The 576,716-nt window shown below is 42.5% G+C and overlaps 1 non-coding gene and 1 pseudogene across 1 annotated transcript; both read right to left on the bottom strand.

The window, feature by feature from the left end:
- Nucleotides 1–290,891: 290,891 nt before the first annotated feature.
- On the bottom strand, nt 290,892–290,998 carry LOC118757896 (U6 spliceosomal RNA). The gene has a single exon (XR_004995408.1). It is a non-coding gene; the product is annotated as a U6 spliceosomal RNA (small nuclear RNA).
- A 277,920-nt stretch (nt 290,999–568,918) lies between these two features.
- On the bottom strand, nt 568,919–569,551 carry LOC131480343 (sperm axonemal maintenance protein CFAP97D1-like; annotated as a pseudogene).
- Between the last annotated feature and the right edge of the window lie 7,165 nt (nt 569,552–576,716).

Raw genomic sequence — 576,716 nt, 5'->3', positions numbered from 1 at the left:
ATCCTCACCAAAGAATATCAGTATGAGCACTGAGGACTACATCCCTACTGCCAAGGAGACCACGGGGAAATGGAGTGCCTTTGGAGACCAAGAACTCTGAGGTCACCCACCCGCATTTGGATCTACCACATGGGGTGGAAGAAGCCCAAATCCTGCCTTGCAGGATCCAAGGTCATTGGAACAACAACCAGGATCCCTGAGCGGTCCACAGAAACAGAAGAACAGTAAACTTCTTTTGGGACTAGGGAGAGGAGCTTTATCTGGTCCTTGCCTGCTTCCAACTTTGGGTCCCCACCCCCTCTCCTAATAACCATCAGGAGCGCTCCATCAAAACAAACAAAACTAGAATAGATAAACAGAGAACAACAAGAAAAGCTTAGAACCAGACAGGAAATGGTCAGTGGGGATGCACTTATAACTCACTGGGTGGGACACAAAGATTAGTTACTCCTAACTTGGGTATGGAAGATTTCTCTGCACACCTCTCCTATACACGCTCACCTAAACTGTTGACATATATCCTGTTAGAATTATAGAGTTAGACCACCTGAAAAACATCCAGGTTCAGCGAAAACGTGCTTCAATGCTATAAACTGCTAAACACTAAAATTAAAATAGGCATGAGAGAGCTGAATAGCAATCTAAGCCATTTTAAGGTGTATAGAATATGGTTGAATGTAAACCAAAATTGAAATGTCTATGAAGAAGTCACAGGTTGTGGTTGAGAACCTGCATTTTCCTATTAACATATTGGTTAATCAATACCATGTCAATTAATACCACAATGTTGTAAATGGTTGGAAATATTATGTTGGGGCTTTTAATTGACTGGGATGATACTCTGCCAGCTCTACCTTCAGACTAGAGATGGTCCCACCAAGAAACCATTGAACTTACCAGGACAATAAGATGCTGGACTTTATGCTTGGTAAATACCTCCAATGAAAGAATGTCAACTGAATTTGAACTATGGAAATGCAACAAGGTGGAGCAATCCACCGTGTGGGGAGGGTTTTGGGAGGGGAGGGGGGAATCCCAATGCATAAAAAATGTATCACATAATGCAATGTAATTAATTAAAAAAATGAAATGCAATAAAAAAAAAAGAAAATGCCTCTCTACCAATCAGAGAGCTGGTCCACATCAGAATGGCTGGGCCAGTACAGTTTCCCATCCTGGGGTCCAGTTTCTGAGAGAGCAAGAGAGAGACATCACACTTCCATATGGTGGTTCATTCCCAAACGTGTGTAATGGCTGAGGACAGCTCATGTCCAATCAAGGAGCCAGGAACTTCATCCTGGTCTCCTCTGTGGGAAGAGCACTTGGATTATGGTCTGTGGCTTTCCCTGAATCATCGGCAAGGAATCTGATCTGAAGTGAAGCAGCAGGGTGTGGAACTGGCCTTCATAAGGGATGTTGGTGTCACAGGCTATGTCAGCTGCTATGTCATAGCCCTGACTGCAGGATTCATTTTCAAAGCCACTATTCTACTTACCTTAGAGGATTCACTAAATCCCTATATGGATGTTTGCTTTGTGTCATTCATTGCAATGTTTGGGCTCTGCACAGATATATTTGTTGTAGACAAATGACCCTTTTGAGCTCTTTGTCTAATATTGAGTTAGTTATCTTAAAGTTTAAAGGACACACATCCTATGTCTTTTAAACTGCTCACCTCATCCCTGTTGCCTGTTTAAAAAGCACTTGCCTGGCTATATGTATAACACCTGACACTTATGCCTAACATCAGCCCGGGAGTCACATAGATGGGAAGTGAGTCTGTGATGACTGACTTCTGATGGTCCTCATGTGTCCAGATTCATTTCATTATCCTAAAAATCAGGCTTAATGAGTCTAAACCCTCACACCCATGATGAAGATGGTGTAGCCCAAAGGTTCCTACCATTAGGGGCACAAAAGGACCCACTGAACATTTGTTGAAGCACAGATGTCCCAGTTCTATCCCCAGATGTGCTGATCTTTGGTCTAGCAAGAGGCTTGAAAAGAATTTCTTGTGCTAGGTACCCAGGAAACCTGAGATACTTGTGCTAGATACACCAGGAATGAAAGGCCACAGTTCAGTGAACGCATTGTGGAAGATCCCAAAATGATAAAAACACAAGGGTTAGTTATGGTGCTGTATCCAGCTGTGGGGAGTCAGAATGTTTTTCCCTTCTTGCTTCTTGTTCTCAGTTCTTGGCATCTTCATTTCTTGAATAGAACCGTAGGAACTCCCTCATCTTCAAGACTCTCTTGTTGTAGGGCTGTTTGAACTGATTTCTCTAACTTTGGCAACCCAGTTCCTGGTTCAAAGCTCCATTCTCTGTTTAATACCATGAGAACCCATCAGGATTCATTGCACCCCTTTTGTTTCCTAATACAGCATTTCTTTCCATTTTTCAGGCTCTTAACGTCCTCTGTGTTTTTCTAATTTTCAGCTTCATTGGACTCTCCCCAGAAATTATCTCCCAGAATTACTCCTGCATGTTGGCAGTGGTGCAGGTATGAGACTTGGTGATTTTCTGTTCCAGGTGAAGCGGAAGAGCCCCTGAACCTCACGGCTCAGGAAGCTTTAGGTGCAGCTTTCTGATAAAACAGAGAAACCACATGAATGCAGACAGCTGCTTCTGCCCAAAAACACTTTCAATATTAAAAATCAACAACAAGATAAAAGTGCTTCAAATCTATTCGGAAATTTGTCCTTTCGCAACAAGCTTTCTGTTTCTCACGAAATAAGCTTTGGAGTCTACTCTTTCTTTCATCTCTCAGTGCCCACCTGCCTTCCCACACTTGGGTGAGGAGGGAGGCTCTCTCATACTCCTCCACTGCCAGCCAAAGGCTTGCAAGAGCAAGAATCAGAATCTGCTTTGAAGATATAAAAGTCAGTATATGTCATCAGCAATACCGTGCTTTCCTGCACATCTTTCTACCTAGGGATCGCCAAGAGCACAGACTTGCTTGGCAAAACTGGCTCCCTGCTATCCTTAAGCTTGAAAAGGAAAAGTGAGTAAAAGCCACCTGGTCTGTGATACCACATCCCATCAACCACAACAGGCTGCAGGATGAAGGTGAGCAGTCCAGGTATGATCGGGAACTGATCCGATTTATCTAATATGCATTACTTATTTAAATGGCTATATGTAAATTCTGAAATATGATTTCTGTGCAAGAATAATTTTTAAGGAAGAGTTCCAATGCCAGGGGAAATCTTAGGACCAACTTCATGTAATAAATGATGGGGGAAAATTCAAGAGATCATGTTTTAAACATTAAATTTAAAAAGTACACTTCTATGGACTCCACAGAAGGGGTTAATAAATGTAAATACGCTAAGACCCCAAAGTGATCTGAATTAGAACATTAGCTTTTAAATGTAAGGAATTGTGGCAACAGTGACCAGCCGCAAGAAGTCCATCCTTTTGATGCAATGTTTCAAAGAGAACTAAACATCCAGTGTGAAAATGCAATTACTCAGTCACACGAAGGTTGATAAGATGCGGCAGGAAGAATCCAGAGGGAAGACCAAGCTCGCAGATCAGAGAGCTGTCAGCAGTTCTCCTGTCTCTAAGTAGGTGTCCTCATTAACCCTGCTGTCCTCTTTGCACCAACACAAACTCATACTTGTAAGGCAGATACTACACTATGTGACGCTGTCCTGTAACTAGAAGCTGCTCAGTGAGCAGGGCTTCCTGCAGACAGCTAAGATGAAATCATGTAAAACAAAATCCCTACAGTTAGAGACTCGGGCTCCATTTGCAAGAATGTCTTTCAGTACAGAGTTTTCTTACATTCCTCGATTGCCTGCTCAGGGGACAGGCAGTGCATTTGTTATTTTGTTCATACTAACCAACAAGGCTGTGTAGCAAATACCAACAATGTAATCTTCCAAATTGGACTCTTGGCTCAGGAAATTTGAATGACTTCCTTGAGTGTAGGTTACAGGCTTCTCAGGAACTCAGAACTGGATCCAAATCTGAGCAAAAGAGAAAACATTGGATTTTATATTTCACAATTACTACATCTGCAAAGGTGACGCTAGAACATGGCAGGCCAACCCTAGTTTGATCCAATTCAGGTTTTTGCTTGTTGTTGCTGTATATACATCATGACTTTATGTGTGTGATTTAATAGAACTGAGCAATTAAAAATCAGCATTTATTAAACCTGAGGTTAGTGACTTTTTACATAAAATGTTTAAGTATCCTTATGATATTCATAGTTTTCAAAGATTGGCTATGAAGGGTCACTTGGTCAAGCTTGTGGTTTTCCACAGTCAGGAATGATTCCCTTATTTAAGAGGATAATGTTAGTGTTTTGTGGCAAGAGGCAAACAACGTAGAGAAGGTGAGAATTCTGCAAAATCAATGTCCTTGCAATCTGTGCAGCTTACAATTTCCTTGCTGGACATTATGTGATGAAAAAAAAAACTTGTTGAAAAATGTTAATACTGCCCTTAAATTCCATTTTATATTAAGATGTGCATTTTAGCTATGATTTAGATTTACTGGAATTGCTGCAACTGCGACTAATTTGTAAATTGAGACCCAACTTCACCTTTTCTAGTAAGCAGGCTGCCAACAATTTTTCACTCTATTGAGAAAGATTTCCATGAGCAGTGATGCTGCAATATTTGAATTGCTACTAAAATACACATCTGTTCCAGAAGTTTCCATAGCCATGGCTTCATCACAATTCCTCATAGACATGCAAGCATTCCTTTATTTGCACTGTCTGCAGTAGATCTAAGTGGTCATTTGCATAGTGAAAGCTTACTGTATCTATTAGTAATGACTTTTCTTTTTTCCCCCTCCCTTTTAAAATTAGTGGAACAACATTCCTGGAAAATCTTATCCTTAGAAATGAGATCTTTATATTCAACAATAAAACATTAAAGGGATGGCATGAAATGATGATTGTGAGAGGATACACAAGGCCATGATATGGTTGAGAGAACCTGGGCTAAGCCCTCCTTGCTTACCTGATTTCTTTGTTCCTTGCCTTCATTAGTATCCCAAGTAAATTATAAATTTATTATAAATAATAATAAATAATATTGTCTCAAACAAACATTGGGAAACATTAGAAAGCTGGACAAAATTGCTTCACAGACTTTTGACTATTATGAAGTATAGAAAGCTGGACAAAGCCAAGTGTATACAATAGTTAAAGGGCATAAAATCCCCCTTAAGTACTGTAGGCAGCATGAGATAGCAGCCACATTAAACACAGGTGTTTGTTTTAATTTTCTGATCCCTCCTCTGAGAGAATGTCTCAGCCATGGCCCTGTGAAAATATTTCAGTTAAATATTCGTACTGGGATTTCAAGGAATATATGCAGCAAATATGCAGTGTCTTTTGTAAAAAATTAGCAATATCATGCATTTTTTCCTCTTAATTTTTACTTTCAGGATTTTAAATACAAGTTGGTGGCACAAATTTCAAAATTGCTTTCACTGGTATAAAATTCCCTTTGAATTCCATTTTCCACAAACTGTACAAAGTATCCCCATACTTACAATAACCTTTCAATGTTGCACACACCATGATCCCATATAGGAGCCAGTTTATATCCTGGTTACTACACTTCTCATCCAGTTCCATTTTTGTGGCCTGGGAGAACAGTGGGGAATGGCCCAGGGTCTTGGGACCTGGCAGCCACATGGGAGACCCGGAGAAAGTTCCTGCCTCCTGGCTTCAGATCAGTTCAATTTCAGCCGTTGTAGCCCCTTGTGGATTGAATCAGTGGATGGGGAATCTTTTCTTCCGTATCTCCTTCTCTCTGTAAATCTGACTTCCCAATAACAATAAGTAATTATTTAAAAATACATTCTGAAAAAAATTATCACAGTTATAGACAGATGACAGAAAGAAAAGCCTAATAATGTAAATCTCTGGGAAAACATGATTATTGTCACTTCCAATACCTCTCATACTGTGTACATCTGATTTATACCGAAAGCATTACAATTTTTATTTTTCAAACCAGTAAAAGTGTATGCCACGATGTGTTCAATTGGATGAATGCAATCTAGATTTATCAACCCAGTGCAGACCGATGCACTTCAGTGTCTGGAAGAGGTGGGGCTGACAGATATGCTTTGGACTTGAGACACTGCCTTAGCTGCACCACTGAGGATGGAGGAGGGAAGCTGGGGCTTTGTGAGAAAAAGAGCTGGGTGAAGAGTAGAGTGAATGCTAAGAGCTGGAAGACTTTCCTTTGTGTATTAAAAAGCAACTTAACAGTAAACATTACTTAATGAAAGTCAATGGACAAAAACGATACACTCTTCATTTAAAAACTAAATGGTGTTGAAACATTCAAGAAAGGAAAACATTCCTTTACCCAGAAGATCATTATATTTCAAGAATATGTTAATAGTTACATAGTGGAAAAGAAATCAAAGCACACAGAAATAACGTAATAGCTATTTTAAAAAAAGTTTTAAAATAAATACCACTTGTATAAATCATTATATTTATTTTAACTTGAGTAAAACTGGGAAAATAAAGAAGAAATTTACTAAATCACTACAAGTCAGAAAAGAGTAAACATTGATTAAAAAAAAAATAGAGACCAAAAGAATAATACAAAAGACAAATGAATCAAAGAGCTTATTCTTTGAGAAAATCAACAAAATTGATTCTGCATTAGCTCAAATAATCAAAAAAGGAGGTTAAGATACACATCAATAACATCACAGGTGAAGCAGGAAATACAACAACAGATACCTCAGACATACAGAGAATTATAGGAACTATTATAAGCAATTACATATGAACAAATCAGAAGACCTAGAAAAGTTGAATACATTTTTGGACACATAAAATCCACCAAAATCTAATCAAGAAGCAATTAATAATCTAAATAGATCTACAATGTGGACTGAGATTGAATCAGTAATTAAAGCCCTCCCAACCAAGAAAAGCCCCAGATCAGATGGCTTCGGTACTGAATTCTACCAAATTTTCAAGAGGAACTTACCCCAATTTTCCAACAGATTTTCCAAACAAACAAAAAAAGAGAGACAATTCTTCCAAACTCTATCTATGAAGCCAGTACCGCTTTAACAATAAAGCCAGATTAAGACACAACAGAAAAAGTGAATTACAAACTGACATCCTTGATGAACATAGATGCAAAGGTCTTCAACAAAATACTGACCAACAGGATTCAACTATACATCAGGCAGATCATTCACCCAGACCAGGTGGGATTCATCCCTGGCATACAGGGATAGGTCAACATTGGCAAAACAATAAATGTGATACACACATCAACAAATGGAAAAACAAAACTCATATGATCATCCCAATAGATGCAGAGAAGGCATTTGATAAAATCCAATACCACTTCATGATGCAAGCAAAATAGGCATAGAAGGAACATTCTATAACACAGACAAAGCAGAATGAAAAACCGATTGCCAGCATCATACTAAATGGGTAAAGATTGAAAGCTTTTTCACTAAGATCTGGAACTAGACAGGGATGTTCATTCTCACCACTGTTCTTCAATAAAGTATTGGAAGTCCTTGCCAAAATTGTTTGGCAAGAAAAAGAAATTAAATTAGTTCAAACTGGAAATGAGGAAATAAGATTATTTCTATCGCACATAACATGATAATATACACAGGAGAACCAATAGACTTAGTCAAGAGACTACTAGAACTCTTAAGAGACTTTGGCAGGGTAACAGAATACAAAATTAATAAAAAGAAATTGATGGCACTAGTGTATGCAAGTCCACGGCTGAAAAAGAAATTGTAAATACAGTTCCCCTTAATATAGCGGAGAAGAATCTTGAATATCTAGGAATTAAAATAACTAAATGCGTAGAAGACTTCTATGATGAAAACTATAAAACATTAAAAAAGAAATAGAAGACATTGAAAATGGTGAAATGTGTCATGTTCCGGGATCAGCAGGATCAATGTCATCAAAATGTCCATGTTACCAAAAGTAATACACAGATTCAACACCATCCCAATCAAATTCCCAACAAAATTCTTCTCAGAAACAGAAAAGATGATACAAAAGTTCATCTGGAAGCACAAGACATCATGAATAGCCAAAGTTATTCAGAAGAATAAAAATCAAGCTGGAGGAATCAGAATTCCAGAACTCAAGAAAAACTATACAGCAGTGGTAATGAAAACAGTGTGGGGGTAAAAAATCAGAGAAAACAGTCTGGTGACTGTAAAGAAACAGAGAAGATCAATGGAACAGAATAGAAACCTCAGAAGAGAGCCCACACATGTATAGCAAACTAATATTTGAAAAGAAAACTGAAAACAATCCAGGGAAAAAGTTTGGTATGCTCAATAAAAGCTGTTGGGAAAATTGGTTAGCAGTCTACAGAGATGAGCAAGACATGCACCTGTCACAGTATCCAAAAATCAGCTCCAAATGAAACAAGGTCCTATATCTACACTTAGAAACCAACAAACTATTAAAGAAAAGCATAGAAAGCACTCTCCAAGATATAGCAATGGGGAAAAAATTCTTGGAAAAAATGCCAAAAGCACAGGCAGTCAAATAAAAAATGAACAAATGAAAATACATCAAATTAAAAAGCTTCTGTACAGCAAAGGAAACAAAAACGAAGTGAATAAGCAATCAATGGAATGGGAGAAAATCTTTGCACACTGCGCAATTGATAATGAACTAATTTCCAGAATTTAAAAAGAGCTTTAGAAATTGTGGGACACTGAAAAAAGGGGGGAGGGGCAAAAGACATTCTTCAAAAGAACAGAGTCAATGGCTAACAGACATATGAAAAGATGCTCAGCGTCTGTCATAGGCAGGGAGATACAAATGAAAATGACCTTGAGGTTCACCTAACTCCTGTGAGGCTGGCCCACATTCAGGAATCTACTAACAACACCTGCTGGCATGGATGTTGGAATAAAGGTACCCTGCTTCAGTGCTGGTGGGAGTGCAGACTACTATAACCACTATGGAAACCAGTATGGAGAATGTTAAGAGAACTGCAAATAAATCTGTCATATGATCTAGTTATCTTGCTCCTAGGAATATATTCACAGAAAATGAAAACTGCATATGAGAAGGGGATCTGTAATCCTACATTTACAGCAACACAATCTGCAATAGCAAAGACACGGAAGCAATCCAGATGCTCGTCCAAAGAGAAGTGATTAAAGAAACTGTGGCATGCTACTTCATGAAACATTACTCAGCCATGAAAAAAATGAAATTATACCATTTGCAACTAAATGGTCCCAACTAGAGACCTTTATGCTCAGTGAACTATGTCAATCCCAAAAGGACAAATACATACGTTTTCTCTGATATACAGTAGCCTTCATATAAATTATAAGATTAATAATCTTTTCCATACTCTTTTTGCTGCACCCCATGGGTTTCTAGGTTTTTTATTTCATTTTTACTTCTTCCCAATAGTTTATTTTCTCTTGTTGAATTCATCACTGGCTTATGGATGGAATAGTGGCATTATTTTACCCAAGAGGTTTTGGTCATCTTTTTCATTTCTTCACCCATATGTTTAACTCTGTATTGCTGTAAATTTTGTTGTTGTTGTTGTTGTTTAAACTTCATACTTATTGTTGACTATGTTTTGTGGCTCCTCGTTTAAGGGAATGTGTAGTGATGGCGTGAGTGAGACTATCCTATCTAGATGTGAAGATACATTGCAGTATGCATTTCTACTTCCAAATCAAAAATAGACTTCCAGTGAAACTGTTAGACATATCGAGACAATAGGATGCCAGACTCTGTTATATTATCTGTATCAACAATGTCAGGACACATTTAAATAATAAACTGATGGGCATTTCATTTCTTATGAATTACTATACTCTTATAATAATTTGGGGGAAATCAGTTGGGGTTGGAAGTTTGGGAAGGGGGTAGGAAAGTCACAGATCTTATGGATTTGTCCCATAAAATACAAAATAAAATAAAAATAAATGCAACAATAAATAAAATAAGCAAAATGATGAACTTGTGGTTATTTCTGAAGGGCTATCCTGTTATAGTACAGGAGGTAACAGTGTGTGAAAGGGCGGGGCCTTTGAATAAAGGAAACTGCTATAAAGCATTAATGGCCTAGGGATGTAATTATTTCAAGTTTTACCTTCTCCACGCTGTCATTTCATATCTGAAATTTTCCTCCCTGCTTCTAACCTGAACAGTTAACATATGCTTTCACACATCTCTCCCCTGTCATTTTGGGTTTTTAGTTAATCACTGATCATTTTAGCCCTGCTAGAGTTCAGCACATTGCCATTCTTTTCTGTAATTCTTATTTCCAAATGCCTTTGCTGTGTTTCCACTTGCCAGAGGAGGACAGGTGCACTGCCTGTGTGCTTTGCTTCACATGTTTGCCATTCTTCAGTTCATTCTTGTGCTTTGTGCATTTCATAACATGGCAAATATGTCAAAGGATAATGAGTGCGATGCCCAGGATTCTAGTCTTATTTGGGTTGTCTTTGTATTATTTTATGTGTATGGGGGGAATGGTGAAAATATATATGTTTGAGCGTTTGAAATTATATTAATACTTGGAAACATGGCTTCTATGATTAAGAGAACAATATTACCTTCATCTTCTAGTTTGATTTAATCACTCCCTCCCTACTTTCCTCTTTTCCTTCCTTCCTTCCTTCCTTCCTCCCTCCCTCCCTCCTTCATTCCTTTCTTCCTTCCCTCCTCTCCTTCCTTCCTTTTGCAAACACAGGCCCATGCACAGCCTGTACCTCAAATTAACGCTTTGATATCGTCTGGCACATTCTTCACCACTGACTGTTATTTTCCTTCCCGAGGTCCTGCTCTCTTTCCGTCTCCAGGGGAGCACCTCTGATCACCAGGGACGCCTCTCATCCATCCATGGCTCACTCTCAGTGCACATCTGCTTTGGAATGCCAGAGGCAGAGGATAAGCTCCATCATTTGTTCTGCCTTTCCCTCCACAGCTATTATAGTCTGTCTATTTCCAGCAATCTCTCTTTTCTTTTACATTTCGCCTCAAGCCTCTTCAGTTCAACATTTCCATTTTTAGCACATCAGTTTGCACTCACTGTTTCTTACTTACATTTTTACTACAACAACCATGTTTTATATTTTACTTTATTTCACTTTGACAAGAGGACAATTTGATTTTTTTCACTTAAGTGCAATTTGTTTTTTCGTTAAGCCCTTTTTATTGAATTCATGCTACAAATTTCTTCTCAGGAACATGCAGATACATAGAAGATGAAAAAGCAAAGATACACCAAGTCAGTAAAAAAAATGCACTGGTTCAGTAAAAAAAAACAAGATTATAGTAGTAAGGATATGGCAATAATAAAACAAAACTGTATTTGCAGATAAAAAAGCGAGCTAAAGATTTAACAAAAGTATGCCAATAAAGCATAGAAACAAACTTTCTAATCATGGGTTTAAATGTGTTTCCTATGTTAATAAATACTTTTAAAACAGTTTTAAACTTAAATGGACATAATAATGTAGCATGAATTCACAGAAAGTTGTAAGAGTGTCCGAGATAGAAACTAACAAGATCTTCAATTAGCATCAGTTTCAGTGATGATAATCAGTTAAGTCCATGGATGACCTGAATAACCTCAGTGTGATTACCACCACTGCTTGTTATACATTCTCTGTAAGTACAGGAGGAGTAGTACTTGTATGTTTGATCACAAAAAACAAAATCAGAAAACAGAATTAATATCATAAAAATTGATTTCTTATCATAATAAGATATAAGTGGACAATAAAACAGTTTCCTCAATATTTGGAAGTTTAAATCTGCTCTAGTACATGCTGGGAAAAGCATGAATCAATCAGTCACAGTTACAGAGAGAGAAAAAGAGGAAGGTAGAGAGACAGAGAGAGAGATTTCAGTCAGCTGGTTCACTCGACAGTTGGTCTCAGTGGTCAGGGCTGAGCAAGGCTGAAGACAGGAACCATAAGAAGCTTCTTTTGTATCTCTTACGTGAGTGCATGGATACAAGCACTTGGACATTTTCCTCTGCTTTCCCAGGAACATTAACAGGGAGCAGAGCAGGGTCAGAAGTGGAACTGCTGGGGGGCGAGCTGGCACCCTTATGAGATTATGATGTCTTGGGCTGCGATTTAATCCAATGCACTCTAGTGCTGGCCTGACACATGATCTCTGAAAACTCCAAAACTAAGATCAGAGCTGTTAACTAAAAGAACATACGAGGAATAAAGAAGAGCACATGTAGCAGTAGAAGGTGGGTTACAAGGGCGCTCGGCTCAGAGGCCCCGCTGTGCTTAGCGCAGTCCTCTGGGTCACCAGCTGTGGGTCACAGTTTCCAGCATACTGCAGTCTGCTGAGGCTCTCAGTGAGCTGGAAACAGTCATCCCTGCTTGGAATTGCCAAATGAAAACTCCCCAGTGGCACTGGATGCTTTCAAAAGGTCTGCGGGCAGAGTAGGATGTTGCCCATTAAACTGTAGTATCTGAAATGGAAGAGTCTGTTTAGTCTGAAGCTCCGACAGCCTGGAGCATCCATGTTTCCGATGTTACTGAGGATCCAGAAGATTCTGTGGGTGGGCTTCGGTGTAGCAGCTAGGATGCCCCCAGGGATACTCACATCCCACCCTGGAGTGCCTGGTTTCCAGTCTTGGTTCTGCTCCCAATTCTCGTTCCCTTCTGACACACAGCCTAGGAGGCAGTAGGTGACAGCTCAAGTACTTGGGTCACTTCCACCAGTGTGGGGGATTGGATTGAATTCTGAGCTTCTGATGCCAGCCTGGCTTGGACTTGTATTACCAAGAAGTGTGTGGGGAATAGACCAGTAATACTCATTGAAGCAGATGGCTTCATCTCCATCTCTTCATTTCTCCATCTGTCTCCATTTTGGTAAAATAAAATTAAAGTAATAAACAGGTATAAAGTAATTTATGAAAGCAGCAATAGGATTCTGGCCATTGGATGACATAGCTGGGAACAAAGCAGATTGTAAGGGGAATACGGCTGGGATTGTTTCAGAAGCAGCTCATTCTCAAAGCCTATGGAGAGCGTGGAGCCCTTGAATGGACAGAGCTTCTCAGCCTCAATTCCAATGGTGATGCTAACAGGGGTAAGGCAGTAATGTGTGTGGTAGGGCATGGATCATTTAGAGCAAATGAACAGATGGAGAGACCAAAAGTGCCTTGCTCTGTTACAGAGAGATGCTGTACATGACAGCATGTACATTCCACCGGTGAGAGAAGTCCTCATGTGCCATGGTGGCTGTGATAGTTGTTTGTCTGAAATTCTCCTGAAAGCTGACCATTCCTTCCAGTCTCAGGAAGCATGGGATCTGAAGAAATTGTAAAACCCATTGTAAGAATGAATGACAGAAGTATCGTTTCCATTTTACTTGTGTTGACTGGTAAAGGCACTCAGAGAGTAGGTGCAAAGCAGCACTCCTGTCTCCTTAGCTGAGCTCCAGGGTTCCATGGTTCTCTCGGCAGTTGGATAAGCTCACCAGCCCCTCAGCAGCACAAGGCAGAAACCTTCTCAACAACATGCTGAGGTCAGCTTCCTTCCTTCTGTTAGCACCACACACTGATGTGTGCGGGCTTGTACAGCCAAAATGATTTTTTTTTCCTACTTGGCACTTTGCACTGTACCAGCTCTGGTTGAATCCCCAGAGCCCTTAAGGATAACCTGACGAATTAGATCTTGAGTTCATTTCAATGATGGGTAGCACAATCCTGAATCTGAATTCAGACCCTCTAGCCAATATAATATATATAATATATATATATATATATATATATATATATATATATATGTTCACATTTACATTTGATTAGCAAGAGGAGAAGCAATTCAGTTGTACTGTCATCTAACAAATTAATGTGTCCCCAGGAAGATAGAAAGAAAATTGCACTAGATAATATGGACAGTAAAATTGGAAGAGGTATCTCTGGAGTAGCAAAACTGAATTTGCTGTGGGAATTATGATGTGTGTAGTGCCAGCTGCATTTTTAGAAAAAGAAAAGTGTATGTCCTCTTAAAACATTCATTTACAGGAAAACTAGTGACAATTTCACGTGTGACTTTCTATTTAATTTCACCAATGTTTATCCCCAACTAAAGCAAAGCATTTTATGGATAATGAACAAGAGATTTAATGTTGGATAGGTGACTAATTTGGAGACTTATACAAAAAAAGAGCAGTAATGAATTGGATGCTCTCAACTTAATTTAGTGATTTGAACATAAAGAAACAGCATTAGTTTTACAATTAAAACTCAAAACTCGTTTTATTTTCACCTGACTTCTCCATTAGCTGTACTTCTTGGGGTTTCATTGTCATATGAAGATTGTTAATTTATGCTTCTTGTAGAAGTTTTGCTTTATAAAAACAGTTTTGAGAAACCCAAAATGTAAAAGAATGAAGCCACCATGCAGATCATTCTGGACCCAAATTCTCTCTCTCTCTTTCTCTCTCCCACCCTCCCCTCCTTCCTTCTGTCGCATCTCCCAGCCTCCCCTCCTCCCTTCCTCCCTCCCTCCCTCCCTCCCTCCCTCCCTCTTTCCCTTCCTCCCTCCCTTACTTCCTTCCTCCCTTTTTCAAAGGGAACTTGCCAGAAGTTCATATTACCCATCAGCTCAGCTCCTGTGGATCCTTCCACACAACAGTCATACGTCATCTTCCCTCTCACTTCAGTTAATTGATAACTGGTCTCTATTTCAAAGCCTTATGCCCATTGCTGCATATGGTTTCATCCTATCAGTTTTCTGTTTTCACTTACAGATTTCTTCCAGTGGAATACTAATGTTTCTAGGACTGGAGGTAGCATTTGGGGAGCGTGGGGTTTCCTCCATAATCTCAAATTGCTATCTCCCTTACCATTTTCTTTACATCTTTGTGTCTAAATCAATGTGTTGTTTGCCTCTTGCTTACCTCTGGAGCAGGGTCCTTTCTGCCTGCTTCCTAGAAGTAGATATCCAGGAGTTGATGTTAACCTCTCAGCAAGCACACCACTGACCTCTACCTTTCACCTCCTCGCTACTGTCCTTCCCGGTCGCTGAGGCACGGAGCATGACTAAGTACCATGTGTGCACAGCTGGTCCTGGTTGCAGCATTTTACATGCTTTCTTCCCAGTAAAAATTCTCTTGGGTTCCCATTCTGTTGGCATCAATAGAGACAAGTATGGTTGATTACCTCTGGATCTCTGTCTGTTTAGCCTGTGGTGGAGGCCTAGGCATGGATCCCTCTGATGGTAGTTATATCTAACCAAGACTCCAAGCTGGCCTGTTCACTGTCCATGCAGACGATGGCAGTAGGCCACACCCCAGTTTCTCTTCTCTGTCCTTGGACAAGCTGTACTAGGACTTCCTTGATAAGCAACTCGAATAAATCAAATGCCAAATGTGACTCATTTCCTGCTTACCAGCCACATATGACGATTGTGACCCGAGTCATAGCTTTAAGCCTAGGTGCTAGCTGTTGTGTTCACTGAGTCCAGGTCTACCTGCCAGTGACGTCATGCTCACCTCCCAGCCACACGTGAGGAATGGGACCTGAGATTTGTTGGGTCCGGAGAGATGAGCCTTGCTTACTAGCCACTTACTGTCGGGTGGGAGTACCATCTGCACTGGCCTTTTACCTTACCTCTTTCCTAATGCGATTTAAGGTTGTAAGTTCCCCCAGTCAATGGCCATTCTGCACCAGGTTTTCTCCTGTGTTCTGAGGCTGAAGAACACCATTGCCTCCTCTCTCGGTGGTCTTGGTGCCTGCTGGTCACAAAGCCCTGAGAGCCAGGCACATGGTGTGCCCCTGGAAATAAGATTATGTGGCAGTTGGGTTTACTGAAGTGATTGCTGATTCTCATGACCAGCTACCAAATTGAACGAGCAACACATAATGAATCCCTAGTCTCGGTGTAACTATACTGTGAGCTGAGGAAGCCACTTCATGGCACGGTGCTGACCGTGTGCTAAGAGAGAAATGTCACGTGTCAGCAAAGAGTTTAATTAGGTGCAAAGTGTTTTAGTGATTCGTCTGCAATTTTCTTGTAATATGCATTTTCTATGAACTTGTGGTTGGGCTCTGATTTCTGGACCTCACGACATTGGTTGTAACTAATGCCCTCAGAATACGAGGTTGGACTGGCTACCGTAGGAAGCAGATGCGAGTCTAGCAGAATGGCAACTGTTGCGATGCACAGAAAAGGACCCAATCTAGCTCTGGCTATGTCAGGTGATAGGCAGGAAGTGAACACAGATTTTCATTGTCAGTCTTTGTTGTGTGTGACAGATGATTTTCATGGCCTCTACCTTTATTCCAGTGGTTGGTGTTGTTTGCAAAGCTAACTGGGCAGCCCATAAAGGCCTGTGTTTTACTAACGCAAACAATGAGTCAGCATGAGGGATGGTTGGACAGGGAGTGATTGACAGGTACTCGGAATAACAAAGTAAAACATAACCACTCTGATTTATTTTATTCAGTTAATGATTACATTCTGGGTCTTTTTAACGAATTCTTTCAGTTCCCCAAAAGTTAATCCTTAATTCTAACATACAGAAATAAAATGCATGCCTACTGCTGATTAGCAATTAGTCAGACATTTGAGTCAATTCAGATTAAGAAAAACGAGCATGTCCCATTAGTGCTGGCTATTACAAGTGCTGTAAGAAGTAGATACAGCCTGTGGATTTAGATGATCTTCCAAAATAATTATTTGCTGTATGAAAAATCAATTAATTTTGGTCTCGCCCACGGAAAGAGGTAGTTTGAGTACTTTTTACATAATCTTCTCAACAGGCTTACTATTGCCCTGGATCTGAGGTGAAGTCACATGTGGTTATATGGACATAGCCTGCTGATGGCAGGATAAGGATTTCTGTACTGCTGTGTGCTACAGATTTACATTAAATGTCTGCAATATGCATGATAGCTGGGAAAGAAGCAATATTGGAATACAGTGGAAAATACAATGAGAGATCCAATGAGCCCAGCAGAGGGACGTAGCCTCATAGAAAAATAGGGAAATAATAGCAATAGGGAACAAAGCAATTGTGGCTTCAAAGTCACTTTTCTCGGAGTGCTAAAATAGAGGTGGTTTCATTATCATACCATATCAGGTAGGTGGATACTTCCTGATGTGTTACTAACAAGCTCTTTCATATTTTATCTTTATCGTTTTGTTTTTTGAAAACTGGTTTATTTCCAGGTTCAGTTGGATGCCACCAAATTTAACAGTGTGAGTTCCTCTGGTACATGCTGGTCTTCAGTCTGTTGAGGGCTAGAGTATGACCTAGTCTAAACCAATGCTGTCCCCCTGACCCTAAGCCAGCCCCATCATAGCACTAATACTGTGAGTTACATAACAAAGCCTGGCAAAACATGGAAGCTATGACAAAGTCACCGCATCATTTGTAAGCATTTAATAACTGCTGACTACAAAACAGGGCAGGTGCTTTCTCAGTCCGTTGGAGTTCCAAGTGGAATGTCCACGTAGACTGACTTCAACAAAACCTCAGTTTAGCAGAAGCATGTGGCTGTAAAAGAGGATGACTGCTCCTCCCACAGTGCCTGTCAACTCCTGTGACAACAGCTCTGTTCTCGCCACACTTGAGGCCAAAGAATGCCTTGCCACTATTTCTCTTCCATTCGGTGTCTAAAACCCCTGTGTGAATCTAGGTTCCAGCACTTCACTAACTCCTGTGGCTCCCACCATAGCCCACCAATACTGTTGCTTCTGCCACAGAGAGCATTTTCACAGAACAGCTACAGAGCAGATAAAGCCATCATCTGAGAAGCTGACATGCCACGTGGGCACCGGTTAGAGACATGGGAAAACAGCACATTGCATAAGTGTTTATACCCTACCACCATCAGCGAGGCCCAGAAGAAGCCCTGGCCCCTGGCTTTTGCCTGGCCCAAACATCTTTTACTCACTGAATTTGTTCACTGTGATGTCTATAATTAGCACATTAGTATCACACATCATGAAGCACTGATTAGCACAGCAAAAAAAATTGTCATCTGCAGGTTTTAATAGAAGCTTTTCACCCTTTCCTTGCTAGGCCATAACTGTACCGAAGGGATGCATGTGGGAGTGTCCATCTGTATGTGTGGGATGTTTCCTGTCCTATATCTAAAAGGTAATGTTTGTGAATCTTGTATAGCTTAGCCTGGCTGGTCTGTTCCTGCAGTATGGTAAAATTACAAGGTTTGCTTATACATGTTGTTTGAATTGCCACATATATCATGACAAATATGTATATCATGACAGATATATCATATATATCATGGCCTCTAGCTGCACTCCCAGATTTTGCACATTCCATTTCGCTACTAATGTGCTTATGAAAGTATAGGAAGATGGGTCAAGTTCTTAGCTCCTACCATTCATGTGGGTATCTGATGGAAACTCCTGGCTTCTAGCTTCCCTTCACCCAGCCCTGGATGTTGCAAACATCTTATGGAATAGAGTAGACAGAAGAGTCTACTGCTCCCTCACCTTCTCTTTCTCTTTATCTCCCTCTCTATGTAAGTTTGCCTTTCAAATAAAGTCTTTGTTTAGAGGAATGTGCATTGTATGGCATGCAATTAATTTATATGTAGCATTTCTTGGTTATCTGCAATGCTCCATGTACACGTATTCAGAACCTAGTGTTAAATTGAATATAATCCTTGACTTTCATGCTTGTGTTTTGATGGAGGAGAATGGCACATCAGCTGTGATCAAAACACGATGTGGTCAGTGCTACAGTTAAAAAGTTCAGAGTAATGTCAGCGCAAGGAGGCAGAGACATGGCCCATTTGGGCAAGATCAGGCCAAGGAAAGGGAAGATGGGCACAAGCTAAAGCTGATGAGAAAGCCTAACTAAAACCGAATGGAGAGGAAGACCTAGAGGTGCATTTACTCCTGATTCAGACTTCACAGATAGTAAACTCTCAGTGAACGAGAATGGATCACAGTTAGTCTCAAAGGATAATATGAACTATAACATTTATGGTAAGTATTCAGTGACTGTTTTCTGAAAAAAAAATTGACGCATTGGTTAATAGAACAATTGGTTAAGGGAAAATCATGCATCATCCAAGGAGTTTGCCATAAATCACTTGAAAACACAATGAACAGAGCTAATACTGTAGTGTCTAACCCTACACAGGCCATAAATAACAAATATTCCACTTTAATCCTCTATTGTGCTAATCTATGTTACATTGGAAATGTGAAAAGAAAATCACAGATCAGGACAGTGTGGTTGTTTCAAAGTTTCTGTCCTTTGTTAAAATTCTTCCTTCCTTAATTGGAAATTTTGATTCCCCCAATGAATACCCCAAGAGGTGTGCTGAGTTCTTCACAGTGATCAGCTCCTGTCACCTGCAGATTTTCCAGGGAGGTCAATCATGGTCTAAACTTCTGTGGATTCAGGGCAGCAAATCCATTCACAAGCATGCCTGGAAGCACAAAGACCTGAAAAAAACTTCAAGTTAAGAAAGTGTCCTTGAAACACCTCACCATTATGTGACAACAGTTAAGGCTTTCCTCATCTGGTCCTGGTTCAGGACACAGGCTGCGAACTCGGGAGGGAGACGGACTGTACCTGCCAAGGAGCTAATTAGTTGTGTTGCGCTTAGCAGGCCTTCTGACCTCTCCAGACCTCAGCGATTTTTACCCATGGAGTGAAGAGCAAACTGCTAGGTGAGCTTGAGACTTTCTAATGTAAAACTGTGTAAGAATTTCTCCAAAATTGTTCCTGAGCCTGATATCCCAATTTGCGTCTTTTTATAGCCATCTGCCTTGTTAGGTTGCAAAAAGGATCTCAGGCCCAGTTTGTTGGACAATTTGTTATGATTAATTTTAATTTTGATTTTTTGTGATATAATGCCATAGCATCCGAAATTCCCCTACCCTCAGATTCCCACCCCCTGAGTGATTTTCCCCATATTCTTACAATAGTACAATCTTTCATAGGAAGTTATAATTCCATCAGTCTGGTACAGACAATGTCAGATAGTTCAGCATCTCATTGTCTAGATATGTCCAACAGTTTCATTTTAGAGTCCATCTTTGACTTGGAAGTAGGGATACATGTTGCATTGTATCTTCACATCTGGATATTGAAGTCTTCATCACTCCATCACTATAAATTCCCTTAAATGAGAAGACATGAAATAAAGTCAACATCAGGTATAAAATTTAACCAAAAAACAAAGAAAAGCAAAAACAAGAAAAAAACACAACTCCATGGAGTCGAATAACTAATGAATGGGTGAAGAAAAGGAAACACAAAGTCTCTTGGGTAAAATAATGCCATGAGCCAGTGATGAATTCAACAAGAGAAAATAAGCTATTTGGAAGAAATGAAAACAAAATCAAAAACATCAAAACACATGGGATACAGCAAAAACAGTATGGAAAGAATTATTGAACTTACAATTTGCATGATGGTTTCCTTATATTAGAGAAAAGATGGTATTTGTCCTTTTGGGATTGAGTTGTATCACTGAACATAATGGTCTCTAGTTGGGGCCATCTAGCAGCAAACAGTATAATTTCATTCTTCTTAATGGCTAATTACTATTCCATGGAGTAGGTGTACCACAGTTTCTTTAACTACTCCACTTTGGATGGCACCTGGGTGGTTTCCATGTCTTTTCTATTTTAGATTGTGATGCTGTACTGCAATAAGGTGGAGTAATCCACCATGGAGGGAGGACACAGGGAGGGGTTGAAGGAACCTCAGAGCCTATGAAACCATGTCATAAAATGAAATGCAATAAAAACATAAATATACATGTATATATGTATATATATGATTACAGATCCCCTTCTCATATGCAATTTTCATTTCCTTTGGGTATATTCCAAGGAGCGAGATAGCTGGATCATATGGTAGGTGCTGGAGTCCGGGCAGTGCGGTAGGTATGGACGACAGGAAGGTGTGACGAGAACAGCTTCCCTGTTTGGCAGGGCCCCGCTGCACAGCAGGGCTTGGTGGATGTCTCTACAACCACCTGAATGCAGTTCCACCTCCCTTTGTAAGGACACTAGGCCACCTGGCTAAGAATTCTGTATTGGGGCATTGTTGTTTGCCCCTGTGAGATGGTTTTCACAACCACTGTGAGCTTGGGAGTTAATGTTGCTGACAACGTCTTGGAAAACCGGCGTTTAACCATGTATGCTGTCTCGGGTGCTCTTACGGCCCTTGACTGGAAGAGCTCAAGAATGTACTAACATCGTAGTACATGCCCTCAAACTAATGTAGGGTTATTGAGTCCATGGGTGTAGTGGGAATCTATGTTTAGGGTTTTCTTTCCTTGATCTTTAGGCTTATCCTTCCATGATATATTTTCTCTTCTGATAAGTTGTAAAATGAGAATTGTAATAGGAGTGTGTTACTGATTAATATGTGTTGTTTACTGAGGAATTTCTGGATGCAACATTGAATGGATAATGCCCTGCCTTAAGGTGAAACAATTTGCAGAATTATCTTTGGAAGCACTCACTTGTCCATTGTAGAGTTGAAACCAAAATGGATTAAATATGGCTCATTGCTAACTGCAATTCTTTTTGTCATTATAACTCCTGCTTTACTTACTTAGCTAACAAATTGTATAAGTTTGCAGGCCTAATGACCAACTAATGCCAATGGCCTCAATCCCCATAAACCAAGGCCCCAGATTTATTAACCCATAAACAATTCAAAGTAGGGGTCTGGTTGTCACAGCTGGCACCAAGGTTAGAGCCCAGACCTGAGGAGAGCAGGCAGGGGCTGGCACGCCGAGTTAAGCAAAGAATGCATAGTCCTTCCTCACTCACCTGTTGCAACTTGTGCCTCCCTTTGAAGCTATGTCAAACTGCCCCTAAAGAAAACTTTGTAATTGTATTGCTGGGGCTGTACTCTGTGGGTCGAGTGGATGCAGCAACGTGATGTAAAAGGTCTGTGCCACAGTTTGTGACTACTTCTGCATAAATAAAGCAGACAGCTTTCTTGCACTGTCCTCAACAATCCTGAAATTGTAGAGGTCTGTTTTCTTTTTCTTTCTATACTTATTTCACGCATCCTTCTGGAGTTCTGAACTCAGCTGGAGCTGGCCCCCCGCAGATAGGTTTATGTGCACTTCTCTAAGCACTCTCCATACTGGTTTCCAGAGTGGTTGTACTAGCCTGCACTCCCACCAGCACTGAAGCAGGGTACCTTTCTTCCAACATCCATGCCAGCAGGTGTTGTTAGTAGATTCCTGAATGTGGGCCAACCTTACTGGAGTTAAGTGGAACCTCAAGGTCATTTTCATTTGTATCTCCTATGGCTAGGGAGCCTGAACATCCTTTCATGTCTGCTAGCCATTTGAATCTGGACCTTTGCAAAATGTCTCTTCATTCCCTTTGCTCATTTTTTTCACAGGGTGGACACACTGAATTTTAAAGGTCCTTTTGAGCTTCATCTTGGAGAGCTGTAAGTACTCTCCTCATCTGATACATTGCTTCTCTTCTCCTCCAGCATCCTTCATGCACCTTTCCTGGTGCTATGGTGAACCTGCCAGTTCTTTGCATTCCTATTCTGGTTGTCAGGGCCTTGTTATAGGAAATCCGGCTCTGTTTTGGCACACTGTGACCCCTTGCCTTAGGATTCGCTCAGTACACATTTCATAGATGAGCAAATAGATTACTGCGGTGGTACCTGCACCCTGATCATGTGTGGCATCCATTATAATGTCTTTGTAGTAGATTGCAAAAGGAAATGCGTTACCTTACTGCCACTCAGTTCCATCTTCATCATTGCGATCATAACATTATGGATATTTTAGATAGTTTTATTTTAGCATATGTTAAATCTATCATAAATGTTTCATAGTTAGCAAAAATATAGATCTGTGAAGTAGTGAGGGAGGAGTGAAGTTCCTTACTTCAGTCTAGCAACCGCCCAGGGAAGGAGACCTTCCTCTGTTTCTGCCCTGTCCTAACTCATCCTTCATATGTCAGTTTATGTGTATTACAATTGCAATGTAAATTTAAACTTAATAGATATAATAATTATAAGGTCTAACAGGTAGCCAGATATTGACAGGTTTTTTTGGTAAATGAAATAACTCCATCCATGTGTAGAAATCTAACTCACACAAAAAGTAAATCTAGAACAATTGGTTGAATGACATCACAATAATCAGGTACTGTCATTGACACTGTGCTGTTAGGGAGGCTATGTATTTTTTTCATTATTATTCATTAATTACATTGTATTAGTTTCATAGGTACTGGGACTTCCCCCACCCCTCCCCACACCCTCCCCCCATGGTGGACTGCTCCACTCTGTTACATGACCACAGGTTAAGTTCAGTTGAGATTCCCTCACTGCAAGCATATACCAAAGATAGAGTCCAGCATATTACTGTTCAGCCTAGTTCAACGGCTTCTTAGGGAGACCCTTCCAATATACCATCAGCAAAAATTTACATCGTTATGGAATTAATTGACATAGCAATGAGTAACCAATATGTTAAAATAAATGCGGGTTCTCAACCACATTCTGTGACCACCTCATTGACATTTCAATTTCAGTTTATGCATAATATATAACATAATATTCATAAAATAACATGTTTTACATAAAATCATATCCTCTTAAATTAAGGCAAACATGTGGTATCTAACCTTTTGGGATTGGATCATTTCCCTTAGCATTATGGTTTCCAGTTTGCAGGCTATGCATTTTGAAATACAATATACTGAAGGGAGTCTGATTCCTAATGAGAATAGAAGATCAGGGAGTTATTTCCATTTTCAGATATTTCCTTGTTTGCTGGCTGCGAAGATGCCTGCATCCTACATTTCAGTGCTGGTTGGAACTCCCGGCTCCGAGTGCTAACTCCAGCTTCCTGCCACAATAGACCCTGGACAGGGGAGCAGCGGCGATGGCTCAAGTAATTGTGATCTTGCCACCCGTGTTGGAGCCCAAGATTGGAATCCCAAGGAAGAGGGGACAGTGAAGAGTGTGTAGGATGGGTTCTCTCTCTCTCTCTCAATCCGTCTTTCCCCATCTTTTCTTCATCTTTTCCTCAAATAATTTCTTTTCTTTCTTTTTTAAAGAAAAAATCACTTATTATATTCTCCAGGAAAAGGGGATGAACCACATCATGCAGAAAGAACAGAGGGGGTCAATCAGGAAGCAACAGAGGAGGGGGAAACTGCGCAGATAGATGTGTGTGCGTGTGTGTGTGCACACATGCGTGCACTACAGGAAAAGCAGGTGAGGCAAGGCGAGCAACCTGCATGGGCTCATGGGAATAGGGTCTGTGCCCAGTTGTCTGGTAGTGACTTTAGGGTGATTCATGCAATGGCGATAAGGCTGGGACATCAGCGTTTGAAGGGTGATATGGTTGGCAGTTTGAAGTCTGGATTGGTTGCTTTGTAGGAGATGACCCTTTCCCAGGACAAGCAGGAGGTGATGAGGGAGGTGGGGGGCCACGTTGCTGACATGCAATATTGGTTTTCTCCAAGCCAGGTATTCCTGGCATAGTGACGGAGAGATGTGCAAGTACCACTTCGAAGGGCGTACAGCCTCAGTTACTACATGTTTCTGCCGGGAGCTGGAGAGTGGCTCAAGGTCTTTGTCAACTGATTGTTTTTGACATTTGAATGATGGATGTAGAGATACTTTATAACTTTGCATTATGTACTTTTATTGTGCATTCTCAAGGCTGCATGCTGTGGAGCGAAAGAAGAAAAATATTTTTAACTTGCTACCTCAATTAATATAACATTCCAGTAACATTTGAAATCTCTTTGGCAAGGAAGATATTGAAACTCACAATTGATAAATCATGCTGTCTGTCTGAACTGACAGAGTGATAACTAACAGATTCTAGCTGTTAAGGCTTCTTCCCATAACATCACGCCTTGTACATATTATCTCTGCTTTAATGGAAAGTACAGCTTACGCTAACTTAGCCTTCAGAACATACTTTACCTTCTGTGGATAGTGTGTTTGCGAATGATCCTCATATTTTAAAACATGAATTTAACTCACAAGGATTGTAGGGCCCATCTGGGAGACAAGATATGTATGTTGTTTAACCTTCCGCTTAATCACATTTGCAAATGAGTAAAACCACACGACATGTCAAAACTAGTGCCCAGGGTTCTTTTTATTGTAGAAATATCATTAAATGAATCTTCAGTAAAAGGTTTCTGATTTATTTCTCATCTGCACCAAGAAACAAAGAGAGCTCAAGACAAATATTGGAGGGTACACAATCTGTGTTAGAAACTAATGAATACTGGCTGGTGGATGTTAACTGAGAACACGCAGCAGGCAGGAGGATATACGTTATTTGGAGTCTGATTTGGGGAAATCAAAGTAAACTTTACGGAACTGAAAGCGACCTGCTGTGCTACAGTCAGAACTCTCCACATGTCCAAATGTTCAGGGGAGTTTTTGGATAGTGTGGAGGAAGAATCTGAGAGCAGGGATGATTGGCCATGAGGAAGGGACCTTGACCTGACATAAGTTATGCAATCAACAGAAATAACTCCCTCAACCATGGGAGGAGCATGCTTGCAGCACATTCCCAGGGGTATATTACAAGTGATGAATGGACTGTGATAAGGATAGCTCAGCTGGCGTGTGGAACCCCCAATAGCAACCACTCCACTTATTCCATTGCCATGTTGGCGACTCAATCACAAGTCGGATAAATGAAGTTCTACAGTGTGCTCATGCTGTGCCAGGTTTTGTCAGGATCTTACAGACTTTACGCAGTGAAAAAAGGCAAATGTTAATATGACAGAAAGGATACTGAGAAGATGACAAAGTAGGATTGTATTATTCTCCTGCATTCTCTAAAAAACTGAGAATCAGAACCTGGCACAATGTCTCAATTGGCCGGTCCTCCCCTACAAAGGATTCCAAATTTAGCTTGGCCCAGACTTGATCTTTGCATTCAATTGGGGAGTGAATAAGTGGATAGAAAATATCTAACTCTCTGTAATTCTGTCTTCCAAATATTTTTTTTTAAAAAAGAAAGTTTTCAAACTATATTGGAAACTTAATTTTTTCTATTGACACTTCTTTGGGAAATTATCAGTTTTTAGGCTTAAATTAAACCAATCCAAATTGTTTTTTATAGAAGATTATTTTCTAATTTCATTTAACTGTGTTTATTTTGCAATAAAAGATCAAAATTGGTCCTGTGGCTAAATTCATTGCCTTGAACATGCTGGGATTCCATATGGGCCCCAATTCTATTCCTGGCAGCCGCACTTCCCATCCAGCTCCCTGCTTGTGGCCTGGGAAAGCAGTCAAGGATGATCCAAAGCCTTGGAACCATGCGTCCATGTATGAACTGGAAGAAGTTTCTGGATCCTGGCTTTGGATTGGCATAGCTCCGGCTGTTGTGGTCACATATGGAGTGAACCATCCAGTTGGAAGATCTTCTCTGTCTCTCCTTTCAGTCTCTGCTCTGTATATATCTGACATCAATTAAAATAAATAACACCTTTAAAAAAAGATTAAAATTATTTTCAGCTATCATTTATGGACTTAATATAGGAAGAATACCAATAATTTGTATACTATTCACTATTACAAGGGATCTTAGTATCAGAAACAAAATTCAAGTTGTGAATGAATGTTCCCATTAACTCTCAAATATTGTAAAGTGTAATGGAGTCCAGCCCGAGGATTTTTTATACCTCTAAAAATGTGAATTTTTTTTTTTAAGTTGGAAGATGGAATGAAGTAACAGAGCTAAAGGGATGGAGAGTAAAAGAGAAAGATGGGAGAGAGAGGTTTTCCAGCGTTTGGTTGATTTTCCAAATGCCTGCAACAGCCAGAGCTTGGCCCAGTTGAAGCCCAGATGCAGTGGATCCATTGAGGTCTCTTCATGAATAACTGTGCCCCAGGTACTTCAGCAGCCACCTGCTGCTCCTAGGTGCATTGGCATGATACCGGATCAGCAGTATGGAGCAGCCAGAGTCTTAGCCAACCACTCCAATATGGGAAGCTGAATCCAAAGAGTGACTTGCTACCAAGGATCTTTCTAACTCTTCAGCCGACATAATATTTTTGAGCTCATCTTTTATATTTACCAACTCTCCTGCTTGCTAAAAGAAAGCTGAATGCTCTAGTGTTTGTCACTAACCCAAGGTAACTGAGTGAGGCTTTCCCAGTTCTCATTTTACTAAATGACTATTTCATGTCCTTAGGTATTCTGCTAATGTTTTTGAATGAAATTTGTCTCCCATTCATTTTGTTTTACTTTAAAATTTTTCCTTATTTATTTGTTTGAGGGAGAGGCAGACAAGGCACAATATATCCTGTCTTTAACTTTCAATGGCTGCAATAGTCAGGCCAAATCCAGGAGCCAGCAACTCCACTTAGATCTTCCCCATGGGTGGCAAGGGTCTGAGCACTTGATGGGGAAACACCCAGACTTCCAAGCCACATTAACTGGGATCTGGATACAAAGTAGAGTAGCTAGGAATTGGCTCAGCAATGGCATTGCAAAAGCAGCAGCTTAACCACCTATGACACAATGCTGGCCCTTCCATTTTCACATTTTAACAGATTTCATATTGTAAATGATTTGGAGAAAGACATTGTCGACTCTGGGGCCAGGTGCAATGGCTTGGTCATTAAATATTCAGCTTTCATGTACCCAGATCACAATCCCATATGATTACTGGTTCATGTCCCAGCTGCTCCACTTCCCATCCATTTCCTTGCTTTTGCCCTGGGAAAGAAGTAGAGAATGGCCCAAAGCCTTGGGACCCTGCATCCCCTTACAGATGTGGGACCTGGAGGAAATTCCTGGCTCCTGGTTTTGGATTTGCTCAGTTCCAGCAATTGCAGCTACTTGGGAGAATGAACCATCGGATGGAAAATCTTGGTTGCTCTCTGCCCTTCTCTCTGTAGATCTCCCTTTCCAATAAAGATAAATAAATCCCTAAACAAAGATATTGTGGATCCTGAAAATTACCATATGATTTATGAAAATTTGCATTTTTCATAACATGTAAAGAAGCCATTAGCCTCAGCGTTTGGATATGTGTTACAGAGGGGATAGGAATGGCTATTTTCCCTTCTAGTGTCTGCTTTATATTGGCTGTGGAGTCTGTGTCTGGGTTCATTCTCTGTCTTAGTCTGGGCTCCTCCATCAGAGAGTTAGAAATCATAGCTGTAATGGAATAATAGGTCCTAAGATTCTGTCCCACATCAGGGTGATGTGATGCAGTGGAACTGTTCAGGAAATGGTGACTAGTACAGTTGTCAATATCAAATAGGGATTTATTTTGAAGTGCCAAATATTTGAGCTACTCTAAGTCAAAGGGCCTGCTTTTCCTTTTACCTATTTTTTATACAGACTGTGGGAAATTCAGGGGCTGATGAACCTACCATTTATCCAGTTCCTTCTTTGGTATCACCTTTAAAAATATGCTATGACCATGTTTACTCAAAGCTGTTCAATATTAGATGTGCATGAATCAGTCACCTTTCCATTGTTTATTTTGTTGTTGTTTTTGCTGTTGGGGGGTGCTTACAGATTTGGAAGTTCACAATTCAAGATCTGATGTCTGATTTACACAGCTGGTTGGCTGCAGAGTGGTGCAGGGTCAGTCACACAGAGAGCCAAGCCAGGAAGGAGGTACAGAATGGCTCGGCTGAATGTAATTTACAGAGCCGAAACTCTTGTGAGAAGCACCGCACCGTTGGGTCCACGTGGATCCCACGGCGGGACTCTGGGACAGGCAGAACCAGGGCCATAGGCTCGGGCGTCAGCGTCATTGGGTGGGGACAATGATGCGCGTGGCCGTCTCCATGACACCCGGGGAGTTCAGGCGCCATTCGCTGAGTGTGCCCTTGCGGCTGTCCCACAGGTCTCTGCTAGAGTCTAACCCCTGCTCTTCACTGACTCCATGAGGGCGGCAACCCTGAGCCGACCCCTGCAGCTCCCTCAGTGGAGGCCCAGCAGCCTCGAACAGGCACACCAAAGGTGGTCCTGAAGACGAAAACCTCGACTTCCTCTTAGGTGGCCTCAGGTCCCTCGGGAACCTGGACAAGGTGCTAAGAAATCACGCAAATGAAAAAAGTGAGCATCCTGGAGACCCATCATCCAACAGTCAGAGTGTTGTTTCAGCAAAATGGATAAACTAAGCACTCCTTACCTAGTACGACAGGTGGTGAGGACAGCGACACATACAATGACATAGAAACCAGGAAGCCGTAACTCCAGACACCTCAGCTAATTGGCTGCTGCTGAAGGCTCAGAGCCAAAGAATCACATTTGGGGACAGAAAAGCAGTGGCAATGAGGGCAATGGCCTCTCACTGGACAAAAGAGAAAGAAAATACACTTTGAAATGAAAAGGAAGGACTGACTATTAAATTAGCTAGACAATTAATTTCAAAAGACCTACATAATGACTAAGATGAAGAAATGTTGGAGGGTGTGGACGGAGAAAGCATAAATACAGAAGAATCAAATCGAGGATGGAATCCAAGTGACTAGTCACCAAACGGATCACAGAGTTCGCAAGAGAGGCTTCCTCAGCTGGGCGGTAGTTGGTCCAACACAGCCCTGCCACTGTGATGCACTGCTTAGCGTGAGTAACAAGGTGCATAATGGCTGCCCTGGATTGCCGACAGTTCAATGATAACTGAGGGACTGATTAGGCAGACAGCGCCCAACTAATACATGTGTTCCTGTGTGTAGAGCTTCAACACAACTACAATCTAATGTCAGTTCACAGTTAAATTACCTTTGTGAAGAACACCGGGGAAATTGGATAAGATAGCTTTTTAGGCTTTAGAGATTAATGCCCTTATGAGGGAGAGAGAAAACTAACTTACTTCATCACTCCTAGATACAGTATCTACTATGAAAAATTTGTTGTTGGTGTGTGTGTGTGTGTGTGTGTGTGTGTGTGTGTTTTAGGCAAAAGCCAAAGGAAGTAACAACCTATAAAGACCAATAAATATTTAGGATGAAAATATTTTAATCTTAGTCATCAATTTATTTGAAAAGAATTATTACTGTTAGATTTTTTAGAATATTAATTTTAAATTTTCAGTTAAGTTTCTTTATGGCTGCAAGCGAAGGACGAAAATTTTCTCCTCCAGAGTAACTTTTTTTCCCCATAAATCAACTTACATGTATACAAACAGCTGATGTCATTGGGCTTCTTCATTTTGGCTTTTGGTTTCTTCGTTTTTTTGTTTGTTTTCTAGAGTGGACAGACTTTGTCAGTTTTTTTCTGACTAAGCATCATTGTAATATGGCTGTTTCAGTATTCCCTCTAGAATCCTGTCTTACCCGCCTGCTGCAGTTACCTACCCCTTTCCACACATACACAAGAAATGCTTTATTTCTTCAAAGATTGTGAGATTATCATGACATCGGAGAACTCTTACATGCCCTGTCATTTGCTTGTATGAAATTCTGGGCCATCAAGGTCTGTTAGTTTTAATACATGAAGGAATTAGATGGAGAAGTAACAGTGCAATGATCAGCAAATATAGGTCAGCTGCTAAATTTCTGCAGTTTTTCAACTGAGTTTGCTGGTGAAATTACTATTTTTAATTTGTTTGATCTAATTACAGCTTACAAAAAACGGAGAGATTTTGCATGAGACAATTACTTATAACTGTCACATGATTGGTCCTGAATGAATAGACAGAATTAAACCTGGACACTTCTTTTTTTTTAATATTACATATATTATTTAATTGGAAAGGCAGATTTAGAGAAGGAAGGAGCTACAGAGAGAAGGGTCTTCCATCTGCTGGTTCACTCCCAATGTCACTGCAACAGATAGCATTGAGTTGATCCAAAGCCAGGAGTCAGGCACTTCCTCCAGGTCTCCCAGGTGGGTGCAGGGTCACAAGGCTTTGGGTCATTCTGTATTGCTTTCCTAGGCCAGAAGCAGGGATCTGGGTGGGGAACGGAGCATCTAGGACACAAATCAGCACTCATATAGAACTGCAGGCATGCAAAGTGAGGATTTAGCCACTAGGCTATCACACTGGGCCCCTGAACATTTCCAAATTTAGGAACTTTAAATAATCCCAGCTTTAAGGGAGTATGATAATGGTATACTATAACATGTAGATTTTTCTTTTATTATTATTTTTAATTTTCTTTTTAATATTGTTTGCTGAGTTTAGAGGGATGCATGGCCATGTGGACCTCTGGTTAGGGTAGGGAGACTCAGGTGTGGAGAAAGGTATGAGAGACATATGTTTCCTGTGTGTGTGTGTGTGTGTGTGTGTGTGTGTGTGTGTGTGTTTTCTCCTATGTCTGCAGGGAAGGCCAGGGAGTGGCTGTACCTTGGTGTCAAACTGAGTCAACACCCAGGATCTGGGGACACTCATTTACTGGTGTCTTACAAGTCGTGAGGTGGGGAATTGTTCTTAGGATATGACTTGGATAGTCTTGATTGTTCTTTCCATCCTCTTATGAGGCAGTTGACATCCCCTGCTGGCCTTGATGAGCTTCCTATCATGTCCCCCATGTACATGCATAGTCATCAGCAACTGAGGAGGTCCAGTCCTGATACATGCATTCCAAGATTGGACCACACATCCTGTGATGTGACCAGGGTCAGAATCCAGTGGTCTCAAGAAACTTCACATAAGGATGGGTCAAACTCGACTGTTGTGTGCAGCAGCCAGAGCAAGATCAAGTGTGTTCTGTCATCTATGCAAGTCAGTCACATATTGGTAGATGCAGCTGTCTGGTCAATACTACCCCAACCCTATTTCTCAAGTGAACTGATGATTGTTGTGGCCCAGCCCAACCAGCCTACCTCAGAACCAATTTTCACACATATCAGTGGTTGCTACAACCTAGTTGGCAAGATCCCCAGTAACTCCTTCCAGGCCAGCCCTCAGCTGCAGTTTTCATGTGTACTAGCCTCTGCCAAGGCCAACCCTGGTCCACTCCATGCCCCATCTGCTCTTGTGTACACTGAGTTCTAAAGCTTAGCCTTAATTGCCCCCAGTCCAAAACCTTACATATGCCAATAGGTGCCTCTGTCTGCCCAGCCTGCCTTTCCCCAGACTTGGATCTTGTGCTCATCAGCAGAAAGTACAGCCTAGCAGGGGAACCCAAAGTTCTTGCCAGGGAGTACTGCAGTCCACGCTGTCATGACTTGCATTCAGTCCCAACACTTGCCTGCTGGTGCTATGACTCAGACTGACAGCATTGGACCCATCCAGGCTGTCATGCACACCAGTGGTCGCCACATCCCAGCAAGGGCATTCCTAAAGTCCCTCTACCAACCCCCTCCCAGCTCCAGGTCTTTCAAGTAACAGCAGATTCTGTGGCTCAGTCTGAGATGGTCCACCCCCAGCCTTGTTATTCACCAGCAGAAGCTACAGCTGGGCACAACCCAACCTGCCCTCAGCCATCATATAAACTGGAGGGTTTTACAGTCCAACCCAATCTGGCCTGCACCCTATTCTGGCTCTCAGTTTTACCAATGTGTGTTGTGGACTTATCCTCCCCGGCCCGCCCCTCCACAGAGCCAGCTCATATGTATCCCATTGGATGTTACAGCCCAGCCTGGACTAGCCTGCTCCCAGTCTCAGCTCTCGTACTCACCTGTGGGAGCTGTGACTAACAGGGGAGTTCCCCAACTTCCCCTACCAGGTCTATTCCCAGAAACAGATCTTCCATGTTCAGACAGAGACTGACATAGCTTGCTCCCAGTCCTGGCACTCATCAGTAAGTACTGCAGCTTCAGCTGACTGACCCACTTCCATCCTAGCTCTCACCAATGGGTGCTAAAGCCTAGCCAGCCTGGCCAACCCACAGATCCAGTGCTAATGTGACTTGGCAGGTGTCATAGACTACCTTGGTCTGTCCAACACCCATTCTGGTCTCATAATTGCCAGTGAGCGCTGGAACCTAGTCTTGTCTGGCCAAAGTCAAGAAGAAAACAAATCATGCCTAGTGCCCAGAGCAGGAATTCAATAAAGAGTCAAGTAATGTGGTGGATTCCTGAAGATTAAGCCAGAATTCTATAGGTGGTGTTATAATTGTCCCTCGATGAAAAATAACGAAGGTAAAGAAACACTGGGAAACATTTAACTTAATTTTTGTAAAACGTAAAAGTGTGGTTGGAAGTTAAACACAAGGTGGCCATTTGGCCTGTTAGGTCAGGCAGCATTAAGATGCTTGCATTCCATGTCGCAGTGTCTGGGTTTGGTTTCTGTGTCTGGTTTCCTGGCCCCTCTTCCTGCCATTGCACACCATGAGAGACTGGAGCCGATGCGTCACATGGGAGGTCTGGATGGGGGCATGGCTCCTCACTCTAGATCAGCATCACCACGGTTGGTATTTGGGAAATACATGAGGACTCTTTGTGCTTGCCTGGCTCTGTATCCATTTCCTGCTCTCTCAGTATCTTAAGAAAACGAATTTTTTGATAATTCAAAGTACAATGCAGCTATGTATACACAAAGATAACTAAGTATTGTGGGATCTTGAAAAAATTAGTTCATTTTACTAACTTTAAACTGAAGCAGGTTTTATTTTATTGTACACGTAAGAAATTAAGGTAAAGAAAATGCCTTATATTACTTTCACAGTTATACTATAACATCATAGTATGAATACGTTTTTAAACAATCATGGTTTCTTTGGCTTTCAGTGTGGGAATTCCTAGTTATTCCAAGGTTATTCCTAGTTATTCCAAGGCAGAATAGAGAGCAAATGTGCTTCAAGGAAGGGCATGAAGGGGCAGAACTTATGGCACATTCATTATCACACTGAATAATCAGTCCTACAGTGACGGTCAGCAATCTTCCAGCTAGGAAATGCAAGAACTCTGCTGTAAAGTCACTATTCATGGGCTGGACCAAGATCGCCTCACGGCTAAATCCTTGTCTTGCGTCTGGTGGGATCTGATAAGGCTGCAGTTCCTGTCCCTGCTGTTCTACGCTCCATCCAGCTCCCTCCTTATGGCCTAGGAAAGCAGTAAAGGATATCTTAAGTCCTTGGATTGTTGTACCCACATGGGAGCCCAAAAAATGCTCTTGGATCCTGGCTTCGGTTTGGCTCAGCTCCAGTCGTTGCGGCCACCTGAGGAGTAAACCAGTGGATTGAAATTCTCTCTCTCTCTGTATCTCCTTCTCTCTGTATATTTGCCTTTCCAATAAAAAAATAAAATAAATCTAAAAAATCACTCATTTTTTCCATGTGAAAATGGATGGCTAAAGAACGTGAATTATTTGCTAATGACCTTACAGTCTAATGCAGATAAAGCAAACAAACAAAACTTATTTAGCTGAAAGGGAGAGGTAGAGACAGAGATACAGACAGAAATAGAGATGGAGTTAGAAACAGATATAGAGATGTTAGAGAAATGGGAACTCAGAGACAGAGATCAGTATGATCTGCAGGGGGAGGTAATGAGAAGAGAATTATCATCACTCACCAAATGGCTGTCATTAGCTGGCATGGTTCGTATCAAAGCCAGAGGTCAGAAATTCCATCTAAGTCCTACATGGGTGGCAGTTGCCATGGCCTTAGGTAATCTGCTGCAGCTTTCCCAGGAGCATTCGTGAGTAGCAGGATCAGAAATGGATTTCGAAGCAGTGCTCCAGTTTGTGATATTGGTGCCATTTTCATCACTACTATGTCTAAGAACTTGACTAGAGAAGCTGGAAGAGAGAGTCCTGTGGGAGCGTCCGGATGGAAGAATAGAAAGGTTCAGCCCTGTGCTTTCAACATTCAGGGGACTTACACGTTCTCTATTATTTACACATTTATGCACATATATAGGTATAAACTGATACATATTAGCAAATCCTAATTTGACAGCACAATGAGAATGAAGGCTATAATTGCTTAGAAGGTGTTTTTCCAGAGCTGACTTTGTACAGATGTGGGTAGAAGAAGAATTAGCAGAAAGAGTGGAAGGAGACACGTTACACAGCCTTGAAGAGATGCACCTGCCAAATACAGAAAATAAAGGGAGGTTTGTTCAGCTAGATGCCAAAGTTTTACTGCCAGGTTGTTGGTAATAAGTTTTCTCTAGCAGAAATTATCGATCTTTGTTTTTGTTCAGTCACAGGAGAAACACTCAATCTGAAAGATATCATGCTAATTACTGAGGTGAAAATGGCTAGGTGTGCAAAGAATTTTAAGGCACAAGCTTTTACTTTTTTTTTTTTAAATTTCCCTTGCTTCTCTCCATTCTCCTCCAACCTTCCTAATTCCCTCCCTTTTCCTCCTCTTCTCTCGCTCTATTTCCCTCTCCCCTGCATCTTGTTTCTTTTCTCCCTTCTGCCCTCATTGTTTCCAGTCTCTGCCTTCTTCTCTTCATCCCCATTCTCTTCCTTCCTCCCTTCCTTGCTATCTCTCTCACTTTTTCTTTCTTCCCCTGACTTTTCCTTAATTTTTTCCTACCTTACCTACTTTTCTCTGATTTCTTTTTTCCCCATCCATCCTTCCTTTTCAATCCTTGTTGCAAATGTATAAATGATTGTCTGTCCTTTGTCAAGTACAGTTCTAGACAATACTGGGAGTTGAATAGCAAGAAAGATACCTTCTGCCTTACGGAATTAGCAGGTGAACATGAATAAATGAGATCATGTAAATGTAACATATTACTTGAATATGTTTTTTTAAAGGGAAAGTAAATCAATAGAGTAGATAGCATCAGAAAAGACAGGCATGACTACCTTAGATATGGTAATTGGAAAAAGGGCTCCTTGGAAGTCAACATGAAACCCTATATTGCTAACTCAGTTCTATTCATGACAAAGTGGGGTTGGAGGGGAGAGAGAATGGCAGAGAGAGAGTGAGAAAATTGGTTTGCTTTTCTGCTGGATCCTCCTCTGAATCTCCCGCATGGGGCCCCAACTGGAGCCATTTTCCACTGCCTTCCATAAGCAGAGATATGGGTCTATGGATCAGAGGTCAGCAGCCAGGACATGAACTGTCTCCTATACAGAATGTTGAGAGAATGGACACAGGATTGGCTTGCTATCCTGAAATGCCGGTTCCTGGTGCTTAATCAATGTATTATTATGTGTTCTTCAAGGTGGACTTACTTCAAACAGTGGCGTTGTGCAGCTACTCATCATCATAGCAAAACACCTAGGGAAGGGTCACATTATGAGGAAGAGGTATATTTTGCCTAATGGTTCTGAAGATTGACTGTCCAAGACTACATGGATTGCTGGTATTGGTGTATTGGTGACTGCACCCACACTGTATGACCTCTGCCTTTCTTCCGAAGCTCTTGGAATCCCTCTATGGAAACAGGTTCTTAACAACTTCATTCATTCTGCTCTTTGCCAAAGCCTCTCCTGTAAGCATCTCAGTTGTGCTAGCTTTTCACCTACGTTGTGTAATCATCATATGACTTTGCAGACCTGATTTCTGTGCTTAAGAGGATGCACATTCAGGTCACGGCAACAAATTATGTCCACTCCTACAAATGCTAAATAAATAAATAAGAAAAAAGACAAGTCAGTATGGTTGCAAGTTTGCTGTGTTATATCATTATTTATCTGAAAGGCAGAACTATATATATATATAGAAATATAGAAATCTTCTATCCACTTAGTCACTACCCAAATCGTCACAGCAGTAGCAGTTGGGCTACCCCAAAGGCAAGGATCCAGGAGCTTCTTCTTGGTCTCAAATATGTATGCATGGCCCCAACCAGTTGGGCCATCCTCTCAGGCTTTCTCAAGTGCATTCTGGGAGATAGATTGGAAGTGGAGTGACCAGACTTGAACTTGGCTCCATATGGGATTCTGGAGCTGCAAACTATGGCTTTAACTGCCGCACTACAATGTGAGGTTACATCACGTTTGATTTCCTGCAAAATTAATATGAACGCATAACAATAACTGTATATGTGTGTCAGTGGATGCACTAAGGATACTGACACAATGCCATAAACTTATTGGTACATCTACTATATGTGAAAGACCAGGCAAGATCAATAGCATGCATCAATCTCAAATTATTAAAGCTGATGTCATTACAAAAACCTGCATTTTAACCACATGATATCCTCATCACAGGGAACTGTATAACTCAATAAATATTTTTGATTTTTTTCATAAAGTGCATGTCTCCCCCAAAGGTCATTTAGGATTTTTGTTTTTGGATTGCCTCATAGTGGAGTTTTACAGAATTTGCACGTAAACAGGCACGCTAACAGGTACATGCGTTCACAGCCCAGTTCAGCTAGAGCACTCAGAGTCTGAAATACTACTGCTTCTACCACGCTTCATTTTGAAGCTTCCCGTTCATTTCTCCATTCAAAAGTATGTTACCTGTTATCAAGCAGTCCCAGTAATTCTCAAAAAAGTAGGTAAGCAATCCTACCTTCAGCAAAGAGAAACACATCGTATATATGCGCTTATATATATAAATCGTATATACATATAATATATATTGCATACATTGTATGCACATAGGCATATTCTATATTATATGTTATGTGTATATACATTATATAAATCTTATTTATTAATTATATGTGTATATATATAATAATTTCATAAACTGTGGGATGTTCCTTACCCCTTCTCAAGCTCCATCTCACCAGAAATGATTTTGCCTATATTATTACATTAGTATAATTTTTCATAACCAATAAGTCCATCTTTGATTTGGTAGTATAGCTGCATACTACATTGTATCTACACATCTAGATAGGGCAACCTCTATGACACAGCATTATACATTCCCTGAAATGAAAAGCCATGAAACAAAATCAACAACAGGAATTAAAAAATTGCAACAGAGCTCAGCATGGTGGCCTACAGCAAAAATGTTCACCTTGTATGTGCCAGGATCCTATATGAGCACCAGTTCTAACCCTGGCAGTCCTGCTTCCCGTCCTGCTCCCTGCTTTTGGCCTAGAAAAACAATCAAGGACAACCAAAAGCCTTGGGACCCTGCACCCATGTGGGAGACCTGGAAGAAGCTCCTGATTCATGGCTTTGGATCAGTTCAGCTCAGCCATTGCAGTCACTTGAAGGGTGAATCATCGGACGGAAGATCTTCCTCTCTGTCTCTCCTTCTCTCTGTACATCTGAATTGCAATAAAAATAAACAAATCTTAAAAATACAATGAAATAAAGTTAAATAACATACTACTAAATGACCAATGTGACATTGCAGAAATGAAAATAAAAGCTTGGGGAATATGGTTCTACAGTATGACCTATGCCTCAATGAAGAATTTAGTAAAAGAAACCATTTTAAAGAAATGAAAATAAAAACAAAACTATCAAAACTCATGCATTGCATCAAAAACAGTATTGAAAGGGCTACTTATTTTTACATGTAGGTTGCCTTATATCAAAGAGAACATATAATATTTTTCCTTTGGGATTGACTTACTTCACTGAGCATAATGGTTTCAAGTTGGGATGATTTGGTTGTAAATGGTAGCGTTTTGTTCTTTTTAGTGGATGAGTAGTATTTCATAGAGTAAGCTGTCAGTGAGATAGAAATGAAAACCACACTGAGGTTCCACCTAACTCCAGTGAGGTTGTCCTACATTCAAAACTCTATTTTGGCTGCTTCCAGGTTTTTGCAATCGTAGATTGTGCTGCTATGAACATAGGCGTGCATGTTGGTTTCTTGAGTAGAAGATGTTTTGGATATATCCCAAGGAGTGCTATTGCTGGATCATATGGTATGTTGATTTTCAGTTGTTTGAGTATTCGCCATACTGATTCCCATAGAACAATAAACGTCCTTCGGGACCAGGGAGGAGAGCTTTCTCTGGTCCGAGCCTGGCTCCACCTCTGGACCCCCCCTCCCTCACAATGACCATCGGGATCACTTCGAAAACCCCTCACAGCAAACAAACAATCATACAAACTAAAAAAAAAAACAAAAAACAAACCTAAAATAAATAAACAACAGAAAGTAGAACTTGAAATCTGACAGGAAAGAGCTGGCATGGATTGGCTCATGCCTCGCTGGTTGGGTCACAAAGATTAGTTACTCCTCACCATGGTGTTGAGGATTTTCCTGCACACCCCCCCCCCAAAAAAAATGTTCTGCACCTAAAATGTTGACATATATCGTGTTAGAGTTACAAGCCAGTCTGGATTATCCTAAAATCTGCCAAGATCAGCAAAATTTTACTTCAACACAACAAATGGCTAAATACTAAGATGAAATGGACACGAAACAGCTGAATGGTGCCTTATAGCCATTTTAAGGTATAGAGCAGCCGGTCCTGTATATGAACTAAAATTGAAATGTCAATGAGCTAATCATAGGTTGTGGCTAGGACTTGTTTTCCTTTTTTTTTTTTTTCTTTTTCTTTTTAATACACTGGTTACTCAAAACCATGTCAATTCCATAACATTGCAAATTGCTGTTGATGTTATATTGGGACTCTTAATTGACTGTGATGATATTCTGCCAGCTCAAACTTCAGACCAGAAAAGGTATCCCCAAGAAACTGTTCAACCAATCTGAACAATAAGTAGGTGGACTCTATGCTTGGTATATGTTTGCAATGAAAGAATCTTGATTGAATTTGAACTGTAATACTGCATCAAGGTGGAGGAATCCACCGGGGGGAGCAGAGGGGGAGGGAGGGGGGGATTCCCAGAGCCTATGAAACTGTCACATAATGCAAAATAATTAACAATAAAAAAAAAACTCTATTAACACCTGCTGGCATGAATGTGGGGATAAAGGTACCCTCCTTCACTGCTGTTGGAATTGTAAGCTAGTACAACCACTATTGAAGCCAGCATGAAGAGTGTCAAGAGAGCTTAAAATCGACCTGCCATATGACCCAGCTATCCCAATTCTAGGAATATATCCAAAGGGATGAAATCTGCATATAAGAAAGGAATCGGTAATCCAGCCTGTATTTACAGCAGCACAGTTTACAATAGCAAAGACATGGGAATAACCGTAATGCCTGTCCAAAGAAAAGTAGATAGAAATTTGTGTAACATTAAGCATGTAAGAGTTGGACTGCAGATTGTTTTATCTTACATGAGATTGCCAAGGCTGGCCCTAGTGTCCCAGTGAGGAGTCATTTCTTTGCAGGAGAAAATTGTCTTTTTGGAATAAGAAGAGAGGTCATGCAGTTAGTTTTCTAGTAATATTTTGTTTCTAATCACTTAGGGGGTTGCCTCCCAGCTGAGTTCAATCCCAGCACAAATGAGGAATCTCGTGTGAGGACAGGCTATGTACATCGGTCATTCCCACTGGATGCTCTCTGAATGGACATTGAATCAATGCAGAGAAAGAGGCTACACACTGCACAAATTTGCTGAGCACATCCAGGACATCCCTGTTGTTAAACCCTAGTCTTACATGGCTACATCGTTCAGCATGGATTTCTTGGAGCTTTTTATGATTTTGATTAAACACACACACACACACAACAGATGCCAGTGTAACACATGCCTTCTCATTATTGCAGGTAGGTTTTAGTAAGAAACAAAGTTTTAGCAACAATGTTTCTACTTTTGTTTCATTGTGGATGAATGCTATTTCTAAAGTCATAGAACATCTTTTTTTTAAGAATAATTTTACTTTTGTTGCAAAGTCAGATACACAGAGAGGAGGAGACAGAGAGGAAGATCTTCTGTCCGATGATTCACTCCCCGAGTGACTGCAATGGACAGAGCTGTGCTGATCCGAAGCTAGGAACTTCCTCCAGGTTTCCCACATGGGTGAGGGTCCCAAGACTTTTGGTTGTCCTCAACTGCTTTTCCAGGGCAAAGGCAGGGAGCTGAATGGGAATCGGCTGCCAGGATTAGAACTGGTGCTCATATGGGATCCTGGCACGTTCAAGGCGAGGACTTTAGCCGCTAGGTCACCGTGTCGGGCAAGTAATAGAACTTTAAAACTCCATCTTGGTGAATAACAAAATAAACATTCTGCCTAAAGCAGTTGTGTTCCAATGGCTCGCTGCCTCCATTGTCAAGTGGACTTAAGGATTTATTGGGTTCAGACGCCTGAATGTCTACCTGTCACACAGCCATCTGATGAGGTGTTGTTTTCTCTGCCTAGTAAGCCCACATTCACTATTTTAACACTGAGCAAATTAAAATGAAACCAGGATCCAAATTTAAAACTCAGATACATGGATGTCAGAATCAGGCTGGTTCTGTCTATATTTTATTATCCCGTGCCACTCCTTACAATTACAACCTTTCTGGCAACTAAAGACCCCCTTAACCTAGTAAGCACACACAGGGAGAGCTGTTTGTAGTTATAGCTACAGAGTAAAACACCTTGGAGCCAAAAACATATGATGGAGACAGAGGAATTTCAGGTTTTCTAAAATGATCAAAAGCTACTTTTTTCAACTGTTACATATGTAGGTGGAAATAGCATTCCTTTGTTGTTTTGTGTACACAATTTATATTGCAAATAAAAATCATTGGGCCTAAAACAAAGTAAAGTAGGTAGACTCCGTTCAAAGAAATCATACTTTGGGGGCCTGGCACGATAGACTAGTGGCTGAAGTCCTCACCTGTCAGGAGCCAGAATGCCATATGAGCACTGGTTCATGTTCAAAGAGTTCCACTTTCTACCTGGCTTCCTACTCTCCACAGTGGAAGACTGCCCAAAGCCTTGGGACCCTGCTCCTTCATGGGATACCCTGAAGAAGCTCCTGGTTCCTGGCTTCTGATTAACTTAGCTCTGGCCATTGTGGCCACTTCAGAAGTAAGCTAGCAGACGGAAGAACTTTCTTTCTGTATCACCTTCTCTCTGTAAATATAAAAAAAATTAATAAAAAACTAACAAATATAAAATATAAACAAATACTTTGGCACTGTACATAATCTACACTTTAGAACAATCAATGATAATAAGTGACCCATCATGCTGAGTCTCAGAACACTCTAACTTGTTCATTCATAAGCAATTGTTGGATTCTCAGGCACAATGCTTTGAGACATTCATGAATGACTGTATTTAATAACAACAATGACCAATGATAACTTAAAGACTTACAAAGATGAAAAATCATTCATTTATTTGAAAATCAGATTCAAAAGATAAATCCGGTGGCAAGAAATGTCTGTTTGGGTGCAGCTGCCTGCAAACCACAAACCTTGAGTGATGTGTAATGCCTGTTAGTCATGCTGCCTTTGGGCTCTGTCTCCTCCCCTGGGATCTGGTGACCTTGCACATAGCCACTCACCTTCAGATCTCATGAGTGTGATAACTATAATGAACTTTCTCTGTTGACCATGACTGGAACTGATGCTGGCTGTATCTTTCTACATCCCCAGCCTACCCCTTCTTTCTTTTTTCTTTTTTTAAAATTTATTTATTTTTATTGCAAAGTCAGATATACAGAGAGGAGGAGAGACAGAGAGGAAGATCTTCCGTCCAACGATTCACTCTCCAAGTGACTGCAATGGCCAGTGCTGCGCCGATCTGAAGCCAGGAACCAGGAACTTCTTCCGGGTCTCCCACACGGGTGCACAGTCCAAGGCCTTGGGTTGTCCTTGACTGCTTTCCCAGGTCACAAGCAGGGAGCTGGATGGGAAGTGGAGCTGCCAGGGTTAAAATCGCTGCCCATATGGGATCCTGGCTTGTTTAAGGCAAGGACTTCAGCCACTAGGCCACCATGCTGGGCCCCTATCTCTTCTTTCTTATGCTAAAGACTATGTATTTTCTTCCCGACCTTCAGAATACAATTTACTGTAGTGAAGAGAAAGAGAGAGTAAAGGGAAATCCTCTCTCTCCCTCCATATATGTATGTGTATACATATACATGTATGTATACATACATATGTATATATAAACATATATGTGTATATGCATATTTGTATATACATATATACATTGTATATATACATATATACATTGTATATACACATATTTGTATATATACATATATACATTGTATATATACATGTATACATTGTATATACACATAAATATCTATACATACATGTATACACATGATATATACAATATATAAACAATACACATATAGTTTACATCATATATACATTATACATGTATAATATATACACATTATATACATGCATTATATATATGATTGAACAATCCCTCTCTTTATATGTACATACACATAACATATACATATATGTAACATGTATATATACATATAATATACACATATTCATCTAACTATTTTATGTATATAGATAGGTGTGTGCATGTGTGTGATGTAAAGAGTTCCTCTCTTTATTAATGGCAAGGCAAGAGCTAGAAACAAATGAAATCCCCGTTTCCCACATCAGGGTGACTGAGGCAAGTAGAGGAATCTTGGATCTGTTATTCAGTTCCACAACATCTGCCATGCCCAGGGCTGGGCCATACTGAGGCCGGAAACCAGGAACTTCGTCTGAGTCTGACACTTGGTAACAGTACTGTGTGCGTCATTGCCTGCTTCACTAGGTGCAGCAGTGGGAGACTGGCCTGTAGGTGAAGCACAGAGACTTGAGCCAGAGCTCCAATGTGGGAGGCTGGTATCGCAAGCAACAGTTTAATCCTTGGCACCACAAGGCTGCCTCTGACTTAAAGACTTTTTGCAGAACATGGGCATTTTAAGGAATATTGCCCCTTGGTCTCCACCTTGAAACAACTTCTGTAAATGTCTTAGTACCGTTTTGCCAAACTCTGTCTCTTCTGAATGCTCAGCACGTATTTGTCATTAAGCACCAATGATGCATAGTAACAAGCTTTATCACTCCCATTTTGGTACTAACAGGTACTAACATATGCCTATTCAAGCATTGCAGCTCAATGATCCCAAGTCACACAGAAGCATAGAAAGGCAAATAGCAGAATGTTCCCTCTTGTCCATTCTTCTCCCCAGATAGCAATATTAGAGATAACTACATTAATTTAATCAAGAGTCAGTTCTCCAGTTTCTCAAATGCTTCTGATCCAGTTACACATGAGATTATATTAGGCAATTTTATTATAATATGTCAAAGACTGATTATACAATAAGAGCATTTGTTTGGGCCCACATTTCTGACCCAAGGTCAAGTGTCAATCTTAGCGATGGCTTTCCTGTTCGCAGAGTCCTATGATGTCACATGACGTCATATGATTTGTGTGAGTGCACATATCCTCTTCTTACAACATGTACAAGTTCAATCACAGAGATTCACCCTAATGTCCTAATTTATTCATCATATCCCAAGGGCCCCACATATAATTGCATAGTAGAATTAAGTCACCATCCTATAAATATATCACAATAGGATTCAAGTGCTGCATGTGGATATCTGGAAGACACAAACCAAGTCCAAGCATACAATTTTTATCGTGACCACCAAAGCCCATGTCACTTTAATGATGCAAAATATAATCCTTGCATCCCACAGTATCAGAGTTTATTTATTTATTCTTAATTAAAAGGTGGAGTTTCCAGAGGGGAAAAAAAAGGGATAACAGAAAGAGAGAGCTTTTCCATCTGCTGATTCAGTCTCAAAATGACCATCACCGCCAGAGCTCAGCTGATCCAAACCAAGGAGCTAAGAGTTTTTTTTTTTTTTTCCAGATTTCCCATTTAGTTGCAAGGTTCCAAGGATTTGAGCTATCATTCAACATTTTCCCAGTTCATAAACTGGGACCTGTATGGGAAGTGAAGCAGCAGAGACATGAACAAGCACCTATATGGGATGCCAGCACTTGAAGGTAGAGGGTTAGATTGTTGGGCCCCAGATCCTTTATGCCAGAACTACACCATTCCAGCAGCCAGAATCTCACCTGAGACTGAAGGCAAACTCCACCCACTGTCAACCCATGTTGAAGTCAGGGAACAAGTCACTTACATCTAACAGGATGAAGGGACAGTAACAAGGTAAACGTTCCTGTCCAAAGAGGGAGGACAGAGAAGTAAAAAATGAGGAAACAGCTCTGGGGAAACCTGAATTCAAGAACAGGTATTAACTTCTAAAACTCCCAATCCAGCAGCTTGTGCACGATGAGACGACAGATGTGCCCTAAGGATAATGGGCAGTCTCACCCCTTTGGTAGCGTGCATTGCAAGCCGCATGGTTTTGCTTTCCCATTGTTTTGCACACTGCCCAGCCTTTCCTGGTGGTCACTGCGTGTTGCTGGCCGCTGTGACTTTCTGCAATCTGCACTGTGGCTCTCTCTTCGTGGTTGCAGCATGCATCTTTCTGAAACACTCTTCAAGGAATCCCATTCTATGATAAACCACTGCCTGTTCTCCAAGTTTTCCCTTGAAATCCTGATGGAAATCATCCAACTCTCTCACCCTCGTGTCATGTATACCTGGGAACTCAACACAGTGTGAGTACCAAAGCAGCCTTTCCTGTGCGTGCAGCCATGGAGTGCTTCACCAGCTAATTGTAAGAAAATGATCACCAAGTTATCCCTGGGAAGTAAGAAAATGAAGATGCCCTAGTATCCTTTCTTGAAACAATTTTACCCTGAATGGTATGTGGGCTTGTGGTAGAAAAATGGACTTAAACATTTTAAAGGAGAAACTCATCAGGATTCTTTACTCAGTATTATTATTATTATTATTATTATTATTATTATTATTTGAAATACAGTTTTGGAGAGAGGAAAGACAGATTGAAGTCTTCCATGCACTGTTCCACTTCTCAGATGGCCACAAAGGCCAGAGTTGAGCTAATTCGAAGCCAGGAGCCAGTAGCCAGCAGCTTCTTTCTGGATCTTCCACGTTGGTTCAGGGGTACAAGGACTTAAGGCATTCTCCACTGTTGTTCCAGGCCCTCAACAGGCAGCAGGCTTGGAAGTGAGTCAGAACTGAAGGTAGTACTGAAGGTAGAGGCTTAGTTTACCATGCCCTAGAACCTTCTGCAAAGATTTCTGAGGTCTTTTTCATTGTCTGACGCCCTCTTCACATTCCAGGCAGTTCTCTGCAGTGTAAACAGGATGGTATCTTATCTGGTTACTAGTGGGATTTGCATTGCATCTTGAGCCTCATTCCATGGGTCCCTGGTCCTCGGAGTCCTCCACAGAATCACTTGTCACACTTTTCTTATGGAATTTTAAACTTTTTTTCTAGGCTGTTCTTCCACTACCATTCCAAATGCTGTGCATTACTCAATTCCCAATCCTCCTCTCATTTTCAGGTACTCCTACAGTAATAGTTCTAGTCCACAGCTCTGTGTCTGTGACAAACTATCTAAATCCAGTCACTTTGACAGAAATGTTTATTTTGGCGTATTATTCTCGTTCATGGTCAAGTGTCTACATCTGGTGAAGATGCCTTCTAACTGGAAGATTCACTGGCATCCCAGGGCATGACACGGTGAGAGCAGGGAGCGCTAGGTGCGTGTATGTACTCTGTCTCTCCCGTGACGGGACTGACAGTCCAGCCTAAGGATTCCGCCAAGTAACTTCACCCTTCCTAATGCGAATCACTTCCTAGATGACTTACCTCCAAATATCGTGGTTAGATAAGGTTCTCCCTTCTTGACACTACACAACAGGCATTAACAAACAACACGGGCAAACCACACCCAAGCCAGGGGATGAATCTTTGTCTCATTGTTGAGCTACCAGGGCTTTATACTCTAACATAGATTTTACCTAGCTTCTCAGACACTCAACATGCCCTTTCTAATGTTATTTTTAGTTACTCCTGACAATTTGTTTTGCAAAGCTCAGTTTGTGCTCATGTGTAGTAGCTTCAATTTCCCTGCTACAAACAGTGCTGCGATATACCGGAGTTTTCCTTTTCCATGCCATATGCATTTCCAGAGTGAGGTCTAAAAACAGGCTCAGAGTCGGGGTAAAAGGCTAGTTGCAGCTCAACTAATTTCTACCCCTCCCACTCACAAATTGTGAAAACTACAAATTTATCTCCTAGTTTCCAAGGCAACACACAGATAGAATTGAAAGCTTTTGCCAAGCTTGGTAGATTTTGTTATTCTAACATATTATCCTTAATTGTTTGTGAGGCCACATATTTTTTTTTCACATGTTCGTTGGCCATATGTACATATACCACATTTTATGAAATGTTAGTTTTTCTCTTTATCCATGTATTCAAGTCGCATCCATCAATTTTTTTGCATAACTGATTCACATTTTATCACAATACCACAAGATCATATGCTAAATAGAGAATACGTGGTGGCTAGGTTGGAAGCCATGGCTAACCACCCAGGCCAGAGACAACGTGAGTTTGAACTGGGTTTGTTGGACAGAATGCAGAAAATTCTATGAGTGGAGAACACACTTGGGAGGGAAAACTTACAGGACTTGTGGCTGGTTTTCATGTGCCTGGGGAGGAGAGAGGGCATCCAAACCAACTGCAGAGACCTGTCTTTGAACAAAGGATCAGCTACGAGTCATTTTACCAAGATGAGAAGAGTGCTGCTAGCTACAGGTGGACTTCCGAGTACTCTAACTGACTTGTAATATACTGTCCTCTGGTGCTTATAGACTTCAATGTGCATCTTTTTTTTTTTTTGCTTTATTGTTATTCTCCATTTTATAGCTCCATGTTTTACCATATTATCACAGTAGTACGGTCCTTTAGTAACAGTTACAAGTTTAGCATCCTGCTACTTAAGTGTATCACGGCATGTTGTAAAAAGGCAAAGGTAGAAAATCTAGCATCATACTATCAAGATATGTGGAACTGTCTCATTGGGTCCTGCTTCCAGTCCTAACAGTCTGCCGTGACGTTGGCTTCCATCAGAGAACAGAGAGATATGTGAATGCTGTTAGACTTCCTGATCGCCTCCGTTCTGTGGTTGACTGTGACCCTCACCTTTTGCACTCTTGGTTGAATTTCTCAGGATCTCATAGAAGCTGTCCAGCTGAGCTGCTATCAGTTCTTTTCTGTAATAAAATAGCACCTTGCAGTCAGCCCCTGTTTTCTGGAAGCTGTGACAACTGATAATAGTCGGGTAGGGCAGGCAAACTTTCAAAGGCAGAAGGGTTGTTGGTTAAATTCCTAGGTTAGAAGCAGAAATGCACTCCAGCTGCTTCTGTGAGGATCCAAAAAAATTCTCATTGTGGGTAGCCCCATCTCGATCATCCAAGAATCTTACGAACAGGACTCACATGGGGTCATCTTCTGGATGAAAGATAACAGGGCACCATTGTAAGGAATGGCACAGAAACAGACATGGATACGGCTTGGTTCCCTCTCTTCCTAAGCACCCCGTCCTCAAATACCAAAGAAATCCCATGGCACTCTGCGTTTTCGGTGTCCATGCTTGGGGACTCCTTGAGCTCTGTGTCTAAATGCAGTGGTAACCTACGTAAAAGGAGAAGCGGATGAGCTGTCTATCTATGGGAAAGGAATTGCAGTGGTCATTGGCTAAGTGAGAGCAAATACAGGATCTTGAAAATAGAGAATGGGGGACAGAATAATCCTTTCATGCCCAGGAGCAAAGAAATTAATGGTGCGAAGAAGAGACGACCTCAGGTTTTAATCCATTCCTATGTGCTTTGTATTGAACTCAGAACAATCCTGATGATAAAGGATGGTGTTTTATCTGACCCAGTGATAAATAAGTCCTTTCTTAAATATTCATTATCACTTAGACTTCACAAATACAATGGCTAATGCTTTTTGCCTTTACATGTAGTGTGCGCATGTGACCTGGCTACACTAAATTGCTTTTTATGATTTATTTATACTTGGGTGTCCATATTCTTATCTCTAGGACACAGATGTTGTGTTCAGAGCTAGTGAGCCCTCTCCCTTGCAGATGCATTTTAGATCCTTTCCATAAAAATAAATGTGAATTTCTTCAAGGCCCTTTCCTACATGGAGTCCAGTATTTAAGGGAAAATGTGCTATCTTGAAGCAGATGCTGTGGCTTAAGCCCACAGTCACAATGCAAGCAGCCTTCAGGGAAGCATGTATATCGAATGCGAGCATCTTTGTAAAAACGCCCTGCTTTTATTTCTTTCCTGTAACACAGAAGTGTATCACTGGGCAAAGCAGTCGAGGTTATCTGTTTGTGATCCTACCTGCCTCAGAACTGCTGGCTCTGGCCTGTCGCTGGACTGTATCTCTCTATGAACCAACAAAAGATCAACAGATGTTGTTTTACAATTTGCACTGTGGTCAACAATATCTCTCTTTCTGCCAGGCATGAAATTAGTCAACACCAATTTTTGGGTTTCCATAGTGTGAAGACACTTGAAGTGATGAATGAGTATTAACCACAGCAAGCTTCTTCAAAGAAGGTACTGAATCAGTTATTATTTAATTAAACCCTAAATCAAGGCTGATTATAAAATAAATGTATGTCCAGTCGGATGCTCTCTTCTTGAAGCGATTTACTGTAATTTCACGCAACCGTGGACAACTCGCTTAGGAAGGATGTGAATAGGATGCCTGCAAAAGGGAAGAGCCCTGACTAATGGCTATTGTAAATCAAGCATGGTGATAGCTAATCACATGGAGGACTCTTCAACATTTCCCAGCACTGGCCAAAATGAAAGCTCTTCCTGGTCCTGATAAAAGCCTTATGGATACAGCGAGCAATGTGTCCAAGTTACAACCAGAAATCTAGTCTAAATGGATGGCACATTTGTTTTGAAGTAGGGTTGAGATGAAAGGGATCCAAATGTGGAGCTTTAGAGTAAACTTGAACCAAGGCTTCGCTTGACCTACCTGCAGTTTGATCCTCCTGGAAACTGTGATTTTCAACGTTTATGTTCCTCATTTATATAAAAAAAGATACTTGTTAGCAGAACATTATAAGAGTATAGATAGATTAAGAAAAACTCTTGAGATACATGGCTCTGTATTTATGATGGTGATGATCGCTATCATATTATTTGCTACTAAAATAGTCTGATGGTTTAAAATTACAAAAATGCTCTTTTATGTTAAAGGTTTGAGATTTGGGGATTTACATGGTTATTTTCTAGAGTCTCTTCAACCAACCTGTTTTAATGGAAGCCATATTAGCATTTTCTGCTATGTTTATCACTCCTACATATTTCATCAGGTGTACCTGTTAAAATTATTGCGTAAGAATCTCTAAACCCTAAAAGAAAAAAACAATGATATGTAAGTGTAACTACGTTTTGATAATTTTTCATTTACGAGGAAGAGACTGGGAATGGGGAAGAAAAGGAGAAAGAAAATAAGCACCATCAATCGGTTAAACTGTAAGATGCATACAATGGCTGCGAAGGGGCTGGGCTGAACGTCTTTCACACAAGTGCCAAACGCTGAAAGCACTGAGCAGCACCACTGCCTCCAAGAGTTCATACTAGCCATTCTGTTGAGGAGGGGCCAGAGACGAACATGACACTGTGGCTTTCTGCCGTGTGTATGAACACCATAACTGTGATTTGAGACAATCAGGCAGTGGGTATTAAGGTAAATATCTATCCTTGAACATTTTATTTGTAATAACTATATTTTAAGATGCAATTTATTTAGAAGAAAGCATAGTTTTTGAGAAATTTTGGAAAGAACATGTTCTCCAGATCTGGGCCAGTTGAAGCCAGGAACCTGCAAGTCCTTTCGGATCTCCCGTGTAGGTACTGGATCCTGAGTATTTGGGTCCTTGGCTGTTGTTTTTCCAGGCAGATTAGCAGTGATCGCGATCCCAGATGGAGCATCCGGGACTGAAACTGGCGCTCGTTTTTTCTTTTAATTTACTTTTGTTTTTTATTTATTTATTTATTTATTTATTTATTTATTTATTTATTATTATTTTTTTTTTAGGAGTCATTGAATGATTTAATCAGAAGAAAGCGTTTTGAAGAGATGAAACCAACAGAAAACAAAACCCATGTGATATAGTTTCCGCTGATTTTTGTTGAAGTGTGTCTCCTCCAGACAATAAACAGATGGGTTTTGTTTTTTAATCCAGTCTACTAATCTATGACATTTGATTTAGCTTAAGCCATTTACATTCAGAGTTTAATATGTATGGGTGGTACTTTGGTCCTGTCATTTTAGGAATGGGTTGTTCATTGGTTTAGTCTTCTGTTGACATTTTACTGGGATGCTCTTCCCATTTGCCTTTGTTTTTTTTTTTTTTTTTTTTTTTTTTTTGATACAATTTAGTTGGCACTGGGCTCTCCCCTCCCCCCCCCCTAGATTCCCTCCCCTCCACTCTGCTCACCCCTCCAGTTTCACAATGTGTGTCCTTTGCGAATTTTCCCAAGTCCATCATGCACCCACTGGAGTGTTTCCCAGTCAAGTAGAAAACTGTCATGTCATTGTGGGTTCATTCTTGTATCCTGGGGCCCTAATGTAGGAACAGTGATGATTCGGTCTTCATTGTTTATGGGCAGTACCAGTAACAGTAATAAAGGGGACGTTGAACACCTAAGGTGATTATGAACAATCAGTCTCATGGATGGTTCATTAATGATTATATATGGTATCCTATATTTTCATAGTTACTTTTATTCAAAGTTTAGCAATCATCCATCCATAATATCACTATAAATCATGAGACCACCTGGGGTTCATGGGGTGACATAGCACACCAATCCTCTCTGCTGGCAGCAACAGCATGATATGTGGACACCAGTTCCTGTTCTGGCTGCACTAATTCCAATCCAGTTCCCTGCATATAATCCGAGAGAGCAGAGATGATGCCCAAGTCCATAGCCCCTAAGTCCCTGTGGGAGATCCAGAAAGAGCTCCTGGCTCCTGGCTTTAGATTGGCTCAGGACTGGCTATTGCAATGATTTAGGGAGTGTACCAGCGGATGGAAGATCTCTCTTTCTCTCTACTGCTCAGGAAATCTACTTTTTAAGTTAAAAATAAATAAATTGTAAAAACAAGAACAAAACAACAACAACAACAACAAAAACCCTTATCTTTCAACCTACGGGGGAAAAAGTGAGCACAAAATGGATTACAAATCCAAATGTGCAGCCTGAAGCCATGGAACAGTAAGAGATCAAACTTGTGGAAACACCGGAAAACATTAAGAAAGGCAATATTTTTCTTTTCTTCTTAAATAAAATCACCAAAGCACACACAATGCAAGCAAAAATAGACAAGTTTAATTTTGTCAAGCTAAGGCATTCAACAAGAAATAATAATCAACTGGGTGAAGATATAACTGCGATAACTGGAGAAAATATTTGCAAATTTACATATCTCATACAGGATTAATTAATAGAGTACCGCAGGTATTAAAAAAGTGAACAGCAATGAAATAAGTCATGTAGTTAATGAAAGGGTAGAGAGTCTTCACCAACTATTTACTTTCTAAAAAAACAAAACAACAACAGGAAACAGAAATGGGTAACAGCCACATAAAGAAAATCCCAGGGTCACTGGTCCTCAGAGAAATGAAAATAAAAATCTCAAGGGGCTGTCACCTCTTGCCTGTTACAGTGGCTATTCTGAGAAGTTCAAACTACAAATGCCCATGACAACGGACAACAGGGAACACTAGAATACTGCTGTTTGGACTGCCGGTTAGTACAATCATCATGGAAGGTGTTACGACTAGGATTCCGAGATCCACTTCTGGGAATATATCCAGAAGAAATGAAGTCAGCATTTGAAAGAGGTACCGGTACTGCCACATTTATTGTCGAACCTCTCGTGATAATGGAGATGCTAAATCAACCTAGACCTCCATTATTGGAGAATGGCTCAAGAATCTGCAGCATGGATACACAATAGATGACTACATATAAAAAGGAGATTCTGACATTTGGAACAAAATTGGTGGAATCGGGATGAGTATGTTAAGTGAAATATGCATTCCACTGAATGACAAATGTAACATGTTTTTTTCCCCTCATATAGGGTAAAAAGAATGCGGATGCCTCAATAGTATGTTGATGCTTGTCAATGTTATTTTGACTGAATTACCTCACTGATACAATAATATAGGCATTTATTTGCACTTTCTCATTTTGTTTGAAATCCAGGCTATTGCATATTAGTGTGTGCCTCTGTTATTCAAAATGCATATTTACATGATGTTTATTTAGTTCTCAGACTTTCCAATTTTTTTTCCCTTGGCTGTGTATTTTATGTATAGGGTACACTTGGACTTGCCTGAAAATCACTTTAAATAATACTTATTTTTCTTCATAAAATTAAATTGTTATGATTTTACAGCAAGAGTATGTGTATATATATGATATAGTTATATATAATATGTACCTATTTTATATAATAGATTATGAATATATAATCATATTATACATGTTATATTTTATATCTTATACAATATATTATACATTATAAATATATATAAGTATATATACTCTCTATATGTATTTTAGAAAATCTAGTTTTTTTGAAAGGTAGATTTAGAGAATGGAGGTGGGAGGGAATGTCTTCCTGCTGTCGGTTCATTTTCCAGATAGCCACAGCCTGTAAGAATTTGCTGAGGCAGCTCAGGTAGTCTCCCAAAAGTTTCTAAATTTGGGAAGAGTCAGAGTTTGCACACAACCTCCAAAATGTTCCTATTTCTGTGCAATATTGAAGTATTTTCTTTTTTTTAAAGATTTATTTTTATTACAAAGTCAGATATACAGAGAGGAGGAGAGACAGAGAGGAAGATCTTCCGTCTGATGTTTCACTCCCCAAGTGAGCCGCAACGGGCCGATGCTGTGCCGATCCGAAGCCGGGAGCCAGGAACCTCCTCCGGGTCTCCCATGCGGGTGCAGGGTCCCAAAGCATTGGGCGGTCCTCGACTGCTTTCCCAGGCCACAAGCAGGGAGCTGGATGGGAAGTGGAGCTGCTGGGATTAGAACCGGTGCCCATATGGTATCCCAGGGCGTCCAAGGTGAGGACTTTAGCCACTAGGCCATGCTACCGGGCCTGAAGTATTTTCAATGGTGTGGAAATGCACAGATGTTTAAGCTGATGAAGCAGTGGAGTGCTGAGCTCTGGAGTGTCGGTGTGTAAGCAGGTGGCTGCAGTGCAGCATTGCACGGCTTTAGAGCCCCTGAACACACACAGTGGTCTCTTCCAGATGTGTTTGTATCTTCTTTTAGCAAGATGTGACAGTCGGAGCAGGCTTGTTTACTGAAATCATTTCGCAAGAGTCATGATTGAGTCTAACAAGTTTAGGCAGAAACTGGATGTTGTCAGCCAAACTGAAAGTTAGTTTTAATGTAGTGCTAGATGATCTGATACTTGAAATGGATTTAATTAGATATTTTGACTTCACTCCTTGTTCTGACTTGGCTAATAATGTTATTACATCCTTATCATTATATAGCACAAAATCCGTAAGAGCAGAAATATTTTAGAATTCATACACATACACACATTTATATGTACATATATATCATGTCACATATATGTACATATTTGCATGTGCATATATGTGAATTTGTAATGGTAAACAATATACACATGATACATGTGTTTTATATACCTCCCATTATTAAAAAATTGAAATCACAAAATGTAACTAATACCTAAGTGAGAAAACTTAAGGTATCAGTATTTCACATCGTTTGTTACAAATAAGTTCTGTTAGCTGATTCTATTGTAACAATTTTAAAAAGAAAGAAACTACCAATTTTGTGAAATTTTCAGACTCCAGATTCTTGTATAGAAGGGACTGGGCTGATATTTCCCTTTAGGAACACTTCTTCTTATTCTGATACACACAGATCTCATCTTTTGCAGCAGCTGTGTCAATACAAGACAGTACGTATCTAAAAGTCTTTTCTTATGCTCTGGCATGTCAATGCCTTCTTTTTATCTATAACTGGCACCATCCAACTTATCTTCAGATGGCAGGGATTCTCTGTCTGAGAGTAGAGATGTCTGTCTTGGCAGACAGAACGTGTATTTCATGGACATGAGCAGCTGCCTGAATGCGCTGGAGTCCCAGGCAGCAGAGTGAGAACAATCATCGGTGCTTCTGGCTATCTGTAAATTATGCACAACCAAGATGTAAGAGTTGTTTCATTTTCTGTAACCATCCAGAAAAACAGAGATCTATGAGTGAACATATCGGAAGTAGCAAATACGACCTGTTTTAAAATTTTTGAAGTAGGTAGGCCATGTGCTCAGGAACTCGAAGAAAAAAGTGAAATGGAAATGTACTGTATCAGAATGTAATCACAGCACATTAGTCCTCGGGGCCTCATCCACGACCAAAGTCCAGGGATGACTTTTCAATACAAGCGCGAGTCTATCCTGAGGAAGTGAGGGAACCACACTCAGACTCCCCAAAATACAACATACTTTAAAACAGGGTTGTACTGGGGGCAGGAGTGATAACTCGCTAGCTAAATTCTCAACTTGCATCCTCTGGGAACCCAGTGGGTACTGGTTCACGTCCTGGCTGCTCCACTTCCCATCCAGCTCCCTGCTTAAGACCTGGAAAAGCAATAGAAGTTGGCACAAAATCATTGCAGTTACTTGGCGAGTGAATCAGCAGATGGAAGATCTTTGTATCTCCTTATCTCTGTATATCTGTCTTTCTAATACAATAAAATTAATCAAATAAAACAACATAATAAATTATGTTGGTATAATCAATGTCAGATTAAGAGAAAACAATAACACTCAAAATAAAAACACTTTGACCAAAGTCATGTAATAGAGTAACAAACTTAGACCTTTTTTCATGTTTAAAGAACGTGTAAATTGGGGCCAGCCCTGCAGCATTGCTTAAGGGCGTCAGTCCACATCTCAGAAGTCCCACTTCCAACCTAGCTTCCTGCTAATGGTCAGGGAAGAGCAGTAGACAATAGTCTGAACTTCACCATTCATGTAAGAGAGCTGACCCAGCACTGGCAATTGTAACAGCCTGGAGAGTAAACCAGCTAATAAAACAGCTCTCTTTCTCTCTCTCTTTCTCTCTCTTCCTCTCTTTCTCTCTCTCCTTGCTTTCTGTGAAATTCTAGCATTGACATTGAATTTTCATTGTGAGGTCACATCACTCCAAAATTCTATGTGTCCTGGAAACCATATACTGGGTGCTTCCGAGCTATCCTATTTGTTCTGTCTCCTCCAGAGGTTGGAAAAGAGCAGGACACAAGAGGAGAGAAGGTAAATTATAATCTACTCCTTCAGCGCAGCCCTAAAGTGACAAGGAACTTGACTGTTAGAGAACTCTGGACCTACTATGGTTGGTTTTCTTTTAGCATTTCTTCATTGTGATAATGTTCAATTTAACGATTGTTTTTGAATATTCTAGAATATCATCATAAACAGTATAGTCATTGCTTGAAGTTGTTCTGTTAAATTAAGGAGCGTTGCTTGCTTGATTTCAAATTCTGAAGTTTTGTAACGTAATTCTTTCATTTTTTTTAAAGATTTTATTTTTATTACAAAGTCAGATATACAGAGAGGAGGAGAGACAGAGAGGAAGATCTTCCATCCGATGATTCACTCCCCAAGTGAGCCGCAACAGGCCGATGCGCGCCGATCCGAAGCCAGGAACCTGGAACCTCTTCCGGGTCTCCCATGTGGGTGCAGGGTCCCAATGCATTGGGCGGTCCTCGACTGCTTTCCCAGGCCACAAGCAGGGAGCTGGATGGGAAGTGGAGCTGCTGGGATTAGAACCAGCGTCCATATGGTATCCCAGGGCGTTCAAGGTGAGGACTTTAGCCACTAGGCCACACCACCGGGCCCATTCTTTTATGTTTTAATTTAGCTCTCTATAGAAATAAATTCCATGTATTTCCCCTACACAATTTAAAAGTACATGTTCAATCCTTCCCAGCCAACCCTTGACCTCTCATTTACTCCACCCTACCAGCTCCTTCCTTTAGTAACTTTTGTTTGATTTTACAATTATGTATTTTCACTTTACTTTAAAATCATAAGCTTATCACTCCACTCGTATTTAAAATTTTCACCAAGCAGACAGTAGGAAGAACCACTGTTCCTTTGTTGAACGTACGATTCTAGCAAACATTAATCCCATTTGAGCATGCGAAGTTTATTCACATACCACAAGTTTTTTTGTGTTCTGTTTAGTTGCTACAAGGAATTAGGAAAAAACTTATGTCTTTTGGAGTCTGGCTTATCTGAACTAAACATGAATAGCATCAGTTGCATCCATCTTAGCAGAAGACAGACATTTTAAATTATGACTTATAGCCAACTAATTCTTCATCACTTATGTACATTTTTTAGCATGTAACCATTGGTCAATGGCCATCTGATTTAATTCCTTGCTCTGGATATTAATTCTCCATGCGAAGAATAGTGTGCAAACCTTGGCTTCTCCCGTCTCAGTTGCCTTTACACTTAGTGTTTTTTGTCATGCACACACTTCTTAGCTTGTGTAATTTTACTTGTGTACATTTTCATGCAGAGAACCAATATTTCCAAAACCGTTTTTGAAGGGACCATCCTTTGGCTTCTTTGTTGTAGGTTACCTCCACTCATCTTGTTTTGCGGAGATGCCCTGTCTGCTCCACACGTCCACACGTCTACCTCTGTGCCAATGCCAGGCTGCTTTGCGATTACTGAGCTACACTATGACTTGAAATATGGCATTGTGATGTCTCCAGGCTTATTTTTACTAAGGTAGCTTTAATTATTTAGGGTCTTTGCGATTTTCATAGGAATTTAAGGGTATTATTTACATATCTAGACAAGCATCTTTGACACTTTTTGATCTTAGTTATTGCAATCCATACGTATTGACATATTTTTCTATTTTTGTATCTTATTTCTGTGTTTCCTCCCTTAATGTTGTTAAACTTCTGTTGTAGAGAGAACACGCATGCCCTTGTTTAGATTAACCAAATGTAGTTTTAGCATAGCTATTATGAGTGGTTTTGATTTTACAATTTCTTAGGGTGTTTTTGTGTATACAATGCAGTTGCTTTTTGTATATTAATCGTATATCCTTCAAGTTTTCAAAACTCTCTACTGAGTTCTCGTGATCTTAGTGGAGTCTTTAGTTCTCCCTTACGTACAGAATCCTATCATCCACAAACAAGGATATCTTGACCTTCTTTACCACCTGTATCCATTTGACTTATTTTTTCCTATCTGATGCTTTGGATTAAAATATGCAGAATCGTATGATGGAGAAACTGTATGTCCTTGTCTGGCTGTGGATCCTAGTGTAAATACTTCCAGGCTTTCCCCATTCGATAGCACTGTGGCTATGGGTGTCTCACAAGCGCTCTGATTGTGAGGAGCAATGTACCTTCTATCCCCAATGCACTTACATTAATTTTTTTTTATCATCAAAGCACATATTTGATCAAATAATTTCTGTAGCAATAGATATAATCATGTGGGTTTGATTTTTGGTTTGTTAAAATGATGATGCATGTTTATTGGCTTACATGTTGAACCATTCATGCACAATGGGCTCAATGCCTCTTCATCTATGCGGATGACCTTCCTGAGCTGTTTTATGAATTTTTTAACCTTTTTTGTCTGAGCACTTTTTTTTTCTGTGTGCGTCAGGGATATTGGTCTATAGCTCTCTTTGTTGTATATTTGTCTGAATGAATATCCTACTCATCTCACGCACGGAGTTAGAAGAATTGCCTCCTTTTCAGTGCATTGGAATAGTTGGAGAAGAATTAAAACCGTCCTTTCTCGCCTGCTGGAATCCAGCGGTGAAGGCATCCGAGCTGGGTTTTGCTTTGTCAGGAGTGTATGCTTGTGACAGATTCTATCTCTGACCTGTTTATTGTTCTACCTAGTTTTTGTCTTATTGTTTTGATTTTGTGCAGAAATCTATCCATATCTTATATACTTTCTAATCTGTTGGCATATAGCTGTTTGTTGTCATTTGTAATTTTTTTTCTGATTTGTGGTGTCCATTGTGCTATCTATTGTTTTTCTAAATTCTCCCCTTTTGGTTAGCTGGGATAATGGCTTACAACATTATTTTTGCAAAACAGCTCTTCATTTCACTGATCTCCTGTGTCATTTTATTTCTACGTTTATTTCTACGTATCCCCCTTTTATTATTTCTTTCTTCCTTCTATTTGGCTTGTTTCTTTTGCTTGTTTCCTGATTTCTTAAGTCCTTCCATTGAAGATGCACTGTTAGATTATTTCTTTAATGCCTAGCATCCTTTAAATGAGCTTTTGGATATCTCAATTAGGAGATTTCAGCAAATGTTAGGAGACCTCAGCAAAAACTGTCCTCTCAGACAATTTAGACAATGATAATGATAATAGTAATGATAAAAATGATAATAAAATTCCTCAAAGAGAAGCAAAAAGGTTACAGTCTTGCATTTTACTGAGAGGTAGAGAGGAATAGATGGATAGAATAGCAGCTCATGTTTCCCAAATGCCTGCAACCGGTACTGAAAGAGGAGAACCGAAAGCACAGTCCCAGGCTCCTACCCACCTTGGCAGGAATCCATTTACAGGAGCCACTGCCACTGAGCATGCACTTCAATGGGAAGCTGTGCGAGCAACCAGAGCCAGATATCCATCCCAGGCACACACATACAGGACGTAGAGTTGTGCTTCTCCACGGGACCTTAGCCGCTGTGCTAAATGGTCACCTCCTACTGCTCTTCTTAAGTGGGGGCGTAGCATGCAGTTATAAGTAGAGGGATTTTACAAAAGCATCAAGTATTCCCAGTGGAGAGGAGTAAGAGCTACTGATGCTATGTAAAATTCTCAAGAACTTGATGGAAAAGGCACACTGTGAAATATATTTGTAAAGATTTTATCTTGTGTCACAGTGGACTTATCTCTTAATTGCATTTGCCATGACCTGTATCAAAGTTTTTTTATTCACTAAAAGAATCCAGTGACAACATAGGAAACCCCGAGGGTCTAAGAAGCATTTGGGATAGCCTGCTTTTGCAACCAGGGAGTGTAAGCAGCAACATTTGCATGTAGAGGGCAGCATATGCCATTCTCAAATCAGAATTTGAGAGAAGAATCAAATCAGATTTTCACCATTAGGAGTGATATACTTGGGATCAGGAAGTCGGTACTAGTGAGGTTGATGATGATGAGGTTGATGATGAGATTCAGTTTAACAAGTGTCACCACAGAACAGACAGAAATAAACCCCAGGTGCTTCCATTGATTGGATACCTGGACAATGGGGATCGGAAGGAAGATGGCTGCTTCTATCACGGCTCCATCTCCCGCCCCCATGGTCCATAAGTTACTGAGACGTGGTGTGCATCCAGGAACTGCCCTGGTCTTTTCCCAGCTGTGTATCACCATGTGAGTGATATCTTTCAATCTCTGTGGATTGAAGTGATGTGTTACTAACAGCTGTGCCAGCTGCGCACTGATTATCTCTGGATGATGAGTTTTTCCATTTGCTGGCTTTGCCCTGCTAGAGTTGGGTCCTGCAAGTATTCCTTGCCAGTAGCACGCTGTCAAGTTCTGTAATGGAAAGTGTGAGAGTGACTGTGGTGCTGCAGGTTGAGACATCATCTGTGACATTGGCTTACCATATCATCGTGCCTGTTGGAGTCATGATTGCTCTGCCTCTACTTCAAACATTCTGCTAATGTGCCCGGGCAGGCAGTGGAGGAAGGCTCAGAGACTGGGGCCTTGCCACTGATGTGAGAGACCACGTCCTAGGCTCCTGATTTTGACCATTTAGTGAGTGAATCAGCAGGTGGAAGGTCCCTTTCTCTCCTGTCTCTTCCACTCTCTGTGTTTTTAATAAATGACCAAATCTTTATAAAGAAGTAAAGTGTTTGAGGGAAAGGTTTTCTGCTCGCAAATCCAGCACTGTCTCTTACAGCAGGTTTCTCTCCCACATAGCTCCTAGTTCTAGCTTTCTGTACTTTCTCCAGCTCTTGACAGGGAGCCAGAGACCATGCTGAGTGTCAGCTAGCAGCAGCTTCTGTCCTAATGTAAATTATTATTCCTTCTACAAAGATAGAAGAACCAGGATATTAAATATAGCTCTGTTGTAATAAAGGTGTTTGCCATTAGGCCAGGTCTGGAAAGATTTCTATTTTGAATCGTTATAAAAGATAATTGGGCACAGTGTGATAGCTCAGTGGCTAAATCCTCACCTTGCATGTGTCAGGATGCTACATGTGTGCTGGTTCATGTCCAAGCTGCTCCACTTCCCATCCAGCTCCCTGTTCGGGGTCTGGGAAAACAGTAGAGGATGGCCCAAGGCCTTGGATCCTCTGCCCTTGAAGGAGAATCGACAGTAGACCTGGTTCCTGGCTTCAGTTTAGTTCAGCTCCAGCTGTTGTGTACACTTGTGGAGTGAACCAACAGATGGAACACCATTATCTCTGTCGTTCTTTCTCTCTGTAAATCTGTCTTCCCAACGAAATAAAAAAATGAATAAATCTTTTAAAAATAACTCTTTTTTCACTATTAACTATCTTTTATTTCACAGTATCCTGGTGAATTATTTTTATACTTTTTACTATGATAATAAAAAGTTAATATTTTTTATTCATTAATTACATTGTATTATGTGACACAGTTTCATAGGTATTGGGATTCTCCCCACCCCTCCCCAAACCCTCCCACCATGGTGGATTCCTCCACCTTGTTGCATAACCACAGTTCAAGTTCAGTTGAGATTCCCTCATTGCAAGCACATACCAAACATAGAGTCCAGCATCTTATTGTCCAGTCAAGTTCAACGGCTTCTTAGGTATACCCTCTCTGGTCTGAAGACAGAGCCAGCAGAGTATCATCCTGATCAGTTAAAAGCTCCAACATACCATCAGTAAAAATTTACATCATTATGGAATTAATTGACATAGTAATGAGTAGCCAATATGTTAAAAATAAATGCCAGTTCTTAACCACCTTCTGTGACCACCTCATTGACATTTCAATTTTAGTTTATACACAACATATAACATACATAACATGTTATACATAACATCATATCATCTTAAATTAAGGCGAACATGTGGCATTTAACCTTTTGGGATTGGCTCATTTCCCTTAGCATTATGGTTTCCAGTTTGGCCCATTTGGCCACAAAGAACTGCATTTTCAACATATCGTATGATCCAGCAATAGCACTCCTAGGAATATATCCAGAATACTTGTTTTATGAGAAACCAACCTGCACTCCTATGTTCATAGCAGCACAATCAGTAATTGCAAAAACATGGAAGCAACCAAAATGCCCATCAGCAGAGGATTGGATAAGAAAGCTGTGGTTCATCTACTCCATGGAATACTACTCAGCCATTAAAAAGTTAATATGTTTTAAAATGCTGTTGATCTCAGATGACTATTTTAGGATTTTATTCTTTTAATATGCACAAGTTAGATTGATTTGCAATTATTTTACCGCATCATTCTCCTTTCACAAGCAATCTATGTGCTTCTCTCTTCTAAAATTCCAGTTGCAAGACGTGTAGTGTTTATTACTGCAAGCTCAATATGAAATTACATTTTAACCTTTTTAAGTAAGATGAAACAGAAGTAACACAAAACAACCATTGCTTTTTAAAATTTTTCATTTATTTTTACTCTATCAGGGATACAGAGAGAAGGGAACTCAGAAAGAAATTTCTATCACACTAGCTCATATCAGCCAGGCTAAGCTAAACTGGAGCCAGGGACCAGTATCTCAGACTAGGTCTCCTGTCCAGAAGACCCCTAAGCTCCTGAGCCATCACCTCAGGTGTACATTCACAGGAAGCTGGCTGGAAGCAGAGTAACCAGGTCTTGAACCAGAAGCATGGAATGTAGGCCATTTCACACAGTAAATTAATTGCTCCACTAAATTCTCACTCCAATTAAGTCCTTTTATGCAATATTCAGTAGCATTTAGTACACATCTCATGTTGCAAAATCACCATTTCAATCTAGGTCTATTTTTTAAAAAATATTTATTAATTTTTATTGCAAAGTCAGATATATATAGCAGGGAGAAAAGAAAGAGAGGAAGATCTTCCACCCGATGATTTACTCCCCAAGTGCCCACAATGGCCAGTGCTATACCGATCTGAGGCCAGGAGCCAGGAACTTCTTCTGTGTCTCCAATGTGGGTGCAGGGTCCCAAGGCTTTGGGCCGTCCTCAACTGCATTCCCAGGACATAAGCAGGGAGATGGATAGGAAGTGGGGGCTGCCAGGATTAGAACTGGGATCCTGGCTCATTCAAGGAGAGGATTTTAGCTGCTATGCCACCACGCGGGGCCCTAGGTCTATTTTTGTTTTAAACTGCCCAAAGGAAACCCAACATTCAGTACACAATCTGAATTTGAACACCTACTAATGAAGGACAGATGATATGCACACATCAAATTAGGATTTCTTGTCATTATGTTTGTCCATATAGACACACAAAAGAAGATGCTAAATGATGTTTCTGTTAAATATATGACTGTCACACTATTTATCTTCAGGATCTGTCAACCATTGGGATGGTCTATGTGTTTACCAGGCATTATCCTTCTCTATGAACAGAAAATACAACATTTATATGTGACTTTGTATGTATGAATCCTGTCCTCTTTTCCCTGCTCTTATAGGACATAGTGCTACACTCATTCTACCTTTTCACGCCTGATTATCATCAGTCATAAGCTGTTCCCAAAAGTTATGATCACTTGTGCTATTTCTTCTTTGGCTATATGAAAAAGAGTGTCGTTATGAATAGCGTGTGAACCCATCATTTTGTACCTTTGTGAATTCTTTTCATCAACTGCTAAGGATTATTATCACCACATAACCGGCAACATATGGAATCATCAAACCATTGATTTTAGAATTGGAAATGATTTGCGTTCTTGCTAGTACTGTGACCTGGTGTGGTAGTATCTTCCTGTCTTTATGTTGCATTTCTGTAGTGACTGATGGTCTTCAGCATCTTCCTGTGCTTGTGGACTATGCAAACATCTGCCCTGGTAGAGGTGTAGTCACTATTTTCGATTGGATATTTTATCTTTTCAAGAAACTGGCAGAACTGTTGTGTGATAAATGTTCTCTTCCTGATTTACAGATGCAGCTTTTGCTGTGTCTTCACACAGGGACCAAAGACAGAGATCTGGTTTCTTCCCGTCCTTTAATTCCATCCTTTAATTTCTTCCCATCCTTTAACTCAGCTTTTTACCTTAATGTAATTGCCTCCCAAGTATACTGGAACACCACTGCACTACACTGGGACTTGGTGCTGTAACATGCAAATTTTAAAGGAGTACAAATATTTAGTCTAAAAGTTTATTGCAAGCTTAAATTGCAAATATCCTTGCCACTTTGCCCCAGCACTGTAGCCTAGCAAATGAAGTCCTCCACTCCTATGCACCAGGATCCCATATGGATGCTGGTTCTAATCCCAGCCACTCTACTTCCCATTCAGCTCCCTGCCTGTGACTGGGAAAAGCAGTTGGGGATGTCTCAAAGCTTTGGGAATCTGCACCTGTGATGGATACCTAAAAGAGGCTCCTGGCTCCTGGCTTTGAATCAGCTCAGCTCCAGCCATTGCGCTCACTTGGGGAGTGAATCAGCGGATGGAAATCTTCCTCTCTGTATATTTGAGTTTGCAATAAAAATAAATCTTTAAAAAAATATCTTTGCCACTTTGTAGATTAACACTTTTAATGATAGTGCACTTAGATGGTCAAAATTTGCCAACTTTTTGAACTTTATTTTAAAAAGAAACCTTTAAACAAATTAAATGAGGCAGCGTTTGAGCCAATGGGTGCATGGCTCAAACAGCATTGTAGTCTAAAAGAGGTTGAGAACTGCACTCTGTGATGTGGGAAGTGAGCTGTAACAGACTGAACACAGAAATAAAAGTACAAAAATAGCTTGCTGGGACTCATAGAGAGCTTGATGTCTGGTTGGGATGTGGTCTAAACAGTTGGCCTTCTGCTATTTCCTGAAACCCATCTGTTCGCTATTTAAAAATCCATATCATGTCTCGATTTGTCTATACTAAAAATCGTGTTGCAATATGTCATGTGGAAACTCAATGTCTTCATACATTCTCCATTCTCTTGCAAAGTTAAGGAAGTCTAATCTAGGGGTCAGTGTTGTGGCATAACACATTAAGCTACTGCCTGCAGAACCAGAAGTCTGTTTGAGAGGTGGGTGGTGTCTTGGCTTCTCCACTGCTGATTCAGGTTTCTATTTATGGCCTAAGAAAGCAGTGAAACAAGTGCCTGCAATGCCAGCATCTCAAACACACTCCAGTTCACATGCTGGGTACTTCACTTCAGACCCAGCTCCCTGCTGATGGCCTGGGAAAGCAACGGAGGATGTTCCAGACCAGGAGCTGCTGATACTCATGTGGCTGACCTGGTGGAAGCTCCTGGCTTCTTCCTTTGGCTTGCACAGTTTCAGCCTGTCTGGGGAATGAAGCAAACAATGAAAGATCAGTTTCTCCTTTGGTTTTGCCTGTGTATGATACTCTGCCTTCCAAGCAAACCTTTGTATGGATAGGTAGGTAGATGATAGATAGATAGATAGATAGATAGATAGATAGATAGATAGATAGATAGATACATAGATAAATTCTTCTATGTCTGGAACATGACTTTCCATTTATTTGTATCTCTTTAAAATTTCAATCAGTGACATTATCATTTTGACTATGCAAGACCTCACCGATTGGTTATATTTACTCACAAGCATGTTATTTTTTAATTCTACAATAAATAGGATTATTCTCTTGGATTCATGTTTGCCGTGTTTGTTAAAGGTATACAGAAACATTGGTACTGTTTGTGGGCTGATCTTGTACCCTGAAATTTACCTAATTCATTTTTTAGCTGCAGCTTTCATGATAAAAGCATTTTCTATTTATATGATTATGGAAAATATTTTTTTTTCTGCTTCCAGATTTGGCTGAAATTTTCTTGTCTACGGGGTCTGCATGGAACTATCACAGTACAGACAAAGCAAGAGTAAGATAGGTGCCTTGTCCAGCATGGTCTCAGGACAGTTATTGGTATTCACTGTTGAGTGTACTCGTGGCTGTGGGTTTCCCACAAGGGCCCCTTTCACACTGTACACGTTACCTGTAGCCCCTGGTTCTGAATCTTTCCATGTTGACAGAGTGGTAGGTATGAGAAATGACACTTTGTATGCTAGTTGAGATGAGTATGTGCAATACAACAATTTTCCTCCTTATCTGTAGCATTTTTTTAAGATTTATTTTATTTTTATTACAAAGTCAGATATACAGAGAGGAGGAGAGACAGAGAGGAAGATCTTCCGTCCGATGATTCACTGCCCAAGTGACCCACAATGGAAGTTGCTGCACCAATCCAAAGCCAGGAGCCACGAACTTCTTCTAGGTCTCCCACACGGGTGCAGGGTCCCAAGGCTTTGGGCCGTCCTCGACTGCTTTCCCAGGCCATAGGCAGGGAGCTGGATGGGAAGTGGAGCTGTCGGGACTAGAACCGGCGCCCATATGGGATCCCGGCAGGTTCAAGGTGAGGTGTTATGCTGCTAGGCCCCTGCGCTGGGCCCAGTCTGTAGCATTTTTATTCAGCTAACCTTGTTTTCTCTATTTTCTTCTTTTCGAATAACCCACACGCTTTTAAACCATTTTTAATGGAGTCACAGTTGTTGAGTGCATTGATAACTTCTATTACTCCCTGTGATTTTAAAATATTTCATTATCCTTCCAAAGCCCGTCTTTCTGCTTTCCTGCACTTCCATGTCATTTGTTAAAATTCTGAGCTGAAGATAAGCTCACATGCAGGAATAATAGTAATATAAGAAGAGCCTGTGGTTCTTTTACCGAGTTATAACCGAAGCTGAGGTTTATGATCAGAATATTCACTGATAAAATCAAGATGCAGGACTGCCTGCTGATTGTAAGGCAATCGCAGTCCAATAAACCCCATCAAAGTTGAACGTATTTGTAAGTGTAATCCTTGGAATTTGCATCATAGCTTAGCAATACCGTGTGTCATAGAATCTCAGTGATTTCTCCTAAGACAGTGGGGCTGTGAGTACACAATGGAATATTGTATAGTGGCTTGGGAAGATCAAAACTCCAAGTACAGATTCCTGAAAACACATATCACTTTATATCCTGGTAAAGTGGAAAATCCTAGCCCGAGGACCATCTGTAGTGTGTCTGCCCTCCCTGTGTGCACCCAGCTCTCATGTGCTGTTCTCCTTACTTAGATATTAGCTCATGTTGTATTTCCTTAAAGAATCTTATTTAAACACATTTGGGGATTCGACTCCTATTTCTTCTTATTATTTCAATTGATTTGGCTGACTATTTATCCCGGATATTATGTGTGTTGTACAGATATGGGCCGTTTGGGCTAGCAGCTGACTTCTTAAGACGTGGGCTGTCTCTGGTTTGCTATGATTTAAGTTAAATTCCAAGGAACATCTGAGTGTAGGCTTTTATACACACACAAATTTCCTTCTCTCTGGAATGGGGGCCAGCTCTGTGTTTGTAGGAAACTACCAAAGCGGGCCCGGTGGCGTGGCCTAGTGGCTGAAGTCCTCGCCTTGAACGCCCTGGGATCCCACATGGACGTCAGTTCTGATCCCGGCAGCTCCACTTCCCATTCAGCTCCCTGCTTGTGGCCTGGGAAAGCAGTCGAGGACGGCCCAAAGCTTTGGGACTCTGCACCCCCGTGGGAGACCCGGAAGAGGTTCCTGGTTCCCGGCTTCGGATCGGCGCAGCACCGGCCCGTTGCGGCTCACTTGGGGAGTGAAACATCGGATGGAAGATTTTCCTCTCTGTCTCTCCTCCTCTCTGTATATCTGACTTTGTAATAAAATAAAAATAAACCTTTAAAAAAAAAAAAAGAATCTTCCTGCTTGGTGATACGGAAGACAAGTTGGACCTATTACACAGCAGTTTCAAATTGGCACACAGCTTCTGGATAACTGCGCATTAGAACCTAAATGCTCATTCAAGACCATGTATGAAACTATTGCTTGCAAAATCTGCTTCATGTCTTAAACATGAACAGCTTTAATCTGCAATTTTGTACAGTGAGAAATGAATGAGCTTAAAAGACAGGTTCAACATCATTAGTGAAGCTCCCAAATGAATGTCGTTGGGGGAAACAAAATGAAATAGCTCACACTGAGCAGAACTCCAGTCACACAACTTCCCAGAAAAAAAGAAATATTCTAAACAAACAAACAAAAAAGAAATATTCTAAACAAAAAAATAATTTAGTTGCATGTTCCATTTCAGGACTGTCGTTCTGGCAGATTCCAGGGAAGGACAACATTCTTGTGTTTTTGTTTGTTTGTTTGTTCTGTTTTTGGATGGTGTGTTTGGGTGTTTCTTCCACGGACCCCTATTTAAATAAACCTGTGTGATTCACTCTTCTCTCATCACATGCTAACAATAACAGCTAGAGATTTTATAAAGAATGATCATATTACTCCATAAGAAGAAATTACAACTGTTATATAACATTTACAACAATGGATGTGTCCAAGAATTTTCAAACAAGCAGTAAATGTTTGTTTTGATGATACTTACACAGTTGATCAGGGTGGGAAGAATAGAGAGTTAGGGGAAAATGAGTGAGACCATTGTTTTGAAACTTTCTTATTCTTCTTATATCTGGAGGAAGGGAGGAGATAAAGGGAGAAGCCACACCCAGGCTTTGAACTGCCCCAGGACCCAGGGATGAGGAATGTCCACCCAGTATCAACCCAGGGTCCCTGGTGTGGAGAATGTTCAGAGCGACCTGTTGAAGTGGTTCTAACAGCACTGAAACACTCTCAGTCTCACATTTCAAGGATGAGGAACTCCTTCCAATATCCATTGGCTGATATAGTCAATCCAAGAGTCTCCATTCATTTGGTATGCTGGCACAATGGTCTGGATATCACATATTTTGCACTAACCAGGTCCAGGGTGCATGATGTCTCTTAGCTGCTTTTCTCCCAGACTGTAACATACACCTGGGTAGAAAGTGACCTAGGCCATGGCCCACAGATGGGAAGCCGTAGTTTTTTATAACTTAAAAAGAGTGCTCTTCTGAGCTCCTTGGATATAAAGGTCATCGGTCCCAGGCAGGAGCTAGTATCAGCTTATTGATTAAAGGTAACATTACTGGCAAATGTTGTGTTTAGAATGTTTGAAATTTGCAGCCTTCATGAATATTGAAAATAGAATTTGTCAGAGAAATATGTGTATATCTGGGTGTCTTGCAAGCAGTTACTATGTGTTGAAGGAAAAAAATCTCTTGAATACCTTTAGAGTCCTTGATAAAGTGTTTGTCTTGGATATGTAAGCATGAGCACTACTCATTCTCCCTTCCTAAACTCCAAGCTCCAATGTTTCTTACAATGTTTTGACTTCATTAATGTTCACACAATTCTTACACTTAAAACAATATAGAAAATACCACCCTTAATTTAAGATAAAATGATATCAATCCTAAAAATAGTACCCTTAAATTGTAATATTACACCTTCAAACGCCTGTATCACACAAAATAAGAATTGCGATGTAACCAATGAACCAATAAGCAATGAGAGACAGACTGCTTATGATGTACATCAAAGAACTGAAGAGCCTGATATGCTTTTAATACCCTATGTTATTCCGCAATCGGTTGGGAGAGCAGAGAAATCTTCCACCTTCTTAGAGTGAGGAAGATGCTAAGTATAATTCATAGTTTATCAAGATGGTAACAGGTAAATTATAGACAGCAGACTCAAATCTGCATTATACATTAGCAAAAAGTATAAAGACATACAGTGGGATCCAAGAGAATCCTGACAACCTCTTAACAGGAGGTCGTATGCACAGAGCAGGAGGGGACCCCAAAGTGGTACAAGAGGACGGGAGGAGGAGGCTTGTATCCTAACCCCAAAGACTCTCGGTACCTCACCAAGGACTATCAGTATGGACATTAAGGACTATATCCCAACTGCCAAGGAGACCACAGGGTATTGCAGTGCCCTCGTAGGCTGAGACCTCTGAAGTCAACCATTCCCTATTGGATCTCCCACATGGGATGGAAGAAGCCCAGAAACCTCCTCACAGGGTCTAATGTCATAGGGACAACAGCCAGGAGCCCTGAGCGGTCCTCAGAAACAGAACAGTAAACTTCCTTTGGGACCCAGGAGAGGAGCTTTCTCTGGTTCTTACTTAGTTCTAACTTTGGCTCCCAACCCTTTCTTGCAATGACCATCAGGGTCACTCTGGAGCCCCCCAAATCAGACAGACACAGAGAGACCAATAAGGAAAGCTTAGAACAGACAGGTAAAAAATGTCAGCTTGGACTCCCATGTATCTTACTAGGTGGGACACAAAGATCAGTTACTTCTCACCAAGGTATTGAAGACTTCTCTGCACACTCCTCCTAAAATTGCTTTTCTCCTCAATCGTTAACACATGTCTTCTTAGAGTTATACACCTGTTCGCGCTATCCTAAAATTCGTGATGTTCAGCAAAAATCATGCTTGAATACTGTAAGCTGCTAAATATAAATATGAAAAACAAAAGCACAAGACATCTGAAAAGTACCCTATAACCATTTTGAGGTTTATAGCAGCTGGTTATGGGTAAACTAAAATTGAGATGTCAAGGAATGTGCTTAAAGGATGTGGTTAAGAACTTGCATTTTCTAACACATTGGTCACTCAATACCATGTCAATTAATTTCATGAAGGTGTAAATTTCCATGTATCTTCCTGTTGTTGATATTGTGTAGTGGCTTTTCATTGGAGGGGATGATATTCTGCCAGCTCTACTTTCAGACCAAAGATGGTCTCCCGATGAAACTGTTGAATTTATCTAGACAATAAGATGCTGGACTTTCTGCATGGTCCATGCCCGCAATGAACAAATTATGGCTGGTTATCAACTGCACTACTGCAACAATATAGAGGAATTCTGTTGGCAATGCCCGCATTGCCACATACCCCAAGCCGAACGGAGGGACTAGGGTTACAAAAAAGACAACACACAGTGGGTCATTCTTGTAAAGAGAATGCTGTTTAAGACAGAAGATCTTCTTCTCTGTCTCTCCTCCTCTCTGAATACCTGACTTTCAATAAAAACAAAATAAAATCTTTAAACAACAACAACAACAACAAAAAGAGAATGCTGTTTATTTGAAGTTGGCCTGCCTCTTTTGTAGTCTGCCTAGTTCCTCCCACTATTTTCCCAATGCTCAAGCAATGACTGAGCTCCCTTGAGGGCATCTTTTTTTTTTTTTTGATAAAATATGTTATTTGTATTTGTTCAACATATATTAAACTTTATTAAGACTTTCAAGATACTGATAAAACAGATTGCTCACTGGGACATATCCTGAGTCTGTTTTTTGTTACTGCAACAAGATGCCTGAGGATGTGTGATTTATAAAGAAAAGAGGTCAATTATTTAGCTCCAAGTTCTGGATGTCCAAAGGCAAAGCAGGAGAACCTGCTTAGCTAATGGTAAGGACATCTGATGGATGGTGTCACTTGGGAGGGAATAGGCAGGATATCAGGGGTAATCTTACTTTATAAGAACCAATCCTTGCAGTAACCAATCCTGTTTCATGAAATAAAACTCTCATAATTGAGCTCTCATAAGAACTCATCTAGTCGGACAGACCTAATCTAGTCTTTTTAAAAAAGGTATTAATCAGTTTATCAGCCCTTATGGCCCAACTACCTTTTTTTTTATTGATTATTTTGCATTATGTGACAGTTTCATAGGCTCTGGCAATCCCCCTTCCGCTCCACGCCCCTCCCCCCTGGTGGATTCCTCCACCTTGATGCAGTATTACAGTTCAAATTCAATCAAGATTCTTTCCTTGCAAACGTATACCAAGTATAGAGTCCAGCTACTCGCTGTCCAGATGGGTTGAACAGTTTCTTGGGGAGACCATTTCTGGTCCGAAGTTAGAGCTGGTAGAATATCATCCCATTCAAATAAGAGTGTCAATATAATATCAACAGCAGTTTGCAACATCATGGAGTTGACATGGTTGTGAGTAACCAGTATGTTACAAAAAACAAAAACAAAGAAAAAAAAAAAGTCCTAACCGCAACCTATGATTAGCTCATTGACATTTCAGTTTTAGTTTATGTACAGGACCGACTACTATATACCTTAAAATGGCTATAAGGTACCATTCAGCTGTCTCGTGTCTATTTCATTTTAATATTTAGCCATTTGTTGTGCTGAAGTATAATTTTGCTGATCTTGGCAGATTTTAGGGTAATCTAGACTGGCTTGTAACTCTAACAAGACATTTGTCGACAATTAAGGTGGGTGTGTAGGGAAATCCCCAACACCATGGTGAGGAGTGACTAATCTTTGTGTCCCACCCAGCGAGGCATGAGCCAATCCACACCAGCTCTTTCCTGTCAGATTCCAGGCTCTACTTTTTGTTGTTTGTCTATTTATTTTAGGTTTGTTCAGTTTGTATGATTGTTTGTTTGCTATGGGGGGTTTTGGAGTGATCCCAATAGTCATTGCGAGGGAAGGTGGGGGTCCAGAGGTGGAGCCAGGCTCGGACCAGAGAAAGCTCTCCTCCCTGGTCCCAAAGGACATTTATTGTTCTTCTGTTTCTGCCGACCGCTCAGGGCTTCTGGTTGTCTTTCCGATGACGTTGGTTTCTGCACAGTGGTGTTTGGACTTCTTCCATCCCCTGCGGAAGCTCCAGTTGGGGGTGGGTGACCTCAGAGTACTGGGCCTCTGAGGGCATCCAATTCCCTGTGGTCCTCTAGGCAGTTGGGATATAGTCCTTGTTGCTCATATTAATAGTTTGTGGTGAAGGTCTGAGAGTCTTCATGGTTGGGATCCAAGCTTCCTCCTTACCACCTGCTCCACTCTGGAGTGCCCCCCTGCTCCACGCACATGACCTCCTGTTAAGAGATTGTCAGGATTGCACCCGATTCCCCTCTCATGCATTGGTATAGTCGTTTTGCTATTGTTTAGTGCCGCTTTGAGTCTGTTGTCTATGAATTACCAGATTTGATCTTGATAGGCTATATTGTACTTTTTCCTCACTCTTTTTATGGTCCTGAAAGACTTCCCTGCACTCCCTCCCCATTACAGGTTAACATAGCATATTGAGGGTATAATAGGTTTTACAGTTTTTCAATGTAGATCTTAAGTATTTTGACATTAATTGTTTTTTTATAGTTTATATCGCATTATCTTATTACATTGGATACAGGTTGCTATAGATTGCACTAATATTACAATCTATAGTTACTATCTTCCAAGTTGTCATCTTTTCATCTCAGATTAAGGCAAACATGTGGTATTTAACCTTTTGGGATTGGTTCATTTTGCTTAGCATGATGGATTCCAGTCAGGCCCATTTGACCACAAAGAACTGCATTTCATTTTTTTTAATAGCTGAGTAGTATTCCATAGAGTAGATGAACCATAGCTTTCTTATCCAGTCTTCTATTGATGGGCATTTCGGTTGCTTCCATGTTTTTGCGATTGTAGATTGTGCTGCTATGAACATAGGCATGCATGTTGGTTTCTTGTGTAGGAGATCTTTTGGATATATCCCTAGGAGTGCTATTGCTGGATCATATGGAATGCTGATTTTCAGTTGTTTGAGTATTCACCAAACTGATTCCCATAGAGGCTGTACAAGTCTGCAGTCCCACCAGCAGTGGAGAAGGGTTCCCTTTTCCCCACAGGCTCGCCAACAAGTGTTGGTGGTATTATGTATGTGTGCCATCCTTACTGGAGTTAGGTGGTACCTCATTGTTGTCTTCATTTGGATTTCCCTTATTGCCAGGGAACTTGAGCATTTTTTTCATATGCTTGTTTGCCATTTGAGTTTGTTCTTTTGTGAAATGTCTGCCCATTTCCCGTGCCCATTTCTTGAGCAGTTTGTTTCTTCTGTTGTTTTGGTTTCTCTGGAGTTCTTTGTATATTCTGGAGATCAGCCCTCTATCTCCTATGTAGTGTGCAAAGATCTTCTCCCATTCTGTAGGTTGTTTTTTTACTTTGTTGATTGTTTCCTTTGCTGTACAGAAGCTTCTTAGTTTGATGAGGTCCCAATTGTTTATTTTGGTCTCGATTTCTACTGCTTTTGGAGTCTTTTTTAGGAAGGCAGGGCCTACCCCTAAGTGTTGCAGTGTGTTTCCACATTTTCTTCCCAAAGCTTGAAGGTTTCTGGATGTAGGTTTAGGTCTTTTATCCATTTAGATTCGATCTTGGTGTATGGTGAGAGATGTGGGTCTATCTTTTTGTTTCTGCAGGCTATCAACCAGTTGTCCCAACAGCATTTATTGAACAGACCTTCCCATTTGCTTGGATTGTTGTCTGTCTTTTTGTCAAAGATTAATTGACAGTATCTGTGTGGGTTTCCATCTGTTGTTTCTATTCTGTTCCACTGATCTCCCTCTCTATCTTTGTGCCAGTACCAGGCTGTTTTGATGACCACTGCCCTATAGTATGTCCATAGATCCGGTACTGTGATTCCCCCTGATAAGAGTGGTTCTGGCTATTCGTGTTTTTTTTGTGTTTCCAGATGAATCTGTGTATCATTTTTTCCAGTTCAATGAAGAATGCTGTGGGTAATTTGATTGGGATTGCATTGAATGTATATATTGCTTTTGGTAGGATAGACATTTTGATGATATTAATTTTGCCTATGCAGGAGCATGGGTGTTGTTCCATGTTTTGAGGTCTTGTTCTATTTGTTTTTTTGAGTGTTTTGTAATTTTCTTCCTAAAGGTCTTCTACGCTTTTGGTTAAATTTGTTCCCAGATATTTCATACTTTTCTCTGTTATTTTGAACGGCAGCTTGTTGGTTAGATCTTCTTCCATCTTGTGGCCATTTGCATACACTATGGCTGTTGATTTTTGTTCATTTATCTTGTATCCTGCCACTCTGCCAAATTCTCATATGAGATCTAGGAGTCTTTGTATTGAGGTTTTTGGTTCTTCTATGTAAAGAATCATGTCATCTTCGAATAGTGAAAGCTTGACTTCTTCATTTCCAATCTGAATTCCTTTGATTTCTTTGTCTTGTCTTATGGCTTTTGCAAGTACCTCTAGGACTGTATTGAATAGCAGTGGTGATAGTGGGCAGCCTTGTCTTGTTCCAGATCTCAGTGGGAAGGGATCAAGTTTTTCTCCATTTAGTATGACGCTGGCCTTGGGTTTTTCATATATTGCTTTGATTATATTGTGGATTGTTCCTTCTATACCCACCCTGGTTAGGGTTTTTAACATGAATTGGTGTTGAATTTTGTCGAAGGCTTTTTCTGCATCTATTGATACTATTAAATGGTTTTTGCTTTTCAGTTTTTGGATGTGATGTATTACATTTATGGATTTCCTTATGTTGAACCATCCCTGCATTCTCTGGATGAAACCTACTTGGTCTGATGTTTTTTTGTATTCTATTGGCTAGGATTTTGTTGAGAATCTTAGTGTCAACGTTCATCAGGGAGATCGGTCTGTAGTTTTGCTTCTCTGTTAATTCTCTGTTCGGTTTGGGGACTAAGGTGATATTGGCTTCATAGAATGAGTTTGGAAGAGTTGCTTCCTTTTCTATTGTTTTGAAGAGCTTGTAAAGGATTGGTGTTAGCTCTGGTTGTTTTGTTTTGTAGAATTATGCGGTGAAACCATCTGGGCCTGGGCTTTTCTTTGTTGGAAGCTCTTTAATCGCTGATTCTATCTCTAATTTGGTAATGGGTTTATTCAGGTCTTCTGTTGCTTCTGGGGTGAGTTTTGGTAAGTGGTGGGAGTATAGGAATCTTTCCATTTCCAGGTGCTTATCTGATTTGTTGGCATATAGTTCTGTGTAATAATTTCTAATTATTTCCTTAATGGTAGTAGTGTCTGTTGTTATGTTGCCTTTTTCATCTTTGATGCTGCTAATTCTTGCTTTGTCTTGTTTTTTCTTTGTCAATCGGGCCAGTGGGGTATCTATTTTGTTTATCTTCTTAAGAAACCAGCTTTTTGTTTCATTTATTTTCTGAATGGCTTTTTTAATTTCTTTCTGATTTAGTTCTTGTCTTGTTTTGATAATTTCTTGTTTCCTGTTGCTTGTGGGGTCCTTCTGCTGTTGCTTTTTCTGTTCCTGGAGGTGTGTGCTTAATTCCTGCATTTGTTGCCTCTCTTGTGCTTTGACGTGCGCGCTAATTGCAATAAACTTACCACGTAACACTGCTTTGGCAGTGTCCCATAAGTTTTGGACTTTTGTATCTGGGTTTTCATTGTATTCCATAAATTTTTTGATCTTGTCTTTAATTTCTTCTCTGACCCATTGTTCGTTTAATAGCATATTGTTCAGCCTCCAGGAGTTTACGTGTTTCCTGGGACATTTTGAGTTGTTGATTTCCAGTTTCACTCCGTGATGGTCTGAGAAGGTACATGGTATGATTCTGATATTTTTGTAGTTAGTTAAGCTTGCTTTGTGTCCTATTATGTGGTCTATCCTGGAGAAGGTGCCATGCACTGCTGAGAAGAAGGTGTAGTTTGTGGCCTTAGGATGAAATAGTCTATAGATGTCTACTAGGTCCAGTTGTTCTATTGTTTGTGTGAGTTCTGTGGCTTCTCTGTTGAGCTTTTGCTGCGTTGATCTATCTATTGGTGTTAGTGGGGTATTCAGATCTCCCAGAATTATCGTATGTTCTTCTATGTCTCCCTTTAAGTCCAAAAGTAGTTGTTTCACTTAGCTGGGTGCGTCCGGGCTAGGAGCATAAATGTTAAGAATGGCGATTGGTTCTTGTTGGATCCTCCCTTTCGAGAAAATGTACTGCCCTTCCCTGTCCTTTTTGACCTTCGTTACTTTGAAGTGCATATCATCTGAGAATAGGACTGCCACACCAGCCTTTTTTTCTCATCCATTGGCATGGAATATTTGTTTCCACCCTTTCACTTGTAGTTTCTTGGAGTTTTTTCTGGTTAGATGTGTTTCTTGCAAGCAGCATATAGTTGGGTCCTGATTTTTAACCCAGTCTGCTAATCGGTGCCTTTTGAGTGATGAATTTAAGCCATTTGTGTTGAGGGTTAATATTGAGAAATTATAATTTTGCCGTGACATATGCCTGTGTTTTTGAGATTGTTGGTGGTTGATTGTCGTTCCTGTGGATGGACTTTATTGAGATATCCCAGGTTGCCATCCTTGCTTATGGCTTGCTTCCTTTTTCTCTAGAAGTAGCGCATTTCTAAGGAGATTTTGTAGAGTTGGTTTTGTGTTGGCATATTCTTCTAATTTCTCTTTGCTGTGGAAGTATCTAGTTTTGTTCTTGTATACAAATGAAATCTTTGCTGGGTATAGTATTCTTGGTTGACAGTTGTTCTCTTTCAGTACTTGAAAGATTTTGTTCCACTCCCTTCTTGCCTGGAGCGTCTGTTCTGAGAAGTCGGCAGTGATTCTGATGGTCCTGCCCCTAAATGTAAGCTTCTCTTTGGTTCGTGCTAACCTTAGGATTCTTTCTTTGTATTCATTGGAGGGTAACTTGATTACCACATGTCTTGGGGAAGATCGTTTTGGGTCCACCCTGTGGGGAGTCCTCTGGCCTTCCTGAATTTGGATTGGGTTCATGTTCCAGGTATTTTGGAAGTTCTCCTGCATAATTTCCTCAAGTACTGGTTGTATGCCTGTCTCTCTTTCCACTCCTTCTGGGAGCCCCATGATTCTGATATTTGACTTCTTGATGTTGTCGCTCATCTCCTGGATCGTCTTGGTCGCCTTGCATAGTTGTGACTCTAGTTGGTTAATAATCTGCCTGCTTTCATTCTGGGAATCTTCCAAGTCAGATATCCTGTCTTCTGCTGCTGTAATTCTGTTGGCTAAGCTCTCAACTTTGTTCTTCAAGTCTAGGATCTCGTTTTTGAGTAATTTTGTTTCTGTGATTATGTGGTTTTTGAAATCTTTGAGCTTGTCCCATCGTTTTTCATTGTCTCTGAGGAGTTTTCTAATTGTTTTTCTGAATTCCTTATCAGAGATGTCTTCAATTTCTTCATCTGTAATCTCTGCGATTGACCAGGCTTTATGGTGGCTTTTTGGGGTGGTATTAGCTGCCTCTACCTCACTGGCTCTCCTATTGCGTCTCATGCTTGTGGCCCAAGGTGTTGCTGGATTCTCACCCTTGACCTCTGTTGCCACCTAGTGGGTGGCCTGAGGTCTTGCTGGCCTAGGTTTTTGTTTTCCTTCTGGACCAGGGAGTTTTATTTATTTTTTTTTGTTTTTTGTTTGTTTGTTTGTTTCCCTTCTGGGTTTCAGGTTTCAGGGCCTCAGGTTTCCGTGTCTAGGAGCCCAGTGTCTCTTGGTTTTTTTTTTTTGTTTGTTTTGTTTTCTTTTGTTGTTGTTGCTTTGCTTTTTTTGGGCTGAGGCACGGATCTGGAGGACCCACTCCACAGCGGCCTCTTCCCCTGCCCCCTCCCCCACTGTGTTGACCCAGAATTTAGATTAGCTGTGATCCTGGGGATTTCACCCTAGCTGTCTCAGCTGCCAGCTACTGCACTTCAGGGTCCTAGCGTCCTCCCAGAACCCTGGCATTTCATTATGGGGGAGTTCATGTCAGGTAGCCGTCCCCGTCTTTGCCTGTGTCCCACCAAGGTTATTAATAACGCCACCAGTGCTAGAGGCTTCAGCACTCCTGCAGCTTCTAGCCACCACTGGAGGGGCTTTTTGCAACGACCTCCTAAAGTTGCCTCTGTATCCTCTGGTTAAAACTCCCCCTGGCCTTTCCCCCTGCCCCCCGCTGAGTTCCCAACTCACTGCTTTTGAGCCCACAAGCCACGCTGCAGAGGGCTGCCTTGGTGTTTTTGTTGTTGTTATTTTTGGTTGATTCTCCCGACTGCGTGGATCTTGTTGATTCCGCAGTGTCCTGGGAGGTTCCCACACCTGTTTCTACTAGTTTCCACTATACTTGCTCCTTCCTCTGGCACTTTTTGGCCCTCTCTCTCTGCCTGCCCCCCTACATCAACCCTTCATGGTTGGCCATTTTTTCGTCTCTCTGAGGGCATCTTAAAAAAGAGGAAGCAGGGAAGAGGGAACTTGCGGTGTTAAGACCGAGGCCAAATTCCTTGTCCTTGTCCTGGCCTTCTGAATGGGACGTGAGGTCGCTTGGTGAAGCAGCACACACCAGCCGAAGGATGCAACAGCAAAAGGTTTATTTCATTCGCGAAAGGGCAGCAATGCCCCAGTACTCCTGGTAGCTGCTGCTGCCTCGAACAACATTTCTCCAGGGTTTTTATTGTCCCAAAATCACATACCACAAACTTACACAAACAACTTGACCTTTTTCTGCTATTGGCTAGTTTTACTCTAACAGCCCATTTCAAAATCACAACTAACAACTTCCCCATTCTTATATTACTTACTTCATTTCGGGGAAATAGAAACTTAAACATAACATGGCGGCTACTCTTAAAATGGTTGCACTTATGTTAAGCCTTATTCTATTAGCAAGCAGAGTACAGAAGCAAACCAGCATCATTAAAATCATAAACACTTATAAAAAGACTTTAAGAGTCTTCAGCGGTCAAGCCAGGGACTAAATGTATTAGGCCAAGATTTCCCATCCTGTAACCCCTAGAGAAACAAATTAAGCTGTGGATTTAACCCTTGGGAGACCGGGCCCTACAGAATTCAATATGGGGGAGTGCTTGGGGAAATCCTAGAGTCTATGGAATTGTGTCATAAGATGAAATAATAGTAATAATAATAATGATATCAAAATAGACTCTGTATAACATGAAGACTACCAACACTCTGGGAGATTGTGCATGCATTTTACCTCTACAAATCCATTTAATAGATCCCAAAATCTTCCATGTGCTCAAATTTCAACTTTTGTTTCTGTGTGCATGGCTTCCTTTCTCAGCCTTCCCCAGGTTAGTCAGCATGAGCGGTATTTCAGATGTCTTGCTTCACATGTGTGGAATCAACTCTGCTAACTCTCATTCACCTGTCCCTCCCAACTTACTACAGAATTGCTGTGTCTCTGCCTTCAATATCTAGCCTGAACTGGATCATCGCTTGTCATGATGTTTCTACCTTTTCGATGGTGCTTTGCATCAAGCCAAAGAATTAGCAACCTGTTTCTCATTTCTCTGAGCATTTTCCCTAATCTCCTTTCTCTGATGCTTTCCAGTGAAGATGGAGCATCAGCAGCATTTGTTCTCCAAGAACTTGAATATTTTGTGTTCCACACTCCTCCTACCCTAATCGTGTACTACAGCATACACCCTTTTCACTCTGTTTTTAAATTCATTTCACTTTATTTGAAAATCCGAAAAAGTAAGAGAGACAACTGATATCCATCCCCTGAATTTCAAGTTTGTACACAACAGACTCAACTGGGCCAGACCATGTTTAAGAACACAGAACACAAGTAGTCTCCCACAAGGGCAATAGAGACATGAATATTTGTGCCATCACCTACTGTTTCATGAGATGTGGATTAGAAAAAAACTGAAATTAGAAGCACAGTTGGACCTTGAACAAGGCACCCTAATATAAGACTCCAGCCTCCCATTATCAGTTTAACCCTTGTGACAAGTGCCTGTTGTCCTCATTAACTAGCTCTCTGTTTACGACCTGAAAAAGCAGTGGAAGATGGCCCAAGTCCCTGGACCAAGACCCTGAACTCACACATGTGGCCTCGAAGATGCTCCTGATTTGGGATCAGCTCAGTTCTGGCCACTACGGGCATCTGGGGTGTGAACGAATGCATAGAAGATATTCCCTCCCTATCTTTCCTTCTCTGTAGAATCTGCCTTTCAAATAAAAATAATATTCAAAAAAATTCCAATTACTTCTTTGAAAATAAGAGGGTAAAGAGTGAGTGAGAGTTTCCAACTGGTTCACCTGACAGCTGGTGAGAAGGATGCAGATAATTGCACCAGCACCCACTGCCTCCAAGTACCTCTAAAAGAAACTGGGTCAGAGGCATGAAACACTCAGGAGTCAAAACGGGTGTTCTGACATGGAATTCTGACATCCCACGTACCACCTAAGCTGCACAGCTTAACCACAACACCAAGTAATTTGCATTTCATATACTAATTGTTTAATCACCCTATGATACAATGTGGAAGAGGAAACAATTTCTGATCATATTGTAATTAGTAATCAAAAAATCACTTTTTCCCCAAAGCTGTCCTTTTTTTCTGGTTTAATTCCATATTTTTCTTAAATTGCTTACAGAGGCATATGTTTATTTCAATAAGTGGAACATTAAGTCAGCAAGGAACATTATTTGTAGACAAGGGCTGGGAAATTTCAAGAAAAGCTGAGAGATAAAGGAACGGTATCTGTATGACCAAAGAAGGGACAATGAATCATGTTGATGCCTGCCTAAAGCATAGGTGCTTGGTACAAAGAAAACAGCATGTAAAGCTTCATTCACAAGTTTCCTTATCACCTTACTTACATCTCACTAAAGGCGATCGTAAGCCAATGAGTTTTTGCAATTTAAGCTAGTGCAACCAGGTTTAGATGTACATATTTATGTGCCAGGCATGGAGTCACGTGAGTGCCTGGGGAGGGAATGCAAGATCTTCCACCAGGTGTAGAATTAAGAACACTGTCCTCAAGGAGAGACACCCAAGCCACCTACTTTGTGATTACAATAGTCTGATGAAGTTCAGGAAAGCCAGAAAATTCTAGTTTGAAGGCACAGTCACAGAGTACAAAGATACACACCTCCCAGATGACAATCACAGATGAGAATCATGTGGAGTATTAGGCCACAACATCAATCAACATCCTTAATCTTAAGGCATGGAAGTCTCAAACCAGGAAGAAAGGGCGGGGTTGTTATCACTCAACAAATTCACTGTAGAGAAACTTCATTGCGATAAATCTTTACCATCCCTGATTGAATTGCACAGAACCACCGCTCATTATGTTGTCTGTGAAAAAGTATATTGAGGCAAACCAGTAGTTAGCAGTGAAATATATATTTGTTTCTCCTGCAAACCCCCTTTATTTCCACTCTTCTTTTCTTTAATTTGTATTGGTTTTTCTTTTTAAGTTCACCCAAAATTGTAACATTTTTAGACTATTTTGTACAAAACGTATAATTTCAGACAAATTGTATAATACACTAATGTCAATAAGGAAGTTTAAAGTACTTAGACATTTCCCAAAGTTACAAGATTCTTTTTTTTTTATAAATTTTTCACCTCATCTTAATCTGCCTAATTTCTAAATGCCTTTTGTTTTGTTTTGTTTTCTCACTGCTGTTAAAAGCATATTAAGGTTTGCAAACTATAAAAAAGCATGAGAAGAAAATAAAACCATAATTTCTCCATCAACAAAACAAAGCATATATAGTAATCATTTTTTCCTGGTAGTTTTTAATCCTTTAGGTAGGTACTGGCATTTAACACAAAATTGGTTAGTTTAGAAGAGATTCATAGTTTAAAACAGGTTTACTTTTCTGTCTCTTTTCCTCCTTATTAAATATACTGCAAGGCTTTAAGCTTGAACAACTTGACAGGGTTTCACTACTGAAGTGTCGAAACTCATCCAAACTCCAGGACTAAACCGAGCTATCCTGAGTGCTTCTGTGGTCCCTGGAGACCTCTTCTCCCTGTAACTAAAGCTCTCTTTCTGTTGTCGTTCCAATTCTCTCATTCGAATATCTCTTGCTTCAGCCCTGGCAGCCCATTTTGCTGCAAGCCTTGCCTCTGCCTCTCGGGCAATGTTACTCAAAGCTTCATCTTCCGCCGAAAACCGGTCTTTCACAGGCGTCCTTTTCCTCCCAGAACCAGGAGTCCCCATCCTGTGTTCTTAGGAGCCGTCAGATTTGAATGCGATTTCACTTTGTTTCCTGTCTCGGTCTCCTCGAACCCTCGAGGAAAGGGGCCCCGGGGTGGCGGCTCCACGCTGAGAAACCGCGAAGGCGAGTGTGGTGGTGTGGCTCCACAGCCTCGGTTACCGAGGTGGAACAGCTGTGGCTTTCATCGGATTTGCGGAGAAGCCAGCAGGTAGCCCTGACGTTGGTTTCAGAACCATCCGGGAGTTACAAGATTCTTGAAAGACAACAACAAAACAAAATATTCATGTGAGAGCATGGGCAAATGAGACAAGCAGGTATTTTCAAAATATAAAACATACATTGCCAACAGACACATGAACAGACACTAAGGACAACTAGCCATGAGGGAGATCAAATAAATCCACAATAAAATATAACTTCATTTATATTAGAATCGTAATCATTCAAAAACCAAAATGACAAATGCTAGTAATGACCTTGGGTAAAGGTACCCTATATAATATTAATGGGAATAGAAACTTCTACAAGCATGATGGAACACTGTATGTAGGTCCTCAGAAACCGAGAGAATTTACTCAAAGGAAATGATGTCAGTCTCATTTTTATTGGAATTCAACTCACAGCCACCAAGATATGCAACCAGAGTTCCATTGGCTGACAAGTAAAGAAACTGTGGGATGTGTATGATGGACTATTACTCAGCAATAAAACAAATCCTGCCTGCGGTAACAAAATGAACACAACTGAAATCCATTAGGTTTAGTGAAATAAACAAGATGCCCAAAGTCACATATCAAATATTTTCCATGCTTTACTGTAATTGATACAACAAATTACCCCAAAATGTCATTTAGATGAGCAAAATTGACCATCTGCGATTTGAAGATTATTCGTAGCACTTTTCTGTACTCTTGAAGTCTCAGGGGGTCTTCTGTCCATCATGAGGCAAGGGTGTTCTGCAGCAAAGTCACCAGAGACAAAACTGCTGAGGGACTGTCTCTGTATTTGAAAGAAGTAGCAAGCTTATGTAGAGTAGGAAAAGGGGGCAGACAAAAGGGCTGTCCGGATAGTCCTCCCATCGAACAAATGACAATGTGTCTGGTTAGTGAATGTTTATCTCTGTGGACTCCGCAAAGAAGTTATAGATCACATTCCCTACCAAGAAGCTGTGCTTCTAGCCATGGGTAAACTGCTTACAAGAGGGTGAAAAACAGGATGAATGTAACATTTGACTTCCTGGAGTTGTCTACCCAGGAATTTTTAGCAGTTTTTTAAAGAGACAGAGAAGAGAGACTAGAGTGCAACCCATCACTCTTATTGCATGCCAAGTGAACAGGCTATTTTAGCTTGGAGTTAGCTGAGAATCTTATCGAAGGTTCCCCTGAGGACATGGTGGGTCATGTGCTTGCAGCCTCCTACATGGGCTAGGAAGGCAGAGATCCAGAGGTGATCTGCCATAACTGAGGATTTCCAATTAAAACTTGTTAATTTTTAAATTTAGCTTATGGTTAAAAAGTGCAGTGGATGTATATCACTATAAAATGGAAAATAATGAGGACAGGGATTATGGGAGTGAGCATATTATTATAGTCTTAATGTGTATATCTACATATACACAAGTATGCATATGAAATATGTTCACCTGTTTATTTTATATATTTAAAAACAATTCAAATATTAGAAACAAAATGCTCTCCATTCCTAGGTTGAGGACAGAGTAGAGCTCACATGCAGCCATGGCCACCAATGCTGGCTTCCATCTGTTCTCAGGGGAGGAGATGTGGGGCTATCCTCAGGTCTCCCTTACGGTATTTATCTTAACTCTGGGATAACCCTGTGAAAGACTCAGCCTTTCAAACTGACCTTTGAAAAAGGGGGGGGGGAGCACACCGCCTGAAGAATCAGCCCCGGTAAGCACAGCGATCAAGGGAGGACAGGCTGCCTCTGTGGGACTGCTGGATTGGGAAGCATCTTTTGTCCTCACCAAGGGTCCTTACCTTGAATTCCTGGAAGGCTGAACAGTCTTCTGATCTGATCACACTCCTGACTCCTCTGACCTGAGAGGACGCCCTCTGTTGAACAGCCTCTGTTCTCAGACCAAGGTACTCACTGCTCAGGGACTCCAGAAACACAAGACAAGGAATGTTGCGACAGCCATCTACTGTATACAGTATCTTTGCATTGATAACAGTCTGAACATCTTCCTACCTTTTACTGTTGAAAGATCCTGGGACATATTGCTCGGCTGATGTGACTCACTTGGTCCAAGGTTTTCACTCCCATGAGAAATTCCAGGCAGAACTGAAAAGACATCAAATACACCCTCCTCTGCCTTGAATTGGTAACATTTCAGTGTAACTTCTGGGTACAGATCATGATGCCAGGCAGAGCCTGTCCACACTGCTGACCTGAAGTCTACCTCTACAACAAAGACCTCATTTCTGAAAACTAGCTCTTTAACCCCTGACTGGGTTTTGGAAAATATGTTTGACCATGCCAGGCTTTGAGAGCAGGGCCCACTTGTACCCTGTGAAGTCCTACTTTCCTGTGAGGATGTGTAGGGATGGGGGCAGGGACTGTTCTGCAGGTGTGAGCAGCAGACCTACGGTCCTCAGCAACTGTCTTGACTTTGATTTCTCACAGAGGCTTCAGCTTTGCACTTGCTGGAAAGCAAGCATCTGCCTCTCTGATGGCTAGTGTGCTTGCACTGAAGGCTTAGGTTGCCCAAAGCCCTTGCCGTGCCAATCGGAATGAGCCTCCCCCTACTGAGGATGCTAGCTGCCTGAGATGACCCAGAACTCTCTTCTGCCTGCCGGCTCTGAACAAAAGTGCCCAACATCAAGCTTTCAACATGGAAGTTGGCATATAGAGCATTTCTGGAAAACCTGCCTGGGGCAGCCACCCATAGCAACACGGGAATGGCGAGGTGGCGACCTTCCATGTCTGTGGAGGAAGCATGCGCTTTCTTAGGGGGTCTCCACTTAGAGGGCCCAGGATCTGGGACTCCTCTTTGTGCTGACTGGTGTCCCAGAATAGCCATCTCCTCACTCACCCTCCCAAGATGGCCAGAGAGCCCACCCACGATCCCGGCCCCGGGTCATCTCCTGAGCTCACCACCACAGCAGCGGTGGCCGAGGAGTGGCCACAGTGGTGACCCCATATGTATGACAGTGGGAGGCTGGCCGAGCTTCTCAGAGCCCTTTTCCTCGGGATCGGCCGGGCTGAGGACTTGTATTATCACTGAAGCCACATGATTGCAGGATTGTTACATATATATATGAAATGATTAGAAAATCAAAGCCTATACATTCATTTTGAGTTATACAAAAAGAAAAAAAAAAGAAATACGAGGCACTGTGAATATATCATCAGTCAATAAGTTTTTCTTACAAGGTATGTGTACTTATTCCAAAGATACACTTTGTGAAACCAGGAAACGTTTAATAGTGAATGTTTTAAGGATCCATTTATACAACAAATTTTTTAGTCACACAGCAAATAAACATACACTTTTGCATGAAACGTAAAAAGAACATGAATTTTGGAAGGAGATACTTTTACTCTGTACAAAAAAGTATAAGTTAGGAGTAACACAGATGAACCATTCTTTGACTTCTCATTTTATTTTAAGGAGAGGTGGATGCAGCATATGGTATTGTGCAGAAATATTTTCCACAAAGCATCGTTGTCTAAAAACTGATCTGCAACCTAATTTTGGTGAAATGATGGTAAAAGAAAACACGACATTCTTGAACATTGATAAATCCAATAATATTTTGATAAAATTTATAAAATATCAACACATTCTTTTATTTATTTATTTATTTATTTATTTTTATTGCAAAGTCAAATATACGGAGAGGAGAGACAGAGAGGAAGACCTTCTGCCCATTGATTCACTCCCTAAGCAGCCACAATGGCTGGGGCTGAGTTAATCCAAAGCCAGGAACCTGGAGCTTCTTCCGAGTCTCCCACATGGTGAAGGATCCCAAGGTTTGGGCAGTCCTTGATTGCTTTCTCAGTCCACAAGCAGGGAGCTGGATGGGATGCGAGGCTGCTGGGATTAGAACTGGTGCCCATATGGGATCTCAGTGTGTTCAAGGTGAGGACTTTAGTCGCGATGCTATGATGCTGGGCCCAACTATAGATATCTTACACACAGTCTTATTTGACACGGTGGCTTAATTTAAATTTTTAGTTAATTTAACATTAATTTATTAAGTAATTAATAATTACTTATTATTATTATTATAGCTACATAGAGAGAAGGAGATAGAGAGCAAGATCTTGTTTCTGCTGGTTCATTCCTCAAGAGGCTGCAATGGTCAAAGCTGAGCAAATCCAAAATGAAGATTCAGGTGCTTCTTCTGGGTCTCCCGTGCAGGTGCAGGGTTCCAAGGCCATGGGTCATCTTTTGCTTTTGCAGGCCATAGTTAGCTGGATGGGAAGTGGAGCAGTCAGAACACAAACCAGCGCCCGTATGGGATCTGGGCAAGTTCACAGTGAAGGTTTAGCCACTAGGCGATCATGCAAGGCCCCATTCTCATCAATTAGATTAAATTATCAATGAGACTTAACTTTTTTCTAATTTGCTGTTAGCTGTTCCATTTTTAAACCTTTTCCAATGATTAAGATATATAAAATGTTGCAGAGTTCTAATCTATGTGTGTGTTTTTTAATAAATGTGACCTTATGGATGTGAATTCCCAATATTAACTGGTTATGTAATCCTTGTTCATGTGTAAAAAGGTTAACACTTTTTCAGGGATGTAGAGGTTTTCTGTTATTTATATTCAATTTGTGAAATAGAATTTCTCCAGATCTCAGCTCTCTGTGTGACACCATAGGCCATGGTAACCCTTCTTAGTTTTTAATGGACTCTCTCAAATGTCTTAGCATTTCTGTCACAGTATTTCATAAGATTGCCATTATAAATCTGGAGTCAAATGCCTATTAACCAGTAAAAGTCTAGCAGTGACAGGGATAATTTTGCTGTTTTCTTCCTGTTTTGTTTAACTACAGAAAAGCCATGACAATTTTGCTTGCTTCGCTACTCCGTTGTAAGATGTGGAGTATTGGAGGAGACGAGACAGAGCAACAAGTTGCTGCAGATCTGTGAGACTCAGGCAGTTTCCTCTAACACGGCATCCACAATCCCAAGATGTTCAAGTCAAAGACTAAGCCCACGTATTGACAAGACATTGGAGAATCCATTGGCCAACCTGTCACAGAGGCTTTTGGACAAGTGTTAGTAACTGGGAGGTGGCCGGACTTTCCTGCCTTTAGCTACAAACTTTAACAGAGATCAGAATAATCTCCTAAACTGTTGGGTAATGGCTCCTCCCTGTTGTGTTTTTTTCCCATTCCAATTAATCCTCCATATGCTTTTCTGAAGTTGGGGGCAAGAGCTGGCATTGAGGCCTTCGAGGCATGGCCTGTGAGGTCAGCATCCCATATGGGCCTCGGTTTGGCTCCTGGTTGTTCTATATCTGCTCCAGTTCCCAGTTAAAGGGCCTTGGGAAACAGTGAAGGACACTCCAAGTACTTGAGCATCTGCAGATCCACGTAGGAGTCCTGGAAGAAGAACCTGGCCATTTGGGGAGCTTTGGGGAGTGAAAGAAAGAGTGGAAGGTTTCTTGACGAGTCTGCCTCTCCATTACCACGATTCTTCCAAGTAAATACATCTAAAAATGAAAGCCATTGTGTTTGTTGAAATAACCCAACCCCCAAAATACAAATACCATAGTCTCTAATCTTTGAAGATTCATTCATGGAGTACAAACATGTAATCTCTAGGTGTGGGAGCATCATTCTAGCATTTGATTGCTGTGTACAGTTTTGTTCATACTCCTAGAGGACAGAAAAGGTTTTCTTTGTACTTGTGTGTTGTTGATTATTTTAATTTTCTACTTGCCATGTGTTAATGTCTTTACCTTGTGGACTGGTAAACCTGTGGTTGTGAAGAGAAACTAAAGAATGCTCTTGCACAACTAGAAACTAAAGAAGGTGAAAGAAGGAGGAGAAAGGAGGAAAACTTGTGGGGGAGAAGGCAGGAGGGTGGGAAATCTCATTTGGCTCTGAAATCTGTGCTGTATTATATGTGAAATATGTTCACATCATACAAACGAGCACACAGGTAAGACTGGAGAAACACATCCTTCTCTCAGTCTCCCACTCAACCCTGCTATGATTAGCTTTGAAATAAAGTTATTGTGTGACTTGGTGTAAGGAGTTAGATGGGTAACACACAGCCTGGAGAAATGAGATAAGAGAGCCCCTTTGAAAGATTGTAAGATCTTGCTTATTATCTCCTGTTTTGCTCTTTGGAAAAGCAGAAAGTAGAATCTCAGCTACTATATAGTTTTGTTGCAAAAATGGCCAGTGATTAAGGTTAGATGGATCCCATGTGGGAAGAGTAATCCGACTCCTGCCTTTCTAGTGTTATCCCAAGAATGACTAGGCGGCAGCGACTGCAGTGTTCCAGGATTTTAATTTGTTATGACAATGAAAAGATGAAAAGAAGGTATCAATCACATCGTCCCACCTTTTTCTGCTGTTAGAGATAAGCTAGACAAGATTGCCAATCCAGGCTTCAGGTGAGCTTTGCATCAATTTAACTGATTCATTTATTTTCTTTCCCTGAAATTGTGTTTTAAATGTTTAGGTCTTCATAAAAAGAGTGAGGAAAAAGTACAATATAGCCTATCAAGATCAAATCTGGTAATTCATAGACAACAGACTCAAAGCGGCACTAAACAACAAAAAAACTACTATACCAGTGCATGAGGGGGGAATCGGGTGCAATCCTGACAACCTCTTAATAGGAGGTCATGTGCGTGGAGCAGGGGGGCACTCCAGGGTGGAGCAGGTGGTAAGGAGGAAGCTTGGATCCCAACCATGAAGACTCTCAGACCTTCACCACAAACTATTAATATGAGCAACAAGGACTACATCCCAACTGCAAAGGAGGCAACAGGGAATCGGATGCCCTCGGAGGCCGAGTACTCTGAGGTCACCCACCCCCAACCGGAGCTTCCGCAGGGGATGGAAGAAGTCCAAACACTACCGTGCAGAAACCAATGTCATCGGAAAGACAACCAGAAGCCCTGAGCGGTTCACAGAAACAGAAGAACAATAAACGTCCTCCGGGACCAGGGAGGAGAGCTTTCTCTGGTCCGAGCCTGGCTCCACCTCTGGACCCCCACCCTCCCTTGCAATGACCATCGGGATCGCTTAGAAACCCCCCCCCATAGCAAACAAACAATCATACTAACTAAACAAACCTAAAATAAATAGACAAACAACAAAAAGTAGAGCCTGGAATCTGACAGGAAAGAGCTGGCGTGGATTGGCTCATTCCTAGCTGGGTGGGACACAAAGATTAGTCACTCCTCACCATGGTCTTGATGATTTCCCTGCACACCCACCCCCCCAAAAAAAATGTTCTGCACCTTAACTGTCGACAAATGTCTTGTTAGAGTTACAAGCCAGTCTAGATTACCCTAAAATCTGCCAAGATCAGCAAAATTATACTTCAGCACAACAAATGGCTAAATACTAAAATGAAATAGACACGAGACAGCTGAATGGTACCTTATAGCCATTTTAAGGTATATAGTAGTCGGTCCTGTACATAAACTAAAACTGAAATGTCAATGAGCTAATCATAGGTTGTGGTTAGGACTTGTTTTTTTTTTTTTTTTTCTTTGTTTTTGTTTTTTTGTAACATACTGGTTACTCACAACCATGTCAATTCCATAATGTTGCAAACTGCTGTTGATGTTATATCGGGACTCTTAATTGACTGGGATGATATTCTACCAGCTCTAACTTCGGACCAGAAATGGTCTCCCCAAGAAACTGTTCAACTCATCTGGACAACAAGTAGCTGGACTCTATACTTGGTATATGTTTGCAAGGAAAGAATCTTGATTGAATTTGAACTGTAATACTACATCAAGGTGGAGGAATCCACCAGGGGGGAGGGGCGTGGGGAGGGGGGGATTCCCAGAGCCTATGAAACTGTCACATAATGCAAAATAATCAATTAAAAAATATTATAAAAAAAATGTTTAGGTCTTTCTTACCCTGGAAATTCCTCCCTCATGCTGCACCTGGCAGTTTCTATGTTTAATAAATCTTTGTTCCCTGCAAGTGTTCACATAAAAAACTCTTCTTTCATGTGAGGCAAGAATCAAGGCCATCTCTGTCCTTTTTGAAAATGCCTGTTTTTGGACTATAGGTGCTGTATTCTGACCATCTGGTCACCCTATCACAATGCTATATGATTCGAACCACATATTCCAGGGCTGAAGATATTAATAAAATCTTATAAAATGAGCACTGAAGTTTTAAAATGAAAGTATTTGGGAATCTATGAACCTGAATTATCAGGACAAATTAGATTAGTTTTCTCTTGACTAAAGGCTATTGGATGACTCGTATTTAAGCAAAATATGTCATCGCTCAAAAATCAGAAGTCCTAACTTCTTAGTAACAGGTTGTGTATTTTAATTTTATTTCTCTGAGTCTTTTTCCTTAATTGACAAAATGTGAAATCCTCATGTCGGAGTGACGGTGATGTATCGGGACTGGAACGCATCATTTTGATTCTAATAACCACAGTTAGAACTTGCAATTGACAGCCTCATGTTACAGATTGGGAGACAGAGGTCATTAAACCCCAGAGTTGGATATTAAACTCCATGACAGAGCTGGGGCTCCCGCATGATTCTTCCTGAATACAACATCCTCACTTCTTGTTTTCTCTGTGGATCTCACCATAGACAGTAAGTTCTGCTGTGGATATCTGTGATCATCCACGTTATGCCAGTTGTTGTGTCAATGCCATTGCTTATACTCCCCAGTATGGAAATGTGATAGAATCAGATGAACAGGACACAAGGAGCCCAGGAAAGCAGTGCACACATAGAGGCCAAACTATGACAGGATCCTTGCTTTCAAAACTGTAATACCCAGTTCACATACCCAAACGTCACACATGCAGCCAGTGGGATTAGAAGTCTCCATCCCAGGAGCCAACAACGTGGAGAAGCTGGTAATCCTGCAACAGCAGCATCTTGATTAGCTTTGTGAACCACGTGTTCTTTGTCTAATCCATTTCCTTGTCAATGTACTGGGAGATGCAGCAGCAACATCAGCCAAGTGCTCAGGCACCTGTCGCATACCTGGCAAACCCACACGCATCTCCTATGCTCAGGCGCCTGTCGCATACCTGGCAAACCCACACGCATCTCCTATGCTCAGGCGCCTGTCGCATACCTGGCAAACCCACACGCATCTCCCAGCTCTTTGCTTTCCCTGTTGAGAGTGAACCAGCAAACAAAAAATTGCGGTTTGTCTCCACCTGTTTCTGTGTAACTCTGACTTACAAATAAATAAACATTTAAAGGAAGAAAATAAAAACTCACAGTGTAGCATGAAATGAGGGCACAAAAGACTGAATATGTATAAAGAATCCCAAAGAATTTTAGGGCAGACAGTTTTGCTTTGCTCAGAAGACTCGACTTTGACAATAAAGCCAGAAAATAGCTAATCTCAGCTTTCTGTGATGTGAAGTTTCATATAACCCTTGAAAATAGCTTTTGCTTGTCTTATGAAACGATGACAGACAAAAGAACCAATATTGTCAGCCATATATTAGCCAATATATTAGCCAATTTATTCAACCCAACCGGAATAATATTTCTATCACTGCTGTATGTGGAGGAAATGAAAACTTTGAGCTTGACAGCCCTCTCATCTATAATAATTATCGTTGCCCAAGTACTTGGGAGGGCTCTCTGCACACTAGGCTTCATTTTGGGCACAAAACAAAAATGCTTTCTCTTCATCTGCACAATGATTTACTAAGGAGTTTAAATATCTTGACAGATTATTTATAAAAACAGTACAGATTTCAGAAACGATGAGCGTATTCCCAAATCCATGTTGCTTTGCTCTTGAGAGCCTCGCCTTAATTGTGAAATAATGTGATTAAATCAACCGTGCTCAATTGGCAATGGAGCCATTCTATCCCTAATTAGTTTTACCTGGAGTTATTTTCACATTTCTTCTGTCTCTCTGTCTTGCTGTGTGCTTGGCTCTATTCTGTTTTCCTCCAGGTAAATACAGCTCTGAAAAAAGAAATGTCCACCCTTCTGCTCCACACATACAGAGGTTTAATTTTTCTTCACATTGCCTATCTTTATTAGAGGATACCCTCATAGCTCCTCTCTGTTATGCATTTAAAACAAATAAGCAAATGAAATGCAAGCCAAAATAAAACACCGTAGCTTATTTTTTGCTATGGGAAGATCTCATGGCACACATCAATGTGTCTTGCTCAGATAATACCTTTGAGCCCACAGAATCATGAATTTGCACCTCTAGGATCATGGTGGATCTCCTGTGGTGGGAGGTCTTGCCCAGCACATAAACCGGCTGGATTTCCTCTATCTCTTCTGTGTCTTCTGCGTTCTTGCCAAGCCCAGGTGTCCAAGTCTTTGTGCTAGCCTTTGATCACTAAATCTCCATTTCTTTCAAAATTCTTGGGAAGAATGCAACGCCTTGTTCAATCAATTCCTTAGATGACCAGGCTTCTTTCCATCCTACAGGATTTTGTTTGTTTGTTTTCTTTTTAAACATTCAGTGTCTGTGGAAAAGTAGTTTTCATAATTTGGGGATGGTCAAACTTTAGTAATGTTATGTCTAAGATTGTAAGCTTATTTAGTTTGTTATTCTTCCTATCAAAGGTATACACACATTATCAAACATATACTTTATAAACAACAACTAAAATGATACTTCTGTATAATGAGTTTAAGTTTAGTACTTACCTCACAATTAAACACACACACACAAAAACAAAAATGTCTTCTCATTTTTTAGATCTTCTCATTTTATTTGTTGTATTTGTGGCTTGTTTTTTTAAATGTACAGTCATATCCCTAGCATATTTCTTATGACATCTCATTTTAAAAATACCTGGATCCAAGTTCATTATAGAAGTTGGAATACTGGTTTCACTGCAGGAAATGGAAAAAGAGTAAAATAAAAATTAGTACAACATTATTTTCTAATTCTTATTACTCTAGCTTCCTTTATAAGTACAAGTGAATCTAAAAAGCAGCATTTTCTAGAATTTTACATTAAACTCACACAGAAATAAGTTGAGAATCCAACCTTGAAAATCTTGTAAAGGAAATAAAATTCCTTTAATTAACATTAAGAGAGTTTCTTATGTGAAAATCCTATTGATGGCCATAAACATATAACATTAGCCTTCACACTTGCCACGTCAAGGAAACTTGGTTGTGTTGCAGAAACAAATGCCTATGGAATCTTGGAAGAGTAGATGGCTGTTTCTGATACATCACGGACATCAACAGTGAGCATAGGTCTCCGCAGAGTCATGCGTTCTCTCAGGATTCTAACGGGCAAAGCAGCCTCTCATCAGAACCTTGCTTCTTCGTGGCAAGAGGACAGAGCGACGGTGACCCCAGGGTCATGGCATGTGCAGAACTCCAAAAGGATGAGCAAGTGCCCTCACCATGCTCCTGGAAAGGGGCAGAGCTGGAGTTTTCTTCACACATCTCCTTTTCTCCATCACAGCATTCCCAATAAAAATGAACTCAGTGTGCAAACCACAAACCAAGGGAAACTCTGTCGCCAGGACATCCCTGTGGAAAGCAATACAGCATTTAGGTCAGCACAGAATTTATACCAAAGACAAGACACTTCTTTTCCTATTCGACTTAATATGAACCAAAAATAAATTCTAACACACAATCCCTAATGCATGTGCGTATTTGTTCTTAGTCAAGTTGTTTGTGCTCCTGTGTAGAAGTGAAAAATCATTTCATTTGTTTGAATAGGAAATTATATACAGATTATAAAGAAATCTACACCGAAGAACCATGAAGCTATATAACCTCAATTTTGAATAAACCAAAGATTTTAATATGACAGAAAGAGCACAAAATGGTTTTCAGTGTCAGTTTGTTCGGAAAATGTGAAGTAAAACCACAGTAAAACACACTTTTCAGCTTGCAGGTTGATTGCTGAAATAATTAAAGATGGAAGAGAATGAATATTGATGGGATATGGAAAATGACAATGATGGTTTTCTTCCAGAGGATGTGTACAATGGTAGCCCCTCTGGAAAACAGTGAAATTTTTGTGAGATATTAGATTTATAGTTAAATGAAGACCTGACAAGTCCAGTCCTAGATAAGAATCTGTCTAAGGCAGTAGACGCATATGCTTATCCCAATTGTGCCTGGATTGTGCAACAAACGTCTTCAAAGGGTCAAATCAGTCGACATCTAACTGGATGATGAAAGTGCAGTAGATGAATGCTTGCGTTACTAGTAGGTCATAAACAAGGCTGAAGCCTTGATACATTACACTACTCCAACAAATTTCGTTAGCATGGTGGAGGCAAGCATTTTGTACACAGGTCATGACACTGCTTTTAATGCCTGCCTCCCAATATAGGGCACCTGGACTAGAGCTCCAGCTCTGTTTTGGATGCTGTTGTACACTCTGGGAGCAGCAGGTAACAACTTGAGCAGTTGGGTCTCCACTTTGGTCTCCAATTTGGTTCACAGTTCCTGCTTCAGCGTGCTTCATTCCTGGCTACTATGGACATATGAGAGGATGGGTGCATTAACTAAGAGATGGACAATCTCTGTCTCTCTCTCTCTCCCTCTCTGTGCATAAGCATGTGTGTGTGAAACTATCACCTTATTTTCCTACCTTCCTGCCTCATCATCATCATAATAATAACAACAACTACTTCTATGGTAACCAAAAGGGTGAGTTATAATAGACCACATATTGCTTGACTAAATTTATGTGAAATGCCCAGAACTAACAAATGTAGAGAGAAACCCAAATGTGGGGTTTGGAGTGAAGTTTGCAAACAGGACATAAATGGATATGACACAGTGCTGTCTGTGGTTTAAGATTTATTTGTTTGAAAATTGGAATTGCAGTCAGAGAGGGAGGGACAGAGAAGGAGAGAGAGAGGAATCTCGTGTTCACTAGTCACTTCCCAAGTGGTTGCAATGGCCAGAGGAACTCGGGATGAAGCCAGGAATTTCATCCTGGCCTGGTGTGGGCATCGTCTTCCAAGCCGTTGGGCCTTGCTTTTCTGAGGCTGTTAGTAGCAAGGCCCACTGGAAGCAGAACAAGTGGGGTGTGAACAGTCACCAATCCGGGTTGCTGCTGTCACGGGTGGTGGCTTTACTCACAACACCACGATGTCGGCTCCTAAGCATAGCGCCATAAAGGTTCTAAGATTATGCTGTAATGATAGATGAATAAGCCTACAATTATGCAAGAGCACTTTGATCTCCAAACTTAAAATAGGTGAACTGCGAGGAATATGAATTATATAGATAAAGCCATGAAGTTCACAGGAGTTTTCTAATGGAATGAAAGACTTTCCATCATCAGTGAAATGCTTTATTAAAGAAGTCTTTTTCTTCATCCCCACTACCGTGATACAGATCTTAAACACAATTATTTCTATAATAACAAGGTCACACCTTTAAAAATTTCTATCTAAATTTGTTACTTCGACACAGTCAAATGTGGAAGAAACAGTTTAGATGACATCTGGCTTCATCACATAGTATTGTCAGCTTGCGAATAGAGGCCCCTGAGGGATTCAAGAATCTGTCTTCAATATTTGCAGTCACCTGCTGTGATTTGCAGAATCCCACAAGGGAGAACAGATGTTCACGATGCTTTAGTCCGTCTGTGGGGCTGTCTTCAGGAATAGTATTCCTATCTTCTCCCCATCCCCAGCATCAAAAACAACATAAAACGTCCTTGAAATTGACCAACTCTGGTTTCTCAAAAAAGTAAAAGACAAGTCTGGGTTTAGCTTACTAGCTAAAAGGCCTGTGTTCCATGGCGAAGTACTGGGGTTGAGTTTCTGTTTTTGGCTTCTTGATGCAGACCCTGGAGTGCACTGCCAGTGACCTGGTTCATGGAGCTTCAGCTAACCCAGCCTCAGCCACTGAGAGCTTTTGGGGGAGTCACAGAGACATATCTCTCAGTTTCTTGAAGAAACAAATGAAAAATTTTTCTTTAGGGATGTATTTATCTGAAAGGCAGATTTTTGAGGAGCGAGAAGGGCAGAGATCACTCTTCAATCTGCTGATTCGCTTTGCAAATGGCTGCAATGGCCAGAACATAGTTGATTCAAAGCTGGGAGCTGGGAGCCAGGAGCCAGGAGCCAGGAGCCGGGAGCCATCCTCCCCTGCTTACCCGAACCATAAACAGGAAGCTGGATTGGAAGTGGAGTAGCCAGGACTCAAACTGGTATCCACATGGGATGCCCACTATGTGGGAGGAGGATTAGCCTACTATGCCACACTGTCGGCCACTACAAATGAAAACATTTAAAGCAAAATAAATAGTATCTCTGGCATGAATTATTTTGAGCATTTAGCACAGAAGTTTTCTTACACATCCATTCAGTTGAGAAATCTGATTCAAGTTTAAATATTAGTGATATCTTTAGAAAACAATGGCTCTTTGAATATATCCTTCTACCGGCTTTTAGCTTTTTCTTTTAACAAATATCAAATTTATCACACTAAGCTTGATTTCTTTTTCGATTTACAGTCTAGATGATTCTTGTATACTTGCAAGAGGTAATATGATGCATTCGATTTTACATTGACATATACACCTTATAGAGATTTTATTTTTAAGAAAAGGTTATTTGTGATCCTGCCATAAATGTCACATTGAAATACACTGATTGTTTTCTACATTTATGGCAGTTATTTTAAACATATCTATAGGCTCATATTGTCATGTCACAATTTAGAATAGAAACAATTTTTTCATCTCCCAACAATTCCTATTTATCCTCACAACTATTGAAATTCACTGATTTTTTTCTCTATCATTGTGTCTTTATATATATTATGTAAACATGATGGAGCTTCTCAAACCTAACTCATTTCACTCAGTACAGCATCTCTGAGATTCAATGAAGTTGTTGCTTAAGTTAGGAGTTCTTTGTCATTATGTTCTTCCATTTACCTCAAGCATTATCTTCAGTGTCAATGATTGCAAATTGTGGGTGGTTGAGAATAGAGTGACTCTGAGATTTTCTTGGTTTTTTGAGTGTGGATGTAAGTCATCAGTCCCCTTAGGTACATACCCCAGAGTAGACTTGTTGGGTTAGCTGGTTACTACACATCAAACTAAAGAGAAAGATTGGTCTGCTTTCTGGAGTGGCTCTAATAGTGCTTTTGTTCCTAATAATATATTAAATTACAATTGATCTTCATGCTTTCTTCATCTGTCACTGTTAGCTGTTAGTGTTTTACTCATCCTTCCAGTACTGCTCTGCTTTCTCCTTCTCCGCCTCTTCCCTTCCTCATCACTCTGGTTATATGTAAGCTAATTGCCACACACTGAACTTAATAACAGAAGCATCTTATCAGCTCTTCTAGGAACATGACTCCTGCACTTAGGCCACGTTTCTGAAAGCGTCAAATAGGAGCTTTTTCTGGTTTGCATGCAATGGTTTTGCAATAGTGTCAAATTAAATACATGCAGAATTTTAAGGAAAAGGATAAAACACACATAAAATGTGTTTTTTCATCATTATAAGTAACAGCCAGTTCTTATATTCAGGTAGAAAAATCGTCAATGATTAAGCTTTGAGCCTGTCTAGTGTGAGTGCATGATTGGAGCAATGGGAAGAGGTTTCAACATGATTTGTCATATTTTGCAGGATTTTATTTAATCCAGCATGAACAACATGTACCAGAATCTAAAATGGGAATTATAGCATATAACTGAGGGGTTGATATATTTTAGGAATTGGAAATGAGAATTATAAAAGTGTATAAACAGTAAATAAGTGAAGGATTACATCTAAGATATTACAATTATCCTGTAAATGATACAATGATTTAAAAAAAATCAAAGAACTATCACAAAAGATAAGCATATTTCAATACAAAACATTTTGAAATGTACACATAATGAAGTATTCACAAAGCTCTTGGAAATTCATATTATGAAAAACATCCATCATGAATTAAAAGCAATGCACCAAAGTGAACTTGACTTTCAATCCATTTTCCCTGAACTTCATGAAATATTCTCATAAATATGCTGTTAGTGTATTCCTCTGTAAGATTTCAAGAATAACTACATGTATATGTATACTTTTACAAACACATAATTCAGCTTTTATGTTCTCTTTATAAAAGGAAGAAAAATCTATGAGATGTGATATGGGACATAATAATTTTATTTTATTTTTATTTGAAGTGATGATAAAGCAAAATACTGAAGCACATGCTGAATTTTCACCTGCATTACAAACTCTCAACTGTAACAGAGAAAGGAGCAGCACTAAAGAAAAATATATGTACTCCATAAATGTATATCTAAGGTTGAAGGAGTCAAGTTCCATATACTCCATACCTCACTGGGCTCACTGGACTGTATCTGCTACCTCTTTCATTCTGGCTTTTTAATCCTGCTTTTTGTACTCTTTCAGAAGTTTTGCCATTGACAAGCAAAATGTTGTCAGAAGAAATTTGTCACTCTTGGACTAGGTTTTAAAATTTAGCTTGCAGAAGGCTGACTCGTCAGCATGTCCTCACATCTTTTGTTCTCTCTCTGTACACATTCTGGTGTCTGCTTTTCTGATGAGCACACAGGTTGTACTGGATTGGTATTGCCTGAGTGATCATATCATAGTCATTCTGAATCGTGTATAAAGTTCTTCAGAAGTAAGTAATTAATTATAGTGTTAGAGTTCAAAAACTCTTAAAAACATTTTCAGAAATTCTGCATTACAACTAATCAATAAAAAGTATGTCAAGATCCCATGTGATACCACACAACACTATTCACAAGGGGCTGAAGTGGCTGTTCAAAAAAGCCTCCCCTTTCCTGCTATGTGCCTCTGTAGGTTAAATCTTACTTAAAATCTAAAAGGAATGAATGACAAAAGTCTGAGCGTGATGGTGGATGTGACTACACGCTGGATGTCTTGAGCCCAGGGGTTCACAAGGCACAGAGGGAAGCAATGACCCTGTTTCTGAAAATTACTGCCTTCACAAATAACTTACCGTGAGAGCATTTTCTTATCCATATACACAGGTAACCTAGTACTTATTAACTGGTAGAACTTTCTGAATTTTGATGTATGGTACTATTGTGAGTAGATTGGACTTAACATAAGCTGTCTTCACAATCCTCAAAAAAGTTGGAGTATAAAGTGATCTTGAGGGACCAGCATTATGACATAGCAGGTAAGGGTACCACCTGTGATAGCAGCTACTGCTGTGGACACCGGTTGGCGTCCTGGATGATCCACTTCTGATCCACTTCTGAGCAGCAGCAGATGGCCCGTGCCACACACGTGCTTCACCAAGAAGTTTCTGGGTCTTGGCTTTGCCCAGTTCCATCCCTGGCAATTTCAGCCATCTGGGGAGTGAACCGGGTAAAACACTTTGCATTTCCCTCTATTTTTAGCTCTGATTTTCAAATACATCAATCTTAATAAATAAATTGATGTTGAAATAGCAAGCGAACTAAAGAAATAGCTAAAAACTACCAGCTACAATGTAAAATTTCTCTTTTATGACATCTTTTCCTAAACAACCCAGGATATAATTGTTCCAATTTGCTGTATTTACTCGAATCATATGTGAATATGCTCTTGTGTCCCTTTGCTAATACAATGGCTAGCTCTTTGACAACAGAGCTTATCCTGAGTTCATTCAATAGTTTTTTCACAAAGGTGCCTGGCACTGTGCCTAGCTTTGACGTTTTGTTTGGGCTCAGTTCAGTTGTCACATTTATAAGTTTTCAGACTGATATTGATGATTTAGCATCCTGTAGCCACAACCTCAGAGAGTTAAACTCACAATGAGAGCAACCCACTTTAACCCTCCCATGCTACTGTCACAAGGAAAGCTGCCCTGTGCAGGTCATCTCATCCACAAGCGTTCATTTGTGGTAAGGATGGGAGCTGCAGGGTCTGATGCCTTTGTGAGACCACAACTCAAGTAGAGCTGTCTCCCTTCCCATCAACCCTTGCCTGTGAGGCGGGACCACAAAGGCTGTCCAGTGGCCAATGCTGACACAAACATGGCTCACATGAATCACCCATGTGCACACAGCCGACTGGGCTCAATCACCGCACCGTCACTAGACAGGCACTGGCCCTGCAAGAGAAGGCACGGTGGAGAGTGCCCTCAGTCCGGTTCAGTTCTATGAGGATCTAGACTCAGCAGAATGCTGGCTCTATTTTCCATTTGTACTCAGAACTAAAGAGAAGAAGGAACACAATATAGCAGATTTTTTTTTAAAGATTTTATTATTATTGGAAAGCCGGATATACAGAGAGGAGGAGAGACAGAGAGGAAGATCTTCCGTCTGATGTTTCACTCCCCAAGTGAGCCGCAACGGGCCGGTGCGCGCCAATCTGATGCTGGGAACCAGGAACCTCTTCCAGGTCTCCCACGGGGGTGCAGGGTCCCAAAGCCTTGGGCCCTCCTCAACTGCTTTCCCAGGCCACAAGCAGAGAGCTGGATGGGAAGTGGGGCTGCTGGGATTAGAACCGGCGCCATATGGGATCCCGGCGCGTTCAAGGCGAGGACTTTAGCCGCTAGGCCACGCCGCCGGGCCCAATATGGCAGATTTTTTAACACTTATGTCTTGTCTATGATTTTTTTTATAAAATAACATTCTCACTGTATTCAATATCTTACCATAATAAGTTGGGAAAGATAATAAAGGGATACATAGGGAGGAAGAAGGGGAAGAATGCAAGGGGCGACCCCTATGCTTCTACATATATGCATTATCTCACACCCAAAGCCTCAGCCCCATTCTGTCTCTGGCCATGGCCAAGGGGGTAGTTTCAGACTGGCCTCTTTATCATTCAAAAAGGCTGTTAAGTAACCTGTGACAAGATCAGGTGCCATGGAAACCAGAAATTCTCCTTTGTTTATGGAGAAACATCTTTGAGGTTAACCTTTAAAAGATGCTTTCCCCACCATTAATTTGTTTTTCTTTTTTTTCCTCTTTTTCTTTCTCCTGCCACTATAGCAGGTGGTATGGGTCTTTTCTATCTCAAAACCCCCTCCCGTCTCTAGGGACGGGAGCTGCTTTTCTCGGTTTTTCTAATAAATCTTGTTTTAAAACTAAACTGTGTCCACATGAAAATTCTTTCCTGCAAGACAAGGATTGAGGTCCCCGCGTATTCGGGCTCAAAAACCCTAAACACCAACTCCTATGCTTCCAAACCTGTATATTGACAATGTAACCTCTACTCATTTTATCTAAAATCAGAATGTTTTTGCAGATTACCCATATTTTATAATCAGAAAGAATAAATAGAAATTGAGAGGAAAATATGCCATATAGAGGTCAGCATGCCATTATCATAATCAAGAAAATAGAAGACGTATTTCAGTGGCCACTTCAACGCACAGGAGCTGTGTGATATTACTCATAAACTATGAAATCCTGTGTGCTATGGATTTGGTCGCTTCTCTGGACTTTACTAACATGTCACCACTGTAGTGACCTCAGCTAATCAAACAGCTCACCTTTTTCCCCTTTTCCTTTGTCTCCTCCTCCTCCTCCTCCTTCTTCTGTTGTCAGAGCTTGCTGGATTTGTAAAGCTGTGCAAAGCCAACATTTACATATAAACCCCATAGCAGTCATCCATCTTTCTTCCCTAAGCTAGTCGCTCTGATAAGGAAAGTGCAGAATGGGAAGGGAGGTTTTCTGGAGCAACACTCAGGAGAATGCTTTTTGACATTAGATGAAGCTGGACATGGGTTAGGGTGGTCCCTGGATGTCTTTACATATATAACACTAACAAAAGAGGTTTATGATGAGGAGGAATTTGCCAAGTTCTGTCTTTGATTCTTCTTATCAGTCATTTGCTTATGATTTTTCTTCAGTCTCTGGAGCTGCCTAAACATTGCCTTATTTGTGTCCAGATCAGTCATCACACAAACACCTCCTTCCTGGCGGGCTTTGCTCACATTCTCATTCTGAATGTACTGCTTAAATAGCTGGAGTAATAACACGGAGCTGCCCCTGGGTCAACACCTTCCAGTAGGAAGTTCATCTAAGGAAGGTTCCTGGAACATAGAGGTCATGTGTTGTGAACTGCAATAATAGCTTACCAAGGACAAGAGAATATTTGATTGTATTCAATATGGCCTAATTAAGAGCCAAGGAGAACAGATGGCTTTGTGGATTAACATAGTAGCATACTGAGTCACCTTTGGTGATTGGTTTTGATCTTGCTGCTTTTTGTTTTACAAATGCACTCCATACAAAAGCTAAAGGACAATGTGATGGCACCAGTGAAGGGAGTCATTCATGGTATCCTTGCCTGAAGTTGGGACATGAGATGAGCTATCCAGGCCCCATGTTAATTCCCCATTTACACTGCATTCCCATACAGTTTCAGAGAGAAGAAATTGCTTACTATTGTCTTAGAGTGGGATAGGGGAGACAGCACAGGAGAAGAACCAAGGGCTGAAGTAGGATTCAATCTCCATGTTCCAACTTATGTACAGCTGAAACATGCACGAAGAATTAAACCTGCCTGAACATTTGCCTACTGCGGCAGGATGCTGCAGCTGTCAGAGCAGCAGGGCTGGCTTAGCACAACCCAGGGATGTCTTTCAATATTCCATACATAAATCACACCACATAGCCACATTAAATCTAATATTAATTTCACCATAGCCAAATCACTATGTGCCCCTGTGTTCATGCCTCCTTTGTTGCTGCCACTACACCCGAGCTGTGGCAGCAGGGAAGTTGAAGTTCTGCACTGCTGCTGGGAATTGACAAAAAAAAAACATGATTAAACAGGTATGGATCAGCATAGGAAAGCAGGGATACATCCATAGGCACAAATAATGCATCAGGAAATTGATGGACAGTTCTTTAGCATGTGTGAGGTCCTGTCGGAACCTACCAATGAGGTCACAGTAACAAGAGCTAGTCCTTTCAAAGCTGCAGTTCAATATTTTGATCCAAATGATCAAATATTCCATGGAGCGATTTTCTGGTGATTTGCTTTGGTGCTCTCTTTATTTCTTCATACTTTCTATGTATTCAAGTCCATGTTAAGAATATGTAGACATGTGAAAAACAGAATCTCAATTCGAATGAAACTAAAAGCCTCAATGTCTTGTTTCGTAATTTAGGACATTTCTTTCCAACATTTAACTAGCAGAGACAGTTTGAGAAATTAGAGCTGTATGTACTGTTAAAGAGGATGTGAACTAATGGGGATCTGATGGCAAAGAACTCAGCACCACCCTTCCCAATTCATAAAGATAATCATGTGATCCAGCAATTGCAATCTCGCAGTAACTTCAAGGGCAGTAAACATAATCTGGAAGATCTGCAAATCTGAAAACAGTAGTGGCATTTCAATTGCCAAAAAATGGGAACCACTCGTATGCCCATCCACAGCTCAGTGGATGGACGTAGTTGAGAAGCACACAGACAATCGAATAACAGCGTCAGAGGATGGAGATGATGACATGTGGGCCTACCTCATGGGTGAGCATTGGAAACATTGCGCAGAATGCAGTGATCCAAGCAAAAAATCATTTTCCGTGTTGAAAGTATTTTAAAGTATTTTAGGAATATATTTCTTTAGAGCATCTCACATAGCCAAATTGATAAAAAGGAAAAAAAAAAAGAGTGGTGACTATCAAGTCTTTGCGTAAGGGAAATTGGGAAGTAATTTAAACACTACAGCATTTCAATTTTCAAGTCACTGAAGCTAAAATAATGTAAATATACCTCATCCTAATGAACTATATAGTTAGAAAATAAATGGTAAGTTGTATGGCTTTCAACTTAATCATGAAAAATGCAAACTTCCTCATTGATGATCAAGCCATACATGTAAGGCATAGAATAACAAATATAAGCACACATGGACAAGATGACATGGACCCCTTGTACCAGGCTCAGAGGTAATAGCACTGTCAATGGCCTCCCACCTGCATCTGGTGGAGAGAAGCAGGAAGGGGTGTGCCACACAGAAACCAAACAGCCTGATCTTAAAGGAGCAACAAGACTTGAATCCATATATTCCCTTCCAGGATATCCAAGAGGAAACCTGAGTGAGTTGAAGGGCCACTGTTCTCCATTGCCCTGAAAGTACCAGGGTGTTGAAGGGTCTGGGGGACGGAGTTGAAATCCTATTGGTTACCAAGATGGAAAACGGAAAGCATGGGATGACATTTAAAGAGATGAGCTAGAGCTAGGGATGCTGGAATATATCGTGAACCTGAGTCTGAAAGGACAGAGAGGAAGAGGAAGATGAGGGGCACGAGGCATAGCCCTCCTGGTGCCTCAGAAACAGCACCTGCTGTTCTGTTATGTCTGCCCACTGAAATCTCTTTACATGTTTAGCACTCACCCCAAATGTTTCAATAGTAAACCATGTGGGTGATTTGATGAAGAGCTTTCGAGGAAGCTCCCTTCTGTTGCTACTTTGTTGAACATCTTCATTAGAAAAGTGTGTTTGGTTGCACCAAGCATTACTTCTGCATGCATTGGGGAAATCATATGACACATTTTTATATCTGTGCTAATATTATAATCCTCTGAATTTCAAATATTGACTGTAGATTCCTGTGTTGTACTTGGTCATTGTATTATGTCCCATTTGCTATTGTCGGGTTTCATTTGCTGTTTTTAAGGATTCTTGAAATTCTGCTTTGGGAAATGCTTGCTCCTAGTTTTTCTTTTCTTGATTTCATTATCAGCGTAATTGTGGTCTCAGAGAATTAAGCAGCAAACTGAGTCTGTGTGATGTGTCCCTCGATTGCTTAATACATGTCGCCAGCTTTTTTTCTCTTTTGCTTCACTTGCAAATGGCCAAGAAGATGGGAGCCAGGAGCTTCTTTAAGGTACCCTGGAGAGCAGGGGACCAAAGACTTGGATCATCTTCCACTGCCTTCCTAAACATATCAACAGGGAAATGATTCAGAGTTGGAGCAGCCAAGACATGAACTCTTGCTATGTCATGGTGCAGACTCCACGTTTCTTCTTTTCTAATATATGTATTCGGTGATTCATAACTGACCTGTAAATTGCTTCAGTGCTAACAGACACTTTGAAATTCTCTGTTCTTATTTTCAGTGAATAAAAACACACTTTAGCTTTTATATCATGTTGTTACTTTAAAAGTCTGTAACTTAATATTTTCACTATTTTATTTCTGGAGATTTTTCTACATATTGTTTAAAGACTTATTTATTTTTATTGGAAAGGTGAATGTACAGAGAGCAGGAGAGACAGAGAGGAAGATCTACTGTCCATTGATTCACTCTCCAAGTGACCACAATGGCCAGAGCTGTGCCAATCCGAAGCCAGGAGCCGGGAGCTCCTCTGGGTATCCCACACGGGTGCGTGGTCAGAAAGCTTTGAGCCTTCCCCTACTGCCTTCCTTCCTGAGTGTTTCTTATTCTTGGCAATTTTTTTTTTCATTCTAAGATGAAAAACAATGGGGAAAAAGTAGCCCTCATCTCTCCATGGCTAGTCAGTGGAGAAAGCTGAACAAGGAAAGCCTCACTACGCTTTTCCAGGTGGATGCCCTTGACTAGCTCTTTTCTCAACGCTTGTCCCTTCCTGTGGCTTCAGAAGGTAGCCAGCAGCTCCCTGGAATTCTCCTGCCCAGCATCTTGTGCACCTGCTTCTCTCTGAAGGCTGCTGCTGGCTAACCTATGGCCATGAGATAGAAAAGCCAAGACAAGAACACCTTTGACCTTGAGCTAGGTCTGGCCCATCTTCCCTGAAAGATGCCTGTGGTCTCACAGGCTAGGGTGCAAATGCTAGTTTGGAGCAGAGTTGTGTGTGTGTGTGTGTGTGTGTGTGTGTGTGTGTGTGTGTGTGCGCGTGTGTGCTTCCTTGCTTGAACTCATTTTCATGGCCAAACACTGTAAGCTACAGAATTATTGTTAAAAATAAAATTTAAACATTGTCAGAAACCAGATTTTATGTGATACTTTTGCAAAATGTAGCATTCTATTTAGTAGGAAATTCTATCACAAAGATATGACTGAACAGTCAGTGCTTGGTGGAGAAAATCAGCCCTACTATATTTATAGGCTCGTGGTATAATGGGTTATTCTTCTCTGTGTGGTAAATATTTGCTTATTTCATTTTTTGTTTATTCCTACTCACACTTCTGTTATTCACATCTATAGCCCGTCTGCACCCAGCTGTCGAGCACTTTAAAGCAATGGCTGTTGAAATTACTTTTTGGTCTCATTGTTATCCACTGCAAATCCAACAGGGAGAATTAATCTGAATGTTGACCGTAGTGGAATAAACATTTGCTAAACAACAACTACCCAAATGTCTTCATCATTTATATTACTGTAAAATTATTCTTTTCATTGTTTTTATCATTTTAAAATATCAAATTTCCTATAGGAAAAAGAATTACCTTAATGGCATTTTTTTCTTGGAATGCATTCACAATAATTTTGAGAATACGTAAGTTTGAAATATATGATTTTCAGAAAGAAATAAAGGTTTAGGTGGATATTTTCAAAATGTGTGTGTGTGTAATATATTATATAAGAGTGTGCATATGTGTTTGTACATGGTCATCAAAATCCAAAGGAATATGCTTGGATTTCACTTTTTCTCCAAAATAAATGTTTCTTTTCTTTTCCTTGAGTTTCATGAAGTAACCTCCTGTGCATGTATGTGGTATATATGTCTACAGCCCACACATGTAATATGTGAGGTGTGATATTTCTCCACGTAGGATTCCATCAGTCCACTACCAACTAACCCTTCATTATGTACAGCTACAATGAACTCACAAGGCCACACAATCACTGGTAAGCAGAGGATTGGTTTGACTCCAGTCCTATTTGGCTCCAAAACCTGAGAAGGACTAACTCCAGGTTTTCTTCTCAGAAACATCACTCCCAGGCTTGACACTTGATAGACAGAAGGAGAAAGAATGTTGCCGCTCAACAGCAACACTAAAATAATGAGGCATACTCTGGAAGGTCTGGGGAAAGCCAGAACCACAACCGGACCCCTCACTGCCAAAAACGACTGCGTTTAAATCCTTATCTCTGCTGCTCCTGTCCCCATTGGTCTAAGCTTTCCTCTGCTGCTTCTCCAGCCCTCTTTCCGCCATCCTTCTTGCATATTTCTTCCCGTACTTTCTGCTGCATTTTTCCATTCTTGCCCTTGTCTCTCCATACTGCTTTTATTGCTTCTGTCTGTATCCCTCTTCTCTGGCTCTCTCTTCTCCCCTGTCCCGTCTGTCATCCGTCCACTGGCCATCTGTCTATCCTCTGTCGTCCCTGCCTAGCTTTTACGAGCTACTTTTATATTGTTCTCCACCAATCACTTCTCCCCGTGGGTCCACTTGGTGCTATGTGATAGGCCAGTAATCACAATGAGGGCATTAGCCTATCCCTGTGACTTCCTGTTTAACTGCTGGCGAGAACAACTCTGCCTCCTCCGCCATCTTGCGAAGGCCCCTCTCAATCCTGGAGAGGCTCCAGCACCCCACTCCCCACAAAAGAAGAGTGCTTTTATAGCACTCTGCTGTGAATTTCCCCAACTTTTAAAGAAAGAATATGGGAACAAGCTACATAAAAGTGTTCATTTGCTCAACACTTTTAATCTTTGTAAAGCTGACATTCCATGATGAGCTACATAAATCTGACTGATAATTTTCACTGAGCATTTGCTTTAAATATAATTGTAGGTTCACGTAGCCAAAGTGTCTCTGTTTGGGTCCCTTCAACAATTTCTGGCTTACAGGGTACTTTTATATATTTATTTGTTACATTTTCATTTAAAAAGAGAGAACTTTCAAGCAACACTCAGAAATCACAGCTGGCCAGATGCAGCTGAGCAGGCTCCAATTATTCTGTTCATCTGATTCCAGGTAATGCATGTCTCAAGGTAGGAGTGCTAAGACAGGGGGATTGCAATGCAGCTGCCACTTCTGGACTCTATCTCCAGAAAACACTGACAGCATCAGCTGTGCCCTTCCTTGGTTTTGCTTTTTAGAAACAAATTTAGTGCTTGATGTTTAGAGCAAGACATACAGAGTAGGACAAGTCACGAATATTCAAAACTGGTTTATACAGAATGCTTACTTTTTTTTTTAAGATTTGTTTATTTTTATTAGAAAGATATACAGAGAGGAGGAGAAACAGAGAGGAAGATCTTCCATCCTTTGATTCACTCCCCAGGCAGACACAAAGGCCGGAACTGAGCTGTTCCAAAGCCAGGAGCCAGGAGTCTCTCCAGGGTCTTCTACGCGGTGCAGGGTCCCAAAGCATTTGGGCCGACCTTAAGTGCTCTCCCAGGCCCCAGGCAGGGAGCTGGATGGGAAGCAGGGTCGCCTGGATTAGAACTGGTGCCCATATGGGATCCCAGCGTGTTTAAAGCCAGGACTTTAGCTGCTAGGCCACCACACTGGGCCATCTACGTATTTTTAATTTACTTTCTTTCACACTGGACAACATCGTGTTTTATTTTAATCTTTTTAGATTTCTTGATAGTTGGACTTTTGATTTGAGCATATTTGAGTAGTTGATATGAATTTGTATTCTTTGGTTCTTCAATGGAAGGTTTACAAATTTTCATTAATTTATTGCTCATGGCTTCAATATCGTTGCCAAAGGTTTGGCTTCCCATACAATTTCAGATTTTTTTTTTTAATTTTATACTTCAAGAATGGTCCTTCGTTATTGTCTCATTGCAGCATGAGGAAATTACACTGGTCCTATTTCCCATTACCAGAATATTCCTTCTTGCTTGCCTTTAAGATGTTCTTTTTTACTGACTTGGGGGTTGTAGTGATGAGGTGCTCTGTGTAATGTTCTCATGTGTCATGTATTGGGTTCACTGAGCTTCTTAGATATGTAAGCCAATAGTTTCACAGAAGTCAGGAAAGTCCACTATTATGTTAAATATTTTTCCTTAACCCTTTAGGTTATGTTAAGCAAACAGAGGTTGCCCCACAACTCAGGGAAGCCCCAGTCATCTTTCCAAATGTCTTGTCTCTGCTGAGTTTAATCTAAGGTAGCTTTTATTATTGCGTTTTCACAATCTTGCCTTTTGTGGTGTTAATCATTCATTGTGTTTTTCTGCCTAGCTTTCCTTCATTGTTATTTGCTTCTTTATAACTATATTGTAATCTTTTTAATATCTCCCCTATGTCATTCTGATGTTTTAGACACAGAAAGTATAGTTATTTTAATTGTACTGCTACCTTTGGAAGCTAATCTAAAATATTAGTCAGTTTAATTCAGATTTGATTTTTTTGTCTTCACTGCAGTGGGTTCATTCATATTTCTAGGCTCCTTAAAAACCACACCGTTTTGCTTGTGTGAACACAACGAATTGCTTGTGAGATCCTGAACATTTAAAGGTTTCCCTAAGAGGTATATTGATCAGGCTTATTGAAGTCATTGAGCAATGCATGGACATAGAAAGAGGAATAACATTTAAAACACAAAATGGGAAAAAAAAACCCTGCATTATGATAAAGAAAAGTTCCCTGGCTTTTCTCCAATGAATACAATTGAAATTACACAGCCACATTTTTTTCCAGCTTTCTGCATCCAGAAGTAGATGTCATTTTGTACATGTTTTTTTCCTAGATGGATACCTTACATACATTGATATAATGGTCCTGTAACAGAATCTTTTAAATAAACCTTCAACACTACAGGTGCTTGGGTCTACGTCCGGCAGCTTACCCTCATTCAGACAGGTATTTATAAAGATGAACTTGAAGGCAAAACATGCTGAGAAGATTTCTGAAAATGTGGTGCTATTTAATGAGGTAGCATAATAATGGCTGAGTGTTTATGCATAATTGGGCAGGGCAATGCAGAACAAAACAGGAGAGACTTGTAATCTGACCCTGTGATATTCCTGGAAATCACTGAGTCATTAATAGTGACACGTCATGGGATGCACAAGGCGTTGCAGCTCACATCATTGTGACCAAGTGGTGCCTCTGGTGAGACCCTACGGCTTGGGTCTGTGAATGTACTTCCCCTTTGTTCCTAGGTTCAAAGAGTATGTCCTATGAATTAAGTGGAGTGAAAATCCCAAGGAAATTAAAGACAGAATAAGTAAATAAAGTAGGAAGGGAGGATACACGAATGCAAGCTGGTGTATTACTGAAGTAGCATTTCTCAAGAAAGCACAGTTCAGTTCCCGTGTGTGACGTGTGTGCGAAGACGGGTGCTGAGTGCATGCATATGGCTGCTTGCTGATCCAGCAGAGAACCCCAGGAAGAGCTGGTGTTTCAGATGCACTCCACTGCTTCTACCCCATGCTCAGCTTTTAAATCGCATGAGTGAATCTGATTGCAATTCCAGAGGAAGCAAAGTTTTGGGAGATCAACAGAGGCACTGAAAAAATGCTAAAAGTATCAGTTATCTACAAAGTTCTCTATGAAGATTTAACAAATCTGTTACTGTAGATGGCGAACAACAAAATATCAAACTGTAAAAAATAACTGAAAGAATTTCAAAAAGAAATAAATCAAGCCAGTGATATTGCTCAAGATTTCAACATTGTTGTCATCAACATATTCAGCAGGCAGAACGAGGACATGGTTAAGTTAAATGGCACCACCGGTCACTTGGATGTGATTGATACGCACAGACTACTTTACCCAGTAGCAGGACATTCTTCTCACGCTTAAATAGAACATTGTTTAACAGATAATACATTCCAAGCCCAGAGCAATAGCCTAGTAGCTAAAGTCCTTGCCTTGCACACACTGAGATTCCATATGGCACTGGTTCTAATTCCAGCTGCCGGACTTCCCATCCAGCTCCCTGCTTGTGGCCTGGGAAAGTATTTCAGGACAGATGGCATAGGCCTTGGGACCCTGCACCTGCATGGGAGACCCAGAAGAGGCTCCAGACTCCTGGCTCCTGGCTTTGGGATGGCTCAGCTCCAGCTGTTGTGGACGCCTGGGGGAATGAGTTAGCAGATGGAATATCCTCATCTCAGTATCTCCTCCTCCCTGTATATCTGCCTTCCCAATTAAAGAGAAAGAGAGAGAGAGAGAGAGAGAGAGAGAGAAAACAGTCTGACTCTGAACCATAAAGCAAACCTTTACAAACATAAAATAACAAAAAGCGTAAATATTTGTTGTCATAGCATAAATGAGATAATTGGAAAAATAACAAAATAGCCAATTAAGAAACAAATATCTAAACACATGTAAACAAAGAGAAGCTCAGTACAAGTTTCACAAGTCTTTGTAAAAAGAAAATGAAACAGAAGCCAGGCAGATGTTTCAGCTGAAGTAATGATTAAGAGGAAACTTGCACCATTGACTGCACAAAGATCTGGCAACAGTAACAATAATATCCCATCTTAAGAAATTAGAAAAGGAAAATCGGAGTTATTCCAAATTAATGAAAGAAAAGTATGAAAATATTAAACATTAGAGCAGAAAGCAATACAATTCATAAGAGTAAGTTAATAAACAAATATCACAGAACTGTCATTGATTCTTAAAAGCAAACAATGAAATTGTTAACATTGTCACATGATCAGTAACATGCAAAATTCCTTGAAGAACAAAAATTCCTGAAACCATGAAGCAACGTAAGAAGTGCTGCAGGAAAATGACCTTGTGCCACAATAGTTTTGAAATGCATCCATCCCATTACGGAGTGGCCATTCCCATCTTGGCTGCTTGCTTTCCAATGTGATTTACTACCAATATCCCTGGAAAGCCGTGCACGATGAGCCCGCTTGGGTTCCTGCTGCCTACACAGAAAATCCAGGAGGAATTCATCATCCTGGCGCCGACCTGGCCTCTCCCTGACCATTGTGACCACGTGCTAAGAGAACCAGCGGACACAAAATCTCTCTCTCTCTCTCTCTCTCTCTCTCCTGTTTATTCTCTTTGTGTTTTCTTCCTCCCTCTCTGTGTTCCCCTCTCTCTGACACTCTAGTTTACATAAAACAGACACGTATTTCAAGATAGAAGGTAATAGATACTAGTAAATTATTGTCCTGTATACAACAGTATATATTTTTTCAAGTTCTCTTTCTAAACACACCACAATCTTCAAACAAGCCCTAAAGCATTTCAAAAGATTTAAATTACACAAAGCATTTCATCAGAAGGAAGTGAAAATAAAAACCAGCAAGATAAAAGTGCAACACATAGAAATCCATGCTAACAAAACAAAGATCTTTTTGAAAAAGTGAGCAATTAAATCATATGAGAGTTTACAAAATAACTAGAAAAAACTAAGAACATAATAAATAGGAAATTATGATGCTGTGCAGAAAACATTACCTTTAGAAAATGTAACTGTAGTATTAAACTTCTGCAATGGACAGAAATATTTCAAGTCAGGACCACTCTAAAAAAAATCAGGCAATCAAAGCAAGCAAAATTTGCAAAGTTTCAAACAAACAAAAAAAACATGCAATTTTTTTTTTTTTTTAGAGGGGCAGGCATGATGACTTTCTTGGCTAATCCCCTCCTTGCAAGGGTTAACCCTTAGGGGTACTGATTCATAATCCGGCTGCTCTACTTTTTTTTAATATTATTAATTATTATGCATTATGTGACAGTTTCATAGGCTCTGGGAATCCCCCCACTCCTCTCTCCCCCCCTCCCCCCTGGTGGATTCCTCCACCTTGATGCAGTATTACAGTTCAAATTCAATCAAGATTCTTTCTTTGCAAACATATACCAAGCATAGAGTCCAGCTATCGGTTGTCCAGATGGGTTGAACAGCTTCTTGGGGAGACCATTTCTGGTCCAAAGTTAGAGCTGGTAGAATATCATCCCAGTCAATTAAGAGTCCCAATATAACATCAACAGCAGTTTGCAACATCATGGAGTTGACATGGTTGTGAGTAACCAGTATGTTACAAAAAAACAAAAAAAGCAAGTTCTTAACCACAACCTATGATTAGCTCACTGGCATTTCAATTTTAGTTTATATACAGGACCGACTGCTATATACCTTAAAATGGCTATAAGGTACCATTCAGCTGTCTCGTGTCTATTTCATTTTAGTATTTAGCCATTTGTTGTGCTGAAGTATAATTTTGCTGATTTTGGCAGATTTTAGGGTAATCTAGACTGGCTTGTAACTCTAACAAGACATTTGTCGACAATTAAGGTGCAGAACATTTTTTTTTTGGGGGGGGGGTTGTGCAGGGAAATCCTCAACACCATGGTGAGGAGTGACTAATCTTTGTGTCCCACCCAGCGAGGCATGAGCCAATCCACACCAGCTCTTTCCTGTCAGATTTCAAGCTCTACTTTTTGTTGTGTGTCTATTTATTTTAGGTTTTTTTAGTTTGTATGATTGTTTGCTGTGAGGGGTTTTCTAAGCGATCCCAATGGTCATTGCAAGGGAGGGTGGGGGTCCAGAGGTGGAGCCAGGCTCGGACCAGAGAAAGCTCTCCTCCCTGGTCCCGAAAGACATTTATCATTCTTCTGTTTCTGCGGACCGTTCAGGGCTTCTGGTTGTCTTTCCGATGACGTTGGTTTCTGCACGGTAGTGTTTGGACTTCTTCCATCCCCTGCAGAAGCTCCAGTTGGGGGTGGGTGACCTCAGAGTACTGGGCCTCCGAGGGCATCCAATTCCCTGTGGTCTCCTAGGCAGTTGGGATATAGTCCTTGTTGCTCATATTAATAGTTTGTGGTGAAGTTCTGGGAGTCTTCATGGTTGGGATCCAAGCTTCCTCCTTACCACCTGCTCCACTCTGGAGTGCCCCCCTGCTCCATGCACATGACCTCCTGTTCAGAGATTGTCAGGATTGCACCTGATTCCCCTCTCATGCATTGGTATAGTCGTTTTGCTATTGTTTAGTGCCGCTTTGAGTCTGTTGTCTATGAATTACCAGATTTGATCTTGATAGGCTATATTGTACTTTTTTCTCACTCTTTTTTATGGTCCTGAAAGATTTCCCTGCACTCCCTCCCCATTACAGGTTAACATAGCGTATTGAGGGTATAGTAGATTTTACAGTTTTTTGATGTAGATCTTAAATATTCTGACATTAATTGTTGGTTTATAGATTATATCGTATTATCTTACTGCATTGGATACAGGTTGTTAGAGATTGCAATAATATTACAATATACAGGTACTATCTTCCAAGTTGTCATCTTTTCATCTCAGATTAAGGCAAACATGTGGTATTTAACCTTTTGGGATTGGTTCATTTCTCTTAGCATGATGGATTCCAGTCGGGCCCATTTGACTACAAAGAACTGCATTTCGTTTTTTTTAATAGCTGAGTAGTATTCCACAGAGTAAATGAACCATAGCTTTCTTATCCAGTCTTCTATTGATGGGCATTTTGGTTGCTTCCATGTTTTTGCGATTGTAGATTGTGCTGCTATGAACATAGGTGTGCATATTGGTTTCTTGTGTAGGAGATGTTTTGGATATATCCCTAGGAGTGCTATTGCTGGATCATATGATATGTTGATTTTCAGTTGTTTGAGTATTCACCAAACTGATTCCCATAGAGGCTGTACAAGTCTGCAGTCCCACCAGCAGTGGAGAAGGGTTCCCTTTTCCCCACATCCTCGCCAACAAGTGTTGGTGGTATTATGTATGTGTGCCATCCTTACTGGAGTTAGGTGTTACCTCATTGTTGTCTTCATTTGGATTTCCCTTATTGCCAGGGAACTTGAGCATTTTTTCATATGTTTGTTTGCCATTTGGGTTTGTTCTTTTGTGAAATGTCTGCCCATTTCCCGTGCCCATTTCTTGAGCAGTTTGTTTGTTCTGTTGTTTTGGTTTCTCTGGAGATCTTTGTATGTTCTGGAGATCAGCCCTCTATCTCCTATGTAGTGTGCAAAGATCTTCTCCCATTCTGTAGGTTGTTTTTTTACTTTGTTGATTGTTTCCCTTGCTGTACAGAAGCTTCTTAGTTTGATGTGGTCCCAATTATTTATTTTGGTCTCGATTTCTACTGCTTTTGGAGTCTTTTTTAGGAAGGCAGGGCCTACCCCTAAGTGTTGCAGTGTGTTTCCAACATTTTCTTCCAAAAGTTTGAAGGCTTCTGGATGTAGGTTTAGGTCTTTTATCCATTTAGATTTGATCTTGGTGTATGGTGAGAGATGTGGGTCTATCCTTTTGTTTCTGCAGGCTATCAACCAGTTGTCCCAACAGCATTTATTGAACAGACCTTTCCATTTGCTTGGATTGTTGTCTGTCTTTTTGTCAAAGATTAATTGACTGTATCTGTGTTGGTTTCCATCTGTTGTTTCTATTCTGTTCCACTGATCCTCCTCTCTATCTTTGTGCCGGTACCAGGCTGTTTTGATGACCACTGCCCTTTAGTATGTCCATAGATCCGGTGCTGTGATTCCCCCTGATAAGTTCCTGTTCTTCAGAGTGGTTCTGGCTATTCGTGGTATTTTGTGTTTCCAGATGAATCTGTGTATCATTTTTTCCAGTTCAATGAAGAATGCTGTGGGTAATGTGATTGGGATTTCATTGAATGTATATATTACTTTTGGTAGTATAGACATTTTGATGATATTAATTTTGCCTATCCAGGAGCATGGGATGTTGTTCCATGTTTTGAGGTCTTGTTCTATTTGTTTTTTGAGTGTTTTGTAATTTTGTTCATAAAGGTCTTCTATGCTTTTGGTTAAATTTATTCCCAGATATTTCATGCTTTTCTCTGTTATTTTGAATGGTAGCTTGTTGGTTAGATCTTCTTCCATCTTACGGCTACTTGCATACACTATGGCTGTTGATTTTTGTTCATTTATCTTGTATCCTGCCACTCTGCCAAATTCTCGTATGAATTCTAGGAGTCTTTGTGTTGAGTTTTTTGCACTTGAGTTTTTTTAAATGAAAATTAAAACATAGAAAATTAATAAAAGAAGACATCAGTTCCCTGAAAAGTTTAAAAAAAAAAAACCTGACAGAGCCTTAGTGATAGCAAGTAAATAAGCAGAAGTTAAACATGAGTAAATAAAAAATCCAAAGACTGATTGTTATTGTCAACTTTAAATATATAAATAGATTATAGTGAATGCTATGAACAATTGCCCACTGTCAAATGTGTAAAGCATGATAAAATGCATAAACTCCTAGAAACATGAATTAGTTAAAATGACTAAAGAAGGAAAAGAGAATCAGTAGATCTATAATAAATAAAGATATGGGGGCAGGGACTCAGGACTCAGGCCTTCTGCTGCTTTCCTAGGTGCTTCGGCACATAGCTTGATGCTGAGCAGAGCAGCTCGGTGCTCCAAGAGGCACCCCACAGGGGAGGCCATCATGACCAGTGGGGCCGTCACAGGGCTCCATGTTGGCCTTTTGACAAAAAAGGCCTGGCTCACCAGGGATGGCTGTCCACCGAATTCTGAGAGACAGTGGTCTACTCTGCAACTAGGCTTCACCAATGCCAGTCCCGAGTTCATCCCTCGTTAGTTCCTTGCTCAGCCTCTGTATACCAGACCAACATCTTCCACTGCAGTCCCAGAAAACCAGGGAAAGTTGTAAGCCTCAGAGGCTAAAAAAATTGTTTGAACGTTCCAACAATATATCTGCATGTCTGCATTGCTTATTCTTCTGCATAGAAGTTGAGGAACAATTTCTTTTCCGCAGCCCTAGCCCTGTCTCATCTGCCTACCCAAAGCTGAGGCTGTTTCAGGAGAGCCACCTTCATGGTATAACCAAGAACGAACTGCACCAATGATTTTTCAACAGAATACATGCCTGATGTCATATCCTTATCATACCTCAAAATTGCTATTAATTCATGGCATTTTAGAATACATTTAAAGAGGAATTATCATCACCCCTTTTCAAGTCCTCCAAATAGTAGAAGAAAGAGGACACAGCAATATTTTCTGTGAGTATAGCACCACCCAGAAGCCAAAGATACCACAAGAAACACTATTATAGATTATAAGTAATGTAAGCTCCAAAGCAGGTAAGTCACCATGTTCCCCAACTTTCAAAATGAGATTCTCTCTTCTCTGTATTGACTCATAAATTATTGACTTTAACTTAGATTTTACTGGAAACAAAATCCCTTGCTAGAGTTAGGCAATTTCCTAACTATGTGATGATTTCAGTGACGGGAGTGTCTGTGGGATGGATCCATGACCATGAGAACCTGACTTTTCCAGAACTCTGCAGTGCTCATCTGGGAGTTTGGATTCAGAAGGTTCTGACACTCCAAATAGTTCCAAGGGTTAAAGTGTAGGCTCTGCTTGAAAATGAGATTGATTGTGCCATATTGGCAACAAGTAGGATTGTATACTAGGTAAGGCTGTTAGAGGAAGTTGGCATGCAATTCTAGAATTAATGGCATTTACTTTGGGGAAGGGCAGGCAGATTCAAATCCTAGCTCTCCTACGTTATATTACTTTTAGCAAAACAAATGAGAAATACTGTAATGGTGACTTTCTCTTTTGAGCCTATTGACTGCAAATAGAAAAAAAAATTATTTCCCATTTCTTTCCAGAATCATGCATCTATTGTGAGTAAGTTGTATGCTAGGAGCTACACTGTTCTCTTATAATTTCAAATATGAACAAATAAGAATCACATTTGCCTTTCAGCTCGCTGTGGACATTGAGCACACATTTCTAATCTTCCAATTTCCCAGCAGCCTATTCAGTAAGCATCATGAAAATATCCTTCAGGTAAGGGACCTGGTGCAGCTTCTTCACTGCACAGAGAGGGGTGACCACCAAGTTCTGTGCAAATGTGTCAGCTCAAACTACATTGAACTTGAATTGCAGGGATGGGAGAATCTTGATAACTCAGTTAATCAGAGAACATGAAAATGTTCACTATCAATGTGCAGGCTTCTAGTATGAGACAGGAGGAAAACCAGGCCAGTTCTTGGCAAGCATATCTAAGACCACTACAGACATATTTACATTAGAAATCTTCAATGGCACTCTCCCAGACACTGCATGAAAATCTCCAAGCAGGCAAAATTTAAAAATGGCCTTGGAAATGGGGACAGAGTGGAGAAAAGTCAGCAAAAAGTTGGATAGAGCAGGCTACAGCAACTTTGTAAAACTAACTCTGAACTTTAACAGAGAAGTAAGTCTATGCACATATGTGAAACATAGCAAACTACTCTAAATTTAACAGCCATTCCATAGGACTGCCTCTATCAGCTTTTCCACACCCCTGGTTACCCCTACAGGACCAACAGTCATTTCTTGGCCATCTTGTTGACTACTGAAATCATTTTTTCACTATTCTGCAGCCTTGTGATGAATCACCTAAAAACAAAAATATCTAATATGTGTGGATGTTTTAATAAATGCAATCACTATAGATGTTTGCATATTTTTAATCATTTTAATACTTAACTCTCACGAAGTATTCTGTTTATAAAAATCATGTTATTTCTGTCCATAGACACACTCTGAAGGAAAATAACAGCCAACCCAGTAACCAGGAGCACTTGTGCATTGTAAAAATTAAAATATCGTTTCTGAAAGAAGCAAAGTTTCTTGGCCCAATTGCCAGGTCCACTCTGCAGTCTGAAATGTGTGAGATGGGCTTGGCAGGGTTGTTTGCACCTGGGCCTGGCAGGGTTGTTTGCACCTGGGAATCAGCAAGCTGTGGGGAAAGGGAGGCACATGAATACAGGCACAGAACAGGATGGCCTGAAATGAAAATGCTCAAAACCTGATGGGTGCTGGAATTTAGAGAGCTTTGGATTTTACACAATACAAACATACTCAATGAATATACCCAATCAAGTATTTCTGGAAGCAAGTTCAGGATTGAATGTACAACTTTTTTAGGTTTCACATACACCTTGTACACATAGCCTGAAAGTAACTTTGTGCGATATGGTTGATGTATCTGCATTTTGGCTATGTTCTTTCATGAGAAGCCTAATGTGGAACTTATAAATTTCTGATTTTGGAACATTTATATGTTTTTGAATAAGGATAGTTAATCTATACACACACATACACACACACACACACAAATAAACTGCTAACAGCAAGTCCAATTTCTTCCATTTCCTATTACTTATATGGGGAACTTGGAGAGTTTAAGTTGGAATTCAAGTTTGTTTCTTTATTTTTAAATTAATGTTTAAAAGATTCACTGTGCCTTGTATATGCAATTCTAAGAACATAACAACATTCCCCTTCTCACTCTTTGATGCTTTTTTCTTCAAAGTACACATGTTGTGAGTCATTTGAAGATGTGGTTCCATGAACTTCAAAATATTATTTTTACATTAAAACAAACATCTGTTCACTCCGTTCTCAACAACCTTTCTGAAGTGTCATGATATATGCAGTGACATGCTATCCCTGGTAAAAACCTGTACAGCTCTACATTAATGACTCATGGGACATAGTTAAAGCTTCCCTGTAACTGGGTCTTTAGCCATGTTTGCTCATCTCCTGTGTGATCCTTTCTTTGTCCATTGACTTGTAACCCTGTTCTCAGCTGACTTTCTGCTGCTGTGTCTTCTGTATGCTAAAATCCTGTAGGCTACTCCCTGGGCTTCATTGTTCCTGCCACCCTCTGTCAGATATGATGTTTGTACCTCCAGGTTCTACACACACACACACACATATACACACACACACACATACGTTGTTTTCAATACAAAAAGGCTTGTACTATTCAAACGGGTTTGTTAGACTGCAACACCTATTGGCTTAAGTAATTTACATATACACAACAGTGCACATTGATTCCACACATCTACATGTTGATTTCATTTTTGGTAAATAAAGATAATAATGGCTGTTACATAGGAAGAACTAGAAATGTAACCACCAACAAATACCTGCATCTGAGTTAGGCTGTCAGTTGGCCATTGACTTAAGCCTAAGCTGGGATGAATCTTTATCCAGAAGAGACATATTTGTGTAAAACAGGTTAGGCGGTCACCAGAAATCTTCACATACAATGATTATTTCCTGGAGTATGAGTAACTGACTTGAAATTGTATCTGGAAATGGGGTAAATCAAGCATGGTTTTGGGCATCCTGCTACAGTCTACATTGCCTTTTCCTTTGCCTTTAATTTCATACCTTTTTAAGCTCGGTGGGAAATCTCACTGGAGCTAGTTCTTCTCGCTCTTCTGGTAGAATTTATTATAATTGTTTTATTAAAATTTGTTCTACCTCCTGAAGTGCTGAGATACCCGCTATATGTATTAGCACAATTTGGTTGCACTCTTTTGTGACCTTTTAAAATGATGGATCAGACAATCCAAATAAAAAATTAGGCATTAATTATTCTGAAAGATACTGTGCTTCCCTGGAGGCAGGCACATTTCTCTTTCCCAAATGCACTGAAATGGCTGGGAACATTTTGATGGTGCCAATAACACATTTGAGCAACTAAGTTGACTAGATTTGAAATGACAATGCAGTCCTTTTATAGCATTTTTCAGCTCATCAAACTGAAATGAGAAAATACGTAAACCATTAAGCTATAGGCAAATATATTGTGTTTCCCAGGTACAATAGATATTTGAAATTGTTTTCAGCAGTATTTTACTACATTTTGAAAGGAAAATATTATAAAATAAAAAAGTGCTTGATGACAGTTAAGAGATGTGCATTAAAATTGCATTTCCTTAAGATGTAAGTCATAAATTATTTCTACATCTTTGTTATATTTTTATATACTTTCAGGTTCATTTTTCTCTTTTGTGATTGTTTTGTTATGTAGTCTCCATTTAAAATATTCAAGAATGTATGAATTAATCATCAAGAAAGTTTGGATTTCGGGCCCAGTGTGGTAACAGGGAGATACTTTTTGTTTGTAGTAGCTGTTTTGTTGTTTTGGGGCTTTTGTTTGGTTTTGGTTTGGTTTGGTCCTTTATATTTTTCCCCACAAAAATTTTAAACTGTGCTGCGTTTGTGAAAAAATATTCTTTAATTTGCTATGGTAGAAATATTCACCATGGATAATTCTGCTGCCAATCCAAATTAAATTAATGTTGATGATAGATTAAGTACTTAATTTACTCTTACTGACTCAACTCTCCTCTGTTGGACGAAAGCAACATGAGAACAAGTGCTTTTCGTACTTGTTAGGCAGGAATGTTAGGAGCCCCGGCAGTCTTTACATAATTTGGGTTACATTGTATGTTAAGTTTTTGATTAAAATTTGGACAACTTTTATAGCAGAAATGATTTCTCTGATCATTTAGTCCTCTACTTATAAAAAGGTAAAATTGGATTATTTTCCTTTCCTTCTTTTTTTTCTTGAGATGAAATGTGACTAAAATTATTTCCTCCTTAAGGTCGAAATAAAGAGAAAACAGTTTTCCATAAAAAATGAAAAAAAAAAAAAAAAAAAAGAAAGTCACTCTCCAGCTTGTAATGTAACATTTTTTTCCCTGAAATAACTACTTCTCCGGAATTACTTTGATTTTACTGAAAATAACTAGTTTTCAATAATATCAGACATTTTTCCATATAAATCCTGAAAAGAGCCTTCAAATAAATCTTTTGAAAAACATTTATCAACACTTATATTTTTCTTCTAATATGCAAATGTATTCATATAACTAAATAAAAACAAATACATTACAACAATTTCTAGTTGACATATTGTGGCTCTTTTAGTAAAGGCACTTGAAAAAGTTCACAGAGAGAATCAAGATGGCAGAATAGGATAAGGACACATTTTATATGGATGGAAAAACATTTAATCAGGATAAAGTAGAGAGGACACCTTCCAGGAAATAGGAAAGGACAGAACAACAGCAGAGGGGTACCTGGAGACTCACTGACGCAGGAAAGCAGCGGACACAACGGTGTGGTGTTGCAGTGACTGATACTCCAGCACAGCGATCTGAACTCCACCAGCAACCAGGTGGGAAGGGACTTTCACTGGGAGCTTGGGAAGTGAATCCAGACAAAGAACTGTTCATCCTACTGGTCCATTTGATTTGACCAGGAGCAGAGACAGAGCAGCAGATCACAGAAGGGCAGTGCGAGAATAGGTCAATTCCATAGCCCAGTCAGCACCCTAGAGCTGAATTGGGGGCCATTTTACGTAAGGGGGAAAAGGGCAAAAGAAAGGACTGAGCATGCGCTGAGCTGGGAGTGAGCTCATTTGTGACTCAGTGAGCTACAGCAACGTGGCATTCTACAGGTTCCACTCAAGGCAGTTCTGGGTAGCCCTCAGATCTGACTGCCAGCAGATCAAGAATTGTAGTGGTGGTACATCACGTGTTATTTTGTACACTGTGGCAGTAGCTTTGGGACTGCAGGGGACAGCAGTGAACTGCGCATGTGCTGAGCTCGTGAGAACTAGCTGACATCAGTGGATTGCACTGGTCCCGCAGGAAAATAATACCAACTGTGGCATCATACGGGTCAAAATAGGTCCGTGTGGCACCCAGATCTAACGTCCAACAGGTTACAACAAGATCAGCACCACCAGCAACCTAGCTATATAGGACACCTGGTGTCTCTCTAATCCTGGGACCTGCTCCAACCGAAAGTGGGAGAAAGGTTGCAAAGACAACAGTGCAGCCTCAGCATGTTATCACAGGAGGTGGAGAGTGGTGAGCCAGGAGCTGGGGCTGTGGAAACCACTGTGGAAATCTGACATAAGAACCCAGACCTAGAACTCACTTGAGGTTGTGGCATAAGTGGCTACAAGGAAAAAGTTGTGTACCAACCGCAATAAGTAAAATCGCATTGTAGATCTGTGGGTGACAGAGCTTAGACCTGACCCAAGGAGAAAACTCTGCTAACCAGAAGTACAATGACCAAGAGCAAAAGAAGAGAGAAAGGCACAATGAATATTACCAAAAACTCCCCTGCAGGGGAGCAAAACCTTATGCCAACCTCAAAGTTCACTGAGAAAGACAGAGAGAAAATGGGGCACACAGAATCCATAAGACTCATTTTAAAGCTCTGGTCAAAAATGAGAAACACATACAAGATTTCAAAGAATGTAAGGAAGCAATAAAGCAAATCAAGGCTGGTATATCAGAAATTAAGAACACAGCAGAGCAAATTAAAAGTACAGTGGAGAGTCTCCAAAGTAGAATGAAGCAAGCAGAAGAAAGAATCTCAGAATTGGCAGATATTTCCTGTCATCAGGGGAAAGCAAACAAAAAACTGGAAGCAGAGCTGGATCAGGCCAAAAGAAGTATTCAAGAATTGAAAGACACTATTAAGAGGCCACACATAACGGTTATGGGAGTCCCAGAGGTGCAGAAAGAAAAGCTGAGTTTGCAAATGTATTTAATGAAATAATAAAGAAAAAATTCCCTAATCTGGAGAAAGAATTGAGAAACAACATCCAGGAGGGGCACAGAACTCCCAACATGCTTAATCAAAAGCGATCTCCACCACGACACATGATCATCAAGCTCTCTTCAATTGAACATAAGGAAAAGATCCTTAAGTGTGCACGTGAAAAAAATCAATTGACATATAAAGGAATGCCAATTAAGCTCACAGGAGATCTCTCACAGGAAACTCTACAGACCAGAAGACAATGGAGTGACATATTCCAGATTCTAAAAGAAAAAAAAAATTGTCAGCCTAGGATAAACATATCCAGCAAAGCTTTCTTTTGTCTTTGAAAATGAAACAAAATTCTTCCACAGAAAAGTTAAAAGAATTTGCCTCTTGCAAACCTGCCCTACAAATGATACTTCAACATGTTCTCTTGACAGAGAAGAGGAATAGCACCCACCAAAACCAAAGGCAAATGGGAAGAACATCCCAGTAAAAATGACAACAGAAGACTAAACCAATGAACAACCCATTCCTAAAATGACAGGACCAAAGTACCACCCATACATATTAACCTTGAATGTAAATGGCTTAAGCTCAATCAAACGTCATAGATCAGTAGACTGGATTAAAAAACAAAACGCACTTCACCAACAAAGATCAGCGGAAACTATATCACAGGGGTTTTGTTGTTTTCTGTTGGTTTCATCTCTACAAAACACTTTCTTCTGATTAAATCATTCAATGACTCATGGATCATACAGTAGCATCATTTTCTTCAAGAAGGTTCTTGATTTTCATTTCTTCAGCTATACATTAGTAATTTAATAGCATGTCATTTAACCTCTTGGTGTTGTTAATTTATTTTTTTTCTCCCTGATGTTGATTTTATTTTGTGGCTCTTCGTTTAAGGGGATGTACAGTAGCTGTGTAATGGAGACTGTCAGGTCTAGTAACATGTCATTTAACTTCATGGCATTGTTATTTTCTATTTTTCTTTCTATTGTTGATTTTGTTTTGTGACTTTTCATTTAAGGGGGTGTACAGTAGCTGTGAAATGGAGACTAACATATCCAGATGTGAGGATACAATGTAGTACGCATTTCTACTTCCAGATAAAGATGGACTTCCAATGAAATTGCTTACTATATTTTGATAAGAGGATGCTGGACTCTCTACCATGGTCCATATCAGCAATGATGGACACATGACTGTGTATGAAGAAGTATATTTTAGTAATGATATAGAGGAACTAGGTTGAGTGGTGAGCAACTTGGGGAGGGGATACGGGAAATGCCTGGAGCTTATGGAACTGTATTATAAAATGAATAATAATAATAATAATAATAATAAAATGTAAAAAAAAGAAAAATAGTGTATTTATTTTTCTCCCCCATTTCTTCAGGCTGTTGCTTGTTTTGCTGTCAAAACTCTTTGTTAAATCCTGGTTATTTACTGCCATTCCATTGGTTGTTTCTTCGCTTTGTTGGTCATTCCTGTTGCTACACAGAAACATTACAGCTTCATGTAGTCCCATTTGTTTATTTGGGCTTTGAGTGTGTGTGCTTTTCCTGTCTTTTTCAAGACTTCTTTTTCCCCCATTCCCATATCTTGGAGAATAATTCCTATGTTTTCCTCTAATAATTTGATGGTTTTTGGGTGCAGATTTAGGTCCTTGATCCATTTAGAGATGACTATTTTATAAAGTGATAGGTAGGGTCTTGCTTCTTAGCTCTGCAAGCTGCCATCCAATTGTCCCAATATCCTTTGTTAAATAGACCTGGCTTTTTTCCTGGAATATTTTTAGTTATCTTGTCAAAGATCAGTTATATGTACATGCGGGGCCTCCCTTATAGTGTTTCTCTTCTGTTCCAGTGATCTTCTCTGTTTCTGTAACAGTACCAGACTGCTTTGATGACCACCGCTCTGTAGTATGTCTTGAAGTCAAGTATTGCGATTTCTCCAGCTTAATTTTTATTCCTCAAGATAGCTTTTGCTGGAGACCTTTGTGTCTCCAGATGAATTTCAGATCCTCTTTTCTATTTTGAAAAGGACGTTGGGATTTTGATTGGGATGGTGTTGAATCTGTATGTTACTCTTGTTTAACATGGATATTTTGATAATGTTGATCCTGCCAATCCAGGAACATGGTAGGCTTCTCCATCTTTTAATGCCTTTTTATATTTCATTTTTTGATGATTTGTAATTTTCATTATAAAGTTCTTCCACATTTAGCTTAGGTTAATTATAGAGTATTTGAGATTTCTCTCCAGGATATTAAAGGGAATGGTACTTACAATTTCTTTCTCAGCCATGGAGTTCTTTGTGTATAGTTATGTCTTTGATTCATGGTCAGTAGTTTTATGTCCTGCTGCTCTGCCAATGTCTCTTTTATGTTTTAGTAGTCTCTTGACTGAGTCTTTTGGGTCTTCTATCTAGAGAATCATGTCACCTGAAAACAGGGATAATTCCATTTCCTCATTTCCAATTTGAACTCTTTTAACTTATTTTTATTGCCTAATAGCTCTGGCCAGACTTCCATTACTGTAGTTGATGGCAGTGGTGAAAATGGACATCCTTGTTCAGGTCCAGATATTAGTGGAAAACCTTCCAGTCCTTCCCCATTTCATATGATGCTGCTGTGGAGTTTTTTGCATATTGCTTTGATTGTATTATAGAATGTTCCTTCTATTCCTCTCTGTTTTAATGTAAACAGCAGAATGATGGACTTATGGCTGCTTATGAAGGACTATACTACTGTGATGTTATGGGGCAAATACATTGGGAAGAGGGAATTTGGGGAGGGGTATGGGAAATCACAGCACATATGGAACTGTACCATAACATTAAAACTAAAATAGAAGGGAAACTTGTTAAATCACTTGTTTCCACTGATGGCAATGAGGTTTGGAAGTAGTAAATAGGTATAAACTGCATTGGCAGATTATTTCCACCTATGGGGTATAAGGTAATATACCTCTGTGTGAGTTATTTGTAAAATGTATACATGCAGGATTCCAATTATATTTATATTCCTAAAAGAAAAATGTTCCATCGATCTAAGTTCATCTAATCAAACTCTAGCTTCTCTATTTTTCATATATTATGAAAACTAAAGTCTCATGTATTCATCTCTTTTAGAAATACAATTTTATTTCAGTGAGAACCTCATCAACAGGTTGTCTCCTCATGTCGAGCCAACTTAAAACTGGCATCACAATGATTTCATATTTTTCTTCTTCTATTTTGTTTTTTTAATTATTATCATTTTATTATACAGTTCCATAGATCTTGGGATTTCCCCTATGCCTGCCTTAAATTGCCCACCCCAACTGAGTTTTCCCATAGCATTATAGCAGTATAATTTCCCATAAACAGTCATAAGTTCATCATTGCAGGCATGGACGCTAGCAGAGTCTAACATCCCATTGCCAGGACACGTCCAACAGATTCACTGGGAGTCCAACAGTAATCTGAAAGTAGAGATCCACATTGCATCATATCCTCAGATCTGGATATGATAGTCTCCACTACACAGTCACTATAGAACCCCATAAATGAAAAGCCACAAAACAAAATTAACAACAGCAAGAGAAAACAGAAATTCCCAATGCTGGGAAGTTACACAACATATCACTGGATATGATAGTCTCCATTAACGATGTTACAGCCAGATTCACAATAGCTAAGCCATAGAAGCAACACATTAGTTTGACTGGATTCAGAATACATGGAATATATACGCTGTGGAATACTTCTCCCTCATAAAAGTAATGTAACACAGTATTTTTCAACAAATGGATAGGACTGAAAACCACTATGTTAGTGAAATAAGCTTGTCCCCAAAAGACAAACGTACTATGTTGTTTCTGATACATGGTAATAAAGATAAAATACAAAAATAGCACAGAAATGAAATATGTCTGTGGAATATGATTATAATTTTATTTCATGTGTATACTCTTTCTCCTTTTTTGATGTTGAAAATTATTAGTGGTGAATTACACCTTTGAGTATAGAATGGAGCAAAACAACGTCAGTGTCGAATCTGATGAGGAGATACTAGGGAGGGAGGGAAGTACAGTGAGGGACAAGGGAGTGAGGGAAGTGTGGTTGTCTTGTAATTCTACCAACTGAATTCACAAAACAGCTTCTCTTTATATTGATAAATCTTGCCTATGGAAATAAACAAAAAAAATATTCAGATATAATTGCTGACAAACACAGAATGATGTATACAAAATTAAAGTTATATTTAGGTTGAACGGAGCTAGCTCCTTGTCATATTTTTTTCACAGACATTTTGGCCTTTGTAATCAGTTAAATAAGCTCCTCATTTTCCAGGAGGAACTGTTCAAACACAAAATGGCTTTTTGGTGTTTGCAGCCATTTAAATTTAAGCTCCTAAATTCCAAAAGGAATTGTGCAAACATAAAAAGCAAAATCTCATGATTCTGCAAAAGGGTGTGAGCTACAGGATGCACTATGAGACTCTGACAAACATAAGCAAATCCAGCCAAAAACATAAATCCACAAGGATATTTCAAAAATTTTGTGTGAAATAACATTTAGAAATAAATTTAATTTTGGGGAAAATTTTTGAAATTTGTGAATAGATTATAACATAGTGTATGGTTTTCATGAGCTTATGGAAGACCTACTATGAAAAATACTGGTTTTCTACAAAATCACATCTGATTGCTCAAGGTATACACAGGGATACTTCATGTGTTATCTCAAATGAACAAGCAGATGAGAACGTATTTTACACTTTTACTGCTAAAAGTTCTATTGGAAGCATGCTAGATTGCCAAATCAAAGACAATTATACAGGGCTAGGCATGGTAGCCTAGCGCCTAAAGTTCTCGTCTTCCATGCACAAGGATCCCATACGGGCACTGGTTCCAAACCTGGCAGCCTCACTTCCCATTCAGCTCCCTGCTTGTGGCTGGGAAACCTGTTGAAAATGACCTAAAGCCTTGGGACTCTGTGCCCATGTGGGAGACCTGGAAGAGGCTCCTGGCTTCTGGCTTCAGATCCACTCAACTCTGGCTGTTGGGGTCATTTGGGGAGAGAATCACCGGACAGAAGATCTTCCTATCTATCTCTATTCCTCTCTATATGTCTGACATTCCAATAAAAATAGATAAATCTTTAAAATAAAAGATAGTTACACAAAGTACAGATCAATTTTTTTCATTTATATGTGAACTGAAATTGCTTATAGCACTAACACATTATTCTCACTTATAATGATCTACAAGAGTATACTGAAAATTGTCCTTAACAGTTCAGCCTCAGGCCAATAATTGTGGGTAATAATAATAATTAGGAATACTTATTTGGAAAGACTACGACCATATTTTTTAGTAAAAGAAAGGTACTTATTTGAATATATTTTTTACTATGTATTCATTTTATTTGAAACCATAACATAGAGACACATGAACACACACACAGAAAGGGAGAGAGAGAGAAAGAGAGAGAGAGAGAGAAAGAGAGAGAGGGAGAGAGAGAAAGAGAGAGAATTTCCATGTAACAATTTCCCCAGATACCTGAAGTGACCAAAGCTACCCTACACCAGGCCCAAACCAGGATCAAATAATTCCATCTGAGTTTCACATGAGTGGCAGGGACCCACATACTTGAGCCATCACCTCCAAGATATTATTATCAAAAACCTGTATTGGAAGTTTGGAGTAGCAGGGACTGAAACCAGCATTTTTATGAGATGGCAGGTGTTCCAAGTGGTAGCTTATTGTTTTGCAGCACTATGTACATTTCATGTTTTATTTTAAAACGAGTGAATTATTAGTATTGGTTGTTCGGCCTTCTTCTAACTTGCTGAGTTGAGGCTTGGCAGACATGCTTTAAATGTTAGAGAAAATGCCTTTCTGAGTTGTTGAGAAGAGCAGGGCATGTGAGGCCAGAGTTGCAGGAATGCCCTGGAAATGGAGGGTAAACAATGCTTTCCTCGGCTCAGTGACACCATAGTGCTACACCTGGATGATTAATCAACAGGATGGAAACACTAGGGCGATGACTTGTGAGGAAAAGAGCTGTCGAGCCATCCCAGGTTGCACACAGGAAAGATAAGGGTCCAGTGTCCATGGCAACAACAGCACATGGGGCAAGGATGAACTTAGAACAATCTCCTTGATCTTCTGTCTAAAGGGAAACTTAAGAAGATGGAGGCCTAGGCTCTGGAAAACTGCTTCATCCATAAACACACACCTCCATTCCGTTGAAAGTCATTTTGCCTCAAACCTCTATATTTCAGTTCTGACAATTTTGAGAATCTTAACAGTTGTCTGCTATTAAAGTGTATAAACTGTGTTCTACAGCAATTTTCAAGATAGCATTTGAGCAAATAAAGATTCAAATTTGACATTCAGAGGGTGGATGGATGGAAATTAATGTCAGCCATATATTTCTATGGTGTCTGTATCTCAATGCTTCGATTTAATCTCCAAATGAAATCAAGTTAAGCCATTTGCTTTGATTTCAGTGTTATTAGTGGTCTTCAGTTTTTCATTTAGAGAGTGTTTACCATTGATCTAACAAAGTATTTGTACAATTTACTTGTTTTGTGGGGAAAACCAAGACAATTTTAGCAGGAAATGTAGCAACCACCTCTAAACTGCCTCACTCACACATAAAGGTTTGAAATAAAATCAACTTCAAAGCCTGTGCTATACAAAGATGACTGTAAAGTCTCACAGAAAGAATGAGACCAAGGAAGGCAGGCTGCTGACCCTCCTTCTCTGCACACAGACAGAATGAGACCCAGTGAGGCAGGCTGCTGACCCTCCTTCTCTGCACACAGACAGAATGAGACCCAGCGAGACAGGCTGCTGACCCTCCTTCTCTGCACACAGACAGAATGAGACCCAGCGAGACAGGCTGCTGACCCTCCTTCTCTGCACACAGACAGAATGAGACCCAGGAAGGCAGGCCGCTGTCCCTGCTTCTCTGCACACAGACAGAATGAGACCCAGCGAGACAGGCCGCTGACCCTGCTTCTCTGCACACAGACAGAATGAGACCCAGGGAGACAGGCCGCTGACCCTGCTTCTCTGCACACAGACAGAATGAGACCCAGGGAGACAGGCCGCTGACCCTCCTTCTCTGCACACAGACAGAATGAGACCCAGCGAGGCAGGCCGCTGTCCCTGCTTCTCTGCACACAGACAGAATGAGACCCAGCGAGGCAGGCTGCTGACCCTCCTTCTCTGCACACAGACAGAATGAGACCCAGGGAGACAGGCCGCTGACCCTCCTTCTCTGCACACAGACAGAATGAGGCCCAGGAAGGCAGGCCACTGACCCTCCTTCTCTGCACACAGACAGAATGAGACCCAGGGAGACAGGCCGCTGACCCTCCTTCTCTGCACACAGACAGAATGAGACCCAGCGAGGCAGGCCGCTGTCCCTGCTTCTCGGCACACCTCAGTGCTTTGGACACCTGTGCGTCAGAGCTCCTGTCTCAGTCATTGATATTTTTGATTTCTGCATTTATTAGGCAGTGTCATGTTTTCTGAATATTTTTATCATGTTTTACCGACAAAATAGTTTGTGTATAGCTTTCTTAGTGCTTTAAAGATATTATAATGTTCATGTTGTGATTGCATATTCACATTCATAATTCCTAGTGTATACAAGATAACACTTTTAGCAAATAACTTGACAGGCTTAAGTAAACTTTCAAGTGTCTGACTCTGCAGTTAATGCATATAGTTTCATTTTTTTTAGGGTTTAGATGCTGATTCTTAATTATGGTAAAAATTCTTTTATGGGTCCAGCACTAAAACATAATGGCTTAATCCCTCCCGGGATCCGGTATAGGCACCAGTTCGTATCCCAGCAGCTCCACTTCCCATCCAGCTCCCTGCTTGTGGCCTGGGAAAGCAGTCGAGGACGGCCCAAAGCCTTGGGACCCTGCACCCGCGTGGGAGACCCAGATTCCAGACTTGGAATCGCCTGCAGCCACTTTGGGAGTGAATCAACACTGATAAGATTTTTCTGTATCTCCTTCTCTCTGTATGTCTGCCTTTCTTGTAAAAGAATTTAAAAAAAAAAAAAAATCTTTGAAAAGCACTCTTATCTTATTCTAACAGAGTAAAGACTATATTATTTCCCAATTTGAATTATAGTGGTGATAAATTTTTTTGCATAATCACAACCATGGTTTAACGCATTTTAATTTGGACATGTATTTAACACATTGTAGGATGTAAAAATAGTCCTATCACTTATTTCATTCTTTCGTTCATGGCAGATGTGAGTCAGTTAACACTGTAGCATGGCATGAAGAAGGCCATTGATCTCTTTGATCTTTTATGTGTATGTTTTTGGTATGTAGATTGTGAATGATGAAAATACATACATTGCACCTGTATCTGCATGCCTATCGTGTTTGTATCTATTTATGCATGCACAACATATACATATTATATGTCTTTTTACACATTATACACCTGTGTGCGTATGTAGATAGATGTACACACAACACACATCTTAATCGAAGTTTTTCATTTCATATCTCTCATATAAGTCACATAAGCTTTAACCTTTCGTTAGACCATCCTGCGTAAGGTAATAAATTCTAGGTATTATTCGGTTTCTAGTTCTCTGCCATCACAAACCAATTTTTAACCTTCCTTTCACTCTATTCAAATTCAAATAGATTAAGAACCTAAAAACTGTTATTTTCCTTCCAACATTTTTCAACATTTTTAAATTTTGTTTCCTATAATGTTTGTGTTGGGTTTGGGGCAACTTTAACAGCTATCATTATTCAGAAGAAAACATCTCTATCAGTATTAGAAAAGACTGTTATAACAGGACCTGCTGTGCTTGTGGGGGTTGGTGACTCGTTATTTTTCCAGTCAGGTTTCAGCATACGATCCGGACTTTTTACACATTTCAGTATGTGTTTAGCAACACATAGCTCTTTCTACTCTAACTGTTGGGGGAAAAGACAACAAAAAAACCTAAGCAGTGAAATGCATGTTCCCAGCCAAAGGATGATCCATGTGTGAATGGCAAGCATGACCTAGATGTTCCCTCAACTTCCAACAGGGCCTGACATATCATTACTTCTTTTAGCCATACCCGCTATATGTTTACTTTCACACAAATCCCTGTCTTCTATTTTGAATAAAATCTCCTGAAAGGAAAAATGGACAGCAAGTGCACGCAAAGTACCTGCTAATGTTTAAGAATGAAAAAAGTTAGTATGAAGGCATCTTCCTCCAGTAGCACCAAGCAGTAAGCTTCCAGCCCGGCCGTTTGCGGAAGCCCTGCCTTCCGTTGGCTTGATGTGGCCAGATGGTCATCATTCACAATCTCCTGAAAGAGGAGATATGTTGATGGGTTTAGGCCACTACAATTCCAACCCCACAGCATCGTCCCGCGCAGGCCATGACTTGACAGAAGGAACACGGAGCCTCCAATTTGCTCTTTGACAACATTAACAAGTGCTCCTTGTCATCACCCATTCTGTGGTTTTCTTTTTCCTTTTAATTTTTTGAGAATGGCAGACAAATTATAATGTCTAGACTGATAAGTTCTAATGTACATCTCTGGAAAGACTAAGTCATAGGGAATACATTGATTCAAATCTAACTGCCAAGGTCAGTTCACACTCACGCCTCCTCTTCTGAAGTCCAGAGTCACCCTTGAGAACAAGATGCTTACTCACAAATTGCATTTCCTGACTCTTCCCATGTGTAATAAATACAGGGCTGAGCCTCTGATTAATTTTTACTAGTAGAACAGCATAAGTTACGTATGCTACTGCTAACTAGGGTCTTAAGAAAATGGTGCTGGCTCCACTCTTTGTGGTTTTTGCTTCTTTGTTTATTCTAGTTATTTATTCTTTCTTACCCACCATCAGCCTAGGGAGAATGCTAAGACACTAAAAATCCATCCTTAAAACAAACGACCTGGATCCCTGAATCATCAATGGAGATAAGCTAGCCCAACCACAAATATCATTAGTGTACTCAGATTAATGGACTTCTGAAAATTGAAGATTTTACTTCTTGAGCAACTGTTGGTATTTCAATTCATACTTAATCAAGATTAAGCAGAATCATATTTCAGTGGTTTTTATCATTTGGTTAAGCAGGAGTAAGTGGAAGATGATCTCCTGCATGGCCTGTGACACAGAGCATCCTGTCCAACCAGTGATTCCCTCCCTGGAGTTTCAGTAGAATCAAGGGTTCACAGATAACAAACTAAAGCCTAATGATCTCTATTCCCAGTTCATTTTTCTGGCTTTCCTCTTCACTGTGTGTCATTAAAAGTGGAGGAAGAAGTACCAACAAAGCAATCAGATTGTGATTGTATAATGACGTCAAAGAATAATATAAGCAATGTTGCTCACCAAGTCTGTTTGCAGCTCACAAAATTATATTTCAAAAGATTCTCTACTGGAGACAAAACGACTGAGTGTGGAAACAACTTAAATTTTGGCACTAGAGATGTTTGTGGTCTGGCTTTGTTGCTCAAGTGCATGTATGCACACAAGTGTGGCACTTACAGCAGCTGTGTGTCATGTTTGTGGCTCCTGAAGGATGACCACACACATACAGCTGAGCAGCTCTAACAGTAAGGAGCCTAAGAATGAATGAGTGAGTAGGTTTTCTACAAGGAGACATGATTCTCAGAGGAAACACAGAGAGAAGAAAAGCCTTTGTTAGTGTGAGAAAATGACAAACTTTCAGAAGCATCCTGTGATTACACAATGCTAATTAACAAACTTTATGATGTGCTCATCCATATGTTGTCTTACTACAAACATTCAGTTTATAGATCAAGTCCTTAAATAATCTATGTGTTTATTTTTTAAAAGTAGTTCTGCGAATAGTAATTGCCAGTCAGAAATATTTCTTTAGGATAAACGACCAGCTTGATTTCATGGAATTCTTCTGTGTGAAGCCATCAGCACCACAGAGGTTGTCATTTGTCTTCTTAGCTGCCCTGCAGAATAACTGTAACCCTTTAAATGCAATGTAATTTAACTAATTGGGATTCAATTATCACAGAGTTTGCACAAAGAAACATCAATATGACTATGCAGAGTTGAGCCAAGAAGAACTGTAAGCATTTCATGGGTCTATGTTTTCACTCGTTTTGTTGTTGCTGTTTTTGTTGTTTGCTTTGTTTTGTCTTTCTGTTTATTTGCACAATATGGAAATGTGACTTGAACTACGTATCAGCACAAGGCATGTTTGGTGTTGGAGTTAGGTTCAAGGTTTAAAACATTACAGTTTTGTTGTTGTTGTTGTTGTGTCCTTGGTTAAGGTCCAAAGCTTAATTTCACATGGCTAATTAAATCCACACAACACAGTTTACAATCTGTTAGGAGCCTTTTATCAAAGGTGGTTGGTTGACAGAGGCTTCCTCTACTATTTGTTAACATCCCTTGCTCCATCCTACGTACAGCGTGGGCAAATGGATGGATCGATCTGCTGTGCTGCGACCACCTACAAGCCACCATGTCCACCACCTCACATGTAATTTTGTCCTTCTACTTGTCAGTCAAAACACCCTCTTTGCCATGCTGCATCAGCTGCACCTGGAACTCAAGGGAAACCTCATGTGAATATGGATGGTAAGCACTACATGGAAGTGGTGGAAGTGATGTGTGACTTCCAGAAACCTTTACTCTTGAAGAGGAATCACTCTCTCACCTCACGAAAGAGACCAACGGCTCTGGGGTTCATATTTCTCTCTCTCCCTCTCTCTTTCTCTTTCCTTCCTGACATACACATAAGAACATAGGTTTCCTCCACACAGAGATAGTGAGTGGGCTTTGGGTCCAAAACAAGGAAAGTTGTGGGAGAGGAAACAGAGTGACCACCCATGACCTCCTCCATTCTCAGTATGTAGTTAGAGAAGGAACCCCCCCCCATTTACTAGATTCCTTTATGAGATAGGGGATGCCTCCACAGGCGTGAAACATATCAATATCAGAAGTTCCATATCCTTAGTTTCATGATGTCTTCTCCAGGATTCCCAGATGAAGTAGATGCATTGATTAAAAGGCAGGGGGCATGCTGATTGTGATAGTATTGCATTTGGAAGAGTGGGCAGACACCAGCTTGCAGGTACTTCCAGCTCATCAGATCTAGCAATTTACCCTCTATCCCGTACGTTGTACTGGCTCTGCTGAAACACTCTTGGAGGTTGATTCATATGGTCACATACAAGTATTTAGCTTTCATTAAGTAGACCTCCAATTCCAGTCACATCCAGAATTATTCACCAAATTTGATTCATTTAAAAATTTTCACTTAAAATAAAAAAGGAACTGGAGTCATATATGTTAAATGGTGACATTACCCAATTTATAGAATTTCAATAAGGATTACATAATTACTTTCAACATTTCTAGTATTTATGACCAAAAGAATTGATCTAAATATTTTTTTTAAGGAAGCACACATTTACATTGTGTTTTTCTGTTTAACAGCTTACCTGAGGAGGCATGACCCTTTATAACACATTTTCCTCCTTTTGCTGTTATATTGAAATATCTCAATAGATCCTTATGTTCTTTGTAGCTCCTTGAAACCTGTCTTGCTGGAAGTTTCAGAGTTTCAGTTATGATTTCTAGACTTGGCTCACATTCTGCTTTGATGGTTACTGTGTCAAAATCTGAAAGAAGAACACAGAAAAAGGACACGATAATAAAAGCAATGAGTAAAGGATGAAGCTCACAGAGCACAGAAATCAGATGAGCTTTCTCCTGGAACCAATTTCCTAGCTTGAGTGGGGGTACTTGCTCGTTGACTTCCTTCCAAACTGCCCTGTAAGTCACACTGCCTCCCGGTGTTGATCCTTCTGGGAAGCCATGTGCTGCTCTCGTTATTGTAACTTGCCTGGAGGTGCAGTGATAAGTACCACCAGATACATGCAGTTACAGAATGGCATCAGAATGCTGAGGGATAGCTTCTTCCCAGGAATTGCCAGGTTATAATAAACAAGTTAATTCTTCACACTTCCCTTCATCAAGTGTATCCTTTCAACGTCGACTCAATCTGAGGCGTTAGTAACCACCAATGACGTTATCATTCCATAACACTTCCTATGTATATGCACATGAATGCAATCAGTTATCTGAAGAAAATCACACAGCCACTCAGCTTGCATCGTAATGTGAGGAGAAAGACTCAGAGCATGTCGTGTGTCTCCCAGTTGGCAGTCAGGAGCCACCACGGAAGGGCCACACAGCCCTCCTCCTGGGGTGAATGCAAAGACCCTGTTCTTCTCTTGGCCCCACCCAAGGCCACCTACTTTGTGGTTCAACTTGTATTCAAAATGTTCTGACAAGAAGGGAGTGCAGCCTTCTTTGTACCAAGTCTAGCTTGTAGCCAGCCACATGTGTAGAGAGCTCGAAGGAAGGCAGCTCCCAGCTATGAATCACACATGTCAATCATGACCATCACAATAAAATCAGTCAGTGTTCATCTTGCTTTAGGAACAAAAAACTCCAAAACCAGAAAGCGATGTTGCATGTGCTCTTCCGACAAGCTGTTCCTTCCATGGAATGGACTTCAATAAAGTCTTGCTTTGTTATTTCTACTTTTATATCTTTGAACTGCAAGGTTGCTACATTGCTGGTGAGAAGAAGTAAAGACAAGTTTCATTCTGGTGACAAAACCAGAGCGAGTGTCTTCTCAAGGATAAACGTACGGCAAATCGAAGATAAACTCATGACATACAAAAAAGCAAAGTTTATCATAGTGTGGTGCATAACAAATTCCTGCAATCCAGTCATTCATAAAAAGCAGGGTGGGATGGGGTGTGTGTGTAAGAATTATGATGCAATGGGTGAAACCCCAATCTGTGACAACAGCATCCTGTGTCATTTTAATTCCTGGATGCTCCAGTTCAGGCCCCACTCCCTACCAATGTTCATGGGAAGGCAGAGGAAGATGGTCCAAGTGTCTGGGCTGTATGAGAGAACACCACAGGTTCCAGGCTCCTGGCTGCAGCTTTGCCAAGCCACCATTGTTGCAGCCATTTGGGAAGTGAATGAACAAGTAAAATACTCTCTTTTCTCCCTTTCGCCTTCCCCCTGTAGCTAAGCCTTCCTATCCATCTATCTATCCATCTATCTATCTATCCATCTATCTTTCTATCTATCTGCCTGTTTGTCTATCCATCTACTGTCTATCCATCCACCTGTCTATCCATCTACCCATCTATACATCTACCTATCATCTACACATTAAAGACCAGGTCATGGAGGACATTTTGCATAGAGGTTTTGAGCCCACTTGGGACACTCACATTCAAAATCAGAGCCTGGATTTGAGTCCTGGTTTTGCTATGAATTCCAGTATCTGGTTGATTTCCATTGCAGGAAGCAGCAGATCATGGCTCAATTACTTGTGTCCCTGCCACACACATGAAAATGTCCATAAGTGGCTCAAAGTCTAGTTACCACACAACCTGAGATGTAATGGTGATAGTTCAATTAGCAGGATTCCTGTAACCCCTGTGGGAAACATGATGGAGTCCTTGGCCCCTGTCTGATTGATTTTGTCACAGCCCTGGTTGTTGTAGACATTGAGGGAGTGAACTGGCAGATGGAAGATCTCCCCTCCCCCCGTTTCTGTCTTTCCCTCCATTTTCTCTCCCATTCATACCACACATACACACACATATATAATTTGTGTGTTTAATTTTTCAAAAAAGATGGAGATTTTAATGAACTGAACTGGCTGATCCTAAAAACATACAAAGGTTGGAGTCATCCTGCTTTGCTTGACTTTGTGTTATTAGGGTACACCATTGTAAGTCCATCTCCAGTTTACAAGATGCAGCTAAAAGTTTTAGGTCTTTTAAGGCATTTATGGAAATAACAGCTATATGGCCTTCCACTAGCTGGGTAGAGTATGTGAACCCGAGAGTGCCCGTTTCTAAGATAGGCACAACAGTATTTAATCCATAGATTCATCTGCAGGTTGTGATTCCTAACATACGATGGGCTCTCTGTATCCATGGATTCCACATCTGCATCAAAAATAGCCAAGAAAGCACAAACTTCACTTGTACAGTACATGTACAGATGGCTTTCCTTGATGTCTTTCTCTACATATATGCATAGCAACCATTGTCACAGCAGTCATGTTCTATGAGGTCTTTTCAGTAATAGAGAACTTAACCACAGAGTATGAGAGGACGTGTGTGAGTGCTATTCAGATACTTTGCTGTTTTATGACAGAGAATGAGCATTTGCACATTGGGTGTGTGTGAAGCTCCTGGAGCCAGCAGGACTTGCCAGTTTCCATGATTGCGTGTGGTCCATTTACAACTTCTAGAGGACTGTGTATGATCAGGAACTTGTAGAGATTGCTGTTACTTTGGCTTCTTCATGTCACTGAAAGTAACTGCATGCATAAATTGCCCAACACTTCAAGACCATCAGTTAATATTCATTCTGGTTTCCCACGTTATGCTTTGCTCTTGGCCTATACTGCTGGTATCACTCTGTCCCCAATATGTGATGTTAGATTTGTTTTTTCTTTAATGTACATCCATATTCATATTTTGTTAAACATGCACTGCGTTCTAGTGCTACATGTGTATACGCTGATTCAAGCATTGTTCAAGTGCAGATCCAAATGTTGATAATACAGTCCCAGAACTCGATGAAACACACAAGAATTTAAGCCGCCTTCCTTAAATCTACATTCATAAACACTCAGAAGCACCTGTTTCATGCACCATGCTGAGCCATACTTACAAAAATAACAATATTTGATTACTGCTTTTCTGGAGACTATTGGAACTAACCACATGTTACAAACATGGCTAAGATTAGAATCAGCACATTATGCAGGATGTATTATTAGATAATTACTAGAGTCTACATGGGAGACAGAAAAATTAGAAAGAAACTGCTTGTGATAGTTTCCTGTTTGAAAATAAGCATAATACATTAATCATAGAAAGGAGAAGAGGAAATTGGAGCAGCAAGAACACCTGAATGAAAGCTAAAGATATCAGTGTGAGCAGCACATTTTTGAAAGAGTGATTCATGGTAACTTGAACAGAGTACCTGTGAGAGTAGGAAGATAGTAGAAAGAGAAAATGTGACGAACTTAATTCGGGATCAATTCTGAACAGTGTCAAATGACATGCAAATGTTTATTTACTGCAAGTAACAGGTGAAGCAAGACAAGGGGCATTTGAACCCGTTGGAACCCTAAAACATCAGGTAGAAGAATGACAAGTGTTGAGACGGGATATGAAAGTGGACAAGTACAATAAAAACAACACTGAGGTTCCACTTAACGCCAGTAAGAATGGCCCACATACAGAAGCTATCAACAACACCTGCTGGTGAGGTTTCAGGGAAAAAGTAACACTACTCGACTTCTGGTGGGATTTCAGGCTGGGGCAACCACTATGGAAGTCAATATAGAGAGCACTTAGGCATTTAAAAATCCACCTACCATAGATGTTGGAACATAGCCTGTAGGAAAGCTGGGACAGCAGAGGCCTGTAGGACCCTGTTGAGAAGAGGCTCCAGGAAAGAGAAGGCAGAGGGCCTCTCACCCACAGTGTGTTCCTGCTCCCAGTGAGTCCTTGCATGTGCTTTCATGCTCTCCTTGAAGGTAGGCAGACATCTGTGCTCTGGCTAGTCAATCAAGGATGGACAATACTCTTTATCTATTCTCTGTTCCAATAACTCTTTGACAGAGTTGCCTTGTTAGCTTCTTCATTGTCTCTGTGTTCTTAGACATGATCTAATTCTGAGTTATGTCTGAATGGTTGTTTCATGAAATGTATAAAAACTGAGACCCTGGAAATAAACTTAGTCAGTTGCCAAAAGAGAGCACTGTCTCCTCATTTCTTCAGGTCGCATCTCCTCCCCAGGAACCTGCAAGGTAAACTTGCAATATGACTCAGCAATATCACTTCTAGGAATAGATCCAAAAGACGTTGCATGAGAAAGCAATGTGCACCTCAATGTTTATTGCAGCACAATTAACAGTCACAAAAATGTGGAAACAACTTAAATGCCCATTAACAGCAGAGTGGATAAAGAAACTTTGGGTCATCTACACTATGAAATAGTACTCAGCTATTAAAAACAATGAAATACAATTCTTTGTGGCCAAATGGTCCAAACTAAAGACTATTATGCTAAGGGAAATGAGTCAATTCCAAAAGGTCAGATATCATATCTTTGCTCTAATATAAAATAATATGATGTCAAATCTAAGGATATTACATGTGAATTTTAATTAATGTCACTTCCTATTTACATTTACCTTTTTAAAGAAGATCTTGTAATTCATTAATCAATCATCCATTAAATATTGATTGTTTATAATCCCCTGAGATTGTTAATGTCCCTTATATCACTGTTACTGCTACTGCCCATAAAGAAAGAAGATCTAGTCCTCATAGTACCTTCATTAGGGCTTTGGGACACACGCTGACATTTATTCATATGCAAAGATACTGGACACTTTTTGACCACCCTAGCGTCACATTGATACCTCTGTTATATGCTCATTAACCTTATGTGGATGAAGGTTCAATAATTTCTTTTTTTTGTTTCTTCTTCTCCCTGTGGTGACTGGACTCAAGGAGACACATCATGGAAATTATTATATTCATAGGTGGAAACAGAGAAATAAGTCTCCATGCATGCACCATGTAAGAATGGACTCACAACGAAATGTCTTTAAATCTCCTACATTTTTGGGAGAAAACCAGTGACAGCATGATGGACTTTGGAAAATTCACAAAAGACATCCATTGTGAGACTGGAGGTGAGAATAAAAGGGAGGATAGGGAACTTGGGTGGGTGGAAGGGAGATCCCAGCGCCTACTAAACTATACCAAAACAAATACTCAAGTACCTGAGGTAAGAAAACAGTTGCTCAAGAACTCTCAGATAGATACTATGTTGTCTGCCGCATGTAGAATGACCATGGCTTCCTTCACATCAATTAGCATCTTTGTGTTAGATGTCAGAAACAGGTTTGATTTTATTCAGTGTTTGAGCTGCATGAGGCACATGACAATGACACAGCATCTGGGCCATTGTTATAGTGAGATCTCAACTAAGGCATGCGAACGTTTGTGTCCCATACACAGAACCAAACAACTTGCCTTGTCTAGCTTTTCCTTTTTTCTAATCTTTATTCATTTATTATTACTATTATAATTTTATGATACAGATCCATAGGTTCCTGGCATTTCCCGTATCCCCTCCCCAATTTCCTCCCCCACCCAACCTAGTTCCTCTATATCATAACTAAAATATAGTTCTTCATACACAGTCATATGTCCATCATTGTGGGCATGGACCATGGCAGAGAGTCCAGCATCCTATTGTCAAGATATAGTAAGCAATTTCATTGGAAGTCCATTTTTATCTGGAAGTAGAAATGCATACTACAATGTCTTCTCACATCTGGATGTTAGTCTCCATTTCACAGCTACTGTACATCCCCTTAAATGAAAAATCATAATGCAAAATCAAGAGAAAGAAAAATAGAAATTTACAATGCCATGAAGTTAAATGACATGTTACTAGACCTGACAGTCTCCATTACACAGCTACTATACATCCCCCTAAATGAAAAGGCACAAAACAAAATCAACAGCAGGAAGAAAAAAGAAAACAACACCATGATATTAAATAACATGCTACTGAATGACTAATGTGTCGGTGAAGAAATGGAAAAGAAAATCAAGAACCTTCTTGAAGAAAATGATGCTACTGTATGATCTATGAGCCATTGAATGATTTAATCAGAAGAAAGTGTTGAAGAGATGAAACCAACAGAAAACAACAAAACTCCTGTGATACAGTTTCCGCAGATTTTTGTTGGTGAAGTGCGTCTCTTCTAGACAATAAATAGATGGCTTTTGTTTTTTTAAACCAGACTACTAATCTATGATGTTTGATTCAGCTCAAGCCATTTACATTCAGAGTTTAATATGTATGGGTGGTACATTGGTCCTGTCATTTTAGGAATGGGTTGTTCATTGGCTTAGTCTTCTGTTGTCATTTTACTGGGATGTTCTTCCCATTTGCCTTTGGTTTTGGTGGGTGCTATTCCTCTTCTCTGTCAAGAGAACATGTTGAAGTATCATTTGTAGGGCAGGTTTGCAAGAGGCATATTCTTTAAAACTTTCTTTACTGTGGAAGAATTTTGTTTCATTTTCAAAGACAAAAGAAAGTTTTGTTGGATATATTATCCTGGGGCAACATTTTTTTTTTTTTCTTTTAGAATCTGGAATATGTCCCTCCATTCTCTTCTTGCCTGTAGAGTTTCCTGTGAGAGATCTCCCGTGAGCTTAATTAGCATTCCTTTATATGTCAATTGATTTTTTTCACGTGCACATTTAAGGATCTTTTCCTTATGTTCAATTGAAGAGAGCTTGATGATCATGTGTCGTGGTGGAGATCGCTTTTGATTAAGCCTGTTGGGAGTTCTGTGCCCCTCCTGGATGTTGTTTCTCAATTCTTTCTCCAGATTAGGGAATTTTTCCATTATTATTACATTAAATATATTTGTGAAACCAATTTCTCTTTCTGCATCTTATGGGACTCCCATAACCGTTATATGTGGCCTCTTAATAGTGTCTTTCAATTCTTGAATACCTTTTTTGGTCTGATCCAGCTCTGCTTCCAATTTTTTGTTTGCTTTCCCCTGATGACAGGAAATATCTGCCAATTCTGAGATTCTTTCTTCTGCTTGCTTCATTCTACTTTGGAGACTCTCCACTGTACTTTTAATTTGCTCTGCTGTGTTCTTAATTTCTGATATATCAGCCTTGATTTGCTTTATTGCTGCTATTTCTTGTGTAACATATTCTTTAAATTCTTTGAACTCTTGCATGTGTTTCTCATTGTTCATGATAAGCTTTAAAATGAGATTTCTGAATTTTGTGTCCCCCATTTTCTCGACGTCTTTCTCAGTGAACTTTGAGGTTGGCATAGGGTTTTGCTCCTTTGCAGGGGAGTCTTCAGTAATATCTGTTGTGCCTCTGTCTCTTCTTTTGCTCTTGGTCATTGGTGGAATTCTGGCTGCTGTTGGAGTTCAGATTGCTGTTAGCTGAATGCCGCTGGAGTATCAGTCACTGCCACACCACACCACTGTTTTCACTGCTTTCCTGTGTCTGTCAGTCTCCAGGTACCCCTCTGCTGTTGTTCTGTCCTCTCCTATTTCCTGGAATGTGTCCTCTCTGCTTCATCCTGATTAAATGTTTCTCTACCTGTTTAAATGTGACCTTATCTTATTTTGCCATCCTGATTCCTCCCACCCTTTTCTGTGAAAAGTCTTTGTTGTATCAACATCATACAGTAATGACTACAGGGGGTTTGCCCCTTAAGACACACTGGGGTTTATTCACAAGATGGTGAAAGTTTTCACATACACATCCATTAGGGATCCTAAACATGACAGTGTACTAGGATCCTCCTGGGATCTTTTCAAAATAGAGATCACTGGATCCACGATCATCCAACAATGTCTTGACTGCCAGAATTTCTGGGACAGGAACCCCAGATTACTATTTTTATCAGGTTCCCAAGTTACGTTCATGTTGGAACTCCAGAATTGCATTTTGAACACAATTCTCCTGTATGTGGCTTTTTCATGATCAACTTTTGAAAACAGAAAATAAGGATTTTTTATCTCCTTTCCTGAAAGGCGAGATAGTCCACACTAGATTTCATGGATGACATGCTTTGGCAAAATGGGTTTTTAGATTTCTTATTTAGAGTACATGGTAAATAAATGGTTGCTGTATATTTTTTAATGAAAGATAGACAATAAATATTTTACTCTTCAGAGATTACGTACAGCTTTTGTAGCAAATACATAGATTAGTCAATCAGATAAAAAAGAGCCAATGATAATACAATTATCTGTAGGTGCTACATTTCAATAAAAGGTTATTTCTAGAAAATTACATTCCAATTTCATCTGTATCTTATCTGCCATAAAATTTGTTCTTATTTTAAAGAAGAATATTTCCTTGTTTTCTTAAAAGGCAGAGTTACACAGAGAGATGCAGGAAAAAAAAAAAGAAGTAGAAGTCTTCCTGAGGGAGTATGAGAGTGAGTGTGTTATGGTTGTTTTATGGAAGCCTACAGGAAGTCTGACTCTCCCTCCAGGAAAAGTCTGGAATAGCCTCCAGGGATCCTCTTGGCCTGATCTCAAGCAGGAATGCCTACCATGCCCTACAGGAGCCAACCAACCTGGTCTCAGCCACCCATGATGATTACCTTGTGCGGCATGTCATGGCATCTGCATTCACAGGGCCAAGAGTTTCTGCCTAACCTCATGTCTCCCGTCCCTTACTCTTAAGATGCATTAAGGTCTAGCGCTGTGTATCCCCAGTGGCCATTTTCCTCAAGCAATCACCCCACCTCGTTCTGGGCCATCTCCTTTAGGGGGCTGACCCATGAGACTTCCCTGACTAGTAAAAGCATTTACCTGAATTAATCTCCTCTCGCTCTCTCTCTTTTAAGGAAATCTGAATGCCTACAAACCTAACACTTTCATGTGCTGGTTTACTCGCCAAACAGTAACAACAGGAGCCAGGTGCTTTACCTGGGCCTCCTATGTGAGCAACAATGACTCAACAAACATGTGATCTTGCCTCACCTACCCAGGTGCACTAAAATAGAATTGGATCCAAAACAGAGCAACTGGGAACTCAATCTACCAACCTGATAGGAGATGCCAACATTGTGAAGTAAATAATTCACAGTTTCAAAATAGTGATACTAATTCATGTATACTTCAGTACACACTTGCAAGGTAGGATACATGAATTCAGTAGGTAGAGCTCATACAGTAAGTAACTCTGCTGGTCTCCGTGGCAATGACATTAATCTACCCTTTGACTTTTAATCTACAGTTAAATCTACTATTAATGTACAAAACTAAGATACTGAAAACATTACAGAAAAATGCCCACCCGCTTTTGAAGCCAAACATTGGGCTACTGACTGTAACTAAATCTGATATTCAGGGATGTATGTGGTCAAGTGGTTGCCTGGAATGCCCAAAGAACCCGTGTCAGAAACCCAGATGTCTTTCTTAACCAGCTCTTCCCGCATTTGAAGACTGAACCAGTGGAAAGATATCTCTCATCTGGAATGTCTGCTTCTCTCTTTTGTTTCTGTGCTACACAAATCAATAAACAAAGTAGAAAAGCTATAAGATTGAATAAATGTATACAAAATGCTACCACGTGCTCAGTGCTTGGCCCATGGCTGGGGTAAAAACACAGATAAAACTAAATTGAATTCACTGCCTAGAAACTCAGAACCAAAATAGAGGGTAAACTTCCCAAAGAGAAAATAGAAGACATTTAATGTGATGTAGTTTACTTTTCAAGGTGCTTACGTAGCCATGCAAAGCAATGAAAAGTGTTTTTACTCCTTGCTGTCTAAGCCGGAGATTCAGCTGGAAATGGGATGACAGCCAGCACAAAGGTAAAGGCAAAGTTTTCCATTTTGTAACTCATCCCCATTTCACCCACACCACTAGGATTAATTCCACAGAAAGAAGTTTCATATTTCTTTCCATAAAAGTATTTCAAGTCTTTGAAATGACTGCAATATATAAGTCAATGTCCAATGTACCAAGTGGTCAGGAAGGGTGATCAAACATTGGCAGACAAAGAAAATGTGATTCACACAGATAATTTCAGAATGATCTCTGGCTGTAGTGTGTTGTTTAGAGCTGAGAGAGAGAAAAAAGGGAGAGAAGAGAGGAGAGAGAATAGAAGAAAAACCCCCTCTTCACAAAAACTGTAATAAAAATGTGGAAATTCTCTTCATTTTTGTTTTCAGGAGAGGAAAGGAAAATAGTCTTCAAACCGCTCCAAGCCCTCTTATTTTTAGCATTCAGCAAAACTTCAATATTTCAAGCCAGATGGTGTTTCCCCAAGGATGTGAGCAAGAAGATTGCAAATGGTAACCTGAACAAATCGTGGTAACGTCATTATCTTTATGGATGTAGTTTTCTTCCCAATCAAGAAGCTAAATAGAATAATGACAGATAATTGATGTCAGCCTTAATTCTGTAGCATTAAAAGGCTAATTCATGGTAACATCACATTTTCTCACAAATGATTACCCTTCATTCTAAAATTCATTGTAAAGCTGCTTTAACTGAACTAATTGTGCCTCAGTTGGGCTGTGTTTATACTAGGAAGGCACTGATTCATATGTGATACAGTTTCCTGTGTGACTTCAGTAAATGGATCTGAAGAATAGATCAGCTGGGTTTGCTTCAAAATAGGTGTCTGAGCTTTACCAAGACACTTAGTATCTCCCAGCTCACCCTGAGCTAGATACAGAGTGCAGGGAATCTGATGGATGGGCTTGCTGACAGGCACAGTATGATACACACTCGCTTAGTAGGATGCTGTAGATCATCAGTATCAACAGGCAGCAAAGCAGCCCCCAGACACAGGCGTTTCCCTGCCATGCACTGTGCGTGAAAGGAGGGAGAAGCTCTTCTCACTGAGTCCCTGCTGTGTGCTCTTTAGGGGTCTGCACCGACTGGAGAGGCCTCACTCATTCAGAACTGTGGGACAGGGTAGCCAATGGTGCCTCCGAAGCTCAGGCTTGAGATGAGTTCTGAGGAAGAGGGAAGATGCAACCAGCATGGCACAGGAATAACAGGTAAAATCCCAGCAGAGACTCCCCTGTGAGTGGGCTTGCATCCATTGGCAGGGATCTACTCTCAGCAAGCGGCACCGAGTGGCTGACCGAGTTCAGCAGGAGGAGACACGGTCATAGGTCTTACACTGTCCAGGAGCAATGAACTAGGTGTGCATGATAGACTGAGTGTATTCATGGAGATGAAGGCAAGCACAGGATTTCGTAGGGAAACCTGGAGCATTGCCAAAGACACCTTCCAATTAATCCTTGTCCTCAGGATTAAAGAGAGTGGCACTGGCCCTGGATTGCCTTTTCAGATGTCTTTGCAGGCTATTCTGTTGTTCGTGGATGTAACTCTGATCGCCTTTTGTGGTTGCTACTATCAGACAATCAGGAATGATCACCTTCCCTTCGTGGCCTTCTGGCTTTTTTTAAATTGACATTCTGTTAGAGCTGACTCCAGTCATTCTGTTTTACTTTTGACAAGTTCCAAAGGAAGACACCGTTAGCCTCAGGTGCGCGGTGTTCGGCTTCTGAGCATCGTCTCAGCTGCGCTGAAGGTTGTCTTCAGCCTATTCATGCTTGATGCCCTATTTTTAATGACAGACTCGACACAGGGCACAGATACAGCAGTGTCAGCCCAACCTCCACCTTCTCCTAACCATCCCGCCTGCCCTCTCTCTTTTTTCTTTGCTTTTAAAAATTTTTTTGAGATAGCATACTTTAAATTGACATTGCACTAAAAGGGTCTAAGGCTTCCATAAATAAGCCCTGTCAAAGGAAAAAGGCCCTACTGTAGTGGCAGTATAGACCATGGAAATAAACAGTATTTGGGAAAATGACCATTATGCCCATAAACAACAAATTCTACTCATAGTTCATTAAAGCTATAGCTAGCTGTGTATTCGTTTGACAAAGGTATAAAACTTTTTTTAGAAACTGAAGCAATTCTTATATACATAGTCATTTCTCATTTTGTTTTGATTTTTTATTTATTTTTAAAGTTTAGCAGCCACCTATAAGAGAGAACAAGTAGAATTCATTTTTCTATGTCTGCCTCTTTTCACTCAACACGATGTCATCCAGATGTAGCCATTTTGATATGAAGTGTAATGTGACAAGACCTAGGCATTTATCAAAAATTATCGTTCCTAAATGCTCGGTATCCTATTGCTGATTGACACTCATATTGCAGTTTATTTTTTTTCATGGGAATTCCATAAACACTGCTACAAAGACCTGGGAGAAGGGATGGAGGCATGCACGGTTCTTGTCTCACAGTGGAACTTTTTCAGGTAGAATATTTCAGTGAGGAAAGTGATACTTACAAAAGAGAAACCTGCTAAAGAAACGTGCTGTGGGAACAGGGGCTCCAAGAGAGGAAAATATGATCAAAGTGCAGCCTTTGAAACAGTTTTGGGGATGAAGCAAAGGAAAGAATCAACCAAGAAAGCAAAAATCTGCAATTCCTTAAAAACAAAGAAAAATGGAAGGAAGGAAGGAAGGAAAGAAGGAAGGAAAAAAGGAAGGAAAAAATAAAGGGAGGAAGGCAGAAATAGAGGAAGAACGGAAGGAATAAAAGAAACTTCTTATTGAATGCAACCAACAGACTTGTGAAGAACATTCATGAGGAGCAGATCTGTTTCCATTTAGGAATATGGGCATATGTGATCATCACCTGCAGTGGGAGAAAACTAGTGTGAAATGAGATATTCAAATTGGATAGCTTGTTAAAGAGCCTGCAGCCCAATGGTCAGGAGATGAATTGTTCAATATTACAAAATTACCCAAGCAGGTTGTTCTGGGTCTTGGCCACATAATCCAAAAGGCAAACCAGGAAATGAAAGTTTTGAGCTGTATCCACTCAACTTCTGCAAGAGAAGCAGAGAACTAACTTCCTTTACTATAATATTTTCTGTGGTAAGTGCTCTCAGAAGGTCCAGGAAAGGGGCAGGCAGAGTGACTGTCCCTGGCTAGGCAAATGATGCCCTTCAGAAAACACATAGTCTGTTGGTTCTCCCACACTGGCAATACCACCGTTGAATAACTAAGACACTTCTGTGACTTAAATGCTGAATAATTTATTATTAGAAACAAATCATCAGCATGTATCAATACATAATAAAGCAGGGAACCAAATGACAGATCTCCCAACTCTGGTACTACATTGTGACAACGCAGGCAATAAAAAGGAAGGTCACAGTAAGGCTAGATCTCCTGAAACATATTGGGGTGTGTCCATAATCTTTGGTTCTTAGAAATACCTTGGGTTCTCAGAAAGTCCCAGGAAGTGAGTGAGGGTGTTATCAGAAGAAATTATCCCATTCAGGATAAAGTCTTGCTTACCCTTTATAGCTCAAGCAGTAAGCTGCATGCCACAAATTGGTCTCTGTATGTGGAACTGGAAGGACCTGTTTGATCCTCAGTGACCAAAGCTGAGCTGATCTGAAGCCAGGAGCCAGGAATTTCTTCTGAGTTTTTGACGTGGATCCAAGGCTTTGAAGCATCCTCTACTGTTTTTCCAGGTCACAAACAGGAAGCTGGGTGGGAAATGGGGCAGCTGAGACACAGAACAGTACCCACGTGGGATCCTGCACTACAAAGGTGGGGATTCTTCTGCTGAATCATTGGCTGGGCCCAGCATATTCTTGACTACATGTGTCTGCACCATGTTTAACTACATTTTGAGGACAAGGTTTGCAAGCCAGATTGCTTTCTTGTGTCTTCCCCTATATTTACTAAGAACATGAAATGTTGCTCTGTGGTGTTCTGTTATGACTTGGGTGTTAAAGTTATATCATCAGCCCTGTTATTTAGATCTATATGATTCCTTATGCCTGTTTGATCCATTTTTGGAAGAAATGTGGGATAATCACTCATTAATTTTCCATTGTTTTTTGATTCACATATTTTTAGGCACTAAAGCATGGAGAATCAAAAATCATAGCATTTAGCTTTTTAATACTGATACATTTCCCTAAAATAAAACAAGAATCAAGAGACATCATTCTATATAAGACCATATGATAAACACTTTATTTTCTCTGGGCTGTATGTTATTGACAAAACAGCACAGACTTTCCAACAAAAGGCATATTTTTATCCTACTCATGTAAGTACCTTGCCTAGTTACAAATGCATTTAAAATACTTTATTTGTGTGTTCTTTAATTTCACTTTTACATTTTATGATATATTGATAATTTGGAATATTCACAATGTTACTTTAACTCATTATTGATTCTCAAATGAATTTACAACATATTCTTAAATACCTCCCTTTTCATTTGTTACTTATAAGCAACATTATTGAATTTGGAATGCAAAATGAGAAAATAAACTACCTCCCATCAGCCTTAGCGTGTGTCTTTCTCACTACTTTGCTTAGCGTTTTAAAGAAAATCTGCTCTTTCTATATGCTTGGTCCTGCGCATCTCAATTCATTTTCCTTTCATCATTTTTTCCTCTGGAGGAAATATGATTTCATAAATTTTAATAAAGTATAAGGGTTGCAGGGTTTCCTATATTCTTTGCATTACTTGACCGGCAGATGCAATAAAAGTCAAGTTTATGGAAGTTTGACTTGTATTGTCCTCAGTGATGATTGCGTTACTGCTCCCCATTGGTTTCTATAATTAATTATTCATACAAAAGCTGCAGTTGCCACTTAAAAATATCGGTTATGTATTTAATTCAAACTAAGATATAGTATCATTTTAGCAAATACTAACTTTTGTCAGAGTATTTTCTATTTCAACTTAGATTTATGTCAATTTATCCATTTCAAATTACTACAAATGTATGCAGTTTTCAATTTAAAATATGTTGTACCATATTTTTGATATGTCTGTATATTGTTTGTGACATTCTTCAGTTTTAAGGGTATCAAATATATTGGATTACCATCTTCTGTCTTTCATGTTTGTTTTTGCAATACCTCTAATTTATTTTTTAGATGTTATCAAAATCTCATTTCTCTCTGTTTTCAAAAGTGACTTCATCCCCGTGTTGTTTATAAGAATATCATAGATTTACCTGTATCATTCTCTGCTGGATCGTATCATGTGCTATTTATAGCTTTATGTTTTGCAACACAAAGATTTATTATTTTTGTCATTTATTTATTTACTTATCTATTTATTCATTTATATTTTTAGGTTGGTTCTGAAAGATACATATTTCATACTGTGATTTACTCCCAAAGCAGTTGCAATGGGCAGGGCTATTCTAGACCAAATTTAGGAATCAGGCATTTCTTCCTGGCATCTCATGTGAGAGCAGAGCTCTTGTATTTGAGACATCTTCTCCGGTTTTCTCAGGTGCAGCAGCAGATAGATGGGTTGGATGTACAAAAAGGTCTTGAACTGGCAGCCATATGGGTTGCTAACATTTCAGGCAGCGGATTAACTCAGTAGGCCATAGAGATCACCCTACTCTATATGGTTTTCATCTAATTTTAATTTATTTGAAATAGACACAGGTGTGAGCACATGTATATACACACACAACGTGGAAAAGGTGATTTGTCATCCACTGACTCGTTCCTTAAATGCCCATAATATGCAGAGCTAGTCAGCCCAAAGCTAGACACTCGGAGCTCAGTTTTGGCCTCCTACTTTGTGGATCTGTATACAAATACAAATGTGGATTTGTATGGTAGAACCATTACTCATTTTCTCCCAGCGTACACATTAGCAAGAAGCCGGAAGTAGGGGCCGAGCCTACACTGAAACTCAGGAACTGAAATGAGATGCAGGCATCCTACAGAGGTGCCTGTGCCACCTGACCAATGCCCACTTGTGAGCTGTGTTTCAAGACCACTATTTATTCAATTTATTTTCCATGATGCAGAAAGATGTCTTTGACATCCCGTTCACGATAGGACTTCCCTTGAGCCAGTTGAGCATTATGCCTCTAACTTGTTATGACCTTTTCCTTTCATCTTTAATTTATATCCATGCCCTTTATTTCTGCGATGATTCATCTTTGAATGAAATGTTTTTGTGAGGACAACTATTCGCTTAACAGATTCTGGGGAAGAAGCAGGGGGTGTGAGCCGGCAGCTTTAATTCTTTTGTACTGTTTTCAGCCACTTTCTTAGGAACCCAGCATGGAGTTCCTTGCACAGGGTATGTGTCCATTGTTCTCTATGTCTGTAACATTATCTCCCAGCCTGGCTGTGTAACTCTGTGGCAGTGTGTGCCGTGTGGGTAACTCTGTGGCTGTGTATGCTGAATTTGTTTGTGACTTCTCACATCAGTAGGATCCGTAGCTGCCTGTCCCATTCCGCCTGCTCTCCATCTTTCACAGAGCTCTACCTCAGCCAGCTTCTGAGCCAAGAGGACAGTCCAGTTGCGTTTTGCACATGTGCTTGTCTTCTGTCTCACAAGTTGATGGTTTAGTTAGTGGCACTCTTGCGTCTTTGGCACTCCCCAGACGGAAATCTCCATGTAGAAGTCATCTTGGGCCTGAATAGGAATTCTCCTCATTTGGAAGATTTCAGGATGCAGTCTGATGGTGCTTAAACTCAAGAGTTATTCTTGATACCCACTTGCCATCTTCACAACATATTTGGAAACACTGTTCTTATTCAAGCTGCTTTTTTAGATTTATCTTATTTTTATTTGAAAGACAAATTTACAGAGAAAAGGAGAAATGAAGAGAAAGATCTTCATCCACTGGTTCACTCCTCAAGTGGCTGCCACCATCAGAGTTGTGCCAATATGAAGTCAGGATATTGGTTGCTTTTTTTTTTAAAGATGTGTTTATCAGAAAGCCAGATATGCAGTGAGGAGAAAAGACGTAGACGAAGATCTTCCGGCTGCTGATTCATTCCCTAAGTGGCCATAATGGCCAGAGTTGAGCCAGTCCGAAGGCAGGAGCCAGGAGCATCTTCCAGGTCTCCCACGTGGGCGCAAGGTTCCAAGGCTTAAAGAGCATCCATGACTGCTTTCCCAGGCCACAGCAGGGAGCTGGATGGGAAGTAGAACCACCAGGACATGCACCGGCTACACTTGTGATCCTGGTGTATAAAAGGAAAGGACCTTAACCACTAGGCTACCACACTGGGCCCTCCTGTTTGCTTCTTCTGGGTCTCCCACATGGCTGCAAGGTCCTGAGGCTTTGGGCCATTCTCCACTGCTTTCCTAGGCCAAAGCAGGGAGCTGGAATAGAAGCAGAGCAGCTGAGATAAAAGACAGCTCAGACAGGAACCCGAACCTATGTGGGAACTCAGTGCATGCAAGGGAAGGATTAGCCAGTAGACTATAATACTGGGTCCAGCTAATGAATTATTTTCCATGTCATTTCAGATTATCCCATTCCCTTCATGTCCAGGGATGGCGTGTTCAAGGTAGAGGTGAGCTGCTTTCAAAACAGAAAGCTGCTAAGGAGCCCTGTGGGAGCTGCTGTGATGACCAACAGTGTGAACATCAGTTGCCTGTGAGTGAGGTGTGAGGGGCAGGATCATGACAGTACCCTGAGGTCTGCTCCATGAGATACCCTGTCGCACCTAACAGTCCCAAGGTCTGATTACAATTCACCAATCTACAGCTGCAAGCATGACTTCACTCCTTCAACTTGAAAAGGGACCTTCAATATACTCTCCCTGGAGACTTCTCCATTAATATTAGTCATATACTTACCGAATACTGAAGGGGAATTCTACATTTACTCCTGTTTCTCATACCAAATCTTTGGGTCGTCCAACTTACTCTACCTTCTAAATATATATATATATATATATATATATATATATATATATATATATACACACTTACACACACATATGTTCTTACTGTGCCTTGGTGCTTTTACATCTATTAATGTTAAACTTACCTCTTCACTCATTTTCATGTTTCTATGTTTGTCTCTCTCAAGTCTGTTCTCAAACCAGCAGTCAGAATAGTTCCATATAAATAAAAGTTAGGTAACAGAATTCAATGTAACAATCTCTCCCAACTGTGTGACTGTAACTCCTATTGAGAAATGTGTTGATTTTTCTCTACTATAGACCATGAAGAATCAACTACAATGATTGCAAAATTTACAGATATTTTTGCCTCCAGGACCATATCACAGTGAGAACAGTTGTAGTCGAGGAACACACATTTTAAGGTAGACCATTCCAGTTCAAAGAACCTGGGGAAGACTTACTAATTATGGAACAAGATATTAAAAGGATGATAGGAGACTACATGATGTCATTTAACTGTATTAAATCAACTAAGTCTGGGGCGGGTGCGATAACCTAGTGGATAAAGCCCTTCCCTTGAACGAGCCAGGAACCCATATGCATGCTGGTTCTAATCGCAATGGTTCTGCTTCCGATGCAGCTCCCTGCTTCTGGCCTGGGAAAACAGTGGAGGAACACCTAAAGGCTTGGGACCCTGCACTCATGTGGGAGGCCGAAAAGAAGTTCTGGGCTCCCGGCTTCAGATTGGCTCAGCTCCAGCCCTGTGGCCACTGGGGGAGTGAATCAATGGATGGAAGATCTTCCTCTCTATCTCTCCTCCTTCTCTGTATATCTGACTTTCCAACAAAAATAAATATATCTTTACAAAGAAGTGATCTAAGTCCAACATAAACTGCAATGCATGTTTAGTTACAGGAAACACATTTGAATAGCTATCAAATCTGAAATTTTACATTCACAAAATAAAGTTCCACTGGGTGAGATCTTGAGGCAGTCTTTAAGGGAGGAACTAAGAAGCAGACAGACCAGAGCATCTCGTTCCTGGAGAGCACAAGCAACTGAGGCAGGCTGCAGTGGGTGCACACTAACCAGCTCACATGGCACTAGTCAGGAAAAGGCAGAGACAGGAAAAAAAAGTTTTTCTCACCCAGATGGTTGTGATTTAAAAAAGGCAAGATACTGAATGTATCTCCAAAAATTACTTTTCATCTTTGATCATCACAGTGTTCATTTACACTTTCTATTTTTAGCCATTTTCGTTAAGCTTTCCTATTTTTGAATATAATCATTAATTAGTGGGGAAACAGATTTTTCTTTTAAATGATTGGCAGACTGAAGTGATCAGAAACTGTGAATGAGCCCCATGTTTTGGATGTCACACACACAGCAATCCACCCCGCGTTGCCTTCTTCACCTTTGTCACTGTCCTTGCAACTCTGAGTGCTGTCTGGGATTGCAGTGTAGAAACATCAAATTGGTTAAATATGGTGATAGCAACTGATATAGATCATGAAAATCTGGACAGTCTGTAGCGGATTTTTCAGTTGTTTCATTTGCGTGCCTTCTGAAATTGTTTCAGAATAAAAGAAAAAGAGAACTCTTAGTAAATCAAACCACCCTCTCTCATAATTAGCATTCTTATCTCTCATTTATCTAAACTCAGTCTCTAACTTAACCCCATTCCTCATGTGAGTCAGAATGCACACTCCTTCCTCTTTATGCCAAGGTCACGTCTGCTTTGCCCTTTGCTCAGTGTGACATTCTCTAGCCAAATGCTGCATTTGCTTCCCTGTTGCCTCCTAAACTCACTGACGGCTATTTTTTCTTTTTTTTTTTTTTTCTCAACTTCCATTGGACTTGCAATTGAAGCAGATGCTATTTGTTCCACACCGGAGGTCATTACCTCAAAAACTTGGAGTAGTGACTTGTGGGAACTGAAGTGTCTAGTGTCTAATAAATTCTTGTGCCCCATCTACTAGAGTCCCAGGAATTCACATGAAGATGCAGCTGAGATCAAGGCCAGGGATGTGTCCCTTCTGTGATGTCCAGGGGAATCTGCAAATGAAGGTCAAATTCACTGCAGAGTCCATGGTTGCTGCCAGTGCAAGACTCCGCCCCTTTAACCTCATAAACCAAACCCAGTTCCCGCTACAATTTGTTTGCCTTTGACTTGCTAGGCTCATTCATGTATATGGGGTCAGAATTGTATTTACATTCCATTATGCTTGATGTCATCCTAAGAGCAGACAAAATCTGTATATGTAGATTTCATTATTGGAAATGTTTCTGAATAGAAACACTTATAGAGAAAGTATGTTGATTAAAAAATATGTAGTTTGACTTGGAAAACTAGAGGAATTTTTCTTTTTTCTTTTTTTTTTTTTTGCAGATTATGAGTTATCAACTAGACCTATTAATAAGTTGTCTTTGTGTCTGAGAACTACAGAAATTCATTACAGAGGGAATTGCTGTGAGTGGTTTTGTCTTTTGGCTCACTGACAAGGCTGAGGTGGATTTGGGTGTGTTTGAGATTGTGGACATAAGCACTGGGACACTATTGTTCTAACTCTGTGGGCGATTTCAATATTAAATGGGACATTTATATATGTATGGTGGCTTGTTCTTTTAGTTCTGTAATCTGTCATGTGCTTCCTCGAATTTCAGTAGAGGTACTCACTGGTTTTGGCTGTTTGGTTTTGGTGTTGTTTTCTCTCTTTTTTTCTGTAGGAAATTTGAGGAAGTGAATCTTTGAGTTAGATGTGTCCCCATTCTCATTTCTGCCACTTCCTGGCCACTTGGTACAGAATAGTAACAAAATCTTCCTCACAGGAAGGATAATGTTATATTAATAACTGCTTGTATGCATTCTGGTAATGACCTGACTATGCTTAGAAATGCAACATTTTAATATAAAGTAAAATATACTTTAGTGTTGAAATGAATGCTGGTCAAATGACTATTATCTTTAAATATCATAAACTGAGCTGAATTCACACCAATCCTTCTTACGTTCTTTCATTTTAAAATTCATTTGTATCCTGAACTCATTAGCAACATGATTGGATTATGATATGCGGTAGTTAACCAGCCCAATTCAGTCATAGATTCTCAATGGGCACATTGTGACCAAAATGTAATGGAAATGTTTTGGGGCAGCAAAAGAAGGAGAGTGAAGTTTTACAGAGAAAGGCCAAGGCTACAGAGATTGTGGAGGATGCTGCCATTTCACTGAGGAGGTAGGAGGAAGAATTGTAGGTAACAGGCCAAGTGATAACTGCAACAAGGTGTTGCCAGAGATAGCATGGAGTTGTGGCAATGGAATAGAAAAGTTATAGTGAAAGTTCATGGAAAAGTTATAGTGAAATGTGAATTCTTCTATTGAGTGTATTAAGATGATTCTGTCAACATTGCAAATCTTTAATACTTAAATGACATTTGACAAATATTAGTTCTATCCTATGACTGCTCTAGAAGGAAGGTGTTGCATTTTTTGTTATAGAAGCAGGAAATCAAGACAATCAAATCTGCCCATATGAGAAAGCTGCAGATACCTGCTAAAGATTGTGAGACACATTTTCCTTTTTCTGTAATTCAGGCATTTGCAATAAGGAAGAGAGATTACAAAGTAAGCTGAGCTCAACTCCAATGTAATGGAGGAAACTGAGGGCTTTCCCATGATACAGAAAGGACCAAAAGGGCTGGTTAAAGTAAGCATGGAATCTGGGGAAGTATAGGAAACTAAGCATAGGCTATAGGCGAATGGACATTTACAGGAGAGAAAGTGGAAAGTTACTGGAAAGTGGCTTTTAAATGGGCTGAGCAAAGTGACATTTTTGAATGGAAAGTGTTCACTTTTATTGAGCAAAGATTGCATGAAGTCTTCATAACCATTAGGGACTTGCCCCAGTGCAGGTGGAAGTCAGGTTCAAGTTTGCTCAATCCTCTTCACTGTGACTTTCACTTCACAGTACCCAGAATCACAGGGCTGCTAAAAATAGGGGCAGGATTCCAGCACCAGCCTTCAGGCAGTCAAGCACTGGCTGCACCTTCATTTCTTACTGTTCATTTGCTAATTTCTAATGCTTTGCATCATTTGTATACCAATGCTCAGGGTCCAACAGTTGCATTTTCCCCTGCCTGGAGTCTCTCCAGTGGCCCTATTGCAGAAACATCTCAGGTTTAATTATTTATCTACTTGCTTTGAGCTTTGAATATATTTCCTGAAGATTTTTAGCCTGATCTTGTTTAAATCATTGCAAAAATTTCTTCCGATTTCTCATGAATCTACATTAGATGACATCAATTCCTAATTCCCCTTTGAACTTCTTCAATCACTCTCCATTTGGAAAAAAAAAAAGAAAGAAAAAGAAAAGGAAAAGGAAGTCAAACAACTGAATTGTTGACTATTTTTCTTGCAGATAAAGTAGAAATCAAATCAAATATAAACTCAGGAAAGTTATGCTTTCTGTTTCCTCACTGCTTCCATTGGCTTTATTTAATTGGAGCATCAGCTTAAGTGATCTCTTATTTGAACATATTTTCATTTTGACAAGCATACTAAGTTGGGTTTTGCTGGCTCCTTGGCACAAATATTTCCAGCTGACACGTTTTTCTTAATAGGCAAGTCAATTAGACACATAGCATTCTCTTTTTAAAGATTTGCTAGACTAGGATAGAATGGGGTGGAGGTTCTGGAAGAGAGCAAGAGAGCTCACAACAGTGCCTACCATCATGAAAAAAAAGAAAGAGTAATGAAAACATGAGTTTCTAGAACATGTGGTACATGCCAAAATGCTATCTTAACCACCACAGAGCAACTTAAACCCATTAGAAAGCTCGAGGAAGTGGTCAAGTTTGGCTGACAGGCAAGTCTCCTGCTTGGGATCTCAGTGAGTGAAACCAAGTGGGTCTACCCACCAACAAGTAACAGGTGCTTCAAAGTAAAACGTGATACTGCCACTTTTTATGGACGGAAGTCTGGGAAGGATGAGTCCCCAAGAATTCTGAAGACCTAAAGAAGTATGAGCTGGATGCCCATCATAATCCATGCAGGCTGTGAGACAGAGAAAAAGCACACTAACTCTGGACATTTTAAGATATCACTCAGTAGGGCATAGCAACACCAAACAAATATACAGAAACATGCTTTACACCAGTCCTCACCCCAGCATATACGACTGTAACTGCTCTTTGTCTTCATCAACTGCAGCAGCTACGATTTTCCATACTTTCTGTCCTCCTCCAAATTATCACCTACAGACTGAGGACAGAAGAGCACAAAAGTAAACATGAAGGGAGAAACAAATCTATATTCATCATCTATAATGTATACGCACAGTCAGAACTCGGAGGTTGCTGCATGGTACAGCACCTTGATTCCCAGCAGTAGGTGCAGCTGTGCCCTTCCTACAGTGCAAGGTCTTCTCAAGGGTATGCTAATTAAGGCATTGTGCCCTGAGAGTAGGAATAATTACACATCTTCTTACCGTACTATTTTGAGTCTCCAAAACTCAGCAAGTGAAATATTGCTGTTTTTTTTCCCCAAGATGTCATCATCAAACAACAACAACATTAAGAATCACAGAGAGGGAGGGGGGCGTCATCTTGCTCCCAGCTGGAAGGCTGTCAGGGAACAACATTCAGGGAAGGCCCACCTGCCCTTCTACACACTTTTTTTTATTATTAAATTTATTCATTAATTATATTGTGTTGTAATTACATAGAATCTGGGATTCTTCCCCCCAACCTCCCCCCATGGTGGGTTCCTCCACCCCGCTGCATAACCATAGTTCAAGTTTAGTTGAAATTCCCTCCCTGCAAGTATTTGCTTAGGATTCTTCACACATATTCCTAGCAGCAGAGACTGCGAGAGGTGCATGCAATTGAGAGAGAAGGAAATGACTGATAGCAAACCTGGAGAATCCTTCTCGCTCTGTTGGGAGGTAATCTATGCTTTGGGGATTGAGAGATGGGGCATAGCAGGGTGGCTTCCCACCTCTCCTAATCTCTTAATGAGAAAGTCTGTGTAACCTTATTCTTAGAGAAAGTTCCTAGCAGTGTTGTAGGGAGTTTGATATGAAAGATACCCTCACTTCTTGTCTTATGTGAAAATGTCCATGAAGACAATTTCAGGGTACAATTTAAAAGAGCGTGAGAAACAGGTCTCCTGCTGTGGGGAGCCATGCAGTTGGGTCGGATGGCATGGGTGTGTGATGAGCACTGTTCCTTGGTTAGCAAGGCTACAAGGAGTTTCTAGCAGCGAGGCAAGGCCCAGCAGAATGTCTCTGGTCACCTCCTTGCTGCCTCAGCCCATTGTATGGACACTCAATCACCTCTCTGATGTTTCATAGCATTCTCCTGAGGGTGTTGTTGTTGTTTTTCTGCTAATGTGAAGTGATTCCTGTAACTGGTATGACACCTCAGATTGATCAATCATGTTATGATAAAGACATCTTCAGCGACGTAAGGCTATGACACACAGCTAAAAGTATACAATAGTACAATTGAGCCCACAATGTCTCCAAACATCCTGTTATTTGCCCACTTTTGTCCTGGAATTTGCCCTAGTATAAGTAATGTTTTCCTTAAGAAATGGCTTGATAATATCTTGCAACTGATGGCAATAATGGAGGTACAAAGAGTTTGTTTACCATGCGCCTTGAACTGTTACAACACATGATATGATGTATTCTAGTTTCTCACCACAGAAAGCAAAAGTATATGCGGCATCTTCTAAAGGGAAACAAATGTGAACCCCCCTCAAAATGGCTTAAAATATCTATCTTATATTGGCAGTTATGTTTAGGGAAAGAAAACAATTTATATAGATAAAAGGAAGTTTCTTGTAAAGGCCCTCTGTAGACTGGCTGTGCTGCCTTGATCCCTTTCACTGCCCTTTAACAAAAGAACAAAAAACAGTTGAATCAGCACTAGGTGAAGGTGACGGTAATTAATGCATGACTTGATTATAAGATTTAGCAAAGAACCTATGTTATATGCTTTATAAGATTCTTTCATTTATAATTTTTTAATTCTGTACTCTTAATATTTTAATCAATCTTAGTTTGTGTTTAGTAGAAATTGATTTTGAGTATAAGATTAATTTTGAGTATAAGTAAACTACTTCTCACTATGTAACTGCATGTGCTGCCAACCGTGGAATTCCTGGCTTTAGCCAGGTCACTGCAGATTTCAATGAGTAATGGTTTGCCAAAAATGTTTTCTTTAAAGTAAATAATATGTTAGGATTGTTTTTTGCATTTTCTTAACCATAATGTAAAAATGAAACAATTGGATATTGTGCAAAAGTTTGTGATGATTTGTGTATAAATAAAGAAGGCAACTTTTCTGAGTTGTCCATTATGAGCATCAAGCCATAGTGGTCCATGTCTTATCTTTTCCTCTTACAGTCTCGCCGATCCACGCATCCTTTGCAAGCTCTCAGTCAGCTGGAGCTGGTCTCTGGCATCCTGCCATAGTGCCCAAAAGGGGCTTCAAGGAAGGAAACATCTAAGAAATTTGTGGAAGTGATGTTTTTATGCACCATCCCAGGGAGGAGCACCAGTGAATCAAAGGCGAAAGAAGGGAAGCCACTCACTGTGGACATTTTAACTTATGGTCCATTACCAAGAAGCATAGTGTCTTAAAATTGCATTAGGTTTTACAGAGGGAGAGCAGAGAGATCTTCCATCTCCCTAGAATGTGTGAGGCAGATGTAAAGCATAACCTATCAAGAACATAACAGGTAACTTACAGACAACAGACTCGAATCAGCATTAGACAATAGTAAAACCACAAGGACGGGGGGTCTTAAGAGTGACCCTGACAACCTCTTAACAGGAGGTCATATGCACAGAGCAGGGGGGATTCCAGAGTGGAGCAGGTGGACTAGAGAAGACTTGTATTCCAACCCTGGAGACTTCTGGATCCTCACCAAAGACTATCAGTATGGGCACCAAGGACTACATCCCAACTGCCAAGGAGACCACGGGGAATTGGAGTGCCTTTGGAGGCTAAGTACTCTGAGGTCATCCGCTCCCACCTGAATCTCCCATATGGGATAGAAGAAGTCCAAATCCCTCCTCGCAGAGCCCAATATCACCGGAACAACAGCCAGGAGCCCTGAGCAGTCTACAGAAACAGAACAATAAACTCCCTCCGAGACCAGGGAGAGGAGCTTTCTCTGGTCCTTGCTTAGTTCCAGTACTGGATCCCCACCCTCTCTTGCAATGACCATCAGGGTCGCCCTGGAGCCCTCCAAAACAAAATAAAACAAACAACAAAAATTAGAAATAGAACAATTAGGAAAGCTTAGAACTAGACAGGAAACGATCAGTGGGGACTCACACATACCTTACTAGGTAGGATATGAAAATAAACTACTCCTAACTAGGGTATGGAGGATTTCTCTGCACACCCCACCCAATAGTGTTCTATATCTCAACGGGTGTCACATGCATTGCTAAAGGTATAAGCCAGTTTAGTCTACCCTAAAATCTGCCAAGTTCAGTTAAAATTATGCTTCAATACAATAAACTGCTAAATGCTAGGATGAAAATAGACATGAGATAGCTGAATGGTATCCTACAGCCAATTTAAGGTAGATAGAAGCCAGTTGTATACAAACTATAATTGAAATGTTTTTTTTTAATTTTTAAAAATTTATTCATTAGTTACATTATATTATGTGACACAGTTTCATAGGTACTGGGATTCTCCCCACTCCTCCCCAAACCCTCCCACCATGGTGGATTCCTCCACCTTGTTGCATAACCACAGTTTAAGTTCAGTTGAGATTCCCTTGTTGCAAGCATATACCAGACATAGAGTCCAGCATCTTATAGTCCAATCAAGTTCAATGACTTCTTAGGGAGACCCTCTCTGGTCTGAAGGCAGAGCCAGCAGAGTATCATCCCGATCAATTAAAAGCTCCAACATACCATCAGCAAAAATTTACATCGTTATGGAATTAATTGACATAGTATTGATAACCAATATGTTAAAAATAAATGCGAGTTCTTAACCACATCCTGTGACCACCTCATTGACATTACAATTTTAGTTTATACACGACATATAACATAGCATACATAACATAACATGTTATACATAACATCATATCAACTTAAATTAAGGCAAACATGTGGTATCTAACCTTTTGGGATTGGCTCATTTCCCTTAGCATTATGGTTTCCAGTTGGGCCCATTTGGCCACAAAGAACTGCATTTTTTTTTTTTTAATAGCTGAGTAGCATTCCATGGAGTAGATGAACCATAGCTTTCTTATCCAGTCTTCTGTTGATGGGCATTTTGGTTGCTTCCATGTTTTTGCAATTACTGATTGTGCTGCTATGAACATAGGGGTGCATGTTGGTTTCTCATAAAACAAGTGTTCTGGATATATTCCTAGGAGTGCTATTGCTGGATCATATGGTATGTTGATTTTGAGTTGTTTGAATGTTCTCCATACTGATTTGCATAGAGGCTGTACCAGCCTGCATCCCCACCAGCAGTGGAGTAGGGCTCCCTTTTCCCCGCAACCTCGCCAGCAAGTGTTGTTGGTGCTTTTATTTATGTGGGCCAGTCTTACTGGCATCAGGTGGTACCTCATTGATGTTTTAATCTGGATTTCCCTTATTGCCAGGGAACTTGAGCATTTTTTCATATGTTTATTTGCCATTTGGGTTTGTTCTTTTGTGAAGTGTTTGCCCATTTCCTGTGTCCATTTCTTGAGTAGCTTGTTTGTTTTGGCATTTTGGTTGTTTTGTAGCTCTTTGTATATTCTGGAGATTAGCCCTCTATCACCTACGTAGTGCGCGAAGATCTTCTCCCATTCTGTGGGTTGCTTTTTTACTTTGTTGATTGTTTCCCTTGCTGTACAGAAGCTTCTTAGTTTGATGAAGTCCCATTTGTTTATTTTTGTCTTGATTGCTATTGCCTTTGGTGTCCTTTTTAGGAAGTCGGGACCTACCCCAAATCTTGCAGAGTATTTCCAACATTTTCTCCCAAAAGTTTGAAGGTTTCTGGATGTAGGTTTAGATCTTTTATCCACTTAGATTTGATATTAGTGTATGGTGAGAGATGTGGGTCTATCTTTTTGTTTCTGCAGGCTATTAACCAGTTGTCCCAACAGCATTTATTGAACAGACCTTCCCATTTGCCTTGATTGTTGTTTGTCTTTTTGTCAAAGATTATTTGGCTATCTGAGTGGGTTCCCTTCTGGTGTTTCTATTCTGCTCCATTGATCTTCCTCTCTATCTTTGTGCCAGTACCAGGCAGTTTTGATAACCGCTGCCCAAATCTCAAAACTGTAGCAGTCTTGCAGCTAAGGTCCTCTCTGCGGACTTGCAGGATCCTATAAAGGTGCTATTTCTAATCCCAGCATTCCCACTTCCATTCAGCTTCCTGCTTGTGGACTGGGAAAGCACTCAAACCCTGCCCAAAGCCTTGAGACCGTGCACCTGCCTGGGAGACCCAGAAGAGATGTTAGCTCTTGGGTTTGGATCAGCTCAGCTCCATCAGTTGCTGTTGCTTGGGGAGTGAATCGATGGACAAAAGATCCTCTCTCTCTCCTCCTCTCTGTATATCTGACTTCCTAATAACAATGTAAAAAATCTTAAAAATATGTTCTCGATTTCCTTGTGCAGGAAGCATGCTTGTATCTAGATTCCATGTCAAGGAAGAGGCTGTCAGACCAAGCCATCCCCTCATCCAATTAATGGAAGAACACGATTTTGACCTCGATTTTCTTGAGTGAATGAACAGCATCCCACTGGTCTGCTGTTAAAAGGCCCTCTCATCTTTGCCAATGGGAAGTCGTCAAGAGAGCTGAAGCATTTCCAGTGTCCCTTGGTTACCCCTGCATCTCCAGTTCCAGCGAGACTGGGTAAGCTTCTGCCCTACAGACCATAGGTAGCTTGTGAAGTCTCTTGGACTGGCTCTGCCGAGGCAATTGTAAACAGAGCTTCAAATTCAGGAAGTCTACAGCAAACTAATATTTCAGTTGATGCTTGCATATGGATCATAAGAATATTACACACACACCCATGGCCTTTGATGGAGTGTCACCCAGCTCTGTAAGGAGTTAGGGCATACACATAGCATATCTATGTTAGAAGCAAAGTTCACCAAATGTTGTAAGTCAGCTACAATGGGCGAAATTCACAAAAGTAAAACATTTGTTCCTCAGCTCATCTCCAGCTACACTACATTGCTTGGGACTTCATGTTCTTTATATTTGTCTGTTATGCCTAATTTACAAGCACTAATTATGTATTCATGAAGTACAAAGTGATATATGAGACATATATACATGATAGATTCATCAGAGTAGTTAGCATGTGAAATATCGATTTCCTTTTTGTGAGAATATTTAAAAATGTTTTTCTGTTGTAAAATCTGTATATATATATATATATATATATGTACACATATATGTATATTTAAAGATCTGTTTATTTGAAAGAGTTACAGAGCAGGCGAGAGAAGAAGAGAACATTTTCTTCCATGTGTTCACTCTTCAATAGCGTCAATGTCTGGGAGCAGTCGGGTGGGATACAGGAGCCTGGAACTCCATTCAGATATCACAGACACTTGCAGAGGCCGGCATATTCAGGTCATTCTCAGCTGGTTTTCTAGGCACATCATTTAGGGACAATTAATCTGGGCGTGACAGGGCTGGGGTGCTGGCCAGGTTTCACAAATGGAAGGCAAGAAAGGTAGCCATTTCTTTAACATTGCCCTAAGGTCTCAGTAGAGAGAAGGAAGAACTCAGTCTAAAGTTAAAGGGGTGAGAATAAAGGCTTGTGGGAAGAGCAGAAGAAATTGTAGTCTCCTGCAAGAACAGTTACTGATGGACATATGGCATGTGTAGAGTCCCTGGAGGGATGGCTTCTGGTGGACGCACTGCGTGATGGGGTCCCTGGAGTCACTGGGGTCCCTGGGGTCACTGATTGACACACAGAGCATGACAGGGTCCCTGGAGGCACAGTTACTAATGGACACATGAAGTTTATACACTCCCTAGAGGGATGGTCTCCTATGGACACACTGAGAGTGATGGGGTCCTTGGAGGGACGGTCACTGATGGACACATGGAGTGTATAAGGTCCTTGGAGGACATTAGCACCACCTTCTGTTGTAACTCATTGGTTCATACTAGAATAAATAAGAGCAACCCTCCATTCCCAGGAGAATGAGAAAGCTGTTAAGGGGTCAACCCTCTGCCTGGAGTTATTGCCAATGAACAGTGGCCTCAGCAACACCTTGGGGATGAGAACTCGGGGAAGATGATCTAGCGAACATGATGCACACAGAGAAGGACTGAAGGTGGTTTTCTCTTCATGGTCTATATTCCATCATTTACTGTCATTCTCCCTCTTATTGTACATAAAATGATCATGAGTGATAGTTGAGGCAAATATCAAAAAGTTATGGAATATCAAGACAATACCAAAAGTGTCATGGGAAAAGTCTCATTTACAGGAGTAACCAGTTCCCTTTGGACCCCCAATAAGGTTACAGATGCTGTCCAGCTTCCAGAAATGAAAAAGGTGCTGTGTGTTTACGTGAGTGTGATTTTTAACAATGCGAGTGCTCACACCACGAATTTTAATTGTTTTCTTGCGTGTAAAGAAATAGGAGGTAAGACGTTCACTGACTGTGTGTTTAAGAGTACTCACAGAAAAACAATGTAAATTGCTGCTTTCCTGTAGTGTTTCAGTGAAAATAACCACAGATACATCTGCTGTCATGCAAAGCAAACTGCTTCTGCTGAGAAAACACAGATGTGGTAAGCGTTAAACATCATTGCAGAGAAGGTGACTAGAATCGGGAACATTTGCTTTTCATCAGAGCATCCTTAGAATCTTGCATGTATGTGTCTGTGTATCTGAATCTACCCAGCCGTCAGTCCTCTGTCTAATGAAGGCAGAGATAACAAAAGCCAGCCATTACGCATCCCATAAAGATACTGAGAAAACACATCACTTTCTACAGGGGAGAATATTATATAGGTAAAAAAAAAAAGGTATGCTTTCAAAAAATGATTTGAAGCATAACATCAACTAAATGATGTGTGAGCAAGTGACGATTTCCATTCCTCCAACAGAAACATGAGAAAACCAGCCAAACGGACAGAAGCAACTTCCTCGGAACTCTGGGAAACAGCTAGCAGTTCATAGTAACAAAACACTGAACCAAGAGATTGCGATTTCAAAACAATGGGAAAACCTTGCGTCATTGACACCTGGACCTGCTCCTCTTCACTTCTATAATTCCAATTACAGTGCATGTAGCACTCCTCCACAATTTTGAATAATTAATCAACTAACAAATTATTTTTTGAAAATTTCTAATGTTTGGAAAGGAATATTTCTATTGAGAAGCAAAGACAGAGAGAAATCTTCCATCTGCTTCCATTGCCACAATGACTATAGCTGAGCCAATCCAAAATCTGGAGTCAGGGGCTTCTTCTGGGTCTCCCACAGGGTTTAGGATCCTAAGGCTTTGGGCTACCTTCCACTGCTTTCCCAGGCCATAAGCAGGGAGCTGGATGAAGAGTTGAACAGCAGGGACACAAATCAGCACCCATATGGGATTTTGGCAATTGGGGGTATGGGATTAGCCAATCGAGCCATCACACCAGACCCTTAATTTCTTCCCCAAGGGAAAATTACAGAGGGAGAGCAAGGAGACAAAGATACATCCATTATCGATTCACTTCCCAAATCATTGCAAAGGCAGGGGCTGATCAAGGTCAAAGTCAGGATGTGAAATCAAACCTGGGTTGCCCATGTAGGAAGCCAGGTATCCCTGTGTTTGCGTTGCAGGCTACATTGGGTCTAAGATTCTTTTTCTAAGTTACTGCATCTAACTTAGGGAAGTAACCTATGTACAGACATAGTTATGACTTACAAACTGAAAAAAATATTTAGCAGGTGAGAAAAGTACAGACACATGTGGGTCATGTTCAGAAACACAGTGCGTCTGGAAGGCAGAAGTAGGAGTGAAGTGTTTCCTATCTTGCCTCTTGTATGTGGAAAGAGAGAGGGAGAGAAAATTCCTCATTATGGGCTGTTTTGGAGTGTAAAAGGGAAGGTTACATGCTATTTGCCCCATGTCCAGGTCCCAGGTGAGGGGAGCTGTGTTTTGGAAACAGAGATTTCTGACCTACGGCTCATGACCTTAAGCTGTCTACTAACCTACTCCCTATCTCTTGGAGCACCTGCTGCTTTCCTGGGTGCATTGTCAATGAGCAGGATCTTAAATGAACAGGCAGGATGTGAGCCAATGCTGTAATATGGAATAATAGCGTCACAGTGACAATTTAACCCATGTGCCACTATGCCACCCCCATCCGCATTTAACACCAAAAAGATTATCTCAATTGATGACTAATTTAGAAAAAGATGGCTTAAAAAATTATATATATATACACACACATATATATATACACATGTGTATATATAACATGTATGTAAAAAATTTGCAGTCAATAAAAGCCAAATCCACATTATAGCCATGGCAGATCAGGTTTATTTTGGCAAAATATGTATAAAAAATCTTCAATAGCTTAAAAAGAATCTGTGCGCAGTATTTTGTCTAACTTAAGCAGGATAAACCTGAAAGCAAGTTAGAGAAAAAATGCTGGAAAATTCAGAAATATGTGAAGTTTAAACAACAAACACTTCAATAACCAAGAGATAAAAGGAAGCAAATATACACACTCACACACTCACACACTCACACTCACACATTAACACTCACACTCACACTCTCATACACTCACACTCACACACACTCACACTCACACTCTCATACACTCACACATTCACACATTCACACTCACACACTCACACTCACACTCTCATACACTCACACTCACACACTCACACACATTCGCTCTCACACTTCTCACACAATCACACACATACACACTCACATACTTGCTCACACAAACACATTCTCTCACACACATTCACACAGAAGTGAAATTAGAAAATACTTACCAATAAATTTAAAAAGATGGCATAACTCAGAGTAAAATTTATCTCAGCAACAACCTTTTAAAAAGAAATACATGAAGGTGGGCCTGGCGGTGTGGCCTAGTGGCTAAAGTCCTCGCCTTGAACGCGCCGGGATTCCATATGGCCGCCGGTTCTAATCCCAGCAGCTCCACTTCCCATCCAGCTCCCTGCTTGTGGCCTGGGGAAGCAGTCGAGGACAGCCCAAGGCTTTGGGACCCTGCACCCGTGTGGGAGACCTGGAGGAGATTCTTGGCTCCTGGCTTCGGATCAGCACAGCACCGGCCGTTGCGCTCACTTGGGGAGTGAATCATTGGACGGAAGATCTTCCTCTCTATCTCTCCTCCTCTCTATATATATCTGACTTTATAATAAAAATAAATAAATCTTTTTTAAAAATAGACATGAAGATGTCTAACTAATAGCTTAGCTTTGAAGCTTAACAAACTTGGGGAAAAATAGAAGTCAATCAAAAACCTAATCCCATTTCCTCCTGAAAAAAGAATATTAAACATGGAGTAAAAACAAATAAGAGAGGTAAATAGCAGAAATCAATAATATAAAAACAATAAAATTTTCTTTCTTAAAAAGTCCTCAAAACTTTAGCTAGAAGTGACAAAAAATGAAAAGTAAATAAATAATATTAGATATGAAAGTGCAAACTCTATGTCAAACTCCATAATAAGTGGATTACAGTTAAGTATCATAAAAAAATATAAGCCAACATAATCAGGTAACATCTTGGGACTAGAAAAGTTGCTATAAACAAATTATCAAAATGACTCACAATTAAAGAAGTTGAGTCAGTAAAAATAGTGAAAATATTAAAAATACTAAAAAATAAAAGAGAATTTCAAAATTCTGTGTCTTTACTGGTAAATTTAACAAATTACAGGAAAAAAATTGAAAAAGTGCTTCTCAAATTTCATAATAGAACAGTTTGCAATTCATTCTATGATGTCATCACTCTTACACAAAAGTCAGATAAAAGAAAAAAAATCCCATTGAAGTCCCCAAATTCCATTACAAATAGTAGCGAATAGTACAAAAACATTAAAAAGAAGTTCATACTGAAACTGATTTTTTTTTTTAACGAGGTATGGAACTATTGCTCAACTCACAAAATCAATTACTTAATACATCACATTGCAAACAGAGAAAGAATACTCAGAAACACTATTCAATAAAACTCGATACTGTTTCAGGACAGAACACTACTGAATCCGCCAGGAATGGAAGGAAATGTATTGAGCATAAAAAATTGCATCTATGAAAATCCCAGAGCTAACATTATAATAAAAAATGAAATGCTAAAGTATTTAGTATTTGTGTTTCTGAACAAAACCAAAAAGTTTGCTTTCACAAGTGATATTCGTCATGGCACTGCAAATTAGCAGAGCGATTAGTCATGAAAAGGAAATAAAAGGAAATCCACTTGAAAAACCAGAAAGAAAGGATTATTTCTGTTCATAAGGCTACACATAGAAAATATAAAATAATTCATAAAGATATAAAAACAATACCACTAATAAGAATATCAGGGACACTGGAGAATACCGATAAATACGAGGACAGCTTTGTTACTGTTCAATTGCAATGAACAATCAAGAAAGGAAACTAGGAAAGCAAATACTTTTATAATAGTATCTAATAGAATAAAATGTAACCACAGGCATACCCTAACCACAGAGAGGAAAGATTTGCTCACTGAAAACCACACACTTCTGAAAGAAATTAAGAATACCCAGACAAATGTAAAATCATCTTTTGAAAGATCTGTTTATTGTTATTGGAAAGATGCATATACAGAGAAGAGAGACAGAGAGCAAGATCTTCCATCTGATGGTTCACTCCCCAAGTGGCCACCAATGACTGCAGCTGAGCCAATCCAAAGCCAGGAGCCAGGAGCTCTTCTGGGTCTCCCACCCAGGTGCAGGTTCCCAAGGCTTTGGGCTGTTCTCGACTGCTTTCCCAGGCCACAAGCAGGGAGCTGATGGGAAGCAGGGCCGCTGGGATTAGAACTGGTGATCATTTGGGATCATGGTGCGTGCAAGGGGAGGAGTTTAGCCACTACACTATTGCACCAGGCCAGTAAAAATCATTTTTTATTGATGAATTGGACATTTAATACTGTTAAGATGTTAATGTTATCTGAAAACAATGAGCATTAACACAGTCTCTCAAAACTTGAGCAATCTCTTCAATGATTCATATATGCACAGAGAACTATGAAGAGATCACAGACACTCAAATAATATTGTCAAAGATGAAGAGTCACTCACCATTGCAAAACTCGCTGCTGAACTACATTAATCACAGTAAGTGGTATCCGTTTACTGAAAGCACAGCAATGAAACAGACCTGCGTTCTGAAACAATTCCTCCCAGTATATGAACCAGGGCTTGTCAGTAAAGCTTTGTATCATTTTATCAATGAAACAGTCTTTTTTTTAAGATTTATTATTTTTATTGGAAATGTGGATATATATAGAGGAGGAGAGACAGAGAAGATCTTCCATCCGATGAATCACTCCCCAAGTGAGCGCAACGGCCGGTGCTGTGCCGATCCGAAGCCAGGAACCTGGAATCTCCTCCAGGTCTCCCACGCGGGTGCAGGAACCCAAGGCTATGGGCCATCCTCAACTGCTTTCCCAGGCCACAAGCAGGGAGCTGGATGGGAAGTGGAGTTGCAAGGATTAGAACCGGCGGCCATATGGAATCCCGGCGCGTTCAGGGTGAGGACTTTAGCCGCTAGGCCACGCCGCCGGGCCTGAAACACAGTCTTTTAAAAACAAGGAAAATGGTTCAAAAAGGACAATTTATGTTTCAAAGTTAAAACTGAAGCAGAAGAAACCGGGACCCCTGGGAATAAAGCAATGGCTTTGTTACAGAGTATATATTACTCTGAGGGTGAACAGCTATGGTGTGCGCCTCTCGTGGTCTTTATTATTTTAAAAATATATTTATTACTTATTAATATATTTTAAAAATTTTGATTGGAAAGGCAGATTTATAGAGAGGAGAGGCAGGAAGAAAGATCTTCCATCTGGTCAGAGCTGAGCTGATCCAAAACCAGGATCCAGGAGATTTTTCTGGGTTTCCCACACTTGTGCAAGTTCCCAAAGCCTTGGGTCATCTTCTACTGCTGTCCCAGGCCACAAGCAGGGAGCTGGATGGGAAGTGGGGCAGCTGAGACGTGGACTGGTGTTCATACCAGGATCCAGAAGACATTAAAATGTTTCTTGGCAAGTTAAAATGAAGTCATTACTTCATTGATAAAATCTGCAACAAGCCACTCTTGTTCCTTAAAACCTATATGACTAATGCTTATACCAGATAGGAATGCTGGGTAGGGATAGAATGGGCTGCTGTTGCACCTTTCAGGTTGTTGATTGAAGCAGTAATCTCTGCAATCTCTCCAGCAACGTCTCATTGCTTCTGGCGTACTAGTCTGCTGGATAGAAGTCTAGGAGTCTAGGCATTTTTACTTGACCTTTCCTAGGATAATATCCCTCACTCCACTGTCCTCTATTCTACACTCATATGCACATTGGTTTATAACCCACTGCAAACACTGTGGGTTGACTTCAACTAGGATTTTGCACTGTCTTGCTTAGGCCCCGACTTAGATTGCTGAACTCATTGGAGAAATCTCTGTTTACCGTAACTGTCACCCATCAGTGCAGTTATGAGTGGATGAAGATAGAAATGACACAACTCACTGTGAAATCCTTGTGAATCGGTAGCAAAATGTGAGCTTTCCAGGCTTACTATCTCAGGTCTTTTGGCCTACCTCTGTAATTCCAAAAAAAGGCTTTCTTCCACCAGGAGATACAGGAGATGTTTTATTGAGCTTGGACTCATCAGTGCCACCAACTGCTATGGTCTCCTCACTTGTTCAAACCATTTGGCAAAACAGGGCATTGAGATACCATGTTGGATTATATGTGGAATCCATACCCAGGGAATGCCTTCCTTATAATGGCCAGAGAAGGAGTAATACCGATGGAAGATTTCTTAACACGTCTGTAGGAGTTATGCAATGTGATCAATGTCAATGCAAAACTAGAGCAGTCAAATTAAACACTGAATGTCTTCGGCAATGAAGATCAAAGCCATCCTAGTGTACGAAAGACCAAGACACGGAGACAGTGTACAAGGGAAGTGAGGAGTTACAAATCCTAGCTCCAACCACAGGGCCACTCACACAACAGACAGTGCACTAGCGGAGAGTTACCACTCTGTCACTCTCAGTTTCAAACACGGACACAAACAAGTTAATTAAAACAAGAAAAAATAAGCATTTTCATTCATCATATCTATTCAACAGTCTAAAGCAAGGAATGAAGGTAAAGGTGCTTGTTAGAATACATGGGATACCATCTGTTCTCAGAACAAGATGGACGTATATTGAAACTTTTAAGATACTATCAGAAAAAAAAAGAAATATAATTAATAAATGAGATCAGTAATGGCTGTAAAAGGGAATGAATGCTAGAAACCAAAAATTATTCCATTAAGATGACAAATCTGAATATGAGTAACATGCATATTTAACATATATTATCGTGGTCATATAACCATAGGGATTTCTGCTCGCTTCCCTATATTTGAATTCCAGTTCCTGTCACTAAGTGTGTAACCCTGCATATGAATCTGGGGACTCGACGACATTGTATGTGGTCTAACACACTCACGAAACACTTGCATTGCTTCAAATCGCTGCTAATATTATGATAAATCATTCACTGGTTCCTATGAGTGCCGCAATCAGCAAAGGAATAACAAAGAAAAAGAAAGAAGAATCTAAAGAAAGCATATCACTGGGGCACGTGGAGGCCTCGGTCAATCCTGAGTTGATTTGTTTGATGTTGTTACATCCTCCGATACAAAACAAGGACTGACGTTCAAACAAGTCTGAAAACTCTGGCAGCTTCACTTCTCAGAGAATATAACATTTTAGCAAGTTTCCCCATTTTTCAGAAGAGAAATTAACTTAGACATGGTAATGGGATAAATTCCTTGGAGGATTAAATTTTAATTACCTGAAATGTTTTCTGGTCTGGGACTATATTTAAATTGAACACCCCACACATTTCAGTGTCTATTAATGGTGTTAAAGGCATACAATATTATTTATAAAACCTCCAAGTTCTAGAAAGTAATATGACACCAATGGCAAGGGTAGTAGTGACAAAGACTAATGGAAAGCATGTGGTGATTAACTTTTGTTAAATTTTGGAAATGATTAGTTCCTGGTAAGAAGTCCACCGACGTTACTACACCAGAGCAATGTCTGTGATCCCACAGCAAGTATTGAAAGCTGAGGGTGGCTTGAGGTCTTCATTTTGTATAACATGTCACTCAGAGTAAGGGTTGTGTTGCAGACTTTCATATCATTTTATTGTAAAAGGAATAAGGCAGATGGTACTTGCAACAAGATGACAGCATGAAATTCATGTGCTAATTAACCAGCAGTAATGATGAAGGAATTAACATATGCTTTGTGGCATAAAGACTTCCAACTGAAGAGTAAAAAGTCGAAAATTCAATGGTTCCTTAAAACCTGCTATCTACTGCCAGACTCTGAAAAACTGAGTTTCACCTTCTTATTATGGCATAGGATTTTCAAGATTCTGTGGAAACAAAACTACTGATATTGCTTTAACAGTTTCTATGACATCTATAAGCTAACTAAACTTTTAAAAACACATAAGTAAGGTTATGTAAGAGAACACCAGGCTCACAGTTGCCCAAAATTATCTCCCACCCACATTGCCATCTGGTATCTGTTTAAATCTGAGCCTACTTAGCTTTCCAATTTTTTATAAATGCCATTAGTATTAAATTGCAATAATGAATGCCAACTCTTTGGTGAATGACACTCGATATCTTTAGCACTTTTTTTTTTTTCAAAGCAAACAAATGGTTACATTACACTAAGAAGCTTCTGTACAGCAAAGGAAATGATCCACAAAGTGAACATGCAACCAACAGAATGGTACAAAATCTGCGCAAAACACAAAAGATAGGGGACTATTATTCAGGATTTATAAACAGCTTCAGAAATTCAATGACAGTAAAAGAAACCACCCTGTGAAGGAAATGGGAGAAGGAAATGAGCATGCACTTTTCAAAAAATGTACCATACGTTTTAGATTTAGTGTTTGGCTTGGAAATTGTGGGAATATTGGCCTCACAGAAGAAGAATGTGGTGCATTTTATTGGTTTCTATACTCTGTAAGAGATTATAAAATATTGGTGGATCTTTTCTCCCTTAAATATTTGCTGAAATGTACCAGGGAGTAGCACTTTTTCATATCCATGGATTTTATATTCTTTATCTTGATAAATGACAGGTTGTCACTGGATCCAGCTCAGTCCTGACAGTCATACTGGGGAGTGAATTGGTGGATGGAGTACTATCTGTCTATCTGTCTATCTATCTATCATGTTCTTCTAAAATAAATATTGTAAATTGCAAAACTAAAACACAATGTTCATAATGCTGGTTCCCAGAAATGATGGGTTACTTCAGGTGGCTAAAGTGCGTTCAATGGTTAAATGACATGATAAACACAAAGAAAGCTTGATACATGACAGCAGATGTAAATTGTTTATACTATTACCTGTGATACAATTATTGATAATAACGATAATATTGTAGTGGTTATTGTTGGGTTAGAAGGCCTGAATCAAAGTTACATACCAAGTTATTACATACTTTTGTGATTATTAGATACTTAATTCATTTTGAAGCCACTTGTCATTATCCAACAATGCATACCTATGATGCTCACTATGAGTTTGTTTATATTAAACACATTTCATCTAGTTCATTATAACCATTTAAGAGCACAGAGATACGTCCCACTCAACCCTCTCTCCTGCTGCATTCATGATGCCCTCTCTTATTTCTCTTTTCTCTTAATTTTTACAGTGGCACATTCGTTTCTCCTTATAATCATAATCTTATGTAAAGATTTAAATAATAGGAAGAAAGAAAAGACAGCCTGTTGCTCCTCAGGAGTGTAGCCAAAGGTTGCCAGCATTCATGGTTTTCTTCTAAAGAGTTCCCTCTGATTCTCCAGCGTCCTAGCTCATCCTCCAGACAGCACATGCTGAAGCCCATGAAGGAGTTTTCCTTGGTGCTTCCAGAAAGTCCACTGAACTGGGAGTTGCTGTTAGCTTCAATGATACTGCTAACAAACAACTCCAGCGTACTAGGCATAAACCGACAAGGTGAGATGTGCAATTACCCTGCTTACTGCGGAAGTTCCCAGCAACCATCACTGTACTCTCCAAAGACTCTCAATCAGATAAGCAATAGGTGTCCTTGTGATTGATTCTGGTGATATAGAATCTCAAAACTGGGCTTGGAAATGCAAGTAAAGGGTTAGAGCTGAGGGCATAGATTAGCATTTACTCAACCTCTTGGGAAGGTTGTCTCATCAGCAATAGTATTCTAATAGAAATATCAACCAACACAGGCCCTTCATGAATCTGATGTCATAGAAGAAAAGCTCCTTGTATTCTAGAACCCTGAAATTCTACTGTCTCTGTTTAAAGTGTCTCAGTAATCAAGTGGCCAGTGGCTCTCCTTGCTGTAGACAAGCAGGTGTTGGAGAAGGTACAGCCACAGAGATTCTCAAACAGGATGTCTGGTTGCAACAGGAGAACCATTAAGTGAGGGTGGTTGTAAGACTGGGCCAAGCCCGAGATTATGGCCTGCTTCTTCTCCTTTAGCTTCTCTCATCCTAAGGGCACAATAAACCTCTCAAAGTTTGAATCTGAAGAACTGGTTGACAACTGGCCAATTTATCAGATTATTCCAGCATCTGAATCAGTCCTGTGATCCCCAGTCTCCTACAGCTTGAATGCTCAAAATTAAAATTCTCAGCCATCATTGTCTGCAGCACCATGTCTTCCAAGCATCAGATGCAACGGGCTGCCTTCCAGTTCTAAAGATTTTCATTTGGAGGTATCCCCCATTTTTTTTCATTTATTCATCCATACATTTACTTAACAGATACCAGTGATGGATTTCCATGGATCCAAGATGTATTTCTACACTTTGATGCAGTAGATACTTGATGAGCAAGTATTTGCCCCAAAGTGTTTATATTATTAAATAGAGGCAGACACCAATAGTGTGTAAATGAATAAGTAGGGAATTGGTAATTTTAGGCAGTTTTGTATGCAATAAAGATGTATGTGTTTTGAAGGAGAGGGGTTTGCATAGGAGTGTCTGGGAAGCTGCTTCTCACCTGAGTACCTGTGCTCAGACTCACAGAAACCCAAAGTGGCTGTGTCCAAGATGAAGACAAGCATTCCCACCTCAAACAAAGCAAAACAGACAAACTTGTGTGTGCAAAGCAGTGAAGTAGAAATAAGCTCATGCAACAAAGGGAACAGAACAAACGGCCAAGCAAGAAAAGGACAGTAGGGAAAGGAAAACAGCACAGCTTGAATTTCCTGAGGAAGGCAGGGACTAGGCATGCGGTTAGGGAGACTGTGTGAGGACTCCGTATTTTATTTAAGTTTGATTGCAAACTTCATGAGGATTTTTGGCTCTGGAGAACCCTGATCTGCTGTGAGTTTTTAATATATCACTGCCTTTTGCAGATGATGAATGGATTCAGAAGTGATCAGGGTGTGCCTATAGCAATAGTTCAGGGAAGAGAGGATATTAATCTGGACTAATCTGGCAGTTGGGAGGATGTGAAGAGATGATTCAGATATGCGGGGATGCACTGGATTGGAAGTCAAAATGGCGGGGATGCTAGGGTCAGAAATAAATTCTTGGATTCTGGCTTGACCACTTGGGCACAGGAAGATGCCATTTAATAAACAGGATTACTGCAGGAGGCATACATATTTAGCGATTGGGATGTAAAATAAATGGGAGTTTAATTTTGGAGATAATGGGTGTGAGAGGCCTGTGGCACAGAGGAATCCGTGCAGATCCTTCCTTACTCAGGTGGAAATTTCCCGGGGGAATATCCGGGATAGGTGTTTACCTGAATGCTCCCTTTCTAGAGTGTCTTAGATCAGTGAGATTAAGACGCGCGCGTGTGTGTATGTGTGTGTTTGATAACCTCTAGCCCTCCTCTTAATAAGAGGAAATCACTCACCTAGTCTGCAGTGGATCAACCCCTTCTAGTCCAACCTACTGTATTCAATTACTGTATCAGAGTTGCAGTTTGAGCTTTCTCCCCAGTGAGATGTGGCGGAGTAGACACAGGCAAAAATCAAGGTTAGGGGTGGGTAGTGTCGTAAAACTGGTTAAGCCTCTGATTGAGACATTCTCATTCCATATAACTTTCAATTCCATTTCCTGTTAGTGTCCCTGGGAAAGCTGGAGACGAAGGTCAAATACTTACTGACATTCATGTCAGAGACTCAGGATGAATTCTCAGCTCCTAGTTTGATCATGGCCCAACTCTGGCTGGCCTGGGCATTTGTAGAGAGAAGCAGCAGATGAAAGCTTCTCTCTCTCTCTCTCTCTCTCTCTCTCTCTCTCTTTCTCTCTCTCTCTCTCTCTTCATCTCTAAATAAAGATAAATAGCACCTAGGTATCAAAAGCACTTTGATCCAGTTGAGAAGTGGCCTTGAAGAACCCAAGACTTCTCTATCTTGTCTGTCGCAAGTACTTCTTAGTCAGAGATTTGGACTGGTACCTGGCAGCTGAACTGTCTGCAGATGATTCACTCCGTGCCCAAAATGGCTATCTTGTCAGAATTCTTTGGGCTACCCAAGAATTGTCCTGTGGGGAATTTCAAAATTGAGACACACTTTGCTTATGATTTGACATCAAAATTCTTCTATGAGAATGCCTGGGTCCTCCCTCCGTCTTAGTTGATGCAATAGAGGGATGGAAAATTATTGACTAAATAATGGATAATAATTGGAGCTAGAATCCCAATCACTCCCTTCCTCCTAGTCCCCCATTTCAGAGAGCAGTTGGCAGACTGGACATAGTCCAAGTCTAACCATCACTTTTTCTACAAGTAAAATTTCATTCGAATTTGGGAGTGTTCCATCAAAGTTTATTTCATATATTTGTCAAATAACATGATACAAATTATATACTACCATAGTATTCATGATTCTGTAACTTAAACTTTACTGCATACAAGTGAAGTGTACTATCGTTTGTATCTCTCAGCAATTTTCCTTTGGGAATACAGCCCTTTATCTTTCTGTTGGTTTATTAGTAATTGTTAAGTCTTTAATTCCAACCTATGTTAAATTATGAACTCAAAATAGCTCAAAATAGAGTAAAATAAATACAAAGGTGATCTGAAGAACCTCAAGCTAATTATCTTCCCCCAACTTTATGTAATAAAATGTAACTTTATGTAATTTTATGTAATAAAATGAATTTAAATTCCTTCACTTGGATGAGGAACGGGGCCCATTGTGTTCACATAGGTTTGTTGTGCCTGAATATTTTCTCAGAATTTCTGAACATGCTGTATATTTTTTAACCTGGTGGAGGGAAGGGGGTATTTTATGATTATTTTGTGATCATTTCAGTTAGTCAGAGTTCCAAGCTGACTCTGGCCTCATACTCATCTACCTCTCTGCTTTAGTCGGTCACTTTAACCACCTATTTCATGAAGGAGTTTGAGTTTTAAATTTTTATGTGAACAAATCAGAAAATTTAACAGAGCAAATACACAACATGCCACATATATGATTTGTATAATGTGCAGAAATGAAATGTAGATGAGTTTGTATTTTCATTTCTAACTATAGGTACTGGTCAGTTAAGGATGACTCCAATGTGATTTAGTCTACTCAACAAATGCTCACTGAAACCATTCTCTGCTTTGGTAGTGCTGCTACATCTGTGTTGAATTCTCTCCTTTACTTCCGGGGCTTGTTTGTGATGTCCCGCAGAGCTGCAGCACGGGAGGTAAATCCAGGTCAGGTGCACCTGCCCCTTGCTGCCACTCTGTGGCCTGACCGCTGGCTGGTTCTAGATGTATCATGTCACAGAATTGGTTGTGCTTATGGAATAGAAAAAAAGGAGAGGTAGATTCTTTTTCAAGATTTATTTATTTTCATTGGAAAGTTAGATTTACAGACACAAGGAGAGACAAATATCTTCCTTCTGCTGGTCACTCCCACATGGCCACAATGGCCAGAGCTGAGCAGATCAGAAGCAAGGAACCAGGAGCTTCCTCTGGTCCTCCCACATGGGCATAGGCTCCCAAGGTTTTGGGCTATCCTTGACTGCTTTCCCAGGCCACTAGCAGGGAGTTGAGTGGGAAGTAGAACGGCTGAGACACAAACCGGTACTCATAGGGGATCCTGGCACATGCAAGAAAAGGATTTAGCCACTGGGCAAGGATGCTTGGCTCAGGCACAGAGAGATTATTTATCCACTGATTCACTTCCCAAATAACCACCACCAGTCAGAGTTGGATGGGCCAAAGCCAGGAGCCTTGAATTCTGTGTTTCCCATGTATACAAGCAGGTGCCCAAGCTCTTGTAATACTTTCTGCTGCATTGCCAGACAATTGCATTAGCAGCAAGGTTGATCAGAAGTGAAGAAACGGGGACTCAAACGGTTGCTCATGCGATACATTCATGTTCTGGCAGGCAGTGGCTTATCCCCCTAAACTGTGACACCAAGGCCATATGATAATCTTCGCTAAATCTTCTCCATGAGAACATGGCTGTTTTGACAAGAGCAAAGTTCTGCCACAACTGTGGTGCACCCTGATGAGAAATGACAGTTGGTTCCCAGAGGGTCACATTTCCATAACCTTTCCACTCAGTTTGCAGTTGTAGTTAAAACTACCATTTAAAAATACTCTAGAACTATTAGGCAGGGGAATAAAAAAAATCAACCTGTGATAGTGAAAATGGATCAAGGAAAACACTTTTGGAGAGAAGAGTAGCAATTGCTGGAGTACGCTGGAAGCAGTCGAGGATTTGATGCTAGAAAGCCACGCTGTGTGTCTTCAGAGGATGCCCCTGTCTCCCTTCCATGCCATAAGGAAAGCACCCTGGGAGATCTCTCTGCTCTATCTGACCGTACAACCCTCAAGGCAGTTTGGTCAATTTTATAAGCAGGAAAACTTTTGCTTAGGAAAAGTTAAGAAAACAAACAAACAAACAAACAAAACGGCAGGTGAATCTAGACCATTTCTTTATAAACCCTAGCTGGAATACAGAGTGGGCTCTCAGGTCTGTAAGAATTTACTCCTGGCTTGGCAGGTGCACACACTTCATTAAACTTTCCCACTTTTTAAGGTAGGGATGCAGACTGGTGCTGCCTCTTGGTTTCACCTGGAGCAGTCACTCTTACATCTGTTCGTTCTGCTGGTCACATCCCCTCCTTGCATCTCAGTACCTTGCTCAATACCAATTTATCTTAAGCCTGGAATACTTACAAATCTAAGCACCTAATTTTCTAACAGAACCACAGATTTGGTTTGCAAAGTGGAAATCGGTATCTGAGACAAGGAATCACAAAATTCTCTATGTATATTGTGTAAAAAGTCTTTAGAACTTAGTAGAAAAAATCTAAAAGAAACAATGTGTAAAAAATCATTAGTACTAGCATTAGGTTTAGAGATAGATACAGCGGAACATCAAGAAAAATAAATATTTTCTCAGCCAGCTTACTGGTAACACTTCTGAAAAGCAACAGATGGCGACAGAAGTTTCAGCTAGCCTTGTGTGAGATGCAGCTAGAAATTCCGGCTTCAGTCTGGCACAACCAGAATGTTGCATACATTTGGAGGAGTAAAACAGCAGACAGAAGAGTCCCTAGCTTTTTAAAGATTGATTTATTTATTCATTTGTGATTTTTATTGGAAAGTCAGATATACAGAGAGGAGAAGAGACAGAGAGGAAGATCTTCCGTCTAATGATTCACTCCCCAAGTGAGCCGCAACAGCCAGAGCTGTACCGATCCAAAGCCAGGAGCCTAGAGATTCTTCCAGGTCTCCCATGTGAGTACAGGGTCCCAAGGCTTTGGACAGCTTTCCCAGGCCACAAGCAGGGAGTTGCATGGGAAGTGGGGCTGCCAGGATTAGAACCGATGCCTATATGGATTCCTGGCACATACAAGGTGAAGATTTTAGCTGCAAGGCTACCGCACTGAGCCAGATTTCCTAGCTTTAGTGAAACTGTTTGTCTATTTTTAATTTTACTGTATGTCCTTTCATTGAAGAACTTACCCTTCCTTCAGGGATTGATTTTAGCCCATTTGGCAAAAATTAGTTGTTTGTGGAGGCCTGGATAACTTTCTAGGGTTTCTAACCTGTTCCATTGGATTTCTGTCTTTTTTTCCCCCTAGAATCAGGATATTTGGAGCATAAGTTCCTGTAATATGTGTTTAAAATTTGGTATAACCATGCCTTTAGCTTTGTTTTTGACATCGTGTATTTCTTTCAAGTCTGTCATTTATCCACAATCATTTCAGCATACTCTCTTTTCTAGATCTGAGATAAACATCCTTGATGTTTTGATTGGAATTATGTTGAATCTACACATTTCTTTGGGGACTGTGGATATTTTGATGACACTAATTCTTACAAACTATGAAATTGGGAAAAAAATTTTTGACCATTTTCTGTGTCTTCTGTTTTTGCTTTTTTCTGTTTTTCTTTGTGAAGATTTTTTTTTTTTTTATTTCAAAGTCAGATATACAGAGAAAAGGAGAGACACAGAGCAAGATCTTCCATCCATGGATTCACTTCCCAAGTGACTGTACCGGCTGGAACTGTGCTGATCTGATACCAGAAGCCAGCAGCTTCTTCCAGGTCTCCCACCTGGTTGCAGGGTCCCAAGGCTTTGGGCCTGGACTGCTTTCCTAGGCCACAGGCAGGGAACTGGGTAGGAAGTGGAGCAGCCGGGACATGAGCCAGTGTCCATATGGGATCCCAACACGTGTAAGGCGAGGATTTCACCATTTAGCCATGGTGCCAGGCCAAAACTAAAACTTCTATGGGGAAAACAATAGAAAATCTGTGCCTTCAAATTGGTTGAGAAAATTTAGTTCAGAATCTAGAAGGAAGTGAACAAAGCAAAATTGTATATTATGTCCTTTATTAAAACTTACAGTCTGATAAGCCGATGAGAGTTTAGAGTAACCTATTATATAATTTCTGAGTAAGAGGGAAGAGTTTCAAGAGTCCGCTCATAGACACGAAGGCTTAGAAATGTCAGACAATGATATGATCAGTGTGTGTTATTTATATATGCACATATAGCATGCACATGTGTCTGGTAACTATTCATTTTAAGCATTAAAGCCTTAAAATTAAATAAAAAATTGTTTAAAAAAACAAAACAAACAACAGCACCCCCCCCCCCAAAAAAAAAGAAACACCAAAAATGAAGCCAGTTAGAAAGAAAAGATCACACTTAAAAATTTCAGAATACTCAAATAGCGTGTAGTGCTACAGCAGGGATGGCATTACATAGGAGTGCTAATTCTAGTCCAGGCTGTCCACTTCTGATCCAGCCCCCTGCTAATGCAACTTTGTATAGAGTGGAGTAGGGCCTAAGCTCTTGGCCCTCAGACCCAAAAGGCAGCTCCATGGTTCTTAGCTTTGGTCTGGCCCAGGGTTAGCTGTTACAGTCTCTCTCTCCTCTCTCTCTCTCTCTCTCTCTCTCACACACACACATACACACATACACACACACATTACCTCAACCCAGTTTCTCTTTCATTCTGCATTTCAAGCCTATAAACAGATCTTTATAGCTGATCTTCACCAAAGAGCCAAGAAGAAAATAGATGTTTTAAAACCTGATTGGGGGCCCGGCGGCATAACCTAGCAGCTAAAGTCCTCGCCTTGAACGTGCGGGGATCCCATATGGACGCCGGTTCTAATCCCGGCAGCTCCACTTCCCATCCAGCTCCCTGCTTGTGGCCTGGGAAAGCAGTCGAGGACGGCCCAAAGCTTTGGGACCCTGCACCTGCGTGGGAGACCCTGAAGAGGTTCCAGGTTCCCAGCTTTGGATCTGCCCAGCACAGGCCATTGCGCTCACTTGGGGAGTGAATCATTGGATGGAAGATCTTCCTCTCTGTCTCTCCTCCTCTCTGTATATGTGACTTTGTAATAAAAATAAATAAATCTTTAAAAAAAAACCTGATCGGAAGAAATGTCACACAGAATAACAGGTGTTATTCAACAGGCGGTAAGCAAGCCCATACAAAACAGCTGGGTATCAAATGAGGCGTTGGCATTCCCTGGAGAGGCAGTTAGGAGACTGACGGTACTTACGACAGGATGCAGCTCTCAACCAAGCAAGCTATCTTGTGAAAAACCAGGTCTTAGTTCACAGCACAGGAATTATGGCAGGAGCAGGTCCCAGCTGTGTGTGTGCGGCTAGGACATTTGAAAAGAGATTGTACTGAATTAGATTTACACTGTGGATTCCCATTATCATGATAGCTTTATCCTGAAGACCATCAAACGATGTGTCAGCTTCTTGGATTAACGCGAAATTAAAAAAAGAAAAAAAAACACACATCCTGGGCCAGGCTCAGTAGCCTAGTGGCTTAAGTCCTCGCATTGTACATGCTGGGATCCCATATGGGCACCGGTGTGTGGCCCGTAGACCCCACTTTCCATTCGGTTGCCTGTTTGTGGCCTGGGAAAGCAGTAGAAGACAGCCCAAAGCCTTGGGACGCTGTACCTGCCTGGGAGACCCGGAAGAGGCTCCTGGCCCCTGGTTTCGGATCAGCTCCATTCCAGTCATTGCAGCTGCTTGCTTGGGGAGTGATGCAGTGGACAGAAGATACTCCTCTGTCTCCCCTCCTTTGTGTATATCTGACTTTCTAATAAAAATAAAATGAATCATTTTAAAAAGTAAAATAAGATAGAGTAACAATCATATATGTTTATGCATGTTCTGGTATTACACAACACACAGCAAATTACTTAGAAACCCATAAATCTACGACTTGTAGTATTCATGCAGGTTCCTTAAGTGATTTGCTCTGGAAAGGAAGTTAACTGTTCCTCAAGTCCACTAAAAAAGATTAAGAACTGAGAAAAGTTACAAGTTTATGTTAAAGAGATTTGTTTTGTTTTTTTTTTTCAGTAATATTTTAAAAGTTTAGTGGAGAAAAACTTTAAATGTGTTAAAATATGCTTACACAACACAAAACGTGGATTTCTCAATCAGCTAAAACAGACATTTTCTCTAATATCCTGGAGAAGTGTGTTTAGTCTCCTTGCAGTTAAATCATAGCATCAATGGTCCTAAATCTCTTGGGGAAGTTATTATTAAAAAATGTTTTCCAGGGCCCGGCGGCGTGGCCTAGCGGCTAAAGTCCTCGCCTTGAATGCCCCGGGATCCCATATGGGCGCCGGTTCTAATCCCGGCAACTCCACTTCCCATCCAGCTCCCTGCTTGTGGCCTGGGAAAGCAGTCGAGGACGGCCCAAGGCATTGGGACCCTGCACCCGCGTGGGAGACCCGGAAGAGGTTCCTGGTTCCCGGCTTTGGATCGGCGCACACCGGCCGTTGCGGCTCACTTGGGGAGTGAAACATCGGATGGAAGATCTTCCTCTCTGTCTCTCCTCCTCTCTGTATATCCAGCTTTCCAATAATAATAAAATCTTCAAAAAAAAATGTTTTCTGTTCCTGAGAGAACTGATTAAACCCAACAAGATGCATTCTTACTTAAGCGCACATGAGATACCCCGACTATTCCTGCCCTGATATACCGACATGAGATTATGTATACACATACCAGCAACCACTCAGCTGTTGTTAGCACTGGGCAGATCTTTCAACATTTGAATAAATGTAAGTTCTGAGTCTTTTCAGCTTTCTTTCTTGATGATAACTGCCAAGCTTGACCAGTGAGTTAGCACAGTGTTCTAAACTGCCACTTGTAGTACCAGCACCCCTCCAACTCATGGTTTGTTCGTGCCTTGCAAGTTTTGCTTCTGATCCAATGCACTAAAGGTGATGGGAGAACGTGTTACATGAATTTCACTGTATAAATAATGAGGGTTCCAGTGCTGGATATTTGAGCAAACATGCATTTCTTGGTCACTCAGTGTCTACTCCTTCCTTTCCCCCTCTCTAAATTCAATTCAAAATTTGACTATTCCCTCATGCATCTGACAGGCCCAGGAGTTTTGAGGCATATGGGGTGTTAAAGAATAAATGAATAAATGAATGAATAAATAAAAATAAATAAACCAGTATGTATGCTTGAGGACAGTGATGAAGTACCAACATTAGCCCTATTACCTTACTTCAGAACATTCTTTAGACTTAATTCCAGTTTAAGTCTCTTTGAGACTGATGTTTTCCTAACTGGTAAATTAGATGTGTTTGCTAACAAAACACAACACAACACAACAAAACAAAAGACCTCTCCCATTTATAATTTAGCTATCTAGCTTTCTAGTTAACAGCAGGGGTCTGGAACCGATCCGTGATTGGCTATTTGTGTCAATGTTTCAGATGCTAACCACTCCCTACACCCGCTCTCCTGGCATTGCTAATTCTGTATGTCTTCTCAGCATGAAGTGGAACCTCCTCATGTGCTGCTTAGTTTTGAATTCAGCTCTTTATTTGGCCAAGGTGATGCTGATAGTGTGATACTGTCAAGGCCTGAAAACATTACTCTATCTTCCTCCTAATCTCAGTTCTATGTGTCCACAACGGATCATCTTGGGAGTCTAAGATACAAGGGAAGTCACTTATTTATCCTGGTAGAAGCCATCCTAGATCATGCAGGTCTTAGTAGGCTCAGTGTAGGAACTGCCTCTGTAAATTCCAACTGACCTCGGAAGCATAGGATAACCGAGTCAACACAAAAACAGCTACACACACACACACACACCCCACAAATAGGACATGAAATTGATGGTACAAACCATACTGACCAAAGATCTTAAAACTGGCTCATATTTTATGGCACTGGGATTTGAAAACACACAAGTGTAAGCAATATTCTAACAACAGATTTCTCAGATAGATAGTATCACCAAAAATGAACATGCTGTTAATGGAAATTTAAAAGAAATGACATTAATTTGGGGGCCAGGTGGTGAAGAAACCTATACAAGTGCTTTTCTAAGTTGCAATTGTTTTTTTATTTTAATTTATTGAGTATCAAATCAAATACCAATCATTTTTAAATGGTCATTGTTTTGTTATGTCAGACAAATAACATTTCTACATCTCGCCTCCCTCCCCACCAATAATGTAGAGTAATTTGTAAGTGATGATTTAATGCATGTCATACATTGATGTTGCCAAACACCATTGTTTTGCCTAGCAAACAGACTTACAAGGCTCTTAAAAAGGCTGAGAACAGGGGGCTGGCGTGGAGGCCTGAATGGTTAATCATCTCCCTGTAAGTGTATGGATGAATAAACACCGCATAGGTGTCAGTCTGTGTCCTGGTTGCTCCACTCTGTTCCAGTTCCTGATTATGGCCTAGCAAAGCAGCGGAAGATGGCCCAAGTCTGTGACTCCTGCACCGTGTGGGAGGCCCAGCAACAGCCCCTGGCTCATGGTTTCACACTGGCTAAGCCCTGACCACAGTGATCATTTGCGTCAAGCAGCAGATGGAAGTTCTTTCCCTCTCTGTAAATTCACCTTTCCAATAAAAATAAATGTTTACAAACAATGCTCAGAACAAGGGATGGCACTGTGCTGCAGAAGGCGAAGGTAGGTTTCAAAACTCTGACTTCCCATCGTGGCTGCTTCCCTTCTGACCAGCTCCTTGCTGACGCTTTCGTGAAAAAAGTGGAGAGTGTCCAAAACCCCTGGACCCCTGCCACCCAAATAAGAGACCTGGAGGAAGCACCAGGCTTCTGATTGGGCCTGGTCCATCCCTGGTCATTTCAACCATTCTGGGAGTGATCCAGCAAACAGAAAATATCTCCATCTCTGTATCTTTCTATCTTGATCTTGTTTCTTCTCCTTAGCTATAACTCTGCTTTCCAAACACATAAAGCTTTTAAAATATGCTCAGAACAGATTAACCTATATTTGGACAAAATAATCTAGCAAAAATCCTAATCTCAGTAATATGTTGATTACCACACACACACGCGTGCACGCATACACAGATGGGCATTTTGTAGACACAACTGGATGCAGGGACGCAGAACTCAATACTGAGAGCATTCTGGCTACCTAGCACCTTGTGGCTTGTCAGATATTCCCCCCGTGACCATGACACAGAACTAGGCTTGCTGCCACTGTCTAGTGTCATAACATGTATTGCTAGCTAGGAAAGTGATACAAATCTAGAATGTTCAGTGTGTTCCTACTGAGTACTATCACCTTTGCATCATAGTCAGGTTCATAAAGTCCTAAGTTAAATCATGCATAAGAAATTGGGGACTATTTGAGGCAGTTTATGAGTGAATGGGGAATGCATATAGGAGAATGGAAATCCATCAGCCCATGTAGATGGTGCAATCACATTTGATAGCATTTTTCTGATGGCAACAGATGGCAAAGACACAAAAATATTTGGATTGGAGACAACCTTTTATTTGGAGTGGAGACAGTTTTCCCTTGCATTCATCCTGAAGGTACTTGTACAAGTGCAATTGCCAAGTGTAAGAGAGGAGCTCATAAACTGGCTTAATAATTCCAGAAGGAGTTAGCAAGGCATAAATATTGATGGTGTTTCCATGCACCTCACCACAGACCACACCTACTTCTGGGATGTGCAAATTCCTGGCATCAGTGGTGTGCCCTGATGGAAGACAGTCAAGATGTGAGAGGGTCTCTGGGGTCCCTATAATGTGCTTGCATTTTTGAAACTTATTCTTCCATTGCAGTCCCAGAATGTAATGGAAGCTTAAGTTGTATAATAACTTTTTTTGGCCATGGGTCTGAAAGATTAGGAACCCAAGCTCAAAGTGAAAGCAGAGTCAGGACTTGGAAGGCATCTTTTATTGGTTTTCAGAAAGCTGTCTTCTCTGTGTGTTCCCATGCTACTTGATGAGAAAGCAAACTCTGGTCATTCCTTCTTCATCTCATAAGGATCTTCATCTCACCATTGGTTTCTGCACCTCCCTTCCATGATCTCAACTAAAGGTAATTTTCTTGGAAACGCTTAATACCCAATACCAATATATCGAGTCTATGACTGCCTCATATGAATGAGCAAGCACAATCATTCATCTTGTAATATAAATAGAGATGAATATCCTAAGTGCAGACCCAGTGAGGTTGTTGGGCTCTGATTTGTGAGGAACAATCAGGGAACAGAGAAATGGGCTGACTAAACACAACACTATCTGGAATGGAAGATCTTGGCTATGTTAACTCAGGCATTTTCAGAACTATGAATAGTCATTCTTCAAAACTTTCCATCTACCTGTGTTTAGGAATGAGGATGCTGAGTCCAATCATTCAGTCTATGATAATCATTTCAAAGGATATTTGAGCACAATTGTGTGCTGTATATAGAGTAACACAGTTGGGTTGATATGCTCTCTATACGTATTTTTCAGGATGAGAAATTTAGGAATACCACTGTGTGGACCTCCTATAGACCATACATTGAACTTAGTGTTTGGTGAAGTCATGTGGTAAGACTACTAAAATTCTACAATAAACTTAAACTCACTGTGCCTAGGAGAAGCACATGAAGAGGGTGGACCACAGTGTAGTGATAGCACTACCAATTGACTTGATTCTACTTCTTGCTGCTCTGCCTTTGCCATGGCAGCATGCTGGGTCAGCCTCTCTAGAGGGGATACATTGGGCAGATCCTAGCTCTACCATTTTTTTCCAACACAAACATGCTATAATAATAAGCAACCAATTAGCCCCAGAAAATGAAAAAAAAAAGTAAACTTAGTGCACATGTCTCATTCTAATTCTAGAAAAATGAATGAGCTCATTCTAGTTCAGCTCATGCATAAATGGATCAACTCAATACTTCCTTTTAAAAGCAGAGTGTACGAAGTATTTAGTCAACCAATATCATCATTCAAGTATGTGAGTGACACAGAGATTTACAAACCTGAATTGAAGTATATAGTAAAGTTTATGTGGAACTAATTTTGTTTTACAGATGGTTCCTATTTTGTGAACATTGATCATTATTCTGGTATAGCTTTTTGAATAGTATTCCTTCAGCAGATTAGCTTAAGCAAAATCCAACGAAATTCTACTTAGAAATTATTGTCATATGTTTCTGGAAAAATTCCTTATTTCCTCACTATAATTCTATTCATTTTGTATTAACAAGGAGAGTCATGTAAGGGAATAGATATCAGAAAAAATGATTCATGATTATTATCTATCATTTATTTATCATCGTATATCAAGATAACACACATTATTCAGAATCCTGAGGAATTTCTCCTAGTTCACTCAAGGCTGCAAGCATCACCCATCATCCATCTTGTATAATTTTAGTTAAGCAGATACGCTCGAGGTAGCAGTTTGACGCTGAGTGATGGAAATTACTGTTATCAAAAAACATACAAGGGGTGGAGAGCCTTTTTCTTGCCAAGAGTTATTTTGATATTGATACATCATTTGTAGGACTTGCAAACTTACGAGCTTAGAGGTTAGCCTGTCTCTTTCTCTGGCTGCTTTGGTAGGACCACACAGATTGACTCAATGGCCTATTCAACCCATCGATTGGATGGTTCCCATCCCTGAAAAGTCAGGCAGAGAACACAAATAAACATAGAGATAAAACATCTTCCTAAAGTTGAGGTTTGGAAGGATTCACACAATTTTGAAAGCCATTTTGTTGGCAAGCTGAGAAGAAACTGATTTTAAACCAGGAAACATGGGAAATAAAATTTCGACCTTTAGGGTGACATAAAATATTCTGAAATGCAAACGCATGATGGAATTAAAGGGAGGATTTCGTCGAACCAACAGTGAGAAGGCTGTTTGTTCTGTGCTGCAGTTCACATAAACTTTCTTCTTTGTCATATGAATTTCAGGAAATGAGAAAAGTTCCAGGAGTTGTTGCAGTTGCATGTATCATTTGGGATAAACTTGTGCCTTGAAAATATTGTCTGAAATGCATATTATTTTAATGAGTTGATATTGTTTTCATCTTAGTATACACTTAGTATATGCCACTAAAAATCTCATCAGAGAAATTTTTACTGAGAAATGGATTATATGGCTCATTTTAAATAGTGTGTTTCTTCTGTTACTAAAATGTGCTGAACAGAAATGATGGAAGAAACTGAGGAAAGTATTAAATGGAAGGGGTTTATCTAGGGGATGTGGTCAACTGTGATGGAAAAAAAATATATCAAAATCACACCAAAATCATGATTGAATACAACAGGAGAAATACAGTGGAAAGGGGACCAAATAAATGCAGAAATACACAACCTAGTATTACTAATTTATCCTTCAAGAACCATAGCAAGCAGTTGTATACTAAGTGGTTATATTTTAAAATAAGAGACTATGATCTATGGCCTGGCACAATGGCTCAATTGCTAATTCTCCACCTCCAAGGACTGTCCCAGCTCTCCCACTTCTTACCTGTTTCCTGCTTATGGAACACAGCAGAGGATATCTCAAATCCTTGGGACCCTGCACCCATGTGGAAAATCTGGAAAAAGCTCCTGGCCCCTGGCCAGATTGGATCAACTCCAGCCATTATGGTCACTTGAGGAATGAACCAGATGATGGGAGATATTTTTCTGTCTCTCCTTCTTTATCTAAATCTGCTATCTAATACAAATAAATTAAAACAGAGAAAGAAAGGAAGGGCTAACATTGTGTATATCTGTGTAAATGTATGTTTATAGTTGTTGTTTTACAGGATGATACTACAAACAGAATCATTTTTACTTGAATATTAAATGAGTCTGAATTACTTTCATTGAGCACTTAAAACAAAAACAATGTATATTTGATATAAAATGAGCATGATGATGTCAAACGCATTAGGGGATTGGATTGGCATTTCTCTTGAGATGGTATGGGCAACCAGATCTGAAGTGAGTAAAAACATTGAAAGGGCTTCTTTATCACACCCAATCCCCTCCTAAATGGTACCAGAAAAATATAGATTTCAGTGTATTTTTTTTCATAGGATTTCTTTGCTGTTCTTTTGATTTCTCCTTTTGCAATGTCGTATGGGGACACTGATGTGTATGTGTATCCACACACAGCAGAGACAGGGAGACGGGAGAGCAAGTGACCCTGCTGTCTGGGGAAAGGGACAGGCAAACATAAAAGAGACATATAGTGACGTCACAAAGGACGGGCGACCAACTCAAAACCAGAACACCTCGCTAGATTGCAGAGGGATTTGCTTTCTCAGCAACTCAAAGTCTCAGCATGCAAAAGGAGTATACGATTCACGTAAAATAATTGTAAAGCAAGTTGGGCCTAATGTGCAACAGCAGCATACATTTTTACATAAAATCATTGTAAAGTATGACATATTCTGTAATGTTGAATCCGTGAACTGAAAAAAGTAGCAATTTTGGTGAAAAGAAGATTGTTCTCTAGGGCTGGACTGAAGTAGATTAGCTTGAAAGGCATACAATCTCAATTTTTTTTAAAAAAGTGCCTGAAATCTGTATTCTAAAGCAAGGTTGTTTGTAGGAAAAGAAAAACAGAAACACTGTGCAATTCAATTTATGCCTTTAGAGATTTTCAGAGTTCTTGTAGATATTTCACTGATGATTTTATGGTTTTTTAGCAAATGAAGTGCATAAAGCAATAGAGCCTGAAGTATTATTCTATCTCAATTGTATGACATAGCTCATATTAGTGAGATATGTATTTTGTCTCTAATATGTAATGATACATCAACTCTAACAGGATATTCTACAATATTCAGAACTCCTAAAGCAAAGAGTAATAAAAATGCCTCCACCGCACTTATAATTTGAAACATCAAAATATAAACAGCCTTGTATACATGACGGAAGCAAACCCTTTAAAATATGATATTTGGTGCTTTGAAAAGCTAAAAAAAATTTATATTGTCATGGCTCTGAATTGCATAATTAGGTTTTAATATTAAAACTGGAACATATTATCGATGCAACTGGTAAACCAAAACGACTGTAAAATAGATCATCTAAAATACTAGCCCAAAGCATGGATATAATTTGGATGTATAAATCCAATAGCTAGTAAAGAGACGAAATAATAGAAAATCATTTGTGAAGAAGTTGTGTATTTTATAGTTCCCAAACAAAGCATCAGACGGCCAGCGATATTGATACTTCAAACAGGTATATGACTAGTGTTATGGTTTTCACAATTATTGTGTATATTTTATGCACAGTAGTAATAATGTCCATAGTAAGTCCACCCAGTCCCGATTTTCTGCTTTCTGGTTGGGCATAAGAACAGTAAGAACAGAAACAACGTCATCGGGACATTTTGTTGCAATAATGTTCATCAGAGCTTTTTCTTTCTTTCATGTTGATGTCTCACAGAGATCTAGTCTTTTTGGTTAGCTATGGTTCTATCAACAACACTTTTTTATTTTATTTTATTTTTTCTTTTGGGAAAGGCAGGCCTAAAAAGAGAAGGAGATAGAGAAAGATCTTCTGTCTGCTGGTTCACTCCCCGAGTGGCTGCAGTGGCGGGAGCTGAGCCCATCCGAAGCCAAGAGCCTGGGGTTTCTTCGAGGTCTCCCATACAGGTGCAGGATCCCAAGACTTTGGGCCATCCTCTACTGCCTTCCCAGGTCACAGGCAGGGAGCTGGATGGGAAGTGGAGCATCTAGGACACAAGCCTGTGTGCATATAGGATCCCAGCATAAGCAAGGCAAGGATTTAACCAGTAGACTATCATGCTGGGGCCCCACCTACAATTCTGACCAAACAAACCAGAGCTAGATAAAGTACTCATCGTAATGAAAACACAGACACTTTCATTCACCAGATCATTTGTTTCCTAAGTTCAGCAAATGTCCCATTTAAGATACATATCTCTTCTGATTTGCCCATGATTATATCAAGCAAGGAAGGCAGATCATATTAAATTCAGCTCTTGCATTTGAATCTCACATTCCTATATAACCTGAAGAAATTTCTGTATTCTGGCTTTGGGCTGACCCAGTCTCCATCGCCATGTCTATCTGTGAAGTTAACAACAAATGGTAGATTTCCGGGTACTGTTCCCTAACTCTTACTCCACTATTCTTTCTGTCAAATAAGTAAACTAAATATTTACAAAAATATTTTTAAATTCCGAGCATGGCTTCTACTAAATGCGTATAACTTCCATACCAGTGCTTGGATATGGAGGGATTTGGTCAACAGATAATTGTTTTGAAAACAAATTTCCAGGCATCACTAAGTTTATAGCCTGTGTGGTAGCTGATTCGTGTGGCTATTGCCAACACCCGATCATGCTTGAAACTCATTCTGGAGGGGGAATGCTGTGCTTCCCGGACGGAGGTTCCTGGAATTTCTGACCAAGCAGCACCAGATTCCCATCGGAAATAATAAAATCAATCATGGGAATGGACTGTCACTCCTTATAAGCAGACAAGTAAGGTGAGTCCAAGATGAGAGTCACACCAATACCTACAGGTGTGTTGGCACAATCCAGATTGGCACAAAGGTTCATCTTTTGTTTTTTACTGGAGAGGCAGATTTACAGAGAGAAGGATACAGAGACAGATCTTTCATCTGCCAATTCACTCTCTATATGGCTGCAATGACCAGAGCTGAGACAATACAAAGCCAGGAGCCAGGAGCTGCTTCCAGGCCTCCCATGTGGATATAAGGTCCTAAGGCTTTGGGCCATCCTCTACTGCTTTCCCTGGCCACAAGCAGGGAGTTGAAGTGTATTGGAGCAAGCGGGACCCGAACCAGGACCCATGTGGGATCCTGGCAATCGCAAGCTGAGGATTTAACCATTAATCCATCACACCATACTCACAGATTTTTATCTTACAAAAATAAAAAAAAATAGTATTAATATTTTCACTCCCAAATATGTTCCTCTTCATTTATGCAATAAAGAGCATAGAATTGTGATGACAGTAATGATAGGAATAGTAATTAACTGCTTACAAACTTACACCTTTTTTTTTTTTTTAATTTGAAAGGTTCTGGAGACAAGCTCCAGAAAAGTTCAGAGTGTGCAGACCATCATGACTTGATCATAAAGGATGACTCAAGAAAGCTGCCTCCTTTAGTATACAAAAATGGCCCCAAGCTTTTGCATACATTTTTCTACTTCACGGTCAAGTGGGTGTTCTCAAAGATAATTTTACAAATCATTTTACTTCAAGGCAGGCCATTATCCATTCTGACCTTGCAGCCAGAAATTCCTCAGTTGGCAGCACATATTAAACGAAAATACACTCCTACTATTCTTCTCTTTCTACAAATTATCATTTAAAGGAGAAATATATCTTATGATATATTTCAAACAGGTCTCATAAATTGTTAAAGTCCCACTCAACAAGATGTTCTTAATGACATTAGTTGCTAAGCTCACATCAGTTACAGAAACCATCTCACCAGGACAAAAGCCAAGGCATCAACAAATTCCAGGATTTTTAAGGGGTGGTGAAACTGAGTTAAAATAGTTGGAGAGACATTCACCAGGCCTTGCTGATAGCTGGGAACTCTTGGTGCCCTTGCCAGTGGAAAAGCCAATCACTTCACACCTTTGAGCGGCTCATCCCAACCGCATGGCTTCTAGGAGAAAGGAACTTGTCATGTATTCAGCACTGACTACTAGACAATCTATGAGATGATGTAATTATCTTTATTTTATTATAATGTAATGGGAGACATAGGAAGATCATAAAAATGATTTGCTTAATTATCCATAGTAAGTCCCATATGCATCTTAATTAAGGTGTTTGATGTTATTTATTACTGATAAAATAATTACTGATATTAAATAGTATTATTCATTATTTACCATATGTGTCATAGGGCAGATACAGCTTCATTTCCACTTACTTAGTCTTTGATTGCCTGTGCTTTTGGTGTCGTATTCTAGACCAATGTCTAGATTTGTTTCCAGAGAAAAGTAAGAGTTTGATTTTCACCCTTACAATTTAAAAAAATGTTGTCAAAACTATGAAACAATATTCAACTTTCAAATGTGAGCTGACTTAGGAGAGACACCATGCTACTCATGTAACCACATGAAGCCAGCTTTTAATAGTCTTCTCATCTCACTGAGCTTTGGAATTATTCCATGTGATTAACTTATGCCCCTCTCAATGTCCCATTCTTGAAGGAGGTATGGATTCTCATTTAAGCTCAATACCTTAAGCAATATTGCCTGCGCATAGAAAACAAGCAGAAGCAGTGAGAGTTGACAAAACCCACACACTGATGGAAAATTCTTCCAAGACAGAGAAGAGGCCCTGACACAAATGTCTTGATTGGTTAAACCTCCTCCTTCAGGCGCTGACATCCTGATATGGGCTCCGGTTTGTGTCCCAGATGCTCCACTTCCCACCCAGCTCACTGCCTGTGGCCTGGAAAGGCAGTAGAGGGTAGCCCACAGCCTTGGAACCCTGCTCCCACATGGGTGACCTAGAATAGGATCCTGGCTCCTGGTGTCTGATCATCTCAACTCCAGCTGTCGTGTTCACTTGGATAGAATATCTTTCTCTCTGTGTCTCCTCTCTGCAAATAGGCACTTCCAATAAAAATGAATGAATTTTTTTTTTAACAAAGAAAAGAAACAGGAGAGCAAGTAACACTGGGAAGGACGGCATCTTGATACAAAGTCAGGGTCACTCAAAATATTTTCTTCCAAAAGTTCTAATGCAGGAAACAGTGTTGTGGCAGAACAGATAATTCTACTGGTGGCCATATGCATATCTCCTGTCTGAACAGATTTAACTTCAAAATCCACCTTCAGGGGCCCGGCAGCGTGGCCTAGCGGCTAAAAGTCCTCGTCTTGAAAACCCAGGGATCCCATATGGACGCCGGTTCTAATCCCGGCAGCTCCACTTCCCATCCAGCTCCCTGCTTGTGGCCTGGGAAAGCAGTCGAGGACGGCCCAAGGCATTGGGACCCTGCACCCGCGTGGGAGACCCGGAAGAGGTTCCTGGTTCCCGGCTTCGGATTGGCACGTACCGGCCCGTTGCGGCTCACTTGGAGAGTGAAACATCGGATGGAAGATCTTCCTCTCTGTCTCTCCTCCTCTCTGTATATCTGGCTTTCCAATAATAATAAATCTTTAAACAAACAAACAAACAAACAAACAAAAACAAAATCCACCTTCAGTTCATGTCTCTGCTAACACAACTAGGAAAGCAACAAAAGACAGTGTTAAGTCCTCGGGTCCCTGCCACCTGTGTGGGAGACCTGAGTGGAGTTCCAGGTTGCTGGCTTTGCTCTGTTTATTACTGACCATTTATGCCAGGCAGGGAAAGAACTAGATGATGGAAGATCTGTCTTTTGCTCTTTTTAATGCCCGTTCCCTCCCCCTCTCTGTAAATTACGCCCTCCAAATAAATATCAATAAAATTCTAACCCTGTCATTATTGAACAGTCATTTATAAATACTGAACTAAACCAATGAAATAGATACCTCTCCAAAAGCTTTCTAATTCTTCATTTGTAGTTGTCAGTAAATGTTAAACAAAGTAATACAGGTTCTAGTTTCATTATATGTCCTAAAATTCTTCCATTTAATTATTTGTAAATCAAGATGACAGGATATAGTGGAAAAGATAGATTGAGCAGAGAGAGAGAGAGATACCATCCACCTGCTGGTTCATTTCCGAAACAGACACAATTGCAAAGTGAACAAGGATACAGCCACGAGCCAGAACCTCCATCCGTGCTTCCCACATGGATGGCAGATGTTCAAGCATTTGCACGACTGTCCCAGGCTCTTCAATCTGAACAATCCTGCATGAAAACAAAGCCTCTGCAATGCTCTGTCCATGAAAGCAAACAGGCCAGGATTCTACATTAAGTGTACACCTCTGGACACCAAGTCCCAAGATTTGGAAGGAAGCTTTGTCCAACAGGAAAGAATACAAACTTTTAAAAATCCTTGTTAAAACACCCTCCCCCACTCAAATTTCATTTTGTGTACATGACTCTTGTTGTGTAAGGGATCCCCCACAAGGAGCTAGTAGGCTTCACACATTCAGGAACACATTCAAGAGCCCAGTGTGTGCAGCATTGGGTTCAGCTGCTGGTTGTGAGGCCAGTGTTACATATCAGAGCATTGGTTGAGCCCTGACTGCATGGCTTTCCAACCCAGATGTTACTGTTACAGCTGGTCAGGCAATAGATGATGGTCCGAGCACTTGGAAACGTTGTCTCTCACGGTGTAAACCCTGGAATGGAGTTTTGGCTTCATGACTCAATCTGAATCAATCCTGACTATGGTGGCCACTTGTGAATGAACCAGCAGGTGGAAAATAACTTTTTTCATCTTCCATTATATATGCAAAATAAATAAATAATAAAAAAATATTTTTTTCAAGATTGATCTTACAGATATTTTATAGAGAGTGACATATACACACGCACTCATTTATATATATGTATATGTTTGTATCTATATATGCCAATCTGAAACCAAGAGCCAGGAGCCTCCACTGATCTCCCAATGGGTACATCCTAAGGATCTGAGCCATACTCTGCTTCTTTCCCAGCAGGAAAGCAGAGTCGACAAGACACAAACCCAGCACCCATGTGGGATGCTGGAGCAACAGCCTGCTTTGTATCCACCAAGCAAGCTAGTGATAGTGGTGTGTTAAACTCAGCTGTCAGTTCACTGCTTGGGATGCTTGCATTTCAGATTGTAGTTACCAGGCTCAAGTCCAGGTTCTACTCCCAATACCAACTTCCTTTGGAGGGCCATCTTGACCCCAAAGAACTGGGTTCCATGACCTTAGGTTGGTCCAGGACTAGCCCTGGCAATAGTGGTCATTTGGGAGTGCTTTGTCTAACTCTTTCCAAAATAAATAATAAAATTAAAAAGCCAAAATAAAAAGGATTTCATGGGTTTGGCGTGGTAGCCTAGTGGTTAAAGTCCTCGCATTGCATGCACCGGGATCCCATATGGGTGCCAGTTAGTGTCCCGTCAGCCCCACTTCCCATCCAGTTTGCTTGTGGACTGGGAAAGAAGTAGAGGACGTCTAAAGGGTTAGGACCCTGTACTGCATCTACGTGGGAGACCTGGAAGAGGCTCCAGGTTTCAGATTGGCTCAGCTCTGGCCATTGTGGCTGCTTGGGGAGTGAATCAATCGGCAGAAGATCTTCCTCTTTGTCTCTCCTCCCCTCTGTATATCTGACTTTCCAATAAAGACAAAATCAATATTTATTTTATTTATTTTATTTATTATATTTTTGACAATTTTTACATGGTTAATTACAGTAAAATGGTTCAAGGGCTATAGAGAAGTGGGTAAGACAATTATTTCCATATTGTTTCCTTCATGTATTTGAGGTGAAGGGTGGGACTTCTCCCTCAAAATCAATATTTAAAAAAAAATGATTTCATGAACACAGAAAAAGACAAAGAAAATTATAAAATACAGGCTTCATCAATCTGTGCATTCACAAACATTGACGTGAGGCTTAATTATTTATCAAATAATTTTACAGTGATATGAAAAGTGATTCACTTAACATGTGTCATGTATAATGATGACCATAACATAAAAGGTATTTAAATGTCATACATACATGAGCACACATTTATTTATGAGAAAAGTGGGACCAGGACGTTTCACCTATGGTGCTGGTTCATGCCTTGGCTGCCACACTTCTTATCCAGCTCCCTGTTTATAACATGGGAAAGCAACCAGGAGGGACACAAGTGCTGGAATGCATGTGCTCAGAGGAGAGACCAGGAGAAGCCCCTGGCTCTTGGCTTTGGATTTGCTCAGCTTTGGCTGCTGCAGTTGTTTGAGGAGTGACCAAGCGGTGGAAGAAAATTCTCTCTCCCTCTGTCACTCTGTCTCTCCCTCTGTCACTGTCTCCCAATTGCTGTTCTCCTTTTTATAAATCAGCCTTTCAAGTAAAATAATTTTAAAACGATAATAATGATGACAAGTGATACTTTTTTTGCTTTATGGCTTTGTGATACAAAAATATTATGTGTCAATACTTCTCAATAAAGAGTAGCATGTGTATGCTTCACTGAAGACAATCCACAGTAACCCAATGAGCAGGTTGAAAAATGCTGGTGTGTGTGGTTGCCATGGCTGATGATGCATTGATAAGGTTCAAAATTAGTTACAAATGAGTCCATCATTTCTTAAACAGGAGTCACTTTAAATCCACAAGCTTTATTCAGCTCTTAGATGACATCTAGCAGATACCCTGTGCCTGTTACTGTTAACATCTTTGTGAAAACACAGCTGCATGTCCAGAGTTCATGTGTCACAGCACATCAAGTGCCAGTAAAAATTCTAGGGCTCAACAACTGAAATCTGCATGAATTTAACTTGAGGGAGAATGAAAGACAGACAGAAAGAAACTCTCCTCTTCTTCTTTGTTCCTCAAATGTCTGCCATGGAGGAAGACAGTTCAGCTTGAGCAGAGGAGGCAGGACCTCAGTCCAGGCCTCTCCCATGGGCAGCGGCCCTAGAAATGCAATTTCCATGGAATGCAACAGCAGAGAGCTGAAATCAGAAGTAGAGCAGGGTTAGGACTTCAAGCCACGCACTCAAATCTGGAATGAAGTGCCCTAAGCAGTGTCTGGATTCCCTTGATGAATAACTAGCCCTGATTTCTTTAGATTACTGGAGTTCTAAGGAGTATAACAACAGATAGCTAGTATGACTACCACAACCTTGGCAGTAAAAACATTATCACGATGAATTAAAAAATCATGAAGAAATGTATCAATCTTGAAAGAGAATAAACTCTAACAATTATTCTGACAACAGGTTTTCAATTATTGCAATATTCATGTTTCTACTGTGTGTTAAAAGCTGTAAAATTTTTTTCATTAACTTTTTCAGAAATGTTAGTATGTGTGAACTCGCCTTACATGTGCCAAGATTCATATGGGCACTGGTTCTAATCCCAGCAGCCCCACTTCCCATCCAGCTCCCTGCTTGTGGCCTGGGAAAGGAGTCAAAGACAGCCCAATGCCTTGGGACTCTGCTCCCCTCGTGGGAGACCCGGAAGAGGCTCCAGGCTCCTGGCTTCGGATTGATACAGCTCTAGCTACTTTGGCTGCTTCGGGAGTAAATCAATGGATGGAAAATCTCCCTCTCTGTTTCTCCTCCTCTCTGTATATCTCATTTTCCAATAAAGATAAATAAATGTTAAAAGAAATTCATTGTACTTAAGTAACTTTGATGAGTTGTGTATTACTGGGATAATATATGGTATTCAATTATTTTTTATCGGGTGGAGGTTATATTGTTAACAGTTTAACATACAAAGGCATGCTCGCTGTTAAATGGATTTCTAAGAAAATTTTTGTAAAAATGAATGTGGTAGAACGGTTCCTTCACAAACAAAAATCCCTCACACTTTATTGAATATGTCAAGAATTAGCACGCACTACTTGATTGAGCTGTGGAAGACAGAGAAAACCTTCCAGGACTTTGACAAATGCACTTGTTGTCGATGCTATGTAACAGTCATAGAAGAGAAAGTCAGATTGTCATTTAGGCTAGCATTCCTGGGAAGATATTTAACAGAGATTTAAATCTGAAAAGTGTGGATCATGAGAGGTACAGGCAGGAGTCATCAGTCATTAAATGAATAATGATCTTTTTCCCTTTCTGAAAAAAAAAACATTTAAATTTCATTGAATTCATTGATTGTATTGAAAGTAGAATGAGTTAAAAAGTTGAAGGAGGGGCTGGTTTTAGGTAACATGAAGCAATAACTTGAAGATGAGATCCTGGAATTTGAGAAACTGAATGATTTGCAGGGTGGTGTTGTAACTGCCAAGGACAGTGCGAAAGCCACGGCCTCGGTGCTCAAGTAGAGAGGGTGACTGCTAAGAGGCCTTGCTGCACGGAACTTCACAATTCCTCCTGCACAGAGAAGGAAGTGGGAGACAAAGCTGTCCTCCTGTTTGGAGGCTGGCAAATGGCCACCCAGAGGTCTACTGCCCCTATTACTGCTCTCAAAGATTTATCTTATTGCTCTGTGCTCACCATGGTAATATACAAAGACAGGCACACCCATCAATGTCACTCGCATTGTGAGCCACCCTGGGAATTTCAGGTTCCCTACAGAAAAGTCAATAGCCCTGTAAAATCAATGTCCCCTATTAATCTCCAGCCCCACAAGGAGACATTTATTATGCCAGAGAACAGCAGTTTCACTTTGGGTCCCTGAGTTCATGATGTGGAAGAACGTTTACTGGGGTGCTTGAGTGTGTCACACAACGACTCAGAAAACTGTGACATCTTAACAAGACACAGCCCCGAAGTTGTCTGCCTGAAACTAAATCTCTAGGTTTTCAACACATGGCAGCTGTGACAAGGTCCAGATTACTCATGATATGGAGTCAATTAGCGATTAGAATAAATATGAAACAGTGGCCCCATCGCATGGCACTCAGAGTTCAGCACACAGGTAGCGTTTTTATTTCCTCAATCTATCATTCAATGTTTTCCTCTTTAACCATTTCTTCCAACCTAACTCTACATCTTCCTGGCAAGCAGACATTACAAAGTGTTGGTCTTGAGGTGGTTCTAGATGACAAAGAAGACCTGTGTTCTGAGTCCAAAGTGTTAACAAAAAATAGTATTTTAGAAAGAGTTACTAATATTTTTAAATGAGAGTATTTTACATTTTACTCTCTGGATTCGCTGAGGAAAAAAAGAAAAAAAAAACATGAGAAAGGCTTCCCACGAGTGTGCTTCCTGGCAGGCAGGGATCAGACTCAACGGCGGGTCTGCCTTGCAGTGGCGATGTTGTTGAGGAAGCCAATTCCACTTGAATGTCTAAACAAATGAGACTGCAAAACTTTATCAAGTAGGCAATCTGAGCTCCCCAAGTCAGACTGAGTAGATACTCAGGTCATTGCAGTTTTCTGCAAGAATGGGTTGTCACAGCCTCAAGCTTAGATACCCTAACCCAGACAGGTCCGTATGGTGGCTTGCTTAACCTGGAGAACTCAGCTCAGGGCCTTTTTTCCATTTTGGTTTAATGCTTCTCCACAGTTAGCCCTGTTTTCCTGTCCCTAAGTCCACAAAAAGACAGGAGCTTCTTGCCTGGGTTATACTTCCTTTTTAAAGATCTGTTTATTTTTTACTTGAAAGGCACATTTACAGAGAAGGAGAGGCAGAGAGAAAGATCTGCCAACTGCTCGTTCACTGCACAAGTGGCCACAGTGTCCCAAGCTGAGAAGACCTGGACCCTTGGGCAAGAGCAAGGAGCCACTCTCAGGTCTTCCATGTGGGTTCAGGGCCCCAAGGCTTCATTTCATCCTTGACTATACAGTCCCCGGGGAATAGTTTTAAAATCACAGAATGTCACAACTTCGCACAGGGTTTGTGCACCTGTAATGTCAACACCGTGCAGAAACTTGATAAAAGTATTCCAACTAAGCCTCACTCCAGATCCACCCTGTAATCTCTTCGTGATCAGATCCCCGAGTGGCTTCTATGTGCATTAAAATGTGGGAAGTGCTGATGGAGAACTCCAGTCTGGCTATTGCAATTCAGTATGTTTTATAGTTGCCTAGCTTGTATTGACTTGAGCTATCAACCACAATCCAAGCATGCTGAAGGGAGACAGTTTCACTCAGGGTAGTTTCACTCAGGATATTCTGCTGAGTGAACAAGCAGTCTGATGGAAACAGAGCGATGTAGTCTCTTATTTCAAATATGCTTCTTCATTCTCCGTGGGTCTTCCCAACACTTGTGCCATATGTTTTCACATGAAAAGGTAGAAAATGAAATCTAAGAACAGCACATGAGGTATTCCACTCCCATCTATTTCAACTTGCTGGTTTTGAGTACATGTTTGGTTGAATTTCTCTCTCAAAGCATTTCATGACTACCAGCTCTCACTTAATCTGACTTTAAGTGCATTCTCTTTAAGAATTGCAACGATCCTGACAACACCTGTCACACTCAGATATGATCCCTTCATTATTATTACACCAAGACTGAAAACCAATATGGGCTATCTTGAACCATCCAGTCTAGAAATATTTTTAATCTGATAATATACCTAAAGTATATATATATATATATATATATATATATATATATATATATATATATATAAAATCGATTTACTGAAGTCCTGTGTGTGGCTATTTTCCCATGACAGCAGGAAAGTTGAATGGCTGTGACCAAAAATATGTGACCTTCAAAACCTAAAACCTTACTACCTGCCCCACACTTTTTTTTTTGCCACACTTGAACTAGCAGATTCCATCAAGCAAGTCAACAATCAAACAGTACTTTTGGTACTTGTCAAAATGGCTGATCTATTTTGCTAGTTTTTAACATGCCCTGTGTTCTTTACATTAGTGCATCAAAGAATGAGGCATGGAGATGAAAACACAGGAATTTTTAAAAGGTTGTAAAGGTTCATCTCATTTTTCTTTAACCACTGTAGAAAACTATCATTCATGTCACCACTCAGTGGGTTTGAGCTTTCAGGTCACAATTATTTTGTGTGACAAACTTGAACATTCTCTCTCTCTCTTTTTCTCTCTCTTTCTCTCTCTCTTCCATGGACAGATCCGTTTCTTTAGATTATATCTTTAACAAAGTTGTAATATACTTATTTTATTACCCATGCGCTAGCTTGTTTATCTAGGACAGTCCATGGATATTATGGGTTTATATTGTTACATTAGATACTATAAGAACTTAAATTAAGCTCAGACATTGTGAGCAATGAGTTAAGCATATGGCATTAAGTGGTTAAGTCTCTCCTTGCAACCTGTATTTCTCAACTTGATTTCTAGGTTCAGTCCTGGCTGTTCCACTTCCAGTCTAGGTTTCTATTTTTACCTGGGAAGCAGAAAATGATGACTCAGGTGTTTGGGCCCTACCAGCACATGGAAGACTTTGATGGATATCTGAGCTCCAGGTTCTACCCTGACCTACCCCTGGATGGTTTAGCAGTTGGGGAGTGAACCAACATATGTGCCTCTTTCTCTCTCTCTCTCTCTCTCTCTCTCTCTGTCTCTCTATTGCTCTGCCATTAAAGAAAAAATGAAATAAACATGCAAAAGTAAGTTATGTTAAACTATTTATAGTCCATGTAATATTGCATATCAACTGGTTTGAAAAATCCAAATCTCCATTATTTACTGTATTTTATTGAGATAATCAGGCTCATGAGAAAGGTACACTTTGTGTACCTTTAATTAAAGATTCTAGTCTGTTTCTAGCGAGCTGAATGCCAGCCACTGAAATCCACTAAAAAAATCAACACAAACATTCGTACATGACATGGTAGCTGGGATTGGGAATCTAGAAATGAATGTCAGTCAGCACTTAAAGAAAATGAATGTGATTTCTAGTATCTAAACACGATCTTCCCCATCCTGCCCGAACACACAGGTTCTCAGGGGTTTGTGTACTGTGCTTCGCTTTTCTTTGACCATGTTTCCATTGTCTGTTCATGAAGGTCAACCTCTAAACCTCTTTTAACACGATGTGATACTTACAGCGAACATACACTATGAAATATTATTGAAGCACCAAAGGAAGCCTACATGAGGAGACTGGAATGTTCACAAGCACCTCGGTAGTAGGTAAGAAAGCAGCTGGATGCAGGTAGAAGAGGAAGCACAATGCAGAATCGGCATTCTGGGTGAGTCCCACTGTCTCCCACCTAGTGCCCCGCCCACGAGGAACAGCGCTTGTGGAATAGGAAGCAGTGCTCTACTGTGTCCTTGCATTCTATGACTTCATCTACCTGTGGTCAACTGAAATCCAAAGTAATAACTTGAAAGAATTCATGTTTCAGCTAATGAAAGAAAGAACGACACAAAGAGGGACACATACACAAAAAGAGAATTTTTACTCATGGGTTCAGTCCGTAAATGAGTGTCATGGATGGGGCTGGAGCACGATTAGCAGCCTGGCACTCCATCAGGGTCTCCCAGATGGGCAGTGGGAGCTCAAGCACTTGTGCTAGCCTCCTTTGCTGTTCAGGAACATGAGCAGAGACATGGATTGCCAGCAGAGCAGCCAGGAGTTGAAAGGGCAGTGGTCCCAGGCAGTGGCTTAACCTGCTGAGTGGCAACACCAGCCCCACTTGATAGTTATTTCCATAAGGGTATACTATTGTAACCATTCTATTGTATTAATTATTGTTATTATTGACTCATGTATGATTTGGAAATTATATATGTATATATATAATTTTCATAGGCCAATTATATATATGGTTTAGTGCAATCGAGTCACACAATAACCTACTGGGGCTCTTTAGAACATAGTCTGGCAGGTAAAGTGGGGGATGGAGTAATTCTTTTGTCTATAAAAGCAGAGACACGATTATTCAGAATTTTTTTCTGACGCAGAAGCATTGAAATTATAATCTTCTAAATCAAAACAGTGATAGAAGATTACTTCATTTTTGTTTTTGAAGAGATATTTAAAAGTACCATCAACAGAATATTACCAATCGAGCCTATCCTTCAGATAACAGGTCCATAAAGAAGCGAAATAGAAGAATATAGTGAACTGTTCTTATATAGTTGCAGTGCTCCTGCAATAGCACTGCTAAAATTCCCCCAGCAGAAAACAGCACCCTTCTCTCTCGCTCTCTGTGTCTCTCTCAATCTCTCTCATTTTTCTAAAGGTGGGCAAAGATAAAGATAAATGACAGTATATCTTTGGGCAGATAAGTAGCAGACATGAGAACCTCAAATACCAAAACATTTATAATATTTTAGTTTTAATAAGCAGATGGAAATTATAACTGAAAGGAGAAATTAGGCTGGAAAGTGCATGCGGACATGGCTCTGTGAGGTTAGTGTAGGCATCCTGCAGGAGTAGTTAACATACTGTGAGCACTGGCAAACGTGTCACAGAGACGACGGATCGCAGCTGGTGTGTTCACTGACAGGGCCACTGTCACTCTGACACAGAGAACATGCTCACTAAACCTTCAGGGTATGCACATGCAGAGTACACATTAAAAAAAATAAATGGACTTCATGAAAAAAATTTTAAAAACACATGATTAACCATAGACATGCAATCAGTTTGGTTTAGTGATAAAGATGCTGGCGTCTTGGATGACTGTATTCAATATCATAGCACTTTGGTTGGAGTCTTGAATTAGCTGACAAGCTCAGTCTTCTGCTAATTGGGAGATTGGGTGATGGGCCAAGGAGTTGGGGCTCTGTCATCTGTGTAGGGAATCTGGAATGACTGTCTGGCTCCTAACTCTTAACGTGTGCATTTGCAGAGTGAGCTGATAGATAAGATCCTTCTCTCCTTCTGCCTCTCTCAGCTCCCTCTGCATGATTTTTCTGTGCATCTTGAATAAATACTTTTCAAGAAAATATCAAAATGATATAGAATAAATACTATATATTCCCTAGCAGAAACTCTGAGAAATAGCTATCTGATTCTGATCCTACCTTTTGCTTAAAATATGTTATTGACTCATTTTATAAGCTAATATCATCTTGAGACCAAAGTGAGGGATGAACAGTATGAGGAAGAAAACAGTTATAATGGAAGATGACTCTTGGGTACACAGACCAAAGTCCTTACTGTGAGCATCCGTTGATGGTGGATTTGTAATTAGAGACTGTGAGGAATACATCCCGCTGCAGCCCAATCAAATCTAGACAACAACAAGCTCTTCAGAAAGGACTGAAGAGCTAAGCAAACAGATGTATGAACACCGGGCACAGGCACCCTTGGGCTACTGCTAAGAACAAGACCTTGCAAATGGCGGTGTCATACAGCATTACAATGACGTGTAACTGGGCATTGCAAGGAAGAAAAGGGAACTGAAATTAAAAGGTGCATAAGTGGCTTCAGGCATCTGTTTTACTTCAATATTCTATGTCACAATACTGTTAAACTTACACAAGATTCTGAGGCAGTAATACAAAAATTTCTCATAAAAACACCGCCTGATTTTCCTTAGTAAACTCATATTATCTTTGTCACAAGAAAGGACACTCAGCTCACTCAGCTTCCCCTAGGTTTTTTTTTTTTTTTTTTTTTTTTTTTTTCAGCGAATGAGGTGCATGAGCTTTTACTTATCTTAATGTTCTTTAAAATTTTTTTATAGAAAGTAATTTTCGGAGAACGGTATTTCCACATGCAGAAATTTGAAACAATACCACTCATTTGCCTCTTTCTAGAAATTAAATTCACAATTGATAAAAAATTGAAACCTAAGATTACAAACTACGAAACTTCACAAAGGGTGGGGGTCATGAGCCTGCAACCACATAAGGCCTGGAAAATCAGTTTGTCTGGACCTGCCCAGGCAACCTCAGGAAGGACCCAAAATTCAACAAATTTGCAGTCAGCTAGCTTTTAAGTTGGTGATCGTGTGTGGCTTCTGAATGATGTCACACATGTCAAAATGAACTGTGGATGAAAAAGATTCCCATCCATGTTAGAAGAAATCATAGAAGAAACACTCCAAGATCTTCATCGGGACCCCAATGACATTATGAGCATTACAAGGAAGAGTAGAGAAAACGGATTATACTAAACTAACATGCTTTGCACACCAAAGGACACAATCAACATAGTTAAGAGACGATCAACAAGGAGGCATCTGGCAAAGAACTGACATGCAGAATATACAAAACTTTCAGAAACTCAGCAGTCACAAAGCAGTCCTTGAGCTAATGGGCAAAGGATTTGAATAGACAGCTTTCAAAAGAAGTACAAATGCCCAGCAAACATGGTTGGCGGTGAGGGTAAGGGGAGCAGCAGGGGGGAAACAATCTGAATCACTAGCCATTGGGGAAATGCAAATAAGGACATTATTAGGTATCTTCTCACTCCAGTTAGAGTAGCCATTGTGAAAGACAAAAGTTGAACAAAGACTAGGCCCATTGCATTAGCCTAGCAGCTAACGTCCTCATCTTGCATAAGCCGGGATCCCATATGGGTGCTAGTTCATGTTCCAGTGGCCCCACTTCCCATCCAGCTCCCTTTTTGTGACCTGGAAAAGCAGCCAAGGATGGCCCCAAAACCTTGGGACCCTAAACACCTGTGGGAGACCTGGAAGGGGCTCCTGACTCTTGGCATTGGATCGGCTCAGCTCCAGCCATTGCGGCCACTTGGTGAATCATCAGACAGAAGATTTTTCTCTCTGTCTCTCCTCTTCTCTGTATATCGAACTTTCCAATTACAAAGAAAACAACAAAAAGAACAAAAGTTATTGACAGTTTCTCCTTTAAAAACTCCTGCAATAGAAATGTCAGGAGACTTATATTTTCAAAATGGAAGCTGTCACTGAAAATTCATCAAAGATTTGTTTTTCATTTCATATTCTAGATGATAGAAGGAGGTAATTCAAGGTAGAATTATGATGCATGTGTTGTTGAAAATCTACCTGGAGAAAGGGAAGGAAACTTGTAAGTACAGAAACCATGAGCAGAAACCTAAAGCTCTCTAGAGCTCAGCTATTTAACGCTAATCAGGGAACTAACATTATTACATGTTCAGTAATGTTTTGTGGAAATTTACAAAGTCAGTATCTACAGAGGACTTCATGCAGTTCTTGCCATGTGTGTCCACTCGTGGTTGGTCATTTTTAAAACCATAAAGTAACACCTGTGCCCAGAATTCCAAAATGCCATCCATCAAGCAGTTTCCAGAGGAATTGAAATAGGTTTTTACCTGTTTGTGGGAAGTAGTTTCTGAAGGGTATGTGGGGCCAGAAATAATGTTTTAGATATTTGCAGTGAAAGCTTAATTTAGGTAATTTTAATTTATCATGTAATTGCAAGAAATTACTCAGAAATTCCAGGCATCTTTTATTCAGTTCCTTCCACAGAATCGTCTCCAAAACATTGGTACAACATCACAGCTGAGAGATGGGCACGGAAGGAACCCATTTGTATGCTCACATTTCTGCAGTTTTACTTTGCGATGATTTTTGGGCACGTTAAGATTCCCACAGACAGTAAAGTTGAACCAAACCAATCTCTACTTGTCCCAAAAGCTGAACTCTTATCTGCTGTGGTATAAAGCATGCGACTCTTCTCTTTTTGGCAAAGTCAAAATAAAATATGCTAGCAAGCTCGTCCATCACTATTTAAATGGAATTGTTTGTTGTAGTAGTTCTAACAATAACAGGCCCTGGACTCTTCGTCCAGCTCTCTCTCACCCGCTGCTGCCTGTGGCCCTGTACCCCTGTACGGCCATTTGCAGTATGTTCTCACAAGGACCTGATTTCCATAATAGATCTTGACCACAATCACTGATCTTCACTGACATGTGCTCACCAGATTCTCTTATTGCCATTCTCACCATAAAGGCAACAAAAGCAACCTGTGAAGCTCAAATAATAAGCCTAGAACTTCACTGTTTTTAGGTCTTAATTTGCATTGCAACTTGAAATTAAATCCCATCTTTATATAGTTGTGTATTTTGTTTCCTGGAAATAAACTGTTGAGTTAATGGAATGAGGACACATTGTTTTAAAATAGCCTAATTTCCTCTTTCCTGCCCCATATTGCTTTTGCCATCTGGAGTCAGCTGACGTAGAGCATCAGATGCTGTTTTCACAGCTCAGCTTGGAAGTTGGTTCTGTTTGTACGACAGGTGACTTTCCCCAGCATTGACTCTTCTGCCGTGAAAAGTGACATCTGCACTTGAGTGAAGTGTGAAGTTGAGTTTTCCTCTGCAAGTCTGTGTTCCATGATGGCAGTTGTGCTTCCCCGAAAGGATCAAACTGCTAGCAAGGAACCTTAGCAGGTAAACTGATCCCGGTCTGACCATCTGCAGAGAGGTATAACTGCACTGAGAAGATTACAGATACGGCACGTGCACTGTGCATCTCCCCATGGACAGACAGCCCACACTTACTCAGGGATGTGTCAAGGTCTGAGCCCATGCCTCAATCTGGGGATTGCACTGCACATGCGCTTGACATGTTCCTGTGTTTGCATATCTATGTAAATATTTAATTTACAAATTACACCTAGAGATAATAAAACACACGCAAAAAACCACAACAATCTGTAATACAGTAAGTGCTCAATTTCTCTCTGCATCTCTATCTTATTCCCGCTCTCCAAATATCTTAATATATTTAATTTCTGACCATGACTGATTATGTGTAGCTGAAACTGCAGCTAAAACAAACCATAAACAAAGGTGACTGCTGTTCATCAATCAGGTGATAGCTGAAGAGAAACATTTCTTGCTTTTGTTCTGAAAACCACTGATATTACAACAGAATGTACTACCCACAAGATGACTATAATTAACTTGTTCACTTCCATAAAACTTTTAAGCCACTGACACTCAAAAGATTAAATTTTACAAATCATGATTTTGTTAAAACCAAAGAAAAGTTGCTACAAAGTATATCAAACACATAGCCCTGGGTATCTTACATAAAAAAATAGGTGCACAGCTCTGTATCTTACATAAATATACAACTGAATATCTCACATAAATAAAATCAGGGTGTGCAACTGAAAACTAGAATATAAATAGACATTGTCAGTCCTCAGATAGCATAACTTAGTCACGGCAGGAGAGAATGGATAAATAGGAAACATGATTATTTGATGCTGTTTTTCTCCCACCTCTCAAATACTGACTGTGCCTGTGGAGGCACTGTGCTTCATCCCATCCTCACTTTCTACTTACCTGCTTTGATCCTGATGGAAGGGCAGGAATGTCAGCCTGCAGATTCTTAGCTAGAGTGGAGTGGCATAGTTTATAAAACTTTGTCAGTGGAAGCATTGAGCCAGTAAGCTAAACCGTCAATCACCTCTACCCTTCACGTGACGCGTTCCCCATCCACAACTCCTACATTGTGCTCTGGCCTCATGTGTTGCTAGGCAACCTCTCTGCCCCTATTATGATAACTTCCTGTACATCAGGCCTGGGGTCTCAGTTATCCTTCCTATGTTTTGAAACATAGCAGAGTGTTCTGAAGGAACGGATCATATGATATTCATTTGTTGTGAAAGTTCTGATGGTCTTAGTCTCATCAGCTGATTCAAGTTCAGAAGCTGAATTTTTCAACAATGCAAACAGCAGCAGCATAACATATTTATTATTTTAATTAGCCTTGATTTTTTCATGGTTCAAACATTTCCATTTCCAAATCACAATTCCATTCTGATTTCTATTGTGTGTGAGAGAACGCATCCACCTGTTCTCTGTGTAACCCCTTTGTGACAGAGAAGGTTCCTGATAAAACCAGGAATAAATTCCTGAGCTTGGCCCACCAGGTCTTTGTTCAGTTTGCCTCTTCTGAAATATTACAGGATTAGCTGGCTGGTTCCTAAAGGTTCCTCTATTTCCAGTATCTAGTCACTCTAGCTCCAAAGCGCCTTAAATTCTGTATGGCTCTATTACTGTAGAGATTAGCAATAGACGGTGAAACACAAGTTAGCCCCTAGAACTAACTTTCAGAATCATGAAAAAGAATATCCTTAAACTACTCCTCCTTCTTTTTCTCAGGCTAAATTATCATGGTTCACTATAATTATTATATAGCAAGTATGTGATTTTATTAATTTGGTTATCATTTGAATGATAGAAAGATAGCTAAATATATGTTTTCTTTGATAAAAAGGCAGCTGTCAAGCAAAATTAAAAAATCACTAGATAGGGCCCGGTGGCGTGGCCTAGCGGCTAAAGTCCTCGCCTTGAATGCCCCGGGATCCCATATGGGCGCCGGTTTTAATCCCGGCAGCTCCACTTCCCATCCAGCTCCCTGCTTGTGGCCTGGGAAAGCAGTCGAGGACGGCCCAAGGCATTGGGACCCTGCACCCGTGTGGGAGACCCAGAAGAGGTTCCTGGTTCCTGGCTTCGGATTGGCGTGAACTGGCCGTTGCAGTCACTTGGGGAGTGAATCATCGGACAGAAGATCTTCCTCTCTGTCTCTCCTCCTCTCTGTATATCTGCCTTTCAAATAAAATAAATAAATCTTTAAAAAAAATCACTAGATAAACAGGTAAACATGCTATACAAATATTTATCTAGCGGAACTGTATAAGGGAGGCAAGTATATCACAAAGTGAAGATGCAGTGTAATATACATCTCCACTTATGAATGAAAGATGGACTGCCAATTTATGAATAAAAGATGGACTGCCAATTTATGAATAAAAGATGGATTGCCAGTGAAACTATTAAATATATTTTGACAAAAAAATGTTAGACTCTCTGCCGTCGTCTATACCTATAATGTTATGACACACTTACACGGATAATGATGGGCTTGTGACTGTTTTTGAAGGACTATACTATTATAATAACATAGAAGAATACAATGGGGGGATTGGCAGGGTGAAAGGGGGAATCACAGAACCTAAGTAACTGTATCATTGAAAATAAAATTAAAAAAAAAAACGAAGCTATTCAAGATGAACAAGCTGTCATGAAGCACTGAACAAGATTCCGGGTTTGAGAAGCCCTGTTAGATCGGAACCCCTCTGCTACCAGTTCTCTTGTCCAGACTTGGTTCCTCTTTACATTTAGTGAGTAGTTTGCTTGCTTAACCCTGTGATCCTAATTAAGTGTAATGAGAGTGTACAGGAAGTGCAAGGATCAACAAAGTGAGGAAGCCACCCACAGAATGGGAGAGAATCCTGGCACACTAGGTGTACTGAGTGCACCGCTTGCAGTCACAGATGCAAGCTGATGTTTCGGTCATGCGATCATTGTGGAGGTATACCTGGGACTTGTCCATCACCTACAGGGAATATACTGGAATCATCTGTTGTGCTTGCAGAGTCTACTTTCTTGACATCATTCCCGATGACCTTTGCTCTCGTCACACTCCCAGGTGATTCCATGTTGCTGAACCACGGAGCACGCTTTAGTGACCTCGGTGTGGCGTGGGTTGTCAGGTCAGCTGAGTTGCCTTTGCTCTCGTCACACTCCCAGGTGATTCCATGTTACTGAACCACGGAGCACACTTTAGTGACCTCGGTGTGGCGTGGGTTGTCAGGTCAGCTGAGTTGCATCTGCATTTCAGGTTTCAGCATCATCTTGTGCCTCAGGCATCACTTATGTAGAATGGGTTAATGCTGCCATCAATCACGACAAGACAAGCATGCTGCTGACAAAGGTGCTGGTTTCCGACCACAGATCGGATCCCTGGTGCCAGCATGCGACAAACAAGACAACATCTTCACAATTGCCATCATCAACACAGGGCATTTGTAACAAAGCCTAGTCATCAGAGACTTTCATATGCCAAAAGAACATAGATATCATACAAAGATTTTCATTAATTCTCATCCTAGAGTAATTATTCTTGTGCTAGCAAAACTTAAAAAACAGAGAAAACATTAATATAGCGTCTTGCTATGCTTTGATCTGTTATTTACAACTCAAGGAAAGCATGAGAACAGATAGTATTGAAGTAAGCGATGCTGTCTTCTATTTTTAACCAGGGAGAGGCTCAAAGGAGAGATAGCACTATGGATTTCGGTCTGCCACTTGGTGTTCCAGGGTTAGACACAAGCCCTGTTGTTCCTGGTATTCACATAGCTCCCTGTCACTGATGCACTCAACTTCTTTAGCCAATGGAATCACCAAATCTTCTCTCTCTCTCTTTCTCTCTTACACACACACACACACACATACACACACACACAGAGAGAGAGAGAGAGAGAGAGAGACTTTCCATTCACTGGTTCACCCCATAACTGCCACAACAGCTTGGATGGGCCCAGGTCAAATCCAGGAGACAGAGGCTGTATCCTGGTCTTGCAGGCTGGTTTCAGGGTTCCAGGTATTTGCACCATCATCTTGAGCTTTCCCAGGAGCATAAACAGAAAGCTATACTGAGAGCACAGAAGAGCCTGACAGGATAGCATAGCAGTTAAAGTCATCAACTTGACTGTGCCACGATCCTATATCGGTGCCAGTTGTAATCCTGGTGGCACCACTTCCCATTCTGCTCCCTGCCTGTGACCTGAAAGAGCAGTCGAGGATGGTCCAAAGATTTTAGGAAGCTGCATCCCCGTGGGAGACCTGGAAGAAGCTCCAAGCTCCTGGCTTCAGATTGGCTCAGCTCCAGCCGTTGCGGCCGCCCTGGGAGTGAATCAATTGAAGGAAGATCTTCCTCTCTGACTCTCCTCTTCTCTGTATTTCTGGCTTTCCATTAAAAATAAATAAATCTGTTCAAAGAAAAAGAAAGAACCACACTCCATCACAGGCTATTGATGTTTCAAAAAGGGGTTTAATTGGCTGCACACTGACATGTGTCTCATAGGCAACTGACGTATTCATTCCCATTAATTATTGTATTTTCATTAAATTTAAAAAAACTCATGAAATATGCTTGCTTGTTAACTTACACATTGTCTATCAAAAATCCTCTAGCAGAAATTGCAGAATTAAATAGCATCCTAAAGGTTACAAATAGCTATCATGATCTATTAAAAGCCATTAAAAGAAGCAGGGCATATTGAAGGATTGCTAGTTCATTTCATGTTCCTTGACTAATTCCGGAAAATAGAAACGTGTTTCTCTTGTGGAGGTTCTGAGCCTCTCTGCAAAATAAAAAGCGACCTAAGGGAAACCATGATACTCCCGTGGAATGATATTCAATTCTAGGTTTAGATTTGTGACTGGCCTGAACAATTGGTCCTGCATCATCATATACCTGTCAGTCACCACTTCTACTCTCCCTGCCCCGCCACCTTGGGAGAGCTTCACTCCCTAGTGATTAGCCCGTGGTGCTACTATTCCTCAGTCTTTCTAGCAACTGACAAAATGTACATTCAATGTCCAGATAAGGCAAAATCTATGTCCAGTCTAGAACTTAACAAATCAATTCTAACTTCCCAGCCTTTGATCATTCCAACATTTCAAACAACTTATTGAAGCGTATGAAGTCATTTAATTGCCTCAAAGCCAGTGACCCCACCATCAGCAAAGTCACAATTAAAAGGCTTTATTTCAGCTGCTCACAGAAGATGAGAGCAATTTATTCAAAAACAGATTCACATGTTTTATATACCCTTTCATTCACTCCAAAAGAAAAATGTTTCCAATATGCACATTTCCTTGCCCAGGATCCTTTTTAATGCATTTTATTATTCTTCTTATTATTTTATAGTACAGTTTCATATTCCCTTATCCCCTCCCCAGTTCCCTCCCCCCCAGTTCCTCTGTATCATTACTAACATATAGTTCTTCATACTCAGTCATATGTCCATCATTGCAGGCCTGGACAATGGCAGAGAGTCCAGAATCCTATTGTCAAGATATAGTAAACAGTTTCATTTTAAGTCCATTTTTGTCTGGAAGCAGAAATGCATACTACACTACATCCTCACATCTGAATGTCAGTCTCCATTTCACAGCTACTGTACATCCCCTTAAATGAAAAGTCATGTTTCAAAATCAACAATAGAAAGAAAAGAGGAAATTTACAATGCCATGAAGTTAAATGACACGTTACTAGATATGACAGTCTCCATTACACAACTACTATTCCACCTCTTTTCAAGTGGCTGTGTTATGCCACCCTGGCCTCCAGGGCTGGCTTACCTTTGTTCCAGCTTTCCAGGGTCATGTGAACCAATTACTGTCACCATTTCTTACCATGTTATACAGCAGGGGCTTTTCTTTGTTTCAGACTTTAAATTGACTTGCATTTCAATATCGCTTGATTTTTTTGGAATGATCACCTTAACCACATACTGCATAATTCAAGACTCCTTTGAATTCTCAATTAAAGGTGACCTTGTGAAGATCACTACATATACATGCATTTATGACTCTCAAGAGTCAAAATGTGCTTACATCCTCCTTACAGCTTAGTTGTTGACATGCTCTTAAAACGCAGGAAGAGACCCAGAATGTCAATACCAGATAGTCTGCGGAACATAAACTGTGAAACTGAGCTTAGCTTTCATGCTCAGCTCTTATCCACATTCATATCACAATTTGTCTACTGCAACTGTATGAACGAAGCTTTCTACCTATCTTTCTCCAGTTTCTTGAGGTAGAATAATAGCTTTTTTCGGCTAAGGCTTTTCCTCATTTGGGATTTAAGCACTAACGCCGTCACACACCTCTGTTCCCGCCTTCCGTAGCCCATCTGCCTCCTGGCTGGACACGCCAGAGTCTTCACTTGCATTTGGAGCCAGGCTGGGCTGAGGCCAGGAAGGATTCCCGGTGGCAGAGAGCAATCTGCAGCTCCCTGGGCCCTGCAGTTGCTCTTGCTGGAATAGCAGGACAGCGGCCATCTGGGACAAGGTTACTGCATGGATACCTGGAGGCCCCACACACCATGTTGGTGCTGAGGAACCCCAGAGCCATGGTCATGTCTGTCGGTACATCCAGGGCTGTCACTCACAGCCATCCTTCCAGGCTTGTCACCGTGAGTTGGAACGATCAGGGACCCTGAAGAGAGAAGATCCAAGGTGGGTTACTGGGAGGATGGAGGAGTCCCTGCATTGAGTCTGGACACGTGGGTCAGAGGGCCATAACCCACCACGTAGAGGTCTCTTATGTGAGGGATTATGATTGGCCAACTGGGATGCTGGGACATTAATGCGAAGACTCCTCTGATTGGTTCTTGGAGGTGGAATGATAAGAAGGCATTGAGGATTTAGCCAATCCTGAGCGTTAGATAATGACCAATCAGCAGGCCGGGAGTCAGCAGGCCAGGTAGTCTTGGTTACCAAATGGGCTGCCTCATGGCCGACCTCCAGTGAACTGACGCTCGCTTTGTCCTGCCATGTTGATGACTGGGGAGTCCTAGGACACCAACCCCTACGTCTGTGGCTTCCGCAAAATGGTGAGTCCCAGGTGGCAGTTCTGCCAATAACAAGTGCCATTGTGGTGGCTCCGTGGAGTCCTCTACGTCCTGTGCTGCTGGTCTGAGAACAGGGTCTCCCGTGTTCTAACTCTTCAATATTTAATTGTGGCTTATTTTGGTACGGCTCTTGTGGATTTATTCTTTTTCAGCCTAGTGTGATGTCCTGAATATAAAAGCTGTGTCTTGCAGACTTAGTGAAATTTCACCTGGTGTATTTCCAGATATTCTCTAGGTGTCATGCAATTTCACTTCTCCTTCTGGTCTCTGGATGCAAACTTTAATTGTATATATTTAATGTTCCACGCTTGGTTTTTCAGATATTGTAGATTCTGCTTTTCATTCTTTTATTTCATAGCTTTGTCATCTGCTTTATCCAGTCTAAACTTCAATACACTCAGCAAGTTTTTCATTAAGATTGTTTTGTATTTCAGTTCTTTAATCTGATTATTCTTAATACCATTTTATTTCTTTATGCTTATATCATTTTTATATACAAATATAGTGTCGATTTTCATTGAGAGTTAATTTGTGAAGAGACCACAACCACTGCAGTGTCACTTGGAAGCATCTAAGGCATCATTATTTTGATATTTCCACGTAATGTGTGATTCATGAGTCACTTGACAATGAGGCTTTTCCCTTTCTTCTGAGAAATGGAAACATCTGGTTCACGCTAATTTGGGCCTCAGTCAATATTTTGGTCATCGAAGTAGTGATTTTCGTGACTAAATATTTCGAATGATTCTCATTCATATTCTAGTGTGTGGTCTACTGTGACCAATACTTTGGATGAAAGTGCTCAGTATCTTTTTAAGAATATTTCGTTCTCCTCTTGCTTTTCAAAGAGGAACTGTGTAATCCAGAATTCACAATTGTGACCACTGAGGTGCAAGGATAATGGCTAACAGGTCTTCCTTGACTCAACAACATTAGGGTTGCTATAAGATTTCGTCAGAAATGTTGCACGCCAGAATGTGAATGTTCTAAGCAATGATGCCCTGACAGGTTTCACTCCAAGGGGAACGTTTGCACAGTGGTTTTAGTGTTTATTCTGTGTTAAAGAATTATCTCTAATGAGTGTTCATTGTACTATTGTGCACATTCTTGAACACCAACCACCCACTCCAAATAATGAATTAGCTGAAATTCGTTCAGCCTCGCACCTGTAAGCTGACCCTAAGAAGATGGTGAATTTTAGCCCTGGTGTGAGGTCTTCACTGCCTTTTATACAGACTGTCTCTGGGATGATGAAGCATGTTGAAAGGTCGGTGCCCTACTGCAAGTTGGCTTGCTTTTAAATCTGTCTGTGGAAGTTACCAGACTTGCAAGCTAAGCTGGCTGAAGTTTTTAGATGATCCACACCAAACTTGATTCACCCAGGTCTGAATAAGGAAGTCCTCACTTTACTATGGTGGCTGGCACTTTATGAGAGGAGTTATATTCACGAGGTTCTGTGATGCGTAGTTGGAAAGTTCTTCATGAGCAGTTGAACACAGGCGTGGACATATTTATCAGCTCAGAGATAGTTTCCTTTGGCAGAAACCATCCAGCAAACACAACACCAGGAGCACTGGTATTTCAGTTTTCTGTAGGATAGCATCATTCACCCTGAGGCTATTTTACATAATAAAACTTATGATTTCTAGTTTTTAAAAATGTATTTACTTTTTAAAGACTATTTATGATGAATTTGAAAGACAGAATCCATATAGAAAGGGAGATAAAGATGTTTTCCATCCGTTGGTTCACTCCCAAAATGGCTACAACAGCCACTCCTGAGTCAGGGTGAACCTAGGAGATTGCAGTTTCATCTGGATCCTCCACCCAGATGCAGGGTTCCTATTACTGAGACCATCTTACCCTGCTTTCCCAGACACATTAGAGAGGAGTTGAATTAGAAGTGGAGCAAACAGGATTTGAACCTGTGCTACGATACGGCATGCTGCTGTATCAGACAGCAGTTTCAACTGATGGACCATGATGCTAATGACTCCACTTTTATCTTAACGGAAAAAGGATAGCAATTTACATCAGAGTTAGTATTAATCATGTCTTTTCCAGCCCTATGTTAAAACCTGTTTTCTCTTCTTAATAGCACCTTGCAGGTGCCTTAGCAGGGATTTGTATCTGAATCTCAAAGAGTATCCAGGACTTGAAACGAGCCGTCTAGTGTGGGAATATGAACACGGAGTGGTAGCTTAACTTGCTGAACCATAATGCTGACCATAATTAATCTTTCAATTGCATTTTCCCATTGACTTTTTCGAAGTACAGCCATATACATAGCCTGCCATTTATTGTATTGGCCATTTTTAAGTGTACAGAGTTCTGGGACCACCATGCTTCTCCAGAACTCGTACCCTCTTGCCAAGCTGAAGCCTTGAGGTCCCATGCCCCCAGCCCTTGTTAATCAGCACTCTATTTTCTGTCTTGATGAATTTCATATTATAGACATCCATCTGAGTGGAGTCCTATAGTATTGTCCCATGTGACTGGCTGCACATAGCGTATTGTCCTCATGCTTCTGCCATATGTTATAATGATTCCTTTCTTCCTAAGGCTGAATGCTATGCCTTGTTGTACATAGATCTTATTTTATTTAGCCACCCATCCTCCTATGGACACCTTGTTTTCTTGTACTTTTTTTTCTTGCTGCTGTAGATAATACTACTGGGACCATGAATACACAGATACCACTTTGAAACTATGATTTTATGTCCATGGGGTGGGATTTATCCGTGGGATTACCAGATCACATGGTATTATTTTTTTTTTAATTTTGAACAATTGGGTAACTGTGATGCTTTCTTGGCTAAGGGAATGAAAAGAGCTTCTTTTAGGGCCATACTGTCTGGGGGAATGGGACAATAGAGAGAACGTTAGCTGTAATAAAAGGCAACTTTTTGACATTAGCAAATCAAATTTTTAAAATTCAGTAAAAGGTTAGGATACATTGTTGCAATGTATATGCTCTTTGCATATCTTACTCATAACCTGGAGCAACATCATTAGAGAATGATGTGAAAGGAAATGAAATTATAGCCAGGACAACTTTCTGACTTTGGGAATTGTGGGTGTTTACAGCAGATGTGTTGAAAAAAGGACAGCTGTCCACTTGAAGGCACTCCATCAGGATCACAACTTGATTGGCGATAGTAAGTGGTCAGTGGCTGTAAAAGCTTATCCTTCTGCTTCCTTTCAGAGCTGCTTACTTCACTCTAATGCCACAGTCTGTGACTTCAGGTATGCTTTTTCAGTTAGAAGGAACTAAGTTTTGAGGTTCTGATTTACACTGTGGTGGCTATAGTTAATAGTCCTCCAGTGTCCTTGCTATTTCTGGGGGAGTGTTTCCAACACCCCTGAAAACCTCAGAGTCTAGATGTTCCAGCTCTGCAAATAAAGAGAAACTATTTGGAGGTGACCTGCAGACAATCTCTCATGCCCTTAAGTTCGTTTCTAGTTTCTTTATAGTAATTGATGTAATCTGGACGTTTTGCAAGAAACAACAGGAAGAATATTTGTACATGTTGAGGACATTCATTGTGTGTAGGCCCAACTGAAATGTACACCACAACAATACAACTTTGTTCTGGAATACATTCAATATCCAATGTGCACAATCCTCAGAGATAGAACTCATAGATATAGGAGTCCCATTGTACATTAACGTCATGAAGTTCTCTGAGAGTAAGGTCTTAAACATCCCAGTGTACTCCTACCTCCAAAAAGCCAGCAGTAATCACGTGTTGTGATAGATACACTCCTTATTTTGATTTTGGTAATCATTGAATAGTTTAGACTATATTAACTTATCATGTTCCATCGTTCTAATGTACAGAGTTTGTATCAACCCTCAATAAAGCTATACAAAAGCAACAAAACTTTCCTTTTCAAAGGAGTGAGTTTCCCCTCACTCAAGGTGTTCTGTAGAGTCAAACCCTATATCAGCAAATGTCTTCAAATGCTCTGTGTCATTGTAACAGTTTTGGAGAAATTACTGTCAAATGACTAATTTCAGCCTTAACAATCAATTTCACACACACAAAACATTTTCTCGTCTTCTATTAAGGGTTAGTAAATGGAGTTTCTAACTTAATGGGGATTATTTTAGTAAATTCAAAGCAAGTCAACTGGTAATATAAAATTTCCACGTCTAAAATACTTTCATTTCTATTGAAATATAAGTATCTAATGTGATAATCTCAGATTCACAAAATGTTGCTATGATTTCAAGATCAATGTATTTTACCCAAGTATGCAACCCATGTAGCTAAACATATTGTCTGATGTTCATTGTAAAACCTTACATCCGCTAATGAATTGACGTATGGTGATGGTGTGACCGCCCAGAAGGCCTCCACTCCTCGTCAAGCACTGTGGGAACTCCTCATCCTTGAATGTCACACTATCCCTTATCATTTCAAATATTCTCAGACTCACTTGCACCTTTCCAGCTTGCCCAGGACCACCACATACATCAGAAAAATGGATACAAGCTCTTGTGTTTCCTAAATGCCACCTCATTAACCTGTTGCCAGTGACTGAATTGGTGCCCTTCCTTTTTATATATATATATTTTTATTAATATTTGCATTATGAGACAGTTTCATAGGCTCTGGGAATACCCCCACCCCTCCACCCCTCCCCCCTGGTGGATTCCTCCACCTTGATGCAGCATTACAGTTCAAATTCAATCAAGATTCTTTCCTTGCAAACATATACCCAGCACAGAGTCCAGCTACTCATTGTCCAGATGGGTTGAACAGTTTCTTGGGGAGACCATTTTTGGTCCGAAGTCAGAGCTGGTATAATATCATCACAGTCAATTAAGAGTCCCAATATAACATCAATAGCAATTTGCAATATTATGGAATTGACATGGTTTTGAGTAACCAGTATGTTAAAAAAAACAAAAAAAAAACAAAAAAAAAAACAAGTCCTAACCACAACCTATGATTAGCTCATTGACATCTCAATTTTAGTTTATATACAGGACCGGACCGGCTGCTATATACCTTGAAAAGGCTATAGGGTACCATTCAGCTGTCTCGTGTCTATTTCATTTTAGTATTTAGCCATTTGTTGTGCTGAAGTATAATTTTGTTGATCTTGGCAGATTTTGGGATAATCTAGACTGGCTTGTAACTCTAACAAGATATTTGTCAACATTTAAGGTGCAGAACATTTTTTTTGGTGGGGGGGTGTGCAGGAAAATCCTCAACACCATGGTGAGGAGTGACTAATCTTTGTGTCCCACCCCGCAAGGCATGAGCCAATCCACGCCAGCTCTTTCCTGTCAGATTTCAAGCTCTACTTTCTGTTGTTTGTCTATTTATTTTAGGTTTTTTTTTTTTTTTTTTTTAGTTTGTATGATTGTTTGTTTGCTGTGAGGGGTTTTCGAAGCGATCCTGATGGTCACTGCGAGGGAGGATGGGGGTCCAGAGGTGGAGCCAGGCTCGGACCAGAAAAAGCTCTCCTCCCTGGTCCAAAGGACATTTATTGTTCTTCTGTGTCTGCGGACCGCTCAGGGCTTCTGGTTGTCTTTCCGATGATGTTGGTTTCTGCGCGGTAGTGTTTGGACTTCTTCCATCCCCTGCGGAAGCTCCGGTTGGGGGTGGGTGACCTCAGAGTACTCAGCCTCCGAGGGCATCCAATTCCCTGTGGTCTCCTTGGCAGTTAAGAGGTTGGGTGCCCTTCCTTTTAAATCTCTTTCTTCCTCATCTTCATGTCTTTGCTCAAACAAATCATACCCAGAGTTCAGGAATGGAAATCCTTGCTTCTTTGGGTCTCAGGCTTAGTTTTGACATTGAGGGTACCAGATGTCATTACTAAAAGGAGTAAGTACAGTATAATGATGTCATAACATCAACCAAGCTCCTCAGTTTCTTTATAATACTTGTTTTTTCTGTGTTTTACATGGAACGGACAGCTGAGTATGCTGCATAGGAAATGTTCTGGAACAAAGATGAGAGCTGGTATGGGGCTGCAATATTTAATGTCCACCTCTCAAAATAAAATGTAAGCAAGGCACCAGCCCTTGCCCCAGCCCACCCTGTCATGCCAGTTTCTGTAGGTAACTGCTCCCTGGTGGCTGTTTTAAAAGTGTCAACATCAGAAGGGAAGTATGGTCAGTGTGCTGTGGGGAACTGGCTCAGCACCTGTGGCTTGCTGTACTTTTCCTGTATAAAATCTATGTTTATTTGAAAATCAGACACAGAGAGGAAAGAACACACACAGAAAGGGAGAGAGAGAGAGAGAGAGAGAGAGAGAGAGAGAGAGAGAGAGAGAGAGAAATGATCTCATTCTCACCTACTGATTCACTCCCCAGATTCTAGGAGCAAGGAATGCCAGTCAGGTCTCTGCCATGGGTGACGCCACCTGCTGCCGTGCAGGTGCAATGGCAGGATCCTAGAAGTGGCTAGCAGTGGAACCAGGCTGCCTACATGAGACACAGATGTCAGAGGCTACTCAACGTGCTGTGCCACCGCACATGCCTGGGGCCTCTAACTGAGTGAATCGTGTGTTCCCTTTGTTAGTATCTTTTCGCTACCCACACGAGCTTTAGTCTTACTACTTTCAAGTAGTAATATTATCATGTTGGCTCTTTAAGGTGGCACATTACATGTCTCATATATATTATTCTCTACTCCTAGCACAGTGATTTTTTTTAAAAAGGTCATTTCAATGAGTATCAATATGCCAAATCAAGGCACACTGCGTTTCCTTTCACAGGACAAATTTGTTGATTCTGGAAGTTATTAAGTTTGCCTAGGATGTGTCATGCGCACTGTGTGGGCGGGACTATGGAAGACATGCGTCACTGGAATCACAGCTGTTCGTGGCTAGACCTGGCCTCAGGAACAACTTGCCAGAATGTTTCCTTTTCTAAATAAGTAGCACATCAGGCTTTATGAGACAGTGGAGCACTTCCATATTCCCAGATGCCCTGCTGAATGTCACTCTCAAATCTATTTGTAGGTGTAAAAAATTATCTACAGATTTGCTCATGACCCAGTTAGCTCAGCTGTAAATTAGCAATGAAAAGAAAAAAGAAACACTTTTCTCTTAACTTTTTCTTACTTGAGGCCATCTGTTACTCTTTTGCATGCCCTGAAGGAGCTGCAATCTAGGGCTTGTGTCTGATGGGGGACCAGGACTGTGAGAGTGGCTCAGAGAGCAGCCTGCCACGGACACAGGGCTGTATCTGCTCATCACGGCTTCAGGAGTGCCTTACTAAGTACTCTTACTATTCTGTTAGACAGTAAACATCTTAGTCCATTTGCGGGGTTAGGATAGTAGCCTTGGCTCTGTGTTAAGTGCAAAGAAGTTTATTTAACCCACAATGGGGGGATCCAGGGAGACAACATAGTAAGACAGTGGGCAAAGTGAGGCTTGATGCTTCTAAAAATGTGTTTGATAGTCAGAGTTGGGGGTGGAGGAGAGGGAGAGTCAGAAGGTGTGTGTGACACAGAGAAACACAGAGAGGTAGGGAGAGAGAAAGGGAGGGGAGAGAGGGAGAGAGAGAGAAATCTTTCATCTGTTTCTTATTTTTTTAAAAAAGATTTATTTATTTTTATTGCAAATTCAGATATACAGAGAGGAGGAGAGACAGAGAGGAAGATCTTCCGTCGGATGATTCACTCCCCAAGTGACCGCAATGGCCGGTGCTGCACCGATCTGAAGTCAGGATCCAGGAACCTCCTCCACGTCTCCCACATGGGTGCAGGGTCCCAAGGTTTTGGGCTGTCCTCGACTGCTTTCCCAGGCCACAAGCAGGGAGCTGGATGGGAAGTGGAGCTGCTGGGATTAGAACCGGCGGCCATATGGGATCCTGGCATGCTAAAGGCAAGGACTTTAGCTGCTAAGCCACCGTGCTGGGACCTTCTATCTATTTCTATCCTTTCCTGATGTCCACAATCACCAGCATTGGGCCAGCATGAAGCCAGGGACCAGAAGCTTCATCTGTGTTTTCTGCATGAGTAGCAGGGGCCCAGAGACTTGGGTTGTCTGTCTGCCACTGCTTTCCCCACACCATCAGCAGGAAGCTGGGTAGGAGAAGCAACCATAACAGGAACAGCTCCCATTTGGAATGCTGGTCTCACAAGCTAATTATTTACTTGTTATTCCACAATGCTGGATACCATGGCTTGGTCTTTTATTACATCCTTTCTCATGAGCGCTAAGTAACTTTTGGTAAAAGAGGAGAGCCTCAGAAATCATCAGAAATTCCTGCTCAGTGTTCTCCGAGTGGGGAGGTGAGCCTCAGCATGAATCTTGGAGGGGGCGAAGCAGGGATTAGAGTCCTACTTGGACAAAATGGACTTGAAATACTGGAGCAAAGTCGCTTGGATGTCAGTCTACTGTGTGCCAGTTACTGTGCACAGAAAGTGTCATGAGAATCCTGTGACAAAATATGACTGGCTTCACTGTGTAGATGATACACTTGAGGCTGGGTAGCCGATGAGTTACTCGGTTTCACAGCTAAGCGCTGTCAGAGCTGGGGCGTTTGGTCAGGACTCCTCTAAATGAAAAGGCCCTGCTCTTCTCTGGACAATGTTATGGAAATTGGTTAAACATGGCAGATCCAACCTACCAACTGTATTGGTGCAACTCAAGATCTAAAACTCTTTCTAACATCAAAGCAATCTATTATCATTTTACGTGAAATTTAGAAAGACACACAGAGTAAGAGCTCTTTCTTCTCTCTCACCTTCCTACCTTCCTTGCTTCTTCTTCTTTTTTTTTTTTTTTTTTTTTGCTCCCAAAGGAACAATGTAAATACAGAACACTATTTCCTTTAAAATCCTGCCATGGGAGTTCCATTAGCAAAGGCATCCAAATATCCACAGTCAACAACAACAACAACAACAACAAAGAGAGAGAAGAAGGAAAGAGAGAAAAAAAAGTTGATTTGAGATCTTGGGCAAAGTGTGGTAGAGGTGGTGCCACAAACCACTCAGTCAAGATCCAAGGAGCCAAGGGCACCGCCTCTACTACACTTTTTTTATATACAAGCCCATCAAAATTAGCAAACACAAACCGATCAAGATACAAGATACAGGATGTTGATGTCAGTTCTGAAGGGGAACACTGTCTAGTTTACTTTGAGGAACAGTTTGTGGGAAGAGAGACATTTATATCATATTAGGAAAATACAGCTTACTGACAAGAGAAGTCATGGTTTCTTTGCTTCCTGGGTCCTGTGTGTGTTAGGATTCGAGACAGTATCCCAGTCCCAGGGCACCTGTCCTGGGTTGCTCCATCTGCTTCCACGTGGGGGAATCTCTGCTCTGCTCGTTGCTGTGCAGTGACTTTGCATTCAGAGGCCACATCTGAGCATCCTCTACTCAAGGCAGAAACCCAAATACCACAGCTACATCTCAGTCTGAAAGTGATTTTATCAGAGCTCCCAGTAATTCTTATGGAGGACCCCAATATCTATTCTTCAAATTTACCCTGTAAATTATTTTTGGCCTTTTTTTTTCTTATTTTGCAGCTACATTGATAGAGTTCATTAATTTCATTGGTTCTATGGCATTCATTTTTATTTGCTTTAGCGGCCATTTTCATGATCATTAGTATATTTGCATAACAGAATGTGTAGTGTTTGGCTATAATATTTCTATCTATCAGATCTGACCTATATAAATCTCATTTAATTGTAGCAACAATCTTGAGAAGTAGCTACTATGTAACAGATTTTAAAGGTGAGGGCATCAAATTGTATTGAATCAAGTTTGTGGAATAAGAAGTGATAAATCTAGAATCCAAAATATTGTCTCTGGGGCAGATGCTTGTCTAGCAATTGAGATACCACTTCGTGTACCTGTGTCTCGGTCCAAGGCCCACCACCAGCTCCCACACTGGTGGTGGCTCAGGTAATTTTGTTGCTGCCATCCACATGGGGGACCCAGAGTTCCAGGCACTTTTAACCTCCCCACCTTCCTAGCCATTTAGGGAGTGAACCAACTGGGAGGCATTTGATATTTGATGCCTCTGTTTACTGGTTAAATAAAAGAGTAACACACAATATTGCCTTCGAGTTAAAAGGTACCTTGTACCGAGCAGTTCATAATAAGGAGTCATGCACTTAATGCCAAAGTGGGGTGAGCTCCTACAGATACCAAAATAGTGCTTCATTAATTAATAAACCAACTATGAAATTATTACAAAGATTTTATTTTTTGTACTGTGACCCTTTTGATTTACTTTATGTTTTAGGACACCATTTAATAGGCACTGGGATTTCCAGCCCCCCACCCCCCACCCCGTTCAAGCCCCTTCCCTCCCCATTGATTTCCTCTCTAGTTTTACAGTGGGTGTTTTTCATGAACAGTTAAAAGTCCATCATGCTGCCACTGAAGTGTCTCCCGACAATGTAGGCATGGACAATGTTGCAGAGTCCAGCATCATACTGTCAGGACATCTTCACTGGGAGTCCATGCTTGTTCTGAATGCATAGAGACACACTGCTCTGTCTCCTGCACTGAACCTATCAGCCTTCGCGATACTTCCATTATGCATCCCCTTAAATGCAGAGCCAGTCTACGCAGTCCACAATGGAGAGAAAAACGGTAAGTTTTCATCAACATGAAGTTAACGAACATGCTACAAAAATAGCAATGCATCGCTAGAGTGATGAAAAAATAGTAAAAAGAAAACCTTCATGTAGGATTAGATGTGGACATGTGACCCATGGGTGCTAAAGAAAACAATAAAACCTAGAACAACGTTACTTATGAGATGAAGCAGCAGCAATGTTTAAAGGAACATTAGCAATCTCAGGTGTTTACAAGCAGTCTCCTGTGGATGATTAATTAATGAATCACAAGTTCTTACTGAGAAAGATACAAATAGGAAGTGCAAAAGGTAAAGTTCACATGAAAAATAGTTAGATGGACACCACAAAACTTCTAATTTAAACAAGAGTCATTTCCTGAGAAGATGAGCAACTAGAGGTGTATGTATATATATAAATATATATATATATATATTTGTAAAAATCTTTGTAATGCCTGAGGGCATGTTTTACTCATCTTCTCAGGGATTACCAAGATTCTTAAAAACAAAATATGGCTCTAGTGGGTTGTGGGAGGAGCTGCAATCACAGAAATCTGTCTTAAGTTCTTCAGAAAGGAAAATGGGGATATATAAATCATTTTACAACTGTCTTTCCTTTGAGTTTCTAAATTGCACTAATTGTCAAGGTCATCATTAAACTCTAAATATAGCTGGTTTCATTTAATATCAGGGAATTACGTCCTTACTTATTGTTGCAGATAATGAAGAGTCACATATCTGAAACCATGTCTGATATGGAAAATATTTGAAATTTAAATTCAGATGTGGCTCCATCAAACAGGTGAAGATGTCCCCAAGATGAGTGGCTCATATATTGCTTTGCAAATGGATATTTGTAAAAGATACGATGGAAAAACTGATGTGGGATATAACTCAAAAATTAATGTCTCTAAGGAAGTAGGAGGAATATAATTACTTTTCGGATACATGAAGCAACTTTCCAGGACTGTGTGAATAGAATCATCCAGAGTTACTTCCAGGAACAAACAGCATATGCGTTCCTTTAATGTACGGTCAGCTCTTTATATGGGACCTTCCCATACTCACCTAGATCACTGAGGGCATTTCTGTGTAGCCTCTTTTGTCTCAGAATGCATCTCGCTGTCTCTCTCCCTCTCTCTCCTCTCTCCCTCTCTCTGTCTCTCCCTCTCTCTCTTTTGTCTCAGATTGCATCTCTCTCCCCCCCATTCCTCTCTCTCCCCCCCTCCTCTATCTCTCTCTGGTCTCCTCTTCCTTTGGTTTCTTATAGCATCTGCTATTAAAATCATCACTTCTGATGTGATGACATCCCTTAAAATGAAAGCAAGTCATTAATATAACTAGCAAGAAAGAGCTAGGAATAAGAATCCTCAACTTAGTGACAGTGATATTTGACAACCAAAGAAGTTTCATGGAAAACAAAGATTGACATGTACCAGGCAGCTAGGAAAATCCTCATGAACCTTTGAACAGAAGATGTCTCAATGACTGATTTCTGACAATTGCTTTCCACTAGTACATCACAGCAAACACTCATGTTGCTGCCGAGTGACTGGTAACCATTCTGTCAAACCAAGATTTGAAAGAAGGCAACTAAGAATAACTTTTTGAAGAAGTAAGCCTACCTGTGAAAATTATCCAAAATTGTAGCATGCATAATAACTACCATTATATTTGAAACATACCTCAGCTAAGGATTCATTTACCTGCACTAATTTGATCCTAATAATTGTTTCAGTGTGAAAATTACTAAGATGGCATCCACAAAGGTATGTAACTAATCCCATTGAATTTACAGCAGCAGCACTACGGAAGAATGAACATACCGTCAGCCTATTGGAGCAGTTTAAGCTGCTGTCAACGTTGGAGCTCAACGCCATAGGCATGAAGAAAGCAGGCTTCAGTGAAGAAAGAGGATATTTAATCATAATATAACCTTGCGGGGTAGAAATATGTAAATCATGACATTTGCAGTTATTTCCTGGATGTAGTGTCAATAAATTGCATCATAAGCAATTTAGGGTGCATTTATTGGGCTAATGGGAAAGAAGATACAGAAACCAAGATATGGTATCCTGATGAAGGGCCTTAAATACCCTAACTCAAACATATCATGAGTAGTGATGAAGAAATACTCAAGGTTTGAATTAGAGCAACAATATTGGATCGGATTTCCTTCCATCTAGAGCAAAAGCATTGTTCAGTACTTAGTACCTGCAACTGCATTACATTATGCCAAAGCATATTTTGACCTGAGATTTTACAACTAAAGGATCATTGAAACTTACAAGGGAGATTCAGCAAAACTACGTATATATATTTGAAAAGTGGAAAAATATTATAAGGCAAAATATATTAAAATGTATTACTCTTTTTGAGGAAACTAAACATGTCATATTCTGATATATTCATACATATAGGGTAGATCTTTGTACATGTTCTGCATACTTATCCATACATTATAAATACAAACGTGCACATATACGTGCACAATCAACATCCATTGCAACTGGAAAGTCGATTCATAATTATTAGATAAGAGAAATGTGTGGAGTAGTGGAATAATACTTCTTAAACTCATCATGGGTCACTTAAGTCATACATGCAAAAAAAGCACAAACAATAGTTATAGCAACCGCAAAATTAGGGTCAAGTATATTTTAGGAACTATGAGTTTGCAAAAATAAGCAAAAATTCTTCCTTTTTTCAAGACTTTTGAAACACTGATTAGAGTAATAGGAATATTTTACTCAGAGTTTTTCTACTACATCTTTTGGTGTGACAACTTTTTCTTGCTTATGTTCTAAATTACTTCAGTCTGGGAGTTATATCTGAGAAAAAATGTCATTGTCACATAACTGCTTTTCTTAGATTTAGGTAATAGCAATAAGAGATGAATTGGCAGGAGTAGATCTTAAGTATGCACACACACTCGCACACATACACACACACAAAAGGCTCTGAGTAGCTTGAGACGTATGCTGTGGCATTTTCAGCCGCTTGAACTTGTTTTGTGACCACTTACACTGATAAATGTGGAGAATTCATTGGGTTAATTAAGTTCTATGATTCATTATAAGCCAGCTATCATATTCCTAGGTAAGGAGCTCACAGAATGTGTGGGAGATTGCCCCTGGATCTCTGCTTGGCCCGTGTGGAAGTTCATAGGGACGCGGCACACCGTGTCCTTAGTGGACCCCCTGGCCTTAGCACACTGAGACCTCAATCTGACCTGGTCACTGGCCATGCAGGTGAGAGAGGTGGGCTGCACCCCAGTTCTCCCTCTCTGTCCTTGAACGAGCTTTCCTGGGACTTTCTTGATAAGCGGCTGTGAGAAGTCAGTGTGGTCCCACATTACCTGCCTGCCATTCTTGATGCACGTGACCTAGCATTCCTGCCAGCCGTATGTGGTGCACATGACCTGCAGGATGATTGAAAGGTGCAGATAGAGATGCCATCTAGCCAATCACAGTGCCATTGCTGGATGGGAGGCTTTTCTGCCACGCCCTTTCCTTGTGTACTTGTTTTAAGGTAAATGGACACGCTTGACTGGACTACATGTGGTGGTGGTCCTTGCTGAAGAACACCATCGCCTCATCCCGTTGGTGGTTGCTGGGTCCTGCTCGTAAGGACCTCCAAGACAAATGCCATCTTTATTTTAATCTGTTCATTGTTATTATGCTCACACCAGGTGCTGGAAGGAAGAACAAGGTGAAAGATGCTACAGTAAATGTACCAAAGTTCTGGTATTGCTTAGATGTGCAGTGAGCAGTGGAGAGGCCCCTGGGTATCTTTTTATGATGTTGCCTTTGTGAATGATATGCAGTAAAAACAAAGTATGGCCACTAGGAATTCATAAGAGGCCAGTGGACTGACACCATGAGAGAGTTCCAGATCCTACCGTGAGGATTTTCCTGAAAGAAATACACTCCACATCTCAGTCACCTTTCAGGGATGTAGTGTCAGGGATATTGCTATCTTACTCTGATCTTCACTGAAGCTAGAGATGCTTGACATGGGTGCCTATCATGGTAGCATGACATTTGGAAAGCACTTGCATGGTTAGCAGAATGGCTGCTTGCTGGAAAGGATGCTCATTTAGGAAGTGATGACTGAGGACTCATGTTCTAGCATGCAGGCTGGTTAGGGAAGGCAGGTACTGAATGTGGAGATAATGCTGGGACACTACAACAGTGATTTAAAATGATTAATGGAAGCAATTAAAAGGTTAAGATGATCTGGGTAAAAAAAAATGCAATTCATATGTTGTGTTTTTGTAATACACATTTTCCATGACCTTTTGGAAAACTCTGTTACTGCAAGATTTGGGGGGAAAAATGAACTTATCTTTTAATATTATTTTCCACACATTTTAAAATTTTTGGTTAATCATCAATTGTTTATTTATTTGAAAGGCAGAGTGATGGGTCCAGCATGTCCAGCAGGCCCAGTGCAATGACTTAATTGGCTAATCCTCCTCCGGCAAGTGCTGCCATCCCATGTGGGCACCGGTTTGTGTACCAGCTGCTCAGCTGTTCATCGAGCTTCCTGCTAATGGCCTGGGAAAGCAGTTGGGGACAGTACAAGGCTTTGGAACCCTGCACCTGTGTGGGAAACCAGGAAGAGGCTCCAGGCTCCTGGCCTTAGATCAGCTCAGCTCTGGCCATTATGGTCATTTGTGGAGTGAACCATCAGATGGATGTTCTTACTCTCTCTCTCTCTCTCTGTAAATCTACTTTTCCAATAATAATCAATAATGAAAAAAGAAGCAGTGTGACAGAGCTTGAGAGAGATGGGGGGAAGAGAGATAATTTTCATCTGCTGGTTTCCTCCCCTAATTCCTGCAACAGCCTGGGTTGCACTATGCTGCAATCAAGAGCCAATAATTCCATCTGGACTTTTCACATCAGTTGCAGGAACTCCTCTATCTGAGTGACCCTGCACAATTTGCTTGGCACATTGGGAAAGTGGAGTGGCTGGTGTTGCCTTAATAGATATGTATATCTTGGTTTGGTATTTTACCCACAGTACCACATTACCCACCTGCTTCAGGAAGTCTTTGAAATAACGTCATAAAATTCAGTGACTGTGGGGACATGTAGAGGAAATAACTGAGATAATTATTGAAACAATTTGTCATTAACTTACTTATTAATGTATTTAAGAGACAGAATTTTCCAGTTAGTTCACTCCAAGAATTTCATGTGAGAGACTATATAGGTATATCAAGAACTTTATGAAGAATAAATTTGAATCAAATTTTTTATTGTTATCAAGTCTTTAAAGTATATTCATACAAAATATGCTTAAAAATTCAAATTTCAAAAATTGTAAATGTTTATTATGAAAAAACTTGGAATGACTAAAAATTTTGCCTCAAAATGAGGTCATCTTTTAATCCCATGACTTGGCACGAACCTTTTCAATTTCCTCTTACTGTGGATACTCTCAACAGTCATGGGAAATGTGCTAATTTGGAAATTCTGATCAAGCAGTGAACAGAACTGAGGTGCTTACTTCTCACCATGGTGCTGACTTATTGCCACAAGGAGTGGTCACTGGCTTTTTATTTATTTTGGAGAGAGAAAAATTATTTGGATTGAATTCAAATTATTACAGTTTATTTTGTCTTTTAGTTCACAGAAGTACTCAAATCAAGGAGTATTAAGACCTTAAAACATTATCTGTAAACCAACTTCATTTTTACAATTTCATGTTTAAAATTGAATTGAGTATGACACTCAATTAAAAACAGTGTCAATATAATAAAAAGTAATAAAACTTCAAAGTTGTGAAACATCCAATATTCCTTCATTTTGCATTCAATATTGACTGAAAGGGCTTAATGTAGGCTCTCTGAATTCAAACTAATGACTCATGTGACCATCCTACAATCAAGTAACACCTATGGCATAGTTAAAACCATTTTATAAAGCCTCATGCTAATTTTCAGATGAGGAAACTGAAGATGAAATAACTGATTTTCTTATTCTAAGTCATGGGTGAGACAATCAGGTACAGTGCGTAATGCAATACTCTAAGAATTCTCCATCCTCTTTTTGACTGTCTCCTTGGGAAATAAGCCTAGAATAGAGAAAGTGCTTGCTCAGAGGTGTGTTATTGTCTTTTGCCCTTGGATGGCTGCTCTGGGCTTTGCTCACCACTGCTGCATCTTGAGTTTCACAGTGTTAACGTCAAAGATGCAGAGGTTCACAGCCTAGTGTATGCTTGATGGTCCTGATGATTGGGGACCCACATTACTGCCCCTTGTATTGTTAGTCTAATTCTAGAATTCCATTCCTTCCTTAGTATTTGGGTTTTAGATGACTAATGGGCTCTGCTGGGCAAAAAGAGGAAATTGCTGGAAAAGTTTCATATGTTCTGTTTTTGCCTGTTATTTTCCGTGGTATAGTTTGGTACCTACAGGAATTCTCCCTTCATCCCTTATCACTCTTGCTCCCTGTCACTACCATTCTACAGCATATTGTTGTAACAGTATAGTTCTTCAATGATAGTTACAAGTCATCGTATATTCTGCTATTTAAGTGTGCCATGGCATTGTAAATATAGGCAATGGTAGAAGAATCTAATATATTGTCAAGGTTTTTTTATTTTTTTCAACATTTATTTATCTTTATTGAAAGCAATGTACAAACAGAAGGAGAGACAAAAAGATCTTCCATTCATTGGTTCATTCCCCAAGTGACCACAATCGTCACAGCTGAGTGGATCTGAAGCCAGGAGCAAGCATCTTCTTTCAGGTCTCCCATGTAGGCATAGGGTCCCAAGTTCATCCTTTGGGCCATCCTCCACCACTTTCCCTGGCCACAAGTAGGGAGCTGAATGGTTAGTGGAGGAGCTGAGACATGAACCAGTTATTTGAGATGTCTCCCACAGTAGACAGGGATAAAATCTCTTATCCAGACTTCTCAAGAAAGAAAAATAATTACATTCAATGCAGAAGTATTAAGGCTGGTGGCCCTAAGGAGATATCTATAAACTCACAGATTATTCATATTGCTGGTCATATAGGAGTGTCAAAGATATTTGGGAAGTCGTAAGAGATGTATATTACTGTTTTAATATGAAAATAAGAAGGGTTCAATATACACATTTTAACAACTTAACGATAAGGACCTTATTGTCAAAAGTGCAATGTGGCCCGTGTAATTGTTTTATAATTATGCTAACTCTCTGAAATGCACAACCAGCAATTGTGCCACCTTTTAAGGCAGTTGTAATAATAAAAGAACTGTGATTCACAAAAACACAAAAACTTTCAGGAGTGTATAACAGAAGAAAATAAAAACTGAAAATAGAAAATGTACAAAATCCAGTAACCAATAAAAGTATAAAAACTGTAACCAAACTAAACAAGACATGGTAAAAGAGAAAGATTAGATAAGTCTTACAAGTGGCCATATGGGGCTTCTGGGTTGCCTGGTTGTGAAAATTCTCACCTTGCATGTGCTGGGATCCCATATGGGCATGGGTTTGTATCCCGGCTGTCCCACTTCCCATCCAGCTCCCTGCTTGTGACCTGAGAAAGCAGTTGATGATGGACCAAAGCCTTGGGACCCTGCACCTATGTTGGCATGCCTGGAAGAAGCTGCTGACTCCTGGCTTTGGCCATGGCAGTTACCTGGTGAGTGAACCAGCTGATGGAAGATCTCTCTCTCTCTCTCTCTTTATCTCCTTCTATCTGTGATTCTGACTTTAATAAAAATTACAACTGGGGATGGATAAATCCTGAGTCAGATATTGGATGTGTAAAGAAGTGGAACAGTAATCAATATACTTAGAATGGTTGCTCTAATCCAAGTATCCTACCGGATTAAAAGCACTTCATATCTCATCCTCTCTAAGGCTGAAAATATTTGAGCTTGCATTGAAGTCTACCAAGGTCTATCCACTTCACCATTTCTGAACATGTTGGGAAGATTTTTTTAGAATGAAATGCAAATTGAACATGATTGATTTGGCTTGATGTCAGTTGGACTGGGTCAAATGGTAATCTAAATCTTGTAAGTAAGAAATTAATTTGCGGGCCCGGCGGCGTGGCCTAGTGGCTAAAGTCCTCACCTTGAACATGCCCTGGGATCCCATATGGGCGCCGACTCTAGTCTCAGCAGCTCCACTTCCCATCCAGCTCCCTGCTTGTGGCCTGGGAAAGCAGTTGAGGACGGCCCAAGGCATTGGGACCCTGCACCCGCGTGGGAGACCCGGAAGAGGTTCCTGGTTCCTGGTTCCTGGCTTCGGATCAGCACAGAACCAGCCGATGCACTCACTTGAGGAGTGAATCATTGGACGGAGGATCTTCCTCTCTCTCCTCCTCTCTATCTGACTTTGTAATGAAAATAAAATAAATCTTTAAAAAAAAAGAAATTAATTTGGATTGTCAAAGATACAAACACAGTATCTGAAAAGTCACATCAAACTGATAATGTTTGCAAGGTATGCATTCATGCATGTTCTTGGTAGTAACATGCTAGTCTTACTGATGACAATCCAAGTCAAAGCAAACAAAACTGATAGCTGCATTAGAGCTTTGTTTTTCGTCAGGCCTTGTGGCAATTACTGTCGCATAAGACAGAATTAACTATTACGTCATTACATCATCTACTGATGTCCAAGTTTTTCAGGAATGATCTTCTTTTTATTATCTAGTTCAAAGTGTGTGATTTCTGTTGCATTTTTATATGAGCTAGATTTTTTTTCCATTAAAAATGGTGAGTTGAAAGTTTCTTGCAGTAGCTTCTGTGATAGAATGTAATCATCTTCGGGTATTGGAAATGGAGGAAGAAAGAATGTGAATTTGGTAATTTACATAAGCTCTGCTCTACATTTCACTTCTGATGTATTCCAGGACTCCCAGAAAGAAATCTAAGCCTTAACCCCTGGAACTGTGACTCCAATAAAATACTTAAAGGAAAGAAATTGGAGATTGAAGTAGGATTGTTAACACCGTTAAACTTAAATTAACATAGAGACTTGCCATGGTTTGTCCATATAGTCAGATGAAATCATAAAGGTCATTAAAGTTTAAGCAAGAAGGCGAGATGATAGAGTAGGAGAAAGACTGAACCATACAATGAGCATCCTAACCTAGACAGAAGTGTGTATGATAAAGCTGTGGAAAGGCATTCATGAGCTTTGGCATGTGATGGATGGTGTGAGTAGCAAGAACAGGGATCGGACCTTATTCTCTGGAACTCCCATGGTAAAACAGTCTGGCAGTATCTTGTTATTCTAGGGACATCAGAGATCTGACGCTGGAAATAGCAACTACTTGATATTTTGTAACTGTGTTTTTGGTTTTTTGATAAAGCAGCAGTAAGAAATGAATACTGATTATCTTTGTGGAGTAAAGACCATTGCAAAATATACCTAAAAATGTGGCGATAAAACATACAGAAAACTTTTGATTATCATGATAATAAAATAAACGCCAGGCACAACTGAATGAATGTTAATAGAAATAAGAATGTCAAAGACTGCATTGGTTGAAGCCTTAAGAAAAAACAGGATTGAATCCAGGCTTAGAAGGCAAACTTCGCAAAGCATGTAGACTATCTCATGAAAAATGTGCATTAAAATCAGCAGTGCTACTGAAGGCCCAGGGAAAAGTGAGCCCTGTGCTCCTGGAAATTGACCAAGAGATTACCGGTCACACTGTGCCAGAAAGCTTACCTGAAATGCATAAAGCAGAGTCTGTGAAGGGTGCAGTTGTACATTTCGCTGAGATTTTCAAGTGGATTCTTGCTGTCTGGTTGCTTTTGCTATTTACCATAAAAGATAGGAGGAAAGACAGATTTGGATAAAAACTGTGAAGTGAAATAGAGTCAGAAGTTGATGACTCAGGAAATTAGAAACCCCACAACTTGCAAAAAGCTCTAAAAGGAGGCTTTCCAGCTGTTGAACTACAGGCCACGTTCAAAGTCAAGAAAACGATCAAACAACTGTTTGACAATGCCTCAAGACAAGTTAAAGAGTGCTCAATCCCAAAAAGAGTCCCATGAAGAGATAAGACTAGTTTCTGAGATATTTTCAGCCATTTGGATAGAACTGAAAAGCCATGTGAGATGGGTTTTGCTGTGGAGGAGCAATTCCTTTACTGTAGTGAATCTCAGTGACCAAGTGACTAATAAAGGAATAGCACCAACAGGGCTCACTTAGATGCCATCCTCTGCCACACAGCACATGAGCACAGCGGGATTCCACCACCATCAAAGTAGAGGAGGGAGGTAGAACAGACATAATCAGACAGATGGCAACGTGAGGAAAGAGGGATACAAATGCAATTACTCTAAGGATGAAGACACATGAGCCAAAGATTGTGGCTGGTCTATAGAAATTGGGAAAGACTCTTTAGAAGCTGGAAATGAATTCTTCTCTAGAGTTTCCTGAAGAGAATCAGGGCACCTTAATTTTAGTCCAGCGAGATAGATTTTAAATCACAGGTTAAATTTCATACAATCTAGGAATTTCCACAAAACAGAAAAAAAAAGAGTACAGGATATTCTATGTAGGCTAATAATATAAGGAAAAGAAGGCTAGGTTGAAAGGGGAAAATAAATATGCCTAAGAATATAAAGAGAATATCTCAAATAATCTGGCAAAAGAATACAGAAGCAACACTCTCAGTGGGAGCTAAGTGGTTTGCTAGACCGCATGGTATTGTAGGATGAACATGTCAAACAGAGGAGAGGTGCCTCCTGGCTTCTTGCAGCTCCAGCAACGCGCAGGGAAGCGCCAAGCTGAGTCCCAGCGGCTCTGTTTGTGATAAGGCTCCCTGGTGGTTCATCTGGATAAATAGCCGGAAATAGCTTAGATGACAGGATTCCTGCCACCTTCATGGCAGACCAGATGAGCTTTCAAACTCATGCGTTTGGCCTGTCCCAGCCCTGGCTGGTGCAGCTGTTTGGAGAGTAAACTGGTAGAAGGACAATTTTGTTCCTTTCCCTGGCACTATCTCTCTTGGTTTCTTTCTACCTTCAAATATAAAGGCAAATCACTTTTAAAAAAAATCAAAATATGCTTTAGTGACAATTTCATGAAATAAATATTTTTATGAAAAGCTACAGAGGATTTCTTAATTGGAAATTTAAGATCAAATGAAGCAAATCAAGGAACTTTGTGTCATTCACAGAAACAAGGGTTTGTTCACATTTTGGAAGCTCACCAGAAAATAGTTTATGTTTTCCATGCTTACCTATAGGGTTAAGGCTTCAGATGAAACTTCAGCATGGATTTTTATACCATTACATGCTCATATTCTGAAATCTACATGCAAGGATGAAAAATATACAGGAGTTAAAAGAATATACTAAAAAAATGGACAAATAATTAAATGTAATAGTGCTAGTTATTTAAAAAGTTTGGAGAGTTCTAGTTCATAGGATATTACAATATTGTTACGCGCAGCTAATTCCTGCAACCTGGTTCTTTACCGTGAGCCAAAATCACCAGACGCGATGAGGTATCTTAGGAGGTTTATTCTAACAGAGCAGGAACAGGGTAGGGGTGGTGAAGATCAGGAAAGAAGGGCAAGAGAGAGAAGAGGGGGAGAGAAGAGAGAGAGAGCGAGAGGAGGAAAGAGAAGAGATAAGAGGTGTAGGGGGCGGGGATTGGGAGGGATTGAGGCCAGGCCCCCAGGGGATTGGTGCCTGCAGGTGAATGCCTAGGGATGATTGGCAAGTGGGTGGGGTTGGGGAAGGGGCTGGAAGATTGGGGTGGGATTCTCAGGTGGAATGCCAGGTTACATCTAATTGGTGGATGGCTGGATTGGTGCGAACTTCGTGAGCTGTGGGGAAGAAGACATGGCGCCGGGTCCAGGGTTGGTATTCGAATAACTCCTTACAGTAAGACCTACTGTATTACAGCAAAACATAAAAACAATGTAGGATTGACAAAAGACAGATATATAGATTAACAGAGCCTATTGGAGTGGAGCGGTTAGCTACACACAGCTATGACCTTTTAAAAATGAATCAAGCAAATCCAACGCAAGAAGTAAAACTGTTTACGCAAATGAGCCCATGATAATTGTAAATCCATATGTTTCAACACTTTTACACCTAACATGTGTAAATACTTTTTACCTAACATGTAAAACTAAGTCAAGATTTAACTGTGAGCCAGCAATTACTTTTTTAAAAAAGTAAGATACAACAATATGAAGCTAGAGTTAAACAAATAACTGATAGCAAAGAATCCATGTGAAAAGCAAACAAGATAAAATGAAGCAAAATAACTGATTTAAGTAATAAAGATAGGATTTGCCACAGTCAAGCAGATAGCGAATTATAGGTCCAAGATTGTACACAACACCTAAACCAGAACAAACATTAAATGAATTAAAAAAAAAAAAAGATGGGTATATACTACTGAAATTGTTAAAAAAAAAAAAAAAATTCTGAGAGAAAAAAATACTAAAACCAATCATGACACCAGGAAGTACTTTATCAACCAAGAGGCAGAGATATTTTTTCTTATTTGTTCTTATTTGTTCTCAGATAACATGCCAGAAAGATCTCAGTGAATTACTTAAACTATAAGGAGAAAAGGCATATTGTTTTAACTTTTCTTGACTGTGGAAGAATTTTATTTCATTTTCAAAGACAAAGTAAAACTTTGCTGGGTACGTTATCCTAGGTTGACAATTTTTTTTCTTTTAGAAATCTGGAATATATCTCTCCTTTCTCTTCTTGCCTGTAGAGTTTCCTGTGAGAGGTCTCCTGTGAGTTTAATTGGCATTCCTTTACATGCCAACTGATTTTTTTTCCTATGCACATTTCAAGATCTTTTCCTTATGTTTAGTTGAAGAGAGCTTGATGATCATGTGTCGTGGCGAAGATTGCTTTTGATTAAACCTGTTGAGAGTATGCTTTTTTTGGCCTGATCCAGCTCTGCTTCCAGGTTTTTGTTTGTTTCCCCCTGGTGACAGGAAATATCTTCTAATTTTGAGATTCCTTCTTCTGCCTCCTTCATTCTATTTTGGAGACCCTTCACTATACTTTTAATTTGCTCCACTGTATCCTTAATTTCTTAAATATCAGCTTTCATTTAATTCATTTCCAGGGTGATATATTCCTTGAATTCCTTGAATGTCTGCTTTATGTGCTTCTCATTGTTCATAAGAAGTTTTATAGCAAATGTTTTGATTTCTATATCCCCCATTTTCTCAATATCTTCCTCAATGAACTCTGAGGTTGGCAAATCCTTTTGCTGCTTTGCAGGGGAGTCTTCCTTATTATTTATTCTGAATCTGTCTCTTCTTTTGCTCTTGTCACTGTACTTCTGCTCATCAGCGTCTTCTCCTTGGGGCAGGTTTTTTAAGCTGTGTCACCCACAGGTCTATAGTTCGATTGTACTTATTGCTGTTGGTACATGGCTCTTTGCTTGCAATCAGTTGTGTCACCCACTTCTGGGAGTTCCAGGTCTGGGTTCTTATGTTAGATTTCCACCATGGTCTCTGTAGCCCCAGCTCTTGGCTCATCACTCTCCACCTCCTGTTATACCATGCTGAGGCTGCACTGTTGTCTGTACAACCTTTCCCCACCTCCGGTTGGAGTAGGTCCCAGGATTAGGAAGACACCAGGTGTCCTATATAGCTAGGTTGTTGGTGGTGCTGATATTCCAGGAATCTGCTGGCCGTTAAACCTGAGTGCCACACAAACCTTTGTTGACCAGTACAATGCCATAGTCGGTATTATTTTCCTGTAGGACCAGTGCAATGCACTGAGCTCGGTGATTTCTTGCCAGGCTCAACACATGTGTAGCTCACTGTTGTCTCTGCCTTCTTAAATTATTTGTCACGCTGTAAGAAATGGTGTCTGATGTACCACTACTAAAGTTCTTGATCTGCTGGCTGTCAGATCTGAGGGCTACTTGGACCTATTTTGGCTGATGGAACCTGTAGGATGCTCAGTTCACTGAGCCAGAAATGCGATCACTCCCAGCTCAATACATGCACAATTCTGCCCCAAGCCCATCCACAGTAAAGAAAAGTTAAAAGAATATGCCTCTTCCAAACCTGCCCTACAAATGATACTTAAAGATGTTCTCTTGACAGAGAAAAGGAATAGCGCCCACCCAAACCAAAGGCAAATGTGAAGAACATCCCAGTAAAATAATAACACATAATTAAATCAATGGACAATCCATTGTTAAAACGACAGGAGCAAATTACCACCCATTTGTATTAACCCTGAATGTAAATGGCTTTAACTTATCAATCAAATGTCATAGATTAGTAGACTGGATTAAAAAACAAATCCCATTTTTTGTTGCCTACCCGAGACTCATTTCACCATCAAAAATCAGCGGAAGCTATATCTCATGGATTTTGATTTTTTTTTGTTTCATCGCTTCAAACACTTCTGATTAAATTATTCAGTGATTCATAGAGCATACAGTAACATCATTTTCTTCAAGAAGGTTCTTGATTTCCTTTTTCATTTCTTCAGGAACACATTAGTCATTCAGTAGCATGATATTTAACTTCATGGTGTTGATAATTTGTTTTTTTTTTTCTACTTCTTGTTGATTTTGTTTTTTGGGTTTTCATTTAAGGGTATGTATAGTCACTGTGTAATGAGACTGTCATATCTAGCAGCATGTAACTTAAGTTCATGGCATTGTAAGTTTCTATTTTTTCTTCCTGTTGTTAATTTTGTATTGTGGCTTTTCATTTATTGGGATATATAAAAGTTGTGTAATGGAGACTATCATATTCAGATGTAAGGGTATGATGCAGTGTGCATCTCTACATCTGGACAAACATGGATTCCCAACGAAGCTGTTTACTCTATCTTGACAATAGGATGCTGGACTCTGCCATTGTCCATGCCCACAATGATGGACATATGAATGTGTATGAAGAACTATGCTATAGTAATAATATAGGGGAACTCAGTGAGTGGCAGGGGTGAGGAAATTGGAGATAGGGGATAAGGGACATCCCAAGGGCCTACGGAACTGTATTATAAAATGATAATCATAAAATTAAGTAAAAAAATATTAAAGAAATATATAGGGAGGAAAAAAGAATTGCCAACTCAGAATTTCACACCCAATAACAGTATCCTGACAATATCTGTGGATAAATTTTTAAAAAGAGATTTAAATATATGTATATTTAGTTTTAAATATATAAAGTTTATATATGTATATGTATATCTGTATTCCCTCTGCTGGTTCATTCCTCAAGTCATTGCAGCAGCCAGAGCTGGACTGATTTCAAGCTGGGGGCCAAGGGCTTCCGGGTCTTCCACATCACTCCAGCCAAGGATTGGGGCTAGCACTCTCTGCTTTCCTAATCCATTCAAAGGAAAATGGATGGGAAGTGGACCAGCCGGGACTCAAATAGGCACCAATGTGAGATGCCTATGCGACAAGCAAAGAATTAACCTGCCATACCAAAACACCATATTAAGGTTAATTTAATAGCATCATGTTATAACAGACGGAGGGAGGAATGAATGCTACACTTTAATAAGGTGCATGATAAACCCATGGGTTGGTAGACAGGCACTGTATGTATTAATTCAAGAACTGCAACAACGTAGCATCCTACAGGTTCCACCCAAGACACCTCCAGATAGCCCACAGGCCTGATGGCCAGAAAATCAGGAAATTAGTGGCACATCAGGTGCCATTTCTTAAAGTGTGACAAATATAAGAAAGCAGGGGACAACAGTGAGCTTAGCATGTGCTAAGCTGACGAGAACTCACTGAACTTAGTGCATTGCACTGGTCCAACAGGAAAATGATACCGAGAACTGAGAAATCATATTTTTAAACACAGCAACATTACTTTCCTTTGGATAAGTAAGTGAGGGGGACTCCTTGCTTTCATATTCCATCAGTAATGTATACAATGAGTACTTTTGTATTGTTCTTACTGCTTTATTTCTTACCACTTTAATTGAATTATACATAAAGCACCTTATTGCAGTTTGATGCTAGACATCATTCCACACACTTATTTCTTTATATTTATTTTTAAAAAGATGTGTTTTATTTTATTACAAAGTCAGATATACAGAGAGGAGGAGAGACAGAGGAAGATCTTCTGTCCAATGATTCACTCCCCAAGTGAGCCGCAACGGCTGGTGCTGTGCTGATCCAAAGCCAGGAACCAGGAACCTCTTCCAGGTCTCCCACGCAGGTGCAGGATCCTGAATCTTTGGGCCGTCCTCGACTGCCTTCCCAGGCACAAGCAGGGAGCTGGATGGGAAGTGAAGCTGCCAGGATTAGAACCAGTGCCCATATGGGATCCTGGGGTGTTTAAGGTGAGGAATTTAGCCGTTAGGCCATGCAACCAGACCCAACATACATTTATTTCTTATACAAATAGCATTGTTGATGAGGTCTCTGTTCAGATATTTCCATTTCTTACTTGGCTAGCTGCATCATTATTGCTAGACCTTTGCTTTAATCTGCATATGCTTTAATAAGTTACAGATTTCAAAGTTTATTTCTCCACTCTGTGGCATGCCTTTTTAACATTTCATTTAAAGTATAAAATCTGTGAAATTAATAAGTTCTTATCGATTTTTCTGTTGTGTACAGTGCTTTTAAAATAATATTGAATATAAGGTCATGCAGACCTTTATGTAATTTTTTAATTATTTTATGTCCTACCTTTCCAAGAGAAGACATTACAATGTTTCTGGAAGATGAAGATTATAAGTAAAAAAACTATGCAAAGATTTAAACTTTTTCATAAATAAAGGTACTAACATATACACATATATGTACATATATGCTAGTTATTACACACACACACACACACACACTCCAACATGCGACTCCTGGGCCCAGCTGATGCCTGATCCAGGAAATCAACAAAGGCCTCCTTCCTGGTTTCGCTGGAGCCATTGGTGCTGCCCCTCAAGGGATGCCTTCCCAGGAAGGAATCATGGCATTGGCTTCTTAACTGCTCAAACATTTAGATTAATGTTTACTTTGGGGGTATCCTCACATGTCTGTGATCAATGATTTAATCTTTTCAGAGCTGTGAGACACAAGGCAAGGAAGCATTTGTGCTTGTTGTACACTGGCCTCTCACACCGGTAGCCAGCAGAGCTGTGACTCCTCACCCGTGTCAGTTTGAGTAGGGGAGCTTCACGCTCAGAGTTGCAGCAGTACAAATCATTATAGGCCTTGTTTCTTTACGATTAATTTTGCTAGTACTGCTTCTTACCTTTGCATACACATTCTAGGATTAATTTCTTATGCCCTCAAAAATATTGAAGGAATTTCAACAGAACTCTGTTAGGTAGGTTCTCGATGAGATTGCGGATGAATGACATTGTCATAATATTACATCTTTCATTCCACCAAACAATACATGTCACCATATATTTAAGCTATCAATGAGTTCTATGTCAGTTGTTATTTCTTGCTTTGGAGATCACTCTGTGGTTCAGAGTCACTTTCTGTTACCCTGACATTCCATATGGGTTCCTGTCCACATCCTTTGGCAGTCCAGGTCCTTGCTAATGTGTTTGGGAAAGTGGCAGAAGATGTTCCAAGTGCTTGAGCACCTGTCACCCATCTGGAAACCCTGGAGGGAGTTCAGCCTCCTGGCTGAGGCCTGCTAAAGAAGTGATTTCTGAAGTTATTTTGGAATTTTAGCAACAGAGGGGAGTTCTCTCTTCTCTCTCTCCTCTCTTTCTCTCTTCCTTGCTCTCACACTCTCTGTGTTTCTTTTTCTGTCTCTTTCTCTATAACTCTGTCATTAGTAAATAAATCTTGCATCTTTTACAAGGATAATAGCATAATTTTATACTTAAGTTTGTCTTTTTGCTTGCTCTGAACTTAATTTGTTCTACTTACGTTTATTTCTTAAAGACAAAATTTTAGGCTATTCTGTGGGTTGCCTTTTTACTTTGTTGATTGTTTCTCTAGCTGTACAGAAGCTTCTTAGTTTGATGAGGTCCCACTTGTTTATTTTGGTCTTGATTTCTACTGCATTTGGAGTCTTTTTTAGGAAGTGAGGGCCTACCCCTAAGTGTTGCAGTGTGTTTCCAACATTTTCTTCCAAAAGTTTGAAGGTTTCTGGATGTAGGTTTAAATCTTTTATCCATTTGGATTTGATCTTAGTATATGGTGAGAGATGTGGGTCTATCTTTTTGTTTCTGCAGGCTATCAACCAGTTGTCCCAACAGCATTTATTGAACAGACCTTCCCATTTGCCTGGGTTGTCGTTTGTCTTTTTGTCAAAGATTATTTGGCTGTATTTGTGTGGGTTCCCATCTGGTGTTTCTATTCTGCTCCATTGATCTTCTCCTCTATTTTTTTGCCAGTACCAGGCTGTTTTGATAACCACTGCCCTATAGTATGTCCAGAGGTCTGGGACTGTGATTCCCCCTGCTAACTTCCTGTTCTTGAGAATGGTTCTAGCTATTCGTGGTTTTTTGTGTTTCCAGATGAACCTTTGAATCACAGAATGGGAGAAGATCTTCGCACACGACTTAGGTGATAGAGGGCTGATCTCCAGAATATACAAAGAGCTACAAAACAACCAAAATGTCAAAACAAACAAGCCACTCAAGAAATGGGCACGGGAAATGGGCAAACACTTCACAAAGGAACAAACCCAAATGGCAAATAAACATATGAAAAAATGCTCAAGTTCCCTGGCAATAAGGGAAATCCAAATTAAAACATCAATGAGGTACCACCTAACGCCAGTAAGACTGGCCCACATGAATAAAAGCACCAACAACACTTGTTGGCGAGGTTGCGGGGAAAAGGGAACCCTACTCCACTGCTGGTGGGGCTGCAGGCTGGTACAGCCTCTATGGAAATCAGTATGGAGAACATTCAAACAACTCAAATACAACATACCGTATGACCCAGCAATAGCACTCCTAGGAATATATCCAGAACACTTGTTTTATGAGAAACCAACATACACTCCTATGTTCATAGCAGCACAATCAGTAATTGCAAAAACATGGAAGCAGCCAAAATGCCCATCAACAGAGGATTGGATAAGAAAGCTATGGTTCATCTACTCCATGGAATACTACTCAGCTATTAAAAAAAACAAAATGCAGTTCTTTGTGGCCAAATGGGCCAAACTGGAAACCATAATGCTAAGGGAAATGAGCCAATCCCAAAAGGTTAAATACCATATGTTTGCCTTAATTTGATATGATGTTATGTATAACAAGTTATGTTATGAATGTTATATGTTGTGTATAAACCAAAATTGAAATGTCAATGAGGTGGTCACAGAAGGTGGATAAGAAATCGCATTTACTTTTACCATATTGGTTACTCATTACTATGTCAATTAATTCCATAATGATGTAAATTTTTGCTGATGGTATGTTGGAGCTTTTAATTGATCGGGATGATACTCTGCTGGCTCTGTCTTCAGACCAGAGAGGGCATACCTAAGAAGCCGTTGAACTTGACTAGACAATAAGATGCTGGACTCTATGTTTGGTATATGCTTGCAATGGGGGAATCTCAACTGAACTTGAACTGTGGTTATGCAACAAGGTGGAGGAATCCACCATGGTGGGAGGGTTTGGGGAGGGGTGGGGAGAATCCCAGTACCTATGAAACTGTGTCACATAATACAATGTAATTAATGAATTTAAAATAAAATTAAAAAAAAAATTTTAGGCTATTCAGCTTACGTTTCTCTCCTAATAAATGATATACTGACATAACGTTTTTTGAAGTGCAGGTTTACTGACACCGCAAAAGTTTATTGTGCCTACTTTCTTTCACTTCAAGTTACTTTTTAATTTCTTCTGATATTCCCTTTTGAACTGTAAAAATTTTGGAGTATGTGATATTTTAAAACATGAGGGAACTCTCAAGGCATATGTGAATCGTGAATTTCTGTTTTCTGATATTGTTGACTGAAAATTATTCCATGATTTGATTTCTTTCAGATTACTGGAAGTGATTTCATGTATAAAGTAGGAACTTATTGTGGGAGATTTCCCCTGGTTCTCTGTGCTTGGCCTAGGTGGTAGGTCATAGGCACACTGCACACCCTGTGCCAGAGGGAACTCCTGACAATGGCCTTGTCCCCTTGACTGGCCTGTTCATTGGTCATACGGGCAAGAGGAATGGATTGCACCCAGTCTCTCTTTGTCCTCAGATGTCAACTCTGAGAAGTCACGTGTGGTCCAGGCTACCTGCTAGCCGATCTGGTACAGGTAAACCAGAGCCTATCTACAACCCTGCGTCTTGCATGTGACTTGTGACATGACTGGAGGGTCTAGAGAGATAGACATACCTTCTAGCCAGTTTCAGTGTCATCGTTACATGGGAGTACTGTTGGGAGATGTGCTTCTGCATTCCATCTTCTGCATTCCCCCTTTCTTAGTTTATGTGAGCTTGTCTTGGAATGTTCAACTAGACAGTCTCTGAGGAACGCGGCCCCCGCTTATCCCCGTAGTAGTCTCAGAGTCCTGCTGGTCAGAAAACCTGCTAGACTGGATCAATGTTCTTCATGTTTGAAATATTTATAGAGCATTCAATGCATGTCAGTTTTAACTTTGCTAAGAGTTATATTTAAATCTACATAAATTATTGATGTTTCCAATGTGCTTTATTGGTTTTTGAGAGAACAGAATAGAAATTTCCAACTTTAACTGTGGCGGTGCCTATACTGTTGGTCATATTTATTATGAATTATATGCATATATAAAACATAGTTTATAAAGATAAAAAACTTAATATTTAACATACATTTTTGGGTAATTGACCTGTTTGTGAAAAATTTTCTTTTCATTTCATTTTAACCCATTCAACTTTCTGGTATATATTAGAGTAATTCCTCTCAAAAAACTTCCATTAGCATTCTTTGTAGAGTAGCATCTTTTTAAAATTTTTTTTTATTTTTTATTATAAAGTCAGATATACAGAAAGAAGAGACAGAGAGGAAGATCTTCTGTCTGATGATTCACTCCCCAACTGACCGCAACGGCGGGTGCTGTGCCGATCTGAAGCCGGGAGCCAGGAACCTCTTCTGGGTCTCACACGCAGGTGCAGGATCCCAAAGCTTTGGGCCGTCCTCGACTGCTTTTCCAGGCCACAAGCAGGGAGCTGGATGGGAAGTGGAGCTGCCGGGGTTAGAACCGGTGCCCATATGGGATCCCGGGGCACGTTCAAGGCGAGGACTTTAGTTGTTACGCCATGCCGCTAGACCCCATAGAGTAGCATCTTGAAAAAGGAATTTCGTAAGTTTTTGTTTGCTCTAGATAATATTTGTTTCTCGCTCATGTTTGAGAGTTTTTGGGTGTAAATAATCCCAAGTTAATTCATTTTATTCAACACTTGGAAAATGTTTTCTACCTCAGCTGTAGTTGTTATGCCTTTTGTGTGTAGGTAACCACTACCCATTGGCTGCCTGCAAAAGTTTCTCTTTGTTTTTGACTGTGGTAGTTTGAAACTGATAGTTTATGTCACAGTTGCTTGATGTTTGATCACTGTGATATCATACAATCTTTTTGGATTTGGGCTGGAAACTGACATTAACTTTGAAATAGTCTGGACCTTTATTTCCTCAAATGCTTATATTGTCATATCTTGTCTGTTTCCAGAATGCCAATCTCATGCAATTTAGATGGCTGACAGTGACATACAGTTCTTATGTGCTGTTTTAAACCTGTTATCTTAACTTTTCCAGATGGCCTGTTTCACAGACCTAGAGTTCAGCTGAGTAATTACTTTCTTGTGTGTACTGCATCTATTGATGACCTGCTCTAGAGATTATTGGAATGCTTGTTAAGAATGATTTTGTACCTTATGGTTGTAATAAAATCATCTAATTTTTCATTTTTTTCCATTATAGCATTTAATTTATGAATTAGAATTATTCTAAAATATTCCTGATAGTGCCAACATTTGTAATATATTGATTCTAATGATTATGTTGTCTGAGTTCCACATTTCTTTTTTTTTCCCAGTATTCTTCTCTCAATTAAACCTGAACAAAAATTTATAGGACTTTGTCTAGGATATTCTGACTGAATAAAAGCAATAACTTCCGTTGTGTAGCTATTTAGTGTGATAATTTATATTTATCTGATCAATAGCTGAGTGGAGTAAAAAATCTGATATTGATAACTACTCCCTAAAGCACCACATCCTTTGTATTCTAGTCAGTTATTTTCATGCTGTTTATAGTCTGATCAATTGCATTTAGTATGTTGACTGGTGTTTCCAGATCATGTTTATAAAATCACCCCTACTTTTTGCTTTTGCACAACTTGCATTTGTCTTTTGTGGTCCTTATCACCTGCTGTTCTTCATAGAAATTGTGTGGCTTCCAATGTGACATAGGCAAACACCCTCTCCTGTGTACTTTATGCCTTTATGTTAGGCAGTTGCTGTGAAACCTCCTGTGGCGCTGTGATCCTCAATGTGTTTCTCTCCTCTCTCAGTTGGAGTGCTAACCATCGCTTAGCTTCTGCTTCCTACCAGATGTGCAGTGGCTGGAGCTGGGCATGACTGGGGGCAGGACTCAACCGGGCACTGAGATGTGGACCCTGGAGCTGGACATGACTGGGGGCAGTTCTCAATCTGAGCACTGAGATGTGGGATTCAGGATCTGCAAACCCTGACTGCTGGTCCCGGAGTTCCCACTCCTTCATAGGTTTTCATCAGATGTTAAGACGGTGGTGATGTTTCTCCTCTCTTTGCAGAAGAGGCTTCTCTCTCACAGATAAGACAGCAAGTGCACATGAAATGATGCCTACTCACAACCATCATCCTAGCAAAACATCGCCAGATTTGGGCTGTTTGCTGTGCGTGTCTGGGAGGCAGAGCCTACAGAAAGTCAGTATTTGCTGTGTCTCAGGTCTGATGCCAGGCTAGGAACAGCCGTTAGCAATTTATTGAAGAACGCCAGCGTGTTTACCAGCTTGCCTTGTCTTACAGCATTTGCCTCTGGAATCACAGCATCGGGGCCACAGCTCGCTGAACACGTCTGTCTTTCAACTTTTACCCTAGTTTCCTTCAACCTTAGTTTTCTTCTGGAGCAAAGCAGAGGGATTGATTTGCCATCTGTTTAGATATTAGTTTCTTACTATTGGGGTCATAGCAGTGCGTTGGCTTGCTCCCTGTAGTAAAAACTGCCTTTTCAAATCATTTAGAAAAGAAAATTATTTTTTATCAGTAGTAGGCTGTATTAGTTCTATACTAGTACTGTATGGACAAATATGATTCTAAATAAATCTTAAATTTTAATTAGTGAATTTATCTTTTTTTTTAATTATTTAACTTCATTAATTACATTGTATTATGTGACACAGTTACATAGATACTTGGGTTCTCCCACCCCTCCCCAAACCCTCCGATCATGGTGGATTCCTCCACCTTGTTGCATAACCACAGCTCAAGTTCAGTTGAGATTCCCCCATTGCAAGCATACACCAAACATAGAGTCCAGCATCTTATTGTCCAGTCAAGTTCAACGTCTTCTTAGGTATACCCTCTCTGGTCTGAAGACAGAGCTAGCAGAGTATTATCCCAGTCAATTGAAAGCTCCATCATACCATCAGCAAAAATTTACATCATTATGGAATTAATTGACATAGTAATGAGTAACCAACATGTTGAAAGTAAATGCGAGTTCCCAGCCACCTTCTGTGACCACCTCACCTATACTTCAATTTAGTTTATACACAACATATAACATTCAAAACATAACATGTTATACATAACATCATATCATCTTAAATGAAGGCAAACATGTGGTATTTAACCTTTTGGGATTGGCTCATTTCCCTTAGCATTATGGTTTCCAGTTTGGCCCATTTGGCCACAAAGAACTGCATTTTGTTTTTTTTAATAGCTGAGTAGTATTCCATGGAGTAGATGAACCATAGCTTTCTTATCCAATCCTCTGTTGATGGGCATTTTGGTTGCTTCCATGTTTTTGCAATTACAGATTGTGCTGCTATGAACATAGGAGTGCATGTTGGTTTCTCATAAAACAAGTGTTCTGGATATATTCCTAGGAGTGCTATTGCTGGATCATACGGTATGTTGAATTTGAGTTGTTTGAATATTCTCCATACTGATTTCCATAGAGGCTGTACCAGCCTGCAGCCCCACCAGCAGTGGAGTAGGGCACCCTTTTCCCCGCAACCTCGCCAGCAAGTGTTGTTGGTGCTTTTATTCATGTGGGCCAGTCTTACTGGCGTTAGGTGGTACCTCATTGATGTTTTAATTTGGATTTCCCTTATTGCCAGGGAACTTGAGCATTTTTTCATATGTTTATTTGCCATTTGGGTTTGTTCCTTTGTGAAGTGTTTGCCCATTTCCCGTGCCCATTTCTTGAGTGGCTTGTTTGTTTTGACATTTTGGTTGTTTTGTAGCTCTTTGTATATTCTGGAGATCAGCCCTCTATCACCTATGTCGTGTGCACGAAGGTCTTCTCCCATTCTGTGGGTTGCCTTTTTTACTTTGTTGATTGTTTCTCTAGCTGTACAGAAGCTTCTTAGTTTGATGAGGTCCCAATTGTTTATTTTGGTCTCGATTTCTACTGCATTTGGAGTCTTTTTTAGGAAGTGAGGGCCTACTCCTAAGTGTTCCAGTGTGTTTCCAACATTTTCTTCCAAAAGTTTGAAGGTTTCTGGATGTAGGTTTAGATCTGTTATCCATTTAGATTTGATCTTAGTGTATGGTGAGAGATGTGGATCTATTTTTTTGTTTCTGCAGGCTATTAACCAGTTGTCCCAACAGCATTTATTGAACAGACCTTCCCATTTGCCTGGATTGTCGTTTGTCTTTTTGTCAAAGATTATTTGGCTGTATCTGTGTGGGTTTCCTTCTGGTGTTTCTATTCTGCTCCATTGATCTTCCTCTCTATCTTTGTGCCAGTACCAGGCAGTTTTGATAACCACTGCCCTATAGTATGTCCAGAGGTCCGGAACTGTGATTCCCCCTGCTAACTTCCTGTTCTTCAGGATGGTTCTAGCTATCCGTGGTTTTTTGTGCTTCCAGATGAACTTTTGGATCATTGTTTCCAGCTCCATGAAGAGTGTTTTGGGCAATTTGATTGGGATTGCGTTGAATGTATATATTGCTTTTGGCAGTATAGACATTTTAATGATATTGATTTTACCTATCCAGGAGCATGGGATGTTACTCCATCTTTTGAGGTCTTGTTCAATTTCTTTTTTAAGTAGTTTGTAGTTTTCTTCGAATAAGTCTCCTACATTTTTGGTTAGATTTATTCCCAGATATTTCATACTTTTCTCTGTTATTTTGAATGGTATCTTGCTGGTTAAATCTTTTTCCATCTTGGGGCTGTTCGCATACACTATGGCTGTTGATTTTTGTTCATTAATTTTGTACCCTGCCACTCTACCAAACTCTCGTACAAGTTCTAGCAGTCTCTGTATTGAGTCTCTTGGCTCTTCTACATAAAGAATCATATCATCTGCGTATAGTGAGAGTTTGACTTCTTTGTTTCCCATTTGGATTCCTCTGATTTCTTTTTCTTGTCTTATGGCCTCAGCGAGTACCTCTAGGACTATGTTGAATAGTAGTGGAGAAAGTGGACATCCCTGTCTTGTTCCAGATCTCATTGGGAAGGGTTCCAGCTTTTCTCCATTCAGTATGATGCTGGCGTTGGGTTTTTCATATATGGCTTTGATTATGTTGTGGATTTTTCCATATATGCCTACCTTGATTAGGGTTTTTAGTAGGAAGTGGTGTTGGATTTTGTCGAAAGCTTTTTCTGCATCTATTGATACTATCATGTTATTCTTGTTTTTCAGTTTTTGGATGTAGTGTATCACATTTATGGATTTGCGAATGTTGAACCATCCCTGCATTCCAGGGATGAATCCTACTTGATCTGGATGAACGATCTGTCTGATGTGTTTTTGAATTCTGTTGGCTAGGATTTTGTTGAGGATCTTAGCATCAATGTTCATCAAAGAGATAGGTCTGTAGTTTTCCTTCTCTGTTAGTTCTCTGTCTGGTTTTGGGATTAAGGTAATGTTGGCTTCATAGAATGAGTTCGGAAGGGTTGCCTCTTTTTCTATTGTTTTGAAGAGTTTGTAGAGGATTGGGGTCAGTTCTGTTCGGAATGTTTTGTAGAATTCTGGAGTGAAACCGTCTGGGCCTGGGCTTTTCTTTGTTGGGAGGTCTTTAATCACTGATTCAATCTCTACTTCAGTTATGGGTTTGTTCAGGTCGTTTGTTGCCTCTGGGCTAAGTTTTGGCAGGTTGTGTGAGTCTAAGAACTTTTCCATTTCTTGGTGATCTTCTGATTTGTTGGAGTACAGTGCTTTGTAGTAATTTCTAATTATGGCCTTAATGGATGCGGTGTCTGTTGTTATGTTGCCTTTTTCATCTTTGATGCTGTTAATTCTTGCCTTCTCTTGTTTTTTCTTTGTCAGTCGGGCCAGTGGGGTGTCTATCTTGTTTATCTTCTCAAAAAACCAGCTTTTTGATTCATTGATTTTGTGTATGGTTTTTTTTATTTCTATCTGGTTGATTTCCTCCCTTGTTTTGATGATTTCTTGTTTCCTATTGTGTGTGGGGCACTTCTGCTGTTGTTTTTCCAATTCCTGGAGGTGTGTGTTTAGTTCTTGTATTTGGCGCCTCTCTTGGGCCTTGACATGAGCTCCAATTGTGATGAGTTTACCCCGTAGCACTGCTTTGGCAGTGTCCCACAAATTTTGGAATGTTGTGTCAGAGTTTTCATTGGTTTCCATAAATTTTTTGATCTCATCTTTAATTTCTTCTCTGATCCATTGTTCGTTTAATAGCATATTGTTCAGCCTCCAAGAGTTTCTGTATTTCCTGGGGCATTTTGAATTGCTGATTTCCAGCTTCATTCCATGGTGGTCTGAGAGGGTACATGGTATGATTCCTATCTTTTTGAAGTTATTTAGGTTTGCTTTGTGTCCTATCATGTGGTCGATCCTGGAGAAGGTGCCATGCACTTGTGAAAAAAATGTATAATCTGTGGCCTTAGGGTAAAAAATTCTATAAATGTCAACCAAGTCCAGTTGTTCTATTGTTTGTATGAGCTCTGTTGTTTCTTTGTTGAGTTTTTGTTTTGTTGATCTGTCTATTGTTGTTAGCGGATTGTTAAGATCACCCACTATTATTGTGTGCATATCTATGTCTCCCCTTAAGTCCGTGAGTAATTGCTTCATGTAGCTAGGTGCGTTTGAATTTGGTGCATATATGTTCACAATGGTAATTACTTCCTGATGGATCAGTCCCTTCACCAATATATAATGTCCTTCCCTGTCCTTTTTGATGTGTGTCAGATTGAAGTCCACATCATCTGAAATTAAGACAGCTACCCCAGCTTTTTTTTCTCGTCCATTGGCATGAAATATCTGTTTCCAACCTTTCACTTTCAGCTTCTTCGAATCTCTTCTGGTTAGATGTGTCTCTTGTAGGCAACAGATAGTTGGGTGCTGTTTGATAATCCATTCTGTTAATCTATGCCTTTTGATTGGTGAGTTCAGGCCATTTGTGTTAAGAGTTAAAATTGAGAGGTTGTGATTTTGCCCTGCCATACTTGTTTTTGTGGGTGTTGATATCTGTGTAATTGTCCTTCCTTGTGTGGACTTTAGTGGGGAGATCTTCCTGTTTGCCATCTTTGCTTATGATTCACCTCCTTTTTTTCTGGATTTAGTGCATTTCTAAGGAGATTTTGTAGAGCTGGTTTTGTGCTGGCATATTCTTCTAATTTCTCTTTGCTGTGAAAGTATTTGATTTCATTCTCAAATACGAATGAGATCTTTGCTGGGTACAATATTCTTGGTTGACAGTTGTTCTGATTCAGGATTTGGAAGATCTTTGTCCATTCTCTTCTTGCTTGTAAAGTCTCTTCAGAGAAGTCAGCAGTGATCCTGATTGGTTTTCCCCTGTATGTGATCTTTCCCTGCTTCGTACTTGTCTCAGGATTCTTTCTTTGTCTTCATTGGAGTGGAACTTGAGCACCATATGTCTGGGTGAAGATCGCTTTGGGTCATATCTGCTGGGAGTCCTCTGACCGTCCTGGATTTGGGCAGGGTTCATGTTCCAAGTGTTTTGGAAGTTTTCCTGTATAATTTCGTCGAGCACCATTTGCATTCCTGACTCTCTTTCTGCTCCTTCAGGAAGGCCAATAATCCTAATATTCAATTTTCTGAGGTTGTCTTTCATTTCTTGTATGGTCTTATTGGCTTTGTTCAGACTTGTCTCCAGCTGTTTCATGAACTGGGTATGTTCGTTTTGTGTGTCTTCCGTTTCAGAGATCCTCTCTTCTGCTGTATTTGTTCTGTTGGTTAGGCTCTCAATTTTGTGCTCTAAGTCAAGGATTTTACTTTTCATTTGTTGTATTTCTGAGGTTATGTGGTTCTTGAATTCCTTGAAGTCCTCCCAATTCTTCTCATTGTCTCTGACATATTTTAACATTATTTTTTTGAATTCCTTGTCTGGTAGATCTTCTATGTCTTCATCTCGCATCTCCGAAATAGACATTGGCTTTTGATTCTTTATTGGTAGGGTGTTGGCACTCTCATCTGGATCATTACCTTTTCTGGTATTTCTTCCCATTGTGTTAGTGTTTCTTTTTTGAGAGACCTAGGCACCAGTGTGCTGAGGCGTCTCCAAGCACTATCCTGTAGAGATCGGAGTCTGCAGGCGTGGAGTAGCAGGGTGTGGGAATTTTCAAGGCACTTTTGGTGCGTCTCCAGAACACTGGACCTCAGGGTGCCACTTCCAGGGCCCAGCGGATTCAAAGCGCACTCTCAGCTCGTCCCCTACAGGTATGCTACCACAGGGCGTGGGGGAGTGAAGGCACTCTCCCGGTGTCTCTAGACGCTGGAGTCTGGGGGGGGGGGGGGCGGGGAGACGAGCACCAATTGTGTTCAGGCTCTGTGCATGCCCCTGGGGGGCCAACTCCCGAAGCCTCCAACCCACCTCTGTCCCCACCCAACTCACTCAAACCTCAGGTTCTTGCAGTTTGCCTCTTTCTCTGGTGGGAGCCCTCGCCGCCGCGGATGCGTCTCTCAGCTACTGCGTCTGTTGCTGGTCTCGGCGGGTGTAGGCGGGTGGAACCTGGAGGCTGCGGCAGTCCCGGCGGGGCTTGGCGACCAGGGTGGGCGGATGCCAGCGGGTCCCGGTGACTCAGGGTCCTGGTGTCCGCAGCGGGGGGAGTCCTGGCAGGTCCTGGTGACCAGGGTGAGCAGATGCCAGCAGGTCCCGATCACCACCAGTCCTCACGGCCACAGCGTGTGCTGGTCGGTAGGCGGCCTTCAGCGTCTGCATTCAAAGGTGACTCAGCTGATCAGGAGCGGAAAGTCATCTTCCCTGCCCTTCGTTTTGTTTTTCCCTGGTTGCTCTTCCGAGTTGTGTGGATTTTTTTGGTTCCACACTCTCCAGGGAACTTCACGTTCTTCTCCCTGTAGTTCTTTGCTGCTCCACTTACGCTTTTGTCACGTTCTAGCCCTCTCTGTCTGTGAGCTCTGTCACAGTCTTCCTCCTATGTCGGCCATCTTGCGAGGCGTGAATTTATCTTCAAAAATAATATTTTAATTCAGTGTTGCTATTATTTCAAGCATTCAATAAGAAAAAGTTGTAAATATATTCATGCTAGTACAAGCAAGATCTTCCTCCATAAGAGAAAAATTAATATATTTTTAAATGAGGGAAACAGAAATTTATTAATATTAAATCTCAATTGGACATGTAAATTTGAATTCATACATAACTTTTTCATCATATCCATGGGCTTTCGTGATACAATGTTTTAACCTAGAAGTTTATAAACCCCATTGCTCTAAACAATTCATCACATATTTAAAAGTAGCTCAGTTAAGGCAAGCAGACAGCGCTTGCAAGTGTCAACAGGACTGATTGCGTTCTGGTGAAAATACAGTCTCTTCCCCCTCATCTGTTCAGCTGAACCCCTCTCTCTGCATGCAGCTTCTGTTTGAGTTCTTCTAGACAACCTCAGTTAGAATCCTCCTGCAGATTAATTCTTGTTATTCCATTACTTACTCTGGCTGAAGGCATCGACCACAAGTGACAAAAATATTCACACATTTCTTGCACATTTCAGTTGTTCTGTTATCAGGAAAGATTGAACATAGTATGCAGGATCAGAGAACCAAGTGTGAAAGGATGTAAGGATCTTAGCATGTGAGAGAAAAAATGCACAAAGTTGTGTGATTTGACTGAAAGTAGCCCTTAACCTACAGTGAGCACACCGTGAGTGCTCAGTAAAACAACAGTGAAAAAGCACTGTATATGCAGCGACATCTGTATGTTTCTTTTTTTGATTTGCTAATATGGATAAAAAATTGCATCATGTATAAAACTATGCGAGATCTGGCTTATTCTGTAGAGCTTGTTGAAAAAGAGTATCACCGAGTGCACGTGGAGGATTAACGTGTTTTGCCACTATGTCAGTCACCCAAAGACATTCTTAGTTATAAAATAAAATAATGCACTCTCACAAAAATGGTTAGAAGGTGTAGGCATTTGGTGTAGCTGCTAAGCGGCTACCTCGACTGTATGCGTCCTGTATGGAAGTGCCCATGTTCAGTCCTTTCTCTGCTTCTAAAGCAGCTTCTCACTTAGCACTATTTGGGAAGACGGGGAAGGTGTGCATGTATTAGGAGTTCTTCTTATGGAAGACCAAGTCACGGGGCCCCAGCTCTGACATTCAGCATCCCTGGTAGTTGCAGCCATTCGGATGTTGAACTAGTAGATGGAAAATCCCTCTCTGCCTCTCTCAGATTTTCAAAAGTAAAACGTTTAAAAGATAAAAGGAATCAGACAAAAAGAAGCTCATCTAATTTCTATCAATATTAAATCCAAAAGCTTTGGAAAGCTACAGCACATTTTTTTTTAAAACTAAGAAATGCTTCATAAAAATGACTAAGGATGTTCTGCAGGATGCTCATCTGTAGAAGCTATTACCTTGAGGAAATAAAGAGGAAAAAAGATCCAGCATTTCCATTCTCAGATACAATTTATGCTGAGAGAAATGTTGATTTGTCAACTTCTTCTATATGATACCAAAAAAAAAAAAAAGAATGCTCATTAACTAGAATGATAAGTATAGGAAAGCTGAACATGGCTGTTTAAAGCATCCATAAAGAGAAACTATGATGGGTGGAAATAAAAATACTCCATTTTCCTCATCACCATAACAGACTGGCTAAGGCAAGGGTTTTCAGGCTGTTGATTAGGCTGAACAAATATAATCATTTTACTCCTGTCCTTTTTACAGCTGTCTGAATATTCCAATGAAAATCCCAAAGTTATTCAATAAATGCTGTTGGGACAACTGGATAGCAGCATGCAGAATTAAGAAGCAAGATCCACACACCTGTCATATTATACGAAACTTACCTCTAAATGGATCAAAGGCCTAATCTACACCCAGAAACCATCAAACTATTAAATGAAAACATAGGAAGCACACTCCAAGATATAGGAACAGGAAAGACTTTTTAGAAAAGACGCCAAAAGCAAAGGCAATCAAATCCAAAATGAACATATGTGACTATATCAAACTAAAAAGCTTCTGTATGGCAAAAAAAAAAAAAAACCCAATTAACAAAATGAAGAAGAACCAACAGAATGGGAGAAAATTTTTGCATACTACACAAGGGGTAAGGGACTAATAATCAGGATCTACAAAGAGCTTCAGAAACCCAGGGATAGCAATAAAAAGAACCCTGTAACAAAATGGGCAAAATAAATGAACAGACATTTCTCAAAAGAACAGATTCAAATGGCTAACAGACATATGAAATGATGCTCAGGCTCCCTAGCCATAAGAGATACAAATGAAAACAACGTTGAGGTACCACCTAACTCCAGTGAGATTGGCCTACATTCAAAACTCAACTAACCACACCTGCTGGCGTGGATGTGGGAGAAAGGCACCCTCCCTCACTGCTGGTGGGAGTGTAGGCTAGTACAACCACAGTGGAAATCAGTATGGAGAGTGTTTGGAAAATTGCAAATAAACCTGCCATATGATCCAGCTATCCCACTCCTAGAAATATATCCAAAAGGAGTGAAATCTGTATATGAGAAGGGGATCTGTAATCCTATATTTATAGCAGCACAATCTACAATAGCAAAGACATGGAAACAATCTAGATGTGTGTCCAAGGAAGAATGGTTAAGGAAACTGTGGTACATCTACTCCATGAAATATTATTCAGCTACTAAGATGAATGAAATTATTCTATTTACAACCAGGTGGTCCCAAATAGAGACCATTATGTTCAGTGAAATGAGTCAATCACAAAATAACAAATACCATATATTCTCTCTTATATAAGGAAGCCAACATGGAAAGTGTAACTCCAATAGTCTAATCCATACTGTTTTTTGATTGTTGTTTCCTTTTTTGGCTGTATACCATGTGTTTTGCTGTTTTTTATTTCAGTTTGGTGCCTTCCAAATAATCTCTTTTCTCTAGTAGAATTCATCACGTGCTCATGAACCATACAATGGCTCATTTTTCCCAAGAGACTTCTGTGTATCCTTTTTGTCATGCATGTGTTGGTTACTCAGTAGCGTGTTATTTTTTCAAGGTGCTATAATTCGGTGTTGATGTTGTTGCTGATGTGGCTGTTCTAACTCATACCAGTTGTTAACCTTGTTTCATGGCTTCTCACATATGGTAATGTATAGTGATGGAGTACTGAAGTCTCATATACAGACGTGGGAGTACAATGGAACATGCATTCCTACATCCAGATGAAAGGTGGATTCCCAATGAAACTGTTGGACATGTGTAGGCAATGGGATGCTGGACTGTCTGACATTGTCTGTACCAATAATGTCAGGGTACACTTACATAAGAGACTGATAGAATTATGATTTCTAATGAAGGACTACACTATTGTAACAAAATGGAAAAAATCTGACGGGGGGTGGGAGTTTGGGGGGAATCCCAGCCTATACAAAAATGTGCCACATAATTCAAAATTCAAATTAAATTTAAAAAAATCCCAAAGCTATTAAATATCAAGACACTGCTAACAACAGGCGAAAGTCTCCAGGAGTAAGCCTTGATTAAAGAGCACTTCCTCTTTCCCTTAGAACAATTCAAACCACTCTTCTCAACAGAGCTCTCCAGGTGGTTTTCCATTCCCTTTTAGCTTGCTGTCAGGATGTTTTTTTCTGAACAATGCAAGCAAGTGAACAAACAGCACCTTTCCTACTATCATTGATTCAGTCTGTGGCTTTCCTGTTAATTGCCCTGAATCGATACTTAGAATTCATTTTTGTTTACAGTTTGTATCCCAGGGATACATGGGGTTGCTTCCCAGCTGAACTTTAAATCCAAATGCCTTTGGAATACAGGCCTGACTTTTTCACTGACCTGAGAGGCCCTTTGGAAGTGGGATCCTAGCTGCTGGTGATTGACAGGCCAATCTGGAACGCAGCTGGCAGCAGCCTGCGCCCCTGATTGCTTTTGTGTGCGCATTGGGCTGGTTCTCTAAATAAATGGGAAACTTGACCTCATGTTTCTTTCAAAAATTGGCCTTGGTTGGAATTGAAGAAGCCTGTAGAGCTATGTGGAGAATTTAAATTGTCCTGGAGTGTTTCAAAACAGACGATTTAAAAGACCTGGATCAATGGCAACAATAACAACAGCAAAGTATTGTCATTTTTACTTTAAAAGAAAGATCAAGCCAGAGGCCTGTTCCTCAGATGGGCAACTGACTCCTTACCTAGGTAGGAGTCCCTTGGCATTCACAAAGTCAGCAACGATCCCCAGCTGACAGGAGTGCCTCGGGAACAGTGAGAAAGAGGGCCGGGAAGCCAGGTCACACACACAGAGGAGTCTCCTCCCTGTGCTGTGTCTCCAGAAGCTGCAAATGGGTCAAATGTTTTAAGGGGTAAAGCTCAATAAAATGTCGAATGGGAGTGGGTGTTTGACCTAGTGGATGAAACACTAATCGGGGTGCCCATAGCACATGGGGTGCCCGGTGTCCATTGCCAGTCTTGTCCTTGATTCTGATTTTTAGCAGATGCTTACCTGGGAGGTAGCAGGTGACAGCTCAAATGACTGGGACCATGACACCCATGTTGGGACCCTGGATGGAGCTCCTGGACTCCATTGCAATGCAGCTCATCACTGGCCATTGAGGCATTTGAAGAAAGAATTGGTGGAAAGAAACTCCTCTCTCCAACTCATTTTTCTCTCTCTCCATATTTCTGCTTTTCACTCTCTCCCTCAACTTAAAAAAAAAAAAAACATGTAATTCTTGTGATTGGCAGTACTTTAATATTAAAATTTTATTTTTTTCTGTTTTTATTGATGAATATTGTTAGCAAGCACAGACCTCGGTATTTACTGGCAGAGGAATGTTATGAAATTACGTAGAGTGTACTCAAAATCAGTGAAATGGATGATACGAGTGCCATGACGGCTGAGTAACTCCGATGTGAGGTCAGGGGCTGTGGATAATAACCAGAAACAATGGTAACAGTGACCCAAAAGCTAAACAAATCACTGGCCTGTTCTACGTTCCTCCTCCCACACCTGCTGTCTGTACCTGACTGCTAGCTGATTCCTCTGCATGATTTTGGAAGCCATCCTCATTTGTTGAATTGCATTCAGTGAGAATGTCCGCAGTCACCAGTTATTTCAATAACATCAATCCCCAAACACAGAGTTCAGACTGCAGTTGCTGTGCTGTATTGCCAGAGAGAAAATTGCCGGATGTACAATCTTCACTGCTATGGAATGAGCACAATGGAAGCCAGTTCAAATCCAAGCTGTCAATTTCCCATCCAGCTCTGTTTGTGGCTGGGAAAGCAGTAGAGAATGACCCAGCGCCACGGGACCCTACACGCATGTGGAAGACCTGGAAGAATCTCCTGGGCTCTAGCTTAACATCAGTTCAGCTCCTGCTGTTGTGGTCATTTGGGGAGTGAGCCAATGCATGGAAGATCTTTCTTTCTATTCTTCTTTCTGTAAATCTGTCTTTCCAATATAAATAAAAAACAAACAAATAAAATTCACTCTTTGCTCTTCAGTGCACCGGTTGCTTTAAATATAACAAAAGCACAGAGAGATGAATGACCACACACACCGCTCTTATTCAAGTTCACAGCATTAGGTGCTCGGCATCTGGTTGTTAATTTATTTTTCTCTTCTCAACAGACACGGGTGTGTGTGCTTGTATCACTCCTTTTGCTTTAATGATTAATCCATGTGACATCTACAAAGCTGCTCAATTAAAAGGGAATTAATCAGTAAATTCACCAATAAATGTAAAAAGACAGTCTACGAGGTGGTCATGTGATAATGCTAGAAGTGAAATTTAATTCAAACATAAAAAGCATTGCAAGGGGCCCGGCGCCACGGCCTGCGGGTAAAATCCTTGTCTTGAAAGCGCCTGGATTCCATATGGACACGGTTCTAGTCCCGGCAGCTCCACTTCCCATCCAGCTCCCTTCTTGTGGCCTGGGAAGGCAGTCAAGGACGGCCCAAAGCCTTGGGACCCTGCACCCCTGTGGGAGACCCGGAGGAAGTTCCTGGCTCCTGGCTTCAGATCGGCATAGCACCGGCCGTTGCGGTCACTTGAAGGGTGAATTAATGGATGGAACATCTTCCTCTCGTCTCTCCTCCTCTCTATATATCTGACTTTGTAATAAAAGTAAATAAATCTTTAAAGAAAAATCATCGCGAGAATTTTCTCACACACTTACAATTAATTGACAATTCATGCCAGTGTAGGTGCAGCCTTTTCCCCTCTCATCCCTTCCAAAAATTGGCTTCTCATATTTCAAGCTCTTTCTTGCAAATTCTTTTTAGGAAGCTTTGTAAAATATCTACATAGATCTTTGTCCTACATCTTCATGTTGTGATACATTTATTACGGTATCTGATACTATATTTTTTAGAGATTTATTTATTTTTATTGGAAAGCGAGATATGCAGAGAGGAGATGCAGAGAGAAAAATCTTCCTTCTGCTGGTTCACTCCTGAAATGGCTACAAAGGCTGGAGCTGAGCCGACATGAGGCCAGGAGCCAAGAGCTTCTTTCATGTCTCCCAAATGGGTGCAGGGGATGGTTTATTTTTCAGGCAGAGAAAACCAAGTTTAGAGTGAATGAGGGAGAAAGACAAAATGAGGTTTCTTTGATAGAGATCATAAACTGGATACACTGAAGTTAGTTGCTGAGTTCCATAACACGTCTAGTATCAATACAGATTTTTTAAAATCCGTTTATTTTATTTGAAAAGCAGATAAACAAAGAAAAAAAGGGGGAAATTATTCACTGTTGGTTTATTTCCATGATGCTCACAATCATCAGGGCTGGACCAGTCTTAATCAAGAATGCAGAACTCAAAGTGATTCCCCTGTGAGTGCCTAGGAACCACGGACTTAAGCCATCAGCTGCTGCCCCTGAGAATGCATTAGTAAGACCAGAATCCAAAACGGATCTCTGACTCAAACCCATACACTCTGATATGGGAGAGGGATTCCAAGTTACAATGTAGCCACTACAATAAATTCTCACCAAACTAAAAGAGTATCATAAACACACACACACACACACACACACACACATACAACACGCACACACACACACATAATTTTTGAGTACAATGTTTTTTGTTGAACCAAAATTGTGATCATAAAGTGGACTAAAATTATGCCTTTTCAAATAAAATAAAACTAAAATGAGAGGTTTGCTGCCATACACACATAAAAGTACTACAAAAAGAGCAAAGTAAATTATCAAGAAAGTGTTCTGATTCTACAGGTTAAGCCACCACTTGCAGCTGTAGAATCCTATATCAGAAAGCCAGTCTGAGTACAGCGGCTCTGCTTTCAATCCGGTTTCTTGCACCTGGAAAGACAGCAAAATATGACCTGAGTACTTGGGATCCTGCTTCCTGGTGTTCCTTTTAAAGATTTATTTATTTATTTTTATTGGAAAGTCAGATATACAGAGAGGAAGAGACAGAGAGATAGAGAGGAAGATCTTCCATCCAATGATTCATTCCCCAAGCAGCCACAACAGCCAGAGCTAAGCCAATCGCAAGCCAGGGGCCAAGAACTTCTTCCAGGTCTCCCACGCACGTGCAGGGTCCCAAGACTTTGGGCCGACCTGCTTTCCCAGGCCATAACCAGGGAGCTGGATGGGAAGTGGGGGCACCAGGATTAGAACTGGCACCCATATGGGATCCTGGCGAGTGCAATCCAAGGACTTTACCTGCTAGGCTACTGTGCCGGGGCCTCCTGCTTCCTGTTTAAAAGATCAAGACCGCGTCTCTGATTCCCAGCATCAGCTTAGGACAGCCCTGGCTGTTATGATCATTGAGAAATGCTTTTCTTCTCTTTCTCTCTCTCTCTTTTTTCCTGTTGTCTTTGTTGCTGTGCCTTTCAAAGAAGAAAATTCATAAATAAAAAAACTTAAAAGGTGTCTTTCTAAATGAAGAAATTTGATAAAATAACTGTTTTCTTTGTATTTATATCTTTCTTAATATGAAAAAGTAAGCATTAAAAAAAGAAATTCTAGATAAATTAACTGAATTTCTCAAGTAAAAAAAATATTCAATGGGGGCCCAATGTGGTAACCTAGTGGTTAAAGTCCATGGCCTGCATGTGCTGGGATCTGGTTCATATGGGAGCTGGTTCATGTCCTGCATGCTCTACTTCCCTTCCAACTCTGTTTGTAGTCCGGGAAAGCAGTTGAGGATGGGTCAAAACCTTGGGACCCTGTATATGTATGGGACACCTTGAAGAAACTCCTGGTTCCTGACTTAGCTCTACTAGCAGGTCAGGGGAGATAAGGTGATAGACCATACCCAGTCTCCCAACAATCCCAATACCTGAGAATTCAGAAAGGCCACCCAATATCAACCCAGGGTCAAAATGTGGCTCAGGTGGATGCAGTAGTTATGAAATGCTATTGGACTCGCCAGTTTGTGGTTGAGCAGTCCATTCCAATGTCCATTGACTGACACGGTAGACTTTAGAGTCTCTGATTGCCCAGGTATTCACTGTCATTGTTTGGCTGGAGTAGTTGTCCATATCTTCTGTTCTCCATTTTCTGCTGTGGTACCGGATGTCCTCTGCAGATTTCAATGTGCTACCATGTCCTCTATTTGCACCATGGTCTGCTATCCAGCTTCCATCTTTGACACTGAGAAGGGACATTCTCATGGACCAGGACCAGGTGACCCAGGGCAAGCAGACCACCACCCCTGGAGTCACGCACATGGCACCCAACCTGCAGGTGGCCCAGGGACATGGGCCAGGAGACTTAGGTCCCTCTGGACCCCAAATCCCCGGGTCTCATGGATCCAGCATTCACCATGCAGGTGGTCTCAAGGACCCAGGCCAGATGACCCTGGATCTGCTGAAAATTCCCACCTCCGGGGTTCGTGGACATGGTACCCACCACATGGGCCGGACCAGGGACCTAGGCTAGAAGATTCAGCCCCCTCCAGACACCCACTTTTGGGACTCACAAATCTAGCACCCATGTCACAGGTGAGCTGAAAGTCCTAGACCAGATAAGCCAGTCCCGTGGAATCCCACCCCACACCGACCCATGAGGCTCAGGGATCTGACATCCACTATGAAGGTGGGCCTCAAAACCTGGACCCAGCAATCCGAACCACACCTGGTCCATGTCCAGACATAGCTCTCAGGTGGCTCAGCAGGAGCCAAGACCTAGCCCAGCCCATTTTATACCCACCATGACTCTTGCAAGTATCAGTGTATGCTGGAGTCTAGCCTAATCTGGTGCTTCCTAGACCCAGTCCATACCTGTGCCAAAGGAGACTGCAGCCATGTCCAACCCAATACAATGCTTCCGTTTTGACTCTTCTCCTCACCAATTAGAATTCCAACCCAGCTGAGGCATCCCCTTAGCTCCCCAACCAGGCTAATTTCCAGTCACAGATCTTGCACATGCCAATGGAGTTTGCTGTTCTATATGGGTGAGTCTACATACTCCCTCACAGATCCTACCCACAGACCCAACTCACTCACGTGCTTTTCAGCTTCATGGTGAAGTCTCATAGTACCCATTCCCTCTTCTGACACACACTAGTAGGATCCATGTTTGAGTAGAGAGGACTTTTCCCTGGAAGGCCCTCAGAAGTCACTCCTTACCTGGACATGTACCTGCTCACCCCCACCTACACCATTCCTCAACTCCCTGTAGTCCCACAGCCCCAAGTACCCAGAGTGCAATGCCAGGAAGCCATAAAGCATCACCTGGTACTACTGGCACCTGCGCTGCGCAGTCCATGCCGGCCTCCCCCCCGGGCACAGCCCAGCAGCCAGGGGAGCAAAACACCCGATCCTCAGTGCAGACTCACTTGAGTTCTGTCCACAGCATGGCAGTGGTAGGCAGAGCCAAAATCTCGAGTCTGAAACCCAAATCCACTCAAGATCTACCTGCAGCATCATAGCCATGGATGGACTAAATTCCAAGCCTCAAACCCAGACTAACTCCAGATCTGCCCACCACATGGTGGCAGTGGACAGAACTAGTACCCCAAGCATCAAGCCCGACTCATCCCATGTTCTCCTGGGTGCAGCCATGCAGCTGGGGAGCAAATCACCTAAGCCTCCAGTCAGACTCACTTGAGATCCACCCACCTTTTTGTGTTCTGTGTATTTGTACAATTTTGCGAGGATATATCTGTTTTCTGACACTGGCTTGCTTCACTAAACAATAAGGGTTTTCTGTTGCATTCGTTTCATTGTGAAAGATGTGATTTTATTCTTGTATAGCTGAGTAGTATCCCATTATGTGTAGAGTGCAGTTTCTTTAACCAGGCCTCAGTTATGGGTTTCATTTATAATTGCATAATGATAAAAGAGGCAGTTCTCTGAAAAGACCTAACAATCTTTAATATGTATATACTTAAACAGAGCATTCAATTACATTAAATAAAAACTAGAATTCCAAAGATAAATACAGACATGTTAGTGAGAACCAGCATACAGCATAAATTCAAAACTGGTGGTCATGAGCACTTAGCAAAGTAGAATCATAAAGAGGTGCTACTCATCATTAGATGGTAAGACAGGTTACTCCAAATGGTGACAGCTTACAAGGCTATGTGAATATACTTTCATAAAATGTCAGTTAACCCATATACTTCCTACAAATTTGAAGTACAACACTTCCTACAAAATTTAAATGTGCTGTGACATGACATCACTATTTTTCTATTATGTCAAAATATTTACAATCCATTGTCATAAAAAGTGACTGTATCGACATCTTTAAAAGCGAATGCGGGCCCGGCGGCATGGCCTAGCAGCTAAAGTCCTCGCCTTGAACGCGCTCTGATCCCATATGGGCGCCGGTTCTAATCCCGGCAGCTCCACTTCCCATCCAGCTCCCTGCTTGTGGCCTGGGAAAGCAGTTGAGGACGGCCCAAAGCCTTGGAACCCTGCACCCACGTGGGAGACCCAGAAGAGGTTCCTGGTTCCTGGCTTCGGATTGGCGCACCGGCCTGTTGCAGCTCACTTGGGGAGTGAATCATCGGACGGAAGATCTTCCTCTCTGTCTCTCCTCTCTGTATATCTGGCTTTCCAATAATAATAAAATCTTAAAAAAAAGAAAGCGAACGGAGAATAACACCAATTTTTAAAACAAGGTGTAAAAGCCAATCAGCATTCCCTGAATGGTAACTCTCATGCTGCAGGTTATGGCAAGCTCTAGATCACAATTTGCAAAGGGAAATCAACATGGACATATGTGACCAATAGGAAGATGAGCATGTCCGAACTGCAGGAATCAGCATGAACAAGTATGAGGGCGTGACTGTGTACCAGAGCTCCAACTTTGCCCCTCGCACTTAATGTGGTCCTCCTGGTGATAGAGAAAATAGCATTGGCTGTGTTTTGTTGCATCATGGCCTCCACGGCCAATCAGCAGCTGCATGGTCATAATAACATGGAATCCTGCAGTATCACCATTCTAGGAGAAGCCGTGGTTACAGATGGGCTTTACTGAGAAGCTGAGAAAGGTGGTGACCAGTTCAGGCTGTGTTTTCAGTGCCCTTTCCTCATCACAGTGCCTGGCATGGAGGAGCTCTGCCCTCCAGGAATGCCGGGAGACAGTAAGACCTCAGGGAAGGCTGCCACATGGGTGCAGGTGTATATCAATGTAAATTCATTGGCAATATAGTGAGCCGCAGAACTCCTAATGGCCAGTTCCTGAACAGAGACCTGTGTTTCATGCTGTGGTACCCCTTCCTGGATCCACCCTGGTTCTCTTGGTATGGATTGGACCAACACCCTAAAATCTTGTCAGGCTATCACATCCCAACTTTTCCTGAAAGCTCAATCTTGTGAAGTGTCTCCAGGCAGCACCTCACCTGTTGCTGGTTTATCTTCACCTCCTGATCACACAGTGAGTATGAGGGATTCAGTCAGGAAAATCAGGACCGTATTACTGGGAGGAGAGAAGCTGTGGTTTGTAGTGTCCTGTGTCACACTATGTCCCTTGAATCCCTTGAAATTATTAATTTTGGGACCTAGAACTACAACTCTTCCTAGGTACTGAGTGTAATTTGACTACCTAATAACACAATGCCACAGGCTGGGTGTGCTGGGAAGAAAACAGTTTAAACATTTTGTTGTGGTACAAGACAGAGAAGCAGTGGCTTGAAGCTCTTAGCAGCGCTTAGTGACACGGACTCAGTGCACAGGAGCCACGGAGCCAGTTCGACTTCCACAGTGGACCACTTTGCAGAACCCAATAGCATCTGCTCTCATCCATTTCTGAAGGGGAGATCTAACGGTCCGTTAGTGGACTCCTCTATTTCGATTTCATGACACAGTCACATGGTATGCAGCAGCTGTCTTTACCCTGATATCCTTTCATATCCTTATGCTATTTGCTCGTAGCTCAACAACTTAGGAACTGCTTTCTATGACTGTTGAATAAGTCTATCATTTTTTAGAAGTGTTAATCCAGAGTAATTAGGGTAATGTAAATAGCTAAAGCTAAATCCTCGCCTTGCATGAACCAGGATCCCATGTGGATTTCCATTCCTGCCCCGGCTTCTCCACTTGCCATCCAGTTCCTCACTTGTACCTTATGAAACAGTAGAGAATGGCCCAAAGCATTGAGACCCTGCACCCATTTGGGAACCCCAGAAGAATACCCTTGCTCCTGGCTTCAGATTGGCCTAGCTTTGGCAGTTTTGCCACTTGGAGAGTAAAGCAGTAGATGGAAGATGTTTTTCTCTATTTCCTTCTCCCTATAAATCCGAGTTTCCAATAAAAATAAATACATCTTTGAAGCATTTGAGCCCCAGCGGTAGGCAACTGCATAGGTTGCATTATATCTAGGCAGGTTTACACTGCTGGGAGAAAAGCAGTTAAGAAACAAAATGAAAAACAACAAAACAACCAACAAGTGTTTTTCACTAAACAGTGTATTTCCTGCCTTCTGTACTGTTAGTGATATACTGGACATGTTTCCACAACTCCATCTGCTCCAGTTCTTTTGACAAATAAGCCTGTGATTGCCATTCTTCTAACAGGCAGTTAATTGACTTTGTCACAGTTCCAACCTCTGTCCTACCTTCCATAGCTATCAGCCAAAATGAGCTTTCTATACTTCCATATTTCAGCCTTGTAAGCATCTGGGACTCTGTGAGATCACTCCTAGGCCTATGTACTTTATCAATCAGCAAGATGCTGCGTAAGAGGATACTGGACATGGATTATCGGGCTCTGCCCTCTGGTTAGCACTCTACTCCAGGACCTCAGCCACTCTTTCCCATGCTCTTCTGAAAGCTCTAAATTCACAATTCAGACGTTTCAAATCAGTTAGTTTTCTTTACTTCTCCTATCCTCAAACAATACCACAAATGTTGTGCCTCAGCTCTCTGATTTATACTTTTAGAGGTATATGCCTGGTCTATTCTTATTCTCTAGTTCATTTAAAAATTGTTTATGTGTCATGATTATCAGGTGTGGGAAGGTTAATGAATGTCCTGAAATTTTGCCAACAGATAGGTAATTTTCATTATGCTTCTAGTTTATCCCCAGCAGTTACATTGCTTTTGCTCCAACTCACCTCCGAATCCTTTAGTTCTTTGGCATATTTTTTATAAGAATATCTTTCATTTATTTATTGTGTACTTATTTTTGAAATGTACTTACTTTCATTGGAAAGACAGGTTTACAGAGAAAAGGAGAGACAGTAAGATCTGCCATCCGCTGGTTCACTTCCCGGCTGTCTGTGATGGCTGGAGCTGAGCTGGATCTAGGAGGTTCTGCCTGGTCTCCCATGCGACTAGAAGGGAAGTGGAGCAGAAGGACATGAATTGGTGCCCATTTATGGTGTTGGCATTTATAGCCAGAGAATTAGCCAAAACAGCCATCATGCCAGTCCCAGCACAACTTTTCTTTATACAAATTTAACAAAATGTAAGAAATGACATTTTTTTATCTAGGTATTTTATTTCTGCTTCTTCCGTTCTGTAGTGACATTTCTTCCTGCTGGGAGACACTTCTTTTATCTTCGATGATATTTATTTGGTGAGTTGGATTGAGGTTTGCTTGACCTAGAAAAAGTGTATTTGTTTCTTTTCTTAGCATCTAGGCATACTAACAAGTTAGGTTTAACAAATTAAATTCTCATCTTGAAACTTTGATATTAAATTTGTTAATGGTGGGTCATGTGCCATCACAGAGTGGATCAAGCTGCTGCCTGCGACATGGGCATGGTGTCTTGACACTGGTTGGCGATTGGCTGCTCTACTTCTGATTCAGCTCATTGCCACTGTCCTTGTAAGGGCAGGGAACGATGGTCACAGTACTTAGACCACGACCTATGTGAGTCACATGGAAAAGTCCTGGACTCCTGGGTTTGGGGAATGAACCAGTGACTGGAAGCTCTTCCTCTTCTTCCGAGTCTCCCTCTCTTTTTGCATCTCTGGCCAACAAGCAGATTTTTAAAATGAGTCTTTTTTTTTTTTTAAATGAGTCTTTTTATTTGAGTGGAAAGAGAGAGAATACGTATAAGTGTGTTTGTGTGTGCATGTGTATGTGTGTGTTCTGATGTACTTGTTTGTTCCCCAGTCATGTGTAATGGTCCCTCTCCAGGACTGAACCAAGAGCAGGAAGCTCCATCAAATTCTCTAACATGGATGGCAGGGACTTGATCACTTGAGCCATCCCTGATTCACTTATGAAATACTAGCCATGCCTCTAACAGTGTAACAAGGATTTTACTTAGAATGGTTTCAAGTTGTTTTCAGATGGGATTGATTTTACTACGAAGCGAATAATTATGAATGAAAAATACATTTTTCCTAAATCTTTCAATAGTGCTATATTGTTGGACAATGTATAAGATGAAAAGATCGGGAGACTCGCAAGATGGCCAACATAGGAGGATGGTTGTGAGGGAGCTCACAGACAGAGAGGGATAGAACGCTACAAAAGCGTAAGTGGAGCAGCATAGAGCTGCAGGGAGAGGAGCGTGAAGTTCCCTGGACAGTGTGGAGCCAAAAAAATCCACACAACTCGGAAGAGCAACCAAGAAAAAAACAAAACAAAATAAAACAAAAGGCAGGGAAGACAGCGTTCTGCTCCAGACCTGCTGAGTCACATTTGGGTGAAGCCGCCAGGAGTCGCAGTCACAGCCGCAGGAGACGCAGGAGCCACAGAAACCACCGGTGGCCACTGCACCCACCACAGATGCTGCAGCCGCAGCCACGGGAGATGCAGTACCCACAGAAACCACCAACAACCACTGCACCCACCGCAGACGCTGCGGCCGTCAGGACCGCCGCACCCACTGCACCCGCCAGGAGCCGCACCCACGGCATAGGTCCTTACCAGTGGCAGAGGCAAACTGCAGGAACCTGAGGTTTGAGTGAGCTGGGTGGGGGTGGCAGTGGGTCGAGGCTCCCGGAGTTAACCCTCCAGTGGCACACACAGAGCCTGAACATCCTTGGTGCTCATCTCCCCACCCCTCCCCTCCCGGAGATTCCAGCATCTGGGGACACAGGACAAGTGCCTTGAATCTGCCAAAACTTTGTCTTGGAGGTGACACACAGCGGTCCTGTGCACTGAGGAGAAGGGCAGAAGGTGCACTGAATGCTCCCCCGTGCCTTGCGGACTGGCACACAGCTGGGTGGTACTGACCCACAGGAACCCGCGCACGCCTCTGGGCTGGGCGGCTGCTTGTGAGCGCTGGGGTGGGCAGTCCCCTGCGAGCACTGGGGTGGGCACTCCCACGCTGCTGGGGTGGGCAGACCTGCACAGGAGACGCTTCCAGAGAGCACCTGAAACACCCCATGCCCTACAGTCCCGTGCTTGGGAAACATACCAGGAGGGCACTGCAGACCCGCCTGCAGGAGGTGTTCCCAGAGAGCGCCTGGAACCTCCACGCCCTGCAGTCCCTGGCACTGTGGACACACCGAGAAAGCACCTAGAATTCTCCATGCCCTGTGATCCCACGCACAGGGGGCGCACACAGAGGGTGCCTTCATTCCCCCACGCCCTGTGGTCGCATATGTGTAGGGGACGAGCTGAGAGTGCGCTTTGAATCCGCTGGGCCTTGGAAATGGCACCCTGAAGTCTAGTGTACTAGAGACACACCAAAAGTGCCTTGAAAATTCCAGCACCCTGCTACTCCACGCCTGCAGGCTCCGATCTCTGCAGGATAGCGCTTGGAGACCCCTCAGCACGCTGGTGCCTGGGTCTCTTAAAAAGAAACACTAACACAATGGGAAGAAATACCAGAAAAGGTAATGATCCAGATGAGAGAGCCAGCACCCCACCAACAAAGGATCAAAGGCCAATGTCTATTTTGGAGATGCGAGATGAAGACATGGAAGATCTACCAGACAAGGAATTCAAAAAAATAATGTTAAAAGCTGTCAGAGACAATGCGAAGAATTGGGAGGACTTCAAGGAATTCAAGAACCACATAGTCACAGAAATACAACAAATGAAAAGTAAAATCCTTGACTTAGAGCACAAAATTGAGAGCCTAACCAACAGAATAAATACAGCAGAAGAGAGGATCTCTGAAACAGAAGACACACAAAACGAACATACCCAGCTCATTAAACAGCTAGAGACAAGTCTGAACAAAGCCAATAAGACCATACAAGAAATGAAAGACAACCTCAGAAAATCGAATATTAGGATTATTGGCCTTCCTGACGGAGTGGAAAGAGAGTCAGGAATGCAAATGGTACTTGATGAAATTATACAGGAAAACTTCGAAAACACTTGGAACATGAACCCTGCCCAAATCCAGGACGGTCAGAGGACTCCCAGCAGATATGACCCAAAGCGATCTTCACCCAGACATATGGTGCTCAAGTTCCACTCCAATGAAGACAAAGAAAGAATCCTAAGACAAGTACGAAGCAGAGAAAAGATCACATACCAGGAAAACTAATCAGAATCACTGCTGATTTCTCTGAAGAGACCTTACAAACAAGAAGAGAATGGACAAAGATCTTCCAAATCCTGAATCAGAACAACTGTCAACCAAGAATAATGTACCCAGCAAAGATCTCATTTGTATTTGAGAATGAAATCAGATACTTCCATAGCAAAGAGAAATTAGAAGAATATGCCTGCACAGAACCAGCTCTACAAAATCTCCTTAGAAATGCACTACATTCAGAAAAAAAGGAGACGAATCATAAGCAAAGATGGCAAACAGGAAGGTCTCTCCACTAAAGTCCACACAAGGAGGGGTAATTGCACAGATATCAACACCCACAAAAACACATACGTATGGCAGGGCAAAATCGCAACCTCTCAATTTTAACTCTTAACACGAACGGCCTAAACTCACCAATCAAAAGGCATAGATTAACGGAATGGATCATCAAACAGGACTCAAGTATCTGTTGCCTACAAGAGACACATCTAACCAGAAAAGGCTCTAAGAAACTGAAAGTAAAGGGATTGAAAAAGATATATCACGCCAATGGACGAGAAAAAAAGGCAAGGGTAGCTGTCTTAATTTCAGATGATATAGGCTTCAATCTTATAAGCATCAAAAAGGACAGGGAAGGTCATTATATAGTGGTGAAGGGATTAATCCATCAGGAAGTAATTACCATCGAGAACATATATGCACCGAATCCCAATGCGCCTAGCTATGTGAAGCAGTTACTTACAGACTTAAGGGGAGACATATATATGCACACAATAATTGTGGGTGATCTTAACAATCCGCTAACAACAATAGACAGATCAACAAAACAAAAACTCAACAAAGAAACAACAGAGCTCATACAAACAATAGAACAACTGGACTTGGTAGACATTTATAGAACTTTTTATCCTAAGACCACAGATTATACATTTTTTTCAGCAGTGCATGGCACCTTCTCCAGGATCGACCACATGATAGGACACAAAGCAAATCTAAATAACTTCAAAAAGATAGGAATCATACCATGTACCCTCTCAGACCACCACGGAATGAAATTGGAAATCAGCAATTCAAAATGCCCCAGGAAATACAGAAACTCTTGGAGACTGAACAATATGCTATTAAACGAACAATAAATCAGAGAACAAATTAAAGATGAGATCAAAAAAGTTATGGAAACCAATGAAACCTCTGACACAACATTCCAAAATTTGTGGGACACTGCCAAAGCAGTGCTGCGGGGTAAATGCATCGCAACTGGAGCTCATGTTAAGGCCCAAGAGAGGCGCCAAATACAGGAACTAAACACACACCTCCAAGAATTGGAAAAACAGCAGCAGATGAGCCCCACATACAATAGAAAACAAGAAATCATCAAAACAAGGGAGGAAATTAGTCAGATAGAAATAAAAAAAAACTGTACACAAAATCAATGAATCAAAAAGCTGGTTTTTTGAGAAAATAAACAAAATAGACACCCCACTGGCCCGATTGACAAAGAAAAAACAAGAGAAAGCAAAAATTAACAGCATCAAAGATGAAAAAGGCAACATAACAACAGACACCGCAACGTTTAAGAACATAATCAGAAATTACTACAAAGCACTGTACTCCAACAAATCAGAAGACCACCAAGAAATGGAAAAGTTCTTAGACTCACACAACCTGCCAAAACTTAGCCCAGAGGCAACAAACGACCTGAACAAACCCATAACTGAAGCAGAGATTGAATCAGTGATTAAAGACCTCCCAACAAAGAAAAGCCCAGGCCCAGACGGCTTCACTACAGAATTCCACAAAACATTCCGAAAAGAGCTAACCCCAATCCTCTACAAACTCTTCAAAACAATTGAAAAGGAAGCAACCCTTCCAAACTCATTCTATGAAGCCAACATTACCTTAATCCCAAAACCAGACAGAGAACCTACAGAGAAGGAAAACTACAGACCTATCTCTTTGATGAACATTCATGTTAAGATCCTCAACAAAATCCTAGCCAATAGAATTCAAAAACACATCAGACAGATCATTCATCCAGATCAAGTAGGATTCATCCCTGGAATGCAGGGATGGTTCAACATTCGGAAATCCATCAATGTGATACACCACATCCAAAAACTGAAAAACAAGAATCACATGATAGTATCAATAGAAGCAGAAAATCTTTCGACAAAATCCAACACCATTTCCTGCTAAAAACCCTAACCAAGGTAGGCATATATGGAAAAATCTACAACATAATCAAAGCAATATATGAAAAACCCAACGCCAGCATCATACTGAATGGAGAAAAATTGGAACCCTTCCCACTGAGATCTGGAACAAGACAGGGATGTCCACTTTCTCCACTGCTATTCAACATAGTCCTAGAGGTACTCGCTGAGGCCATTAGACAAGACAAAGAAATCAGAGGAATCCAAATGGGAAATGAAGAAGTCAAGCTCTCACTGTACGCAGATGACATGATTCTTTATATAGAAGAGCCAAGAGACTCAATACAGAGACTGATAGAACTTATACGAGAGTTTGGTAGAATGGCAGGTTACAAAATTAATGAACAAAAATCAACAGCCATAGTGTATGCAAATAGCCCCAAGATGGAAAAAGATTTAGCCAGCAAGATACCATTCAAAATAACAGAGAAAAGTATGAAGTATCTGGGAATAAATCTAACCAAAAATGTGCAGACCTATTTGAGGAAAACTACAAACTACTTAAAAAAGAAATTGAAGAAGACCTCAAAAGATGGAGTAACATCCCATGCTCCTGGATAGGTAAAATCAATATCATTAAAATGTCTATACTGCCAAAAGCAATATATACATTCAACGCAATCCCAATCAAATTGCCCAAAACATTCTTCATGGAACTGGAACCAATGATTCAAAAGTTCATCTGGAAACACAAAAAACCACGAATAGCTAGAACCATCCTGAAGAACAGGAAGTTAGCAGGGGGAATCACAGTTCTGGACCTCTGGACATACTATAGGACAGTGGTTATCAAAACTGCCTGGTACTGGCACAAAGATAGAGAGGAAGATCAATGGAGCAGAATAGAAACACCAGAAGAGAACCCACACAGATACAGCCAAATAATCTTTGACAAAAAGACAAACGACAATCCAGGCAAATGGGAAGGTCTGCTCAATAAATGCTGTTGGGACAACTGGTTAATAGCCTGCAGAAACAAAACGATAGACCCACATCTCTCACCATACACTAAGATCAAATCTAAATGGATAAAAGATCTAAACCTACATCCAGAAACCTTCAAACTTTTGGAAGAAAATGTTGGAAATACTCTGCAAGATCTAGGGGTAGGTCCCGACTTCCTAAGAAGGACACCAAAGGCAATAGCAATCAAGACCAGAATAAACAAATGGGACCTCATCAAACTAAGAAGCTTCTGTACAGCTAGAGAAACAATCAACAAAGTTAAAAAGCAACCGACAGAATGGGAGAAGATCTTCGCACACGACATAGGTGATAGAGGGCTAATCTCCAGAATATACAAAGAGCTACAAAACAACCAAAATGTCAAAACAAACAAGCCACTCAATGGGCAGAGACTTCACAAAGGAACAAACCCAAATGGCAAATAAACATATGAAAAAATGCTCAAGTTCCCTGGCAATAAGGGAAATCCAAATTAAAACATCAATGAGGTACCACCTAACGCCAGTAAGACTGGCCCACATGAATAAAAGCACCAACAACACTTGCTGGCGAGGTTGTGGGGAAAAGGGAACCCTACTCCACTGCTGGTGGGGCTGCAGGCTGGTAGAGCCTCTATGGAAATCAGTATGGAGAACATTCAAACAACTCAAATTCAACATACCATGTGATCCAGCAATAACACTCCTAGGAATATATCCAGAACACTTGTTTTATGAGAAACCAACATGCACTCCTATGTTCATAGCAGCACAATCAGTAATTGCAAAAACATGGAAGCAACCAAAATGCCCATCAGCAGAGGATTGGATAAGAAAGCTATGGTTCATCTACTGCATGGAATACTACTCAGCTATTAAAAAAAATAAAATGCAGTTCTTTGTGGCCAAATGGGCCAAACTGGAAACCATAATGCTAAGGGAAATGAGCCAATCCCAAAAGGTTAAATACTACATGTTTGCCTTAATTTAAGATGATATGATGTTATGTATAACATGTTATGTTATGTATGTTATATGTTGTGTATGAACTAAAATTGAAATGTCAATGAGGTGGTCACAGAAGGTGGTTAAGAACTAGCATTTATTTTTAACATATTGGCTACTCATTACTATGTCAATTAATTCCATAATGATGTAAATTTGTGCTGATGTTATGTTGGAGCTTTTAATTGATCGGGATGATACTCTGCTGGCTCTGTCTTCAGACCAGAGAGGGTATACCTATGAAGCCATTGAACTTGACTGGACAATAAGATGCTGGACCCTATGTTTAGTATATGCTTGCAATGGGGGAATCTCAACTGAACTTGAACTGTGGTTATGCAACAAGGTGGAGGAATCCACCATGGTGGGAGGGTTTGGGGAGGGGTGGGGAGAATCCAAGTACCTATGAAACTGTGACACATAATACAATGTAATTAATGAATAAAAAAAAAAAGAAAAAAATGGTGAAAAGATCCCCATTCTAAAAACAGAGGAAAATGAACATAGATTTTTAAAATACCAAATTTAAATAACTTACTCCGTGGCAAAACTATTTCTGAAATACACATATATCTCATATGGAGGTTTCTTAACAGTTAAGTGATAAGGTGATGGTTGAATATGTGGGGCAACATACACCAACTCTCTAGTGCACATACTGGCAATGTATAATTAGTAAGAGGACTAGCTACAGATGTGTAGGGTACATGAATATAATTTGTATGGATGCATATATGTATATATGCTATTAAACTTTTAAATATAACATCGGTCTCTGAATTGATATTTGTAGAATGAATGTAGTCACATATATGATGAGTAAAATTCACCATCAAAATTAATTATAAGACTAGCAAAGAGTTAAATACACCAGCCAGATTCTGTTGCATTTTAATTTCTATCAGAGATTGTAACAATCTGTTCTTACCTGGAACACAGACCAGAACGTTTGCTTTCCTAAGAACACTTTAACCCATTACCCAAATATTTGTGTTAGAATTAGTCATGGCTGAGTGATCTGAGCAATCACACACTCTTGATGGAAGATTGACCTTGGCATTGGCTCCTGGTAATGCTGCAAGCAAGTCACTTAACCTGGGGTTTTCAGCTTTTGAACTGTAAAATTGGGATTAAAAAGTCACCTGCCCCTGAGAAATGTGAAGAGTTCTGAAAGCAAATGTATTAGAGAGTGCTTTAAATGTGAGTGATTCCAGAAATAGCAAAGAAAGAAATCCTTTTCTTTCCATTCCTGTACCCACTGGCATCCTCTGCCTCCACCAAGGAATGAAGCTTCATAAAACCTGAAGGATTCAAATGCCAGAAAAGGGTATTGGGGATATCCGGGTGCTAACTGAGGACAGGTCTAGTTCATCCCACTTCAGGATCTGATGTATGATTCCTCAAGGACCACACCAACAAAGCACTAATATAAAAAAGACAAAAAAAAAAAATGAAAATAATAAACGCATCATCTTCACTGAGAAGCAGGAATACATGATAAAGAATGGTTTCTTGCCTGAGCAGAGATGAGAAACTGAATTGCCAAGGAGTCCAGTGCTTAGGGATCAAGTCATTTTCCACCAGACAGGAGAATCTAAAGCTGAGAGACTCCACCAATTCCAGGTGTAAATTCAAGTGTTGTGCAGTTTCAGGAAGGTGATGCATGGGTGTGTAAGCTCAGGCTGCAAGGCTCACCATGCTGGTGCCCCTTCCTATCCTGCTCCACCAGGGAAGGCTGGTCACAGCCCCCTTATGGACTTGCATCTGCACTGCTATTAAAACATGCACATTCTTGGGCTAGGCAGCGTAGCCTAGTGGCTAAGGTCCTCGCCTTGATCCCACATGGCCGCTGGTTCTAATCCCGGCAGCTCCACTTCCTCTCTATCTCTCCTCCTCTCAGTATATCTGACTTTGTAATAAAAATAAAATAAATCTTAAAAAAAAAAAATGCACATTCTCCCTGTGCAGACTCAGCAACCAGACACTGAAGGGAATGATTCCAATCCTTTTAGAGACAAAAGGCCCTGATTTGCAGCCCTAACAGAATTTTCTCAGGGCTGCACAGTGAGTGGTAAAGCCAGGCCAGTATGGGGACCAGTCTTACCCAAGATGCATGCTCTTTTCTTTAGGTACTTTTTGCGTGGAATTGTAAGGCTCCATCTGACTTCTCAACAGTAGCGGCTGGCTCAATGACAACTAGAATTTAAATATTGTTTATCCGTTTGCCATTGTAAGATACATTGATGACTCAGGCTTGATGACAAAACTCAGAGCCACAATGGCATTGAAGAGCACTGACTTAACAAGGAGAGAAACACTTCCAGTACCTTTGCTCCTACAATTTTGCTCCTAATGTTAACACCGGTTGTGGAAATACTTTATGGAGGCTTGTGTTATTATCAATGTGCCAACCCCGTGTTTTGTTTCACGTGTTTCTAAAGGGCCAGTGATTTCATTTCCATGTCAATGTAAATTCTAAGTGTGTTTTATAAAACTTATTTTGACTTTCGAATAGTGGTATATTTGATTTTCTGTTGATGATTGCCTTGAAATAATCAATGCTTGTAGGGTAGCACAATGATATGTTGTTGAAGCATTTTCCTGTTACGACAACCTTACACAGTTCTTTAAATAAAATGGGACATTCTCGATATACTTTCAGATTTGCTTGTTGTAGAAATCACCTCATCCTAGTTTGATTGTCTTAGAAATCTCTTTTGGAAATGAGCATTTTCATAAAAACAATGTTATAATCTATCTATCTACATATGTATGTATGTAGGTGGCGGGTGGCTATCTATATATTGAAATGTAGAACAGGAGATGATTCCCCAATGCCCGCTAACAACCAGGTTGCTCTGGCGAGGACTCAGCTCCCAGAGCCGTCATCTGTCACCTCCAAGGTTATTAACTGAAACCTGAATTCAGGAACAGTCAGAACCCAGCTCAAGCTTGGATGTAGGCATCCCTACCTCCACAGCTCCCAATGTCTGTCACGCTCTCTCTCTCTCTGCATATGTTTATCATTTACTTACTTCAGAGACAGAGGGAGGAGAAACAGTTGTACAGAAAGAGACACAATCTGCTGGTTTTCTCACCAAAATGGTCATCTATATCTAGCGCCGGGTTCCCTGAATGCTAACATCATGTTTCCTGCATGTGCCAGGAGCACAGTTACTTGGAGCACATCTTCTTTCCCAAATGCATTAGCAGGGAACCAGAGGGAGAGCTGGATGAGAAGCAGAGTAGCTGGAGCTTGAGTCAACACTGTAGCTGGAATGAAATCTTGATGTCTCAGGAGGTAACTAGACCCTCGTGCTTCGATACCACCTTCTGTAGACACCAGCTTCCTACTCTAGTTGCTGTCACTTCCCCCATCAGCATACACACTCTTACAAATATGTCTGAAGGTAGCTCACAGCAAATGCAGAAGCAACTGTAACAAAGATAGTGGTTGAAACCTCAAGATCTCCTTCTGGCCTTGAAGTTGAATAACCATTTTGCTGCTTATTAGGAAGTGGCAAGTGTTGTGATAATCATACAAAAACAAGGGACACTGAATGTGCAGAGAATTCTACATAGAGTGGATGCTTTGGAAGCGCCAAGTCAGTCTGTCTGCTCGTGGTGGTAGTAGCAGTGTGATCACCATCCTCGGGTTTTCTGTTTCACACAGGTGGAAGGATGCTTCTGTCCAGCTCTGTCTTGTTCATGTCTACAAACAGATTGGGGCAGTATCCCAATTCATCTCTCCTGAACCCTGTGCAATTAGCCAAGGTTACCTTCCTGATGGGTGGCAGGATCTATAGAAAAACTTATCAAAGAACAGACCTCTAAGCTGATTTTTTTTTTCTATGACCAAGGGCCCCATGGAATTGATTCTGTCAGAAACTGCTTTGTAACTGGTGCTAAAATGTGAACAATTAAACCATAATAGCATACTTCCAGTTAGCCTCAGTCTTGAATTGCTCATGGATTTATGGATTTATGGCGTTACGTTTCTTATCTTTCTTGCATTAACAATACTAGGAAGGAGAGTGATAGAAGCTGCATCCCTATAATCAGACTGGTAGAAGATACATGTGAGGTCAGATTATGTGAAATAGATAAATTCTTTCATATTATTTTAAAACCAACTCTGCTTAGCAAATATATAAAGGAAATTTGTATATTGATTTGGTGGAGTAATGGTCAAAAAAAGTGGAAATATTAGAGAGCTCATTAGAAAAATGAATGAATTGGTCCAGAGTTACAACACATCAGTACAGGCATAACTTGCAGTGCCAGATTGCCATATCAGCATGGTTTCTTGATGTTCTAACTACTCTGTGCAGCACAGCTTCCTACTGATGTGTTTGACAAAGCAACAGAGGATGGCTCAAGGGTTGGGGTCACTCAAGGTGGAGTCCCTGGCTCATAGCTTGTGATTGCTTGCTGCTGCTTTCCGCCTGGTTCAGGCCTGGCTACTATTTTCATTTGGGAAATAAACCAGCCCCCCAAAATGTATCTCTTCCTGTCTTCCATCCCACTTCTGTCACTCCTTCTCTGTCACTCTGCCTTTTCCCCAACATGAAGGAGTAATCTTGTTAAAAGGTTAATTATTTTTTTAAAGATTTTGTTATTATTGGAAAGCCGGATATACAGAGAGGAGGAGAGACAGAGAGGAAGATCTTCCATCCGATGTTTCACTCCCCAAGTGAGCCGCAACGGCTGGTGCTGCGCCGATCCGAAGCCGGGAACCAGGAACCTCTTCCGGGTCTCCCACACGGGTGCAGGGTCCCAATGCATTGGGCCGTCCTCGACTGTTTTCCCAGGCCACAAGCAGGGAGCTGGATGGGAAGTGGAGCTGCCGGGATTAGAACCGGCGTCCATATGGGATCCCGGGGCTTTCAAGGGAAGGACTTTAGCTGCTAGGCCATGGCGCCGGGCCCAAAAGATGAATTATTGTTATTATTAATTAATAATATAATCATAATCATAATAAAATACACAGGAGGCTTTTAATAATCATGTACACTTTTTATGTTTTACTAGAATCAACTGGGGCTCAGAATTGTAAGTGAATTTGCTGAATTCCCTGATGATGACAAGACATACAATATTTATAGCTCATATATATATATTGATAAAAATCATAATACATTGTTAAGTGTGGCCTGCCCAAATAAGAGTGAATTCTTGAAGAATTATCAGTTACCAGATTTTTCATTGTCTTTAAAATCTAAGATGCTGAGTTTTTATTTTTTGCCAAGTAGTCCATTTTGTTGGGACACTCTCATTACGGATCCAAACGGAAAACATCTTTCTACAAATGTCACAGTATTCAGCAAATTGACAGAAACAGCAGCAAAGCACCAAGTGAGAAAAGCAGAGGGAGCAAACGAGCGGCCTCTATCTGCACTTGGACGGTTGTGACTTGTAGTAAGGTCAAGCCTCAATATCCCCCTAATAATGTTAACTGTTGATCATATACCTACATTTCCTGCTGTGAGGGAGCTATGCGAAACAGGTTATGTCCATCGTCTTTATAGAGGTGTCTGGAAGCTCACATGTGCTTGAGGAGCCTTCACCAGAGATCTGGCGGGAGAAGGGAGCCGAGTCAGCTTCACACCGTGCTGCATGTCACCGTGGGCTGATGCTCTCTGCTTGTGAGAACAGGTAACTGTTGTGCCTAGCTGCTGATGGAACCCTAATCTAGAAATGGACATGGAATGGGTAGAACAAAGAAGATACCACACACATTATATTATTTGTAAGAAGAGTTAGTAAATGTATTAAGGCATCCACTGTGTAAAAACCACACAACGAATAAGTAGCAAGTATCGAAACAACCAGATACTGAATAAATTGTGTAGTTAGTGATTGCACAAAATATGGAAAGAATTTAAAATCAGAGTAAAATAGTTAGAATCATATAGTGCAATGTTGCCATTCTCCAAAACATGTAAGTAATTTTTTAAAAAAACATATCAAAAATGCAGTTTTCTTTCAGTGTCATCCTGATGTAGAGTGGTAGACTGATTTGGGGTGCAGATGGGTCTGGGGAATATTAAAAACCACGACTGCCACCTGCAAGGTTTTGTCTTTGACTTATTTGTAAATCTCACTGATACTGTACTTAATCTTTGCATAAGTAGATTGAAAAACTTTGGCAATGCAGTATTATAAGTAAACCAAAAATACGTGAAACTTTTTATTGCAATGAGCAGCTTGTTGTACATTCTCATTCAATGCTAATTTCTCTCACAACATTAAGTGTAGTTATTTCCTGTGATTAATATCATGAATATACGTACTTAGTCAATCTCTTCAATTTGAATTCACGACACCAGTAACGCCGAAACAAAGTGGTTTTCTCTTGCTACAGGTGTCACAGTTGACAGTGAAGACAATTGATGGCAATGCTTTGATCTTTTACAAATAAGCCTTTCATCATACTCATTTCATGTCACAAAGTGTTTCTCCAACTCTTGCCATTGCTTTCCATAGCAATTTATTCTAATTATATACGTATATATTCATACATTAACTATGAAGTCCTAATTTTATATAAAAATTCTGTGTATTATGAAGTTCTAAGCAACTAGCAAATTGGACAGGACTTTCATTAGCAACTTTATAACTTACTGAAAAAATGATAAATGTTTGAATTACAGCTGCCCTTTCCTTGCTGGATAATTATGTTGAGGGAAATAGGCCATTTCAAAAAATAAAAATGTTATACTTTTGTCCCTAATCCATGAAAACTAATGCACAGAACATACATGCTCAAAAAAGTATTCCCCACAAGTGGGGTTAGTGTACTGGCACTCAGTCACAATGTATACAGCAAGAGTTTATACTTGTAAGTATTATGAGGATTTTATTTTCATTTTAGTTTACTTTTATTATATGTGATGTTATTTTTTCTTGATTCTCTTTATTCTATGTGCCATATCATTGTTCTTTGAAATAATGGACAATTAAGCTTGTTATTTTGGGGTGAATGAATGTGTTATCGTAATAATTTATGAAAAATAATAAGCAATGCTAGGGAGAGGAGAGAGGGAGAGGGAAGGTGAGACACAGATGCTTTAAATTTGAAGCATGAAAATGTGAAATATGGACATTTTATATAAATTAAGTATAAGAATAAAAACACATAAATTTGTTTTTCTTAAGATTTGTCTATTTTTTTTTTTTAGAAAGGCAGATATACAGAGAGCAAGAGAGACAGAGAGGAAGATCTCCTGTCTGATGGTTCACTCCCCAAACAGCCACAACGGCCGAGCCAATCTGAAGCCAGGAGCTCTTCCGGGTCTCCCACCTGGGTGCAGGGTCCCAAGGCTTTGGGCCGTCCTCGACTGCTTTCCCAGGCGACAGGCAGGGAGCTGGGTGGGAAGCGAGACCGACAGGATTAGAACTGACACCCATAAGGGATCCTCCTTTTGATTTTCTCCTTCTTGATCCATAGCATTATTTGTGTTTGCTTGTTTTGCAATTAAGCCTCTGCTTGTGTACTCATGATATATGTTAAATAAATTTGTGTTGGCGGCTTATGTAGAAAAATGTCTGCAGAGCTTACACATGAACAGTATGATTTTAAACATGTTTGCATACATATGAGACCTTTTGACTAGAAGTGACCTCCATGGTTTTGATCAAAATGAGTTTATTCTTACTATATAGCTTTTTTTTTTCTATTGGGATAATCTCAAAATATCTATGCAAGAGTTTTTGATCTTTACGTGGAATTAATTGTTATTTCACAATAGTTTAAAATATGAATTTTTCAAAATTCATTCAAAAAACAGAAACCTTTTCTTGTAAAGAAAACTGAAACGAGAAATAGCTCATTATAACTGCAGGCAAGATGATCAGGTGAGTATTTGTCTTTGGTCAATATTTCTTCATGTAGTAGAATGTTCATGGCAGTCAAAAGCAGTTTATGGAAAGCAGAGAATCATTGCCTAACTTCTGTTTTGAATGCAATAATTAGAGGGGCAGGAAAATGAGTTACCTATAACTCACACATTGGGGAATAATGACCCATTTCAGAGTGAGTCTGCATTGATGCCATTTAACAGAGCTTATCTACTTCATAAATTTTAATGTGTGTGTATATATGCAGATACATCATATATAACCCATAGCATACCTTACACACACACATACAATTGTACAAAATGTACAAAACTGTAGAAAGTGGGCCCGGCGCCATGGCCTAGTGGCTAAAGTCCTCGCCTTAAACGCCCCGGGATCCCGTATGGTCGCCGGTTCTAATCCCAGCAGCTCCACTTCCCATCCAGCTCCCTGCTTGTGGCCTGGGAAAGCAGTCAAGGACGGCCCAATGCATTGGGACCCTGCACCCGCGTGGGAGACCCGGAAGAGGTTCCTGGTTTCCGGCATTGGATCGGCGCGCACCAGCTGTTGCAGCTCACTTGGGGAGTGAATCATCGGATGGATGATCTTCCTCTCTGTCTCTCCTCCTCTCTCTGTATATCTGATTTTGTAATAAAAATAAATAAATCTTTAAAAAAACTGTAGGAAGTGAATCAGGCTTTTGAGTTAAACATTCATTATTGTGATGCAATGAGTTTCAAAATTCTCTTGCTGCTCAGCACTCTTACACCTTTTTTTTGAAGATTTATTTTTTATTGCAAGGTCAGATATACAGAGAGGAGGAGAGACAGAGTGGAAGATCTTCCGTCTGATGATTCACTTCCCAAGTGGCCGCAACGCAACGGCCAGTGCTGCATCGATCCGGTGCCAGGAGCCAGGAGCCAGGAGCCAGGAGCCAGGAATTTCCTCCAGGTCTCCCTTGTGACTGCAGGAACCCAAGGCTTTGGGCCGTCCGTGACTGCTTCCCCAGGCCACAAGCAGGGAGTTGGATGGGAAGTGGACCTGCCAGGACTAGAACCGTTGCCTATATGGGATCCTGGTGCTTTCAAGGCAAGGACTTTAGCTGCTAAGCCACCATGCTAGGCCCGATCTCATACCTTTTGATGAACATGTCCCCTTCTACCACCTATTCCTTTAACCCTATTGTTGCAACCATCATTCTAGCTTCTCCCATGACTTTGACTCTTTTAGATTTCCCATGATTTAGAGAACATGGGAGATTTGTCATCCTGAGTTTGCCTTATTCCTCTTGGCACAACGTCCCTCATGTGAGTTGCAAAGTGTTTCACTCAGCGTGTCCATGTAGTGAGTGCATGTGTCTATCCATTCAACTTCTAATGGGGACAAAAACAATTTCCCCATCTTGGCTGTTGAGAACAGTGATGCAAGAATTTTGGAGCACAGATATCTTTGGATACACTAATTTCTTCTTCTTTTATTTTTTTCCAAATAGATATACTCAAACTGGAACTATTGGATCAGACAGTATTTGATTTTTTTTTGAGGAATTATATACAGTTCCAGAGTGCTGTGTCAATCAATTAGCAATTGACAAAGACCCTTTTTCTCCACATCCTTGCAAACACTTACAAACTTAGGCCTTTAGCATAACAGCCATTCTAAAAGGCTACGATGCTAATAACATACTCTGATTATTTGTGACATTAAATATTTCATATACCTGTTTATGCATCTCTTCTGTCTTTAGAAATGTATATCCATATCTTTACTGAATTCCAAATCAGGATGTCTATTTATTTCTTTATTCGCTACTGAGTTTTCGAGACAGAAATGTATGTCTTGTCGGCTAGGTTGAATATTAGAGCTAAGACAGAGCAAAGTTGACATTCAGTTTAAGTCCTTTCTTCAGATCTTTCCCTTCTCTGGTTGCTTTTCAACCTTGCTAATGAAGGCGAGATGCTAACAAATTAGAGCTTCTGATCCCAGTGTGCTTCTACTGTAACATCTCCAGATGTGTTCTCCTATCTGTATTTGCATGTGTTTATATTCTTTTTAATGGCCAAATACACTCACAGGCAGTATTAGGCTACATCTATGAAGAAATGTAAATGAATGATAATAGCAGAACAGCAGAATGTAACCAGCAGAGAATCACATATTCTACTGGAAACTTGAGCCTGACTTTTCTAAATACCCAAAGCGAATAGTGTGACCATTTGTCACCATATTTAGTAAGAAGAGAATTTAAGAGCTTGATTACCTTGAATCATTTAACAAAATTTCACCTGAAATCTCAATTTCACTGATGTAAGGACAACATTCTATTTCTGTTTTAGCTCCTTTACATTACTGTTGAATCCATAACAATTCAATAAATGTACCAAAAGCAGAGTGGTGTGTGATCTCGCCCCTGGGTTGCTGCCTGCTCCCTGGTAGGCATGGCCTAGAGCTTTATCTGCCCTTTGTCCAGTCAAGTTCAATGGCTTCTTAGGTAACCCTCTCTGGTCTGAAGACAGAGCCAGCAGAGTATCATCCCGATCAATTAAAAGCTCCAACATAACATCAGCACAAATTTACATCATTATGGAATTAATTGACATAGTAATGAGTAACCGATATGTTAAAAGTAAATGCGAGTTCTTAACCACCTTCTGGGACCACCTCATTGACATTTCAATTTTAGTTCATACACAACATATAACATACATAACATAACATGTTATACATAACATCATATCATCTTAAATTAAGGCAAACATGTGGTATTTAACCTTTTGGGATTGGCTCATTTCCCTTAGCATTATGGTTTCCAGTTTGGCCCATTTGGCCACAAAGAACTGCATTTTGTTTTTTTTAATAACTGAGTAGTATTCCATGGAGTAGATGAACCATAGCTTTCTTATCCAATCCTCTGTTGATGGGCATTTTGGTTGCTTCCATGTTTTTGCAATTACTGATTGTGCTGCTATGAGCATAGGAGTGCATGTTGGTTTCTCATAAAACAATTGTTCTGGATATATTCCTAGGAGTGCTATTGCCGTATCATACGGTATGTTGAATTTGAGTTGTTTGAATATTCTCCATACTGATTTCCATAGAGGCTATATGAGCCTACAGTCCCACCAGCAGTGGAGTAGGGTTCCCTTTTCCCCACAACCTCACCAGCAAGTGTTGTTGGTGCTTTTATTCATGTGGGCCAGTCTTACTGGCGTTAGGTGGTACCTCATTGATGTTTTAATTTGGATTTCCCTTATTGCCAGGGAACTTGAGCATTTTTTCATATGTTTATTTGCCATTTGGGTTTGTTCCTTTGTGAAGTGTTTGCCTATTTTCCGTGCCCATTTCTTGAGTGGCTTGTCTGTTTTGACATTTTGGTTGTTTTGTAGCTCTTTGTATATTCTGGAGATTAGCCCTCTATCACCTACATAGTGCACGAAGATCTTCTCCCATTCTGTGGGTTGCTTTTTTACTTTGTTGATTATGTCCCTTGCTGTACAGAAGCTTCTTAGTTTGATGAGGTCCCATTTGTTTATTCTGGTCTTGATTGCTATTGCCTTTGGTGTCCTTTTTAGGAAGTAGGGACCTACCCCTTGATCTTGCAGAGTATTTCCAACATTTTCTCCCAAAAGTTTGAAGGTTTCTGGATGTAGGTTTGGATCTGTTATCCGTTTAGATTTGATCTTAGTGTATGGTGAGAGATGTGGGTCTGTCTTTTTGTTTCTGCAGGCTATCAACCAGTTGTCCCAACAGCATTTATTGAACAGACCTTCCCATTTGCCTGGATTGTCGTTTGTCTTTTTTGTCAAAGATTATTTGGCTGTATCTGTGTGGGTTCCCTTCTGGTGTTTCTATTCTGCTCCATTGATCTTCCTCTCTATCTTTGTGCCAGTACCAGGCAGTTTTGATAACCACTGTCCTATAGTATGTCCAGAGGTCCGGACCTGTGATTCCCCCTGCTAACTTCCTGTTCTTCAGGATGGTTCTAGCTATCCGTGTTTTTTTTGTGTTTCCAGATGAATCTTTGAATCATTGAAAAATATGGAACGCTTCACGAATTTGTGTGTCATCCTTGCGCAGGGTCCATGCTAATCTTCTCTGTATCGTTCCAATTTTAGTATATGTGCTGCTGAAGCAAGCACAGAGAAACTTCATCTGAGGTGATCCCAGACCAGATTCTTGTGCGTGCTTGCCAGTACAGAGTCCGGGACAGTCCATCGCCCTAATCAGCTCATGCATATGCTGGTGGTTGCAATTGCTGGGTCATTTCTGTTTCCAGTCCTGTCTTCTAGAGAATCTACCCCCAGATCTCGTTCTCTCGCATGTTGGTTATTGTCCTGACCCTGCCAAGTGTGACCCACCCCTGTTCTGCCTCTCAGTCAGGTACGGGTACCTAGCCCTGCCAGACAGGCCCCAGCCGTAGCTTTTGTGTGGACTGATGTGTGGCAATCAGTGATGCCCTACACTAACAGCCCATCTCAGGATTCCCATGTGGTTTGGTGAATCAGTCTGACCCAAATAGAACTTACAGAATCTCCCCCTCCAAACCCTCAGATCTCAGTCCCCAGGCTTGCAACCAAGTTCTGTGACCCCATCACTAGGAATCACACAGAATTCATCCCAAACCTACACTCACACTAGCCTTATCCCTGAATGTCCCTAGGGAGCAATTACATACCCTAAAAACCCTAGAGCTTGCTGCCGGGTGGCCAACAGGCAGAGCCTGGTGACTGGTGCACTGGGCCTCCCAGCATCCAGGAGTAGGTCACTGTGTGGCTATGGTGCCCATGGAGCGAGTCCCTGGCACTGTGTTCGACCTTGCCTGGGTACTCTCAGAAAACAGTTCACCATCGCTGCGACCTGCGGAGGGCTGCTGTCACCCGAGCTGCCAAGGTCAAACTCCAGCTTCTAATAGTTCTAAAAATCTATGATTTCATATTCATATATACTGAATGAGAGGAACCAGACTTCTGTAGTCTCCATTTGTTAGGCCTTCCACTTCCTCACTTCTCTTTCACATTGGTGCCAGTTCCCTATCGCGTCATATCTACCGTAAGCACAGAGTTGTATTACTGTGCTTTCTATTCTAATCCCTCCATCAGTTATGAATTCATAGTGTGAATTCACACACATCCAACAATGTCACTCTAGAAATCTTTGTAAAGGTTCCCCAGCTTCATCAGGCCATCTGGAACAGCTTCTTTTGTCCTGTCTCCTAAAGGGTTTTCATTGAGCTAAGAAGCAGTTATTCCTTGAGAGTGTGTGGAGCCAGTGGCTCACCATCAAGCACCACTTTAATTATCTTAACACTTACTGGAAGCCTCATGCTCTATATCACATTGACAGTTTTTAAGGTTAAGCATTTCCTTAAGAATTTGTCATTTCATCTAAGTTTAAATGTGATCGCATGTAATGACTTGCAAGGCTACAGACCTATTCAAAACCTTCTCAGTTTCTTATTTAACTGAAATTTTAATTTCAAAGTCATTTCTCTATTCCAGATTTCTAATTGTGCCATACTTAGGACACATAATTTAATCTAGTAATTCAAGTCTTAAATTTATGTATCTTTATTCGTAGTATGTCTTTTGGTACATTGTTTGTATAATATACAAACCCCAAATATTTATTTTTGATGGCATCCATTTATCTACAGACACATATGGAGAAATGTGTAATTTATTGATTGGGGTATTGTCTCCATTGTAACATAAAATGCCTTGCTTTTTGTTGCTGGTCCCTGATACACAACTTCTAAAACCCTAATAAGAGTGGTTGGATTATTGTAACCTTCAAAAGGTTTAGTTTGAATCTTAAATTCCTGAAATAGCTCTAGAGAGATAGAATTGAAAGGAACATCCTTTGTCATCTCTAACAAACATGTCCCTTTCAGCCACACCTGAGATCCTGTGGGCGAGGAATTGTTTGCAAAGGGAACTGGCATTTGATTTGAGACATGGCACTTTAGTCTAATGCACCGACTTCGGCGAGAAGCAGAGAGACTGGATGGGGAGTTAACAGTGACTGTCTTACTGCACAGTGAATATTCTCTAAGACTCTAGCAGCAGTCATGGAGAGTGTGAGTAGGGCACAGGCATGCAGCAGGAAGATGGTTGGCAGCACACTCCCCAAGAGAGCACTTGCACACATCTTTTCCTCTGTCTTCCTCTCGGTGTACACATGTGCCCTTTCAAAGATGTTTTCATGGAGCAGGTTTTGGGTGTGGAGGCTGCAAATTCGTCCAGAGCACTCAGAACCCATATGGAAATCCTTGGGCTCACAGCCTGTCTCAGATTCCCAACTCCAGTTAACTGACAAGCCAGAACCTAGAAAGACAGTCAAAGTAACTGAAATTCTGTCACTCACATGAGAGGCATGGATGGAGCCACCTACTCATGGCTTCATCCTGGACCAGTTCTAGAATTTGGGGAGTGAACTAATTGATGAAGGCTGACTCTGTGTCCACCCCCGTTCTAAAATTCTTAAAAATGACTGCTGAGAAAGACACCATGTGTGATGAACTTGCAGCAGTGTGTCAATTGCTTGCTTAGGTCTCATGTGACAATCTAGAAAAATACAAAAGTTGAAGATGGCATCTTGGTATCCTCTGTTGTGCAGACAAGTCTGACAGAAGTTGCAGCTTCACTGGGGACCCCTTGCTTTCCCTTGACACTGGATATGGAGGGAGAAGTCTTACAGGAGTGAGCCTTTACTCTATGCACAAACCATGGTGATTGATGTCACAATTGATACTTGGATAACGTCTGTCTAAAACTGCTAATACATTTAATATCAGAAGTGTTCTCTGTGAGCAGAAAGCATTTTATTTTCCTTGCTTTTTTCTTACTTTTATTTGTTTTCTGTATGATTAATGATTGGAAACAGACCAGCGCTGTGGCGCTGTGAGTTGGACCACTGCCTGGGAACACTACCATCCATCCCATGTAGGTACCTGTTTGATTCCCAGCTGCTCCACCACCAATCCAGCTCCCTGTCAGTATGCATGCGAAGCAGCAGAAGATAATCCAAGTTTTGTAGACCTTGTCAAATGTTTTGATGCAGTTTCTGGCTACTGGCTACAGGCTGACCAAGCCTGGCCGTTCTTGCCAATCAGCAGGAAGAAGAACTCTGTCTCTGTGTCTCTCTCTTTTTCCAGTAAATCTGCCTTTCTAAAAAATAAGATAGATATAACAAAAGGGCATAGAGATTGACAATACTGCGACCAATAAGACCTAGTTTTAAAAACTTATAATGATTAATTATTTGAAATATTTGTGAAATATGCATGTCAAATTATAAATTATAATAGTTAGCTTCTTCTTGACTTTGTTGTTATGATTGCCTCAAAATTTCAAGTGTAGGCTAATCAAAGCCCTGAGAGTTTTATCTTCATCAATCTATCCCTGACTAGGTTCCCTAGTCTTACACTTGATTTGTATTTTTGCTGACATAGAACTTATTAATGCTCCAGATTGAATCTCCCAAACAAGGCACACAAAGCTCTGCTTGCAGCCACTATTGATCTTTAGCTATTTTATGTAAACCTGTGCATATCTCCAGATATTTTCTGGAATCTTCTTCACTATCTGATCTACATACAGTCTGCTAAAATATGTGAGGTTCATATTTTCATTGATTCTACACTTTAGAAATTGTTCACTATGTTGTTTTCTTTGGGAGGTGAATTTTGTCATATTTTGTTGAAATACTTACTTGAAATATCCTTATTTAAGTTTATCAGGCAAAGAATGACACACAGGCAGAGACTTGCGTTGTACTGATTCACTCTCTCACTGTCCCCAACATCCCTGTCTGGAGACAAGAATCCAACAGGCTCTGCCTTGTGGCCATCAGGAGCTATGCTCTTCAGCCAGTCTCCCATGTGCACGGCAAGAGCCCAGACATGTGGCCATCAGGAGCTATGATCTTCAGCCAGTCTCTCATGTGTGCAGCAAGAGCCCAGACATGTGGCCATCGGGAGCTATGAACTTCAGCCAGTCTCTCATGTGTGCAGCAAGAGCCCAGACATGTGGCCATCGGGAGCTATGAACTTCAGCCAGTCTCCCATGTGTGTGGCAGGAGCCCAGACGTGGCCATCGGGAGCTAGGAACTTCAGCCAGTCTCTCATGTGTGCAGCAAGAGCCCAGACATGTGGCCATCAGGAGCTATGCTCTTCAGCCAGTCTCCCATGTGCGCGGCAAGAGCCCAGACATGTGGCCATCAGGAGCTATGATCTTCAGCCAGTCTCTCATGTGTGCAGCAAGAGCCCAGACACGTGGCCATCGGGAGCTATGAACTTCAGCCAGTCTCTCATGTGTGTGGCAGGAGCCCAGACATGCGGCCATCGGGAGCTGTTTCCTCAGGCCTTTAGGAGCAAGCAGGGTCAGGCATGAAGTGGCTGGGGCACAAATCGGTGCCCATAAAGGAGGCTGTGTTGCAGAAAGTGGCTTTACGTGCTGCATTACAAAGCTGGCCCTGGCAATTGACAGACCTTCATTAAACAGAAAGAACAAACAAAACTGATTTTATTTGTTGGGTAGGTAGTGGGACAGAATTGTGCTGAATTCCTGCAGCTACATAGATTTTGATAAGATTAGGGAATGACATTATCCTACAGTTGATTATTAAGGAAGGAGACATTGGGTTTTAAGAGGAAAGTGACTAAAGGGGGAAAAAAGCAAAGTTCTGACTGAGAGACTCCAAGCATGGCCATCACATTTTCTGAAGTGTTCTGTGAAATGTAGATAATACTGACTTCGTGAGATTATTTGGAAAAGTAAAATAAGCAAAACAAATTCTCTGTAGTAATCAGACTTCCCATGTGTACACGTAGATAGATGCTTCTGTTCTTTTGAAAATGCATTTTTTCTCAATTGATTTAATGTTTCATATTTTCTTTTATTTTATTTTATTACAAAGTCAGATATACAGAGAGGAGGAGAGACGGAGAGGAAGATCTTCCATCCGATGTTTCACTCCCCAAGTGAGCCGCAACGGGCCGATGCGGGTGCAGGGTCCCAATGTATTGGGCCGTCCTCAACTGCTTTCCCAGGCCACAAGCAGGGAGCTGGATGGGAAGTGGGATCCCGGCGCGTTCAAGGCGAGGACTTTAGCCGCTGGGCCTGTGTTTCATATTTTCTATATAATATAGATATATTAATACAGTAATAGCTTTCATAGTATCAAAGTAATAATTCTGTTTTAACATAGTAAATTTTGTATTTTCATGTTCTGAGTAGTTGTAGTGCATCAATTTATAGACACAATACAGGAGATTAGCTCAAAAATGTTTTAGGTCAGATTCAGCAGGCCAGTTCTGGGAAAATATTAGGGTACATGTGTCTAGATTATGGTCTCCAAAGCAAGGCAGAATTTGAGGATGGAATAGAGCTAAATGTTAGCGTAGACACAGGATTTCAGCAAGTATTCAGTGAACATCCACATGAAACAGTGAGTATTGGCCAACCTGACTGACCTGCCCTCAATGGTTTAATGCCACCCTCTTATAGGATCTGGGGTGATAGTGGGTCGTGTCCAAGGTGGCATTAAAGTGAGTAAACATGGAGGACAGAGTTTGGAATGGGTACTGAGTACCGTCTGCTTCCATTTCTGGGAATCTTGCAAACATCATGGTGTCAGGTGCCTGATGTGAGTAGGAATGCAGCTCAGCTTTGTTGTAACATTGTGACTAAAAAGTTGCTTAAGGGATACAGCTTGCAATGTTGTTGACTATTTTCAGAGTTCTGAAACTATTTTCAGAGTTCTGAGTGGCAGTTTCACAAAAGTTTTTCTACCAGCCTGAGAAAGGATGCAGAGAGGAGGCTTGGCTGTGGACTTGTTGCTCAGAAGGAGCTGCAGAGAAGGGACTGGCGACCCCAGCTGCTCCTGTCTCACTGGCTCTTACCTGCATCACAGGTGCATTGGAACAGGGGCCAGGGCTGATCTTGAGGACTCTTCTCAGCCTGGCTGCTCCTTCAGGCACCCTGTGGCTCTCTGAATGGAAAAAAAAAGCTTCCCCTCTTTCTTTCCAGACCTAGCAACAAAGTCTTCAGCCCTGCAGATATTTATCATCCACAGTCACCATGAAAGAATTACCTGCACTAATCCAACGATGAGCAAGGTGATGGACACTGTCTATGCAGCCACACACATGCCCTGCAACCTGTGAATCATCGTTATCAAGGAGGGTTTCCTCTAAAAAAATCAAGCCACTCAAGCGAAACCAGAAATTGCCTCTTGAAATAACTGTTAGGAACAAACATGGTAGGAGTGAACGAAAATGAGCCCTCTGGGACAAGTGGCCTCTGGATACAGCTTATAGAGCCTTAACGAGGTCAAAAGTCTCAGAGAACCAAGATGGAACAATGGAAAAAGCCACTGACTACAAACCAAGCATTCTACGAGTGTGCTGGCTTGTGTCCTGGATGCTTCTCTTGAGAACAGGTGCCTGGGAAAACAGTGGAAGGTTATTCTAGTGCATAGGTTCCTGTACCCAGGTAGGGGACTCCAAACAGGCTCCTGACTTCTGTCTGGCCCAGCTCTAGCAATTATTGTCATCTGGCATATGAAATAGCAGATGAAAGATCTGTCTTTTACTGTCTCTGCCTTTCAAATAGATGGAATACATCTTAAAGAAAAAAAAGTCTCAGGGAACTCAGCAGTGAACCTGAAACTTAATTCAATTTATGCACTGAATATATTTTTATGTTACTGAGTATGGTGGAATTGTTTATCTTCATACCTAGATTTTTATTAAGCATACATATCGGATGTGCTTCGTAAGGCTTTTTGACATTTTATAAGATTTGATGGAATATATTCTCGACATATAGTGCCTTTGTGCATGCTGCCTGCAGAAAACAGACGTCGGGCAGCCTAGTGGATAGGGTGCGACAGGGCCAGGGCCCTCAGGGTGTGGCTCAGAAGGTGTAGATGGATCTTCTGTCCTTGCTTCCATCAGACCCATCTTTGTAGCAGCGCTGATGAGACAACCTCTTTGCCACTCTGTTGCCATCTGAAGCTTAATGACATTGAGTGCAGCACTGCAGGGGAATTAGCAGGTCCCCCCACAGGCAGCAGACTGCCTTGACGTGCCATTAATAGACACCCAAGAAGTTTGGTACGGTCAGACACTGGGTCCCTGTGAAACAGCTGGGAGAGCAGAGCTATTAACCTTTTGTTTACAGTAACGGGCGCTCCTGCAGGTGGACTTGGAACAGCCTTGGAGTGGCTGGGCAGCAGTTCCATTGGCAGGTGATGGCTGACATATCTTCTTTTCCACATCCCAAGGGAAGAAAGTTCTGTTTCCTTTTTCCTAGTGGTCAAGCCTCTTTGTGTACACTCAGCTAAATTTAAAGTCACTGAATTTAGAGAACGGCTTTACGCAAAAACAAACAAATAAACAAAAAACCACTATCAGAGACCTAAACCCAAGAAGCATCATCTTATCCAGAGAGAACAGTGGATTAAAAAAATAGATAAATACTATTTTTTCCTCTTGATTAATTTGTTATGGCATATCTATGTGATTTACTTTACAAGCACCAGCTTAATCAAGATGAAATTGTACTGCATAAGAGATTTTATTGATCCTACTTCTGTTCTTTCATGTTGTCTTATCTGTACCGTATCACAATTTCAGAGAGTTGTTATGGTAGATTTTTTCAAATTAATATCAACGGTAGTATTTGACTGTCCCCTTTATCCATCTTGAACTTATATTGGTGTGACATTGTGCAGTCATTTGCCTTTCCTGGAGTTTCAGAACAAAAAAAGGCTGTTAAATTCTCCAAATATTGCTGGAAAACATGAATACTACAAGGACTAAAAATGTCTTGTTTTTCAACTCATCCAAGCATGGGTTCTTTAAGAAGAAAGAGAAGTTAATGCCATACTTAGGACTTGAAGAGAATGGATTAAGCCATTGGAGTGGAAAGGCTTCATGGTGTCTGTATGTCTTCCCCTGGTGTTGACCTCGGAGTAAGTCATTTACAGCCCCAGAATGCTCACTGTAATGTTGTTTTGCATCTATTCCTTGAAGCAAATAATGACCAGCTGGTGGAGGCATGAGCCAGCTGTCTTCATAAACTGTTGCCCATCAAGGAGTGTGAATGTGTGTCCATTGTTACAACGGTGATTAGTCTGATTGAGGAAGGGCTGGGGGCTCTGGAGCTTCAGCTTCTCAGCAGAACGAGCCATTTCCTTAAAGAAGCTTAGTGATGCTGGTAAAAAAAAAAAAAGTGTGGCTCTCTGGCACTACCATCTGTGGAACAGCTGGTTGTGCGAGGGACAGATTGTTTAATGAGGAGAGCTGCAGCCACTGACCCTCTCACCTGCAGGCCACAGCATTTTAGGAGTGCACTGTGGCTCTAGGTCATGGTTACGAATCACAGTGTGGGTTTTATTTCAAGAACAACAGAAAAAAATGAATTCCTTCCTCTTGCTCATAGTTTCATTTCTTTTGTTTTATGTCTCTTCTAAACCAGGACATCCTAATATACTTTCTCCATTATGACTCATGACAGATCTTCCAGAACTTCAGACAAAGAAAGCAAGCACTCTTCTCTGTCCCCAGATCTATAGGGACTGAGCAAGTAGGAGTGTCTGTGTCCTTCATCGTAACAGAATCACTCTGTATGGACTTCCGAAAGGAAATGGTTATATAACCCACCAAGGCACTTGGTGGATTCTCCATGCTACAGTGAAGATCATCACACCTGCTGCCAGTGCCTGATGTGTTAGCTCCTTCAGATAGGATCTGGCTCTCAAAGCCTCAGGGTAATTAAAAATCCCTTTATCAGTTCAATGGTTGAGGGAAGAACCGTGTTAGGGCGTTGTCACCCAGGCTTGCCTTACTGCCAAGCCTGATTAGCTTTTTCAGATACGGCTTCAAGTCTTTGAGCCAGAATAAGACTTTCCCTGGCTGGAGATGTCCCCTGGGGCCCTCTGACCACTGCAAATGGGAGAGTCTTGGTGGTGATGGTTCAAACAGCAGCCCTAGAGGATGGACACAGAATTGACCAGTTATCAGTTGTCCAAATTTGAGGAGATTCATCCAACTTGTGGAGCTTCAACATCCTCCATGCAGAACGGGAGTCATTGATCACTGATCACAAGCCTGTAAACCAGGAGAAGAGAGCTGGTGGCACAGATGGGGTTGGTCAACACGGGCATCCCAAAGCCAGCCTCTGGGAGGAAGTAGTATGACCCTGGAGCTTAACACACATGCAATGTGTTGGTGCACTGCGCATGCAGACTTCCCGACCTCCTTCAAAAATGAGAATCATGGAGGCTAATGTGAGAAACAGCCTTACTGACTTGGAAAGGAGCAGCTGCTGGAAGGCAACAACTCCCAAATAGTTTTCACTTGATTAAAGTTTCTTGATCACCATTTGTGAGCTCAATTTTGAAAAAATGTAACATGATATTCATGAAATTCTATTCTGGCATCACTGGAGATGTATATTTTAAATATATTTATCTAATTATTGAATGATATAGTTCTACAGGTTCTGGAATTTCCCTCCGACCGGCCAAATCACCACCACCCCAATGATTTCCCCCATATCAATACATACAGTACAATCTATCATAGTCAGTCTTAAGTCCATCATTCTGTAATTTAAGTGCATCTTCACAATGTAGCCATGGACACTGGTTAAAAAAAAAATCCAGCATCCCATTGTCAAAATAGATTCAACACTTTAGTTATTTTGAAAGCTTTATTTATTTTTATTGGAAAATCAGATATACAGAGAGGATGAAAGAGAGAAAGATCTTCCATCTGATGATTCACTCCCCAAGTGGCTGCAATGGCCAGAGCTGCCCCAATCCGAAGCCAGGAGCTTCATCTGGGTCTCTCATGTGGGTGCAGGGCCCCAAGACTTTGGGATTCCTGGGCAGAGTTTACTACATGTAATTTTCTCCAGACTCCATCACCTACATTGGTGCAAGAAACAATACCAAAGTTGAATTAAAACCAGGATAGCATTATGACTGGAAGAGTGGCAGGTAAGGAAGAGAATGACATATGCAAGGAGTGAAGTTAATGACACTGGGCTAACTATGGATTCTGAACTGCATCATAGGAATAACCACAATGTATTGAAGGCAGAGAATGAAAGGTAGAAGTGAAAAATGGAATCAGAAGGCCCAGTGCAGTATCTTAGCAGCTAAAGTCCTCACCTTGCACACACCCATATGGGCACCATATGGGCACAAATTATAATTCCGGTGGCTCCATTTCCCATCCAGCTTTCTACTTGTGGCCTGGGAAAGAAGTCATAGCCTTGGGACCCTGCATCCTTGTAGGAGACCTTGGAGGAGTATCTTGGCTCCTTGCTGGATGCGAAGTGGGGCTGCCAGGATTAGAAGCGGCATCTATATGGGATCCCAGCACATGCAAGGTGAGCAATCTAATTGTTAGGTTATCATGCCAGGTCCCACCACTTTTATTTTTATTTGGAAGTAGAGATGCACACTGCATTGTATCGTCACATTTGGCTATGATAATCTCTACTACACAGTTGTTATGCATCCCCGTATATCAGAAGCTATAAAGCAATGGAACAACAGAGAGAAAATACAAAATTTACAACAGCATAAAGTTAAACAGCATGCTACTGAATGACCAATATGTTACTGAAGAAATGAAAAAGAAAATCTGAGGCCTTTCTGAAGCAAATGATGTTATTGTGTGATGTGTGAGCCAGTGAAGAAATTAATAAGAAAGAAAGCTGGTTTTTGAATGAATGAAAATAAAAATAAAAATATAAAATCCCCAATATGTAGCAAAAGCATTGGCTAAAGGGCTATTGATATCATATTTTGCGTGAATTTTGCCTTATATCAGAGACCATATGATATATGTCCTTTTTGGATGGTTTATTTCAGTGAGCACAATAGTCTTTAGTAGGGACCCTTTGGTTGTAAATGATAGGATTTCATTCTTTTTCATGGCTGTGAAGAAGATACACCCGGGATTTTCTATTCACTTCTCTATGGACAGGCATCTTTGTTGTTCATGTGTCTTAGCTATGATAGTGCTGCTGTGTGTATAATAGAAATGCAGGTCCCATTCATACAGATTTTATTTCCTTTGGATGTATTCCCAGAAGTGGGATTGCTGGGTCTTAGGACAAGTCAATTTTCAGTTCTCTTAGCACTCTCCGTACTGTCTCCCATAGTGGTTGTACTGGCGTACACTCCCTGCAACAATGAAAGAGGGTACCTTTCTTCTCACTTCTTGGCAAGTAGGTGTTGTTAGTAGAGTTCTGAACATAGGCCTATCTTTGTGGAGTTAGGTGGAACCTCAACGTGGTTTTCATTTATATTTCCCTGTCAGTTAGGAAACCTGAGAAATTTTCCATTTGCCTATTACCCAGTTGATTTACTCTTTTGAAAAATGCTGTTCATTTCCTTTGTCCATTTCTTCACAGGGATATGGCATGATCCACAATGTCATTTGAATTTTAACCTATATTTGAAGTGTCTCCCAGTTGTTTTTTTGCTACCTTGCATCTCACCGTGTTTCAAGAACCTAGCATGACAGCTAGCACCAGGGTACTTTCAAATAAGTTGCACAGTTCAAAACATAGCTAGAGGGATTTACAAATTTTATTCATTCACTGTGTTTTCCGCTATTCCACATTCGATGATGAAAATATAACCTAACACAATTTTCTTTTCTTGAAACTGTTTCTTGAAAGTTCTAATATGTAGCACTATCTAAAACTTTTAATTGAAACTCTTCTTAACTTTAGCTATCAAGTACTCATTTCACCTGCACTTATTTCTAGACTTCTGATTTTCTTTTTAAGAATTGCTTGAGAAGTAGAGAGACACAGAGAGAAACATAGAAAGAGCTCCCAGTCTCCAGTTCAGCCCACAGATGGCCTGCCAATGCCATGGCTGGGTCAGACCTAAGTTAGGACCTCGACACTCTAACCAGGTCCTCCATGTGAGTAGCAGATACCCAATTATTCTGAGCCATACCTGCACTACAGGCAAATTGAAAACGCTCTGACAGGTGATTGTACAAACAACCACCACTTCTGTGAGCGTTGATGATCTGATTGTCCACCGTGTTCAAGATCATTGCTTAGTAGGAGCCCCAATCAGCAGGCTCCCTCCTACCACGTGTCTGACTCAGGCCTAACTGATGACATCATCCTTCTCATCACCTCTGGCCTTCTTGTGTCGTCGTCATGCTGTTGCAGAACATCAGCGAACACTCAGCCCTTAGTACTCCCGCAATCCCCCTACTCTCCTCCAGCTCCAGGTCTCAGGACATGCATGATATCTTAACTCAGAGTTAGGGTGGAAAGTAGCCTTAAATTCCCTTTTTCACAGTACCTGCTCAACTTGTGGAATTGCACTGTGATTCAGGTAATTAAATCACTCCTACTTATTTCAGAGTTTTCTCCTTTGTGTTTATATTCACTGGCTAGTGTATTCCATTGAAATTGAAATCTGTCTGATATTTGCTGTTACTGGCAAATGCGTCCTGATGTTTCACACCGTTACAGCAGGGGGAAGACGTATAGGAATGTGGTTAAAGGTACTCAATTGAATGCCTCCAGGAAAGATCCCCCTGGGAATTGTGTCACTTCGACCAACCTTGATTTATAACAAGAGAACTGAGTTGGATTTGTATGAACATCATTAAAACCATGAGTTACTGTGTCTATTCTCCACCTCCAATCTGCATCATTTACCCTGACAACAGCAAACAGATGGAAAAATGTATTGAACATTTGATTAACCAGATTTCATATTCAACACATTTTAATTTTAATTCTAAAGCATTAAAGTTTAATATGACTTGCTAGGATAAATAGAATCCATTGGATCATAACAGAAGATAGGAAAGTTAAATGGTCTGAAATGCATTCCATCAAAGCTTTCATTTTTAAATTAAGCTTCAGGACAGGTGCATACTCTATAGGAGGGAACATATTAAACTCACATTGCGGATTAGAAAAACTTCTGATGTTCCCAATGGATCATTCAGATAGTTGTAACTGAATGAGAATGTTTACAACAAGTCCGTGCAATCATATTCTTTAGAGAAAGCTTTCCAATGTAAAATCTGATAGAGTGCCCCCCCCCCAAACAACAACTTCTTTAGAAAACTATCTAAGATAACAGATTTTACTGAAAGATTTTTCAGTTCTTAATTCCTAAAGCAAGAGTTTTACAGTTACTTAAAAATCTGGTTCAAATCAGCTAGCAATACACAAGAGTTGTTTTTCTCTTCCCAGCACCTGCATACTGCATGCTATTTTGTACTTGTGAACCAGATCGGAGTGTTACCAGGCTCCCATTACTAAAGGCACACATTTCCCTCACAAAGCTTTCCCATTTTGCCTTGAAAATAAAGGATGGCATTCATCACCATGCAGCTGTCTTGGGACATCTTGTCATGCCCCTTTGTTTAGATTGTTTGTGCAGACTGGAGTGAGCTTCAGATAGAAAATAAATTGTGATTAATGACTCAGATTCCCACGATGTGCTACTCTCCCAAGAGTATTCATGTATTCATTCAGTGGCCCATCCACCTCTTTATGCAACACTGGCTTTAACAGTGGATAGAATTTGCTGAGCACTCGCTCTATGGCAGGTGTAGCATGTTCAGTGTTCTGTGTAGTATCACACACATGTCCCCTTGTAGCTGCAGGGGATATTGGCACTCCAAACATGCCCATGCTGAAGAGAAGAACTTGTGATTCACATAACTTCAACTTAGCCAAAAATTTTATCTCTCAATGGAAATATCCAGTCTTAGAATCAGTAAAACAGTGGTTTCTAACTTGCTCTAAAATAAGGCTGCAGATTAAGCCAACAAAAATGCAATATGACCAATTAGATTTGAATTCCACATATAACTTTGCACTTAATGACATGTAATATCTGAAATATGTTTATGGTATATAGATATGCCTGTTGTGAAGACATATTTGTGGTGTGCAGGTTCCAGCCCGGGGTGTCACCCTCATGTCTCCACAGAACAAGATCCCCCATGTCCACAGAGGGAGAAAGCTTTGCTCTCAGGTCTCTCTGCAGATTGTGCTGTGTGTTGGATTTCCTTCCCTCAGGCTTGCTTCCTGACACAGCAGGAACTTCCTGTTGATGCGCCCTCTCTTCTGCCTGCTGTGGGTGTTTCTAACCAGGGCTCCCCATTCCACCACCGGACTGTGTCAGACACCATTTTCATCTTTACTTCCGTAGATTCAGGAAAAGCTTATCTTTTCCCTGACAGTCACACAGGATAAACCCTGAGAAAATGATGGCACTGTGGTAGAAGGACAACAGAAGACCAGCAGCATTGAAATAGGAGGATAGAGCATCTGCGGGAAAGGGATGAGTTGACTTACATACAGGTGGGAACTTCTAGTGACTGTTTATGACAGTGGAAGCATGAGGGTTTACTTCCGGTAAGATGCTCTCGACACAAAGCTCCTAGCACAAATTCCTACTGTTATTAAGGCCAGGGCAACAGCAAGACAGGCAAAGCATGAGGCGATAACATTTAAGAAAGTCATGCCCTTTACTATCAATCTTAGATTTGGAGGACCCTGAAATCTGCCGGTCCTACAGAGATTGTGTCCAAGGCACTTCATTGGCCTCAACCAAGACGGAATGCCGCTGGCTGAATTTTTTTTCTTTCCTAGCGGTATGCTGTTCTTCTAAGACTAGCTGGGATTCCATACTTACATAGAATGAGCACTGAAAGAAACTGCTAGCTTCACTTATGGGAAGAATTCCAGGTTCTTCTGGAGCGACACCTCATTTCCCAGTTGGTATGCCTGAAGCACCGGCTTGGACTTGCCAATCCTAAATGCCAACAGAGTCTTCTCCTTGGTACTCACTTACCCCTGCCGGTGGATACGTTCTTCTGCTTAGAAGTCACAATGCAGAAAGATTGGGAAAAGTGTGAACTGTAAGACCAAATCTGGCAACTGCAAATAAGATTTGACAAATAAGATTTATGGAATGAGTTTGGGCCATACTGTCACAGGAATTTTTTATCGTGAGATAGCACAAGCGAAGACCAACCAAGTTGAACAAAGAATAGCTAATCTGAGTTCTGGAGGGCTTGTGTGGGCTATCATGTAGCAGTAGATTCCCAGCGTGTTACTCCTTACATCCTGGTCCATTTCCTGATGACTCTGATAACATTTCCCTAGCTCTGCTGATCCTACACAATCTTTCCCTCTTCTGGATGTCTATGATATGTAACATCTATATAACATCTGTATCATTTGTTGAAAATGACTGCCTTGGAACACATGTACATGTTTGTAACTGCCTTGCTAAGAAAGCCTAGCATTCATGTCATGCCCCTTTTCCTAGCTTATCAGCTTTTGCAGTTTAAGGAATTTCTGTAATTTTTTTTTTTTGATTAATGGACTTTTTCGCGTAAGTACCACCATTTTTTTTTTACAATTAAGTGACGCTATATGTGATCTAAAATACTCAGCAATTCTAACTTAATTTGGTTAGGGTGAACCTGAGCAGGCCCTAGTGTCTCTTAAACATCGCTAGAGATTACAGTGTAGAACCAGAATTAAGGGTCAATCAATGCTTTTAGCTCAGTTTGAAGTGATGAAGTTTTTAGGTTACTTTTCTCTGAAGAGGTTGTTCTACAGTACTCAGTTGTCCACATGGAAGCCCTCAGCTGCCCCTTCCTTCTCTGCCCAGTGTTGGTCCTACTGGTGCCCTGCTTGTCATTTTCCCTATCTGCTTTCTGTTCCAAAGCAAAGCTGCATGAAGCTCTCGAGTCTCTTTGTTCTTTAAATTAAAAAAAAATCATTTAAAACCAAATTGATTCAGAAGAGGGAGAAAAAACAACAACAATGGAATGTGGTATTTTCATAACTTCCAAACAAGCAATCTGTTTTTTATGATTAATTCCATTACATGGTAATTACCTCTAGTGCTAGCTAAGGAAATGAATGAGTTTCGGCATCCACTCAACCCTCTGGCCTTTCTTCCATGCTCTCATTAGTGTCATCTAAATGTCTTGATACAATCATTTCTCCTTCATATCAGCTGCACAATTCCTGGACTGCTGATAGTCATTATGGAAGAGGAAGATGTAAAACCAGCCCTATCCTTGCTACTTGCAAATATTAACATGGAGATGTGTGCTTAAAAGGTCCTCAGTCTGCTCCAGTGTTTCATAAAGTGTGGAATACAAACAGCAATCGGCAAGATCAACATGGCACTGGTACCATCTGAAGTACAGACACGGCCCCCTGCTGCGATTCTCTGCATTGGGCAAATTCAACCAAGTAGGTGAGTTTCAGCTTTTTGGTTGTCCCCAGGTGGTAGCCACCGTCCGAGCAGTTGGCATGAGCCAGACAAGCGAGGCTCCTTTCATCTCTAAGTGAATTCTGATGATCTTACCTTAAAAAAAGTTCAAAATCTGTTTGTTTTTGTTACAAAGGCAGATTTACAGAGAGAAGCAGATACAGTGAGAAAGATGAGACAGCAGATATCACATGCAATTGGGGACTATCCTTCTGCATTGTCACAGCACAGTGCTCAGGAATGGAAGACCCAAGAAAGGCCCTCTGTGTAAGTAGCAACACTTGTGGGAAGCCAGAGAGGACCCTGTACAAGGCCCAGGACTGGGGGAACATGGGGGCTTGGGGTGCAGCTGCACCTGTCCCTCCCACACTAAATTATGGGGGCCTTAGCATGTGCATGAAGTGTGAGCTGTGGTGCGTGGACACAGTGCACATCCCACCATCACGGATCAGTACTGTGCAGTGTGAAAAAGGCATTTTTATTCCCAGTAGTCATTACAAGAGCAGAGTGAGTACTTCCATTCAGAGAGGAAGTAAACAGGAGGTAGTGTAAAGGAAATACTCTAGGAGCTGGCAGAGTAGCAAGCTGAGGAGATGGGAAAGTGCCATGAGTGGACAGCTTCTGTCTCCCAGAGCGAAGCAAGATCCAACAGAGGACATGGTGCGTGCATGCCAGCACTCAGCCTGGGCCAACACAGCAGCTCAGGTATTTCATCTGCTGCAGCAACCAAGTGCTCTGGGCAAGGAGAAGGTGAGTACTCTATCCAGTGCCTGGGATTCTGTAGCTACCAAGCAGCCCTCATGCCTGGTGGCTTAACCTCCCTTACAGGCACCAGCTGCTGTGAGGAGACAAGGCAGCAATTAGGATAATTAGGACAAATCATTGCAGTGAATTCATGAATGGCCAGCTTCCCTCTGAGCACCACAGTGAAGCTGAATAACAAATGTGACTCCAGGAAATGTCAGACAATAAACAGGCCTGCATTTCTGGGTCACTGCTTGTGTCCAGGGCACAGACCTGTCAGAAGAATACACCTTTTCCCTGTTCCAAACACAGCAAGTCTGGTCACTGTGGATACCTGCTTTTCTGGGTTTTTAATAAGATCAGGTACCAGTGGTCAGAGAGTGGAACAGGGTGATGGCGATTCATGCAGTCGAATCCTAATCACATACTCTCCCTAAAAGAAAGCAAGACAGACTGAGTATCTGTCAATGCCCACCTCCTTGCACTCTGGGTGCTGAATCACAGGCAAGATTCTAATGTTCTTTCGGGTATTATTTTTGATACATGGCCACAAGGCAGCAGTTATAGGAGGGTACAATCCTGTGGACATGAAACACAGGGTTAGGATATTCACACTGTGCTTAGCATGTCCTGTAAAGCATATTCCTGTATTTAGCAGCCACAATATTTATACGGAGCAAATATGATTAGCTCCAGGTTGCATCAGGAAAAGCACAGCCTAGCACTGCTTCTGTAACTTGCCCGAATCACACAGAGAAGGAACAAGGGTCAGAACTCAAACCAGTGAGCCAGCATCACAGTTTACACTCCTTTCAACCTGAGACCAGTTGATAAGTTTTGATAAGTTGTTCCTCTGTTCTTGGACATTTGCCTGAAAAGTAAGTTCTGATCACTTCTTGAGATCGAGTTGTGGGGTAAAACAGAGATGACTGCATTTATATAATTGTGAATAACTTGTTCTGTGTCTGCGTTCTTTAAAGACTGCTACGACCGCCCTCTGAATTCAGGGCAAATCAACACTCAGTGGCCTGTGTCCAAACCAGGACACCCATTCTGAAGCAGCAAACAAGAAATCAAGTTGTCTGTAAGTGTGACTCAGACATAGCATCCCAGCCCACTGGCTGCTGTTTTTCCTAGTGGCTAGCACATCTTTATCCCATCCAGGAGTACCTGCATTGGACTCCACCTCCAACTCCTGACACCAACTTCCTGCCAATGCACTCTCCAGGAAGCAGTGGTGATTGCTCCAGTATTTAAGCGCCTGCTGGCTGCTTGGGAGCCCTGGATCACATTCCGCACCATTGCCTTTGGCTTGACCGAGAGCCAGGAACTGGTGAATTTACAGAATCAGACAGCTAATAGGAGCTCTCTTTTTCTATTTCTAGTCTTTGTAATAATAATAATAATGATACTCTGAGACAACGGTTATGTCTGTCAGCAATGGGAGAAAATCAGTGGTAAAGAAAACACCTCTGGGAATAGCCGGCTGGTGTGACTACTGCTCTTTGCTCTACACCTCTGGGAACAGCTGGATGGTGTGACTACTGCTCTTTGCTCTACACCTCTGGGAACAGCTGGATGGTGTGACTGCTGCTCTTTGCTCTACATCTCTGGGAACAGCTGGATGGTGTGACTGCTGCTCTTTGCTTTCTACTCTTAGCAGAGGTTAGAGATTTGCAAGAAGATGACAAAGATATCTCAGAATCCTTGAAAGTGACACAGATAATACTCCCTGATGAGGATGAGCCAGCCAATGTTCTGTGATTTAGCCAACACCGGTACACGAAAAACAAAGTTGAAGGGTCTTTTTCAAGTTCCTAATGACTTCAGGGAAATGGCAGAATTACCTCTCACACCACTTCCTCCCAACTTGCATTAGATCTGGGGGTGTGTATTGGCACCCATATGTTTTGATAGGAAGAAGTGTCATACAAGCTTACTCATTAAAATCCCAGTACCTATGAAACTGTGTCACATAATACAATGTAATTAATGAATTTAAAATAAAATAATAAAAAAAAAATCCCATGGAAGGGCCCGACAAGGTAGCCTAGTGCCTAGGGTCTTTGCCTGCCGGGATCCCATATGAGCGTTAGTTGTCATCCCACCAGCACTGCTACCCATCCAGCTCACTGTTTGTGGCCTGGGAAGGCGGTAAAGGATGGTCCAAAGCTTTGGGACCCTCCACCCATGTGGGAGACCTGGAGGAGTCTCTTGGCTCCTAGCTTCAGATTAGCTCAGCTCCAGCTGTTGCGGCCACTTTGGGAGTGAATCAGTAGATGGAAGATCTTCTTCCCTGTCTCTTCCACTGTATATCTGCCTTTTCAGTAAAAATAAATTTTAAACAAATATTCCATAGAAGATATGTAAGGTTGATAACAATTATGTTCATTATGATGCAGAAAGGAAAAATAAATGTCTGGCCAATGATAAATAGAACTATGAAGGCTTCAGTCAAATTCAAACTTAACTTGAACTCACATTGTCAGTAATAATGAAATTCCAGGTACTTGAAAATCACTCATTCTGTGCCTATGTCTGTGTATGTACATGGCTGGGTATACAAATAGGTATGATTTCAAAGAGAAATTAATTCAGTGATTTTTAACCACCTGACATAATTTTCCATATTATATGAAGCATATATAGTTTTCATAAAAAATTAATATGTGCTATATATATTCCACATATATCCATGTGTGTGTGTACATATACATATATATATATATGGCTGCGTGTGTATGGTATATATGTATATGTGTGTGTGTGTGTGTGTGTGTATATATATATATGGATTGCCCACATATGTCCTAACATATATATCTTATACACACATTATATGATATATAATATTTAGTACATATTATACATAATGTGCATAATTATATATATATACTATATAGACATAGTATAGCGTATGTATACCTTAGGATGTATGTGCCTCAGACCCCTGCCATGCCACCTGGTAGGCATGGCTATGGCTGAGACACAGCTAACAGTTTCCAGGCTTACAAGTGGAGTATGACCTCTGGCATGGCTAGAAGGTCAAGGGGAATGGATATGTCATATAGCCAATTGCAGTGTCTGGTGGATGGAGGGGTCTGCCGGAAGACCTCCTTCCTGCTCCCCCCCTTTCTGGCCCTGTAAAACCTGCAACCTGTGCAAGATAAAGCGGACATTCCTCACCAGCTTCTCGCTGGTGCTTTGTATAGACAAACAACAACTTTGCTTCACCCTTGGTGACCTTGGGGCCTGCTGTCAGGATTAAATCCCAAGAGCTGGCACCCGAACTGTGGACTTTTATATATATACGTGTGTGTGTGTGTGTGTGTGTGTGTGTGTGTGTGAGGACTCTTTATATGAGTAATTTATATACAGTCCTTTAAATTTATATGCATGGGGCCCGGCGGCGTGGCCTAGCGGCTAAAGTCCTCCCCTTGAAAGCCCCGGGATCCCATATGGGCGCCGGTTCTAATCCCAGCAGCTCCACTTCCCATCCAGCTCCCTGCTTGTGGCCTGGGAAAGCAGTCGAGGACGGCCCAAAGCTTTGGGACCCTGCACCCGCGTGGGAGACCTGGAAGAGGTTCCTGGTTCCCGGCTTCGGATTGGTGCGTACCGGCCTGTTGCGGCTCACTTGGGAAGTGAAACATCGGATGGAAGATCTTCCTCTCTGTCTGTCCTCCTCTCTGTATATCCGGCTTTCCAATAACAATAAAGTCTTTAAAAAAAAAATTTATATGCATGAAGAAGGGATGAGTTGCCAGAGTTCAGTACAGAAAATTAATTCTGAAGGAACAAACAAGAAATTTTAAGTGTTCCAGGGATGTAACTATCATGGGCAATATTCCTAGGCGACAGCTGATACTTAGTGGCTGAGGCGCCCAAGTCCCACGTGGGAATAGTTGCATCTTCCTCCCAGCTCCAGTTCCTGATTCCAGTCTCCTGCTATCACAGACTCTAGGACTGTATATATATAGACAGAGAGCGGGATATATCAAAGCTTGAGGGCTGTGCTCAGTTGGGAAACTCACACAGAGGTAGTGGTTTGTCCAGGATCTTGCCTAAGGACTGTTCTACCAGGCATGATGTTGCACTGATTTTTCATCCTTGAGTAGCCACAGAAGCCATATCTAGGAAAGGCTGAAACCAGAAGCCAAGAATGCCTTCATTAGCTTGCACTGTGCGGCAGGGATCCAAGGACCTTGGCCATTTCGTAGTGCTTTCCCAAGCATGTTAGCAGAGAACTGACCACGAAGTAGGGAAACCAGGACTCAATGTGAGATGCTGTGTGAAAAGTATGTGGTCTGAGTGCCACACCCAGCCTAAGCACCTCACAGAACATGGTTATTTTCCACTGACTTACTACAGAAAAGGCAAACTTAGGAGGTGAATATTTAAATCAATCTCAACAAGCATTAGGCAAGACTATATTACACACTTCACAGACTAAGGCCTAAAATAATAATAATTGAAGCTGGATAATGTGTTTTTAAGTTTCATTGGGAGTCCACTTTGATTTGTCTTCCCATAATCTCCTCCTCCCAAAATATCAAAATTCTAGATAGTTTCTGTCAATCACATTGTCCATCATTAGCTCATAGAAGTTCAAGGGAGATGAGACAAAAATCGGGTTGGGAGATATAGAATTGCTTAGTACCTCGGGGAGCTTGTTCTCAGATTGTCTGATAATGAGAAGTTAGAAGTGCTCTCTGAACAGGTGTACACAGCGCTGTGGATGAGAATCTACACTGTGAACTTTCAGAGATCCAGTTTCCAGACAAGCCCAGTCATTTAAAAACCAACTTTACACAGGTTGCCTAACACAATCCACTCAATCATTTTAACTGTGGGATGAAGCTAACCACACCCTCCCAGGATGCCTAAAGAGTTTACACGGAAAGAGAGTATGCAGAAGAAATCCTAGCTCTGGCTTTGCCCTGATCCAACCTAACCATTGTTGCCTTTTAGGGAGTAAATAAGTAGATGAAAGATCTCCCTTATGGTCTTTCCCTCTTTCTAACTCTGCCTTTAAACATATAACTAAAAAAATAAAGGTTTTTAAATGAGTGTGAAGCTCTGTAACAATGGTAGAAACTACATCTGTTTGCTGTAGAAAGATGCTGATTCAAAACATGATGGGATGACCATTGGAATATAACATGGAATGATTATATCCCTGAAAAATAATATGCTTCCCTGACAACTATATAAACTCTACAGATACTTAAAATGGATGCGAACAGACACATTTGTTAATATTAACTCACAAACATTCCAACATTAAGAATAAGAAAGAGGTCCATTTCTCTTATAAGATATGATCCTTTACATAGGTCCTATTATTTTTTGATTGATGTTGGAGAGGTTGTCTGTTGTTTATTGGGATTATGGCTTTTTTATTTTATTATTTATGTGCATATATATGTATTCTTTGTTTCTATATTATCCTCTGTATTTATAAGTTATTTATATATAAAACGGAGGATGTGTTGCAAAGATGAGTATTCCCTAGAGCAGTTAAACAGCCAGCAAAACATAAAACTCCAGCAGGCTTCCAAAGTACTCCTCCAAGTGCCTCATCTCAAAATCACTGGGCGAAACAAATGCAATAAAACCCATGGTGTTCTGCAGGACACTACATAAAACTAAATCCAAAGAGATCATTTGGCACAGTGGTTAAGTTGTAGTTTGGGAGTCCTACATCTCATATGAGAGAGCATGGGCTTCAACCCAGGCTCAACTCTTGGTTGTAACTTTCCGCTAACGCTCACCCTGGAAGACAGCAAGCAACAAGGGACAGCCTAGGTGCTTTGTTCCCTGCTACCCTGGAGGAAACCTGGGTGGAGCTCTGGCGTCCTAACTTTAACAACCTTCACTCTGGCCATTGATAGCACTTGGGGAGTGAGCCAACTGATGGAAGACTTTTGTCTCACCCTATCTCTTCCAAATGTTCAAAGAGGAGAAAAAAAAATCCCTTGCCAAAAAAACCGAAAAGTGTTCATGAATCAGGAATCTGAGTTGGGCTTTAAAGTACTACAGAGATCTGCATATCTGCTGGAGTAAACAGGACAGAGTATTCCTTGGAAAAGTCAGAATTCATGTAGAGACCTTAACCTTAATGATACACACAGACTTTATCAGGACCTATTCTCTGTCACTTAGCCTGAAATGTCTCTGATTGCACTGTGGGGATCGCACATCCACCACAATACTTAGAATTCAGTAATCATTTCTGGATCGTAATATTCAACATTATTTGGAGACGTTTTACAAGAAATTAATGATAAAAATCATGACCATCTTCCTACAGACCCTAGACAGGTTGGATTCCATTTTGCCATCCCAGCACGTTCAGAAGAACGCAGCTTCCTCTTGTCACTGACCTGGCAGAGGATGGTCATATCCTAGGGAACATCCAGGGACATGTTCCTCCAGCTCTTCTCATTCCCAATTTCCAACTGTGGCATCCCTGGGCATCCTGGAATGGAGCCAGAGCTGCCCAGTTCTTTGCTTTGCACATTGCTCTATCCCACCACTTCAGTGCCAATAACTGCCTTGGTGATAATTGGGAAAACGAACCCAGTTTCAGGTATTCTACAGCAGTTTCTGCAAGTGGGTTTGGAGGTTTTTCAATAACACCATTAAAGATGTGCAGAGTGGAAACAAATCAGATGAACAATATACACTAAATTAGCTTGTCAGTAACTGAAAAGCATAAAATTGTGAAAGATAAGTTTGAAAAAAGTGCATTTCATAGCCTCTTTGAATATTCAAAAGCATTTTAGTCACCTTGTGTAAAAACAATTTGATTGCACTCTCATCTGTATCCTCTAAAATAAAGCGTATGCCTGGTCTTCTCAAAGCAGAACAAGGTAGGCTGGTGGGATGACTTAATGAAAAAAGGAAATTTGGGCTTATTCTAAAAATTTACTGATTAACTCACAAGGATATAGGACCTTGCGAAAGTTCCAAGATGATAGGAACCATGAGAAACATTGGCAGTTCTTAAGTTAGGTTTTAGAATTTTAAGGTTCAAAGAAGAGACATCTAGTTGAAGTAAGGAAGACTTGATTTTAAGGATGATGTGATGGGGAGAGGCAAAGACAGAGTAGAGGTGGAGCCCCCCTGGACACAGAGAAGGAATTTGAAACCATGCTTCCTTCACTCTGAGCAGCAGGCTGCATCCCTCCTTACTCAGCCTGGGGGGGGAGGTGCTGAGAGCCACAGGGACCCTGTAAAGATGGGTGGGGGAGGTGCAGAAAGACTCCTTGGTGAAGCTCACAGTGCATTGTCTCATTGGTTTGCAATGTCCCAAGTGTGGCACTTTGGAGAGCAATAAGCATTCCGCGAGGCTTTATATTAACCGAGTGCACCCAGTTCTATCTGACCTAGAATTCAGTCCCAGTGTTCTAACAGCATTTATCTGTGCATAAAGGGGATTATCAAAATCCTTTTCACACTAAGATTTCCCCTAGATACAAATATGTGTTTATCTGGTGTTAAGATTCATGATCTCATCTAGGAACTTCATCCTCTCAGGGCTTCTGTTAAATGAAGTTGATCCTACAGTTTCATGAAACACTGAAAAGGGAGTTGAAGTCAGCAGTGTGGGTTTTTTTCTCTTTAATGGAGACCAACAGCTCTCTCTGTGAAGTCACAGGTATATGGTGATGTACGAAAGACTTCAAGAGCTACAAGGAAGAATTCCCAGATGCCTGGGGGATGGGAGAGTGTCTTGAGCTTGGAGTCTGTCCCATTTGAGCATTACTAGTGAGTCACTGGAATTCACTTTTAGCCTCCTCTGCGGTGTATAAAGGGATGGCTAGATGATTTCTACTTTATCAATGGTATTCTGAAAGTCAAGAAGTCATGCACTGTTGGCTTCTGATTTTGTACTCAGACTTGGTGATTAAGGAGAATGCTGTGATTTCTTGTTCGGTGTGTGGGATAGAGCACCTGTCATCAATCGCAATTTCTTAGATGTCATATACTCATTTGTGGTCATTGATATCTGCTTTGAAGGACTGTAAAAGAGCCAACATGATATGAATCATTGTGCAGAAGGAAAATGAGATGTGTGTGGAGGTAGAAAGAGAATATATTCATTTGTATACGTTTGGTTTGGATCAAAGAAAGAAGAAAATCTCAGGGTCAGCTAAGTTTATCCAGCCTTGGATTCTCAATGATACACAAATGTATCCTGCTGCTGCCTGGTTTTGTCTCTAGCAGAGATTAAATTATTAGGTGTTGTAAATAATGTATCATGGAGAAAAATCAGGTTAAATAAATGGCTGCATTTAGAAATATGGACAGATGATGGAATGAAACGCAGCTTTGAAAAGTGCTCAGCGACACAGTTGAGAGACATAAAGCATCAAATATATGCTGTTAAGAGTACATTAATGGAAATGAAAGAAAATCATGACAGCATTGGTGTGTATCGGCCTAAAGTGGAGTGACAGTTGAGTCCCCCATAGGCCTGTGGCTGTGGAATCTGATCATGCCATCTAGAAGCTGTAGACCCTAGCTTCTGGTGTCTGTGGCAGCTGCTCTCATGTCAATTTCCCCTATAGAGAAGCGAGGCTGGGCAGCCACCTGCTGGGTAGCTGAAGACGTAAAGGCATAGTGATGTGTCAGCTCTTCTGAGTCTCATTCATTAGGATTGTCATATTTTTATGGCAAATTACAACATGGGAAACTAGATTACTACCTACAGCATGATTCTCAAATTTCAGATATAGAAACTGGAACTCAATGAGATTAGAATCATAAAGCAAATATTAACAATTACATCTTAATGCTTACTTAATGACTGTCAGTCACTATACCTGTTTGTCCTTTGTTTAATCTTTGCATAAGTTCCCCAAAGGGCATTGTCTTCTGAAAGAGCTGAGTGCATCGCTGGACAAGGGAGCTATTCACAAATCAGGAACACCAAGCAATGTCACTAACCTTGGAACACCAAGAGGCAGACCAAACTCCCTAGTGTCTCTCCTCTGTGTCTCCCTCTGGCTAAAAATAACAGAAGAAAGTGTCCCTGGGCTCTTCTTGTTTTCCATGAGTTACAAGTAACAAATCAAAGCATACCAAGACACTGTGTTAATGTCTTCTCCCTATTCTAAGAATTGTTATATTCACATATGATAAGGATTGATGAAGGCTTTGTATGGCACCCAAGTTCCTTCTGGGTATAAAAGGCTATCTTTTCTTAGACAAAGTGTGCCATCCCTAACATGTGGATGATGGCCACAGAGGGGATTAATAAAATCATTTCTCCATCAAGTGTCTTCTTGTCTGTTCAATTAATCCTGACAATCTCTCTTTTACAGTGGAAAAACAAATGATTTGAAGGAGTGCCATGATTTTCTCCAAATTTAACCACTCATATAGAATGAAGATGTGTTTCAAGGCATGTCTACTCAAAGGCTCACACTACTAGCCACCGCGTTTCAGTGAAGTAACATCAGGGGTAAGTGCCTTACTTTCAGAAGTGGAGACTGTCTCAGAGCAAAGGGGTACTGCACTGATCTTTCACGCAATCCTATTTGATAATGATCACCTCATTAAGAGGTTCTATCTCCAAATGCATTATGACATGTTGAGACCAAGATTTTAACATATGGATTCTAATATATCACTTATCCTATTTTTATCAGTTTCAATGTACACGTTCCCCATGCCAACAATTCCAAATTCAGTTTATTCCAGTACTGAGTCCAAAACCTCAAGGGAGTACCACTAAAATCTGGAATGAATGAGACTTAACACCTAATTTTATTCACAAAAGGCTTGTTTTTTTCTAAAACATCTTAGCCTGGTTGGCAGGGGCTGTCCTACTGGATGTCTACATTCCCTTGCTGCTGTGGTACCTCCCTCTGGTGTTTGTGCATCAACGTTCTGTTCTTGTGAAAATACCAACTAGATGGAAGCAGCATCTACCTAGCTTTGAAATTAACAGAATCCTCTTTTGGGAAGAATTATCTCTACAAAAAGTCACTCTGGAAGAGTGTAATTAAAAAGCTTAATTCATTCCATGACAGAGGGACCAAACAGAGGATAAACATCCACATCATGAAACAAACAAAAGATCTATTGAAAAAAGGATAGGGTGGCAGATCCCAAGCAAATCCAATTACATGGGATTGTATGGCAAGAAAGTTAAGTCCTTTAACTCTGTGTCTTCTTCTTGAATTAGTGTAGTGGCCTCAACCTAAAACCCTCAAATCAGAATCCTACTGATGTCTGAAAACATTTGAGGTTCCTTCTTAGCCAGTATGTGCAGGGTGACATACATTCTCATGGGCATCCTGTAAAATTACCACAATTCTTTGTACACTTTATTCCCTCTCTGCCCTTTACTGTCACGTTGACAATGTCACTACTGGTGGAGCCCTTATTGCCTTCTGATGAGATATCTAATGAAGTCTGCAAATCACAGGCTTGTATTCTGTTTAGAAAATGGTCTAGTCAGCTTTGGCATTCTCTCCAGAAGATAATTTTCCACTTTTCTTTAAAAAATATGGATTGGCTAAGAATTTTTTTTAGATCTTTAACGTTTAGCACCTGGACAATTATTTCTAATTACTATTTTATTTAGAATTTTACATAGTTGATTAGGGCACAAAGGGTCAAGGGCTATAGGATTGTTTCTAATTATTATTTTATTTAGAATCTTACATAGTTGATTAGGGCACAAAGAGTCAAGGGCTATAGGAAAATGGGTAAGACCATTGTTTCCACATTTTTTTTTCTGCATCTTGGGTAAGGAGGGATATTAAGGGAGAAGCCTCACCCAGCCTCCCATCCATCCAAGGATCCCCGATGTAGGGCATGCTCCATGGGAGCTGCTCAAGTGGTTTGGACAGTTCAACAGTTCTGAGTTGCTGCCAATCTTGCCATTCCAAGCACGGTGAAACCTCTTCAGAATCCACTGGCTGACGTAGTCCACCTTAGAGTCTCCATTTGCCCAGAGTTTCACTGCCAACATATGGCTGGGGCAGGTGCTCAGTTTGTTCTGTCCTCCGTCCTCTGTTGTGGTACCAGGTGTCCTCTGCAGACTCCAATGGACTGCCATATCCTCCATGTGCACTTGGATATCCTGTCTATTACTCTGTCTGAGCCTCTGAGGAGGTTCAGCTTTGACATCTGCACTCCATAGTCCTGGAACCTGCAAATGTCCTCATGGTTAAGATTCTGAGATCAGAAGTTCAATCGGAGGGATCCTCAAAGAAACTTTATATGGGGTGATCCCAGACCTGATCCTTGTGGGTGCTTGCAAGAACAGGGTCCGGCACAATCCATTGCCCCAGTTTATGCATATGTTAATGGTTGCAATTGCTGGGTCATTTCTGTTTCAGCTCTGTTTTCCACACTAACCAATTTGTGTCGCAGTCCAGTTTGATTATGCCCACCACAACTCAGCCCTCATTCAAACCAATAGGAGCTGCAGCCTAGTCAGAGCTACCCACAATAACCCCCACTAGGCCTGCTCCCTGCCCTCATTCCCATACTTGCCAGCGTGTACAGCAGACTAGTCCAGTCTGTCCCACATCCCACTCTGCTCTCATACATGTCAATGGGCATTGAAGCCTAGTTCAATCCAACCAGCCCCACTATTCAGCCCACATACATGCTGGTGAGTGCCGTTCTGTCTAGCCACACCTACTCGAGTTCTGGTTTTCAGGTTCTCCAGAAGGAGTGGTAACCCAAGAGGGAGGTACACAGTATTTTCCTACTGGGCCCACTCCTGCTCCCAGAACATTCGCTCTCCAGGTGGTTCTGCAGTATCTGCTAGCTGATGCTGTGGCAAAGCCCAACTGACCTTCACCCACTCTCATTTGTGCTTGCACTAGTCAGAACAGTCAGTCCAAACTGGCTTTTTCCTGATTAGCTCACATGAGGCCCACAGGTGTTGTAACCCTTCCCGGTCTGATCTGCCCTCATCCCAACTCATGCTCTCCAGTGGGAGTGGCAGTTCATCAGGAGAGCCCTCCACATTACCCCACAAACTTTGCTCCCTCCCTCACTAGTTCTCACATGTGCTGATTAGGTGTTGAGGCCCAGTCTGGCATGGCCCACCTTTCCTTGGCAATTACCAGTGGGTGCTGTATCCTGGCCTGGCCCAGCCCACCCCCAATTCCAACTCAGGTTTGTGGCATTTACAGCCTACCCCAACCCAGCCGACACCAAGTCCCAGCCATAATACGTACTGGTGTGTGTTGTTACTAAACCTAGCCTGACCCATACACTATTCTGGTGCTCAGATTTGCAAGCAGGTGATGTAAATTTAAATTGGTTCAGCCTGGCCAGCCACTGACCTATGCCAAATGTATGCTGGTGGGTACCATTTCCTGGCCTGCTGTAGGCTTTATTTTGGTTCTTGTGCTCACCTGTAGGAACTGTGTCTTGCTAGAGGAATTTTGCAAGCTCCTGCATCAGAACCTCTTCCAATGTCAGATCTTGCACCCACCAGTGTGTCCATGAGCCAGCCCTACTTAGTCCACCTCCTGTCCTAGCAGGAACAGTGGCCTTTCCTGATTGGCCTTCAACCCATTCCGGTTCTTACTGTTGGATGTTTCAGCCCAGCCAAGTCTGGTTCTCACCCAGATATACCTCACACATGGTTTAGTAGGGGCATAGACCTATCCGAGCTCATCCTACCCGCCTATCCTGGTCCTCCAGAGCACCACTTGATGCTGGAGTCTAGCCCAGCTTGGTGCACCCAACCCTGATCCACACTTGTGCTGAGGGATACGGCAGCCATATTCAGACTAGAGCGCAGCCCCCACTCAGGTCCCCACACTCACCAGTGGGAATTAGCTAGAGTATCCCCTTAGCTCCCCCAACTAGGCCTGTTCCCAGCTATAGATCGCAGGTGTGCCAGTGGTTGCTTTGACCCAGCTTGGCATAGCCTCTCACCTGCCTTGACCTTTGCCTTAGATGCCATAGCTTGGCATCCCTGGTTCTTACACACCAGTAAGAAAACAGCCTAGCTCGGTATGACCTGTGCTTCAACTTGATTTCTGTTCTTGCTGGTAAGCTAAGGTTTGCTCAGCCCTGCCCAGTCCACCCCCTTCCATAACCAATCTGCACATTAGTCAACTGTTGGAGCTACTTTGTTCAGTTTGCCAGACCCCCAGGCCTGGACCAAGTGATCATGAATGAAAGTTATGACCCACTAGGGGAGTTTCCCAAGTTTCTCCACTTGACCCACTCCTAGACCCAGGTCTCACACATGCCAGTGGGTATTAGGCCAGTGCCCTGCATAGTCTGCCCTTTCATCTTGGCAGTGTATGAGCTGGCAAACATTGCCCCCCAGCCTACCACAAACCCTGTTTTAGGATGCACATGCGGGTGCTGCTGCCTTGACATGCCCAGACTATTTTCAGTTCCTGTACCCGTGAGTGGTGGCAGATTCCATGATCACACCTAGCTCAGTCATCACCACCCCAAATCTTGAGCTAACCAGTGGGACTTGTATTTCCACAGGGTTGGGCCCACTTATCCCACACAGAATCTATCTCTGGACGTGGTTCTCCTGTGTGAAGATTAGTGTCATGGCCCTGCTAATGTGACCCTTTCCTTGTTCTGACATTCTGTCAGGTACTAGAATCTAGCCCTGCTAGGCAGACCGCCAGCACTAGTTTTCTCATGGACTGGCATGTGGTGGTCAGCATTATTTGGTGGTAATAAGTCTTACACAAGACTCACATGTAGACTAATGTAACAATCTGACCCGTATAGACCATCAGGCCTCTCCCCTCCAAACCCTAGGTCCCAGTAACCTTGTTTACCTTAAAGTAAAATGACTGTATCATTGGGAGCCCCTCAGGATTGACTGCTCACCAACACGCACAGTGGCCTCATTCATGGACGTACCTAGGCAGCAATTTCACACCCCCAAGATCCCATGACTCGCTTGCCACGTAGCAGTGTTGACTGTGGCCAGGGTCCTAAGCAATGAGTATGACCTGGCTTGGGTACTCCCAGCAGCCTGGTGGCTGTTGTAAACTCGTACCCCCCAAGCCCCGAGGTCGAACTCAGTGGGCAATTCTTTAATTTACCTCTTCTCTCAACTTTCACCAGAAGCAATGAGAGGTTACACCTTCAACACTTGCTAGAAATTCCATCAGTTCATCCTTCATCACATATAAAGCCAGCTTTTGCAGATATAAGAATATAACTCAGCTGCCTCTATTGTAACTTTATAACAAGGGCATGCTGCTTTTCTTCCTCTTTTTTTTTTTATTCATTGATTACATTGTATTACGTGATACAGTTTCGTTGGAACTGGGAATCACCCCACTCCTCCCCCCGCCCTCCTCCCATGTGGAATATTCCACCTTGCTGCGTATCCACTGATCAAGTACAGTTGAAATTCACTCTTTGCAAGCATAAACTAAACATAGAGTCCAACATCTTATAGTCCAATCTAGTTCCTCAGCTTCCTGGGGAGACCCTGTCCGGTCCGAGGGCAGAACCATCAGATTATCAACCCGATCAATTAAAGGCTCCAACATACCCTCAGCAACAATTAACTTCGTTGTATAACTAATAGTTATAGTATTGAGTAATCAATATGTTAAAAACAAGTGCAATTTCTTAACCATCTTCTGTGATCACCTCATTGTCAATTCATATACACAACATATAACATAATATACATAAAATAACATGTTTTACATAACATCATATCCTCTTAAATTAGCACAAACATGTGGTATCTGACCTTTTGGGATTGGCTCATTTCCCTTAGCATAATGGTTTCCAGTTTGGCCCATTTGGCCACAAAGAACTGCATTTTGTTTTTTTTAATAGCTGAATAGTATTCCATGGAGTAGATGAACCATCATGCTGCTTTTCAATACCATGCTCTCTAACTACATTAGTGATCTTCCAGAAACACCTTAAAAACTCAAATTTCTATCAGTTCTGGTCTCATAATTGTGTATTTCCAGATGGTAGATGATTTCTCTGCAGATATACATGCGGTCACAGTGAGAAGTGTATACCTGCCCGTCCAGTAAAATCCCATAAACACACCAGCCCTCCTCTATTTCTTGCTGACACCTGACTAGATCATATTTGACACTCACACTTCTACCAAGAGTCTCTTCGAGGTACTCCAGGTATTTACGTATACATAACCCCAAACCGACTTTTATATTTTATTTTTTTATTGGGCCACCTTTGTCCCTGGTGCCAAAACATGCAGGAGATCGTCAGACTATCATAAAAAAGTTCGCATAGTTCTACGTATGACACGTGTAATCCATATTACATTACTTTGTCTTGCCTGTGCATAGTTTTCATTTATCCAGTTGCTACTCAGGACTCAAGTAGAGTCATTAACCCTGTTAAATCAGTGTCAGCTGCTATCCACCCTATGCATCCCATTACCACCACTGTTAAGCTTTAGACATTTCCTACCCTAGTTGTGGTGTTCAGTTCAGAATCAACCTCTCTTTTCTTTCTGAGGACTTCAACACACTCAGGGGCATTCAGCAGATTTTATTTTATTTTATTTTTTTGCTTTGTTTTTGTTTCATAATGCTTTGAACACACCAAAGCCAATGCTAGGGGGTGATTCAAGATGGGAAAACATGGTAAAGATAAATTTAAAGAGACAGAGAAGCAAAAGCCAGGGTGAAGCAAAGAGGACACAGTCCAGAAAATAGGAGAGGACAGACCAATGGCAGAGGGACCCCTGGAGCCTGACAGATACAGGAAAGCAGCAGAAACAATGATGTGCTGGTGCAGTGACCAGATATCCCAATATCATTCAGCCATGATGGTCTGAACTGCACTGGCTGCTGAAACTCCACCAGCAACCAGGTGGGAATGGAGTTCACTAGTTGCTCAGGAGGTGAACCAAGATAAATAGCTGTCCATTCTGCAGGTTTGTTTCATTTGACCAGGAGCAGAGACAGAGCGGCAGACCCAGATGGGCAGTGTGGGAACAGGATGAATTTCTATCCCAGAGCCCCACTAGAGCCAAATTGGGTTTCATCTTGTGAAGGAAGGCAAAAGCAAAGTGGGACAGGACTGTGCAAGCACTAATCTGTGAGTGAATTCATTCCTGCCTCTGTGAATTGAAACTATGTGGTATCCTTCAACTTCCATCCAAAATAGGTCCAGGTAGTTCCCAGACATAAAGGCTAGTAAATCGAGAACTCTACAAGTAGCACATCAGGTGCCATTTTGTACAGCAGGACGAGGGCTTTGATAATGCAAGAACAACAGTGAGCTATGCATATGCCGAGTTGGGAGTGAACTCTCTGAGCTCAGTGCGTTGTACTGGCTGCCACTTGCTGGAGGGAATGGTACAAGTGATTGCAATCAACGAAATGTGTACAAACTGCAAAAAGTGAAATAAAACTGTAGACCTGTGGGTGAGAGAGCTTAGAAACCTGCCTAAGGAGAAGACTCTGCTAATCAGAAGTGCAATGACCAAGCGCCAAAGAAGAGACAGAGGCACAATGAATATTACTGAAGACTCTCCTACAAAGGAGCAAACGCCTTTGCCAAACTCAGAGCTAACTGAGAAAGACATCAAGAAAAAGGGGAATACGTAATTCAAAACATTCATTATAAAGCTTCTATTAACAATGAAAAGCACATAAAGCAGAAGTTCAAGGAATTTAAGTAATATGTCACACAGAAAATGGCAATACTGAAATAAAATCAAGTTGGATTATTGGGGATTAAGGATGCAGTACAGCAAATTAAAGATTCAGTGGAAAGTCTCAATCATAGAATGACGGAGGCAGAAGAAAGAATCTCAGAATTGGAAGATACTTCTTCTCACAATGGGAAAACAATCAAAAAGCTAGAAGCAGAGCCGTGTCGTACTAAATAAAATATTCAAGAATTAAAAGGCCCTATTAAAAAGCTAAATATAAGGGTTATGGGCCTTCCACAGGCACAGAAAGAAAAGCTGGGTTTAAAAATGTAGTTAATGAAATAATAAAGGGAAATTTCCCTAATCTGGACAAAGAATTGGGGGGGGGAGAAACCTCCAAGAGGGACACAGAGTTTCCAACATGGTTGACAAAAGCAATCTTCACAACACATGATAATCAAGCTCTCTTCAAGTGAACACAAGGAAAAGATCTTTAAACGTGCATGTGAAATAAAATCCATTGAAATATAGAGAATGGGAAGTAAACTCACATCTGACCTCTCACAGTAAACTCTACAGGCCAAAAAGAATGGAGCAACATATTCCAGATTCTAAAAGCAAAAATTGTCAGCACAGAAAAACGTGCCCAGCAAAGCTTTCTTTGTCTTTGAAAACAAAATTCCACATTAAAAAAAAAACTTTAGAAATTATGCCTCTTCCAAACCTGCCCTACAACAATACTTAAAGATGATCTGTTGACCAAGAAAAGGAATATCAATAACAAATACGAAGAACATCTTAAAATGTCAATGATAGACTAAATCAATGAATAATCCATTACTACAATGACACCAATTTACCAAATTCCCACCAATTTATATTAACACTGCTTATGAAGGACTTTACTATTATAATAATGTAGGGAAAATCAGTTAGGAGGGTGAAAATATGGGAGAGGGTAGGGAAATCCCAAACCCTATGGAATTATAAGATTCAAAATTTAAAAAAACAATGCCAAAAAAAAGCACCCCTATTTGCCTCCTACTGAATATATATCTCACCAACAAGATCAGCAGAAACTATATCTCATGGGTTTTGATGTTTCTGTTTTTGGTTTTATTTCTTAAAAACACTCTTTTGTTCTCATTATTAAGTTCTTCACTGACACATAGGTGATACAGAGGTATCATTTTCTTAAAGAATGTTCTTGATTTTCTTTTTCATTTCTTCAGAGACACATTAGTCATCCAGTAGGATGTTATTCAACTTCATAGCACTGTAAATTTCTTTTAATTCCTGTTGTTGATTTGGTATTATGGCTTTTCATTTAAGGGGATGTATAATAACTGTGTAATGGTGACTACATATAGATTGCTTGTAGGCATCTCCACTTCCAGATTAAAGATGGACTCCTGGGCCTGGTGCTGTGGCCTAGAGGCTAAAGTTTTCACCTTGAATGCACCAGTATCCCATATGGGTGCAGGATATAATACCAGCAGCCCTGGTTCTCATCTAGCTCCCTGCTTGTGGCCTGGGAAAGCAGTAGAGGATGGCCCAAAACCTTGGGACCTGCACCCATGTGGGATAACCTAGAAGAAGATCCTGGTTCCTGGCTTCGGATCGGCACAGCACCAGCCATTGCAGTTACCTGGGGAGTGAATCATAGGACAGAAGATCTTCCTCTCTGTCTCTCCTCCTTTCTCTATATCTGACTTTGCAACAAAAATAAATAAATCTTAAAAAAAAAAGATTGACTCCCAATGAAATTGTAGAATATATCTTTTTTGCAAGACTATCATTGTCCATGCATACAATAATGGATCTATGACTATTTATAAAGAATAATACTATTGTAAGAATATAGGGGAACTCATAGGTGTGAGGTGAATTGTGGAGGGAGTAAGGGAATGTCAGGGCCTATGGAACTGTATCATAAAATGATATGACTACTACTGCTACTACTACTAATAATAATAATAAAATGAAAGAGAGAATTTTTCTTGTCCAACCATGGCTAAAAGGGTCACTCCTTCTCCATCACCATGAGAAACTATTCTTTTGTGATATCACCACTGCTACCATCCCACATGACCATCATCTTCCATGTGACTCTACTTAGCGTGTCTGCTTAGACATCTCAAAGGACTACCCACTCAAGATGTTTGAAACTGAGGTATCAGGAACAGGCCTGCAGATTTAATCTGTAGTCACATCTGATATTTTGGTAAATCAGTGAAAGCCAGTTTTACAATCTAGGATCAGGCATCCGAAGTTCTTCCTGGATGTCTTCTTCAACCTCAAGGACCAGCACATAGAGATAGCCAAGTTTGGCATCAGCTGATGGTGCTGCCATTGCGGCATATCCTGGGGAGCTATACCTGATGTGTTTAGAATGACATCCCTTCTTCCCAGTTCCAGGATGTTGGCTTTCAATGACTGTCAATGACAAAGAGGAAGACTCCCAAAGGAGCTCAATAGCAGCTCATTGAGGCGAGGAAGACCATGTGGTTCGGTGGGATCTGCAGCTCAGTTCTTGTGAGGTGGGAGCAGATTCAATTTCCATACCGTCATAGGTCAAATGGTTGATATCCTAAATACAGTCATCATTAGGCTTTCCCCCAGCAGTCTCACCTTGTTCCTCAGACTTCCTAGGCTCCTTCAGTCCTTAGTCCTAGCAGTTAGGATCCCAAGTCTCCTCCCCACCCCACCCCCCGTTGGCTAGGTAACAGCTTTGATGACATCATGATTTTGGAATGTCATCCATGTTCACTTAATTTGACCTTGTAACCCTAATAACAGGACTCTCTTTGGAGGAATTCTATATATAATATATTATATAATATATATTATATAATTGTGTGTGTGATGAGCTTTACATACGCTAGAAAACATTGGTCAAGATTGTGTGATAGCCTTTTTAAAATTGTTAAATGATTAATTTATTTATGTTGGAAAGGCAGACTGGATACTAAATAGAGAGAAGAGGAGACAAAGAGAAGCATCTTCCATCCACTTGTCCACTCCCCAAATGGCCTCAGTGGTAATAATTAAGGCAATCTGTAGCCAGGAGTCAGGAGCATCTTCTGGGTCTCGACTGTGTATGCAATGACCCAAGGCCTCAGGCCATGCTCTCTACTGCTTTCCCAGGTCATAGGTAGGAAGCTGGATAGGAAGTAGATCACCTGGGACATGTACCAGCACCCATTTGCCATTTGGGACCCTGGCATCGACAAGGTGAGGATTTAGCCATTGAGCCATGGCACTGGGCCCAGCATTTGCTTCTTACAAGCTCTTTCACATTCACTGTGAGTCCTGAGACATTGATATGCACGGACAGTATATTGTCTGTAGAAGATCAGTTATGCTCCTTGCTCATATTGAAACAAAACTGATGGTGTTCTATCCATAAATATATATATTTTGACATCTCTGATCAGTTTTATGTTCCTTGGGATTTGTTTAGATTTTTTTTTTTTTTTTTTGTCTTCCAAATTCTTTTGGGAGTTGAATAAAAACTACCAAAAATATCATAATATGTTTTTATGTGTATATGGTCATGATCTTATTTTTTCATCAAAGGCCTCTTCAAAAAATTCTGGTTCTTACATAGACAGGAGAACTATTGCTATTATACTAAATATTAAAACAAACTTTTTTCTGTGTGTGCCTAGCCTAAGAGATTCCAAAATACCAAAAAAAAAAAAAAAAAAAAAAAAACTCATTGATTTTGTTTTTATCATTTTAATTGATCTCTCTACTCAGTATCTCTGTTTCTAAAAAATTTGTAAGCAAATTATGACCAATTTTTGATAATGATGGTTGCAAACTTATTTACTGCTTTATTCTCTTCAAGCTTTAAAGGACTTTTATGTTTTAAAGATTTGTTTATTTTTTATGGGAAAGTCAGATTTACAGAGAGAAGAGACAGAAAGATCTTCTATACATTGGCTCACTCCCCAAATGGCCACAATGGCTACAGCTTAGCTGATTCTTAGCCAGGAGACAGGAGCTTCTTCTGGGTCTCCCATGCGGGTGCAGGGTCCCAAGGCTTTGGGCCATCCTTGATACTTTTCCAGGTAAGAAGCAAGGAGCTGGGTAGGAAATGGAGCAGATAGAATAAGAACAAGAGCTCATATAGGATACTGGTGCATGCAAAGTAGACTTTAACTGCTAGGCTACCGCGCTGGGCCAGCTGTAAAGGACTTTTGTGTCATGTTTTGTTTAGCCTAGTATTAGAGATAAAGACCTGCCATCTACTAATTCTCTCATTAGGCAGGGTTTGACCAGACCAAGTCAGAAGCTGGAAACTAAATCTTGGATTTTCTGAGGGCAGATGGCAAGGCTGCAACCACCTGAGGTATCATATGCTGCCTGACAGTGAATGAAAGAGGAATTTTTTTTTTTACTTTTAAAAATTTTTTTTATTAATTTTTGCATTATGTGACAGTTTCATAAGCTCTGGGAATCCCCCACCCCTCCCCACGCCCCTCCCCCCTGGTGGATTCCTCCACCTTGATGCAGTATTGAAAGAGGAATTTAACACCTGGAGCACAACAGGACTTCAACATAGGCACTTTAACAGGGGAGACTCATCTCAACAGAGGTGTCCCAGCAACTGCACCAACTGCCTACCCGTTACATTTGTATCTGTTCCCATTGTATTTGTATTTCCCTTTGAGAAATGTTCACATTGTATCAATTCAACATTTTAAGAATATTTATTTTATTTGGAAAAACACATTTACAAGGAAAAGAAGGAGAAGAAGAAAAAGGAGAAGAAAAAAGAGACAGAGAGATCTTCCATCCATTGGTTCACAAAAGTCAAAGCTGAGGCAATTTGAAACCAGGAGACAGGAGCTTCTTTGGGACTCTGGGTACCCGATCCCCATAACTTTAGGCCATCCTTTGCTTCTTTTCCAGGACATAAACAGCGAGGTGGTTTCAAATTTTGGGCAACCATGACATGAAATATCACCTAATATTGGGTCCCAGCTCTTAGAGGTGGAAAATTACCCAATAAATTGATATACTAACCCCCAAATTTACCACTTTGAATATGAAAAACTCAATAATTTTTGGTACACTTAACCCTCCCTAGTTTCAAATTCCAGAACTGTCTCTTCATTCCTAAAAGGAAACTCATATAGTCATTCACCATTCTTAGGCCTTTCTGACTTATGATAAAATAATATTTTACAGGAGCTCTCATGTATTTGAACATCTGCTGTCAATATTTTTGTTATGTTCCAAAAAGAAAACTGCACTGTCATGTGGACATTGCATAGTTCATCCGAAGCACTGTAAAACTGTTTTCCGCAGTGGCTGCACATTTTTCTATCTCTGCTAATAACGAGCACGTTCCATAACTTGTCCTGTCTTTCCCTCCGTGTGTCGTTTTCCATTGTTGACTGTAACCAGTGTAGTGGCTGGCAGGGTAGCACTATGCTGTAGCATTTGATTAGTGGTTCCCTAACCACTAAGGATTTTTTTTTTTTTAAAGATTTTATTGTTATTGGAAAGCCGGATATACAGAGAGGAGGAGAGACAGAGAGGAAGATCTTCCATCCAATGTTTCACTCCCCAAGTGAGCCGCAACGGGCTGGTATGCGCCAATTCAAAGCCAGGAACAGGAACCTCTTCCAGGTCTCCCACACGCAGGTGCAGGGTCCCAATGCATTGGGCCGTCCTCGACTGCTTTCCCAGGCCACAAGCAGGGAGCTGGATGGGAAGTGGAGGTGCCGGGATTAGAACCGGCGCCCATATGGGATCCCGGGGCGTTTAAGGCGAGGACTTTAGCCGTTAGGCCACGCCGCCGGGCCCGACCACTAAGAATTTTTAACACCATTTAACGTGTTTAGTGGAGATCAGTATGTTCTTCTTGGGAAAAAAAAAAATTGTTATTTTAATTGTGTATTTTTAAATTGAATTATTGGTCGTAGGTGTGAAGCAGTAGAAAAGCTTTATATACTCTAGATATTAGCTGCTGATTAGGCTTGTTAATTGAGAATAACAATTGTTAATTGTTATTTTCCCGTGTTTACAGTTGCCTTTTAACTTTCATGCTATTGATTTTCAATAAAAGTATTGCAACTTTCTGAAGTGAAATTTATCTATTTTTCTTTGTTGCTTGCACTTTGAATACCACATCTAAAGTCATATTGAAAATCACGGAGTTTTTCCTATTTTCTTCTTCTAAGATTATTACAGTTCAAACTCTTAAATTTAGATTTTTGTTTAACTTTAATTTTCACATAACACATGATAAGGCTTCAACTTGATTCTTCTACAAATAGATATCCAGTTTTTTTTTTTTTTTTTTCAGGAATGGCATTACCACATATAATCTTAATTTATAATCTTAATTTTTTTAACTGAAGGTTTGATTTATTTCTCTAAAGTTTTTTATCGATTGTCTTAATATTTTAAGCTGGTGTCATTGATTTTTCTCTATTACTTTTTCTATTTTATATTTCATTCATTGATATAATTTTCTATTTATTTTACTTTTGCTTACATAGATTAGATTTCTTTGTAAATTTTTAAATCATTTATTTTTTCTAAAGGCAGAGTGACAGAGTAGGGAGCAACAAAGAAAGTAAGAACTGCACCTCCTTATTCACCCCCAAATGGCCACAAAAGCCAAGGCTAGGTACACCAACCCGAGGCCATGAAGGCCATCCCAGTATCCTGTTTAATGGGTCCAAGCACTTGAACCATAATCAACTGCTTCCAAGGCAACCTAAATAAGAGACACAACAGCCAGCACCACACCTCCACTGCAAAGATGCAATGAGGACGTCCCAGGCAGTGGCTGGAACTCTTGAACCGCAAAACTGGTTTTCTTCTTTTAGTCTTATGGTGGATGGTGATGTCACTGAGTTGAGTTTTTTCACAGCATAAATAGCTAAAGTTTCCTTTAGGTGCTATGCGTGCTACATTCCATACTCTTCCTTTACTTCTTTTTAAATTTTTTATTTAATTTTTAGTAACTTCTTAGTTTTTTCATGACACATTTCAGTAGGCTCGGGGATTTCTGCTTCCAGCCTGTCCCACCCTCTCTTCCCAATTTTTCCCTAATGTTGTAACAGTAGTTTAGTCCTTCAACAACAGTAGCAAGTCCATCACCCTGCCATTTAAGTGTATGTTGACATTGTACATATAGAGAATGGCAGAAAGCGCAGCACTCTAGTTTTATGATACATTAATATTGTGCTTTTCTAGAACTCATTTTTAAATGTTTTTGGATTTCCATTGTGATTTCTTTCTTGACCTAATGGGTGTTTAAAACTGGCTTGCCTATGGGTCACATTGCTATATACAGGTTAAGCTACTATCTGAGTCAGTGTATGCCATGTCAGAGAGCTGGTTAGATGTTGGGCTTTTCAGCTCCCCACCGATACACCCCAGAGGGCAGAGGATGATGGTCCAGGCACTGACTGCTCTAGCCACTTGTGTGGAGACCTGAATGGAGTTCCTAGTCCCTGGCTTTGGCCTGGCCCTTCCTGATAATCATAGCTATTTGGGGTGTGATGCAATGGACAGAAGATCTCTCTCTTTCTATGCCTCTCTCTCTCTCTCTCTTTCTCTTTGCTCTCTATCACTTTCAAATAATCAAATCACATATTTAAAAAGAAGATTGCTTAATCTCCATGTTCTTACTAATGCACTGGCTTTTACTTTTCTTTCGCTTGTATTACATGTTTTGTGTTGTACAAATTCTTAGAATTTATAAAAATGTGTTTAAATCCTAACATAAAATTTGTTACAGAGAACGTTGATACTCATCTGAAGGGGGCAGGGGAGCATATAGTCTACTGTTGTTGGTTGGTGGCTCTTGCAGGTGTGCGATAATTGCCATTGGTTTATTGTGTTTTTCAGATCTCTTCACTGATCTTGTGAGCTATGTTGTAACTACTATTATAACAGAGGACTATGATTGCGGCTGTATTTCTCCCTTTTAATTCTGCCATATTTTGACTACGTTGGTTTTTGCCATGGGTATGCATGTTTTTAAATATTACTCCTGGGTAGAATGAATTTTTCTATTATATGTTATATTCGTTGTCTTTGGAAAAAATCTAGATGACATTTTTATTTTAATGTTCTGCCAAAATATATTTTTATTTGAAGTATTTAACCATTTTTATCCAATTATTCATTTATACTTGCTACCCTGCTGCTTTTATTTATTTATTTTTTTAAATTTTGATTGGATAGTCAGATATGCAGAGAGGAGGAGAAACAGAGAGAAAGATCTTACATGCATTGATTTACTCCCTAAGCAGCCACAATGGCCAGTGCTAAACCAATCCTAAGCCAGGAGCCAGGAACTTCCTCCATGTCTCCCATGCGGGTGCAGGGTCCCAAGGCTTTGGACAAGCCTCAACTGCCTTACCAGGCCACAAGCAGGGAGTGGATGGGAAGTGGGGCTACCGGGATTGGAGCTGGTGCCAATATGGGATCCTGGTACTCGCGCAAGGAGAGGACTTTAGCAACTAGGCTACTGCGCTGGACCCTGTATTTGCTACTATGAGGTTTAAACGCATCATGTTTCATCTCTTTTTTTTTTCTTTTCCTTTGTGTTTCCTGTGATAATTTTTCTCTATAATTTTAGAAAGATATTTTTTCTATAGGTTGTTTTAATATTCTTTCTTTCCTGACTCATTATTCATTTATATCTCCCCTTTCTCCTTTCTTTGTGCTATAAATGCTATAAAATCAGTATTTTTTATCATATCCATATGTCTGCACTACAATGCATAATCAACGGTTCACTCCAAGTGTGAGTTGCTATGTGAAAGGGGCGAGTGACTGCAAACATGCAGTTGGTGTTCTTCTGCATTGACCTTTCTGCTCATTTATCTTAGTGTCGTTTGTTTACCTGTGAGTTTAGATTGCAATTCTTTTTTTTTTTTTTTCTCACTCTGAAAGACTTTCTTTAGTGTTTTTCTCAGAACACATTTTCATGGGACAATCTGTCTTGATTTTTTTTTTTTTTGGTCTGAGATAGCATCGATTTTTCCAATCTTTTATTTACTTGATTTTTCTTTTTGTTCCTTGTACTGGACAAATTTTATGGAGCTAATTTCATGTTCAGTTACCTGTTCTTCTGCCTCCTCCAATCTGTACTGAGTTTCTAAGAGGACGTTTTCATAGTCATTGAACATGTCAAATACGGAATGTCTTTCTTTTGCTGTTTCAATTCCTTCTGTGAATCACTGTGTCTGATGTGGCTTTGATTCTCAGTTTCATCGAGTAGCTGAGAAATCATTTCTTTCAGTTTTGGGGATTTACTTAAAATAGCTAATTCAAGTATTTGTTTAAAAAGTCTTGTTTCTGAGCTTCTTTGGGGATTTTTCCCCCTTTTGTGTGGGTCACACTTGCTTGTTCATGTGCTTATTTCATCTTTTGAAAAATGGCTGTTCACCTCCTTTAAACATTTCTTAACTGCATTGTTTCTTTTGCTGTTGTTGGATTTCGAATATCTTTGTAAATCCTGGAGATTACTCCTCTGTTACGTGGTTTGCAATACCGACTCCCATGCCCTTGGCTGCCTCTTTACATCTGTGATAGCCCTTGCAGTACAGAAGCTTCTTAACTTCATGTAATCCCATCAGTTTATTTGCCTCTCTAATTTCCTGTGCTTTGGGACTTTTTCCAAGAAATATTTGCTTAGGACTATGTCTTGGACAGTGTTCCTAGTTTCCAACAATCCTACTCCTAGGAATATGTCCAAACAAAATGATATCTTTACATGAGAGTTACCAAGCACTTCATTTTCTTTACAGATTTATTTATTTTTCATTACAAAGTCAGATATACAGAGAGGAGGAGAGACAGAGAGGATGATCTTCCGTCAGATGATTCACTCCCCAAGTGAGCCGCAACGGGCCGGTATGCGCCAATCCGATGCCGGGAACCAGGAATCTCTTCTAGGTCTCCCACGCTGGTGCAGGGTCCCAAAGCTTTGGGCCGTCCTCGACTGCTTTCCCAGGCCACAAGCAGGGAGCTGGATGGGAAGTGGAGCTCCCGGGATTAGAACCGATGCCCATATGGGATCCCGGGGCGTTCAAGGGGAGGACTTTAGCCGCTAGGCCACGCCGCCAAGCCCTAAGCACTTCATTTTTTAAAGATGTTCATTTTTATGAGGAAGTCAGATCTACACAGAGAAGGAGAGACAAAGAGAAAGATCTTCCATCCGTTGGCTTGCTCCCCAAGTGGCCACAATGGCCAGAGATGAGCTTATCCAAAGCTCGGAGCTTCTTCCCAGTCTCCCACACATGTGCAGGGACCAAGGCTTTAGACTGTCTTCTATTGCTTTCCAAGACTATAAATAGGAAGTTGGAAGGCAAGTGGAGCAGCTGGAACACAAACTGGCACCCAAATGGGCTCCCTGTACATGCAGGGTGGAAACTTTAGCCACCAGGCAACTGGGCTGAGCCCACAGCCTCATATATATGACAGTGGAATTCAGAACAGCTAAGATGTGGAACTGAGCTAGAGGCCCATGAAAAGATGAGTGATAAAAAACAAAAAATCCTGATCCATACACACTATGGAAAATGACCTAGCCATTTAGGAAAATAAAATTTTACTGCTTTCACCAAAACGGATCAAGCTGGAAACCATTATGCTTATTGAAATAAGCCAGTCCAAAACAAAACAAAACAACTCAAAATAAAAACAAGTTCTCTCTTTCGTAAGAGAGTACAGAGAATACACAAAAAATAATCTCTAATAGTAAGATTAGTTTACTGGGAATTAGCTACTGCATACATTTTTACTTCTCATGGGACACGAGAAAAGGAGATGAGAGGGGAGGAGAGAAAACGAGCAGAGAACATAGTTTTTGACCCCTGCTCCCCTAGAACGACAGTCAGGGATTAGGGCTCTGTGTCTAAGATCTAATACAACCTTAACTATCTTCTTTTTTTTATTATTCATTTTTATTACAGCCAGATATACAGAGAGGAGGAGAGACAGAGAGGAAGATCTTCTATCCAATGTTTCACTCCCCAAGTGAGCCGCAACGGGCCAGTGCGCGCCGATCCGAAGCTGGGAACCTGGAACCTCTTCTGGGTCTCCCACGCGGGTGCAGTGTCCCAATGCATTGGGCCGTCCTCGACTGCTTTCCCAGGCCACAAGCAGGGAGCTGGATGGGATGTGGAGCTGCCAGGATTAGAACCGGCACCCATATGGGATCCCGGGGCGTTTAAGGCGAGGACTTTAGCCGCTAGGCCACGCCGCCGGGCCCCTTAACTATCTTCTTAAAGGACCGACCTCCACAGTCACAATGAGGGAAATCGAGCCTTCAACATGAATTTAAAGGAGGGCAAGTAATTTGGTCCATTAGTAGTCACTTTGTGAGACATAGCATAGATTATAACAACACAAAACTCACTATCATTGCTGAGATTCAGACATTATTTTTGATAAGTAAACATAATTTTTAAAGATATATTTATTTTCATTTGAAAGCCAGGTATACAGAGAGGAAAAGGGACAGAGAGGAAGATCTTCTGGCTGGTGATTTATTCCTTAAGTGCCTGCAATGGCTGGAGCTGAGCCAATCTGAAGCTAGGAGCATGTCTCCCATGCTGGTACAGGGTCCCAAGTCTTTGGGCCATCCTCAACTGCTTTAATTAATACACACTTCAGTAAGCAAATCTCTTTTCCTACAGACAGAACTACAGAAGATTTCCAAATTAAATTATAGAGATGACACAGGGGATATTGTTAAAGCAATATGGTTGTTCTCTCTTGACCAGCAATTATTTAAATGAATCTGTTGGTATCAGAAATTCTGCAGTGATAGGAACAGAAGTCTGGGATTTCAAATGTCAACATTTGAGTCATTATAACACCTTCCAGTGTTTAATGTTGAAAAATCATTTCTAACTTAAGACATAGGCCAAAGTGCTTCCAAAATACTCCTAAATTCTGTGTAGGAATATTGTCTTTATTGAAGAAAGTCATAAATAATATAATCCAGGGCCTTGAAATGACTAATGATGACTGTTTAGGATCCAGATTTGCCAGAGCAGAATGCTAACATCCTAGATGACAGGTTGGAAGAAATTTATTTTTTTTTAATTTTTGTTAAGATTTATTTATTTTTATTGGAAAGGCAGAAAGACAGAGAAAAGCAGAGACAGAAAGATCTTCCATCCGCTGGTTCACTCCCCCAGTACCCATAAAGGAGGCATTGTTGATCTCAAGCCAGGAGCGAGGAGCTGGCTCTGGGTCTTCTGCAGGGTTGCAGAGTCCCAAGGCTCTGGACCGTCCTCCACTTCTTTCCCAGGCCGCGAGCACAGAGCTGGAAGGCAAGTGGAACCTCTGGGACAGGAACAAGCACACAGAGATGATACTGGTGCATACAAGGTGAGAACATGAGCCACTAGGCTGCCACGCCCGGCTTTGAATGAATTCTTTATAATAAAGATGTTATTTAAAGGTTTACCAAGCTGTGCAGAATTGTTAACAGGTTAGAGAATCTCATCTGTCTGGGTAATCTGAAGACACCACACTGTAGGAAAAAGCAATCTTTATCTCATCATAACTCTCTCTCCTGTCAAATGAGTTCTCATGAGAGAACAGTCATGTCTGTTTGCATGTACAACAAAGCACGATTACACACTGACTTCTATACAAGCCTTGTGTTTTTCTCTCTGCACATCAGGGCTTCAAGTCTGGACACGTGCTCTGTGCTTTCTAAATGGGACTTCTTTTAATTTTTTTTTTTTCTGTAGACATAGGCAAGTGCTCTCCATTGCAGTGCAGCAGCTGAAGCCCCCAGCTGTAATGCTGTCCTCACATGTGGCGGGGGTGGGGGGGCTGTTGGAGTACCAGCTGCTCCACTTAAGATTCAGATTTCTGTTAACATTCCTGTAGAAGTAACATGCGCTTGGGCCTTGCATCTACTTGGGAGAGTTGGACGAAGCTCTTGACTCCTGAGGTCAGCCTGGCCCAGTCCCAGCCACTGGTGGAATGGGTCAGCAAAGGACGATGCATCTCTATGTCTCCATTCGTAGCTTCACCTTTCAAATCAGTAAAATAAATCTAAATAAAACCAACAACCACCCCCCCCCAAAAAAAAAACCCTTTCAAGGCAGTACAGAATCTACGGCCCCTTTTTATCTACCATAGTACAGAATATGTTGAACACAAAAGCTTAGAAATGATGTGGTTATTATCAGCTTATTGATATGTAAATATTAATTATTGGTGTGAGTAGCAATCACAGTTCATAGAGCTCTCAATGATGAGATGAGAACTACAGAGTCCTTCAAAAACATTAACATTTTGAATCCTCTCCAAACATCAGTTATTTATTTAAGACTCGGGCCTAGTTTCTCTTCCTCTAGTAATCCTATCGGTATTTACTGTCACTTTATTCCCTATACTTATCTTACACCCTTCTGTGCTCTTTTGTTTCCCCTAGGGCTCCACTCCCCTCCTCAGTAGCAACAACAAATCCTGGCCATTTATACCTTCTTAAGTGAATTCCTGTGTTTCATCTTAGACTGTCAACAAATTCCAAATATTCACAATCCTCGCTGACCCTGACATACGGCTAGCTTGCTTCTGCTCCTAAGTCTTGGATGTTCTCAAGGTTCTATTATGCTTTGCCTAGTTTACCTCAACTGTGTTTTTATTTGCTTTTGTGTTACGTTGAATACATAACTATGTTTTGAGTCCAAACACAAAACCAGCATTAATCTTCTTGGACCAGCGTTTTTCTCTGACTTGTGAATTTAACATATATCACACAATGAACCATCTAAAACAAACATCACAGAATGATTCTTTTCCAGCGTTTCCTATCTTAAAAAATACCAGTGGTCTCCCAACTTGTCAGATAAAAGTCCAAGAGTCATCCGTATTTGTTTCCTTTTTGCTATCTATCATTTTTTTTAATCTTTTAAAAATACATTTATTTCAAAATCAGGATTGAGACAGAGAGAGTTTTTATTAGCTGGTTACTCTCCAGACAGCTGCAAAGGCCAGAGCGAGCCCAGGCTGAAGTCCAGAGACAGGAATTTCTTCTGGGTGTCCCACACTGGTGGCAAGGGTCCAAGCACTTGGGCCTACCTCTGCTGCTTTCCTAGGCCTTTAGCAGGAAGCTGGATTGGGAAAAGGGTAGCCAGGACTTGTGCCATGGTCCACACAAGATGCCAGGGTCTGAGGTGGAGGCTTCATGGCTCTCCATGCACAGAGCTTCATATCCTGCCTTTAAGCTCATCAGCACATTATAGTGACTCTTCCCTCATGAAGCCCTCGATCCAATCCACTTTCTGGCATGTCCCCCTTGGTCACCTTCTCCTGGCCACCATCACCACATCTCAGCTACTGAGGAAGCCATCTAGTATGCTTCCAGAGCCCACATTTGGCTTCTGTCTTCCTTTTCCACCGTGAGTGAGATGCCAGCTCATCCTGCCCAGGGGCTTTTATGCGTACTTTCTGCCTGGGATTCTCTTTCCTACACAGTATTTTATGTCGGAGCTCTGGAATCACTTCTACAGCCTTACCCCAATCAAGTGTTGGGTTCCACCTCCTGTAAAGGTTCCATCTTCTTGCTAATGTACAGCCTGGGTGACAGCAGTAGATCACTCACATAATTGGCCTCCTGCCACCCATGGTGTAGAGCTGGACTGAGCCTCCATCTCCTGGCTTTGACCTGACCTAGGCCTGGCTGCTGAAGACATTTGTCAGTAAACATGCAAATGGGAACTCTCCAGCTCTCTCTCTACAAATAATAGATGAAATAATTAAGTAGCTTAAAGATAGACAGTTAATAGTTGGCAGACCATGAAAGGTAAAATGCTAGTTCAGGCTATGTAGAAGAATAATCTGATTGTCTATGGCTTGTCTTGAGGGAGCCTGAGGAAGTACTGGGCATATAGGCCAAGATCACACTGTCATTGCGAAATAGCACTTAAGCAGGTGGCATATCTAGAAGAGACAGAGCACAATGTCAATTTGGTTCCCAGGGTGAAAACTCAGAAATCGTCTACACATTTGGAAACCGCCAAAACCTGTATGAAGACGACATGGGTACGCAGAGAAAGGATCTCAGAGTTTTGTAGAGAATCATGCTTTTGTCATCTGCACTGCATTGTTGAGGCACAGGTGAAGTCAGAACATGATGCCTCCCAAGCTCTGTCTGTTCCTGTTGGTCTCTTCCAATCCTAGAGGAAGCCCAGGGTCCAGCTCAGCTCCTCAAATGCTTCCTGTGTTCACTTTCACACACTTTAATTTTCTCATGCGATTCACTTATCACTGTCTCTTTTCTCATCCATTTATTACAATACAGAAATTTCTAACCCTGTATAAGAATAGCATTCGGTAGTACAACTATTATTTCTCTTTCTTTAAGGTTTATTTTTTAAATTTTTATTGAAAAGTCATATATAGAGGAGGAGAGACAGAGACAAAGATCTTCTGTCCATTGATTCACTCCCCAAGTGGCTGCAATGGCCAGAACTGAGCCGGCCTGAGGCAAGGAGCCAAGAGCTACTTCAGCTGGATGGGAAATCGGGCTGCTGCAATTAGATCCATATGGGATCCCAGCATGTGCAAGGTGAGGACTTTAGCCGCTAGGCTGGGGTACTGGGCCCTCAGCTATTATTTCCTTACAGGAGTTCAATGATCACCTTAGGCTGTAATCTCTGGCTGTTTAACTGTCTGGGTATATATGCTCATGCACAATAGTCTTCAAAATATGAAGAAAAAACAGTAGCAAAAAACTTTCCATGGATCTCAAAGTACTTTTTGGGCCAAAATAAATGTATCTTTGAGCTCTGATTTTTCACAAAAAAAATGTTATGATGTGCCCTTACGTATGGCAAGGCACTTGTCTTAATTCCACAGGCTTTCTATACCCTACATTTAGCTTAAAATCATGGGAGTTTAGAGGTGGTGTCTGGAGGTGGAACTGAATGGTATATTTGATTTCTTCAGGACTCTTCTCACGCTACCCTCCAAGCTTGCTGTGACTGACGACCATCCTCACTGTCCGTTGGTTTGCCGTTACATGACTACACTCTTTGCCATTATCTCCACTGGGGTTCTCCTCTTAACGCCAGTGGTTTGGACCTGCCCTCTAAGTGCTTGGAATTGTGTATGGCGTTCCAAGGAAAACCTCAGTGAAATGGCCTTTAAATCAGCGGAGTAGAAAATGCTACCTTATTCGCCCAATTGTCACATCTATACATTCTGTTATGATGAATATGCCAACAGTGGTGTTTGCTAGAGATCATGTTTCAACTACTGCAGCACCCTGAAGGCTGAATGGCTGATACCAGACTCTGCTTTTGATTTTAGGTATCCTAGCATTCATTATTTCCAGGTGTCAGCAGGGCCTACAGCTGGATTTACTGAAGATTTGTACAAAATCCTTTCCTGACTCGGAATACTTCTGTAACGGCTATACCTCAGCAAGAGCACAGGTCCCACCTAATGCAGCCAACTATGTCACAGAATACACCTTTTGTCTTCTGTTACACAATCCTGAACAGGCGCCCACCCTCCACACCACATCCATAAATCGTGCTTCCTCACTTCCTCACAGGACCACATATGGAGTGTTCTTGATCTCTGCCCCAGTTCTGGAAAGTTGCCTCTTCTCGCTAAATCTCTGGCTTCTTTGATTTATATACCTTCACACTATTCCACCCATCATTTAAAATCTCCTGGCATTCTAAGTCAACTTATTTTGTGGACTCATAATTGGGCGTTCTGAATTAGTCTATGGCTTCTCTGTAAGTAGTAACCCATCTTTAGCCACTCAGATTCCATCCAAACTGGGAATTACGTAGCAACATCATCTTCCCACATCATCTTTTCCAGGCCCCTCACATCCCTTCCTGTGACTGTGCTGGACTCCTATCCTGTTTTATGGACTCTGTCCTTATCAACGAACAGTACTGAGGAGGCTCTGCTCAAGCATCTGTCTTATGAGCAGCCAGTTTCCACCTGACTTCCTCTAGAACTCCCCCTCCGACAACTTTTCAGGCCAGACTCTGAGTCCATTTAAAAAAAATAAAGAAGAAGATACACTTTCATTTTTATTGCAAAGTCAGATGTACAGAGAGGAGGAGAGATAGAGAGGAAGATCTTCCATCAATTGATTCACGCCACAAGCGGCCAAAACAACCAGAGCTGAGCCAATCTGAAGCCAGGATCTGGGAGCCAGGAGCCTCCTCCAGGTCTCCCACATGAGTGCAGGGTCTCAAGGCTTTGGGCCGTCCTTGACTGCTTTCCCAAACCACAAGCAGACAGCTGGATGGGAAGCGGGGCCACTGGGATTAGAACCTGTGCCCGTATGTGGACCTGGTATGTGCATGACGAGGACATTAGGCTACCTAAAACATGGTAGGCTACCATGCCTGGTGCTCTGATTCCATTTTTCACTTCACCTTTCATTCTCTGCCTTTGATGCTTGGTGGTTATTTCTATGATGCAGTTAGTGTCATTTCTTCACTCCTTATATGTGTCATTCTCTTCCTTACCTGCCACTCCTCCAATCATAATGACCTACAAAACACTATCCTGGTTTTAATCCAACTTTGCTCTTCTTTCTTGCACCAAAGCAGGTGACGGAGGCTGGAGAAAATCGCATTTAGTAAACTCTGCCCAGGAATCCTATCTTATTTGCTGAGTCAATTCACTCTCCTAATCTCTCAAACAACTCACACCTTTCCTTCACTCTTTTTAAAATACCAAACCACTACTTTCTCCTCATTTCCAGCTGCTGATCTGCTTCCTCATTTTTTTCCGAAGAAACTTGATGCAATCGGTGTGTCCAACCTTCTGTTACTGAATCTATCAGTCCCTTGGGAATCTTGCTTGAGAGGGCTCAGACTGCTGCTGAGCTGGCCTCTGCTCGTGACCCAGTTCCCACTGATTCTTGTAAGGTGCTTTGATCCTGTGTTTTCCTTCGTTTTGTTCCATGACATCAATTCTTCTTAACTTGAATCTCTGCATGATAAACAGCCAAGAGAAAAAAAAAAATAAAAAACAAATCCCAGAATTTCCTCCTCCAGCTTTCTAGCATTGCAAATTTACAACACTGCTCACCTTGAGAACTTTCACCTCACTTCTCAGTCACCCTTGAGCCCAACCCAAACAAGCCTGTATCCCCGTTCTGACCCTAAACTCCCTTTGTCAATGAGGTCATTCCAGTGGTCAATCACTGCACTTGTTTTACTTGAGTAACTCTTCACAGCATTTGATACAGCTGATCCCTCCATTTGCAAGCAGCTAAAGCATTTGTCTTCTAGAATACAATGACTGCTGCTTTTCCTTTTGTGTTAGTGCAAGTTTTATGTGTTAAATTCTCTTTTCTGATTCATCAATTTGGAGAGGTAGTGATCATTACCCAATGACTTTAAATACAGCTTATAATCACTTCCCATGTGAATTCAGCATTTATGCCCGGGAGGTAAGCCAGACTGATTTAACAAGGATCTACTTCAGTTTTCATTGCTCCTCTGCCCTCCTTTCACAGCTTAGTGTCACCCAGTTTTACTCAAACATCCAGAGAATTTTAAGGCAGATTTATCCTGTTTCTGCGTGCTGTTGTTAATACATGTCAATCACGTTTCAGTCTCAGGACCCTTGGCTTGGATCTTCTCTCCCATCCACTGGCATGCTTGATTCTCCCTCATGTCGGGCTCTTCTAACATCACCTGATCCTGAATGCTCTTCTTAAAGCCTTTCCATCCAACTCCCCCTCCATCATTCCCACTCCAGCCCTTTCCTTGCTTCATATGGTTCACAGCGTTTCATTAGCAGCTGACCTTTTCTCTCATATAAAGAGATGCAATATTTGCATATCATCTATGCACACTTTTGTCTATACTATACATATCTATAAATTTCTAATAATATGTAATTCAGTATAAATGCTATGTGAGTAATTGCTATATGCATTGTATAGACAATAAGACCACAAAAGCAGCCTGTACGTGTTCAGTACAAGCACATTTTGAAAAGATTTATTTATTTTTATTGCAAAGTCAAATATACAAAAAGGAGGAGAGACAGAAAGGAAGATCTTCCGTCTGCTGATTCACTCCCTAAGTGGCTGCAATGGCCTGATCTGATCCTATCTGAAGCCAGGATCCAGGAGCCTCTACCAGGTCTCCTACGTGGGTGCAGGATCCCAAGACTTTGGGCCGTCCTCAACTGCTTTCCCTGGCCACAGGCTGGAGCTGAATGGAAAGTGGGGCCACTGAGATTAGAACCAGCACCCTTATGGGATCCTGAGGGCACATACAAAGGAAGGACTTTAACTGCTGGGCTGCTGTGCTGGGCCTGACAAATGCATTTTTAAAATGCATTCCATCCACAACCATCGAATCTGCAAATATGGAATCTGTGCAAATGAAGAGCCACCAACATTTTTATATACATTCACATAATATAAGTGTATATATATATATATATATACACACATATCTTATATATCTGAAAACATGTATATCTAAAATTTTGCACTTACAGAAAACTATAGGGGTGATATAAAATGTCACCACATCCTGCTCCTTGTTGTTGCCGTTTGCACACTTGCATTACTATGATACATTTATCATAATTAATGAAATTATTTCAGTGCCTACTTAAATACATAACACAATTTATTGATGTTTCCTTAGTTTTTCTGTAATGATCTTTTCCTCTCTGACGATCCCACCAGAATATTGCATCATATTCAACTCTTCTTGTCAACCAATTTTTCCACTTTTCTTATTTCTGATAGTTTTTCAGTTTTGGGAGTACTGGTTATACATTCTATAAGATGTCCCTCTCTCAGAATTTGGTATCCAACTACTGTTTTGTCACGTGCAGATTGTCTTAAGCATGTGCGCACAAAGTCCATGGAGGTGCGGTGCCCAACTTCAGCAGGTCAGATCGCAGCACCCACAGACCACGTGATTCATGACTGTCGGTGCTGGTCTTGACCTTGGCTGAGACAGCATCTGTCGGGTGTCTACCCTGTGAAGTGCTCCCCACCTGCTTGGCACTGAATCCTGCCCTCAGTGAAGGACTGGAGAGTTAGGAGCCACCTCCATGACGGCGGGGTGCATGTCCCTCCTCCTTGACGGCGGGGTGCGCGTCCCTCCTCCGTGACGGCGGAGTGCATGCTACCATTTTCTTAGAATTATTTTCCACTCCATTCATCCAAAATGTGACCAGATGGGGAAATTTGCCTTTCATTGCCTAAGACATTAAGAGTTTCTTCACAAGCACACAATCTCACTGAAGTTTAATTTGATCAAATGAATTTATCCATTACGAGCACCTATTCATATGGCTAGTCGGAGCCCCATATCGTCACTTTCATTGACCTGAAATCCTCTCTATCTCTGAATTTTTTGCTAAACCTTCACTCAGTCTTAGAGCTCAGTTCTGTACGTATGCATTTAATGACATCTCTATATGCCCTTGGCCTTGTACTTAGTACACACCTATGTCATTGTGCATGTTATCAGACATTGAACTTGACTTTTCACCTGCCAGCCTACAGTCATTCCTGGTGCACTCCAGGAGTCTGACTTGCCTTTAACTGCAATGCCTCGCACTGAGCCTTGGGTAGTGCTGTATGTTTCCAAGACTTATACGCCAGTGGAGTTTAACTTGGTGCACAGCCTGAGTCTCATGTTCCTCCAAAATCAAGAACAAGGCAGAAATGTTCTAAATCAACATAATACTGAAAATTTAACTCAGGCAATAAAGAAAGGCAAACAGAAAAGAACATTCAAGTAGAAAAGGAGGAAGCTATGCTATTCCTATTACAAAAGGTATGATTTTACATAGAAAATTTATATTTCACCAATTAAATTAAAATTAATTAATTCATTAAAATTCATTAAAATTCATTAATTGGTTCATTAAATTCATTAAAATTAATTAATTAATTAATTAGAATTCACACATAATTCAGTAAAATCTTAGGATAGGATATAAAAATCAAGATCCATACTTAAGCAGTTTTTTCATAAACCAATAACACAATTTCCAAAAAAAAATAAAAGATATCAAAAAGCAGCCCGATTCATAATAACTTTCAAGAAAAAAAAAAAAAACTAAGACAATACCTAGAAATAAACTCCAGCAGGGAAGTGTTAAAACACTGTTAAAATAGCCACACTGTCTATTGTGACCCATAGCTGCCGTGCGATTCTTATCAAAATGACACAGAGACACAAGAACATTCCTGAGGTTTGTATGGAAACACAAATAAACACAAATAGCAAAAGTTACACTGAGCAAAAAGAACAAAGCTGAAGGCATCACAATACCTGACTTCAAGATATGTTACAAAGCTGTAGTAGCCAAAGTGGCACGGTGGTGACTTAAAAAAAAAGAGACAAACAGAGCAGCAGAAATGAATAAGGAATTATTCATTAATAAATCTACACATTCACACTCAGTTGATTGGAAATGGAAAGTCTCTTCACAGAGAATGGTGCTGGAAAAGCAGAACTTCAGTACAGAGAACAAAGAAACTAGACATCTACCTCTCACACAGACAGATCAAAGGCTTAAACGTAAAAACCGGACACTTGAAACTACTAGGATAAAACACAGAGAAAACACTTCAGGCAACCACAGCAAAAACTGACATAGAGGATAAGTCAAACTAAAAAGCTGTTTTCCAGCAAACAATCAACCAACAGAGGGAAAAGGCAACATGAAGTGTGGGAATGGATATTTGTAAACGTTTCGCTCAGTGGTGGACTCATGCCCAAAGTACATAAAGATCTCATCAGTAAATATAACAAAACGACTTGATAAGCTGAGTAGGCACTGCTAACAAGGGCACGGAGTAACATTCCACATTAGTAATCACACACGAAGTGTACATCTAAACCTTGGTAAAGCAACGTCCTACTGCAGTTAGACTGGCTGTCAGGAAAAGGACACGATTATAATATTCTCCAAAACATGCACAATTACTCTGCACAAATGGAAGAAATAAGCGTGTTATATGGTGAAATACATGTGTGGCATACACATGCACATATAAGTCAATGTGTTTAGCATGAGTCTGAATCCTGCGGATTCCTTGTGTTACAGGAACTTTCTTAAACCAGGTGAAAAGTAGAGCAAGTCTGCTTTTTAAAATAAAAAAAGTCATTTATGTATCTATTTATTTGAAAGAGCAGCAGACAGGGAAACAGAGACATTGCATGCACTGGCTCACTCTCCACAAGGTGGAACTTTCAAACAAGTAGCTGATCAGATACATATATAAATAAATTAAGGAAATGAAGCAGCAGATTTTTTTTTTACTAATTGAATAATTGCTTGACTTTTCAATTAGAAAATTTTCAGCCATAAAAAGAAGGGCATGCTAAGCGAATTGGTAAAATGGTAATGTATTCATGAGTATTTTTATTTCAAAGAAAGTCATAGCCTGCGATTACATGTCCTCAGCATAATTTTCACTCCAGCCTTAAAAACAAACGAACAAATAGAACTTGCAGGACCCTAGAGGCTGTGCCAAAGAGGACCAAACCTAAACTTCTACAAAGCTCTGTGTGTACTCTTGGTCATGCTTGAAAAGATTCTGAAGTCACAGCACAAGAAACCTGGATGATTTACAAACACAAGGTAAGCTCTAAGTGTGTTTTGTGCAGAGGTAGTTAGAGGAAAGAAAGCAAAAGGTCGCCTTGGGCGTGGTGCAATGGCTCAGTTGTGGAATTCTCTGCAAGTGCCAGGAGTCCATTTGGGTGCCAGTCCCTTCTTTCCTTCTCTCTGTAAATCTGCCTTTCCAATAAAAAATGAATGAATCCTAAAAGAAAACAAAGAAAACGTGTTACCTCAATTGATTTCTAAGCAAAGCAACACGTCAATGTCATTATGTAATATTGAACCTCATGTTTTTGGTTATTCTGCTTTTTCAAAATGAATTAGTCCTTCTTTTACAAGATTTAGTTCTGTATTTGAATGTCACATTGACTGAGGCAAAGACCATGCATTGCTGGTCGTGAGGTTAACATGAACTGGCAATGCAGGGTCAAGGCACTCAGCCCCATTCCTGCTCTCAGGAGCTTCACAGTGTGGAAGCAGCAACCAAATTGAGGAGGAGTGAGACACACAATTAAAATAAAAAAGCTGCTTTCATGCAGTGTGGATTAGCAGAAACCCACATAGGTGAGTTTGTGACAGAGGCGAATCATAGGGCAGATCTATAAATGGAAGAAACAGCAAAAGAGCAGCAGACATTCGGAGGGCGTCCTGCCTTTGCGAGGCCCACCTCTCATGCAGTGACACTGCAAACCCTCGAGCCAATGGCTCTCCCTGATGCAGAGGCATCTTGGATGGAAATGCCACTTCCTCCATCACGTGGTGACAAGAAAGACCTCCTCACTGGTCTTCCTGCCTTCAGCTATGTGGAAGGTCTTCTCAAAGCTTTATTTTGATTATATTCCCCTGTAAGAAACACCATCTGGTTTTTGGCCTTTTTCTTAGGTCTTCCTAAACAGATTTTATTTTTCTATGAGTAGCACATTCTAATATTACTTCTACATGAGAGCTGATTCTGCTTCATGAAGAAAACATACTATTCCGGATAACAGACTTTATTGCATATTCCTAGCTGATGTGAGGCCTGTGAGCCTGGAACTTGGCCCAGGTTACCTAGGTGGGGGCAGGAGCCCTCACCTGCTGCCTCCCAGGAAATCAGAGTAGAGGCTTGGACGCCTGCATGGTAGGTGGAATGCAGGGATCCAGGAAGCCTGTCAATAGCTGTAAAGCAGGAATATACCTGTGGTTTATCTCCTTAGCCCTCAGTGGCTTCTGGTGTATTCAAGAAAATGTCCTAGCTCCTCAGCGAGGCTGCAAAGGCTTTAGGGGTCCAGACCTCGATTTTCTGCTCCAATAGCCCCTGTTGTTGTTTGCAGTGGCAATGTGTTTATATCTGTGTCTGTACTTCCCTTATGTCAGCCCTACAGCCAGATCATCCATAGTTCCTTTCTTCATTTACATAGCCACAACAGCAACACCACTGCTGCTTCCACCACCACAGGCATTGGTTTCTGGACCCACTGACAGCTCTGTACTCACTTTTTTTGTAGAGAGATTTGTTTATTTTTTATTGGAAAGGCAGATTTACAGAGAGGAAGATCTTTTGTCTGTTGATTCACTCCCCAAATGGCTGTGAAGGCTAGAACTGAGCCAACCCGAGGCAAGGAGACAAGAGCTTCTTCTGGGTCTTCCATGTGCGTGCAGGGTTCTGGGTCTTGGCCTGTCCTCAACTGCTTTCTCAGGCTACACGCAGGGAGCTGGATGAGAAGCAAGGCCAGCAAGATTAGAACTGGCACCCTTGTGGGATCCCACTTCATGTCAAGAAGAGTACTCCAGCCACTAGGCTACCTCGACTGGCCCTCTATACTCACTTGTAAAGTCAGGGGTTTCACAAACTCCTGGACTTGTTATCCAGGCTACATTTGATATGTCCTTTGATAATACTTCTGGGGATGACTTAGTGTTGTTACATTATAAATTCTTCCCTTTTTCATCAATCCTTATAACAGAGGTGGGTCTTGAGTTCTTAATGACTATATCCTTAATTTCTGGAGTCGATATATATTCAATAAAACTTATTATTGAATAAACAAACGCTTCAGTTAGTGGGAAGACATCATAAAACTCCTCCCAAGGAACCTGTGATATTTACCTATGCAGACAATTCCCAGCACTGTGAATTATTAAGAGATTTTATTTCCTTTTGTGTTTTTTCTGCTTCCTGAAAGCTGACTTTGTGAGCCATGTGACACAAAGAAATGGCAGCCAGAGTGTCATGGTTAAACACTGATTCTGTGAAACCGCCATCCTCTGAAAAATCTCAGAGCCTGGAGGATCCCAGTTCACTGCTACAGTGGTAAAGGATAGAGCAAGTAATATTAAACAGGTTTAGTGTCAATATCAATTTTGAAAACAGTATGTAAGATTCCTGGTGCCGGGTGGAGCAGGGGGACAGGGGGAGGCTTGTATCCCAACCCTGAAGGCTCCCAGATCCTCACCAAGGACTATCAGTACGGGCACCAAGGACTACATCCCAACTGCCAAGGAGAATATGGGGAACTGGAGTGCCTTCAGAGGCCGAGAACTCTGAGGTCATTTACCCCCATTTGGATCTACCACATGGCATGGAAGAAGCCCAAACTCTTCCTTGCAGGATCCAAGGTCATCGGAACAGTAAGCTTCTTTTAGGCAGGACTAGGGAGAGGAGCTTTCTCTGGACCTCACAGAGTTTCAACTTTGGATCCCCACCCTATCTTGCAATGACCATCAGGGTCTCTCCAGAGCCCCCTTCCACAAAACACACACACACACACACACACACACACACACACACACACACACAAATTGGAATAGACAGAGACCAACAAGGAAAGCTTGGAACCAGACAGGAAATGGTCAACGCGGACTCACACATGCCTTACTAGGTAGGACACAAAGATTAGTTACTCCTCAATAAGATATTGAAGATTTCTCTGCACACCCCTCCTAAAACTGTTCTACAGTGCAACTGTTGACATATGTTTTGTTAGAGTTATAAGCCAGTTTAGACTATCCTAAAATCTGCCAAGTTCAGCAAAATTAAGCTTCAACACTATAAGCTGCTGAATGCTAAAATGAAAATAGTCACGAGACAGCTGAATAGGACCCTATAACCATTTTAAAGTGTATAGCAGCGGTTCTGTGTATAAATTAAAAGTGAAATGTCGGGGGACGAAAAAATGGCCGACCATGAAGGGTTGATGTAGGGGGGCAGGCAGAGAGAGAGGGCCAAAAAGTGCCAGAGGAAGGACCAAGTATAGTGGAAACTAGTAGAAACAGGTGTGGGAACCTCCCAGGACACTGCGGAATCAACAAGATCCACGCAGTCGGGAGAATCAACCAAAAATAACAACAACAAAAACACCAAGGCAGCGTCCGCAGCGCAGCTTGCCAGCTCGAAAGCGGTGAGTTAGGAACTCAGCGGGGGAAAGGCCGGCGGGGGTTTTAACCAGAGGATACAGAGGTAACTTTGGGAGGTCATTGCAAAAAGCCCCTCCAGTGGTGGCTAGAAGCTGCAGGAGTGCTGAAGCCTTTAGCACTGGTGGCATTATTAATAACCGTGGCGGGACACAGGCAAACACAGGGACGGCTGCCTGACAAAAAACTCCCCCATAATAAAACGCCACGGTTCTGGGAGGACGCTAGGACCCTGAAGTGCAGTAGCCGGCAGTTGCAGCAGCTAGGGTGAAATCCCCAGGATCACAGCTAATCTAAATTCTGGGCCAACCCAGTCTGGGGGAAAGAGGTGGTGGAGTGGGTCCTCCAGATCCCGTGCCTCAGACCAAAAAAACAAAGCAACAACAACAAAAGAAAAAAAAAAAAACCAAGAGACAAGTCCCTGGCTCCTACCCACTGAAACCTGAGGCCCTGAAACCTGAAACCCAGAAGGGAAACAAACAACAACAACAAAAAAAAAAACCCAAAAACTCCCTGGTCCAGAAGGAAAACAAAAACCTAGGCCAGCAAGACCTCAGGCCACCCACTAGGTGGCAACAGAGGTCAAGGGTGAGAATCCAGCAACACCTTAGGCCACAAGCATGAGACGCAATAGGAGAGCCAGTGGGGTAGAGGGAGCTAATGCCATCCCAAAAAGCCACCATAAAGCCTGGTCGATCGCAGAGATTACAGATGAAGAAATTGAAGACGTCTCTGATAAGGAGTTCAGAAAAATAATTATAAAACTTTTCAGAGACAATGAAAAACGATGGGACGAGCTCAAAGATTTCAAAAACCACATAATCACAGAAACAAAATTACTCAAAAATGAGATCCTAGACTTGAAGAACAAAGTTGAGAGCTTAGCCAACAGAATTACAGCAGCAGAAGACAGGATATCTGACTTGGAAGATTCCCAGAATGAAAGCAGGCAGATTATTAACCAACTAGAGTCACAACTACGCAAGGCGACCAAGATGATGCAAGAGATGAACGACAACATCAAGAAGTCAAATATCAGAATCATGGGGCTCCCAGAAGGAGTGGAAAGAGAGACAGGCATACAACCAGTACTTGAGGAAATTATGCAGGAGAACTTCCAAAATACCTGGAACATGAACCCAATCCAAATTCAGGAAGGCCAGAGGACTCCCCACAGGGTGGACCCAAAATAATCTTCCCCAAGACACGCGGTAATCAAGTTACCCTCCAATGAATACAAAGAAAGAATCCTAAGGTTAGCACGAACCAAAGAGAAGCTTACATTTAGGGGCAGAACCATCAGAATCACTGCCGACTTCTCAGAACAGACGCTCCAGGCAAGAAGGGAGTGGAACAAAATCTTTCAAGTACTGAAAGAGAACAACTGTCAACGAAGAATACTCTACCCAGCAAAGATTTCATTTGTATATGAGAACGAAACTAGATACTTCCACAGCAAAGAGAAATTAGAAGAATACGCCAACACAAAACCAACTCTACAAAATATCCTTAGAAATGCACTACTCCCAGAGAAAAAGGAAGCAAGCCATAAGCAAGGATGGCAATCTGGGAGATCGCAATAAAGTCCATCCACAGAAACGTCAATCAATTACCAACAACCTCAAAAATACAGGCATATGGCTCGGCAAATTTATAATTTCTCAATATTAACCCTCAACACAAATGGCTTAAATTCATCACTCAAAAGGCACAGATTAGCAGACTGGGTTAACAATCAGGACCCAACTATATGCTGCTTACAAGAAACACATCTAACCAGAAGAAAATCCAAGAAAGTAAAAGTCAAAGGGTGGAAACAAATATTCCATGCCAATGGACGAGAAAAAAAGGCTGGGGTGGCAGTCCTATTCTCAGATGATATGCACTTCAAAGTAATGAACGTCAAAAAGGACATGAAAGGGCGGTACATTTTCTTGAAGGGAAGATCCAACAAGAACCAATCGCCATTCTTAACATTTATGCTCCTAGCCCGGACGCACCCAGCTACGTGAAACAACTATTTTTAGACTTAAAGGGAGACATAGATGAACATACGGTAATTCTGGGAGATCTGAATACCCCACTAACACCAATAGATAGATCAACGCAGCAAAAGCTCAACAGGGAAGCCACAGAACTCACACAAACAACAGAACAACTGGACCTAGTAGACATCTATAGAATATTTCATCCTAAGGCCACAGACTACACCTTCTTCTCAGTAGTGCATGGCACCTTCTCCAGGATAGACCACATAATAGGACACAAAGGAAGTTTAACTAACTACAAAAATATCAGAAGCATGCCATGTACCTTCTCAGACCATCACGGAGTGAAACTGGAAATCAACAACTCAAAATGTCCCAGGAAACACGTAAACTCCTAGAGGCTGAACAATATGCCATTAAACGAACAATGGGTCAGAGAAGAAATTAAAGACGAGATCAAAAAATTTATAGAAATCAACGAAAACCCAGATACAAAAGTCTAAAACTTATGAGACACTGCCAAAGCAGTGTTATGTGGTAAGTTTATAGCAATTAGCATGCACGTCAAAGCCCAAGAAAGGCAACAAATGCAGGAATTAAGCACACACCTCCAGGAACTGGAAAAGCAACAGCAGAAGTACCTCACAAACAAGAGGAAACAAGAAATTATCAAAACAAGACACGAACTAAATCAGAAAGAAATTAAGAAAACCATTCAGAAAATAAATGAATCAAAAAGCTGGTTCTTTAAGAGGATAAACAAAATAGATACCCTACTGGCCCGATTGACAAAGAAAAAACAAGACAAAGCAAGAATTAGCAGCATCAAAGATGAAAAAGGCAACATAACAACAGACACTACTACCATTAAGGAAATAATTAGAAATTATTACACAGAACTATATGCCAACAAATCCGATAACCACTTGGAAATGGAAAGATTCCTAGACTCCCACCACTTACCAAAACTCACCCCAGAAGCAACAGAAGACCTGAATAAACCCATTACCGAATCAGAGATAGAATCAGCAATTAAAGATCTCCCAACAAAGAAAAGCCCAGGCCCAGATGGTTTCACCGCAGAATTCTACAAAACATTCCAACCAGAGCTAACCCTAATCCTTTACAAGCTCTTCAAAACAATAGAAAAGGAAGCAACTCTTCCAAACTCATTCTATGAAGCCAATATCACCTTAATCCCCAAACTGAAGAGAGAATTAACAGAGAAGGAAAACTACAGACCCATCTCCCTGATGAACATTGACGCTAAGATTCTCAAAAAAATCCTAGCCAATAGAATTCAAAAAATCATCAGAAAGATCATCCATCCAGACCAAGTAGGTTTCATCCAGGGAATGCAGGGATGGTTCAACATAAGAAAATCCATAAATGTGATACATCACATCCAAAAACTGAAAAACAAAAACCATATAATAGTATCAATAGATGCAGAAAAAGCCTTCGACAAAATTCAACACCACTTCATGTTAAAAACCCTAAGCAGGGTGGGGATAGAAGCAATATATGAAAAACCCAATGCCATCATCATACTAAATGGAGAAAAACTGGATCCCTTCCCACTGAGATCTGGAACAAGACAAGGCTGCCCACTATCACCACTGCTATTCAATATAGTCCTAGAGGTACTTGCAGAAGCCATAAGACAAGACAAAGAAATCAAAGGAATCCAAATTGGAAATGAAGAAGTCAAGCCTTCACTATTCGCAGACGACATGATTCTTTACATAGAAGAACCAAAAAACTCCATACAAAGACTCCTAGAACTCATACGAGAATTTGGCAGAGTGGCAGGATACAAGATAAATGAACAAAAATCAACAGGCATAGTGTATACAAATGGCCGCAAGATGGAAGAAGATCTAACCAACAAGCTGCCGTTCAAAATAACAGAGAAAAGCATGAAATATCTGGGAATAAATTTAACCAAAAGTGTAGAAGACCTTTATGAAGAAAATTACAAAACACTCAAAAACAAATAGAAGAAGACCTCAAAACACAGAACCGTATCCCATGCCCCTGGATAGGCAAAATTAATATCATCAAAATGTCTATACTACCAAAAGTAATATATACATTCAATGCAATCCCAATCAAATTACCCACAGCATTCTTCATTGAACTGGAAAAAATGATACACAGATTCATCTGGAAACAAAAAAACATGAATAGCCAGAACCACTCTGAAGAACAGGAATTCATCAGGGGGAATCATAGTACCGGATCTATGGACATACTATAGGGCAGTGGTTATCAAAACAGCCTGGTGCTGGCACAAAGATAGAGAGGAAGACCAGTGGAACAGAATAGAAACAACAGATGGAAACCCACACAGAAACAGTCAATTAATCTTTGACAAAAAGACAGACAACAATCCTAGCAAATGTGAAGTTCTTTTCAATAAATGCTGCTGGGACAACTGGTTGATAGCCTGCAGAAACAAAAAGATAGACCCACATCTCTCACCATACACTAAGATCAAATCTAAATGGATAACAGATCTAAACCTACATCCAGAACCTTCAAACCTTTGGAAGAAAATGTTGGAAACACACTGCAATACTTAGGAGTAGGCCCTCACTTCCTAAAAAAGACTCCAAAAGCAGTAGAAATCGAGACCAAAATAAACAATTGGGACCTCATGAAACTAAGAAGCTTCTGTACAGCTAGAGAAACAATCAACAAAGTAAAAAAACAACTTACAGAATGGGAGAAGACCTATGCACACTACATAGGAGATAGAGGGCTGATCTCCAGAATATACAAAGATCTCCAGAGAAACCAAAACACCAGAACAAACAAACTGCTCAAGAAATGGGCACGGGAAATGGGCAGACATTTCACAAAAGAACAAACCCAAATGGCAAACAAGCATATGAAAAAATGCTCAAGTTCCGTGGCAATAAGGGAAATCCAAATGAAGACAACAATGAGGTACCACCTAACTCCAGTAAGGATGGCACACATACATAATACCACCAACACTTGTTGGCGAGGATGTGGGGAAAAGGGAACCCTTCTCCACTGCTGGTGGGATTGCAGACTTGTACAGCCTCTATGGGAATCAGTTTGGCGAATACTCAAACAACTGAAAATCAACATACCATATGATCCAGCAATAGCACTCCTAGGGATATATCCAAAATATCTCCTACACAGGAAACCAACATGCACACCTATGTTCATAGCAGCACAATCTACAATCGCAAAAACATGGAAATAACCAAAATGCCCATCAATACAAGACTGGATAAGAAAGCTATGGCTCATCTACTCTATGAAATACTACTCAGCTATTTTAAAAAAAACGAAATGCATTTCTTTGTGGTCAAATAGGCCAGACTGGAATCCATCATGCTAAGAGAAATGAACCAATCCCAAAAGGTTAAATACCACATGTTTGCCTTAATCTGAGATGAAAAGATGACAACTTGGAAGATAGTACCTGTATATTGTAATATTAGTGCAATCTAACAACCTGTATTCAATGCAATAAGATAATGCGATATAAACTATAAACCAACAATTAATGTCAAAATACTTAAGATCTACATCGAAAAACTGTAAAACCTACTTTACCCTCAATACGCTATGTTAATCCGTAATGGGGAGGGAGTACAGGGAAGTCTTTTAGGACCATAAAAAGAGTGAGGAAAAAGTACAATATAGCCTATCAAGATCAAATCTGGTAATTCATAGGCAACACACTCAAAGCGGCACTAAACAATAGTAAAACTACTATACCAATGCTTGAGGGGGGAACCGGGTGCAATCCTGACAACCTCTTAACAGGAGGTTATGTGCGTGGAGCAGGGGGGCACTCCAGAGTGGAGCAGGTGGTAAGGAGGAAGCTTGGATCCCAACCATGAAGACTCCCAGACCTTCACCACAAACTGTTAATACGAGCAACAAGGACTACATCCCAACTGCCTAGGAGACGATAGGCAATTGGATGCCCTTGGAGGCTGAGTACTCTGAGGTCACCCACCCCCAACCGGAGCTTCCGCAGGGAATGGAAGAAGTCCAAACCCCACCGTGCAGAAACCAACGTCATCGGAAAGACAACCAGAAGCCCTGTGAGGTCCGCAGAAACAAAAGAACGATAAACGTCCTTCGGGACCAGGGAGGAGAGCTTTCTCTGGTCTGAGCCTGGCTCCACCTCTGGACCCCCGCCCTCCCTCACGATGACCATCGGGATCGCTCCAAAAACCCCCATAGCAAACAATCATACAAACTTAAAAAAACCTAAATTAAATAGACAAACAACAAAAAGTAAAGCTTGGAATCTGACAGGAAAGAGTTGGCGTGGATTGGTTCATGCCTTGCTGGGTGGGACACAAAGATTAGTCACTCCTCACCATGGTGTTGGGGATTTCCCTGCACACCCCCCCTCAAAAAAATGTTCTGCACGTTAATTGTCGACAAATGTCTTGTTGGAGTTACAAGCCAGTCTAAATTACCCTAAAATCTGCCAAGATCAGCAAAATTATACTTCAACACAACAAATGGCTAAATACTAAAATGAAATAGACACGAGACAGCTGAATGGTACCCTATAGCCATTTTAAGGTATATAGTAGTCGGTCCTGTGCAGGCCCCAGTCTCCCAAGGATTAACTCCACAGCTTAGCTTGTTTCTCAGAGCATAACAGGATTGGCAATTTTGGCCTGATACATCTAGCCACTGGCTTAACTGCAAGTTCCTGCTTCCTATTTGTCAAGTTATCTGCCAAGGGATTGGATAAAACTCAAGGGATTTAGGGTGGCCACAACAGGATTGGATAAACACTGGGAGGAACTCAAGGGATTTAGGGTGGCCACTACTGGGAGGAACTCGAGGATTTAGGGTGGCCACTTGAGGACTGGATAAACACTGGGAGGAGCTAGGGAGAGTATAAAAGAAATCCTGGAGTTGCAATAAAGATCAAGATGATATCGATCGGCATTCAGTGTACTGCGTGTTGTGTTGTCCTCTGTGAGTTGTCTGTGTTGTAACCCTAGTCCCTCCGCTCAGCTCGGATTACGTGGCGACGAGGGCGTTGCCAACATCTGGAGGTTCCACCGAGATTGAGAAAGAGAGGATACGACGAAGGGTCGTCCCGGGAGGCCGGCCAGCTGATTCAGGTAAGTGGGACGTATTGTAAGTCTCTCCTAAACTGGTAGGAAAAGGAGTTTCATTTTGAAATATAGTCAGGTTTTAGATTTATTTTGAAGTATAGTTAGGTCTTGGTGGTTAATTTATCCGGTGAAAAGGACGATAAAATGGGTTCTGCCTTCTCCCGGGATAAATTGGCCACCGAGCTTGAAGAAATTCTACATCAGCTGGGGATGCCAGTTAAATTTAAAATGATTAGAAATTTTGTTAAAGCCATTCAATCTAGCAGTCCTTGGTTTATTGTTTCAGGCAACTTGAGTATTCCTGATTGGGAACAGGTTAAGTCCAATTTACAATCCTGTTTACAAAAAGACCCAGATAATTTCCCCATTGTTAACTTTTCTTTGTGGCGCTTAGTCGATGATTCATTATTTACTGATAAAGTGAAAGTTGAGAGGCAGTTAAGAGAAGTACAGACTACTTTTGAAGCAATCCAGGGGTGGGAAGTTCTACGGTCCTTGGAAGCCTGGAATGAGGCGGCCTCGAGTGAGGCCACCCGGAGTGAGACCTCTTCTTTAGAGGAGAGTGAGGTCTCTTCTTTAAAGGAGACCGAAGCCTCTTCTTCAGATGAGAACGAGGCCTCTTCCTCGAAAGAGAGTGAGGACAAACGAGATGAGGAGGTTTTCTTAAAGCGGAAAATTAAGGATAAAGAGAAGGTATTCTTTAAGCGGGAAATTAGGGAGATTAAAAGAAAGTTAAAGAAAGCAAGAATAGGTGCACATTCCTCTGGCAAATTGTCCAGTTCAAGACCACCACCATATGCCCCTAATTTTGTGACCCCTACCGCTCCTCCTGAGGAGGAAGCCACGGGCCATTCACCCAATAATTACCCCACGCGGCCATGGAGTGACGGCCTCACTGATCAGCCTGTGGGTGGGATTCGATGCTTCACTGTAATAGAGGTCCCAGTTCGAGGAGGTCCCGCTCGCCGGGAGCATCAGCCCCTTCAATTTAAAGACCTCAAAAATGTGAAGCAGGCTGTTAAAGATTATGGTGCCCAGGCACCCTTTACTCTTGCACTCATAGAATCCTTTTCGAGTTTGAATCTGACTCCTAGTGATTGGATGCGATTGTGCCGCTCTGCTCTCGATGGTGGCGACTTTCTCCTATGGAGAGGGGATTTTCAAGATAGGTGCAGATTTTTTGCTCAGCAGAATGCGGCTGGGGGACACGCAGATCAAAGCCTTGAAATGCTTACTGGCACTGGACCTTTTGAGGGCATCCAACAACAAGTTAATTATGACCTAGGAGTTTATGCTCAGATAGCAAATGCAGCCCTTGAAGGCCTTGCCTAATGCTAATACAGGAGACCAGCTTTCCAAGGTCTTGCAAGGCCCTACAGAACCTTTTCAAGAATTTGTGGACCGTATTATGCAGGTTGCTAGTAAGATCTTTGGTAATGTGGAACCAGCAATGCCAGTAATTAAGCATATAGCCTTTGAGAATGCTAATAAATATTGCCAGGATGCTCTCAGGTCCCACAGAGATAAGTCCCTGCATGATTATCTGAAAATTTGCAGACATATTGACTCCACCCATGCCCTTGGGCAAGTGATAGCAGCCGCTGTTCAACACCCTGAGCCCCACCCTAGGGTGCCTCCCAAAACCTGCTTCAGATGTGGACAGCCTGGACATTTTAAAAAACAGTGCCCTAAAATTCCTCGACAAGGAAGATCACCCTCGCAATCCTTGCAGGCCCCAGATCTTTGTCCAAGATGCCATAAAGGCTATCATTGGAGCAGTGATTGTAGGTCCAGATATGATGCCCAAGGCAATCCCCTATCGGGAAACGGGGTCAGGGGCCCGCTCTGGGCCCCCCAACCTCAGGTGTACGGAGCCCAGCAGACACCTGTAACCTCTGGAACAGCGCAGACTCCTTTCAGAGTCCCTCTCCCACGGCGAGGAACACCGACATTTCAACCCTCCTCAGAGCAACACCAGGTAGCGCAGGACTGGACCTCTGTGCCACCTCTGGAGAGGTATTGACCCCTCTCCTGGGGCCCCAACGGATAAAAACATGAGTCAGGGGCTCCTTGCCTAAGAATACCTTGGGCCTGATCCTAGGAAGAAGTAGTGCTACTATGCATGGAATCAGAGTACTCCCAGGAGTGATAGATGAGGATACCCCCGCAGAAATAGAAGTCATGGCAGAATCAGCCAAAGGCACTATAATCATTCCACCAGGAGCTAGATTTGCCCAGCTGATCTTGATCCCCAAGGTTCCAACTGACAACCCCATTCTTAAGAGAGATAGACAAGGAGGATTTGGAGATTCTGGCCCCTTGGCATGTTGGGTCTCCGACATGCAAACCCGACCCACCTTACAGTTAGAGATAGAAGGGAAAAAATTCACAGGTTTACTTGATACCGGGGCTGACAGTACAGTTATATCCCAGGCACAGTGGCCAAGTTCCTGGCCATTAGAGGCCACCCCAACCGTTCTCCAAGGGATAGGAACTTCTCAGCCACAGAAAAGCGCCAGGTTGTTAAGGTGGAAGGATCAAGAGGGGCATTCAGGAGTTTTCCAGCCGTATGTCTTACCACATATTCCTATTAATCTGTGGGGACGAGATTTGTTGAGTGCCATGAATGTTGTATTGACCTCTCAGCCTGTGCCAAATATGCTTAATAGACAGGGATACTTTCCTGGAAAAGGTTTGGGCAGACATCTTCAAGGTGACCCCCAACCAGTCTGTGACAGGGTTAAAAATTAGAGGCTGCAATTGAATTGGTAAAGAAACAGCTTGAGAGAAATTAAAAGAAGCCCATTGTTTACAGGCCTTTGCCTATATTTTAATATAACTCACAAAACAGGCATCCCTTATAATCCTCAGGGTCAAGCCATTGTTGAAGGTGCCAACCGCACCATTAAAGTTTATCTAGAAAAAATAAAGAAGGGGGATGTGGCTGAGCATTGCAGCTCACCCCATTCCTTACTGGCATCTGCCATGCATGTGTTAAATTTTCTAACTGTCACTAATGATGTAGCTTCGCCCTGCTAATGAGAATAAAGGCCAAGTAAAATGGAAAGATCTGGCCACAAATAAATGGCGAGGACCAGATCCAGTACTAACGTGGGGGCGAGGCTCCGTTTGTGTTTTTCCCCAGGATGAAGAAACACCTAGATGGGTTCCCGAGAGACTTACACGGCAAATCTCCTTGGCTCCAACTCAACATGATCCCACTCCTAATGATGTTCTTGCAGGATAGGAGACACTGACAGCAGTGGTGCAACTTCCTGGTATCCTGCCCATGGGAAACGCAGATCTCCAGCTGCTCCCCGATTTACCATCATACCCCTGTGAAATGGCATTTAACTGGCAGCATGGATGTTTTAGGAACAAAGCGGAATCTTGGCCATGGGGCTGATGGTCATAACCATGATTGCAGTACTGTTTACTCTTCTTTGCCGCCTATGCAGGCAACAAGGCTGGGAGCAGGTCATTATCTGACAAACCATGATGGCTTTAGCTGTGGAAAATCCTAGCGCTCAAGTTTGGTTGAACATGGTGTGATGGGCAGCCAGAGACGGGTAAGATCTGGCAGCGCTGATGACCAACCTAAGACAGGGATTCCCCAGGTGGGGCTCCTCATGACGGGTAAGGCATCAACTGACTGTTGGACAACCTAAGACAGGCGTCCATTAAAAAAACAAAAAAAGGGGGACATGCAGGCCCCGGTCTCCCAAGGATTAACTCCACAGCTTAGCTTGTTTCTCAGAGCATAACAGGATTGGCAATTTTGGCCTGATACATCTAGCCACTGGCTTAACTGCAAGTTCCTGCTTCCTATTTGTCAAGTTATCTGCCAAGGGATTGGATAAAACTCAAGGGATTTAGGGTGGCCACAACAGGATTGGATAAACACTGGGAGGAACTCAAGGGATTTAGGGTGGCCACTACTGGGAGGAACTCGAGGATTTAGGGTGGCCACTTGAGGACTGGATAAACACTGGGAGGAGCTAGGGAGAGTATAAAAGAAAGCCTGGAGTTGCAATAAAGATCAAGATGATATCGATCGGCATTCAGTGTACTGCGTGTTGTGTTGTCCTCTGTGAGTTGTCTGTGTTGTAACCCTAGTCCCTCCGCTCAGCTCGGATTACGTGGCGATGAGGGCATTGCCAACAGTCCTGTATATAAACTAAAACTGAAATGTCAATGAGCTAATCATAGGTTGCGGTTAGGACTTTGTTTTTTTGCTTTGCTTTTGTTTTTTGTAACTTACTGGTTACTCACAACCATGTCGATTCCATAATGTTGCAAACTGCTGTTGATGTTATATTGAGACTCTTAATTGAATGGGATGATATTCTACCAGCTCTAACTTCAGACCAGAAATGGTCTCCCCAAGAAACTGTTCAACCCATCTGGACAACAAGTAGCTGGACTCTATGCTTGGTATACGTTTGCAAGGAAAGATTCTTGATTGAATTTGAACTGTAATACTACATCAAGGTGGAGGAAGCCACCAGGGGGGAGGGGCGTGGGAGGGGGATTCCCAGAGCCTATGAAACTGTCACATAATGCAAATAATCAATAAAAAAAATTCAACATATTTTGGATCAAATTGCCTATCTTAGAATTTGTTGCAGTTTCTGGGATATACTGCTTTTAGTGAAAAATTTTTCTTTCAAAATCATCTCACCTTTCCTGATCTTTTCATATTTTAGCTCCTTGATTTCTTTCTTTTTCTATACTATCCAATTACCAGAGGATATGAATCAGCTAAGACAGACTGTAGTGACAGAACCTACCATGAGCTCTGCAGAAATGCCAGTTCGGGCGAGGCTCTCGGAAAGCTGACAGCCTCTGGCCTGCTTAATATTGGTATCTGTTTCTGAGCACGCTCACCTCGGTAACTTTTGCTTTGTCTGCTGAGTTGTTATTGCTTTTTAAATTAACAGACTGTTACCAGTGACCACCCTGCTGTTGCATACATTGCGTGATTTTTCACCCTGTTCTTATGCATGTAGCATGGTTTTTTGTAGATTCATTTTCACTATAAAAACTGTTTTCCTTCCCCTCGGTGCGCTATCCTGTGAGATAGTTGCCACCCTGCTTTATAATAAATTCATTTTCCTTGAAAGGTTGAAGGCTCTGTGTTCTGATTTACAACACCGGGAAAAATCAAATTTTAATACAGTGGTCTGAAAAAGTACTATATAATTTTAATGCACTTATAATAGATGTTTATAAGCTTCTTGCTTTTGCATGCTTAATCTGCATCAGCTTGATATAAAGGTACTAAATATAGTCAATATATTTATCTATAATATCTTACATATTTAACATTTCCATATTCTTGCCATTTTAGGTTAAGCTACTTTTCTAAGGATACTAAAGTAACGTCTTAATTACATGTGCTAAACAACTAATTTAGAATTTACATCAGAAAACATATTGAGAATGCAGTAAAAATAATAGCATTACTTTTATCCTCCCCTGTTTAACAGCTTCTTAAGGCAGAAACTTCAGTAGGAAAACAGAGGGACCTCTCAATCTTAGAGCTGAGCTCAGAGGAGAAAGAAGAAGTGTTAGCTCTCTTGCATGCCTGCAAGGTGGTCACATTGAATCTGCACACATTTGCAGTGACAGGGGTCAGATAACAGCTCTTTCCTGAGCAGAGGCTCAAATTTCAACCACATACATGGCTTTCCTATTTTTTGGAATCAGACGCAGCAATCCAGAAACATTTTAACTAATTAATTAATTAATAAATGTGTTTATTTATTTATTTATCCATTGGAAAGGCAGATTTCCAGAAAGATCTTCCATCTGCTGATTCACTCCCCAAGTGGCCGCAGTGACTGGGGCTGAGCTTATCTGAATCCAAGAGCTAGGAGACTCTTCAGGATCTCTCAAGCTGGTGCAGGCTCCCAAGTTTTACTGCTTTCTCAGGCCACTAGCAGGGAGCTAGATGGGAAATGGGGTACCTGAGACACAAACCGAAACCCATATCTGATCCTAGTGCAAGCAAATCTCAAATTGAGAACATTAACGTCTAGGCTATTGCACCAGTTCTGCCATCTAGAAACCTTGCCATGCTTTGAAGAGAGGGAAACATTGTTTGTGCTTGTTTGCCTATGAGCAGATACCAAAGCAGGAACCATACACCATGTGTACAATTCCCACCAGGCAAGAATTTTCATCTGGAAAACTAGATCAGTGACCCCCACGCCGTGATTGAGGAAAGCCAGCTCATGTCCCAGTGTTAGGAAAGAAACACAGACATAGAACTCCAGTGCAGACCTGTAGGGCCAAGAGCAAAGTGAAGCGGGGAGGTTATCATTGTCAAAACGGATACAAAAAGAGCAATGTGCAATATAATCATGTATTACGTAGTTGTTAACTTTGACAATGCCCATATATCTACATAATGTGAATGATCACACATTGCCAATCATTGTATCAGCCTTTATATTGGCATTCTAAGAAAAACACGTTTGCTGCAGATATTTTGTAAAAGAGCAGTGGCTGGGCCCGGTGGCATAGCCTAGTTGCTAAAGTCCTCGCCTTGAATGCCCTGGATCCCATATGGGTGCCTGTTCTAATCCCGGCAGCTCCACTTCCCATCCAGCTCCCTGCTTGTGGCCTGGGAATGCAGTCGAGGACGGCCCAAAACTTTGGGACCCTGCACCTGTTACCAGAAATGCCCAGTGGGTTCTTTCCTCAGCTTAGTATAGAAATAAAAAGCCGGGAATCTGTTGCAGACAGAAAAGTTTATTTGTGAAGGGACCAGGTGAGCAGGGAAGGGAGAGGAAGGGGAAAGCACCTCCCAAGAGCCGGGAGGTGGGGTGCCTCTCTAAAGAGGAGGGAGAGAGAGACACCAAAGGGGTCTTTGGAAGTGTCTCAGAATTTTTTTTTTAATAAATCTGTTTTTTTTTTAAGATTTATTTTATTTTTATTACAAAGTCAGATATACTGAGAGGAGGAAAGATAGAGAGGAAGTGGAGCTGCTGGGATTAGAACCAGCAGCCATATGGGATGAAGGTGAGGACCTTAGCCACTAGGCCACGCTGCCGTGCCCAGTGTCTCAGAATTTTAAGCCCTCCTTGACCCCTCCTTGTTGGGCGGGAACCTACAGGTACTATGTTCCCATTGGTGGTCTCTTAATTAATTAGAAAACGGGTGGGCAATGCTGGTACCACCCACCTGAAGCTGTGACCAAGACCTCAGCAGGCCTGGATGGACTCAAACCCACATGGGAGACCCGGAAGAGGTTCCTGGTTCCCGGCTTCAGATCAGCGCAGCACTGGCCATTGCGGTTACTTGGGGAGTGAATCATCGGACGGAAGATCTTCCTCTCTGTCTCTCCTCCTCTCTGTACATCTGACTTTGTAATAAAAAACAAATAAATCTTTTAAAAAATAGTTAAAAAAAAAAAAAAAAAAGCACAGTGGCTGTGACCATAACCCCCAGTCAACAGTGAAGGTTTATCTCTGGGAGTGTAAATGGGGTATGTGCCCTGTACACGACATGCTAAGGAAAGCATGATTAGCTCAGAGGAGATGCAGAATGGCCAGCTTGATCTGTAGCTCAAAATGCAGTCAGATCACTATTGTTGCATCCAGATGTTTTGCCCCTACACTCATTCCTAGCGTGAATGTGGAAAAGACAGGAGAAATGGGCTCCTTAACCACTTCCCCCTGGATGGACTGGCCTGGAAAGTACCTGGCCCAGAATCAGGGACACTGAGTTCAAGGCCACACCCCAAGCTGGGTAATTTTAAGCAACTTATATGTTGATATTATGTCTCTGAATCTGACCCATAACAGAAAGATTTAAGCTATGGAGAAGGTCAAACCCAAAACTATGTATAAGGCTGCTTTTCAAAGACTTATTCTGTGTATTAGAAAAGTAGAGTTACAGAGAGAGAAGGTAGGAGAAACAGGGAGAGAAAGAGAAAACCCAGCCACTGCTTCCCTTGCCCAGGTTGTGTCAGGCCCATGTCACAAGCCCAGAACTTCAAATGAGTCTCCCCTAATGGTGGCAGAGAATTCAGTACTTGGGCCATCCCCTGCTGCCTTTCCAGGTGTATTAGCAGGGAGTTGGATGACACTGGTCTCAGGTGGCAGCTTAACCTACTTACACTTCTGGTCCTATCTCCAAGAATTTCTGAGACACTCAACCACAAGCCAGGCATCAAAATGAGGGATACTCTATTCAAGAGAAGGCATCATACTCATCCTGTTGATGAAATCGTCACAACCATCCGTGAACCATCCCCAAAGGAATCACACTCCAAGCAAGCATCCTGGATGCAGAGGCCACTGCATATGTGGAACTGCTGGCCCTGACTGGAGAGCTGTGTGACTATCAGGAATTAGCTTGACGTCTCTGAGATGTCATTGCGTACAATGGCTGTGAAGACAGGGAGTGCTCATCTACCCTGCACACCCTCTTGGTACTTTTATGCCTGAAGGTTCTCTCCTAGACGTAGATGGGTGTGTCATCTGGTTGTTGTAACCAATGCCATGCCACTACTGGGGGATAAAGAGAACTTTCTTAGAGGATATACCTAAGAAGCCGTTGAACTTGACTGGACAATAAGATGCTGGACTCTAGGTTTGGTATACGCTTGCAATGGGGGAATCTCAACTGAACTTGAGCTGTGGTTATGCAACAAGGTGGAGGAATCCACCATGGTGGGAGGGTATGGGGGGGGGGAAACCCAAGTATCTATGTAACTGTGTCACATAATACAATGTAATTAATCAAGTTAAATAATAAATAATTTAAAAAAAAAAGAGAACTTTCTTCTGCATGTCCTCCCATTTGGAAAGCATGACCCCATGCTGATTGGATCTTCCTCATTGAAACAGTGGGAATAAAAACATGTAGTTTCCGGAAAAAACTCTATGTTGGGCATTCTTTTAAGGGCTTCACACGTATTTACTTACCAACTTTCACAAGTGCTTACAGCAGATGGAACTATCAGGATTCCCATTTCACAGATGAGAGAATTGATTCACCTGCCAGCAGAACAGCACATAGCCAAAAAGTGGCTGAGTCAGAGCCATATGGGAGGAAAGATGCAGCCGCATGTGCTGTGTAGACCCTGAGAGTCAGACAGATAGTTTGTGCACAAGGAATGTGAGCCAAGACAAGGGGCAGGCCCACATCCGACCCCAGCTGCACATCCAAGAGCCAGCTGCTGACAGGTGCATGTTTGGAGGTAGGCTCAGGGCTCACCCACGAGAATGAACACTGTGAGTAAGCGTTCTGAAACTCTGACTCCTGATGCTGCAGGTCCAGCAGAGCCTGGACTCTGGATGACCAGATTCACACCCACTCTTAGACAACATGGCCGCGTCTGCGTGCTCCCAAACCCTAGAGCTGTCTCTCTCACTCCAATTACACCAGGGCCTGGCTCAGAAGGGTGTGGAAGCTCTACTTTGTCTAGATCTAGACTCTGCAATCAAAGGCTTCACTGAGTTCTGTCTGGGGGATCCTAAAACTAGCCCAGGTTAATAAAGCTCTCATTATTGCCCTTCAACTGTATAACTAACACCCCAAATCCACCTTTGCTAAACAGTTTTTTCGGAGGCCTGAATGAGATGGAATTGATTTTTATTCTGATTGTTCACAGGCCCATCAGTCTTAAACCAGGAGCTATAGCTTATCTGGGAACTATCTTGACCCAACTCAGTCCTGCTGAGTCAAAAAAGTTTGGCCCTAGGCAAGGGCCCGAGATCTGCGTGGGAGCTATCAAGCGACACACTCATAGTTGGGACCATCAGTCAGTGACTGAATTTCACCAGGACTCCAAGGTATTGGAAGCTAAGCCTCGACATACTGTATTATTCACAGCTGCAATAATTTGAATCTATTCCCAGAAGTTCATGCTCACCACAGCAGTAGTCACAGCAGTCAAGTTATAGCATTCACCTAATAAATTTAAAAAATACATTTCTTTAAATAGACATGCTAAGATAGCAATAATCCATGCCTTAGTTGATCTTTTATCAATGACATTATAATGGCATTAACCACATCAGTCTGAAGCATTCAGCAGGACACCACACATGTAAGTAACTAACAAACACGCAACAGGTTACCATGGAGTAGAGGGAGCAAAGGAGAGACTGGCATCACTACTACCACATGGCACACATGTGGGCGTGGCTGGGGTACTGACTAAATGATCCGCTCAGATATTCCCCATGCCAATCCCTTTCTAAAGCTGAAGCCCATGAATTACCCAAGCAGCATCACTAGTGGAAATTCTACCTCCCTCAGAAGGTTGCCTGCCACATGCGTTGCAAGCAAGATGAGATCGCTGGCAGCAGAATCCATTTTATTTCTTTAATTTATCTTTTTTAATAAAATATTTATTAATTATATTTATACAGTGAGAAGGAGATATAGAGAGAAACATCTTTCCTCCACTGGCTCACTTCCCAAGTGGCCTCGATGGTAGGAGGTGAGCTGATTTGAATTTATGAGCCGGGAGTCTTTTCTGAGTTTCCCATTTGGATGTGGTGTCCCAAGGCTTTGGGCCATCCTCTGCTGCTTTCCCAGGCCACAAGCAGGGAGCTGGATGGGAAGTGTGGTTGCTGGGCTACTAACCAGTGCCCATATGGGATCTCAATCCAAGCAAAGCGAGTACTTTAGCCACTAGGCTATCGCACTGAGCCCTGTTTTTATTTTTTTTTTTTAAGATTAATTCATCTTTTAATTAAAGAAAGGCAAAGTCACAGGGATGGGGTGGAGACAGAGAGAGAGAGATAGAGAGAGAGAAAGAGAGAGAGAGAGAGAGAGAGAGAGAGAGAGATCTTCTACTTTCAGGTTCATTCCCCAGATAACCACAGTAGTCAGTTACAGGTCAGGCCAAAGCCAGGAACCAAGAGTTTCATCCAGCTCTCCTATGTGCATGTAGGGGCCATGCACTAGTCCATCTTTTACTGCTTTTACAGGCACATTAGCAGGGAACTGAATCAGGAGTGGAGCACCTAGGACAGGAGCTGCAACCCGTAAGGTGGGCAGCTTTGCCCACCATGTCAAAGTGTCGAGGCCCAGAACCATGTTTCTAATTAGCAACGGAAAGCTGTCCTATGAGAAAATAGGCACACGTACACCTATGATCTGGCTCACATCCCCAGCTCCCAGCACTTCTGTTCTGTGACAGGAATCCATTTTCTATATGAGCTAACTTGTTCCCCATTGAAAGGAGTTGCCAGTGGAGACTCAGTTCTGTCCCTGACTTCTCACCTTGACTTTCTACCTCCAGCATGAGCAGCTCTGTGACAGCTACTGTCATCGTCAAACATGTCCTCTCCTGCCGTAGAAACAGGACATCCAGCCCTTCTTCAGCTGGTGTGGCAGGAAGACAGAGGGCTTCAGTGAGAGCAGTCAATAGGAGCAAGAAGAATGGGAAGTTCATTCAAGGATGCCTTTCAAATACAATCAAATATCTAAAAAATCAGATAGAGCACTTAGAGAATCATTGTTGTAAATAAGCACATGTAATTTTCATCATCAATTCTTACAAGTAATTAACTAAGGTAGAGTATCAGAAATAGATTCATAGTCCTCATTTTACAGATTAGGAGAGTACCATTTGTAGAGTTTGAATTTTTAGGTTCACATCTGAAAATTGGACATAGACCTGAGACCTTGTTCTCCATGAAATGAGCTTGTCACTGAAGATATTCAGAAAAAGAGATAAGATGGATGGATTATTGACTGATTGACCCATTAAAAAGCATAAAGATAGATAAAAGCATAGATGATTGCCAGGTAATAAATATATCCTAGATAAATATTTTATAGATGAAAATAGATAGCTAGATAATAGGTGGAATGATATATATGGGCAGATAATAGTAGACAAAAGATGAATAGCAGACATACAGGGGTGGATAATAAATACTAGATAAGATATAATAAGGCTGTAGATCAATAAGGTGATAGGTAATAGAATAACTGATGTTTTATAGTGTTTTATATTGTGTTTTATAGTGACAAATATTTGATAGATAATATAATATATGACCAAAGTTAGTACACAAAGAAGTAGATGACAGGTAGGTTGTAAATAAATGATCAATTGGTAGAAGCAGTGGATGACAGATGATAGACATACAATACATAGATGATGATGATGATGGTAGACATACATAGTTGATACAATATTTGACTACTCGTGGCCTTTCCCATTAGAAGTAGAGCTCCCCTAAGAGTGGGTTTAACATACAGCAAAGAATAGCCAAAGTTTTCTCGTAAATGTGCAGAAACTACACATTTCTCAAAAAGCAAGAAGCTAAAATGAAAGCGTGAGAGATCACAGTGCCTTGGCCTTGTGGGCAGGCTCCACATCTAAGTCCCACATTTCTTCCCTCTGGTGATTTCTGTGTCTTTGGGTGAGTCACTTTGCCTCTTTAGCTGTCAGATGGTGATAGATCTGGTCCCTGCCTCTGGGGCTTTGTGAGCCCACCTAAGGGAGGCCATGGAACAGGGCCAGGCACCCGAGTAGTTCTCTTTACCTTCAGATGCACTGGGTCAAGCAGCAGGAAGGAGGACCACTTAGTGCAAAGGGTACACCTCAGTGTGGTTTTAGGGTCAGGGCTTTCCATCTTTTTTCCACTCCCCAGATGGCCACAAGAGGAATGGTTTAGACCAGATCAAAGCCAGGAGCAGGAACTTCATCAGGGTCTCCACATGGGTGATGAGTCCTCTGCCTTTGCAGGTGCATAAAGCGGAAGCTGGTTCTATAGGAAGATATTGGACACTGTTTTGCATCACCTTACAGTCACATTGATACCACTGCTACGAGTTCAACAACACCATAGAGATGAAGGCTCGCTATTTCATTTTATTTATTTTTTTCTTCTTTTTTCCCTATGAACCGAAGGGGCACTGTACCCAAGGGAAGGTATAATGGAAGTGCAGCGAGAATAAATATGTCCATAGATAGAAACAGAGAGAAGTATATCCCTGTACTTGCAATACAAGGATGGTCTCACAGTGAAACAACAGATAAGTCCCCGCATCCTTGGGAGACACCTGACTGGCAGAATGATGGACTTCTGAGGGTACTCGGAAGACACCTAGTGGAAAATTGGAGAGGAGAACAATGGGGGGGAACCCCAATTCCTATTAAACTGCGTCATAAAATAAAATAAATAATAAAGGGGAAGCTGGAAACAGTGCTTGGAAATGAGATGCAAGCATTAGAAGCAGCAGCTTAACCCACTGTTAAGCAATAATGGCCCCCTCAGGCAATTTAAACATGTAAGTATCATTCTTCCATATATTAATCTAGAGGAACTGTATAAGCAAGACTGTGACATAGAGAAGGAAGGTGTAGTTCAGTATGCATCTCTAGTACCAAGGAAGCTGTTAAATATGTCTTGAAAATAGGATATTGGACTCTACTACCTATAGTACCTATAATGCCATAATACACTTGAACAGTAGAATGATGGACTCATGAATGTTACTGAAGGACTATATGCTTATAATAAGATAGGGGAAACAGTGGGGGGAAGGTGACCGGGAGAGGGGGGGAGACTCCTGAGTCTTTGGAACTGTATCTTGAATAATTCAATAAAAATATATTTTTAAAAATACCATTCTTAAAGAAAATTGCATTGGAAGATAATAATTCAATAAATGCTCCCAGATAGCTCTTCATTATCTGCTTCATAAATTTAGGTGTTTTTTAAAATGAAAAATACATTAACTTGACCAAGCAGAGTGAATTCCTGCAGGTATGAAGACACACCATAGAGCAGCCTGCAGTAATCATTATTTTTTATCACTGGTGTTTTATTTTTAATAATTCATGCAGATTTCTCTTTTTAGTACCTAATGTGTCTGTGTTTGTTTAATATAAAAATAGCAATCTAAAATATTAATCTCTTCTTCCATTCTCCTCCCACCATCAAAAAGCAAATCCATCACATTTCTCAGAAGTTGCATGGTGCTCACGCTGTGCCTGCTATGTGGGAGGCATGCTGGCAGCCATGTTGCAGTGGCACAGACAGAACAGGCCATGTGGGTCTCCAGTGCTACCCCAGCAGCCTGTCTTCTCTGAGGCCCCCACCCAATCTCAGCTGCCATCCCCTTGGCTCCTCATACTCCAGCTGAACTAAGCCTCCGGCACTCCCCTAAACAAACCATTGGCAGTTGGGCCTCAGGGTGCTTCAACAGCCCAGGGTAACTCAACAAGGAGCCGTGAGTCTAAGGCACAGGTTATTTGCAGTTCAGCTTGGCTGCAATCTCTCCCTGTCTGAACTGAGCCACTGAACTGAGCCACTGTGGTGTGTGTTAAGCTGAGCATACATGAATGGTGAACACAGCTGTGCACCTTCCCTGAGGCTCGGCATAGTCCACTTCACACAGGTTGTGCTTCTGCCACCTGTGCTGGGAGTGGGTCTCTGCTGCAACTCAGATAATCCAGCCCTATAACTCATGGAACCATTAGGACTACCCCAAGAATGCACACCTAAATATGTGCATCAGTATTTATCCATTATCAAGGACACACCTGCTCATCTTTGGAGATTTGGAGTCCCAACATGTCAGAATGATCAACCGCTCTCCCACTAGCTTGGAGCATCCAGTGTGAACAATCTGAAACGCTCTTTCCAATCTTTTCTAAGTAGGTTTACTTAGCTTTGGTCATGAGGGTTAGGGTTCATGGATGTTCTACACCCAGCCTCCTCACATCACATTTAGAGCATTTGTGATAAAATCTCTAATTATTTCTAAGCACATACAACCATTGCAGCCTCATTTCTAAGATTAAAATGAGCATGAGAACATGGATGTGAGGATATGAAATTAGGAGCTGTATTACTCTCCCTGTGCCTCTCAGGCTGTCAGACTTGGACTGAATAACTCTGCTGCGTGCAGATTCTCCACCCACAGTGGGCAGCTATGGGGCTTACTACCTTCCCTAAAAACATGAGAGACTGGAATCATGTCAAGGGGAGTTGAGACAATAGTTACCAGACTTGCACTCCATGTCAGAGTGCCCACTAGAGTTCCTGCTACTCTGTTTTCCTTCTAGCACTCTGAGAATGTGTCTGGGAAGGCAGTTGAAGGTGAGCCAAATACTTGGGCCTCTGCCACCCATGTGGGACCCAGATGGATATCCTGAGAGAATGAACCAGTGGATGCAAAATCTCTCTCTCTCTCTCTCTCTCTCTCTCTCTCTCTCTCTCTCTCTCTCTCTCTCTCTTCTTCCTTTCCAACGAATAAGAATAGAATTTAGGGACAGTTATCAAGAATCTTCATACAAACCAGCACATCTAAGTTAATTCCTTTGTGGATGTGTGAACTCTGATGTTTTCAATACCCATCCACCCAAAGTGTTTTATCCTGAAGACAGGTTCTTCTAGTATAGGTATGGTAAGGGAAACTGACCCATGAATCTTTTTGGCCTGATTTTCAATAAACTTCACATAAAGTTTAATCCCCTGAGAATTCAGGTTTTGAAATCCAACAGTGTAAAAATCATGTGATCTTAGGTAAGAGTTTATGCCTCTCTAAAGCTCAGTTTGCCCATTCATGAAATGGAGACAATGTAATTAACTGCCCAATGTTCTGCAACTACCTAGAATTACACACAAATGTGCATTTACTGAATAGCACTGCAATCAATATACAGCTTTTATTCATCAAAAATAGTTGACTTGATCTATCGGTTTAATGTAGTTACCAATTTGTAAAATAGAAATTGTATGTGTTCATGTAAGAAGTGAGTAGCATCCCCAATCCAAAGCACGTGTTTGTACATATTTATTGTTGCTCACTAACTAATCGCCCACAGAAAAGTAGGCTTTCTTTTCAATTCCCTCTAAGTACTCCCCACAAATACTGAATTTTCCATAAAGTTTTCAGTTCAAACTCTCAACTGGAGCCAGCGCTGAGTTAGGTTAAACCATTGCCTGAAATACCTGAATCCCATAGGAGATCCTTTTCAAGTCCTTGTGTACTTTTGATCCAGCTTGCTGCTAGTGACTTGGGAAAGCAGAAGCAGATGGTCAAGTACTTGGGTCCTTGCCACCTACATGAGAATCCTGGATAGAACTCCAGGCCCGTGGCTTCCAGTTGGCCCAGCCTGGGTGTGTGAGTGAGTGGGATTCCAGCAAGAGCTGGCCAACTCACCCCTAGGCTCCTCCAAGAAGATAAATACCGCTTTGACATAAAGAGTCTTCAGAACACTTGAACTGGAATAGAACAAAGAGTGTTCACACAAATTGTCCCCCAAAACACACTCTGTAATGAGAGACCAAAACAACAGATGTCTGCCCTGTTTGCCCATTTGGTGGCTGCATTATTCTTTATTGAATTTCAGCCTCATGGCCTATTAGAAGCCTGGAGAGAATCCTGGGGATACTTTTGGACTACCGAGTGTTGTGTAGATTATTTCCCTAATGGATCCCTTGTTCCACTGTTTTTTTTTTTTCCGGTGGACTGCACAAATCTTTGGTTTTCGAAATGTGGCCCTGTGATGGAAAAAGAATATCATCCTGTCTTCTTTGAACCTAACGCATCCTTGTTGCCAAGAGATATTGGTGTTTTCTGTCTTCCAATCATGTACTTGTTTTCCTTTGTTTAGAAAGTACGTTTATGTATTTATCTCAGAGTCAGAGATAAAATCTATCTTCCAGTTCACTTCCCAATGCTGGCAACAAGCTGGCTAGGACAAAGCCAAAGCTGGTAGCCAGAAACTCAATCCAATTATCCCATGTGTGTGACATGAAACCAATGGCTACAGACATGATGGCTACCTTCCAGGGTTTGATTAGCAGGAAGATGGAATGTGGAGCCATGGCCAAGGGCCAAATCCAGGTACTCTCGAGCAACACTGCCTCCTAACTGAGGCTTTAACCACTAGGTTAAATGACAATGCTCAAGACATTTTTGATGAGAATTTGAATATGCTGTCATTCATCAAAACTGCACAACTTCGTACACTGTCTTTTCCCATTTGTCAAATGCTCTGGCATCTTCTCCCTCTATTCAAGAGCCCAGCAGCCCATAGAAAACAGATGCAGAGATATGCTGCTGCATGTGCTAGTGCCCTTCGGCAGACTGCCCTTCCTGCTACATGTGCCAGCACCAACACAATGGAGAGGCAGAGGCACAGCCCACCAAGTGCCCTGACACTGAACCCACCCCCAACTGGAGATGGCCAGATCTAGCTACCCAGACCCCCTCAAGCTCCTCAAGAGTCTCAGATCTTCTGCTGCAACCCAAAAGCTGATCAGAAACCCTGTAGCTCACCTTTGCGAGGAGCCCACAATGCCCAGAGGGCCCTGGAGTCTCCCTTAGACTTATCTCTCACAGGAGCAGAGAAACTGATTGGTTCAAATGCGAGAGGCATATCTGTCCCATTCAGTGAAGCAGCTACAAGTGGAGGCCAACTCAGCATCTTCCACATACCTGCTGAGTCTAGTCACAGGCCAAGCTCGGTTCTAAGTTCTGGGAACACAGCCAGCCTGGGTCTAACCAGAGAGCTGGTCTCTAATCAGCTCCAGCCTCACATGCACACAGAGAGATGGACACACCAGTGCTCCTTGTGTCTGTGGGGGAAAGTAAAATGGAAATCATCCCCATTTCGTAATCCACATGGTATCAAAGGCTGAATCTGTGGGATTCCAGAGGAAAAGAGGAAGACCACCACCTCAGGAACTTTGCTGCCACTGAAACCAACTCACTCCCAGCTCTGAGGGCTGAGAAGTCCAAGTTCATGGAGCACAAGCAAGGGCCCTCCTCCATATATTACTTGATGGTAGGGTGGTGGCTGCTTTACTGCAGGGACCTGTGAGACAGAGAGGGAAAGAACACTTGGCAACCTGGGAAGCCAGCAGACTTGTTCTTTGTGTCCAGCCCACACTCTCGTGAGTCAACCGCTGGGACCATTACAACACTGCATGGATCCATTCTGAGGGCAGTAGTCACTGTGACCTAACCACCCTCCATGAACCTTCACCTCTTACAAGTCGCATCATCTCAAACCAAGCATCCAGCACTTGAGCAGGTCTCTGGGAAACACACTTAAGTCACCCCTCAGCTCATGCATGAGTTGGGAAGGTGGTGACAGCAGCTGGCTGAGAGCACACTTCATGACAGAGCAAGGGTGCATGGAGCAGCCGCAGCAGCTGCTGTGGGTGTTCAGACCTGAGATATGGGAGCCCTAGTTTGCAGCAGCGTGCTAGGGACTTACCCGGTGAGGATCTGCAGATGGGCTGCTGGATGTGGAGTGCAGGAGAGCAGGGCAGGATCAATGCATGCTTCCTACTGAGTCTTCCTACTGAGAAACCCAGTGGAAAAGAGCCTCATGATGGGCCATGATGCGTTCATGTACATAACACAGAACTTAAGATTCATGGCTTATCCCAAGGCATATGTCCGGAGTGTGGCTGGAAAGAGCCAGTTGCTGATTGATGCATGAATAAGGTTCCTCAGAAGCACAGGGAATGCGCCTACCACCTCCCAGATAGTACCCTGTCCAAGAGCCTACCTGTCCAGCTGTCGGGAACCTGCTAACTCAACTATCTGTGCCCCAAGTTCTCCTTACCACAACCCCCTCAACAGCAGGGCTTCTGACTTTCTGTCCTGGGGTGCTGCAGAGTGACCATGTCCACTTGTACCCCACAAGACAGAGCTCCACAGCTGCTGGCTCCCCTCACAGCCTTGTCTGCAGCCACATCCACCTCGTGCATTTCCAGGAAGCTAAGTGCAGTCTCAGCTTCTGATAGTTACATGCACATCCGTTCCAGCTTGCAGGGCTGTGTTCCAGACATAGCTTAGCCTCTCCCTTGATGCCCTTTCTTCTTCACTGTCACCTGTCCAGAAAAACATCCCAGTTCACACCTCAGGGCTGTGCTTGCTGTGCAGTGCTCTCTGCTTTCCTGCCACACTCACTTCCAGGTCTCAGTCTTCCTCATCTCACCCTCCTGCATCCCAAGAGCTGGCTAGGTGCACCACAGGCCCTGTAACAGGCCCTGATTCTCCTAGGCAACCTACATTTTGCCTGGAACTCCACTAATGCAACTACAGCTGCTGCAAAGGGACCCCTTGTTGAAGTTATGCTTTGGAAACAAAACCCACCTATGATTAAGGTCACACTGGTAGCCACCACAGGGACATGGAAGAGACACAAGGAGTTTGTACCAATTCCTTGGTCTAGGATGTTGTATCTTTGCTAGCAAACTTCCAGGGAATGGGGCATCATGGAAAATCAGAAGCGGATACCCTCCTTTTACACATATTTGCAGTGGTGCTCCTCAGTGGGTTCAGGGCAGGGATCACTGTCCCTCCTTCCCCAGTCTAGGGGTTTTAGATTTCATATCTCTGTCCCTGAGAAATAGGCCTGAGCCCTGCCCTCAGATGCCCCAAGCCCAGGTTCCTCCCACTTTATCCTCATGAAGGATGCGGTTCTGTAAGAATGAGGATTTGTCGATTGGGTTTCTCCTATGAGGCTTCCCAGCGGGCCCAGAGCACCTGCTGCTCCTTCCACTTCAGCACAAAGCTTGTAATCTTCAAAGATGAAGCAGCCCCCACTGTGAAGATAATCCATTAATTGGATGCAGGAAGACCATAGCAGAGGCGTCGTGTGCACGGACAGCTGAAGATGATTTTCTCAGATCAATCTGTTAATGCTGAAAATATATTCCCAGGATGTTAGACCATGGGTGTTTGGGAGCTGTAGAAATGAGATGCCACATTCACTGCGTCTGTCAATACTTTTGGCGCCCCAGGACCCGTCATCCCCAAGAGTCCCAGCATCCATCCCCAGAGTCCTCCACAGAAAGCTCATGGCACCTGCTACCGGAGTGTAAAGCAGGTCACATCAAACATGGACCAACGCACCTCTCAGGTCTCACAACAATGAGGGCACAGCATGAATGTAGGCTAATGAGGAGCTGCCACCTGCTTATTCCAAAGTGGGCATTTGGGGGTCTTACATGAAGCCAGGCAGCATTACCTCAAACTGGTCTTACCCACATCAACTCCATGTCTTCTCGCAAGGGCTCTGCTGAGTAGGAAATTATAGTGATTTCATCTTAATTATCTTTTGTGGTAAGTCAAGTGTGAACTGCTGGTGAGCTTCTGGAAGAAAGAAAATTATACTTATTTTAACTTAAGGGAAAATTCACCCCTTTTCATCCTTTTTCAGAAAAAAAAATAGGAAATGAGAAATATATCAAATGAGTCCATGGAAATACAAAAAGGGCTAAGAGTAGGAGGTGATTTTTTTTTTTTTGCATATGGTTTAAATGCAACCCTTCATTAGCCTGATTCAATTACAAATTATTATTTCAGTTTTATTACTGGAAAAATGATTATCAGTTGACAAATTACTCCATTTCAGCCTTTCTGCGAAAGAAAGAATTGGAGCAGGCCATGTTAAGCTCCTTTTGAATCAAGCTCTTTGTCTTTGGCCTGGCTGCTAAGCAGAGCAGGGGAGCCCATCAGTAGGCTGATGTGATTTCCATTATCAGAAAATAACATAATTCCTTCCTGTGTTTAACAGCAACAGTGGTCGCCAAGTCACCAAAGACGACTAGGCCAGGACCATCCTGCCGGGGAGCAGCAGAATTCCAACTGGGAGCAAGGAGCACAGCCCTGAGAGCTTTGGTGTTCCCAGGAAGACAAACGTTTGCATTCCAACGTACGGATATGGTAACTAAGTCCTTATTCCATGTCAGCCTGAGCCAAACATTTAGACTTCTGGAGTACAGGCACCAACTCTCTCTCTCTCTCTCTCTCTCTCTCTCTCCCTTGCTCCTTCCCTCCCTCTCTCCCTTTCTCCCTCTTTCTCCTCCCACTCCTTCCCCGCTGGACAATCCTCTAGGTCACTCCTGACAGGGAAGCCCACCATGTTTGCATGTGTATGTGCTTACAACTTCTCACCTTTGGAATAGATTTCCTTGTGGTTTTGTGTACCTTACACTCCTGTGCAATTAGAATGCAATGCCCATCATACTATGAGACAGGTGATTGTGGTAGGAAAGAAGCGCCGTCACCCACACCAGCAGAGTTACACAAACTGTCTTTATAAACTTAACTGATTAGAAAATCCAAATGGCCTTTAATACCTACGTTGGCCTTCCCTGGCTCTCCAGGGAACTCTGTAAGAATATGGGAAGGAGGGCAGCCTCGCTATACAGACCAGATCTAGGAGCAGGGGAAAGAAGGTGTTCAAATCCTGGGCAGTTGCCATGGCACCTGGTCTGAGAACAAAGAGCCACAGGGTGGAAAGTGCAGCCCCACCACTGGGGAGAATCTGGGCGTTGCCTTACCCCACATTCACCTGCCATGAGTCGTGGCATCGCTCAGATTCAGCTCCTCATGGTTTTTATGCATCCAGAAAATCTACCCCCAAAGTCCTTTTTCATCAGGAAACTGGAACATTCATGGAAATCATATACTCTGAAAAAAAAACCTGCATGGATTTTAAAATTGTTTGCTATGAAATTGACTTTTCTCTTTGTTAGATTTCCACTGACACAGGGTCTCATAGAGAACATGGCAGAGGCATGGAGAGGACAAAGCTTCCCAGTCCAGACAGGCCTAGTTAGAGGTCTGGTTAGGAACTCCTTCCTCCATGGCCTCTGTCAGGATGACTCCAAATCTTGGCTCTGCCACAGCAACTTCTGACAAATACACACAGCTTACATCAACTCTTCCTTATGTTGATTATACATGGAAAAGACCAAAGTTTGGGCACATTTAAGTAAAGTGATGTTATCAAATTTGGTCTTACTTATTTTTCCTCATTTGTTTATTTAAGATAGAGGCACACCTTCTGGTTCATTCTTCCTCCCTTCTGGTCACCTCCCACTTTCTGGTCTACTCTTCAGTTGGTTACAACAACCAGGACCTTGACAAGTTGGATCTAGAAGCCAGGTGCACAGCTCAGGTCTGCCCTCAGTGTGCTCCCAGGCTTGTGTGTTAGCAGAAAGCTGGAGGCAGGGGTGGGGTTGGAAGTCATCACCAGGCACTCTGCTAGGAGATGTAGACATTCCAAACAGCATCATAACCACTGCATGGAAAGTCGTCATTGTGTTTAATGTGGTTCCTAAAAAGCTTAAAAACCACTGATGTAAATTACAAGATCTACCTACTTGATAACACAGGACTCACCAAGGGACAATTTCTCCAGTTGTCTTACAACTGAATTATTGTAGTTCCATTGTTCAAAAGGAAATACATAGTTGGGAAAACTCAGAAGTCATTTTCACTCACAGATGCTGCTGGTGAGGAGCCCTTGTCCTGGTCTTGAATCAAGGTAAGCAAGCTGCAGGGATGCTGGTTGAAACTTGGAGTTGAAGCTGTTTGGGGAATCTACTGGCTAGTCTCTTACATGTGACTTTAGGGAAGTTCCTGGAGGCAGGCAGCGGCTGTCTAATCTGACATGCCCAATCACTGGTTCTAATATCCATGTTAGGGTTACGTCATTGCCGTGGTGACATCCAGCTTGTACATCTGGGGCTAGTCCAGACCCTAAGTGTCTGTCACAGCAGTCACTATTTGCCTTTGGGTGACCACATCCTGTATCACAGTGCTTGGGTTCAAATCCTGGCTCCACTCCCAATCCAACTCCTTCTAGTTGTGTCCTTGGAGAGCAACTAATGATGACTGAAGTCCCTTGGCTCCTACAACTCACATGGAAAACAGTTAATTCCAGGCTTCTGGATTCAGCCTGATCTGGCTCTGCTTGTCATCGGCATGTGAGGAGTGATTCAGCATTCTCTGTGACAGAGAGAATGTCTTTTAATTACATAAGGTTTTCTTTTTTAAAGATTTATTCATTTTTATTGGAAAGTCAGGTTTACGTTGAGGAAGAGACAAATAGCAAGATCTTCCATCCAATGATCCACACCCCAAGTGGCTGCAACAGCCAGAGCCAAGCTGATCCAGGCCCAGGAACTTTATTCTATGTTCCCCACAAGGTGCAGGGTCCCAAGGCCTGGGGCCGTCCTCAACTGCCTCTCCAGGCCACAAGCAGGGAGCTGGATGGGACACAAACTGGTGTCCTGCTGGGGCAACAGTGTGTGCAAGGTGAGGACTTAGGCACTAGGCTTCCATGCCAGGCCTAATACGTAAAAAATTTTTATAAAGATGCTTTTATTTATTTGAAAGTAAGAGTTGCAGAGGTAGGAAGAGAGGGAGAGAAAGAGAAAGATCCTCCTTCTGTTGGTTCATCCCAAGATAGTCAAAACAGCCAGAGCTGGGAGAAACCAAAGCCAAATCCAGAGTCTCACTGATTTTCTGGGTAATCAGAAAAGTGATGCTAAGATATTGCATAGCTTGAATCAATATGGAATTATGTCTTTTCAAAAATCTGGGTTTGTACTTTCTTTTATGATACCTACAAGCTACCTAAATCTGTCCAGCAATTTGTGATCGTTCTGTTATTCTGCTTTTTCCACCTTAGAAAGAAAGACTTCCTGTCTTGTCCTCTAAAGTGAAGCTCCTCCATGGGGAGTGTGTATGCCTCTTCCAACTCTCCATTACCCCTAGCTTAGATGAAGAGGCTGATCTCTGACCAGGTTTTATCCATCTAGTGAGTGGCTGAGCCACAGCTGGAAGCCAAGAGTTCTGACAGAATTCAGAAATCTATGCTACCTAATCTTCCAGTACCTCTTCCTGGTGCCCCCCCCAACACTTGCTCAACTCCCATAGTGGCCTCGACTCACCTGGGAAGAGGTGCACAGCTTTTCTGCTTGGTTAGATGTTAATTTGGATGCTGAAAGTCCTCTGAAGGCACACACATTAAAGCTGTATTCCCCATGTGGCATTATTGGGAAGTGACGGAACAGCAGGAACTTGAATTACTGGGGATATGCCCTTCCCATAGAGAAGACCAACAGCGAACACTGAGTTTGAGACCAACCTCTCTGTTCCCTGACTCTGCCTCCACACCCTCCACCATCTTCATGTGCTATCTTCATTAGAAGCCAAGTCCGGGGCAGCCTGATCTAGGACTTGACCCCTCCACCACTACCAGAGCTGGTGACTGCACAGATCCCTCCTCTTCACAGAGTTCACCCCTGGGGGATTTTGCTGTGGATAAGAAATGCTGACTGACACACATGGTTCAAAGCACCCCCACTGGACTTGCTGACTGCCACACAGGATGGGCGGCCATCTCTGGAACTGCAGCAGTCAGCCTCCTGCAGGCACTGCTGAGGTTACCACTGCTCTCCCTTCCTGCCACAGAGATGATCTCCATCCGCTGATCCTTGCTGCCTACAATTTCAGTCCTGAGTTTGAACACTGATTAGGTGGCTCTCCCTCTCATTCTGTTTGCTTTTTCTCATCATATCTGGAAGACTGAGCTTCTTCTGAGCTTACAAAAAAGAGAAGCATAGAACGTGCAAACATTCAGTTTAATACAGCAGGGGGAAATATCTGGTAGACTGACCAAAGGCTGGATTCTCCTCAGAGGTCAGCACTTCAAAAGTTCCTGCGACTGTCCATTTTCCAGAGTGCTGGCAGGTTAACACGGCACACAGGCAAATGCTGATTGTCTCACAGGAAGATTGCCATGGCCCTGACTGTAGGTTTGAGTGTATCTGTGCATCTGCTTGCAAGTGTCCATTTTGAGATGTGTTCTCTGGACAGATGTGTGTGAAGAGGAGTCTGGGCATATGTGCTCGTGCAATTTCTATTCTGTGTAAACCCGGTCTCAGTGAGGTCTCTGAAAACACAGAGAATCAAACACATTTGAGTTATGAAATAGCTCCAATCTACCCATCGCCCTCCCCCAGGTCTCCCAGCAAAAGAAAATGCTGGGAAGTTCTGGCTCACCCCAGCCGAGAGACTTGCATTTTTCCAATAGGCTCAGGACAGAAACCAGAGTCTTCCTCTACTCAAATCCATCCTGGCATTTAGGCATCAATAAGGCTTATTACCAGAAATAAAAGTGGGAGGTTGCCTCCCAACTGGGAAATCTATTTTCTCATAGCATAGCATTGCAAACCAGCATTAAGAACCAGGATTGTCCTCACCCAACACCTGTGCCTGGAACCATGGTTCCTCTCTAGGCAAAGAGCAAGGACACCATCCCTGAACTCCACTGTTCTACTCAATGCTGAGCAGAAAGACACCGTCTAAGGAAAATGAACATGAAAAATCATGAGTCAAATCAACCAATCAAGCCGATTCTGCAGACCACATCCTGCAGGTGGCTCGGGGTGTGGGAGCTGACAGTTGTTCAAGCAGACTCAATTCTGTGCTACCCCCAACTGATTGGAACTAATGTGACTTTTCCGAGTAACTCAAACTCCCACAAGATAATGCTACCATGTGGGACAAATGCTGTTTTCTTCTTTTTAAATATCTAATTATTTCAGGCCTGGCGGCGTGGCCTAGTGGCCAAAGTCCTCGCCTTGAAAGCCCCGGGATCCCATATGGACAACGGTTCTAATCCCGGCAGCTCCACTTCCCATCCAGCTCCCTGCTTGTGGCCTAGGAAAGCAGTTGAGGACGGCCCAATGCATTGGGACACTGCACCCACATGGGAGACCCGGAAGAGGTTCCTGGTTCCCGGCTTCGGATCGGCGCGCATTGGCCCATTGCCGCTCACTTGGGGAGTGAATCATTGGACGGAAGATCTTCCTCTCTGTCTCTCCTCCTATCTGTATATCTGGCTGTAATAAAAAAAATGAATAAATCTTTTAAAAAATATCTAATTATTTCATTTATTCATGGCAGAGTGGTTGAGGGAAGGTAAGAAACACGGGGAGAGAGAGAAAGAGAGATCTTCCATCTGCTGTTTCTCTCCCCAAATGGCTACAACAGTCAAAGCTGGGCCACGCTGAAGCAAGGAGCCAGAAGCTATGTTTGGGTCTCCCACATGGGTGGCAGGGGTTCAAGTACTTGAGCAATCTGCTACTGACTCCCAAGTGCATTAGCAGGGGCTGGATGGGAAGGGGAGTGACCAGGATATGAGCCAGTGCTCATACAGGATGACAGCATTGCCTTAGCCTGCTGAAGCACTGTGTGCTAATGGCTTGGTCCCCTAAGTCTCAAGTTGATGTTGCCGTGAAGATGGATGCTTAATCTGATCATGATGCTTAGAGATGGAGTTCCTAGGAAGTGAGTCCGTTGCATCATGCTCCTGGGATGGAGCGCTATACCTGGATCACTCTGGTTTTGTGAGAACAGACCCCAACCCATGGGGCTACCTATCCCCCAACTGGGAACTATTCAGGTCACTTGCCATGATGACAGGCAGCTTCTCGTACACGGACAGGACAAGAAGGGGCTCTGGCTCTTGAGGACAACACCTGCTCTGTCTCAGCTGAGGCTTCTCCACTCATCTACTGGGACTGAGCACACTTCAGAGGCTCAGGTTTAAGAGAACAGAAAGTGTAACAGATTTGGGTGCTGGCAGCTCTCTGGAGAGGAGACATTCACATCCAATCTTATCTTAGTGACCCAAGAGGCCAAAGACAGACCCAATCACATACATCACCTAGAGCCAGACACAGCAGCTGCAGGGGGATGAGGTGCTGGAATCTGGAGCTGTGGTGCTTCCGGGTTAGACACAACGCCCACACTAACATGGGGTTGGGCTCATGTGCAGTTGTCGCACTGGTACCTTTGCAGCAGGCTCTGAACACTGGCCTTAGATCTCTGCTTCCCTGGCACATGCCCACTTGCTGAGGTTGCTTGCTGTGCAGGGAACAGATGTTCTATACTCCTTGCCCAAACACATAAATATGCACCTAACAGGAGAAGGGATAAAATGTGGATATGGTCATGCAAATAAATTGTTCTGGTGCCTGAAGTTCAGCTGAACCTCTTGGAAAAGCAGCAGCTGAGCATCCTAGGAACCTCAGCAATCTACCCAGTACCTCACCAAGGAAGCCACTCAGGAAGGATGGCCTGGCTCAGAAACTTTTAGAGGTGCCATGTATTCCAGTAATAGGTCAGGAGTGCCAGAGCCAGACACAGTCATGTTGAAAGCAAGCAGGGGACTGGAGTCTTGCAGCCAGAAGCTGGCACTGCCTTGGGTGGACTGCTATGCCTCCCCCTTGGGAGTGTTCTGAGCAGAATAAAGTGAAGGGAGGCATGAGACGCTTGGACATCACTCCCCATGACAGCGAGCAGTTTGCTGACCAAGTAATATGTAAGAACCCACAAGTTCAAACCCACCCTCCATCCTTGCACAGACGCCCCCAGCAGGGAGTCACAGGAGCTCCACAGTGCAATGACTCCCCAGTACTGACTATGTCTGGTTCATTGTCATACTCAAACCCATCCTTCCAACTGCAAATGAAGCTTCTGTCATCAGATCAAGCATGTAGCTGGCTGGCTGCCTGTAGGGAATTGGCAGGTTGGCAGAGGATGGGATTTCCTTTCTCCTCTTGTCTGTCAGCCTTGCTACTTAGGGTTCTACCTCCTCAGTGCTGGAGCTGGGGAATGAGGTTGCAAGGAATGGTCACCATTAGGTCAATTCCAGGCAAATTCACCCTCTGCAGTTATCAGGTCATCGCTGAAAAAAATTCAGTGAATGTTGTTTTTGATGATAAATAACATGTTTTCTTTAACATTAAACTGAATGTTTATAAATCGCATGATGTGCAATGTAGACAATTCTTTCACATACTATTGATTGTATACATTGATAGTATAAAAGTATACATTATATTGATAGTATAAAATCTCTCTCTCTCTCGATTAAGTATTTAATTGAAAACCAGAGTTACAGAAGGAGGGAGAGAAAGAACAAGCTCTTCCATTTGCTAATTTTCACACCAAATGGCCATGAGGGCTGGGGCTGGACCAGCTGAAGGCAGTGAGCAGGAGCTTCCTTCAGGTCTCCCATACCCTTGTACACTTGCTGCTTTCCTAGGCACATTCGCAGAGAGGCGCATTAGGAGTGGAACAGCCAGGACACAAACTGACACCCACATTGAATACTTGCATCAGAGGTAGCACTTTAGCTATACCATACACTGGCCTTAAGAAATCTTTCCAAACACAACCAGCGCACACATGGAAGGGCTATGTACTCCCTTCCTTGGGCACCCACCATAACAGGTAACAGCTGACAGCTTGTTTCAGGAAGTCAATTTGCTTCCCCTTTATTGCTATTGGACAGCTTGTGTTTCTTATTTTCTTCCCACTAATTTGCACAGAGACATGACTATTTTGAACTACAGCAGACCAAAGAGGCCAGCCAAGTGGCCCACAGAAGAAGGAACAGAGTCTTATTGCACAACTTCCTGAGATGCACAAAGAAACCACTGGCAGAATCCATGGTGTCCATGGTCAGACCTCAATCCATGAATCAGGGCTTCAATGAAAGACCAAGGTTCTTTGTTCAGATTCTCAGTACGGCTCCCACAGAGCAACAGGCCAGCACTAGGGCACTGAACAAGTGAAACCAAGTGTGGCCACTCATGCACGTCTCCCGAGGAGACTGGCAACTGATGGTCATTGTCCTGCAGTGTCATCCAGCATGCTGGGGAGGGAGGAGCCCCCAGGATGTCCTGGGGTGGAAGCTGAATTCAGCAGGTGCAGCCATGCATAGGCCCACTTGCCAGTGTTGCAAGGAGATGCCAGCCAATGGCCATGGTCCCGCTGTGCTCTTTTGGTCCTGGGGAGGGAGGAGCCCCCAGTATGTCTCAAGGAGAAAGCTGAGCTACGCAGGTGCAGCCATGCATGTCCGCTGCTGTCCGTGTCAGGAAGACACTGCTAGCCGATGGCCATGGTCCTGCCATGCCATCAAGAGCTGGAGAGGGAGGAGCTCTCAGGATGTCCTGATGAGCCAACTGAGAGCTGAGCAACTGTTTTATGCTCAGCATCCCAGCTGTGGAAGGTGGCACCCTGGATTCAGGTCCTCCTCTCCCTGGCTCCCTGCTATCCCTTTTTGGCTCCCTTCTCCATGGCCTTTGCCATCTCTAACTGCCCTGTTGTCCACCTGAGCAACAGCGCCGGATCAAGGAAACATCTACTGATGGTCACTGATGAGGCTGCTGTGTCTCATCTTGATTTCAACAGCCAGCTCGAAGGGCCCACACTATGGTACAGCAGGTTACACCTCCGACATGTGCATCTTACATGAGTGCACGTTCGAGTTCAGCTGCCTAACTTCCAGTCCAGCTTCCTTCTAATGTACCTAGAGAGGCAATGGAGGATTGCTCAAGCGTTTGGTCCCTACTGCGCACAGTACTGAACTACTATGGAGCTCCAGGCTCCGAACTTCAGCCTGGCCTAGCCCTGGCTGTTGCAGCCATTACAGGAGTATACCAATGGGTGGAAGAGATGTTTTCCTCACTGGTCCCACTACCTTTTTTAACTTTATCTTTCAAATACATTTTTAAGAAAATTAAACAGGCTCATGACTCCAGCTACCTGCTAAAAATATCCTTGGAGGATGGAGCATCCTTGGAGCAGGAGCTGGCTCAAGCGACCATGGTCATCATACCCCAGACCCCCGTGGGTGACCCAGGTTGAGTTTTTACTCCCTAGATTCAGCCAGAGCCCAGCCCAGCTACCTTGAGCATTTTAGCAGAACACCATGAGGCGGGAGCTCTCTCTCTCTCTCTCTCTCATTCTCTCTCTTCACTGCTTTTCCAACACTCTTTTCTAAAAAAAGAGTTTAAAATATTTAACTCTGGTACCGGGATGCCATTGTATTATTTAATATCAAGTATAAGCCTACTAATTGGAAACCGCAGAGTATACGACAGAGGGCTGAGTGTTTTGTTTAAGTATATTTCTGGCCTGAACACTGATGATACTCATCACTAATTAGTACATTCTCATTTTTTAATGTAGGAAGAATTGATACTTTAACTACAGACTGCTTAATGATATCCCTTATAGTTTGTCTTTCATAGCACTGCAAATTTCTTTGGCTACAAACAGGCAAGGGTTTGTGCTTGTGTGTGTCCCTCAAAACAATTTCTCCTTTAAATACTTGCTGGCATTCAGTCACTTTAAAGTGGTAAGAGAGCCAAGGAGATGTACCATGAAATTACATCCCCTCTCCAGAGATTTGTAATTAAATAAACGTATGTCACTTACAAGCCAATCGTTCTTGATAGGAACATTTTCTGGAGGAGATGAGGAGTTAATGGCAGCGACAGTGTTTCTGAGGATTCGCTGAATCAGGAAGAGATCAAGAAACCATGTTTGCAAGGAGTGTGAGTTGTTCCCCTAAGAACGAAAGGCAGTGCCGTCAGAGAAAGAACACCTCCGTCTCTGCCAGAGGTGGTTCCCAGCACCTTTCCTCTGAGGGAAGTCGGAAGAGGTGGCTGTGTCCTCGAACCACAAGATTTCACTGAATCGTCAACCAAATCATGCCTTTTCTGAAAACAAGGTGTACGTACACTTTTAAAATTTTATTTTCAGAGTCAACCATCCGTAGTGGCAGACAGAAAAGCACCAGGAGCCAAGCCCAACCTTGCTGCCAGAGGAGTGATGAGAACCGGGCCATCAGAACCCAGCACTGGCTCGCTCTGCTCTGCTCACCTTCATTCCACCCTCCCTCACCCTTCCGGTAGTGCTCCTGAATTAAGCTTTCTTCTTAGACCAAAAAAACATGGTCTCCCACAGCAGCTCCCTCATGGCAGCACTGGTGGGCTGGGAAGCAGAGGACAGTGGCAGGACCAGCCATCACTGGGCAATGTCCTCTGGTCTTGTGCACTCCTGTCCTGGAGTTCATGCCACCTCACAAAGGCAAGAGATTCACCCTGGAGAAGCAGCAGGATGTGACCAGCAGGTGCAGGCAGCAGGTGCAGGCAGCAGGCAGCAGGTGGCTTAAGCCGCACTATTCCCTGGACACCCGGGACCGGCAGCTGCAGGTTCACCTCTGAAATAGATACATTCGTGTTCCTCTACACCCCAACTCTACGGATCAAAGGGTCAGGCAGCTGGTAGCAGGAGTGCCAGCATGGGCACCAGATCCGGTTGAGGGACAAGGACCAAGTCACCCAGGAAATGGGCACAGCACCCACAAATCAGCTGAGACCTTTTCTGCATCCCTTGTGCACCATTACAAAGCACATGAATAAGCCCTATACTCCAGTTCCTCCTGCCTTATCTTGCTGTCAGTTTACCATTGCATCTCAATATATGTATTTTAAAGACAGAGTTACAGAGAGGAAAAGAGAGAGATCTTTCATCTGCTGATTCACTGTCTAAATATCACGTAGCCAGGGTTAGGCCCGGCTGAAGCTAGGTGTCAGGAGCTTCCTCTTGATCTCCTACAGGGTGGCAGGGGCCCAAAGACTTGAGACATCCTCTGATGCCTTCCCAGGTAGGAACCTGGATCAACAATGGAACATCAGAGTCCCTGTTAAACACGCCGCACTGAAACTTCAGCCACTCCAATCGACCTTTGAAAATGGCCTCAGCATTCCCTCTCTCCCCTCATTACACTCACATGTGCTCCACCTGGGGGCACTCACCCCTGCACTGGCTACTCCATTGCCACCGTCCTCTGAAACCCGTGCAGTCCCTCCCCGAGGACGCCAGTAGCACCTGCTGTCCTGCCCAGAGCTCCCTGCATCTACTCATGCCCTGAGCCAGGATGTGCTCAGCGGCTTCATACCATTCAATGGCTGCTCAATGCACTGGGTGGAAATGAGACTTTTGAATCTTTGTCAGAGTCCAAGAAGAAAAGCTGCTGCTGATGAAGGCACCCCTAGCTGGGAAGCAATCACCCTCATTAATTAGAGGGTGGTGCTCTCTCCTGAGAGGCGGGGCCACCCGGTGCAGTGAATACCTGCAATGTTGTCAGCCAGCCTGCCTGCTGGGCTGCAGCCTCCAGTGAATCCTAGGGAGTTCCAGGTGGGGCACAGGTGCAGCAAGGGCCAGCTAGGGGAGTCCTGCCTTGGGCAAGTGGGGAGGTGGTGTGCTCAGACCCACTGGCACAGGAACACTTCCACTGCCGGTTCAGAGAGTTACACACAGGCCACCACAACCCTAGTGGCTGCAGTAATTCCCTGTGTGAATCAGGGAAAGCCAGCCAGTGGCTAACACCAAAAAGTGGGCTCTGGATGTCAGGGGCTTGGGCAGGGACATTAACCATTACTAAATGCCCCACGCTGGAGACAGGTGAGAAGGGAGAGAACACAAGACACTCACCTTGACAGGGATAAAACCCACAGGTGAAGTGCAGCAAGACACGGCATGCAGTGGATGGCATTAATAGCTGGGCATGCCCTCTGTAGCTCCTGTACCGGCTGAGGAAACCTCCTTGCTCATGACAGGGGTGGCATGAAGCATCGCTTCAAAACCACCTGTCAGAGAGAGGAGCTGGCCTTGGGGGGACCCATCATGTTGGAAGGGAGCTGCAGCCAGTGGGAAAAGGGGCAATGTACAGGCAGGGTTACCAGCAAGCCTCACCTTTAATAACAGATTGATTGAGACTTGGATGCCCATGACATTGCTGCTGGTAAGCTCCCTGGTGTAGAGCTCTGACACCTGTCCTAGAGGGGTTTTAAGAATGATTTCTTCTCTCTGTTGCCTGATTCTGGCCTTGGTTGCAGGGAACTTAGCACCAATGAGCAGTTGCAAAACCTGCACTCTGTCTGCTAACCTGCAAAAACAACTCCCACTTGCTCTCTCCCAACTCTGTCTTCCTGATCTCCTCACCTAACTACATTTTCGTAGTTTGCTATAAATCACCTGAAATCCTTTCATAAGAATAGGATACATTTTATTAACAGTAGAGATGAATAGCAGATGAACCCTTAGTCTTATTCATATATGCATAACATTGAGTCTGCATTACAGGAAATATTGGACCCAGAAATTTTTCAGATTTCTTATTTTATTTGTTTCATTCATATATGAGGATATTTGCATATTACAAGTATCTTGGGGATGGATGCAAATATAAACCTGAAATCCGTGTGTTTTGATACATTAAATGCACCTAGCCTTAAAGTAATTTCAGATAAATACATTAATGCTTCTATGCATGAAACGAAGCATTATGGTGTGGAATTTTCCATGCGTGGCATCATGTTGGCACTCAAAAAGTTTCAGAGTGTGGAAAATTTTAGATACGAGGTTTTCAGATTATGGAAAATTAGAGAAAAGTTTTCATGTTTTTCATCCGTACAGTTTTAAGCAAATAATGATACGGCCCACTCGCCATTCCTCATGTGTTAATGCTCCTTTGATTTTTTCTTCAATGTTTGCAATAATAAACACTCAGTTTACAGTCACATGCTTAATCTTCCACCGAATAAGAAATCCAGTGAATGGAAAGCAGAAATAGCACTGTTCTACAGAAGCAAGGGCTATCAATGATAATCGAATCTTAGAGGTTGCAATGTTTGCTTCATAGGAATTTCCACATTTTTTTCCACGATGTTTGTTCACATCTCTACCAACAGTATATTGTGGTGCTTTTCCCCCACATTCTCACCAGAATGTGTTAACTTTTTTTAATGATAGCCACTCTAATGGGTGAGGCGGGATTGGCACTTGCATTTCCCTGATGCCTAATCAGCCTGAGGATTTCTTCTGTCTGTTGGCTACACATCCTTGGAGAATTTCCTGTTCACATCCTTAGCCCATTTCTTCACTGGATTGTTCGGCCACTGAGTTTCTTGAGTTATTTCTATAGCCTGGATATCAATCTTTCATCAGTTGCACAGTTTGTAAGTATTTTCTCCCATTCTTTTGGTAGCTCCTCTCTTTGCTGAGTGTTTGCATTGCTGTGCAGAAGCACCTTAGTTTGATGTAATCCCATTTCTCTGTTTCTACCTTTATTGCCTGAGCTGCTGGGCACTTTGAGGTCTTCGCCAATGCCATTTTCTTTCAGTGACCCCTTGATGTTTTCCTCTAGTAACTTAATGTCAATATGTATAATGTTGGTAGAAATATTATAGTATCCTAAAAACTCACTAAGCTTGGCCTAAATCTCTATTATACAGCTTATAGAAGTGGAAAGCCTTCACTCTGATTATCAAGTCCTTGGAAAGCCTGCTTTGAGTCTCTTCAGCTCTGTTCACAGGAAGCCGCCCCCTCAGTTCTGCAGAGGGAGGCAGTTTAATCCCTGGGCACCCAGGGACTCCCACTCACAGGCCACAGTATCCCCCTCACCTCACTCCCTTCCCCAGCTCTCCGATGTTCTCTGAACCATGTCTTCTACCTCACTTGGGCTCATTGACTCAGCCATGGCTTGTGTAGAATCCAGTGTGAGTGCTTACTTGCCTTCCCAAGCGACACTCGAGTGTGGTTCTCCCACCTGCAGCCAAGCCTCTCCATGCAGTAAGTTCCATGTGGACTCTTTTGTACACCTCCTGAGCTGCCTCCAGTAAATTCTGGTAACTTCCTGCCTTTGGACAAAAAATCAATTGGAAAGACCAGAGCATACCATCAAATACCCTGGACCCCACTGTAAGGAGAGCCATAGCACTGGGCTGTGTGAGAGGCTGGACTCTCAGGCTCCACCCAGGACCAACTGGAGTCCCCTAGGTGGAGCAAGGTCAGCAACAGGTCATTGATTAGAAGCATGCTCCTCTGAAATGCACACTTCAAGGCGATGCCCACACACTCATTTGATGGTGGGAGATGAAGCAGTGCACTGTAACTGTGGAATAGGTGGAGCAAGACAGCATGATGGACACTTGACTTGTGTCTAAGAAATTTCTCTCATCATCAAAGATTATTGAAAAATAGAATCAATCTCTAAGCCATCCCATAGCACGTCACAGTGGTGGAAGCGATCAACTCATAATCCAGCTCTCAGTATTTCAGATTGCACATGGTAAAACTAATACCTACAAAGCGAGACTCAGAAAATCGGACCTTGCAAAATTAACAAAAGTCAACTCAGCAATTGCAGAAACCATAATCAGCAACATTTCTTATTAGCGGTCATAAAACTGGCCAACAAATTGGACCTTTGCAGCAAAAATTTTATGAAAAGCACTGATTTAGATTAAAAAAAATAATTTCAGGCAAGAAGAACTGGTAATAATAGGAGGCAGTTAAACAGCACTTCATAGAAAATTAAGCAATAAATTAAATTGGATAATAGTGTTTATGCTGAAAAAGTTACCTTTTCAATAAATATTTCTCCATGCAGATTTAATTCTTATTTAAATATTTGTATTTAAATTACTGAGTGGAGGGAAAGGAAAGGATGGATGCTTGGGGCTAGAGTGGATGGTTTAAGATTTGTGACCAAGCCTGAAGCAGTGCTGTACTTCTACTTATTGCCTGTGCAGTATTTCTTTACTTCTCTGAGACTCTCTGACCTGCGTGTCACTAGACTCCCACCAGAATACTCTTGCAGGTACACATCCATCCCACTTTCTTCTTCCTAATCAAGTGAGGACAGTGCAATACCCATCCCCCCACACACACATACAGCAACCCCAATGCCTTCACCTGCAGGAGCATCCCCATTCACAACAGAAAGCAATGTGTGTCTGTCAGCTAGGACAGCAAACAGAAACATATAGTCTGGGCTTGCAGCTGTGTGGATGGACCCTAGAATTGATGCTTGCCAATAAATCAATGCTTCAAAATGATGATCAGGCTTGCTAATATGAAAATTAAACCTTTTAACAAATGAAAAGAATGACTATTTCGTTTTCAAGCTTCATTTTTAATGTTAACATAATGCCTGTTTTTAAAGATATATCAATTTTATTTGAAAGACAGAGTGGCAAAGAAAAAAAAAAGCAGAGAAAGATAGTTCAGCCACTGTTCACTTCCCAAAGGATGACAAAGACTGGGGATGGGCCACACTGAAACCTGGAACCTGGATCTCCATCCATTCTGCCACTTGGGCATGGTCCCAAGTCATCAGCTGCTTTCCTAGATACATTGGCAAGGAACTATATTGGAAAAGGGATGTCAGGAATCAACCTGTTGGCTTAGTCCACTGTACCACAGCACCAGCTCTCAAGGCAATGTACTATATAACATGCATTATGGTCAGTGACTTAACAGTAGTCAACTGATCAGCAGATAAGAGGTAAAAGAAAATAGTCCAAATGTAAAAATAAAAAATAATCAAATGAAAAGATACTCACTTTTACTCATATTTAATATAGTTTTAAAAGACGTATTGCTATCAATAAGTCTTTTTTTAATGAGTTTTTAATGATTTATTTATTTTTATTGGAAAGTCAGATATACAGAGATAACGAGAGACAGAAAGGAAGATCTTCTGTCCGCTGATTCACTCCCCAGTTGGCCGCAATGGCTAGAATTGTGTTTAACCAAAGCTAGGAGCCAGGAGCCTCTTCTGGGTTGCCCACACTGGTGCTGGATCCCAAGGATATGGGTCATTTTTGACCGCTTTCCTAGGCCATAGCTGGGAGCTGGATGGGAATCTGGGCCACCGAGATTAGAACTGGCACTCATACGGGATCCAGGCAAGGTGAGGCCTTTAGCTGTTTAGGCTACTACTCTGGGCCCTCTACTAATCTGTTCTCAAACACTTAAAGTTTAGCAGAACACTATACTTTCAGCCAAACTACTACACATGGGCATCTCTTTTTTAAGTTATAGTTTTGACACATAAGAAGAGGAGTGTTTTCTAGAGCACTTCAGAAATTTTAGAAGATAGTTAGAATTGTTCTGTGTTCACTGGCCTCCTCTCCCCAGGCCAGTGAATCCCTGGAAATGCCCAACACCTCCAGGCTTGGAGCTCTGTCAAGCACAAGACAGATATATGCCTGTTTTTCTCCAAAGAAAATAGGCCATTGTTGGCTTCAAAGAACCTGATGCAAAACACTCAGAGATTCTTTAGAAAACATCTTTTCTTCCAAAAGAAATGTATTTATGGGCAGGTCCAGCAGCAGTAGGCCCAGAGGTACAAGCCAGTGAATGCCCACATGCACAGCAAGCAGATGTCCCTGGAACTCAACACACACCCACTGTGAGAGCCAACATGCACAGAGAAAACCCATCTCCTTGGGACTCACAAGCACCTGCTATGCCAGCCACCCTGAGCCCATCATCTTCTGGAAAATTAACCAGAGCAGTAGAACAGCCTGTCCCATAGAAAAGGACTCGTCAAGGAAGGTGCCTTGCCCAGGTAAGGTGCAAGAGAAAGTCCCTGTCTGCCTCATTTCACTTAACATAATGATCTTCAGCTCCATCCATCTTGTTTGAGAAGTCAGGATTTCATTTCTTTCTGAGTAACAGTCCATCACTCTTGTGAGTTTTCTGTCCAGCAGACCCTAGATTGCCAAGGAGTGAGGCAAAGATGATCTTCAGACACAGAACCACCAGGGACAGACTAGAGAAGGATGTCCTCTTATTCGGAGGAAGTTGTAAGCTTATGTAGAGTAGGAGAGGGTCAGGCAGAGGGTGGTCCTGACAGTACTCCCACCCAATAATGGCATTGTGACTGGCTAGTAGGCATGTCTATCACTCTGGACCCTCCAATTAAGTCATAGGTCATGCTTTGTGTGCAAGGCGGGAAGTCAAGCCTAGGAGCCGACTCAAGCAAGATGAGTGTAACATTTAACTTCCTAGAGTGGTTTACCACCGATATCCTAGTACAGCTCATCCAAGGACAAAGAAGACAGACTGAGGTGTAGTCCACCACTCTCTCTGACGCCCAATGAACAGGCAGGTTGAGGTGTCGGTTAGCCGGGGTCATTGTTGGGGATTCCCCCAAGGTCATTATGTGCTGTGTGCCTCTGGCCTCCCACGTGGCCTAAGCAACAAGAGATCCAGGGGTGATTTCTCATAGTTCAGAAACACCTTGTGTTTACCCAGACATCAGCTGATGGACGTCTGGATGATTATCCATCTGGTTACTGTGGATGGGATGGCAGAAAGCATGGGAATGAAGCTACCTCTTCATGTGCAGACTTCATTGCTGGGGTCTGTGCAGTTGGTGTGGATGGCACGAAGGTGTGAAGAGAACAGCTCCCCTGCTTGGCAGGGCCCGGGGGAGCTTCCAGCTGTTTGGCAGGGCCCGGCGGATTTCTCTCTGACCACCTTGAAGCAGTCTCTCCACCTTTTTGCATGGAAACTCAAGCACCCCACTAAGAATTCTGTAATCTATTGAGGCATTTTTTGCCCCTGTGGGATGGCTTTTGCCACCAATGTGAGCTTGAGAGTTAATGTCACTAATAATGTCTTGGTGAGTGGGCCTTTGACAGTTTACACACGGGAGTACAATTAAGCCCATGCCATTTTTGGACACCTTATTGGGTACTTAACCATTGCCTCAGAATTTGGTCCAGACATGTAGCACTCCTTCTTGGAGGGGGCTTGAAAATATCCTAAATATTAGTGCAAGTGATGGGAGTGAGAGCTGAAACTGCTATGGCAATAAATATAGTTATTGTTATCTCATAGGCTAGCCTGTCTTCGCAATTTTTTTGGAGCATAAAAAATGTAGCTGTTTTAGCCGCTTCTATAATTTTTAGCTAGAGGAATCAAGGATGCTTTTATTAAAGAAAAGTGCTTTTGATTATTGTTTTATTGTTTATGGGGTTGTAGAGCTTATAAGTTGTAGGGGGATTTAATATTTGTAATTTTTGTTTTTAGATTTATATTTTTTCCCTTGTAAACTATTTTCCCATTGAATAATGAGCAAATTGTAGAAATAGAAATGTGGTAGGAATGTACTACTGATTAGCAGGTAATCGCATGTGCCTTGGCCTTGGAGTCCTGGCTGCCGCTCCATGGCTACTGTTGAAGAATGAATAATGGCTTGCTTTGAAGAATATGAATACAGTGTTTTAAAGAATTATCTCTGGGGACACCTGCTTAGCCCTGAAGTGCAGACGAAATGACCGAATGTCTGTAGATGCCTCCTTAGTCTTGAAGTAAAAAAAAAAAAAATAGAACAATTAGTTGCTTGTGCAGAAGCTTGTGAGGTTTTGAGTAAATAAAAAGGACAGCTTTTTCTTGGGCTGTTGTGAGAACGCACCAAGTGTCAGTGTTTGTGTCTTTCTTTATCGCCAACTCCACGCACCCTTCCCGAGCTCTGAACTCTCGGCTGGAGCTGGACTCCGGCACTTCATTTTTCAAGGAGTGGGACAGCTGAGCTGCAAGCATGATCAACTTTTGGTTTTTGAAGAACCTTCATCATGTTCCTTAATTGTTATACTAACTTATATTTCTATCCGCATCAGATTAGAGTGCCTAATCTGATGACAGGGTTTATTATTTTTACTTTTTACTTATACCATCTACACAACTGTCTACCATTGTCACATCATTTTTAAGATCCTTGTCATGAATACCATATTGAGCGATATTGATATCTCTGCTTTCTAGAAAAGTGTCAGTGTATTTATATTTATATATGAATAGAGTATGGGAAAATGTTACAAATTGTTCGGTCTAATATAAATGTTTCAGGAATACATTTAATAGCCTCCTGCATGATGACTCAATGGCTAAATCCTCACTTTGCAAGCACTAGGATCCCATATTGACACTGGTTCCTGTCCTAGTTGCTGTATTTCCCATTCCAACTCCCTGCTTGTGACCTGAGAAATCATTAGAGGATGACCCAAAACCTGGAGACCAAGGAACTCCTGGCTCCTGGTCGATCACCTCATCTCTGGCCATCACAGTCATTTCAGGAGTGAAAAAGAGGATAGGAGATCTTTCTCCCTGTCTCTCCTTGTCTCTGAAAACCTGGTCTGCCTTTCCAATAAAACTACATATTTTTAAAACATTTATTAGTGATTTCTGATCAGTGTAGAGGGAGTTTTCAGTCAACATGGGAGTTGAAGCTCCTCCCACTGAAGGCTGGGCTGGGCAGGGCTTGGCTGAACTGAGGTCATTGTGATGATCAGAATGCTGCTCATGTCACTCCTATCCTCACAAAGTTGGGTGTGTCACCCAGTGCCTGGCCCCGCCCACATGAGTCCAGGGTAGTCTCCAACATGAGCTAGGGAAGGCAGAGGTAGAGACAGAGCTCCTGGGTGTCCTTAGGATTGCTGGTCTCCTGCCCTGGCTTTTCATGTGCCATGGGGCACAACCCCACAGAACTTGGGAAGGAAGATGGTGCTCCCATCATCTCTGCGGGCACTCTGAGAGGTCTGGGTCACCTGCTACTAGGGACTTCAAACTTCCATGGAAGGTCAAATTATACGGTAAGTATATGTGGAGGCCCTTACAAACATCTGAGGAAATAGATGAAAGCTGGAGTGCTCTGTCTCCTCTTTCTCTCCTCAACCCCCCATTCTGTATTACAAAGAGATAAGTCTTCTTAAAAGAGAAAGAGTACGAAAGTGTTGAAATCCACACATACAAGGGACCTTCACAAGTAAAAGGAGGGTGGGCATTAGGCTAGCTGTTGAAGCTCACATCCCATGGTGCAGTGCCTGAGCTGGATACCCAACTGCAGCTCCTGCCTGCTGTGTCCTGCTCAGGCCTGGGAAGCAGCAGTGATAGCTCAAGAAGCTGGGTTCCTGCCACTCATGTGGGAGATCTGGGTTGAGCTTCAGCTCAGCTCAGTCCAACAAAGTATAATGGGCACTGGGAAGTGAACCAATGGACAAGTGAGCTCTCTATCTCTTTGCATCTCAAAAGACTCAGGTAATGTATACTATGAAAAATTGTATAGATTGCAAATATTTTTGTATCGAAGTGAACTTATCTTCTAATTCCATTTATCTAAAAACTTTCTGATGATCCCTCACATATACCACTCTCTCAATTCAACATAAGGTAGGAAGGGCAACCAACATGCATCTAAAGTCTGGCTTCCACACACACACCAACAAGGAACAATCCATAGAAGAGCTACAGAAAATGCATTCCTTTACTCGTGATCCCAAACATGTTTTGGATTCACATACGTGCTGCTTCCTATGCTGGATTCATATCCAGAAGTTAAAGCATATGTATAGCCTGTCTTCACAGAAATAATGCCCTAAAGGGAGGACACTGGCAATAAGCTAGTCAACAAATTAACCCCAAATGTACCAAGTACTGAAAACTGCACATCAAAAGCACAATGGTGAAGGGTGCAGAGAAAGACAACTTGGCAAAGCTGCCAGTGGCTTCAGCAGGGCCGGGCAGCAGGCCACGTTGAGGTGCTCCAGGGGAGGATCTGCGGGTGGGAAGGATTCAGTAGCCTTGGTGTAGCTGAGGCTGGTGTGGTCACAAGGAGACAGACTGGTGCCATGTTGGACTGTCCTGCCTTGCACTGTGGGTTGAACACTTTGCCTGCTAGTTTCAGGGAGGACTTTAGTGAGAAAGGGGAAACCAGTTAGCCTGCTATTGATAGATATAATGTTAGAAGGTATTCAATACTGACCCAAGTCTAATTACTATAGGTGGTTGGGAATTGAATCAGCAGATAAAATACTTTTTCTTGCTCTCTCTTTTTTCCTCTCTGTTCCCATTCTCTCTGCCTTTCAAATAAAAATAATGAAAAAATTAAATGAAAGCACAAAGAAAAGTTGATGGTAAAGAACAGATATGATATTTAGCAAACACTAACCACCAGTAAATCAAATGTCTCTATTAATAATTATCAAGATGCTGCTGATGGCAATTCTGTTACCAGAAATAAAGAGGCTCATCTTTAATAATAAAAAAATCAATTAGCAAAGAATTTCAAGAGTCCTAAATGTGGACATATTTAATAACATGCTGCCAAAATAGGAAGAGCAAATATTTACATATCTAAAAGAGAAATGCACTCATCTATAAATAAAATGGCAGATTTTAATATAGTCTCCATAACTGATGAAATATGTTTACACATTTTTAAAGAAACGCTATAGAAGAATAGAACTGGTATTAGCACTATGCACTAGAACAGTAAGATACAACCTGTAACAGCAGTGTCTAACATTGGCACTGTTTCCACTTCTGCTACTCCAATTCCGATGCAGCTCCCTGCTAATGCACATGGGAGACAACAGAGGATTCAAGGAGGCCTTGAATGTACTGTGCAGAGATAGAAGCCCAGGTGGAGCACAAGACAATGGATTTGGAGGCCTTGGGGGACACCAAGGACAAGGGCTGACAGCTTGGACAACAAGGGAATCTCAGTAGAAAGCAGAGACCAATACAGTAGTGGAAAGTGGCGGGGGTTGGAAAGAGAGGGGGCAATAGGCGCCAGCAGCCAGGTTGCGGAGCTGCATCACCCAAGACTATTAGAAGCCTGTGAGTGCAGCCTTGGCCACCCTGGGTGTCAGTTGTGGTGGATAGTTTGAGGGGAAGCATCAGTGTAACACAGGCCATAGGTTAGGTGGTGTTAGAGGAGAGAGATAAGAGGAGCAGGAGAGGGTGTGATGGGAAAGAGGAAGAAGAAGGCAAAGCGCTTGTGGAGGGAATAATGGAAGCAGTGAAATTGGAGGAGGGAGGAGAAGGAGAGTAATCCAGCGGAGAAGCCTGGACCAGGGAGGCCTAGAGTGTGGCAGCCAGCAAGATGGCAGAAGGCTTGGACAGGACAAGGTGGGCCATGCACTGTGAGGTTGCACAGTGGGCTGTGAAGCTACCTAAGATGCAGGCATGTCGTCCAGTCACCTTCTACAGTTCCCTCTGCCTGCCTCAGGTGTCTGTGTCCTCTGTGAGATCACATTACCCTTTCGGTTTCCACGGGTAACAGTGGAACTCCCAGCACACAGTGCCTGGAATAGCAGCCTTAGTCGTGTCCTGAGATGTGAAATATCCACGACCAACACCAAGGGTAGACTTTGGGATATTAGTGTCTCATCTTCCGAGCTTGGAGGGAAATTCTGCTCTGTTAAGCCCTCAGTGAAGTGGGAACTCTTTCCCGCCCCCCACTCCATCACCCCTGGACCGAGACCCCAGCCCTCAGGCAAGAGTTGGGCATCATCTGCTAAGACAGATGGGCACAGGGCTGAATCTGATGGGTGAGAAGGGATGCTCTCAGCAGTCAGTCACCCTTCTGCCTTCCTCCCACCTATCTTGTTTATGACTTTGCAGCATCCTCATCTGGCTTCAGGTAAGGTGACTTCCTTCTGGGTGGTGGTGTGGCCAGAGAAAATTTCTTTGCTGTAAAACAAAGGAGAACCATTTGTCAGGGACAATGAGCACACGTGCAATTCAGGAAACAAAGAGCTCTGTAGCCTTTCTTCTATATTCAGTGCTTGAGATTTTAAGACTTTAAAACAAAAGCAAAAACTTCATCTTTTTATTCCAGTTAATGACAGCTCGTTTCTCTTCTGGGTGTCTGTCTCCGCCCCGGGATCCACTCACAGGCAGAATAGCAGAGGGAGAGGAAAGAACTTAATGGATGAAGCCATCATCACAGCACACTAGATATCAAAGTTATAGAAGGTGTACAGCCCCACCTGTGCACAGCCCCCTCCTGGCCACAAGCGTTGATGCACACCTGTCCTTGTGTTTGTGGGACAGGAATAGAACTACAACACAGCATCTTCCATGATGGCATTTGGTCTCCGGCTCTGCAAATCTAAAACATGTAAGTGAGCTTCTATCCCTCACAAGAAAGCAAAAATGGCATCGAATGCCAAGCAGTCATTTTGGGTCCCACTGTGGATTCTCCTGTCTGCAGAAGTGATTTTCATGCTAGCTATTGCATCATCCCTTGAGTGCAGCTCTGCCTAGCTTGACAAGCCTAAGAGGCAGCTCGATCCCAGGCAGGGCAGGGCAGGGGCATCTGGGTGCATCTCTTGTGGCTCTTGGAACCACAACTGGAACATTCTTGGGGAGATGGATTGTGCAAGTTGTTTATTTGCTCCTGCAAGACACGAGGCCTTTGTTCCTGAACCTATGTTGGCCTAGAAGAAAACAAAGCTCAGAAGCACTGATTCTGGTAAAGCTAGAGGTGCAAACTGACTCACCGACTAGGATATGCCTTAGCACAGTCAGTGAAACTGCCGCCTGCAGCACCAGCATCTCATACAGAAGTGCCAGTTGGACTTTCAGATACCGATTAGGCTCCACCTCCTTGCCAATGGCCTACACAGCAGTGGAAGTTGGCTCGAGTACTTGGGGCCTGAAATCACATGGCAGACCTGAAAGAAGCTCCTGGCTTCAGACCAGTTCAGCTCCAGCCATTGTGGCCATTTGGGGAATGAACCAGAGAATGGAGGATACCCTCCTCTCTGTCTCTTCTTCTCTGTCACTCATTCAAGTAGATAAATATTCTTTTTTTCAAAGTTTTCTACAAATGTAAACAAGCAGCGGCAGAGTCTTCAGTTCTGCTGTGAGAGCATTACCGTGTTCACTCCATTCCCAGAGTTTTGCTCTGAAGTTGTCAGTGCCAGGACACGAGCAGATACATCAATAGGGGTCTCCAATTACCTTCAACTGAATGTCCTTCTTGGCAGGCTCATCTGGGAATAACTCAATAGTTTTAATATTTTAATGGAAAGACAAACTTACAGAGAAAAAACTCTAGGGGGGAGGGTGTGAGGGAGAGCGGGAGAGAGAGAGAGAGCTCTTCCATCAGCTAGTTCACTTCCCAAATGGTCACAGCAGCCAGAGCTGAGCCAATCCAAAATCAAGAGCCAGTAAGCTCCTCTGGGTCACCCACATGTGTACAGAGGTCTAAGGCAGTGGGCCACCCCGTGCTGCTTTCCCTGTACAAAAGGAGGGAGGTGAGGAAGAAGCGGTACAGCCACGATTTCAACTCTTACCCATGCGGGAAACCAAGGTCAAAGGTGAAATCTAGGCCCACTACACCAAAGCATCAGCCCAGAGTTACGAAGAATTCTAATCAGACAACCACTCTCCCAGCTAGCACTCTGAGGTGGACCTGGAGATCCTGAGGCCACTTGTGACACTGGATCCAGGGGGAGGGGACAGCACCCGTCACTTCAATCTGAACTCTCACTCAAGGAAGGTCTCCATTGTTCTACATATGGCAGGTGTTCTTTGAAATGTAAGTGTCAGTCACAGGTAGGGAGAGATCCCCACATCCCTGCCCCTTCCCTACCTGGTGTTAGAGGAGCACAAACGGGCAGGGCTGGGAGAGAAGAAAGCATTCATGGCTCTTGAAGATGCCAGGGCTTTCCCATCACTGTGAACTGAGACAGGGTTGTAGAAACAATGATGGTACTCTGCTGTCTGCCGCTGCACTGTGTCTGCTGTGGCAGAGCTGAGTAGCTGTACATGGACACCACAGCCCTGACTGCTTGCACAATGTTCACTTCACAGGGAAAGCTTCTTCTCACGTAAGCAAATGGTGGCGTGGAGCAGCAGAGAGCAGGGGCACACCCAGTTGGCTTTCCTGCTCTGTGTCCAACATGCTGGGCTGGTTTGAAGGTGGGAGCTTTATAAAGAAGAACTTCATCCCTGTTTATACATCAGTGCAGGACAAATATTTTGAAAAACAGACCTTAATCTTCCCCTTTCTGTTTGTATTCAAATGAAAACATTTATACTGGGAAGAGGTCTCCTAGGAGTGTGATGATTTAGGGCATCAATGCAGCAAGAGGTTGAAGCAAATGTGTTAGAATAGCCTACATAATCAGATGGGAGTCAACTGAACAGACAAAACAAATTTACAGACCTGGGATCCCACACTCAGCATTACATTTCAGTTTGCATTTAAATGATAACACATCTTTCAGCAAATTATTTCAGACCTTTTTTTTTTTTTTAAATGGAGTTGGGGGTGGAATGCACTCAGTGGAGGACAGCTCTGTGACAGGCAGTGAAGAAGTTCCCTGGCCTATTTACAAATGCAGCCAGTGAGCTAGAGTTTTAATGGATTGTGCCACATAATCTGGTGGTTAATAAGCTGTATAAGCCTTTGTGAATAGCATTGACTTGGGGCTCATATTTACTATTTCTGGATCAATAAGACAATTTCAGGCTCTTCTGGACCCAAAAGGAGATCCCGTGGGGGAGAAAGTGGCCCAGGAGGTGTAGCTGTTCTGCAGGTGCAGCACCGATGTGGTTGGCCAAGCTGGGTGGAGCTCCCTTCCATATGATCTCCACAGGGGCCTGTGCCTATGAAATGCCACTTGCAGTGACCGCAGGAAGGCTTCACCATCTCTGAAAACATCTCCCTACAGCTCAGAAGGTACTTGGGGCTCAATCTCAGGATCATAGCTGGAAAGTGAGGGAAATCCCTGGCATGCAGTATTCTGGGTTGCAAGGAGGATGGCAATGGACTGCCTGAGATTGACGCACTGACCCAAGGCTTCCTGCTAATCTGCCTTCCAGCATGGTGATATGCTGTGCTGTGCTCAGAGATCCAGCTCTGGATTCCCACAGCCCCTCGGGGATCTGGGATGTCAGCTTATTCATCTCCATTGTCCAGAGCTGTTGTCACTGGGTGCCCTCTGCAATTGGGACACAGGAAAATGCCCAGAAGAGCCATCATTCAACAGCATGTATTAAACACCTGCTACATAGAGAACAGACGGAATATTTGGAACTGGGCTGAGTGAGACATCAAATTTGTCATAAGAATGCTTGGAGATGACTTGTGTAGAAAAAGATTAGGCTTGAGGAGCAAACTAATAGACGATTGATTTACAAATTTCTCTCTTGCCACAGTCCTTGAATGGATTTTACTCCCTGTTCATTAGAGGCCCCAAAACATGTTACAACTGCAGAAGCTTGCATGCTGTATGGCCAGCCTGCTGAATGAACAAAATGAACTGCATCAACTTATTGTTACCACTCTGTCCTCCCAATCTCCATCTCAGAGTTTACTTAGAGGCAATTTCCACTTCACCTCCATTTTTATCCATTAAAGCATTCTCTTCAGCATCAAGGTGTGGGCCATTAGCAAAAGCAATTTCAGGAGGGAAGACCTGAGAAGATGTGAAAAATTAAAGTGGTCCTAATGCTGCCTGGAGGTAATTGCCACAGGCTATCTCACACTGACAACAAACATTGGGCTCAGCTCAGCTGAGCACCAGCCAGATTTTGGCTGTTCTGCAAGCAGAAAGTTGGGCCAGCTCTGGGAGAACCAGGCAGCCACTACTGTTCCTGTTTTTGGACTTGAAAGAGAGGAGAAGATAAGAATCTCATCCTCAAGAGAATTGCAGTAAGGCCAAAGTTCCAGGAGGAGGCGGCAGGGAAGTAATTCTGCCAGGTAGCACTTTGGAGACTAGGAAGAGCTGAGACCTGCTTCTGCTTTAGAAAGATCTGAAACAGCACCAGTGCATTTGTCTTGGTGTGCTAGAGACTTCACAGCTTGGCTTTTGCCTGACACAGTCACTTAAGCTCTTCCCAGTCTTTCCCTGGGACTGAGGGTGCCACCAGCCTTGTGTGTGTGTGTAGCATGTGGCACACATCCTATGGCAGCAAGGCTGCAGGGCGAGTGCTTTGCCTGGACACTGCTTTCCTCCTGTTGGACAGTCCAGTCCCTGTGCGCTGCACACAGGATCACTGAGCCTGTATACTCAAGGTCCACCTGCACAGGTGCCTATGGGTAGACTCTGTATCTGGCATCTGGTCATGTGACTGTATGTCCTTAGTTTTGGCCACCACACTTAACAGTGCTGATGACAAAATGTGCATGACATCTGCTTGGCTAAAGATGAGAGTACCTGGGCACACGGGAGAGGTAGACAGGGAGAGGAAGTCAAGGAAACTTATAGAGGCAGAGGAAGCTGTAAATCAGATCTGAAGAAGGGTCAGGAGAGGTTACTGTAAAGAGAATGAAGCATAGCTTGTCTGCAGTTTGAAGTAGTGTCTGTGGAAGATGATCTTAGCCTCAGCACAGGCAACAAGGAAACTGAATACCTGCACCTGCTCACTTCTAGCTCCGTCAGTCTTTGCACACATTACAACTCTATGGAGTTATTTAAACATTCCACCTGGACCCGGCGCCATTTCCTTTTCCTCACAGCTCATGAAATCCATACCGGTTCACCCACCTACCAATTAGATGTAACCCAGCATTTCACCTGAGAATCCAACCCCCAATCTCCCAGCCCCTTCTCCAACCCAGCCCACTTACCAATCATTCTTAGGCAATCACCTGTGACAGTTCCAGGCACCAATACCTGGGGCATGACCTCAATCCCTCCCAAACCCTGCCCTCCCCCACACACACCTTGTGGACTCACCTGAATGACCAGAAGACCTCAGGCATGCCCTCCCCCTACCTTCCCTGGCCTTCTCCTCTTCTCCTACTGGCCTTCCCCCTTCTCTCTCTCTTTCTCATCTCCTACCACCTCCATCCTGTTCTTGCCCCGCTGGAATAAATGCCTCGGTGCGTCTGGTGTTTTCAGCTCACAGTAAAAGAGCTGGACTGTGGGAATTTGCTGCATGTAATAATGTAATAACTCTAAGAAATTTAAGTGCTTTAAATAACTAACAACAACTACCTACTGTGTTTTCTGCACCTGAGACCATTCTCAGTGGCTGCACCCTTTGACCTTGTGGCCAAGGGGTACTCATTCTGCAGTCCTCAGGGATGACTCCCTGGGGAGGGAAGCTACTGTGGTTGGGGTGTGGTTGGGGTGTGGTTGGAACTATCCTTCAGTGCTTTGCAAGTCGGAGGCTTGGTCATAAGTGTTCTTATGTTGGTAGGTGGTGGGTCTGAGAGAGATAAAGCTGGTGCTCTTGTCCAACCATTCTCAATCAAGGCTCATGGCCAATGAGTCCACAAGACAAAATAACATGCACAACCCACATGTCACTCAGTGCTGAACCCCTGAAGCTCCCAAGCAGGCAGGCACTAGGTGTGAAATGAGATTCTGTGCCCAGTGCCCACCACTGTCCCCTATCCCACACAGCCTTGTCTTCTTAGCTGGCAGATGTCTCTTGGCTATCAGTTGGCCCTTATGAAGTGCCCAGCAGGTGCCACTAATTAGGTGCCATTAAGCACCATCAGGCTTTGATCCCGAGAAAGAGGACTTTTCGTTAGAAGATCCAAATTTACAAACCACAAACATAAAGTAACTATCTCTGGGCTTTTCTTTGCGTGCCAGCTCTGGCAAGGAGGGATGGTGGTGAGAGGTATGTTTGTGGCAGTTTCTATAGTCTCTGGCGCACCCATGGCTACCCTAGACCCCTTCCCATCTCATCTGCTGGGCACCTAGAGAGATGACAATGTTTCCTGGTAAAACACTGCCATGTGTTTTAATGACACTGCCTTAATGACATGCTTGCATTTACTATGCAAGTGGGAGGCTCCCCGGATGTCATTTTCATTTTCTTAAAGCTCTTGGATTTTTAAAAAGTCCTTCATTTCAGCAAGATTGCAGAATGTTTAAGCTAATGAGTTTTCTCCCTTTATATTGTCCTGATCTAAATTAGATTTTATCTACTTCTAAAATGTTGGCTTTTAATTGTGATTGCTCAAAACCCATCTGTATATATATGTGTGTGGGTATATATATAAAATCTGTTTTTAAAATTATATATAATTTATTTTTAAAATTATATATGTACATATATAATTTGTGGTTAGTTACACAGAGAAAAGACAGCTATAGAGAGAAAGACAGAGATCAAATTTTATATCTACTGGCTCAAAGCTTAAATGGCCACAGCACCCAAGCTGGGTGAGTCTGAAAGTCCAGGAAGCCAGGATCTTCTTGCAAGTTTCCATATGGGTACGGCAGCACAAGAATCTCAGCCATCATCTGCTTCCCTCCCAGGCACATAAACAGTAACGGATCAAAAGAAGGACAGCCAGGGCTCAAACCAGCGCCCATATGAAACGCTAACATTGCAGACAGTGGCCAAATCTACTAGACTACAATTATGGCCCAAGTGTTTTGCAAAGATGGAAAAATGTAAGTGACTCGGAGTTGTCATTAGGTTCAGTCTAATCCATGTTACTTTCCACAAATCAGTGGTGATCCCTTCTCCGTATGTTAACAACACAAACTCTGGCCCAGCATCGTAATGCTTGTTGGAGGGAGGAACGTGTGGGCAAAGCAAATAAATCAATGTGGGGAAAGCTGTCTGTCTGGTGTGAAGTTATCTCTGTGCTCTGCCTCAGTACACACCTGTGATCACAGATTCCGGCCTGTTCTAGGAAGAAATACCTGTGGCACCAAAGGAAAGCATATGACTTTCATAATAATGTGACATTGTGTAGTGACAGCCTCCACTCGAAAGTAGAAACTTGACTTTCATCTGTCTCTTAAAGGAAAAAAAACCAACATTGCTTATAATCCTGTTCACTTACCATTTCTCAAATGTGTAACAGGTGGTGGAGGGTGGAGAACAGCTGGACAGAAGACACAGGTAATTAACAGAAGTCGTTATCCAGCCTTGGTTCCCAAAGCAATCAGAGCTTCAAATGTTAACACAGCATCCCCACGTCACTCAAATAATGTGCCTGTCTGAAGCCATCATAGGCCCTGAGTCACATAACCCTCCGGGGAATCCAAGACTCCTTCTTGAGGGTGACTTTGGAAAGGCTTCATGTAGGTGAGAAAGGGTGGCAGGGAGAAGTGAAGGTGTAGGCAGCAGTAGGGGACATATGCATTTGTCCTAAGAGCAGGGCTGAGATGGACTGGGGACACACACAGCAGGGGGCCATTCTGGGGCTACACCTGTGCCTGTACTGAGTGACACATGTGGGCATGAGGCTGGGACAACTGCAGGGAGGTTTTCAGCACACTTGTGGCACTCAGAGGGCCCTTCAACCATCCACTGCTGTCCTGTGTTTCAGAGCTGAGCATGAGGAGTGGGGGCCACACCACAGCATATTCACACCCCACACCCATACTCCTAGGCCAGGAGAATACCAGGATGACACACCAATTACTCCGTAGCTGCTGGGATTCCTGCTGGTCACTGGTGCAGTAGGTAGCTTGCTAAAGCAACACCTGGAGGTGGTGTTCAAGTCCAGCTTTATAAGGACAGTAAAGGGATTAGTTGGAAGCATCTGAACATGCAATGAGGAATGTTCTAGTGTGCACCTGCTGACTGTGACAAGTGCTTTACAGGTGTCCACAGGGAGTCTGCCATGGCCTCCTGAGAATAGTGGGAGCCTTAGGCCCAGCTGCTGACTCATGGTGTGTGATTTCCCTTGGGAGTCACAACTTCTTGCAGTATGTGGTGCAGGGGAAAAAAATCTTTGCAGGGTTGGACCCAGAGTCAGGCTCTATGCCAGGGCATTGTGAGCCCATCTCAATGCAAATCCAGAGCTCCTCTAAGAGGCTCTAGTTCTATACTTACTTTATGATGACTTCAGGGAGGCACAGAGAGGTTGAAAAACTTCCCCAAGAGCACATAGCTAATCAATGCTATTGGAGTCATGTAGTTTAGGAGCTAATGCAACCAGAGAATGGATCTAGACTTTACCTCTTACTGTGCAGTATCCAATCATTCACTGGGTCACGTTTGGTTTTCTTTATGTGAAAGAAAAGGATGCCATAATAGAATTGTCATGGGGCTGAGGCAAGTGAGAAAGTTGATTGCAGGTGTCCATGTTCCAGGCAGAAGAAAGTCAGGGCAACTGATCAAGCATTATATCCAGTGTGTCTATGTGTCTAAAAGATACCTACAATTTTTTAAGAAGTTTATTTATTTGGAAATCAGAGTTACAGAAACTGAAAAAGAGAGGGAGATCCTCCATCCACTGGGTCACTCCCCAAATGGCTGCAATGGCTGGAGCTGGACTGGTCCAAATCCAGGAGCCAGCGGATTCATCTGTGCGTTTCACATGGGGGCAAAGGCCCAATGACTCAGGCCTTCCTCCACTGCCTTCCCAGGAGCATTACCAGGGAGCTAGATCAGAAATGGAGCAGCTAGGACTCCAAATTACAGCCAAGGGCTTTATCTGCTAAGTCATAGCAGTAGCATATGGCTTGGTCATGATCCCAGCCCAATCTTCTGAGGGAATAGAAGGGAAGATTTTTTCTCTCTCTCTCTCTTTCTTTCTCTGTCTCCCACCCTCCCTCTTGCACCCTGTCGCCCACCTCCACCTCAGCTGGGCCTTCACCTTCCCTGGTACTCACAGAAAAGTAAGAACTCCTCGTTCCCAAGCCTTGAGATTCAGCCTAAGTTGCACAGCAGCCTTCCTCTTCTGCAGAGCCTGGGACTCTGCAGCCTTCATCATTGTGTGTCTGGTTCTCAGGGCACATGTCCTCAAGTGACGGGGATTTGAAAAGTTCTTATAGACCACAGAGAAATGATGGACATACAGAAAGGACTTCCTTTTCCTGAACTTTCTGTAGTAACCAGAGCAGCCAGGGCTGGACTGCTGTAAAAGCTGGGAGCCTGAAGCTCTCTATCCAGGTCTCCCTGAGGGTGGCAGAACACAATCACTTGAACCACTTCCGCTACCTCCCAGGAGGTACACATTAATGGGAAGATGAGGTCAGGAGACCAAGGTTGGAACTCACACTCAAATCAGTGATGCAGGTGAATCTGAGGCACTTTTAAATTATTTTGTTTTAAATTATTATTATTATTATTTAAAAAGTTTGAGAGAGAGAGAGATGTTTTCTAACCACTGTTCTAATCCCCAAATGGCCATAACAGCCATGTCTGGGGATACTCTAAGACCTATGCAGGCTTCCCTCGTGGGTAGTAGGGTCCCAGTACTTGGGCCAACTTCCAGGCACAGCAGCAGAGAGCAGGAGAGGAAGCCAAGAGAAGAGACTCTAATTGGTGCTCTGATAAGGGGGTGCCTGATTCACAGGTGGTAACTTAACCCACTGGACCACACACCAGCCGCTACTGAAACATTCCAGCCTCTATCATCTTCCCTTCTCACAGCATGTGGGGTTGAGGTTGGCATTCATAAAAGGGGAGGACTAAGACAGATGTGGTTGGAAATGATGGTAAAACTTCAAGACATTGAAGGTAATCTTTCTAAAATTAGATTAATTGGTCATTTCATGCACAGCTGGCAAATATATAAACAGGTGCAGCCTGTCGGAGGGCAAATTACACCTTCCAGATCTGAAAATAGAGACATTTTTCTCTGGTAACTTCTCTTCCATGTGCCTGTCTCAGGGAATCCTGGCATGAACACACACAAAGTCATGTTCAGAACCCTTGATTGCAGCATTGTTTGTGAAAGCAAAAAATTAGAAGCCACCTGAAACCCAACCAAGGAACCAGGGCATCCTCTGTAAAATTAAACCAAGATGTTACTGGTTTATACATATTACCAGAAAGATCTTAAAGCAAATCAAGTTAAAACAAGGTTGAGCACGTCTTTCCTTCGAAGAGTAAAACAGTAGATGTTTTAGTGTTTGAGGATCATGCAGTCTCTGAGAGAAGTTATTTCACCCACAGCAAAGGTGGTGTGGTTGAAACAATGACAAAAATTGGTGGGGGTGGGACACTGTGTTGTTGTACGATAAGCCTCCACCTAAGATGCTAGCAACCCATATGGGCGTAGTCACTTTCAGCTGCTCCACTTCAGATCCCGATTCCTGTTAATGAGCCTGGGAAAGCAGCCAAGTATGGTCCAGGTTTTTGGGCTCCTAAACCCTTGAAGGACACCTGCAGGAAGCTTCTGGCATGTGTCCTTAGGGCACATGAGCCTGACCCAGCCCTGGCTGACCCTGCTGTAGCTACTGTGTCCATTTGGGAAGTAAATTAGCAGATGGAAGATCTCTCTCTCTCTCTCTCTCTCGTCATTTCAAGGTAACTCTGTCTTTTAAATTTAAAAGTATACATTTTAAAAATTGGCTTGGAGCTGGATTTCGTCCACATTTAATAGTTTGCCAGGACATGAGCTTAAAGGAAAAATGAAAATTGAAGATTGGACCAGTTAAAGAACAAAACTGCTCCTATACAAAAAAATCAAAATACTATTGGTTTGTGTCTGAGAGTATATCAATGGACTTACAAAAACTGAATTAAAAGATAGGAGTGTTTTGAAGCCTAGTTAAACCCATCCAGGCCACTATGCAGCCCACGGACATTCTGGTGGGTGCCATTCTGTCCAACCAGGTATGCCCCTGTCCTGGTTTTCATGCTCTCCAGTGGGAATAATAACCCAAGAGAGTTGCCCACTATTTCCCTCCTGGGTCCATTCCTGGATCATGCACTTTCTAGGTGGTTCGGCAGTTTAACTTGACAGAATTAGCTCCCAGTGCCAGCATCTACCAGCTGATGCTGCGGCAAAGCCCAACCAACCCTCAACCGCTCTGGTTTTTGCTTGCACCAATAGGAACAGTCAGCCCAACCTGGCTTTTCCCTGATCTAGCTCCCATGAGGCCCACAGGTGTCATAGCCCTGCCCAGTCTGATCTGCCCCCATTCCAACTCCTGCTCTCCAGTGGGAGTGGTGTTCTAGCCTGGGTGCCCTCCACATTCCCGCTACCTGTTTTATCCACTCCCTCCCTGGTTCCTATGTGTGCCAGTTGGGCGCTGCGACCCAGTCTGGCAAGGCCTGTCTCGCCTCAGCATTTGCCAGTGGGTGCTGTAGCCGGGCCTGGCCTGGCCTACCCCAATTCTAGCTTATGCTGGTGAGGGTCACAGTCTAGTCCAGTCCAGTAGGCACCCAATCTCAGCCATAATATGTACTGGTATGTGTTGTGGCCGAACCTGGCCTAACCCGCACTCTGTTCTGGTGCTCAGATTTTCCAGCAGGTGATGTGAACTGATTCAGCTTGGTCTGCCCCTGACCTATGCCAAATGTATGCCAGTGTATACCTTTCCCAGGCCTGGTATGGACTATTCACTATTGTGATTCTCTTTTTTTTTTTTAAATTTATTCATTAGTTACATTGCATTATGTGACAGAGTTTCATAGGTACTGGGATTTTCGCCACCCCTCCTCAAGCCCTCCCCCCCATGGTGGATTCCTCCACCTTGTTGCATAACCACAGTTCAAGTTCAGTTGAGATTCCCTCATTGCAAGCATATACCAAACATAGAGTCCAGCATCTTATTGTCCAGTCAAGTTCAACAGCTTTTTAGGGAGACCCTCTCTGGTCTGAAGGCAGAGCCAGCAGAGTATCATCCCGATCAATTAAAAGCTCTAACAAACCATCAGCAAACATTTACATCATGATGGAATTAATTGACATAGTATTGAGTAACCAATATGTTAAAAATAAATGCGAGTTCTTAACCACCTCCTGTGACCACCTCATTGACATTTCAATTTTAGTTTATACACAACAGGTTCTATACATCTTAAAATAGCTAGATTATCGTTCAGCTATCTTGTGTCCATTTTCATTATAACATTTAGCCTTTTTTAGCGTTGAAGCATAATTTTGTTGAACCTGGCTTTTTTTTCCGGGTAGTCTAGACTGGATTATAACTCCAACAAGACATATGTCAACAGTTTAGGTGCAGAACAGTTTTAGGAGGGATGTGCAGAGAAATCCCTAATACCCTAGTGAGGAGTAACTAATATTTCATGTCTTCCTCGCACCTTCTAGGGTGATGGAAGATTTCTCCGCTCCTCCACCCACTTACGGAATAACATAGGGTATTAAAAGTATATTAGGTTTTACAATTCTTTGATGTAGATCATAAGCAGTCTGACTCACATTTATTGTTGGTTCGTTGGTTGCTTCACAATATCTGATTGCATGTGAGATAGTCTGAGGTTGAGATAATATTACATTATACAGGTACTATTTTTCATATTGACATCATTTCATCTTAAATTAAAGCAAACATGTGTTATCTAACCTTTGAGAATTGGCTCATTTCCCTTAGCATTATGGTTTCCATTTGGGCCCATTTGGCCACAAAGAACTGCATTTTGTTTTTTAATAGCTGAGTAGTATTCCATGGAGTAGATGAACCATAGCTTTCTTATCCAATCTTCTGCTGATGGGCATTTTGGTTGCTTCTTGCATTCACTTGCAGGGACTGTGTCCTGCCAGAGGAGTAGCCCAGGCTCCTCATCAGAACCTCTTCCAGTGCCAGATCTCGTGCATACCAGTGGGTCCATGAGCCAGCCCTACTTAGTCTATTTCCTGTCCTAGCAGAAACAGTGGACTTTCCTGACTGGCCTCCAACCCATTCTGGTTCTTACTGTTGAATGTTTCAGCCCAGCCAAGGTTCGTCGACACCCAGACACAGCTCACACAAGGCTTGGTAGGGGCAGAGACCTAGCCTAGTCTGTCCTACACCTACCCTAGTCCTGCAGAGCACCAGATGGTGCTGGAGTCTAGGTCAGCTTGGTGCATCCAGTTCCAGTTCACACTTGTGCCAAGAGAGACTGCAGACATATCCAGACCAGAATGCAGCCCCCACTCCAGCCCCCACACTCACCAAAGGGAACCCCAACCCAATTAGAGTGTCTTCTTAGCTCCCCAACCAGGCCTGTTCCCAGCCATAGATCACACGCATGCCTGTGGTTGCTCTGACCCAGCTTGGCACAGCCCCTCATCTGTCTTGTCCTTTGCCTTAGATGCAGTAACCTAGCATCCCTGGCTCATGCAGACCAGCAGCTAGGCTTCAATGCCCATTGACGTGTACGAGAGCTGATTTGGAATGTGGGGCAGACTAGATTAGTCTGCAGTACATACTGGCAAACACAGAAACTAGGACAGGGAGAGGACCGGGTGGGGGTATTGAGGGTTGCTCCGACTAGGCTGCAGCTCCCAATGGTTGTGTGAGGGCCAACTGTGTGCTGGGCAGAATCAGGCTGGACTGCACCACCCATTGGTTCGTATGGAAGACAGTACTGGAAACAGAACTGACCGAACAATTGCAACCACCAGTTGATTGGGGTGACAAAGTCTGCTGGACCCTGTACTGGTAAGCACACACAAGAATCTGGTCTGGGACCACCTCAGACAAAGTTTGTTTGGGGATCTCCCCAATTGAACTGCCAGACTCAGAAGCCCAACGATTAAGAGAAGTGCAGGGAGACTCGCAAGATGGCCGACATAGGAGGAAGACTGTGAGGGAGCTCACAGACAGAGAGGGCTAGAACGCGACAAAAGCGTAAGTGGAGCAGCATAGAACTACAGGGAGAAGAACGTGAAGTTCCCTGGACAGTGTGGAGCCAAAAAAAATCCACACAACTCGGAAGAGCAACCAGGGAAAAACAAAACAAAGGGCAGGGAAGACGATTTTCCGCTCCTGACCTGCTGAGTCACCTTTGAGTGCAGCCACTGAAAGCCGCAGTCGACCGCAGACCTCAGGAACTGCAGACGCTGTGGCTGTGAGGACAGGCGGTGAACAGGACCCACTGGCACTTGCTCACCCTGGTCGCCAGGACCCGCCAGGACCTGCGCCCGCTGAGGACATCAGGACCTGGAGTCGTCGGGACCCGCTAGCATCTGCTCACCCTGGTCGCCCAGCCCCGCCGGGACCTGCACCAGCCGCAGCCTCCAGGTTCCATCGGAACCCGCCGGGATCTGCACTGGACGCAGTAGCCAGGAGACGTACCCGCGGCGAGGGTTCCCACCAGAGGAAAAGGCAGACTGCAAGAACCTGAGGTTTGAGTGAGTTGGGTGGGGACAGTGGTGGGTTGGAGGCTCCGGGAGTCTCACAGAGCCTGAACACCCTTGGTGCTCATCTCCCCGCCCCTCCTCCCCTGAGACTCCAGCGTCTAGGGACACCAGGTGAGTGCCTTGAAACTGCCAAAACTGTGTCTGGGAGGTGAAGCACAGTGGTCCTGTGCGCTGAGGAGAAATGCAAAAGGCACACTGAATACTCCCCCTTGCCTTTGCGGTCTGGCACTCAGCTGGGAGGTGCTATCCCACAGGAACCCAAGCACGCCTCTGGGCTGGGCAGTCCTGTGCTAGCGCTGGGGCAGTCGGTCCCGTGCAAGCCCTGGGGTGGGCGGGCCTGCGCAGGAGGCGCTTCCAGAGAGCACCTGGAACACCCCACGCCCTATAGTCCCATGCTTGGGAGACGAACCAGGAGAGCACTGCAGACCCGCGTGCAGGAGGCGTTCCCAGAGAGCACATGGAACCTCCACGCCCTGCAGTCCCTGGCACTGGGGACAGACCGAGAAAGCACCTAGAATCCTCCGAGCCCTGTGATCCCTCGCACAGGGGGCGAGCACAGAGAGTGCCTTCACTCCCCCACGCCCTGTGGTAGCATACCTGTAGGGGACTAGCTGAGAGTGCGCTTTGAATCCGCTGGGCCCTGGAAGTGGCACCCTGAGGTCCAGTGTTCTGGAGACGCACCAAAAGTGCCTTGAAAATTCCCACACCCTGCTACTCCACGCCTGCAGACTCCAATCTCTACAGGATAGTGCTTGGAGACCCCTCAGCACACTGGTGCCTAGGTCTCTCAAAAAAGAAACACTAACACAATGGGAAGAAATACCAGAAAAGGTAATGATCCAGATGAGAGTGCCAACACCCTACCAATAAAGGATCGAAAGCCAATGTCTATTTCGGAGATGCGAGATGAAGACATAGAAGATCTACCAGACAAGGAATTCAAAAAAATAATGTTAAAATATGTCAGAGACAATGAGAAGAATTGGGAGGACTTCAAGGAATTCAAGAACCACATAGCCTCAGAAATACAACAAATGAAAAGTAAAATCCTTGACTTAGAGCACAAAATAGAGATCCTAACCAACAGAACAAATACAGCAGAAGAGAGGATCTCTGAAACGGAAGACACACAAAACAAACATATCCAGTTCATTAAACAGCTGGAGACAAGTCTGAACAAAGCCAACAAGACCATACAAGAAATGAAAGACAACCTCAGGAAATCGAATATTAGGATTATTGGCCTTCCCGAAGGAGCAGAAAAAGAGTCAGGAATGCAAATGGTGCTCGACGAAATTATACAGGAAAACTTTCAAAACACTTGGAACATGAACCCAGCCCAAATCCAGGACGGTCAGAGGACTCCCAGCAGATATGACCCAAAGCGATCTTCACCCAAACATATGGTGCTCAAGTTCCACTCCAATGAAGACAAAGAAAGAATCCTAAGACAAGTACGAAGCAGAGAAAAGATCACATACCAGGGAAAGCCAATCAGGATCACTGCTGACTTCTCTGAAGAGACTTTACAAGCAAGAAGAGAATGGACAAAGATCTTCCAAATCCTGAATCAGAACAACTGTCAACCAAGAATATTGTACCCAGCAAAGATCTCATTCGTATTTGAGAACGAAATCAAATACTTTCACAGCAAAGAGAAATTAGAAGAATATGCCAGCACAAAACCAGCTCTACAAAATCTCCTTAGAAATGCACTAAATCCAGAAAAAAGGAGGTGAATCATAAGTAAAGATGGCAAACAGGAAGGTCTCTCCACTAAAGTCCACACAAGGAAGGGCAATTACACAGATATCAACACCCACAAAAACAAGTATGGCAGGGCAAAATCACAACCTCTCAATTTTAACTCTTTTTTTTTCTTTAATATTCATTTATTCATTAATTACATTGCATTACATGACACAATTTCATAGGTACTGGGATTCCCCCCCCTTCACCCCAAACCCTTCCCCCATCATGAATTCCTTCACCTTGATGCATAGCCACAGCTCAAGTTCCGTTGAGATTCCCTAATTAAAAGTTTACACCATACAGAGTCCAGCATCCCACTTGTCCAGTTCAAGTTCAATGGCCTCTTAGGGAGGCCCTCTCAGGTTTGTAGGCAGAGCCAGCAGAGCGTCACCTTGATCAATTAGAAGCTCCAACATATCATCAGCAACAGTCCAGGTATGATGAGGCTGGTGCAGAGTCCACTGATTGACATAGTCCGTCTTAGGGTTTCCCCTTGTCCAGTTTTCCGCTGCAAGCATAAAGCTGAGGTGGTTGATTCATCTACTCCATTTTCCATCTTTTTTTTGATTAATGCTTTGATTCCTCCATTTTGTTCAGGGGAGTCCCCCTAAAAAAACTTTGAGGCATTGCCAGTCCAGGCTCCTACATGTACTACTAGTAAGCACAGTGCCCGCCACCGTCCGTCACTCCGATCAGCTGATGGTTTTAACCCCTGGGTTGGTTCTCTTCTGAGCCCCGATCTCTATTGGAACCAATGAGTATCGCATCTCTCCCTGGCTCTGCCCATCACACTCTCGTCCCTCACCTAAACCAGTGGGAGGAGTGCTGGTCGGGTGTTGCATTCCCTACTAGCACAGGCCATTTCACTTTGGCATTTTGTGTTTTGTACTGTGTTGTTTTGTTTTGTTTTGTTTTGTTTTGTTTTGGTTTTTTTATCGCAACCAAACCCGGCCAGGCCCCCACACAGTTTCAGCACTTGGGCTTGCCAGTGGATGACGTGAACCGACTCAGCCTGGTCTGCCCCAACCCGAGCCAAGTGTATTCCAGTGGGTCACATTCCAAAGCCTCTTCTGGGTTATTTACCTCCATGCTTCTTGCGTTTATTTGTAGAGTCAGTGTCCTGTCAGAGGAACTGTTCAGGTTCCTCCATCCAACTCCTTCATGGTGTCGGGCTTCACGCATTCCAGCAGGTCCTTCGGCCAGCTCCGCTCTTCAATCCATTCTGGTTCCTGCTGTTGAGAGTTTCAGCCCAGCCATGGCTCGTCCATACCCACGCGTATCTCATATATGGCTCAGATGGGGTTGAGGCCTAGCCGAGCCCGTCCAACGTCTATCCTGGTCCTCCGGAGCACCAAACTGTGCTGTGGTCTAATCCGGCATGGTGCGTCAAAGCCGAATTGCTATTTGTGCCAAGGGATTACAACTGTGACCCGACCAGAACTCAGCCTCCCTCCAGTTCCGGTGCCCCTTAGTGGTAGGCTCCACGCAGCCAAGGCCTCCACCACGCTCTCCAACCAGGCCTGTTGCCAGCCACTGTTAACTATACCAGAGGTTGCTCTGGTCAGCCCAGAGCGTCCTATAGACTGTCATGCCTCGTGCATAGACTCCACCGGCCCTTCTAAACCGTCCAATGGGGTCAGAGTGTCAGGGGATTGGTCCACGCATGCTTCACACATTCTAGCCCCGAGTATGGTTCTTGAATGCCAGTCAGTGTCATAGTCCTGCCTTCTGTGACCCCTCTGCTGATCCCTCATCCTATCAGGTAATGGGGCCTCCTGTTGGACAAGCCCGGAATTTTGCCTTTTAAGTAAGCTGATGTTGGCGATCGGCGCTATAAAGTGACTACAGGTTCTTCAGAGGAAGATTAAATGCCTTTGAAAAGCTTAAGGACTAATACATATTCTCAGAGTACTGTGGGTTCAGCATGGTAACACAAATGGCCTGAACTCACCAATCAAAAGGCATAGATTAACAGAATGGATTATCAAACAGCACCCAACTATCTGTTGCCTACAAGAGACACATCTAACCAGAAGAGATTCTAAGAAGCTGAAAGTGAAAGGTTGGAAACAGATATTTCATGCCAATGGACGAGAAAAAAAGGCTGGGGTAGCTGTCTTAATTTCAGATGATGTGGACTTCAATCTGACACACATCAAAAAGGACAGGGAAGAACATTATATATTGGTGAAGGGACTGATCCATCAGGAAGTAATTACCATTGTGAACATATATGCACCAAATTCAAACGCACCTAGCTACGTGAAGCAATTACTCACGGACTTAAGGAGAGACATAGATATACACACAATAATAGTGGGTGATCTTAACACCCCACTAACAACAATAGACAGATCAACAAAACAAAAACTCAACAAAGAAACAACAGAGCTCATACAAACAATAGAACAACTGGACATGATAGATATTTATAGAATTTTTTATCCTAAGACCACAGATTATACATTTTTTGCAGCAGTGCATGGCACCTTCTCCAGGATCGACCACATGATAGGACACAAAGCAAACCTAAATAACTTCAAAAAGATAGGAATCATACCATGTACCCTCTCAGATCACCAAGGAATGAAACTGGAAATCAGCAATTCAAAATGCCCCAGGAAATACAGAAACTCTTGGAGGTTGAACAATATGCTATTAAATGAACAATGGGTCAGGGAAGAAATTAAAGATGAGATCAAAAAATTTATGGAAACCAATGAAAACTCTGATACAACATTCCAAAATTTGTGGGACACTGCCAAAGCAGTGCTACGGGGTAAACTCATTGCAACTGGAGCTCATGTTAAGGCCCAAGAGAGGCGCCAAATACAGGAACTAAACACACACCTCCAGGAATTGGAAAAACAACAGCAGAAGAGCCCCACACACAATAGGAAACAAGAAATCATCAAAACAAGGGAGGAAATCAACCAGATAGAAATAAAAAAAAAACATACACAAAATCAATGAATCAAAAAGCTGGTTTTTTGAGAAGATAAACAAGATAGACACCCCACTGGCCCGACTGACAAAGAAAAAACAAGAGAAGGCAAGAATTAACAGCATCAAAGATGAAAAAGGCAACATAACAACAGACACCGCATCCATTAAGGCCATAATTAGAAATTACTACAAAGCACTGTACTCCAACAAATCAGAAGATCACCAAGAAATGGAAAAGTTCTTAGACTTCTACCAGCTGCCAAAACTTAGCCCAGAGGCAACAAATGACCTGAACAAACCCATAACTGAAGTAGAGATTGAATCAGTGATTAAAGACCTCCCAACAAAGAAAAGCCCAGGCCCAGACGGCTTCACTACAGAATTCTACAAAACATTCTGAACAGAACTGACCCCAATCCTCTACAAACTCTTCAAAACAATAGAAAAAGAGGCAACCCTTCCAAACTCATTCTATGAAGCCAACATTACCTTAATCCCAAAACCAGACAGAGAACTAACAGAGAAGGAAAACTACAGACCTATCTCTTTGATGAACATTGATGCTAAGATTCTCAACAAAATCCTAGCCAACAGAATTCAAAAACACAACAGACAGATCACTCATCCAGATCAAGTAGGATTCATCCCTGGAATGCAGAGATGGTTCAACATTCGGAAATCCATCAATGTGATACACCACATCCAAAAATTGAAAAACAAGAATCACATGATAGTATCAATAGATGCAGAAAAAGCTTTCGACAAAATCCAACACCACTTCCTACTAAAAACCCTAACCAAGGTAGGCATAGATGGAAAAATCCACAACATAATTAAAGCCATATATGAAAAACCCAACGCCAGCATCATACTGAATGGAGAAAAGCTGGAACCCTTCCCACTGAGATCTGGAACAAGACAGGGATGTCCACTTTCTCCACTACTATTCAACATAGTCCTAGAGGTACTCGCTGAGGCCATAAGACAAGAAAAAGAAACCAGAGGAATCCAAATGGGAAACAAAGAAGCCAAGCTCTCACTACATGCAGATGATATGATTCTTTATGTAGAAGAGCCAAGAGACTCAATACAGAGACTGCTAGAACTTGTACGAGAGTTGGGTAGAGTGGCAGGGTACAAAATTAATGAACAAAAATCAACAGCCATAATGTATGCGAACAGCCCCAAGATGGAAAAAGACTTAACCAGCAAGATACCATTCAAAATAACAGAGAAAAGTATGAAATATCTGGGAATAAATCTAACCAAAAATGTAGGAGACTTATTTGAAGAAAACTACAAACTACTTAAAAAAGAAATTGAACAAGACCTCAAAAGATGGAGTAACATCCCATGCTCCTGGATAGGTAAAATCAATATCATTAAAATGTCTATACTGCCAAAAGCAATATATAGATTCAACGCAATCCCAATCAAATTGTCCAAAACATTCTTCATGGAAGTGGAAACAATGATCCAAAGGTTCATCGGGAAACACAAAAAACCACGGATAGCTAGAACCATTCTCAAGAACAGGAAGTTAGCAGGGGGAATCACAGTTCTGGACCTCTGGACATACTATAGGGCAGTGGTTCTCAAAACAGCGTGGTACTGGCACAAAGATAGAGAGGAAGATCAATGGAGCAGAATAGAAACACCAGAAGGAAACCCACACAGATACAGCCAAATAATCTTTGACAAAAAGACAAACGACAGTCCAGGCAAATGGGAAGGTCTGTTGAATAAATGCTGCTGGGACAACTGGTTAATAGCCTGCAGAAACAAAAAAATAGATCCACATCTCTCACCATACACTAACATCAGATCTAAATGGATAACAGATCTAAACCTACATCCAGAAACCTTCAAACTTTTGGGAGAAAATGTTGGAAACACACTGCAACACTTAGGGGTAGGCCCTCACTTCCTAAAAAAGACTCCAAATGCAGTAAAAATCAAGACCAAAATAAACAATTGGGACCTCACCAAACTAAGAAGCTTCTGTACAGCTAGAGAAACAATCAACAAAGTAAAAAGGCAACCCACAGAATGGGAGAAGATCTTCGCACACGACATAGGTGATAGAGGGCTGATCTTCAGAATATATAAAGAGCTACAAAACAACCAAAATGTCAAAACAAACAAGCCACTCAAGAAATGGGCATGGGAAATGGGCAAACACTTCACAAAGGAACAAACCCAAATGGCAAATAAACATATGAAAAAATGCTCAAGTTCCCTGGCAATAAGGGAAATCCAAATTAAAACATCAATGAGGTACCACCTGATGCCAGTAAGACTGGCCCACATGAATAAAAGCACCAACAACACTTGTTGGCGAGGTTGCGGGGAAAAGGGATCCCTACTCCACTGCTGGTGGGGCTGCAGGCTGGTACAGCTTCTATGGAAATCAGTATGGAGAATATTCAGACAACTCAAATTCAACATACCGTATGATCCAGCAATAGCACTCCTAGGAATATATCCAGAACAATTGTTTTATGAAAAACCAACATGCACTCCTATGCTCATAGCAGCACAATCAGTAATTGCAAAAACATGGAAGCAACCAAAATGCCCATCAACAGAGGATTGGATAAGAAAGCTATGGTTCATCTACTCCATGGAATACTACTCAGCTATTAAACAAAACAAAATGCAGTTCTTTGTGGCCAAATGGGCCAAACTGGAAACCATAGTGCTAAGGGAAATGAGCCAATCCCAAAAGGTTAAATACCACATGTTTGCCTTAATTTAAGATGATATGATGTTATGTATAACATGTTATGTTATGAATGTTATATGTTGTGTATAAACTAAAATTGAAATGTAGGTGAGGTGGTCACAGAAGGTGGCTGGGAACTCGCATTTACTTTTAACATATTGGTTACTCATTACTATGTCAATTAATTCCATAATGATGTAAATTTTTGCTGATGGTATGTTGGAGCTTTCAATTGACTGGGATGATACTCTACTGACTCTGTCTTCAAACCAGAGAGGGTATAACTATGAAGCCATTGAACTTGACTGGACAATAAGATGCTGGACTCTATGTTTGGTATACGCTTGCAATGGGAGAATCTCAACTGAACTTGAGCTGTGGTTATGCAACAAGGTGGAGGAATCCACCATGGTGGGAGGGTTTGGGGAGGGTTGGGGAGAACCCAAGTACCTATGTAACTGTGTCACATAATACAATGTAATTAATGAAGTTAAATAATAAATAATTAAAAGAGAAAAAAAAAAGAGAAGTGCAGGTTCCATGGTCTGACCATGGAGTGCAAGTGTCAAAGCTTGTACTTAGGTAGCAGTGGACAGCATACCCAGGTGCACATGGAGGATATGGCAGTCCATTGGTACCTGCAGAGAACACCTGGTACCACAACAGAGGACGGAGGACAGAACAAATCAATCAGCAACCCCAGCCACATGTAGGCCGTGAAAATCTGGGTAAATGGAGACTCTAAGGAGGATTATTTCAATCAGTGGATTCTGGAGTGATTTAATCGTGCTTGGAATGGCGAGATTGGCAGCAATTCAGAACTCTTGAATCATCAAAACCACTCGAGCAGGACCCTCGGACCATGCCCAACCGAGTGTAGGTGGGGCTTCTCCTTTTATCTTCCCCTTTACCCCAGATACATAATAATAATAATAATAGTAATAATGAAACAAACAAGCAAACAATAAAAAGATTGACGTGTTTTGAAAGATTTACTTTATTATTAGTAGTAGTATTTGCATTATTATTGATGAAAAGCAGAGTTAGAGAGAGGAGTAGAGACACCCAGTGAATGAAATCTTTCATGGTTCCACTCTCCAAATGGCCATCACATGCAGTGCTGGGCCAGGCCAAATCACAAGCCAGGTACTCCATCTGTGTCTCCCACATGGTGTAAGGATCTAAGTGCTTAAACCATCTTCTCCTGCTCTTAGCACTTAAATATTCCAAGAACCAAAAATAAGAATCTTAAAAAGCCTTTAAAGACTGCTCATGCATAACATTAATTAAAATGCAAAGTACTTTAGGATAGCTAAGCTTGATAGCCCTTGCTCTGCAGTCTCTGGGAATATGAAGCACTTGCCAGGCTTCTGCTTGGAGTGAGTGATGCAGGTGCTCACAGGTGAAATCTGACCAGACTTAAAATAATCAAGAGGGCATCCAGGGCCGAGCAAGGTGATGGAGCCCTCATGAAAAGCTTTTGCCTCCAAGCGGACAAGGGAAGAGGGGCTGTGAGCAGTTGCTTTGAGGAGACATGGGGACTGGGGGCTGTGAGCAGGTGCTCTGAGTTGGTGAAAACTGTCCCCCTGGAATGAGTGGTGCAGTAAACAGCCCTATGAGTCTGCAGGGACAGATTTTCCCACTGCACAGATAGGCTCCTGACCCGAGTTGGGGAGGAGACTAGGGTGATACTTGTTTCTGATTTCGGATCTGTTTGTCCCCTGCTGTTTTCTATTCTCAATGTCCCCCTTGGAGACAGCCCTTCCAGAGTAGGTTCCCTACGTTGTTTCCTTGTCAGCTTTAGAAGCCCTGGCTCTTTCTCCTGCTAATCTTTCCCTGCACCCCTCTCCCAACTTGAAACCATGTCCCTTTTACTGTTCAGCACAATTCTGGACTGTAATCACCAATATGGTCCCACCAACAGAAGACTGTCAAGTACGTGAGCAACTGACCACATCTCCCACAATCCTGCCCCATCAACCCACCAAGGAATCCCTTACTTTTTTTTTATTCATTGTTTTGCATTATGTGACAGTCTCATAGGCTCTGGGAATCCCCTCACCCCTCCGGACGCCCCTCCCCCCTGGTGGATTCCTCCACCTTGTTGCAGCACTACAGCTCAAATTCAATCAAGATTCTTTCCTTGCAAACATATACCAAGCATAGAGTCCAGCTACTCATTGTCCAGATGGGTTGAACAGTTTCTTGGGGAGACCATTTCTGGTCCGAAGTTAGAGTTGGTAGAACATCAACAGCAATTTCCAACATTATGGAATTGACATGGTTGTGAGTAACCAGTATGTTAAAAAAAAAAAAAAGCAAGTTCCTAACCACAACCTATGATTAGCTCATTGACATTTCAACATTAGTTTATATACAGGACCGACTACTGTCTACCTTAAAATGGCTATAAGGTACCATTCAGCTGTCTCATGTCCATTTCATTTTAGTATTTAGCCATTTGTTGTGTTGAAGTATAATTTTGCTGATCTTGGCAGATTTTAGGATAATCTAGAATGGCCTGTAATACCAACAAGACATCTGTCGACGATTAAGGTGCAGAACATTTTTTGGGGGGTGTGTGTGCAGGAAAATCCCCAACACCATGGTGAGGAGTGACTAATCTTTATGTCCCACCCAGCGAGGCATGAGCCTATCCACCCCAGCTCTTTCCTGTCAGATTCCAAGCTCTACTTTTTATTGTTTGTCTATTTATTTTAGGTTTTTTTAGTTTGTATGATTGTTTGTTTGCTATGAGGGGTTTTTGGAGCGATCCCGATGGTCATCGCGAGGGAGGGTGGGGGTCCAGAGTTGGAGCCAGGCTCGGACCAGAGAAAGCTCTCCTCCCTGGTACCGAAGGACGTTTATTGTTCTTCTGTTTCTGCAGACCACTCAGGGATTATGGTTGTCTTTCCGATGACGTTGGTTTCTGCACGGTAGTGTTTGGACTTCTTCCATCCCTTGCGGAAGCTCCGGTTGGGGGTGGGTGACCTCAGAGTACTCGGCCTCTGAGGGCATCCAACTCCCTGTGGCCTCCTTGGCAGTTGGGATATAGTCCTTGTTGCTCGTATTAATAGGCTTCTCCCTCAATATCCCCCTTTACCTCAGATAAATGATGGAAACAATGTGGACATAATAGTGTTACCCACTTCCCTATCCCTCTGAACCCTTTTTTTTTTCCTTTAACTGTAATTAACTATGTAAAGATTGTCAACAACAATACAATAAAATAGATTTAAAAAAATAGTTTGTGGTGAAGTTCTGGGAGTCTTCATGGTTCGGATCCAAGCTTCCTCCTTACCACCTGCTCTACTCTGGAGTGCCCCCCCTGCTCCACGCACATGACCTCCTGTTAAGAGGTTGTCAGGATCTTAGTTTGATGAGGTCCCATTTATTTATTTTGGTCTCGATTTCTACTGCTTTTGGTGTCCTTCTTAGGAAGTAGGGACCTACCCCTAGATCTTGCAGAGTATTTCCAACATTTTCTTCCAAAAGTTTGAAGGTTTCTGGATGCAGGTTTAGATCTTTTATCCATTTAGATTTGATCTTAGTATATGGTGAGAGATATGGGTCTATCTTTTTGTTTCTACAGGCTATCAACCAGTTGTCCCAACAGCATTTATTGAAGAGACCTTCCCATTTGCCTGGATTATCGTTTGTTCTTTTATCAAATATTATTTGACTGTATCTGTGTGGGTTTCCATCTGTTGTTTCTATTCTGTTCCACTGATCTTCTTCTCTATCTTTGTGCCAGTACCAGGCTGTTTTGATAACCACTGCCCTATAGTATGTCCATAGATCCGGAACTGTGATTCCCCCTGTTAAGTTCCTGTTCTTCAGAGTGGTTCTGGCTATTCATGTTTTTTTGTTTCCAGATGAATCTGTGTATCATTTTTTCCAGTTCAATGAAGAATGCTGTGGGTAATTTGATTGGGATTGCATTGAATGTATATATCAATTTTGGTAGTATAGACATTTTGATGATATTAATTTTGCCTATCCAGGAGCATGGGATATTGTTCCATGTTTTGAGGTCTTCTTCTAATTGTTTTTTGAGTGCTTTGTAATTTTCTTCATAAAGGTCATCTACGCTTTTGGTTAAATTTATTCCCAGATATTTCATGCTTTTCTCTGTTATTTTGAATGGCAGCTTGTTGGTTAGATCTTCCATCTTGCGGCTGTTTGCATACACTATGGCTGTTGATTTTTGTTCATTTATCTTGTATCCTGCCACTCTGCCAAATTCTCATATGAGTTCTAGGAGTCTTTGTATGGAGTTTTTTGGTTATTCTATGTAAAGAATCATGTCGTCTGCGAATAGTGAAGGCTTGACTTCTTCATTTCCAATTTGGATTCCTTTGATTTCTTTGTCTTGTCTTATGGCTTCTGCAAGTACCTCTAGGACTATATTGAATAGCAATGGTGATAGTGGGCAGCCTTGTCTTGTTCCAGATCTCAGTGGGAAGGGTTCCAGCTTTTCTGCATTTAGTATGATGCTGGCATTGGGTTTTTCATATATTGCTTTGATTATATTGTGGATTGTTCCTTCTATCCCCACCCTGCTTAGGGTTTTTAACATGAAGTGGTGTTGAATTTTGTCGAAGGCTTTTTCTGCATCTATTGATACTATTATATGGTTTTTGTTTTTCAGTTTTTGGATGTGATGTATCACATTTATGGATTTCCTTATGTTGAACCATCCCTACATTCCCTGGATGAAACCTACTTGGTCTGGATGTATGATCTGTCTGATGTTTTTTTGTATTCTATTGGCTAGGATTTTATTGAGAATCTTAGCATCAACGTTCATCAGGGAGATCGGTCTGTAGTTTTCCTTCTCTGTTAATTCTCTGTTTGGTTTGGGGATTAAGGTGATATTGGCTTCATAGAATGAGTTTGGAAGAGTTGCTTCCTTTTCTATTGTTTTTTTACATATATATATATATGTATATTTTTACTTTCTCTTTTTTTATTACATTGCATTATGTGACACAGTTTCATAGGCTCTGGGATTCCCCCAACCCCTCTCTCTACCCTCCCCCCATGGTGGATTTGTCCACCTTGTTGCAGCACTACAGTTCAAGTTAAGTCGAGATTTTTTCATTGCAAGCATATACCAAGCATAGCGTCCAGCATATTATTGTCCAGATACATTCAACGGTTTCTTGGGGAGATCATCTCTGGTCTGAAAGGAGAGCTGGCAGAATATCATCCTGATCAATTAGAAGGCCCAGCACAACATCAACAACAATTTACAACATTATAGAATTAATTGACATGGTATTGAGTAATCAAAATGTTATAACAGTGCAAGTTGTTTTTTTTTTGTTTGTTTTGCTTTTTGTTTTTTTAAATTATTTATTATTTAACTTCATTAATTACATTGTATTATGTGACTCAGTTACATAGATACTTGGGTTCTCCCCACCCCTCCCCAAACCCTCCCACCATGGTGGATTCCTCCACCTTGTTGCATAACCACAGCTCAAGTTCAGTTGGGATTCCCCCATTGCAAGCGTATACCAAACATAGAGTCCAGCTTTTCTATTGTTTTGAAGAGCTTGCAAAGGATTGGGGTTAGCTCTGGTTGGAATGTTTTGTAGAATTCTGCGGTGAAACCATCTGGGCCTGGGCTTTTCTTTGTTGGGAGCTCCTTAATTGCTGATTCTATCTCTGATTCAGTAATCTGTTTATTCAGGTCTTCTGTTGCTTCTGGGGTGAGTTTTGGTAAGTGGTGGGAGTCTAGGAATCTTTCCATTTCCAGGTGCTTATCGGATTTGTTGGCATATAGTTCTGTGTAATAATTTCTAATTATTTCCTTAATGGTAGTAGTGTCTGTTGTTATGTTGCCTTTTTCATCTTTGATGCTGCTAATTCTGCTTTGTCTTGTTTTTTCCTTGTCAATCGGGCCAGTGGGGTATCTATTTTGTTTATCCTCTCAAAGAACCAGCTTTTTGATTCATTTATTTTCTGAATGGTTTTCTTAATTTCGTTCTGATTTAGTTCTTGTCTTGTTTTGATAATTTCTTGTTTCCTCTTGTTTGTGGGGTCCTTCTGCTGTTGCTTTTCCAGTTCCTAGAGGTGTGTGCTTAATTCCTGCATTTGTTGCCTTTCTTGGGCTTTGACGTGGGCTCTGATTGCAATAAACTCACCACGTAACACTGCTTTGGCAGTGTCCCATAAGTTTTAGACTTTTGTATCTGGGTTTTCGTTGTATTCTATAAATTTTTTGATCTCGTCTTTAATTTCTTCTCTGACCCATTGTTCATTTAATAGCATATTGTTCAGCCTCCAGGAGTTTACATGTTTTCTGGGACATTTTGAGTTGTTGATTTCCAGTTTCACTCCGTGATGGTCTGAGAAGGTACATGGCATGCTTCTGATATTTTTGTAGTTAGTTAAACTTGCTTTGTGTCCTATTATGTGGTCTATCCTGGAGAAGGTGTCATGCACTGCTGTGGCCTTAGGATGAAATATTCTATAGATGTCTACTAGGTCCAGTTGTTCTATTGTTTGTGTGAGTTCTGTGGCTTCTCTGTTGAGCTTTTGCTGCGTTGATCTATCTATTGGTGTTAGTGGGGTGTTCAGATCTCCGAGAATTATCGTATGTTCATCTATGACTCCCTTTAAGTCCAAAAGTAGTTGTTTCACGTAGCTGGGTGCGTCCGGGCTAGGAGCATAAATGTTAAGAATGGCGATTAGTTCTTGTTGGATCCTCCCTTTCAAGAAAATGTACCGCCCTTCCCTGTCCTTTTTGATGTTCGTTACTTTGAAGTCCATATCATCTGAGAATAGGACTGCCACCCCAGCCTTTTTTTCTCATCCATTGGCATGGAATATTTGTTTCCACCCTTTGACTTTTACTTTCTTGGAGTTTCTTCTGGTTAGATGTGTTTCTTGTAAGCAGCATAGAGTTGGGTCCTGATTGTTAACCCAGTCTGCTAATCTGTGCCTTTTGAGTGATGAATTTAAGCCATTTGTGTTGAGGGTTAATATTGAGAAGTTATAATTTTGCCATGCCATATGCCTGTGTTTTTGAGGTTGTTGGTGGTTGATTGTCGTTTCTGTGGATGGACTTTATTGCGATCTCCCAGATTGCCATCCTTGCTTATGGCTTGCTTCCTTTTTCTCTGGGAGTAGTGCATTTCTAAGGAGATTTTGTAGAATTGGTTTTGTGTTGGCATATTCTTCTAATTTCTCTTTGCTGTGGAAGTATCTAGTTTCGTTCTCGTATACAAATGAAATCTTTGCTGGGTAGAGTATTCTTGGTTGACAGTTGTTCTCTTTCAGTACTTGAAAGATTTTGCTCCACTCCCTTCTTGCCTGGAGCGTCTGTTCTGAGAAGTCGGCAGTGATTCTGATAGTCCTGCCCCTAAATGTAAGCTTCTCTTTGGATCGTGCTAACCTTAGGATTCTTTCTTTGTATTCTTTGGAGGGTAACTTGATTACCACGTGTCTTGGGGAAGATCGTTTTGGGTCCACCCTGTGGGGAGTCCTCTGGCCTTCCTGAATTTGGATTGGGTTCATGTTCCAGGTATTTTGGAAGTTCTCCTGCATAATTTCCTCAAGTACTGGTTGTATGCCTGTCTCTCTTTCCACTCCTTCTGGGAGCCCCATGATTCTGATATTTGACTTCTTGATGTTGTCGTTCATCTCCTGGATCGTCTTGGTCACCTTGTGTAGTTGTAACTTCAGTTGGTTAATAATCTGCCTGCTTTCATTCTGGGAATCTTCCAAGTTGGATATCCTGTCTTCTGCTGCTGTAATTCTGTTGGCTAAGCTCTCAACTTTGTTCTTCAAGTCTAGGATCTCGTTTTTGAGTAATTTTGTTTCTGTGATTATGTGGTTTTTGAAATCTTTGAGCTCGTCCCATCGTTTTTCATTGTCTCTGAAGAGTTTTATAATTATTTTTCTGAATTCCTTATCAGAGACGTCTTCAATTTCTTCATCTGTGATCGACCAGGCTTTATGGTGGCTTTTTTGGGTGGCATTAGCTAGCTGTTTCTACTTCATTAATTCTCTTATTGCGTTTCATATTTGTGGCCCATGGTGTTGCTGGATTCTCACCCTTGACCTCTGTTGCCACCTAGTGGGTGCCCTGAGGTCTTGCTGGCCTAGGTTTTTGTTTTCCTTCTGGACCAGGAGTTTTGTTTTTTTGTTTCCCTTCTGGGTTTCAAGTTTCAGTGCCTCAGGTTTCAGTGCCTAGGTGCCCAGGTCTCTTCTCTTGTTTTTTGTTTTTTGTTTTTTTTTTGCTTTGTTTTTTTGTCTGAGGCATGGGATCTGGCGGACCCTGCTCTACTGCCTCTTTCCCCTGGACTGGGTTGACCCAGAGTTTAGATTAGCTGTGATCCTGGGGATTTCACCCTAGCTGCTGCAGCTGCCGTCTACTGCACTTCAGGGTCCTAGCGCCCTCCCGGTACCGTGGCATTTGGTTATGGGGGAGTGTGTGCTAGGTAGCCCTCCCTGTTTTTGCCTGGGTCCCGCCAAGGTTATTAATATTGCCACCAGTGCTAGAGATTTCAGCACTCCTGCAGTTTCTAGCCGCCACTGGACGGGCTTTGTGCAATGATTTCCTAAAGTTGCCTGTGTATCCTCCGGTTAAAATTCCCACCGGCCTTTCCCCTGCTGGATTCTTAACTCACCCTTTTCGAGCCCACAAGCCGCGCCGCTAAGCCGAGCCGCTGAGTGCTGCCTTGGTTTTTTTTTTTTGTTGTTATTTTTGGTTGATTCTCCAGATTGCGTGGATCTTGTTGATTCCACAGTGTCCTGGGAGGTTCGCACACCTGCTTATACTATTTTTAACTAGACTTGCTCCTTCTTCTGGCACTTTTTGGCCCTCTCTCTCTGGCTTCCCCCTTACATCAACCCTCCATGGTCGGCCATTTTTCTCATCCCTTACTTTTTAAAGATTCATTTGTTTATTTTTTTGAAAGACACAGAGAGAAGGAATCTCCCATCTGGTGGATCATTCCTCAAATGACTACAACAGCCAGGGCTCAGCTAGGCCAAAGCCAGAAGCTTCGTCTGGGTCTCCCCTGTGTGTGGTAGGGGACCACACACTCCAGGCATGTTGCAGTAATTTCCAGGTTGCATCAGCATGCAGCTGGCTTAGAAGCAGAGTCGCTGGGACTCAAGCCCAGTCTGATGTAAAGTGGTAGAAGTGCCACTGTCAGTGCTGTAACTGGCTTCTGCATGAAGCCAGCCACAGGGTGTGTCTTTCCAACATGGATGCTGGTCTATCAGTAAGGGTTCACTTGAAAAATTCTGTGCCCACCTTACTCCAGGTAGCTTTGGTGTCTCTCCAGAGGACTGGCTCAGCTACTGATGGAAGATTCAAATGTTCCATGGTCTCTGCCTGCCAATCCTTTTTTGTTTTGTTTTGCTTTGTTTTGTTTTGTTTTGCTTTGTTTCATGATACAGATTTCTAATAGCTCAGGGATTTCTCCTGTCCCGTCTGCAACTCCCAACCCTGCAATCATTTTCCCTATATTATTACACTAGTATACTCCTTCAAAAATGGTGTGACAGCCGAGTGGCTAAACGCCTGCCTTGCAAGCACTGGGACCATATATGGGTGCAAGTTTGTTTCACAGCTGCTCCATTTCCTGTCCTGGCCCCTGCTTATGGCCTAGAAAAGCAGTCGATGATGGCCCAGAGCCATTACCCTGCACCTGTATGGGGGACTTGAAAGAGGCTCCTGCATCTTGCATTTGGATCAGCTTAGCTCTGACTGTTGTGGCCACATAGTGAATTAACCAATGGACAGAAGAACTTGCTCTCATCTCTCTTTGGAAATATCTCTTCCCAATCTAAAGAAATCTTAAAAAAATGAACAAAACAGTCATCATTCTGCTATTGAAGTATATCCTGATATTGTAGACAATGCCAGAGAGTACAGTATCCTAATCTCAAGATAAGTTGAATAGTTTCATTGGGAGTTCATCCTTGATGCAGGAACACAGATACATATTGCAAAGTATCTTCACTTTGGATAGAATCTACTGTTCAGTCCCCTTATATGACTATATGTGCATTCATGTTTACCTCTGTCTTGCATCAGCAGCACTGGTGACTGGCAGCAAAAGCAGCTTGTTCATCCTTTATTTCTCTCTCTCTCTTTCTTTTTTTGACAGTAACTCTTCTTATTTTGAAATTTATGATACAATGAGGTAGGATTTGGGAGCCCCTCCAAAATTCCCATCCCTGACAGATTCTTCCATATTGTTACAATGGTATAGTCCCTTATAACAGCTATAATTCCACAGTTATTTATTTGTGCTCCAACATCGCTCACACAGACATCATGCAAATTAGGCTTTTGTGTTTTATTTCATCACCCACGCATTTGTTATTCAGTGGTGTGTTTTTTGACTCTATGATGCTGTATTTTTTCTTTATTTTTCTGTTTTAATTTCATATCTGTTGTCGACCTTATTTTGTGGCTTCTCACTTAAGGGAATGCATAGTGATAGAGTAATAGGGACTACCCTATCCAGATGTGAAGGTATAATGCAGTATGCATCTCTACTTCCAAATCAAAGATAGACTCCCATTGAAACTTTGGGACATATCTAGACAATGGGATACTGGCTGGCTGACAGTTTGTTCTTTCAAATACATTAAAAATGCAGGTATTTGACTCAACTGTTAAGATACTACTTGCAATGCCACATTCATATCCAAGCGCCTCAATTTGAGTTGCAGCTCCATTTCCTATTGCAGCGTCTTATTCTACCCTGATGGCTGAAGCACTTTTGTTCTAATCATCCCTTTGGGAGACCTGCATCACATACCAACTCTCAGCTTGTTACTGCGCAGTCTTGTAAGGCCTCCATGTCTCCTCCAGTCTCAGCCTCTCCATGTCAAAGCCAAACTTAGTAAGGTGGAGATCCAAAAGCCACACCTGCCATGAGCCTCACATACTGCAGGATGCAGCGGACACTGCAAGCAGTTGTTGGCAGGAGCCTCATTTCCAGCAACATTTTGACAGTCTTACATGGCTTTCTGGACTACTAAACAGCCATCTGAGCAGTCTTCAATCTTCCTTAAATAGGGAGTTCATGAGAGCAGGCCTCCATTATCTCTCACATTACTGTCTAATCTCTCCAGCTGGCAGCTGCACAGCCAGGCTGGCATGGGAGCTGGGGACCTGGGCCAAGCCAGGCTGAGTCCCAAAAGCACCCACCGAGCCTCGCAGACCTGGGAGGCAGCACATGGAGGGCCTGGCAGCCAGCTGAGCAGCAAAAGCTGAGCACATGTGTAGCCCTACATGCACTGTTCTGCTTTAATTAAAAGACCCCTGGATGGGAAAACAGTGTCCCCACTTTCTGAGCTCACCATGACCCACTGTTTAGATTTGTGTCTGAATCCAACCCCACGTTCTTCCCTGCAGTGCCTGAGGTCCTGCACTGTTAGCACACCTGGGCCACCTACCCTCCCCTGAAGACTCACACAGGGCTGAGAAAACCTGAAGATCCATACGGTCACAGCCATGGCAGAGGCACCAGACGCTTCCAGACCCAGATTTATTATTCTCATGAATTCCAAATAGTATCAGCCCAGTTTTCTCACACCCTTCCAGCAGCTGTAGCAGCTTGCTATGCTTGCCTTTGAGCCATGATCTGTTTTCTCCTGCGACACGGCAGGTTACTGTTAAGCCTGCGTAACACCATCCACAGATGCCTCCTATCAGGAGTCCTGGCATGCAGCCAGCGCTCAGCAATGGCAACAGCAGTTAGGACAACAATTATTGTTCCTTAGGCACCTGCAGCTGTGATGAGTACTTTGCAAACAGCGGACTGATTAGACCACATGGCAGCAGCACAAACAAATGTTCCTGCACGGCCCAATGCGATTATTCAATGGGTTAATCCTCTCTCGCAAGCACTGGGATCCCAATAATCACCAATTCATGCCCCAGATGTTTCTCTTCCCATCCAGCTCCTTGTTTGCAGCCTGGAAAAGCAGTGGAGGACGGCCTAAAGCCTTGGGACCCTGCACCAATGTGGGAGACCCAGATGTAACTCCTGACTCCTGGCTTCAGCTTGTCTCAGTTCTGGATATTGCAGCCACCTGGGGAGTGAACCAGTGCATGAAAAATCTTTCTGTCTCTCCTTCTCTTTGTAAATGTTAGCTGTCTTTTCAATAAGAGTAAATAAAGCTTTAAATAAAATCCAGGCTTGCTCAGTGTCTCCTGCACAGTCAGTGAGTCCATGTTATTATGCCCAGCACACCTTGAGGGTCTAATAAGTACTAACTAATAAGCTACTAAGTACTAACTTTCAACTTTAGACCCTAACTTGGCACTACAATAAAGCTGTTTTATTTTAAATTACCCAGTTTGTGGCATTATATTATTAAATGGTCATAATGGTTTCATTCCTTACGAAGATCTGTACTGTCAGGTCCTGAGAGAAACCTCAGGGGGCTCAGGTAAGTGCTAGGGGAATAGACAAAGAAGCAGAGTGGAACCTAGGAGGAGCTTCCACAGCATGGAACTCAGGTCTGAATTCTGGAACTGGCCAAAGGGATTCCTGTGGCTCATGACATTTCCAGCAGATCCCTACCTGCTACACACTCAAATCTGCATGATGCTCAGCCTCACACACACACACACACACATGCACACACACACACACGATCTCCTGGTTTCCATGGAGTCCAGACATCCTCCCTGCCAGGACCTGTGGTGGGGAAAGGCCACAGAAAACAGAGCTTGAGCCACTTGCCACATCACTCTGCTAACTAGCAGAGCCCATCTGTATCACCATGTAGCTGCTGATTGGGCAGTCTGTGTGACCATGGAGACCTATGATGTAACAGAAGATACAGCCAATCATAAACCTTCCTCTCACCAGCAGGGCCACATGGGATTGAGTACTGAAGCAAGAGTGAGGGTGTTTGGAGCTCAAGCCTTCTGCTGCCTCCTACTTGATCCCGGCTCTCCCTGAAGTTGGTACTTGGTCATCATCCTGTGGGTTCCATGTGCCCATGTTGCTGCTACAAATTATAACCTGGAGTTTACCATAACATGTGGCAACCGGCTTACAATAACAGAGTGTTTATTATCTTCTAAACCTTTTCTTTTTTAAACTTTTTTTCATATTCTCTATTCACTTTTTATGCTAGGTCATTGGTGTTCTTCTTAAATATTATTTTCACAAATATTTACAAATATCACATGCATTAATCCTGTTTTGGTTCATTTTGCTGTTAGCTACCTACTTCCTAGTCTGCCTATTATTATTGGATATCACCTACTGTTTGTTTTTTGGTGGCATATGATAATCCCATGAAACTGGTTGATGAATCATAGATCTAGTAATTTTGCTTATTTGTGGTATTTGCATTTGGATTATATTGGAATTTCTTTGTAAATAATAGTGAGACTCATATGTATTTATCAAAAATAGATTCTTAAGCTTAAAAAGAGCAGAGAACAGAAAAGCAGTTTTGGAGACAAAGTTGAGAGTACAAACTTGATATGCAAGGACTTAAGCCATCTTGCAGTGTTTGATCATGTTCATTGGCAGAGCAATGGGTTGCAATGGAGTAGACAGCACTTGACAGGCACTCATATGAGATGTAGGCATTGCCAGTTCTCCAGGCCACAATGCTTTCTCTCAAATCACAGCTATTTCTAAACCACACATTTTTGGCGCTGGATATATTAATGTTCTCTGTGTGTAACTCACAACATTAGAAGGAAATTCAGGCTACTAGCCTCACTGCTGCACACTTGTCGATAAAAGAAAATGGTCTCAGTATTCTACTGCTTCAATTTAGAAGCTGTGATGGAACATGTTTGAATAATTCATACTAGAGTAAGAGCAATTTTAATTTGCTTCCCACAGAGAAATTGAGTTCTTCTGAAAGATTTATTGAAAAATGCAGTTACAGAAACAGGAAGAAACAGTAGTTGAGAGAGAGAGAGAGAGATAAGAAGAGAGGGGAAGAGGGAGAGAGAGAGAAATTATAACCATTAAAAAATTCCCAAATGGCTTCAAAGTCCAAGTCTGAGGTAGGAAAAGACAGGTGCTGAGAACTCCATTGGAACCTCCCATGTACTCACATTGTTTTTTCAGGCACAACAAGTATCTGGATTGGAGCTGGAGCAGGCAAAACTCAAAATGTTGCCCCAGATGGGATGCTGGTGTCAGAGGTGCCGTATTAGCCTGGTGTTACACTATACAAGCACACAGGAATTGGATTTTTTCAAAAAAATATTCACTGAACCCAGGTTTTCTACATTGGCTAATACATCATTTGGAATATGATATCCAATATCAGAATTTATGGGCTAAAATCTCAAATTCACCCATCATTCTAGAACCCTCTTCAAGCACATCCTAGAAGCCAAGAGATGATTTCCCAAGTATTTGGGTTCTGGCCATGCAATATAGCAGATCCAAATTAAGTTATCACCTCCTGGGTTTTTACTTGACCCATTTCTGGCTTTTGCAGGAATGTGGGTGGTAAACCAGTAGGTGGCATTTGGTGGAGTGTACAAACCCATGGGGTATGTTTCTCTGTCCTGGCTCCTCTCTATGCCATTATCCTGTGCAGGCAGCCAGGCGCTCTGCTGTTGACCTGTCTGTCTCACTTTCCTCAGGAGGTAGCCATGCTACCTAACATAGTCTGCTTCAGGACCATGTGTATAAGCCAACATGTGTGTCTCCATCCAGTCCAGGTTAGCAGAGATCTAGAACAGTAGGTGCCATGTGGAGTCTCAGCTATTCATGGGCTGTCCTGTTACCTTTGTTTCCCACATTCCTCTGATGAGAAGTCCAATTTGTTTTGGGAAATTTAAGTTACTTGAAAGCCCAGACTATTCCCACTTATCTTGGAACACAGTAGCCACAATATACTTGCTTAGTAAACATTGTGGCAAAGCCACTGAGGTTTAAAAGTATTTTCCTATAAAATCTAAATAGTCTCATCCTGTTGGTTGTTTCTAATATTTGTTAACAGAGGATTACCCTTAACTGACTGAATGAGGAAGCATCTAGTGGAAAGATAAATGGTCTCAGAGAACAGGAAACGAGTTTTTGAGCTAAAAATGAGAATACCAGGCTGTAGTGGTGGACTATCTTAGCCTGTGTGATCCTGGAAAATAATAAAATTTCTGTGATTCACAGTTCCTGTCATACATTTGTGACACATGAATATCTTTCTAATCTTCAGGTTTTTATTGCCTGGGGTGCCTTGATTTCCACAGGTTCCTATAAACTTGGACTTGCCCACATCTGTGATCTGTCTCACAGTCATTTCTTACCATTTTTTGTTTCCAAGTTTCAAACAGGTGGATGTTGTGACAAGTTACAACGGTTTGTAGCAAGAAATGCTGAGAAAAAAATGAACAGTTCCCAAACCTCTTGGTTAATCCTTGCTTTTCCACCTCTCCATTCCTCAGGGCTCTCAGACTTCCTGCACTCAATGGACCAAGAAGGTCCAGCGGACCAGACAAGTGTCCTTTGGCTTCCGAGGTCCTGACTGTAACAGAGAAGCTCACAAAGTCATGCATGAGGAGTTGCACAGGGTCCCATTTTAAATTCTATCACTCAATTTCCAAGTTTCCAAGACTCCCATCCACTGTTTAACTTCCCAAATGACTGCAACAGCCAGAGCTCAGCTGATTTTAATTGGGAGCTAGGAGATTTTCCCAGGTCTTCCACATGGCTATAGGGGCCCAGGGACTTGAGTCATTCTCCACTGCTTTCCTGCGCCATAGTAGGGAGTTGGATCAGAAGTCGAGCAGGGGAACATGAACCTGCACCCACATGGGATGTTGGCACTAGCAGATCAAACATTAGCCTACTCTTCCACCATGCAGGTACTAATACTTCACCTACATATATTTTAAAGATGTTTATTTATTTGTTTGAAAGAGGAAGAGAAAAAGAGAAATCTACCGCCTACTAGTTTGTTTCCAAATGTCTGCAACAACTAGTTCTCTTCCAGACTCAATCCAGGGCTCAGAACCCAAGAGCCAGGAACCTGAAACTTCATCTAGGTCTGTCCCATGTGGATGGCAGGGGCCAACATACTCCAGCCACCCTTCGTTTTCTTCCCAGGTACATTAGTAGGACTCCAACAGAAACACTAACAGAGAATGCTGGGATGAGAGGTTTCTGCCTAATTCACTGGGACACAGCGCCAGCCCCAACCAAGCCACACTAACAGATAACTATTAGATATGTATCTGGTGCTGTCCTTTGAGGCTTTTCCTTATAAGCTTAGACACTGCCATCACCATCTATAGAAATAGATTTACTTTCTTTTTTGATAATCATCATCTTATGTATTTGGAAGGCAGAGTTATAGAGAAAGAGCTCTCTCTTCCTCTAATAAACTTCTTAAATGACCACAATGGCTAGAGCTGGGCCAGCCTGAAGCCAAGAGCAACGAGTTTCTTCTGGGTCTCCCTCACAAGTGCAGTGATCAAACATTAGGATCATCCCCTGCTGCTGTCCTGGGCTGGTTGGAAGTGGAGCAGCTGGGATTTCAACCAGCATTCATAGGGATGTTAGCACAGCAGGTGCTAAATTAACCTGTTGTGCCCCACCACAAGGCCCTGCTTTCTTTCTATGTCAATGCTCTTATTTTTCATACATCATTTTAAAGCTTACATTTCAAGTCCATTGAATACTACTCAGCCATTAAAGAGAATGAAATTCTTTTATTTGCAACAAAATTACTCCAACTGGAAGCCATTATGTTCAGTGAAATAAGCCAATTCCAAAAGGACAAAGGTTACATGTCAGCACTTATCAAGTGCCTTGAGGTCTTTCATAGCCCACTCCAGGGCACCTTTGGCCTGAAGTCTGATGGGACATAGCATACTTGGTCACATGGCCTCTCCTTAGAATGACTCCAAGCCTCAGCCCCTGCCCCTACACCAACTACAAAATCCCCTCCAGTCTTTTCCCAAGGGCCACAGCTTTAGACACTGAAACCGGAACATATTTCCACAGTGTCAGCACTGCCAATCAAAGGCTTGGAGAGATAATGTCTGCACTCATTCTAGTGTCCAGTCCTGTTTAAGCCACAATACCACATCAGTGTCTGAGGCTTGTGGTGACATAGTGTGTTACGACTCTGCCTGAAGTACCAGCTTCCCATCTGCGTGCCAGTTTCTATCCTTGCTGCTCAACTTCCCATCCAATTCTCTGCTAATATGCCTGAGAAAAAAGCAGAGGATAGCCCAAATGCTTGGGCCCCTGCACCCGTATGGGAAACCTGGAAGAAGCTCCTAATTCCATGACTTTGCCCTAGCCCAGTTCTGGTTATTGTGGCCATTTGGAGAGTGAAGTGGAAAAATCTAACTCTCTGTCACTCTGCCTTTAAAGTAAATATTTTAAAATAAATAGTTGAACTTCATTTTCTTGTAGCTGCTGTGTTTTCTGAGGGGACAGAAGGCCTGAACCTGTGGAATGCACCATGACTTTATTGAGAGAACCTTTTCAGGCTGGCTCCCTGGCACATCACCATGGGCAGACTCTGTTCTTCCTGGGGGGAAGGGGACCACCTCGTGGGGGAAGCTGGGTGCACATGCAGGGCTCCACTGCCATAGGCAAGATCATTCCATGCCATTTCTGCTTCCCTTTGCACAGGGCTAAGGTAGACCTGTAGAGGCCAGGGTCGGGCCTGTGAGGGGGACTGTGAGTACTCCCATGGTCAATGACCTAGGCAATGAGTCCAGTCCAGGGCCTATGGTGGTCCCATGGACAGTGGCTGGGCAGTGTGTCCCTACCTGGCCTACCTGTTCATTATGACCACAGAGGGACAGGTCTGTGTACCCTAAGGCCCGTCCTTCAAGATGTTTCATACCGAAGATGTGCAACCATGTTTAGTCACTGACATTGAAGGACTCCCCCTGTAAGAATCACCTGTGAGGTGTGGGAGACAAAGCCCCCAATGCTGAGGTTCTCTCCTGGGGGTCCCTGCCCCTAGGACAATGGTGATGAGGCACAGCCCGCCGTACTGTACTTACCTACTGTCCGGTCAATTGCCCCAATCTCACACATGTGTGGGGAGGAGAAGCAGGGCAGGGTGCTCTGTAGCAGTTAGAACAGGTGTAGCAAGGTCCCTGTATCCCCTCCATATTGTTGATAGGGTGAGCCTCAAACAGTGCAACCCTGGATCAGAACATGGGTCTAAGTCTTACCTCATGCCCTGTGACCCCATGAATTGAAGCCAGCCACATATTTTTCATGCCCCATGCCCGGTGCGTTTACTCATTTCCAGAAAAAAAAAAAAAAAAAACTGCTCTGGGGCAGGAGTGCTTAGAGCCAACCTGGGGAACTGGAGGATGGTGGTACTACACGGATCCCTAGGCCTTCTATCTCACAGGACAAGGGACCTAGATAGGAGCTCACCCCTGCCCCTGCCCCTACCTAGCCTCTGGTACTGCAGGCCTTGGGTCCTCTTGAGTTCCTTTCTCAAGTGGCTTTCCTGGCCTGCATCCCATGTGCCCACATGTGTCACCTCCTCCATATTACAAAGAATAAAAATGAAGCTTGGCTCTGAGTGCAGGATGTGGCTCCAATCATGTGGCCATGAGGGCAGGAACCAGCACATCCCCAGCCACAGCTGGCTCCAAAGTCTGCCTTTTATCCACCAACCCAGGAGCTTTGCTGGCTTCCTATTGGTTTCTTCTGCAGCTGGGCTGATTCCCTGCCCTCTGCAAAGGTCTGGTGGGTAGGGGCGTGGAAGGAGAGGGCTAACAATTACCAAGTATTTGCCATGTGCTTTTCTCACATATTTGATTTTTTTCTTACAACAACTCAGCCAAGTAGGTGTTGAATTACTTCATGTTAAAAGGACTTTTTTCAATGGAGAAAATAGGTTAGAAGTCAGAGAGAGCTCCAGACTTGCAATTATGTACTCAACTTTTAAAAATGTATGCTTTGAGAATGAAGGTAATTTTCATTAAATTAAGCATTAAGACTGTAAACTGAAAGCTGTGGAAGCTTTACCAAGGAAATCCTGACGGGTTCACTGATGCCAAGTCTGAATGCAAGGTTTGCAGAAGCGCAGGCTGCAGCAGGGCTCACAGCTCCTAACGGCAAACTTGAACCTATTCTGCGGGGCAGGCAGCTGGCTACTGGGAAGGAGTTGGGCAGCTTCTGACTGGCCCGCATGATCAATCTTCGCTGCTGCCCTGGCACCTGCTCCACTTTGAGGAAATCACAGCAAGCCCAGTGCTTGGTGGCTGAGCCCTGCATCCTTGTGACTCAGTGTCCCATTCTCTGCTTTACATAGGGGAAGTCAGAGCAGCCAGGCAGCACTTCCTTTATGCCCATTGCTGATGTCCTGAGCCTACTCTAAGTCTCCCAGGCAGTGGACACCAGGCTGGTCAAGCGAGGCAGTGAGCAGCACAGTCCCGGAGAACAGCTCACTACATCCATCTGTCTCTGCCTTCAGACTTCGGGTTAATTCCTTTTCATTACACTTTGTATGAGCTCCCGTCATAAGAAAACCATAAAACAAATTCCCAAACCTTCCTGCCCTCTCTGCCCTCAACATAATGGGATGAAACAGGGCATAACTAGCCACTGGCTACACCATAACTGCTTTACGTTCCCATCTGCCAGCTTGCTCCCTAAGTAGCTGAGGCTGGGGCCAGGATGCAACTCAATCCCAAATGGGTGGCAGGGACTCAGGAACCATCACAGCTGCCCCCCGGGTGAGCATTAGTGGTCAGCTGGTATCTGGAGCCCAGTGGGACTAGTATGGTTGAGATACAAGCACCTCAACTTGTGTTTTCACTACCTGGACCAAACACCTGCCCCAGAATCCTGCATTGTTATGGTGAGAGACTCCATTCCCTTGGTCTATTTGATGCCCAGGTATCTGATTATCCCACTTCTGTGGAAGTAAGCTACCTTTCTCCAGAGCCTATGTTCCTGGGGCTGACATCCCTGCTCCTCCCCAGGGAGACAGTGAGGCAGTGTCACTCCCCAAGGTCACCAGACTTTTGGAGTCACTGCCTACTCTTTTTTTTATCAGTGGGACTGGGCGGCTGTGCCCATTCTGAGTTCCTCTTTCTCCATCAACAGGGCCATGGATCCTTAGTTTGTCTGCTAGCCTCCCGGCTGGGACTGCCTTTGTTATAGATCTTGCCTGGGATCCCCTTGCAGGCAGCTGCCCCCTCCTGCATTTTGGAACACTGCCCTGTTGCCACTTTACAGGCCCTGCTGCTTGGGGTGCCCCCTGTGGGCTTCCCACTGTAAATGCCTGCCCACTGAGTTTCAGATGCACACATTCTGTTGATGCTATGCAGCTTCTGCTGACTGTCCATTTAGCCCAGTTCTGGGCACCATGCTCGACAGATGATGGATTAGCTGGAACACAATCAGGTGGAGGAGGTCCAGGCTCACAACCAGGGAGCAAAGGGGGTGGGCAGAGGAAATGTAGAGGGAAGGGTTGGGGGACACATGAGGGCATTGGATTTCAACTGAACCTTGAATCAGCAAGTATTAGGATAAAGTGCCAGAGAAGAGTAGGAATGACTCAGACATACACGAGGCCAGAACTAGGCCATGAGCCTAGGGAGCTATACGCCAAGGCAAGCTGCTCTTCACAGTTAGACAACACAGCTGGTTTCCTGTGAGATGTAAGTTATCAGAAATGGTGCTGTAGTGCAGGGGGCTAAGACACTGCAAACACCATCAGCTTCTCATTGCTAAGTCCCTGGCAGTTCACTTCTGACTCAGTGCCTGCTGATGCTCTTGGGAAGGCAGCATATGATGACCCAGGTGTGTGGGCCTTGCATCTACGAAGGAGACCCAGACAGTTTCAGTTTCTGGGCTTAGACCTGGCTCTTGCTGCCACTGGAGGGGCGGAGTGTTGAAAGAACCATCTCTCTCTGTTATTCTGTCAAGCAAATAAATCAACATAAAAATGTCATCGTGGTTTTGCAATTTTTGCTAATATTTAAACATTTCTTAAATTGGTGTTTGTAACATCTTGTGTGTCCTTGAAGATTTGAAAAGTTTAGTTCAGACTTTTGCTGATTTTTAGCTAATGTTTCAACTTTTAGGTTGTATTCTTCCCTTTGTGCTCTGGATAGCAGGGGTGATTGGGTCATTGCAAACACTCATTGGGATCAGGTGAAAGTCTCAAACAAGATGGGCACACACGTGTGTGAAGGAAGTCCTGGGTGGGTGCTGGAAATTGCTTCCTTTCTGTTTGCCTGCATGTAAACTGTATTGTCTAACTCCTTCTTCCCCAGCAAGGAAAGCAATCACAAAAGCAAGAGATACCGTTAATGAAAGCTCAGGCTGCAAAAGAAGACTACCTGGCCGTTTTCAGGGTTTGGCATGCTTTATCTCTAATTTTGGAATTGACCTGAAGCTAATCATGTCTGTTTTCTCTTTGGCTATGCTTTCTGCATTGTCCAATTCTGCTTGTGGCCGATTATACCTGTTTGGATATGCTTTCTGCATTGTCTGTCTTTGGAGGGGTTTAGAATTCACATTCTGGCCAGCTTACTCCCTGCCAAATTGTCTTCTGGCCATTCTCCCGGAGTCTATGTGGGTCTGCAGGCAGCCAGCTAGCCAGATACGGGAGAAACTAATGGCTTCCAGGCTGGCTTCTAAGACAGGGACAAGAGGCAATGTGATTTCTCTTCAAGCCTAGTGAGGCCCAGCCTTGCCAGGTGTCTGGAACACCAGGGGAAGTTTCAAGTCCACAGGGGCCCCAGAATCCCCTTTGCTGGTGATCCCCAGGTGTTAGTGTGGACCAAGAGCAACCTGGATGGGCATGCTGAGCTAATGCTACCCCCTCCACCACTCTGCCTTAGTAGGGTGGAACCTTACCTAGCAAGGATCTTGTGCCTGGAACTGGCTCTTCTTCTAAATGCCCAGTCCAGTCCCGTGTAACACACTGATCTGACCAAGCCTTTGCAAGATTAGCATCTCCAAAGCACAATCATTTCTTTTCATCTAGAGAAAAATTACAGCACAATATAAAACTCCATATAAATTGGGTAGACACACTTTTGGGGGACAAATTTTTCCATTCTATAGTGGAAGTCATTATTGGTATGCATTCATCATTATGGAAATGCTAGGATGGGACCTGGCACTGTGGCACAGAGGCTAAAGCATGCGTGGCTCTCCTTTCATGTGTGTGTTGGTTTCAGAACTGACTGCTTCACTTCTAACCCAGCTCCCCATTAATGGGAAAGCAGTGGAGAACAGGCCAAGGCCTGCACCCTGCACTCACATGGGAGACGCAGAATAAAGGAAGCCAGGCAAGGCAGGCAAGGACACTGAGTTCTAGACAATTCCTCAGGCAGAACACCGATTGTCTTGGGGGTGAGACAAATCTGCGGTCTCGTGGGGCTTACTGGGCAGAGTACAGAAGACGTGTAAGTGACAAGTGGAGCTGGGTCATGGGTAAGCAGTGTGCTTATATGTGTGTTTACATATCTGAGCGTGTGTATATGTTTGAACGTGCTCTTAAATGGCTGTTTGCCCCTGTTCTCATATGAATGCTCACATGTGTGCAGCTGTGTTTTAATTTGCATCTGCATTTGCATGTTGTGTGCTTACATATGTGCCCACACATCTGCACATGCATACTTTACGGTGTGCTCGCATGGGTGACTATGCTTATGGCGTACCTGTTAATTCACATGCTTATATGTATGCTGTCACACTCCTGACATACACACACATCTGTGCAAACATGCATGTTCACTTGAAAAACATGTATGTGCACATACCTGTTTGTGTACATATATGTGCAGGTCCTTGCATATCTATGTGCTCATATGCATGTGCTGGTGTGTGTGTGTGTGTGCGTGCTTGTGTCCTTGTCTGTGTGACTAGAATCAAAGGTGTGACTGTAGCATTGGCAAGCAGGAGGTCCTCTGTGTATATTTGGGCAGTGTGCATACTACCCACCCTTCCCCACGTGTCACCTCACCCGTTCTCATGTGTGCTGTCATCCCACCCCATCTGCACAGGTCATCAAGCCCATTCCCACATGTCACTCCACCCGTCTTCATATGTGCTGTCCCTCCACCCCATCCCCATGTGTCACTGCACCCATCCTCATGTGTGCTATCACCCCATCCCAGCTCCACATGTCATCCATGCACCCACATGTGTGCTATCACTCCATCCAGTCCAACATGTCGCTCTACCTATCCTCATGTGTCACCCCACCCATCTTCATGTGTCACTCCACCCATCCTCATGTGTCACCCCATCCCATCCTGATGAGTCACTCCACCCATCCTCATGTGTCACCCCACCCATCCTCATGTGTCACTCCACCCATCCTCATGTGTCACCCCACCCATCTTCATGTGCACTGTCTATCCACCCCATCTACTCATGCCATTCCTCCTATATCTCTGTGCATTCTCACTCCACTCCATCCTGCTAACTTGGACAGGCATGCAGGGGGGACGGTGTGGACGGTGGTTCTGCAGCTGCCTTGTTGGGGTTAAACTCACTTCTTGAGGAATAAGCTCAGAGGGCTTCTCTTTAGGAGACTCCCCTGCAGTGTAGAGTCTCCACACTCCACATGCTGCTTGAGTCTCCCTCAGATTCTGCTTAGCCTCTCAGGAAACCAGTCATGTGTGGACCGCTCACCAAGCATGGCAGCCCCAGCAATAAGACAGCTGTCAGTCTCAGCCCACCCAGTGATGGCTCTTCCGAGGCTGCCTTCCCTAAGTATACAGTTCACATCTTCCCTTCAACAACCAGGGCCTAGGAACCACCCGAACTTGCCTGGGTGGTAATGTAGGCTGGATTCATGTCTTCGTGGGTGTGTTTCTTTGTGGCATGAAGTCCAGAAGGGACATATTCCTGATCAGAAGGCCAAGACATGGAAGCTGAATGGAACAGACGTATGGCTGGAGCCGTTTCTGATGAAGCTTACAGATACCTGCCGAGTTTCACATTGGGCTTAATAATGCATTGACACTTAACACTTCACAAGAGTTAAGCAGAAAACCTGAAAAAATTCATGCTGCTATTATAAACTAAAAAGGATATGAGACACACCCAGGCGGTAGGAGATGACCACATCCCAGGGCTTGCACACCCAGGGTAGCACCCTTGGCAATGGACCATCTGAGCTGGGCTGTGTTGGATAAGCCCATGTAACCTGCGCCCACACCTCTCCCTAGGAGCGAGCTTCATGCCTAATTTCCCATCACACTGCATTCCCGCCAGAGCCCAAGCTTTTGTGCAGTCCCAGCAAATTGCTCTTGGAGGTGTACCTTTGAACGTACCATAGAAAGCTCATGAAAAATGGGGTCAAAGAATAACTTCATGGGGGCTAACATTGTGGTACAGTGAGTAAATCTGCAGTATGCAATGACAGCATTCCATATGAACGCAGATTAAAGTTCAGGCTGCTTCACTTTTTTGTTTTTTTTTATAATCTATTTTATTGTATTGTTGTTGACAATCTTTACATAGTTAATTACGGTAAAAAAAAAAAAAAAGGTTCAGGGGGTATAGGGAAGTGGGTAATAGTATTATGTCCATGTTGTTTCCATCATGTATCTGAGGTAAAGGGGGATGTTGACGGAGAAGCCCCACCCAGTTTCCCACCCACCCCAAGTCCCGGATGTGGGGCATGCTCTGAGATCCTTGCTCAAATTGTTTTAATAGTTCTCCAGTTATGAATCGCTGCCAGTTTCGCTCAATGAGGTTGTCCACTGCTTGACATGGCCCATCATAAAGTCTCCGTTTGCCCCAGTATTTCGCTGCCAACATATAGCTGAGATGAATGATTGACCTGTTCTGTCTTCTGTCTTTTCTTGGTTAGAGTTCTGAGTCCAGCAGTTCGATTGGGGAGATCTCCAAAGAAACTTTGAGGTATTCCCAGACTAGTTTCTTGTATGTTCTAGCAAGCACAGGGCCCGGCACAGTCCATCACCCCGATCAGCTGGTGGTTGCAATTGCTGGGTTGGTTCTGTTTTCAGTCCCGAGTTGCACTGGAACCAATGGGTGTTGCAGTCCAGTCTGGTTCGGCCCTCACATACACCAGTGGGAGCTGCAGCCTAGTTGGGGCGACCCACAATAACCCCCACCAGGCCCGCCCCCTACCCTGGTTTGCCAGTATGTGTAGCAGTAGACCAGTCTGTCCCTCATCCCATTTGGCTCTTGTTCTTGTCAATGGATATTAAAGCTTAGTTCTATCTAACCAACTCAACCATCCAGCCCTCACGGGTGTTGTTGAGTGCCTCTCTATCTAGCCATCCCAGCCCCCGTCCTAGTTTTCATGCCCTCCCACGGGAATAGTGACCCAAGAAGGGGGAACCCACTTTTTCCCTCCCAGGTCTCTCTCAGTCCCAGTTTATGCACTCTTTAGGTGGTTTTGTGATTTGACTTGACAGAATTAGTCCCCAATGCCAGCTACTGCCAGCCGGTGCTGCGGCTATGCCCAATCATCCCTCACACACTCTAATTTATGCTTGCATACGCAGGAATAATCAGCCCAGCCTGGCTTTTCCCTGATCTAGTCTACATGCAGCGCACAGGTGTTGCAGCCTTGCTTAGTCTGGTCTGTCTCTATCCCAGCCCAGTGGGAGTAGCTGTCCGGCGAGGGGACCAGCCCCTTAATCCCCCTGCCAGCTCTGCCCCTCCCTTCCTGGATCTCACGTGTGCTGGTTTGGTGCTGCATTCATATCCAGTACAGGCAACCACGCCCTGGCATTCCATAATGTGTACTGGTTTTGTCGCGACCAAACCCAGCCCATCCCACACTCTGTTCTGGTGCTCGGATTTGCCAGTGGATGACATGAACTGATTCAGCCTGGTCTGCTCCTGGCCCATGTCGAATGTGTGCCAGTGGGAAACTTTCCATGGTCTATTCTGGGCTGTTTCTTATCATGCTTCTTGCGCTTAACTGCAGGGACTGTGTCCTGCCAGAGGAGTTGCCCAGGCTCCTCCATCAGAACCCCTCCCAATGCCAGATTTTGCACATACCAAGGCTGCTTAACTTTTGATCCAACTCCCTGCCAAGGTGCTTGGGAAAGCAGCAGATGTGTTGGGCTCCTGCACCCATGTGGGAGACCTGGATGAAGCTCCTGGCTTCAACCTTTTCCAGACCTGTTTGATTGTTGTAGCCATCTGAGGAATGAACCAACGGATGGAAGATCAATCTCTCCTTTTCTCTCTGTAATGCTGACTTTCCAGTAAATAAATCATCAACATCTTATTTCGCACCATTGACATGATTTTTTTAATTATGAGACAAAAACCTGGGAAGGTAGCCTGATGGTGACAGGACAGAGGCACACTGGGGTCAGAGGTGGCCTCCCTGTCAGTTTCTGTCCAGTTGTAGAGGCTGCCCATATACCTGGGTGTCTGGATGCAGTTTCACACCCATTAAAGTAGGACAAGACAAAAGCTGTGTCCTTGTTGACTGCAGAAATCTTGGCTCAGAGCAAATGCTCACCAGTGTGTGGTTGGCAGTCAAGCTCCATGCAGCATAAGCAGGATTGCCTGGTACCCATGCTCATCCTACACCTGATGAATAAACTCCAGTTCACTCCCTGGGGCTAGACGCAGTGTTAAAGATGGCAATAACTGCTCTTTTACTCTTCTTTCCACACTACCCATGAACTTCTACTCTCCTTCATCCACACTTGTGGATGAAATTATGTTTACATAATCTGGAGAAGGCCAGGGTTTCAATTATTTTCCCAATGGACTTAGCAAAATGCCATGAACTCGTGTTTTTAGCAACTTACATGTCACATTTCAGCTGAAGCCAAGGGCAGACTCTGTGTGAGAATGAGGCAAAGCTCCTTTTCTGTGTGTCTGTGAGAGGCCCAGGATTTTCCGCTTTTTAATTGTTCTCAGCATACAGCATCCAAGCATACATGGGACAAGCACTGCACATCAGACTCTGTTTGGGCCCATCCTTTTTCAATTGTGGAAGTTTTCTGAGTGCTGGCTCTGAGGTCAGCCCTATGTCACAGGTAGAATCGTCTCTGAGCAACTTAACAAGACTTAAGCCCTGGACAAAGGCTGCCCTTCTCATCAAAAAGTCTCTCAAACCACAGAACCATAGAACCACTATGACAAACCATCTCCCAAAGCTGATTGAGTACTGGGAATGGTGGCTTGAGACTCCAGGAGGGATTCTTCCTAGGAGTGCGGGGCTAGCATTCACTCACATTTGGCTGGCCTTCAGTTGTTCTCTCTGGAGAGTGCAACTCACGGTGGACTCAGGGGAGCTCTGTGGAATGGAAGGAAGTGCCCACCTGGCACTCTCCCTTTACCCTGATGTCATTGTTTTAAAACTGGCACACAGGTGATGCAGGGCAGATGACTGTATTTTTTTTTTTTTGTCCTTCTAGAGGTTATAATTCAGATAAAGATTCTACAGAATAACCAAAGGGAGCAGGGAGATTTGGGGGAACTCACCAAAACAGAAGAGGACATGCTTGTACTTTCCATTGGCTCAGTGTTGGAGCTGGGTGTACCACAAGCAGGCAGATAATTTCCTAGGTATCCCACGCTCATGCTGTCGTTGTTTTTCTACAGAGAATTCTACGACTCCCTTCCTCTGTCTTTGCTCCTCCTCAACCCGAGCATGGGATTGTTAACGTCACAGCTAAACACTGTAGCTATTTATCTAGTGCTCATCTATATATCTGCCTATTATGTATATCAATCAATTGATCAATCAAGTGTGTCATGCATCACCCATCTTTATCTCTATCTAGATGCCATCTATAAATCATCTATTTATTTATTCACTCTGCCATGACTTCTATCTATATTTGTTACTGTGTATCATCTTCTATTGACCATCTATCATCTTACTCTTACGTATCTATCATCTTATCATCCATTCATCATCTATCAGTCTATCATCCTCCATCTATCTAGACTTAGCTCTATCCAGTTATCTGTCCAATCTGTATCTTCTATGTGTTATCTACTTATCTATCATCCACCTATTAATCAAGTAATGACTAAAATTAATTCTTCAACAACTTATTGAAAAACAGAGTAACGGTTAAAACTTCCAGCAGCCTGTTGGCTGTTGGTGGGTGCCAGGCCGGGTCCGTCTCTATGCTCGGAGCCCTGATTCCAGCCACCGTGTACACAAAGTGAGCTGTCCCCAGGCCTGCCTGAGATCCAGAGACTGCTCCCTTCATGGTGACTTCAGTAAAAGGGGAAGTCTGCAGAACAGTATGGGCCCGGGCCCCACCCATTGCCATCATTGCATGGTAGATGGGATTGGGGAGAGAACGAACTTGGGGACTGGGGGTTAAAACTTCCAGCAGCCTTTTGGCTGCTGGTGGGTGCCAGGCTGGAGTGGAGCCCTGATTTCTGCCACCACATACACGCTGTGAGCTGTCCCCGGGCAGCCAGCAGGCAGAGCCTGGCACCAAACGGTGCTGGTCACCCGGTGACGCACTCTGAGGTTTTGGTTATTTGAATTGCTGCTTAGGTAACTCCATGATAAGGCCACTGTGCTTCTGGGATGTCAATTCATCCTAAAGACTCCCAACGACAGAGTAACTTTTCCTTTGAAGGTGAGTGAGGATAATGAGACCTGGTAGGTTTGAGGAGAGGGACCAGATGATCTTTATGGATAAGACTGAAATATCAACCTCCTTTGAATCCTGTGTAGAACTTGTAATCACTGAAAAATGCTGACCACCGAACACCAGTCCATGCAAAAGCTAAGGCTCGGGGCTTTTCTAGCAAGATCATATTCCTATTACCTGACATGATGATGGATCAGGAGATGGGTCTCATTAGGCAGGGCCATGACATTAACTAGCACAAGAGAGAACCATATCAAGGGGTAGATTCTGTGTGGGATGTGTGGGCCAAACCCTGTGGAAATACTAGCCCCACTGGTTAGCTCAAGAGTTGGGGTGGTGATGGACTAAGCTAGATGTGACCAAGGAGCCTGATATCACTCATGGGTAAAGGAACCGATAACATTCTGGACTGGTCAAGGCAACAGCACCCGAATGTGCATCCTGAATAGGGTGTGGGGTGGGCTAGGCTGCAACTTTCACCAGCTCATATAACACCAGATGGAAGGCCAGACTATGCCAGACACTGGCCTAAAACCCACTGGCATGTATGAGAACTGGGTCTGGGAGCGGGTCAAGTTGAGAAACTTGGGAAACTCCCCTGGCATGTCATAGCTCCTGCTGGTGAACACATGGTCCAGACCTGGGGGTCGGACAAGCTGAGCAAAGTAGCTCCAATGGCTAACTAATGTGTGGGTTGGTAATGGAACGGGGTGAACTGGACAGGACTGAGCAAACCTTAGCCCACAAGCAAAATTATAAATCAGGATGGAGCACAGGTCATGCCGAGCTAGGCTCTTGCACCTACTGGTCTGCATGAGGCAGGGACACTAAGTTACAGCATCTAAGGCAGGGGCCAGGACAGGTGAGTGGCTGTGACAAGCTGAGTCAGAGCAGCGACTGGCATGCACAGAATCTATGGCTGGGAACAGGCCTGGATAGGGACACCCTAACAGGGTTGAGGTTCCCACCAAGGAGCACGGGGCTGGAATGGGGGCTGCGTTCTGATCAGGATATGGTTGCAGTCTCCCTTGGCACAAGTGTGGACTGGGACTGGACTCACCAAGCCGGGCTAGACTCCAACACCTTCTGGTGCTCTGGAGGACCAGAGTAGATGTGGGATGGACTAGGCTAGGTCTCAGCCACTACTGAGCCATATGTGAGCTATGTTTTGGTATGGACAAGCTGTGGCTGGGCTGTAGCATCCAACAGTAAGAACCAGATTGGGTTGAAGGCCAGTCAGGAAAAGCCACTGTTCCTGCTAGGATAGGAAGTTTGACTGAGTAGGGCTGGCTCGTGGACCCACCAGTATGCACAAAATCTGGCATGGGGAGAGGTTCTGATGGAGGAGCCTAGGCAACTCCTCTGGCAGGACACAGTTCTTGCAAGTAAGTGCAAGAAACATGATAGGAAACAGCCCAGAACAGGTAATGGAAGCTTTCCCATTGGCATACATTTAGCATGGGTAGGGGGCAGACCAGGTTGAACCAGTTCACATCACCCACTGGCGAATCCGAGCACCAGAACAGAGTGTAGGTCGAGCCAGGTTTGGTCACGACAACAACCAGGGAACATTATGGAATGCCAAGGTGAGGTGACCTGTGCCAGATGTGGCCGCAGCACCCAACCAGCACATGTGAGAACCAGGAAGGGAGGGGGCGGAGCCAGCAGGGGGAATGTGGGGGGCTCCCCTGCTGGACGGCTACTCGCACTGGAGAGCATGAGCTTGGATGGGGACAGACCAGACTAGGCAAGGCTACAACACCTGTGGGCCTCATATGGACTAGATCAGGGAAAAGCCAGGCTGGACTGATTGTTCCTACTGGTGCAAGCAAGAATTGGAGTGGGTGAGGGTTAGCTGGGCTTAGCTGCAGCATCAGCGGGCAGAAGCTGGCACTAGGGGCTAATTTTGTCAAGCTGAATTGCAGAACCACCTGGAGAGCGCATAATCTCTCATAAACCCAGGAGTGGGAGTGGCCTAGAAGGGAAATAGTGAGCTCTTCGCTCTTGGGTTACCACTCCCACTGGAGGGCACGAAAACCTGGATAGGGGCTGATGTGGCTAGACAGAAAGGCACCCAACAGCATGTGTATGGGCTGGTTAAGTGGCTAGGCTTCAATGCCCATTGACATATACGAGAGCTGAATGGGATATGGGACAGACTGGACTAGTCTGCTGCACGTACTGGCAAGCGCAAGAACCAGGATAGGGGACAGGCCTGGTGGGGGTTATTGTGGGTCACTCTAACTAGGCTGCAGCTCCCACTGGTTTATGTGAGGGCTGAGTGTGTACTGGGCAGAACCAGGCTGGACTGCAACACCCATTCATTCCAGTGGACGACAGGGCTGGAAGCAGAACCAACCCAGTAACTGCAACAACCAGCTGATTGGGGCAATGGACTATACCGGGCCCTGTGCTTGCTAGTACACACAAGAATCTGGTCTAGGAACACCTCAGATAAAGTTTTTTTTGGGATCTCCCGACTCAAACTGCCAGACTCATAACCCTAACCATGAAAAGACAGAGGACAGAACAAGTCAGTCAACTACCTCAGCCATATGTTGGCAGTGAAAAACTTGTCAAACGGAGACTCTAAGATGGACTATGTCAATCAGTGGATTCTTTAGCTACCTCATCGTGCTTGAAATGGCGAGATTGGCATCAATTCATAACTGTTGAATTATCAAAACCATTTGAGCAAGACCCTCGGAGCATGCCCCACATCAGGGACCTGGGATGGGTGGGAGACTGGGTGGGGCTTCTCCCTTTATCTCCCCCTTTACCCCAGATACATGAAAAAAACAATGTGGCAATAGTAGTCTTACCCACTTTCCCATAACCCTTGAATCTTTTTTCACTAGTTAACTATGCAAAGATTGTCAAAAATAAAGAAAAAAATAATTTTCAAAAAGACAGTGTAACATACACACAAAGAAATCTTTTATCTGCTGGTTTTCTCCCCAAATTCCTACAACTGCCATGAATGGATCAGGAACCAGGAGCTCCATCCTGGACTCCCACATGGATGGCATGTGCCCAAGCACTCGGGCCATTAGCAGTTTTCTGCTTAGTGAGTTTCAAGGAAGCTGTGTCAAAACAGAGCAGCTCGGTCTTGAAGTGCTGCTCTAAGACAGGACACTGGTATTGCAGGTGGTTTCAGCTTTGAAGTGTTTCATTCCCACCCTCACTCTTGGAAGTCAACACCTAGGTGTGGGCCTGCTATGCTGTGAGTAGCTATTGGACACACCAGTCAGGGTTCTATACTTCCATGAAATTCTCTGTCCAAGAGTCCTTGGAAAATCCTGAGCCCCAGAGATGGAGATTCTTCCACAATTGCACAGTGAGGCTGAAATGTCTGAGAACATTGCAGACCCCAGCAGGTGACACACCTGTGTCCCAGCCGATGAGTGAACCCAAGTCTATCAGGAAACCTATACCTCAGAGGTTTGTGCTGAGCAGTGTTACTTACATGCATCAGATTATGAACACTGTAAACACCTTAGTTTTCCCAATAGGCTTCTCAATTGCTAAAGTTTGCTCTCCTGGAGGAAGGCCCTTCACACCTTTTCTAAAGGCTTTTGAAGTGATGTTCCAGAGTGGATTCTAGCTCTGGAGAAAATGAATAATATTCACCTCGAAACAAAGCACCAGGAATTTGAATTTAAGCTCTATTGCTTAGGACACTTCAAAATCTAAATGATTTGTCCTCAGTCTTGGACATTTCCAACTGCAGTTCACAGTGCCTCACGTGCACCTCACTCTCAGGTTCAGCACACCTTGGAGGTGGGAGTGGCCCGTGACAGGCTGAGTGGAGCTGCCTTTGGGTTCCTGTGTGAGTGGGAGAGGTGCCCTCGTCTTCCCAGGAGAACTACTCAGAGTTTTGCAGGGTTAGGGAGGATGGTAGAGGCCAGCCTGTAGCAGTAACACAGATAAGGACTGCAATGTTGCTTCTAGGGCACCCTTGTCAGAGAGTGAGGCAGAGCAGAAAAATGTGATGGTGAACCCAAGAAGGCATGCCCTGAGTGGGTAGCAGCCACATTGATTTCCACTTAGGAAATTATCACATTACATCCAGGTTCTTAGAAAAATTCATGCAAAACATTCATTATTACAAAAATCAACCTGAATTTCAGAACTTTCTGTATTAGGTAAGTTGATCTCTTGCATATATTTTCTTTGAACTTTTAAAAATACCCTCGTATGTGATCTGATTAGATCATTAGTTTACTTGTTTTCTCTCCTCAGTAGCCCAGGGAATCACAGAGAACAAGAGTCTTGCTTTACTTTGAAACCTCAATGGATTTTTTTGTTTGCTTTTAAATATCTACTTGCTTGTTGAGAGTTAGCGTTACATACAATCTGCAGAGAGAGGCACAGGGATACCTAGAGAAAGAAAAAGAGAGAGAGAGATCGATCTTCCATCCACTGGTTCACTCCCAAGATTGTTGCAAAGGCCATGGTTGGAGCAGATCAAAGCCAGGAGCCAGGGGGTTCTTCTGGGTCTACAGAAATCAAAGCACTGTGGTCATCTTACACAGCTTTTCCTAGACCCACACATCAAGAAGTTAGGTTGAAGAATAAGCAGCGAGGATAGGAACCGATGCATATATAAGATGTTGATGTCTTTAACTGCTATACTTCAGTGCTAGCTGCAACAATGGATTCAGTCAGTTGGCTGTCTTCAGATACACTCAGTACTCTCTTGTGCTTATAGACTCTGACCTTCATGGAAAGCATCTGTTTTTACAGACAGTATTGCTCTGGTTTGATTGCACTTTGCCTCAGACTCAATGCAGTTTAGGCCTTGAAATCCTATGTTCATGCTGCTGAGAGGATGAAGACCTAATCCAGCACTGGTGCCTGGAGGTGGCCTTGGTGAAATCATTGGATCAGACCGAATCATTAACGTGGGAACCCCTGTGACTGACTTCTTTTTCATGCTACCAGTGCAAGGGCCAAATTGTACATTCCCTGTCTGTTGCCGTGTGTGTGTGTGTGTGTGTGTGTGTGTGTATACGCACATAGGTCCATCCATGTGTGTGTCTGTGTGTGTCTTTCTGTGTATCCACTTAGGTCCATCTGTGTGTGTGTGCCTGTGTATCCACATAGATCCATCCGTGTTTGGGGGGTGGCTGTGTATCTATGTAGGTCCATCTGTGTGTATGTGTTTGTGTGTGTTGCTGTGTGTCTGTGTGTCTGCATGTGTGTGTCACTGTAACAATCTATCAGCAAGAATGGCTTTATTTTTTTTAAATATTTATTCATTTTATTACAGCCAGATATACAGAGAGGAGGAGAGACAGAGAGGAAGATCTTCCGTCCAATGATTCACTCCCCAAGTGAACTGCAAAGGACCAGTGCACGCCGATCCAAAGCCGGGAACCTGGAACCTCTTCCGGGTCTCCCATGTGGGTGCAGTGTCCCAATGCATTGGGCCGTCCTCGACTGCTTTCCCAGGCCACAAGCAGGGAGCTGGATGGGAAGTGGAGCTGCCGGGATTAGAACCGGCGCCCATATGGGATCCCGGGGCTTTCAAGGCGAGGACTTCAGCCGCTAGGCCACGCCGCCAGGCCCATCAAGAATGGCTTTATAAGAGGCTGAGCCACAGGAGCTGCCCAAGATTGGACTGTGATAAAAAAAATCTCCTTTTTGATTTTAATTTTAGCAGCCATTTATTTATTTGAAAGGCACAGTTACAAAAAGAAAGGGAAAAATAGAGAGCTCTTCCACTTGCTAGTTCACTGCATGAGTATGTTCAGCAGGCATGGCTGAGCTTGGCGGAAATCAGAAGCCAGGAACCCCATCCTGGAAGCGGGGATCCAACGCTGCTTATTAATAGAACTGTACAGCATCTCTGCCAATTAAGCGCAAAGCCATTGGTGAGTTCTCTCAGTCTTACTCTGCTGTATAACAGTGTGGAACCTCCATGGGCTTCTGCGAGCTGTAGGTATCCGTCAGGTTATACCTTATCACTGAGCCCGACAAGGAGACGGTGCAATGGACAAGATTTGCATGTTTTATCAGTCTTTCTCTTCCCTTTGCTTTCTCACAGATGGCATTAGAGGGTGACTCCTTTATTTTTCAGGAGCTGTTTCTGGTGGTTTCTGTAGTGTGTCAGACCTATGTATGTGTGTGTATGAGTGTATACATTGTAGTCATATGTGCATGTATGTGAATGTGTGTGCATATGCTAAACTAAAACCCATAATAACCCTTCTTGGTCCCCGGGATGGTCAGTACATTAACACTTGGTATACACAAGGCTGACCTGGATTTTCAAAATCCTTGGTGACAAAGGCTTTCTATTTGCATAAACTCAAGTCATATACTAGTTGTTCCATCTAGTCACAAAATTGGTCTTTAGAAAAAAACAGGCATGGAGGGTTTTGCAGGTCAGTGGGAGGCAATGTTTAGTAATGTATAGTGGGAATGCCTCACTGCTAGGATCTCACATCAGATTTCCATGAAACACATCCTTTTAGCTTGTTTACATGGAAGAAACTTGAGATCCAGAGAGGTTAAATAGGTTTCCCAGAGTTATACAAGCAAGATTTCAGAATACATTTCACAGAATAATATCTATAAAGAGACAAGATGGTGGAATAGGATACAGGCATGTTTTAAGTGATGGAGAATCATTAGCCAGGGTGAAGCAGAGACATCAGTTTCCAGGCAATGGGAGAGGGTTGGCAGGAGCGGGTACCTGGAGACTGTGGACATGGGCAAGCAGCAGAGAAAGCAGAGCCCTGTTGCAGTGACCAGACACCCCAGCAGCAATCTGTCAACAGTAACCTGAGATCCCCTGGCAGCCAGGAGGGAATGCAAGTTCACTGGGAGCTCGGGAGGTGAATAATGGCAAACACCTACCCATCCTGTTGAGTCATTTGCTTTGACCAGGAGTAGAGACAAAGCAGTAAAGCCCAAACAGGTAGAAGCAACCACCTTGATTTCCACACAGGAAGATAATACATTACATCCAGGGACTTTCAAAAAATCATGCAAAGCATGACTTATTTCAAAAGTAAATCAGGGCTTCAGAACTTTTTACACAAAATCAGTTCATCTTTTAAACCTCTCTTCCATGAGCTTTTCAAAATACCCTTTGTTTTTAAAAATGAAACGAAATTCTTCCACAGCAAAGAAAAACTCAAAGAATGTGCCTTTTCCAGATCTGCACTACAAAAAATGTTTAAATATGTTCTATTTTTTTTTCTTTAATATTCATTTATTCATTAATTACATTGCATTACATGACTGGGATTCTCCCCCCTTCACCCCAAACCCTTCCCCCATCATGAATTCCTTCACCTTGATGCATAACCACAGCTCAAGTTCCGTTGAGATTCCCTAATTAAAAGTTAACACCATACAGAGTCCAGCATCCCACTTGTCCAGTTCAAGTTCAACGGCCTCTTAGGGAGGCCCTCTCAGGTTTGTAGGCAGAGCCAGCAGAGCGTCACCTCGATCAACTAGAAGCTCCAACATATCATCAGCAACAGTCCAGGTATGATGAGGCTGGTGCAGAGTCCACTGATTGACATAGTCCGTCTTAGGGTTTCCCCTTGTCCAGTTTTCCGCTGCAAGCCTAAAGCTGAGGTGGTTGATTCATCTACTCCATTTTCCATCTTTTTTTGATTAATGCTTTGATTCCTCCATTTTGTTCAGGGGAATCCCCCTAAAAAAAACTTTGAGGCATTCCCAGTCCAGGCTCCTACATGTACTACTAGTAAGCACAGTGCCCGCCACCGTCCATCACTCCGATCAGCTGATGGTTTTAACCCCTGGGTTGGTTCTATTCTGAGCCCCGACCTCTATTGGAACCAATGAGTATCGCATCTCTCCCCGGCTCTGCCCATCACACTCTCGTCCCTCACCTAAACCAGTGGGAGGAGTGCTGGTTGGGTGTTGCATTCCCTGCTAGCACAGGCCATTTCACCTTGGCATTTTGTGTTTTATACTGCTTTTTTTTTTTTTTTTTTATCGCAACCAAACCCGGCCAGGCCCCCACACAGTTTCAGCACTTGGGCTTGCCAGTGGATGACGTGAACCGACTCAGCCTGGTCTGCCCCAACCCGAGCCAAGTGTATTCCAGTGGGTCACATTCCAAAGCCTCTTCTGGGTTATTTACCTCCATGCTTCTTGCGTTTATTTGTAGAGTCAGTGTCCTGTCAGAGGATCTGTTCAGGTTCCTCCCTCCGACTCCTTCATGGTGTCGGGCTTCACGCATTCCAGCAGGTCCTTCAGCCAGCTCCGCTCTTCAATCCATTCTGGTTCCTGTTGTTGAGAGTTTCAGCCCAGCCACGGCTCGTCCATACCCACGCATATCTCATATATGGCTCAGATGGGGTTGAGGCCTAGCCGAGCCCGTCCAACGTCTATCCTGGTCCTCCGGAGCACCAAACTGTGCTGTGGTCTAATCCGGCATGGTGCGTCAAAGCCGAATTGATATTTGTGCCAAGGGATTACAACTGTGACCCGACCAGAACTCAGCCTCCCTCCAGTTCCTGTGCCCCTTAGTGGTAGGCTCCACGCAGCCAAGGCCTCCACCACGCTCTCCAACCAGGCCTGTTGCCAGCCAGTGTTAACTATGCCAGAGGTTGCTCTGGTCAGCCCAGAGCGTCCTATAGACTGTCATGCCTCCTGCATAGACTCCACCGGCCCTTCTAAACCATCCAATGGGGTCAGAGTGTCAGGGGATTGGTCCACGTATGCCTTACACATTCTAGCCCCGAGTATGGTTCTTGAATGCCAGTCAGTGTCATAGTAATGCCTTCTGTGACCCCTCTGCTGATCCCTCATCCTATCAGGTAATGGGGCATCCTGCTGGAAAAGCCCGGAATTTTGCCTTTTAAGTGAGCTGATGTTGGCGATCGGCACTATAAAGTGACTACAGGTTCTTCAGAGGAAGATTAAATGCCTTTGAAAAGCTTAAGGACTAATACATATTCTCAGAGTACTGTGGGTTCAGCACGGAGCGTCTCATGCAGCATATCAGAGAAACCAAATTCCAGAACTTCCTGGCCGGGCCGAGAGCCTCGCACCCCATGTACCTGCGCAGGTGGTGGAAAGCTTGGCTGTGTTAGGCTGGAATCGTGGCAGGGACCCTCGCACCCGGGCCGCATGGTATATGTTCTATTTTTTTAAAGATTTATTTTTGTTGTAAAGTCAGATATGTAGAGAGAGGAGGAGAGACAGAGAGGAAGATCTTCCATCCAATGATTCACTCCGCAAGTTACCGCAATGGCCAGTGCTGCGCCAATCCGAAACCAGAAGACAGAAGCTCTTACTGGTCTCCCACACGGGTGCAGGGTCCCAAGGCTTTGGGCCGTCCTCAACTGCTTTTCCAGGGTCACAGAAGGGAACTGGATGGGAAGTGGGGCTGCAGGATTAGAACTGGTGCCCATATGTGATCCAGGCACATTCAAGGCTAGGACTTCAGCCGCTAGGCCACGGCGCCGGGCCCCAGCTCTGAAGTTTTGCCAGTAATTTTCCTTGTAGCCTTTCCTCTGCCTTCCACTTTTATCTCCCTCACCTCACAAATCATTTTTATAACATTTAAAAAGGGATTCCCATTTTCTGGTTTACATCCTTCTCTATGATTTTTTTCCTTCAAGAAAAACACGAAAGATTGTATTAAAAAAGAATGCCCTCATCATGTCTAGGCTCTTTCAAAAACCGTTTCAAATGTGAAATCCTGGCTCATTCCTTAAGTTTCAAGTGAAACATAATAAAATGCTGTTTTGTGTCAGATATCAATAACCCAATTAGCTATTCAAGTACATTCTAATTTTTTTTCAGCGTGTTCATTATTTCTTTTTTTTAATTACATTGCATTATGTGACACAGTTTCATAGGTTCTCGGATTCCCCCAATCCCTCCCATGCCCTCCCCACATGGTGAATTCCTCCACCTTGTTGCAGTATTATAGTTCAAATTCAGTCAAGATTTGTTCATTGCAAGCATATACCAAGCGTAGAGTCCAGCATCTTATTGTCCAGATAAATTCAATGGTTTCTTGGGGAGACCATCTCTGGTCTGAAGGCAGAGCTGGCAGAATATCATCCCGATCAATTTAAAGCCACAACATAACATCAACAACAATTTACAACATTATAGAATTGTTTGACATGGTATGGAGTAACAAATATGTTAAAAAATGCAAGTTCTTAACCACATCCTGTGACTACTTCATTGACATTTCAATTTTAGTTTATATACAGAACCGGCTCCTATACACCTTAAAATGGCTATAAGGTACTATTAAGCTGCCTCATGTCTATTTTCATGTTAGTATATAGTTTATAGTGTTTAAGTTTATAGTGTTGAAGCATAATTTTGCAGAACTTGGCAGGTTTAAGGATAGTCTAAACTGGCTTATAACTCTAACAAGGCATTCGTCAACAGCTTAGGTGCAGAACAGTTTTAGGAGGGATGTGCAGAGAAATCTTCAATACCCTAGTGAGGAGTAACTAATCTTTGTGTCCTACCTATTAAGGTATAGGTCAGTGTGAATCTACGCTGACCATTTCCTGTCTGGTTCTAAGCTTTCTTTGTTGTTCTCTGTCTATCTATTCTAATTTTTTGTTTGTTTTTTTTTCCTTAGCGGGGGGCGGCTCCAGAGTGACCTTGATGGTCATTGCAAGAGAGGGTGGGGATCCAAAGTTGGAACTATGTAAGGACCAGAAAAAGTTCCTCTCCCTAGTAAATATGTTCTCTTGAAAGAGAAAATGAATAGCGGCAACACAAACCAAAAGCCAATTTGGACAGCATCCCAATAAAATGAGAAAATGAAAATTAAATATAACAAAGAACAACTCAGGGCTGAAGTAACAGGACCAAATTACTATCTGTTCATATCAAATTACCAGCCTGAATGTAAATAGCTTAAACTCGTAAATGAAATATCATACATTAGAAGACTGGATTAAAAAAGAAAACCCATATTACTTTTCTCTACTGGAGACGCATCTCATCAATAAAGATACGTGGGAACTGATACTGAAAGAATGCAAAAAGATTTTCCAGGCTAATGGAAATCAAAATGAGCTGCATAGCCAGACTTATTTTAGCTGACAGACTTTAACATGAAAAACCATACAAGAGATGAAGAAGAACACCATACAATGATCAAAGAGCTCACCATAGTAAAATTATATGCACCAAATGTCAGGAAACCAAGTTATGTGAAACCAGTATTAATCCATGTAAGGGTATAAATGGACACCAACACAAAAACAATGCAGGACCTAAATACCTCATTAACATCAATGAGCAGATTGATGAGACAGAAACTCAGAAAGGAAACAACAGAACTCACTCAGACACTAGTGCAAATTGACTTAATTTATATCTATAGATTCTTTCATCCTATAGACGAAGGATAAACTTGCTTTTCATCAGTACATGGAACTTTCTCCAGGATTGACTGTGTTAAAAGCCACAACACAAGCCTCAGCAGGTTTTTTTTTTTAAAGATTTATTCATTTTATTACAGCCAGATATACAGAGAGGAGGAGAGACAGAGAGGAAGATCTTCCGTCCAATGATTCACTCCCCAAGTGAGCTGCAATGGGCCAATGCACGCCGATCCGAAGCCGGGAACCAGGAACCTCTTCCGGGTCTCCCACACGGGTGCAGTGTCCCAGTGCATTGGGCCGTCCTCAACTGCTTTCCCAGGCCACAAGCAGGGAGCTGGATGGGAAGTGGAGCTGCCGGGATTAGAACCGGCACCCATATGGGATCCCGGGGAGTTCAAGGGGAGGACTTTAGCCGCTAGGCCATGCTGCCAGGCCCTCAGCAGATTTTTTTAAAAAACTGTTGCCAAATGTGGAATAGGTAATAAAGGAAAATAAAAGGGTAAATTAAATTAAAAAATGTTTAAAACAAATGAAGATAACAACACAACGTATCAAAATTATGGGTCATGACCCATAAGAAGAAAGTTCATCTAAATCAATGCTTATGTTAGGAAATTAGAAAACCACCAAGTAAATGAGCTAACTTTACACTTAAAGGAGCTAGAAAAACAACAGCAAAGCAATCCCAAGATTATAAGGAAAAAAATAATTTTCTCCAAAATAAAGGAGAAAATAAACCTAATATAGAAAAAAAAAACCCTAAGATCAATGATTCAAACATCTGTTTTTTTTTTTTTTTTTTTTTTTTTTTTTTTAGAAAATCAAGAAAAATAGATTCTCTACTAGCCCAGATAATCAAAAAGAAAAGGTGTGGGAGGGGGGAGAGAGAAGATATGAATCACTAGGATCAGGGAGAACAAAGGAAATATAACAGCAGATACCTTGGACATGCAGGGGGTTCTTAGGTATTATTACAAGCAGCTATATGGCAATAAATCAGAAGACCTAGAAGAAATAGATTTTTGGAAACACATAATCTACCAAAATTAAATCATAAGGCAATTAATAATCTAAATAGACCCATAACAAAGATTGAGATTGAATCAATAATTAAATCCCTCTCAACCAAGAAAGCAGAATTCTCCCAAATCTTTCTAGTGGAATTTTCTCTAATCCTACACAAGCTTTTCCAAAAAATAGAAAGGGAAGCAATTCTTCCAAACTCTTTCTATGACAGACACAACAGAAAAAGAAAATTACAGACAAATATCTCTGGTGAACATACACACAAAGATCCTGACCAAAATACTAGCCACAGTGATTCAACAGTTCATCAAGTAGATCACTCACCTGGACCATGTGGGATTCATCTATGACATGGAGGGATGGTTTAATATCCCCAAATCAATAAATGTGATACACCAAGTAAAAAATATTGAGAAATAAAAACCATGTGATCATCTCAATAGATGCAGAGAAGTCATCTGATAAAATCCAACAACACTCATTCAAAAAAAAACTTAAGATAGGCATGGAAGGAACTTTGTATAACACAATCAAAGCAGTGCACAGAGAGAGAAAGAGAGAGAGAGAGAAATAAAAGAAACAGCAAAGCCAGCATCATACTCAATGTTGAAATACTGAAAGGTTTTCCACTAAGATCTGGAATTGGCAATCTGACTTTTCCTGTCATACTACATGGGACGAGGAGAGTCACCAAGATGTGTGTGAGGAGATAGAAGCAAATGAAGCCGACTTCAAAGTTAACCAAGAAAACACAAATGATGCCAACTGAGAGGTGGGTTATTTTGATACTTTTTTGATGAAAATTATTTCAGCTGGGGTTCCGGTTATTTTTTTTTTAAATTTTGTCTTTAGTGCTTTTCCAGGGTGCTGCCTCTGTGGCCTTAGTGAAATGATTGCTCAGAATTTTGATGTCTGTGTCTTACCAGATTTCCTCTGAGTTTGGAGATTAGAGCTGGAGAAAGAAGAAGAGGATGGGGAGAAGAGAGAGGGAAAATAACTTTGGAATGTAGTTGACTTTAGGTCAGTAGAATGAGATGATGTCATAGTTGTGGGTTCAGCAATTTGTTTGCAAATCACCCCCCAAAAGCTCATGCGAAGTGATTTTCACAAGGGATACGTGGTTAGTTGGTGGTATGCGTCTGGCATAAAGGAGCTATTCAATGAACTCAGCCAAGGCTGTAAACTACCATTGTCTTTTGATTTAGTGGTTTTTGCACATTTTGGAGCAAATCTTCATCAAGGGTTCAAGAAGATATTCAAGTGTTTGAGCAGTACTTTTTTTGTTTATTTTTAAAGATTTATTTATTCATTTTAAAGATTTATTTATTTTTACGGGGAAGGCAGATCAACAGAGACAGATTTTCCATCAACTGATTTCTCTCCCAAACGGTTGCAATAGCCAGAACTGAGCTGATTTAAAGCCAGGAAACTGGAGCTTTTTCATGGTCTCCATGTGAATGCAAGGTCAAAAGGCATTTGGCCAAGCTTGTCTGCTTTCCCAGGCTACAGGCAGGGAGCATGAATGGAAATGGAGCACCCGGACTTGAACTGGTTCCCAAACGGTATGCAGGCACTTGGAGGTAGAGGATTAGCCAGTTGAGCCAGATGGTGGACTCAAGACATGTATCTATTTCTTGAAAGAGTTACATAAAAAGAAGGTGACACAGAGAGAGAGAGCAATCTTATATCTCCTGACTCAATACCCAAATGGTCCCAGCTGCCAGAGCTGGGCTTGTCTGATGCCAGGAACAAGGAGCATCCTCTGAATAGCCTGCATGAATGCAGGAGCCCAAGGGCTTGGACCATTTTCTGTTGTTTTTCCAAGGCCATTTGCAGGGATCTTGCTTGGAAGTGAAGCAACTGGGGCATAAACTGGCACCCATAAGGGATTCTAGAGTCAAAGGCAAAGGATTAGGCTGCTACATCACTGTGCTGGCCCCTCTGCTTCATAGTTTTAATCAGAACATGGTGTGCTACAGGCACTCAGAAACTGAAGAGGTATGGCATAGCCAAGGAGACCCTGTGAGCATCAAGATCAGTTAGCATTAGAAACACTTAGGAGGGCCCGGAGCAGTGGCCTAGCAGCAAAAGTCCTCGCTTTAAACGCAGCAGGATTTTATATGGGCATCGGTTCTAATCCCGTTGGCCCTGCTTCCCATCCAGCTTTCTGCTTGTGGCCTGGGAAATCAGTGGAGGATTGCCCAAAGCCTTGGAACTCAGTACCAGCATGGGAGACCTGGAGGAAGTTCCTGCCTCATGGCTTCGGATCAGTGCAGCACCAGCAGTTGCAGGCACTTGGGGCATGAATCATCTGGTGGAAGATCTTCTTCTCTGTCTCTCCTCCTCTCTGCTTATCTGCCTTTCCCAAAGAAACATAAATACATTTTTTAAAAATGTAGGAAACTTTGGGCTGATGATAAGGCTGCAACAGACCCTGGTTTGTCATTCTAGAGGGTTCCAGAGAAAGAGTTGAGCAAATACAAAGTGAAAACTCACCTAAGAAAGGTGCGGTACGTAGAAAATGCATGAGTCTTCCCCAAAGTGTCTGCTACTCTGGCTCTGCCACCCCCTTGCTATGTCTGGTAGTTTGTGTGCCAGGTCTGGGCATGTTGCCACTTACTTACCAGGGTTATGGTTGGAGTCCCCCAGTGGATGCCTGAGACCAGGAATAGGACCAAATCCACTTCGTGTTTTAGTCCCCACATACACACTTAGCAAAGTAGGATATTGCTGAATTCTTCTAAAAATTTATTTATTGGAAAGATTAGGTTTTGCCATATCCATTGTTTAATTGAAAAGATATATACTTTTAAAAATTATTTGAGGGCCTGGCGAGATAGCATAGTGGTTAAAGTCCTCGCCTTGCACACGCCGGAATCCCATATGGGCGCCAGTTCTAATCCTGGTGAGCCTGCTTCCCATCCAGCTCCCTGATTGTGGCATGGGAAAGCAGTTGAGGAAGGCCCAAGGCTTTGGGACCCTGCACCAGCATGGGAGGCTGGAAGAGGTTCCAGGTTCCTGGCTTTGGATTGGCTCAGCTCCAGCCGTTGTGGTCACTTGGGGAGTGAACCATCGGATGGAAGATCTTCCTGTCTGCCTCTCCTCCTCTCTGTATATCCGCCTTTCCAATAAAAATAAAATAATAAATAATTTGAGTGTCAGAGGGGAAAGAAAGGCAATGGCAGGGAGTTAGTTTCCTTGCTTGGGTGATAGCAACCAGTTACTGAGCCAGGAGCTGGGGGTTGATGGCAAGCACTCCAGCATGACACCTGTTTGCCAATGTTGGCATCTTAAATGCTAGACCAAATGGCTGTCAATGACTTCTGGTAATTTGTCAGATCACCTGTTCTGAGTGATGATGACATTGGTGGGTGACTGACAGAAGCAGACCAAGGGGCAACTGTAAGCTTGGAAAATTTTGCCATAGTGAGTACAATGGCTGTCCTGGGCTGGCAGCTTTCAAGTGCCTCCCAGCCATTTCTCTGAGGGGCTCTTGTGTGTCCCAGGAAGGGCAGCGCTGCCTTCAAAGCTGGCGCTGCATGGCTCAGTGTCCGCAGACCCTCGCCCCTGCTCATTCAGCGGTTCCATTTACTCACTCCTCCACTTATTTATTCCATAAGCGTTGACAGATTGCTTACCAGTTTTAGATCTGACTGAACACACAGGGACACATCCTGCCACATCTAGTTTTGATGCTGTTTCTATCAATTAATAAGTATTTAAGAAAACATACAATGGACATATTGTGGCCCTGCTATGATGCTGGGCCCTGTTCTCCAGCAGGTGAACAGTTCTGCTCTTCCTTGTCTATATCCCAATCTACTGGGCTCCTTTCATTGTCCTCCGGGCACCAGTGAGCCAATCAATTGGTGCTTTACTTTAATATTTGTAAAACAAGGAAGTGAACAGTAGGACAGGAGTTTGAGTGGCAGAGTGTTTCTCACACCAGGAACATTTCTGAGCTCAGATAATTTTCTGGAAATGCCCTGATCTATAACTTTGTGATTTTCCAAGGGCCTACTTTCAGTGGCACCATACCTTGCACAATAAATGAGGAAGTTCCATGACAACTTAATTATTCAGAAGGGGCATCCAAGTACCTGCCTTGATTGTCTTTTTCTCTCTCTTTTTTTAAAGGATGTATTTGAAAGTCCAAGTTACACAGAGGAAGAGAAGTTTTCCATTTGCTGGTTCACTCCCCAAATGACTGCAATGACAAGAGCTGGGCAGATCCAAAGTCAGAAGCCAGGAGCTTCTTCCAGGTCCTCCATATGGGTACAGGGGCCCAAGCACTTGGGTCGTCCTCCACTGCTTTTCCCAATGCATTAGCAGGGAGCTGGTTAGGAAGTGGAACATCCGGGACTCCAGCTGGGTGTGCCTTTATGGGAAGCCAATGACACACACACAGAAATGTAGCTTGATACATGAAGCATTGGCCCTACCATGCTGCATTTTAACTTATTGCATCTGCATCACTTTGATGCATGTTGCTTTTGCCTCTCAGCATTTAGCTATCACCCAAATGTATTCTTCATAACCTGGCCCAAGGCAGCCTCAGCCAACTTTGGCTGGATTTTCCACTGTGAGCTCATCAGTTCCTCCAGAATGCTCCCAGTTGTCCTGGCAACATCCAACACACAGCAGTCCAGAGCTGTGGTAGGGTAGTCCAAGAAGCCACCATTTCAGGTAAAACCATTTTCCTTTTCTGGACTTTTCTGGAACTCTAAATTTACTTTGAACTTTTGGAGGCTTCAATAGAGTAGGTATCTACTGGAGATTTTCTTGTTTGTTTTGTTTTGTTTGTGTGTGTGTGGAATTGGTGTTTATTTGTTTTCGGGTATTCTCCTGAAGAATGATTTGTAAACCCTAGAAGTTTTCTCCTAGTGTCCTTTCTAAGGTAATCATATTGATCTACTTTCCAGCAATTTTTCTTATATCTGTTTGCCATTCTGATATGTTAATGGGTTCTTCTCACAGTGATGATAAAAGCTTATTTCATAACATTAGTGTGTCCTTTATCTGTGTGTGCATGCACATACATTTATTACTATCACTTGTTTATAATTTTTGAATTTAAAAAAAATGTTGCTGATATTAGAAGTATTTAAATCACAATTTTTGTTTGAGAGATTGAAAGATAAAGCAGAAGCACCTGCCATCCAGTGGTTCATCAAGTGCTTGCCACCATGAAGTCTGGGCCAGACTGAAGCCGGGAATTAGAATCCAATCTGTGTCTGGCAAGTGGGATCAAAGACCCAGTTCTTGGAGTCATCACTGAGTGCTTCCCTGATCTGCATGAGCAAGAAGCTGGGATGAATGTTAACAATTTTCATGTCGGACTCAGAAATGTTAAACGATATCTTAGCTGCCAAGCTGCACATCTTATATCCTGGGCTAAGCCAGTCTGAGCATGGAACTTGTGCCGTCTTGGTTGTCTTACTTGTGGTGAGATTGAAAAAGCCCCGACAATTCTCTAAGTTGTCCCATACCATCCTTCATGTACCTGGTTTTGCAGATCCATCCAGAGGCAGTCTGACACCCACCTTTCTAGTGAAAACATTTTCTAACCAACCCAACACAGCCTTTAGCTCCAGATCTCTTCCAAAGGCAGTAGGGCTAAATCTTTGATACTTACAAGCCGGACAAGGGTGCTGGGGTCTCCCACTTACAGAAACTGCAGCTGAATGGAAGGAAACTCAGTTTCTCATCTGGAAGTGGGAGTGACAATCATAAGTACTCACTGAAATGTAGAGTTGGGGAGAAATGATCATGTATGGAAAACAGATTGTGTTTGCCGCACATTTGATAACAAAGATAAAAATGTGTCACTTTCAGATTTCATCTGCAAATGTATAAACCTTTCTCTCTCTTTCCCTTCCTCCCTTCCTTCCTTCCTTCCTTCCTTCCTTCCTTCCTTCCTTCCTTCCTTCCTTCCTTCCTTCCTTCCTTCCTTCCTTCCTTCCTTTACTTGAAAGAAAGAGAAGGAGAGAAACACAGAGCTCCCATCACTGCTTTACTCCCTAAACTCTTCTCACCTGTCACATGCCCAGCAGGAGAAGCTGTACCTGACTCTCTGACCAGGTGTGCGGATGAGAGGAAAACTCATTCCAGGAGCACATTTCAAAGGTGGTCAGAGAGCTGCCTGTAGGAGGTGGTGGCTGAGCAGGTGACTAACCAGGTGTAGGGGTGAGAGAAGTCTCAAGGGAGGGGACAGCTTAATGGCAACCACACAGCTTGGGAACAGTTGTCAGGAATTCAGAACTGTTGGAATTTGAGATGTGAGTAGTAGGTGTGAGCCAACTGAGGGTGGGAATGCGACAGGACTCAGACGTGCAGAGGAGTTTAGCTTTGAAACAGAGGGACTCAGAGACATGCCATGGTCCAGTGAGTGCTCCACATGGCCTGGCCAGCAATCTGGAGGACCTGCTGAAGGGGCATGCAGGAGAGATAGGAACACCAGCATCCCCTGGACAGCTGGAGCAGTGAGGGAGGGGAAAGGCACAGAGCCAAGTCCAGGGTTGTCCTGGTGAAAGAGCTACATAGGGAGAGGGGCCCAGGACAGCCTGTGGACTTGGAGATTGCAGGTGCACAGAACTGAAAGGGGGCAGAGGGCAGGAGAGGTGTGTTGAAGGAAGAAGTTGAGAGCTAAAGGAGTCACCTCAGGGCTAGAGGTGTTGCAGCTATGGCTGGGGTGAGCTTTCCTCACCATTCCTCAGCTATGTTCCAGCTGTGTTCTTTACTGTAGGACTTCTCAGAGTCTTAGTGTGTATGTATTTGTGCGTATAGGTGTGATGTGTTGTATGAACACATGTCTATATGTGCATGCATGTATGTGTGCTTGCATCTGTATACTCTGTGTGTGTGACAGAATCCTTTAGAAGGGAGATCTAGAAGATGCTATTTCCCAAGTGTTGATGATGATGGAATCTTCTTAGGGGAGCACTTGTGATACTGCTGTTTTCCTGGAAGTCCTTCAGGGACAGTGAAGAAGATGAGCTTCCTTGGAGTGACTATCTAACTACACTATGTTATTTACCTGAAGCTCGCAGAGACAGCTGACATTGGGTGTTGCACACACACACACACACACACACACACACACACACACAGAGTCTCGCATCTCCCTACACAAAGTGGCCATTAAACTTCTCTTTGGTTCTCTCTTGATTCCTGTTTCCTTTTAATTATGTCTTTTCCTCAACTTGATTTTCTGCTTTTTAAAAAATTCATCTTTTATTTTAACAGAGAGTTATTTAAGTGTTTTTAAGCTTTTATTTTTTATTGGAAAGTCAGATTTACAGACAGAAGGAGAGACAAAGAAAGATCTTCCATTAGCTGGTTCACTCCATAAGTGGCCACGATGGCCAGAGCTGAACTGATCTAAAGCCAGGAGCCAGGAGCCAGGAACTTTGTCCAGGTGTCCCACAAAGGTGCAGGGTCCCAATGCTTTGGGCCATGCTTTCCTGTTCTCCCTGGCCACAGGCAGGGAGCTAAAAGGGATGCGAAACAGCCAGGATGTGCACCAGCATCCATATGGGATCCTGACACATGCAAGGCAAGGACTTTAGCCACTAGTCTTACACACTGGGCCCAACAGAAATATTTTATATTCTGGTTAATTCCCCAAATGCCTATAAAAGCTAGAGTTGACCAAGCCAATGTCATGGAGTCTGAGACATCATTCAGGTCTGCCACATGGCTGAAAAATACCTAAGTTGAGTTGTCATCTGCTGCTTTGAGGATGCGCTGTTTACTGGATATATAGGGATTGAAGTTTTAGCTAACCAGGTTTCTCAGCATCAGCCATTTGAGCTGCCTGAGTTTGCTTTACTCCACCATCCTTATTTATAAGGCACAACACACAGAATTTTCAACATATTTATTTACTATTAGAAAGTCATATGTATATAGAGAAAGACACAGAAAGATTTTCCATCTGCTTTTTAACTTCCCAAGTGGCTGCAACGGCAGGAAAAGAGCTGATCCAGCCCCAAGAGCCAAGAGTGTCCTCAGGGTCTTCCAAGGGTGCAGGATCCAAGGCTTTGGGCTATCCTCCACTGCTCTCTCAGAGTGCAAGCAGGGAGCTGGATAGGAAGTGGAACAACTGGGACATGAGCAAGCACCCATATAGGATCTCAAGGGATGTAAAGCAAGGATTTAGCCACGGGTTAATTCCTGGGCCCAGGATACTTTCCTTTCAACACTCCCCTCTCCTCTGTGGGAGATCGTCCAGGATCTCTGCCTGCTTCGCTTTTTGATAGGTCATAGGAGAACCTCCTGGCAATGGTTGTGCCACACAGCCTCCTCAACCTCAGCTTATTATGGGCAAGGCAGGTAAGAGCAGTGCTCTGTGCCCCAATTTCTCTTGTATGTCCTTGGACGAGCAGTGCTGGGGATTCCTTGATAAGCAGTTCTCAGATGTCAGAGCATATATGGTGTATGTGACCTGCAGCATACCTGCCAGCCAGCCATGACATGCATTACCTACAGCAGGATTGGAGGGTCCAGAGAGATAGATCTGCCTTCTAGCCAGTTACCGTGCCATTGGTGGATGGAAGGATTGTCATGAGATGCCTTTCTGCCTTCCACTTTTCTTAGTTTAATTAAGTTTGTCCCTGCATTACAGTAAATGGACATGCTCCATCAGATTCTGTTGGTTCTTGATGAGGAACACTGTTGCCTTATCCTCTCAGTGGTCCTGAGGGCATGCTCGTTAGAACACCTAAGATCTCAGTTCTCTAATACTTTCATGATGATTTTTGTGGGAGGTGTGCATGGGTATCCTGACTCAATGGATTTCCAAAGAAGTTAGCAAATGCCTAGCTTGGTGGGTGAAATCACTACCTTCCCTGATGGCTGCAGGGCTGACTCCAGCCCAGGCTAGCTTGCACACATTCTGACCCTGAAAATGCACCTGAAAAATCCAAGCCTGGGGAAAGCCAGAAGGAAGGTTACTGAGGACGCTCGGGTCCAGTGTCATCACAGCCCACACTGCTGAGCCAAAGCCCTCGGAGGTGGCTTGCTCTTGGTTTCTCTCTCTCCATTCATCATCTCCCCCTACACTTTCCTTCTGGTTTTCTTTGCCCTTTTGCTTTCCCTTCTTCCTCCAGGTCAGCTTCAAGGCCTGCTTTTTCACAGGAGGCAGGCACCCAGAAGACTGTTCAAGTGTGTGAATTGGTGGAAAATGTGGTCTGGAATATCACATTTCCTCAGACAGGTAGGAACTGGTCTGTGGCCTTGTTTCCATTTAGAATAGACAGAGCTGGGGCTGCTAAAAACGTGCAGCATACTGCTTGAACTCCTGATGATTCATGGCTTCTAATCTCAACAGACATATTGTCATTTTCATGGATATATTGGGTATATCAGCTGTATATATTGGAAAGGCTGGTTGTTTATTGATACAAGCCCCATAAAGGCTGGGATTAAGCTCGACATCAAATAGAGGAAAGTGGAAGGTCACTCTTAGATTAAGTGCCACGTTCTACCTCCAGCAGAGAGAGAATTTTCTCCCCTTGAGTCAAGCTCTACCCCTTGCCCTCCTGCAGGGAAGCAGCTGACAAAGTTCTAATGACCAAGGCAGGTGGCATCCTCTCCTGTTGATCTGCAACCTCCTAGCTCAAGATGTCTCAAGGAAAAAAAAGCCTTGAACCTTTCCCAAATCTGTCTCTGCAAGAGATCTATCCTAAAGATCACCTGTTGTGGGTGATGAACTAGACTGGGAGGACTGTCCTTTCCAGAAAGGGATACATGGTGTTGGGCTGAGCCCCTGAGCTTGCAGTTAAGATGCCAATGTCTCCTATCAGAATGCTTAAGTTCACTGCTGTAGCCCAGACTCCAGCTTTCTGTGGATGTGCACCCTGGGAGTCAGCAGGTGGTGGTACAATTAGTTAGGTTCCAGCCATCCACTTAGACAACCTGGACTGCCCCAGCCCAGCCCTATCATTGCTGGCAGAATTTTGGTGAATGCATCCAATTTCTCACACTGGGCTAAAGATTGCATCCCCCGTGACCTAGCTGGGAAACATGTGGGTGCAGAGTTGTGGGGACACATGCACCTATATGCTTTTCTACCAGCAGAGCTGGTTTTTCCCTTTGTGGCTTGGGAGGAGCCTGCAGCAAGAACAGCCAGGCCCATCAGTTAGGCATGCTTGTATTTTGTAGAGATGGATCACAGACGTCATGGTGTCTGTTCATTTCCTCTGTGACTCCGTGATGCGGTCATCCTTTGCATGTTAGCAGCCCAGGGCATGCTAGTCAGTGTTCCGAATTCCAGGAGCCAACAGAAGGTAGGATGTGATCTGAGGATGATGAGAGGATCATGAGGCTCCAGCCACACAGGGTTGTGTTGTTACTAGTGGCTTTCTCATTTTCATGCAGAAACTAAGGATCTCCGGGTGGAAATTATTCTGAGAAAGTACAGAGCTGCTTTCCATAGAGGCTCAGGAGGTTTTGTGGAAGGTAGGCAGTTACAGGGCATGCCGCAATAGGGGCATCAGAATGAAGGAGAGGGAGCCCAAGTCATCCTGGAAGTAGGGACCCAACGTCCAGCTGCTGGGTCTGGCCATGATGTAATGCAATTCTATGCACTCTGAGGTCCATACTGCCTCATGGAGGGAATGTGCTGTGTAGTACTAAGAATGTTGAAAAGTATAAATCTGTGATGATCATCGGGATATAATTCATCCATGTCCCTGCACCAGACTCTGATCCTTCAGATGCCCTTACAGCTATGTCTTGGCAAAGATGTCACACAGAAGATCTTGCGGTTAGTAAGCATGATGCGTCCGAGGTACCGCATGCTGCAGTATAGCAGTGTCTACTGTTTCACTGTGCCACATTCCGCAGTTTGGGCGTTAGGGTTTGACAACCCTTCCTCGGCTAAGGAACTCTTGGGATGTTTTCAGTTTCTGATGACATGGAAAACTCCCAGCAGAATTCTTTCTTCTTTTTTTTTTTTTTTTCAAGATTTTATTATTATTGGAAAGCCGGATATACAGAGAGGAGGAGAGACAGAGAGGAAGATCTCCCATCCGATATTTCATTCCCCAAGTGAGCCGCAACGGGCCGGTGCGCGCCAGTCCAAAGCCGGGAACCTGGAACCTCTTCCGGGTCTCCCACGCAGGTGCAGGGTCCCAATGCATTGGGCCGTCCTCGACTGCTTTCCCAGGCCACAAGCAGGGAGCTGGATGGGAAGTGGAGCTGCCGGGATTAGAACCGGCACCCATATGGGATCCCGGAGCTTTCAAGGTGAGGACTTTGGCCGCTAGGCCACGCCGCCAGGCCCCCCAGCAGAATTCTGTGCACAGGATTTTCTGGAGCCAGAAACTTTCATTTCGCTTGGGTAAATACCCAGGAAAGGAATTTCCGCTTAGTAAGTATGTGTCAAGTGTACCATCTGCGTTCCCATCATCTGTGCGTTTTCACAGTTACAACTGGATTTTGACTGACATTTAGCATTGTTAGCTGAGCAATAACAACAAAAACGTGTCATTGTTTTAGGCGGGTGGTCCTATGTCACCGTGATTTCAATGTGCATTTTCCTAGTGATAAAAGACGTCGAGAAGTTCCTATGTGCTTCCATGCTGCTGGCACAGCTTTGCAGAGGTGTCTGTTTAAAGGGTGTATCCATTTTTATGTTCCTAAATTTAGTCATGAAAGATCTTTATAGATTCTGAATTTCTGGATATAGGTCTTTTATCTGGTATTTGACTTGCAAATGATTTCTCCCAGTGTTTGGAGGAGGAGGATGATGATGATTTCTAGACGACTCACTTTCCAGGAGTGAAGGACTTGGTGTACTGAGTCGATAATCAGACAGATGGACTACTGACTGAGGCTCAGTACCTGAAATTATTAACAGCAAAAGACTTTTAATGACTGAGGGTCACACAGACAAGGAAGGAGGGATTGAAATAAAATGTGGTCTACATGGCAGCATGTAAGGGGGGGTCAACCAGTAGACAGCGTGTTCTTCTAGCCGGCTACCAATGATTGACAGCATACAGCAGAAGCAGCTCTTTTTGATCTTCTATCAAAACTTGGGGATGCAGAAGTTCTGCACCTGTGCTCTTTCATTCCAGCTGCCTTCACACATTTACCATCACCTCCCAATGCTTTCTTAAAGGGTCACAACTAGTGAAAGCTTTACACCAGTCATATTTCCTGAGAAGATTTCCATTTTTTCCACACTCAACATGTCATTCAAGCAGAAATTCTAACTTTGAATCAAGTCTCATCAATCTTTTATGAATTATGCTTTACTATCATGTTGCAGAATTCTTTCTCTAATTCTCAAAAAAAAATCTTTTCTATTCTAATTTATTTTAACTCTTTTATACTCAGACTTTTTTTAATGGCTCATTTTGAGTGAATTTTCTGTGGGGTGTGGCGTTCCGATTAAAGTCCATTTATTTGAAATTAATATTCAATTTTTCCAACATTACTTGTTAGAAAAACCTAGCCTTTCTGTAACCAGGTATCTCATACCTTTTTATAAAGTCAGTTTTCAACCCACACGAGGGCTAGTTCCTAACTATTCTGTTCCCATGAGCACCATTCCTGTTCTTCCCTGACCCTTACCACATTGTATCCCGGTGGCTTTATGAAAGATCTTAAAATCAGTGAGTTTGGATTACAAAGCTTTCCTCTTCCCCATTTTTAGAATCACTGTGTCAGTGCAAAAAAAGAAAAAGAAAACTTAAAATTTGGGTAGCAAATGCATGATATCTAGAAATACTGGTATGTCTTGGTACCCATTATCTTCACTTTCCTAGCACTTAGTATCATAATTTCAGTGTTTGATCAGCTTTGAATCATACTTGCTTAAGATGGTGAGAATGTACGGGGCTTCTTTGTAATTTTCAACTTTTACAGAGAGAGAATGTGCAACATTTGACTTTCTGTGTCTGCCTTGTTTCACTGAACCTAATAATCTCCAGTTTCATTCATGTTGCTGTGAATGTCAGGGTCACACTCTTTCTGTGGAAGAATGCTGTTCTTCTACTGGGTGTGTATACTACAATTTCTTTATTCAGTCATCCATTGATGAACATCTAGCTTAACTCCATTGACTGTGGTGAGCAGAAGTGGAAGAAACGCAGGAATCTCTTTCATATGTGGATATTTTTTCATATACACTTATGCAGCAAACACATGGGTATCTTTCCTTTGGATTCACACTCTGAACAGCTGCATCGTAGGGTAACCTAGTTTGTGTGTGGTGTGTGTGTGTGTGTGTGTGAACTATCTTCCCAATGTCTGTACTAATTTGCATTCCTACAGAGTATAAGGAGTCTTCTTTCTCTAATTATTTTCTGTTTTTCCTTTCTGAATTCTCAAAAAGTCATTGAAACTGGAGTGAGAGGACACTCATTGAGGTTCCTCTCTGCAAATCTATAAACCCACTTTAGATATCATGGACAGGTCAACAATCGTGATTCTCACCCATGGAAGTGGGAGATCTTCACTGCTTTTTGCATATCTTGTTCCATTTCTGTCACAGTTTTATTTTATAATTTTTATTATAAAAATTATTCTAAATCATTTATTTTTTGTTATTGCTTTTGAGAGTAAGTTTGTTCTATCAGCTTCTTAAAAAGTGATATCCTTTCTTAAAGGAATTATTTGCAGCTTTCCCCATTTCATGTAATGTTGTCAGTGAGTTCATCATATATAGCTGTTTATCCCGAGGTATGTTCCTTCTATGCCCTATGTGTTCAAGGTTTTCTTGGGAATTGATACTGAATTTTACTGAATGCTCTTTTTGAATCTGTTGCAGTCATCACATGATTTTTAAGGTCTTTTTCATAACTATTTTTGTAGAATTTCAAATTTACAAAAGAAATATATATATGTGTGTGTATATATATATAATATATATATATAAAGCATAGAACCTTATAGCATTTCTCCATTTATTAGAGCATATATACTTAGTTTTTGTGGTTGAATTCCTCTTCTATGCAATCTTCCCTATATGTAAATGCTTCCAAATGTATTTCTCAACAAAGGAACTGGTAGGAAGCCAGCATGGCGGCTCCACTGGCTAATGTTCCAACCTCCAAGCACCTGTATTCCATGTGAGGACCATGTGTGCAAGTCCAAGCTGCTCCACTTCCTATCCAGCTCCCTGCTTTCATCATGGGAAAGCATTAGAACATGGCCCAAGTTCTTGGGACTCTGCACCCACATGGGAGATCTGGAAGAAGCTCCTGGCTCCTAGCTTCAGATAGGAACAGCTCCAGCTATTATGCCCACATGGTGAGTGAACCAGCACACAGAACATCTTTCTGTCTCTCCTCTGTGTAAATATGCCTTTTCTTTTTTTTTAAAAGATTTATTTTTTATTTTTATTGCAAAGTTAGATATACAGAGAGGAGGAGAAACAGAGAAGATCTTCCACCCGATGATTCACTGCAATAATGTCCACAATGGCCGGTGCTGTGCCGATCCGAAGCCAGGAGCTCTGGGTCTCCAACACAGGTGCAGGGTCCCCAGGCTTTGGGCCGTCCTCAACTGCTTTCCCAGGCCACAAACATGAAGCTGGATGGGAAACAGGGCCGCTGGGATTAGGACCGGCACCCATACGGGATTCCCAGCGCATTTGAGTCAAGGACTTTAGCTGCTAGGCCACCGTGCCGGGTCCTAAATTTGCATTTTCCATAAAAATGAATAAATATTAAAAAAAAAACAAAACCGGTCGACCTGGCAGTGAAGTCATTTGGTTCTGGGATTTTCTGGTAGGAGCTTATTAACAGTTCAATCTCATATTGAGTCATGGGTCTGTTTATGCCTACTCTGTCTTCATGACCCAATGTCAAGGAGTTTGATATGTAACCAGAACTTTGTTCATTTCTTCTAGATTTTCCAGCTTCTTGTCATGTGAATTGCTGTATCTATGCAATGTTAGGTGTATTATCTTCCTTTCAGTCTCATTTTTTCAGCTTTTCTTCTAAGTCTACCTAAAGGTCTGTCATATTTTATCTCCTCACAAAAGCTCTTTGTTCCTGTTCATCTTTTGTGCATTTCTTTGAATTTATATGACTTGGGTTTTGCTCTGATTTTCATCATTTTTTCCTTCTACTGATCTTGAGTAGTTTGTTCTCATTTTTCTAGTACCTTAAGATTAACCATTAGATTGCTTGACGTTATTTTATTTATCATGTAAGTTTCATTGCTATGCGTTTCCCTCTTTGCACTTGTTTTGCTGTATCTGATAAATTTTGGTACATTGAGTTTTCATTCTTATTCTTTTCAAGGAACTTTTATAATTCCCGTTTGGTTTCTTCAACAACGAATTTTTCATTCAAGAGTACATTTTTCCAGTTTCCATTTGTTTGTAAATTTCTAGAGTTTCGTCTGTTGTGACGTTCTACTTTTGTTCTCTCGTACTTTGAAAAATTACATACTGTGATTTCAATTTGTTGGGAGTGTTGAGATTCATTTTGAGAATGTTGTGTTTTCTGATGAAAGGAATTTGCCCTCATAGCCACTGGAGGGATTGTCAGGGCCATTTGTTCTGCAGGGTAATAAACATTATTCCATCTTTCTTTGCTGAGTTTCTATTTTTTTTTCCATTAAAGACGGTTATATGTTGAAATCATCCACTATTTTCCTATTCGAGTTAATTGTTATCCATTTACATAGAAGTAATGTTTGATATCAATACAGCTGAAACTGCTTGTTTTTGTTTGCATTTCCCTGGAATATTTTTTCCTAACCTTTAACATTTAGCCTGCTTGTGTATTTACTAAGGAAATGTCACATGGGTAATATATTGTACTTAGTTGAAAGGAAGTAAAGAAAGAGCTTCCATAGACTGTTTCATTCCTCTAATAGTAAGGAGGTGGAGGCCTGACATGTCCCCTGGTGAGGCCAGGAGCCTGGAGCTCCATTTGGGCTTCCCGTGTTTGGAAAGGCCCAAGGACTGGGACCCGCTTGAGCTGATTAACCAGATACATTAGCAGGGAGCAGATCCGAAGCAAAGCAACCAGGACTTCACCTTACGGTCTAGTATCATACGCTGATTTGTGAGGTGTTAGCTTAACCAGTGCACTACAATGGCGGCCCTGGAATCCTGTTTTGCTGTTGTTGTTGCTGCTGCTGCTGTTGTTGTTGTTAACATTTAAATTAAAAAAAATTACTTCGAAGTTCAAAGAGATAGAGACACAGAGAGATCTTAGTTGGTCTATTCAGGGATTGCCTACAACAGCTAGTGCTGAGCTGTTGGAACGTCAGGAACTGGGAACTCTCTGTCTCCCTTGTGGATGACAGGGACCAACTACCGAACGTTCATTTGAGCTATTGTCTCCCACGGTGCCCATTAGTAAGAACATGGAATTGGAAGCAGAGCCAGGACTCAAACTCAGGCACTCCAAAGTAGAATGTGGGTGGGCATAGAAATATCTTTTTAAAAAAATTTTTGTACTAGGGCCCAGCACGGTAGCCTAGCAGCTAAAATCCCCACTTTAAATGCCCAGGATCCCATATGGGCACTGGTTGTAATCTTAGTGGCCCCAACTTTCCATCCAGTTCCCTGCTTTGGGCCTGGAAAAGCAGTTGAGTACAGCCCAAAGCCTTGAGATCCTGTACCTGTGTGGGAGACCAGGAAGAAGCTCCTGACTCCTGGCTTCAAACTGGCACAATTTCAACAGTTACCGACACTTTGGGAGTAATCATTGGATGGAAGAGCCTCTTCTCTGTTTCTCTTCCTCTTTGTATATCTGACTTTGCAAAAAAAAAAAAAATTTTAAATCTTTTTAAAAAACAGTACTGATTTTATGTATTTGAAAGGCAGGGAAGTGACAGCATTGAGACAGAGGTGGGAAGAGATCTTCCGTTCACTTTTTCCCTCCCCAAATTGTTGCAATCATTAGGACCGAGGAAGCTAAAGCCGGAACTCGGTGAGGGTCTGCTGGGGGCTGCAGAGGCCCGACACTGGGGCTATCGTCTGCTCTCCCAGACACACAGGTAGGGAGCTGCGTGGGGAAACAGTTTTGACTTTGGGTGCATCTTACTGTGCTACACCAAAATGTTGGCTTCTGCCAAGAGACATCTTAAACCATTGTGTCGGTTTCCCAGACCCGCATCGTGATTTTTTTTAACCCAATCAGTCAGACTGTAATTTTGTTTTTTTTTTTTTTTTAGATTTATTTACTTTTATTGGAAAGGCTGATCTACACAGAGGAGGAGAAGCAGCAAAAAAGATCTTCCGTCTGCCGGTTCACTTCCGAGGCAGCTGCAACTGCCTGAGTCAATCTGATTCAAAGCCACGAGCCACAAGTTTATTCCAGGTTTCCCATGTGGGTGGGTTTCAGGCTTTGGATCATCTTCTATTGCTTCCCCATAAACAGGGTGCCAGATAGGAAGTGGAGCAGCTGGGACATAAACAGGCACCCATAAGGGATCCTAGGCAATGCAAGACAAGCATTTAGCCACTAGGCTATTGTGCTAGGCCCTGCCTGCATTTTTTAATTGGAGGATTTAGTCAATTTATCTTCAGAGTTGTAAATGGTAAGTATTGACTTTATCCTTTCCTTTTGAAAACACAGTTCTTCTCCTTATTTTGGTTAGCCTTTGCTTGTTCTATGCTGGGTTCTGTGCTGAAGGTATTTTCCCAGTGCTAGTTGCCTTATACATTTTTTGGACATCCTTCAGTGTCCTGGTCTAGTGAAATGAGTTTCTTTCTTTTTTTTTTTTTTTCTTGTTTTGGAAATTATTTCTCATTCGGTTAGAAAGTTTAACTTTGTTGGATAACTAATTTTGGTTGGGCGCCCTTTTTAAAAATATACTTGAAATATATGAAAAAGATTTCCCCATGGCTTCTAAGGTTTCTGATGAGAACACACTGTCCTTTTAATGGGGATCCCCTAGAATAACATGCTGCTTTTCTCTGACAAATCTCAACAGTCTCTTTGTGCGTTTCGTTGGAGAGCTTGATGTTAACGTGTCACAGTGATGATCTTTTCTCGCTGGGTCTACTTCAAGTCATATTTCTCTACAGTTTATAGGCATTGTCAGGTGTTAGTTCACTGAATAAACTTTTTGTAATTTCTGTCTTTTTCCTCTCCTTCTTTTCTTTAACAATATCGCAAAAGTCCTGTAGACTGACTTTATTCTTTTAAATTACATGTCTTAATTTTTATTTCGTTCCATATGGGGGACTTTTGTCTTTCAGGTGAGCTGTTCTTTCATTTGCCTGAGCTAGGTCATTTTCAAGTATTTCAACTATTACTTGAGTTACTGCGTTCTTTTTGTCTTAAATTTTCCTTTTAATTATTCTTCCCAGTTCTCCGTCTTTGGCTGAAATTCTCCTGCTTGATCCAGCCGGGGGCCCAAGCGTTCCCTCTGTATCTGACTGTATTATTAACTATCGCCCACAGCCACTAGGATGCAAAAGATCTTCAGACAGTGGCAGGTCTGCACCCAGCAGCCCAGGTAGCCTGAATGGCTCTTTGGACTATTCTGGGAGATTCTGGAAAGGTCCTGACCACAGCCAGATGTCACACAGGATTAAGGTGAGCAAGCCCTAGTGGAACAAAAGAAGCTCAGAACAGTGCTCCAGACACGGGCATCTACAAGTGCTCCATGCCCATGCAGCCTCCGCCTCCACATTCTGCTCACGATGGCCTCCCTACTGTGACCAAGCAATGAGGGGCTCTGTGTCCCCAACCACTGCAAGAGGCAGCTCGTCAGGGGTGTGTTCTTCCCTGGTTCAGACCACTTATTTGCACAATTGGACTCCTGATTCTAGCTCCTGGTGGGATGTCCCCCTTGGATGCATTGGTGACGTGGAGAGGTCTGTAACATTTGCGGGTTCTTGCTCCCCTGAGGAACTGCACAGAGAGTGGAAGACCTCCATGTAGCGCAGCTCCTCTGGGAGCCTCAGGGCCTGGGCCTCATGCAACTTCTGAGTGGGGTTGATGTCCGCTTCCCAGGAAACATGGTTACTTGGGAAGACCACAGCCATGAGTTGCCGCCCCCACAATATCCTTCAAGGATTACAAGTGATCTTGTCAGTATGTTCTGTGAATTTGGATAAAAATGGTCACGTTAAACATAAGCTTGTCTTGGAAGTGGCAGAAGCATCATCTTATTTGAAGTCTAGTTGGCCATTCCCCAAGTGAGCTCAGGACAAGGCAGCCTGGCAGGCAAGTAGGATCTTTATTTATACACAACACCTTCTGCAAGGGCATGGCATTATTTAAAACAGAAATCTTACAGGGAAAAAATTGGAAAGCCATAAAAACCATGATTCATGTCCAAGAAAAAGAAGAGGCAGCAACTTAATTAAGACTGGAGAGAAAGAAGGAGGTGTTTTTGCAGTGGGTCCTCCCATGCTGATTGCACTGAGCTTGATGGTAATTTCTGAGTTCCCTGGTGTTCAAGGTGAAGAGTGAGGGAAGTTGGATTTCTCTGTGCAGAAAGGGAAGGAAAGCTAAGGTTGTGCTATGCATTGTAAATTCATTTTCTCAATCTCATTTCGTTTTTGTACGAGTGCAATAAACTGGATGCCCTAATATCTGACTTAGGCAAATAAATGGAGTGTTTTTTTCTGAAGACTGATTTATTTGAAAGGCGGAATCACAGAGCAGGAGAGACACAGAGAGATTCTCACATCTGCTGGATTAGTTCCTAACTGTCCACAGCCGCCAGGGCTGAGCCAGGCAGAAGTCAGGAGGTAAGAATGTCAACTGAACTGAAGGACTCAGAGCATCTTCTGCTGATTTGCAGGTGGATTAGGAGGGAGTTGCACTTGAAGGCAAGCAGCCTGGCCTCAAACTGGGGTCCCTATGGGATGTCCGTGTTGCAGTCGCTTTACCTGTTATGACACAGCACTGACTTTAAAGCACTCAGATATCTTGAGCAATTGACACTATATTTCTGACATGAAGGAGCAAGCAACAGTGCTTGTGTAATGCTATGTTCTTCATCTCCACAGAGTCCTAATGAAGCCAACTGACCATGCTTTGCATAATCTGGACTCTTCAAAGGGGATTCTGGTTTTGTAGGAGGGCTTTGCCAGGCAATCATGGGCTGCCCTCACCATGAGGGAAGACACAGTTGCATGCACACTTGCTGATTGATTGAATGAGCTAATATCACTGGGCACACTGAGCTCACTTCCTGTCAGCCTCCTTTCTTCCTGTTGGGTAAGTGGACAGAACCTTGGTCAGGCATAGCTGACATACAGAACAGAGTGCCCACAGCTTTCAGGAGACATGGTGCTTGTGCGGCCTGATTTGTAGGACCTAGGCTATCTGTGAGATGTCTTCTCTGCCAGTTGGATGGCCTTAATCACTGAGTAATGCCACTGCCACCCACATCACAGCACTGGTTTGAGCCCTAGCGGCTCTGCTTCTAAGCCATTCCCTGCTAACGCAGCTGGGAAATCCCTGCAGCATGACTAAAGTGTGTGGACCCCTGCGACACACAGGGTAGACAGGTGAAGCCCCTGGCTCTGGTCCAGCTCTGGGGGAGATGTGGCCACTAGCTCACCTGGTTGTACATTCTTCTGTTTGTGTGTCCTGAATGGGTTAGCACAGTCTGGAATTGCCCTAAACAGTAAAGGGGGGTAGCTTGAAATCACTGCAGGTGTAGGGGCAGGGATACATGGGAAAAGAGGCAGGGCCACTGGGGTTGATGGGATCAGACAAATAGCACACTGTGGAAGGGACGGCTGCAGGGGATGTTGAAAATCGAGAACAAGAGGGGAATAACTGATCCCCAGACAGTTGGAAATGCACTTTAACACACGTTCACTTCTTCCCTCTTTCCCAATGGAGGCAGGAGTGCTCAGGAGCCCACCTGTCCATTGGCAAAGGTTGCACTGAGAGAATCAAAGGTACATGTGGTGCATGCCTCCCTCCATGGGGACAAGCTCCACTTGCTCAAAGCACCTGCTCACAGCCCTAGACTCCCGTGTTTCTTCAAAGCATCAGCAGGTCCTACCCTCCTTGTCTCCTCAAAGTTCCTGTTCGCAGCTCCTACCTGCCTTGTCTCCTTGGAGGCATGAGCTGTTCATGATGAGGGCTCCTTGCTCTGCCTTGCTCGGCCCTGGATGCATCCTTGATTATTTCCAAATAGAACCAGCTTTCACCTGTGAGCACCTGTCTCACTTGAACCAGAAGCCTGCCAAGTGCTTCATAATCCCAAAGATTGCAGAGCAAGTACTATCAAGTCAAACTATCCTGGAGTACTTGCAGTACTTTGCATTTTAATAATGCTATACATGAACTGCCTTTAAAGGCTTTTGAGATTTGTATGTTTCACTTAAACTGTTGACATATGTCTTGTTAGACTTATAGAGTACCCGAAAAACAGCCAGGTTCAGCAAAATCATGCTTCAACGTTATAAACTGCTAAATACTAAAATTAAAATAGACATGAGACAGCTGAATAGTAATCTATAGCCATTTTAAGGTATATAGAAGATGGTAGTATATAAACTAATAATTGAAATGTCAATGTAGAACTCACAGGATGTGGTTCAAAACTTGCATTCTCTTTTTTTCTCCTCTTTTAACATATTGGTTACTCAATACCATGTCAACTAATTCCATAACGTTATAAATTGTTACTGATGTTATGTTGGGGCTTTTAATTGAACAGGATGATATCTGCCAGCTCTACCTTCAGACCAGAGGTGGTCTCCCCAAGAAACCGTTGAACTTATCTGGACAATAAGATGCTGGACTTTATACTTGGTAGATGCTTGCAATGAAAGAATCTCAACTGAATTTGAACTGTGGTAATGCAACAAGGTGGAGGAATCCACGGAGGGTTTGGGGAGGGGGGGAATCCCAGTACCTATAAAACTGTGTCACATAATGCAACGTAATCAATAAAGAAAAAAGAACTAAGAAAAGCAAAAGACAGCCCAAGTACTTGGGTCCCTGACACCATGTGGGAGACACAGATGAAGTGCCAGGCTGCTGGTTTTGGCCAGGCCCAGCACTGCATGGTGTGACATTTGGGGAGTGATGTGTAGATGAAAGAGTTCATTCTCTCTGTGTGTCTCCATCCCTCTCCAACTCTGTTTTTTAAAACTAAATAAATATTGGCCTGGTGGCATAGCCTAGTGGTTAAAGTCCTTGCCTTGAACATGCCGAATAGCATATGGGCACCAGTTCTAATCCTGGCAGTCCTGCTTCACATCCAGCTCTCTGCTTGTGGTCTGGGAAAGCAGTCAAGGATAATCCAAAACCTGGGGACCCTGCACCCATGTGGAAGACCCGGAAAGAGGCTCTAGGCTCCTGGCTTCAGATCAATATAGCTCTGTCTATTGCAGCTGCTTGGGGAGTGAATCATCAGGCAGAGGATCTTCCTGTCCTCTCCTTCTCTGTATATAACTGACTTTCTAATAAAAAAAAATAAATCTTTAAAAATAAATAACTAAATTTGCAACTAGATGATCCCCACTAAAGGTCATTATTCTCAGTGAAATAGGTCAATCCCAAAAGGACAAATACCACATCTTCTCTTTGATATAAGGCAGTCTTCAAGCACATTGTGAGATTAGTAGCCCTTTTATACTGTTTTTGCTGCATCCCATGTGTTTCGATGTTTTTGTTTTTGTTTTTGTTTCTTCCAAATAGTTCCTTTTGTCTTGTTGAATTCAACTCAGGCTCCTGGATCACACAGTGGCATCGTTTTACCCGTGAAGCATTTAGTTTTTCTTTTTCTTCTCTTCACTCATGATTGGTTATTAAGTGGTGCATTTTTAGACGTCGGGGTGCTGTAAGTTTTTTGTTTTTACATCATGCCTGTTGTTGGCTTTGTTTCATGGCTTCTCATTTAAAGGGATGCATAGTGATGATGCATAATGATGATGTAAGAGAGATCATCATATCCAGATGTCAAAATACAATGGAATATGCATCTCTACTTCCAAATCAAAGATGGACTCCCATTCGAACTGTTGAATATATCTGGACAATGGGATGCTGGACTGTCTGACATTGTCTGTACCAGAAATGTCGGGACACACTTAAATAATAGACTGATAGAGTTATGACTGCTTATGAAGCACTGTAGTATTGTAATAATTTGGGGAAAATCAGTCAGGGGGAGCTGTATGTGTTGAGGGTAAGGGAAATCCCAGAGCTTATGGAATTATACCATAAAATTCAAAATTAATTCTAAAAATGCTAAAAATAAACAAATAAATCTTTAAAAACACCCCTGTATTTTCATCAAATTTTGCATAAGCCCTTTGAAATACCCGCAGATACAAATCAAAACTTTTGATTTTGTGTACAATATGTTTTTTCTTTAACTGGTTCAATCTTCGATTTCCATTTTTCCTTTAAAACTAACTTGCTGGTAAACTATTGAATGTATACTAAATCCAGCCTAAAGCCAGTTTTATGTATTTTAAATACAGAGTTAAAGGCAGATGAAGTGAAGTAAGAGGAGAGAGAGAGACAAAGAGAGAGAGAGAGAGAGAGAGAGAGAGATGGGTTCAGGAGCCCAGAGAGCTGGACCATCCTCTGCTGCTTTCCTAGACACATCAGAGCTGGAGCAGCCAAGAACGAAAGGACTCATATGGGAAGCTAGTGTCTTAGGTGGAGACTTATCAAACAACAATACGAAGACACCCACCAGCTTTTGGTGAATAAAATGGATTTTGTCACTATGTCACCCTTGCATGGGGAATGACTGCTCTGAGAGATCGTATGACTCACAAATACTAATGTGATAAGTGTCTCATTCATTATCGTGATTGTTTGCTGCTTCTCATTTTAATTTGGCTCATTTTTAAATTTTTCGATTAATATGTCCAGACCAATATCATCTTGGTTCAATTCAGCAAAGAATGATCTAAATCTTGATCATTTTTGTCATGGGTCGGTTTCTAACTTTCTGCTTTCACAAACAATGAGGCAATGAAGGGTTCTGAACATGACTTTGTGTGTGTTCATGCCAGGATTCCCTGAGACAGGCACAAGGAAGAGAAGTTGCCACTGGAAAATGTGTCTATTTTCACATCTGGAAGGTGTAATTTGCCCTCCAACAGGCTGCACCTGTTTATATGTTGGCCAGCTGTGCATGAAAGAACCAATTTGTCTAATTTTAAAAAGATCACCTTCAATGTCTTGAAGTTTTACCATCATTTCCAACCACATCTGGCCTAATCCTCCCCTTCTATGAATGCCACCCTCAACCCCACATGCTGTGAGAAGGGAAGATGATAGAGGCTGGAATGTTTCAGTAGGGGCTGGTGTGTGGTACAGTGGGTTAAGTTACCACCTGGAGTCAGGCACCCCCTTATCAGAGCACCAATTAGAGTCTCTTCTCTTGGCTTCCTCTCCTGTTCTCTGCTGCTGTGCCTGGAAGGCAGTGGAAGGTGGGCCAAGTACTGGGACCCTGCTACCTACGTGGGAAGCCTGCATAGGTCCCATGGTATCCCTAGGCTTGGCCATTATGACCATTTGGGGAATAAACCAGTGATGGATTGAAAATCTCTCTCTCACATAAGAATAAGAATAAGAATAAGAATAAGAATAAGAATAAGAATAAGAATAAGAATAAGAATAAGAATAAGAATAAGAATAAATTAAGGGACCCAGGGCAATAGCTCAATTGCTAAATTCTTGTCCTTCAAAACCAGATTCTCATATGGGCACCAGTTCACGTTCTGGCTGATACACTTCCAACCCAGCTCCCTGCTTGTGGCTTGGGAAAGTAGTAAACGATGGCCCAAAGCCTTGGGCTCCGAACCCATGTAGGAGATCCGAAAGAAGCTCCTGGTTTCACATTGGCTTAGCTCCAGCAGTTGCAGCCACTTTGGGAGTGAACCAGTGAGCAGAAGATTTTTCTCTGTTTCTCTTCTGTCTGTAAATCTGACTCGCAAATCAAAATGAATAGATCTTTTTAAAAATACAGAATTTTCAGTACCTCATTGTCCTGAGTTCTAGGCCCTGGCCTAAAGTCTGACTGTAGGTCACACTCTGCTGGATTGCTGTTCTCCTCTGCACTGTGTACTTCTGGGGAAGTGTGTCAATCCTGGAAGATGGAAGATGCTGTTACCCTGCTCTCCTGAGGCGATGGCTGAGCACAGTGACATGGATGGAGGTCTGCTATGGAGAACTCCAGCAGGACCTGCATCTGAGTGAGGTCAGAGACCAGATGGCAGCAGCCTGAGTTCAAGGCCCCCACTGTTCTCAGAAGAGGACACCATGTTGGATTCACCAGGGGCACCTGTGATAGCCACTAAGATGGTGCCTTTCCCAAAATAAGAGGTGTGCAGGGAATTTCTTGTTCCATGTTCAAATGCTTCCAACTAATCTCTTTACTGTCCTTACAAAGCTGGACACTAAATACCATCACTAATTGTTATACAATCTGCCTCACTGTGTAGACAAGGAAGGTACCACTGCTCAACATGGGTCCTAGCACACCTACAGACTTACTAGCCTGCAGTCCTGGTTCCCCTTGGTCTCCGGTTATGCTGGTCTAGGAACCAGCAGGAGCAGGAAGTGCTCTGGCAGCTTCACAGGTGGTGTGGACCACAATTCCCACACCCAGCTTTGAGACAAATGCATGGGCAGGGCAGCAGTAGACTGCCTCAGGGCCCTGTGAGTGCCACAGGACAGGCTGCAGCACACATCCCTGAGAGTGTACCAGCCTCATGCACACACACCTCACTCAGGGAACGCAGAGATGCAACACCAAGTTGGCATGCTGATGGCTGGATCTCCAGTCCTGTTCAGCCTCACTGTTAAGACAAACATGCGTGCCTACACATAGGCCCATGCATTCACTTCTCTCTCCAAAATGTTCTTGCCAGGTCAGAGCCTTGTCAAAGTCATTCTCTAGAGAGAAGATCTTGAATTCTGCATGGGGTTGGCATGCTCATGTCCCAGTACAGCCAAGTACAGACACTTCATGAGTGATGTGGAAATGTGGCATTAACATTTGAAACTGATAGTGTTGGAAACCAAGGCAGCAGAATGCCTGTTTAATCCCCCAAGTCTCCTCCTGTCCAGCCGTCTTCAAATCCCTACCAGCTGTTCAACCTTTGAGAATAGGATAACCGAACCAGATTATAAACAATCATAAGCTTTCTTTTTTTAAGAGACAGATAGAATCTAGCTTCCTCTGTTCGGATGGTGGCTGAGTTACATAGCACCACATTACTGCAAAAGCCACATGCTTTCCTTTCGTGTCACAGACATTTCTTGGTGGAAAGAACCAGAATCTCTGGTCAATGGTGTGTTCTAGGGCAGGTCACAGATAATCCACTGACACAGCCAACCTAAAACCAGACAGTCCACTTTTCTCACATTGATTTCTTTCATTTTGCTGATATTCCACTTCCCAATGAGCATTAAAATCCTGATTTGGCACTGTTACGATACTCAGAAATGGGTCACTGTTGACTTGTGGGAATTTCCATTAATTACATTCAATTAACGGGGATTCCAACTCTGTTACATTTCTCTATCCCTACAAATCACTATTAGTAGGGCCAGCATAGCATGTTTGGCTTTTGCCTTTAATGCTGGAGTTTCATATGGGCACTTGTTTGAGTACTCCTGGGCCATGGAGCAGCTGGAACCAGCTCCCTGTGTATGTACCCAGGAAATCAGCAAAAGACGGACGGGGTCCCTGGGCCCCTGCATCCATGTTGGAGATTCAGAAGAATCTCCTGGCGTTTCAGCCTGACCCAGCTCTGGTTATTGAAGCCATCAGGGATTCAAATAGTAGACAGAAAATTCTTTCTAACTCTATCTCCTTCTCTAGCTATCTTTTCTTCTCTGTGTGAGTCTGCTTTTCAGATAAATAAATTTTTAAAAATCACATACATAGGAGCAATAACAAAATTCTGGAAACACTTCACATTCAGTCTCTCTCTCTCTCTCCCCCCATCTCCCCTTTCTCATTTTCTCTCTCCACAGATAGGAAGCAAGTGAGTCAGAGGCACATGGTCCCTGCTCCACAAATCGTCAATGTGAGGGCCAGAAGGGAGTTTTGCATCAAATGCCTTTTGGCTTCATAGAGCAGGGATTCTCAAACTTGAGCATCCATTTGCCTCACAAGGTAAGCTGTTGTGTGTTCTGCAGGGTCCTTCCCAAGACTCTCTGATGTGTGTGTGGGGACTAGGAGAGGGTGAGGCCTAAGCACCTGTATTTCTAACAGATTCCCAGGAGTTGTTACTCATCTGGTGAGTGGGAGACCACAGCCTGGGAGTTTCAGAGTACACCTGTGTGGGTTCTTTGAGGACATGAACAAAAGGGCCATTTGGCACATCAAGACTTAGCAATGCTAGCCCAGATCTGGACTTTTCATGAGGAAGAGCAGGGATTGGGAGGTGAAAGCAAACCAGGCCAGTCCATTCCATATCTGGGGTTCACCTGCGGCTGCTTCCAGCTGCTCCGTGGCCCAGGAGCAAGCAGCCAGCTGCCATAGGACAGCTCACTTGCCACGTGGCTCTGGGAGTCGAGGTTGCTTTCTACATGTCAGAATCATCCTTGACTCCATGTTTCTCCACTTGTGATAATGTCGCAGCACACACCGCCGACTCGGAGCCACTACCTCTGGCCAGGGAATTTCCTGCGGAGCCGGGTAAAGTGCATCACTCTGGATGAGCCCACGCCCACTCATGTGCAAGTGTGCACAGTCTAGGAGACTGCACCTGACCTTGTCTGCAGAATCCACAGCTGAAGCACCTGCCATCCATCCCCCATTTTTTTCCCAGCTGGCAGTTTCTCCATGTCAGGCCCCTCACATCAGCAGTAGTTTCTTCTGAGTCGGAATCTGTGGGAACACAGGCTATCAGCAGGCACGCAGGAATTCGATGGGAACTGCCTGCCTGTCTGGAAGTCATAATCCTGATCCTCTGCCACCTCCTGTGGGGGGTCCTTTGTAGTCTCGTTTACTGCTCCAACATAGCCAACCTTTACACCCTCTGACACCACACAGGCTACATGTCTGTATTCATTTTCAAATTGTAGTCTAGCCTATAAGCTCATTTCCAGGGGAGGCTTGTCTAACTAAAAATTGGCAAAATTTCCTGTCAACTCAATGGAAGTATCCCTCTTGCTAACTTTTAACATGACATCAGGCATGAATGAAGACAGTGAGGTCAGAGAGAAGCATACTGCCGCAGAGAAGGGAGGGGACACTGAAGAACCTGACCATTGGCACAACTGGCCATGAGCTGCTCCAGAGTGGAAGGTCAAGCAGCAGGACACGCAGGCTTTCTTTCCTCAACCTTCTTCATTGAGGAATTCAGCCCTGGTGCCACTGAAGGAGTCTGCAGAGGAGAGGCGGTGCTCCCCTGCAGGAAGGAGCCCGGCTTGCACCATGCTTCATGCCAGCATTTGTATGTGCACACCAACAAGCTCACCAGCAAATTCAACCACACTCCATCAAGGCTCATGGCCAATGGGTCCACAAAACAAAATGATGTGCACAAGCTACACGTCCCTCAGCTCTGAAGCCCAGGGGCGGCCACAGCCCTACAGCTCCCATGCAGGCAGTTGTGAACCGAGTCTCTACGGCCAGTGCCCACGGTTGTCTCCTACCCCACACACAGCCTTGTCTTCCTATCTGGCAGAGGTCTCCTGCTTACAATTAGCCTTAATGAAGTACCCAGCAGGTGCTATTAATGGCTTTGACCATGAGATAAAGGACTGCTGGTTGGATGGTTGGGATTTATAAAACACAGTCATAAAGCAGACATTTCTGGGCTTTTCTTTGTGAGCCTGCTTGGCCAGGAGGGCTGGCAGGGACAGGTATGGTGGTGGCAGTTCAGCGGGTTTTCTGCCCCATTCACGGCTGCCCTTTGCCCCGTCCACATCTGCTCAGAGCCTGGAGAGTTGACATCTTTTCCCTGTGAAACATTGGCACGTGCATCCCTAATGTCACGTCAGCGTGTGCACACCAGCATGTCAGGTTAGTATGCAAGCAAGAGGCTGTGAGGAGTTACTTTCATTTTCTTAAGGCTCTTGGTCTTTCAAAAACTCACCTTTTGAGACAAAGATAGCACGGCATTTAAGCTAATGAGTATATTTCCTTTATCTTGACCTGGTCTAAGTTAAATTGGGTCTGCTCTAAAATGTAGGCTCTTCACTGTGATTCTTCAAAGGTCATTTCGCTCAGACAGGTCTGCTTAATTCTTTGAAATGAATCGGAAGCAGGGCAGTGAGGAGTTCCACTTCATTATGGACCCAAGCAGACATCAGGTGCAGGCAGAGCAGGAGCAAAACATGGACTCAACTGGCCACTTGCAGCACAGAAGCGTACAGAACCCTTCATTCCCAGTCACTGAGCCCATTCCTCACGGTGTCAGCTCTCACCTTACAGGGTTGTAGCAGGGACCCCCGATAACATCTTGGAACATCTGGCATTGTTAGTCTGTGCTGTGGGCTAGGTGTCAGAGGGTCATTACCAACCAGTTCAGGTACTTTGTGGTCAGCCCTGGTGAGGAGAACATGGGTCCTAGGACAAGGACTTGTTAACCAAGGAGCCATCCCGTGACTGTGGGGGCTGTCAAAAAGCATGCAGCCCAGCGAGGTACTGGACAGCCTCAGATCCCTCAGATCTTTTGTCCAGACATTCTGAAGAGCACACAGCCTCAGGAGCTCGAGCTGACAGAGCTTGCTGGGGACTTCCCCGCCTGGAGAGAGGACTTCATCCTCTCGAGTGTCTGTCCTGTGACTCTCCCCTCTTTCCCAGTGTGTATAAGGAACCACTGCCCCATGGAGACTGCGGCTGAAGTGTTCAAAGCAAAACCTTTCTCTGGGGTTTGTTTTTATTTTGCAAAATAATTGGCCCTTGTTCCTGGCACAGAAGGTTGCGTCTTTTGTCAGTATATGTTGAAACTTGTGTCAGGTTACAGGTAGGGTGATAGCTTAGGCCCTTCAGTTTCTGAATGAACACTTGAACATGTTGGGTTTTTGAAAATCATTTAATCCTCTCTATTCTGAGTGTAGTAGTGCTGTAATACCAAGAGAGGATACTTATAGCAGATGTGAGTAAAAATACAAATAGGTATATAGATAGATGATGACCGAATAGATCAATGATAATGTATCGGGATTCACCAAAAAGGATCATAAAATGTGCATTATAAACAAAAATATATGAGCTTTAATTTCTTTCACTAAAATAAATGTTTAGTTATAGGTTATAGTGAGTCTGAGCAGGGTCCAACTTGTGATTTGAAGAATATGATAGTTTGAATAGAGTAACAGGAATTCTGCCAGATTGACCCAAGCACAAATGTGAAATTCATTTGGAAATTTGGGTAGAGGGCAGAGACAATCACTGGGAATTTATGCAAATTTTGTGGGGACAAAATCAGTAGTTTACAAATGAATACCTCATTTTCTAAAGGTACTGGATGCTGATGCTGGAAATGAAACACACAGGGTCAGGTTATGCAGATCAGCCTGTAAGGAAAAGATCTGTCATGTTTGTGCCCTTAGGAAAGAGGACCAAGCTTAGTGGAAACAGCAGCTGTCAGCACCACAGACACCTCGGAGGTCCAGGGGATAGGCTTCTGACTGAGAGATTACACCTGCTCCATGAGTGCTCCGTGCAATGCACATGGATCAGCTGGAGACAAGGGCAGAAACTCTTACAGAAATTTTAAGCCAGCAAGGTTAGGATCCCTAAGCATTTTGCAGAAAAGCAGCAACTAAAGCCAGAAGTAGTCCAGTAAGGCAGTGAGGACCACTGAGAACAAAGATCTTGGAAAGGTCTTTTTATCGGATTTTCATGACATGTTCCTTGCTGATTTCTTGGGGGAGCCACAGAATACTTTTTTTTTTCCTATTTAGGAAAGTGTTTTGAGAAACTGAGCCGAAACTTCAACAGAACATGGCAGGGAAAGCTTCAACCATCATGAAAACTTCACTGCCCACTCTTCTCAAGGATGATTTTGTGAGTTTTGATGTGAAATTGATGGAAAACCTTCTTGCTTCCCCCAACTCCTTAATGGTTTCTAACTAAATGTAAATCTTTAAAGGTCACCTGGTTTTCTTTAGCTGAAACATTTTAATATGAGCAAAAAATGTGTTTACTACTGAAGACATAAGCGATCAACAGATTACATTTTAAAACATATTCCATGCATGTGGGTACATTTAGCACTTTAATGGTGAGCAAAATGTCCAGCATGATCCCTGACAAAAGTGTCTAGAGCGTGAAGGAGGTTGCATTGAGAAATAGGGTGTATGGATTTCTGTTTTTAATCGCTGAATTTCATTTTCAGGGACTTAATGAAGTTCTTTCAGACATGGCAGATAGAACAAGAAGTGTGTTTTAGCCTGCCTGTGAAAAATTCATTTGCACTTTGGTGGCCAGTCACAGCTTCATCCTCTGAAATGGGTGTACAGTGTTTGCACAGGCAGGTGGGCGGAGCTGAAAGCCGCGTGAGAAGCAGTGGGAAGCCTGGGGTCTACCCCAGGGGAGCCTCGTGGGTGGACGAGCCAGATGGTGCAGCCCGCTGCTGGGCCAACTGAGTGGTCACCAGTGGTAATCAAGGCAGCACAACTGAGACTGCCCAAGCTGTGATAGGTGAGGAAACAGCAGAGGGCACACACAGGGCACCCTTGGGCCCGAGGCGGAAAGGAAGCAGGGCACACCCTCATGTCTGAGCTGAAGTTAGCCACAAAATGTTGCATATTACCTCTGAATGCTGCCTGGGGGAGGCCTGTCTTCCTGAGGCAGCCCAAGCCTCGTCATTATGACTGCTGACATCTGCCGGTACTCCACAACTGGCACACCAACAACCCCCAATGTGCTTTCTGGAAATGCAGTTCTCCTTGGGCTGAAACTACCTCCAGGGCTTAGCTGGCACAGAATGAACAAGAGCACATTGAGCTTGCCTCACCAGGGCCTTCACTGCTGGGATCTTGCCTGACAGGTTCACATCAGCTTCTCCCAGACTTCCCTTTAGACTGAGGGTCCCACCAGTCTGCATGGATGCTGCACACAACACTATTAGGCTGCTTTCCCAAGTCCCCTAGGTGTGTCATAATCCAGGTCCACCTGTACAGCTTCTGGGGGGAAGTAACCTCTCTCTGTGGGTAGCATCAGGTCATTTAGCTTGCGTCCCTAGTGTTGGCCTCCACGCTTGACAGGTGTTGATAACCAAAGGTACATGGCATCTGCCTGGCTAAAGGTGAGAGTACCAGGGAACACGGGAGCGGCAAATGGAGAGGAAGCCACTGGAAGTTTACAGAGGCAGAGAAAAAGCTGTAAGCAGATCAGAAGGACTGAGAGAAGTCACTGTCCTACATTTAAAGAGAACGTAGCACCACTTGTCTGTGGTTTGAATTAGTGCCAGCGGAAGATGATCTCATAGTCTCAGCACATGCCCTGAATGAAACTCAGTGTCTGTGGCTCCATCTGCTCACTTCTAGCTCTATGCTTCTTTGCACACACTAGGCTGCTTATTTAGCTGCCTGCAAGTTTGACCATGTGGGGGCGCGGCACTCTGTGAGCGTGCGGTCAGAGGGTCATCATTTTGGAGCCCTCAGAGGCAGCTCTTTGGAATGGTATGCTGGCTATAGTTAAGGTGTGGTTCGACGTGCTCCCCAGGGGTCTGTGTGTGGGAGGCTTGGTCCTCAGTGTCATAACAGCGGGAGGTGACAGGCCTGTATGTGGCAAGGCCTGGCTGTAGGTCCTCAGGTGTTGGGAAACACTGTCCTGGTGAGGGACTGAGGTTGTTCTTGTGGGACTCTTGGTTAGTGCAACCATGACCTCCTTTCCTAGTGGGAAACAGGAAATTGGATGTCAGCAACTTGGCTGCCAGGGTTGTCCCTTTTCATGGGTATGCCTTTGAACCCTTGGCATTTGAGTGCTGTCTGGCTGCTTTTGCCCCGCCTAGGCTGAAGAAAATCCTGCAGATCACCTCTGGATCTGACGAGTGAGAACCCACCCTGCTCCCAAGTCCAGGCTGAGGGAACCACGCAGGGCCCATCTTAGGGAGGGGTCCAGTGCCAATGTCCAGGGGATGAGTGTCCCCTCCACAACACTGTGTGGAGTCAGTGCCAGCTGGCTGTTGCTGCATTTCAGATCTTCCCAAAGCAGAGGTGGGCTTCAGCTCTTGGTGGTCCTTACTGAAAGCACTGCTTGGCAGAATTGAGGAACCTCAGTATCAAAATCCTAACCATTTGTTCATGGCTCACTGCTACTAAGAAACTGTGTTAGATTGCAGGCCAAATGGCCTATGTGACCTTTAGTGGCCCATGTGGCCTTTAGCACTGATGGGCCCCAATTGTCATGAATCAAGGCCCAGCCAAGTCTGGTTATCTCACAGGTGGCTCCAAGTAACAAAGGGGGTGCTTACCTTAGTTGCTGGAGACATGGTCTGTCCAGCCGAGACAGGTAGGGGATGTGTGGTATTTCCCCTCACCTTGCAGGCTATTGTGAATTACCACTTTTCAGGCTATTATGAACTGCCCCTATAAACACTCGATGAATGTGCTGTTCAGGGTTGCACTCCGGTAAGGCGTGTTAGTCCTGGCCGGTCGGTTTGCCAGTGAGTCTGCTGGCTGCCTGCTCTCAAGAACCTAAGCTCGGACATGCTGAACTTGAATAAACCATCCTTGTGCACTTGAATTGACTTCAGTCTCCTGGTGATTTTTGGGGATCTCAAAATCTGGGCACAATAGAATGGCTTCCCTCACTCCCTACAAACTCCTTGAGGACCAAGATCCTTATCTTTTCATTTCTTTCAAGTCCAAGAAAAAGTTTATTGAAAAGAGGTGTGGGGCCCTGCGGCGTGGCCTAACGGCTAAAGTCCTCGCCTTGAACGCCCCGGGATCCCATATGGGTGCCAGTTCTAATCCCGGCAGCTCCACTTCCCATCCAGCTCCCTGCTTGTGGCCTGGGAAAGCAGTCGAGGACGGCCCAAAGCTTTGGGACCCTGCACCCGCGTGGGATACCCGGAAGAGGTTCCTGGTTCCCGGCTTCAGATCTGCGCAGCACCGGCCATTGCAGTCACTTGGGGAGTGAATTATCGGATGAAAGATCTTCCTCTCTATCTCTCCTCCTCTCTGTATATCTGACTTTGTAATAAAAATAAATAAATCTTTAAAAATAAATAAATAAAATAAAATAAATAAAAAGAAAACAGGTGTGACTCCCCACGCTCCCCCTCCAGAGCCGCCTCATCTTTCTCTCTACAGAACCACCAACAATTGGCTGAGCCTCAGCTGAGCTGAGCACAGCCTCGTGTTAGAGTGGGGTGGCCTGTGGCAACTTCCTCGAGGCAGCTTCAAGATCACTTTAATTTTTCATATTTTACGAGTCCTTCCCTCCTGAAGTTGCTTTCTTCTGGCTAGTGATCCATCCCTTGTTGCTGGGGACTGGAAATTGTCTCTAGCTATACCCTGAGATGGAGCTGGGAGGACAAGGCGAGAGGAGTAACTTCCTATCTTTCATCAGGTTGACTGTATTGGCTGCAAAGTTCTCGTGGAAAGTATTTTATTGGATCGCTAATGAAACGGAAGTAAAATGTGTTCAAGGCCTCTGCTAAGAAAGAAATTTGCAACCCAATTGTCTATTAGTTAACTCAGCCAGCCTAATTTTCCTCTGCAACACTCATCAACCGGCAGACTTAGGGCAATTTTAGTGTCTCATTAAATCCTCTTTCCAGGATTCTTTCTGTTCTCTAGGTAGCAGTTAAATGTATGCATGCTGTTAAATGAGAGCTCTTTCCAGGCTTAAGTCCTGTGTGTCTCACGGCACTGGGAGCCAGTGACAGCTGCATTTCTTGCAGCAGCACTATTTGATGGAGACAGGGAGCAGCCATGACAGCTGACATCCCAGAAGGGGTGTCGCCATCTGCAGCCAGAGCAGGGAGCACAGCAGAGCCAAGCTGCATCATGGAAGGCAGATTAGCAGGAAGCCTTGGGTCAGTGACTGAGCCTCAAGCAGCCCTCTGCCATCCTCCTTGTAAACCCAGAACACTGACTGTCAGGGACTTGCCTGGTTTCCCAGCTATGATCCTGAGGCTGAGCCCCAAGAGGCTTGCAAGCTGTTGGGGGATGTTTTCAGAGTCAGTGAAACATTTCCATAGTCAATATCAGTGGTATTTCATAGGAGAGGGACCGTGTAATGTCCAAGATGAGAGCTTCCCCACCCCACCCCAGCCCCGGAGGAAACTAAGGACCACATTGGTGCTGTACCTGCAGATCTGCCACACCTCACTGGCCCTTCCTCCCCCCTCAGAGGATCCCTTTTGGGTCCTAAAGAGCCCAGCATTCTCTTATTGAGTGAGCTTCCAAACAACAGCACCCACAAAGACTTCTGCAGCTCATTAACCAACAGATTATGTGGCACAATTCATGGGAATTTTTTCTCATTGTGTTTGTGAACAGGCCAGGTGTAGTTCCTGTCTGTCTGCCAGTAGTGGACCTTTCCCTCACCAACTGCACCTCCACCCCATTTTTTACGTTCCTGGTAGAAAAACTCTGCAATAATTCACAAATTCAACACAAAATGTGTTATAATTTAAACGCGAACTAAAATGAAACACTGACTCGGGTATCCCAGGTCTGTAGATTGGTTGTTTTGTTTTGTTTTCTGTTCAACCTACACCTATCTGATTAGCTGAGCTACTCAACAAACATATTTGCTTCAAGCTCTTCCTGCATTAATTCCGTAACCCATGACACTCCTAAGAGATCTCTGCTTTGTGTAATTGCTTCCACTTGAATACAAATAGGAAGGGATAGATTAAGATCAGGGTTTTGTTTTTAATATATTTGTCCTGCACTGATGTATAAACAGGGATGAAGTTCTTCTTTCTAAAGCTCCCACCTTCAAACCAGCCCAGCATGTTGGACACAGAGCAGGAAAGCCGACTGGGTGTGCCCCTGCTCTCTGCTGCTCCACGCCACCATTTGCTTACGTGAGAAGAAGCTTTCCCTGTGAAGTGGACATTGTGCAAGCAGTCAGGGCTGTGGTGTCCATGTACAGCTCCTCAGCTCTGCCACAGCAGACACAGCGCAGCGGCAGACAGCAGAGTACCATCATTGTTTCTACAACCCTGTCTCAGCTCACAGTGATGGGAAAGCCCTGGCATCTTCAAGAGCCATGAATGCTTTCTTCTTTCCCAGCCCTGCCCGTTTGTGCTCCTCTAACACCAGGTGTGGAAGGGGCAGGGATGTGGGGGATCTCTCCCTACCTGTGACTGACACATTTCAAAGGACACCTGTCTATCTGTGCCATAGGTAGAACAACGGAGACATTACTAGAGAAGTAAGGTTGAAGTGATCTGTGAAGTCCCTTCCCTCTGGACTGAATGTTAGAGTAAGTGTGAGGATCTCAGGCTCCACTTTGGAGTCCTGGTTCGGAAAGGTGCTTGTAGTACCTGATTAGAGTTCTTCACACCTCCGGGTTGGTGCCGTTTCAAGTGGCATTCTATACATATGTCAGTTGAATTCTCAGTTGTACTGCTTCCAATCCAGCTCTCTGCTTGTATCCTTGGAAAGCAGCAGAGGATGGCCCACTACAGATTGGCCCAGCTCTATCTGTTGTAGCCTTCTGGGAGGTGACCCAGTGGTGGAAGACCTGACACTCAGCATGGCCAGAGGTGCATTCATAGGCTTCCTGTAACAGCCTTGATATGGTGCACTCCCACACCCGGGTGTTGGCTGCTGCCGTCCAGCAGTGACACTAAAATGACGAGGAACGCTCTCGAGGGTCTAGAAAAACAGGAACCGCCACCACAACCAGAACACACAATGACCGGAACACCGGAACACAGGAACACAGGAACACACACACGAATGAATGAAAGAACCAACCAACCACCAACGGAGGGACAGATGAACAAACCTTTATTAGCGAAAGCTGGCTGCTTATATACAGTTCTCCACCAATCACTTCTCCCCGTGGGTCCACTTGGTGCTACCTGATAGGACAGTAGCAATGACATAATCACAGTGAGGGCATCAGCCTATCCCCGTTACTTCCTGTTGGCCTACTGGCGAGACCAACCCTATCTCCTGGCCCTCGGTCAGTCGCCATCTTGAGACTGCCTATCATACACGTGGGTTCAGCTCCAGGGCACCACTCCCCACAGTTGGCCTCATGCCTCTCTCTCCTTCCAGTCCCCACACACTTTCCACTACCTTCTTGGGCACTGCTTTCCATTGAGTCCACCTTGGGGTCCAACCTGTCACCCTGCTCCCTGGTGTCCACAAGGCCACCAAATCCATTGCCTTGCACTCCAACTGGGCTTCTGTCTCCACCTTTCCTGCACAGAACATATAAGGACCCCTCATGGCAGATTCCATCTCTGGCACTGTATCCATGCTGGCTATTCTCTGCCTTCAGCATGAGGACCTGCTGAAAGATCTGTGAGATCCTGTCTACTTTGCACACCCCCTCAGGTGCTAGGCTACTCACTCTGCATTGCACCATGGCTCAGGCACTGTGCTACTCACTCCCCACTGCACCAGCCCTCAGGTACTGTGCTCCTCACTCTGCACTACACCACCCCCATTTCTGTCTCGACCAGGAATTAAAGAAGAGGCCTGGTGTAGGAGGATAAAATGTCAGCTTGCTTTTCATACACTTGAGACCCAAGCAGAGTCTCACACTAATGTCAGAAAAGGTGGATTTTCCCCTTTCTGGAAATTAGTCCATCTAGTCCATCTGCAAATGATTTCACAGCAGTGCAGACTAGGTGAGGGTGCTGACCTGCTGATCAAATTTATAGGTTGATGGCGAGTGGGTGTTTGGCCATGCTTTGGGAATCATGTTCTCGGACCTGCATGAGTTGATCAGTTGGGCCTCTGGGTTCACTGTGTGCATCCAGGGCCTATTTAATCAGCTGCTCTGCAATACCACCACACCTTCACACACCCTTCCCACCCTGTCCATCCTTGGTTTCATTTTCCTCCCTCCTCTTCTGCTTCCAGCCTGCATTGAATCTCTAGCCGCATGAGAGTAGGGGGTAAGCGAACACTTTGCCGTTGCTTGCAAGCAAGGCAAGAGGACGCTAGTATGTGTTTATGGAGTTAAAACAGCAGTTGGGCTCACATTGATGGGTCCTGGCCACTCACTTGAGAAACCTGGGTTGAGTTCCTGGCTCCTGGGTATTTGGGGAGCAAGCTAACGAGTTGGAGGTCTGTCTCTCTGTTTGTCAAATTCAAGAAAATTTTAAAAATATTCTAGAATCTATGTTCAACTTCAGAACTTTTGTAAAGCAGCAAAGATTATCTTTTTATTTTATTTTTCCACAAAGTTTTTGGGCTCCTTGAACTAATGATTTTGTTTTTTTTTTTTTTCATACACTGCATCAACATTTGTAAGAGCTACCTAATTCAGTGAGTTCTTTTGTTCTAAAGACCAATGGGGAAAAAAAATCACACATGAATGTAAGATCCACTTAGGCAAACCGAGAATCTCATGACAACAAAGTTCACTGAGAGGGTTTCAGGTTCCCATGCAACTGAAACCATGGAAAACATCATTTGTCTGCTTCGAGAGAGCATCCAAGAAGAGCATCCAATAGCTCCACAGCAGTGGGACATTCACTCAAGTTCTTAAGAGTTGATTTGCAGCCCAGTGTGGTAACCAAGTGACTAAAGTCCTTATCTTGCACACACCAGAATCCCATATGGGCGCTGGGTTGTGTCCTGGTAGCCCAGCTTCCCATTAAGCTTCCCTGCTTGTGGACTGGGAAAGCTGTCGAGGATGGACCAAAGCCTTGGTATACCTAAAAGGAGCTCTTTGCACTTGGCTTCATATCAGTTCAGCTCTGGCCATTGTGGACACTTGGGTAGTGATTAAGGGAACTGAAAATCGCTCTATTTCTCCCTGAGAGATTTGAAAGAAGCTCCTGGCTTCATTTAGGTTAAACTCTGGCAATTGTGTCCACATGGGGGATGAATCAGCAGACAGAAGATCTCTCTATCCTCTTCTCTGTATATCTGAATTTACAATAAAATGGTGATTTTGCTCAAAGTACTCATGTGGGTTTGTTATATTCACATATAATAGCTTGTTATTGCTTGTTTAAAAATTCAGCATTCATTAATATTTCTTAGTTTCTATGTTTTTTATGGCTCTATTATTGTACAATTTTATCTTATTTATTTAGTGGTTCTGACATGGTAGGCTAGGGGCTAATGTCCTAGCCTTGCATTCGCCTGGATCCCATATGGACACTGGTTCTAATCCCGTCAGCACCACTTCCCATCTAGATCCCAGCTTGTGGCATGGCAAAGCAGTCAAGGACAACCCAAGGCTTTGGGACCCTGCACCCATGGGGGAGATCCGGTAGAGGCAGGGCCGGAGTATTTGGGATTCCAGGTGCATTAACAGGGGAGCTGAATTGGAAATGGAAAAGCCAGGACTTGAACTGGTACCCACAGGGATGCTGGCACTGCAGATAATGCTTTAACCCCCCACACCAACAGTGATGAGTCCAGTGGTAGCAAATATTGCATATTGAAAGAATTCATTGATACCTTCAGTTTTTATATATAGGTGGATAGAATACCCTCTTTCTCCCTTATTTCCTTGGCATCACCGGGGGAGAACCCAGAGGCTGCATGACTCCCCACTCACTATGAGTGCACTGTCTTTTCTCCATACTAGGGCCTGTGAGGTGATCATATATTATTGCAGTGAGGAATCAATGAGGCACCTGGGCAAAGCACCTGACTCAGCCCTGCCTCTGGTCTGAGCCCTGGCAGGCTGGCTCTGTTAATATGCTGTGGCAATAGTGCAGACCAGGGCCTCAAATAGTAGAGCTTTTCTCTCTTGCACTTGGGAAAGCTGGTAGCCCACCATCATATCTGGTCACCTCTGCAGGAGTCAGGGAAAAAACTGGTCCAGGCTCACAGGTGGCCACTTCTCATTGGTCCTTACATGTTGCTTCTTTGCATACGCACACGTCTCTTCATGTGTGCAAATCCCTTAAGAACACCAGCCAGATTAGACAAGGGCCTGCCTTCCCACCCTCATTTGAATGCTCATCTTTATGTCATCACAGCCTGGGACGCAGCCTACAGGTCTGTGGGATGTAGCCTATGATTCCATGTTTGCAGCCTACAGGTCCGTGGGATGCAGCCTATGGCTCTGTGGGATGCAGCCTGCCACATAAGGCTGGCTATCTCCCACCAATGTCCTCACAGAACACCATAGTGACACTCAGCAATGAACAACATTCCATTCACTTGGTGAGCAGGGGTGAGAGGTGGGCAAGCAGGTGACCGGACTTGAGGCTCCCATATTTCTTGAGGCTCACAGCTGGTGGCTCATCTGGCCTGACCTGGGCTAGAACTGTGAGGACACCCAGGCTCAGTCTTCCTGTTCTTCTGAAGGTGAAGACAGATGCGAATGCAGATCGGGGCCAGTGAGCAGACACTTTGACACTCACCATACCCTGTTGGCTAAAGCAGAGACAGTCCAGTCACACAGCAGGGGGCTAGGAGCTGGAGCAGTCAGGCAAGGAACTAGGACCTCCGGTGCTTTGCTGGCCATAGGTTTCACTTCATAGCACAACCTTGATCTCCCATAGAGGCCTCACTTGAATCTCTGAATTTCAAGTTGCTTTTACCTTACTCAAATGAGGAAGGAAGAAAGAATTGATCAACTTCCAGGTCTACGCTGTGACTTTAATTATCCTGTTCCACACAACCATTGTCTATCTTCAGAAAATAGGCACTCAGGAAACTTAAAGCACACTCCAAAGTGACTGTACCATGAAAGGTAGTGTTCCTTGAATCCAGGGTGGTCTGACCGCAAAGTGCTTTTTGTTTCCCTCAAAGATTCTTTCCACTAACATTTTCTTGTATGGACAGATTTCCTACCCTTAGGTGCTGTCAATGGCACTGCCCTAAATAGCCAGCAGGATCTGAATTCTCCAGTTATTAATTTAATCTGATTAACATAAATTTGCACTTCACTCCATATTTTATGAGGGCACCAACAGATGCCCTGGAAGACACCTATGCATGTGTTCAGTGTCTCTGACACCCAGCTGTGCCCCTGGGGTGCTGGTCCTGCTCCCACTGGGTCCCTGACACCCAGCTGTGTCCCTGGGGTGCTGGTCCCTGACACCCACTGAGTCCCTGACACCCAGCTGTGTCCCTGGGGTGCTGGTCCTGCTCCCCCTGGGTCCCTGACACCCAGCTGTGTCCCTGGGGTGCTGGTCCTACTCCCACTGGGTCCCTGACACCCAGCTGTGTCCCTGGGGTGCTGGTCCTGCTCCCACTGGGTCCCTGACACCCAGCTGTTTGCCTGGGATGCTGACCCTGCTCCCGTTATGTCCCAGACACCCAGTTGTGTGCCTGGGGTGCTGACTCTGCTCTCGTCATGTCCCTGATACCCAGCTGTATGCCTGGGGTGCTGGCCAAGCTCCCACCGGGTCCCTAACACCCAGCTGTGTGCCTGGGGAGCTGGCCATGTTCCCGTTATGTCCCTGACACCCAGCTGTGTGCCCAGGGTGCTGGCCCTGCTCCCGTTAAGTCAGCCGCCTTGAATAAAGCACTCTACTCAGAACCCTGAACTTGCATGGTGAGTTGTTAGACACTCCAGTGTGCATGGGTATCATAGATTTTGGCCAGAAACTGGCATTTTTTGTGTGCTTTCAAAGAGACATTTGTGGGGTCCCATAATTTGTCAGCTGAGTTTCTTCTTTCGAACTTGGAGGACTCCAGCATGGAGAGACTACCTTGATTCTGAACTTTGGGCTCTGCTTCTGAAATACCCCTGTAGAACTGTTCCATTTTCTGTCACACTTTGCTCTATATTGATGTCAGCATTCGTTGAGGGGAGTTTTGAATGCAACAGATGTTTGACCCAGAGGTTAGAGCATGAGCTGGTTTGGCTTCATGGAGCTCAGAGTTTCCAATTAATAGTATTCGATATCATCTTATGATGAAAGAAGGAGTTGCAAGTTTGCAGTTCTGGCTAGCAAAGCCACAGGTAGTTGAGAGGTAAACTTTCTGACAGCACGTGGGAGGAGCATGTCTCAGCCTAACAGCATGTGGCTGAAACCTGAAGCAGGAACCCCTGACCCCACCTGGCGTCCTGTGACTTCGTTCACAGTCCAGCCATAGCCGGGAGGGCAGTTCTCAGCAAGCTGTTTCACTGACTGCTGGGGGTGTCTGGTCTCCAGTGTGCATTCTTCATCGTGGTTTTCCACTGCAGGAAGCTTGCTCTTGTGGAGTTAGCAGGAAGAGCTAGAGCTGGCAATGTCCCTGTGTGACGATGCAGGGGCATTAGTCTCCTGGGGTAATCCTTACTTCGTGGAGGACAGATGCTCTGGACTTGCTGGCAGATTCTCCTGAGGAGCGATTGATTCCTTTTATAGGGTGCCTGATGGAACATAGGTTGCCATTGTCTGTAACAGTGACTGTAGAAATGGCTTATCTTCCTTCCCACCAGTATTTTTCTTCACTAATGATTCATGGAACTGGCCACTGTGCTTGCATCCAAGTCTTTCTCAGTCTCCTAGCTCTGTGCCCGCACCAAAGTTGGCCTCAGCCCGCAACTATTCTGCTCTGTGTTGCCACGCCTGTAAGAGGACACTTGACTGAGGGAATCCCTTCAGGGTGATGGTAGGCTGTCTGAAGTTCTGTGCCTTTCTGCCTTCCTGGAGACAACTTTCTTCTCCTTACTCGTTAACAATGCAACCATCCAATTATGCAGTTATCTGACTGTGACATTTCCAACAAGTAACTTTTTTTTCCCTGGCACTACGGAACATTGAGAAGCATGGTGTCTTCTAGCTAAAGTTTTCAGGGAAGTACTCCTCTACCACCAATTTTTAAACAAAAGGTTCTAGCATCAAGACACTGACGTGCATTAGAGCTCACACTCATTTCCTGTTGGCAGCTTTTCTCCTCCTCTAGCTCCTGCTCCTCCACAAGCTTCTCCTCTATCTCTTCTTCCTTCTTTGCCTCCTCTTCCTCTTTCAAACAACACATTCTCTCCTTCACTTTTCACTAGTTGAAGGGTGTCCTTCCTGGAAATGGCATTGGCTGTGGGACCCAGAGATTTTGCTCTCCACCATAGTTTTGCATTGTTCAGGATAGTAAAGTCTGAGAGTCACAACCAGTTCCAAGCTCCTGCTGCTGCATGTCTCTGCTCATTGACAGAGTGGCACTCGCCACCCTTCCCCTTCTGATTCTACTCATGTACTGTCTCTGGGCCCTCAGAACCTGCATGATGTTCACCCAGGGATGTGGAAAAGGGCCTATGAGGCTTGATTTATCACTCGTAGTATGGCTAATTAAAAAAAAAAAAAAAAAGAGTTAAGAAATCAGGGGAGCAGGCATTGGGCATAGATTAAGATCTGCTTGGGAATCCCATGTGAAATGCTGGACTCCTTGGGTTGCAGTCTTGGTTCTGCTTCTGATTCCAGGCTTTTGCTGTTGCACATCCTGGGAGCCAGCGGGTGGCAACTTGAACATCTAGACCCCTGACACTCATGTTTTGGGAGACCTGGGCAGAGCTCAGCCTTCTGGCTCTGGTCTGTCTTTTACTACCATTTGGAGAGTGAAGCAAAAGATGGGATCTTTCTATCTATCTCTGCGTTCCAAATAAAATGAAAACAAGGTTTGTTTGTTTATCCATCTGTGGGTGTTTTGTTTTGTTTTGTTTTGTTTTAGATTGGGCCAAATGCAGAGGCTCCATGACTAAATCCTCACCTTGCAAGCACCGGGATCCCATATGGACACTGATTCATGTCCAAGCTGCTCAACTTCCCAATGCAGTTCTCTGCTTGTTGCCCGAGAGTCAGTAAAGGTTGAACTAAAGCCTTAGGACCATGCACTTACCTGGGAGATCCCAACAAATCTCCTGTATTCTGGCTTCAGATTGGCTCAGCTCCAGTCATTATGTCCATTTTGGGAATGAACCATCGGATGTAAGATCATTTTCTTTCCCTCTCTCCTTTAATCTTATTTGCCTTTCCAATAAAAAATATTTTTAAACAACTGCTTTATTGTTTATAATGATTACATAGTTGATCAAGTTCGAAAGGATCGAGGTTTAAGGAAAACTAGGTGGACTCATTGTTTCCAAATTTGCTGTTTCTTCTAGGGGTAAGCCACACATGATTTTCCAAATACCCAGTACCCAGGGATGGGGAACAGCCACCTGATATCATCCTAGGGTCTTAATATGTTAAAATTCGTAGGCTTCTGCCCAAGTGGTTTGGATATTTTTTCACTGAAGAGGGCATGTTCTTGCAGGTAAGTCCAAGGACCCAAGCCAGGTGTCCCAAGCCTTGGCGTATTCCCCACCCTTTGGGCTCATGAATCCAGCATCCACTCCACAGGCAGGCCAAGAGACCTAAACCAGGTGATTCAAGCCCTGCTGGATCCCCCACCTGTGTGCTCACGAACCTGGCACCCATGACAGACTGGTCAGGGGACCTGGGTGTGGTGACCCAAGCTCTGCCAGATACCCCTCCCCAGGACTCATGAACCTGGCACCCACCTCGCAGGTAGACTCAAGAACCTGAGCCAGGCAACCCAAGCCCTCTTCCAGAAACCCTGACCATGGGGCTCACAAACCTAGCACCCACCTCACAGCTGTTTAGAATACCTAGGCAGGGCAACCCAAGCCCTCTGCCAGACCACCCACCCCTGGGGCTCACAAATCTGGCATTAACTTTGCAGCCGGGTTCCACAGCCCAGGCCAAGCAACCCTAGTCCAAGTCTCATGGACCCAGCACCCACCTGACAGGAGAGCCCCAGGATCTGGCCTAGGTGACTCAAGCTCCACTGGATCTCTCATTGCCGAGGTTCACAAGCTCTGCACCCACTGACGTGAAGTTGGGATGGCTTGCCTCACTTCAGCATTCAAAATCATGTTGCATAGCCTGGTCCAGTGAAGTCTACTCGCAGTTCCAGTTCTTGCTAGTGGGTGCTGCAGCTATCCCAGCCCAGCCTGATCACTGTTCCAGACATACTGTGAAATGGCTGCTGCTGTGGCCTGATTTGGTTCCTCCTGCACCCTGTCCTGGTTCTCAGATCTGCCAGTTGATATTATAAACTGGCTCAGCCTGGACTATCCCCATATATGACCCACATGTATGCCTGTTCATGTGGGTACTGTAACTTGGCATGATCTGGGCTACTCCTTGCTTTTATTCTGGTATACTACATCCCAACAAAGGAGTTTCCCAAGCTCCTCTTTCAGGTCTCTCAGTGGTAGATCTTGCACACACCAGTGTGTGTGTCCACCTCTTTTCCTGGCAGGAACAATGGCTTTGTTCAACCGGCCCACACCCATCCTGGTTCTTACTGTTAGGTGCTACAGCCCAGTCACACTTGGTCTGCACCTGTACACAGCTTTTGCATGGTTCAGCATGAGTTCACTTAGCCCAGCCCATTCTACACTGAATCTGGCTTTCACGAATACCAGTGGGTGATGGAGTTTAGCCTAATCTATTACTCCTCAGACCAGCCCACACATGCCAGAAAAGCCATGTGCTGCCTCCAGTCATGATCTTTTCCTCAGCAGAGAGAACCCCAACCCAGCTGGGGCATCCGCTGAGCTCCCCAGTCACACCTGTTTCCATTCGCAGCTCTTGGGCTTGACAGCAGAGATTGCAGTTCCACAGGGGTGAGCCCACATACCCCCACAGATTCTGCTATCAAGCCCACTCTTTCACATGCTAGCTATTATCATGGCTCCTCCTAACATTACCTATCCCATTTCGAGTCTCACTGTAGGTTGCAGTCTTGGCTTTAGTGTGTGCCGGTGAGTGTTGCTTGGTGCTGATCGATGCTAAGTACCCCAGCTCGATTCTCCCACATGTGCTCACACTTCATTTTGATCCTTAAAGGCCCTCCTGCTCCCCGCTCCAAACCAATCTGATCTCAGTCCCCTACGTACATACACTTGCCGTATCCTTTTCCATGCAGTCCCTCAGCTGTAATTCCTTGCCTGGGAAAAAAGCCACAGGTCATGGCTCTCTACCACCTGTGTGATCCACCTGTCCTCTTGCAAATACAGACCATGATGTCCTCACTCAGAGTGTGCTGCTGGCAGTCCAAGGGGCTTCACTCAGTGCCTTAGGTGCCCAGGCCACCAGGCCCTCCTGGAGCGAGCCATGCAGCAAGGCTGCATGTACCCTTGCTGATCAAACAGCTTCTAGGCCATGGGTACTTGAAAGCATGGTGAGGCTCCCTTCCCCCAGGTGTCACTATGGTCAGCTGTCTGTATCTGTGCTGGCTAGGAAACCCCAAGGCTGGGGAGATCCTGAAGCCCACCAAGGGCTCACCATCAGCAAGAAGCAACACCATAAATCTGATCTGCCATTCAAATAAAAATAAATCTTAAAAAAATGAAGTATTTCGAAGTTTTAAGTATTGTGTTTTGTATGCTTGTTTCTGTACTGGAAAAGTTGTTGTTGTGGCTAGGAGTCTAACCTGAGTGTCTCATATGGGTGCTGGGTCCCGAGCACACAGATCATCTTCTGCTATTTTTCAAGTGCATCAGTAGGGATCTAGATTGTAGGTGGAGTAGTAGACATGGAAAAAGCGTCCATATGGGATGCTGTTGTTACAGGCCGTGGCTTAGCCTTCCATTGCATAGTGCTTGTACAAGTTCTATTCTTTATAATCTTACTTTAAAAATCTGCAAACAACTATTAAAAGCATATTAAAATCTGCCATTGTATTTATAAACAAGTGCTTTTCTCCTTTAGGTATATGAATATTTGCTTTTCTATTTTGAGACCATGTTATCAGATACACCCACATTTTTAGCTGTTGAAATTCCTTGTTAACTGTCCCTTTTTATTAAAGCTGATCCACTATTTCTGGCAATGAATGTGCAGTCAGCACCATCTTGACAAATTATTAATAGAGACATTTGAGTTACCTTGGTTAATGTTTGCCTGAATATAATTTCTATTCTTTACTATCAACTTTTCTTTGTGTTTACATTAAATTTTTTATTATTAAATACATTTTTGCGAGCTAGAAATAAGTACAGAAAGACACACAGCGAGAGAGAACTTCCCTGGCTTGGCTCACTCTTCAAATGTTTGCAGTCCTTGAAGCTGGGCTGTAGTGGTTAATATTGAAGCTGGGAGCCAGGGACTTGGGCAGTTCAGGCCTCCTACGTGAGTGTTCAGGACTTACTGATGCAAGTCATCATGCTCATCTCCTGAGGGATGTGTGACCATGGAGCTGGAATTGGTGGCCCGAGCTGGGCTCTGATGAAGAACATGAGTGTCCTGATTAGCATCAGAACCGCTGTGAAGCAGCCCCCTTGCCTTTCAGCTCTCTCTCAAGCAGCATATAATATCTACGCTTTAATTCCATAATCTTGGCCCTGATATTTGTCTTCTGGATGTTCCCTGTTCTATTTTTCTATATTTCTTCTTTCGTAAAAGCTTTTACATTAAGATGTCATTTTACTTTCCCTATTTCTATTTTCAACAAAACTGGGATTCACTCTTAACAATCACTTTCCTACCTGTGTCTAATGTGCTGTAGACCCAGACATTGGGTTCTCAAATTATTAATACATTTCAGATCTAGAGCCTTGACAATTTTGTTCATTTAAAAACCCATGATGTCACTTGAATTGTCCAATTCTTTTTGTAACTTTCTTTTATGTCACTGAGATATTAAGTCACAGGAAGAGCAATGCGCATGTGTGCACTCAGTAATCTGAGTGTCTTAGCTCTTTCTGTTTGTCTACTTGCTCACAGTACGTTGTCTTCACATTGGCCTGTTTTCTGCCTTGTTGGGATTTCACTGTCATTTCTAAGACATTACCTGCGTTTTGACAGTATGTATATTGTCTGTATGCTTGTAAAGTAGGCAATGATAATGTCTACATACAGGCACAGAGTAGGGCAAGATGAGATATTAACACCATTCTTTTTAGTTGAGCCGTAGTAAAATATTAAACTTTTTTCTTGTTTTATTTTTGGTGTTTATTTGAAAGGCAGAGAGAATGGGAGGAGAGGGAGAAAAGAAGAGCAAGAGTAAGTCTTTTATCAGCCGAACCAATTCCCAAACTCCTGTAACAGTTAGGAATGGACCAGTGTTGAATAGCTTCTGATGCTGCAGTTAGCAGGAGCAGACCAACTGGATTTCCCTCTTTTCCCTGAAGTCCACCTTCTAATTAGCAGTCATAGTGCCAAACAGGTCAGCCCATCCTGGCCCCAGGTTGCCTCCTTGTGACCACACAAGCCTCCTCGGTGAACCCAGAAACGCCCAACCACCGGCAGACCCTCCCCTGGCGTACCTCCACCTGGCTCACTGCCTGCCTGGCCTTGGTGAAGCCATTGGCAGCTTTGTAAGTCGTCTTTCTCTGTACCCTTCACCACTGTGTTTTTGATGGATAATTTTCAGTACATGGCACATTTGGGGCTAATTTGTTGATTAGCTTATTGCCTGTCTCCTCCCATTATAGCATTACCTCTGTGAAAACAGGCAGCACACCTGCTTTGTTAACTTTGGATATGAATCCAGCATAGGAAGTATCACCGGTCATAGGATGTGAATTCAAACATGTTTGCAATCATGAGTAAAGGAATGAATTATATGCAGCCTGCTATGGATTAAATGGTTCCTGCTGGTGTGTGTGGGGGCCAGACTCTAGACACGATAGGGCAGTGCCTGCCTGCCTTGTGTTGAATGCATTGAATAGTATATATAATGGAGCATCTGAACGTTTATAGACAAATGGAATTGGAAGGTAAGTTCATTTTGACCAAAAATATTTGAACTCCAAGCAATTTTTAATACTATACATTTCCTAGAGTGTTTTGGACTGAGCTGAACTGAAGCCCAACCCAGGTCTCCTACACGAGTGGCAGGAACCCAGCTTCTTGAGCTATCACTGCTGTTTCCTTGGGCCTGAGCAGGATGCAGCAGGCAGGAGCTGCAGTTGGGTATCCAGCTCAGGCACTGCACCATGGGATGTGAGCTTCAACAGCTAGCCTAATGCCCACCCTCCCATGTACTTGTGAAGATCCCTTGTATGTGTGGATTTCAACACTTTCGTACTCTTTCTCTTTAAGAGGTCTTTATGAAGACTTATCTATTTGAAATACAGAGTGGGGCAGGGGAGAGAGAGAGCCCCACCATCCCTCATCTACTACTCAAATGAGTGTAAGGGCCTCCACATATACTTACGGTATAATTTCACCTTCCATGGAAGTTTGAACTCCCTCTCAGAGTGCCCGCAGAGATGATGGGGCACCATCTTCCTTCCCAAGTTCTGTGGGGTTGTGCCCCATGGCACATGAAAGGCCAGGGCAGGAGACCAGCAATCCTAAGGACACCCAGGAGCTCTGTCTCTACCTCTGCCTTCCCTAGCTCATGTTGGAGACTACCCTGGACTCATGTGGGCGGGGCCAGGCACTGGGTGACACACCCAACTTTGTGAGGATAGGAGTGACATGGGCAGCATTCTGATCATCACAATGACCTCAGTTCAGCCAAGCCCTGCCCAGCCCAGCCTTCAATGGGAGGGGCTTCAGTGCTCATGTTGACCAGAAAGTCCCTATATTCTCAATGATCAGGAGACACTAATGAATTTTATTTTGAAAAGATTTATTTATTTTTGTTGGGATGACAGAGCAGATTTACAGAGAGAAGGAAACAGAGAAAAAGATCTTACACCCATTGGTTCATTCTCTACATGGCTGCATCAGCCAGGACTGGACTGATCCAAAGCCAGGAACTGGATGGGAAGTGGAGCAACTGTGACAGGAACCAGTGCCCATATGGGATCCCGGTGCTTGGAGGGTGAGGATTTAGCAATTGAGTCCCTAATAGATGTATTTCTGAAAAATATGTATGTCTGTATCTATATATATATATATATGTATCTATCTATTGAGATATAGATATAGATACATACATACATAAATATTAGACTGAACAATTTGTAGCATTTCTCATACTTACCTCATATGTAAGTGTTATTATATCCCACTATTTTTCTTGAAGTTAGAGATATTAATATCAATTAATCTGGAATTCATGACAAGGATTTTAAAGCGAGGTGACAAGGGTAGACTGTGTAGATGATGCAAGCAAAATAAATAAATAAATAAACAAATAAATAATGAAACTCTCAGGGTTTAAGTCTGCCAGCAGGCCCTGAGGTCACTGAGGGTGAGGCAGGCTGTGGCCTTTGGCCTCAAGAACCACCGGAGACAAGTTGGTGAGGAATGTCTGCTTTATTATACACAGGTTACAGGTTTTAAAGGGTAAGGAAGGGGCGCGCAGGAGGGAACCTTCCCGCAGAGCCCACTCCCACCAAAGACGTTGTAATTGCCTGTATGACACTTCTATCTCCCTAGATCTTCTGTTGATGACAGAGGTCATGTTCAGGTATACTTCCCTTGACCTTCTAGCCATGTTGGAGGTCACACTCCATGTGTAGGCCGGAAACTGTGCCACAGGCCATGGGGAAGGTTAGGCTTAAGCCACGGCCTCCAGGCAGCAGGGCGGGGCCTGAGGTGATGGCCTGTAAGAAACCCTCTCTCATTGTTGTAGAGGAAGGATGCCCTAACCCCACGTTGTTGGAAATGCAAGTTAGTATAGCAACTAAGGAACACATGATGGACATACCTCAAAAGCTGAAAGTGGATCTACCTGCAGCCCAGCTGTCCCACTCCTTGAAAAATGAAGTCTGCATATGAAGAGGTGCCTTTATTCCCATGCTTACTGCAGCCCCATCCACAGTAACCAGGTGGGGAATCTTATAAAAGTCCACCAGCTGATGACTGAATAGACACAAGTGAATATATACATTACAGAGTGTTACTCAGAAAGGAATTAAATCCCGATATGTCCTACAAGATGGCTGGAGCTGGAGATTATTATGTTAAATGAAGTAAAGCAGACCTGGGCATCCCGGGAGATCTGCCCACTGTGCACGTGGGAGCTGCCTCACATAGCAGGTGTGAGTTTTAGTCCCAGGAAGATCTGCTCACTCTGCACTTGTGGATTGATTCACTACGCTGATGGTGTCTGTTCTCCCAGGTGCATTCCTTAACTTGCCTTTGCATCAAAGGGCTCTCTCATTTGTAGAGTTAGCATGAAGAGGCAGGGCTGGCAATATGCCTGTGAGAATGCAGGAAAGGTAGTCTCATCTGAGGTAATCCTTACCCCAAGGAGGGCAGCATGTAAATGTCAAATTATCCTTGCTTCTGGACTTGCTGACAGATACCCTTAAGGAGAATTCTGTGTCCTGCCCAAGGGGTGCCTGCCAGAACATAAGCTCCTGTTGCCCACAGCTGTGATATTGGAAGTGGCCTATCTTCCGTCTCTGCTTTTTCTTCTTTCTTGCTGATTCCTGAGACTAGCCTCTGTACCTGCACCCAACCCTGTCTGTCTCCCAGATGCTGTGTCTACCTCATTCTCCCAGGCCCTGTGCCTGCACCCAAGTCTGTCTGTTCTTTGGGGACCCTGGGCTCAGACACTGCCACTCCACTTCTCTGCTGCCTACGCTGCTACAGGATATCTGACTTCAGAAACCTCTCCCTCACTGTGGAGTCCGCAGGTCTGTGTTTGTGTTTCCACCCACCTAGAGACATTTTTTTCTTCTTCACTCATTATCAAGCCAACAATTCGACCTTGCAGTTGTCTGGCTCTGATATTTCTGATGGGCAACTTGATTGTCCTTGGTACTCTGGAACATTGAGAAGTGTGGTCCCTCCTAACGTGTTTTTCTCTGTGTGGTGCCCGCATGGTCTCCATTTTTTTTTTTTTAACAGAAGGCTTTACTACCATAACACTGATGCACACTGGAACTCAGTTATTTCCTACAAGCAGCTGTTTTTTTTTTTTTCTGTTCCTCTAGTTTCTGCTCCTCCTCAATTATCTCTTCCTCCTCTTCCTTCTTTACCTCCTCCTTTAAACAACTCCATCTCTTCATTAGGTTTTCATGAATTAAATGCTGTCTTTCCAGGAAAGGCCGATGGCTGTGAGGCCAGGAGATTGTCTCTCACCCATAGTCCCGCGTGGTTTTAGGATGAGAAAGCATGAGTCCCAGACAGCTCCATGCCCCTTCCTGCTGTGTGCCCATTACCTGTGATGTGAATGAAGTCACGTTGGTCTCTGAAGACCCTTGCTGTTGACCTGTGCCCTGTATTTGTGCTGAGGAGGAGAAGGTGGAGTGGTTGGGGAGATTCAACCCATTCCTTTCTTTCACCAAAGGCTTTTTTTTTTTTTTTTTTGAACTCATGGGTGTCCTTTATGTCATATGTTTCCAGTTTTTCAAAATAGAAGGCTTTTTTATTGATTATTTTGCATTATGTGACAGTTTCATAGGCTCTGGGAATCCCCCCTCTTCCCACGCCCCTCCCTCTTGGTGGCTTCCTCCACCTTGATGTAGTATTACAGTTCAAATTCAATCAAGATTCTTTCCTTGCAAACGTATACCAAGTATAGAGTCCAGCTACTTGTTGTCCAGATGAGTTGAACAGTTTCTTGGGGAGACCATTTTTGGTCCGAGGTTAGAGCTGGTAGAATATCATCCCAGTCAATTAAGAGTCTCAATATAACATCAACAGCAGTTTGCAACATTATGGAGTTGACATGGTTGTGAGTAACCAGGATGTTACAAAAAAACAGAAACAAAGAAAAAAAATTTCAGTTTGTTTATATACAGGACCGACTACTATATACCTTAAAATGGCTATAAGGTACCATTCAGCTGTCTCGTGTCTATTTCACTTTAGTATTTAGCCATTTGTTGTGCTGAAGTATAATTTTGTTGATCTTGGCAGATTTTAGGGTAATCTAGACTGGCTTGTAACTCTAACAAGATATTTGTCGACAATTAAGGTGCAGAACATTTTTTGGGGGGGTGGGGCGGTGTGCAGGGAAATCCCCAACACCATGGCGAGGAGTGACTAATCTTTGTGTCCCACCCAGCGAGGCATGAGCCAATCCACGCCCACTCTTTCCTGTCAGATTCCAGGCTCTACTTTTTGTTGTTTGCCTATTTATTTTAGTTTTTTTAGTTTGTATGATTGTTTGTTTGCTATGGGGGGTTTTCGGAGCGATCCCAATGGTCATTGTGAGGGAGGGTGGGAGTCCAGGGTTGGAGCCAGGCTCGGACCAGAGAAAGCTCTCCTCCCTGGTCCCGAAGGATGTTTATCATTCTTCTGTTTCTGCGGACCCCTCAGGGCTTCTGGTTGTCTTTCCGATGATGTTGGTTTAGAGCTGTAGAGCTTGTTCTCACACCCAAATACGAAGCTTGTCTTGAATCTCCCCTTACGGATATGCTGTGCAGCAATGGGTGCTATTCATCAAGGATGTGTGTTGGTCCACAGGACAGCTAGCTCTTCAAGGGAGGGATTCCTATCACTGCTGTATGAGTAGGGAAACAGGCATGTTCTATACATTCCACACCAGCTAGTGCACAATGTCACACTAGCTGCTTAATAAGTATTTATTCAAGAAATAAATGAATAAATGAGATTGAGACATGAAGAGCTTGCCCTAAGTGACATCAGTAACTGTGATTCAAACACATGTGCAGAATCTTAACCATGTTCTTCACTTTAAGGCATCTGTTTCATTCCATAGTCTGTTTCTGTCTCTGTCTCCTGTTTCCCATTATCTTTTTTTGTTTTGAAAGATTCATTTTTATTGTAAAGTCACATTTAAATAGGGAAACAGAGACAGAGAGAAATATCTTCCATATTTTGGTTGACTTGGCAAGTGGCCAATCTGAAACCAGTGGCTGAACCAATCAGAAGCCAGGAATCAGGAGCATCCTCCAGGTCTCACATCCTAAGGCTTTGCCCCATTCTCCACTACTTTCTCAGGCCACAAGAAAGAAGTTGGATAAATGAAGTAGCTCTGACATGATATGATACCCACATGGAATCCCAATCTTTGAAGAGCAGGGGAGGGGAGATACCAATTCAGCCACTGGGCTCCAGCCCCTCCTCTTTCTTATCTAGGCAGTTTTCACTTCCCTTGTGTATCAGAGTCATTTCTGCTTGACATGTTGGTTCACACATTTATATCAGTCTGATATCTCATTTCAGTTAGCTAGTCCAATTTTCCACATGTCTTTAAAACCACGTATTGGCTCAATGCATGCGTGTGCACGCGCACACACACACAAACACACACACATCTTCAACTAGGACACTAGCAAACAGTTGCAGGGCTCAGAAGCCAGTTTCTGATTCCAGTATAAAGAGTCATTACCCCAAAGGTTAATGTTCCTTCTGCAAACTGAGTTTGGAAAACACAAACCTGAGTTGCTTATGATTTCTGTTTGGCATACTAAATTTGCTTCAGTGAAGGTAGGATAAGCACAATGCAGGGCTGGGATTGTGGTACAGTGTGTTAAACCAGTGCTTGTGACACCTGCGTTTATACTGGAGTGACCATCCCAGTCCAGCTATCCCAACTCCAGCTTCCTTCTACTGTGCTGAGGAAGGCAGCAGAAGGTCCCTGGACCACATGGGAGACCCGAGAAAGCTCCAGACCCTTGGCTTTGGCCTGGCCCAGCTTTGGCACCTCTGCTCTTTGAGGATATGAAGCAGAAGATGGAAGATACCTCTTTCTTGCTACCCCTTTTGGATAAGTAAATCAACCTTAAAAATGAAGAAAGGAAGAAGCAATGATGACAATGTCCATGTAGAGGTCAAGTTTGACCCTCAACTGTCTGCAGGTGTTTGTGTTACAATGCCTCATTGACCTTTCCGTTTCTGTCTCAGGAGGCTGCAGCTCTGCTCGTTGCTAGAGCTATCCTTGACACCCTTCTCTTGCTGGGTCTGATCACTGTACCATCTCTGTGCCATCACAAACTCCACGACATTCACCCAGGGATGTGGAAATGGCCATTTTATGTCTGTTTCTCCATGGGGAGGTGGGAAAGGACAGAAGCATGGCCCAGTCTGAGGAAGCTGCTTTTTCTTGCTTACAGGGTCTGTCCCAGAGTGTCTGGCCTCCGTCGTGTGCTCAATTACCCCATTCCCCTACTGCAGAAACATGCTACTGACTTCCACGGAAGATCGACATACCTTCTCAGATCCCCAGGTGCCCCAGCTAACAGTGTGTGGAGGTCCAGCTCTAGTCAAAGAATGATGGCTACATCTGCCCTACCTCTGTTGGTGATCATCAACTCTTGGTGTACACTAATGGTTAGTGCTTAACTCCCCTGGATGGCACACCACAGCCACCTAATAATTAAGCTATCATTGTCTCACAGGTTAATGATCTTAATCCTCCTGGAGAGGAGGAAAATGACAGCCATTGTCACCAGGTGCTGTTTTTGAGTTCACAGACCTGCTTCTTTAAATGAGCTCCCTTGCTGTGAACAGGGAGGCTTGTGTGGGCTTCTGGTTAGCTCTTCCATGGGTGTCCTAGCATTGTTCCTCACTGTGAGCCATTCAGAGTGGTGGCTACACACACAGGTTCAGGAGTCAGACTGCCTGTTCAAGCATTCCTCTATGACTTGCTTGCTATGTGATAAAGGCAAGGTCATTAACCTCTCCTTGCCCCAGGTTCCGTCTCTGTTTCATTTTTCCATTTCTCTCATCTTCCTATCTGAAACATCGGCAGAAACCTATTGCTTAAAAGTAGAGTTAAATTTTAAAATTGTGAAATTTTAAATTTTAGAATTTGCTTTATGGCTCACAGTGTGACACATTAAAGCAATGTGAAGAACTTGGAGTAGCAGGCATTGGGTACACAGATTGAGATGCTGCTTGACAATCCCAGATGACATAGCAGATTCCCTGTGTTTGAGTCTTAGTTCTGCTTCTGATTTCAATCTTCTGCTAATACACACCTGGGACACCAACAGGTGACAGTTCAAGTATCCAGACAATCAGTTTTTGGGGGAGACCTGGAAAGAATTTTTCCCTTGGGGGGTGAAGCACCAATAGATGGAATCTTTCTAGCTCCATCTTCTAAATAAAATGAGAACTAAAATAAATAAATAAGTAAATATTAAAATTTGGACCAGTGTGATAGCTCAGCAGCTAAATCCTTACCTTGCAAGCACAAAGATCCCATCTGAGCGCCAATTGATGTCTTGGCTGCTGCACTTTCCTTCTAGTTTGTGGCTTGAGATAGCAGTAATGGATAGCCCAAAGCTCTGGGTCCCTGCACCTGCATGAGAGATGTGGAAGGAGCTCCAGGCTTCTGGCTTCAATTTGGCTCAGCTGCAGCTGTTGCAGCCATTTTGGGAATGAATGATTGGATTTAAGATCTCCGTCTCTCCTCTCCATAAATCTGATCTGCCTTTCCAATGAAAATGAGTAAATCTTAACAGAAAAGAAAGTGAAGTATTTCTAAGTTGTAAGTGCTGTGTTTTGTGTATATATAGTATTGGAAAGTGAGTTGTTGTAGCCAGGAGCTTCATCTGCTTCTCTCCTATGGGTGCAGGGGCCCGAGCACATGGCTCACCTTCTGCTGTTTTTCTAAGTACATTGGCAGGGAGCTACATTGAAAGTTGAGCAGCCAAAATTGAAAAAGTGACCATATAGTATGCTGGTGTTATAGGCTGCTAGTACAAGTTCTATTCTTCTATAACTTTACTTTAAAAATGTGTCTATTTATTCCATAAGTTACTGAGAATATATTAAAATCTGTGATTATATCTATACACAAATGTATTTCTCCTTTAGATTTGTAAATATTTGCTTTTCCTATTTTGAAACCATGTTATTAGATACATCCACATTTATAACTGTTGAAATTCTTTGTCAAATGATTTTTTTCATTGAATTTGTACCTCTTTATTTCTGGTAATGATTTTTGCTATCAGCACCATTTTGATAATAATTAATATAGATATTTGAATTACTTTTGGTTAGTGTTTACCTAAATATAGATATTTTTATTATTTGTGAGCCAGAGAGAGGAAGAAAGAGACACACAGGGAGAGAGAACTCCCCTGGCCTGGCTCACTCATCAGAGCTTATGGTGGCTGAGGCTGGGCTTGGGTGAAGACAGAGGCCCGGGACTTGAGCAGCGCAGGTCTCTGACATGGGTGTTCAAGCCCTCATGCTTGTCTTCTAAGGGCTATGGGATCATGGAGCGGGAGTCAGCACCCAGAGCTGGGTTTTGAATCTGGGTACTCTAATGTGGAACTTGGTGGCCTCAAGTGACAACTGCTGCAAATCTGCCCCCTGGAATTTCAGCTGTTACCGTTTTAATTAGCATGTAGTACCTATTATTCAATTCCATCATCTTGGGTCTGATCAATCTTTCCTTTTCTATTTTTTTCTATATTCCTTCTTTCATAAAAGCTTTTGGAGTAAGACATAGTTTTATTTTCCCTCCTTCCATTTTTAGTAACAGTGTCTGTGACACATTCTTTCTTAAAATTGATTAATTTAATTTTATTTTTTTTAAAGATTTATTATTATTGGAAAGCCGGATATACAGAGAGGAGGAGAGACAGAGAGGAAGATCTTCCATCCGATGTTTTTCACTCCCCAAGTGAGCCGCAACGGCTGGTGAGCGCCGATCTGAAGCTGGGAACCAGGAACCTCTTCCAGGTCTTCCACCGGGTGCAGGGTCCCAATGCATTGGGCCGTCCTCAACTGCTTTCCAAGGCCACAAGCAGGGAGCTGGATGGGAAGTGGAGCTGCCGGGATTAGAACCGGCGCCCATATGGGATCAGAGCGTGTTCAAGGCGAGGACTTTAGCCACTAGGCCACGCCGCCGGGCCCAAAATTGATTAATTTTATGACACAGTTCCATAGGTCTAGGGATTTTCTCCCCTTCCCAAAGTTCCCCTTGCCATAATTCCCCTGTATTATTACACTAGTATAGTCTTACAATGAATTGTCTGTATCCCCACTAAAGATTAACTGCACCTGATGGTGTGTGTGTTGGCCAGCCTGAAGACCTGAAGGCTTGTATAGGACCAGGCTGGCTAGTGTTACATGCAATGTATGGTCTATATGAGGGAACTTCAGAAAGTCTGTAGACAAATTAGATTGGAAGATAAGTTTATTTTGGCAGTAAAAATATTTAAAATTCATGCAACTTTTCATACCACATATTCCCCATGATTTTTTTGAGATGCAAAGGGAGTTGTTATCCATTAGCTCACTCCTTAGTGCCAACAATGGCTGGGTGTGAGCTGAGATGAAGGTCAGTGCATCGTGGGCGACAGAAAGCCAACTGCTTGAACTATCACTGCTGCATCCCAGGGCAGAAAGCAGCAGTCAGGAGTTCCAGCCAGGCATCCAATGCAGGCACTCCAATATGGGATGTGGGCATTTAACCCAGTGATCTGATCGCTAGCCAAATGCCTACCTATCTGTGAATTTTATGAAGATCCTTGGTATGCACAGATCTCAGCATTTTTGCACTGAAGCAAAACTTATCTTTTCTTTTTTTTATGAAGACATATATTCTTTGAAATGCAGAGTGATGTGGTGGGGAAAGAGAGAGCAAGAAGAAGAGGGAGAGAGAGGACTTCCAGCTCTCAGTTTACTCCCTCAAATGATGGTAAAGACCTCCACATATACTTTCTCTGTCATTTTACCTCACATGCCCATTGAAGTCACTGTTAAGAGGTAATACAGACCTCTCAGAGTGTTTGTGGGATGACTGAAGGGCCTGCATCCTGGCCAAGTTCTGTGGGGCTGTGCCCCATGGCACATACAAGCCCAGGGTGTGAGATAGACGATGCTGAAGGAACCCTAAGCTCTGCCATTATCATCTCATCAATTTATGAATGATCATGGTCATTCAGGCCAGGGCTTATTCGTGAGTCCAAGGGGTTAATGAGTGCCCTATAGGATCCAGGTCTTACTATATGAGTGACAGCTGAGCTGTAGTTATTTTAAAATTCTTATGTTTTATGGCTGAATACAAGAGTGTTCACTCTTCTCTGGAAGAAATTAGTGTTGAGTTCTTTCTCATGATTTTTTCCATGGCTTCCTTTTTCTCTTTCCCAGTTACTTAGAGGGAGGCCCTGAGCACAGAGCTCTCCAGGGTGATGACACAGCTGTAGTACAGGGGCTCCACCGTCCCTCAGTGACTGCAGCCATGCTGGGGGGAGCTGTTCTAGCCCTCTTGCCCAAAGAAAGATCCAGCAGTGTTGAGAACCAGATTGGGTAAAAGGTGCTGACTGGCAGAAAGTGTTGCACACTCTTCTAGGTACAGCCATGCCCCAGGACCTGCTCCTCTGCCCAGCCCAAGAACACCTGTTCAAGTGGATTATCAGGGACTCTTCATTCAGGAAGATTGGTACAGCCCGTGGGAAAACATATCTGGCTCACCAGATCTCCATCTTCATTCACAAACTCTCCTGAAGAATCATGGATGACAGAGAACTTGACTTTGTGGAGTTCAGAACACCTGTGTTCATGCAAGAGCAGGATCCTGGTGGTCTAGCTTAACTGTCAGCCATCTGCTCCACTGTGAAGTGATGTGGGGCCAAAATTACCTGGCTTGTTCCGGCAAGTGGTGGGCTGGACTCTTGGCACTGAGATGTGTCTGTGCAGGCACCGAGCAGATGGTGGCTATGAAAATGGGTTCATTTGACCTTCAGCTATGACCCCCTGTGGATTTCAGGGCATCCTGATTTTTCAAAAGTCCAGTTGGCCCTGAACAATGGAGCCTGTGAAGCTTGCTGGAAGACCAAACACCTGGATCTTCCTCCATTCTCCCAGGGATGCCTCTGCTTTATGGCAGATATGTTTGCTGGGTTGCCCTTGCCAATGGCAGGGTTTGAAGATCACGGATTGCCTGAGCTCTGGGCTAGGAATTGGAGGCACAGAAACATGCGTTGTAGCTTCTGCCTTCCAGGGCCTCATGGAGTAAACAGCTGATACGTTGCTGAACACCAGCTTCACTGAACAGCCATAGTCCTTTCACAGCGAGGGACGCTTCCTGTTAAGTACGGATGCTGCTGCTTTACCTTGGAGACACTAAGGAAATGGGGCTGACACTTCTAAGGGTCTCCCTCTCTGCTGCGCCCAGCTCCTGCTGGAGATTGTCCTTGCACTCAGGGGGGGTGGAGCCGGGCACTGGATGACATGCCCACCTTTGTGAAGGCAGGAGTGACATGGGCAGTCTTCTGATTATCACAATGGCTCCAGCTCCTCCAGTGGGAGGGGCTTGAGTCCCTCTGTTGACCAGAAAGTCCCACTGCACTGTGTGTGACTACACTGATCTGTATCCACTAATACATTTCTTGTTTTAAGATTAATTTATTTTTGGAGTTTTAATATTAATATTATTAGATACAGTTCTATAGGTTCTGGGATTTCTATTTCCCCCTCCCAAATCCCTTTATCCCACAGATTCTCCCCAGCCCCAGTAGTATTACAATTGTATAGTCCTTCACAAACAGTCCTACCTAAGTCTGCCATTCTACGATTTAAATGTAACGTGACATTGTAGGCATGGACAAAGGCAGAGAGTCCAGGATCCTATTAAGATAGGTTTAACCGTTTCACTGGGACTCCATCTTTGATGTGGAAGTAGAGAAGCATACTGCATTGCATCTTCACATCTGGGTAGGACAGTCCCTCCTACACAGCTGGTATGCATCCAGTTAAAGACATGGAAGAACAGGAAGAAAAATAGGAAATTTACAACAATATTAATTTACATATCATGCTGCTGAATGACCAGTGTGTTGCTGAAGAAATGAAAAAACCAAAAACCTTCTTGAAGACAACAGTGCTATTACATGATCTATGAGTCAGCAAAGAAAGTCCTAAAACACAAAAAAAGCTTTGGGGCCTGGTACGGTAGCCTAGTGGCTAAAGTCCTCATTTTGCACATTCAGGAATGCCATACAGACACCCATTCTAATCCTGGCAGCCCTGCTTCTCATCCAGTTCCCTGTTTGTGGCCAGGGAAAGCAGGGTCCTAAATCTTTGGGAACCTGCATCAACGTGGGAGACTGAGAAGAAGTTCCTGGCTCCTGGCTTTGGATTGGCTCAGCTCTGGCTGTAGTGGCCACTTTGGGAGTGGATCATCAGACAGAAGATCTTCCTCTCTGTCTCTCCTGCTCTCTGTATATCTGATTTTCTAATAAGAATCAATAAATCTTAAAACAAAGTTTTGAAGAAATGAAAATGAAAATAAAAATATAAAAACCACAAGAGATATAGCAAAAAAAAAATAGTATTAGAACGTTATTGATTTTCTATTTTGCATGAAGGTTGCCTTATATTAGAGAGGGCATGTAGTATTTTTCCTTTTGGGATTGACATATTTCTCTGAGCCTTGTGGTCTCAAGTTGGAATCATTTGGTTTCAAACAGTAGAATTCTGTTCTTTTCATGGCTGAGTAGTGTCTCATGGAGTAGATGTATGTACCACAGTTTCTTTATCCATTCCTCTTTTGACAGGCATCTGGGTTGTTTCCATGTCTTCGCTGATGCAGACTGTGCTACTGTAAACATAGGATCACAGATCCATTTCTCATATGTAGATTTCATTTCTTGTGGCTATATTCCCAGGAATAGGGTAGCTGGAATTTATGGCAGGTTTATTTTTAGTTCTCTTAGTACTCTCCATACTGACTTCCACAGTGGCTGTGCCAGCCAACTCTCCCACCGACAGTGAAGGAGTGTGCCTTTCTTCCCACATCTATGCCAGCAGGTTTTGATGCTGTGGCGCTGAGCGTTAAGCCATTTGGTGGCTAATACGCTCTAAGCAAAGGTTGGATTCCCAACATTCCGTTTCCAATCTATCTGCTGGATAACGTACCTGGGAAAGCAACTGAAGACTTGGAATCATGCCCAAGTGGGAAACTGCATGGAGTTCCAGACTTCTACCTTCACTGCTTATCCCCAGCCTCTCTGGTCCTTTCGGAAAGTAAGCAGTGCCTGACCTCTTCCTTAGCTTCTCCAGCATTTTCTTTGTCACTCGAGCTTTCAAATAAAATTAATCTTTAAAATATGCATTGTATTAAATTTAAAAATAAAGCTTAAAAAAGAAATAATCATCTTCTCTACTTTTATAAAATACGACTTTTACATTAGCAAAGATGACCAAGATTTTGAAGCAATAATTTATTGACAAGCATCAATCTTTGGGCCCCGTCAGATATCTAGGTTATGTGATTGTTTTTACTGTCCTAGCTGACATTCATGTATCACTTCCTATTGTGAATGGGGATCGTGACACAGGGATGGCAATGGAGTAGCTAGAGAGGGGTGCTGGTGTCCTCCTGGGTGGGGCATGTGTGTGAGTGTGGTGATGAGAGAGGGGAAATACAGAGGCCACTCGTAACCCTAACCCTAATGGAGCTGCTGCAATTGCTGTGCAGTGTGCTAAGCTGCAACCTAGCTGCTCAACTTCTCATGTGGTTTCCTGACAATGCATCTGGGAAGACAGCAGAGAATAGTTCAAATCCTTGGTCCCCTGCCACCCATGTGGGAAGCTGGAGAATTGTCGTGGCTCGTGGTTTCAGCCTGGCCCTGTGCTGGGTGTTGTGACCATTTGGAATGTGAACCATCAAGATGGAAGCACTCTCTGTTTCTCTGCCTCTGTGTAACTCTATCTTTTAAATAAATCAGCCAAGGGAGACTGTGATACTGAGAGCTAGCAAGTTAAGGCAGTAGCTAGCAACTGGGAGCAGGTGTGTGGGACTTACCACCATGCACTCTAGGAAATGATGGTGTTGACATGCGAAGAAGGCCTCTGGTGTATGGGCTGTGATTTTCAGATGTAATCTTATTTTCCAGGGATAACTCTAGCTGAGCCCAGAGCCCATACTGACATCTGCACTACACGTTTCCTGATCTGTGAGGTTGAGGTGTTGAAGAGTAAGCATAGATCTGTCTCAGAGCTAATCCTGCCTGCAGCTGCCAGTTGGGAGTTCAAGAAAGAGTGGAGCATTAGCCTCTTACTGCCTGCTCCTAGTGGCCCCATTCTGTTACTTCCAAGGTAAGAAGCTCACGTTTGTTAGCCTAAGAGTAAAGCTAAGTTCAGCATTGCTTCTGGGGGTTGGAAGGGTGAGAGAATGAGATAGAAGTGAAAAGAGGAGTAAGCCAGTGGTGGGTTCTGATGCCCCTGTTTCTCAAGGCTGTTTTGACAAAAAGGTCAGGCATGGATCCTGGGTGTTTCTCTTTATCAGTAAGCATCACCGATGCTGAAAATAAAATAATGAAGAAAAATAATGCACAGATAAACCTCATGCTGGAAATGGCACGATTTGGGTTTTTGCTGTGTTTATACAGAGGACCTCCCATAGACCAAGGCTGTCGTAATCTCTGTAATTTCCCTCAGAAGAAAAATGCTGGGAACCTTCAACATACACAACTCCAGAAAGCTCCCTGGTGCTTTAGATTTATCAGCATCCTAACTTACAAAACCAGTCCCTGAGAGTGAGAAACGCTGGTCAGGTGATCGGAGCTGGCTGACTTGAGGTCCTGACTTCCAGCCTACCAAGCAGCTTCTCCAGTCCTCCTCACAGTCCTGGAGAAGAATGTCTTGATCTCCCTCCAATCGTGTGAGCATTCAGGAATAAAACACCAATGCCTTAATTCACTAATCTCCTCCAGAAACTACTCCTGACAAGAATGATTGGCTTGTAAGTGATACATTTCATTTAATTATGAAAGCTCTGGAGATGGGATGTAATTTCATGCTACATCTCCTTGGCTCAATTACCACTTTAACACAATGGATGGCTGAAAGTATTCAAACAAGAAATTTCCCCAAGGGATGTAAAATGCTTACATGTCTGCAGCTAAATAAACTACAGGGCCATGAAAGGAAAAATAAAAGGAATATTACTAAACACTCTGTAATTACAAAGTCTCAATTCTTTCTGCACGAATAAAAACTGAGACTGTATTAACTGGTGGGCTTTTTTTAATTTCTTAAATTTCTTCTTCTTATTATAATTTTATGATACATTTAAAGAGGCTACTGGTATTTCCCTTATCCCCTCCCCAATTCCCCTTCACACACACCTAGTTAATCTATATCATTACTAACATATAGTTCTTCATGCACAGTCACATGTCCATCATTGTGGGCATGGACAATGGCAGAAAGTCCAGCATCCTACTCTCAAGATATAGTAAACAGTTGCATTGTAAGTCCATCTTTGGAAGTAGAGATGTATACTACATTGTGTCCTCACATCTGGATATGTTAGTCTCCATTTCACAGCTACTGTACATCTCCTTAAATGAAAAGTCACAGTACAAAATCAACAATAGGAAGAAAAATAGAAATTTACAATGCCATGAAGTTAAATAAAATGTTACTAGATATGACAGTCTCCATTACATAGCTACTATACATTCCTTTAAATGAAAAGGCACAAAACAAAATTAACATCAGGGAGAAAAAAGAAATTAACAACACCATGAAGCTAAATAACATGCTACTAAATGACTAACGTGTAGCTGAAGAAATGAAACTCAAAAATCTTCTTGAAGAAAATTATGCTACTGTATGATCTCTGAGTCATTGAATAATTTAATCAGAAGAAATTGCTTTGAAGAGATGAAACTAACAAAAACAAAAATATCAAAAAAAAAACCAAAAAAAATCAAAATCCATGAGATACAGTTTTTGTTTCTTAATCCAATCTACTAATCTATGATATTTGATTGAGCTTAAGCCATTTATATTCAGATTTAATATGCATGAGAGGCAATTTGGTCTTGTCATGTTAGGAAAGGGTTGTTCATTGGTTTAGTCTCCTGTTGTCATTTTACTGGGATGTTCTTTCTATTTGCCTTTAGTTTTGGTAGGTGCTATTCCTCTTCTCTGTCAAAACATCTTGAAGTATCATTTGTAGGGCAGGTTTGGAAGAGACATATTCTTTTAACTTATCTTTACTGTGGAAGAATTTTATTTCATTTTCAAAGAGAAAAGAAAGCTTTGCTGGCTATGTTATCCTAGGCTGACAATTTTATTTTTTCTTTTAGAATCTGGAATATGTCACTCCATTCTCTTCTTGCCTGTAGTTTCCTGTGAGAGATCTCCCGTGAGTTTAATTGGCATTCCTTTATATGTCAATTGATTTTTTTCACGTGCATATTTAAGGATCTTTTCCTTACGTTCAACTGAAGAGAGATTGATGATCATGTGTCGTGGTGAAGATCACTTTTGATCAAGCCTGTTGGGAGTTCTGTGCTCCTCCTGGATCTTGTTTCCCAATTCTTTCTCTAGATTAGGGAAATTTTCCATTGTTATTTCATTAAACATATTTATAAAGCCAGTTTCTCTTTCTGCACCTCTGGGACTCCCATAACTCTTTTAAAAGAAAAAGATTTACTTATTGATTTTTTTTTTAATTGGAAAGGCGGGTATGCATAGAGGAGAGACAGAGAGGAAGATCTTCCTTCCAGTGGTTCACTCCCCAAGTGAGTGCAACTGCTGGTGCTGAGCCAATCCGAAGCCAGGAGCCAGGAGCTCTTCTGGGTCTCCCACGTGGGTGCAAGGTCCCAAATATTTGGGCCATCCTCAACTGCATTCCCAGGCCACAAACAGGGAGCTCGATGGGAAGTAGGGCCACTGGGATTAGAACCGGCACCCATATGGGATCCCAGGGCTCAAAAGGCGAGGACCTTAACCACTGTGCCACTGTGTCGAGCCCTACCATAACTCTTATATTAGGCCTCTTAATAGTGTCTTTCAATTCTTGAATACTTTTTTTGACCTGATCCAGCTCTGCTTCCAGGTTTTTGTTTGCTTACTCCCGGTGAAAGGAAATATCTTCTAATTCTAAGACTCTTTTTTTCTGTTTGTTTCATTCTATTTTGGAGACTCTCCACTGTACTTCTAATTTGCTCTACTGTGTTCTTCATGTCTGATATATCAGGCTTAATTTTCTCTATTGCTGCTATTTCCTGTTTAACATATTCCTTAAATTCTTTGAACTCTTGTATGTGTTTCTCATTGTTGGTCAGAAGCTTTAAAATGAATTTTCTGAATTCTGTGTCCCCCATTTTCTCGATGTCTTCCACAGTTAACTCTGAGGTTGGCATAGGGTTTTGCTCCCTGGGTGTGTCCCACTGTGGACTTTTCCAAGGAGCTCTGCTTCCTTGCTCACTTCCTCCCTCTAGCGTGGAGATATGATAGGCATTTCATGTTTGTCACTTTGTCTACAGGACAGGATTGTTTCCTCTTAGAAAAGAGAGGAAATGACAATCCTGAATCCAAAGGAGAGAGGGCTGTTGCCAGGAGTTGAATCAGAGATTTTGTGCCCAGGGACCATGTTGGAAAGTGGGATGGATTCCAGCTGCTTTTCTAATTACTCATTCCCCTGTGACCACAAGGCAATCAGGGACTGACAGAGGAGTGGGTATTGTGGCACAGTGGGCTAAGATACTGCTTGGCATACCTATGACCGATATCAAAGCTTCAGCTACTTCAATTCTTATTCAGCTTGCTGTTCATGTCCCAGGAAGGCAGTAAAAGAAGGCCTCAATCCCTGGCACACTCATGGAATTCTTAGCTCCTGGCTTTGGCCTGGTTAAGCTCTGGCTGTTGCTGGTGAACCAGTGGATAAAAAGTCCCCTCTTCGTTTCTCACTGTCTTTCAGTTGCTCTGTCATTCAAATAAATATGTAGAAGTGCCATGACAAGTGAGATACAGGAGGCATGCCCATTTATACAAGCAATAGTTCTGTGCACACCAAGGGAAAAGCTTGGCAAAGTTCGTATCTTCCCCAATTTCCCTAGGCAGTTGCCTATGGGAACTCCCGTGCTTCTTGAGCATCTCAGAGCACCAGGACCAGACCCCTGGGATTGGGAATCACCTTGCGGTGGCCAAGCCTGTCACAGGATTCCTGGAGCTACACCAGGCACAGCATGAAACACCTAGCCCAGGTTGACATAGCCACGGAGAAGCCAGGAAAGAGAGGCACTACTGAGTCACACCTTGAGAAGCCCGTTCCTTCCCAAGCACACAATGTAGCTCTTCACGATGAAGGACACTGTTAGACAGGTCAGCTCATCCTTGTAGTTGAGTGGGCAATTCTCTGGCTTTGAAAGAATAATTACTTTAGGTTTATGTCCTATTTAACATCACACTCAGAGTTTATAAGTGAGAATGTTAATTAAAATTTTATTACTTGGTAGAAGACGATGTTTCTAAGTGCTTTATGTATAAATGGAAGGCAGCCTTTTTTTAAAAGATTTATTTCATTTTTATTAGGAAGTCAGATAAACAGAGAGGAGCGGCAGGAAGATCTTTCGTCCTTTGATTCATTCCCCAAACAGCTGCAGTGGCTGGAGCTGCACCGATCTAAAGCCAGGAGCCTCTTCTGGGTTTCCCACATGTGTTTGGGATCTCAAGGCTTTGGGCCATCCTTGACTGGTTTCTCAGGCCACAAGCAGGGAGCTGGATGGGAATCAGGGCTGCCAGTGTTAGAACCAGCACCCATATGGCATCCTGGCTTGTGCAAAGTGAGGACTTTAGCCACTAGGCTACAACGCTGAGACCAAGGCAGCCTTTATTGTAAGGGTCCACAGAAGGCCAGTAGCTGCCCTCCTTGAATCACAGGTGCCTCGGCTTTCACTAGCTGCCACTTCAGAAGTGTGGGATAGCCAAGTCCCCATGCTTGGCCAGCAGCTCCTCTCCTGAGGAAAGCAAGTGTTGGAATGCAAGAGCAGGACTGGGTATATGTACATGCCTTTCCCTCACCGGAATCATGTCCTCTTCCCAGGGTTGAGTGTGACAATAGCTTGGCCAGCTTCAGCCTGGCAGAGTGGCTCTCAATGGCTCATCCACTGTCTGACACTGTCTCGGAGGTGAAGTCACCATTGGCATCCTCTGGAATTCCTGGACCAACTGAGACTAGGTCATCAGAAACCAGACTAGTAGTTCAATAGCTCCCTCTGATTTCTCAGCATTTGTTTGCTGTAAGGCTCATGAGGTTGAACTTCTTTAAAGGAGTCTCTGCTTGCTCTTGGTGTGTCATCACAGTGCCTTTCTCCATTGTCAGCTTCACTTTGGGATTTCTTTCTCAAAGGTTTGTTTTATGTATTTAAGGGGCATGGTCACAGGAGAGATAGGGACACACACACACACACACACACACACACACACATTGTCTTCTGGCTCTCTCCCCAGATGGCCGTAATAGTTAGAGCTGGCCACACTGCAGCCAGGAGCCAAAAATTTCATCTGAGTATCCCATGCATGGCAGGGCCGAAGCACTTGGGTTCCCCTCTGCTGCCTTGCTAGGTGCATTAGCAAGGAACAGGATTGGAAATGGAGCAGCAGGGACTTTAACTGACATCCGTATGGGATGCTGGCATTGAAGGAGAGTGTTTTATCCATTATACGACAGTGCCAGCCTCTTTTTAGCCTCTTGTAATAGCTTGAAGAGACACAAATCCTGTTTTATGTCTCTGTGCATCTGAGTATTTGAAGGACAAACCTGAGTATCACTCCCCTTCCAAGGCAAAGGCTAAGATACAGTTGTATCTTAGCGTCAGGCACATCTGTCATTATCACAAACAGGGAGTGATCCTGTGTGTGACTCTTACTTGTCACCTCTTTAACCTAAAAAATCCCTTCCTATCCTCTCCTGATAAGCTCCTGGCATTTTAGATTTCACATCTTGGCACTGGGACACATCCCCACTGTGTCTGGCAAAACAGCTAAATGATACAGGTCACAGATCAGGTACATGGGAAGCAGGCAGCCTGAGCCAAGGGCACTAGATGTCATGTGTGGATCCAGTGAAGGACCAGAAATTGTGCAGCAAACCTACATATGCTTGCTTACCCTGAAGTCGGTATGCCTCTTGGGCCAGCTCTCCCAGTGTTTCCTGGGCCATTCAACAATATTGTTAGGCTGTGGTCCTGCAGTGAATAGACTCTCACAGGCATAACCAGTACATATCACTGCCAACCAGTGTCTGCTCTCTCTTCCACTTTCAATACTCAACTCCTGCAGTTGATGGTGCCTACGTTTGGGCAGACAGAAGCCAGACAGACCACCTACCAGTGTAGGCATAGGAGAACCTCTCAGTTCCTCCTGTTCCCTCCTGCAGTGAGCCTGTCAGATTCCATGTCCTGGAAACTGGCTTTACAGTCCTGGAGAGCCACCCAGTTCCACACAGTACTACTGAGATTTGGGGATCATCTGTTATGATGGTCTACGCCAGCCCTGTACTGACAATAGTGATGAAAAGTGCATTGGTATGAGGTGGTCTGTGTTGGTGTGTGCACATAGGGTGCGATTTAAGGGCATTCCATGGTAGGATGAAGGCAGTGACCAGTAGAGGGAGGGCTTGGTTTTCCTGTAGGAGTTACAGGAACTTACCACTTGGAGCAGAGAGGCATAAGTGAGTTCTACAGGGAAATCCATAGCAGGAAAGCACACAGCAAGGATTAGTCTGTTATATCAGAAGTGTTAAGAAGTGGAACACCCACTGGCTTCACAATCACACCAAATACAATGTGAGCATGTGTTGGCCAAGGGTAATTCTTAACATAGACATGCACACTCTTTTGATCCTTGGTGTGGGAGAACAGTCAGGATAGAGTATAAACTGTCCGCAGCATCGCTTGAGTCTGAGCTTATCAGAGCACAGCCAGTTTTGCTTGTGTGTGATAGACCATGATAAGGAGGCCACACAGGGACCAGGGACTCCCAATCCAGTGTCCAAGGACTCTGCTGAAATATCTTCAAGTCACTTCTCATGGATCAACTGTATAATCACCTGGAATGGTGACTGCAGAAACATTAGCTTCTGGGGTGTGATGTGTCTAATCCCCCAATCCTTTCCAATATCATTCCAACAGCCGCATTAAAGCCAGTTTTTTTTTTTTTTTAAATCTATTTAGGATGTCTGAGAAATCAAGTTGACAGGTGGGGGAGTGGTTTGCAGCTCATGGAATATGGAACAATTGCAAATGAAGACTGTGAGGAAGGCGAAGAGGAACCCTGGACTCCAACTGGTGCCCATGGGAGATGCTGGTGCTGTAGGCAAAAGCTTAGCCTAGATGGCACAGCTCTGATCCGTTAGTCCTGTATGTACTGCCTCTTCTGCTTGATTCTGGGTACTTTGCCAGAGACTGGTGTGTGTGTGTGTGTGTGTGTGTGTGTGTGTTTGAATGGAGGAGACTTACCTCTCACTTTTTTTGGAGTCTGAAAGCAAGGCGTAGTTGGTCTTGGATTCTTCCCAGTTCTTCCTTGACCCCATCGTCAGTTGTCTTCTTCCTAGTCTGTCCTTGTGCTTGTCTGCATTCCAAGCTCCTCTGCCTACAACACTCTAGGACACTCAGATGACCCGTGTTGCCTTTGGGTCATCTGATCACATGTACCTTCACAGATGTTGCATGCTGTGAGGGCATCAACATGGTGACTTTTAAGGGATTCTGGGCCACATGCAGAACAGAGACCTAGAAATTCATTACCCATGGATGCTTGTCCTTCCCTTCTCCAGCAGCATGCATTGGGTTATAGGCATGCTCTTCACAGCCCCTTATCATTCATTCATGTGTAATAACTGTGGAGGGTACACCTGTACTGTGTTAGGCCCTCCGAATGGAGGAGGATGAAATGCTGTTGGCGAGTGAGAGGATGGAGTTGAGGAGGGAAAGGTCTGATGTGTGTCAGAGGCTAGAGCATGAAAAAGGACAATGGCACAAGTGTTCCTGTGTTCTCTGTCCCGGATGGAGCACTCCTGGAGTGCTGCTGGCTGCAGGCCTGTCTATGTCCCTGCTGCCAAGAAGGCGGCCCCTAAGCCATTGCCCCCAGGAGTTAAGGCCAGCAGAATTGATTCTTGCATTGCCAGGAGAATGTGAAAGCTGGATAAAGTGCTTCCTGGGAGCTCCAGGTGAGACTGGGGGCTGGGGGCTTCATGGGGGTAAGATAGGGATTAGGTTGCTATGTGAGTGAACAAGTTTCCAGGGTCTGAACAATGGAATGGGAGCCACAGCCCTACTGGAGCAGCACCTGGGCCATGAGCAAACTTAGCAGAATTTCCTGATGGGAGCTTGCAGCTTTTTAAAACAGATGTTATTTCCTTTTTCTTTCCCTCCTCTCTCACTCTCTTCCTCCCTCCCTGTATTTTTTTACTTGTTCTATATGTATATAGATATAGATAGATACATATAACTATAGATAGATAGGTAGGTAAAGATAGACTGTTTTGGTTCTTGCCATGCTTAAAGACAGATGTGGTACACACCATCACAAATGCAGGGTACAGAGTGATACAGCTCACTGAAATGGTGGGGAAGTGGACACACACAGAGCCATGCCCCTGGTGAGTGGGCATCAGAAGGAGGGGAGGGAGGAGAGACAGGAGGACACATGATGGTTCCTTGAGCTACAGTGGTGGAAAAGAACAGGAAAACAACAGAGAGTTCATCCTCCCAAGTTGTCCCCTGTATGAAGCTGTGAGTGGTACCTGCAGGCATGGTGTCACCTGGGGATTATGTGGCATCTCTACATGTCCTGTGTAGAGCTCAGTATCCATTTTCACACGGCATCCCCTTCTGGCCCCTGATGAAGCAGTTGCATCACAAGAAAGGGCCATTTGATTGACAAGTGATGGGTGGAAGAATCGCAAAGAGACTTGAGACTAGCTGGATGCCTGGCTGTCCCAAACACCAGTTCTTCTTAAACTGTTTCGTCCCTGGCCACGATGGACATCTGGAGGGTGAACCAATCATTGAGCTATGTCTACCTCTCTCTCTCTCTCTCTCCGCCCCCCCCATCTATGAATACCAATATAAATGTAGATTCACCTATGTGGTATGACCCTGGCACTGACTGAAGCCAGAGTGGAGAGTGAACTCTGTGTCCCGGGGTGATAGGAACAGTCTGATTATAAGTGTTTATTTACTCCCATCTCCATCTACACTGCTCCATCAATACATACTTGAATGGGTATAGATAAAAATGAATCCATGGGAAATATGGGTAGTAATATTATCAATAATCTTAATTGTATTCTTAATATTACTACACTTTTATCTGAGATTGATGATCTAGAAATAGCTACAATAATAGACCTTTTATGTAAACTATGCTGTGACTTAATAATGGATATAGTGTGTATATTGGAGCTTTTGAACAGAAGTGACTCCATCTTCATAGACTACTGGTAAAGTGGAGTCACCTCTCACATCACTCCTGTCAAGAAGCTCTAATGCAAGTAAACATGTTAAAAAAAAAGTTCTGGTAAAAACGATAAAAGAAGAAAAATATGCTTTGACAAATGTGCAAAAAACAGGTTTTGCACAATTAAGAAAAAGCAAAGAGTTTTACTGATAGATAAGTTATAACCAATTAGAAATAAGTAAACATGTTAGCGGAAGTGAAAGTAACCAATGGAAATACTTTGTAAACATGTAATAACCAACCAAAAACATTGTAAACAACTAATGGCTTGACCCCCTGAATTGTATATAAACCCATGCCTTGGTCCCAGTCACCTGAAGCCAACAGGCTCCCACCAGACCGGAGTCAATCTCTTGCGCTTTCACAGAAGCCAACAGGCTCCCACCAGACCGGAGCCAACACCCAGCAGGCTTCCACGACAGATAAGCTAAGAGGCGCTCTCGGTGGCTTCCCTCATCCTGTTTGGTGTGTGCTCGCCTGAATAAATGTCTGATTGCAAGCATACATTCTCTCAACGCGTGGCATTTGTTCGTGTGACCATGCTCAGTGCTCACGACACGGAGCCCCGATGCACATAGTCACAGTGGTTCCAGTCCTGCCAAAGGGTATTCTTTCCTTGCACACAGTTGGTTTCTTCGTGAGGTCAGGATAGCCAGGACCACAGTCTGGCTGCTGTGTCTACTGACTCAAAGGAGCAGGTGCTCTTCTTCTAGGCAGTAACCCAGTGGGAGGTGTAGAGGGACCCAAGGCAGTACCAACTGGCTGGGACTGACAGCAAAATCCCCTCACCATCAAGTGACACAAATCCCCACAGTTCAGCAGGCCTCAGGCTCTGGAACATGGTGTGTGAGCTCCTCCTCGAACAGAAATGGATTTAGTGCTTTTTAGGCTAATCAACTGCAGACAAAAGAAATCCCCCTTGGGCTTGCTCTTCAATTTTGACTTCTAATGGATCATTTGGGTTTTCACCTGATATTATTTGAGTATTGCTGATACAGTTTGGAGGGAATTTAAACACTTAAGTACAGTCTTGTTTTCCTTCGTGAGGACGAATGCCCTACACACACACACACACACACACACACACACACACATACACACGCGTGCACATTGGACAGATGTGGACACATCAAGATAGCAAAAAGATTTGCAGATCATTTAGAAAACAGATCCCCAAAGAGAGAGTTCTGGGGAGTTTCCACATTGCCTGGAATATGTTTCCTCACCCTCTCCTGTAAGTGATGACAACCCCTGCTTCCCTTTCAATTAGAAAAGCATTTCCCTGGGTCCAGTGATGTGACAGAGCAGGTGACATGGCTGCCAACACCGCATGCTCATCCAGGTCCACAATCAGGGAAGTTGCGAGCTTCCCATCCAGCTCCCCGGTAGGGTACCTTGCAAGCAGGTGAAGATGGCCTAAGTATGTGGGCCTCTGACCCCAACATGGGAGACCTGGGTGGTGCTCCTGGCTTTAGTCTCCTCTAGTCCTGGCTGTTGTTGCCATTTGTGGAAAGAGTGTATAAAGGAGTTATTTGAATATCCCACCCTGGACCCAGCACCGTTTCATCTTCCTCACAGCTCATGAAATTCACACCAGTCCAGCCATCTACCAATGCGATATAACCCAGCATTTCAACTGAGAATCCCACCCCCAATCCTCAAACCCCTTCCCCAGCTCCGTCCGCTTACCAATCATTCTTAGGCAATCACCTGTGACAGTCTCAGGCACCAGTCGCCTGGGGCCTGCCATCAGTCCCTCCCAATCCCCGCCCGCACACCTTGTGGGCTCACCTGAGTGACATAAAGGCCCCCAGGTGCTGTTCTGTCTCTCCTCTTCTCCTCCCACCCTCACCCCCTTTCTCCCCTTTTCCTCGCTGCTCTACCACCACCCCATCCTGTTCCTGCCCCGCTGGCACAAACCTCGCTGCACCTGGTGTTTTCCGCTCACGGTAAAAGAACCAGGCTGTGGGAATTAGCTGCGTGTAATAATGTAAAACTAGAACTTTAAGTGTTTCAAATAACTAACAGAATGAGTAGAGGATAGACTGAAGATCTCTCTAGGTTTCTCCCATGCTCACTGCTCTCTGCCTTTTGAACAAATAATTTACAAGAATAAATAGATAATTTAAACATTCCCCCTTTAAAAAGGAGAGAGAGCCTTTCTTCCATATTGCTGCGTTCTTTGCAGGCATCTACGTTACACAGGAAGGAAACTTCAGCTGGGGCAGCACAGAGTTACACAGGTTATCTTCTATGGGGTTGCTCAGGCCTGGCCCAGCTCTTGCGCTCTGAGCTGCCAGTTGGGCATTAGCCTGAAGAGCCCCCTTGTTTGGTTGATTTGACCCCTAACCTTTCATGCTCATTTTTCCCATCTGGTGTTTTGCTGCCCATGACTGGTTACAGCACTGGAGTTCAGACCTTTGTCCTTGCTCTTTGCCTGGGCAGGGACCTTGGGAGAGGACAGATTCCTCATTCCCAGTGTGTGGTGTGGAGGAGAAAAGAAAGTTCCCAGCTCACAGCCCACCACTAGCTTTTGTTTTTGGTGATGAGCCTTATGGATGTGCAGATGCTGGGGTGGGGGTGGGTGGAGGAAGATGTCAGTGTGAGGTTAGGGCCTGTGACAGAGGGGCAAGACTGAGCTGGCTGAGTCAGAACTGCCCTGCCTCTCTTCTCTGCTGGGAGAAGGCAGCAAAGGAGAGAGGCAGCAACTGTCTCACAGCTCAAATGTTGTGGGTTTTGTGTGTTTTCAGAGACCGCACTGAGACCGGGTTTGCAGAGAGTAGATATTGCATGAGCACATATACCCAGACTCCCCTTCACACGCATCTGTCCAGAGAAAATGCCCGGACACTGACACTTGCAAGCAATGCACAGGTGTGCTCAAAACTACAGTCTTAGCCAGGGCAAACTTTAGCTGAGAAAATTGCAACATTTAAACATGTGCCGTTTCAACCTGCTGGGACTCAGGAAAATGACCAGTGGCAGGAGCTCCTGAAATGCTGATATCTACACAGAATCAAACCTTTCGGTAGTCTGCCAGAACTGCCCTGCCTACTGTATTAAACCAGAGATTTTTTTTCAAAGCCCCCCTTTTTCTAAGCCCAAGGAAAGCTTATTTTTCCAAAGATAATGAGAAGAAGTGCCCAGAATGAATGCAGGCGGAGTCACCTAATTTGTTCCAAAACAGGGCATTTGAATTGTAGGCAGCAAGAATGGGCAGCTGGTGGGCAGCAAAACACAGGAGAGTTTCTCTGAGGTAGGAAGGGAGAGTGGTGGAACACTTGGTTGTGTCTGCACAATCCTGTGTAGTTCTCAGCAAGTTCAGTGGGGGTGTTTTGAACCATGTGTGCCAGTCAAAATGCTATTGCCATAGCAAACACCCAAGGAACAAACTATTGAATGGGGCAGGTGTTGGGTCTTTTTTGGAATAACCCTTTTTGGTTTAAGTTTGCCACCACAAGCCGAAACACCAGATGCAGCGAAACATTCAGGAGGCTTTACTTCAGCTGGGGAGAGGCCATAGGACATGAGCAGAGGCAGAGAGGGAGAGATGCATTTCCTGCGAGGGTGACAAGAAGGGGCTCCAAGAAAGAGGAGCAAGGCAAAGGAGGACAGAGGAAGGGCAGCAGGCAAAATGGGGGGGGGGCTCACCTGCAGGAATATGCCTTTTTTATGTGGCCAGGGGTGGGCAGCATGTAGCCATGAAGGATTGGTGAATAGGATTTTGCTAGCTATGGGGGATTGGTAGGTGCAGTGGGGATTAGGGAAAGAGTCTGCCAGGGATTAGTGGGTGGGGCTGTGAGGTTACAGCAGATTGATGGGGATGGGTTTATGAGATTACAGAGGATTGGCAGATAACAAAATTGGAACCCGAAGGGAATACTAATCCTACAGAAGTGAGGCCCAGGGAAAGCAGATATTTAAAATGTTACCAATGGCAGGAGTCTTCAGGGCCAGCATTCACATCACTCCTCACAGTGGAGTGTCTGCAAACCCCAGCTCTGTGGTTCAAGTCCGAGTTGAGAGTTGGCTTCTGAAGAGGGCAGCAGATGACCCTTGTGGAGCATATGGAGGCAAAGACAGAGAAGCTGGTCCCAAACTCAGGGTTCTCTAACAAGCTTCTCTGTGGGAAGGGCACACCCCAGTGATGGGATCTCCTAATGTTCTGTCACCTCCAACTAATGCGACACAGGGAATGCAACTGGTGGTCCTTCAGCATGTCTGAGAAGCAAAGCTGTGCTCCTGTTCACAGGGGAGTTATGGGAGTGAATAAGGGTTTGGACGCACTTGCAAGAGGTCCTGCACAGGTGCAGTCAGTGCAGTGAGACCTGAGCTGGCATAGATTTTGGACTATCAGACCTCCTGACTTCCAGTTAAAGCTCAGCCACTCACCAAACAAAGTTTCTTCTAAGATCGGCTCCTTCGTCTATAAATGAGGGTCAATGGAGAGTTGAAAGAAATCACACACAATCCCTATGGAGTAGCTTTGTGTTAAAGACTAGTGGTTTTTGCTTTCATGGTGGGAAAAACACACTCATGGAAGGATTTAAAGGTGATAGACAGAATCAGGTAGCTTTACAGGCATCATAAAAGAAATACAAGTACAAACCCAGATTCAGAAAAGGGCTACATTTCATACTGATGGGATCTACGCAGTGTCTCAGTGCCACCTGTATGATTACTCAGTTGTTGAGACTGTGAACCCGATCTTCACTCCTTCTGTCTTAAATGATACCCATGGTTGCCCGCCAAACCCTTTCAAAGTCGAATAGGAGACCAACATCTGGCCCATTGGTCAAGATGCTGGTTGGAATTCTTGAACCCCACGTGGGGTGCATGACACAAGTTCTGGTTTTGTGCCTCACCCAAGCTTCCCGCTAATAAGCTTGGAAGGCAGTAAAAGTGGTAGTCCAAGTACCTGAGTCACTGTTGCCCATGTGAGAGAACGAGATGGAGTTGCAGGCTCCTGGCTTCGGCCCCGTCCAACTCTGCCCATTATGGACATTTGAAGGCGCGTCTTTCTGCTCCATAACAAATAAATAATTGTGAACATGATCAGAATACCTGAGACATGCATCACTTGGCCTTCGCCAGAGTAAGCAACACTGCACTTTGCTCCTTCCTCTTGGCTTCCTTAGGGGTGACTAGTGCCCTTCCTGCTGATCAGCTGCTCTGATCTCTACTGTTAACTGTGCCATCTGCTACCTGACATGGAACCTGGAAAGCTTTTCTCCCACAGGTGACTGCTGCTTGAACCTACCAGCTCATTACCAGGGAGCCAATGGGGATATGCATCCAATTTGCAGCTCCTGGCCCCGCAAGGTAAAGTCCAAGGGTGTCTAGCTCAGAGGCAAGGGTGTCTGCACTGTTGCAGGATGAAGCAGAGAGGAGAGGGGAGAAATGAGGCAAAGGTTGCTGCCTTCTGGTTGATGCTGTGCACGGCTGTGGTCTATGTAGATTATATCAATAAGGCTGTCTTCTTGCTGGTGGCCACTAGACAGTGACCTAAGGACACAGCTGGCCTATCTCCAGCTCTTTTTCATGGGCTTCTCATGGTTTTACAAATGTCATGGTGATGCTCAAGCTTCTGCCATCTTTTCTATCACTTCCTCTCCTGTGTGTGGTAGAGTTTTCCAGAAGTCCCATAGTGAGTGCACCATGTGCATGGAAGCGTGGCTTGGGGAGGTGTGCTGCTGTGTCTACAGCACTTCCTGATTTGCATTTCTAACTTTTTAGCCAGCGACAGGTGCTTTCAGTTTGCTCCTTGGTAACATCTATGGCCCTGAAACCAATGTATTTGGAAAGTGCAGCGCTAGCTGATGCTGATGCTTTCTACCAAGGGCCAGGTTGGAAAGCCTCTCAGAACTGTGTCAGACTGGAAGGGGCCGTTGGCTTCTGCTTAAATTTCTTGCACTAACCTGCCCCTTTGCGTGGTCCACAGGTTCTGATACCTGACCATCAACAGAGGAACTGAAGCTTACAATCTGAGTCTTTCAGCCGTGCCTCAGTTTCCCCAGGGATGAATGAAGATCAAAATCCCATTGCTCGGGTTGCAGTGAAGCCTTCAAGTAGACACTGAAGTGCCTGCCTCCACCCTCTCCATGCTGTGCCCTGTTCCTCCTCCTCTCCCCTAACTCTGGGTTCCAGCCCAGCCCCTGTGAGCTCCAGCACATGAATCTTCATGTCCTCTGACTTCCTGTTGAGTGTGGTCAGTGGGAGGTGTCAGCAGGATCAGATCCCTCCCTCCTGCTTTGGTGCCAGTTGTGGCATGGCTGATCGTCTACAGCTTCTCCAAGGTCTCCCAAGCCTGACAGCTCTGCTCCCATTCTCCCTTCAGTCGCATTGTCATTTCAGGCTTCTGGACTCTGCAGATGACCTGTGTGTTGCACATCCCCCCACAGTTCTTTGCGACATTCCAGAGGACATGCCCGGCTCCTTGCCAGGAGTACCCAGGCAGACAGCATACTCTCAATTTGTTGGTGACCATGAGAGTTACCCCTGCTGTTGCAGATGCTGATGGGCACCCCTTTTCCCAGACTCTCCTGAGTGCTCATGCCCAAGCCAGCACAGACAGGGCAGAATTTCTTCCTAAACAGCTTGTGATCTAGGTAGAGGGCTGGCACGTTTCTCTGCTGAACATGAAAAGCAAATGGGAAATTAAATGTGCAGTGGGAGGGGGCACAACCCGGATGATGTGGACAGAGAGAATACCTTTGGCTGACAAGAAATGGGAATGCCTGGGTGGGGCAGAAGAAACACCTGCAGCCCCTCTGTGGGCTTCGGGATGGTGGGGGTGAAGTGATCACTTTGGCAAGAAGCTGGAGGGCCCAAAGGAGAGATGGGAAGACCAAGAGCTTTTTCCAGGGCCCGCTCTGCTCTCTGTGGTGAGTGCCTTGCTCCAGACAGACCTCACAGGACCCAGGAGTAACACTTGTTCTTTCTGCCATCCTGAGACAGGTGGTGTTTCCTCTGTGGGATTCAGAGTCCTCATCCTTGGAATGTTCCTGGTTCTGACACCCAAGTGTGTTCTGAAAGCCCCATAGCAACTTCGCTGGCCAGTGTGGCAGAGGTTTCTAGAAGCTGAGAAGAGGTACCACTGAGTACAGCTGAGCCTCCCTGCTCTGCAGGGCAATGTCTGCACATGATGCTGAATAGTTCTGGAAATTGCCCCAGGTAGCATGGGACTCAGATGGAGTAACAGAAGACTGGACTCTGCGTGGCTCACATCAATCAATACGCTTTTCACATGTAATAAGAAACATGGAGACAATTACCTGCTGGTCTTGATTCAGTGCCTCAGATGCATCAGGAAAGACGCATATGACTCTTTCCTTCATGGCTACAGAAGGGCTGCTGTGGCTCCAACAATCACCTGTGAAGGCACTGCCAGGGCTGTCTGTTGAAAGCGTTGCTCTAATCCCACACTAACAGATGAGTCTGTTGAAGCTGAGCCACTTCAAACTTTCCTGTGGGTGCCACTCAAGGACCCAGGCAGGTGGGCTGGAGGGGCACCCATGCTGGGGATGGCCCTGTGGTTTCTACAGATGCTCTGAAGCTGGGCTTTGTGCTGGGCTGAGCCCCTCTGCCTGGTGGAAATCAATGGAAACAGAGTGTAAGCATGCTGGGGTGGGGCCCAGATGCCTTGTCATCTTCCTACCACCCCTACCTGGTGACTGCTGCCCCTCCAGTCCCCTCCTTCCCCTGCGTCTCCTACTTGGCTCCCTGCTTTCCTGCTGGAACCACCTCACTGAGGCTGAATCATGAGCACCTGGGTCAGCAAATAGCATCAAAGCACAGAGTGGGTGTGGCGTATTCTGCTTGTTTTCCACAGCTGGAAAATGATCAGATAATACTCTTTTGGCAAAGATTTAAGTGGACGCAGAGATCTTGAAGCAATTTCCAAATGACAGCTGCTTGTGGAGAATGGGGGTGAGGGAGATACACAAAAGTCTGCCGAGCAGTGGTTGGGGAGCCAGGCATTCATCCTAACGTCCTTTTATCCCCACTCAGGCTCTTGGCCCAGAAATGTGTGGTTTGAGACGCGGTTGTGGCAAGAACTCTGTGGTCATAAACAGGGCCCCTGTTTCACTGTGTGAGGGCTGGCTTGGCCTGGGGGAGGATTGAGACAGAAGTTGTCCCTGAATGTGTTCTCTGATACCTTAGCGTTTCAATCAATGGAGGGCCCGTTCTCTAGGCAGGTAACTGTTTGACTTAAAGCCCAGGCCCCTGCATGTTTTAAGAACCTGGTGTGCCTTCTTTGCCCAGTAGAGATACCTGGGCTGCTCTGTGCACCTGCAGCCAGCCTGCTACCTGCAGGACCTTCTCTGGCGCATCTGGCAGCTCTGCAGAGGCAGAAGCAGGATTTGCTTAGAGCTGGGACTGTAGTTACCATTCGGAGCAGAGCTGAGCATCAGTCGTGTGAAGTTTCTCTAAGACCAGTCGTTGTCTTAGTTTATCCGGGTATTTTTTCCAGCATAGCCCCTAGGTTCGTCGTGGTGAAAAATGGCAACAGATATGGAAAATCATATTTAAAGAACAGGCAGATGGGCCCAGAGCAGTAGTCTAGTAGCTAAATCCTTACATTGCACCCACCGGGGTCCCTTACAGGTGCCAGTTTGTGTCCCAGTGCTCCATTTTTCATCCAGCTCTCTGATTCTGGCCTGGGAAAGCAGTCGAGGACGGCCCAAAGCCTTGGGACCCTGCACTTGTGTGGGAGATCTGGAAGAAGCACTTGGCTCCTGGCTTCAGATCAGTCTAGCTTCGGTCATTGTGGCCACTTTGGGAGTGAACCCACAAATGGATGCTCTTTCTCTCTGTATCTGCTTCTCTCTGAATATATGTCTTTCCAATAAAAATAAATAAATCTTTTAAAAAATGTGCAGATACCGTTCATCAGCATGACGCACAGCACGGATCTTAACAAATCACAGGAAATCATTAAGATGGGGAAATACATTGCTGATGTTGGAAGAAGTTTTCATGAGCAAGATCTGATGCTTCAAGACTCCATCCACCTTGTATCTAGGAATACAAACTGCTGACTTTTAAAATTTTGTTTCGATTTCCCCCAGTATTATTTCTGTTGTGAGAACCGGCCTGCTGTGTTGCATGGATTAAGTTATGATGTGACGTGCACTGTTTTCACGTGTTTGGTTTTCAGGCTTGTGTGCTACAATCAGCCCTTGAAAACATTGCATTAGCGCCGCTTTGAGTCTGTTGTCTATGAATTACCAGATTTGATCATGATAGGCTATATTGTACTTTTTCCTCACTCTTTTTATGGTCTTGAAAGGCTTCCTTGCGCTCCCTCCCCATTACGGATTAACATAGCGTATTGAGGGTATGGTAGGTTTTACAGTTTTTCGATGTAGATCTTAAGTATTCTGACATTAATTGTTGGTTTATAGATTATATCGCATTATCTTATTGCATTGGATACAGGTTGTTAGAGATTGCAATAATATTACAATATACAGGTACTATCTTCCAGGTTGTCATCTTTTCATCTCAGATTAAGGCAAACATGTGGTATTTAACCTTTTGGGATTGGTTCATTTCTCTTAGCATGATGGATTCCAGTCGGGCCCATTTGTCCACAAAGAACTGCATTTCTTTTTTTTTTTTTAATAGCTGAGTAGTATTCCATAGAGTAGATGAACCATAGCTTCCTTATCCAGTCTTCTATTGATGGGCATTTTGGTTGCTTCTAGGTTTTTGTGATTGTAGATTGTGCTGCTATGAACATAGGCGTGCATGTTGGTTTCCTGTGTAGGAGATCTTTTGGATATATCCCTAGGAGTGCTATTGCTGGATCATATGGTATGCTGATTTTCAGTTGTTTGAGTATTCGCCAAACTGATTCCCATAGAGGCTGTACAAGTCTGCAGTCCCACCAGCAGTGGAGAAGGGTTCCCTTTTCCCCACATCCTCGCCAACAAGTGTTGGTGGTATTATGTATGTGTGCCATCCTTACTGGTACCTCATTGTTGTCTTCATTTGGATTTCCCTTATTGCCACGGAACTTGAGCATTTTTTCATATGCTTGTTTGCCATTTGGGTTTGTTCTTTTGTGAAATGTCTGCCCATTTCCCGTGCCCATTTCTTGAGTGGCTTGTTTGTTTTGACATTTTGGTTGTTTTGTAGTTCTTTGTATATTCTGGAAATTAGCCCTCTGTCACCTATGTCTTGCGCGAAGATCATCTCCCATTCTGTGGGTTGCTTTTTTACTTTGTTGATTGTTTCTCTAGCTGTACAGAAGCTCTATACCAATGCATGAGGGGGGAATCGGGTGCGATCCTGACAACCTCTTAACAGGAGGTCATGTGCGTTGAGCAGGGGGGCACTCCAGGGTGGAGCAGGTGGCAAGGAGAAAGCTTGGATCCCAACCATGAAGACTCTCAGACCTTCACCACAAACTATTAATACGAGCAACAGGGACTATATTCCAACTGCAAGGAGGCCACAGGGAATTGGATGCCCTCAGAGGCCGAGTACTCTGAGGTCACCCACCCCCAACTAGAGCTTCCACAGGGGATGGAAGAAACCCAAACACTACCGTGCAGAAACCAACGTCATCGGAAAGACAACCAGAAGCCATGAGTGGTCCGCAGAAACAGAAGAACAACAAACGTCCTTCGGGACTAGGGAGGAGAGCTTTCTCTGGTCTGAACCTGGCTCCAACTCTGGACCCCCACCCTCCCTTGCAATGACCATCGGGATCACTCCAAAAACCCCTCATAGCAAACAATCATACAAACTAAAAAAACTAAAATAAATAGACAAACAACAAAAAGTAGAGCTTGGAATCTGACAGGAAAGAGCTGGGGTGGATTGGCTCATGCCTCGCTGGGTGGGACACAAAGATTAGTCACTCCTCGCCATGGTGTTGGGGATTTTCCTGCACACCCCCCCCAAAAAAAATGTTCTGCACCTTAATTGTTGACAAATGTCTTGTTAGAGTTACAAGCCAGTCTAGATTACCCTAAAATCTGCCAAGATCAGCAAAATTATACTTCAACACAACAAATGGCTAAATACTAAAATGAAATAGACACGAGACAGCTGAATGGTACCTTATAGCCATTTTAAGGTATATAGCAGCCGGTCCTGTATACAAACTAAAATTGTAATGTCAATGAGCAAATCATAGGTTGTGGTTAAGGACTTGTTTTTTTGTTGTTGTTGTTGTTGTTTTTGTTTTTTTTTTTTAACATACTGGTTACTCAAAACCATGTCAATTCCATAATTTTGCAAATTGCTGTTGATGTTATATTGGGACTCTTAATTGACTGGGATGATATTCTACCAGCTCTAACTTCAGACCAGAAATGGTCTCCCCAAGAAACTGTTCAACTCATCTGGACAATAAGTAGCTGGACTCTATGCTTGGTATACGTTTGCAAGGAAAGAATCTTGATTGAATTTGAACTGTAATACTGCATCAAGGTGGAGGAATCCACCAGGGGGGAGGGGCGTGGGGAGGGGTGGGGGGATTCCCAGAGCTTATGAAACTGTCACCTAATGCAAATAATTAATAAAAAAGATTTTTTAAAAAAGAAAACATTGCATTAAACAACTGGGCTTTCCGTTGTCAAATAAACAAGGGCTAACTTGAAGTTTTTCTTTTTTTCTTTTGTGCAGGATATTTTGAAGTATCACGCTCAGTATAAATACATCATTTCTCCATCATTGCTATCTTTCGGAAATGCAGTTTGTTCTACACAGTACAGCGGGGTGCCTGTGCTGATACAGTTAGTGTACCCTTCTGCTTTCTTATTTTGAGATTATTTAATATTTGCTCCCAGACTCCTCTCATACTGCTGGAGCTCTTTAATAGTCTACTTGACATTTTCCATTTTTTTTGGCTGGTTGTTCATATTAGACTGCTGTAACTAAACAAATAAACATTACTTTTGGTTTCTTCCCCCCTCATTTTTTTCTCCTTCAAGCTGTTTCTAAATCATCTGCGGATCTATTTCCACTTATTGGATGCATCTTCCCTCTTAGCTGTAAACCTTGTGATGTAAACATGTAAGACTGTCTATGATTTTTGTTGTTAAAAGAAATCATGCAATTATTTTTACACACAGTGTTTCTAAATGTTTCAGAAATGTTCCTTATGATAAGATCACTGCAGTGATATTCAGGGTTCCCAAGGTGAATGATTTAATTATTGTAGTTTTACAAATAAGTTTCCAAAAGGATATCTTGAAACTATGAGCAGCTGAATTTGGGTGTGCAACCCCTACTTTGGGGCTCTCCCCTCGCACTTACTGTCTCATGCTCAATGCTCCTGGCCCTTCACAATGAATGCCCTAGCTTTGGAAAGTTTTCCAGTTTCTTCAACAGACAGAAGCAGAGCATGTGAAAGACAAGAATTAAGATGAAATGAGTAATTATTTACTTCGTAAGTCCCAGGCTCAAGTATTTAATTGTTCTATGTTCACAGTTGATTACCAAAAGGAGTATCTTGAAGCCATAAGCAGTGAAATTTGGGGTGTTGTCCCTGCAAGTTTAGCCTCAAGCTCAGTGTTTTTAGCACCTCACATTCCTGCCCTCAGATTTGAAAAGTTCCTCTGCTTTCTTGCACAGAAAGAAGTTGAGAAAGAGAAAGACCAACAGTTAGGACAAAATTATTATTTACTTTGTTTCTTCTTTTTTTAAGATTTATTTTATTTTTTACTGGAAACACAGATACATTGAGAGGAAGAGAGACAGAGAGAAAGATCTTCCATCTGCTGTTTCACTCTCCAAGTAGCCACAACAGCCAGGAACCAGGAGCCAAGAGCTTTTTCCAGATCTGTCACGCCAGTACAGGTTCCCAAGACTTTGGACCATTCTTGATGGCCTTCCCAGAGCACAAGCAGGGAGCTAAGTTCAATGTGTTCGGCAGAAGTCTTCAGTAGCTGTTCTTGTGCATCAGACATTACTTCTGGACTCTTCAATTTCACTTTTGAAAATCTCTGTTTTGTGTTTCAGCTTTTATGTTTTCCACACGAAGTTTCCTCGACCTATCTAATCACCCACTGCTCTCCCATGTTACTTTCAGGCAGCTTAGGTTTTCAATTTCGGCTATGACACATGCAGTCTGGCAAGCGTCTAGCATAATCCAAATCAAATCCAAGTTAATATTATGGAACTCTATGAATTGGCTTGTGTCCTGGTCTGTGTGCACAGAGCGTTTGCTATGAGACAGAGCCTACCCCACACCAGCTCTGTCTACTACACTGACCGTGGGCTGTCCTGGCCTACCTGCCATCACTCTGGTGAGTATTTTTGTATTACACCACAAGAAAATGCCTCAGGAGAACAATCACTGACCAGGTTTCTCTTTTCAAAACTCCAGTGAGGCAAATCTCTTGTCACTGGAGAGGTTATAAGGAACATGCTAACAGGTGTAAGTCACATTTCTAAGGCATTCATAAGCATCCTGACCTGACACCTGTCTCTGGGGGAAATAGCAGTCCTTTATGACAAATTATTGCATGGTTCAATTCTTCCTGGGAGGAAAGCGTTACTTTTTAAGAGAGCATCCCTCAAGGTGCAGAAACCTATAGATCCGAGGCTTCCAGGAGCACTGTCATGGCAACAGGAGAACTGGTCTTCTGAGAAAGGAGAGAGGTGATGCCCCAAGAGGGGAGCTGTTGATCTGTCCTGGGACCCAGGACAAAAGGTCAATTGCCAGTCACTGTCCTTTCTGGCTCCACAACTTCCTTGTCAAACATTTTTTAACTGTAAAATTCCCTTGCTTATTTTTCCTTATGAATTTAGCTGGAGTTTATTTCTGATATTTGTAATCAAATAACAAGGCTCATTGGAGCCTTTTTACGGATGTCTCATCTTTGCAGAATGCTCCTTCTATCACTGCATAGTGTTTTGTAAGAACCCTTTGCCTGGATCCAAGGGATTACAAATATCAAGCAAAAAGTTGGGTGCTTTCTTCTGAAGTTGGATAGGAGCTGCTGGGGGCTGTCATGATGCCGGATGCCAGCTCCAGCTGAGTTCAGAGCTCAAGAAGGGTGCGTGGAGTAGGTGTAAAGATAAAATAAATGGACTACAATTCCAGTATCATAATAGACAATGCAAGAAAGCTCTCCCCTTTATTTATACAGAAGCAGTCACAAACTCTGGCATGGACATTTTACCTCATGGTCAAGTCAGTGTTTCCAAGGATAATTCTGCCATTTGTTTCACCTTGAGGCAGGATATTATCCATCCTAAGCCCTGTGGTCAGGAAGTTCTCAATAGATGGTACAAATCAATCAGAAACACATTTCTACTACAATCCTCATTCTACAACTTGATCTAAAATCAGTTAAGGGAAAAGATTCATTAGAGAAGGAAGGACCTAAAGATCAAGGATGGTCAATGGGGGCAGTGGAGATAGCATGAATTGTAAAACGCCCTTTTGCCAAGACATTATCAGCAACATCAACTTCCAAGCTTACATCAATAGTAAAAACCAACTCTGCAGTGGCAAACAACAATACCTCAATATATTACCGAATTCTCAGCAGGGGGGGTGGTCAGATGTCCATGAAAAGGAGTTGGGGGTGGAACTGCCTTGAGGTGGTTGCAGAAACATCCTCTGGGCCTTGCCTTGCAGTGGGGAGCTCCTCCCTGCCTTGCCTGCAGGGGAGCAGCTCTCCACACACCTTCCTGTCCTCCATACCCATTGCACAGACCTCAGCATCTTGAAGTTTTGTAGGTGTGCCAACCAACATGCCACGGTCTTGGAGAAGTTCAGGCCACTGAGACCCGGGGTTGACTTGGGCCCGTCATTACTGAGAGTCTCAGGCAGCATAGAGAGAACTCAGGTGGTCTGTCATGAATTGCTTTCCTCGCTGTCATTAACCTTTGCTTAGCGTGGTAATGCCTTTCCAAGGGTTGCAGATTGATGAGTTATTTGTGCTTCTCCCTCGGAGCACACAATGAATAGTCTCAATTATTGCTCCAAAGAACTGCCATGGCTGTTATGGAGGATTTATAGACGTACTTACATTTCTAAACATCCTCTTATGACTCTCCATTTCTATAATAACCTAGACAGGCTGCTAAGTTCACAGAGGCATCTCTTTGGAAAAGCCTAACAGAATAAGAAAACCTGAGTTTACAGCAGAGAAGAAGAGGAGGTCGGCCATTCACAGAGTCTCACAAAGGGCTTGCAGATAGCACCTTCTCCTGGGGCAGTAGCAGAGTTCCCCATTCTCCCTACAGCTCATGACTAGTGATTCTCACACAAAGGACTCTGAATGAAAATCGTGTGGATGGACTGATGATCCACTTGAGAGGGAGGAAATGTCACATCCAGCATCTGCTGCTGTGCATTCGAGATAAATAAGGGAGGAAGTGCCGAAGCAGGTAATCAGGAGGGAAATGATTCACATACAGTTTTTAGGAAACTACTGCTTGTATTAGCCAAGATATACATGCATTTTTCATAGCCTGGGGTCTAAGCACTTGGTTGTGGAAGGAGGAAAGGCTTTCAGGGCTTCCAGGTAGGGCTCTGGACTTTAGCTGGCAGGATCTACTTTTTCTCTGCTCAGTCTGAGATCATGCTGGGGAGGCATTGCATTTGAAAAAGCCAAGGGCATGTAGAGAAGAGGAGCAGGGGTTACTAGGAGCCCCCTTCCTGTCAGATACCTGCGTTGCAAGGATTTGCAGTTGCGAAAAACAGGTGTCCACTGGGGCTGGTGGGAACAAGAACAGGGAAATCTATTATTAGAAGAAACAAAGAGCTACTCTTTTGATTCTGATGTAGGAATGTATCTGGGATTTGTACAGGGTTGACCTATGAGGTGAGAAGTGTCCAGGGTGTGTCAGCTCCTGTCTGCACACTTGTTCTGGCATCTACCCCCCTGCACTGCAGGCCTGGAATGCACAAGGGGACACTCTGTGAAGAAAGGCACCAATATATCAGAGACACCTACAGCAGAGAGGACTGGACCCCTTCTGGGAAGTCTGCAGGGATGTGTTCAGTAGCAGTTCTAAGTTCAGCCCTGCTCTAGGAAATGTAGTGGAATCAAGAACTGCCTGTGGACAAACTGGGTTTACTGCAGATTCACGAGGCTCCCTGTGCTAATCAGTGCTTTATAGGGAGACACAAACAACAAGATGTGTCTAGAGATCTATGAAAATATGTGTATCAGGGGATTTGGTTCAAACAGCTGTGCCAGCTGGAGAGTCTACAGGCTGGAACTTCTGAGATATGACCCAAGTCCAAAGACCTATTAATCAGAGAAACCCAGAGCTTGAGCAGCAGGATAGGGGCTTCTCTGGCCTCCTCTCCTGGTAACTCTGCCATTCAAAAAATATTTAAATCCTTAAGAACTTATATAAAGAGACTGGGGACTTTCAGTACGGGGACAACCACAAATAGCCGTGTGGCTTAAATGAAGGGTATTGACATCTCGAGCATTCGTTCATTCCACAAATGGTGTTGGAGGCTTCTTCAGCTACAGGCTGTGCTGGATCCTGGGAGAGAAGCAGCTGAACTGGCAGGCACAGTGTCTGTCTTTGGAAGCAGGCAGACTAGTGAGTTGTGGACAAACACATAAACAAACCACCTACAGAGGGTGACACAGGAGATGGCACAGAAGAAAATACTTTTCCAGGTGAGCAGGAGCATATGACATCAAAGGTTGTTTGAGTCAGTGCCCAGATGACCTAGGATGACCTAGGATGACCCTGCAAAACCAGGGAAGAAAAACTAACAGGTGCCAGGCTTCAGAAAGTTATGCAAAAACAAAATCATACCATGTGGACAATGATAAACAAACAGGACCATTTCAGAGAGCAACAGGGTGGGAATGGTAATAGGAAGCCCAGAGCCATGACCTCTGGGAGGACCACTGAAAGGTGGTGTCTCGCTCTGCAGAGCAGGCAGCAACAGCACACAAGGGGCAGGGTGTGTTTTCCTAATTGTAACAAAGCACCAGAAGCAATTCATTCAACATGGAGAAAAGGCTTGCTATTCTCTCAGTCTTGGTGGGCCAAGTCCAAGGTCACACAGCCCATGATCTTGTATCTGGTGGTGGTTGTGGGTGGCAGTGTGGGAGGAAGTGTTATGGGATGAGTCAGGAAGTGAGATGGGGATAGAGGGTGGCCGGCTTTTACAACACAGCCTTGTGAGCACTGCCTTGGAAGACACACAGCCAACAGCAACAGGGCCTTGTGCTGGGCCTCCAGTAGAGTTAACGTGGCTAGACTGAGTCTCTGCCTTCTTGTTGTTACTGTTGATTCTGACTTTGGGACTGAAAGAACTGGTTGGGCTCTGGAGTGGAATTGCATTCAAATCATGGCACAGAGAGAATTAACGGCAGGTGCAAAAGCCATATGGCCGAATGGGTTGATGTGTGTGCTGGAAATGAGGAGGGTGGGCTGCTGGAGGGAGTGGGGAGATTGGGGCTTGAAAGTCAAAGGTGAGCATAACCCAATTGCAAAAGGATGTGATCAGGCCTTGGAATCCAAGTACACCTGGAAAATGATATGATTCTTCAAAGAGTTTGTGGAAAAGTAGAATTCAAGGGCAAGTGCATTTGGGTACAGACATTTAATTACATGCATTGATTTTTGTCTATTTTTTGGATGTTGTAATTACAAGTACTTTTTCAGATTTGAAGTAGCTTTATGATATATTTTTTGAAGTTTTAATTATTTATTTTAAAGGCAGTATTACAGAAGAAAAAGGAGAGGGGGAGGAGGAAGAGAGAGGGAGGGAGAGAAGGAAAGAGAGAGAGAGAATGAGAGATAAACTTTTCATCCACTGATTCTCTTCTGAATTGTCCGCAATAGCCAGAATTAGACCAATCTAAAGTCAGGAGTCAGGAGCTCAGCATAGGTCTCTCATGTGAGTGGCTGGGGCCCAAGCATCTGGTTCTCGTGCTGCTCCATTACACAGGGCCGCATTTGTAATTCTTCTTCATGACACACATCTTCCTTGAGATTCTTGAGGCATCCTGGACAAGGATTCTGTCAATGCTGACCTTATGTGCAGCAGGGAAATACAGCTGCAGTTACTGGGCAGAGGATGGCATGTGGGCCAAGAGAGGAAGTGAGTGTTGGGGCTGGCAGAAGTTAATGTTGTAGAAAATGAAAAATGCTAAGTGTGAACCACGGGCACCTGAAAACTAGCTTTGTGTACAGAGTGAAAGAAGAGGACTGAAGAATTTAAACATGAGGCCTTTGAATTAAATTATTAACCAGCAATACGATGTGAGCCATGAAAGGTAGCCCCTTGTGATTTGTAAGTTCATTGGATCTGGGCAGATTAAGCCTTTGTCTGAAACATCTGAACCTTTGACAAGTATGTGAGCACTGTTTCAAGCACCAATTGCTTACTTCTGACCCAGCTATCAGGTGAAAAGCAACAGATAATGGCTCAAGAAGTTGGACCACTGTTACCCATTGTTATCCATGCGGGTGACTGAATGGCTATCTTGACTCTTGGGTTTGGCCCAACCCAAGCCAGGCAGTTGTAGCTATTTGGTTAGTGAATCAACAGACAAAAGATCTCTCTCATTTTCTCTCTTGCTGTGCTTCTCCATCTCTCTGCCTTTCAGATAAATAAATAAGTACTTTAAGAAATGTTTTGGACCCACCAGTAAAAAGGTAAAAGGATATATAAAGTTAATTTTGGTCCCGCCATGATAGCTAAATTAGCTAATCCTCCTCTTCAACTACCGTGATCCCACTTGGGTAATTGTTTGCCCTCGTTGCTCTACTTTCCATCCAGCAACTTGCCTCTGGTCTGGAAAAGCAGTTTAGAATGGCCCAAAGCCTTGGAATTCTGCACTCATGTGGGAGATCTGGCAGAAGCTCCTGGCTCCTGGCTTCGGGGGGCTCGGCTCTGGCCATTCCATTTGGAAATTAAACTAGCAAATAAAAGCTCTTTCTGTCCACAAATAAATAAATCATTTAAAAATATTTTACATATGGATGTATTTTAAAATGTTCATGGAAATAGAATTGCAACATTAGTTTATTTGGGTACAAAAAATTGAAATCCATGTAGTCTTCATGAACTAGTTAAGATCCCTTGTATATGCAGATTAAAAAAGTAAAATGATCTTATGTTTTACTATAATTTTCTATGAAATTTTTGAAATGTCCTTTAGATATTTTATTTAACCACATGCAAGTCAATTATTCACATCCAAATACTCAATTTTGAGACCACCTCTATCATTTGGGTGCTAATTCTTCTAATGGCACATGGTTTTTATTTTCAGAACATCACATTTCAGCCTAGCCACACTCTGAGTTCTTGATAGCCACGTGCAGCTGGGGGCTGCTGCACTTGGCATGTGGAACTCTGAAGAAGGTTGAAACTTGGGGGTATACATGTAGTAAATATTATAATACAGGAGGCAGTAAACATGAGAAATTCCTTCGGGAATGTGGGGAGTACGGATGGAGAAGTGGCCCAGGACATTCCAGAATCACCAGGATGAATGGAGAAGAGAAGCCAGCAGAGAGCTCTGGGACAGAGTGAGCAGAGCCTAGGAGAGTGATGAATTAAAGAGGCTGACACACAATGCGATCATAGTGTCTGAAATATCCCATGGCCAACTCTTTCCTCCAGAAAAATACTGTATTCATTGTTGATTTGAGCTGACATATTTATAGTTTATGTTACAGTCAAAAGTCTGATGGCCTCCATTGAATAAAAATCTCAGCAAATAAGACATGAAAAGACTATTCCGTTGGGAAAATGGGCATGAGCTTTAACCTTGTTCAAAGGAAACAGTGCCCTGGCTTGAGCATGAACTAGCAAAGAGGTAAGGTCTCTCTGAACGTTGGAGAGCGTGGAAGTGATCAACAGAACGCAGCATCACCAGAGTGAGCAGAGAGGAGGGCAGGGCAGGAGGATGAGCGTGCAAATGCTGGAGCCTCATGTTCATGACCAGGACTCCGAGCTTCACCCCGGAGGAAGCAGCAGCAGGCATGGTAAGAAGTGTTCATGCAAACCATGCTCCCTGCTGCCATACCAGGGTCAGATGCATTGCCTATCATTGTTGATTTACCAGTTGCTCTCTCTTCCACTAAAGAAGGCAGTGTCAGAGAGTCAGTGTTCTGCCTTATGAACCCCACTTCTAAGTTCTTGTTTCTGTGTATAATGGGTTACTTGTGGCCGGAGTGATGCCGATTACTCCGAGCTTGAGCTGCAGGCTGCTGGATCACCTGCAGTGCCAGGAGCTGGAGGGGGAGCATCCTATTTGCATTTAGGAGACACTGCCAGTGGCAATGGTGCGGGGTGAGGTGGCCTTTGCTGGTGGCCACCCTGTGTTCTGGCCATGTTCTCCACCTCCATTGTCACTCTGCCTCTTTCGCTTTCACCTTTTTTAATGAGTAGATCAAAGGTTCTGCCATATTTGATGGCTCTGTGCTCCCAGTTCAGCCTTCTTTTGTGGGCAGATTATTAACAATGTCTGCATGTGTCAAATAGGCAATTTGAAGGTGACTCAGCAAGTCAGAGAAGGGTTTGAACTCAACACAGCAGCACTGCATTTGGCTGCTTGAAGCCCCACGCATGAAATCCATTGTAATCAGACCCAAAGAGGCACAGTCCGGCAGCCTTGGGGAACACCAGACTGGTGGGTGGACATTCGATTTCTGCAGCAACACCTGGAGAAAATGCTGAGGATGGGGAGGTACATGGATAAAGGTAGATGTGGTGTGGTATTCAGATGGTGTCTCCCCTATATGTCTCTGAATGCCACAACTACCACCATATCCAGGGAGCTTACACTATGCCAAGCATTGTGTATACAGGATTAACCAAAGAAGTAGTTCCTACTATTAAAAATTACATGGTTGGATGGAGCAGACAGCATTGACCAAATGCACTCATGAATAAACTATCTGAAACCGTAGGGGGAAACTGTGGGAATATCTGCCATTTGGAAGGGACATGTGGTCTTCTTCAGGCCACATTTTACTCTTTGGTGCCAGAGGTTTCCCCTGCGTCCTGTTTCCTTAGGTGACCAAACAGGTGGACGAGGCAGGGAAGGCCAGGCCAACATTATGGGCAAAGGTGGTTATAATGGGACTCAGTAGTAAGTGGGTGTGAATCCTGGGGTGGGGCATTTAAACTCCCAGCCTTCCTTTTCCAAGCAAAGAGAAAATCCCAAGTGGGTTCACCTCCTAGAGATGGGACACGAACTAGCTTGCTAAAGGGCTCCAAAGATCACAGAACACTGCAGAAACACAAGACAGCTACATTCCAGCAAATTATGTAATTGCAGTGGCTTCGGGGCAGCTTCTGGGATGACCCAGTTAGTTCCAGGGCACAGCTGTGGCTAAGACAGCCTCCTGAACTAATGAGGGAGCAAGGCTAGCCATGCAAGGATGACATGTGAAGGGCACCTCAGGGTGTTGTCTACAGAGTGTACGCCAAGGGATGTTCAGAGAACACACAGCACACAACAACCTCCGAACTGTGAACCCCTCTGTTCTTTTATTGGGCTTATGCAACCCCAGGGCACAGTGAGACTTATTCTTACAGCCCTGCCCCTCTGATATGCCTGTGGCTTCATGCTCTTGACTTTGCCCTGTGCCTGCGTTGATTTCTTGTCTGCTTGCACCACCACAAGGTTTTTGTTTGTTTATTTGTTTTGTGGAGCTGTGCTTACCACCTCACCACCTCACTCACACCTCATAGGCTGTTGACACTTTTCTGTGTGCTGAATCCATTCACCACACATGCCTCTGATGTGCACTTAACAATCACATTGGTTAGTGATGGTGATGCATTCTAGGGAATGCATCTTCAGTCTTCTCATTGGGCAAACATCACGGGATATAATTTTATAAGCTAAATCAGCTGCTATGGCTGTAATGGCCATAGATGATGGAATCCAAGGGAACTCCCTTGTATAGGCAAGATTCATTGTTGATCCAAACATTACATCCAGCGCATGATTGGTTTTAGGTCTGGAAAGAAGATTCTTGAGTTGGAACCATCTGAAATCTGATCACAGCAGCTTCCAGGAAAAATTCCTTTAGGGTTACCATGGGTCCAGAAAACAAGGAAACCCAAGGAGTGATTTATGACAGGTGCGGTGAAAGTGAGGGAGGGTGCTGTGGCAAGGCATTTTCCATTAGTTACAGCCAACATTCTGTGGCCAGCTCTGTCAGGTTCTAGGAACTTGAGAGACAGAAGCATAGGAGACACAGAATAGTGTCTCAGCAGGGTCTGGTACCTACAAACTGGTTGCAGAAGTGCAGGTGCAACAACGAGACAGAGTGGCAAGTCGATAATCACACAGGCATCAGTTTTTGCAGGACTCAGACGCATAGCATGATTTCAGGTGGGTGGCTGTAAGACAATGGATGCGCTCCTCATCCTGTCAGTTTTGAGGAAGTGGGAACCTTTGTTGTACCAAAGGCCAGTTGGACATTCATCACCTCAGACAGAGGCCAAAAAAATGACTTTGGTTATCGTACACAGTTTAGGATGACTGCAGGGTTGCGGAAAGGCCAAGGTGACAACAGCAGCCACGTTGGCTGTGGTTATGTCAAGATAGATTAGTGAGTGATTCTCCTGACACAGAGTGATTCCAGCCCATGGGCCCTTAGCACTGCTGACCTCTGAAAGTGTGCTTTGTCCTAATGGGTCTCAGTGGCCTCACTTCTGAAGTCTGGGTAGAAGTGCCAGCTGGTGCTAAACTCAACTTTGTATCTTTGGACTTGGAACCAAGGGTGGGATGCGTATATGTACTTTTTCCTGTATCACACTGCTTGTGAAGATAATTGGTTAGGATGGGAATTCACATTGGAAATCAATATTTTGGAAGGCTTAAATGGTAGCATGACAATTGCATTATTGTGACTCTTTAAAGAACAGCTCTGTGCAAATCACAGGAGATGGAGTAATAATTGCTAATTTCATGTCTTTCTGCAGGAGCTTTCAAAGAGAATTTTGTAGCAAGGGCTCAGACTCTGTTCATATAAGCTTTTCTGCTAAGACCCTTGATAGTGGACTCAGAGTATGTCTGCTGAATGGAAGACTCATGAATCACAGAGCTGCCATGACTTCCCTTTATCTAAAGAGAAAAGATCTGTGTTTCACTGAGATATACAAAGTGTTCTGCAATCCGAGCTCACCCTGTATTGTCCATCGAACACTGTGTGAGTTCCAGCATTCAGTCATTTCTTAGACATTCCTGGGTCCCTTTAGTGCAAGCATTCCCTAAGGAGATAGGAGAAAGCAGTGGATAGAAACTCATCGTCCCACTTCCCCCATCATCTGGCACAACTGTGAGCCCAGAACAGTAGCAAGATGCCAACACGAGGCTCTGCCAGCCAGGGAGACTCCAGGTACTGTGCCCTGGTCATCCTTCCTTCTCTCCAAGCTTTACTCCCTCCTCCCTACACTGCAGGAAGAAGCTCTGATCTGAGGTTTGACACAGGATTCACAAATGTTTTAGGATTGCTATAACTGAATGCCTGAGGCTGGGCATCATGGAAAGAGGGCAGATTTTTCCATCTTCTGTTCTGAAGGACCCCAAAACCTGGCACCAGTATCTGTTCATCTCCAGTGAGTGCCTCCTGGCTGTATCACAGCTGGCAACACTGTCCCAGAGGGACAACATGGGAGAAGGAGGAATCATATGTGAGGCAGGACGCCAGAGAGATGGGCAGCGCAGGTCCCCTCTTCTGAAAACCACCTGATCTCGCAGGAACTAAGTCTATAAGGCTAGTGTTGATTTGTAAGAAAGCCAGCAATGTCATGAGCCAAACATCACCCTTCTAAGTTGATATCCTAAAAAAAAAAAAGATTTAGTTATTTTTATTTGAAAAGTAGATTTTACAAAAACTGAAGGGAAGATAGAAAAGATCTTTCATCTGCTGGTTTACTTCCCATGTGGCCGCAATGGCCAGTGCTAAGCTGGCCCAAAGCTGGGAGCCAGGGACTTCACCCAGGTCTCCCAGGCAGCTGCAAGATCCTAAGGATTTGGGCTATCCTTAGCTAATTTCCTGATGAGCAGAAAGCCGGATCAGAAGTGGAGCATCTGGGATACAAACCAGTGCCCATATGGAATGCCAGCACCAGAGCGTGGAGGATTAGCCCACTCTGCCACCATGCTTGTCCCCTAAGGTCAAGTCTTAAAGTTCCCACCACACTGGGATCCCAACATCCAACACACCAACCTGCAGGGGATCAGTCACATATGAATCATGGCAAAGAGGGACAGTTGCCATTGACCAGCTGGTACCATTACTATTACCATTTACTTAAAATCTGTTGGGTGTATTTGAATGACAGAGTAACAAAAAGGGATAGGTAGAGATTTCTTCCATTCATTGGTTCATCCCCAAAATGGCTGCAATAGCTAGAGCTGGTTGAAACAAGAACCGGAAACTCCATCTGGGCCTCTCACATGGGTTCAGGGACTCACTCACATTGGTCCACACTCCACTGCTTTTCTGGGTGTATAATCACTGAGCTGGATCAGAAGCAGAGCAACTGGGACTTGGACTTATACTCACATTAGATGCTGGTTTCTGAATGGAAGCTTAACAAGCGTGTCACAACACCTATCCCTCTCTATTATTGTTATTATTGTTATTACCATTATCATCATCAACATCATCAAGCCTCTTCTGCCCAGTATGGCCCTGTAGGTTGCCTGGCCAGCACGCCCAGCACTGTCCCCATGACAAGGTATTTTCGGGTTGCCTTCTTTGCAGATGAGCAGTCCAGCAGGTGATATAGGGAAATTATCAAACTCTGCAGAAGATAAGAGAGGTGGTGTGACCAGATTTATGGTCCAGACAGGGAGCCATTGCAATCACCGCAGGAGAAGGTATGAAGAGGGTGGGTATGATGGATGGGCGAGGGAGAGCTTTTGGACCCGAGGGAGCTGGTGCTGTGGTTGGAAATGTGGACAGAGAGCAGCGGGAACTAGGGAATGTGTGCAATTGGATTGCGGCCACGTTTGTAGAGAGCTTCATTGTTAGGAACCACCAAGGATTAGGGTGGCAGCTCAGACTGTCTCCTTCCTCCTCAGCTTGACACCCAGCTGTCAGAAGTTCTACATGTTTAAAATGTCAGAGGTGGGGCCAGCATTGTGTGAAGCAGGTTAAACAATCACATGTGATGTCAACATCCCACGTGGATGCGGTTTGAATCCCAGCTGCTCCGTTTCCAGTTCAGCTCAGTGTTAATGAAGGGAAAGCAGTAGGTGATAAGCAGAGCACCTGTGCCTTGCCACAGATGTGGAAGACCTGGATAAAGCCCCAGGCTCCTGGGTTTGGGTTGGGTTAGCGCTGGCTGTTGTGGCTATCTGGAGAGGAAAGGTTCATGTACAGGATCTCTTTATCCATGTCTCTCTCTTTTTCTCTCTGTAACTCTAACTTTCTAATAAACTCTTACTCACTTGTTTATAAACCATATTAATAAACCAGACCAGATCAGTAGCTTGCCTTGTGTCCATTGAAAGTTTTTATCCTTTCTGGTTCTAGAGTACTGGAGTGTGACTATAAGCTGTGGCTCCAGGCTCCATCTTTCTGTTAACCAAAGCCTGGGCAGCTGTGATGTCTCCAGCCATTGGTTTCCTGCCACCAACATGGGAGAAAGGGCTTGTGTCCCTGGGTCCCAGCTCTGGCCTTGTCCTAGACAGGTTCTTGCCAGCATCTGGGGAGTGAACCGGAAGATGGAATTTCTGTCTATGAAATAAATACATAGACACAGTTTTTAAAAGAAACATAAACCAAAACACAATCGGAAGACATGGAACACCAATAACTCTTAGTAATAGAGTTGTACCAGGTTCAATAAAGAGAGGGTGCTGTTCTTTTCCAACTTAGGGCCATGCTAGATAAATCTGAGATTCTCATAGTCTGTAGAAAAAAACAAGCAAACAACAACAACAAACACAACCAGGAATTTGTTAAGAAAATAATTTGCACAACAGTCATTAGTCCAAAGTGACCCATGAGTCTCTCTCTAGGCTTTTAATGGGCCATAAAACTGAAATTCAATTAAAAAAAATTGTGTCTCAGGTGGGCAAATAGGACACATATCTACAGCTTTGTTCTATGCAAAAAGTGTGTTTGGGGGGAGTATTGATGTAAATTGTTTCTTGTTTTCCTGAAGTTCAAGTTTGCTAAGATACTTATTGTCAAGTACTGTTTAGCTTCATCATTGAAGGAGCTCAGCCAGGGGTGTGTGAAGAGCAGTCTCAGTTCTCTGCCAGCCCCTGTGGGAGCTACAGCCTCTACACACCCAAGTGGGAGCCAGGAGCCAGGGTTTCCATCCACGTCTCCCATGTGGGTGACCAGGGCTCAAACACTTTAAACGCATCTGCTGCTGCTTTCCAAGGAGCTGGATCCAAAGTGGAGCATCCAACAATTGAACATGTTTTAATACGGGACTCAAGTATTACAGGCAATGATTTTACTTGCCACAGTACTGGCTTCAGTAAAGTGTTTGAATTGCAAACTTTATGTTAAATTCTATTTTGCTTGAAGGCCTTAGAGGAAATTGAAATTAAAACACACATTTAATTGAAAATTGATTATTGGATAGCAATTCACATATGTAATTATTTGTTTTGGGTTAAGGCTTGGTACTCATTCAGTTCTTAAAATGGCAAATGCAATTTCTATTTTACAAATTATCAAATACAACAAATCCATAAGTTAAGCCAGCTACCTCTGATAAAATTCTGTATACCAATCTGATTGCAATGTTCTACTCTATTCTGCAAAGTTGCATCTGTGTATACTTCTAAATAGTTATTTGTATTATCTCTATTTAATGAATGGGTAAGTCAAACTTGAGGGAGGCATAAACACTTACCTATGGTCATCCAGTAGTTAACACTGTTGGATTTCCAAGCCTGAACTCAGGTGAAATTTCATGTGGAGTTTGTTGAAAGTCAGAATAAAACATTTTACAGACTAGTTTCTCTTATGATGACCTGGACTAGAATAATCTTCCTTCAGGATTAATTGTTACTGTAGATGGATATAGATAATATCTTAGAGAATATATCCAGACAGGAATTTATTCCCTAAATGTCTACATCAGCTAGGGTTAGCCAAGTCAAAGCAATGAGCCAGGAACTTTATCTTGGTCTCCCATGTGGGTGGCAGAGGCCCCAGCACGTGGCCCATCTCCCGCTGCCTTCCCAGTGGTGTCAGCAGGGAATTGAATGGGAAAGAGGAATAGCAACAGGGCTAATGGGACTCTGAGATGCAGACATGTTAAATAGCAGCTCAGATCTCCATGTCATGATGTGGATTTATCATATACTTAGAAAGGACAAGAGGTCCCATGACGCCCACCAAGAAGCAAAGTCATTCAGTCCAGGTCTGACGGCCCGAGAACAGCAGAGCCACTATTACTTCTTCCAACCTGAGAAGCAAGCCTGATAACTTGGAGTGGAGCCATCCTCAAGCAACCAAGGATTCAATTCAACAACAACCTTTAGGCAACAATCTATTCGACCCTGGGAGACTCATGCCCCATTCTTCTTAAGAATGTGATGAAGAAGTATAGCAAAGGAAGTAGACCGAGCTTGCCCCATTACCCTGTGATAACTCATCACAATAGATTTCTCGGATGTGACCCATGGCCTCCTTTGGGCTTTTCTTTGGGTCCCTGTTCAGGCGTCACTTCTTGGTGGCCCCTCTAGTGAGGACGTGGACTGCACTGAGAATAATTGGGACACATGGGATGCAAAGGCAAGATGAACCAATGCATACTTTATTGAATTTTTCCGTGACAACTTATTTCACTTTTTTGCAAAGCAGGCTGCTAAAAGTTACAAGTTAACTAAATCATAGCGTACAAGCTGCTTCTAATGATAGATCACAAGAGATTAGGGGAACAGTCACCAGGCTCCAAATAGCTGTATGAGCAAACATGAGTCGCAGTAATCAATGCTGGTAAACAGAAAAATCTAACTAGAAAAGGAGTCTAACAGAACTTTGTTTGCATTCAGATACGTGCAGGTCACAATTCCTAAAGAAAGAAATGATAGTTGAAGCATCTCACACCTCTCCAGACATGCTTAGCCAACAAGGCAGCCACAATCTCAGCAGGAATTATGCTTCCTGCATAATTCTCAGTCTGCCAAGAACATCTGAGACTTGGGGTCCCTTGGACATTCAGTGGTCTGGTTTAGAGGATAATCTTCAACAATAAGCAAATCTCAACAGAGGGAGTGTGTGCATGTATCCTGTGCAGTTCAGGGCCCGGTGAGAGGGAGAATCCTTCTCTTCCTTTTTTGTTCTGCCAGGCCCTCAGTGGGTTTCATTTCCCACCTGTAATAGTGAGGGCAAACAATTGCTCACTACACTGGTTCTCACACTGATGCCTGTCAGAAACACCCTGACACACACACCAGAAATGATGTCTGACTTGCTCCTTGAGCATCCCTTAGCTGAGTGCAGTAGATGCACAGTTGAGGCCTGAGAACAGGGTCCAGGATTGGAGCTGGACTCAGGCCAGCAGCCTGTGGGGAGAGAGGCCACCAGCAACTGCATGGCTGCCAGAGCACAGACTCCTCTCTACCACCCTGGCCCAAGCCAGGACAGCTTTCTGGAAGGAAGAGAAGGGGACTTGATTCAGAGAATTCTCTTCTACACACACTTGACCAGGGAGTAAGATAGTTCTAGCATCACTTCTTCACATTCGTTTTCTCACATTCATGCTGAGCTTAGAAACGAGACAGCAATTACTGTTTATGTTAAGGAATAGCTAGGGGTGTCTATCACTTCCAAATGCTAATGCTCCAATATAGTGTGTGTGTGTCAGGGGCAAGGATGTAAATAAATATCCAAGCCTCCTGACCACAGCTGACTAAAATTCCTCTAAAGGAAAAACTGGCAGCAGCACTCCAGAAAGTTAATGCTGTGTGCTCCTGGCTGATGGGGTTGTAGGCAATCATTCCTTCACTTTTTCAGATTCCAAATCTCCTGAAACAGCAGCTAGTGTTTTGATAACATGGATACATGATAATGTGCGTGTTTTGGTGTGCATTGACAAGGCAAGTCTAAGGGTTGGATGCTGTATGGGGCTGGCTGAAAGAGACATGTCTGATATGACTGACAGAGTCATGGCTAGCATGGGCTGGACTGTCCTGGCTCTCAGGGCAGGTGTAAGGCTATGGGTGTCTGCTATTTGTGCATGAACAACATTCCACATATCACAACAGTCCAAGTTGGATGAGGAGGGGCTGTAACTATGCTGGATGCTAAGCATCTAGTGGCCCTCAGTAGAGCTCTCCTGTCCTGCTTAAGTGCCCTGGGAGCCACCCACAAAGTTGTGAATTAAGGGGAGTGCCAGAAACTTAGCTCAGATCAGGTGTGGGCTGGGTGGGATGAGGAAGGGTGGAAGGTATACGATAGCTTCAAAGGGTACAGCGCACTGGGGGCAACATGAGAGGCCCAAGTGGCTCACTCTGTCTGTGCCTCTTCAACATGACTGCAAACATTCTTCATATGTACCACACAGCCTGAACACCAACAACTGCTTAGAATTTCAAGGAACTTGATATTTGCTGGTGGGAGGAGGAGGGAAGCAGAAACTCTATTTAATTGCTAAACATTTTAGAACATTACTTTTATAGTAAAAAAGACACATGAGATCCTGAAATGGGAAATCTGCATGAATTATTAAAAGATATTAAAGAACTTCTAAATTGCAGCGGACTGTTCCATGGTGTGTTTTAACTACAGGGATTCACTCTCCTTGGCCACTTTGATGTAATTTTTTATTACAAACTGAATCTATGGAGCAGAGAATGGAGAGCGTTCTGAGCACATGTATTGTAGACTGATCTCCTAGTGTGGTTATCTGCAAACGCTCTTGTGAATACAGTTCCTCTAGGTGAATACACGGAAGAAAGATATTTATATATTTTAGTTACTGTAGGGGGTATTGTTTCTTATGGTATTGTAGGTGAGTTAAGCCACCTACAATGCCTGCATCCCATTTCCAAGCACTGTTCTAGAGTGACCAGCTTCCCATTTATGCACCTGTGGAGGCAGAGGAAGATGGCCCTGTTACCCATTTGGGAGACCAGTGTGAAGTTTCTGCTCCTGGCTTTGGCTTGTCCTTTTGGGAGGTGGAAGAGTAAAAGGTGAAAGTCCCAACCTTCGAACAAGGCACTGAGGTGTGCCCTTTGCACTAAGTGGTCCTCCTTCCTCCTGCTTGACCCAGTGCATCTGAAGGTAAAGAGAACTACTCGGGTGCCTGGCCCTGTTCCATGGCCTCCCTTATGTGGGCTCACAAAGCCCCAGGAGGCAGGGACCAGATCTATCACCATCTGACAGCTAAAGAGGCAAAGTGACTCACCCAAAGTCACAAAGATCACGAGAGGGAAGAAATGTGGGACTTAGATATGGCGCCTGCCCACAAGACCAGGGCACTGTGATCTCTCCTGCTTTCATTTTAGCTTCTTGTCTTTTGAGAAATGTGTAGTTTTCCTGCACATTTATGAGAAAACTTTCATTATACTCTGTTGTATGTTTTTTTTAAAGATTTATTGTATTTTTATTACAAAGTCAGACATACTGAGAGGAGGAGAGATAGAGAGGAAGTGGAGCTGCCGGGATTAGAACCAGCAGCCATATGGGATCAAGGCGAGGACCTTAGCCACTAGGCCACACTGCCAAGCCCTACTCTGTTGTATGTTAAACCCACTCTTGGGGGAGCTCTACTTCCAATGGGCGAGACCACGAGTAGTCAAATATTCTATCAATTATATGTTTATCACCATCATCATCACCTATGTATTTATATCTATCTATCATCTGTCATCTACCTCTTTTACCAATTGATCTACAACCTCCCTGTCATCTACTTGTTTGTATATTGACATTTGTCATGTATTTTATTATCAATCAAATACTTACCCATCTCTGTCAAACCCCAAACATCAATTATAGATGCAGATCAAGAGGCATAAGACCAACCTATGTATTGCTTAAAATCACCAAGCTGAAGTGTGTATTTGAACTCCGTGTCCCTGATCCTGGGCCAGGTACTCTCCAGGTTCTCTCCATCCTGGGGGAAGTGGTTAAGGTGCCCATTTCTTCTCTCTTTTCCCACATTCTTGCTGGAAATGAGTTTACGGGCAAAGCATCTGGATGCCACAATAGTGATCTGACTGCATTTTTAGCTGTAGATCAAGCTGGCCATTCCGCATCTCCTGTGAGTTAATTATGCTTTCCTTGGCATGTCATGTAGACAGCATATATGTCATTGATCCTCCCAGAGATAAACCTTCACTGTTGACAGGTCCACCTCATAGTCACAAAGGCAGTTAGATGTCAACATGGAGGGAGACACTCAAGCCATGGACCTGGAAGGGATTTTAAGTATGCCAAACACTGGATTTTACAATGAAAACAGGAATGACGATTCTACCTTAAATGCTTCACTGATACCAACACACAACATGAGAACCTATTGTGCTCTGGGATGAGGAAAGACATGATTATTGTTATTCATTCAACAAATATTTGCTGATATTCAATTATGCGTGAGACACTAAATTAAAAAAAATTACTGCAGGGTCATGCCATAAACACAATCGTTATTGTTTGTTTTCTAAAGGGTTTAAGGTGCTAAGACTTAATGCTGCTGGGAGCCTGTAGTTGGGATGAGTGACACAAAGGTTGGAAGAGAATGACTTCTGTGTTGGTAAGGAGCTCCCAGCTGTGTGGCAAGGCTTGGGGAATGTCTTGTACTGATGTGAGCTTAAGAACTAGTGTCATTAATAATGCCTTGGTGAGCCAGCCTTTGTTGTGGCCGTCTAGGCTGGTAACATGGCATGGCGAAGGATCTGGGGATAGACACCGACACGGAGACCAGAGATGGTGGAAATGTCTCTCTCCGGCCTCTCTCGAGGCCTGCTTTTATTGCCTCCACTCTTGACCTTTCACCTAGTTCTTGTTGACGCTTTCGTCCACACTCTCATTAGCAGAATATTGGATACAGCTGAGTTCCATTAGACCAGGTGCTTTCAGCCCCAAGCCCATTCCCTGTAGTGCTCAGCTTACCGAGTGCTAACCAACTCCTTAGCCCACAACAAGCCTTATAACAATTAATAGTCTCTTGGCCACTGCCATGGCCCCTTGGATGGGGGAGCTCAAAGTTGTTTGAACTAACATTGTAAAACATGCTGTAAGGCCTGTGGTCATAGTGTGAATTCATGTTTAAAGTATTTTGTTTCTAATCGTTACGTTTATCCCTTTGGGACGTAGTTTCTTCTTTAAATGATAAGGTAAGCTGTAGAAACAGAAATACAGTAGGAGTGTATTGCTGCTTAATATGCGTTAGCAGCTGAAGAATTCATGTCTGCAAGGTTAGAATGTATAATGGTCTGCCTTGAAGTACCGTGGTTTGCAGAAGTATCTTTGAGAACATCCACTTGACCATGAAGTAAAAAAGTGTATGCAAAAGCTTGGGACAATTTCTTTATAAATAAAGGAGACAACTTTCTTGAGTGGTTTATTATGATCATTCAGTGATAATAGTCTATCTCTTCTCTTCTCATGGCAGATTCCACACATCCTTTGTCAAGCTCTGAACTCAGCTGGAGTTGGTCTCTGGCATAATGCAAGTGCAGAGAGTCTGCTGTGCTGTGGACAATGGGGAGGTCCACCCAGGGAAACCACTTAGAGTAGGCCTGGGGCTTTCCATGCAAGGCAGGAACAGGCATCAGACAGCAAGGCGAGAGAGCAGTTCTCCATCCAAGGGCTGTAGGCTCTGGTCTTGAGATATTTTCCTCACAGTGTTCTGCATCTTGGTTTGAACTTCAAATAACTAAGTTCCAAATGTGATGATAATGGTACTTAGGAAAGAAAATGTGAAGCTAGAAATGAATATGAGGAAATGCTTGAGTTGAAACTTTCCATCAAAGTCTCATGGCCAGGGTTGACATTCCGGGAGGTTGATGAGAATGTGCGTCTGGTGGAGAAAAAAACAAACACAAGTAATGGGGTCTGTGATCAGCTGCCCAGGACTCTATTGTATCAGTTCACCAGTTTTGTTGACATACAGAGGTGCTCTGAACACTTGCCCTGTGCCAGGCCCAGTGCTGGTACCAGGGATAAAAATCAGCAGGGACGCTCTTCCTGACCTTAAACTTTCCAACATTGAAGAAGCAGCTGTGTAGGGTAACACAGCTGAAGGAGCAAGGCAAGGAGGACCCCAGAGGGGCAGAGGGTATGGTGGTGGGGCCAGAATGAATGGGTGATGGTGGTTAGGAGGTGAGAAGCTGTGCTTGGCAGGTACCCTTATTAATAATAAGTATGCTTGCACACTGGTGGTCTTCATTTTACATTTTTTTAAAATTCAGAGAAAAACATCTCTCTCTATGTATCTATCAATACTGTATCATAATATAAAATACATCATTGCATATCTCATGAATGGGTTTATCATCTAATTGAAAGAGAAGCAGAATGATTGTAGGGAGCACACTTTTTCCTACCTTTACCCAAAAGTCAGAAATATCAAACCATTTTAAGTTGAGAAACTGGTCCATAGTGTTTTTCTCATTTTCTCATTTTATTTTGCATAATGGCAGAGACCTGTATTGTGAGTTTAGCACAACTTTAAAGCCACAAGGCATCCTGTTTATGTCTTATCTGAACCCATTGCTTCCCCCAGATCTACCACAGAACCTCAAGGCAAACAGCAAAAGACAGTATCAGCTCCTGCTTGTATGGAGGGAAGAAAGATAGACAGCGCCAAGACCCCTGGATGGATGACCTCTCATTCACCATTTATGAGTTTCTTAGGGCTTTGGTATCAATTGTGACCATGTGATATAGATACACAAACCTATTCATCTTGGGAGAGAGGATATCTTCTTGTATTTTTGATATAGTGCCTTGAATTCTGCCAGTCTAGCTCAGATGCCTTGTGGTCATAGTGGGGTTTGCAATCATCCAGTCTCTTGAGAAGCCCTTGGTTCTCCATGGTGGGCCTCACGAGCTCACGGTTCCCTGTTTCTCTGTTTAAGCTCTTAGAAAAGTATTCGTTCTAGCAATCCACCTTGGCAGGGCCGCGATGGACATTGGCGATTTTCTGACACTGCTGTTTGTTTTTATACTCGATCTTGTCGATTCTCTTTTGCTCACCCTGCAGTTTGCTCAGTTTCAGAATGTGGTGTGTGTGTGTGCTGCTAGAGGCTTGGTATCAACAGTAGGTTTCACTATTTGTATTCTATTCTTGTGAAATATGTAGTGGCCAAAGTCCAGTTTCTTCCTGAAGGTTGTGCTTTGCCTATGATTAGAGATGATAACAGGGTAGACCGGATAATCCAGAGAATTGTTCATCTTCTCTTCCCAGTCTCACTTCAGAAATGAAGCACCCAGTCCCCTCTGTGAGATGCTTAGCTGTCCCCTTGGCTGGTTGTCATAGCTACCCCGTTATGACATCAGGAACTGGGCTCAGAAGAGGAGTGGGAAGCAGAGCATGATGGCTGCCTCAGGGCTTCTCCATCTTGGGGGATCTGTTGGCTGCATATTAAGACTTCATCCACTGGTTCACTCTCCATATAGCAATAATTGTGGCAGCTGATCCAGCGACTCTGTCCAGGGGTGGTAAGGGTGACCCCGCACTTGATCCATCTCCTACTGCCTCCTCGGCACCTTGTCAGGGAGCTGGATCAGAAGCAGAGTGGCAGAGAATTTAATTGCACTCCAATGTCATATGTCACATGCCGGAGTCATGAGCAGTAGTCACTGTGTCAGTGCTGCCCCTGCTGTCACTCGGAAATGCTGAGGACTTAGTATATGCTAAGAAGTTTATTCTACTCTTGACTTGTATTTATTTCTGTCTTCTATTTTCTCTTTTTGAAACTATTATTAGAGAACAATTAGAATGTATACATTTTCTCCATCACTTATCTTTTGAGAAACAAATAGATCAATTTTTATGAAAAAAACCGAATCTTGTATAAGCAAAAAAGAAAATAGTAAATTGGAAATTATAGTGATTAATTAAATATAAATTACAAAAAAGAAATAGATAAGAATTCAATGACACGAGCTTAAAACACTAAAAAAAATTGATCCACAAATTCTTTTTATATATATATATTTTTTTTATTAATATTTTGCATTATGTGACAGTTTCATAGGCTCTGGGAATCCTCCCACCCGTCCCCCTCCCCTCCCCCATGGTGGATTCCTCCACCTTGATGCAGCATTACAGTTCAAATTCAATCAAGATTCTTTTCTTGCAAACATATACCAAGCATGGAGTCCAGCTACTTACTGTCCAGATGGGTTGAACAGTTTCTTGGGGAGACCATTTCTGGTCCGAAGTCAGAGCTGGTATAATATCATCACAGTCAATTAAGAGTCCCAATATAACATCAACAGCAATTTGCAAAATTATGGAATTGACATGGTTTTGAGTAACCAGTATGTTAAAAAAAAAAAAAAAAAAACAAGTCCTAACCACAACCTATGATTAGCTCATTGACGTCTCAATTTTAGTTTATATACAGGACCGAACCGGTTGCTATATGCCTTAAAATGGCTATAGGGTACCATTCAGCTGTCTTGTGTCTATTTCATTTTAGTATTTAGCCATTTGTTGTGTATAATTTTGTTGATCTTGGCAGATTTTGGGATAATCTAGACTGGCTTGTAACTCTAACAAGATATTTGTCAACATTAAGGTGCAGAACATTTTTTTGGGGGGGGGTGTGCAGGAAAGTCCCCAACACCATGGTGAAGAATGACTAATCTTTGTGTCCCACCCAGCGAGGCATGAGCCAATCCACGCCAGCTCTTTCCTGTCAGATTCCAAGCTCTACTCTTTGTTGTTTGTCTATTTATTTTAGGTTTTTTAGTTTGTATGCTTGTTTGTTTGCTATGAGGGGTTTTCGAAATGATCCCAATGGTCACTGTGAAGGAGGGTGGGGGTCCAGAGTTGGAGCCAGGCTTGGACCAGAGAAAGCTCTCCTCCCTGGTCCCGAAGGACATTTACTGTTCTTCTGTGTCTGCGGACCACTCATGGCTTCTGGTTGTCTTTCCGATGATGTTGGTTTCTGCGCAGTAGTGTTTGGACTTCTTCCATCCCCTGCGGAAGCTCCAGTTGGGGGTGGGTGACCTCAGAGTACTCAGCTTCCGAGGGCATCCAATTCCCTGTGGCCTCCTTGGCAGTTGGGATATAGTCCTTGTTGCTCGTATTAATAGTTTGTGGTGAAGGTCTGGGAGTCTTCATGGTTGGGATCCAAGCTTCCTCCTTGCCACCTGCTCCACCCTGGAGTGCCCCCCTGCTCCACGCACATGACCTCCTCTTAAGAGGTTGTCAGGATCGTACCCGATTCCCCCCTCATGCGTTGGTATAGTGGTTTTATTGTTGTTTAGTGCCGCTTTGAGTCTGTTGTGTATGAATTACCAGATTTGATCTTGATAGGCTATATTATACTTTTTCCTCACTCTTTTTATGGTCCTGAAAGATTTCCCTGCGCTCCCCCCCCAATTACCGGTTAACATAGTGTCTTGAGGGTATAGTCGGTTTTGCAGTTTTTCGATGTAGATCTTAAGTATTCTGACATTAATTGTTGCTTTAAAGATTATATCGCGTTATCTTATTGCATTGGATACAGGTTGTTAGAGATTGCACTAATATTACAATATACAGGTACTATCTTCCAAGTTGTCATCTTTTCATCTCAGATTAAGACGAACATGTGGTATTTAACCTTTTGGGATTGGTTCATTTCTCTTAGCATGTCGCAAAAACCTGGAAGCAGCCAAAATGCCCATCAATAGAAGACTGGATAAGAAAGCTATGGTTCATCTGCTCTATGGAATACTACTCAGCTATTAAAAAAAATGAAATGCAGTTCTTTGTGGCCACATGGGCCCGACTGGATCCACAAATTCTTAAATTAACCACACGGAATGAGAGAATATTGTGATTACTAGATCCCATAGCAGAATGAGGGGCATTTCTATTGAATGAAAATTAGAAATGATTATGTAGCATTCTATGAATAAATTTATGTCCAGTAAAATTAGATAATGTAGATGACCTAAAGAAATACCCAAAGCAGCCTTCAAAACTGACTCCAGGAGTCATATAGTCATAGGTGTGTGTGTGTGTGTGTGTGTGTGTGTGTATGTGTGTGTCCAGATAGTTGAGTTGATGGGTTCTGTCATTAAAAACTGTTATTCTCAAAAGCTTTCATGACACAGAAAGGAGTTAGCTTTCTGGACTTTCTCTATGTATCCAGTGTTTCTTTGATACTGGAAGGAGACAAGGTCATTAGAATAAATCTACAGCATATCCCACCAGTCAATATAGACATAAATACTCTCAGCAGAATACCAATGGACTAAGTTCAAATCTTAAAATGAGAGGAAAAAGATGATGAATTTGACAAGAAGAAATGTGTCCCAGGAATGCAGGTTTGGTTGAAATGAATGTTAATCACTATGGCCGTATCAAGAAAGGAAGCAGCAGGAAAGGAAGGGAAAGGAAAAGAAAGGAAGGGAAGGAGAAAGAAAGGAAATGAGGAAAGAAACAGAGGAGAGACGAGGACAGGAGAAAAGAGGAGTGGAGAGGAGAGGAAAACAAAAATCAATCAGCAAAATAAAATTTTTATGACTCACTTGAGGGGCAGAAAGGCGCAGTTTTCTCAGCTGCTTGACATTAGACACATTTTCATATCTGTCATAAGGAAGCACCGTATAACTAAGAGCAACGAGCACGTTAAAGGAATTTATTTAGAAAATCGCAACTAACATTAGGCTTCCTTTTCAATTAACAAAAATAACTGGCAGCTAATATCTAGAATAAAGAATCCCTACTGCTTCACAGAAAAGATTACTAATTCAGTGAAAAACACACAAAATAACAGTTTTCTAAGCAATATGTATTGATCTCCATTAAGCAAGTTAAACAATGTTAAACATCCTTCATTGTCAAAGAAACCAAATAGGATGCCACAAGACAACGTCACTTCATACCCACTATCTTGGCCAAAGTAAAAACAAAGGACAAGGGTCCTGTACAGTGGCCTAGTAGCTAAAGTCCTCATCTTGAATGTGCCGAGATACCATATGGGCACTGGTTCTAATCCTGGCAGCCAACTTCCTATCTAGCTCCCTGCTGATAGTCTTGGAGAGCAGTTCAGGACAGTCCAAAGCCTTTGGACACTGAACCCATGTGGGAAAGCTACAGGAAGCTCCTGGTTCCTGGCTTTGTATTAGTGCAACAACGGCCATTGCGGTCACCTGGGGAGTGAAGCATCAGATGGAAGATCTTCCTCTCTGTCTCTCCTCCTCTCTGTAAATCTGACTTTGCAAAGGAAATTAAAGAAATTAAAAACAAAACAAAACAACAGCAAAAACAAGAGACAAAACAGGGATAAGTCAGGGAATGTTTTCATTAATGGTAGAAATATAAGAAAACATGTGGCCACTGTGCATAACTGTTTGGCAGTTTTTCAATGAGGTAAATGATTTCCACACAGTACTGCAGTTCTTAGGTACATACAAAAATATTGACAATAGGTGGTCAAATACAGCAATGGCTGGGACACCACTTGCAAGGACATCCTAGGTTTGAGTCCCAGCTGTGCTCCCAATGCTAGCTTCCTCAGGCATTCCCTGCAAGACAGCAGGTTACTGGAGCCTTGCCCCCCACCACAAAATAAGACCCAGACTAAGTTTCCACCTTTTGGATTAGCTGTGGCATAGCTCTAGCTGATGAGAGAATTAGTGGGTGGTAGATCTTTGCCGCAAATTCCATATTAAAAAAAAACATGGTGGAAAAAAAGTCTTTAAAAAACTTGAAGAGAACAAAACAGTGAACACATTACTTACCAACATTACCAAAATGAGCAGCAATATACCAACAGATGTATTTTTAAAATAGGTACTGAGTAGAGAGATAACTTAAAATTAAAAACAGATTCAATGAAAGAGCTTATTAGAATGAAAGATTATTGGATACCTTGGTTGCCATCTTGAAGATAAGACAAAGCTTATCATTGAAAAGATACCTTTTTTCCTACATTGATAAAATTTATTAGACAGCATTTCCCCAAAAGAGGGTTCTGTCATTAGGGTCACCACCTCAGGATTAAGGAGGCATCAATGACGTTCTGAAGTCCTGATGTCACCAAGGCTGTTGCCAGGCCAACAGAGGGAGGAGATTTGGAGACAAAGGCTAGGACTGAGGACTGGTGTCTCCAGTGGCCAAGGCAGATGTGAGGGTCCAGGTGCGGCAGCAAGGGAAAGCCCCACAATGATTGTATTTGTGGAAGTTGCCATTTGGGCCCCGACAGGAGTGGAAATTGAACCTGCTCCCACCTCACAAGAGCTGAGCTGATGTCCCGGTGAGTTACAGGGTCTTCCTCTGGAGGATGGTTTGTTGTGAGCTCCTTTGTGGGTCTTCCTCTTTGCTGTTCTCAAATCGTTGGAAGTCAACATCCTGGAAGTCACAGCAAACACTTCAGGTACACCTCCCCAGGACGTGTTTGATGGCAGCACCGCTAACCAATGACAAGTCTGGCTGCCTCTATGTACCGGTTGCTCAGGTTGATGAAAAGATCCAGGAAGAACTTGTGATGCCTGAATCCTGGACCCTAAAAGTGGTTCTCACAGATTCGTCCTCTGCCAAAATAGAAAATGCAGCTGGAGTTGAAACCTGCAGGCCTGTTCCCGATGCCTCAGTTTTAGACATCTTGAGTGGGTAGTCCTTTGAGATGTCTAAGCCGACACCCCAAGGAGAGTCACAGGGAAGACGATGGTCATGTGGGATGACAGCATCGGTGATGTCACAAAGGAACAGTTTCTCATGGTGACAGAGGAATGAGTGGCTCCTATAGGCCTGCCTGGACAAGAAAGAGATTCCCTCTCATTTGTGTTAAGGTGGTGAAGGCATTACAAACCAAGAACATCGGCTGAGGGTGTCCTGGGTATGCTGAAGCCTCCAGAATGACAGCAGTGGTTGGCACAGAGCTGGGGTACGAAATGTCTAAAGCTATATGGCAACAGGAAGGGAGGAAGAGGGTGGTAGCAGCTGACATGGGATTAACATGATTAATGATTCTACATGAAGACTAACGAGTAACTGAGCAATTGAAAACTATACAGAAAAAGAAATAAGGCAACAGTTTTCATAAACTGAATAATGCAAACTTTGTTATGCTAAGCTGGTAATCTCAAGTAGATTTGGCATCACAGACAAGGGTGGTACAATAAGGAAAATGTAAAACTGGCTTTGGGGATATGTTCACCTAAATACCTAAAGTATCTTGAAAGAGACACTGGCAGAAATGTGGGTGTCGAATATGACCTGGTGAGGCTTCAGGGAGAAATGGAGAAAGGCTGGTGAGCTTCTGGGATTTTATAGGATGAGCAGGTATAGACCTGTCTGGCTATGAACATATGTGTATCTACACAGAAATTACCTATGTTGGAAATGCGTGCATAAGATTATGAGCCCCACATTGATTGAGCTTTGAGTTTCAAATGTGTTTCTGCTAAGATTTCTGATGGAACTGAAGTACATGTTATTGAGAAGCAGGAGCTTCTTGCTATAAAACTGCAAAGAGCTGAGCTAAGTTATATTTCAATTTCCACTGAACATAGGCTTTTGTAAGGGCTGCAAAATGAGCACAGAGTATCTCTAGTTGAATTGCTGAAGCTGTGGCTTGCTTTCCACTTGTTGCTTCTGGTGAAATGTGAGAGGAGAGGTACACTGAAAAATTCTTTAAACGTAAAGGAATTAAAAGATTAGGAAAATGCTCAGCCTGCCCATATATATTTAACAAATGAGAGATTGTGCTCTGTAAAGAACACAAAAGCTAACTAGAGCATTATCCAGAGATTACAGATGTGTGAGTTAAGGGCTTAACCACTGGGAGGCAAGGAGATAGACGGGTTCTCCATCAGCAGTGATGCTCCCCACTGGACAGAAGGGCAGGCATGGAATGAAGATAGGCGGGTTCTCCATCAGCAGTGGTGCTCCCCACGGGACAGAAGGGCAGGCATGGAATGAAGATAGGTGGGTTCTCCATCAGCAGTGGTGCTCCCCACGGGACAGAAGGGCAAGCATGGAATGCAGTGAAGAAAGAACATTGCTTTGAAGTTTTACTGGATGGCCAGGAGATCATATGTCAGCCGTCAAGTAGGGCCTAAGGATGACCTCAAAGATAGTTCGAAGGCCAGCAGGGCAGCCACAACCTTGATGGACCCAAATGACTTAAGGCTGGAAGCCTTGCTTTGAAAACCCTAGCTCACTGGCCAAGGTGTTTCTTAGCTTTGCAGAAAAGTCACGGTGACCCTATCATAACCACCAGAAAATCCTGTTAAATTAATCCTGGAAAGTTGACTGGGGCTGAAGTGCCAAAACTCATTGAGTGGGATCTCATTCACTGAAATGAATGAAAATAATGAATGATAAATAAGTGAGAAATTAGTAAAAAAAAATGAGAAATTTTTGAACTGATAGCATCATTCTACAAAATAAAAAAATAAATAAATAAAAAGAAAGAAAGAAAGATGTAACACAGAACTG

Source organism: Ochotona princeps, chromosome 5, assembly GCF_030435755.1.
Source record: "Ochotona princeps isolate mOchPri1 chromosome 5, mOchPri1.hap1, whole genome shotgun sequence".
Lineage (NCBI taxonomy): Eukaryota > Metazoa > Chordata > Mammalia > Lagomorpha > Ochotonidae > Ochotona > Ochotona princeps.
The sequence above is the reverse complement of the archived record's forward strand: the minus strand, read 5'-3'. Positions and strand labels throughout refer to the sequence as shown.